Source organism: Miniopterus natalensis, chromosome 1, assembly GCF_054644295.1.
Source record: "Miniopterus natalensis isolate mMinNat1 chromosome 1, mMinNat1.hap1, whole genome shotgun sequence".
Classification (NCBI taxonomy): domain Eukaryota; kingdom Metazoa; phylum Chordata; class Mammalia; order Chiroptera; family Miniopteridae; genus Miniopterus; species Miniopterus natalensis.
The window spans coordinates 27,920,347-28,497,062 of NC_142081.1; the positions used below are offsets into that span (position 1 = coordinate 27,920,347).

At 41.2% G+C, this 576,716-nt stretch overlaps 9 protein-coding genes, 1 long non-coding RNA gene, 2 other non-coding genes and 1 pseudogene across 24 annotated transcripts in view; 6 read left to right on the forward strand and 7 right to left on the reverse strand.

Annotated features, from left to right (window-relative positions):
- Positions 1–13,007, reverse strand: part of PPP1R36 (protein phosphatase 1 regulatory subunit 36) — a 21,885-nt gene extending 8,878 nt beyond the window's left edge. The window contains exons 1-6 of the mRNA XM_087819874.1: positions 12,939–13,007; positions 12,157–12,221; positions 4,987–5,067; positions 4,385–4,482; positions 4,221–4,287; positions 1,723–1,821 (exon numbers count right to left, since the gene is read on the reverse strand). Coding sequence (XP_087676000.1) covers positions 1,723–1,821; positions 4,221–4,287; positions 4,385–4,482; positions 4,987–5,067; positions 12,157–12,221; positions 12,939–13,007 — 479 coding nt within the window. The remainder of the gene's footprint in view (positions 1–1,722; positions 1,822–4,220; positions 4,288–4,384; positions 4,483–4,986; positions 5,068–12,156; positions 12,222–12,938) is intronic.
- Positions 13,008–18,334: 5,327 nt separating this feature from the next.
- On the reverse strand, positions 18,335–20,823 carry HSPA2 (heat shock protein family A (Hsp70) member 2). The gene has a single exon (XM_016223781.2). It carries the CDS (start codon positions 20,708–20,710, stop codon positions 18,803–18,805), a length of 1,908 nt encoding a protein of 635 aa, XP_016079267.1. The 5' UTR covers positions 20,711–20,823; the 3' UTR covers positions 18,335–18,802.
- A 531-nt stretch (positions 20,824–21,354) lies between these two features.
- LOC107545660 (uncharacterized) lies at positions 21,355–23,585 on the forward strand. Its single transcript, XR_001604052.2, has 3 exons — positions 21,355–21,573; positions 21,863–22,061; positions 22,948–23,585. It is a non-coding gene; the product is annotated as an uncharacterized LOC107545660 (long non-coding RNA).
- Positions 23,586–25,557: 1,972 nt separating this feature from the next.
- Positions 25,558–25,626, forward strand: LOC148094064 (small nucleolar RNA SNORD2). Its single transcript, XR_015713664.1, has one exon. It is a non-coding gene; the product is annotated as a small nucleolar RNA SNORD2 (small nucleolar RNA).
- Positions 25,627–25,999: 373 nt separating this feature from the next.
- On the reverse strand, positions 26,000–50,539 carry ZBTB1 (zinc finger and BTB domain containing 1). Of its 5 annotated transcripts, XM_016223841.2 has the most exons (4): positions 50,351–50,539; positions 39,025–39,092; positions 37,897–37,967; positions 33,433–36,939 (listed from the first exon to the last, which is right to left on the reverse strand). In XM_016223841.2, exon 4 carries the CDS (start codon positions 36,919–36,921, stop codon positions 34,780–34,782), a length of 2,142 nt encoding a protein of 713 aa, XP_016079327.1. In that variant the 5' UTR covers positions 36,922–36,939; positions 37,897–37,967; positions 39,025–39,092; positions 50,351–50,539; the 3' UTR covers positions 33,433–34,779. The 5 variants fall into 5 exon arrangements, with proteins under 5 accessions (XP_016079329.1, XP_016079327.1, XP_016079328.1 ...); XM_016223842.2 differs by lacking the exon at positions 39,025–39,092; XM_016223840.2 differs by lacking the exon at positions 50,351–50,539 and having other exon boundaries at positions 39,025–40,508.
- Positions 50,540–51,567: 1,028 nt separating this feature from the next.
- Positions 51,568–74,109, forward strand: ZBTB25 (zinc finger and BTB domain containing 25). 7 transcript variants are annotated; one of them, XM_087819937.1, is made up of 4 exons: positions 51,740–51,802; positions 59,476–59,534; positions 65,389–65,568; positions 68,502–72,508. In XM_087819937.1, exons 3-4 carry the CDS (start codon positions 65,396–65,398, stop codon positions 69,628–69,630), a joined length of 1,302 nt encoding a protein of 433 aa, XP_087676063.1. In that variant the 5' UTR covers positions 51,740–51,802; positions 59,476–59,534; positions 65,389–65,395; the 3' UTR covers positions 69,631–72,508. The 7 variants fall into 7 exon arrangements, with proteins under 7 accessions (XP_087676066.1, XP_087676077.1, XP_087676071.1 ...); XM_087819927.1 differs by lacking the exon at positions 51,740–51,802 and adding an exon at positions 52,046–52,634; XM_087819940.1 differs by lacking the exons at positions 51,740–51,802; positions 59,476–59,534 and adding an exon at positions 51,568–51,623.
- Positions 74,110–81,043: 6,934 nt separating this feature from the next.
- Positions 81,044–90,179, reverse strand: AKAP5 (A-kinase anchoring protein 5). 3 transcript variants are annotated; one of them, XM_087819954.1, is made up of 3 exons: positions 90,105–90,179; positions 89,192–89,370; positions 81,044–86,967 (listed from the first exon to the last, which is right to left on the reverse strand). In XM_087819954.1, exon 3 carries the CDS (start codon positions 86,703–86,705, stop codon positions 85,422–85,424), a length of 1,284 nt encoding a protein of 427 aa, XP_087676080.1. In that variant the 5' UTR covers positions 86,706–86,967; positions 89,192–89,370; positions 90,105–90,179; the 3' UTR covers positions 81,044–85,421. The 3 variants fall into 3 exon arrangements, with proteins under 3 accessions (XP_087676080.1, XP_016079302.2, XP_016079301.2); XM_016223816.2 differs by lacking the exon at positions 90,105–90,179 and having other exon boundaries at positions 89,233–89,556; XM_016223815.2 differs by lacking the exon at positions 90,105–90,179 and having other exon boundaries at positions 89,192–89,556.
- Positions 90,180–94,544: 4,365 nt separating this feature from the next.
- Positions 94,545–145,313, reverse strand: MTHFD1 (methylenetetrahydrofolate dehydrogenase, cyclohydrolase and formyltetrahydrofolate synthetase 1). Its single transcript, XM_087819964.1, has 28 exons — positions 145,209–145,313; positions 136,619–136,703; positions 129,988–130,047; positions 129,520–129,573; positions 127,364–127,500; positions 127,142–127,242; positions 124,952–125,088; positions 123,970–124,081; positions 119,148–119,275; positions 118,588–118,685; positions 118,242–118,415; positions 117,471–117,607; positions 115,891–115,937; positions 115,159–115,266; positions 114,948–115,022; positions 112,863–112,965; positions 110,805–110,881; positions 110,057–110,197; positions 108,491–108,559; positions 108,116–108,227; positions 107,868–108,007; positions 105,544–105,585; positions 102,917–103,017; positions 101,922–102,099; positions 99,583–99,690; positions 98,852–99,004; positions 95,914–96,003; positions 94,545–94,621 (listed from the first exon to the last, which is right to left on the reverse strand). The coding sequence occupies exons 1-27, from the start codon at positions 145,247–145,249 to the stop codon at positions 95,914–95,916; spliced, it is 2,808 nt and encodes a 935-aa protein (XP_087676090.1). The 5' UTR covers positions 145,250–145,313; the 3' UTR covers positions 94,545–94,621.
- On the forward strand, positions 145,248–173,537 carry LOC107545655 (uncharacterized). The gene is given in 9 exon segments (XM_087813778.1): positions 145,248–145,295; positions 154,269–154,397; positions 158,501–158,757; positions 161,897–162,032; positions 163,692–163,729; positions 163,731–164,001; positions 164,865–165,053; positions 169,905–170,132; positions 173,307–173,537. Coding segments are annotated over 9 exon segments (1,458 nt in total). The 3' UTR covers positions 173,469–173,537.
- A 21,146-nt stretch (positions 173,538–194,683) lies between these two features.
- ESR2 (estrogen receptor 2) lies at positions 194,684–254,444 on the forward strand. Its single transcript, XM_087819977.1, has 10 exons — positions 194,684–194,786; positions 203,971–204,424; positions 206,401–206,573; positions 214,194–214,310; positions 218,494–218,793; positions 221,555–221,693; positions 228,154–228,287; positions 238,528–238,708; positions 240,303–240,550; positions 251,791–254,444. Exons 2-9 carry the CDS (start codon positions 204,045–204,047, stop codon positions 240,484–240,486), a joined length of 1,608 nt encoding a protein of 535 aa, XP_087676103.1. The 5' UTR covers positions 194,684–194,786; positions 203,971–204,044; the 3' UTR covers positions 240,487–240,550; positions 251,791–254,444.
- On the reverse strand, positions 246,878–480,357 carry SYNE2 (spectrin repeat containing nuclear envelope protein 2). The gene is made up of 114 exons (XM_087819973.1): positions 480,209–480,357; positions 453,863–453,924; positions 452,574–452,669; positions 452,404–452,481; positions 452,222–452,314; positions 449,932–450,113; positions 448,661–448,857; positions 445,701–445,801; positions 443,138–443,239; positions 440,951–441,088; positions 435,528–435,692; positions 434,800–434,912; positions 433,815–433,977; positions 432,357–432,435; positions 431,684–431,871; positions 429,702–429,866; positions 428,682–428,831; positions 427,162–427,335; positions 424,664–424,822; positions 424,189–424,362; positions 421,751–421,885; positions 420,214–420,372; positions 417,652–417,863; positions 417,412–417,502; positions 416,523–416,638; positions 416,176–416,302; positions 414,000–414,157; positions 413,039–413,189; positions 411,785–412,389; positions 410,939–411,118; positions 408,914–409,064; positions 401,473–401,631; positions 400,554–400,715; positions 399,254–399,355; positions 398,095–398,295; positions 397,567–397,738; positions 396,897–397,009; positions 395,623–395,825; positions 395,160–395,279; positions 394,772–395,060; positions 393,022–393,173; positions 391,782–392,091; positions 389,843–390,007; positions 387,111–387,452; positions 376,441–376,596; positions 375,327–375,592; positions 372,388–374,488; positions 370,381–370,703; positions 367,895–368,039; positions 366,825–367,043; positions 363,024–363,280; positions 361,698–361,866; positions 358,614–358,769; positions 356,144–356,284; positions 354,276–354,458; positions 353,193–353,330; positions 348,364–348,549; positions 346,300–346,422; positions 344,705–344,887; positions 341,766–341,897; positions 337,661–337,864; positions 337,003–337,077; positions 335,446–335,556; positions 332,233–332,463; positions 328,231–328,413; positions 327,073–327,201; positions 326,212–326,333; positions 325,935–326,076; positions 323,730–323,861; positions 322,265–322,417; positions 321,933–322,142; positions 320,670–320,771; positions 319,673–319,792; positions 319,293–319,493; positions 317,596–317,769; positions 315,089–315,220; positions 311,565–311,761; positions 310,530–310,662; positions 309,352–309,534; positions 308,790–308,936; positions 306,460–306,636; positions 304,884–305,039; positions 303,503–303,655; positions 300,160–300,330; positions 299,557–299,687; positions 298,071–298,275; positions 296,774–296,953; positions 295,939–296,067; positions 294,545–294,699; positions 294,287–294,431; positions 293,270–293,364; positions 291,776–292,010; positions 289,617–289,811; positions 286,731–286,856; positions 281,583–281,738; positions 279,376–279,534; positions 278,521–278,687; positions 267,628–267,790; positions 263,208–263,395; positions 262,555–262,705; positions 261,572–261,754; positions 260,110–260,247; positions 259,080–259,274; positions 257,646–257,928; positions 257,056–257,124; positions 256,028–256,167; positions 253,820–253,934; positions 252,902–253,104; positions 251,751–251,951; positions 250,745–250,873; positions 249,475–249,666; positions 248,662–248,748; positions 248,197–248,246; positions 246,878–247,944 (listed from the first exon to the last, which is right to left on the reverse strand). Exons 1-114 carry the CDS (start codon positions 480,285–480,287, stop codon positions 247,722–247,724), a joined length of 20,637 nt encoding a protein of 6,878 aa, XP_087676099.1. The 5' UTR covers positions 480,288–480,357; the 3' UTR covers positions 246,878–247,721.
- Positions 378,126–378,208, reverse strand: LOC148094065 (small nucleolar RNA U3; annotated as a pseudogene).
- A 55,287-nt stretch (positions 480,358–535,644) lies between the features above and the next one.
- LOC148094066 (U1 spliceosomal RNA) lies at positions 535,645–535,800 on the forward strand. Its single transcript, XR_015713671.1, has one exon. It is a non-coding gene; the product is annotated as a U1 spliceosomal RNA (small nuclear RNA).
- The last annotated feature ends 40,916 nt before the right edge of the window (positions 535,801–576,716 follow it).

Sequence of the window (576,716 nt, forward strand, 5' to 3'; positions counted from 1 at the left end):
CCTTGGAGCTTAGGAGAAGGAAAGCAAAATACATGCCTGAGGAAAGAAAGTGGGGGGAAGGTGCTGGCATGCTCAAGAGAGAATGCACTTGTTTTTTTCTTTATCATTCTGTACCTGATTCCTTCTAAGAAAGTCTGCCAGGCGGGGCGGGGCTCAGCAGTTGAGGGTCAACCTAGGATCCAGGCGATCGGGGTTCGATTCCCGGTCAGGGCACATGCCCAGGTTGTGGGCTCGATCAATGACTCTCTCATCATTGATGTTTCTATCTCTCTCCCTCCCTCTCCTTTCCTCTCTGAAATCAATAAAATATACTTAAAAAAAAAAAGCCTACCTTATACCACTGTGTTCTAATAAGTTTTAGTGAATTTTAAAAATAACTAAGAAACCTTTCTTCTGTTATCTATTCCTAGAAATTAAGAAATGAAGCAAATCTTTCTGCTAGATTAACAATAATCCTTAGAATTAGGAGAGAAAACACCTCACAACATATAAGCGAACATCCACCACGGTCTAGTGAGTTTCTTTCTGGGAAAAGTAAGACTCCTCAAACCTTCTGAGCCCCCAGTTGGCTCGAGCCCTTTTCCTCGCTCCCACAGGAGCACTTTATGATCTCTGGATGCTCTTCTGTGAAATGCAGCCCTGCGATAACACGATGTTGCATATTGTGATGGCCCAGCTGCAGTAGCAGTGTTTGAATTTATTTGGTGCTTTACAAAACTGCTACCCAGATACATTTATCTATCCATAAAATCAAACTGCTTGGTTGTATACAAGGATTTTGCATTTTGAAAACATCCTGCAGCAACTGATTAATGATTCTACCAGCATTCCTAACAGCTAAATCATTGGGTTGTTCCACATGTATTGGAAGAGGCAGGCTGGGCACTTGGAAAGTTCCATGGCCTTTGAAAAGGTCACTAAGCCTGAGAGGCATTGTTCTGCTCTGGACTCTTGAGTTCCAGAGTTGCAGAGTTCCAGATTCTTGCCCTGGGTGTATAGCTCTGAGTCACCTTTGTCTAAAGCAGATAAATTCTTCATATGTAGCCTAAGAAATTTTGTGGGAGTATTCCTGTGATATGGAATATTATTTTGGTTAAATCTGTTAATTTTTTTAATTCTTAGTTTTTTAATTAGACACTTACAAACCCTTTAGCAAGAACTTTGTAAACATAAAAACCACACAAATAACATCTATATCTGCACTGTCCAATATGGTAGCCATGAGCTACATGTGGCTATTGAACACTTACTTTGGCTAGTCCAAATTGAGATATGTTGTAAGTATAAAATAGACACCAAATTTCAAAGACTTACTACAAAAAAACAGTAAATTATTTCATCAATAACTACCTAATGTTGGCTGCATATTGTAATGATGTTTTTAGGTCACTGGGTTAAATAAAATATATTAAAATTAATTTTACTTGTATTTTTTTACATTTTAAAAATGTGGCTACTAGAAACTTTTAAATTACATACGTAGCTCTAAATATATTTCTGTTGGGCAGTGCTGTCCATATTATTTGGAATATGTTGTTACCAGAATACCCATCCGAATTACTCATTGAGCTTTAAAAACTGGTGAACTCCTCCCATGTAAACTGTTTTAGTTTACTACAAAGATTTAAATTTTTCCATCACCTCTTCACTCACCCTAGACAAAAGTTAGTTTTCATACTGGTAGTGATAAAACTCTAAAGCACATTACAAAATCCTACTTACACCATATAGCTTTTGGGCTTCTTTTCCAGTGAGTTTTTTTCCAAATAATGAGATATATAGTATAATAACGCCATGAGGAAATTGTCAAGATTCTTATTCCTATGGGGAGATGAAAAAAGATATTAATACTAACATGTTTCTCATAAAAAATATATGAACACACAGCATAAGTAGAAATACATGTTATCATGCCTATCATACAACTAATTTCCATTTAAAATTCTATTACTATACTGTTGAAGATGTAAGAAACCTGACTTTTGTAAATAAAACTTTTGGAAAGTCAAACATTAAATTATCATTTTGAAAACTGATAAGTTGGTAAGTTTTGCTTATCAATTAGTTTTAAATTTTAAAAAGTTTTTTATTATACAAGTGATATTTTTCCATTGTTTAAAAAATGTACACAAATGTAGCAAGTAAAAAGTTCTCTTCTCTCACCCCCGTCACCATCCTATTCCCTGGTGGTAACCACTGTTAGGAGTTTGCTATGAGTCCTTCCTAAACTTTCCGAAGCATAGACAATCACATATAAGGTACCCTCCCCAACAATCACACACCAACACACATACATATGCATGAGTATGCCTTCATTTTTTTGTAACAGGCTAATGCTGTATACACAAATCTTTACAAATTGTTTTTGTCACTCATATCTTTGTAGCAAGGACCTCTTTCCATAATACTATATACTCTTTTAAACAGCTGAGTATTCTATATCTCATAATTTATATAACTAGCTCTCTACTGATGGATATTTAGGTCTTTTAAAAATATTATAGACATGCCCTGGCTGGGTAGCTTAGTCAGTTAGAGTGTCATCCTATACACCAAAAGGTTGTGGGTTCCATTCTCAGCCAGGGCACATATCTAGGTTATGGGTTCGATCCCCAGTCAAGGTACGTATGGGAGGCAACTGATTCTCTCACACTGATGTCCCCCCTTCCTCCCCCCATTCCTCCCTCCCTCTTTCTAGAATCATTGAAAAAGAAGCGTATCCTCGGATGAGGATTAAAAATATATATATTATAGCCCGGCCAGTGTGCCTCAGTGGTTGAGCATCGACCAATGAATCAAGAGGTCATGAGTTTGATTCCCAGTCAGGGCACATGCCCAGGTTGCAGGCTCCATCCCCAGGAGGCAGCCAATTGATGCTTCTCTCTCATCAATGTTTCTCTCTCTCTCTCCTTCTCCCTTCCTCTCTCTCTCTAAAATCAATAAAAACATACATATATGTGTGTGTGTGTGTGTGTATATGTATATATATATTAGAAATTACTGCAGTGCTTATCCTTATAACCATATCTCTGGGTAACTTCCTAAGTGAAATTGCTAGGACACGGTATATATTATATACATAGTAAAGTTTCATAAATCTTGCTCTCCTAAAAGATCGCACTGATTTACAATCCCTTCTCATTCGTTTTTATACTAGAAGTCACTGTTTTCTTTCTAAATATTCTTACAAGACTTTTGCTGCTTCCTTTCCAACCCCAGATGGAAATTCTTGCTCCAGTATGCTTTCCTTAACTGTACCTTGAGAGCAGGATGAAGGTTAGCACTGCAGATTTTTTTTTCAGGATATTAATAACTACCTGTCTTAGGTTGGGTTCTCCCAGAAATTGACCCTGAGACAAAGATTTGAGAGTAAGTAGTTTACTTGGGAAGAGATCTCAAGAAACATCAGTAGGAAAGTGAGGAAGTGAAATAGGAGAGAAGGAAGCCAACAAAGGGGTTAACAAGTTCATTACCACTGTGGACAAATGAAGTCCAGTCCTGTAGGGGACTATGGGAGACAGTGCAGAAAAACCTCTCAAAGTTATCCTGACAGACGGAAGCTGGGATATTCAACTACCAAGTCTCCTGGCACATCCCAGACTCAAGGCTGCTGTGAGGCACTGACTCTCTTGAGGTCCTTGCTTGCCTTGTAGTCAGGCTGAGTGTGCTCCTCATGGAATAAAACTTCAGATAGAGAATCTTAGGTGTTTGCCAAAGCAGCCTTCACTGAATGCTGAGGGAATCTACGAAGGCTGCCAATAGCGCTGGGGACCCACCTCTCACTGAGCACTCACTAGTGCAGGCGCCATGTGAAGCACCTTCCAGTAATAGCCATGAGACACCGTCTGAGGAATCTGAGGCTTAGAACGGCCAAGAAGCTCACCCAGAGCCACACACCTAGGACTTGCTGGGGCTGCCAAACACAACTAATGGAGAAAACTGATCTTCAGTAAATGAGTACACCCTTTAACTCTTATACAAATATAGTGCAGTCTTTTCAGAACTCTGACAATATGCTCTCTACTTTCCTTGCCCTGGGACTTACTGTGGGCTCCTGTGACTTCTGGTGTCCTTTCTCTGGCCTGGTTCCTGAAAGGATGGCTTGCATAGAGCCAGCCCCACGGCCTTTCTCCAAAAATCAGATTTGTCATCATTTATCAGATAGAATTCCTTCAAAATAAAGGATAAAAGATCTAAAACGTTTCACAAGCATTACATACCTCATAAATGTTGTAAAAGAACAGATCCGCTGCATCTCAGTCTCTTGTAGCAAAAGCAAAGCAACAACTAGGGGGGAAAAGAAGATGGACATGAAAGAGGAACAAAGAGCTGCCTTAGAGGTTCACACCAGACAAGACATAAGGATGAGTGAACAGTTACTCACATTTAGCGTCATTCAGTGTAACGTTGCCCTGCTGACCTCGTTTCTCTAAGGCTTGAGATGACTTAGCATCTCTTGAAGCAAATCTTTTATCTGTCAACCTGTTTTAGAATATAACAGTTTCTAGTAGTGCTTTGATAGGTTTTAGTTGTATTTAATCTATCCTGAGGTGCATGAGACTTTTATTGTAAATTAACAAGTGCCTAAGTCTCATGCTTGGGTTTTGTTTAAGGTAGGATCATTTTGGAATATGTTTTATTTGGAATATGCATTATATGTACTATATGGGTAGGAGGAATGTACACTGCCTGGCATAAAGTGTAAAGAACAAGTCCATCCAAAATAGATCATTTAAATCATCTATTTATGGTGCAGATACCATTTTCATATTTTAAAAAAGCTAAAAATGTTCTAATAGGAAAATTATCACACAGATACATTTATAGGGACTATTGTACCTCCTACCATAATTATGAAACAGTGCATTTTTTAACTTGATGGGTATTTGCATTTCAGCCTAGGGGAATGGGAATATTTTCTTCGAGTTTGCAAAGGCTTAACCCATTCTGCTGAGAGGTGCTATCATGGCTGAGAAGTTAGGATACCTGTCTGAAGCATCAATTTCAGCAAAGTGAACTGCTTTGCCTTTCCTTCCTTTTTCCTTGGGTTCTACTGCAGGTGTAAAACTGTAATAGAAGTGAGAAAATTAGTAACTTAACCTTTTCCCAGGGGAAAACTAATCATATCATGACCGTAGCTTATGTAACCTTAGGACTAGGATATATTACGAGTGGAGCCTAAAGGGAATTTGAGGCACAGCAGTACTCAATGTATGCATTTACATATGGAACAATCATTGAGAAAAACATTAAAATTGTGGGCTTTATATTCAGCCTCTACATATCAGCAGCTTCCAGAATACCATCATACACAAAACACTTCCATCTGAAAATGTAGTAACTTCACAAGAAACAAAGCTCATGATAAGTTTGGAAGAATTTTTTGATTTATTGAGTAACCTTTTCTCAGTCCCATCCCTATAATTCAAAGTTTCTTGCCTTATTAGTTTGCCTAGATAATTTGAGGCTAGAGAGCCCTAAAATAAGAAATTTGAAAGAATACATTTGGGACTATCATGTAGATCAAGTCTATGAGCTAAGTCAAATAAGCTTAGAATTATAAAATCAAAATCTGGAGGTTAGAGGACATCTAAAAGATCATCTAGTACATGGCTGTCACTTTATTGATGGAGAGAACAAAGGTGCAAAGAAGCTGACCCAAGTCTCATGGTCTGAAATTTGTGCCAGGAAGTGCCTGCCCTTAGCCAATAGTCTGGCATTTACTGTGAAACCTCTATTCTCTGACCTCTGGACATGCCTTCCCTACTTCACACTTGTCCGAGTCGCTTTTCACTTGACCAAAGTCACTCCCTGCTCCCTGGTCAAGCAGATTTCTTTATGAGTGGAGTGCCTTAGCTCTAAAGGCAGCGTAAGGCAGGCCTATCCTCTCAGTGCAGTTGGAATCACTAAAAAGGTTACTAGAAATCACTGAAAAATGTCTTTTGAATTACACATCTGATTGGCTCCCAAACCACAGTCTGAGCTAGTTCTGTAGTGTACTATAGCCTTCACAGCCTCCTCCTCAATCTGACAACCCATTTAGAATCTGGTCATTTCACAGACTGCATTTTATTCATGAGTTTTCCTAATATTACAACATAACCATGTTGTTTCCCTTTGCCCTGAAATAAATGAGAAAAAAAAACATATTTTCCCTGTAGAACCCATCACTAAAACACAGAGGGCTGGACCACTCTTGGCCTCCACAAACTTAGAGCTCATCAGTGGTGAGTTAGTAGTGTTCCCTCAGGTCATAAAGAAAAACAAGAGAAGTTCAGGGTTGCTGGAGGTGTAGTTTCCTCTGCTGTATGTCATCAGGGGAGTCAATGACCTTGGCAAAGACTCATATAGGCTGCTGGTTCTCTTCCAGCTGGGAGTAGAGGCACTGGAGACAAGAAAGGATAGGACTGCTCACACTGTCAGAGAGACGCAATGCCTCATGGGCCAACCTAGATGTGACTTGTGAATAAAGGTATTCCTCTTTAACAAATAAGAAATGGGTATGCATGCTGATGAATTATGCAACACCATCATTTATTGCTCACGAGGCATTATATCATTTTATAGGTGAGAGAACTGATATTGGCAGGACTAAGTAACTTGACAAATGATATCCACCTAGTAAGCAGGAAAACTAGGATCGGAACCCAGGTCTCCCTGCAAACCAAACCACTCTTTACTGTTTCTTCCTTAACTGCCTATTGAGAAATAAAGACCACCCTTTCCCTGTCCGTTACTGTATGTCCATTTCTTGCATGGATGTTATGGATATCCAGTTGTATCCTGATAGTTATCTCCCTCAGGTATAATCCGAAAAGGCAAGGCAAGATCTGCCTGTGAAGAGGGTGCTAGGTCTTCTCAGAAGGGTAAGATTTCCAGTGTCATTTATCCAGGAAAATGCCAGGAAATGCAAGGTGGGAGAGAGGAAAAGGATCGTCTTCTCCTGATTTGAACTTGAGAATACCTAGAAGTCTGCAAACTCTTGTTGGCTAGTAGGTGTAAAAGGTGACCTACCTCATGTGGAAGGAGACCAGAACAAGGAAGAGATTTCCAGATAGAATGTGAATGCCCTGAGAGCAGGCTGTTACTTTGCAAAGCACATTATCTTGGATTCATGACACTCCAAAATTTCCTCCCCTTTTCTGGTGCTCTTTCTTAGTCTCCTAAAGTCCCCTTTCCCAATTATGTTCCCTAAATGAGGGCCTATCGCAGGGTTCCATCTGGTTACTCTGTTCAGTTCCTCTGAGTAATTTCATCTACTCAACTAACACCAATAACTCACAAATTTATATTTAAGGTTCAGATGTTTCTGCAGACATATAAACTGGTACATCTGCCTACTGGACACCTTCAGTAGGGCATCCATCCTACAGATACCTCAAACTCAGTATGTCCAAAACTGAACTCATTCCCCTTTAACGTGTATTCACTATTCCTACTGCTCCCATCTCAGCAAAGAAGTGCCACCACCCATCCAGGTGTCCAAGCCAGAAAATGTGTCATCCTTGATTTCTCTATCGTTCCTAAGCCCTTATAGTCCACTAACTGTAATCATTGGAGAATCATTTAATTCTCCAATATCTTTTCAATTTCTCTACTTCCCTCTCTTCCCTCTGACACCATCCTAATTTTAGCCACCATCATCTATCAACTAAATTTCTGCAACTGCTTCTTTTTAAAATCTATGTTTTTATTGATTTTAGAGAGAGATGAAGGAAGGAATGAAGGGAGGGAGGAAGAGAAACATCAATGTGAGAAACATTGATCGGTTGCCTCCTGTAGCACCCCAACTGGGGACTGAACCCACAACCTGGGCATGTGCCCTGACCAGGAATGGAACTGGCAACCTTTTGGTTTATGAAATGATGCTCAACCAACTGAGCCGCATTGGCCAGGGCTGCAATTGCTTCTTCTTTTGTTAATCCTCACCAGAGGATATTTTTTCCATTGATTTTTTACAGAGGGTGGAAGGGAGTAGGAGAGAGAGACACACACACACACACACATTGATTGGTTGCCTCCCGCATGCCCTGATGGGGGCGAGCCTGCAACTGAGGTACATGCCCTTGGCTACAATTGAACCCGGGACCTTTCAATCCATGGGCGACACTCTAATCACTGAGACAAACTGGCCAGGGCTGCAATTGCTTTTTTTAAAAAATATGTCTTTATTGATTTCAGAGAGAGGAAGGGAGAGGGAGAGAGAAACACCAATGATGAGAGTCATTGATTGGCTGCCTCCTGCATGCCCCCTGCTGGGGATCGAGCCTGCAACCCGAGCAGGTGCCCTGACTGGGAAGTGAACTTTGATCTCCTGGATCAGAGGTCAGTGCTTAACTGCTGAGCCACATTGGCCAGGCTGCAATTGCTTCTTAATCGACCTCCCTGCCTCCAGTCTTGTCTCCCTCCAAACTATTTCCCATGCTGCAGGCAGTCATTTTCCTAAGATGTGGTTCTAATCACAGGTTGCTTCCCTGCTTAAAATCCTTTGATGGTTCCCCTGAACCCTCTGAATAAACTTCAACTTCTTCAGCACGGGATGCAAGACCTTTCACAATCTTGCCCTGGTCTACTTTATCTCTTAACACTTGGAACTCTATACCCAGCCTGCTGAACTATCTGCAGTCCCAAATATGTCCCATGCCCTCTCAAGAATGGGCTTTTGCAAGTGTTCCTTCTGCCTAGAATGTACTCTTCTCCTCCCCAACCGCATCTCTCTTTGCCTTATCAACTCCTCCTCCTCAGGTCTTGGCTTGGCTATCACTTCCCTCGGGAAGCCTTCCCTGTTTTCTGGGCTATGGAAATGGTCCCATATGGGTACTGGGTCAGGGTACTTGGGTAAATGTGGTTTTCCTCTGCCCTAGCCAGCCCACTGTGGCAGTGGTAGCAGATACTGGTGAATGAGCCCCAAGGGGAGCAGCAACCTCAGGGGAAGAGTTAGGGTCAGCAGCAATGCTAACAGAAGATTCTCCTTCCAAGAGTTGCCCAGAAGGGTCTGGTTTATTTTCAGGGAGGAGAGCAGCATAGATACCCCTCCCTGCACTTTCGAATTCCCATGCTTCATGCTTTCCTGTCTGTATTACCTCCTTCCCACCACACTCTGTGGAAAAACGGCTTCTCTTTCCCAAGCTAACCTGTGATCTTGATCCTGCTCCTACCTTCCTTCTTTTCTCCTACATCTTTTCTTTCTCCCAAAATAAATGAATACTTTTCCTACCTTTAATACAAAACTAACAAAAATCCCCTTCACTTAGTACTGCATGCTCTAAAGGTTATCACCTCTTTCTTTCCTTTTTCATTGGTAAACCTACTGATAAGAGTGCTCTGTTTTTGCTAGTTTCTCATCTTTACTTCAGATTCTTTCCTCCTTTAATTTCTTTCCTGACCTAATTTCCACCCTCCCGCTCCCCTGGAACTGTTGCTCACGTAAGTCCCTAGCAATTCCTAACTTGTTAAATCCAAAGAAAGGCCTCTTTTTAGTATTTGCCCCACCCTGAGCTCTCCTTAAGCATCTAACATTGCTGATCACTCTCTACTCCAATCCCTCTTAGAAAATCTTATTTTGCCTTTAAAGGCCTGTGTGTCTCAGGGTTCTTCCTCTGACTCTTCTAATCATTTTCTTTAGAAGGAGTCTTTGACTCTCCATTCTCCTGCAAGTCATCTCCCCCTTGGTTTGCTGCATAACTGTCTTCTCTCCCTAGTTCTAATCTCACCCCTCCATGCTACCAAGGGAGAGGGCTTCCTAGAGCATAGATGCAGTGTCATCATGTATGCTCAGTAAAGGCTTGTGGAGCAATACCAAACAGAACTAGGTCTGAGAGCAGTGACCAAACTGGCCTTCTGCCTCTGCAGCGCCCATCCGTACCACTGTCCCCTCTCAACCTCCTCTGCCTCTGCCATGTCTCATCACCATACATTGGGGTGACCTACTCTGCAGCACTGTCTCTGAAAAAAAAAGAGCATGTTCCAGCTCATGTATCCTGTCTTCAAGCCTACATTTCAATTTGTGATGGGATATGCTTAGACTTTGGAAGAGAATCAGTACCTGTATTTCCATCAAATGCAAACACTAACTCTGACCTAAAACACACAAAGTTCTGCTTTTCTCTTCCTTAGTGTTGTCCCTAGCAGCTGGGCTCCCAGGGTAATCCTGATACTGAGGTTTGCCACACTGAGTTGCTTTAACACAAAGCATTCCCCACCACAAAAGAGTTGCCCCCTCATCTATTCTTCATGGCATTCCTTTCCCCATCTCTCCTAACGGCCACCAATTTGTATATTCCAGAGAGTCTGGAGTTTGGGTTTGTTTTAACTTTTTAAATTGAAGTATAACTCACATGTAGTAAAGTATATAACTCTTAAGTGGACAGCTTGGTGACTTTTTTACTATGTATATCCATGTAACCACCATGCAGATCACTATATAGTCCATTTCCAGCACCTCAGAAGTTTCTCTTCTACTTGCCAGTTGATAATTCCCCAAAGGTGACCATTATTCTGACCTCTATCATCACAGTTGTTTTTTGTCTGCTATTTTAAACTCATATATAAACAAAATCATACAGTATTTACATTTTTCTTGTCTGGTCTTTTTTGTTCAACATTGTGCCATATAATCCATCTTTTAAATCAACCATCCATGTATATTCTCCAAAATTAGTGGAAATCAATCAAGCCAGTTTCAAAGAATAACTTGATAATAAACCAAAAGGAACTTTAGTTTATGAACATGAATATTTTATTAATAAGAAAGTTGGTGTAAAATTGGTATCTGTGAGTTTATTATTAGTAAGCTTATATAGGAAATAGTGCCACTTAGGGAGGGCTATTATTAGATTAGCACTGAAAATTAGTTTGAAAAATACTATAGCCCAGCCGGGCATGGCTCAGCGGTTGAGCGTAGACCTAGGATCTAGGCAACTGGGGTTTGATTCACCATCAGGGCACATGCCCAGGTTGTGGGCTCGATCCCCAGTCAGGGGCGTGCAAGAGGGGCGTGGTGAGACTCTCTCACCATTGATGTTTCTATCTCTCTCTCCCCCTCTCCTTTCCTCTCTCTGAAATCAATAAAGATATATTTTTTTAAAAAGAAAAAAAGAAAAGAAAAATACTACAAATTAAGTTTATTTACAAAGACAGTAAGTAAAAAAGTATGGCCCAGTTTTCATGACAGAAAAGGGGATTGAGATGGCCTTTAAATATATATGAAATTTGAAAAAAAAAGTTGGCACTTAAAAATGTATATCCACATGTTCTTGTGCTTTAAAATGTATTTTGTCTGTCTAATCCCAAAGCTATCTTGCTGTCTTTCTTACTGTTTATCTCACACTCACTGAGGGGGATGTTTCTACTCAACAGAATTTTCCGTGACATATCTGAGAACAAAAACTGAAATCACTGCCTTGGAAATGACAGATTACTCAAATACTGAAATAAACACTCTATGAAACATAAACTTTTGACTACGATTATAATGTACTGTTTAGTCTTTAAGTTATTTATGTTTTATTAACATAAATATGATGTAACTTTATACATCTCCTTTCCTGGCCTCCAGCTTCATCTGTCCAACAGTCTAAATGACATATCCACGTGACCATGTCATAGCATCCTCAAACACATCACCAATTTTGCCTCTTTCAATCTGTATATGGGTGAAGGGCAATCCCAGCCACCCAACAACCTAAAGCAGATATGTGGGTGTCAACCTAAACATCTAATTCTCCCTTCACACCCAGGCACCACATTCTATCAATTTTACCCAAACTTCCTGTCAGTTCAACCTTTTAAATATTTCTAAGTCCTGCAGCCTTTTCTCTATTGCTACCAACATGGAATTAGTCCTGTTTCTTACCTGTATAACTATTTGTAATCCTCCTACAACTAACCTAATTGGTCCCCTGCCTCTAGTTTTCCTGTGCTTGAATATAGCTGACTTATTGAAAAATAAACATTTGGTGAATGTCTACTTTGTGAAGTTCTGTAGATGGCTCCGGGTCAGGAAGAAGAGTGAGACAGCTCCTGCCATTGACCGGTGAGATGCCAGCGTATATTTATTTTATTTTCTATACCCTTTTTGTATTGCTTGAATTTTCTTTTTACCCCAAGCACATGTAATTTTTCCAAAAGCTATAATAAAGTTTTATAAAAATTTACCTTTTGAATTCAAGAGTTTTGGTTTCATCTCTCCAGTACCACACGCCTAATCGTAGTCCCAACTGCCGTAAAATGAAAGGATTGCAGCAAAAATAATTAAAAGTTCGATTTACAACCCACAGGCCACAACAAACATTTAACAGTAATTCCTGTTAGTTGTTCTTTATTCCATAGAGATGTAGAAAGTTAAAGTGTTGTGTGTGTGTTTACTCGAAGCCAGGCTTTTCTCCTTTCTGTTTTTAGGTGTGGTTTCCATAGAAAGGAAGGAAAGGAAGAAGGGAGAAGGGAAGGAAGGGCGGAAGGCAAGTGGCAAAACCCAGGCTGCGCCACGGATCTCAAGGCCACGCCAGCGGCCGGCCGATCGCCTGGGACGCCGACGCCGTGAACCCGCCCGGGGCGGCCGCCGCCCGGAGCAGCTGGGCCTCGGGGGAGGCGGCGGCTCCGGCTCCGGCCCCGCCCGCCCGCCCCGCCGGGAGCCCGCCCGGAGCCCGCCCGGGACCAGGGCCCCCCGCCCTGCGAGCCGCCGCCCCGCGGGCCGGGCCCTCCGCGCGAGCAGGCCGCTGCCCCCAAAAGGGCTGGGTACCTGGGAGGAGGTGAGGTGGGCGGGACTCTCGTGAACGCCCAAACGCCCGCGCAGGGGCCAGAACCCACCCAGGCCGTTTGCCGAACACACTTCCCCCTTGTTTCCGGGGGCGCTGGGCCCGTGAGTCCCGGGGCGCGCTCGGCCGGGGGCTGGGCGGCCTCCCCCCGCCCCGGGCGGCGCGACCCCCGGCTACACCTACGTCTGGCCGGGAAACGGCCGGCGGGTCCAGACGCTTCCTCCTCTGGAAATCCTCCCGCAGCTGATACATGGCCTCGCTCCCCGCCTCAGGGCGTCGCCGAGGCAACCGGCCGCGGGCGCGGCGAAACCGCGGCCCGAAGGCGAGCGCGCGGGCGCGGGCGCGGGGCCCTCCCTGCCCCCCTCGCGGGCGGGGGCACCGCGCGGTCCGGCCGCCTCACGCCGCTGTCGCCCGGGCGGCTTTAGAGGCGCGTCCGTAGCAAAGCTGCCGGGGCTGGGGCGGGGCGCGTCCCGGGAAGCACTGACTGCCTCGCTGGCTGCTTTGGGTTCAGCTGGAACGCCTCGCTTCACCTCCACAGGGGGGTTCTCTTCGTCCCCAACTTTAAGTTCAAATCCGGGCGGGACGGGGTTGATTTGGGGCGGGGTGGGGGCGGCTTGGAAACAAGGTTTTCAAAACTTGGTTCTGCTGCATAACTAGATGTGAAACCTAGGGCAAGACAACTGATTGCACTTCTGAAGATCCCCAAAAGGGGTTACGAGGGTGTTTAAGGAGTCATGTGTGTAAAGCACCACCATTTAATAATACTCAAAATCAGTGCTGCTCAAAGCAAAGAAACTTGCTTTGTGTCAATGGGTATTTACTTGATATGTTTACATTTACACTTTTCCCTTTTCAAATTATGTTGTAATTTCTTCTTGCAACTGCGCTGAAGTGCAGCTTATGGTTCTTTCCTTCCCACACTGCTGCAAGCAGTGCTGAATGACCAAGACTGGGAAACCTCGCATGGTCTTGTTTATCACCACAGCTTGCTTAGCTTGAGATGCTCAGTAAATAGTTGGTGATTGTATACTCCCATAAACTTTAAAAATAGGGCAATGGACCGTCCCACTACCTCCACCCTCTCAGTCTCACTTGGTAAGACAATCCCTGGTGACAGTAATATAAAATTGTAATCACTTAGGTTTATGTCCCATTCACTTGAGTCCATTGCTGATAGCTGTTCGGGTTGGCTCAAGATGCATGAAAACCCACCTACCTATACGCTGGCAGTGCTGCTTCCAGGCTGTGGCCTCAAGGCTGGCTTACTACAAGATGACGCATTTGAAAAGGAGTAAGACTATCCCAGTCACCAAGAGTTTCTCACCCAGCAGTTTATGACTTGGGGTGGGGAGGACAGGGAGAAATAATAAGCTGAAGCTCCGGAAAAGCCTGAGAAATAATAAGCTGAAGCTCCAGAAAAACCTGGAATCTATTCACGTTACAACCATTATCAGGAAGACAGGCCACACTTCAGTCAACCTCCAGTTTATCCCAATGAGTAAAGAAAAACAAAGATCTTTTACACCTCACCACAGTTTAACTTCATGCTGTCTAATGTACAAAACTAAGGTAAAAATAAGAGTTGAGAACCTAAACACAATCACCTACATAAAAGTTACAAGTTATTTCACATGTGTTAGAAGGACATAGTATTTAAAGAAAACCTACAACTCTGAATGACCATCTTATTCTGCATTACCAAACCCTAACAAAAGAGGGAAGAAAGATTATTTTTATTATTCTAAATCTTTATTCAAAAAGTGACCCACTCATTTTTCAGGTTGGATTTTTCACCAAATAGGTTTTTTTTAAAAAATGACATTAGAAATTTACAACCTAAAATAGAAATATAATTTTCCCTTTAGAAAAAAAATTCATGATATTATAAAGTAAAGATAAAAGGTACTAAGTATTTAATAATTCCAAGTGTCCTGTGAGGGAAAGGTTTTGTTGTATGTGGGTGTGTTTTTTCCTGATTAAAAGAAACTTCTCAAGTTCATACAACTAAGAGAACATAGAACTAAGTTGCTGGTCTCAAATTTTAGGCACAAGACATTAACTCAATGATAATGCATGCTTATACTATGAAAAAGTCATAATGGGCAGGTTTTCATAGTGTTATAACTCGACCTTTGAAAAAGTAACATGTAAGGACATAGCAATGACAGTATTTGGACTAGCAACTCCATTTTTGGTTATTTCCCCAATCTTGAATTCACAAACAACCTAATTTATTTTAAAAGTGGTGGAGGAAAGAGTCTATGGCTTCTTGATTTGTTCTAAAAGACATTTCTACATTAACTATCACCCTATTAAATTTCAGAAGTGCATATACCCATTCTAAGAGCCATATCAAAAATAAAAACTGGGCTCTTTTCCCAAAGACCCATGCTTTTTCTTCAAGGAATGAAATTCTGTATCTAATTTTAATGCTTAAGGATAGCCCTTCGAAAACAGTTTTCTCATACCTACTTATAAATTAAATCCATACAGAAGCAAATGAATGATCCTGTTGTTCCTTAACCTAAATATATTCCTTTAGCAATTGTCTAATATATGGATTTGAGATTCTATAAAACTTCAATTTAATTGCCGTGTTCAAGCAAGAGGAAAATGCCTCACAACACAACTTTCGTAAACTACATTCAATTTAAAATAGGTGAAGGCTTTATCATGGGCCTTGTATTTGAGCTTCATTGACAGAAATCTTTTGATTGTATCTAGATAGCCAGGTTGTATTCCCATTTAAGATTATATATAGCATAGCCCTGGTTGGTTGGAGTGTTGTCCCATGCACCGGAGGTCTTGGGTTTGATTCCCAGCCAGGGCACATGCCTAGGTTTCGGGTTAGATTCGGGTTCAATCCCATACAACAGACAACCGATCGATGTTTCTCTCTCTCCCTTCCTCCCTCTCTAAAAAGAAAAAAAAGAAAAAAAGATTATATATAGGATAAATTCTCATTAAGTCCCCTTGACATACAGATTAGACGATTCGTCAAATATCCTATTACGTGTGTTAAGTTTAAATATGTAGCATTAATATCTCCTAATGAATAAATTTTAATGAACTTCCATTATGTATATCAAATTAACACTATAAAAAACTTCGAGTGAGCTCGTTTTGAAATTTCACACATCTCAAATACTGTAAATAACCCATTATGTCTTATTTCAACAGGTGTCTAGTTTTATTGCCTCAAAACAGGGACAACTATGTTAATTAGACATTCAAATAAGAATTTAAGTGCCTATTCTGAGAAATGTATTTTTTAATCCCTTAGTATTCTATATGTGTTGCATTTGCTTTAGTCATGACCACTAGTCTCTAACATAACTCACTACTTTAAAGTTCAAGTGATGCTTAATTAATTCTTAAACTGTAATTTAGCCTTGTCCTAACATCAAGTACTTTTTCCATTGTCATTTGACTATGGCTGATCTAAGATTTGCTAAAGAGTTCCCAGGAGTTATTGGGTTACTAGTTTCAACTGACTCCTGGAAACAATGAATGGCTGCTTTGGAGGCCTTTATCTTAATAATACTCAGATCTAAATAAATTTGAGAAGACAGAACTAAATAAAAAACACTCAAGAAGGCTAGGAGTTTTACAAATTATCTTTCAAAATAATAGATAATGAAGCATCTACATAGATTGAAGTTAGCATTATAGCCAGTTACCTGAGGCCAGACCACAGGATCAGAGACCACCACTAATCATTCTTCTGGCACTTTAGGAACTAATGTCTTCTAAAGCAAGGTCTAAAATGAGTTATACTAATAGCAAACTGCACTTACAGAAAGACTCCATTATCTTTTGAAGTTAGAGCAAGGGATAAACACTTTCAACAAAGCACTAATAAAAGTTTTATAGCATGGATATTATCTTCGTAAAAATTAATGCTAAGCCCAGCCAGCCTGGCTCAGTGGTTGAACATGGACCTAGGATCCAGGAGATGGAGGTTTGATTCCCGGTCAGGGCACATGGGGGGGGGGGGGCGGGGGTTTAGGGCTGAATCCCCAGCAGGGGGCATGCAGAAGGCAGCTGATCAATGACTCACTCTCGCCATTGATGTTTCCATTTCTCTCTCCCTCTCTTCTTTCCTCTCTCTGAAATCAATAAAGACATATTTAAAAAAATGCTAAAAGTCACTCTAAGGCTATTAATGACCTATTCTGTTAGTAACAAGTTAGTTTGTCAAATATTCATGTGATTTTATCTCTAGTCAAGGAAACACTCTTGTTGCCTCCTTGCTGAAAACTTTCCACCAGCTTGGCACTCGCACTGAAAAACCTGTTATCTCCAGCTTTTCAGTGTAATTTTAAAAACTTTATTTTAAAGCAATTTCACAATTGCTTTTTTATCTTCATTCCCCCACCCAAATGAGACTTGCTTTTAAAAAAACAAATCAAGAAGAAGAAACATATATGTAATATGAGTCAGCTCTTGTGTGAGAGTCATTACCAAAGCCCAATATTTTTAGGCTAATTTGTTCCCTAGTTTTTATATTATTTCAAAAATTAATCTCTGCATAACAAAGGGTCCACTACTAAATTAAAAATATAGCTTCTATATTTCACTGTTATCTTATGAACAACATGAAGCAAACCTGCGTCACTTGGAAAGAGATAACAAAATGTCTGTGTGTGGTGAAAGCGTTAGGTTAGCTATGCATTTTCCAGTCAGCTTTACAGAATTTCTCCTAAGTTTGCCTTAAAGAGAATAAATCAGAACAAAGCAGAAGTGTAATTCCACTAAAAAATAAACATGAACCCCCTTCTCCCAAGGATGTGGATTTTAAAGCCCAGGATAGTGGGTTCCAAAGAGTTGCAATATTCCTGTCTGTAACGATCTCAAATCAGACATACAGGAAAAGGGACAAGTTGTATATTAACAAAATACAGGATTATCTTGCAGTTTGCCTTTAAAAAATATATATTCTAATGACTTAAGGCAGGTATTGAGAAAGCATGATTCTTACATTTAAAAAAACACAACTACATTATCTCCTCCTATCCCCCTAGAAATTATACCTGCTGGAAACATATCCTTATGGAATTTGCCTTAAACTCAGAGGTTGAGCTCTTTTACTAGAAAATTAAATCAAGTTTGAGTAAATTTGGACTCTTAATATTAAGTAGCTTTAAAGTTTGCCTATTGGCTCTAGTTTCAGGCACTTGCATGTCACAGAAAGCAACTTGTTTCATACTACTTTGGGCTATTATAAGAAGACAATTCCTGCCCCAGCTTTTTTTAGTTTAAAGAATCATTTTACACTTAACCCCAGAATATAGCTTGTATTTTAGTGGAATATTCAGGTGGATTTTCACTTGAACACTTAAGTCAAGCCTTAGGAGTTTGGACATAGTGGAAGACCCCAGTCTGGTTTCTGTATTAAAAGGGGGTGTGTGTGGGGTGACCCAAATCTTCTCCCCTTACGTTGTTGGTAATTCAAAGCAGGAACCTCATCTGAGAATTAGACAAGATTGAGTTAGATAAGTTTCACCTCATATTAATATCTTAAAGACCAACATGGGTAAAACAGTACCAAGGGAAAATTGAAAACTCCAAGACAGTAATTTTCAGATCAATTTCAGCTTTACTTTAAATTTGTATTTATGCAATTGTGTGCAAAAAGAATGCCTTTTCTTGACTTCACTGCAATGTTGACTTTCCTCTTGAAGTAGTACATAAAAATAAACAATTCAAGCCTCTATGTATTTTATTGTTACCAAGCTTACATAGAACATGTGTGCAAACTTCAGGTTTCCCATCTCAAACTAAGCTAACCAAAAATGCTGATCAGCAAACTCGCAAAATGCATTAAAGAGAAACCTCAAATAATGTTTTTAAAAATCAAACTTTAGAACTAACCTTTTATAATTAAACTAAGCTGTTGCTCCTTTCCTTTCATATGCATACACTGGGCTAAAGACTTCCAAAAATAGATCTTGTAGTTGGCACCAGGACATTTCAAAGAAGAAACAAAAACAAAAGGAAACAAAATAGAGAAAGGAAAAGAGATTTACGTTGACTGAAGTGCAAGCTTAGTCCACTTCCTCGATGGTGGGTCCCCCGGAGGCTCCAGACCCGCCGCCGCCAGGGCCGCCTTGGTAAAGTTTGCTGATGATGGGGTTGCACACTCTCTCCAGCTCTTTCTGCTTGTGTTCATACTCATCTTTCTCGGCCATCTGGTTTCGGTCGAGCCAGTTGATCACCTCCTGACACTTGTCGAGGATCTTGTTTTTGTCCTGCTCGCTAATCTTGCCCCTCAGTTTCTCGTCTTCCACTGTCTGCTTGATGTTGTAGGCGTAGGACTCCACCGCGTTTTTGGCGGCGACGCGGTCGCGATTGGCTTCATCTTCGGACTTGTATCGCTCCGCCTCCTGCACCATCCGGTCAATGTCGTCCTTGCTCAGACGACCCTTGTCGTTGGTGATGGTGATTTTGTTTTCTTTACCCGTGCTCTTGTCGGCGGCGGTGACATTGAGGATGCCGTTGGCGTCGATGTCGAAGGTAACCTCGATCTGGGGGACCCCGCGGGGCGCCGGGGGAATCCCGGTTAGGTCGAACTTGCCCAGCAGGTTATTGTCCTTGGTCATGGCCCGTTCGCCCTCGTACACCTGCACCAGCACGCTGCTCTGGTTGTCTGAGTAGGTGGTGAAGGTCTGCGTCTGCTTGGTGGGGATCGTGGTGTTCCTCTTGATGAGCGGGGTCATGACGCCGCCGGCCGTCTCGATGCCCAGCGACAACGGGGTCACGTCGAGTAGCAGCAGGTCCTGCACGTTCTCTGACTTGTCTCCGATGAGGATGGCCGCCTGCACCGCGGCTCCGTAGGCCACCGCCTCGTCGGGGTTGATGCTTTTGTTCAGCTCTTTGCCGTTGAAGAAATCCTGCAGCAGCTTCTGGATCTTGGGGATGCGGGTGGAGCCGCCAACCAGCACGATCTCCTGGATCTGGCCCTTGTCCAGCTTGGCGTCGCGCAGCGCCTTCTCCACGGGCTCCAGGGTCCCGCGGAAGAGGTCGGCGTTCAGCTCCTCGAAGCGGGCGCGGGTGATGGACGTGTAGAAGTCCACACCCTCGTAGAGAGAGTCGATCTCGATGCTGGCCTGCGTGGACGAGCTCAGGGTGCGCTTGGCGCGCTCGCAGGCGGTGCGAAGCCGCCGCACCGCGCGCTTGTTGGGCCCGATGTCCTTCTTGTGCTTGCGTTTGAACTCTTCCGCCAGGTGGCTCACCATCCGGTTGTCAAAGTCCTCACCGCCCAAGTGGGTGTCGCCGGCCGTGGACTTCACCTCGAAGATGCCGTCCTCGATGGTCAGGATGGACACGTCAAAGGTGCCGCCGCCCAGGTCAAAAATGAGCACGTTCTTCTCGCCGCCCGCGCAGCCCTTCTTGTCCAGGCCGTAGGCGATGGCTGCCGCCGTGGGCTCGTTGATGATGCGGAGCACGTTGAGGCCCGTGATGGTGCCCGCGTCCTTGGTGGCCTGGCGCTGCGAGTCGTTGAAATAGGCGGGGACGGTAATGACCGCGCTCTGCACCTTGCCTCCCAGGTAGGCTTCGGCGATCTCCTTCATCTTCGTGAGGACCATGGAGGAGATCTCCTCCGGGAAGAAGGTCTTGATCTCTCCCTTGTATTCCACCTGCACTTTGGGCTTCCCTCCCTCGCTCACCACCCGGAACGGCCAGTGTTTCATGTCCGACTGCACTGTGGCGTCCTCGAACTTACGTCCGATCAGCCTCTTGGCGTCGAAAATGGTGTTGGTGGGGTTCATGGCCACCTGGTTCTTGGCGGCGTCGCCAATGAGGCGCTCGGTGTCGGTGAAGGCCACGTAGCTGGGGGTGGTGCGGTTGCCCTGGTCGTTGGCGATGATCTCCACCTTGCCATGCTGGAAGACCCCCACGCACGAGTAGGTGGTGCCCAGGTCGATGCCGATAGCCGGGCCGCGGGCAGACATCCTGACTGAAAGATAGGCAGGCGACGTTAGGCGGGAACACGAGCGACAGAAAATCCGCGGAGCCCACTAACGGTCGCTTTGCACCTGACACCACGAATGCAACTAGTGCCTCCCGCTCCCCGCCGCTCGGCTCCCAGCTCTTATAGCCACCTCCCTGCCTCCCTGCCGCCTGTGGGAACAACCGGAGCCAATCCGCTCCCAGGACCGCCCGCCAAGGCTTGCCTTTGTCGGAGTGACCGGCCCGTGGCCCAACAGATTTCAAGTTGAGTGAGGGGCGGGACCCCGGCCGGCGCGAGGAGGCGAGGGGCGGCCGTTATGCAAATAAACCCCGCCCTCGCCTCCCAGCGGCCGGGGTCCGCGGCGCCTCGCGCGCCACCCGCGGCCGGGGGGCGTTAGGCTCGCACTCTCCGCCCCGCGCCCGCCCGGAGTGCGCGCTTCTTCTCGGTCTCTGCCTCCCCTAAGGCGGGATTCGTCTACGTCCTTTGGATTGGCAGGGCACACGGCCAATGGGCAGCGTGGGCTTGCAAGCAGGGTGGGGAAAGAAAGTCTGGGGCGGGGGAGGGGGGCGGAGGCGCGGAAAGGGGCGCGGGAGAGGGGAGTCGCCCAGGCTGTGGGTTTAGTTCCTAGGCTTCAGTGCAGTTCGCTGCCAAGTGTATCGGCTAACCTAGCACACGGGAGCCGGGCAATTCCTTATGTTGGTTGCACCGCGGCAATAGGGCCAGAACCTGCTTTTTTAACGTTGGCGTGGCCTCAGCGTGAAGGCGGCTCCCCCTAAGCCCGAGGCAAAAAGAAAATGACACTGAAGTTCCGGGATCGGATGTCGGCCTCCCAGAATTTTACTTTGCAAACTTCGCAGTGTCTCAGTAGGTGTCTGAGCTGGAGAGAAACGGTTTGGCGGGCGAGGACAGCAGGAGCCCCGGCGGGGGCCGGGGAGGAAGCCCGGGGAGGCCGACTGCGCCCCGCCGCGCCCCGCCGCGCCCCGCCCCGCGCGGGAGCCTGGGGATGGGAGGCGGGCGAGTGGCTGCAGCGCGTCCTCCCGGCGTTTAAACTTTCCCCACCTCGCTCTGCGTTCTTCTGCCGGCCCAGCCACTCTAAGCTTCCTGGTTTTGTCTCCCTGCCCTCCCCACTGCTTTCCTTGCTTTTGGTTTCCAGGGCTGAGTTATTCCTGGGAAAATCTGCACAGACCCCCCTCGAAGCACCGTGAACGAGCCCAGCCCACGCCCAGCGCGCTTCGCGGCCCCCGCGCGCGTCCTGCTCGCTTCCCGCCGTGTGTATTATGACTGAGCTCAGCCGAGTGAGATTTTCTGTAGCTATGCTCAAGTTACGTTAGAGGCATACACCCGCAGAGAAGGTAGGTGAAAAGGAGAGCAATTCACTTGACAAGAGAAATGTGAGAATAGGCTTGGAAAGTACTGTCTGGCACCGGGTGACGGGGTAGAAACAGACTCCTATAAATGGGCTCCTGAAGGTAAACAGTAACAAAATCGCTGGGCTCACACTTCACGTTATGGGGAAGCTGTAGGCATTCATTCAACAAGCTTTAACGGGCACCAACTATGTGAAAGTAAAAAGACAAATTCTCATTAGTCTTTATGATGCTGAGAATCTAATAAAGAGATAAATATAATTTGAGAGGAGTGCTATGGGAACGCAAAGAACGGGCACATCCAGACAGGGAAAAGTGTGATGATGAGGGCTTCCTGGAAGAGGTGACATGCCTGAGCCAGGCGCCGAAGTTTGCCAGCAAAGAGGGGAGGAAAGACATTCCTTGCATGGGTTGCAGTAGCTTGGGCTAAGAGGAGAGCACTGTGTCCTGGGCAACTACAGATTCTGCACAGATTAGTGTCACTGCAAGGGCAAAGATACAAGCAAGAAATAGTGTCTTCAGGTGGACAGGATCCATTTAAGAGCTTTCTGTGCCATGATTCCCCCCCCCCCCCACGTTATGGGAGGGGGCAACCATCCTTTGAAACAGAGTAGTAATGGATAGCCCATATCAAAGTTATGTGAGACAGTGCCAGAGCAAAGTTTTTGTCTGAGAAACACATAAGTAATCTGTGATCAAGAAGTAATGTTGCTAGAACCCTAAAAAGTCTATCAATGAACGTTTACCTTTCTTTTATCTAGTGTATATGTAATTTCCAATCTTTAAAAACACATTTCTTACTAATTTGTTAATCTCATTACTTAAATAGTACTGGTTTTAATCACAATTCCCATCTCCTTTTCCATGAAAGAAATTAAAAAATTTGAACTGGGAAACCTTTTAAAGAAAATATTAGGAAAACAAACATAAAACCAAAAGTTCTCTATTGAAGCTGCCTTAAATTGTGAGTACATATCTCTTGATTTTATTCTTGCAAATTGTTGTCTTTTTTGTAGTTATATTTAAAAAAGAGGAAATGAGAGGGATGAAGAGCAATACAAATTCTTTGTAGAACTGATAATACATGATTTAGAAACAGGGTCCCCGCTACAACTGAAAGCAGAAAGGACTGTAAGAAACACAAACTCTTAAGATCTCTTGTATTAAGAGAGCTCTCACATTTACCTCAAGCAAAGCAAGATTGCGAAAAGCAAACATGCCAGTTCTTATACACAGACACTAAAATTAGAACTTAAGAAGGGAGAGATTCTTGGTAACTATGTACTATTTCTATGTACAGTTATTACAAACAACTCTTGCAATCTAACTGCCACATTCATCTTTAGCACAGCTTTCTAAAACCACAGTAGCAATTCATCTGCATTTTCATTAGCTATGTATCTCTGGCTTTAGCTTTTCACCTAGTACATTGATGTTTCATACTTTATTTTATTTTTTAAATATATCTTTATTGATTTCAGAGAGAGGAAGGGAGAGGAGAGAGATTGAAACATCAGTGATGAGTGAGTCATTGATCGGCTGCCTCCTGCACATCCCCTACTGGGGGTCAAGCTCCAAACCTGGGCATGTGCCCTGACCAGGAATCAAACCTTGACCTCCTGGATCATAGGTCGACGCTCAACCGCTGAGCCACACCGGCTGGGCGATGTTTCATACTTTAGATGGCATTCTGAGCTTTTCCCAAAAAGACAAGAGTATTGGCATTTTGATATTATACAAAATAAACTTTTGCAGTCCTAGAACATCATCATATACTGAGCATACCTGGAATTTTTACATTGTTCCTTATCTGTATTGATTTTTTTTAAAATCTTGTTTCTTTTTGATGACTGTGGCTCAGAATTCATTAAAAATATAGCCTATCAGAATGATCAGATTAGCAAATTTATGATCAAGTAATATTCACAATGCCAGCAACAGTACCGCAAAACAGGTAAACTCTACTAGTGGGAATGTAAATCACTACAGTCTTTCTTGAGGGCAGTGTGACAATATATATATTTTTTTACCTTAAATGCGATCATACCCTTTATTTAGCATTACCTTGTGGGATTCATCCTAAGGAAATAATAGAACATTCAGGTAGCATTATTTGTGATAACAACATTAAAAAGGAAATGGCTTAAATATCTGACAATAAGAAAATGATTACATCAATTATGGTACATCCATATGAAGAATTATTATGTAACCATAAAAATTATTTCCAAGAATTTTAATGACACAGAAAAATGTCCTTGATATAAAGTGGAAAATAGGATACAAGACTTTTGTAACTTATTCCTTATGTATGTGAAAAATACATCAAAATTGGTTATCTCTAGATGTTAGGGTTATCAGTAATTTTTCTAAATAGCCTTATTATATTTTTACAATTCATTTTTAAAACTTGACTATTAACATTCACTTGAAACAAAGTTTGCTAATCCTACTTACACAGAAATTACTACTGATTTTCATCAAATGAAATCTGTTTGGCAGATTATAAATACTAGGGGTTTCAAAACATTTTTAAAATCCAAAGACTGAGGTTCCACAGAGTCTGGAAAACCCAAGAGCTTTAACGTATATCAAACCCTCTCTAATCCCCAACATCCAGAGGAGTACCTGGAACACAGCTGTGATTCACTTGCTCAGTGTTTATTAAAAGTGACCTAAGGCACATTATTTAACCAAAAAACTGAGTAACTATATTTTTTCGTTTACAAGACGAAGATTCTCTGCCTACCTCCTATATTTCTGTCCTAAAACTACAAATATTAAAAGCTGAAATAAATTCACATCTGAAAATACTTGTACTAGAGATACAAAGGTGACTAAGGTCTCAGACTCTGTGCATGAATAGGCCTGCCCTAAGGAGACTGACTGAGCAGGAATACATTTTCCTCAAATTACCAGGGAAAAAGAAATTTATGGATTTTTCTGGAACCCTCTCAGTCCCTACCCAGGTACAACCTTCATAAAGTTTGTGGATTGTTTTGAGGAGGTAATGTTGGCCTGAAGAGAAGGTGGAATAAGTAGCAGCCTATAATTTGAGGGCCTAAGAGCAAACTGGAAACTAGTTATTATATTTAAGACCTCTGTAAATACTGCCATTTTAGAATTCTTTGGAAGTATCCTGTCCCCAAATATGTATCCAGTCACCTGTCATATAGGAAAAATTTCAACATTTGCTTCTTTGAGTCTTGGAAAACTGTCTTTAAAAGTTACAATTGAGCTATAGATACACAGTAGCCTGGGGTAGGACACTACCATGCCTTGCAAGGAAGGCTGTCAAACCTGGAAGAGGCTTTTCTGGAAGGGAAGTAAATCTGTGACCACAGCAGACAAATTGTACCTTCTTGGGTTTTGTGAAGTGCTGACTTGGAGGACAGACTCTTGTGGAATGGTCTGAAATAATCTGAAAGAAGTCAGACTCAATATGCCATTATTGTTGACACTTACTAAATTAAAGGAAATTAACTGAAATTATGACAGTCATCTTTTGGAACGGATCTGAAATGAAGAGATTATTCATTGCCAATCACTTGAAACAAAATTAGTAAGCTCTTTAACTGAAAATAAACAAAATGAATTGTACTAGTTAGGAAATTATTTCTGTGAATAAACTATGTGTGTTATTCTGATAAATGAATTAACCAACCCTCTGAAAGGGCTAAATACTATGTCAGTGGATTCTTAGAAATAATTGTTTCTTTTTGTATTAGTAAGAAACCTAATTAATTTGTTGCTGTCTGTGTTTGCCATGAAATAGTACTTTTCCAGTCATTGTATATTAAAAGAAAACAGAATTTGGCAATAATAATTTTAGTTAATTCTCTTCATGTACTTCTGAAGCTTCTCAGGACCACCATAATTAGCTGTATCAGATACTTTATTTTGGTATTAGAGCATGGAAAGAATTTATAACTTTTCAGACAAATATATTTTTTAAAGAAGGTGAAAAGTACAGTACAAATAAAAGTAATATACAGACAGTTTAACTTCTGAACATAGAGGAGGAAATTTTATTAGTAAAAGCAGTGGATTAAAAATGTAACAAAGTTCTCTGTGTAACCCAATAAACTCCATTTTATACTAATATACAGAAAATAATCACATTATAGAATGCATTTATCACGTATTCATTATATTTGTATTTTAGTAGTCAAAGTTTAAGCCATATTTCTTTTGTGAATCTAATTCCACCAATGAAAAATTATTGAGTCTATACTATATTGATCTGGCACCTTTAATTATTGACAATATTTATCTTTTCCATTTCCTATTTGTTAGAAGTCTGTTATTCGATAGGCTTCCTCATGCTCCCAAGACATTAACTCTAGTTTTGTTTTTTCAGAAACTAACACTTTTCTAAACTTATTTGTTTTATCTGAAAATTTTAGTGGGGATTTCTCTTCTCCCTTCTCACCCCTGTACCTACTATCACACTGTAATTAACTTTCTCTGATTTTTGTTAATTATTAGAATGAATATTCAAGTTATCCTATTTTATAGCTAGAATTTAAATTACTTAACTTCTGCATATACTATCATGTTTACTCTAAGTTAGATCTCTTGTGCAACTCTTTATTAAAATATTAGAATAGGCATAAAAACATAATAAACATTTCTGAAAATATATGACTTCTTAATATTGCACAATAAAATAATAACAATAATAATTATGAATTGGGTACAGTTAACCAAAACTATAAGTATACTCACAATAAGGAAATAATATGGCTAGAAATGTGTGTATGAATATATATATATATGTAACAAAGTATTTGTAGTGAGGTTAAAATTTCACCAAACATTTCATTTCCCCATGAAAGGTCCTTAAAAATATGGTAACCATTGTTTTTATTCAATACTTAGTTGAATTTTATCTTGAAATTTGAAAACTGAGAAACATTAATACCGAGAAAAAATGTTTAACAGAAACTCATTATGTCCTATTAGGTTATATGGCTAAGTTGGAAAGAAAATAATGTATCTCAAGATACACTCTTTTTGGTTGTTTGTGATTTGTGAAAATCTACCACTATTGAAGAAATAATACCACTTCTGTTTTCTCTTTGAGTTAACAGACTTAAAAGGGAGCTTCATTGATATTAATATTAATAGTCAAGTTTGTAAGCTATACAGTAAAAAAGAAAGGCAAATGATTCATTACAGTGAATAATAACTAGATTATCTTTTCTTGTTAAAGTATTGATCTTGCTTTTTTCTCTGTACTCACATTTTTATTTATACTCTACATTTTTATGTATAGCTTTTTAAGTTGACTAAAAGCATTTCATAATATGTAAACTGATTCAGATTTTGTTTAGAATTATGTGTTTACAGTTATGTGATTATCTCTATTTATAATATATTACAGTAGCCTAGCAAGCCTTTTAGAAGGGACCTTGAAGATAATTAGCATATAAAGTTTCATTTTAGTGTAACTTTACCCACTGATGTCTTATGAATATTCTACTTTTCTTTAGCAGATTTTCCACAAATACTAGGAGAGTCACCATGATTCAATTTTGTCACAAGGTGATTTCAAAGTGATCTTTACTGAGTTTTCTTGAATGCTTGCAACTGGAACTTTTGGGGCTGATGAGGTTTGCCAGGAAGACAGAAAAGATGGTGTCACTTCAGATCTGATATTCCTGGGTCTGGACTTAAAGATTATCTGTTGAAGATTGATTCTTCCCCATGTCCTCTCCAAATTCAGATTTCACTTCTCCAGAGGTTTAGAAGGCCCTATTTCAACACTGCCACACAGAAAAAGACAAAACTCAAGAAAAATAATATTACAAGTTGACTGCTCTGCAAGATACATGTCTTAGGTCAGAATTTCATGGCTTTTGGCATCAGGCCAGCATACTATTAATAAAACAAAGAATAGAAACAAAAGCATTGTTGAATTTAATTTCTTCCGCAATGTAACTTATTATACCGTTCAAATATAAGGTGTTCTTATTACTCAAATAATTCTTCAACTAACGGGGCACTTTTTTTTCCTTGCATGATCTAAGCTAGAATGGGTAGGGCACATAAATATGTAACAGAAAAAAGGAGGTCAGCCAGGTAGATGAAAGTGAAATATCAAGTTAACATTCTCTTCTTCAAATACTATTGTTTACACTCTGCAAATAAAGTACACACACACACACACACACACACACACACACACACACACACGGAGTTTTCCTTCAAATTTCTAAATTCACAGCTCCCCTAACCTGCCCCAGCGATTCTGGGTAGAATTATATTTTTTGCAGCAACACTTTGCCTAATTTTAAAAAAAGAGATTGTTTCTTAAAATATTCCCCCCACATATCAGGAAACATATAAGCATTTGAAAGAAAAGATGACTTTCATAATCTGTATGCTTAGAATTATTTCTTTCATCTAAAAAGGAGCTCTCTTGGTTCTGATTGGTTTAAGCAATTGCATTACGTAGAATAAAAACATGCAGCTTTTTAAAGGTTAGCTGAGGGCTTCATAGTCTACCTAATTAACTCTGTTCCTTTCTCAAATAGGTAGGATAGAATTATAGAAATTTTCTCACATAAAATTAATATTCTTCACTCTGAAATGAAACCATGTCCTTTAATTTTTCTTTTTTGGTCATCATTTGATCCTAGCTTCCTGTGATTTATTATAATGGCAGTTAGTACATTGATACATTCAGTTTAGAGCCAAGCAGAGTTATAATCTTCACAGCCATCTTTTTCTGTCAGCAAATGAGTAAGATGAGAAATTATAATGGCTTCCTGCCCCCTAGTGACCTGTGGTGAATTTTGATCAAGGATGAACAATTGTCACTAATGAATCTCAATGAATCTCAATCTCCCTGAATAGAATAAGGGAACAAGTTAAAGAGGATTTAAATTTCTTAATGCTAAAGTCAAGTAAGCATGTGCATATAAATATGTAGGTGCTATTAAGTTGGGTTAAAATTAGCAAGAATTTACAAGCTATTGTCATTTATATTTACCAAACACATTCTAAATTCTTGCATTTTTGCCTCTTGCCAACATATAATTTCACAAGTAGCTAAATTTCATCTGATTTTAGTATGAGAACCTCCTATGTTACCAAGTAAATATGTCCTTGAGTTGTTAGGCCATGAAAAGGGGCCACCTAAATGATTATATTGACATTACCCATTCTTCTATTATAATTTACAAAATAAAATTTGGCAGATAGATCATTTTAGTAGTAGATTTGCATAAAGTTAAAATCAGATTCAGTTGGGAGGAAACTCACTTGAACCACTGAATAACTGTTTCATTTGTTTAAAGTTTGCTGCTAGATTAGGGTGGATATATAGCTGTTGTTTCCTGAAATTATCTTTCTTTTACTAGTAAGACTTTTTTAAGTTTACACTAGAAAGACTTAATTTAAAAAAATGTTTTTGTAAATTGAATTACAAATGGCTAGAAAAAACTTTTGTTTTTAGGCAAATTTTGATTGCTCTATAAACTTTATTATTTTAAAAATATTTTTATTGGTTTTTAAAGAGGGAGAAACATCGATGTGACAGCTCGACATTGATCAGCTGCCTCCTGCACGCCCTCTACTGGGGATCGAGCCCACAACCCGGGCATGTGCCCTGACAAGGAATTGTACTGGCAACCTAACTGATGCCCAACTGAGCCACACCAGCCAGGACATGCTCCATAAACTTTAATCAAACCAATCACAATATGGTAATTAGGGATTTTGTTTTGTTTTTTAGCCAAAGAAATGAAAAATTTATCCACAACTTCTGTTAAGGCAAAAAGAGGAAACTAGTTATTCTGGGGTCCTGATTTCTCTTAGGAATATTTTCAAATGATTTTATTTATCAGTCTCATAACCAGTAAAAGGAAATGAAGATTGATGGGAGAGATTAAAATATAAAGGTCAGGAGTATGGAAAAGGGAGGGCAAAAAGTTCACAAATGTAGAAATATGTAAGTTGAATTCAAAATAATTTTTAATTGAGCACCTACCATGGGCCCCTAAAATGGCTGACAATACCACTAAATGTTTTAAATTTAAATAAAGGAAAATGAAAACATAGCAGTATTTAGGCTTTATTTCCAAAACATCATTCTGAATGACCTATTCAAATAAAAAGTTTTGTTCTTGGCTGATATATTTTCACATTACTCAACATGTTCATTAGGTACCCACTATTACCAGCTACATTCTCAGGCATCGCAGGTGACAGGTGATGAACAAGGAGCACAGAGTCTTATAGGAGCTTCATTGCATGTGTTCCTAGGCTGAAAAAGCCCTTCTTTGTACTTCTTGGTAGGTGGAGTATATAGCTTGGTGGTGGTGAAATACAGGAATGTAGAAATCAGATAGGTCTAGGTTCAAATTCCAGCTCTAGTATCTAGTATTTAGTTTCTGTGTGGTCTCAGGAAAAAAATAGTCTCTCTGAACCTCAGTCCCCATCTGGAAAATTAGAATGATACTTACCTCATAAGGCTGTGAGGATTGATTAAAATTACACATGTAAAAGCATTCAGCAGAGTAGAAAGAGTGCTCTGAATGGATGCGAGGATTACTAGAGAGAGCCCTAGGATGGATGGATCATGGGTTTCCAAATCTGGCCTGTCCCTTCAATTTAACACCAAATATAACTACTTGCTTCAGTTCCCTGGCATGCATCCTGTCACTCCCAGTTTACTGCACCTCAGGTATTAAGGAGAAGGGAGACATTCCACAAGGATGTTCCCACAGAGCTTTCCAGTACCCTGGAATCCTAGTAATGCTAGGGTGCTTGCAGAGCAGTAGCATTTATCACTGAGAAGCATTTGTTACACAGGAGGTGGGGGTGGTGAGGAAAGATGAGGTACTGATCAAAGTAGATTAATGGCCAATTTTTTTTTTAACTCATTAAAAACCCATTTGAAATTAGGAAAAAAATACACCAAACTTCTTAATTCTCAACTATGTGTGCACATACACATTCAGGTTATTTTTCTTTTGATTGGTACTGATTTAGCTTTTAACAATAATGACAAGTTCTTGTTTAACCATTACACTAGTTGGGGGAGGATTTTCCAGAGATCTATTAATATGGAAGTTTCTAAAGTGATTTAGAGATACAAATATTGTTTTCACCAGGGAGAAAGTTGCCAACCACCACCACCCTCTTGCAACTTTTTTAGAATATAAAAGTTTGTATATTATCTCAAGTATTTAGGCATATCCTTGGCACATTCATAATAATTGTTTCATTAGGCATTCTATAGCTCTAATTGAATTATTTTAATCTATTCAAATAATTTTTTAAAGATTTTTTTATTGACTTTTAAGAGAGGAAGGGAGAGGAAGAGAAACAATGATGTGAGAGCAAAACACTGATCAGCTGCTTCCTGCACGCCCCCTACCAGGGAATGAGCCAGCAACCTTTTGGTGCACAGGATGACACCCAACCAACAGAGCCACATTGGCCAGGGCATAATCAAATTATTTTAACCTACCAAATTACTTCAATCTTTACTCATCTTACTTAGAAAATTTCAAATGTTTCTTTCTATTCAACTTTTCTTGTTCATATTTTTGTTCTTAACTACATTGCTTAGATATGATTTTTCAGGTCAGTCTATTATTTCTTTTAATTGGTGCTGAGTGCACTAGCAAACTCCTTAATTCTTTTATTTTTACAACTAGCCCCTGGAATTCTTCTAATTTTTGTCTATACTCAAACCTCACACATTCAACTACTTACGTGATAAGGCATTTCTCTGAATATATGAGAGATTAAGAGCCCTTGTCTACTATCACTTGGCTGTGCTTCATTAATCTCTGAGATTCTTAGTCCTGTATACTAAAGAATTATAAACATCTGAGTTGTACTGTAATTGATGGCAAGCTTTTTGGGCACCAACTCCATTTCTCCAGAATTTCTTGCTAGAGAAAAGTCCTTTTAAGCAAGACTGTGTTTATGAGACAGAAAGAGAAACAAGATTGCACATATCTCTATCCATATATTCCTTTTATTTTTAGATTTGGAGCCTGATCACTCAAATTATAAAGGCAGGAGGAGCATACAGCTTCCATAACCTTGATTCACTGTCTTCACAGCACTGGAGGACAAGAAGCAATGGTAAGCTACAGAATTGTAAATCCACCCCAGGAGAGGGGAAAAATGAGAGGAAACTGAGCTGGACAGAGTTGTTGGATATTTTTCATTCCTCCTAGTTTTAAAAGGCAAGTAGCCTTTAAATGAACTCTTTGCCTTAACAAGGAAAACTATACATTATATTTAAAGAAGCCTGTGCTCCCCTGTAGCTAGTTCTAGAACAAAAGGTTTGTGTCCTCTGTAACATGAGACTGGGAGAAAACAACATCGTTGAAGTGTGGCTTTGTGAAATTATAAACATCTCAGTCATGTAAAATTAGAGATTATGTTAAATGTTTATATACAAGGTGTTCCCCCAAAATGTATACACACTTTAACAGCTGATAGCTCAATTTTGAAAATGAAATGTATTTTCATAAACACTGCCTTTATAATTATTCAAAGTGTGTATATACATTTTTGGGGGGGCACCCTATATTTGCTTGTTAATTGTTGGCTATTAGTACATGTCAAAACACTAAGTTATCCCTTTTCCTAATGGAATAGACAACCCATTAAGAAATGGATTGGTACTAGTGGTAGTACTTAGAAAGAAAGAACCCTGTTCTTTAATGGTGGGAAAGCCATTGCAATAATTTTGATGAAGGTCACGTAAAACAGTGGTCCCAAAGAAAATTATGTTATTACATAGTTTAGAAATTTGGTTTGAGTTTATCTTATTTCTCTACACTATTCTCTGATTGTCTCTGGGTTTGTTACAGAACTTTATCAGGTTCCTATCAGCAATGTATATAGCATATCTCATTTTTAAGTTGCATTTTAGATTTAATTACAGTACTTGCTAAACTACTGTATCCAAGACTAAGATGAACCACTTTTCTACTATGTGGCTCTAAAAAAAAATCCTTGATTTATCATTTGTCTTTTTGTGTATTTTTCCCATCTCTACTTCCCATTAATATTGCATGGCTCCTGTACTATTCCTATTTTAACACATCAACGTCTCCCCAGAAACCTCTAAGCTCACACTGTGCTCTAATACTTCTGTCAACTAAATCTGTGCTAGTCAATAGATCTCTAAATTCTCTTGGCAACTTGTTCTTTTATGCAAGTTGTATACAAAAATATGACCTGCATATCTTAAAAATCTGATGTAAAAAAAGAGCAATGCTAGTCATAATCACAAAATTATACTTTTAAATATAAGAGTTATTTAAAATCCCTTTCATTATGAGAATGGTATTACAATGCAAATAATTCACATTAAAAGGCATTCTATTCAATAGTTGTGTTTATTGGCGGGTCAGTTAGCCAGTGTTTTAATTCACATGTAATTCATGTAGACCCTATGTCAGCAACAACTAACAGTAATACTACTTTAACTAAAAAATGATAAACTATTTCCATTCATATGCTCTGTGATTATTTTATAGTCCTCAAATTTTGTAGTCCTTTAAAGAAAAAAAAAAAATAAAGCATGGTGATAAAAGCAATTTGCCAAATCACATTTTCTCCAAGTCTTAAATAGTATAAAACACAAGACATTTTTTTTGCACATTCTACTTTTATAGAACAATCAGATTTGTAATTTATTTCTTTATTTTATTAGCTTTATCAATATACATGGCAGCTTTCTCAAATTAAGTTCCAAAAGTATGTAATTTTAAAGGTGAAAAATCATTTTCCTTTAGATGTCATATTCCTAGAGAACTATTAAAATCTATTTATATAAACAAAAATAATTGATAAACTAACACACTTTAGAAATCAGAATATTTTAAATTATTTTAAATGAATACAAGATATCTTTTTAATTAACTATCATAGTTAAATTTAATATCACAAAACAAAATGACTTGTCCCCATGAATTTCTCAAATGGGGTAAAGTCATTGGGTTTTACACTTAATATAAGTTTTAAATGTGATTATTAAATGATAATATTTTATCAATTATAGGAAAATAATCATTTATAGGAATTTCCTTAGGTCCATCAATTTTTTTAGGCCAAGTTTGAGCCCATGTCAACCTTCAAGGTTAGATTCAGTGCACCTAACCTGCCTAATGAGAATATGAATTTCATTGATAAGAAGGGGGAATAAACAGTGGCTAAATCACTGTCCAACTTACCAAAAAGGGAAAAAAAAAAAAAAGCTAACAGTGAATGGGATAACTTCAAATAACTAATTACTTTAAAAAAGCTTTTTAAATTTTAAACAGGAATGGCCAATGATGTTGGGTTTAAAATTTCACAGGATAACCTTAAAAAAAAAAAAAAAACACATAGAAATAGTGAAGTCATTACCTTATTGATAAAAAAACTAAAGTTTAATAGTCATTAAAGGGGTAACAACCACTTGTAGTCTACATTTAAAAGTAATTTTAATCATAGCTAAAACAAACTAAAAACAAAGAATTCTATTAAGAAAAAACAAAAATGATAAACATTTAATAACACCTAAAATGTAGATACTTAAGATCCTAAACAAAAATATTTAAGGTAAAAGGGCCTTGAAATTTTTTTCTAACAATTCAGCTTAGAAAATCAATTTCTAAATAGCTCATATCCTTTGCTTTGGTGTTTTGTCTGCTATCAACTAAACATTAGAATAGAAAATGACTTATGTTCTTTTCAAATGCTTGGCATTATAATGTGATCTCATATCTTTCCTCAAATTAAATTTTGCTCCACATATTCCACATGTATACAGATGAACATCCATGTGCTGTTCCAACTGTTCATTATTTGGGAATATCTGAAAGCAGACCTGGCATATAGTCTCACCAGCAGATAAATGAGAAATCATATGCCGCACATGGTCATGTTTTCTGAAGTTTCCTTGATCACAAATGGAACAGACATACCTGGCCATGCCTTTGTGCATATCATTGTGCAGTCGCAACTGACGTTCTCTTAAAAACTGCTTTCCACATGTCTGACACACAAACTGTTTTTCCTTCGTGTGAACAGTATAGTGTTCTCTTAGGTGACACCGCTGATAAAATCCTTTTCCACACAGATTACAAAAATGCTTTCGTCTGTGATCTCTTTCATTTTCTTCCATGATGGCACTCTTAAACATATCTTGGTCTAGGCAGCTAGACATATGTTCAACCACTAGATTTTCGGTTTCAAAACGCTGGCCACAATTAGGGCACCGAAAAGGACAGGCAGAATGTTTAAATAACTGCTTTTTTTGGATACTATTTATCTGGAAATGATTGTCCCTAAAATCATCCAACATTTCAACAAACATATCTCTTATTTCAGACTGCTCATCAGGATTCTCTTCCATGTCCATTTTCTCCTCAGTATTTCCTAACCCATTCATTGTCAGATCTTGGGGTTCTCCACATCTTTGAGCATGTTCCTGAAGCTGTCTACCCTTCACAAGTATTTGCCCACATTTACCACATGCACAGATATTTTCAATGTGTTTGGCTAAGTAATGAGATGACAGGTCCTCCTCAGTTATTGTGAGTCCGCAGAGCTCACAAGATGCATTTTCAGTATCCTCTTGTACTGGACTGCTATTGTTAGGGGGCCTCGTATTTTCTAAACCACCTCTCTCCTCAGCATTTATCGACATCCGAGGTTTTAGAGTTTTCCTACCACTTTTTTTAATACTGACATCTTCTTCAACATAGTATCTATAAAATGGTTCTTCAGGTTCATCTTCTAATTCATCGTTGTCAGTGGACTCATTACAATCTTTATCAGTAACTTTAATAATGTTAAAGTCTTTCAGTTCATCTGTAGGAATATCTTCTGGCTCCATCTTGATGATGATTCTTTTCCTCTCAGCAGCTCTGCTTTTTTCTTCACTAGCTAGTTCAGACTCCACCGTGCTATTCTTTCTGCTTCCAGTGGTTGAAGTCGAATCATCAGCAGCCTGGCTTGTGTCTCCTCTGTATTTGTCTGTCTGTGCAGAAAAGGTCTTAGAAGAATCCTTTTCACCAAATTCAGCTTTGATATTGCTGTCTTTTCCATCTCTAACATCTACTATTCTGTGATAGGATCTCGTGTTTTGGTATGAATGTCTGTTAGTACAGGTTAGCACATGCTCATCTAATAATTTTTCACAGCTAAAGCCAAATCCACAACTATCACAGGTAAAACTTCGTCCAAAGCGTCGTGACACACGTTCTTTTGGAGTAGATAATTTGGACACAGAACTTTTTTTACACACATCAAATAGTGGTTCAGGAAAATTACCTAATTGTAAAGACTCTTCATCAGGCTCTCTGGTATGTGGTGTATTTACTGTTGAACTTGGCTCTGCACACCACCTATTGGCTTCACTGCCATTTCTGGCCACAGTATCTTCATACATTCTTACCCCAAATATCATTTTGCTGTTCTGTTTGCTAGAAGCAGAAGATGAACATTTTGAACTAGAACAATCTGCATCCTGTATGTCTTCTAAGCAGTCGGGAACATTGTACAGCTGTAGGTAATTCATTGCCACTTTAAACTGCTCAAAACTGGAGGGAGCAGTCATAATTTTTCCTAAATACATAAATTGCAAAATGAGATCAAAACACTCAGCACTAATTTTCATGTTGCTGAGATTCAGTTGTGCAGTACTATGCTGATGGTTCATGAAAAACATTCTAAAATAGGAGCTACAAGCAGCTAGAACAGCTTTGTGTGCTTGAAAGTAAATGTCATCAATTGCAATACAACAGTCACAGAGAAAACCCCATTCCCTTTGGTTGTTTAGCTGCTGAAGGACGTAGCTGCTGTGGCTGGGCTTTGCCATCTTCTATTAATTAGAGACCTATGTAAAACAAAAATATTACAGTCAGACAAGATATCAGAAAAGCAACTGAACAAAAGAGTAATTCTGATCATGATTTGTGACTTGTGTAGTCGACTTTGCTATTACAGTCAAGGCTATGAATCAAGTCTTCCATTCTAATGTAGCAAAATTCAATAATATATACCTGAATTATATTTTAAATTTGAGGTGAAAATACCCCGCCATTTATTCAAGCTTCTCATTTTAAGAAATACAAGCAAAGTCAAGCAAAAATCATCATTTTGGTTTCATTACAACTCTACAAGGGAAAATGTATAATAAATTTGAAAGGAAAAAAGACACAAGTTTAAAAGTACTTAAAGGATATAAACAATGAAAGTAAATAAAATAGCAACTTAAATTAGTAACTAAATTGCAAAATATTAAAAACTTCTTAGATGATGGATATAAAGGAATTATTGCTCATTTTTTAATGTGATAAGAACATTTCAGTTATGTTTAAAAAAGTCCTTATCTATTAGATATGCATACTGATATATTTACGGGTGAAATTATACGCTTGAAAATAATATAGTTGGTTGGGTATGGGGCTATAGATGATATGAGATTGGTCATGTGTTGATAGCTACAGAAGCTGGGAGATAGGTATTATTCAATTTTTGTATTGAAAATTTCCTTAGAAAAATTCTATTTCAAAAAGCTTATTAAATTACATGGAAATGGCACCGAGCAAATAGGTTTGATCAGTGCTTTTTTCTTGATTACAGGAGAAGCAATAATTCTGTAGAGTCAGAATACCTATATTTTATTGCTTGACATGCACTTTAGGGTATAAACAGCAGTGGACCTATTTGGGAAGAGGTGTCTATCCATAGATTGTAAATTTTTCTTTGATTTAAAAAAAAAGTGTACAAAAGTAATGCATGCTCATTGCAAAAAAATTCAAACATAAAAGTATATAGAATAAAAACACACCTTAGATTGCATACCTCTTCCTAGAGGTAACCTCTCCAAACACTCTGGACTGTATATCTTCAGATCAGTTTCTATGGATACATACAGAATCAACAGATATTGAGTACCTACTATGTGCTAGGCACATAGTTTTGCTTTTGTTGCATATTTGTTTTTTAAACCTAAATGGGATCATACTACATTACTTTCTGCAACTAGTTTTTTTCACTTAGTAACATATGGTACACATTTTAAGTATTTTTAATGTAGGGAGCTGACTTTGATAAAAAAGGAGAGGAAAATATTAAAAGCACCGGAAGTCCTACCTATTATGTTACAAAGCTAAAATAAGATCCAATTTTAGCCTCAATTTTTAATCTGTATACATAAAATTTCAGAATCTGTTTTCTACTGAAAAAATAAGTTCCTACACAATTTGAACATAAAAACTTAACAAGCTGTTCAGAGAAATAAAATGTTCACTCTTCAAAGTCCGCAAATTCTTCAATCCTTGTAGTAGTAATTAAGACAGTATCTAAATTGACTTACTTCACTTGTTCTTTATCTGTTTGTCATAGATCACACATGGATAACATACTCCTTTCCTTTTGCCTACTGCCTAAAAACTCATCTAGCCTCCCTTTCCCTGCCTACGGAGAGAGTTGCACAGCTAGGGCTGCACAAGAAATAGTGCTGTTGACATGTACTGGGGAAATGAAGGTGGCTCGTAATGAGAACTACTGCCTTCTTGACACTGCAACCACTGTGCCTTTTCTATAAGGTAGTTCAAATATTTCAAGTAGGTACAATGTTTCAACCTTTTGTGATTCTGATATATGTGTCAAAACTGTGAAGAATCATGTTCACCATGTACCTAAGTTTAAAAAAAGCAATTAATGCACAAAGATTTTCATTAATGTGTTATTTATAATTTGAAAGGCTGGATAATAAGGGAATTGTTAGTAAACCAGGATAAATCCACACCCTACAATTCACTGTCATGAAGTCTTTAAAAACTGTACTTATGAATGAAAACTGTAGGAGAAAATGAGAAAAGTTTGACACCCCCGAGCCTATTTTATGTAGGATTCAGAGAGACCTTTAATAAATAATAAATCAAAGAGAAAGAGGCAGAGGGATAGATATTACCTCAATTTTTTTTTTCTTCTAGTGATAAGTTGTTTAAAATGAAACTCATTCGGGGGATAATGAATGCCCTGTGTGGAAGCAGAGACAAATGTTGTTGAGGACAGTATGGTACAGTGGAAAGAGTACAGGCATGGCTCAGACAGATCTGAGCTCCAGTCTAGAATTTGCTGCCTTAACTTGTTTATTCTCATTGACCCCAAGTTTCCTCAGTCTCAAAGTGGGGATAAATAATAATTCAAATAATGCATCAAACATGAGGATTCATAGAAGCAAAGTGTACAATGTACAGCGCTTGGCATGTAATAATTAATGGAAGTAACAGTGGCAGCTGTGTGGTTGTGATGCTTACGTAAGTATCAGGAGTTAAATTTGACTAGATAAGTTTAGTTTCCTTCCAAATAGGAGTCCAGCAGTATGAAAGGCAACAGTTAATCTGTAAAAATTTCCAGGTTTTAAATATCCTGTATTTGAAATAATGACATGAAGAGGTTAAAGGTTCCCAGGACCCTTCTAATTGAAATGAAAAGCAGTTTTATGGTAACCAAAATTAATGCAACTAGATAGAAGACCAAGATGACAGCACATCTGTAACTATAGTTGCAATCAATTAAATTAGTGAAAATGCATACATTCGGTGTTAACACAAACAAAACACTAAAACAAGTAAGAGCATCGATAGCACTTTAATGTATACTTATTAACTCAACAAATATTCACTGAATATTGTACTGAGAGTTGGTAATAGTACAGGTATTCTGTAATCTCAAGGATATAAGGTGCAGAAGAATTTTGACTTTTTCTAGGTTAGTGACTTCATTCAACATGTACTCAGTCAAGTATCTACTCTGTGAAAGGTACCATGCTGTGGAGGAGAACAAGGCTCTGGGTCAGACAGGCCTGGGTATGAATCCTACTGCCTTCTTGCCTCATGTCTCTCTATTTCAATCTTCCCCTCAGAGAGCTGGAAGCTGAGCAAGTACTGTGTCTAAAATTAACGCTAATACTACAGCTTTGAGGCTGACCTAAAATTGTAGTTTCATCGGTGTCATTATGCAAATGTCCAATTTCTGAGTAAAAACAATTTTAGGAAGACCGACTTAAGAGCAGTCATTAATACATTAGTACCAGCAACTGTGTTCTTGTTACATCTCATTCAGAAAAGCTTTAAGGAGGCTTAATAACATCAAAAGACAGGGGTGGGGGGCGGTGCCCAGGGTGAGGGATCTAAATACCTGTGAGACTTTTAGCTTATCTCAAGGATAATTTTTGCATTAAAATTTTTATATTCATTTACTTTTATTAATAAATTTCACTCAAATTCCAACAGAAGTTTGCTCTCTTTTCAAGTTTTTGGTATCTTTAATGCCACCAAAAAAACTTAGTGAACTTTGTTATATAGTAAAGCTTGTAAACAGTTTTAAATAAAAGAATTGCTATATTTCAGTTGTTCTTTTTTTAAAATTGATTTTAGAGACAGAGGAGGGGCGAGGGGGAGGAGGAGGAGAGGGGAGGGAGCGGGGAGGGGGAGGGGAGGAGGGAGGGGGGAAGGGAGGGAGAGGGAGAGAGAGAGATCGACTTGTTGTTCCACATATTTATGCATTTCTTGGTTGTTTCTTGAATGTGCCCTGACCTGAGATCAAACCCCTAACTTTGGCCTATCAGGACGATGCTCTAACCAACTGAGCTACCCAGCCAAGGCCAGTTGTTCTTGTTTTTATAACTGAAACTGGTGGTTGCTTTTGTTTGTGCTACTACTTGCATCACTGGTAGAACAAATTTATTACAGCTAGAAGCCAAGGGCTTGGGGCTGAGAGCAGAAACTTCAAATGAGATCTAAAGCCAAAGGGTTCGCCTTAGGCTAGCACATCCAGTGTGCATGCAGTTCTCTAGGAAGAATAAGAAGTTAGGTGCTATGAAAATTTTACACTGGATTTTTAGAAATTTAGTTTAAAAAAGTTTACCAGCTCATCTTAAATTAAAAAACGGCCACCAAGCACATTAAGCAATTTAGATATTCATAGACTTTTACAGCTTAGAGAGATCTAATCTAGTCCAAAATTCTTATTTCATAGAAGGGCAAGATCTATGGTTGTAAAATAATGTATTTAGGGTATAGTTAATTGGTAAGGTAGGTACTAGGATTCCTAACCACCCAGACGGGTACTAACAACTGTACAGTAGTTACTACATATTCCTTAGTACTATACAGTGTGCCCTGAATACAAGGACAGCGCATGAGTCCTTAACACAGGGCTTATAGGCCAGGTGCTCTTGCACCTGTGACTACCCATTTGAACTCTACCTGTAATATAATTTTACCCATATATTTGCATCTCGTCTTATCCAGTAGACGTGTTCCCTACATTATACTGTGTAAACTATTTCAGTACATTTCTCACTGACATAGTAAGGTTTCAGAAATACTTTTCCTTCATTGCTAAATCTCTTACATTGGAAAAAGCTTTGCTGGATGTTCTTTTGCCCTAGTCTTAGTCAAATGATAATTTAAGGGTCTATAAATAAGCATATAAAGTAGATGAAGAAGTAACTTAAAAGGAGTTCTGGAGTTGACCCTGTCAGTAAGGCAAATAATCACCCTCTAATTTGTGTCAGACTTGCATTACCAAGGAGGCCCGAGGACGATTTGCATAGCCTCAGTGAGTCTACAGCAGAGCCTCGATCAGCATGAGGTCTCTGGACTACTAACAATTATCGCTGGATCTCAAAGGACCTTTAAACATATATTCATTCCCTGGTACCTATTTCCATGTCTTATCTCACTGAACGTATGTACTTAATGAATACAAGGGCTTGAGAGCTACAGACGAGCTTTTTTTCTAATCCTCACTGAGGACATTTTTTCCACTGCTTTTCAGAGGCAGTGGATGGGAGAGAGAGACACATCCATGTGAGAGAGACACATCAATTGGTTGCCTCTCGCACACGCCCCAACCAGGGCTGGGGATCAAGCCTGGGACCCTTCAGTCTGCAGGCCAACACTCTAACCACTGAGCAAACCGGCTAGGTCCAGATAGCTTTTTAAGAAGCCTGAAATGAAAGGATTCTCTCATGTTTATAAATCAGAGTATCAGAACATATTGAACACCTACAATATTCCTAATACTGCCTAGAGTATTGAGGTAGAGAGTAAAGAAGGATGGTTTACGATAGAGCTAATTACATATAAGGGATTAAATTTTAAACCAAGAAACAACCCGAGAATAATTAAGTACTAAACTACACAGCAGCATAAACAAAAGCTTGGAAATGTAATGGGAGGGGAAAGCATAATTTGTTTTACTGGACTTACTATCAGTGGGTAAGGCTCTAGTCTAAGCAAATGTCTATGTGCATATCATACGTTTTACATACATGTATGTATGCATGTTAAGTATGTATATAATTTTATCATTTAATCCTAACAAACCCTACAAAGTAGGTAATGTTTTAAGAACCATTTTTTCAGATAAAACAGAGGCACACATTATATAACTTTCCTAACGCTACAGAGGACTTGGTGAGAATAGAACACAAGCAACAGGACTCTTCAGCCTGAGATCACGGCCTTAACAATTTTACCACCTATAAATATAAGGTCAGCCCTGGATAGTGTGGCTCACTTGGTTGAGAATTGTCCTGTGCACCAAAAGGTCACCAGTTCAATTCCCAATCAAGGCACATGCCCAGGTTGTGGGTTCTGTCCCCAGTTGAGGTGCATATAATAGGCAACTGATCAATCTCTCTCACACTGATGTTTCTCTCTCCCTTCCTCTCTCTCTAAAATCAATTAAAAATTTATTTTTTTTAAAAAAAGGTCACCTCAGCAAAATTATTTCATAGAATACCATTTTCCAGGATATATTGTCCAGTTTCTAAATTTAAACTTAATTAAAAATTTTAGGTTTTTGCCTGGCCAGCATGGCTCAGAGGTTGAGCACTGACCTATATGATCCAGGAGATCACAGTTTGAATCCTGGTGAGGGCACATGCCTGGGTTTCTGGCTCAGTCCCCAGTAGGGGGCGTGCAGGAGGCAGCCAATCAAAGACTCTCATCATTGATGTTTCTGTCTCTCTCTCTTTCCCTTTCCCTTCCTCTCTCTGAAGTCAATAAAGATATATATATATATTTTAAATGTTTAGGTTTTCCCTAGAAATTTCCAGGAAGAACCAGTTGTACAGGCTCCTAAAGATAAAAGGTTTCACCTCAAGGCACTGAAATGACAGACATGATCAAGTTTAGAAAATTTTACTCACTTTTTAGAGCAGGTATTCTGGCTGGTTATTAGACTGCACAATGGGTACATACTACAGGAAGTTCTGAAGTTATAACTGAGTTATGTTCTAAAACTTTATTTTTAAGCTAGTTATTTGGAACTTGACACTTATTTCCATAGAGACAATGCTATAAATGGTGGCTGAGTTCTATGCTTATACCCTAAAATCTTTTTTTTAATTTTTAATATGTTTTTATTTATTTATTTTTCCTTTTTCCTTTTTAAAAATATATTTTTATTGATTTCAGAGACAGGAAGGGAGTGGGATAGAAAGAAACATCAACGATGAGAGTCATTGACCAGCTTCCTCCTGCACCCCCCCACTGGGGATCAAACCCACAACCTGGGCATGTGCTCTGTCTGGGAACCAAACTGGGATCTCCTAGATCCTAGGTCAATGCTCAACTGCTGAGCCACGCCCAGCCAGGCTAATATGTTTTTATTGATTTGAGAGAGAGAGGAAGGGGGGAAAGGGGAGGGGGAGAAAGAGAGAAAAAGAAATATTGATTGGCTGCCTCCTGCATGCTCCCTACTGGGGATTGAGCCCAAAACCCGGGCACATGCCCTGACCAGTACGAACTGGCCACCAATGTTTAACTGAGCAACACCAGCCAGAGCTCACACAAAACCCTTTAAAACCCCTAACTGGTCAAAACAGTGCTGTCGTAACATTTATATCATTAGCACTAACAGAGCTGCTATACAGCAGGGCCTAACTGAACTCTCAAGGTCAGGAACGAGGCTTGATGGCCTCTGTGTTTGTTCCCCGTGCCTAGCACACTCTTCCCACATGGCTGGCATTTAATGCATGCTTGTTAAATGAAAGTATTAACTAAGAGCCCAGGAAGCAGACACCAATAGATTTGAATACCAGCTCTACCACTAAACATCTTTTCTAAGCCTACTTTTTCATCTATATAATATGGATAATCATACTCCTCAGAGGACTTGTATAAACTAGAGATGATGAAATTTTGTTGTCTTTTCAAAGTATAATACAATTTTTCTTAAATATTAATGTCATCATTGTAAACACAGTTCATAGAATTTTACGAAGAGATCAAAAGTTCAACCTGCTGCTCTATAGATGAGAAAACAAACTGAGGTCCTAAGAGGTTAAGTGGTATGTTCAAAGTTACATCTAGTTTTAGTGGTTGGCAGAATAGGACCTTGGTCTCCTTAATCCTGGTCTAGGGCTCTTCCTACTTTTCTAACTATAGCCTCAAGTATAGCACACTTGGCTTTCTCCCCTACATCAATTGTGTTTTACTGAAATAGAGAGCTATTCAAATTTCCCAAGGGTTGTTTGCACCTACAAAATGGCCTGAGACTGCTATGCTTTGGAGATTGTGGTTTGCTGGTCAGTGTTTCTATCTCCTTGTTTGTCAAGCCAACAGCTGTCACTTCTAAAAGGTGTGCTGAACTCTTGTTGCCCACCATTTCAATCTATTATGGGTTATAAAATTAAGACAAAAACTTGATGAAACTGAATCTATGTAAATTTCTGAGAGGACCTAGGGAAGTGCTCTATAAGTAAGATAAGGGTTTCATTCCTGTATTTTGTTTCAGCTATTTTCAGCTGCATTATGGATCTAGGAAATTAATTAATCCACACAGAAAGCAAAGGGAACATAATGGCTTCTGGAATATTCCTCTCCCTCAGGAGTGGAGGAGGAAAAGTATTTAATCTAAGTAGTCTCTCTATATTTTGATCAGTTCATTCCTAAAGAGGCAACATGACATCTTCTAACCACCAGAGGGCATTGTGTGAACAGTAAGCTTCTCAGCAAAAAGCAGCTTGACCAGAAAGTCCCTTTTTGCATGTGGCATTCATATTCTTAGAGTTCATTTTGTGGAACTTCTATTTCAAGTACTCACTCTGTAACTTTGTCTGAGACCCACATAAAAATGCTCCTCAACCTGTGTTCTCTATCTTAGCTGGCACCACCCTGCACTAATCACCCAAGCTACTTGGAAGTCACCTGGGAAGTCTCCTCTCTCATAATTATGTCTTGCCAATTTTTCTTACTAAATATTTCTCTAATCTGTCCCTCTATTCCATCATTACCTTCCCTGCACTCCAAAGGCCGCTATCATCACTCCAAGTTACTACAACAGGCTCCTTAACTAGCCCCTCACCCTCAGACGACTCATGAAGAAAATGAGACCATACTATTTTTCTGTTTAAACACCTCAATAGTTCCCTTCAAATATCCTCAGGCTAAAAGTACAAACTCCTTAACAAGGCATACACAGGCCCCCCATCTACCCATCAAGTCTTGTTTGGCTACTTCCTGCTTCAAACTTCATGTTCAAGCAGCATAAAACTGTTTGTCTCCCAGCACCCGCCATTTCTTTATTTTTTTACACCCATTTTTAGTCCTGCTGATTGGTTCTTCTGCTGAATCTCCCATATAGCATTTAATAATCAGTTTATCACCTCCTTCGGAAAGCCTCTTGTAACACCTCCTTCTCCCACTATTTTAGGTTTTGATATTAGTATGTATTATCTCCTCATTTTGCACTTATTACACTATACTTTAATCATCAGAGCAGCAACATAAAGTGGATGTTAAAGCACAGACTAACTAGACTGTTTGGGTTCAAATTCTGGCTCTGCCACCTGTTAGGTGTGACCCTGAGCAGGTTGTTTAACCAACTTGTGCCTCAGTTCTTGTTTGAGAATGGTAATGGTAATCCTTCCTAGAGTTTAGACTTATTATAAGGCAGTGTCTGTCACAGATTAAGTGCTAAAGAAGAATCAGCTACCAAAATTTTCTGTGTTGGTGTCCCCTGTGATTATGAGTACTTTGAAGGCAAGGACTTTGGGTTCTTCGTTTCTCTGCAACATAACATGAGTTCAGAAAGGGCTGTATGAATAACTGGTGAGGTAGCACTGACGATGGGAAAGCCTACCCTGTTTCTTTCTTTCAGCATATCCACACATATTTTTAAATTGTATTGTTTCCAGTCTAGCAGGTTTGGCTCAGTGGTTAGACCATCAGCCTGTGGACTGAAGGGACCCAGGTTCCATTCCGGCCAAGGGCACTTACCTCGGTTGCAGGCTCGATCCCTGGCCCCTGTCAGGGTTGGGGCGAGAGCCAGAGGCAACCCACCGATGTGTCCCTCTCACATCAACTTTCTCTCTCTCCCTTCTACTGTCTCTGAAAAGCAATGGAAAAAAATATCCTCTGGTGAGAATTAAAAAAAAAAAAAAAAGGGGGGGGTCAAATGTAGGTTTACAGTTGTGAGTTTGTGAAGCACAGTTTATTCTTATATTACTTATTATTGTATTATTTTTCCATACTAACAACTGTAAATACCTTTGCCCTACCTTTTTGCAGTGGCCAAAAACTTACAATTCCCCATGCATTATACAACTGATTCTCACAACCCCGAGGTAGACATTTTTATTAACCTCATTTTGTAAATAAGGAAACAGGTTCAGTGGTTATCAAATGCTCATATTATAATAAGATGCGACTCAAACTCTTTTTCGATTCAGAGCCCTAAGTTTCAGTTTTTATAAACCAGACAATACTCTGGCAATGACAATTAACTCAAGTGTCCCTTTGGAACCAACATTCTAAGCTTCCCAGAATCACCTCATTCTCATCCTGCCCCATATGGCAAGTAGAATGCCCTGCCCCTTCCCCACCTCCTGTTCCATCTGCTGACTCCCACTGCTCATCAGGGCAAGCCCTCCCCTAATACTAAAGATTTAAAGTGGGGATGGAGCTCTTCAGTTTTCTCAGACAACGGACAGAAAATCTGGTTGGTGATTTAATTCTTTAATTTTCCAATTTTGTTTTGATAATTGTTTTAAGCTCAAAGCAGAGTAGTGTAAAAAACAAGCATGTCCCCAACATCCTCAAATAACCAATGTTGTCATTTAACATGTAAGCACTATTTTGTTTTCAGAACATCAACTACATCACAGCTCATTCTTCTTAAATATACCAGGCTAAGTAAAAAATGATTCTGTACTTTCACTAAGATCTCTTGTAGTTACTACAAAAGCCACAATATAAATATAGTTAGAAATCTATCTTAAATATGTACCATCTCCTCCCATGCCACATCTAAAAACCAGTCATTAATTCCCTTCTTTCCTCTAATTTCCTTTCCTTGATGTTTGGCATGCTACCTCTGAATAGAGGACCCCTCATCCCACATCAGCATAGGATATCTCGGCAGTGGTCTTCATGGCAAATATAACCACTCCTTCCCAACTATTAATTATGAAATTCCCTACAATGTGATGGTTTTGTTTTGTTTTAGTAAGTTTGGCTTGTATAAATCAACCCATGAGCGGCTGGACATCAACATTAACATTAAAAAAGTGTGAGAACTAGCACTAGCCTACCAAGGTACAGTAAATGCTTCAGGAGGACAGACCTAAAATAGTAGCCCTGTTATATTTAAACTCTCATGTCTGTTACTTAAACACAGAATTTCAAATCAGTCCAACACAAAACATTTCCTTTTCCTCTACTTTGCCAATTCTCACCAACCTGAGTAATGAACAGAGAACTGAGCCCATGAATGATCTGACAGGCCATCCCTAGGCAGAGTGAGGCATATACAGCAGCATAGTTATGATCAAATCTTGCCTTCCCTCATTTTAAACAAGGAATTGACTATTAACATTGATTCTCTCTGGGGAGTGGGAGTCTGAATGACTTTCATTTTTATATTTTATGTACTTCAGCGTAGGTTGAATTTTCACAAAGAACATGGATTTTATAATAAAGTATTTCCATTCTGAGAAAAAAAGGGACATGAATCACTTTTAATTTGGTTCACATAAGAATATTAGAATATCGCTGGCCGGTGTGGCTCAGTTGGTTGGAGTGTCATCCTGTATACATTGAAAGGTCGTGGATTTGATCCCCAGTCAGGGCACATACCCAGGTTGTGGGTTCGATCCCAGTTGGGACACATTTGGGAGGCAACAGATTGATGTTTCTCTCTCTCTCCCCCTTCCTCTCTTTCTAAAAAATCAATAAAAGCAAGTCAAGTTAGGATTTAAAAAAAAAAAATTAGAATAACAAAGTAATTTCAATATTTCATGGTAAGAGATATTAGCACCAGAAGAAAATATCAGGAGAAACCATCCTTAAGAGACAGAAGTGACCTCTCAAGCAAATGTTTTTCAAATATACCTCAGTTCTGGGGGAAGACAACAGATTGTTGCTCAAAAATAAAAATCTATGGAACATTTTCTGCATTTTATCCCAAATGGTTTCCTCCTCCCCATTTGGGCCAGGTGGTTAATAGCAAAGGCTTAGCACTTTTCCTTGCTGGAGGAGAGGCATGAAAGCAGGTACTTCTTTTCTCCTGCACATTAGAATGGGAAATGGTGCTAAGTACAAAAATATAGTGTTAAAGCAAAATCAAAACACAAGGTCAAGAGCAAGTGGCTGAGACTGTGTTCATGCCCTGTTAAGGTCCTGGTTAAACATGGTTTCTCTTTTCTCTGACAATGATGCACTAGCCCCCACCCCAAATTAGGCCACTAGAGAGGAGTGGGAAGAATAAAAGGCTTCAGGAGAGACCACTCAACCTGAGCTATTCTATAAGATGAAAACTTGGTCATAATGGAAAAATCTGCTTTTAAAACGAACATATTATTTGAAGACTCTACTGCAGACTGTCTTTATTAATCTTTGGAAAAGCATTTCACTTCTATGCTTTAATTTTCCGTAAGATGATGAAGCCCCCCATCTAGCTCCCCAAGCCATTCAGTTATTGAGACTTTATCAGATATCCAGCAAGTGATTTAAAGGAAAGTTTTGAGATTCTGATGGCCATTCCTCAGTCAAGCTTCATCTTTTTGTATCCCAATTCTCCCTTTCATATCCATTTGCATTGACAAAGTTTCATAGAATCTAATTTCAAAGGAGAAGGCAGAGATTGCTTTGAAATTATCTTAAGAACTTCACCCTTCACCAAATCTGCTCCAGAATGGCTTGAACTTCAGCTCAAGAAACTGATTCTAAGTCTCCTCTAAAAGCCTGGGACCAGTCCTTGGGTTCGAGTGTCAAAGGGAAAATTGTTCCTGTAATAGTTTTCCTGCCAAGATACATACTGTATGGAAATACACTTAGGCCTGGGGAGAACCTGCGCGTACCCACCACACTGACTTAGGAATATTATTACACACATACCAATGTCCTACTGTCTCCAGAAAACATCAAGGACCTTCACCAACATCTCCCTGACGCTCCTAATCTGGAAAATGTCATGTCAGCCTTTGAGATCACATGTAGAAGCGTTGGTTAGTTAGAATGGGAGAGTGGGAGGGCGGCTGAGCTCAGATCCAAGCCTACATATTTTAGTGGTAACGACTCCCAATCCACATCCAACACATTTACCGAACGCTAACAGAACTTCTAGTAAGCGCCCACCACTGGAAGCGAAAGCACTTTTTCCCAGGAAAGAGAGGATCTTTTCCACTGAAAATTCCCAAACCCGAGACCTAACACTTTCTACTGAACAAAAAGCTTGTGTGCCGGCAAGAGGGGGGTGGGAAAGAGCGTGGCAAGAATTTGCACGGCTCTTACGCCTCCTCCCTCGGAGCGCGCCCAAGTCTGCGGCCTCGGCTCCGGGACACTTCCCCTCCCACCCGTCGAGGAGCCGCAGCTGTAAGTTGAGAGAAGCGGGCTCCGGGCACGTCAATCAACCGGGTCCTCCCGCCTTCCGTCTACACCTCCCTTCTCTTCCCTTCCCCCCCCCTCAAAAAAAATAAATAAAGACAGAGAAAGAAAGGGAAAAGAAGGTAACTGATGTGGGAACTAGTCTCCGCTGGGGCTTCTACTCCGACCCAAGGAGGCCGCACGTCCCGGACCCGCAGCGCCGGCGGACGGCGGGATCGAGCAGGCGGCCAGGCAGCCGCCCGTCGCCGGGTCCTCACAACGCGTCCGCCACGCTCAGGCTCCCCGCACGGGTCGGCGCCCGTCCGCCCTCGCACTTCGCCAGGCCCAGCGGCCCGCCGCTCTGAGGCGCGGGCCAAAGTTGCGCAAATAGTCCCATAACTGGCAAATACTCACCGGCCGCAGCGGGAACCGGGGTTGCGGAGATTTTAGAGAGTTTAAGGCAAATAAGCCACGCGAAAGGCGGGCGAGGCGAAGGGGCCGCGAGCTGCAGTGGCGGCGAAGCGCGGCGCTCGGGCTGGGCTGCGCGGCGAGGTTCTGGCTCTGCCAGGGACTGTGCTGCAACAAAGGACTTCCGCTGCCGCACAGCCGCGCCTGCCGCACCGCACTGAGCCGGCCCCGCTTACGCGGCGACTCCGGGTCTGCCCACCAGTTCGCTGCGGCGTCCGCCAGCCTTCCCCTCCCTCTCGCCCGCCCACCCACTCCGCCGCTGGCTGCTAGGGGCACCCGCGGTCGCCTGTTTGTTGCAACAAGTTTCTGCGTCGGGCTCTGAGGAGACTGGCGCAACCCGCACCGCGGGGGCCGGCGCGGCGGCGGCTTGACCACCCCTCTTGCCCCTCTCCCTAGGGTAGGCTGGTGACCTCCTCCCGTCTGCACAGCTGGATGGGGCTGGGCTCCACCCAACTCCCCAGGGGCTGGATGCTGCTTTCCCACTCCCTCAGATGTCAGACCCCTGCCCGGGAGGAGTCAGCCGCTGGGCCCTCCCTCGCGGTACTTCCCGGGCGTTCTGGGGGCGCCGGGACCCTAGCCCAGTCCCGGACGTGGCCAGCCCGTTCAGGGTCGCCCATTCCCCATGCTCCCCCAACCCTGCCTTCCAAGGGCCGGCGGCCTCTGGCTTTGAGTCACTTCCCCCGCCGTGCCCCACCTCGCCCAGCCCTCCTCCCCTCCCAGGCTCCCGCGGCTCAGCGTCCCTGGCCCCGCGCCCTCATCACTCTCCCTTTGGACACGCGGGCGCGTCTTTCCCCACCCCCACTGCCGAACTGACGGGGTGCCCATGATTTTGCACACCCTGGGGAAAGTCCCCCGGTCACGCGGTTGTGTGTGGGGAGCCTGTAACGCCCAGGCTCCTCGCCACGCTTCCGCCTACAGGCACCACTGGGGACTGTGGCAGAGGCGCCGAAGCGCGGGCCGACCCCCTCCTGGCCACTGGGGCGGGCGGGCGGGCGGGCGGGTTTTCACGTAAGCACGCACGCACACTACGGCCCCAGCGCCCCTAGTTCGCGGCTTCTGGGCGCACAGTCACGTGGGCCGATCGTGGGGCGGTCGGCGCGGGAAGCCGCGCGAGAACGGACCTCGGGGTGCGTGAGCCGGCGCCGCCGCGTGACGTTTGGGGCGCGGGAGCCGCCCCTCTCGCATGGAGGAGCGGGCTGGCCGCCGCGGCGGCGTCTGGGTAAGCGACGCGGCCCGGCCCCTGTGGGCTGCTCCAGGCTCAGTCCCTCCCGCCGCGAGCCGCCTGGGGCGGCGGCGGCCTGCAGCTGCGCCGGTGGCGGGACAGATGCAAGTAGCTGGGGAGAGGAGTGTTTTTGGTCCGTTTGACGTGTCAATCAGGGCAAGGAGGAAATAGCAACCGTGAGTGAGCGCTGGGCCGAGGAAGCCGGAGCCGCCCTCGCTGCCCGCGCAAGGCCGTTGTCGGGGCCTGACGCAGGCTAGGAGCGCGCGAGCACGCCTGCTGCAGGCTGGGCTGCGGCCCCGCGCCGGCGGCCCCGGCTGGCGGGCGGCGTTCTACCGGCGGCAGCGCCGACCCCTTTCGCCAGTGGGCGGGTTTCCAGGTGCAGCCTGCGAGAGGCCAGTGTCTTCCCTCTCCCCCACCCCCATTTGTGATTACTTTGTTTTCAGAGCAGGAAGTACCCCTCCCGTCCCATAATTCATTTCTTTTTTCAGATTATATTAATCTCATTCTAAACATACCCAGTTTTTCTTTTCAAAACTTGCCCCATCTATCACTTCCTTCCCGAGCTAGCACTCATTTGGAGAAAACAAGCTGTTGTCAAGCTGCTTAAGCAGCCCCTGGCACTGTATCTGGAACTTGACAGCAGCTAACAGGTTTCACAAATTAACGCCCGGCTCCCCCCCCCAAGGGATTAAATTTGGCATTCATTCTCTTGAGAATCAAGTCTTTTTGGTAAAGCTGTTCATTCTTACAGGGTTTTGTCAAGTGTGTAAAGTACACTTTGTAATCACAGATTTTAAAGCTGAAAGGGGCCTTATAGAAAATCCAGTGCATCCCTCTTATTTTACAGATGAGGACACCCAGCCTAAAGGGCAAGTGCTTAGCTTGAGTGAGGTCCTGCACCTCTTAAGTGGACTCAAAGGCCCCGGACACGTTGGTCGTTGCACTTTCTACCACACCAGGAGTGCAGTGCCAGTTTAATCCACTCACTGTAGAGACTATCTGTCAGAGGTGATTATACTTGGCTTGATCCAGAGTCTTGAGAAATCAGACTTGGCCAGTGTGTGATGTCTTTGGTATTTTGAGAAATGGGGTTAGCACTATTTCTAGGTGAAATAGAATGACTGTGATGTACTTAGAAGCTCAAAGCCCTCTCATTCCCCCGACCCCCAGTTCATCCCCGTTCTCTGTAAGAATAACCAGCATTTGCTGCATTGGTTGCTTCCTTAAGGTTAAGGCATCAAATTCCTCTTTAGTAATATGGATATGTTTTAATTAAAAGTAAACTGTTAATACATTATCAGACATCAGTTCTTCAATAAGGAATAAAACAATGATGGATGGGACATGGAATAGATTAGTACTGATGGCTGGGAGGTTACCAGGAAGCAGTGAAACATCACAGGAATGGTCAGCAGAAAAGCGAGGGGGGGGGGTTGCTCACAGGACTTGCTACACCTTTTTGCCCAGCCCTGGCCTGAATATCTTATTTGGAGGTAGTGGAGATGGGTTCTGCTCAGGTTTGGTGGTGGTTTATTAAGTAAGTACCTGCAGCGGCTAGCTGCTTTCATAGATGAATTTCTTATATTTACCAAAAGGAGGTAGTATTGTCTCCATATTGCAAACAAACGAAACAGGCTCAGAGAGATTTACTTGGCTTCAATAATGCAGCCATTTGCAGTAGAATTCAAGCCTAGATCACTTATCTCCCAAATCTAGTGTGTGCTATTTTGCACAGACTATATCTCACTACCCCTTCAAGCCAGGAAGGGGATGAGAGAAATGGCCTGTGGCTGATTTATTGGCGCCTGTGGTTGCCCAGAGAGGCTGAGCAGGACTTTCAGCTGCCCTCTGCGCCTTAGAAAGTGGAGCTGTGTGCTTCCACCCTATCTCCTGAGGGGAATATGAAGGAGCCAGGCTGTCTAGCTCTGAGGAGGAGGGGCCCAAGTGCCTTGGCCATAAACTATCCCGGTGAGGGCTGTGCTGGGAAGTGTTGCATAATGCCCTCCCCACCACTGAACCAACGTGATTTATTTACTGTGGTCTGTAGGTGCTGCTTGACCGTCTTGTTAAAGAAAAACTGGTCCATTTTAGTAATAACAAGGCCAGAAAAGAGTTGCAGGTTTTATATTACTTCAGAGTTGCTGGGGTTTGTGTTTTTTTTTTTTTTCTTGTCTTAAAAAAGCAGTGCAGGTGCTCTTATCTTGATAAATTATAAAGTACTTCTGCACCACTTCCTGTGTTCCCTTTCTGCTTATTTATTCCAAACTGCATGTGAACGTCAGTCTTTTGATTAAAGAATGCTAAGAAAAATGCCGCTTTATAGTTATGAGCACAGGCTATGGAGTGAGAACTAACTTTTGATCCTCACTTTGTACCGTTTGCTGGTTGTGTGTCCTAAGTCTAGGTTTTTCCTCATGTAAAATGGAAAGAAAAAGAAAACATATAGTCATGGTGAGGATTAAAAGAGATAATGTACGTAGAACACTTAATACAAGGCCTTGCACATAGTATTTACTCATTATAATAGTAACTATTGATAATAACTAGAACAGTATTAATCCCTGTAGGGCAGGAAAGATATTTCTACTTGAACTTGCCTAGGGAGAGTGGAGGAAGAGGAAATAAAGTGTTTGAAGCAAACATCAGTTTCAGGATTATTGATTGAGTTTATTAATAATTCTGCTTTCCCTTTGCTAGCAGGATTTTTTTTTTTTTAATCTTTAGAAAAAAAGTGTTTGTAGTGTTGTTAGTTATTTTTGGAATTTTTCTAATTTATTTCTTCCTTGGTTACAAATCAATATACAATGACGTTTTGTTCCTTTTGAAAAACTCTAGACACTTTAAGCAAAGGGTTTCATTAGCCCACGTTGATAACGTGTTTCTGGAGCATTCCATGGCAAAGGAAGTACTGGTTTACCTATACTCAGAAGTTATAATCATTCTTGTTTGTACTTTTCTAGATCTATACTAACACTGTTGTTTTCCAATGTTCTCCTGTCCTTTTAGTACCTTATTTTTCTTTCAGAAATGCAGTCTTTATTTTTTTTAGTGGACGAAAAAGAATATTTTCCTTTCCTTAACAGGATTCTGATTTTTTTTTTAAGGTCCCCTAGCACTTTGCACTGACTAGTGTTGTCATTTTTGTTTGCCTGGTGCTGTGGCTTTATCAGGTATCCCACATGTTGGTTAGATGGGGGTTAGAGATGCAGTATAGGCTGGCTGTGTCCACCAACAGGCAGGAGGCCCCAGACTAACGTTTCCCTGTTCCGTTAAAGGTTTCTAGAGCATAACTGCTCTTCCTGTATCTCTACCACGTCTGCTTCTTACCGTCTTCTGTAATATTCTCACTGATTTTTATAAGCAGGTGCCTAGAATTACTGCAGATCTTACCTCAAGCAGTATTCTCAGATTTGGAATTTCCACATCATTTTTACATATTGTGAAAATAGGTGTGATGGTGTATGAGAGTAAATATTAAATATATCTTTTTCCTAAATTTTTTTAGGAAGAAGTCTGAAATGATGTGTTCCTCCTCTGCCCCCAATGCCCATCCTACTAGTTTGGAAGCACTTTTGTTTCTTAACCTGACTTATTTTTTTGTTTAAAGTTACAATTAGAATTATAATTGTTGGGTTTTGTTCACTTATGTAATTGGTATAATTCCCACATTTTGAGCACATCTTGTGAAGTTGCTTCTTTTTCTCTAATTTTAGAGTTGAAGTATTTTCTAGAGTTTCTTTGTCCCCTGTTCTTCTAATGTAGTGGCTCTTAACTAAGGTATCTTACTAGAACCACCTGTGGAGCTTTTTAAATTTTTTTTTTTAAATCCTCACCTGAGGATATTTTTTCCATTGCTTTTCCAGAGAAAGTAGAAAGGAGAGAGAGAGAAACATCGATGTGAGAACCCGGCCGGTGTGGCTCAGCAGTTGAGCGTTGACCTGTGATCCAGGAAACCGAGGTTGGATTCCTGGTCAGGGCACATGCTGGGGTTTTGGGCTCGATCCCCAGTAGGGGGCTTGCAGGAGGCAGCCAATCAATGACTCTCATCATTGATGTTTATCTCTCCCCCCCCTCCCTTCCTCTCTCTGAAATCAATAAAGACATTTAAAAAAAAAAAGAAAGAAACTTCAATGTGAGAGAGACACATTGATTGGTTGCCTCCTGCCCCCCCCCACTAGGGATTGAAGCTGCAACCAACGCACATGCTCTTGGCCACAATCGAACCCAGAACCCTTCAGTTGGAGGGCTGACGCTCTAACCACTTAGCAAAACCAGCTAGGGCCCTATGGAGCCTTTTAAAGAAGGATCTGCCCGGCCGGGCATGGCTCAACCGTTATCAACCTAGGATCCAGGAGATTGGGGTTCGATTCCCAGTCAGGGCACATGCCTGAGTTGCAGGCTCGATCCCCAGTCGGAGGCTTGCAGAAGGCAGCTGATCAATGACTCTCTCATCATTGATGTTTCTATCTCTCTCCCTCTCCTTTCCTCTCTCTGAAATCAATAAAGATATATTTTAAAAAAAGATAAAGAAGGATCTGTGCTTCATCCCCAGCGATTGTGTTTGGGTTAGTTTGGAGTAGAACTCACTTTAGTGCAGCTCTACATGGAAAGTTTTATAATACAGTCAGCAGTAAGAGCTACTATTCCAGGATAAAGTCATTTCTGCACACATTCTTTCTCTAGGTTATACCTTCACAATCATGTGACAGTACCATTAAAAATCATTGTATAAAATCATTTATCATGTGGCAATTTGAATATCTGTTTTTACCTTTGTATTTATAGCCATGAGGATCTCAAAAAAGCTGTACTCATACCTCTGCCAACTTTCTTGTCTCCTTGTCTTAATAATTAATGATAAAGTCACAGTGGTAGGAACCACAGAGAAAATAGCTAAGACTATTTGTTTTCCACAGAAACAAATGTCTTACTTTTTTTTTTTTAAGATTCTTACAGCCTGAGAGAATGAAAAGCTGTATTCTAGGACATCATTCTGGCTACCATGGGTCTGAGAGTCCAGTCTAACTAATATAGTAAATTTTAAAAAAATAAGAATCAGAGATGTTGAATATCAAAGTAACTGTGAGTTAAACAAACATAGATACTTGTAAAAAGCTGTTCTGGTTTACTTAGTTTGAGCTAATCCCAGAGTTACTGCTATCTAGTAAGTAAAAAGTTTTTTGTAGTCTCGCTTAAATATCAGTGCTAACCCTATTGTAATATAAATACCACTTTGATAACAGATAAAGCATTTTAAGATGTAGTACTTACATTTTTGGCTCTAGTATTTGTAAGTATAATAAAATGATTAATTATTTTTCTGCAGCCTCTCTCACATCTTAAAACTTTTACCAAAATTTCTCAAATGTAACTTCTAAGATCTTTCTGTATGCATAAGAAACTGGCTGTTCCACATACTAGAGAAAATAAAATGGATGATCAAAGAAATGATGAGCAAAGGCTATATAAAAAGCCTAGCTAATAATTTGCAAAGTAGGTTGTATTAGAAAATGTTCTCTGTAACTTTGTGATGGATTGGCTTTATTGACCTGAGGTAAAATCTGGTTCTGTCGCCTTCAAACATCAAAGGTCTATTATTATGCAAACAAGTTTTAATGAACCTAGCTGTATATAAGTTGTGGGTTTTTTTGTTTTTTTTTTTAACAGATCTGAATTTATTTCATTTCATAAACTTGAAAAATTTATCCCTTTATTTCATTCAATATATTTGTAAAATCTGCCGTCAATATATGTGTCGAAAGTTCTTAAAGGGGATTTTGAAGAAAGGGCATTGAGTTAAAATCAGACTCGACGTACTACCAGCATCATTTAATAACTAGTTTTCTGACTTTGGTTACCTTTCCCGCCTTCTCTGAGCCTATGGTTCTTCAGCCATAAAATGGAATTAAGTTAGTACCTGCTTTGTTACAACATAGAATCAAAAAAATATAGTGTAAGGCAGATTTCTCAAAGTGTGGTCCTTGGAGGTTCCTGAAAGCCTTTCAGTGGGTCTGCAAGGATTTCGCTTTTGCAGGGCCAAATTCTTTTAATATATGTGAACCAAAACATGGCAACAGATTGAATGCAGAAGTATAGAAAAGAACCCAGCTGTGTTTTTAAAAGCCAGGTATTAAAGAGGATTGCAAAATGTAAAACAATGCCACCCTTCTCACTTTAAAAAAATACATATTTTTTAGAAAAGAAAATGTATTATATATGTATATATATAATTTATTGTTATTTTAGATAATTTTTTTTTAATTCTCACTTTTTATTTCTCATATGGTAACTGTTGATAAACATAACCCATATAAACAACAGCTCTTCCCAGTCCATAGTACTTTTCTTAAGAGTGTAAATGGATTTTGAGACCAGAACTTTTTAGAACTGCTGATAAAGGGTAATGGCTGAGTAGATCCTATTAAGTTTGAGATTTATAAAAGCTTATAGTTTTGCCCTAGCTGATTTTGCTCAGTGGTTAGAGCATCAGCCTGTGGGCTGAAAGGTCCCAGATTTGATTCCAGCCAAGAACATGTACCTCAGTTGCAGGCTCAGTCCCTAGCCCAGTTGGGGTGAATGTGTGAGGCAACCAATTGATGTGTCTCTCTCACATGGGGGTTTCTCGCTCTATTTCTCTCCCCGCCCCCTCCCTCCCCTTCCACTGTCTCTGAAAAGTAATGGAAAAACATCCTTGGGTGAGAATTAAATAAACAAACAAAAGCTTATAGTTTTATTGAGATAAAAACTATAAACTTGGAAAAAAAGTTTGAAAAACTACCAGATGTCATTAACGAGTGACAAAATGCCAGCAGAAACTGGAAGGAAGTCTATCCTTGGAAGAAGGGAGCAGCAGTGTATAAATTTCCATTTTTATGGCTTTTATCCTAAGAGAAGGCCCCAGTTGGTGACATGAGGGGATGGCTGAAACTGGGATAATAACCTGTAATCTTATTTGCTTGAACAAAAGAGGACAGAGTTAAGAGTAACCACACAGCTGGAAAGTAAGCAGGAAAACTCTAGAAAGGATGAGTGGAAGAGCTAAATACTACATATAAACTCAGCTCAAATCTCTTGCCAACCCTTAAACTTATATACGTGTTGAACACCCTTCAAATAGCACACCTAACTGAAAAATCTGAACCGTAAGGAGGCAGAACTTAGAGTTCAAGTGCAGCCTAGTTAATTGCAAAAACAAAACAAAAACATCAGTACTCCTAGGAAGAATATTACAGAATCTAAAGTCCTTTTTTTTTTAAGTTTATTGTTGAAAATATTACAAAAATCCCCTTTTTACCCCCATTGATCCTCACCACCCTGCATCCACCCCACCCCCAGGCCTTCCCCAGGCCAGTGTCTGTGTCCATGGGTTATGCTTATAAACATAGAAATGTTATTTGATTAATCTCTCCCCTCCAACCCCCCGCTCCCCACCTTCCCTGATAGTAATTGAAAGGTTAAGGTTGGTGGTGCGAGGGCAGGCTAAATAGCCATCTCAGACAGAATAAAGAAAAACAATTTATTTAAGGAAAGGGAATGGGAGATGGGGATAACTCAAGGGAAGGGCTACTCAGTACTGAGTCAAAAGGTATTGGGTCCATGGTGGCAGCAAAAATATACTTGGGATGGTGAAACAAGGAAGAGAACAGAAGAAGCAACAGGAGAGCCCAGGCTAGGACACTTTAGCTCCCTGAGGAGTCAGAGAGAGAAGGGGCCTTGGAGACAGATTCAAGGGGTAAGCCTGGGATGGGATGGAGGGAAGAAGGGGGGGAAGGAGATGGGGCTGGAGTGCTCCCCAGTGGGGAGTGCGCACTGGGTCTTTGTCCTGAGCGCATTTATCTCTTTCTTACAGGTGGAAATCTTAGGGGAGGTCTCAGGAGTGTCTCAATAGAATATTCATCAGCCTTCCAGGTGTGCTCTTTCAGGATCATGGTCTCCACTGATTGATTGGTGCCGGGGCAGGAGGTCATTAGTCAATATAGCTCGTCCTGAGGCAGCCAGGGTGTCACTTGTCTGGTTTTGCTGCTTTTCTGGACCTGAAGCTGAAATACAGCTGAGGCCTAGGTGTTTAAACGCATGACCAGCAATATGCTGGAGGAAGTCAGGGAACAAGGTTCTTGTTTTCCCAGTTTTGCCCCTTGCAGGTGGGCTTTCTGCCCTGGTGAGTCTCTGTATCTGGTTTCTGTACCTGGCCCATCTAACAGTAATCACAATGTCTAGGATATTATCCAAAATGACTACACATATAAGAAACAGGAAATTATCACCCTAGTTAATGGAGATTGACCCCAAGATGACCCAGAGGTTGGCAGAGGAGATCTAAAGCAGCTATCGTAACTAGGCTTATGGATGTAAAGCAGAATTAAGTGGTAATGTGTAAACATAGAAAATCTCAGCAGAGAAATAGAAACTAACAAAGAATAAGATGAAAAAATTTGACCAGAAAATATCTATCTGCAATAGAAAATTCACTGACTGCGTTTAATAGATTGGAAATGATGAAAATAGAAATTATTGGAAGCCGAAAGAAATAAGTATATGAAAGTTCCCTATAAACTTCAACGCTCTGTGTTAGCATCAGGGATTCTTGCTCTAAGTGAAGCCTAAACTCACCTCTTCCTTCTGCATATAGACTGACTTCTAATTTGTAAATCGGTGCCATCTAAAAGAATAGTTTTGAATTCTCCCGTGAACCATTTCCTCTTCACTGTCAGAAAAAGAAATACCTCTTTTCTCCATGGCTAACTTTTGTGCTTATACTTTTTTTTTTTTTTTTTTAATCTTTATGGATTTCAGAGAGAGGAAAGGAGAGGGAGAAAGAGAGATAGAAATATCAGTGATGAGAGAGTCATTGATCAGCTGCCTAGCCCGCAACCCGGGCATGTGCCCTAGACCGGGAACCTAACCCTGATCGCCTATATCCTAGGTCGATGCTCAACCGCTGAGCCACGCCCGGCTAGGCTGTGCTTATACTTTTGATTGCATTCCTTCTGGCTTCTAGAGGCTCCACCCCTCTTTAGCCTGAAACTTGTCTTCCATCTGCAGCATCCTCAATGTCTTATCTTATTTGTACCACCCCTTATGGCCACTACTTTTCAACATCACCTTGCACTCAGATATTTTGCTCTTGCCGTTTTCCCAAACTGTTTTCAGAGGTCACCAGAAACCTCTTGGTCACCACTTGGCTTGTTATAACAGGCTTCATTTCCATGTTACTCTGTAGCTACACTGCTACCTCTTCTTGCCAAGGTTATCACCTTTCCTTCACCTCCTTTATCCTCCCCCAGTGACAGTGTATTTTCTTGTTTCTCCTGTCTCCCTTATTGTGTCTTTTCTCTGTTGTTCAGGGATTTATTCTTGGCTTTTTTTCCTCTTATTTTACTCAATAGTCCCATTCACTCCTGGTGACTTCATCCTTGTCATTTCAGAGGACCTCTTCTCTCTCTCCAGCCCTGCCCTCTCTAGAGCACCAGACCAACATATTGTCTCTTCACTGATCACTAAGCATTTATACTCGGATGTCCTAAAGTGAACACCTTGAACTCACTGTGTCCAAAGTGAAACCTGTCTCATCAAGCCAGTTTCTATGCCTCTTCTGTGGCATTCTTAGACCCTGCCTTTATATCAACACCTAGCACATGGCAGTTACTCTGCAAATATGACCTGAAGGAGTAAACGAAGCCTCCCAGTTACCCACGCTGGAATTCTGAGACGCACCTTTGACTTGATCTTCTCTGTGGCTGACCACATCCAGTCTGCCAAGTCATGTCAGTTCTACGCCTGGTGTGTCTCGTATTCTTTCCTTCACTTGCACCATTACTTGGAAATTGCAGTAGGCTCCTTCCTGGTCTTTATTTCTCCATGCCTTTCCCTTGCTAATCTTTTTTTATGTATTTCTACTAGGCCTACCAGTCTTGACTCAGAAGCCTAATGGTGGTGATGACTTTTATTTATTGAACATTTACTATGGGAGCACTATTTCTAAGTGCTTATATGCATCATCTTAACAACTTGTAAGGTAGATACTGACTACACTGTTCTCCACTTCAGACGCCGCTGGAATACCTTTTAGTTTACATTCAGTACCCTCTGGGAGCTAGCTGACCCCATCTCTTGTTATTCACTTACTTTTGTGCCCTGACTGGGATCACTTACTTTTGTTTTTTCTGTGCCAAACTGAATTGTCCAGTTATCTATATGTTTATATCCCTCCCTGTAATTTTACTCATTCTGTTTTCTGCCTGCAATGCTATGTTCACCTTCTGCCTATTCATCTAAATCCAGCTCAAATGGCTTATTTTCCATTGGGTGACCTGTTATTTATCTCCCCTTCACATAACATCTTCTCTGAACTGCTCTATGGCGCTTGTTACTTCATGCCGTAATTACTATGTTTTATCTCCCCATTAGCCTGTAATCTTTTTCTTTCTTTTTTTTTTTTTTTTTTTGGTTAATCCTCACCCAAGGACATTTTTTCCATTGATTTTTAGAAAGAGTGAAAGGGAGGGGAAGAGACAGAAAGACAGAGAGAGAAACATCTATGTGAGAGACACATCCATTGGTTGCCTCCCACATGCACCCTGGTCAGGGCTAGGGATGGAGCCTGCAACCAAGGTACGTACCCTTGACTGGGAATCGAACCCAAGACCCTTCTATTTGAGGGCCGACACTCTAACCACTGAGCAAAACTGGCCAGGGCTTTTCTTTTTCTTTTTTTTTTTTTTTAAGTCTTCCTATAAATTGGTGGTGGTTTAGAATCAGAGAAATGTGGTCAATACAATAAATAGTGGCTTTTGGTTAAATGGCCTTTTGGAATAATACCCACAATTTGGATTTTGCTTATATTCTTAGAGATAGGCTCAAGTCTCTGTCGGTTTTATCATCTTGTTATTTCTTCACTGCTACTTAAAGGCTTTTAAAATGAGCATGTATAGGGTAAGAGGTTTTTTTAAATTTTTTTAATTGGGGGAGTAAAGGGAGAAACTTACGTTTGAATAAGAAGGATTTTTTAAAGTAATGTATGAGTGTAAATTAAGCAAGTTGTGGGATTCCTAAAGTACAGTATTTATGTAAAAATTTAAAACATGCAGAACAGTACCATACCTTTTTAAGGGATATATACATATGCTGTAATATTGTGACAATATAGGAGAGTCATAAACACCAAATTCATAATGGTGGTTACCTTTGGAGACAAGGTGGGAGGGCAGATAGAATGAAGGAGAAGATGCCAGGGGTTCTCTACCATGTTTATAATGTTTACTTTCTGTGCTTAGGGGTGGCAAGGTGGGTGTATGTTACATTGTTCCCTGTACTTATTTGTCTTTCGGAAATATAATTTTTAAAAAATGAGAGGAAGCCCTGGCCAGTGTGGCTCAATTGGTTGGAGCATCGTCCTGTACACTGAACGGTCCTGGTTTGATTCCCAGTCAGGGCACATACCCAGGTTGCAGGTTCAATCCCTAGTTAGGGTGCATGCAGGAGGCAACTAATGATCGATGTTTTTTTTCTCACATGGATGCTTCTCTCTCTCTCTTCCCCCTTTCTCTCTCTAAAAAATCAATTAAAAATAAATTTTAAAAATCATATCCTCAGATGAAGATTAAATTAAAAAAATAATAATAAATAATGAAGGCCTGGGGTGGGGTGGGGATTGGGTAGAGGGGGGCAAAAAGGGAGAAAATGAGAAACATCTGTAATGCTGTCAGCAATAAAATAAAATTTTAAAAAAGGGGAAAAGGAATACATGTAGGTATATATTTTTGATATAAAATTTCTATAAGAGGTGTTTAAATGGTACAGTTTCCCCGACCCTTAACTCCTTGCTCCCTAGTTTCTCTCCCAGGAGCGCAAACATTTTACTCCAGATATTCCTGAGGCTTCCTGGGGCACCTTGCTGTATAATCTGGCCTGTTCTCTTGGCTCCTCCAGTTTGTGTGTTATGTTCCCTGGGAGGTAGAGAGGGAGGACATTTGAGTCCTGGAATCCAGTGCCTGAGTTTGAGTCCCCTGCTCTGCCACTTACTGGCAGTGTGACCTTGGGTAAATTAACTCTATGCTGATTCAGTTTCTTCATATGTAAGATTCATTGAGTATTCCCTTTCTCATAGAGTTGTACTGAGAAAAATTGCCTGACACATAGCTATATAGTGTTAGCTATTTTTATTATGTTATCAATCACTCAACTGTCTGCTGCTCAAGCTACTGCCAATGTCCAGACAGCTAACTCCACACACTAATCACTGTCCTCCATATCCCTTGGACTCTATGGCTAGAAAGAAAACTTCATTCTCTTTTTAGGATCTTTTTTTTAGAGGAAGTTCTCCCAGCCCCCCAGTGATGCCCCTATACCACAGCTACCTTCTCCCTCAAGCAACAGGGTTCTCTGAACAGTTGGGATGGAGAAGGTGGTGAAGCACAGCCTCCCACCTCTCTGGAACCACAGCACTCCTGAATGTCCTGATACTCATAGTAGACTTCTGTGCCAGAATTCTTTTGCAGGTTCTTCCTCATGCATGATTTTTCCCCCCTGAGACCAGTGCACCCATCCTGCATTCTACTTCCTTCATGACTCTCCATACTTATATGTGTCTGAATCCAGTTAAATCAGGGTTTAGGTTCTCTCCCATGGGGCTCCCAAGCCCCATGTAAATCAGGGGATGTGGCTTGACATCTATTTTAAAGGCTCATGACCTTACTGTGACTGATATATTTCCCAAACATTGTATGGTAGTTAGGAGGCCAGTGTCCCCTAAGCACACAGAGGATTCCTAAGGAGCAGTGCCAACTCTAGCCCAGCCAGGACACACTTATGTTATTAACATTTATAGCTAACATTTGAATAGTGTTTCAATTAAAAGGTACTTTTCATATAATTTACCTCATTTAGCTCTGAGGCAAGGATCAATATCTCATTCTCATTTTTCCGGTGAGGAAAACCGAGGACTAAAAACATTGTGGTTGCATACATAAAAGAGGACAGGCCTTCCTTTTGCTCCTGTGTCACTCATACCAGGCTACCCTCTTACTAGATGAAAAAAAACCATAAATATTTATGGTTTTAGCATAGTTGATATGGATTGTCATATTAGAAGGATTTAATGTTAGCTAGATTTGGGGTGAAATCAATAGTGTAGAAGATTGTTGAGCACTCTGCTGCACAGCTGAAACTAATACAAAGTGTGTGTGTGTGTGTGTTTTAGAGAGGAAGGGAGGGAGAGAGAAACATGGATTTGTTCCATTTATTTATGCATTCATTGGTTGATTCTTGTATGTGCCCTGACTGGGGATCCAACCCCCAACCTTGGTGAATCGGGACAACACACTAACCAACTGAGCTACTCAGCCAGGGCAATACAAAATAATATGGAATGTAAAGTGTAATTGAAAATAAAATTTAAAAAAAAGAATATTGTTGCCCTGGCCGGGTGGCTCAGTTGGGTAGAACATCGTCCTGTATACCAAAATGTTGCCTGTTCGATTCCTGATCAGTGCACATACCTAGGTTGTGGTTTTGATCCTCGTCGGGGTTTGTATGGGAGGCAACTGATCGATGTTTCTCTCTCACATTGATGTTTCCCTCCCTCCCTCCCTCCCTCCCTCTCTAAAATCAATAAAAACATATCCTCGGTGAGGATTTAAAAAAGAAAATTGTTGAATAATTTCATTTAAATAAATTTAAGTGTCCTTGTTACTCTGTAGGCTTGTGTAAACTGTAGCCAATTTTTAAAAAAAACCCCACAAATTTATATTGTCATTTTTCTCAGAGCCACAATGGACACAGCCAGCCATAGCCTTGTCCTTCTGCAGCAGCTGAACATGCAACGAGAATTTGGTTTTCTGTGTGATTGCACAGTTGCTATTGGAGATGTTTACTTCAAAGCCCACAGAGCAGTACTTGCTGCTTTTTCTAACTATTTCAAGATGATATTTATTCACCAAACAAGGTAAGGATGTGCTTTTGTAAATCAGAAGAGCTTTAACATTGTGGTATATCTGTACCTTATTATAACATCATTTGGGCGATTCTTTGTCATGGGGTCACCATAAGAAAAAAATTTGTAATATATGTGGCTTTTTTACATATCAGTAATTGATTGCAGTGTGAAGGATCCATGGTGGAAGGTAAGAATAAAAACAATAATAGCTCAAATTTATTGAAGGCTTATTCCATACCCAAGCACTAAGTATTTACCCGATGTAAAAATCTGTTGTCCATACTATTTTAGAGAAAAGGAAGTCGAGACTCAGTTGTTACATAACTTGCCCATCCAGGGTTATAAATTAGACTCAGATGTAGATCTGTGCTCTTAAAGGTATGTGCTCTTAATCACTAAGTTGTTGATTTCTATTCTGTAACACTTTCATAGCAAGGTTTCAGTGTCAGAATTCCGCCCACTGTATATTCCATATTACAGTTCAAATAGTTTTTCAGAAAGCGTTTTTGAATTTAGGTATGCAGGGAGAGAGCTGGGAAGTGGTGTTCAGATTTTGAGCTCTTGGTGAAGAATAGCTTTACTCTGTCCTAGGCTGAAAGTGATAGAACAGTCTGTGTTTTTTTAAAGGACCTTACATGAAATACTTAGGATCCCAGCCTCCATCATACATTTTTAATTTTTTGAAACATCGATTAGTTGCCTCCCGTACCCTTCCTAACTGGGGATCGAACCTGCACCCTTTTGGTGTATGGGATGATGCTCCAACCAACTGAGCCATCTGGCCAGGGCTCAATTATATATTTCTTAAACTGTTCATTCAACTGTTGATTGAACACTTACATGTCAGGCACTGTACTAGACCCTAGTAACAGATAAAGTTATACTCCCTGCCCTCAAGAAATTTATAGTCTAATAGAGAAGCAATGCATGTAAAGAAGATAATTGCAGTGTAATTGATCTCTCTCTGTCTCAGTTTCCTTCTCTGTAAAACACTAGAATAGTTGATCCACCCATGGTATTGAGATGATTAAATGAGTTAATAATATTAAAGTGCTTAGAACAGGAGCTTTGCGCTGTTAGCTGCTGTTATTAGTAATAAATGTGATAAGTCTATAATAGAAATGTTGCACAAGGTAGAGTGGAGTGTCAGCAGCCCTATTTTGAGAAGGTTGGAACAGATTTTACAGAGGCCCTGGACCTTGAAGGATCAGGACTTGTTTTTCACATGTTGTAGAGGAATGCAAAAAAATTCACTGGTGGTAGAGAAAAACATGCATTAAAACATGCAGTTATGAACCAGGCTAGATCAGAATGATTGGAATGTATCGCACAAAGTGGAGAGGAAGTTAGAGTGAGGGACAGGTAATAGGTAGTAGCCTTTTCTGCCATGCCAAAGAATTTCTTCTCTGACCCGTGTTAATGTAGAAACTCTATTAGAAACACTACCTTCACATCAGTCTTGCCTGAAGAACTATGAGTTGGTTCAGCTCTCATGATACCTGTTGGGTACCAGGCACCTTGCTAAAGTAAATCCAGGAGATAGAAAGGTGGCAGCCTATGTCTTATCTGTTGAGCAACTGGAAATCCTCAGTTAACAGAGCTATGTGCTGATATAAAAAATGCCTGCCACAGACTGTGGAAGTGGGTGGGTCAGAGCTAAGAGTGAAGCCCAAGAGGGAATCCCAAGATACCAGGACTAAAGAAATGGATTGTCAGCATATTGACACCTAGTGCTTTCTGATCCAGTAACGCAAATTTCTGTAAGCCTATTGACTGATTCCATTGTTCTCTAACATCTAGCACTTCCCTCAGGTTGTCTTTATCCTAATTTTTCAAGGTGTTTTCTGATTTCTTGTTGCACAATTATTTCCGTCTATTATCTGAATTCTAGATTCATATGTTAAAAATGGGCTTGGGACTTATTTTAAAACTTTTCAAAGTTATCCCTGTATTCATTTGTGACTTAAAGAGTAGATATATTAATATAGTTTGGAAGACAAAATAAGGGTAGCATAATTTAAATTTTAATATTACCAATTTCAATGCACCCTTTTAAAATTTTTAAATATTTTTATTGTGATAAAATATATATAACATAAAATTTTTCATTTTAATCATTTTTAATTGTACAATTCAGTGGCATTAATTACATCACGATGTTGTCTACCATCACCACTATTTATTTCTAAAAATTTCCATCACCCCTGAAACTATATCTTTTAAGTAATAGATATATTACTGCTTACCACCACCACCACCACCACTCCTCCGACAAGCTCCTGGTAACCTCTAAACTACTTTCTGTCTGTATGAATTTGCCTATTCTAGATATTTCCTATCAGTGACATCATACAAAACTTTTCCTCTGGTATCTTGCTTATGGCATGTTTTTAGGGTTTATCCATGTTGTAGCATGTATCAGAACTTCATCTGTTTTATTACTGAATAATATTCCATTGTATGTATGTGCCACAGTGTGTTTATCCATTCATCTGTTGATGGACATTTGGGTGGTTTCTACCTTTTGGCTAATGTGAATAATGCTGTACTGAACATTGGTGTATGGGTATTTGAGTCCGTGTTTTTGGTTCTTTAGGTTATATATGCAATAGATTAAGTTCCTTAAGAGCAGGGTACCTGTTTTATTCATGATTTTTCTACTCCCTGGCAGCTAGTATCACTTAGGAGTCACAGCATAAATGTTGAACTAATGAGAATATCTGTCTTTTTCCTAACTTTAGGTAGTAGATTGGATACCTGAAGGTTGGTTGCTGGGCTGTAAAACTGGTATCCAATGAAAGTTTAAGCTATTGCTCCTGTGTTTTATCAAGGCAGATGGCTTAGTTTAGGAAAAAATTGCTTTAGCCTGAGACTATATACTGTTAACTAAAAGGCCAACTACGTTGTTTCATTTGTGTGGGTTTGTTTTTTGTTTTTAACAGTGAGTGCATAAAAATACAACCAACTGATATCCAACCTGACATATTCAGCTATTTGTTGCACATTATGTACACGGGGAAAGGGCCAAAACAGATTGTGGATCATAGTCGTTTGGAGGAAGGGATTCGATTTCTTCACGCTGACTACCTTTCTCACATTGCGACTGAAATGAATCAAGTGTTCTCACCAGAGACTGTGCAGTCCTCAAATTTGTATGGCATTCAGATCTCAACAACCCAGAAAACAGCTGTCAAACAAGGGCTGGAGGTCAAAGAAACTTCTTCCAATAACAATGGAAACAGAGCTGCTGTCCAGGGTGACCACCCCCAGTTGCAGCTTTCTCTTGCTATTGGGCTAGATGATGGCACTGCTGACCAACAGAGGGCCCATCCTGTCACCCAGGCCTTGGAGGAACACCAAAAGCCTCCAGTGTCCATCAAGCAGGAGAGATGTGACCCAGAATCTGTGATCTCCCAAAGCCACTCATCATCAGAGATGACAGGCCCCACTTTCACCGAAAGTAGTATCAAAATTCACTTGTGCCATTACTGTGGAGAACGTTTTGATTCCCGTGGTAACCTAAGACAACATCTTCATACCCATGTGTCTGGATCCCTTCCATTTGGTGTCCCTGCTTCCATCCTGGAAAGTAATGACCTCGGTGAAGTGCATCCACTTCACGAAAATAGTGAGGCTCTTGAATGCCGCAGGCTCAGCTCCTTCATTGTCAAGGAGAATGAGCAGCCGCCTGACCACTCAAACCGGGCTACCGCAGAGCCTTTGCAGATCAGTCAAGTGTCTTTGATCTCCAAAGACACAGAGCCAGTAGAGTTAAACTGTAATTTTTCTTTTTCAAGGAAAAGAAAAATCACCTGTACCATCTGTGGTCATAAATTTCTCCGAAAGAGCCAATTGCTGGAACACATGTATACACACAAAGGTAAATCTTACAGGTATAACCGATACCAAAGATTTGGTAATGCATTAGCCCAGAGGTTTCAGCCTTATTGTGACAACTGGTCTGATATCCCCCTGAAAAATTCCCGCTTGTCGCAAGAGCAGTTAGACTCATCTTGTGCCTTAGAGTCAGAGCTCCCACAAGAAAATGTGGACACTATCCTAGTTGAGTAGCAGTTTCTCCAGAATTTTTATGTCAGCTCTGACAAAATTCACATGCATTTTTTATTCATAAATTATTTTCCAAGTTCTATTGACTTTTTGTTTGTTAAAAATATTACAGATGACCCTTTTTCTCCCCAATGACCCATTCTACCCCATCCCATATTGACTTTTTTCTTTACCATTTATCCATAGTTTTAATGTTGTATATATTGTCTCCTTATTGTAATATATTAATTCATGGCTATTAAAATAACCTTCAGCTAGGGCTGTAAACTTTTTATAAATTCACAATTTAGAAATCAGAAATCAGTGTAGTAATATGGACGTTTAGATTAAATAAGTACTTACAGAATTTTAAGTTTTTCCAGGTTGTAGAATCAGTAAAATCAAATTAATATGAAGTAAATGAAATATTTTTTAAAGAATATTCTAGACTGGCACTTTTGGCTGTTTCACATGAATAAGCCCCTATGAGAATTATTTTAAAATATTTTCTGCCATATAGGAAATTAGTAGTTATTTTAATGCATAACTATGTTATAATGTATAAAAAAATTGTTTTAAGCACAGCTATACCAAATCATGAATAGTTTTAAAATTATGTTTTACTTACTAGCTCTGCAACATTTTACATGGCTTTTATTTACCCTTTAACATTGTGAGCGTACCTCATTTAAAAAAAAAATGCATTTTTATTGATTTCAGAGAGAGGGAGGGAGAGGGAGAGAGAAACATCAGTGATGAGCAAGTCATTGATCGGCTGCCTCCTGCACGCCCCCTACTGGGGATCAAGCCCACAACCCTGCATGTGCCCTGACCAGGAATCCAGCCACAGTCTCCTGGGTCCTAGGTTGATGCTCAACCCCTGAGCCATGTCGACTAGGCCATACCTCATTTTTAATAAAAATATGTCAATTAAAAAGAGAGTAAAGGAGAAGAGTCAGGCATAAAAAATCCTGAAGAGAATAACAGTAAGGTACATACACACAGATGAGCATACGAGACAGAGATTCAGATCCATCTGTATTAACTTACACCCTAATCTTTAATATTATCTTAAAGACCTTAAGAAAAAATTGAGATTTTTTTTCTATGACCAGAGGTTTCCATGAGTTTAAAAAGGAAAATGGTAAAATACATATTATCTTTATACCCTCAGTGTCAGAGGGTTTTCTAGACTGCCTGAATTAAAATTAATTTTCTAACAATTACTTGAAAAAATAGTTTTGCAGTGACAGTTTTCACTTTTTTCTGGTCCATAAAACTAGCAAAGTAGATAGAGTCAGTGTCCTAGAACTGTGTGTAAAATATGTGATAGATTTTTCTCCATGAATAAACTCTTAACTCACTTCTATAGTGATGTAACTTTAAAACCCCAGAAAAATTAAAATTGATGTACTAAATGATAGATTCTCCTGCTCTCTGTAGCTGGGAAATAGCTGATCAAACCTCATCACACAGGTTAGATCTAAATTGTACCTGAAATGTTTAAATATCTAATATTAGTCAAGAATAAATAAAAGAGAGAGGCTTCAAAACAGCCTCATCTTTTTTGTATGCTGTGCTGTTAAATACTAAGCCTTACAGAAATGTAAATAAATCTGGTAATCTTGGTTTGTGAGGCTTAGAATTTAACTGCATACAAAAACTCTCTAAGCTCCTTCGTGACCGCACACTCTGAGGACATTTCCTGACAACTTCAGAGCTCTTAGACAGCATCAGAGTTCAGTCAGCAGAGAGCTCAAAGAGTAATCCAGCTCATTCTAAGGGTGCAAAGGTTTTTTCTAGGTAAATTGAGGTTAGCTGAATTATGAAGTGTGGTAAGTTTTTGTTGAGGGTTAAACGAAGAAAACCATTGGGCATTGTTTAAAGCAGTCGAGTTTCTGCCTTTAGACAAGTGAGTAAGGCCTCCTGGGGTCAAGATTGATATATGCCGAGATCAAAATCTTAACTAGCTATGGATAGAGGATCAATTGTATTGGAAGTGGTTAAAATAAATATGTTGCTCTTTGGGGTCAGAACTTGATCTAATCTTAAACTTAAATCATTTAAGCAGTTACTCTAACTCCTCCTGCCTTCAAACATTTCATCTTATAGGATGAACACAAATATTAACATTGATTTTCATATCTTTTAGGCTATTCAGGGTATATTCCCTAGCCATCTTTAAGTAAAATTTTATTTTTCTCATTTTTATTGTTTCTCATAATTTTCTGACTTTTCTTTATTCTTTACTACTTATTCAGTCATTGGTCCTTGACAAAGAAGTTTGTATATAAAGGGCGTGATTAGGGGTGCATATGAGATGTGGTGTGGGCAGGGCAGCAGTTCAGGGCAGGGTCTGGGGAAATGGTAAGAGTTTGCTTGTGGCTGATTGGCCATGATAGACAACATTAACTTAAAGCAGAAGTATATTTACATTTGTTGAGTGTTGAGAAAATAGTGGTTAACTATATTTTTATTCTTATATAGTTGCTCTTAATATTAGGAATTCAAAGCAAGTGCTCTTTCCTTAGTTTTCATGATATTCTCTGTTTTAGGAAGTGGAAAAAATGTTAACTCCATTTTATAGAAAAAAATTCCCAAAGTTGGGTTCTGGAGAACCATTGAATAGTGGTGTGGGCACTGACCCATTTTGTTTTCATTTGTTCAACAGGCATATTTTTAAAATAATTGTTACGACTAACACTGTGCCCTGAGTGTATTTTTTTAAGATATGATTTCTCACTAAGAAAATCTCCTTCGTATAAAAAAGTTCTTCCAGCTAAACCCTTAATTTTGACTAATCATCTGCAAAATGGAGCTAATAATCTTAGCCATACAGAATGGTTTGCATAATTATTACCAAACTCTAAGAACTGGAAATGCTATATGCACCTTAGGCAAATACCAGACATTTTCCCTTTGGATTAACTTAAAATTTTTCCCTTCTTTCCAGATACTACACATAGCTATTTCCTGGAGAAAAACAGACTATTTCAGTATTTGTCCTTATTAGCATATTGTCAGAACTCAGTATCTGATAAGTGCAATTTGCCTTATAAGAAAACCAAAATTTCTTGATTTATATTGTATCTCTTGAGATTATTATTTCTTGCTCTAATTTTCTGATTTCCCATCTGTAAAGTAGATAAAAGCAATCTCTACCTCACAGGGGTGCTGTGAGGATTTGTATTAAAATTGTGTTAAGCTCTTAGTATTATTGATAAAAACCAATCATATAAAGAAAACTACGTGTTCTATAACTAAATCTGTTAACTTCAGTATTCCAACCCATACATTCTAGAACATCTTAGAAGCAGTCATATACAATTTAATACTCAATAATTAGTTGACAATATCCCTATTTTTATTTTTTTACAAATACTCTAGAAACAATATTGTTACCAGAATTCCTCTTCTACTATAGTGTAATTGTTAGTATTTTTCTTTAGACTTTACCAAGAAGGATATTAGTTCTTTTGCATTTTGGGGAATAAAGCCTTGCTAATTGCAGCTGTACTGAAAGTTCTTTCAAACCTATTGTTTTTACACCCAGGAAAAGGAAGAAGAAAATGGTGGAAATATTTTTATTTCTTTGATGTAACTCATCTAAAAACTAGATGGGGACAAGAAATGGAGTGGGGATATAACAATAATTCATTATGTTCTATTGAAATAGTATGGGAAAGGCTTCATTTAAAACTGAAGGAAATCATTGTAATCATGGAAAAAGAACCTGAAAATGTATAATTCCACTCATGCCTATTTGCACAGGCATATATATTCTTGATGTTGTAACGGAGATCATTGATAAGTATCAATTTTTTGTAGTAATTGAGGTAAGAGTATGCAACGTGGGAAGTTTTCATAATGTAACTTGTGACTTTGTATGTTTTAAACTCAATGTAGTTCTGTGGTATTTTATTAGAATTAAGTTTTAAATTCATAGAGTGAAATCTGTAAATGATTATTCTCTGCTGTACTTCTGTGTTTGTATGGTTGGACTTTTTGAAAACTGGTGAGATTACACAATCCCCAAACCTGATGTCTTAAATACAAGGAATCACACACTGTGATTGTTGTCTTCAAGACCTTGAAGAATCCACTGTGCTTCAGGATGTATCTGTGCACTTGATTACTTAGTAGATACTGCTCCAGTGCAGTTGACATTAACTGTCATCTACTCTTCTATTTTGTGCCAAATAAAGTTATTAAATTAGCTTAGATATCAGCTTAAAATACTTTAACAGAAACTTGGATTTCAAAAACTTGTACAAGTAAAAAGTCCCATGGAAGAAATCTTCAAATACAAGTAACACATAACAAAATGCAGGAGAAGGACATCAATAATACATTGTATGATTGAACTCTTCCACCTAATGTACTGTGATTTGCTTCAGAAACTTAGAAAGTTTTGTATGGAATGAAAACAGTGGATTTCATGTATTTTATCATGACAAATAAATTAATGTGACTCAATCATAAATATAATCTTTTTTTAGCTCAGCTTATAGAATGTGTTCTTCTTTTACAGTAGTGTCTTCCAAATGTCTTCTTAGTGTTGAGGTAAGTAGTCTCTGTGCCAGGAAAGATTTTGGATGTGTGATACAAAAATGTATCAGTGATGCCCAGACGGTGTGGCTCAGTGGTTGAGCGTCGGCCCATGAACCCAGAGGTCACCGATTTGATTCCGGGTCTGGGCACATGCCTAGGTTGCAGCCTCAGTCCCTGGTGGGAGTTGTGCAGGAGGCAGCCCAGCCAATCAATATTTCTATCCCTCTCCCTGTCTAAAAAAATCAATAAAAACATGTTTTTTTTAAAAATGTATCAATGAGCCCAGTTCTTATAAACCACAATCCAAGTACCAATCTCTGGAAAGAAAGGTAATATCTAAGCATTTCCCAGAAGTTTCTTGCTTTGCTTCTTTCTTCCCTATTTACTCCCTACTGTTTCTCCTCCAGTAACATAATCGACAACAGTGGTTCTCAGCCAGGATTCATTAGGTTCTTCAGAGAAACAGCCCAACAGGATGCAAGTGAGTGAATGTGTATGTGTGTGTATATCGCATGGTCCAGTCAAGTTGACACATATTGAGAAAGACTGATTTTACGGAATTGGCTCATCCAAACGTAGAGGCTAAGAAGTCCCGAGATCTACATTTGGCAAGCTGGAGACCCAGGAAAGCTGATGGTGCAGTTTCAGTGCAAAATTAGGCCCACAAAGGCAGGAAAAGACCAATGTCCCAGCTAAGAGTCTCAGGAGAAGATCCCCTTACTTCAGCAATTTTCAACCTTTTTCATTTTATGGCACACACAAACCAATTACTAAAATTATGCGTAACACCAAAAAATATACTTTTTGCTGATCTGACCAAAAAAAAGTATAATTTTTATTCATTCACACTAGATAGCTATTAAGTTAGCTGTTGTCTTTTTTTAAAAAATTATTGGCTTAGAAGGGAGAGAGAGAAACATGGCTTTATTGTTCCTATTATTTATGCTTTCATTTGTTACTTCTTGTATGTGCCCTGACCCAGGATCGAACCCGCAACCTTGACGTATCCAGATGACACTAACCAACTGAGCTACCAGGCCAGGGCAGCTGTTGTCATTTTTTATTTGACAATTTAAAGGAGAAGAGGTCAGTGCTCCTGACTAGTCAGGTATTGCATGTTTTAAAAATTCTTGCAGCACATTGGTTGAAAATCGCTGCCTTACTCTAAGAAGTGTCAGCCTTTTTATTCTGTTCAGGCCTTCAGCTTACTGGATTAGGGCCACTCACTTTAGAGAGGGCAGTCTGCTTTGTCCACTGATTCAAATGTTAATCTCATCCAAAAAAACGCCTTCCCAGGCAGCCAGGATACTGTTCCACCAACTATCTGGGCACCCTGTGGCCCAGTCATGTTGACATAATATTAACCATCACAAGGGTGGTCCCCCTCACCATGGGGCCATTTGGCAATGTGGAGACATTTTTGGTCGTCAGACTGGGTTGGGTGGCGGGAAGGTTGCTACTGGCATCTTGTGGGTAGAGGATCACTTTGCTGATAAACAGGATAGCCCCCCCACAACAAAGAATTGCCCAGCTCAAAATGTCAGTAATGCTGAGGTTGACTAAGCCTAATCCAAAACTTAATAAATTTTGTGGTGGTTGAGAAATTTTGGGATTTCTGTCTCAGTCATCTTTGAAGTTAATACTGTTCTTACAGAGTATGAGAGGTGTTAGTTCAGAATTCTATTTGTATTATCCTTTATCCCAGCCTTTAATAGATTTTTTTAAATGCAGTTGATTATTAAAAATCAGAGATGTATTAGGAAGCAAGGCAGTTTTAAATATATTCATGTAACGTTTGAATTAAACAGTTGTGTCTCTAACAAGGTCTCTGAAATTAAAATGTAATCGTAGGTTGTAATTTGTGTAAATTTTTAGTCTTACCAAAAGGTGGCACCAGTGTACCTTTTAAGAATCTATTTTAGCCCTGGCTGGTGTGGTTCAGTTGGCTGGGCATCGTCCCATGTACCACAAGGTTGCCAGTTCGGTCCCGTTCAGTTGGGAGTGCCAGGTTGCGGGCTGGATGCCCTCTCCCCTCTCTCCTCTCTCCTCTCCCCCTCCCACCCTCCTTCCCCCTCTCCCTCTCCCTCTCCCCCTCCCCTCTCCCCTCTCCCCCTCCCCTCTCCCTTCTCCCCTCTCCCCTCTCCCTCTCCCTTTCTCTCTAAAAATCAATTAAAAAAATATTTAAAAAAGGGAATATTTTACATTATACTCAAATTTAGCATCACTATTTAATCACTTTTTTAAATACTTAGCTACTCCTGGATCTTGCTTTACTTTGTAATGACTAATGAGGCTTTTCCTACAATTCTGTAATATATTAGGTGCTGCAATATCTTGACACCCCTCTTTGATCAAGGTCCAGAAGATAATTTAAAAATCACACATTGTGATGTTATATTGAGCATTTCTGAGGATTCTTATGAGCCTTTAACAGTAGGACCTTGGAATTTTAGTCTCAATCACATTGGCTTTTCTAGTCAGGCATCAAACTCAGTTTTTAGTGGTGTGCCTGATCGCGAGGAATTCAGGGACTTTTTTTTAATGGTACAGAAGGTTTTTTGTTTGTTTTTACACTTATCATGCCATGAATTCAGAGGGAATGGGTTCCCGCAGCTCAGGCTCCTTTCCATCGGTTCTCACAAAGTGTGCTTCCCTGGGTGGAGCAGGCTGGTGCTTCAGTTCAGCCCAGGTACCTTTCTCTTTGGCTTCCTTCTGATCATTTTCCTTCACACGTTTCAGGAAGCTATCTTGGCTCTTAGAGTGTTGAATACACTCAAAACATACATTAATTCCCTTGGCAAAATCTTGTCCTTGTTTACAATGCCCACCGCAGGCTGGGTGACATTGTAGACTCTTCCAGTTTTGCCATGGGAACATTTGTGGGCCATTCCTTTTTGAACAGTGCCCATGCCCTTGATGTCTACAATATCACCTTTCTTGCAGATTCTTCATGTATGTGGCCGGAGGAACAACTCCATGTTTTCTAAAAGGCCTAGAGAACATACAGCGGTGCCTTTCATTCCCTTTGTGTTAGTCATTTTGGTGAATTATTGAAAGGTAGTGGTTCCAGCCAAAAGGCTGCCTCTCAATTGTTTTTTCCCTCATAGCCACAGCCTGTGAGGTTGGCCTGTATATTATTTTCTGGATTTGACTGTCTTTTTCAACTATGGCTCAGTAACTGACTTTCCAAGCTGGTGTTTCTTATCGCTTCCCTTCCTTCCTACCAGTTCCACTCTCCCACGTAAGCCGAGGCAGGCGCTCTTCAATAGAGTTCTCTGGCCTTCAGCTCTCCTGCCTTCCAATTCCGAGTGAGTATACTGTCCTCTTCCCCCGCCCACATCATTTGTGCTTGTAATACTATTTTTAATATTATCCTAGGACTTTGTACCCAATCACCAAATGCTTTTTAAAATTTAGTTTACAGTTGATTAGGCAACTTGGAGAATGAACCCACTTCCTCTCAGATTTCTCTTCCAATGTTTATACAATGTTGAAACTTTTTTTTAATCAAAACAACTTGGTGATATTGTATCAAAGTAATGAAAATAAAGTATCTTCCATTAAGCTTTTAAAAAATGGTGTCCTCCCCCAGCGGCATGGCTCAGTGGTTGAGCATTGACCCATGGACCCTGAAGGTCATGGCTTTGATTCCTGGCCAGGGCACATGCCCGGGTTGCAGGCTCAATCTCCAGTAGGGGGCGTGCAGGAGGCAGCTGATTGATGATTCTCTCTCATTGATGTTTCTCTCTCTCCTCTCTGAAATCAATAAAAACATATATATATACATATTTTAATATATTTTTATTGATTTCAGAGAGAGGAAAGGAGAGGGAGAGAGAGAGACAGAAATATCAATGATGAGAGAGTCATTGATCGGCTGCAGCCCGCAACCCAGGCATGTGCCCCGACCGGGAATCGAACCCTGATTGCTTGGATCCCAGGTCAATGCTCAACTGCTGAGCCACGCCCGGCCAGGCAAAAACATATATTTTTTAAAAGGTGTCCTTTCATGTCAGAAATCTGAAGGAACAGCAGTGCTCTAGGAGGAGTCTCTGCACAACTGAACTGGTCCCTGCTCTCCTGGGACCTGGGGGAGAGGCTCATGCAGGAAGGAAGCCTGAGAAGGAGGCTCTCGCCAGCTGTAGTTGCCCCTTGTCTGGTCTGTGTTATTACTGAATTTCAGGAAAGTCCAGTTTAGATTTGTGTGGACCAGACAGGCCTTTGAGTAATGAGATCTTGTGAATTTAGCTCTGTCACATTTTTCTGTAGTGGAAGCAATATGGCACTTAGTCCAAACCATATGTAGGCAAGTATTAAAACTTTTGTTAACTGGCATTTTGTGGTAAGTGCCTTGTAGGGAGGAAATCTAAAGAACCCATGGCAGTTCTTCAGAAAATGGGCATAACCTGTGCAAAGGTAAGGGAAAGGTTTTAAAATGCAGACCAAAGACTCCAGTGGAGTGAGCTCAAAAGTCCTTTTACTGGACCAGTTCTCATTTCCCAACATTGTCCTTCCACATGTGCAAAGTCCAGTGCTATGAGCTCAGTGGTTCCTGTCCCCTTTTTATTACAATATTTTAAAATGTGGAAGGAAAGGCATATAAATGTAGGACTTCTTTTTTTATTTTAAACATCTGTTTCACTGTTAACACCAGTCTCTGCAGATCTCTCAAACTGATGGCTGTGTTCAGAGCACCACGTTATGGCCAAGCCCGTCATGTGCGAGAAACGCTAGGGGGCACCACTACCAAAGGAATGCTGCTCCCGGAGTTGGGCAGTGCAGCCCTTCCTTTCCTTATCCCGGTTTAAGTGCAGGACTTAAAAAGCCCTTACGTTGAATTTCTGCACCAAGGAGCAGTTTTCGCTGATGCATCCAGGAAATGATATTAAAATACACGGGTGTATAAAGAACAACGAAAAAAATTAATACTTCCTAGGTGACACAACTGTGTCAAAATTTAGAACTCTGCACTAAAAGGGGTGGATTTTATATGTATGTAAATTATATCTTAATGGGAAAAACAGTTAAGATCACCCAGGTAAATATGAAAAAGCCTTAGAGCTTAATGAACCATAATGATTATCATTCACTATTCAATCTTTCACAGGTCAGAGAAAGCACATTCACCAGGCAATCCATAAAACTAAAAATAATTCTAAGCAAATTCACTCTGAAATTAATAAAATTATTGATAAAGCTGTTCATGGTACATCTCAATAATAGATCAGGCAGTCAGGTTGACTTTTTTCACCTAAATTTAGTGACCAACTGCATGGCATTCTGTATGGCAGACCACAGCCTTGCACGCAGTACAGGACAGGCCTAACCACTCTGGTCAGGAGGGTGAAAATACTCTGGTTTGGGATGACCTGTGTAAAGAGAAGTGACAGTCTGAGTTTTTATGCTGCAAATAACTCTTCCGCATGAAACACCCTCACTGTAACTCGCACGGGCAGGTATTTGATTTGGGCATGCATGCCTGTAGCTGCATTTGTGTGACTAATTGATCACAGATGTGGTCCAGGGACCTACTTGTAGCTCTACTGACCAGACCTGTGATCTCAAGGTACCAATGACCTTGAGGGATTTGGGTAGGGATTTGGGATTTGGGAATAAAAGGTTTGAGTACAAGTGTACAAATGACTGCATCTGCTTTTGTGTCGCCCTGTGCCCCGCATCTCCTAGGCGGCCTGGGGTTTATGACGACAGGTTTAATTCCTGCTCCACAATTGCACTGTCATAAAGATCAAGATAAGACCGAAAGTCCTATTTGAGTCTGGCCACCAGTGAGTCGTGGGGAGTTGTGTCTTGTCTTGCAAATGTGCAGAAACTGCTGGACATCGATGCTTTGCTGTCATGATAGGTTGGAATTCACAGAGACAGTGCTCCGTGTGGGAGTTCTCCAGGCTTTGGGCCACTGCGCCCTCCTCCCCTCACCTAGGTTTTCCTTGTGCGTGGTGCCTGTGCCCAGCGTTGCTCAGGATTTTCTGTGGGTGTGGAGTGTGCTCATGTACAACCACACATAAAATCACTTTCCTAAGCTCTGGAACTTAACCCCTGGAGATCTCAAGCTTTCAGGAAGGGGGGGGGGGAGGAGATACCCACAAAGGGCCTGGGGACTCGACTTCAGCATTAAAGGTAGATCTAAGAAGAAAATTAGAATTGTCTGTGAGGACAAGTTTTGCAAAAGGTAGTGTATCTTTTGTATTAGAAAGATGTGATTTAATTAAAAATTCTACAAAATGTGAAATATTAAATAAATACCCTATGTACAGTGGTTGTACATTAATGAAACATTTTGCTTTGGAACAAGGTTTAGTTTTAGGACTTTTAAGACACTATCGATTTAAATTGGTCCAGAAATTGGAAAGTACACTATTTCATACAGTTATTATTATTGGGCTGTGCTTAAGGAAAAACAGGGCTGTCAACATGAGGGGAATAAAACCAGTGTCTTAAAAACTTTGGAAACAATCATCTTAACAGACACCATCTGAATAAGCATTTTCACATCAAGGTTGCTTAGTTATCTAGAAAACCATAAAGATTAATAATTCAGTTTAATGTAAAGTAGAAACAACAAGTAAAGCAAGAAATGATGAAAACAAGGGAGGTTCTGTCAAATTCATAGGAGGCATCAAAGTCAGAATTGCCCTTTACATGGAATCAGGCCAATAAATTGAATCCAAGGTCTAGGTTTGTTCCTCTTTGCCGGAGGTGGCCTTAGGCATGTCATTCATTGTGGACTCTGTCCCACACCGTCAGTAGAGCAGAACTTTTCTGCAGTGTTAACTCAGTAGTTTCGTCAGTGTGATCTTTACAGTTTTAGGAAATGAAAGTAATATACCACGTTTCTCTTTAAAATTTTGAATAAGGAAAATAAACATGAGCCGATAAAACATTTATTCTGTATTAATAGTCAGTACATGTATTAATTCAGGTCGAAGCCTTTTTTTCTTAGAGTATTATTACTTGAATATTCGCATCTGATCCACAGTAATATAGTACTAGTTTTAATAAGAAATACAAAATGGGACTTTGATAACAGCTCACTCACTTAACATTTTACAGACAAAGAACTACTATAAATATGTAACATTATGCAGGCATTTTTCTGCACCTGTTCACAAACCAGAATGAATATGCTACCTAACTATTTAGAAACTGAATGCTTTCCAGCTGCCCCTGTATTCAGGTGACCACCTCCCTCACCAGACAAAACTGTTTTTTCTTTATTGTCCCCCCCACGGCACTTGGGACGCTGTGCTCCTTGGCACTGCTCCCTTGGTTGAGCCCTTGGAGGGCAGGGAGCCTGTCCCCTTTATCAGACTGTTTGACATAGGTTATACCCAGTACATGTTGAATCAAACTGAATTTAATCAGGACATCTAAATTTTATGTCATTTCCTTCTGTTAATTTTTTATAACTAAATAAGGATTGTTACAAAAATTCTTTTCAAAAATGTACCATAAAATGTACTCTGTTGAAATTTTGAATTCTGTAAAATAAGAAACTTCATGTTACACAATAAAACATCATAGGAATTTGAATGTAAAGAATTCTAAACCTTAAATGATGGGCAGAAAAGTCAACCCCTGATGTATTAAGTGTCAGATGAAATTAGAAAGACTTTACACAGTTGAATAAGATTGACGTTAAAAGGATCTTTTCAAACAATGGGATTCTGAAGTTTAACAATTATTTTAAAAATTCCGCTGTTAATCCTGAAAAAAATATTTCTTAACTATAAAAAATAAGGCAACTTGAAGTTAGAAATTTATGAAGTTAACTCAGAATCGCATGCCCTGTTATGATCCATATCTTTAAACGCCTTTAGCAGGAAGACTATTCACACATAGTGGTGAAAAAACACAATCTCTCAGAAATAAAGCAGAGTTTCCAAGACTCCACTAAATAGTAGGCCAATTAAGATCATCACAGGCTTTGTGCTGTCAGATTACCTTGAAAGAAAGTCATGCAGACAGCTTTTCCGAAGAACTCCATCCGTGCCACCTGCTTATCAGTCTTTGAAGTGGAGGAGGTGGCAGGGAGCACAATTTCTGCTTGAAATTTCTTTTGTTTTCTGCTACATTTATCTAAATGTTATCATGGAACTATTTTTATATCCTGTGAAGTACTTTGGGAAAATGTTAAGTGAATAATGCTACATAGAAGAGAGGAGGCTTTTCATATTCTCTGGGTTGTAGAGCAAAGTGAATAATACTTGATTCTTAAAAGGGTGGGAGGGCTGGTGTGGCTCAGTGGTTGAACATCATGGTCCGATTCCCGGTCGGGGCACATGCCCGGGTTTCAGGCTCGACCCCCAGTAGGGGGCGTGCAGGAGGTAGCCGACCAATGACTCTCTCATCATTGATGTTTCTCTCTCTCCCCCTTCCTCTCTCTGAAATCAGTTTAAAAAAGGGGAGGGGGAAATAACATGCTAAAAAACTTAAGTGTCCAATAAACCAACCAGCCTACTAAACTTCTGAGCTCGAAGAGAAACCGTATCCCCACTAATTGATAAATGTTCACTAAAGGCAATATTTATACCACAGCAAATTTAAATGAAAATTCATGTGCGGTAATTAAATTGCCTTTTAAATGATCATTTTAATATTGTTAAAGGATTGTGAATTGAATAAGAATTTATTTATATTCATTTAATGTCTTACATATAAAATCAGATTGCTTAAAATACTGTTATAATAAAAAGTTTTAAGAGAGGTTTCTAAGTTATAATTATTTCTACAACAGCAAAATGATCTGGATGACCTTAGAATTCACTATAGTAGGACTTGGCCGTGTGGAAGATATAGTCAGATTGAAACCAATTTAATGACTGTGTTCCTTTCTCAAACTGGAATCCTACTTATTTAATTTACCAGATATTTTCAGTAGGGAAGATTGAGGAGAAACCACTTAAGAATGAATGCGAGTACACTCATCATAAAAACAATTCATTATAATACATTCTAATAAAAATACATTACAAAAACAACCCATTATAATACATTCTAATAAAAAACATGTATCAAACCAGAGGGGGATGTGTGGAAACACAGGACTAGATAAAATATTACTTTCTTAAAAAAGAAAATTCATTACACATATTTCCCTAGTATGTTTTTAAAATTCCCAAATACACCTAAACCTTTCAAAATATTTTCAATAACTGATAAGCGCTGTGCTTTTTGCTCACCTATGAGAGATTAAAAACTTGCAGTGCAAGTTATGTTGGCTCGAGCCATCCTTGCAGTAAATGAAGACAGGATTCCTCAAAACTCTGTAAAATGTACCAACTCTAATCAGGTCTAAATTGTTCACTTTTAAATATTTGATATTTTGCTGGTAGCTGTCCAAGTCCATTAGCACCACATATAGTGAATTAAAAAGAGTATTTTTAGGGAGTATGATTTGGCTGTCTTTTTTTTTTTTTAAATGTTTAAAAGTTGTACAAATAAAAGAAATTGGTGTATTGGGTCATGTGTTTTGAAAGATACACTTTTCATCTTGCTAAATTGAAGGATTTGGGTGGATCCCCCCATCCCAAGTTTATAAGCATGAAGGTAGGGAAATCTGAGGAATGCTTTTTCGATTCAGTAAAGAATCTTGCTAATAATATCCATTATTTAGTTCAGTTTCAAAGTCGGATTAGGTTCTTCTGCCAGAGGTCTCAATATGTACTTACAGAAAAAAAAAAAAGATTCTACTGGACAAATTAACACATACTTTCTATATGCAATCCATAAATACTTCATGAAGTCACCAGACCATTTAAAATCATCTAAAGGACATTCTTTTTTCTAGGAATGTACAAATCACACATACAACTCTAGTGCAAGCGCTTCATTACTTATCTACTTTCGAAGTAACACCGTCTCTCAGTGTAGACAGCGGGGGACTATTACAATACGAAGACTAACCTGTGAGGTGAGGAAATATATTATAGTATCACGGCCAGAAGAAAGGTGGAAATAGAATCACTTTTTCAAAAAGTATGGCAAATCATTGATGAAATCAATGACTTAAGTAACTGAGTAAAATGCAGATAAGCCCTTCTCATTGTTATAAGTTCATTTTTTTGGTAAGGGATTAGCTGTATTGAAAAAAAACAACAAACCCTGATGAAAAATTTAATTTTCAATGTCCATGTGAAATGTTTTTTTACGGGTGTCTCTGAACGCATGGGCACCATGAAAGAATACTGACATTTAAAATGTGCATTAGCAGTAACTTTTAACTTTCTATTCAACCTTGTACTTGGCTCATTCTTGGTCAAGGATGAATAATATTTTTTACTAAATTATTACGATTTCCTAGGACTTTTCCTGCCAGGCTGGCTTTGAATCCGCTCTCCCACTCTGAGGAGTATGGTCTCTGGAGAAGTACTCCTGCAACAGGAGTCCTTGTGCTCTGTGATGGCTTGTACTGGGGAAGTTTGCCTTCTCCTGGCTGGAAAATAATATTCCACTCTTTTTGCATTTGTTGTTGCTGTTGTTTTGTTTGTTTTTACCTTTTCATCAGATGATCCCATGCAGAAATGGATTTATACAAGTCTGTGTGGGGCAGAAGAAGGACGGAGAGGGAAAATGCACTCCCTGTCCCCACAGCTTTGCACTTGGTAATTATTTGCCTGTTTGAAGTAATCTGTGAATGGCTTTTGTAAGGGACTTGAGCAAGACTAGAAACCGCTCATGTTTAATTCAACTATGCATATTTTGCTGAAATTGGGAAAAAGCAATTTTTTTAAGATAAGACTACTGCTTAGGACTGTAACAACTATAACACATTCACCAAAAAAAGGCTCACCTTGGTCACCATTGTAAACAGCATAAATGTGCACTGTAACAAAAAGCTTTGAAAACTGAATGCAATGTTAACCTATACACAGAGTTGAACTATCAAGAGGAAACCAGGCTTTGCGACATCAGCAGACATGAAAGAGATGATGGCATATTGTAAGTGCTCAATAAATACATCTTCCTCCCCTCAGGCACCCCAATCTCCACAGGCCATTTTAGCAACTCCCTGTATGTCACTTTGCACTGTGATCTGTACCGACCTCCTCCATCCAGAAATGGCTGCATGTTACTGGTAGGCAGGGTTTCAGAAACTTAATTAATTCTTCAGCACTTCTGGGCTGTGAGTGTACATTTAAATTCCACACCTGAAAATCTCTTACTTGTTACTGAATAAGAAATGCCACAAATATGTAAAATAATTCATCGTTAAATTTTTTTCTTCCCATGATATGGAAATTGAGTCACTGTAGAAGATTGTTTATTTTATTGTCATCAGAGGCCATTTCATTAACCAGCTGTTCTATAGACAGCTGGATAGCATTCTTGACAAGAGAAGAGGCTGTTTGTATTAAGAGTGTTTCATATTGTTCTGAAGTTCTACCCTCAAAACCACACTCAGCAAAACCCCCGACTTCCTCATTTTCAACTGACATTAAGAATGGCTTAGGGACATTTTTAGATTTTGTAACGTCAAATTCACTAATTTCAGTGTCCGTAATAATAATAGCAATGGGTTCCATTCTTTTGTTTTCTTCTGGTTTGGGTTTCTCTGCACTGATTTTAATTTCTTTAAAATCTGATTCCTGGCTCAGGTCAGTATCTTTTGGCTTAATCTCTTCAGCTACAATCTCTACACTTTCCTGGTCTTTCGAATTTGGTCCACTTTCTGGGATGTCGTTTCTGGCTTCTTCCACAATTTGTTGATCCGCGGTTGCAGGTGAGGGGAGAGCCTCAGAAACCCCTGGTAGCTGGTGTTGTGTTTCTGAAGTTTCAAGTGGGCTTGTTTGCTGGGGTGGGACACTTTGTTCTTCCTCAACCGTTTCAATGTCTTTTTCAAGGATTAGAGTTCCTGTTTGAACAGCAGAATGCCCCATATCTAACCCAAGTTCTACTGAAATCACGTTCTCTCCAGGAGAAGTTCTGCTGTTGCTCACGTTTGGTTCACAGACCTCATCACCTTCTTCCTGTGAGACATCTCCACTTACATCCTGGGTCAGCTTGGCCTTTGCTGCCTGGTCATCGGATTGGGTTGGAGTTTTTGTATCCAACTTTTCAGCTTCTCCCTGAACTTTGATGCTGCAGTCTGTATCTTCTATAATTCTGGAATGATTGTGTCTTTTCTCCCCTTTCGAGAATTTTATGCAGGGAATTCTAAATCTGGATTTTGCCTTTTTCTTAGAAAGATCAGCATCCTCGGCATTGACTTCAGGTTGCACGTTAGCCTCAAAGGGCTTTTGCTGCTTTGAAGAATCTGGCTGTTTCCTGCGTGTTACAAGGCGTTTTATTGAGGCCCAGGCCCCCCCTGGGGGCTGCGGCTGATCAGAAGCTCCTGCTCCTGAAGGACACTTCCCGGCCACATCGACAGCTTCGGAGCCAGCCTTGGGCTTCGTGGCTTTGGCTGATTTCTTTCTTCTCTTGAAGCAAAGCATCGGTGCCTTCTCCTCCTGCCTCTCACCCTGAGGACTAACGGCTGATCTCTTCTCATCCTTGCTTTCTACTTGAATTTCAGAAACTGGGATCTCCATTTTTACATTACACTTTTTCTTTCTCTACAAAACTATATTCTCTCTTCCTCAGCAGCCGTTTATGACAAAAAGCTGGGCAAAAACATCATACTAGGGGAAATTTCTTCCAGATGTATTCACTCCTTTTGTCTTATTCCACATAGTTGATTGAGGTGGTTTCTCCAGTATGCAAATGCCTAGTTTCTCTATTACTTGCAATTTCTCTTTAATTTCTTCATGAAAGCCCTTTACTTGACAGACTTTGTTTTATTTAAACATCAACCTGATGAGAGAGGAGAGAGTGTTATTTTATTTCACCATCAGCCTGTTGTTTTCTATAGAGACAATTTCAGTTGAATGCATATGATTCCACTAGGCATGTTTCCCGTATTAATAACTTACTGAAAATGACTGGAGAATAAAAATTTGGGTTAGCCCTGGCTGGTTTTTCTCAGTGGTTAGAGCGTCGGCCCATGGACTGAAGGGTCCCGGGTTTGATTCTGGCCAAGGGGATGGACCTCAGTTGCAGGCTCGATCCCCAGCCCCAGGTTGGGGCACATGCGGGAGGCAACCCATCACTGTGTCTCTCTCACATCGACGTTTCTCTCACATGAGTCTCTCTCCCTCCCTCTCTCTCTCTCTTTCTCTGTCTCTTCCCTTCCACTCTCTCTGAAAAGCAATGGAAAAAATATCCTCAAGTAAGGATTAAAAGAAAACTTGGGGTCAACTTTTTAAAAAAATTGATTTGAGAGAGAGGAAGGGAGAGGGGGAGAGAGAGAAACATCAATGTGTGAGAGAAACATTAATAGGTTGCCCAGACTGGAGACTGAACCCACAGCTTGGTATATGCTGACTGGGAATTGAACCTGGGACCCTTTGGTGCACGGGACAGCACTCCAACCGACTGAGCCACACTGGCCACGGCTAGTTGGGCTGTCTTTATGACTTGTTTATGACTCTGAATTGCAAGTTAACAAAGAAACAAAGAAAGGTAGGGTGATCAGCAAGCTAGTGTAATTTTTACTACATGCAATAAAGGATTTTGAAGCTGCAAAGGATTTTAGAGATGATTTGAGATTAATCAAGCACCAGAATGGGCAGTTAGCCTGTTGAAAGCCATATAGTTAGGTAAGGTCACAGCCAGAGCTAGAACTAAAGACTCTGATTCTACAATGTTCTTTCCATTACACCTAAGGTTTCTCTATTCTAAACATGTAAGTTCCATCAAGGAGGCGCTACTTTCTATACATACGCTGGGGAAACTTAACATTACTGTCATTCTCCACTCTTAAATTCAGTTGTATAATGTTGACTTTTTCCCCCTAAGTATTTGCTGTTCAAACATTTTCCATAATGAGCACATAGTTGAAGGTCAGTAAGAGCAAATGATAGTAATAGCTGACATTTACTGAGCAACTTCTGTGTATATTAGGAAGTGCTCAGCACTTTTACATACATCTCTAATCCTCCCCACGTTACAAAGTGAGTAGGTGGTGGTATCGCCATCTACAGATGAAGAAACAGGCTCAGAGACGTTTAGCAACTTGCCTGAGATTACACAGCTGGTAGGTAACAGAGCTCAGATTCAACCCAAGATTGTTTCTGAAGCCCGTGCTCTGAAACTGGGCTTTAAGAATTTCATCAGAGCCCGGCCAGGTGTGGCTCAGTGGTTGAGCATCAACCTAGGATCCATGTGATCGGGGTTCGATTCCAGGTCAGGGCACATGCCTGGGTTGTGGGCTTGATCCCTAGTTGGGGGTGTGCAGGAGGCAGCCAATCAATGACTCTCTCATCATTGATGTTTCTATTTCTCTCTTCCTCTCTCCTCTCCTCTCTCTGAAATCAATAAAGATATATATATATTTTAAAAATATTCTTTTAAATAAAAAAAATTTCATCAGAAAAATGAACTGTGTAAAGATGCTAATCTGTACTAGATTTGCTAGTCAAAAATTTTAACAATGTTTAATGGTTATGTAACCATTATGTAGCCCATCAACTCATAACTGAATCAAGATTAGATTGAGTTTTTCCTATTTTAAAATTAAACTTTTGAAATTCCTTATATGTTATTTTGGTTCTAGAAAGCCAAGTATAAATGATAAGCTGTACAACTGGCAAACTGGTTAGTTATGTATAAATATAAAGGTATATTTAAAAATTTATCCACAGAATGTGGGACCAATGAACAGAGATGTGAGGTGATCATCTCACAAAATTCCTATGAATTTTAGCGGATGGATGTCCTAAAATAAGCAAAGGGACTCAGCCATTGGACTGTTTTTATGTAAATCCTTCGCTGTTGAAGGTTTATTTGGGTTCTGGATTCTACAAACCACATAGGGAACTGGAACTCTGAAAATGAGTTTATGATCTAAGTACCCCCTCAGGTTGAGTGTTACGTACTTCATGCCTCTGACAGAAAGACAGTTACCCTATCACAATAATGGAACTAAAATATGACCGTTTTCATAGAGTCCCTCCTCCTATAATGCTCCCGTAAGTACCAGAAGGGCAGCTGATTATAGCTTCCTTCAAGTCTTCTCACTTCTATGAGCTCGCAGCTCCTGAAAACTTCTGCTGATGAGAGGATGTACAACCGCCGGCGATGCCGAAACTAGGTCATGCGCAGGAATGTATCGTTTCAGACCAACAGGGACGGCTGCTGGGGAAGCTCACTCTCACGCTGCAGGGATAAAACAAATACGCAGCCGGGAACCTAACTGCAACGGGGAAAATGCAATCTGTAGACATGAAAACTTTGCAGAATGTTAGACTGCAAATGATTCGCTCTCAACCTGCAAGTGTAGTTTTATCGCCTCAAAAATCTTAAAGTCCCAGATGTCGTTTCCTGATAAAGCCCAAATCGGAAGCCACGGGAAACCCCCTTCCCCGTTCCCCTTGGGCAGAGGGCGCAGGGGGGCAGGCGCCGGGCGAGCGGCTCCCGCAGGCTCCCGCAGGCTCCCGCAGGCTCCCGCAGGCTCCCGCAGGCTCCCGCAGGCTCCCGCAGGCTCCCGCAGGCTCCCGCAGGCGGCCGACGAGCCGGGCGCAGAGCCGAGCGCGGGAGACGCGGGCGGGCGCGCGCGGGGCGCGCAGCGGAGCCCCGCTTCCAGCCGCCCGCACAGTTACGCGCCGGGGACGCGAGCCCCGTTTCCCTCAAACGCAGGGCAAAGGGACAGCCCACCGCAGCCCACCTTCCAGGACGGGCGGGAAGGCTCGGGGTGGGCAGAGCTCAGGAGGGTCGCGCCGGCTGCAGAGTCCCACGGACAAATGACCTTCCCGGCTCTGACACCGGCCATCTCCCGGGGGCGGGGGGCGCAGATTCCGGGGGTCCAGGGGCACCTCCCGCCCACTCCGCAGCGCAGGGTCAGCGGACCCGCACCCTCTTCTCCCGCAACCTCCTCGCCCTCCTTCACTTACCGATGGTGCCGGGGCGCCTGGCCGGGGTGGGGGTCCCTGCTGTCCAGTACCGGAGAGCGTCCGCCGGGCGGGGCCCCCAGGCCGCCGGGCAGCCGCGGTCGCACCCCGCGCGAGCAGCCAGCCCTCCGCGGAAGGACCGCAGCCCGCGGCGCCCCCTCCCCAGCGCGGGACTGACAGCCGGCGGCACCAATGCGCGCGAGGCGAGGGCGCGGGGCGGGGCGGGGCCGGCGGGGGCTGGGGGCTGGGGGCTGGGCGCGGGGCTCCGCGGGACCACGCCGGGGGGTCTGCCCCGCCGCTCCTGCCGGGGCGCGCACCCCGCCTCCTGACCGCACTCAGCGGAGGGCAGGGCGCCCCGGGGGAGCCGGCCGGTGCGGAGGGGACGCGGGCCGGGAGCCGCACATTTTCTGGCACGCGAACTAGGCAAAATCCGGTTTTAAATGATAGGCATTCCCGTTATAACCCCGGCACCGGGGATCCAGCAGGCAACCCCAGGCATGTGCTCTGACCAGGAATAGAACCGGCAACCCTTATGTGCAGGACACCCAACCAACTGAGCCACACTGGCCAGGGCTATTTTCTGAATCTTTAAACAATCTGCTAGCCATAGTGAAAAGCACCACAAGCATGTATTTGTACACATAGCACATTGCTTTCATTAATACCTATGAAAGGTGTTGCTGCGGGAGCTTAGGGCGACTTGCTTTGGGTTTAATATTACTTACAAGGGCATTCCTGGGAGTCCAGCTGAGGTCCTGAAGGATGCACAATTCCTGCCGCCGCCTCCGGTCCCTCCCAGGCACATCAGTCAAATGAAGAACCTGTAATGGTGGAGGAGGGAAGAACTGCTGAACAGCAGCTGTACTTCCCTCCTTCCTTCAATAGGATCATGGTCTTCAGGAGAGTAAATCTCAGTTATCCATTTTTGGATGTTTTTCCAGGGATATATTTTACTTTGGTAACATTCTATAGCTGTCACTGAGACTTATTAAGGAAAGAACTATTAGGACACAATAGCAAAGCTGAATCCTAGTTGTCAGGTCTTAAATTCACAGATAAAAGAGACAAGAACCATAAAACAAGAAAACCCAGAAGCATCTAGTTTAGTTGTAATTAAGAATTCAATTTCTGCCGGGCCCGGGCGTGGCTCAGCGGTTGAGCGCTGACCTAGGATCCAGGAGATCGCTGTTCAGTTCCCAGTCAGGGCACATGCCTGGGTTGCGGGCTCCATCCCTGGTGGGGGCGTGCAGGAGGCAGCCGATCAATGACTCTCTCATCACTGATATTTCTACCTCTCTCTCTCCCTCTCCCTTCGTCTCTCTGAAATCAATAAAGACATAAAAAATAATAATTCAGTATCTACTTGTTTGTTCAGCAAACACCAGTCTGTAAAAATGTCCTTTATATCCCCAGATGGGTTGCTAGCCCTGCTGATAGTTTTGAACTTTAAACAAGCCCAAAGAAATCCATACCACTCAACCAACTGAGAGGCTATTACCTACTGAGATCCAGGGTTTCTCAAATCTAGTACATCTGGGAGTTTGCAACAGTTTCAGGCAAAAATAAGATGAGCTTATTTAGTTGAAGACAGGGTAGCACAGCTGTCTTATTAGGAAATAGTTGAAAATGAAACAAGGGACAGGTTAAAACAATAAAGGCCATCTTAATGACGTGTCGGGCTTTTCCACTTGCTTTTCTTAAAAGTAAGAAAGACTAGTGACAGGGAACTAAGGGCTGGTTTCAAGTGAGAGGTTAACTGATTTTGTATTTGGAGGGCAGCTTTCTTTACGGTATATTACAAATAACTCATCCCCAACCTCTATATAACACACACACACTGATGGATATAGGATGATAAATAAAATACTGCATTGTGACTGTGGTTTTCCTTTACTATATGACAAGAACCCAATGCTGTATTTTAGTTTTAAAAACCGTATCCAGTATCTCATGCGTGAAAGAAATCTGTCATCCCTGAACTCACTTAAGTGACAGTTAGGAAGCTATTATCCTTATCATTCTCTGTTATTCTATTAGTAGCGTTTCATTATATAATGAGAAATGGGCTATAAATATCTCTCTCCAATCTGATGAGAAATTATCCTACCTACAGCTTATCTTGTTAACATCACCAGATACAGTAGGCCAATAAAATAGCTTACATATTTATCTGATCTCTACTGATCATACCATTTCTCCCATCCTGGTTCCTATCCACCCACAGCCTGGGCCTGAAGCTACCAAAAATGGTTCATAAGTCTTTGGTAACAATTCTTACATTTTAGAGATCTGGGAATAGGCCTCCACCCCTTCTTCTCTGGAACATATTAAATGAACCCATGGCTCCAGTGCTCCAGCGGTTGGATGTGTTCCTGGGCACAATTAGGGCTGCACCAGCCAACACAAACTCAACAGTAATTCTGCTGTAATCTGCTTCACTTGGCAGCACATAAATACCGTCTCTTTTGAATTAAGAGTATATACATCTTCAGTGCATCGCAACAGCCTCTGAGGTGCAGATCAGAGAGGCTGCAATCTGTTTGTCGGTGATATTATGAATAGGGGGAGGGAAGGCATTAGCAGCCCAGAGAAGGGTAGGAATGGCGACAGGGAGGCCAATGATCTGCAAAGACTCTCAGTCTCAAGGTAAAGGCACTGGCCCTTCTCTGGCAACACATACATATGTACCCCAAGCACTAATTCCCCTGTAGGTTTTGAATCCAGGTCTTCAATTAGCCAGCAGTTATCTTTTGTTCTTTATGCCTCCTCTTCATCACACCTCTTCGTTACCACAGATTAAATAATCAATTCCACAAAACTCATGCCATCAATAATTGCTTGGCAGCCTTAACTTCTTTATTTCTTCCCTCTCCTTCCACCTTTTACCATCCCTCCCTTCTGAAGGGATGTGAAATGGGCACAGCTTCACATCTATCACAAACGGGATGCCCATTTCTGTGCCACCTGGCAGGAAGAGCCCCCGAAAGGCAGAGTGATGGTAAAGAGCAGAGGCGTTGGAGTTACATGACCTTAACAAGTTCATCAGCAGCCAGCAGCAATGCAATTTCAAACTGCTGATGTAGTAAGATCTCTAAGATATATCACCAAGTGAAAAAAGCAACTGGTAACATTTGAATTTTTAGCGAAGGCATACTGTACTTCTACTTAGGAATTTCTTGCATTGGTGATGGTCCATTCACTCCAAGTGCAGCCTGGTAAAAACATTTGCATTATTTATTGTATTATAAATACAGGGCTTTGTTTATAGTCTTTGGCTTACAAACCTCCACCCCCACCATGTTTATTATTCCTATCAATATTAAGTGTTTAAACCCACGTGGCTTTTGGTGATACGAGGGAGCCTAAAACCTTTAAGATGACCTTTAAGTCACCATGTCTGACAATAGACTGCTTTCTTCCCTTGCTTACAAACTGCATTCCCAGCAAGTCCCATCCCAGATGAGGTTTTATAGGACGTTAAAGAAACCCTCAGAAACAGTGAACCCTGTGCAGAAAGGGCCTGAATGATGCTTTGGAACAGGAACTGACACCACCAAGTGTGTGCCATGTGCCAGGCAGTATACAACATATGGGGTCCCCAAAGTGCCACCGTTACTTATTTGGACTGTAAAACATTGTATTACAGCACTGATGTGAACCTAGGTATTAAAAATAATAAAACCAAGGACTCCAGGAAAAATACTGCTCTGCCAATGCCAGTGAAGATGCAACATCTTCTGGAAGGATCCAACGCAGGAAGACAAGGGGGGGAGGGGGAAGAAAGAGGGTGAGGAAGAAGAGATAGAAGATAAAAAATAAAAGGGAAAACATTTGAGCAAAAGAATCTTCTGTGGGGAGCAGTAGTGCCCGGGCACATGGTAAAATCTCCATAAGTATTTGCTGAACCAATCAATAGAGCAAAAAGGGCTAAGCTACAGTTAGAGCTGTACGACCAGACTTCTTGAGGACTCTATGAATAAATGGTGCTAAAGCTGAGAAAGAAATGGGAATGCCATGGACATTCAGGACAAAAACCTATACGGGCAGTATCTTCCCAGGGTTAAAAAGAGGAACATGGAAAGGTATATGATAGCACACCCTGCTTCTCCTGGTGTGTGTCCTCCCAGAAACGCGCATGCACACACCATTTCCCCCTTTACACAAAACGGCCATAAAGTACACATTGCAACTTGCTTCTTTAGCCCCAGGGTATGCCGGGCAAATGGGCTCACACAGGATGGCAGAGATATTGCAGCAGTCTGTTATTATATTAAAACACCGAGATAACAACATTATTTTATTCTGTGAAATTTCAGTAAATTGACATGTATATGATTTATGTTAATTTAGACATGATGATGGGAATTAAGACCAAAGAAAGGCTTCTGGGGAACTCCCACTATTTCCTGCAGATCCTCGGGCAGGGGCTGACTTCTCTCGACTTCCCCACACTCCTGACCGTAGGCCTGAACGCGCACTGGCCTAACTTTCAAAGTAGCTTCTTGAAGATGGACAATCTGGGAGGGAAAAGAAACAGGAATAAATGTTTTCTCTAGCTGCTGAAATGTTTCCTCTTCCCTTCCACACTACACCCCTGCCCTCTTGCATTGCGACGCTGCTAACATTTACATCGTTTCCCACAACTCTTCCAGGGCCGGTCCATAGACCTGAAAACAATGCATGGCTATGTAAACACTGTGCCAGACCAGACCAGGCATGAGCCAGGATGACTTTTCCATCGTCACACATGCCCTTAAGGAGCAGTGTTCCCCCAGCATCAAGCCAGCCTCTCTGTGAGCAGCCAGCCTTACAGCTGCTTCGATGATGACAGTTCTCTTCCACCCTGACCTTTACTTTCTTAATGTGAGAGCTTTTGTGTTGCATGACCCTTCGATACCCTCGCTTTTTCTAGTTCCTTCTAGTCTTTCGCAAGCCTCCCTCCTCTTGTTCCACATTGCACTTGTGACTCTAGGTCACTTGCAGTTGCCAGGACACCCCTTGATTACTGTCCAGATCCGGATTTGGTTTCCTGAGACCATGTCTCCTTCTTTCTTGGTTCAGTCCTCACTTTGCTGGAGTACATTGCTAAATCCCTTCCTAGGAAGAGATGTGGGGCAGGGAACCTGCATGTCTCTGAAAACACCGGGATAGATTTGGCAGGGGATAGGTACAGGTGGCAAGCGTTTCCCTGAGAACTTGGAGGGAATTCCTCCATTGTCTAAAAAGCCTCTTCCTGATAAGTCAGGTTGGTTCAGTCTAATTCTCGTTTTTTAAGAGGCAAGCCTTTCTCCGAAGAATGGTTTTTGGGATTTTCATCATTGATGGTTTTGAAATTTCAACTGGATGTGTCTGCTCCTTCATTGTGATGAGTACTTGGGGCCTTTCACTTAAGACCCAAGAACTTCTGCACTGGTTGTTTCCTTCTCTTTTCCACTTCCTAGGACATTTACTCAACTCTTACCTGCTAGCTGTCTATTCAGGGCATACAGACCTCAGCTGCTCCTGTGCCATCAACTTGGAACCCAGAGTCTCGTGGGTTCCAGCAGAGGAGGCCTAACTTCTGCCGCGGTCCCTTCTTAGTTCATGAGACGGCAGCTTTCTCCCTCACCGCCAACCTGTGACGGCCGTGTTCTTCCTCCAAAAATGTGTTGAAATATAAATACTTCGTTCACTGGTTACTGCCAACTCTCATTACTGCCCCCTCTCCCCTCAGTGATGTCTGAAAAGGCATCCCTTTAGGCGGAGTCCTATAATTCATAAATATGTCTCACAAAGAAAAAGGCAAAACTCTCACCAGAAACAACTTACCTGTTTAGAACAGCCCGTTCACCTGCTCGGTTTCAGGGTCCAAATCAATGTCATAGAAACAGGGCCGGGTAGGGAGTCCCGGCATTGTGCTCATCTAGGAGATGTGAAACAGCATTAAAAACAAACTCAGTGATCTTTTTTTCCATGTTTCCCTCAGATAGAAAGCCCACGGCACAAAGATAGAATATTATTTTATAGTTGCCAACAAAGCGGTACTCCTCTGGTTAACACATTAAAAATAAAGTCACTGCTCCTGTTAATACCTCAACGAGAAACCCTCGTATCGTTAAGCAAACCCGGTGCCAGGCCTCACTGTCACCTTCCATACTGACAGCGGGAACGAGCAGCAGCGGGCGCTGAGGAGGCTACGGAGTCGGTCACTCACCTCCGCAGCCCTCGCTTCAAAAGGCCAAAAGGAGCTACGGGCTTGTCCGCTTTTTACTTTGCTTTAATTAGTCTCGCATCGCTACCCACAATATTTTTGCTTCAGTGGCACATTATAAATTAGCATCCTTTAACTTGGGCCAAGACATTTTTCTACATAACATAGAAGGCTTTACAATCACCGTTCTCACTGGTCCAAACTGGCCTAAAACGGCCTGCAGTGCTACGGCTGCATCTGCATTGCTTCTTTTCTGAAGGCTTGGCTTTGACAAATATCCACTTCTCTGCAAATTCGTAAGGCTTATAAGTGAAAACTCGGTATATCTTATCCGTAACAATGTCTTATATAATGAATATACACAGGTTACAAATCAGAGCCAGACAGGAAAAAAGTTGAACTTCTAAGACTTAACTATAAAAGTGTCATAGAAAAGGATGAGTCACTTGTGACACGAAACATCTACACTTTATTTTTTAACATCTACACTTTAGAACACTTAATTCTGACCTGTGAGTGCCAATTAATATTCAGCAGAACATACTAAATGGATCTGATGCCGGTCTCTGTTCTCAAATTCTGTGAGGGATAAGCCACTGCTGGGTGTGGGGAGAGGAGAGGAAGGAAGGGATGGTCTGCAGACTGAGCAGAAAAGCCTGAGGATGACATTTTAAAGACACAGGACATGTGCCCATTGATGCAGACATAGATGAGCATGTTGGCGGAAGATGCTAAAGATGGTCCCCAAAACAGTGATTAAGATTCTCGGTATTTTAGCCCAGCCGGCGTGGCTCAGCGGTCGAGCATCGACGTAGGATCCAGGAGATTGCGATTAGATTCCCGGTCAGGGCACGTGCCCGGGTTGCGGGCTCGATCCCTGGTCAGGGGTGTGCAGGAGGCAACCGATCAATGACGACTCTCTCATCACTGATGTTTCTATCTCTCGTTCTCTCCCTCTCCCTTCTCTCTGAAATCAATAAAGATATATTTAAAAAAAAAAAAAAAAGATTCTCAGTATTTTTACTCTTATCCAAAGAGGATTTCCCTCCCAAGCATTGGTCATATTGATAATCAAGAAAAATTTTTAAATGAAAAGATTATGTGTACATACACATAGGAACTTAGACATGAAACTGAAAAGAAGCCACCACACCTTGAATTAAAACATAAAATACTCAAATTCTGAGTCCTGTAACAGGCTGCAATAGCAACTAGGAGGCATTAAGAATAGTGACCTTTAAGCCACTTAGGTTATGTGCAGAAATGTCTTGGTCCAAGGTGGCTTTTAATGCAAGTGTTTGTTCTAGATAACAGAGCCTTGAGCTGGGCAGAATGTGTTTCTCTCTGAACTACAGGCAAACTCACTGGCCTGACCACTTCCAGTGTTGCTTTCACGACTGGTCACCCCTCTGCATGCACACATCGCAAGTGACAATACAGACTGCAGCTACTGCTCGTTCATCTGGCAGCTGCTAACAATTTCTCCAGAAAGAACATGTTTCTGCAATATTCAAGGTGCTGGGTTAATGGTTTATCATTCCTATGAAAAGGGAATTTCTACAAACCCCAAGGACTGCTGCACATCATGACAAAGCCAAGCCTGAGGGAGCACTGGGTTGCAGGACCTTGTCTGACCCACACTGAGAGTAGAGAGGGAGGGGTCAGGTCTTTAATAATGAGCCCAAGGCCCAAATCAGGAGAGGCGAAAACAGGATTCAGCTTTAATGTTGTAGACTTTTGACTCCATAATGCCCCCTCCTAGCACCTTCTTACTGTTAAATAATATAGCTCCAAAAGGAGGTCTATTTTTTCTTTTGCACTGTGTCTGAAGTTAGTTAATGTTTTGATCCTGTGTGCAGTTAAGTACAGTCTGCAGATACAGGATCTAAGGGGGAAACCTGGGCACAGGATCTAAGGGGGAAACCTGGGCACAGGATCAGTGCTACCCCTGGGACAAAGTTCAGGCTGTGATTATTCCATAAGCACCCTCTACCTTCTATTAGCAATTTTCCTCCTTTACTCTGCATAAAATCCACAAGAGAAGAAGGCATTTGATAATTCATCTTGAAGTGTAAATAAGTAACCTCACCTTTCACATCTACAGGGTTCAGTCACATTTTAAGAGGGAAATTCTTTACTCACAAACTATGAACTGCCTGACTTTTGGGCACAAGCTCTAGGCCTGTCAAGACCCACGAGGTGCAGAGCCTCTGTCGCTGCCTCTCAGGGCTATAGGGAGCACCAGGTTAACCTGTAAAGGTGCCCACTGAATGTCAGGTGTGACTATATACAAGCTCTGTCACAGCCCATCGATTAGGCCCATCCTGGATTCAGTCAAGGTCACACTGTCACTGGGAAACAGAATTGTTATTCAGCACAAGCAGTCATGCGTCATCCTGGAACTGACGCCAAGATGGTCCACGGCAAGGGGATTAACCCTGGCAGGCCTGACTCCGACTTTCTCCTCAGCAGTGAACTCTGCTCGTCTGGCACCTGCTCGATGGCCTCACACTCAGTTTAGGACGAGAAGCTCGCCTCTCTGCCTGCAGCCCTCACTTACCGTTCCCACCAGGGGGTACAGAAAGCCAGCGCCGACGCTGGCGCGGATGTCACGAATGGGCAGGACGAAGCCGGTAGGCACGCCTTTTTGTTCTGGATTATGAGACAAGGACAGGTGTGTTTTGGCCATGCAGATGGGCAGGTTCCCAAAGCCCTGGGGAAAGAAGGGAACAGGAGCAGGACAGATGAAAAGCTGACACTGCAACAAAGAAATCTGGGCATTGCGACGGTGTGGATTCTTCAATTTATTGGAAACATCTAAACTCCCCTTCTATCCATCTCCACCTCACTGTCCTCTAGCTTAGTTATTACAGATTAAACAACAACAAAAGTAAAAAAAAAAAAAAAAGGGGGGGGGAATCTGTCTGGTGAGGGAGGTAAGTACTCACAATCATATTCCAAAAGTGAATATTTTATTTTTATCTATATAACCAATTAAAATATGATAGTTTGGAGCAGCCATGATGACACAACTCAAGGCCGGCTCTCAATCTTTTAGTAAGACATCCCACATTTCCTCATGGCTTTTCCACACACTTATATACTATCTGTGGTGATAAAGAGCTTGGGACTAGACCACCTAATCCAAACGCACTATTTCAGAGGAGAAAAGGCTGCTGCCCAGAGGAAGTAAAGCAGTGGGTGCCTGGCAGGGCTGGGAGAACACCGGGATTCTTGGCTGCAAGGCCTGCTTTATAAACAGCTGAAAGAACAAAACAACTGGACACCTACCTGCTTCGTGTAGACTTCTGCCTTGTGCTGAGCTTCAGGGAGCAATTCAATGTCATCTGCTCCATAGATCTTCTGAGCGATGATCCTGATTTTATCCTCAACTGGGAGCTGACAGACAGAAAGAGGAGAGACCATGACTGGGACACGGTCACTTTCCAGGTCAGAGTCCCCAAAAGGGCCAGAGATGTTTTTATACACATACACAGATATGCAAGTAGTTTGAGGTTTACTGGGTTAGAAACATTTTCTTTAAATACCAAGCCCCAGAGTTTATAAGTAGAAAATGTCCACAGAGGTAGTTACTGTGTGTGTGTGTGTGTATGTGTATTTAGGATCATCACAAAAAATACTGCTGACCACCCAAGAATAATTATTTCTTCATAAGTAAAAAGTAATGTCCTATGACTAGAGAGCAGTCTCCTGTCAAAGCAAACCTGGGATACTGTTTATAAGACAACCAATGTCCATCCACATAAATCCTGGTTTGTAAATGAGAGGCAGATGCCAGCCATAACATATTGATTGCCGGTTGCTCTTACTTAGAAATAGTTTTTTTTAAAGAGCAAACTGGTGACTTCTATGATGAACGTGCAGTGGGAATGGTGTGAAAGTCTATGCCCTCCTGACGCCTGCAGCAAACAGTGCAGCTGACGGAGGCCAGGGGTCTAACTAGGGAGGGCCTCGCCTGCAGGGCTTCCTTCAGGGGCCTGGCTTCTCGAGTGTTGCTGAGCCCAGGATTCACAGCAAACAGCATAGGGGAAAATGCCTAAAGGAAATGGGAAGGAAAGCTACTCACAGGTAACTTGGGTGAGCAAACTACTAAAATTAGGCAATATATCTGACTCTATACTTCTTAGCAACTAAGGCTAAGAGAATACATTGGGGAGTTTTATTTTTTGAAAGGAATTTATCTTATCTATAAAAAGAAAAATTCCCTTTTGAACTAAACAGTGATAATTTATGAAAGGGCTTTGCATAATATAGGAGTAAAGCAACTATTCAATTATGGCTTATAAAGATGCAACAGAGATTACTTTCATATGCATCTTATAATTGGGCTCTGTAAATGCCAAGGCATATTCAGAACTTCTGAAGTGAAAGCACTTTGCTGAGGGTGATTTAAGACCAACAGATACAGAATAAGACAAAAGGTGGCAGCCTCCTGTTTGCCAGAGCAAAGCTCCAAGTGGAAATGGGTTATAAGGTCCTCATTACCCCACTTCGTCCAGGTCTTCTGCTCACCTTCAAGGCCTGAGGTTGCTAACAGTAGGCACTGTGGAGGGGCCTAGACAGGGTGCCTATAAATGCCTTGCATCAGTGTGCAAATTTGTGTTATGGCATTTCCTAAAAAGACCGTTGGTTGAACAGATTTTCAAACCAGTCTGTAAAACTAAAGCTCCATAGGAAAAGTCCATGTCAACAGGGGGTGTTAATTAACTGTCAGTGTATTATATCTGCAAGGGGCAAAGAGAAACAAAAGAACGTTATAATTCAAGAATAATGAGGTTTCTTCCTTCTACCTTTTTATGGCTATTTTTGAAAATCTATGATTATCTTTTAAAAACCAAGCCGAGAACCCGCCTAGAGAATACAAGCAGAATTAGCTTCTACATCCATCCCAAGTTCCTAATGAAGTTCCCAGTTGTAGCCACACTGCTTAACGTCCAATCACATCCTGAAATACATAGACAGAAACGAAAACAAAATACAACCCTATAGTATAAACAATCTTTCTCTGAACTAATTTTATGCTTTATTGTATGTGGAATAAGCAGTGTTTCTGCTTGGGCCAGACATCATATAGTTTACTCAGTGATGGAAAAAGTGCTCAAGCCTGCTGGGTGTGTGGTTTGCACCTGAGGGCTTCTCTGAACTTGAGGCAGCCCTGCACCAGGAAGTGAGCTTTAGGAGCACACTACCTTCCCCTGTTACTGAGATGCCGGGGGAAAACTTATCTGAGCCTCCATGGAACCTCTTGCCAATTTGCCCTGATACGGTTGGTGCCTTGGGTTAAAGCTGTAGTGAATTACACTCTTGGTTCTCTTTGTGACCCTTTCTCCCGCCAGCAGAGGAACTGTGCTGTGAGCCCTTCCCAGAGTTAGGATGTGAGCCAACCTCCTGGGGTGTTCCTGCCTGGACCCCCTACTCTGTAAGAGGCAGCAACATGTGTTGGTAAGAAAACTGTCTGGAGTTGAGGGTCCAGGCTGTGGTCGTGTAACTCATCTACATGGGAATCAGACCCACAGGGTTGAAGCTGTTAAACATGGGCTCTAAACAGAGGTAGCCACAAAGAAACCTCATTGTGCTTTTTGGGTTTTTGCATAGAGCAAGTAACACACCGTGAGGTCATAGAGGAGACGGAAGCTGCTGGGTGCCTGAGCTGCTCTCTGGACGGCCTGAGCCAGGGCTATGGCGCCCTTGCCCCCTTCTGCCCAGTGAGTACATCTCACGGCATCGAAAGCCCCATGTTCTTTGGCGAGGCGGCTGATGAGGTCCAGCTCGGTCTCCGTATCTGTCCTGTAAAGGCAGCACTTCACGTTAAAGCACTGACAATGCCCAGGGAGGGCAGAATCCCTCGTTTTTGCCATTAAAACCCATGTGAATTACCTGCTGATAAATGGACACTAATTAAGTAACGTTGCCTGGGTTTGAATCTCAGCTCCACAATTTACTGGTGAGGTGACCAGTTACTTAAGCTTTACGTGCCTGGATTTCCACATGCGTAAAGGGGGAATAATCATAGCACTTATTTCATCTGGGATGTCATGAGACTTAGACGGTAAATACATGCAGAGTACTCAGACCATTCCAAGCACATCGCAGGAATCAACAAATACTCGCTTTTAAAAAATTTTGCTTCCCATTCTGCTGCAGTTAGGCCATTATAACAAGACCAAAACCAGCATTATACAATTTACACAACCCACACAAGTTCTTTTTGCAGGAACATTCCCAGCTCAATACGTTCGGCTCTTTGTCAAGACAACATCCACAGGCCCAGTGAAATAATGAAGCTCTGTAGGGCTATGACCTCCTATTGGCTCAAAAGACCAAAAAGAACATTTAACTTCAGGCCTATGTGTTACCAACTTTACCTGGTGGACAGGAAGGGGACCCACGGGAGCCAAATCTGACCTTGGACCCTCAGTGGGTGAGGTGACAAGTTCACTGTGGCGTGTGAGGTGCCTGTCAGAGCACAGGCTCCCTCAGTGGCCCCTGAAGAACAGGCTTAACAACCAATAGGAGTAACTGAATCAAAAGAAAGCTAAAAGCTCCAGGAGATGTTTTCTGACCATTTCCCTCAGTTCCCTGGACTCTGACACTTTGTACTTACTTGAATGCATTCACGGCCACCACCACTGGAACTCCAAACATTCTGGCATTTTCAATTTGTTTCTTCAAGTTACTGAAGCCTTTTTCAACCAGCTCTAGGTTCTGTAAAAAACAACAGTGAAAGTGGTGGTCCTTCTGTGAGGTCAGGGAGAGAACAGCTGGAAACAGTTCCAGGTTCTTCTTCTTTTTTTTAAGTATATCTTTAGTGATTTCAGAGAGAAGAAGGGAGAGGCAGAGAGAAACATCAATGATGAGAGAGTGATTGATCAACTGCCTCCAGCAGGCCCCTGACTGGGGATCGAGCCTGCAACCCAGGCTTGTGCCCTGACAGGGAATTGAACTGCGATCTCCTGTATCCTAGGTTGATGCTCAACCACGGAGCAGGTTCTTCTTAAAAGGGAACCTATCTTTTCACTGTCAGGACAAGCTGAGAGAGAGCAGATCAGCTGACGCTTCTCCCACCACAGTGAGTGTGCACTGTGGAGCCGATAACTGTGCCAGGCTTTACATGCATAACACTGGAGTGGAGCTGTGCTTGAGTCCCGACTGTCCTGAAAACAAGAGAGCTGGTTTATCTGCTGTCATCACTCCATAGCTTAATAGCATATTTGCTGTCTGAAGGGAATCGGATGCCCTTAAATAATTATATTTATAATCCCTGTGTTTCAAGATTTTATGTATTCATATGATATAATGGTACAAACTAACTCTACTCAGTATTGCACAGCCTCTTTCATCAGAAGACAGAGCCTAGGGCAGTGCCTGGCATTCATTATACAGCTGCTATAAGTACTGTCAGAAAACATGAAGTAATAAGTGATGCTGTCAAAGGTTTTAATGAACTCAACCATGAACCTTTAGTGGGGACAACAGAAAGCGAGGCGAATGTCATCTGTAAGAACCAAATAGCGTGTAACTTAAAGGAAAGAAATTAAGGAAACATATGTTTAAATATGTTTACTGCAGCCTTGAAAAACTGCAAATAACACAAACCTTCTTCCATAGGGGATTTATATACATAGTCAATAAATATGTATCAGGGAGATGTTATGAAAAATGAGATTATCTATATTACATGGAACCTTTAAAGATGTACTAAGTTGCAAAGCAATGGAGAATTTAATTACTTCCATTTTTGGACAAATATATAAATACATGTATATATTCTTGAAAGGTTTTTAAATGTTGAGAAATATGCAGCAAATTGTTAAGAAGACTCAAGTCATATATTATACTGTTTAATTTTTAAACAAATGGTGTGTTACTAACATAAGCTTAAAAATACATTAAATATTTTAAAAAGAAAAATATAACAGTTATACATAAAACTATATACACTGGATTATGAGCAAAACCTAGCAGTAATAGCTCTTGGCTTGTGTTTTCCATGGAAGAGCAGAAAAAAATAGGTAAATTAAAGGTAGAAAACATCTGAAATCCTTATAAACACAATTTATGCTTTTCCTTTAATAACTGAAAACCAAGATCAGGATTTAGTTGATATTCTAAAAAGCACTGCTAGTTCTTTACCTCTAGTCACATGAAAAGCAATTAATATGTAAGAGTGATTGAGAACAGTTTTAAATAAGTTGAATTTCTTAAATGAAGATACCAGCTGGGCCAGTTAGGGGCAGTCATTCTAATTAGACACAGGAAAGGCGGTGGGGTGGCAGCAGGGCCAGAACTGTGAATTCCCCTCCTACGCCTGAATCAGACAAATGACCATAAAAGGAAAGTCATAACTCAGGAGACAGGCAGACTCAAGGCACCGACAAGTCTTCTCTAGCTGCTTTTGAAATACTTCATTTGGAGTCTAAACAGTGACCCTGTATTGCTTGATAATTTAAGTTTCCAAAAAAAATTGAATTAGTGATAGCAGCTGACCTTACCGTCTCGTTCAAGGGCCTCTCTCATAACTACCCCAAACTGGCTCTAGAGATGTTTCTTTGATGGTAAATGATAGAAACATAAAAAGGTTCAAGCTCACAATTCTTTGAGCTCCTGCTTGATGCTATAAACCATATCAGCTTATGGAAACTTTGCCTAGAAAAATAACCAGGATGCTGACTGTATCTTGGCCCTTTAATTTGGATTTAAATCTGCAGAGGAAAAGACATTTCAAAAAAGGTCCGTGTATTTGCTTCTGATTTGAATGGCATTTGGGAATCAACCAGCCAATACAGAGAAGACAAGGAAATTTCCATTTGTCTAGAGCAGGGTTTCTCAACCTCAGCACGTCTAACATTTGGGGCCAAAATCATTCCTTGTAGTGGGAGTGTCCTGGGCACTGTAGGCTGTTTAACAGCAGCCCTGGCTTCTACCCACTGATTCCAGTAGCACTCCACACAAGTTATAACAATCAAATGTCCCCTGGGGGCAAAATCACTCCCAGTGGAGAAACCACTGCTGATCGAGGGCACTAGTTTTACTGGTATCCTATGTGGGGCAATCTTTATTTCACTCAATTCATTCTTCAGCACACCTCAGGCCTTTTAGCAGGGACAACCTGCTCCCAGGAACAAGCCTGGGTCAGAGTGATACCCCAACTTGTCTCCAACTGAGCCGGTTGAGATATGCTGATTCAGGGTGGAGCTTTCTAGTCAGGTAATTAGAAATGATTCAAGTTACCTCCTCTATGTAAGCCTTGGGAAGAGGCAGTCCAGCAGTGACCTGGAAGGAAAGGAAGCAAAGTCAGAGGCATTTTCTATTTACAATTAGATACCAGCTTAAAGTGGTATGTGCCATGTGTTAAAGGCCAGAAGCTGCACGCTTGGGGGATATATGGTAGGATAAGATTGTTTCCTGCCTTAAGGATTAAGGGCCTATGACCAATCCTACAGCACAGAACAAAAATGACTGCTTCGAGAAGAGTGGGGACCTTTGTGGCCTGAACAAAGGTGGTGAGGAAGGACGGGTCTGTGAAGACTGGGGGGAAGGGATGTGTTCTAGGCAGGGGCAATAACCTTTGAGTGATGCACCCAGCAGCAGGGTGGAAGTGAAGGTGAGCACAGGAAAAGGCAGCTGTAAGCCCTGCAAAGGCCACCTTGACACGTCTGCTGATGGAGTCTGTGACAAGCCCCTCGATGGGATCATGAGCTGGTCCGCAGGAGCAACACAAACAGGAGGGAAACAACACACAAGGGTTCTCTTCCTCTATCACGACGTAGTTAAAGGCCTCAGAATACTTAAGCAGTAAGTTCAGTTAGAGAAGTACCTGGTGGCCTGGCCCTTTTGCGGCCACAGGGATGAGCACGGGGGTGAAGGTGCTGATCCCGGGAATCCCACTGTGGGCAATGGACAGTGATTAAGGAGCCTTCAGTTAATCAGCTTGGTCCGTTCCCATTCCTCAGAGACTACGGTGCTCCAGCTCCAAAAGGGGCCATGGAGAGGTGGGGCCGGAAGCAGGGACCTGAGCCACCTTGCTCTGGGCCTTACATGTGGCTCCAGGAGGTAAAGTGAGCAGCCTGTCTGGCTCCTTGGTAGCGATGTGTGTGTAAGACCCTCCTCTCAGTTCTGCCCAGGTTAAGTGCTCAGCATTATTTTTTAAAGTATGAGGTCAGGAGAAAAGAAAGTACAAAGTTGTGAGAGTAAGGGGGTGCGAGAAAGTACAAAGTTGTGAGAGTAAGGGGGTGTTGGTTATCATTGGGAAGGAAAAGGGAGTCCTTCCTGCACTGCTAGCAGAAAGGGGTGTCCTGGGTTAGGAGTGCTTTTGGTCCCTTGGAGACAAGTGAGACTGGAGAGGTTGGGGTTGTGTTATGGCAGCGGTTCTCACGGTGAGGCCCGGGGACCTAAGCCTTTCATGGGGTCCACAAGGTCAAGACTATTTCCATAGTAATTTGAAGATATCATAACCCTTTTCATTCTTATTTTCTCACTGAGTATACAATGGAATTTTCCAAAAGTTATGTGACATGGGATATCGCAAAAGATCAAATGCAGAAGATGAGAATCCAGAGATCTTCAATTAAGGCAGATACCGAAGAGAACTGAAAAATGTACAATGCCTAAATTTTGTTTTGGAAAACATAGTAACTTTTCATTTAAAAAAATGTTATTTATGTTAATATGCAACTCAGTTTTAATTCCTAATATAATAAATATCAATAGGTATTACCCACCTAAATATAAGTTCTTTCAAGCCCTCAATAATTTTTAAGAGTATAAAGATTTTCTGAGACCAAAATGCTTGAGACCTGCTATATTGGTCACTACACTGAGACACTGACTTTGTTCTGTAGGTGAGTGAGGTCTTATTTCTCAAGTTATAGGGCAGGAGTTGAATACTTCTTCAATTTCTGAACATTAGCACCATGTCTTTACATGCAGGTGCTAAAGAAAGGTGTTAAAATAACAGGATAAAAAGTGAAATTTCTAACCAATAGGGATTCAGGAAAACACAAAGTTCAGGTTGGAGTTGAACATAACCAGTCCTAACCTCTGTTTCTATTACCCAGAGGCAGTCCCAAGCACCTCTACCCTCCCCTCTCCTCCCTCCCACGCCAGGGTGCTAGTGGTCCCGCCCAGCGCGCACCTCTCCAGAAGGGCTGACCTGTCTCAGCTAAATGGTTTGGTTGGCTGGCTGTCAGTGTCACTATTCAGAGGGAAAATGGGACTGAGAGTTTACAAGAACAATCTGAACATAAAGGAGTTTTTTGAGTGTTTAGCAGGCACATGTCCTTGGAGGCGTTTAGATATTATCAGATGTTTTCCTCGGAAAGGCTGGCCATGATGCCAATATCAGCCCTCTTAGAATGGCACTGCCTCTTAGGTGGTACTGCCTTCGAGTGATAAGGGGCTAGCACAAGAGCCGCCTGTGTATCTCTTGCTTCTGGCACCCTATCAGTCATGAGGATAAGAGCCGCTTAATGAAGGAACAGGCACAAGTCATGAAGCTTCCCTTTAGCCTTCAGAACATTCCTGACAATCAGGCTCTTCCTACTCTGGATCCTCACCGTGGGTCCGCCTCCGTGCATTTTAAGAGCCCTGACAGTGGCAACAAGCACCACCACATGAGGGCGGAGACCAGAATACCGGCATTTGATGTTAAAAAACTTTTCCATTCCGATGTCTGCTCCGAATCCTGCTTCAGTCACTGTAAGGAGAAAAGCAACTGTAAAAATGCTATCCCAATTGCCTTGATGTCAACCTCCCCACAACTACCCCCAAACCATCTATTCACTGTCTTCACAAAAATACTCACCTACAAATCCTTCGGGGCCAACGAGCTTGAGTGCAATCCGGTCTGCAATGATAGAAGAATTCCCGTGTGCGATGTTGGCAAACGGTCCAGCGTGAACAAACACTGGAGTGCCCTGTGGAAATCAAGACAGCATGAGCGAACCTGTCAATCCTGCTTCAAAATGGGATCACACAGTCAAGATGAACGTTAGTTGGAATCCAAAAGAAAAAGACATCCCAAAGGGCTAAACATGAAGCTGCCTCTTTTATGACAGTAATGTCCCAATTGCAACCATGAGAAAGATGGCAGAGATGGGCAGGTAGAAGAGGTCTTGGCTCAGCAAGACAAGTGAGAACACAGGAAACGGACTCAGAATGGAGGAACCACTCTGCTCACCTCTAGTGTCTGCATGAGGTTGGGCTTGATTGCATCCTTCATAAGCACAGCCAACGCACCACTCACCCCCTACAAAACAAAGGCATGAAGCATCGACTCCTACCAGCGAACAAACAACCCCTTAAAACCAAAATTCAACACTCTTGGGTCTTCCTTTTTTAAAAAGCCATCTTGGACGAATTATGGTCTACTTCTATCTGAACCAGGCCATTCATTTATTCTCATATTTATTTTTTTCTGGATACACTCCGAAGTTACCAGTTATTTTAAGCAGGGAGACAGCTAGAATAAAAATGACATTCACATGTGATTTTTGGAAAAAACGTGTAACTCTGGAAACAAGCATCTCAATCAAGCTCTGCTGTGATGGACGAGGGGAATCCATTTTAGACTAGTTCACAGCACGGAAATGCTAGTTCTTTGAGTATTGAATTATTTGTAACTTCGGTATCTGGGCAGAAATGGCCACAAACCAATTTCAATATGTATTTCCCAAAGCAGAAACGAACAATTTACCCAGGAATTCAATACCAACTCTTAAAATACCAGATCCCTCTTCTAAGCCCTCCAACCACAGCTGAACAAACTGGTAACAAAGTAAAATAAAACTATAGATCCCATTTATATTCAGTTTTAATGAGTTTCCAAGTTTCTGCTTTGGGTGTAGAAATTTAAAACAATTTCATTTCTTTACACATATTAACTGTGAACGGAAGCTATTAATGTTTTCCCCCCTTTCTGAAATCATCTGACATACTGCTTGCTCAATCACAGGCCAACCATTTTGGTATATGTCAATACAAACAGACCTTTAAAAAACTTATCTAGCCCTGGCCAGTGTGGCTCAGTTGGTTGGAGTGTAATCCCATGTACCAAAGGGTCGAGGGTTCGATTCCCGGTCAGGGCATATGCCTAGGTTGCAGGTTAGGTCCCCAGTTGGGGCATGTATGAGAGACAACCAATCGATGTTTCTTTCTCACATTAATGTCTCTCTTTCCCTTCCTCTCTCTAAAATCAATGAAAAAACAGCAATTAAAAAATTAACCTATAAGATCATCTCATTTCAAACCTCATATTATCATGTAGACAGTTGAGAAATAAACCTGAAGTAGAGAGCTAGCCTAGTAGGACATCAGATAACTGATTAATGAGTTATTCCCCATGTGGTTACCATGTGGATAAGGCTGAGGCCAATAAACCTCATGACAAGAGACCTCTGTGCAGGGGGGCCTGTCATGGGGAGAGGCTAGGGTGTGACTCCAAGCTCAGCTACGAAGGGCCTCATTTGGACTCTTGATGTCCTCTGCAAACTGAAGTCATGTATCCACTTTAGGGAATACTCACAGGTTGAAGATGTTGCTCACACCATCTGAAACCCTGGTTTATTATTGGAGCACACTACCTACTAATCACTATGAATTTTATAAATTTCGTAATTACCTTGTCAGCAACAAAATCATTAAATTTATTAGTTAATTGCAGCATAATTTCTGTTACTGGTAATTGCTGAGACCCTAGGACAATGGACACAGGTTGCATCTCAGGCCCGCACACTGGGGTACCCACCAGATCTTCAGTGCTGATGGGCTCCCCTTTCTTGCTGGACGCCACTACCATTTTGCTCAGTCTCTCTCTCATGTCTTCTAGGGAACTGGTGAGAGCCAGGACAGCCATGATTTCACTGGCCACAGAGATATCAAATTGGGCCTGTTGGAAGGAAAGAGACACGACAGGGAAAACTTCATTAAACCAGAGAATTGCACAAGTAATCCTTGTTTGCATCCACAGCTTAAACGAAAGCTTAAATGGATAGAATAACAGTAGTACACAAAGAACTTAATGAAAATAATTCTCCAACAGCAAAATTTTGTAATTAACTATTCCAAGACCTCGAGTGGTCAAATCTTTAAAATAAAGACTCTAGAAGGACCAACAATCCTGTGAAAGCAGCTTGCAATCATGTAGTTATGGTTTCCCTAACACGCAGCATGGGAGCTCTCATGCTGAAGAGACATACTGCAGGATTGCCACCAACAAGAAGCAATTTCAATCGATTTGTGTACATGGATATTCACTTGGGGCTCTCTGCCTCCAGGAAAAAATGCCGGGGAAAACGCGCAGGTGACACATGGGATTTACTGCAAAAGCTGTCAGGAGTGCTCAATCCCACACACCTACTCACTCCCGTTTTAAAAGGGAGAAGGCAGAACAACACCCGGCAGTGTCAGTCGGAGGGGCGCTGACGGAGGAGGGCAGAAGGAGCAAGGATCTGGTTCATCTGAGCTGATTCCCTTAGAAAGGAACAGACAGTTACCGTCCGGGTGTGACCTTTCTCCGTCGGAGCCTGTCCAATTGTGATCTTTCTCAGGAATCTATCATTGGTATCCAACACTGCAGTAGAAAGGGAAGACACAGAGTAATGTTAGTCAAAGGACCATAAAGTTAAAGGAACCAGCCAGGTCTTAGAGCAACAAGTCTAACGTAATGTCTGTCTATTAGTATTTGATTTCAAAACTGATGGCAAAGCTACAATATGGGTTCAAAGGAACTTTGTACAGTACTTATTTTTAAAGAAAGAAATGTGGACTGGCTTGGTTTTATTCTGTCTAGAGAATTCAAACAACTAGAAATCCGGGACCTATTTTAAAGCACATCTGATCCTACAGGTTTGTGTTGTTCTGCGGGATGACTCACTGACCTTACACCACCCTGAGAAACATTGTTCTGCGGGATGACTCACTGACCTTACACCACCCTGAGAAACATAAGAGCCATAAGCACAGTGCCAGGCAAATGCCTTTTGAAGCACGCTGGGTAACAGACCTGCTCTTTCCTTTAGCACACTGAGTTGAAATAACTTCCATTCATAGAAACTGATAGATGGCAGAATATTTATCTAACTGTATATCCTTGGAAAACATGGAAAAGATCAACCAGCTAACTAATCTTACTTCTACCTCCCAGGACTAATTACTGCTAACATTTTAGTGTATTTCCATTTTTGTTTTTTGTATGATGTGCCAAACAATAACAAAATACGAAACGGAAACTTGACTTGGGTGGTGAACTCACAATACAGTGTACAGATGATATGTTGTGGAACTGTGCACCTGAAGCCTGTATGATTTTGTTAACCAGTGTCACCACAAAAAATTCAATAAAAAGGAGGGAAAAAAAGAGAGAAAACAATACACTAATTACACTCTAAATGAGTCAAAGAGAAGGGGCATTTTTAGGGCACTTGATAACATGCCAAATTATTTTCCATAAAGACTAATAAACACATAAGGCAGTGTTTTGTGCAGTATTTCGAGGGAGACACACTTAAACACACACACAAAGGATATAATGTGTTGTTGAAGCCTGTCCGTATTTTTAAAAAAATATAGCGTCAAGTTCCTTGTACCTAATTTCTCTGTATAAAATAGTCAATAGGTATGATCCATTTTTCCCCCAGGGTCTGCTTTTGCTTTCTTAGAAAACACAGACATTAAAGCAAAGGAAAAGCAAATGAGATACTAGATTTTATAAGTGGGTCTTTAGCTAATTCCTCATAAAATATTATACCATCTGTTTAACACTGTTAAAGCAAAGAAAGAGAAACATCAGTAAGGTTTTATATGTTAAGAAAGTCATCTTAAAAATGCCATTAGCTAGCAACAGTTACTGAACTCATGAAAATCACAAATAGTCAATAAATTGGCTGTTAGTTGCATTCTGCATGACTGGATGAAAATTCCTTCTCAGCAGTGACACAGGGTAGATGGATGCACTACTAGTACAAAATAAAATTCTAGGCCGGGCTAGCTACATATAGAGAAAAGCAACACATGGCAGTGTAGCCAGGCAGCTCACTCACTAAACTGCCAAGTGTTTAAACCTTGAAGGTTACCTACTTTGTTATAAGGGAGTTTAATAAAACGAGGTAAAAATGAGTAGGCAAGCTAGAGAGCTACAAGAAAAATCAAGTCACTTATTCCAGACGAGAGTTCTGAGAATAAAGAGCAACATGATTCAGGAAGTGACTGAACAGAATTTCTCTACTTCATGACACAAAAACTTTTTGCATAAAATAAAACTAGCAAAACGTTACTTTTGGTTTATGCATGGACTTCTTTGAAACCACTCTCACTCCAATCATCACCAAACAGCCAGCCAGCAAATGTCCAACTAACCCAACAGAAGGAGGTTTGGGTATAGCTAATAAGGAGAGAGGATGATGGAGGTGGCCAGAAAAACAAGAAAGTCACCATCTTGGTTATGTCTTAACCATGAAAATACCAACACACAAGCTTCCAGACCTCACATTCTTACAGCTCTCACGGAGGCGTGGTGTGTGCAGTATAACCAAAGCAAATGGGGGGGGTAGTACCTCTTTGCCAAGTTATGGTTTCCGGATCAATATCCAATCTTGCAAATCTGTTTATCTCTTCATCTGTCAGTGTGGTGGGGTCAGTCTTTTCAATGCCTAGTCTCTGAAGAGGCAGTAAAATAAAAACATAAAATAAGACAGAACAAACAAAAGCATAATACATTAAAAAAATTTGTTTTGATTCTCTGTCTCTAGATAGGGTCCCCTCTAGGAAATAGAAACCATGTTAAATTCAGAAGAGAAAAAACTATGATCCCCTTTGCTAACCTTTGATTTCCTACTCACACGCGTATGAAGGCATTCTCAACATGTCTGTCCCTATAGCAGCACCACAGGCAGTGCCCGAAACCTAGCCCTCAATGGGCACAGTGACCAAGCGCTAGAACCAATTCGCCAAACCCAAGCAGAGTGAAAGAAAAAACAAGGTGCAAAGCCTTCTCAGGCAATTGAGAAGCCCAATTCACAGCAAACATTAGGAAGGGCAAAAATAAGCATAAATCAATAAAATTAAATATAAATCACTTGGGCACGCTTTTTATGTAGCACTATACTTCCACAGCCTTCTTACTCCTTCGGAAGGCACAAAAAGGGTTTGTCTTTTCCTCCTCACAGAACCTGGTGATTTTCTTTATTTACAACGTGTATGTGGGTCACATTTTGAAACGGAAAGTGCTTATGAAATGTATTCTCCTTTTCTTCTAACTCATGGTAGATCTGAGTGGGCTCTGGCAAGCCCTATTTCCATAGTTCTGTTCCTGTGCTATGAAGACGTTGTTTTAAAACTTCAAATATCGCCCAGCCAGCGTGGCTCAGCGGTTGAGCATCGACCTAGGATCCAGGAGATCGAGGTTCAATTCCCCGTCAGGGCACATGCCCGGTTGTGGGCTTGATCCCCAGTAGGGGGCGTGCAGGGGGCAACCGATCAATGACACTCTCATCATTGATGTTTTCATTTCTCCCTCTCCCTTCCACTCTCTGAAATCAATAAAGATATATTTTAAAAAATAAAATAAAAAATAAAACCTCAAATATGTTTTCAGAGCTGGAGCTCACTGGCTTGTCAAATGGCTCACAAGCCCAGTGTATGATGTTGTTTAAAGAAGTCACTAGGCTGGGAATCTGCTGTTGCCGACCCACTCCTGACTGAGCGCCTGGGAGACAGACTGCAGCAACACTGTGCGACAGAGGATGCCGGGACCCGGGAAACAGGAGGCCAAGGGTCTAAGTGCAAGCTGGTGCGGGGTACTGTGGCTTTAGACAAATCCTTTGATTTCAAGTCCTAGAGCTTCTTTTTTAAATTCTCACCTGAGGATATGTTTATTGATTCTGAGAGAGACAGTAAAGGAGGGAGGGAAGGAAAGAGAGAGAGAGAGAGGGGGAGAGAGAGAGAAACATCGATGTGAGAGAGTGAGTGAGAAATATAGACCAGTTGCCTCTTGTTCTCCCAATATAACTATGGTTGATAACACACACAAAGGAATGTAATAGTTCATTCCTTTTTATTATATAGATGTGCCAGTTGTTTATCCATTCATCCACTGAAGGACCTCTGGGTTGTTTCTCAATTTTGGAGATTGTTAAAAGAGCTGCTAAAAACATTCATGTTTTTGTATGAACACAAGTTTGCATTTCTCTTGGATAAATACCCAGGAGTGAAATTTCTGGCTATGTGGTTAGTACAGTGTATATTTAATGATTATATATTTTTTCTAGAAATTCAAGTTAAATATAGAAGTAACCATTCTTGCTTAAGTTCCCAGTGCTGGGAAGAGCAGAGATTCAAACTTCAGAAGCCACTTTGCTGCCATGCTGGCATCCTGACTCCTATCCATGCTACAAAGGAAGTGCCAGTCTTTGCAGCTGAGGGCAGCTTGTCAGTGCTTTATTTATTTCAGGATAACCAATTATAATTTAGAGATAAATGAGAAATAACCTCTACCATCAATCTTTGTTATGTAGATCATCACCTTAAGACTATGGTTATGGATATAACTTTATCCAAAACAGGCTACTCTAAGGAGATTCTTGCCTCTTATCAATTACTCAATTTCATACAACATAAAAAATGAAGAGGGAAAAGCTTACCTGTAACCTTCGGATTTGGATATCAGAGAACTTTCTCACTCCATTTACTGATGGTACCAAACGATTAAAAAGAGCCTGAAAGGAGGAAAAAGGCTTTGAAATGAAAGGAACCCCATTGCTTTGCTACCTGCATCATCAGCACCCAAGGGAACAACATTAATTCAGGTGCTTGAACACTTTCAAAAGTGCCCATGGGGCCTCAGCACCATACCTTGTCAGTCTGGGTCAGTTCATGGAACATCCGGGCATCAATGGCAGCAGCAACGAGGTTATTAGCTGCAGTGATGGCATGGATGTCACCAGTAAGGTGCAGATTAAACTACAAAAGAGCAGAAGCCACATCAGTCTTCTAACTTTCCAACATTCATTCTATTGCAACCAAATCAATCCCCATGTTAAAGCCAGTGGACAACTGCTGGCAGCACAGCTAGTGGACAAACACTTAATATGGGCAGATCTTGAAAACATAAATTACTGTCTTCAGAAGAAATTGTGGTTTTCCCTAAGTGACACGTCTAGTAACCCCAAACACCGTACCACCAGGATCAACAGCAACACTGGATTACTGAGCATACTCCCATGTCCTTTAAACAGTGAGCAAGGAGTACAATGGAGCAACCCAAATCTATGCCTATACACTGTTCCCATTTCTGCAGTGATTACTCTGAGTTTACTCCATGTTGGTTCTTCCCAATCTCATGCTTCATTTGCTCACTTGATTAAAATTATTAATCCCCTCTGAAAGCCAGACTTAGAAGTTCTTGTCATGTCAAAGAACTAAGCTGTCTCACAACTTTGCAAATTAAGTTGTTTTTCCCATAAGTGTCGCTTCTGCTGAGAAACAAGTCATTTGTCCACTAAGACCTCTACAATAAAGCTTAATTTCTGGAAGGAAAAACTATAATAAAGCGCCTGATTCCACCAAATCCCAGAAACACTTTACCTCTTCCATAGGAATGACCTGAGAGTAGCCACCACCTGCAGCACCACCTAGAGGACAGGCCAAGAGTGAGGCTCATGTTAATAAGCATGTTTCTTCACAAAGAAATCAAATTGATTTCTGTAACTGCTACGCATGTTATTTATTTACTTCCTACAACCCTTTGGACAGGTTTGATCAGTGTTTTTAATTTTTTCTACCAAGCTAAAACACTTGACCTTTTTTAATGCTGAATAGTCTCTCAATTGAAATCTGAGTCTAACTGACAAAACCATGAGCAGGTACATTACCTACGCATTATCTCTAGAAACAGGTTCCCCGTGATTCCTAACATCTGTTAAAAGAGACAGCCTACAGTTACATAAAGGCAAACCTGCTCAATTTTCCACTCTCATAAATGCTACTCTCATGTTTTAAAAAAGGGAATATTTAAAATACATACACCAAACACAAACACTGTAATTCTTCCTAAATAGGATACATAGTTAGAAAACAGATTAACTGCTAGAGTTTTGCTGGCATATTTGGACTATTAACCAAAGGCCGGTCAAAAAAATATCCAGGTTTCGAGATATGGATATTTTTTTGGTGAGGCAAAGATCGCGCAAAGAAAATGGGCCAATTTAGGATACGAGGAAAAGGAGAATATTAGGTTCAATAAGCAGAACAAGAAAAAAGGCTTGTTCTGACACTGCGAGGGAGTTAAGCTCAAAAGCAGAACTAAATCAGCACATTTATGAAATAGATCAAAACAACAGGCAGAAGGGCAACAGTGTGCCCTGAGTTAACATTTGTAGTAATCATTAGAATAAGCAGAATATGTGATACCCTACCACAAATGAGAAATGAGAAAGCTAACTCTAAGAACCTATTATAATTAATAAACCTATTATAATTAATAAAAATAAATTTAATTAAAACACGTCTGCAGTACTGCAGCTATCAAAAACTGAAGGTGAAGTGTGATGACTGATAGCATGTTTTTATGTAATCAGATGAAACACTGTGTTGATGGTATTGTTCTAGAGCTTGAAACAGAATGGGGGCCCGCTCTGGTACATAAGAATAGTGCCTTTGACCTAGCTGCCTCTGAAGTCCCAGTTGCTGCTATTGCAAAATGGAGATAACACTGTCTTATATTAGAAAAGAAAATAATATGCAAAAACTGCTTAGCACAAAACCTGGCATAAAGCACATACTCAACAAGGGTAGGCTTTTCTTATTCCCACAGGGGGAAACATCTGTAGGGTTCGTCTGTCTCTAGAAAGTCAGCATGGTGACTGGTAGCTATGATTACCTTTATTGTTACTGTGACAGATGACTATTAGTCATCTAAAAGTACCTCTGCCTACATACTACCCATCCAAGGAATCCCTGTGCATTGTCAAATCATGACAGTAGGAGCTGGGGTGATCCGATGAGAGCCTTCACCGAAAGCACCATGATGGGGGGGTGTGAGGAAGACATTCCTAGTGTCTAAATAAGCTGAACACCCCATAAGCATTCATGGGTCAAGGGGGCCAGGGAAGACTGAAGGACAGGCAGGTGTCCTCTGGCCACCCACAGCCGAGTCCAACCAATACCTTTTATTCCAAAGGTGGGGCCCTGAGAAGGCTGCCGCACGCAGGCAAAGACGTTCTGGTGGAGGTGGGCGCCAAGGGCTTGCACCAGCCCAATTGTGGTTGTGCTCTTCCCTTCTCCCAGGGGCGTTGGAGTTATTCTTCAAGATGAAAGCAAAAGAGGAAAATTACATTTAGGGGAATTAAATTGATGTGAATCATTAAGTCAGACCTAACAGATCCTAGAGAATGACTCTTAATCTGAATAATAAGAAAGATGAAAGGCCTGAAAAGGATCTTAGGAGTCTTAGTTGTAACTTTCCCCCAATTTTAGATTAAGAAACACTGCTGTGCTTTAGCTCTTCTCACTGTAAGGAAAAAATATACTTTATAGAAAAACACTGCTATGATTTCGATTTCTCAATCTAGTCTCAAAAACTAGCTTTTATATGTAACTCAGCCAAGCAATAAAAATGAACACTTAATAAAGCTAGTGAATTAACAAATTTGGGGTTAAGAAAAAGCAATTCCGCACGAGGGCCAGGTTTTAAGACCAGACTCTCCCACTTACTAGATGAGTAACCTGACAAGTTTCCTCATCTCCGAAGGTTATAATCTACTCTGACTTCACAGGTGGCTGTAAGCGTTCAATTAGATAAAAATACCTGTGAAAATGCTAAAAGCAAACAAAGTAAAGGAACCTCCGCACGTGCATGCTAAGTGCAAATGCAACCCCCGGTAATAATAATCGGGATTGATACTATGATTTGATTGGCAAACAAATAAAAGCCACACCCAGTCACCACCACGTAGTTTCCGTCGGGCTGCCACTTCAGGCGGTCCAGCACCGACAGCAGAACTTTGGCCTTGGTTTCACCATACAGTTCCACCTCTTCAGAGAACAGGCCAATTTCTCGAGCCAGGTTACAGATGGGCTTTGGCTTGCAGGATCGTGATACGTCAATGTCACTTAAAAGAGATATAGAAAAGGTGAATCCACCTTTATTCATGGAGTGAATTAATCCCATCCTAGTAAAGACCCACCCCAACCACCGATGGCGCTTTCGGAAGGGGTATACAGGTAGCCACAGCTACAAGCCGACAACCCACAAAGTTTAAGCTTGTGAAGTTTTATTTTTACCTTGGAACAGGTGTCTTGAGGTGAAGCTTGTTATACTCAATCTGCCACTTTCCTGGTTTAAATTTCTCCAGGAAACGCTTTGCACTCTCTACTGTGCTCTAAACAAAATGACATAAATGGAACTTACAGGGGTGATTATTTTAAACTCCACCTCAACTCTTAATCCCGGGTCACTCAAGTTCAATCACAAAATAAACAGCTTTATGGTCCACCTATTAACATGCTTCAATTCTGGGCTGCTTGTCTCTCCCCATATCAGCCGGTGTGGGTTAAAGAGGGCAAGCAAGCCAAAACATGCTTAGCAAAGTCAGGGTGTTTGCATTTCTCCTTTCCTGAAGTTATATTCCAAAGTAAATTCGAAGTGTGCCTCCCCTACTTTCCTCTACCAATATGACTGATTCTATTTCTCTGTTCTCCTATTCCCTTTTTTTCTTCAAAAGATTCATATCCCTACTTAGTTTCTGAGCGGGTTTTATGACATTTTTTCTTGGGGAGAAAAGCAATAACTTGAATTCTATCAGTTTCCTAGAACTATTACAGAAATCTTAATTCAAACGCACCTGCATTAGCATTGCCACTGTCATGGGCCCCACGCCACCAGGAACAGGAGTGATGAAGCCCGCTCTCTCTTTGGCCTCACCGTATGCCACATCGCCCACGACTTTTCTCCCACTAGGTTTAGTATCATCTGGTCATGGGGGGAAAACATCAAAGCAAAATCTCAGAATCAAAATCCTGGTGTTTATGTCTAAATTAAGTGATCAACTACGACCACCTGCTCCAAAACTAAATAAAGTTTAGGGTGCGTAGTTCCATCTAGCTCAAGTGCCTGCTTTACCTAAAAGCTATGGGATGACAGGTGTTTGCTATTTCCTAGGGAGAAACTTATTTTACCTGCAAAAATTCACAAGATGCTTAAGTGGTTTTTCAGAACCAGAAGAATCCTTTTGTAGTCTGTCAGGTGACAAATAAAATACCAACTATTTTTTACTCTTAAAGCCAACTATCCAATTTATAATGAGCTCCTTTTAAAATGTTAATTTGCCAAGGCCTACAAAGGAATTTTTTGGGTGCACAAAGCTCCAACTATGTCACAGCTGCCAGATACCGTTTCTACAGCAACTGTCAGCATTTCATAAGCTCCAAGCATGAGATGGAGGAACAATTTAACATCCAATTCCAAAGATGAGCAGCTACTTAAATGCATGCGAAAGGCAAAGAATATAATTACACTTCCCTTAAAAGGATACAAGAATAACTACAATTCTACCAGCAAAAAATAGCTATTCAAGGAACAAAGCCCAGTGATGCATCACTGCTCACTCACACAGAAAACATCTCCACTTGGCTTCGTGCACTCCAGGGAGGGGCTGGGGGTCAGGGCTGGACCCTGCAGCTCTAAAGCTTCCGAGGCAGGATCTGGTAGGATCGAGGCAGGATCTGGTAGGATCAAGGTAGGATCTGGCAGGATCGTAGCCACTTCACCACCTCTTTTTGATCAAATTCCCATAACAGAGGGAGGATGCTTCAGAGTACAGCAGGTCCTCAAATAATGTCATTTCATTTAACGTCATTTTGTTATAATGTAGATGAGAGAGAAAAAAATGATTCCTGGCTGGGTCCACTATCTGTGTGGAATCTGCACATTCTCCACATGTCTGCGTGGGTTTTCTCTGGTTTCCTCCCACATCCCAAAGATGTGCACATTCGGTGAACTGGCGTGTCTAACTGTCCCGGTCTGAGTGAGTGTGGGTGTGTGATGCGCCCTGTGATGGACGGGGTCCTGTCCAGGGCTGGTTCCCTCCTCGTGCCCTGAGCTGTAGGATTAGACTCCAGCCACTCATGACCCTGAACTGAAAGAAGCTGGTTGGAAAATAATGACCTTTCTTGTTTTTATTCATCTTTCTTAAATGTACGCAAAACCCACATTTATTTGATGTTTAATATTAGAAGTGTTTCAGTCTTTATTTAGAAGTTTGGTGATTTTTTTTTTTTTGTGAGCAGAAATATGCCATAGGAACCTAACTCTTGTATCAATTAGTCTATGGTAAAATTGGTTTCATTACACATTGTTTCACTTAAAAGCATAGTTTCTAAGAATTAATTGTGGGCTTACTGTACAGCCAAAAGGCCAGAATCAAGAGGCCTAGGCTGTTGGATCAGCTCATCCACTTACTGATTAGAAGTCCAAAGAGGCAAAGAAGGATAATACTACTTATTTCGCAAGCTCACTAAGAATCAAGTGAGAAAATGTGCATATTCTTGAAATTGAAAAAGCATTCTGCAAATATAAGAGTTTCTCTTCCCATCCTAGCTGCATAAGATATTTTCTATACGTACTATAAAGAGCTGATAAACAAAAACTCCTCAGACAGTTTTAGGTTTCTAGAAGATTATAAAGTAGCAGCTGGCAGAACATTTCCTCTCATTACCACTAACGTCTTTCAAAATGCCAAGGAAATACTGTTCAGGGTTTGCCCTTTGTACAGGTTTCAATAGTCTAACGCTGAAGTTAGCTTCAAATACCCCAGCACCTGGTCCTATTTATTAATGTTAGTCACTTTCTCCGTGGTTCTCAATACACAGGAGACATATCAATTTACTGCACAACCAAATGAGCTCAGTTTTGCTACTTAACCAAACACCATCAGGGTTGAGTGCCCTCTAATGTATGTACAGTATTTCGTGGAAAGTGTGATGTGGTCAGTGGAAAAAGTGACCACTTCTCAATCTAAGTAAGTGTATGGCTTTAGTAACTGACAAACATCTTGGTTAAATACCCTGGGCCGAGAACTTCTCTTACCTGGGGAATTATAGGTACAAAATTCAACCAAAGATCCAGCTGAGACTTGACACCTTGACATTTAATTTGGGGACCCCTAATAACAGAGTCCAGTACAGAAGCCACTACGCTGGGTGAGCTGAGACTGGATGGGGGTAGGGTGAGGAATCTGTTCCCTCTTTTTATAACTCCTCCTAATAAAACTAACGACTAATCTAGCCCTTCTCAAATTATCTTCAGTAAGCCAAGCAGGAAGAACACTTTGATGTGTTTCTCTGGCCAATTCTTTCTGCTCTGCAATTGAAACTTAAAAAATATTCCTGTTTTGGAGGAAAAACAAAAAAGTATGGACCTTAATTCATTCTTACTTGTCAAGTGACTTATAATGTTATCCCTGAGTAGACCATGCAAATGATTTAAATAATCAAAATATGAACCAAGAAGGGGCTCAGCTGTGCTTCCAAATGAAGAGAACAATCTTTAGGTTCTCTAGCCCACCCATGGGGCTAACCCAATCAGTGATTCTGCCCTCCTGGGGCAATAATAAAATCCAGCCTTACTGATATGTGTTCATCTATATGCCCAGGATCAGTAAAAACACAGCTGACCAGGAAGGAAGAGAGCGCATTGGTTTTGTTCACATTTTACCATCTACGTGAGGAATGAATGTGAACAGGACGGTAAGCTTCGTGTTTAAGTCGACATTTCAGACCTATCTGCACATTTCAGAACTATCTGCATGTTTCAGACCTACCTGAACGTTTCAGACCCATCTGCACGTTTCATATTTATCTGCAAGACTTGAGATCCCCACCCAAGTGTTTCTTCATCTCCCTAAAATCTAGGCCAAAAAAATGCCCAAAGCAGAAATATGATACAGAAGATGCAACGTTTTAAACAGAATGAGCTTGAATGTCATATCATAAGTGCTCAAAGAGAGGAGTTGTAGGTAAGCACTTTCTCTATCACCCATTAGATAATCACACTACAAGAAAATAAGTGCTCACTTATGAGCTACTGTCTTAAAAGCATGGTAGGGAGAGTGGGAGGCAGGTTAAAAACAGTGAAGGCTTGACAGTGACTAATATTCCTGGCAGCTTAGTGTCTATATTTCAAAGTTGAGATGGCAAGGAAGAAAAAAGATTATTCTTGCTGTAACTCCCTTCAACAAGTCAATAGATACCGAGTGCAAGCAGTTAGAAGGCGTAACGCTGGACATGGCACCGCAGAGACCACTGCCCTGAGAAGCTGACTGACTGACTAATGGAGGAGAGCACAGGGCACCAAGTACGAGACACATATGATAAAAGAAACACCAAGTTCTATGGGAAGGGAGGGAGGGAGGCAGAGGATTTTCAAGAGGGGAGATCAACCCTTGCAGGGGGAACTCAAACAAGGTTCAGAAGGAAGAAGGGGCATTTCAGACAGAGGAGGTGGGGAGGAAGTGGCTGGCAGTGAGGATCACGGCTGAGCTTATGCAGTTTTGTGTAGCCAAGGCCTGGGGTGCTGCTTGATGCAGAGAAACAGTCTCAATTAAAGCCTGTTCCTTCTTGAATATACGAGGAGGTATGTATACAAGTACACGCTGTATTGTCCTGTCAAATTTTATGTTTGAAAACTTCATGAAGAAAGAACAGCCTGGTCCACTAAAGATGCAGGCGTAGATGCTGCAAAGAACAAACAAGGCATGTGCCGGAGGGCGCGTGGTCCCTTTACAACAATTTAAGAGACATTCACGAAGAGCATGTGAGAAAAGAGGCTGTGGAGGTAGCTGAAGCTAGTACGGGGTTAAAGAGTCTGACAAGTAACATGGGAGGCAGCGGCCCACGGCCCATGTCAAGGTGAATGTGGCAAAGGCACACGGCTGGATCTGAGTGGGAGTCAGGCTGGGAAGAAACTCACAGCAGTCCATCCAGCTGAGAGGGTCCCACTCAATGGTGACACTGAGGACAGGAGAGAGGAAAAATCCTAATATTTAAAAATAAATCCAATCGAGGGAATAATTGGGAGGGAAACAAAAAAGGTTCCAGGCCTGTGGGAAGGAAGAATGGTGCTATCATAACTGAAAAGGGGAGTGAGGCGTGAATTAGGGGGGAGAATGCCATGTACAGCTGTGCGGATGGCCGTAAGCCTGGCTTTACCCTCTCTGCCTGGAAAAAGGGCAAACACCTTCTTCATAAAGCCCTCTAAAGGGTTCTTGGCAGAATGAGCCCCTCTACTGAAGTCTCGCAGCACTTTGCAAAGATGAAACTATAGTTTAAATCCATCCATCCTTTGTTAAAAGAAAGGGTAATCTGTACATAGTGAGACCTCCCTCTTGCCCCCTCTCCTGCTCTCTCTCCTGGACAAAGTCATCTTGGGAGCTGCACAGCTCAGAGGCTAAAACCACAGGTTCTGCCGTCAAGCTGACCTGCCTGCCAGTGGCAACTATGCCATCTATGAACGGCAAGCACCCCACGGGCAGGCCAATCACACTGAAGCTTAGCACTTCACGCCTGAAACAGGACAAGGGGTTCTCACTAAGGCTTCACCTGATGACCTAGACATCTCCCTCCACCCAGCCCTCCACCAGAACGACCTTCCTCCTCCACAACACTCACCGGGGACGTAATTGATCCCACAGTCGATGACTATCGCCCCAGGTTTGATCCACTCCCCTTTCACCATTTCAGGCTGACCAGTTGCAACCACCACGATGTCACCTTTATTTACCTAAGGAAAGAGGGTTCTGGCTTCAGAAATTAAACAGTGAAACATAAAATATCTAGAAGTGGAAAGGACATTCCTTTCATCACTATATGAAGTTTTCACTATCATTAGCTATTTTCTGCAGGCCGCTCACTGATGGTTCTTTATAATGCGATGCTCCATTTCTATACATACCGAAAAGCTCCACTTTCACAAGGTATTTTACCAAATGATGTCCCTGAATGACATGACACCCAGAGACTGCTCTCTCCCCTATGGCATGTGGGAACTACCACCTTCCGCAGAGCGTTGCTTGGGGACGATTACAAGAGAAGATGCTGGGCCTCTCTCCCGCTCCCTCTCCACATTTAAGAGACTGCACTGTCAACAGGGATGTGTCCATATGAGAATTCCTGGGCTCAGGACTCTAAGCAGGGGTCAAGAACAAGCTGCGGCAAATGTCACAGGACCTCTGTCCACATCTCCCTCTGGAGCACCTTATCTCTGTGGCCACTGCTGTCATCAATTTGGGATCTGGCTGCCAGGCGTCAATCCCAGTTCTTATTCTGCTAATCCCTACCTACTATATGAGGGACTGGTGAAGAAAGAATGTAATCAGAACAAAATCTGTGTAACCCTGGGCACGCAGATTTCACATGAACTTGTTTTTTCATCTTATAAAGTGAGACGAGAATCACAGAATTGTTATAGGGGTTCAGTAAGTTAATGAAGTAAAGTACATGGCAGTTTCTGGCACTTAAACATTAGTTATTCCCATTAAGTGAGAACACCCCACCACACATGTACACATGGATGCATACACACATGTGCGCGCGCGCGCACACACACACACACACACACACAGCATTGTGCACTCCACTCTGGACCCCCTACCTCCTTGTCTAGATTGGCAGTCTTGGAGTGGCAGGTGGTCACTGTGGCATGGTTCCACAGAAGCAAGTCATGCATGGGGGCACCGACAATTTTACTGCGCCCGACCACCACAGCATGCCTTCCGGCAATCTGCAACCCTGAAAGAAAAGTCAGCGTGCATCAAATAGGGGGGAGCTGCTCTCCTTCGCATGTCACCTAAGTGGGAAAATTCAGAACAAGTGCACAAAAACAGATTCTGAGCATCAAAAAAAAAAAAAAACTTCCTAAAGACACTCTTTTTTAGGAAATAATATTCTCAACTCTAGGGTTTTAGCTACAAATTGGTCCTTGTACATGTATCTTTCCTGTTGTGGGTTTTGTTTTTGTTTTTAAATATATCTTTATTGATTTCAGAGAGAGGAAGAGAAAGAGAGAGCGAAACATCAATGATGAAGGAGTCACTGATCGGCTGCCTCCTGCACGCCCCCGACTGGGGATCGAGCCCGCAACCCGGGCATGTGCCCTGACTGGGGATCAAACTGTGACCTCCTGGATCCTAGGTCGATGCTCAACCGCTGAGCCATGCCTAGCCCGGCTTGCTGCTGTGGGTTTCTGAGAGCAGCTTAAGCCAGGATACCTTCATCCAGTCACAGAAGAGTGGGAAGAAACCTACACTCAAAGAAAAAAAAAGAAAGCCTGACATATAGCTAATAAACAGCCATATGGGGAAGACATCAGATTAAACTCCACAGGAAAAACAGTGATGACAAATAGGGGGCACGTAATTCAGGGAGGGAAGTGAGGGGAACAGATTAATATTGGTGATTCTTCCCACCCTTGGTAAGCTTATTTATGCAGTCCCTCACCTAACTTTCTCTTTTGGCTTAGGGCTTGAACCATAGGGTTATTTGCTGGGAAGTGATAAAGGGGAATTTTAACTGTGGTACAAAGCTTTCTTTTTGCCTACTCAGCATCCATTCTTCTGGAACTCTACCAATGTCCTTTTCACAAGAGACATACTCTACTTAACAGAGATGGTTTGGGTGAGCACCCAATAGCAGACAAGTGACCATATTTCATCCCCTGGCCAATGAGATACAATCTCATGACTGTTAGGCACAAGGATGGAACAAGGCTGGAGCTGCTTGGAGCCACCAAGCAGAGTCTGAGAATGAGCTAGAAAAAAAAGCAGAAATAAAGTCCTGAAGACTCCGCCTGAGCCCCTCTACCTAGCCATGGTTGAAGTGGACTCCTGCTCAAGGCAGTTTGTGCTTAAATTGTGCTCCTTGCAAACCATTAATTTTATCCAAAAAAGGTAACCTTCTATATAATGCTAGCATCATAAATATCTAGAAGTAAAGCCCTCAAAGTCTGAAGTGTTTAAAAGGTACCTTACACTACATTTTAGGATTCAGCAAAGGACTTGAAGCTACGTTAGGGGAAACGGCAGCTTCACTATCAGAGAGAGAAGTGGGAAGCCTGCAGCTGCTGTGGCTTATGGGATTCGTTTTTATCAAGTTGCAACAAACTGCTAAATATGCTGTAGAATATAAATTTAGTTGGGGGACTGAACAGCAGTAGCTGTCCCAGGGCTTATAGCTTGACCTTTTCTCGCTAACCACAGAAAATTTTCTTTTACATTGGCCAGCATTTTCCACTTTAAACTTCTGATACGCTTCCTCTAAACAGGACACACTTCCTTGTGAAAAATAAGCTCTGCTGAAGTATTTGTGATGACATTAAAATACCAAGATGCTGACTAGGTTATGAAGTAATATAGCCAATTGTTAATAGATCATCTCCAGTCATCTGTCTAGTCCTAGAACTACTGCCCATTGGGGAGGCGGGGACTTTTCACTTTGTACCCTTACATACTATCTTAATTCTTACTACCATATAGGTTATTTTTTTTACACACACACAAAATTTTGCTTCGAACTCAAATAACTTTGAGTTTGAATCTTGGCTATGCAGCCTCTTGGACAAATTACTAAATCTTTCTGAACCCGTTTTCTCAGCTTTTGAACAATTAGGGTACCTACTTCATAGGCCTGTTGAGAAAATTGAGAATTTAGGTGAAGCCGCTAGCAGACATGTCCTGGGGCCAATCAAGTCCATTTATGTAGGGCCCACAACATACCTCCTCTGTCCCTCCACATGTCAAGACCAGGCTCTAAGATATGTTGCTTTGCTTTTGTTTTTTGTTTTTACCTGTCCCTTTGATGAGTTCCAAGCATCCTTTAGGTGTACAAGGGATGAAACAGTCATTTAGGTCACCTCTAGCAAGTTTTCCAGCACTGATGTTAGTCAATCTAAAACAGTGAACGCAACGAAAGGGGACATAAAGGTAAGTTTGGTGTTTTTACTCTTTAGAAGCAAATATATTACAGTTGGAATCATGCAACGTGATGTAGAAAGTCAAGCCACACTCACCCATCCACATCCTTTCCAGGGGCAATGGCATTGACCACTGCTTCAGTGTTAATGGGATTCTCTGAATCTAAAGGTAGCTGCACTATGAACCCATGTATAGTGAGGTCTTCGTTCAAAGTTGTAATGCACTTTAACACCTAAAAACAATACCACATACAATTTTTATGCTGCGTAGAAATCGAAGGGTGGAGAAACCCTTTCCAAGTGAAAAGAAAGGCTGTCCCATCTCCCAACAAGGGTTTAATTGCAGTCCTCTCAGAATGTCTCCCCCTCTTCCCTTGAATCCTGAGAGCAACTCTACTTTAACACAGAATGCAATCCTCAGGGCTCTGGTAAGAAATCCATCAAAGAACTAAGAACTTCAAAGTAATAACAGCGTTACCATGATCCAAATCAAGATTTCTGTAGTAACAGAAATGTTCCATAACTTATAACTTACAATACAATACTGGTTACTGAATACTTGAAATGTAGCTAGCACAACTGAGGAACTGAATTTTAAATTTTATTTCATTTTAATTAATGGCCACGTGGGCCTAATGGCTATCTTATTGGACATGCAGATGTGGAACATTTCCATGGCCTCAGAAAGCTCTTTTTCCCTCCTGCCCCTTCAGTTAACACCCTGACCTAAAGGCAACCACAGTTCAGACTTTAATCTGCCTGTTCTTTTTTTTTTTTTTATCCATCTGAGGATATTTTTTCCATTGCTTTTCAGAGACAGTGGAAGGAAGAGAGAGAGAAACATTGAGTGGTTGCCTCCCGCACAGGCCCCAACAGGGGCTGGGGATTGAGCCTGCAACCAAGATACATGCCCTTGGCCGGAATCAAAGCCGGGCCCTTCAGTCCGAGGGTCAATGCTCTAACCACTGAGCTAGACCAGCTAGGGCTATTTTGCCTGTTCTTGAGCATCATATAAATGGAATATACATTTGGTTTTTAAGATTCATTTAACTACAGGCCAAGGATCAGTTTTTAACAAACACTGCAGGTGATTCGGAAACAAATGACACTGCAGTCACACTCTGAGTGCCAAACATTCACACCCTGGAGCTATACCATTTACTCTGCAGGTATTTTCAAGGATTTTCTAGAGGCAAAGTCTGAAGAAAGAATTACCTGGAGGTCTTCTGTACACTGAATGTATCAATCCCTAAAGTTCTATTATTTCTATTCTTTCAATCCCTAAAGTTCCCTAAAGTTCTATATATATCAATCCCTATATATATATATATATATATATAAAATATATATATATATATATTTTAAATATATCTTCATTGATTTCAGAGAGGGGAAGGGAGAGGGAGAGATAGAAACATCAATGATGAGAGAGTCATTGATCGAGCCCACAACCTGGGCATGTGCCCTGACCGGGAATCGAACCCCCATCGCCTGGATCCCCCATCGCCTGGATCCTAGGTCGATGCTCAACCGCTGAGCCATGCCCGGCCGGGCTCAGACATTATATTTTAAAGTACCCAACACAATTCCCTACAGGTTCCTTAATGGTATATAATAATAATACATACAATACATATCATTTATCAATTCTTGTTCAAAACGCAAATATATTATTCAACTAATACTTTTTCATATACTTTGATTGAGAAAGCTGACTATATTTCTATTAAAAATTTACTTAACTATAATTTTCTATAATAAATATAAATTTTAAATCAGGTGAGAGAGTAAAGTCATTTTTTTTTTTTGGTTGCTAACTAAATTTAGTTAGCAATAGTGTGTATGCTAGTAGATAAAATAATGAATGTTTCATTCTAATACAATGTTAAAATTTTCAGCAGCTTTCAAATAGTACCAAATTTTGTCTTAAAGCCCAGATGTTTCTTAAGATTCTAGCCAATAAAATTTTATATATTATATATATATATAATTATATATTATATTATAATTATAATTATATTATATATTATATATATATATAAAATTTTATATATATATATAGGGATTGATATATATAGAACTTTAGGGAACTTTAGGGATTGAAAGAATAGAACTTTCAAAGTCTGAAGAAAGAATTACCTGGAGGTCTTCTGTACACTGAATGTATCAATCCCTAAAGTTCTATTAAACCAAAACCAGAGAGGAAAGAAAGCCTTCAGCTCCCTCTTCACACTCAGTTCCTAAAAGCTCACCTCAGATTCTGTGGCCGTTCTTGGTAACTTAATGTGAGTGGCTTTGATCCCAATCTGCAAAAATGAACATTTAAAATAGGTGTTTGGCAAGAGAACTGGAGACGAGCCCATTTAAACAGATACGACTAAAACAAACCATACTGTGTTAGTAATCATGTCATCCTATGTTCTGAAGAATTAGTTTCTCATTTTGACCACTTATCGTTTACTTGTTAACTGTCATCATTGCACTTAAGCAATTTCATGTCCACTATTCTTGCTCTTTGGGAAGTAGGCAGTTCATTGATTAGAAAACATTCAAGGGCAAACCAGAGGCTGCAGCTCTAAGTCACCCATTTCTGACTTGTAAAACAGGTAAAGTCTGCTGTGGGCGAGAAAAGTTTTTATGGGGAGGGGCACAAAGGGCAAGGCTAACAGGCAGGACCTGGGGTGACGTGGGGGCAACAACACTGCTGTTCTAGGCTTTACCTCTTCTGCAGCCTTCAGCTTCACATTTATATAAAGATTGGAGTCATCTCTGTTGCCAACCTAGAATAATAAATACACACAAATCAGATTAGGGAAAGGCATGGTATATAGAAAAGCTTCTAAAATTTTAGTTTTGATAAAAGGAACGTTTAATCACAAGACTTGTTGTAGAGAACTTTATTTATTTTTTAAGTATATCTTTATTGATTTCAGAGAGAGGAAAGGAGAGGTAGAGGTAGAGACATCAATGATGGGAGAGTCATTGATCAGCTAGCCTACAACCCGGGCATTTGCCCTGACCGGGAATACGAACCCTGATCGCCTGGATCCTAGGTCGATGCCCAACCGCTGAGCCACGCCCGGCCGGGCTGCAGAGAACTTTAACAGGAGTATAGGTGAACGTCAGAGCAGGATGAAGAGGCGAACACTAGTGGGATTAAGGGTCCCTCCCCAAACAAGGCCCACCTGATTCCACCGAAAAAGCCAAAAGAATAGATAAAGCAGGAGACGCCTGTATCTGCCTCGGAAATTAGGCAAAGGTGCTACAGGCCTGCCTGAAACATGTGGAATTTCTGCTCACCACTGAGTGGACATAGCAGATCAACAGGGCTGAGGGACTGCCCTCAGGCAAGAGAAACAACACAGCTGAGACAGGAACACCCAGAGGGCACGTTCTACTGCTCACCCACCCCCAGGAGCAGTGGAAAGCTCTCATGCCCACAGAAAAGAGAAACCAGCTAGGGTGGGCCTGCTCCTAGCTTACACAGAGCAGACAAATACGTGAGGAAAGGCCAGTCTACTGCCCACAAGACAAAAAGAAAACCAAGTCCATTGAACCACCATGCTACGTTTCATCATTTTCCTCCTATTTAATCATGAACATATTTGTAGGTTTCCACTGTAACCACTTATCTATAAAATTTTATTTTACAAATATTTTTCCAGGTTCCAGTGGTTGACACTCATCCCTTTCAAGGCTGAAACAGACCCTGAGGGTGATATGCTACAAATATGGCTTCTCCCAAAATTGCAGAGGGAAACGTGGCAGGTAGGTCCGTTAATATTGCCACCTGGCTCCTTTTAACAGGACAACTGCAAAGAAGCTGCCTCGGTAACAGGGTATTTCCAGTCCCTGTCATGTTGATGCTGGTACTGGAAGCGCTTGCCAGGCCCACAGACCATGGTCCTACTGTTAGCTTCAGTTGTCCTTTATACAGATCTGTTTTGCCAATGCTAATTTGAATTTCATCGCTTGAAAGATATGTCCATTGAGGAAAATCTGATTTTTTTAATGGCTTATTTGAACCTAAGTAGCTACCTGTGGGGGCTTCCTTACAATTTTAGTGCCTCTCATGTTTTTTCTTTGGCCATTTTCTATATGTTCGTTGCCCTTAGCATCCAACCTTCACTGATTCAGTTACCAGATTTAATGCACTCTGGGATTTTTAGGTCAAAGTAGGAAAGAAGACGGTCCTAATACAAGAGTATTGCTTTTTACATTTTCATTAATATTTATAGCTACAATTAGTTATTTAGACTTAACTCTGGGTTTAAATGGTTTTATCACTCACTGTCAGTCCTTTTAAAATTACAATTCCTCTCTTCTACACTTTGTTTTCATTCATCTCTCAGGTAGCTGACATGCAACTGTACGTCACTTTTCCAAGAAAGGTCTGTAAGCATTTTTCTGAGTCTCTGTGTATCTGAAAATATTCTTCTGCCATCTTTGCACCTGAAGGACCCACTTGGCTGGATTTAGAGCCACATTTTCCTTCAGAGAGGTAGTCATCGGCATCTAGTGTTACAGATGCTTGAAGTCTTTTGCTGCTATTGTTCCTTTATACTGTTTTCTGTCTGAATGTTTCAGGAAGAATTTTTCTAAAACTCCAAAGCCGCTGCCAGTATAAAAAGAAAGCTTAACAGAGTTGTGAGCATATGTGAAGGTTTCGTTGTAATCCTAACACAAAGGAACACACCTCATAGGAGCCAATTCCAGGACTCACTCTCGGGACATGCATTTTACAGGGGAAATGGCTACACAATCATTGCTAGACTCCATGCAAAAAGAATGTTTATGGAGAACAGTCGATTTGTGACTGACAGTCAGGCGGGGTGGGTGGAAGACTGGTTTCCCAGAACAAATCTTAAATCCATTACAGTTTATCAAGAAAATCACTTAAACATTTTATCAAAATGCTAATTTCTTTCCAGAAGGAGGTGAATTACGTCATTGAAAAAAGGTCCTTTCCCAGAACAAGTGAGGAACATTTTTTAACACCAAGAGTCTGCAAACTGTTTCTGTAAGGAGCCAGACGGTATACACTTAAGGCTTTTCAGGCCACGTAGCCTCACACATCTTGCTTCTTTTTCAACCCTTTACAATTTGGGTAGCATTTGGACATGGGCCACAGTTTACAGATCCCTGTTTTATAGCATGAAATAACTCGGGTATAAGTCTATTCATTAATTTTTCTTTCTGCTTCAAGAGCCTTTTGTATGTACAAAAGGCCAGTTGTGTTTATTAATTTTATTGTTTTGTCCGTGTCTTTTGTGAGGACTGAATGAGTTGCCATATGCAAAACACTTTGAATAGTTCCTGGTAGGAAGTAAGTGTTAGTTCTTATATGATTAATAATTAAAATATTTTATATGCTAAGGGGATGGAAATACAGCATCATTTATATTTCTTATAATGAAAAGTCAAGTCTTAAATATTCAGTTATTGGGAAAGCTTAACAGTTCATTGTGTTTTTTAAAAATTCCAACTTTTAGGTATATATACACCATCCAGATCATGAATAACCTTTACTACAATGCTAAGACATTAGGAAAGCAAAGAGGAAAAGCAAACGGTTTTTGGAGACAGACCTGGGTTCATATCCCAGACTCGGTCCCTTGCTGCCCTGGCCTTGGATAAGCTACCCCAGATCTCTGCGCATCAGTTACTGTGACCGTGAGGAGGCAGTTCCCAACCTGTTGGGCTACTATAGAAATTAGAACAACTAGACATATATACAAATCTTTGAACTATAGTAGACACTCTATGTAAGCAGGACTGTCATTCCTTCCGGAGGGATGGGTGTGGGTGAGGTTGGGTGGGTGGTGATCAGATTTGCATTTTGACAAGGGCGGGAAGGACTGACTGGAAACTTCTAGATCAGAAGCCTAAAAACCTGTAAGTGGCCCCAGGGGGTGGAACGGCACAAATCAAAAGGAGGGAGCAGATTCCAAGAGCTTAGGAGAGGCAGACTCAATAGCACCATAGTCCCTAAGGAATGTGGAGAGTGAGCGAGACCCTAGAGGTGATCTCAGGTTTCTGGTTGAGTGTGCAGGAAGATGGTGGTGCCGGGTCACCAGGGCAGAAAAAATGAGAGGTCCAAGGCAGCAGAGATGTGATTATGTGAAAATCAATAAACAAAAACCTCACTGAAAATGGAGTTGGGAGGCTGGAAGACAGAACTCTCAGGCATGTCACTCAAAGCACACTACTGACCCCAACAGGAAGAGAGGGACCTTGCGTCTCTCACAGACGGGATACGACTATCCTGTCTCAGCAGGAAAAAAGGTTCCTCCCCGCCCAGTAACAGCTCAGCCAAAGAAAAGTCGAGATACCCAGTTTCCTCCAATGGAGCTTCCCAAGTCCTCTCTCTGTTTCTCTGGACTTACACGTGGTTCACTATTAGGCTGCATGTCCTGAATTACAACTGTTTGTTGTCCCGGAATAAACCCATTTTGCTGTAGAAATATCTGGCTATTTGTTTAAGGTCAACAATTACAACATAGTATGTGTAAGCCTTGCGTCACGGGAAGATGTTGACTCTGGTGCTAAAGGGCAAGATTAAAATATTCTACCACTGTTTTATTGGCAAGGACACAGGAGACAAAGCTGTGGAAAACTGTTTACATAAACAAAAACACCTGCAATCAATAAGTTTAAAATACGAGTTTAGAAATCAATCTTTAAAACAGGGGGGAAAGCCCAATGTTGCTAAGGGAAGGTTTAAAGAAACAGATTTCTTGTCTATGACATTTACTCTTTCCACAGCAAACAAGTCACAAGCATGAGCCAAGAAACAACTGGTCCCCCACATGCACCAAGTGTACATCCACAACATATACCTTCAATTCTCAGTAATTTGCAAAGAAAAGGGAAAAACCCACCACAGGAGAGAATACGCTAGGCAGAATGACAGGCCTTCTGTGTTTTTCTCAGCTAAGGCCTCTTAAGACAATTAACAGAAATGGGGGTACACCTTTAAGTACTATTCACTCTGAAATTCTTGATCAACATAGGACAGAAACTTAGCAAGAGATTAAATGATGTGGAGACATCCGTAAGAGAGAAAAGTGAAGCGAGGAAGCAGGTATTTCCTTTTTATTTTTAATTTATATTTTTTAGAGAGAGAAGTAGGGCGGGAGGGAGGGGAGCGAGAGATATCGATCAATTTCTTGTTCCACTTATTGATGCATTCATTGGTTGATTCTTGTTTGACGGGGGATCGAACCCAGAACCTTGGCGTATCGGAACCACACTCTAACCAACTGAGCGACCTGGCCAGGGCCAGGGAGCAGGTATCTCTGAAGGGAATTTCAAATGAAAGCTACCAGTTTCCTGTCATCCAAATCAACCCTTCAAAACATTCTTTGTCGATCTGTCCACACAACAAATGTGTCTTGAATTCCTTGTACTTTATAGAAGGCCCCCTACTGGGTGAACCTGGAGCTCAGGGAAGAAAAGGCGACAGAGGCCCAAGTTAGGAGGAACTCTCCCACGGAGCTGTGAGACCGAGTGAGCTCCCTTAGGGAAAGAGTAACATAAAAAAGTTGTCGAGGGCTGCACCCCGAGGCCTTCGAATGTTTTAGGGGAGATGAGGGAGAAACAGGGAGACCCCTGCTCCTCAGAGAGCCGAGAAACAAGCAGAAAAGATGGCAGAAGGAAGGGAAATCCGTGATATTCCAAACACCCAGAGTCCAGAAAGAAGAGAGTCAGGGTGTATAAGTTCCTGGCCGATAGCTGATATTCGGGGCCAGATGAAATTGCCTTGGGCGGAGATTTTCCACCAGCGTGCCGCAAGAATTTAAAAACATGCACTACCTGACTATTTGGTCAGGGGCACTGACCTCTTTTCCCTTAGACTGTCAAATACAAAAATGACAACAGCCAACGGAACAATAGCCACCTGGTTGAATGAATCAAAATTATACCTTTTTTTTTTTTTTGGTCAGATTGCCATACACGCTCAATAAAAACAGATGCCAGTTTCACTTGGAAGTGCCCGGGTGCAGCAGTGAAAGCCATTCATGTTGGTAAACCTCAACCCTTCAGTACACATCTTTTTAACACTCTGTGTAAGGAATTGGGAAGCACTCATAAAGCACTTCTGTTGCTTACAAAAGTCCACTGGTTGTCACCAGGAAAAGCACTTGCGCTTTTTGCTCTGCAAGCTGCGCTAGCTGCGCTTTTAAATGGAACACCATCTTTACTTGACAGAACAACTGACAAACAATAGTATTCAGCTTTGAATATTTGGCAATATTTTCTCAACAGTGGACAAAGTTAGCCTGCTCCTTCAAGGAAAATAACTAACTGTATTTGTTGCCAATGATAAAATTTGAGTTTTCAAGCAAAAATCAGAATTTTTTATCCACTCCTGTAAGCCTGATAACTTTTCAATACTTACAGTCTTTTCTGATGAGCTCGTTGGTTATATTAATGATTATGATTTTTTATACCACGTAATGAAATGTGTTAACATTTGGAAGATCTGCAAAATTTGGTGAGCCATTATTTTCCAAATGAGGAATGAAGGACATAATAAAACCAAGCCTGGGTACATAGCCTTTCAAACTGCAACATAGATTTTGATGCAACAAAGTATGAAAGTTCAAAGATATAGTTTCAGATTCCACATTGCAACTAACCTTTAAAAACTTTACTTATGGAGTCGTGGCGTAGTATTAAAGAAAAATATTCACAATTATCTAGAAAGATTATTTTAAAAAGCCTTCCCTTTGACAATTATATGTCTTTATAAGGCCAGGTTTTCTTCATACATTTCAATCACACTAACATATAGCAAGAGATTCACACAGATGCAGATGGGAACCCAGCTGTCTTCCATTAGGCCAGGTAGTAAAGGGCTTTGCAAAAATGTAAAATAATGCTTCGCTTCTTACAAAATTTTGTTTTCTAAAAGTTATTTTCTCATTAAAATGTTACTTATGCTAACATATAATGATCTTACTATTGGCATTTTTACATGTATAAAAATTTTTAAGCTTCTTAGTTCTAATTTCTAATGTAGTAAATATTGATAGATAAATCCATATAAACAAAAGCTCATTAAGGTCTTAAATTTTTAAAAGCATAAAGGGATCCTAAGACCAAGTTTCAAGAGACACTGGACTAGGGGAAGAGTACCCACAGAGAATAGCAGAGGGCCAGGATACGCCAACATTTTAGAAGTTGAGCTGCAGAGAAACCTGCAGGGAGAAACTGCAAAGGTCTCAGGTGTCCCACAAGCCCAAGAAAATAAATAAAAAATGGGTAGAGACTGAAGTTCTGGTTGTCTTACGTGCTATTGAAAGACTGAGTAAGGAAGATATTAGTGGAAATGAACTATCATAATACCTGTAATATTGCCAGGCCTGGTGTGAAACCAGGTACTTGCTCCTTCATCTGAGTGACCTGGTTCTTCAGTTGCTCCCTTATTTGCCTAGAGAAAAAGGAAAGGTTGGAGTTGACACAGTGTTTCTAGCACAAAAAAATGATGCGGATTATCAGATGTATTCTCTTTTAAATTAAAAACACCTTCACTGAATGGTCACTATATGGTATAATATGTACTATGTACTGCCCTTCAATTTTCCAGGCTTCAAGTAGACATGGATCTTTTCTAACTCCTACTGGCTCTGACTGGGCCATGCAGCATGGGGACAGTCAGTTTAAAATATATCTGTTGATGGCATTCAAAATCATACAGTGAACAAATGAAAACTTGGCCATCGATTTTTCTTTGACTGGGACTTGACCCGAACAGAGGCCACAAAATTCTGCTTTTACACAAAAGAACAGGAAACAGTGGAGCTGCCAGGCTTTCCCCAGGCTGCCACTGAAACTCCCCAGCAAGTCCAGCCGTAGCTGCTTCCCGGGCATGACAATCAGATGTGGGACCAGGGCAGCTGCAGAAGGTCCCTCCCAGGCGCCAAGTTTCCAGGCTCCATTCTCTTTTCCCTCCGACCATTATATTAACGCAAAGCACTGGGCAAAGATTTCTACTGGTTCTCCTTAAACCTCCCCTGACCCAAACAAACCCCAAGGGGTAGGGGGGAACAAAACAAACCCCAATCATTCCTAGCACCATATAAGACAATGACAAGAAGTAACAGTGAAAACATGAATACATCTGAGGCTCTCAATAACCTTGTGAGGTGGGCAAGGGAAGAGAAACTTTCTTATTCTCTTTGCAGATGTAGACAGAGGCTCTAAGAAGTTATGCGGCTTTTCTAGGGCCAATTAGCAGAAACAATAGCACGTGGAAAGGTCCTGGGTGGGAAAATGAGGTCGAAGGGGAAGAGGCAGTAACCAGATCAGGGAGACTGTCTTCTATTCAGAATGTGATGAGAAGCCATTAGAAGGTTTTGAACAGGGCTGACATGATCAGACTTACATTTTTAAAGGATTGTTCTGGCTGCTGAAAAATTATTCTGCAGACTGTAGGGGAAAAGATGAGAATCAGGGACACCAGCAAGAAGTTATTGCAATTACAAAAATCCAGGCCTGGGATGGTAGTGGCTTGGATCATGGTATAAATGGTAGGCTGGCAAGAAGTGGTCGGATTCTACACATATTCACATGAAGCACAGAGACAATGCCAGAGCTACAGATGACTCTGAGGTTTGGGGGTTGTGAAATGGAGCTGGAGAGACTGACAACTACAAATATTTTAAGGCATGGAGCAGATTTCATACTGATACAGTGCGTTTATTTATCAAATCAGGATTCTAGAACAAGTGAGCATTTGAGACCTGAAGAAGGGAAAATTAAAAATAATACTGCCCGGCAGGGCGTGGCTCAGCAGTTGAGCATCGACCCAGGATCCAGGAGATTCCCGGTCAGTGCACCCGCCTGCGTTGCGGGCTCGATCCCCAGCCGGGGTCGTGCAGGAGGCAGCCGACCTATGACTCTCTCATTGTTGATGTTTCAACTCTCTCTCCCTCTCCCTTCCTCTCTCTGAAATCAATAAAGATATATTTAAAAATATTAACAATACTTATACCCAGCAGGTAGCAAGCTATGGGAACCCAGTCCTACAAGGTGGTATAGGCGGAAAATGTATCAGTGCCATAGGTTAAGAGCAAAGAACAAAATGTTCTGTATTTTCTATGCTATAATTTAAATAGATCTCAGTTTGCAATTTTTTTTCTAAAAGAAGATTATAGCTTCAGATCAGTTATACTGACTTCCTTAAACTTTTCCTAAGCAGGATTGTTTTTGAAGTTGTATTAGTAGGGATATCCTTCCAACTAGAAAGATTTATTTAAAAGTTAACATTTAGGCCTTGTTATGAGACATGACCGGAAGAGCAATAAGAGGAATTTTAAAATGCCCATAAAAATGCACAATCAGCAAGAACTAACTGGACAGCCCAAACCACAAAAACAACAAGTGGGAAGTTTTCAGCTCCGGTGCGAAAAGAAAAAAAAGTTGTGGACTGGGTCTCCATAAGTCCCTTAAACAATCTTCCCTGCCTTAATTTTCTGGGTAGGCCACTACCTGAAGAACCCTGAAATGAAAAGTGGAATAAAGAAAGCCAAGTGTAAGGTATGGCTGAAGTTAATAAACTATAAAAGAGGACTGTGGAGAGAAAAGTTAACACTCCCTCATCTGTCTTTATGTAGGGTCCCAGAGCTGTGATGAATTAAATGGTGGAAAGTGATTTAAATTTTTAAAAATACTTCTTTTTAAAAAATATATGTTTTTATTGATTTCAGAGAGAGGAAAGGAGAGGGATAGAGATAGAAACATCAATCGGTTGCCTCCTGCACACCCCCTACTGAGGATCGAGCCCAAAACCTGGGCATGTGCCCTGACTGGCAATCGAACTGTGACTTCCTGGTTCATAGGTAGATGCTCAACTACTGAGCCATGCCAGCCAGGTGAAAGTGCCTTAATTTTTTTAGCTTGTTACTTCCAGAAAGTTTAAATGCTATCATGGAAGAACTTCCTAACCATTGAAACCTAAATTAACAGAAACTTCCTTGAGTTGCAGATGCCTCCTATTTCTATCCAAGGCCCATGAGCTACACCATCTTGGTAAAGGTTCTGGGGGCAAAGTGAGGCAGAAATAGGCACCTGGAGAAACATCCCTGATCCCTGAATAGAACTACACATGCCAATAGAACTACACACCACCTTCCATCAACATTCTCTAAAATCTAAGAGAGGACAACATACCTCAGTCTTGATGTAGGAGAAATCAATACCAGAGTGTCAACGAATGCAGTAAGACAAAGTAGCAGTAAACCATTAACATTTCTCTGGTTATGACGAATAGATACTAGTAAAATAGCCACAGCCAATTAGGTATGAACAGATACTGATGCAGTTTTAATAAAGTTGCTACTGGCATCTAGTGGGTAGATGCCAGGGATGCAACTAGATATCCTACCATGCACAGGACCCCTGCCCTCCGCAACAAAGAATTATCCAGCCCAAATGTTAATATGCCCAAGTTTGCCCGGCGGGGCATGGCTCAGCGGTTGAGCATCGACCTAGGATCCAGGCGATTGGGGTTCGATTCCTGGTCAGGGCACATGCCCGGGTTGCGGGCAAGGCAGCCAATCAATGACTCTCTCATCATTGATGTTTCTATCTCTCTCCCCCCCCCACTCCTTTCCTTTCTCTGAAGTCAATAAAGATATGTTTAAAAAAAAATATATATGCCCAAGTTTGAGAAACCCTGCTATCGGCCAATAAAATGCAATTTGTGTGTGCGTGTGTGTGTGGGGGGGTTGTTCTCTTTTCTTTCTAAGGGGCAAAAATCAAAGTGGGAATAATTTATCTCCACCTGTCAATACGTGTTTGAGTCTGTCTGGACAAGAGTCCATTACCATCAGTTTTCTCCAAGTTAATGTTTCCCAAACACAGTTGTAAAACCTGGTATTCCAAGAAATACCTGTACTTCAAATTCCTACTTAGTAAAGTCATATTAAAAGACTATATCACCTTTCCGTTGAAACTAATTGTTTTCACTGATAGGTAATAGCAAGAGCTACACTGTATCAGTATACAGAATAATCAACTAATATCAGTACTTTCCTTTATTAAGTTTAAGAATAAAATCTATAAAATAATTTAATGCAAATATAGGGTGGGGCAAAAGTAGGTCTACAGTTGTCCATATGGAAGATAATACAATAATTAATAAATAATAATACAAGAATAAACTGTGCTCCATGTGCTCACAACTATAAGCCTACTATTGCTCCACCATGCATAAGTACCTCAAATATCTGAAAGTTTAATGTAAACTTATTTTATGGCCCAGTGAAAATTTATAATGCAAAATTCTTCCATCCAATTCTCAAGCTCTCAAAGACCTAAGAAGGGAAAGATATGTTGCCTGATATTTATGATATGAAAATAGATAAACTGTGTAAAAAAAAATTCTAATAAACCCTCTAATTTGCAGTGAGTATAAAGGTCATCATTAATCCTTACACATAATGATACAATAACTGCTTATTTTAAGTCTCTAGATCAGGGTTTGTCAGACTCAGCACTACTGACATTTGGGACAGACAATTCTTTGTTGAGGGGGTGTCCTGTGCACTGCAGGATGCTCAGCAGCATCCCCGGCTTCCACCTCAAAATGCCACTAGAGACACACACTTGTCTCCTCCAATTATCAGATTCAGGCTGTAACCCTGGAACTCCCCTTAAGAGAGAAAGGGGGGTTTTCCTCTCAAAGGGAGATGATTTGACAAGACGCAGATTTCCCACAGGGTAGAGCAGGCAGGGAAGGAGTCTGGAATGATGAACTTTGTCTAGTCTTAGCTACCAGGAAAGTATAAAGAGAGAATAGTAAAAGTACACAAAGGCTAGGGGAGGCCTTCTCAGAAGAATGCGAAGCATGGCAGTGAGAAGGCTGCTGTAAAGGAAAAAGATTAGTTCATGAAATTCCTTTTAGCAAAGTGGTTAAGTGCCCAATAAAGTGAAAAACGCCACGTACACGGAGAAAATCTTGGTTCTAGTTGAACCTGCCATTAACCAGCCTAGTAACCTACGGCTGAGTATCATCATGTTTCTTTTTTCTTTTTTTAAATGTATCTTTATTGACTTCAGAGAGAGGAAGGGAGAGGGAGAGAGACAGAAACATCAAATGATGAGAGTCATCACTGACTGGCTGCCTCCTGCAAGCCCCCAACTGGGGATCATCGAGCCCGCAACCCGGGCACGTGCCCTGACCGGGAATCCAACCGCTATCTCCAGGGTCCTAGGTGGATGCTCAACCACTGAGCCACACCCTGCCGGCCTCGTCATGTTTCTTGCCTCAACTATTTCCTTAGCTGCAGGATGGAATGTGTGGAGTAGACCAGAATTTGGAGAAATTTTGACTGTGGAACTTATGACCTGCCCTACCTTTCCTCCCTCCAAGGAAGAGATTTTACACCTCAAACACTACATCAGGGGAGAAACTGCCCAGGGCACTTGAAGGCTTGCAGATCTATCCCCAGAGACCTAACTATTGATGGCAACCAAGGAAACTGACCTGCAAACTTGGGAATGAGGGACCCTTTCCCCAGATTCCAGAATCTCTAACTGCAATGTAAGAAGTTTGCTTACCTCTCCTTGAGAATATCCTTGGCCTGGCAAAAGAGGAAAGGTGGGACACCCTGCCCAGAGACTCCACCTATAGCCCAACCTACTCAAGCCATAAGAACTACATTCCTGTTCAGGCTTCCCCAAGGGTCAGCTGCCTACTGTACCCCCAGCACAAGGAGCTGGGGACTGCACTACCCCATGAGCCAGGCAAGCTGCCCCTCCTTGCAGAGCTCCCCCTCTCTGAAGAATTGTGAACACTACCAGCTCCTAAAGTCAAACTCTCCATGGGAGTCTAGGTGCCAAAGTGTGGCAGTGTCTGACAGAGCCATTTTATAAGTACGTTAGAGAAAAATCTTCTGTAGGCACAAAAAGGCCTCTGTCTTAATGCTCCTCTATGAACTGTGTTAGCAGGAACTGATTGCTCAACGATGGGGCACTATTAAAAGGTTAGCTAAGTTAACTCTGAGCATGCTGGGGGAGAACCATCCAGTACCTGAAAGAGCCTTCTCCAAAAAATGCTTTCAATACCTATGGCCAAATCACTGCCGTCCTGTTCCTCAATGACAAGCACTGGACTTAGACGTAAGGCTTTACGCAAAGTGGTTCTCAACCTCCAAGGTGCATTAGAATCACAGGATGAGCTTTTAAAAGATTTTAAAAATACCGAGTCCAGGAGCTTATTGCTAGCAATTCCAATTAAATCAGTCTGGTGTGGGTACCAAGCACTGATACTCTTTTCAAAAGCTCCTTATGAGTGCAAGTTAGTAAAACTACATTGAAAAAGATTGGCAATTTCTACTAAAGCTGATCATACATGCCCTATTACTCCGCAATTCTACTCCTAGATGTGTAACCAACAGAAATGTGTATACGTTCCACCAAAAGACACGTAAAAAAAACACTCATAGCAGCACTATTCATAATCACCAAAAACTAGGAACCCAAATGTTCATGGGTAGGTAAACAGTGGCATATTCATATAGTAGGATACAATACAGAAAGTAAGTGGACTACAACTACGTGCAACATGGAATCATGTCAGAAAGATGATGTTGGAGAGAAGCCAGACACAGAAGACTTTATACTGCATGGTGCCATTTATATAAACTTCAAAGACAGGTGACACTAGATGTTAAAGTTAGAAGTCAGGATAGTGATTACTTTTGTGGGGGTGGTGACTGGGTGAGAGAGGGGTGCCAACATTATTTCTTTTCTGGGTGCTAGTTACTCAGGTAAATTCAGCTGTGAAAAATTCGCTGAGCTGTATACATATGATAGGTACACTTATTCATACTTAAATAGAAAGAATTAACAAAAAATAGCTCCCTAAGAGATTTTATGTGCAGCTAACATTGAGAGCCTCTGAAGTACATCTCAAGGTAGTTATCACTGTCTAAAAGGTAATGTATACACTAACTAGTTGCCCTTCAACAACACGAGGGTTTGGGGCAGTGCCCACCACACTATCAAAAATTAAAGTATAATTTTGACTCGACTCCCCCAAAACTTAACTACCATAGTCTCTCAGTGTCTGAGGGGAACTGGTTCTAGGACCCCTCCCTCCCCACCAGGCTTTCAAAATCCCAAGATGCTCATGTCCCTTACACGAAATGGCCTAGAACAATGCATAGTCTGCCCTCTGCACCTGCAGATTTCCAACTGCAGATCAAAAATACTGGCTTTCAATCTGTGGTTGGTTGAATCCCAAGATGTGAAACCCAGGGAATTTAGAGAGCTGACTGTATCTATCTTGAAAAAAATCTGAGCAGTTCAAACCCTTGTTGTTCAAGGGTCAATTGTAATTACTAATCACTAATACAGCTCATGTGTATCACACACTTATTATGTGCCAGGAACAATTCTAAATGCTCTTCAGTTAATTATTCATTTACTTCTCCAAACAACTCCATGGCCTAGATGTTATCTTTATTTTACATTTGAGGAAATTTGGGCACAAGGAGGTAAGCTAATTTGCCTAAAGCCATAAAACTAGGAAGTACTGAAAAAAAGGTTTATAGGTGTTTATGGATATAGACATAAACAAAATAATGCATGTATTTGCCCTTATGGAGCTTACAAACATACTCAACTTGCTCTCCACTCAATCAAAATATATCCAGTGAGCAACTATTCTCAGTAGTCTGCCAAGAAGCAAAACTAAATTATCTCTTCACAAATCAGTCTTTCTAAAAGGAAGCTTTCATCAAGAAAAAGCCACTGGTAAAGGGGGTAGGTTTGGATACAAATAAACAAAAAATGAAGGTCAAACAGAAACAATGCAATTCAACAAACTACATGTTGAAAAGCAATCGGATATAAGTACTGTGATTTCTAGCCTAAAAGCCTGGAGTTTCTCCTCATCAATGTGAAAGGCTCACCACAATCTAATTTACACTTCACTTTCTTTGTCCAGGAAACAATCATTTTGCACCAAGGTGGCTTTCACACCACCAACGACTCTATAATTCATTCAAAAATCTCTACTCACAAAATTAGGAGTTCAGAGGAGAGTTACTGTTTCCAACTACAGCAGTTACAAAGTAACTGGTGAGGTTCAAGGTCCTAAGAGCAACCTGAAGGAGTGTGTGCCAAAAGTAGGTTTACAGTTTTGAGTACAAGAAACAGTTTATTCTTGTATTGTTAATTAATTATTGTATTATTTTCCATACGAAGAACTGTAAACCTATTTTTGCCCCACCCTGTATATTCTTTCCTCTTCTGGTCTCATCTTTCCCCACTAGCCACCTCCTAGACACAAAGCAGAGGGGTATTACTTCCTGGGAGTCAGTCTGGCAATCCTATCCACTAGTTACGCATTCCTGTAGGGGTAAAAAAGGCAGAGGTCAAATGGAATACAGAATATTGTCAAGATTCAAGAGCCAAACTAGCATGTAACTCTAGGACGAGGACACGGAGATGTGCTGTTAGAGGAGCATTAAACTGAAGGGGAAACTGGGCCCCTTAGCAAATCACTCTGGTGTAGTGGGTAAAGGAGACCCGCTGTCACCTCCAAATTATAGGGGAAGGAGGCAAACTGGATTTCTGCGTCCTGACTGTGATGTTGCAGGCATCCCCAACTGCTCTCTCCTGGTAAAGTCAGCGGCCGCATTTTGGGGAGCAGTCAGGCCGGGTGAGAGGACTTGTCCCAGAAGCACCGTAGCCAGCGGGCACAGCCACCAGGCAGCCCACCAGCAAACGCAGATTGTGCCCGGAGCCCTTTTCCTCGGCTACAGATGGGAAGAGATCGGGGCACTGGCCTTCCTCCCCACCGGGTTGGTCCAATTCTGCGCTAGAGGTCTCCCTCCCGCAAAAAACTAGTCCATCGCTGACCTGCACACCTTGCTCAGAGCCCTTGCCTGCAGCCCAACGCTCCCTAACAACGACAGGTGCTTACGTGGAGACCACTTTCCCGTTCAAGATTTCCGCCGGTGCCATGACCTTTACTAGTCCGCCGCCCACGATGGATACCGCCAAAATCGAGGTTTGATTCCCTTCCCTACCGCGGACAGCCCAACCCACGAGGTTAGCGACCGCCCGGGGAGAGCTTGCTTCTGCGCCTGCGCCCCCTCCCTATTCCCCCCCCCCCGGACGTCGGAGCGCGTGCGCAGTCCTTAAGCCGGGAGGCGCGGAGAGCTAGGGGATCTGGAATGCGGCGGGAGATAAACTCGGCGATGACTGGAGGGAAGAAATGACCGGCGGGCGGAAGGAGTCGTTTCAGACGGCGCCTTCACGCGGAGCGGAAACCCGCGTAAGAGGGGGCGGGTCTCTACCCCAGCCTATCGGAGGCGGAGGCGGAGGGGCGGTCTCGCGGGAGGTCAGTTTCGCGGGCGCGGGAGCGGAACGGTCTCCCTGACCCTCCCGGACGCTAGGGGCGCGAGTCCCGCGGGGCGGAGCGCGGGGCTCCTCCGGGAGCTCTGGCCAGGCTCTGGCGCGCGGAGCTTGGGGCGGTGGTGTCGCCGGACCGCGCTGACGAACTGGTGTCCCCACCCCAAAGCTGAGCCGGAGGGGCTAGGCGGCGCCCGTGACTTTTAAGGTCTCATGTGACTGATCTCGGCCGGGGTTGAAGCCCAGCCCGCTGTCAGGCCGGCCGAGCGGGAGCGCCTGGGGGTCCCGTAACCCCGGGGGCGGCAGTGCGGGGGGGAGGGGCCGGCAGCCTTGCAGGACTGTTTTGTCAGGTCCCCGCGCAGCTCTGGGCTGGAGAAGCGACGGGGGTGAACCAGATGCCCAGTGACCCGCAGGGCGGACCCGGCCCACCGTAGGCGTCACTCCGGAGGACGCGGGAGCCTGGGGAGCAGGGCTGCAGGCCCCGGGCAGCCGGGCTGGTCGCGGGGACTTGCTCTGCTAGTGTCCCGAGTCCTATGAGTTAGGTCCCAGTCGTCCGATACAGTTCAGAGACAGATTGTTCAGCTCACTTAATTTTACCCCCAGTTTTTTTGAGGTGTTATGGACATGTATGTAGGTTTAAGGTGTACACCGTGATGATTTTAATACACGTATTTAGTACACCGCTCTTATCACAATTAGTTAACATTTCCATCCCCTTATATAATTATCTTTGTGTGTGTGTGTGTGTGTGTGTGTGTGTGTGTGTGTTGGTAATATTTAAAATTTACTCTCTTAACGTTCAGATTTATAATACACTATGGTTAATTATAGTCACTGGATATTAGATCCCCAGAATTTATTCATTTTATAGCAGCAAGCCTCTAGCCTTTGACTACCACCTCCCTGTTTCCCTACCACCCTTGCCCCTGGCAACCATTATTGTACTCTATGAGTTCAGCTTTTTTAGATAACCACATATAAGTAATATCTTACAGTATTTGTCTTTCTCCCACTTTAACACGAAGCCTTCAAGGCTTCAAGATTCATCCATGTCTTAAAAGGTAGGATTTCCTTTTTTAAAAATGGCTGAGTGATGTTCACACACTCACACACACGCACACACTTGCATTTTCTTTAGCCATTCATCCATTCGTTACTGGAGGGGACCTGGCCCAGAGCAGGTCTGCCTAGGGCCAGCCAGTAGTGTGTGGGACTTCATGTAGGAAAGATTTCACAGCATGAGTCCAGATGACTATGAGGGTACATTTATTAAAGCTGGGGACAGTGAAACAAGGAAGGACTTAGCATAGAAGAAACAACAGGAGAGCCTAGGCTGGGCTGCTTTAGCTCACTGGGAAGTCAGAGAAAATGGGCCCTTGAGGACAGGTTCAGGGGCTTAGCCCAGGTGTGAGCTGCCCATTGCTCCCCTGGTTGCAAGTCTCGTGGGGTCTCTTAGAGTGTAGGAGATGCACGCCTGTGGGGGAAGAAGGAAGGAACGGCACAGGCTGCTCCGCAGAGGGAGAGTGTGGACTGGGATGCTTTGTCTTTTATCTCTCTCTTGCAGGCAGGAACCTTAGGGGAGGTTTTGAGGGAGGGTTTCAGCAGAATATTCATCAGTTTTTCAGGGTCCTGGCCTCTACTGATTTGTCAGTGCCAGGGTAGGGGATCATCAGTCACTGCAACTGGTCCTGGCCTAACCCACCTGGTTTTGTTGCTTTTCTGCGCCTGGAGCTGAAATACAGCTGAGCCCTAGATGTCATCTCTAGGGAAGTTACCTTCTGTATCTGGCTGTAAATTGCTTGGCCAGTTTGTTCAGCTATTTGCCTCAGTTTTCCTGTTCCACTTATCCTGGCTTACTGGCCTGTCTCACATTGATGGGCACTTAGGTTGTTTCCATGTCTTGGCTATTATGAGTAATGCTGCAGTGAACATAGGGAAGTAGTTAATTCTTTGAGATAGTGAATTTGTTCAGGTCACTTTGGATTTGACCAAATATATGGATTGCTTTTTATTTATTTATTTTTAAATCCTCACCTGAGGATATGTTTTCACTGATTTATTTTTTTTTTAACTGATTTCAGAGAGAGAGATGGAGCAAGAGAGAGAAACATCAATCTGGCTGCCTCCTGCACGCCCCCTACTGGGGATTGAGCCCGAAACCCAGGTATGTGTCCTGACTGGAAATCGAACCATCGCCTGCTGGTTCATAGGTCCATGCTCAACCACTGAGCCTCGCTGGCCAGGCTGTTTTCACTGATTTTTAAAGAGAGAAGAAGAGAGAAAGGGAAACATAAATCAGTTGCCTCCCTCACGTGTCCTGACTGGGGATGGAACCCAAAACCTGGGTATGTGCCCTGACGAGGAATTGAACCCACAGCCTTTTGTTGCACAGGACAATACTACAAGCAGCTAAGCTACCTGACCAGGGCTCTGGGTCGATTTTATAAACCATTTCTTAGGGTGGACCATAATGGCAAAGCTCATCTATTGAACTTGTTTCTTTTTATAAATTCTTGGCTTTCGGGGGTAGGTGGCATTTGCCTTATTCCTAAATTCTGAGAATATTTTACAGTTGCCCCCTGTGTGGAATTAGAGACCCTTTTTTTGTTTTATAAACAGTTTTATTGAGGTATAATTTACATACTATAAAATTCACCCTCTTTAAGTGTGATTTTTAGTGTTTGTGCAACCATCACTGTAATAGAATTAAAGAATCTTTGGTGAATTTTTCTTTTAATTGCTTTTATTTGATCATTCTTAAAGTTTTTACAAGTACACGTAGAGGTACAACTTAACATATAATGTAATAATGAGAACATCCAAACAAATACCTTCACATATTGTTTTACCTGAACAAATGAAATTATGAAGAAAATTTAAGCAAATTTTCCTGGTAAATTGTAGGCAGTGACATTTTTGTGGCTTATAATACCAAAGAGACATTGACTACCTCAGCTGTCTTTTGCTGAGGGAGATGGCACAAATTCCACTTTACTGATGGAGAAATAGACTTTGAAGTATGACTTGCTAAAAGCTGCATTGCTGTGTCTGGGATAAGCCCAACCCTGGATGTTTCAACTCTAAATGTTATTGTCTTTGCCATCTCGACAGCGTGGTTTTAAACTATAATATTTTTTGTGTGACTTGTACAATTCACTCATTCATTGAATAAGTAGTTGTTAAGTAGCTGTTGGGCCAACAACAAAAGACACTGCTCTGGGTGATACTACAGTGAACCAACAAAATTCCTGCCCTCAGGTATTATTTTGGTGGGGAGAACAGTGATCAGTTAAATAAATATATACTCTAATTTTAGATATTGAGACATGCCACTTTTTAAAATCCTCACCTGAGGATATTTTTTCCATTGCTTTTCAAAGAGAGTGGGAGGAAGGGAGGGAGGGGGAAAAAGGGAAGAGAGGAGAGAAACATCGATATGAGGGAGACACATCAACTGGTTGCCTCATGCATGGGCCCCAGCTGGGGAAGGGAGTGAACCTGCGGCCCAGGTATGTGCCCTTGACTGGGAATTGAGCCCATGACCCTTCGGTGCTTGGGCCGATACACTCTAACCACTGAGCAACACTGTCCAGGGTGAGACATGCCATTTTTAAAAATAGATAGGCTAAGAGGACAGGGAATGGTGGTGGGTTAAGAAGTGCTCTTTTAGAAATGTGGTAAGAGAGGCTTCCTTCTCTGGGGAATCTGACTTGAGCAGAACCCTGAATGAAAAGATAGTTATGGTGTAAGAGAAACAGCAAGGATTTTGAGCAACTGGAAAGGTGGAGCTGCCATTACTGAATTGAAATAAAATAACACTGTGGAAGAAACAGGTTTTTAATTTCAATTCAGTTTTAAACGTTTCTAGGTTCTAGTCAAGGTGGTGGTATAGGCTTGGCACTAGTGGCAGCTGAACTTGGTTAGCAGCTTGGCCTCTCCTGGATACCTCCAAGCCCAGCACAAGTAGCATCCATCTGCAGATTGCTCTGTAGCTGGTGCCAGGTGGCTCTAGGCAGGGCACAGGCAATGGCTAACCTTACACCTCCCAGGAGGCCCCAGCCAGTACATTCGGTGTATAGCTGCAGACCACGCTGGGTTACTACCCTACCACCTCTGTGAGCTACACACTCAAGGGGCAGAATTGGCAGGCACCAAAGCCCCACTGAAGGAAGTCCTGCTCCATAGAGTTGGCCCCTACACAGCAGCTCCTCTTCCATAGTTGCAGGAGGGCCTTGCAGCTGATCAGTCTGGGGAATCAGTCCCTCCCCGTGATGTGCCAGCACCAATCAAGGCTCAACTATAACAGGACAGTGTACACAATCCACACAGGGGGTGTACCTAGAGCACCCAACTTGGGTGACTGGGGAGGCTGTGCCACTGGGCCCTAGAGGACACCTACTACACAAGGCTACTCTACCAATTCCAGGAGACACAGTGGCTCTACCTAATACATAGAAACAAACACAAAGAAGCAGCAAAAATGAGATAAAAAACACACCCCAAAACCAAACAGGTCCCAAATGTAATAAGAGAAATCTCCAGAAAAAGAATTGAATGAAATGGAGGCAAGCAAACTGCCATATACAGAGTTCAAAACAATGGTTGTAAGGATGCTCAAGAAACTTAGAACTTCAACAGCATAAAAAAGGACATGGAAACCATAAAAAAGAACCAATCAAAAATGAAGGATACACTAACTGAAATAAAGAATAAATTTCAGGGAATCATCAGTACAGTAGACAAGCAGAGAATCAAATCAGTGATTTGTAATATAAGAAAGCAGAAAACACCCAATTAGAACAGCAAAATGAAAAAAGAATCCAAAAATATGAGGATAGTGTAAGGAGCCTCTGGGACAACTTCAAGAATATCAACATTTGAATCATGGGGATGCCAGAAGGGGAAGAGAGAGATCAAGAAATTGAAATCCTATTTGAAAAAATAATGATAGCAAACTTTCCTAATCTGATGAAGGAAATAAACATACAAGTCCAGGAAGTACAGAAAGTCCCAAACAAGATGAACCCAAAGAGGTCCACACCAAGACACATCATAATTAAAATGCCAATGTTAAAGACAAAGAGAGAGCCTTAAAAGCAGCAAGAGAAAAGCAATTATCTACAAGTGAGCTCCCGTAAGACTGTCAGATGATTTCTCAACAGAAACTTTTCAAGCCAGAAGGGATTGTCATGAAATATTCAAAATAATGAGAAGGACCTATAACTAAGATTACCCAGCAAAGCTGTCATTTAGAATCAAAGGACAAACAAAGAGCTTCCTAGACAAAGTAAAGCTAAAGGAATTCAAAACCACCAAACCAGTAGTACAAGAAATGTTAAAGGGTCTTTTTTAAGACAAAGAAGGAAAAAAAATAAAAAATATGAATAATAAATGGCCATAAAAAAGAACACAATCTTGCCATTTGCTACAGCAGGGATGGACCTAAAGGGTAGTGAAATAAATCAGTCAGAGAAAGAGAAATACCATAGGATTTCACTTATATGTGGAATCTAAAGAACAGTATAATTAAAAAAACACAACAGAAACAGACTCAGAGATAATAGGAAACAGGCTGATGGTTGCCAGAGGGGGAGGTTGGGGGACTGGGTGAAAAAGGTGAAGGGATTGCCCTGGCCTCTGTGGCTCAGTTGGTTGAGCGTCATCCTGTGCATCAAAAGGTTGCTGGTTCAATTCCTGGTCAGGGCACATGCCCAGGTTGCAGGCTTGATCCCTGGTAGGGGGTGTGCAGGAGGCAGCCAATCGAAATCTCTCTTGCATTGATGTTTCTCTCTCTCTCCCTCTCTCTTCCTCTCTCTCTAAAATCAGTAAAAACTTTTTTTAAAAAAAGGTGAAGGGATCGAGAAATACAGATTGGTAGTTACAAAATAGTCATGGGGATGTGAAGTACAGCATAGGAAATATGGTAAATAATATTGTAATAACTATATATGGTGCCAGTTGGGTACTAGAAGCATTGGGGGAACACTTTGTAAGGTATGTGATTGACCACTGTGCCGTACACCTGAAACTAATACAAAATAATACTGGATGTAAACTATAATTAAATTTTTTTAATTAAAAAAAGTTTTTAGATGCCTCTTAAGCACCCAAATATCTAAGTGATATTCATAGAAATGAGAGATATTATGATGTTTAAATTCATGAGATGAGATGAGAAGGGAATGGGTGGAGGTAGAGAGGACAAGGGCTAATCTTTAGAACACTTCAGTGTTTAGAATTCAAGATGAGGAAAAACCAGGAGGGAAGGTTGCACACACCCAGCCTTAGAATGCAAGTGAAGAAAGTGTATCAGAAGAAAAGGGGTAATTAATTCTGTCAAATATATCGCAGATTGGTTAAATAAGATAAAGACTGATAATCGATCATTTCACAGAAAATAGAAAGATGCTTTTATTCAAATGCTCTTAATGGCCATTGCTTAAAAAAAATGTGTATCTTTTTTGCAGAAGCTCCATTTTTACAAGCTTTTTGAGGGTAATTTGATAATATCTATCAAAACCTTAAATTATAATTGACCTTATAATTTCTCTTCTAGGAATTTATCCTAGAGTGACATTTACACATATACACAAAGGTATGTGTATAAAAGTGTTCCTCACACATTGATTTCAATAGCAAAAAGCAAATCTCCATTAGAATGGATGCAGTTGTTAAAGGAACAATAGATATATACCTCTATAGATATACTGTAAGATAGCTTTCAAACATTGTTAAATGATAAAGGCAGGTTATCCAATAAAGTATGATTTAATTTATATTAATACATCCCAAAGTGGCCCTCTGATCACATTATCAAAAGTTGCCTCCTCCTTACTGTCACATTAGTCTATTTTATTCATAGCACTTACCACTATCTAAAATGATTTTATTTATGTACTTGTTTGCTGTTTTTTCTTTTTTCACCAGAATGTAAGCTATATAAGAAATAATCAAAGAACTTATATGCATAAATGCATAACCCATGGACCCAGACAATAATGCGGGGAAGGCCTGGGGGTGGGGCAGATGCAGAGTGGAAGGGGTTAATGGGGGGGGGGAAGAGGGACATCTGTAATAGTTTCAACAGTAAAGATAAATTTTAAAAAAAGAAATTTTCTATCTTATTTATACTTACATTCCTGCTGCTTGGGGATGTAATTTTAAAAAGCTAGTTTTAGAGGAAAAAAATATTTCTTATTTTCCTGGTTTGGTTAGTAACCATTACTTCCATTCCTATGAATGTCACTTAATTTCTCCTTTCCCCATTTGTATCATACGTAAGTGAAGATAATGGGACAGTCATGCTCAACCATAAAGTCACACAAGAATCACCTGTGTGGCTTTTAAAAAATAGGCCTAGGCTCCACTGTAGACCAATTAAGTTAGACTTTGGGACAGGGTCAGGGTCTCAGTATTTTTTTGGAGTTTTCTTTGAGATTCTGATGTACAGGCAAAGTTGACACCTCCTAGATTAGATGATATCTGAAGTATAATCCTAGTGATTCTGGTATCAAGAATACATAACAGGGATGTACTTTCTGTGGCATAAAAGTATTTCCCTGGAATAAGATATCAGCCTTTCAGACAAATCACCTTTGCTTTAGGAGTAGTAGATGGAATCATTTTTTTCCTCCTCTCAAAGTACTTTTCCCTCAATGAGGTGTAGGTGTCAGAACATAAAATTTGACCTCTTCCAAGAATTTCTCGAAAGAAAGACCCAAAATGTAAGTTTCACATTTGCCAGAATGTTTACTTTCAGTGGGACCACTTTCTGAAGAGTTCTTAAGTTCCCTAATGCTTGATGAGACCACTTTGTGCTTTCACTTCACTGATTAGGGAAATAAAGGCCCACAGGTTTACTGTACCCTTCAAGAGGCCTCTTCCCCCTTCCGTGGGCCTCTGTGATGCGTTCCCCTAGCAGCAGCTTCTTGGATGTGCCAACATTCTACTGGCAAATTGTGCAGGGAAGCCACTCGTATTGGACAATTCAGTTTTCTGGGAACTGACATTGGAGTTGGAATTTTCTCTAGTGCCTGATATGGTAAAAATTTATGGTTCCTACTTTCTACTATATGAAGCATAGCAGACTGTATCTCATTTGAAATATCGATAAATCTTATGAGTAAGAAATTGAATAGTCGTTTACAAACCTAAAATCATAGAATAATTATTTCATATTTCTTTCTTTCTTTTTTTTTTTTTTTTGCTTTAGTCTCCTTATATATTTTTAAATATTTTTATAAGGTTAGTTTGGGAGAACAGTACTATCACCTATATAAGTTAACTTTGTATTAAGAGTTTATTTTTTTCCTGTTGGTTCCTTTATTCAATCCGTAGTTTTTGCAGCTAGTATGGGATGATAGAAATACATCAGAAATATGTCCTGCTCTTATGTACTTTTAATGTAGTAGGAGAGATAAGGTTTTTACATAGTGAATGAAAATAAAAGTGTAGACTATGTTACTTACTGTTTTCCTGAGACCTATTGTGTTTGTTAGGGTAGCACCTTAAAATGAATGTTTTAAAGTTGTATTCTATTTAGAGCTACTTACTTGAGTTTGTGTAGACTAGAACATTTCGGGTTGATCTACGGAGTACATATTTAGATAATTTGCAATTTTCTTTGTAGGCTTGTTTTGATCCACCTCTTGAAGTGGTTTCCACCAGGAACCCGATCACGTACAATGAAAGGACAGCTGACCCAGACCATCCTGACCTTGCTGGTTTATTGGTGAAAAACAAGGATCTTTTAGCTGAGGTATATGGATTATCTAAAAATAAAACACTATGGGGAAATATATTCTCTGTAAAAGTAGGGGAAAAAACCATTCTGATAAAGGACGCAAAGTATTATCTCAATTCAGTTTTGCTCTTTTCTCAGTATTAAATTCTCTCATCACTGAGGAGCCTTAATTTAGACATTAATTTGTCTTTTGCCAGAGAAATCCTTTTGAAGGTGGTACATAATTAAGTGCTTTCAAGTTGACTGCCAAATGCTAGGATATTAGAACATTGCTTATGAACTGCCATGCTCAAAATTTATGTAATAATATTACATATATCATGCGTTTTTAATGGAAAGGATGAGTTCTCATTTTCAATATAGCACCAAATGGAAAATATCCACCAGTCTTACTAAATACTTGATGAAACATCTGAGTAACAGCAACAATTGAAAAAGATTCAATGACATGGAAGCATGGATCAGACTGACGAATAGCAGAGGGACAGAGGAGGGCGGGGGAGGGGAGGGGGAGAGATTAACCAAAAAATTTATACGCATATATGCACAACCCAATGGTGTGGAGAGGGACTGGAGAGGGGGGTGGGATGGGGTGGAATGGGTCATTGGGGAGAAAAAGGGACATTTGTAATAGTTTAAACAAAAATTAAAAAAAAAATTAAAAATTTAAAAAATTAATAAAAATAAAAGAAAACAGAAAAAAAGAAGAAAAAGAAACCACATTTGAAGGAAATACCTTGACTTTCATTCCCTGTGATGAGCTAGAGAGTGCTTTTAAACCAAATTATCAAAAAAGATCGCAGGTTTTTTTGTTTTTTGTTTTAAAAATGTCTTTATTGATTTCAGAGAGAAGAAGGGAGAAGGAGAGAGAGAGAAACATCAATGATGAGAGAGTCATTGATGGGCTGCCTCCTTCAGGATCCCTGAGATTGAGCCCAGAACCTGGGCACATGCTCTGACCGGAATCGAACAACGATCTCCTGGACCATAGGTTGATGCTCAACCACTGAGCCACACTGGCTGGGCAAGATCACAGTTTTTAAACCTTGTTTAAAGAAAATATGCAAGCTTTTTTTCAGAAATTTCAAAGTACTTTTTTAAAAAGCAATTCTCTACAAGTACATAAATCATTTGGTAACTATAAATATTTTAAATCTGTCAAAGCAGATATCTAAAAGGCTCTACAAAGTTCTCATTTTGATTTGTTTTTAGATACTATATATATCAAAAAGTAATTCAAAGCTCATGTTGGCATTTTCTGGATTTAATAAATATTTAGTGACAGTTATTGCATGGTTTCCCTGTGTTAAAGTTATTTAAAAAAACAAAAAAGGACTGATGACTTCAACAGAATACCTTCAGCATGAGTCATCTTTCTCTTTTATAATAACCTATTATTTAATCCCACAGGAGCACAATTGTCTTGATAAGGCAGTTTTTCTTCTCACTGGATGCATTTAAATTTTTTTGTTATAGTTAACTTTATTTCTTTGTGGGACATACAAAAATAATTATCATATGTTCCTGCCTAATAATGGAGAAACAGGTGCAAGAGAATTATGTATAAGAAAAGCCAGCTATAGAAGAGATAAATATTAAAGTATTCAGTTGGTGGGTGTGTTGTCTAGTTTAGGCAATATGATATTGAGCTAAAAATCTTGCATAGTGCTAGATGGGCTGCTGTAATAATAAATGAGTTAAACAACTTGTAAAAAAAATGTTACTGATAACATGTATAAAAAGGCCTAGTGTTGCCAGGGGAAAATGGGGAGTAATCACTAATGGGTAGAGAGTCTCTTTAGGGGATAATGGAAATGTTCTGGAATTAGGTGGTGGTGAGGGTTGCACAACCTGTGAATATACTAAAAACTACTGAGTTATATGCTTTAAAGTGTCAATTTTATGGTATGTAAATTATCTCAGTTTTTAAAAGTGAAAAATAAAACAGTTCAATATAGCTATACAACTCTATGAATATACTAAAAACCATGCAACTGTATAGTTTAAATGGGTGAATTTATGAATTATATCTCAATAAAGCTGTTGTTAAAGTGTTATATAAATAGAATCATATATGTAATCTTTTGGGATTGGCTTTTTCACTCAGCATAATTTCCTGGAGATTTATCCAAGTTGTTGGTGTATCAATAGTTTGGTCCTTCTTATTGCTGAGTCCATGGTATGTATGTACCATAGTTTGTTTAACCATTCACTTGTCAACAAATATCTGGGTTACTTCTAATTTTTTTCTATTACAGATAAAGAATCTATGGACTTTCATGTATAGGTTTTTGTGTGAACATAACTTTTAATTTCTCTGGAACAAATCCCTAAAAGTGCAATAGATGGGTCAGAAGGTAATTGCACATTTAGTTTTATAAGAAACTGCTGCAATATTTTTCTGAGTGGCTGGACCATTTTACATTCCTGCCAGATATGTATGAGTGATCCAGTTTCCCCTCATCCTTGCCAGCATTTGGTGGTGTCACTATTTTGTATTTAGATATTTCAATACATGTGTAGTGATATCTCATTATAGCTTTAATTTGCATATACTTAATGGCTGATGATGATGTATCTATTTTTATAGGCTTATTTGCCATCCATATATCCTTTCTGATAAAGTTTCTGTAAATCTTTTGTTCATTTTCTACTTGGATTGTTTTCTGAGAGTTTAGAATTCTTTATATACAAGTCCTTTGTTGACAATCTTTATCAAGAGGCTACATATCAATTTTGGGGAAGCATACATTTAGCTAAGTCTTAAACATATTTATGGTTCATATGTCCAAATCCAACCAAACTATTCAAAATTTGGGTTTCTTTGGCATAAAAAAATAATGCAGCAGTGTTTTTAAAATCTTAGATTTTTCAAATCACTGTCCATATGGAGGAAGTAAAAAGCAGAACTGGCAAAATGCTGTGGAAGACTAATTGACAGTTTGATCACGAGGAAAACTAAACTAGATCTAGAAATTAATATGGTGTGGGTGTGAGACTCATGCTGCCTTAGGTATTTTTCATAAAACATTGTCTTAACAATATCCTAACAACAGGATAACTAAAAATGAGACCTTAAAACATAGTTTTTATATCTTAGTACAGGGAAATGGGACCACTACATTGCACAGCTCATTATTTTTATAGTATCTTAGGTGAATAGTAACCACGACAGTACAGAGAACCCCTGACTAAACTAATTAAAATAATGAAGATAATGCTGAAGTATTTTAACGATTATTGTGATTATCAGAAGTTGGGATATATTTGATAGAATAGAGTTACAGCTCGACATCTGTTGAGATTGTCATGTAAAATGTTCTAAAAATACCTCAACTTTTTCATCAGTGAACTTTTTTCACTTATCAAATGGAAGAGCAGAGGTTTAAAAAATGCTACCCAAAGATAAAAACATCACTCACCTCACAGCAGCTGTGCCCCTGCCTCTTCAATCCTTTTGATCCTTTCCTTCCAATAGCAACCTTTGGTGGCTCTCTTGTTTTTTCCCCTCGCACAAACCATCACTCTTGCTTCTCTTCATAACTTTATGAGCTCTTCTTTTCTTTATTTGCATATATATATATTACATATATATAATATATATGTAATATATATATATATTATACACACACACACACACATATATACTCAATTTAAGCTTTGCTCTTTCTCCTGACTTTCCTCTACCTATTTCTCTGATCGGCACAAATAAGGCCAGAAACCAAGTGATATAAACATAGGTTGCTCTTTAGAAGAGAGTTCTGTGCATACATGCTCCTTTGCAACACATCATAAAACAAAGCATCTATGGCCTAAGCATTAAGTATTTCTTTTCTGGTATGAATTCTAAAATTTGTTATTGGTATAATTTACTCTTGTAACAAGATTTAAACAACTTTAGTGTTGATGAGAATAAAATCACTTATTCTACACCATATGTGTCAATTTGATGTAATTTTAAAAATGTATTTAACATTGGAATATACTGTTAGATTTGAAAGCTTTCATTTTATTGTATAATAATGTGTAACTTAAATACCCATAATGATTTAAAGTCATAAATTTTCTAAAACCAAAATTATAAATGATTTTAAGTAATACTTTCCCTTTCTCATTAGCTAAGAAATCTTCAAAACAAACTTTTCGTCAAAGAAACTTCATTGCAAGAGATGAAGAGTGAGCTAGAAAGTTACAAAGAAGATAACTCGAAACAGTCATTCCAGATAATCTCCCTGAAAAATGATATCAAGGACCTAGAGGATCTTATTGCTTGTCTAACCAGAATTAAATCTTTGAAAAGCATCAATATTCAGAGCCTTGACAGAGGCAACTGGGATCTAAATGAAAGAATCATAGAACTAGAAAACCGTCTAAGGTAGGGAATTATCTTCCCCCACCCATTACTTTGTTTTTAATCATTAGCAATGTCTGTAAGTCATTTAAAACATATTTTTAAAAACATAAAATAACCTATTTTTAAAAGTGTAATAACTATAAAGTAGAGGAACTTAAGAAGGCAATGATCAAATCTGCTTCATAATATAATATTAATCTTTCCAAACAAGTTTGCTGAGAAACAGCTCCTATGTTTAATATTAAAAATAAAACAATCTTCTCATTTAGAAAAATCAAGACATCATTTGAATTAATTAATTCACTTGTAAATTCTCCCTCTAATTTTACACTGGCTTATCTTTACTTAGAAACTGTAAATTCATGAGAAAAGAACAAGTTTTATTATAGTGTAAAAATCTTAAGAACAACAAGTTACAAATATCAATTTTTTTGTTTGTTTGTTAACCCTCACCTGAGGATATTTTTTCCATTAATTTTTAGAGAGAGTGGAAGGAAGGGAGGGAGGGAGGAGCACAGCGAGAGAGAGGGAAACATACATGTGAGAGAGACACATCGATTGGTTGCTTCCCACACACTCCCTGACCATTGTGGGGATCAACCTGCAACCCAGGTACGGCAGTGCCCTTGGCTGGGAACCAAACCCATGACCCTTTGGTGCTCATGGGCCCATGCTCTAACCACGGAGCAACACCAGTCAGGGCACATATATCAATTTTGTTTTGTTTTAAGACTTTTATAGTTTTACATCTTTTTTTCTTCTTCTTCTTCTTTTAATTATCTTTAATTTTGAAAATATTACAGATGTCCCATTTTTTCCTCATTAACCCCTCCCTCCACACCCACTCCCTACCCCAGGCTTTCACCACACTATTGTCTGTGTCCATGGGTTATGCATATATGCATATAAATTCTTTGGTTAATCTCTCCCCACCCACCTTCCTTCTGAGATTCATCTGTCTGTTCCATGCTTCTATGTCACTGAATCTATTGTCTTCATCAGTTTATAATGTTCTTTAGATTCCACATGTAAGTGAGATCATGTGATGTTTATCTTTCTGTGCCTGGCTTATTTTGCTTAGCATAATATTCTCCAGGTACTTTCATGCTGTCCAAAAGGGTACAAGATCCTTCTTCTTTACAGCTGCATAGTATACCGTGGTGTAAATGTCCCACAGCTTTTTTATCCACTCACCTACTGATGGGCACTTGGGCTGTTTCCAGATCTTAGCTATTGTAAACTGTGCTGTTATGAACACAGGGGTGCATATATTCTTTCTGATTGGTGTTTCTGGTTTCTTAGGATATATTCCTAGAAATGGGATCACTGGGGCAAAAAATTTTTAATTTTTTGAGAAAGCTCCATACTGTTTTCCATAGTGGTTGCACCAGTCTGCATTCCCACCAGCAGTGCACTAGGGCTCCGCTTTCTCCACACCCTCGCCAGCAGGTCTCATTTGTTGATTTGTTGATGGCAGCCATTCTGACAGGTGTGAGGTGATACCTCATTGTGGTTTTAATTTGCATCTCTCTGATGATTAGCGATGTTGGTCGTTTTCTCATGTGTCTCTTGTCCATCTCTATGTCCTCTTTGGAGAAGTGTCTATTCAGGTCCTTTGCCCATTTTTTAATTGGGTTGTTTGTCTTCCTCTTGTTGAGTTGTATGAGTTCTTTGTACACTTTGGAAATTAGCCCCTTACCAGATATATCCTTGGCAAATATGTTCTCCCGTACAATGGGGTTCTTTTGTATTTTGAGGAAGATTTCTTTGCTGTGCAGAAGCTGTTTAGTTTGATGTGGCCCCATTTGTTATTTTTTCCTTTGTTTCTCTTGCCCTAGAGATGTATCGGTGAAAATTCCAGGCCACATATATCAGTTTTTAAATAAAAATGTTTTCCTTTCCAAAATGTAAATGTCCAGTAATTAAAACACACACAATATTCCAGGTATAGAAACAGTAATTTACTTATGGAGGAGGTGCATTTTTATATATTTGGTGGTAAGGTTTTTGTTTCTCTTAAGTATAAAGCTCTTCAAACAAACCAGGTCATTTTTATTTAAAAGTTTACTCCTTTACCAGTTTCCTTATTTGAGTAGACAGTCTTCAGTTTCCATGGAATTTTGGATATAAGAACAGGCCACAGGAAAGGTCTGAAATATCTAAAAGTTATTTGGTTAGAGAAAAATGTTTTCTTGAAACTTGGAGGCTATCATTCCTCCTTGGTGCCTGTTGGGCGTCTCACCAAACTTCTTTGCTACAATCTTGAGAGTAAAGCACAGGATCTGGTCTCCTGGGAGCTATTGCTTCCCACTGGGCCACTGACAGCAGGGCATCCTTGCAGGATTTCTGTATGCAGTGCTGTTGATTGTCAGCACGATGGCCTCTGGCCTGAGCTGCTCCATCAGCCACTGCAGGGTATTATGTTAGCCTCAGAAGACGGAACATAGGTGCTGGGCTCCGAGGTCCGGGAATTTTCTAGTTTGTTTTCAAATGTTGTTTGCCATAAGCTTGCAAGTAGTATATGAAGTCCATATTCCTGATTGATCACAGACTTTATTTTTTATTTATTTATTATTTTAAATATATCTTTATTGATTTCAGAGGGAGGAAAGGAGAGGGAGGGAGGGAGAGAGAGAGAGAGAGAAACATCAGTGATGAGAGAGTCATTGATCGGCTGCCTCCTGCACACCCCCGACTGGGGATCGAGCCTGCAACCCAGGCATGTGCCCTCACTGGGAATCGAACCCTGATCACCTGGATCCTAGGTCAACACTCAACTGCTGAGCCATGTGTGCCCGCGTCACAGACTTTAAATATAGAAGAATTTCACATAAAACCTGACTCAAAATTATTATATTTTTAAAAGCATTTTTACTGAGATATTCACATACCATTGAAATTCACCCTTTTCAAGTGTACATTCAGTAATTTTCAGTCTATTCACAGGTTGTGCAACCATCACCCCCAGCGTAACTGCTACACGACTTAACACTGGATTGTATTTCTCTCCATTTCTCTGCCATTTCTAGTCTCTCCTTAGAAATAGTTACATTTTTACTTGATACACATATTTAATATATTTTAAATGGGGAATATTTATTTTCACTATTTTAATTGAAGTTTGAATATTGAGTTGGTTTCATGATATTGTTACCTACAGAGTACATCTGGTTGAAAGAGAGAAGGCAGAACAAAAAGCAGACCTTTTGGAGAAAAAGTTAGCAGGTGCTAATGGATTCACTCCTTATATGAATATGACAGGACAAGAAGACACCTTGGGTAGTTTTACGATAAAGGTGAGAATAAATTTTGATTGATTTTCGAAGAAACAGGATTTTTATTACTGTGTGTTGCTCTGGGAGAGAATGGGCAATGCCAAGTTGAATGCTTTGTTGGTCCCCTTCTCGTCGGGGATAGAAGGAAGCAGTGCAGCACGGCTGACTGCAAGCCCTTCTGAGGAAGGACAGAAAGTGCAAGGAGGATCTGAAGGTCTAGGGATTCGGGATTCGGAAGAAAAGGTTAGAGGGAGTAGAGCTGAGAGAGAGCTGGGAGAAAAAGTGATGGTTAGGGAGTAAAATATTGAAGTGCTAAATTTCTGGTGTGGGTTATTTCCTGCTGCTGACAAAATCTGGGTTTTTGGATCTGGGTGTAAGGGTTGAAGAGGGGTGTAGGTGAAAGTTGTTTAAACAGGGGCAAGGAATTTTAAAGCTAAGTTGGTTGGATTATCTACATTGAACATTGAAATCCGGAATTATGGCATGAGTTGGGTTTAGAAGGAAGAGATGAGCCTGGTCACTTATTAGATGACAACAGGATTAGTAAACGATGTGATAGAAGAATGTTGGAGGACAATGGGAGACAGACAATTATCAAAGAACTGGTGAAAATTTATTTTTAAATTCTTAGACCATAACAGTTTATTATATAATATGAATGTATAAAACAAGGCCCATCGGAATCCAATTAATGTGAGGGGTTCCACTGAAAAAAATTCAGAACTACTTTCAAAGTATTTAAAAGTAATTTTAATTTTTAATTGCCTCTCTCAAGTAATTCACAATTACTTGAAAAAAGTAACAATTTTCTTTTTTTCACTTCTCTCACTAATCTGCCACATCTCTGAAAACTCTCCCAAAACAGAGTCCATGCAGCTCTGACCTTTTTTCCACTGCTTTTTAATTTTGCCTCTTTTTTCTAGGCTTTTAATGAGGAAAATCAATCATTACTTCAACAATTCTAGCTCTCTTTCTATTTCCCAGTTTCACATGACAAAAAACCCAGAAACTGAACTTGTTTACTCAGCTCCCAGAGTTGAAGGTGGCAAGAAGGCTAGAACTTATGAAGGGAGACTCCCCCTGCAGGAGGTTGGTGGGAGGCCAGGGGGAGTATGGCATTATCTTCTCTTTTTTTCCTATTTACAGTGGAAGCAGGATGATTACAGGAGCACAGGGGAAAGATTGGGGATGTATGTGACTTCTTTCATTCATACCTTTACATGATCAAAGTTATTAAGTGATGTTCTATAACCATAATTAAGTTTTCATGAAGAATTTCATTTCCCTGCCAACTTTTCACTTGATAATTCTGGCTTGTATCAGTTATTTTATTAGGAAACTCAAAATGCTGATTTTAAAATTTCTACCTTTCCTTCTACATTTATTAGCTCAAATTCTCTGTAAAGAGTTTACCCTCATAAACTGGGGTCGCTTGGTTAGCTGCTTCTCTAAGTTCAATTTTCTATGTTCTCAAAACTTACCTTTGTTTTAATACCTCTTGATGTTCTAGTTTGCTCTTTGGAGTATGACCCTTGTCTCTCTTATGATTCTATAACTTATTTTTTTTTGAGGGCCTTTCTCCTGAAGTTTCATGACTAGGTTTATATTTCAAAAGAGGGGAATTAGGTACCTCCAGATTAAAGTACAAATGGGAAGTTTAACACGTGTTGGCATGTTTAGGATGAAGGTAAAGCTCTCCTGGCCAAAAACTCTGAGAGAGAATGTTTTTCACTCTGAAGGACCAAAACAGGGGCAGAAAATTTGGGATAAATATCAAGATTTGATCCATAAGGAAAAACAAAAATGTAAATTAGACAGACCTCCATATTCATTCGGCTGGGAAACTAAAACTGCACAATCCCACTATCAGAAACTCCTCGGTCAATTGGCTTCCCTTCTGAGCAGCAGTGTTGTCCCCATCCCAGCCCCGGAGGAAGCTGTGAAAGAGAGGATTCGGGAAATTGGTGCAAATGAGCCATCTTGGGAGTCTGTAAGTGTACTGATGGACAAGTTATTCTTTCAGAGTTGTTTCTTTTAAGATGTGGATTTTGGTATTAGCCAATTCAGTAAACTCTGTGGCTCTAAATGTTACTTTTGATTTTATTACTAGAGTAATAAGAGAGAAGAGTATGTCCATTATTACAGCAGAGGTAGTGTAGTGTGTTTGTTAAGAGCACTGAGCTCTGCCATTGCCATCATCCAGGTTTTGCCTCAGTTTCATTTCTAAAATTTGGCAGGAGTAGGGGAGTGAGGGGGATTTGGTGGTGGTGGAATAATTCCAATCTCAGGGTGGTTATAGGCTTACATGGGTTAATACGTGATAAATGCTTAGTACAATTAAGCTCAATGAATGCTAGCTTAAAAATAGTGGTATGGTGAACATAATGTTTCCATCATGAGCAAACAGGTCGGTCAGTGCAGTGTAATAAACTGTCAAATAAGTTATTTATCTGAATTCATTGGTCAAGATTGAACCAGCAGGTTTAAGTGAGATCTCCCTGTTGTGTTCAAATCACTTTAGAAACATTTCACGACTCTTTACCACTGCAATTCAAAGGCAGATGAGTATTGCTTAAATTCAATGTGTCAGTAAAATCTTCTACACAGTAGTCTGTTTATTGTAGAGTTCCAATTTTTTCACATCCTCTTCTCAAATTTATCACACAATTTATTACTCAGTACTAACTAAAATGTCTTATATTTCTATATCAAACCTTTCTATTTTTTTGAAACCAGCATCTATTTAGTAACTTAATGTTGCTACAAAATCAGTATAGTAGAACTTGCACAGTATTGAAATGAAATAGAAATCATGGACTATCAGGAAGTTATATCTATATTTTTTCTTTACAGAGAACCAAAGGCCCTCGGCAGGAAATTCAGATGCTCACTAAGCAACTGGAGCAGCTGCATCATCGCCATGAAGAATCAGCCCAAACTGAAGAGAAGTGTAGGGATCAAAATAAACCCTTGAAACATCTGGAGGGAAAAGTGGCTGTTAATGACTTTTTTCAAGGGAGATTAGGCTTGGGCAGGAATAAAGTAAGAATTACGTGAAGTATAAGGCATTTCTTTGACAGTGAAAATGATCATATTTTGTTATGTTATCTGATGTTTAAAGCTGTCACTACTACTTACACTTTTTTAATATTGGAAAAGGGAGAAACATTTGTTACAAAGCATTCAGATTTTTCAGAAAGCCTCTCCTCACTTCGTATCTTCCGTTTCTCATTTTACACATATTTGGTGTGTATTGTGAGAGCATTTTATTAATGTGTTTCTTAATGTACTTTAAAAAGAGGGTCAGAGGATGGGGGCTCAAAGGAATGGCTCTGAAGGTGGAAGTTCAGGCACCGTGTCAGCTAGATACGGTGCGTACTGGGAGGGGCCCTTGGTGATATTCCTCAGTGATTAATGTGTAGACCATTACCTTCTGCTTCTCTAAATCTGTAAGGAAAACTCAGTCCTAAAAGTGGGATGGACATAGGCAGGGTGCAGTATAATTTATTTTCAGGAGATTTTTATTCTATTTCACTACCTCTCCATAGAATTGCTTGTCGTACTCATGCCTATGTTATATTATTTCTATAATTGCTATGGCCCAAAGTGTAATCTCACTCACTCACTCACTCACCATTTACTCGTTTAGTCACTCTTTCCATTCATTCATCTAATACGTATTGAACACTCAGTTTAAAAAACTTCCAGCACTGAATGAAGTGTACCAACAATGTCCTCCATAGAGTCCAAAGATGAATCCATCTCCTACTGCTAGTTCCTTTCCCATCTCCTTCCCAAAGAAAATCAGTCTAATGTATTTAATGTGTATCTTTTTGTTTATGTATTTTCTTTTAAATGTGATTTTTGTGCATATATTTTAAATCTGTGTAAATGATATTGCATTTAAAATATCATTCTACTCAGCATTTCATATATTTAAATTAATTGGGGATAGCATTGATTAATAACATTATATAATTTTCTGGTATACAACATTGTAATTCAATATCTGTATACTGTAACTGTTCCATGTGTGCTTATAAAGAATGTGTTCTCTGTTTGTTGGATATAAGTTTCCATAGGTAGCTAATGATCAAGCATATTATTCATATGGCTTAGATTGTCAGTATCTCTGATTATTTTTGTTTCTTTGATTCTGGAAAAGATATGCTAATTCTCCCAGTACAATTTTTGATTCATCCATTTGTCCCTACAGTTCTGTCAGATTTTGCTTTATAGCCTATTGGATCATATGGTCTTATGATGAACTTTGCTGTCTTGTTCTTTTGAGCACTAGAAAACATTTTCTTTTTTTGTCCTTTATAAAATATTGCTTTAAATTCTCCATTTTCAGAAGTTATGGTTACTGATGCAATTTTCTTTTGGTTCATGCTTGCTTGAATGTGATATATCTTTTTATCTTTCTGTTTTTCTCTGTGGTAAAAGACAATATATGGTTGTATTGTTAAAAATACAATTGGAGGACATCCAGCCAATTGGGGAATTTAACACATTTACATTTATTGCAATTATTATTATATTAGGACATATTTTTGTTAACTTATTTAATAATTTCCATATATTTTATTCCCCTCCCCCCAGAGGGGCTCTATTTTCCAGGTTTCTTTTAGATAGATCAATTTTTTCCCCCCTGCTTGTTTTAAATTTATATATTCCACTTTTATTCTGATGCTGGTGTTATCTAATTACAAACAACACTCTTATTTACTTAATATTTACAAGAATGTCATGCCTGTTTAGTCTCTGACCTCAGTCCCCAATTATGTTATTTTCTAAATTCTTTTAAAAAATGTATGTTTTTATTGATTTTTAGAGAGAGGGAGATAAAAACATCAGTTGGCTGTCTCCTTCATGCCCCCCCACTGGGGATTGAGCCTGAAACCTGGGTAGTGCCCTGACCGGGAGGTGCATGAGTCGACACTCAACTGCTGAACCACACCAGCCAGGCTATTCTCTAAATTCTTAATTTCTGGGCTGTTGAATATACTTTTTCTGTTTTCTTTAATTTGGTCCTAATTATTTTTAGATAACCGCTAAACTTGAACAAGGTATTTATTTGATCACCTCAGTTGTATATCCCTTGAAGCAACATCCTTTCCTACAAGAGTTTTTAACAATTGGATCTGTCTGGCAAACTTACTGATACCACATGTGCCTCATAGCATTTTTATTATACCCTCATATTTTAATGACAGTTTGGCTGGACATAAACTTCTAAGTTCTTTCTTCATTAAATTCCTTAAAACTTCCTCCTTGCATCCCCCCTTACTGTTGAGATGTCTGATAGCAAAGTGAGTCCCATTCTTTTGTAGATGATTTACTCTTTCTCTCAGGAAGCTTTTAGAGTTCTCTCTTTTGCTTTGATGTTCTTAAATTTTGTTATAATATGCTTAGATGTATGGTTTTTCCTTCTCTCTCTTGTTTGGCACTTTATGAACTTTTTAATATAAGTCTTTCATCTGTCAATTTCATCACTTATTTCAACATTTTATCCCCTCCATTTATTTTCTTTTGATTTCATTTTTCACTCTTCTGTTTTATATACTCTCCTGCTGTGATTAGTATCTGAAGGTTGGATTCTAAGTCTATCCTTCATTTCTTTGTGTAATGATTAATTTTATGTGTTAACCTGGGTAGGCTTTGGTGCCCAGATGTTTGTTCAAAAAGCAGTCTAGATGTTGCGTTTTAGGTCTAACATTTAAATCAGAAGACTTTGAGTAAAGCAGGTAATCTCATATAATGTGGATGGGCTTCATCCAATCAGTTGAAGGCTTTAAGAGAAAAAGACTGGGACACCCTTAAGAAGAGAGATTCTACTTACAAACTGCCTTTGGATTTAAGCCACAAGGTCAACTCTTCCCTGGGTCTCCAGCCTGCTGGCCTGCCCTGCAGAATTTGGACTTGCCAGGTCTCACAATTGTGATTGGCCAAATCTCTGTCTCTCTCTGTCTCTCACATGTACACATATACACACACAGGCACCTGCACATGCACACCACCCTATTGGTACCGCCTCTCCAGAGAACCCTAATATACTTTGCTTAAAAAAATAGTTTATATATTTTTATCTTTTCCTGTTGCCTTCTATCAAAGTTTCTTAGCTTTATCCATCCTACTTAGCTCATCTGTGTTGTTCATTTAAACTATTATTTTTGTCATATCCAATATTTCTACTTGGTTGTCTTTATAATTTCTTAACCTGTTAATGTCATTCCTTATCTCCTGAGGAACTCCTTTAACTTTGAGTAAAATTAAGGTAATAATTTTTGCATTAAACTGAAAGTGATCAGGGAAAACATGGCCTTATCCTAAATTTCATTTAGTGGCAAATGAAGAATTAGTCCCACAGAATACATTTAACAGAGGACAAAAATTAAGTAGGTTAATGATTACACTGTATGAGTTGAACTATTCAATATAAATTTTATACTTGTCAAAGTGGCAACTTGTAAGTACTGTTTACATTTTACTCAGCTTTGTAATGATATAATTTTGGACAAATTAAAAATATATTTTTGATTCTCAATATTTAAAAATGCTTAAATGAGATTAAGATACTTATATTAATAATCTACTTTTTCAGATACCCATAATTTAAATACTTATAATTTTAGTCTGATCATTTTTGATAATTTGGTACATAAGCTCTTTCCCTTTAGAAGATCTTTATTTTATGTATTCCAACAGGATTTTATAATGAAGTCTTTCTTGTAAAATTTGTTCTTTGTTCTTTTGTAGATTTTCTGCTCACTATAAACAGCTTATTATACCATTTCTATTTGAAATACTTATTACTAATATAGATAAAAGTCTTTGATATGTTTATATTTTTATTAAATATCTACCACCTTATTGAATTCACTTATGTCAAATAGTTTTCTTTACTAGAGTTCTTATGTGTTCTGGACATGATTGTATATTATTATATTATTTTTTAGGAAATAAAGTATTTCTTTTAGATTCTCAACTTACTGTTCTGAGTTACAAAATATTCTTTTAGATTTTTATATTTTCAATATCTATGCATTCTGTATGTTTCTCCTTCCTAATATAGTGTGTTTTCAATTCCTTTCCTCTTTAACCAGGCTTGCTTGGGACACTTATTTTATCTTTCCAAAGAACCAGTCGTTCTTTTTTATATACATTTTACTAGTTTTTTATTTATATATAATGAAAATATATTATCTTTTAAAAATCCACATCCTTTCTTTTTCTATTTTTTTCTGGTAGTAATTTTATAAATTACAGAAGATTAGAAAGAATAAAATTAAAATCATCCAGAATTCTACCACTTTGAGATAACTAGTGTTAATACATAGGTATATTTCCTTCTGACTATTTTCCATGCATATTTTGACATAATTGAGATAGGCACAGTATATTTTTATCCTGCTTCTTTCATTTAACTATATCATTAGTATTTTAGCAGAAATTTTTGAAAACTTGATTTCTAGGAAATCTATAATCAATCGTATGTCACTTATTTAATTGTTCTTTTTGATGTTTGCATCAGTTTTTTTTTTTCATGTTGTGAATAATGTTGTAAATGATACCTTGGTGCATGAATTGTTATTTAAATATTGGGTTATTTCCTCATAATACATTCCTAGAAAAGTTGAGTTAATCTATGCTACCACCTGGTGTTAGTAAAATTGTCTGCTTAACTGTACCCTTGTTAGGATGGAGCCATCACTTTTATTGCCATATTTTACTTTCTGGATTATTTTAATTATGCATATTTATTGTGAAAAAATATTTTACTTATGTAAGTATTGTTAAGTCTGCAATTTATGAGTCTAGAGTAGATCTGGTATGCTAGTGTAAACCACCATAAAACAGAACTTTATTTCAATACTGTTGATTTCTTCAAAGGAAAACTCCAGGACTAAGAATTCCCAGATAGGCGAGAACAGCAAAATGTTTAAACAGCTAGAGAAAGACAACAAGCAACAAACATTATTGAATATTAAGCAGAATTTGCAGATTGCGACAACTCAAAGATTAGAGGAAGAAATTCAGCAACTTCAGAAACAGCTCAGCGACTTGAAATTGTCAAATAAAAATATGAAAACTCAACTGAAAAGAGTAAATGTCCTTAAAGTAAGTAAAGGCAGTGAGGCTTTCAAATATTTATTTAAGCTTTGGTTTGTTACTATTCTAGCTGCATGTTTCTCATTAAACTTAAAAATATTAACATTAAAATTACACACATACAAAAATATATATATTAAAGCATATATGATAATAAAATTTGATGCCTGCAAATCTACTACTAATCTTTAAGAAAACAAACTATTATCAATCCCGTGGAAGCCCCCAAGTATTCCTCTCCATACTCCTCAAAGGTAACTTCTAGATCCCTTGCTTTTTGTTTTACTCTTACTTTATTGGGGTAGTAGTTAAATGTTTTAGTCATTTTGGGGGCTCTTCTTTGGGCCTTCTCTATTTCAAGCTTCAGTTGTAGTATTTCTTTTTTTTTTCTTTTTCTTTTTAATATATCTTTATTGATTTCAGAGAGAGGAAGGGAGAGGGAGAGAGAGAGATAGAAACATCAATGAGAGAGAGTCGTCATCAATCCGCTGCCTCTCGCACGCCCCTGACCGGGGATGGAGCCCACAACCCGGGCGTGTGCCCTGACCGGGAACTGAACCTCGATCTCCTGGATCCTAGGTCGATGCTCAACTGCTGAGCCACGCCCGGCTGGGCCAGTTGTAGTATTTCAAATGTATACCTTTTATCTTAAACCACAGGTACACTAAATACTTATTGATCAACTTTTTTTATCAGCAATATTTCTTCACTGCAGAACCACTTATTTTCTCTGTTTCTGTATGTAATTAGCACAGGCTGTACTGTAAGACTTTTAAGGACATGGAACACTTGTTAAACCTCTTTAAACCTCCAAGTGCCTAGTTTATAAAAGTGTTCAGTGACTGTTGGTTATTGATGAGTACGGTGGTGGCGAAATGTCCTCTTCATTCATAGATTGTGGGATTTTCCTTCCTTTCCATGTATCTATTACCTCTTAAAAATAAAAAAAGAAGAAAGGATAGAAGCATGAATTATCATTCATCACGCCTGCCTGTTATTTAAAAAAAGAGATCTAATCGCAGTCATCTCCCTTTCCCTCAACCTTAACCTTATACCCTCACAGGACAAAACCATTAAGAAGTTCAGGCAATCTTTAATAAAAGTTGAAGCAATGAAAGGGAAGGCAGTTATGAAAACAGATAACTTGAAAACTACATTAGAGTTGGCCAAGGAAGAGGCAAGATGGGACAAAGACAAGGCCCATCAGATGTTAGATGCTGCCACTCCCGAGTTCTGCACGGCAGATACACTTGAAGAAGTATCAGGACCACCACAAGAGGTTTTTAAAAATATTATTATTCTCATTACTCTATTAAGATTCTTTAAATTGAAGTAATAACACCCACCTCAACTTAAACTCTATCTAACTTAGACAAAAGGGAATTTATTGGCTTATGGAATCAAAGGAAGTTAAACAACCAGAGCTCTTGGAGGGCAGAGATGCACCTGGACCCTAGGATGAGCACCTGGAAACTTATAAGCCTTTTTCACCATTTCTTCTTGGCATCTTTCTGTGTGTCAGCTTGTCTGTCTGACTGAAAACCACAGAGTTTTATAGTTAAGAGCTTTTGGGACAAGAGAGAGGGTCCCTAGAAAGAGTCTTTATAAGCCCAGCTTAGATCAAATGCTTATCCTTGGTGAATTCACACTGGCAAAGGATGGGATATATGATTATCTTATCTTAGGTTTTTGTACCCATCCTGTGACTAACCAAAGACAGGGGGAGCAGGGATGTGAAATAATGGAAGTTCAAGGGAAACCATGTGTTTGGGGTTGGGTCACTTTCTAGGACAAGAGGGTAGTGCTTCTAAACTTGCCTAGATTTTCACTATATTATAAAGCAGGTATTTTAAGAATTCTTAAAAGCCTGATAATTTTGGGCTGTTGTGGGATTATGTATGCCGTACATCCATATATTACTTTCTTAAGAAATATGTAACTTTAACCAATTCTCTTGAGAATCCTAAAAAAATCACATCATGAGACTATCATTTTCTTTTTCTCTTTTTTAGCTTCTGCATATTCACGTTCTTGATTTAAAAAAAAAATCTTTATTGATTTCAGAGAGAGGAAGGGAAAGGGAGAGAGAGATAGAAACATCAATGATGAGAGAGTCATTGATCGGCTGCCTCTTGCACGCCCCCTACTGGGGATCAAGTCTGCAACTCAGGCATGTGCCCTGACTGGGAATCAAACTGAGGTCTCCTGGATCAATGCTCAACAGCTGAGCCAGGCCCTGCCAGGCTCTTGATCGTTTTAATTCTTCTCAGTGTTCCTGATTATATTTTCAGTCAGATCTCTTCTCCTTCAGGCACTCTGTAGTTTACTCTTCATTTCTCAGAAGGTTTTGTCTGAGTTCCATCATCACATTTCCTTAACCATGAAGCATCTTAGCCATCTTTTTTTTGGTCCATTTCTATTCTGAAATACCACATTTAGAAAGGTGTTTTTCACCCCATGTCTGCAAATCATTGTCTAATTAATATTTAATTCATATCTGGTACCGTGTCAAACATGTTTCACCTGCTTGATGGCTGTTTGGGTGATCCTGCCTTTCTTCCAGGCCGATTTCTTTTCCTTCCCCACTTGTCAGTGTTCTGATCCACCAGGTTTCAGACTTGTTCTGCATAAATTTCCCCACTTATGCATCCTCCTGTTTCTGCAACACCAATGGAAACCAGCTGCATTCTCCAGCGTGGATACTGGAGCTGCCTTTGCTGGTTTATGATATTTCCCCACTTAATGCAAACTGAAGTCTGTGGTATTATCTAGTTATGCTTTATGCATGATTTATGGATGCTTTTATCTGCTTTCCTTGTTGATCACTATGGTTTTAGGAGGATGGGTGGAGAGAGATGTATTTAGGGGACTACTACTATTACCATATAGGAAATCGGAAGTTCAAAAAGAAATTACCTTCCAGATGAAAAATAAGCAGCAGTAAAACTAGATTTAGTCTATAAAAGTGAAAAAATAAGAAAAAAATCTTAAAAGAAAATTTAAAATAAAGACTACTTTTTATAAAGGGACTATTTTTCTAGCTTAAAAATATTTGAATATAGAATGTTATATTTCACAAAGAAATGTTTAATGAAACTAAATTTCTCATACCAGTTTCACTGTACACAATAAATAGGTGACCAAAACTAATGACGTCTTGATTTTTATGGTGGCTCTTTGCAGCGTGTCAGCTTTAGAGAAACTATAATGAAGATGTTGGGATTTAACATGAAAACAGCAGACAAGGAAATTATCACTCACCTAAGGCTTGTTATCCAAGCTTATGAAACATCTAACAAATCGAAGATTGCTTCTGATTGTGAGCCTGGACAGAATAATGCATAAAAAAAAAAGTTTCACCTTCTCATTGCTGCCAACAAGAACTCAGCAGATATGGACATTTCCTCCAGCATCTTGAATATAGCTACAAGATAAATAAAATGCTTTGGAAAATTTTTCTTGAATCTGTTCTCTCCTTTGATGTTTGGCATTCAACTTTTCTTTGTCATAATCATAAATGTGCTATATATTTACTTATGGTCTAATCTAGATGACTTGTACTATATAATATCCAATTATATTTATTATTAACTCTATTTTAAACAGGATATTAATCAGAACTTCTATTTAGTTGGAATATTTATATCTATAGTTAACAGCCTGTTTCTAGAATGAACAATTTATTAGGTATACCCACTTAGGAATCCAGGTAAAGTTGTATTCTATAACTTGAAACTATCTTATCTCTTTGATAACTGTGAAAATCAGCTATGAAATATTGAAGAGTAGGAAAGTCATCAAGAATTCTTATAAATGTGTAATAGGCTGTATTGTGTTTTATTTTCTTAGTATTTAATAGTGTCTGCTAGTGTTTGCCTAATAGTAGGCCAATTTCTAAGTTAATGGGCTACTTTTAAAATACTATAATTTCTAATTTATTTTATTTAAAATAGTTAACTGCTCTTCTTCCAAGGGAGTTTTAGATTTATCCAAGATGTCGTCTACAGGAATAGGTCAGAATCTGGACAGGCCTGTGAAGACTCAATGCCTGCTGTGGTCATTTAAAAGAATATCCTGTGGGCCTTAGTTTTAGGGGGAATCTTCAGGGTGGAAGAAGTCAGTTTACATTGGACTAGTAGCACTTTGGAAGAAAATTATCTTGAATACTCATTTAAGGAAAAAATGAAAATGACTCATTTTAAAATCGTCGTAGCCATGGTTCTCAAACTGAGTGCCAAGGTAGACTGGTGCACTACAGGGAACTCAGCATGCCATGGAGTATTTAAAATTTTAAAGGTAAACAGTGATACCTGATATTTGTCAGGAAAATACTCCAACTACTAGCTCCAAGTAGTTTATAGTTTCAACATTGTATTGCTCTTCATTCACTCTGATATATTTTGTGATGCAAACTGCCTGGGGCTTCTCAGGACTTGTAAGTTTGTCACCAGGTGGAGGCCCAGCTGTTGGTGGTATCACTACTACGGAATCCCAGGATTCGTGGCTGCAATGTAAGAAGCTCACTTACCCTTCAAGAACACCCTTGGACTAATATAAGAGGAGACGCTGCCGAGAGCCTCCACCTGTAGGCCAACCTGATTCCCCAAGGGCCAGCTGCCTGCTGCAGCCTCCGCACCAGGAGCTGCAAGGACTGCACCATCTCAGGGGCCAGCAGCTTCACCCTTTTTCCAGGGCTCCCCTTCTCTGAGGAGCTGCAGCACTACCAGCTCCTGGAAGCAGGCTCTCCAGGAAGGTCGGTACCAACGCGTGGCAGTTTCTGAAAGAGCCGTTTTATTAGCATCTTAAAAATATTCTGTAAGTAAAACGAGGCCTTAGTCTCAATGCTCCTTTATCAACTGTGTTAGAAGGAACTGATGGTTCCACCACAGGGCAGTATAAAACGTTAGCTGTTGACTGAGCAGAGAAGGGAGAGGGACCCTTCCAGTATCTGGAACAATCTACTAGAACTGCTGTCGGTCCTGTGGCCACACTGTTCTATGATGAGGATTGGATTTAGACTTAGATAAGCTGTTCTCAACCTTCAAGATGAGTCAGAATCACCTAATGAACTTAATTTTTTTTCCTGCACCTATCCAGAGATTATACTTCAGTTAGTGTACTATGAGGCTGAAGTATGGATATTTTTTCAAAGCTCCATACGTGTGTAAATTGATAAAATTACTTTGGAAAACGGTTGGGTACTGTAGTTTCCTGATCCTTCTGCAACAAAGTATCACAAACTTTGTTGCTGAAAAAAATATTCCTACACTTCTGGAGGTGTCCACTTCAGCAAGTGAGGAACCATTAGAGCACGACAAGTGCAGCTGCTTGCATGGAGACCTCCTTCCCGCGTCCCACTCCCGCTCTGGATTTCACAGACCAGCCAGCCGCCGGCGGGCACGGCTCCCGCCGCGGCCAGAGGCAGCCCCGCCCGCGGCGCGCGCTAAGGGCCGCTTGGGAGTCCGCGCTACTGCGCCTGCGCGCTCCTCACGTCGCTGCGTCGGCGCCGCCCCGCGCAGTAGTGGACAGGAGAGGCTCTGAACTGCGGGCGCTGCTGGGCGGCGTCGCTGGGCGGCGTCGCTGGGCGGCGTTGCTGGCGGAAGAGGGCGAAGATGACGCAGAGTGACTGGTCGGTGGTAACGATTGGCTGGTGGAAGTGGAGGGCGTCGCTTGGGGTCACGCCTTCGTGTGGGGCGGGGAAGCCGCTGAAGGGGAGCGGGCCTAGATTCCAGCCTATCCGGGGCGAAGCCCGAGAGGCGGTCTCCTTGGAAAACACTTAAAAAAAAATATATATATATATATATACATATATATCTTTATTGATTTCAGAGAGAGGAAGGGGAGAGGGAGAGAGACAGAAACATCAGTGAGAGTCCTTGATGGGCTGCCTCCTGCACGCCCCCCACTGGGCATCCAACCCCAACCCGGGCATGTGCCCTGACCGGGAATGGAACTGCGTCCCCTGGATCATAAACATAGGTGATGCTCAACCGCTGAGCCACGCCACCGGCGGAAACACTTTCTTGAAGGGCGGCGGTCTCCCAGCGCTGCGCGGGTGGCACGTCGCCGAGGGCCGAGGGCGCGGGGCTTCCTCAGGAGAGTGCGGGTCGCGCGCCCTTGCGGGACACCTCAGGCGGCGCCGGGCTTGTCCGCAGAAGTTAAGCCTGTGGAGTGGGGTCGGCTTCCGGCGCTCTCGACCACCGGCCAGTCAGACTGGCGGTGGTGCCCCCACCCCAATTCTAAGTCTGAGGGTCTGCGTGTTGCCGGTAACACTTAAAATCTCCTCAGGTGACTGACCCTCGGCCTCGGTTGAAGCCCAGCCCGCAGTTAGGCCCGGCGGGGCTGCAGCGCCTCAGTGACCGGGTAACCCGGGGACGGCAGCGCGGGGAGGCCCGGCAGCCTTGCAGGACTGTTTTGTCAGGTCCCCGCGCAGCTCTGGGCTGGAGAACCGACGGGGCCGAGGTAAACCAGATGCCCAGTGACCCGCAGGGCGGACCCGGCCCACCGTAGGCGTCACTCCGGAGGACGCGGGAGCCTGGGGAGCAGGGCTGCAGGCCCGGGCAGCCGGGCTGGTCGCGGGGACTTGCTCTGCAAGTGTCCTAGCGGATGAATTTGCTTTCTCGGTTGGAGAAACCTGACTGGTTTCTTACTGCGCTCAGAATACAAGCGGCCATCCCACTGTAGTTCTTAAAATATTCGGGATCATTTGAACTTGACCAAATATCTAAGTTTCTTTTATAAGCTTTCTTAGGGGGTCTGATAGCAGAGGTATCTATTGAACTTGATTCATTAACAGTACTGTTGAGACGTAATTTACATACCATAAAGTCACCTGCTTTAGATGTTCAATTCATGGCATTTAGCATATTTACAGGAATTGGAGAGTCTTTGGGGAAATCTTTTTCTAGTAATTGCCTTTACCATTCTCAAAGTGAACATTTTCAAGACATAACAACAAAAGCCTTTGAAAATGTCCATTCAAAATGTATACCCGAGATGGTGAAATTGAAAGAAGTGAAGAAGTGAAGAACCCTGGCCAGTGTGGCTGGGTTGGTTGGAGCTCCTCACGGGCACCGAAGGTCGTGGGCTCCATTCCCCCGCCGGGGCACATACCTAGGCTTCGGTTCGAGGCCGGTAGCGACACCTGCTGGAGGCAACCGATCCATGCGTCTCTATACATCGATGTTTCTCCAGCTCTCCCTCCCTTCCTCCTTCTCTTAAAAAAAAAAAAATTGAAGCAAATTTTCCTTAGAAGTTGCAGGCAGTGAAACTTGTGTCTTGTAATACCAAATAGTTATTGACCATTTCAGCTGTCTGGTTTGTTGAGGAATATGACATAAGCTTCCTTTTATAGATGAGGTAAATGACTTTGAAAGATACAATTACCTAAAGCTGCATAGCTGTGTCTGGTCTATGACCCAACCCTGGATGCTTTATCTCCAAATTTATTGCCTTAGCTACCTCAACAGCTTGGTCTTTTACTATAATACCTATGCATCACCTGTACAATTTATTTATTGAACTAGTAATTATTGGGTGGCCACTATGCCAACAACAACAACAAAACACTAGCCTCGATACTAGAGATACTGTAGTGAACCAGAAAAGTTCCAACATCTGATATTCTGGTGGGGAGACAATAAATAAATATATACTTTAGTTTTAGATATTGAGTAAGACATGCTGTTTTTTACAAAGGCAAAGTAACAGGATAGGAAATGGTGGTAGGAGGCAGGATATGACTTAAACATAAATATCTTAGAGGATGGTGGGGTGTGAGAGAAAAAGACAAGACTCTTCTGGGATTTACTTTGAATTTGGATCTTCTCTTGTACCCAATATGGTAAAAACTTGTGGATTTTACTTTCTTCTTGATAATTTTTATGAGCATGTAAAAATAGAAGTAGAAGTCACATACGAGCCTAAAATCATATTAGAATAATTGAGTTATACTACTGTTTTTTAAAAATTTTTACTTCAAGGTGCCAAATACATTTTTATAAAGTTTTTCTTGGAGAGGAGTAGTATCATTATCTATATAAATGATAAACTGATTGTAAAATTCATATGCAAGTGCAAAGGACTTAGAATAACCAAAACATCTTTGAAAAAGAGTAACAAAGTTGAAGGATTAACACTATCTGATTTCAATTTTTATTTAAAACTACAGTGATCAATGCAGTATGATATTGGCATAAAGGTAAATAATAAAAAGATCATTTGGAATGGAGTAGAAAGTTTAAGAGAGACCCACATATATACAGATATCTGTTTGTTTTTTAATAAGGATAGAGGGACAGTTTAGTGGAGAAAAAGATAGTCTTTTTGCTAAATGGTTCTGGAACAATTGGATACACATGCCAAAATAAGAGAGAGCAAGGGAGGGAGAGAGAAAGCACTTTGATTTATATCTTGTACCATATACAAAAATAAACTAAAAATGAATCTTAGACCTAAGTATAAGAACTAAAACTATAAAAATTCTAGAAGAAAATACAGGAGAAAAATCTTTGTGACCTTTGGTTAAAGACTTAGCTAACACCAAAAGCATGATCCATAAAAGAAAAACAATTGATAAATTGGACTTCATCAAATTATTATTATTTTTTAAAATATACCTTTATTGATTTCAGAGAGAGGAAAGGAGAGAGAGAGAGAGAGAGAGAGAGAAACATCAATGATGAGAGAGTCATTGATCAAGCCCGCAACCGGGCATGTGCCCTGACCGGGAATCGAACCCGGATCACGTGGATCCCAGGTCAATGCTCAACGGCTGAGCCACGCCCGGCCGGGTGGACTTCATCAAATTAAAAACATTTGCTCTTTGAAAGACAAGCCACAAAATGAGAGGAAATATTTGTACATCACATTTGATAAAGGGCTGGTATAAAAGAACTTATAAAGAACAAAAGATTTGATTGACATCTCACCAAAGAAGTTATACAAATGGCAAATAAGCACATGAAAAGATACTCAAGATCATTAATCATTAGGAAAATGCAAAGTAAAACCACAATGGGATACCAGTCGCACCTATTAGAATGGCTAAAATGAAAAAGAACACTAAGCATTGGCATGGATATAAAAGAATTGGAACTTTCATACACTGCTAGTGGAAAAATAAAAATGGTATATCCTCTTTGGAAAGTAGTATGGCATTATGGTCGCTATAAAAAAAACAAAACAGAAATAAGTGTTGGTGAGGATATGGAGCAATTGGAACCATTGTGTTCTGTTGGTGGGAATAAAACAACATGGAGGTTCCTCAAAAAGTTAAAAATAGAATTACCATATGACCCAGCAATTCTACCTCTGGATATATATACAAAAAGTGAGAGCAAAGTCTCAAAGAGATATTTGTACACCCATGTTTATAGCAGCATTATTCATAATAGCCAAAACATGGAAGCAACCCAAGTGTCTGTTGACATGAGTGGATAGGCAAAATGTGTCATGTACCTATAATGGGATATTATTCAGCTTTAAAAAGGAGGAGATTCTGATATATGCTACAACATGTATGGACATTGAGGACATTATGCCAAGTGAAATAAGCCAGTCACAAAAAGACAAATACCATATGATTCCACTTATATGAGATGCTTAAAGTAGTAAAAATCACAGATACATAAAGTACAATGGTGGTTGCCAAGAACTGGGAGGGTAATAAATAGGGAATTATTTTTTATTGGGTATAGAGTTTCCATTTACAAGATGAAGAGAGTTGTGGAGATTGATGGTGGTGAAGGTTATACACACTAAATGTATTTGATACCATTGAACTGTATACTTAAAAGTGGTTAAGATGGTAAATTTTGTGTGTATTTTACCATCATAAAAATAATGAAGTGAGGTCAGTGATATACCCCCATAGAGTTTAAAGATATATATGCTTTCTTATCCACCCTCCACCTCTGCTCTAAAATATGTGTATGGAAATGATGCACTGAATGGTTTGTCCATGCAAATAAAAACACCCTTTATTAAATTTTCTTAAGAATGTACAAAGTAACATATTATTACCACAAACCTTAAAGCTATGTTAAAGGATTTGATAAAACTATGTTGAAGGGTTTGAAGAAAACACTAATAATCTTCCTTAACTTTCTGCCTATTTTACCTCAGAAACCAGTGTTACAATCACTATGGTTATGGAAATATACAAGTGCATATATAAGGGTGGTGGTGTTTTGACAAAACTAAGCTAATTATTATAACACTCTGCAACTTTCTCTCCTTACTTTTTTAAAATATGTTTTTATTTATTTAATTTTTAGAGAGAGAGGAAGGGAGAGGGGGAGAGAGAAACATCAATGAGAGAGAAATGTCCATTGGCCGCCTCCTGCATGTCCTCTACTGGGGATTGAGCCTGAAACCCAAGGATGTGCCTTGACAGGGAATCAACCAACTGAGGCACACTGGCCAGGGCTCCTCTCCTTACTTAATAGTGCCTTATATCAAAAGATATAGCTATAACATCCCTTTAATAACTGCATACTATTCTATAGTATGTACATATTTTTATCTATTCAACTATTCTATTTTTAAAAATATATATATCTTTATTAATTTCAGAGAGAGGAAGGGATAGGGGGGAGAGAGAGAGAAACATTAATGATGAGAGTCATTGATTGGCAGCCTCCTGCAAGCCTCCTACTGAGGTTTGGGCTCAAAACCCGGGCATGTGCCCTGACTGGGAATTGAACCTTGATCTCCTGGATCATAGATTGATGCTCATCTGCTGAGCCACGCTGTTCGGGCAACCATTCTACTATTGATGTACAATTCTCTTTTTTTCCTGTTCACTACAAATAATGTAAAAATAAGTATGTTTCTACATATATTCTGCTACAGTGGTGCTTTCATTTTTAGAAGATTAAGTTCCAAAGGTTAGATGATAGCGTCATAGTGTATGAGTATTTAAAATTTTAATAACTACTGCCAGATAACTACTTTCAAAAAGCTAGAAGCCTTCACATCCTAGCCAGCACTGAATACTGTCATTCTTTTTTTGGTTTTTGTTAGTTGGATAAATAAGAATGGTACCTCACTGTTAGTTTATCTACATTTTTCTTGACTGCTAGTGAGGGTAAGCATCTTTTTATATACCTGTTAATCGCTTGGATTTCCTCTTCTACAGATTACCTAATAATTTCCCTCTCTGTGTTCACATAGCATTTTAGCAGTGTTGGCATAAACAATGGGTTGGCCTACACCTAGAATTGGCTTATGATTCACAGCACAGTTGTAAGATTTCTTGAGGTCTCCAATATTAATAATCATTGATGGTATCATTGTGCAATAGCCAGTAGAGAATGTAGAAATGAGGGAAAAAGTGTAGGCTCTTATAATGTAAAGCAAAATCATTCTACTACCTGGGAATCAAACAGGAGGTTTTGAAATGTCATGAGGCCCAAATATGAATTTAAGTTAGAGTTTTATAAAGTAATCTAAGTTTTCCTCTTAATGCATTTTAATATAATTTTATTTAGTATCCCTTAACACACTCTAACCCAATAGTGCTCCATAATTATTTTAAAATCAATCCCCAAGTCAGTATCATCTCTCTGTAATTTTAGTATTATTCAGTCTCCGGAGCACAACTGCAAGTTGAAATTATTTTAAATAACTATGAACAAAAACAGGCTTCATTTTGCAGGGAAGGGCATACTAGGTTATTGACAGAGAATGACCAGGAACATGGACGTAGGAGTAAGACAGATTGAATTGTTAAGTATTTTGAATGCACTGTAAATGAGATTTTGAAATCAATATGTCATTTTTGTTGCATCTAATATGGACTTTTAAGGATAGAGGCAAGATGGAAAGATATAATACTGCTTTGTTTAGCCCTGCTAAAGCAAATGGAAGTGTTGTATGTAAAAGTTCCCTGGAATCCCTTGAAAGGGGCAAACTGCAGTTTTATATAATTTTGTCTTTAGAACAGGGTGTTTATAATTGTGTATGAAGTAATTGTATATTTAATACTGTTGCAATACACATGATGTTAATTTTCATCTTTGAACATCATACTGTTTTTTATTGTTGTTGTTTTGGGGTTTCACTGGGTTTCCATAATAGCTATTGGCTGGATGCAGACTTACTGAGGCTACTTTATTATGCTGCATTCAAATTCGGGAATTCTAAGCAGCCCAGAATAAATCTCAAGAAATTGATATCCTAAGTGTAGCAGATACTTTTGGTTTCTTACCCAACATCCATTTACATTTTCTTTGCTGCTGGAATGCCATATTTGTTAGAGTTCCACCCTTTCTTTGTTGTGCTGTGCTCAGAGAGAGATAAATCCTGTACCATCTAGTTGAGGTCATCCTTTCCCTTAGATAGTGATGGTTTAGAGGTATGCGTGTGAACCAGTTTAGTCAAAGAGATATGAGAAATATGCCAGAGGAACTTCTAGGAAAGTTTTCTTTGCTCAAAATAAGATGCAGGGAGAAGATAATTCTCTTTTTTACTGAATATTGTGCTGAATGTGACTCTTGAACTGCTACAGCTGTCTAGAATCAAGGATGAGCTGACCTGAGGACGAAGTGGGTCACACCAGGATGGCAGAGCAGAAGATGGAAAGAACAGATTTGATGATGCTGAGCTTCTGAATTTGCAGTGAAATTTGGACCTGCCCTATACCCAGACTTGTTAAGTGAGATGTTACATTTCCCTCTGTTTAGGCATTTGAGTTATGATTCTCTATTACTTGCACTGAAAAGGTTCTGTTAAAATAATATACCACAGTGACCTTGGCTTATGTAACATCTTCTAATAAGATAACATACTCTTTTATGCAGCAATGGATATCAATTATGGGACTCTCTTTGTGTTCCTTAGGGAATCTAGAAATGCCATATAATTCCACATTCACACTATTGTGGTGATAGAAAGAAGAGTTTGGCAATAAAGCTACCATTTACTGAACACCTACTGAATGTCAAGCACTGTGCCAAATGCTTCAGGTATATTATCTCAGCTAATTCTCACAAAATGCTTAAGTATTACCCTCCCTCCCCCTTTGTTAATAATAAGACAGGTTTAAGGAGTTTAAACCGCTTGCCCAATGCAAAAAACTAGGAAGAGGTAGAAAAGGACTGAACAGAAATCTCTTTATAATTAAACTTGTGTTCCTAACTTGGCTAATTTCCTTTTTTAAAAAAATACGTTTTTATTGATTTCAGAGAAAGGAAGGGAGAGGGAGAGAGAGAGAAACATCAATGATGAGAGAGAATCATCAATCAGATGCCTCCTGCACGCCCCCTACTGGGGACCGAGCCCACAACCCGGGCATGTGCCCTGACTGGGAGTTGAATCATGACTGCCAGGTTCATGGATCAAGACTCAACCACTAAGCCACTCCAGCCGAGCTGATTTCCTTTTATTGAGCACGATGTAGTCCTTTCATTAAGAATAAATGGAGATAAAGTCAAAATTGGTTTATTGTTTTAGAAAATACCCAGGAGAAACAAGTCCATGACAAAGGACTATAGAAAGCAGGCACCTAAGAATGCTGTTGCTGTTGTTTCCAAATGATGTGTGATGGTGAGAAGGAGTGATGATTGTGATGGGAAAAGTTACATGGGGTGGTTGTTAAAGAGCCTGAGCTCTGATGCCTGGGTTGTGTCACCGAGTGCTTTTATAATGCATGGGCCATCAGGTTGGAGAATCAGGAGTACATGGAATCATGCTGTTGTTGCAGGTGAACTTTTTAAGGATAAAATGTGAGAGTTTGGCCTGGCCAGCGTGGCTCAGAGGTTGAGCATTGACCTGTGATCCTTGTGATCCAGGAGATCACAGTTTGATTCCCAGTTGGGGCATATGCCCAAGTTGCGGGCTCGACCCCCAGTCAGGGCATGCAGGAGGCAGCTGATCGATGACTCTCTCATCATTGATGTTTCTGTCTCTCTCTCCCCCTCCCTCTCTCTCTGAAATCAAAATATTTTTTTTAAAAAGTGAGAGTTTGGGGAGAATCATGTGGAGGACTACTAAATTGAGTTTCTCCTCAAGATAAAGCAAAGGTAGATACAGGTGGTGGGGTAAGGAAGAGGTGCATAATTTAACATAATATTCTGGATTTAGATGAAACTGAACCCATCACAGGCCTTATGGCAGCATATTTTTAGGTCCTAGGAGTGATCTAGCCAAGATTTTCATTCAGGATTCTTTCTAAGAGAGAAATAGACTTTCTCAGCCCATAAATTCCATGAAACTGATTAATTCTCTCTTCAGTGTCTTTCAGGGTGTCAATGTCAAGTACCTTAGTTCCATTCAAGTTTCTGTTCGAGGTTCTGAAACAAATATTGAACCATGATACACTGGAAATAGAAATAACATTTCTATAGAAATAACATTTCTTTTTTTTTCCATTGCTTTTTTAGAGAGAGAGTGGAAGGGGGAGAGAGAGAGGGAAGCATCGATGTGAGAGAGACACATTGATTGGTTCCCTCCCGCACGCACCCCAACGGGGACCAAGCCTGCAATCAAGGTATGTGTTCTTGGTCGGAGTCGAACCCGGGAACCTTCCGTCGGCGGGCCAATGCTCTAAACCCTGAGCCAAACTGGCCAGGGTGATACATGTTTCTTAATGTTGCCCATTTCTGTCATCTTTATCTCCACCAAATACAGTGGGAATGGAGGTAGGCTTGCAGATTCTAACAATAGTGTCAAAAGGCCAGAGGATCTGAAACAGATCAGGAAAGAGTTGAAAGTGAAGTAAACTGGTCAAGGAAAGAAGTGGACCACAGCCATTACTGTCTTTCCCAAGAAATCAGATATAGCTTGTTCCCAGAAGAAGGTTAAATTCTGCATTACTGTACATATCAACCTGCAAGGTTCTCAATGCTGGCGGATGCCCGAAGTTCCACCCTTAAAACTTGATCTTAAGATTTCAGCCCTTATCTCTCTTAGTGTGTTGGTACTTCCTGAGGCTAGATTTGATTTGGGGAAGGAAGCAGAGAAGAAAACCACAAAGTATAGGGAGCTGGAATAGAGAAGAGGAGAATTGGGAGGAGATTAGGGAAGATGATATGGAGATGAGGAGAGGTGGGAAGGAGATGAGGGGAGTGGGGATAGAGTTGGGAGAGGAAATAAAGTCCACCAGCCCTTTTTGCTATTTCAACTAAGGCTGATTGGAAGGAAGGGGAATATTTTAGGTTTTGGCAGCGAGAAGGAGCTAGGCTTTCTGTTGGGCAGCTTAGAGGGAACTCCATGTATGCCTATATGTGACAGCATTGGCTTCAGAATTAGACAGATGGGATCAAATCCATCTGACAGTTTTGAGCTATCTGACCTTGGGCAAATTGATTAACTTTCTTGAGTCCCAGTCTTCTCATCTGTAAACTTTAGCAGAATAAAAGGACCTATTTTATAGGATTATTGTGAGGACTAATGAGGTGTCATTAGCTAAGTCTTGGTAGTGAGCCTAGGACATTGTAAGTAAATTCCAATTATTGAATAATTTACTCTCCTTCCTAGACCACGAACAAGTTATCTATGAATAAAGGCTCTGTTAATCATCTTTAATTTAGACTCAACCACACCTAATCCTGTTCTTACCCTGAGGCATTCTTAGCAGGCAAATTACTGAAAAGGGCTCTGACTCTACCTTGCTCTAGTCTGGACCTCCTCAAATCCTCCTCCCACATTGTTGCCAGAATGATACTTTACTCTGAGTGAATCTACTTGTTACTCTCCTGCTAAAGTCTTTGAAAGGCTTGTTGCCTACAGAATTAAATGAAAACTCTTTAGGTTGGCATAGAAGGTCCTCCCTGACCTGGCTGTAATGACCTTTCCTGCTCCCATGCCCTTCCTCTGCCTTTTTGGGGTAGGAGCCTCTTCCTGGTGCTTGCCAGCCGCTAATACACTGTGCATAGTGCTATCCCAGCACTGATCACATTGCTTGGGTGTGCGAGTTTCCTCCTGAGTAATTGAATGCTGAACCTAGCTCATTCATTTCTGACTGATTAATTTTCAATGTTTGTTCATGTTTTTTATTAGGAAATATCTTCACAGTTAAAAATATATAAAAGAAATACAGTGAAAGCTCCCTCCTATCTCTATTTTCCAGATATTCTGTTCCCCTTCTAGGAGGGAACCAAGTAATGTTAATAGTTGTGTGTGTATCTTTCTGGAATTGGGGTGTGTGTGTGTGTGTGTGTGTATTCTTTCTTCCCCCTTTATAAACAAATGGCAGCATATTATTTGTAGCACTTTGTACTGTGGCTTTTCCCCCATAGTATATCTCGGCGGTCTTTCCATCTCCGTATAAAGCGAGTTTTCTCATTTATTTTTGCCATTGCATGGTGTTACTCATATCTTTATACCTTAACATCTGGCACATAATTAAGTAAATGATAAGTACTGAATGAGTGAAATATTAAATGAATGAAAATGAAAGCACACTTTTGTGCTGCTCTTGGAAATGAGCTCAGTAAGATACTACCTATTGTTTCAACATACGTTACACACATCACACATCATACAGAGAAGTTGTACACCGTCTTCCAATTTAACAACAGATGGAAATCTGATTTGTCTTGTTCTTTTTCATCCATTAGAGGGAGACATGAACCTGTTGTGTGGAGCCAACACTCAGATTCTCTAACTAGGAAATCTGAAATAACTCTATAGCAAGTGGTTCTTTATAGAATTTGAGCCCTTAATAACCTAGGACTGGAGGTTTCAGGGATGATGAAGTTAATTGCAGGGGAGAAAGTGCCTGGACTAGGAGTAAGGACGCAGATGAAGTTACTAACAGCAGGACAAATTACTTACCTTTGCTTCATGGCATGATAATAACCCAGCTCTTTAAAAAAAGTCCTGCTTTATATGCAGTGTTTATAGATTCCCTAGAAAAAAAGACAAAAGTGAGCCATGCACCAAAAACCAGAGAACAGTCAGGAAGTGTTTATGTCAATCTATGCCCTGTGTTGCTCTGAAGGAAAGAGACCTGAGCACCCCTGAGCTCCTCTCTGGCCAAGAGAAATCTGTAGTGTCACTACTCACTGTGACCCATTTAAAGCTGTGATTTGTAACTGAATTACAAATTCCTTGGATACTTAATAGGCTCTCCTGAGCCAGTGTGAGCAGGCTCCTGCACACTGCTGAGCTTTGTTGGGCCTTAGTTACCTTTCCTCTAAAATGGAATGATGGAATGATATAAATCACCCATTATGTAGATTCCATTATATAGTGGACACATAAGCACTTAGGACACTTTATTTATTTACTATTATTAGTTTTTAAAATCTTCACCCAAGGATAAGTTTTTGTTTTTTAATGATTTTTTTAAAAGAGAGAGAAACATCGATCAGTTGCCACCCCTATGCGCCCCGACCGAGGACCGAACTCACAACCCTGGTATATGCCTGACCAGGAATCAAACCTGCAACCTTTTGGTGTACAGGAAAACACTCTAACCAACTGAGCCACCTGGCCAGGGAAACACTTTGAACAATTTAAAGCAATGTTTCCCAGACTTCCCTGATCATAAAAGCACCCACTGTCATATGGAAAATGTATATTTTTAGGACCTGCCCCAGAGTTCTTGGCTCAGAGCCTGCTGGGGAGGAGGGGCCTTGGAATCTGTAGTTTAAACAGTGACCCAGGTGACTTTTATGACCCAGGAATGTGGAGAAACACTGCTCTAAATTAGTCTTAAAATTGGGCCATGTGCCAGTGGGTGGGTCTTTCTCTGACTCACTTCCCAGGTGGGCCTGCCTGAGGACATGTATATAGAGTTCTAGAATTAACTCCAGGCAGGGCATCTAATTTCCCTACTACCTCCTCCACCCTCAGAGGAAACCCCAAACATTTAAAATAGGAAACCTGCTCCTTGCCCTCTCCTAGGCCAAGTCCTCCCTACATCTGTGAAGACTTTTGTTCCAAGGACTTCTGGGTTGTTTTAAAGCTACCATTTATTGAGAATTTACCAGGTGTCAGGCATGTTACAACTCATCCTTTTCATTCTCACAATCATATAAATTAGATTTTTCTGTTCTTTCCATTCTATAGAGGAAAATCAAAGAGGCCAGGAAAGTGTTCAAGGGTGTACAGTTGGTGAGTAGTTGGGTTAAAAATCCAACCTGGGCCCCACTGACTCCAAGCCTGGGTTCCATTCTCCTGTGGGTGCTTCTGGCCTCCCTACACTGGTGCACTCCTGTTCTCTGTCCTATCCGTAGAAGTTCCGTGCCCTGAATGCAGCTTTCAGAGGCTGGAGTGGAAGCATGAGGGATTCCAAGGGAAGGATGCAAAGCTGACCTGGGCATCTGTAGAATTCAGAGGAGACCCCAGGGGACATCAGCACCGTCCTGTCTGAAATGCAGTCAGCTCAGGTAAGGAGCTCTGGGGGTTAATGTAAATCTTTAAGAAAACCCAAACAGATAGGCAAGCGATTTTTCTTCCTCTAAATGTCCACAAACCTCCCCATCTCCACCATTCATTTCCCACTTATCATTTGTAACAGGTATTGTGGATAATTTCTTTTTAAAATTTTTTATTCATTGATTTTGAGAGAGAGAAAGAGAGAGAGACCTTTGTTGTTCCACTTATTTAGGCATTCATTGGTTGCTTCTTGTATGTGCCCTGACAGGAGCTTGAACCTGCAACCTTTGTAGATCATTTCTTAGGCATATGTCTTCTTTCCTCAACTATAGTATAAAGCCTTAGTGAGATCAGCAGCTCAGAGACAATGGGCCTTCGGGTGAAACAGATCTGGCTTGAACCTTTTGCCACTTACTAGTTGTGTGTTGTTGGGCAAGTTAGTTATGAGAACATAAATAGTATCTACCTTGTGAGATTGTTTTGAGGATTAAATAAAGCTGTGCAGAGGAAGGATTTACAAGCAATTGCTGAATGAACGGTGGTCATCTCCTCCACCTAGTCATCATCTGAGAGCAAACACCTTCCTATTCTCTTGTCTCAGGTAGGGACTTAAAGCATTATTATTTTTCAGCCTTAAGGGGGCATTCTTACAAAGAGATAAATGCATGAGGGCAAGAAATGTTCCCAAAGAAGAGTGTTTTATGAAAGAACAAATGTAATGTCATGTGAGAATAATTTTAAGGTGAAAAAAACTAAAGAGTTGTCAATAATTCTCTCCCTTGAATGGTATTTTAGATCAAGATAGGGTGAGAAGGGCAGAGGGACGGATGGAGGTCAGGCTGACACAAACGTACAGATATTAGCAGTAACAATATGGCAGACTTTTAGAGACACCAGTGCTACCTAGGAACATGGGAAATGAATCTCTTTCAGGAGGCAGATGACCTGACCTGCATTCATATAAGTGTAAATCTGAAGAACTCACTTAAGTTTTCTTAATTGTAAAATGGGAATAAAATCATCACAGAGTTGATGTGGAAATGAATCATGATATGGCCATGTGACTGCTTTGTTAACTGTAAAAGCTAATGTCATCCTAGGGTGGCAATTCTCTTAATAAGGAACCATGGAGAGATTAGTGAGCAAAACTGCCTGGACAGATAGAGAAAAAAAAGTAGAGATGTAAAAAGAAGAGAAAAAAAGGGAGAATGCAAGGATCCTAGTACATTAGACAACATTGGCAATCCCTCAGAAGCTGTCTGAACTACTTGCAGTTCATTTTCTGACTGTAATTCTCAATAAAGGAGGGGATTGAATAATGGAGAATACCATTCCTTTCTCTGGTTAGCCCATTAGATCAACTAATAACATAAGTGAAAGTGCTTTCTCTCTGCACAGAAGATGGGGCCTGTATTTTTATAAGAACCATCAATGCAATGTGTGTTACTAGTGTGTTAGTTGATATGGGTCTAAAGAACAATATGAGACTTTCTAGTAACTTTTTATGATATGAAGGAAGAACCTGAAAATGTTAAATACATTTACAAGAAATAGAAAAAACTAGTCAATTTTTTTGAATTCTAAATCCTATGGAATCAGACAATATTAGAATCTGTGGCCTCTTAAGCCATGTCTTTCTATTTGCTATTTCCTTTTTTACCTCATTTCTGGGACTATTACACTGTCTGATCTGTTGTTAATATTATATTATTCTGTGCCAGAAGAGGTAAGGAAGTTACAGTTTCAGAATTGCATTTGAGTCATTTGTGAAATTGCATGTTACGATTTGCCACCATTTCTAACAGTTCTTTAACATTTTCTTTCTCAACTGAGTGTTCACATTTATGCCAATGACCTCTAGGAGCTAGTTTCTTTTCTAGCTTAAGAGAGAATTGCTTCAGTTAGAGTTGGGTAAAGCCAACTGAGGACAGGAACATATATTCTTCATGTTTGGTTTAAAATGGGTAGAAAATTAGAAACTCAAGGTGTGCAAGAGATTTTTGTGGAATTTCAGTACCATCAAGGAGCATTAGGCAGGACTAAATGTTTACCTGTATGTTTGCAAATGTCAAAGACCAAGGACTGAGACAAATGAGGGTGACTTATAAGGAGTTGGCTGCATATTCTGGCTGCCAGGTGGTTCATTTCAGCTGCAGGTCAGAGTAACCTTGTCTTGTGGTCTGGGCACCCAGGTATCAGGTTAGGTCTATCTTGTTGCTTATGCCCTCGGTCACCTTACTAAGGGCTCCTGTCAAACACATGTCAGTAAAGAATAAAGTTATGTAAATATGCACACAGGTTTTCATGGTTAGACAAGAATTTTGCAAACTTTCGTTCAGCAATATCTGGGCCCTTCAGGACAAACATGCTCAGTTTACACAACAAATAACAAAAGCATCACAGTGTAACAGTGGAGAAAGCAAGAACTGTCTTGGAACTTTCACTCTGCCACATGCACAAGGGTGGCCTTACAAAAGAAATGTCATCACTGTGAGCCTCAGTTTCCCCATCTATGAAGCAGGGACAGCTATATAGGGAAGTTATGAGGATTAAATGAAATAAAAGTGAACCAACCTGTGCAAGCCCCCCTACTGTGGTGCCTGGGCCGTAAAGATGCATAAATATCAGGTCCATTTTTTATTTCCACAAAACACACAATCCTAAAGAACTCTACCCAAATTCAACTTTCAAATATCAAATTCTATTTTATAAACCCTGATTTATGAGCAGCTGAGATAACTGACATATCACATTAGTAATTTCACCTTTCTCATTTATCGCCACCAAATAAAGGTGTTATTGCAGGTTCAACAAGTCTTTCCCTTTGCTTTTATTAATTTTATAAATTTAGGGTTTCATCTCTCAGATTTGCTTAAAACAGACCAGTTTATAGCCACATAATATGAAGACTGGGGCAGGTAAGAGCATTCCAGGACCTAGATCTTCTCAGTGGTCCTGAGGCTCAGAAGAGGGGGTGTCAGCCCAAAGCCATTCTACAGCACTACACCCTTCTAGCCATTTGTTGCACGGTGGTTGTTTTTAATCCTCACCCAAGAATATGTTTTTTTGATTTCTTTTTTCTTTTTTTTGAGAGAGAGAGAAACATCAACATCGATCTGTTGTCTCTTGTATGCGCTCTGACTGGGGATTGAACCTGAAACCTAGGTATGTGCCCCGACCAGAAATCGAACAGGCAACCTTCAATAGAGCCACCTGGCCAGGGCTCTGCAGGGTTTTGTTTTGCCTCTTGGTGTGTAGTTCCTTTGCTACAGGAAATCCCTCCCCTTTCCCTTTGATCTTTCTAAGGTCAAGCCTTTAGTAGGTATTTGTTGAATGCCTGGGTTGTACTAGGTGGGTGCTCTGAGCACTTTGTTGCCATGGAGGATGCTAGAGATACAAGATATGCACTATGCAATCACCGTGCAGGCAGTGCTCACAGGTAGGATGAGCACTGTGGTGCGGGCAGTGTGCACATTCCACTGGGCTACCACGATCTTTACTCAGGCTCTCAACTTCGGGATGGGTAAGACTTCACTAGAGACAGAAGGGTGAGATGAGATGATGAGGAAACTACATCCTGATGGAGAGAGGCTTTCCTTCCTCCTACAGCAAAACATACCTGTCTCACACCGAAGTCCTTTGCTTTCCCAGGTGACATTTAGCTCATCCTGCAGACTCTCATTAGTGTAATCATAAATGCTATAAATTAATATCCATCATATATAACATGATTGAATTTAACAATCCAATGATTTAACCCCAAAGGATGACTGAATGGTAAGGACTTCAGTCCTTGTCGTAGGGTACTTTGGAGAGAGGCAGGCCTTTTGATGTCATACCGTGTGGGTACTTCCTCAGGCAGGTCATGGGTGAGGTGGAAGTGAGATGAGGACCTTGCTGAGCAGAGACACATTCTCGACACTAGATTTCAGGGTACTTTTTGGTCTAGCCATTGGTATTGTCTCAAGAATTCCTTCTTAGTTTTGGTCGTGGCACATTCAGTCAATTATTCTATCCCTAAGGTACCCTTATTTTTCTCGATCCGAAGGGTGAGTCAGAAGGAAATGTGCTCACTCCCATTCATTCTTTTTGCTTAATGTTTCCTACAATGAGGTTTCCTTGTATAACAAACAACTTCTGTGGATGTTTAAGGGTCTTTAAAAGAAAATATGCTGTAGCCATGAGTGGAACACCTTCTGCAGTAAACATCACAGCAAACATGGAGCTTGAGCAGAAGCTTTTCTCACAGGTAGCAGGAGGCTTTGAGGCAGGGTTTGTCTGCAGGAAGTATAGTGTCCTGACATTCAAATCAACATTTCTAATTGATTGAAGTCATGGTATGGAAGAAAACAGAGTCTTGGGCTCTGGCTTGGTTTCAAATCCTTCTTGGCCACTGACTGGCCATTTTCTCAGCTGTAAAATGGGCATAGTTAATAATATATTAATTACACAATATATTTATACACAATAGGCTTGTGTATAAAGTGAGATATGTAGAAGGTGGAGCATGGCTAACTACCAATGAGGGGTAGTTGTCTACCAAAGCATTGTTGCTGCTGGGTTCCTTTCTTACTATGTGTGGCTGATATAAGCTCTGTGAGCCTCAGTTTCCTGATCTGAAAAGTGGGGTCACTATTACCTAGTTCACAGAGCTGGTATGAGGATTAAATGAGAAGATATGTAAGCACTTAGCACACTCTTTGGCATGATATAGATACTTGATAGATGTCAGTTTCCTTCACCCTCATGTCATCTTTGTCTGCTTGTTGGCTCATGACTGAAATTCATTCACACTAATTTCCATTCCAGGTGTATCTTACTAACAGATAAGTACTACCAAATGGAACTAATCTTTTACACAATTAAGATTTTTCTCCTTAATGTGGAAAGAAGGAAGGAGCATATGGGTACTGGGTGCCTGGAGACGCCCCCAGGAGCGGGAACGGGAAGCTGAGACTGTGAGGGCAAGTGTCTTGTCCTCTGCATTCGTCACAGGTGGCTCTGGTCAGCTTACACTCCTTCCCGTCCAAACTAACTTCTCTGCCTCAAGGGTCAGGAAACTGCCCGACAACTTGAGAGCGCTGGAGCCCAGGAGGCCTGGCTCTAATGAAAATCGCAGTGGGGTGGAGTAGAGATTTTTGACAGCCTTGTTTATAAAGTAGGTGGCTCCCCATGTTTGGGGCCTGTCCCCACCACCTGCGGACCTCACTCGGAGAAACCGAGAGCACACTAGAGACGGCGACAATCGGAAGCAGCGGATGTCTACAGGCCGTCAACGGCTGCCCTGAAGCCAGCTGCTTCTTAACAACTATAGAATAGTCCCAGTCTACTCGCTGAGGGCTACTGCCTAGTAGGTAGGCGAGTCTGGGAACCCCGCGGAGTGAGGGGAACTGGGGCCGCCACCAGAGGACGCTGGCCTGCGAAGTGAACTTGAAGGCGCCGGGAGCAGAGAGGCGCCGCCACGGAGCAGGCACAGATCTTCCCCGGGTGCTTCCTTACAGTAGGGGGCGAAGGGGTTCCTGGACTTCTCTCAGAGGTGAAAGGCTTCCCCGTCAGACCCTGAGAGCTGAGAACCCGCCCCCCGACCGTCGCCGTGCGGCTCTGCCTGTCCAGGGGCGCGGCTGCTCCTGGCGCTGGGCCTGGGCACCCCCCCAGGTCTAACCACTCGGTTCTTGGAGTCAGACTTCCGCACCCAGCCCCTCTCAGGCCACGGGGTCTGGGTCTAGATCCTCAAGGTGTGGTCCCCAGGCCAGTAGCCTCAGTTTCGGCGTCGCTGGACTGGTTAGAAATGCGCGCTCCCGGGCCCCGCCTCAGACCTGAATGCGAGCCGGGGCGAGGGGCGCTCCCGGGGCGTCGCTGCCCCGCGGGGGCTCTGAGGCGCTCGGACAGCCTCTTCCCTGGGGCTTCCCGCTTCGCCCAGGTGAGTGCATCGCGAGGTACGCAGTCCGGGTCCCCCGAGACCTGTGGGCCGCCCGCTCGGCGGTCACGTGGGCTCTTGGAGTCTCCCCTCCCTCCCCCCCCCCGCCCCCCAGCTCTCCCGGGTCTTTAAAAGGAGAAAGAGGCTCTTCGTTAAGTCATTTGTGATCTTTGCAGCAGTGTCTCCAGCTCCTGGACCTTTTGACACCCCCCCCCCCCAGGGCTCCTGCTGCGAGGACCGCCCATGGAAACTTGCTGGGCAGAGAGGAGGCGGCGGGAGAGCGGCCCCCGGGCTGTGACTGGCATCCCGAGTTGCGGGTAAGGGCGGGCGCTCTCCGCAGCCGGTGGCCAGGCCAGGTGCGGGGAATAGAGCTGCGGCCCGGAGGAGCACTTTTCCGCGTTTCAGAGACTGCTGGGCAGGTAAGGTAAGTGCCCCTTCGCTGAAGATGTGATTTAATTGTCTGATTTTCTGTTTGAAACCCTGCAGTGGGCAACCAGTGATACTGAGAATAAAAGACAGCCCCCTCCCCCAATCCAAATGTCTTGAAAACTGGAAACAGAAATTTCATGCTCTGACTAAATATTTTCACCCCAGACACCGGCAAGTTAACTTAATTGATTAGCTTGTGCCTGTAAGCTCCGGGTTGACTGTGCTAATAAATACGTCTTTTTTTTTTTTAAAAGAAAACACTCATTTAGATTTTCTGCATGGATTCCCGACAGTGGTGAAATACTGACGGTGGGAAAGTTGAGCAAGGCTCTTCAAGCTGGAGTTCCGTGGGCCTGGGAAGCTGTGCCTGTGTCAGGCAGGCGACCAGGGTTTTACAATGTATTAGCTGGCACTCCTTTTGTCTTATGGGACAGGTTGCCTTCTGGGCTGGCTGACTGAGATTAAGTTCTGGGCTGTTTTATTTGCTGAGGGGGATACCAACTGTTGTTTCTTAATCCTGTGCGTTACTATGTGTGCCTAATTCACACTGGAATTATAAAATTAAGTCAAGGGAATATTAACTTTGTGGAAAACAGAACTTTGGATTTGAGTGGGTTTCTACTTAGGAAAATAAGTTTGACTCAATTTTACCAACCTTTGGAACAAGGATTTTGTCTTATTTTGTTAGATTTCTGGTATTTACATGGGCATTCCATTAGGAATTTTCACTTTTGTTACAAGTTTCTGAACTCACTGGCTATTTTCCTTTGTGTGTGGGGAAGGATGGTGGTTGTTTAAAAAGTGAACATGTGAAAAGAAAGGTTTGTGCTGAGAGCATTGTATAGAAAGTAAGTGTACTGTGACTATGAAAAGAACATTACACACATTCTTTGACTCCTGGTTGTTTTTTTTTCCTCCCCCTGCAGAAAATCAGAATGTTTCTGCATACATTCTAAAAGAGGGAAAATGTAAGGATCTGTTCATCAATACGTGTGAAAGCATAGACCTTACGATTCCATTTTATGTTAAAGCATTTTTTCAGTTGAATTACTGAAAAGTCTTATTTTAAAAGCAGCCAGTTTTCCTGTAACACTTAAGATACATATAAGTCTCTGCAACCAATTAAAAACATTCAGGACACATTTCATAGTGGTTTTGAGGAACATCAGTGAATCTAATTACCTTTTACATTTCTCAAAATTTATTTACAATATGGAAAAGCTAAAATTTAGTAGTAAATTTAACCCGTAAAATATAATTAGCATTTAGTAGATACTGATATGTGTCCATTTTTAATAAGACTGCAATTTTCTATAAATGTGTATCCAACGGGTGATGATTCAGAATACATATTGTGATAATTTTAGTTCATGTTCTAAGTCATTTTATATGTCTATAAATATGTACTGAAATAATTATATAAAATACTGAAGGCTGAATCTGAATTATTTACTGGTAACTTTTTGATAATTACATCTAGAAGCCTTGAGGAACCTGTATGTACTTGAATGTTAGGCTTTGTAATTCAGTGCGTAGCACATTGTTTTAAGCATAATAGCATTTTTTAAAAGGCAGGCTTATTGCAATGTAATTTACATACAGTAAAATCTGGTCTCTTTAGCTATCCCATTCTATGAATTCCGACAGTTGCATGCAGTCATATAATCACATACATCATCAACACATAGAACAGTTCCATCACCCCACCCCCCAAAAGTCACCTTTGAGCCTTTGTAACCAACCCTCTCCACGGGCCCCCAACCCCTGGAACTCACTGATCTGTTTGCTGCTTTTATAGTTTTGCTCTTCAATATGTTTTCTCTTAGAAGTAACTGTCTTCCCTATTCTCATAAGAAAATCTCAGTTCCCCCATTTTTTTGGGGGTGGGGGTGAGTCAGTTTGTGGTATTTTGTTTTCATCCTGTGTAAGTTGAGGCAAAGACAAACCTATTTTGTAAAGGGGAAACTAGAGACTTGGACTAAGCATTAACTTCATATTAGGCTAATAGGCTGAATTCTTAGCAAGTTTGGATTCCATTTTGGTTAAAGTCTTTGGTTATGGTGTGTATCATTAGTTATCCCAAACTAAAATGCAAGGCCATTTAACATTTATTTGTTATTTATATAATATTAATAGAATGTATTGTTTGTTCCTTTATAATCTTGGCATCTAAGAAATACTTTTATTATATTTGAGATTAAGAAAGTTACCTGAAATTACATATTATCGAATAGTGAGGAGCAAAAGAGTGATTGAAAATTACAATTTGTAGACATTTAAAAAAAAAATAGAGTGATTGTGACTGCTTAAGTTAAAGTACTCTCCTTAATAGGAGCTAAGATCTGTGCCCAATTTATTTGTATATGTCAGGGTTTCTTTAATTTGTGTTCATGCTTTGAAATCTAGATTTTCCTGCAGGATATAGACGCAAAATCTTTTGCAGACTAATATTTTTTACTGTTTAATACGTTATTCAGTTCCGTAAACAGGAGCCTGTTATTGCTAGTCACTCCCAGTAAAGATTTGTCAGATGATGTCTTTTTCGTTTTTCCTTCATGCTATGAAAAACAAGAGCCTGTATGTTAAACATGCGACTTACCTTTGAGAGGACTACAGTGGCAGTAACGAGGATATGCAGGGAGGCAAGTGTATGAGGCACCCGCAGACTGGATAGTTGGCATTCCTAATTGGAACTGTTACAGCTCTTGATAATTAAGAGCCTTTAATAGGGAATCTGTGTGTGTGCATACTTGAGAATGGACAGGAGAGTGAGGGTCACCTGGAAAGACAGATTGCTGGACTTGTCTGTGTTTTCTGAAAGCAGGACTGCAATCTTTTTTGGTAAATGTTTTGTGTTCTGTCAAACTCAGGACTGGGAGGGGAGTTGAGTGTATTTAGTTTAACTTATGCGTTGGTTATGTCCTCCTGAATCTCTTCATCCACAGCTCTTTCCCATCCTGCTTCGAATGAATATTTCAGTATGGTTTAGTTTTCTAAGAGTGGCGCATTGTCTCTGACTCTGGGCATCAGGAAGACTTGCTGATGCCAGAAGACTGATGAGCTCTTTCTACTGCCTGAGTGTGTCATAACCCTGAGCCTGAGGATCTGCCCTCTTCCTCTATTCCAGCCCTCAAATTCCATTTCCCATGGGCTCACTCAGCTCCAGTGGGCTACTAGGGGAATTAGGTTTTTCTCATTTTGGAAGATACATGTTCTTAAGAATTGCATGCAAATCAGTTATTAACAATCAGTTCTATGGTGATTTTGGAGTGTTTTTCTTTCTTTTTTTAATCCTCACCTGAGGATATTTTTTCCATTGCTTTTCAGAGAGAGTGAAAAGGAGGGAGGGAGGGAGGGAGGGAGGGAGGGAGGGAGGGAGGGAGGGAGGGAGGGAGGGAGGGAGAGACAGACAGACACACACACGTGGATGTGAGAGAAACACATCTATTGGTTGCCTCTTGCATGCCCCCCACCTGAGCCTGCAACCGAGGTATGTGCCCTTGGCCAGAATCGAACCGGGACCCTTCAGTCCGAGGGCCGATGCTCTAACCACTGAGCAAAACTGGCTAGGGCTGTTCTTTCTTTTTTACTAATTAATATTAAATTGATTGAGAGCATTAATATTTTGCTTTGGAAAAGATACATTTAAGGCCAATGATTTGCAAACACACACATCAAGGTTGACACATATCAAGGATGCTTGACACTTAGGAAATATTTCGTATCTTTTTCATAAAACTCCTTCTAGTATCTGCTTTGTGAGTGTGAATTTATGACTTCTGTGAGGCACACAGACGTGGGGTGTTTGAACTGAATGTTTGGGCTGCTTCGATGGAGAGGCTTGAGAATACAGCATAAGGAGATCGTGGCATTTTGTGTTCCACACAGCACTGACAAGCTACCAACAGCCTAGTTTTTTGGACCGGTGATGATGGATTGTAAAGTAGAAGTTAAGAAAGAAAAATAAGAGGCAAAAATCTTTTTTTAAAAAAAAATATCTTTACTGATTTCAGAGAGAGAGGAAAGAAGAGGGAGAGAGATAGAAACATCAATGATGAGAGAGTCCTTGACTGAGCCCACAACTTGGGCATGTGCCCTGACCAGGAATTGAACCCCAATCGCCTGGATGCTAGGTCGTTCGATGCTCAGCCGCTGAGCCACACCTAGCTGGGCAGGAGGCAAAAATCTTCAGGGTGGCCATACAGGAGTTTAAATTTAAATTGTCTAGAAATTCTGCCCAACACTCAGGCCTATTCAGTGGCATGCCAATAGACTGACTTCATCCTCTTGGATAGGTAATAATACCTTACAGAATGCAATCACACATCATTTCATTTCCAAGCACTGTGAAAAGGTACAGCCCCTATTAGTCCCCATTTCTGCTGAAGAAGACATGGAAATGGAAGCTCAGGGAGTTTAAATGATTTGTCTAAGATCACCTGGCTTTCAGGCAGAGCTGGGCCTGGGACTCCATGTATTGCTCTGTCCACTGAGCCAGACTACATGTAAAAACAGGCGTGGTGGTGACTGCTTCTTTATTCTTTAACTAGATTTGATAGGTACTTTGATGAAATCAGTCTAGTCTTTCTGAAGTGTCTTTCTGCCATTTCTAAGTTCTGCCTTTTTCTTCTCCAAGGAATCACTGTCAGTATTTGGAATTTTTAAAAAAATTCACTTTAAAAGCTATAATGTATTTCCCAGCCAGTATGATAGAACACTATGTATAATCCCATGTGTACAAAAAGATATGACCTGAGAGGGCTCAACACAGGGGTGTGTGTGTAGAGGCAGTGGGAGAGAGAAGTCTGGACAGAAGACAGGGCTGTTCGTCACAAAGGATATGGGCCAACTATTTTTGGCTGTGATGACTAATTTAAGAAAATTGACATGCAAAGAAATGATTAATTCTTAGAATCAGGATGTTCGGGTACATGTTCCTTTGTTGCTCAGGTGAAATTCCATGCCCACCCGGCCCAACAATGAAACTGTTTAGAGACTATTTTTCCCTGTTGCACCGGATATTGTAGTCACTGAGGCAGTGCTTGGGTGTTCGAACAAGTGAGTGGGGAAAATCCTGTCCTATAATGTTGAAGAAATTTAATTTTTTGGAAATTCTGTTCTTCAGTTTATATCCGTTTTAGAGTAGGAGTACTCAAATGACCAGGCAGGCTTTTAAAAAATTCACTTTCACTTTTATAGACCTTCAGTGGAGAAGACTTCCCCTTTTCTACCTGTTCTCCTGTCTCCCAGGTCTACTACAGTGATTTAAGTGCAACACCCTTTGTTGAGTCTTTGCTTAAGAAGAAAAGCCTTTTTCATTGGCTACCAAGTTCCTAATTATCTAAGATTCCACTAATTAGTTGTCACGTGAATATGGATACATCTAAAAGATATCCAGCCAAAAAACAACATATTGTCTTTTAATCACTGTCCAGCAACCAGTTCTCTCACATTACTTACAATGGTACAGGGATGTGTAGAAATTCTAGAGAGGTTGATTGGAGTATATATGTGAAATCCAACTTTTCTAAGCAATGTCACCGTGGCACCTGATTGCTTGGATGAATCTAACCATTTGCCATTTGGTGGTGTGTGTCTGACAGGTCGTTTCAGCACTTCTGGGCTGAGAAGGAACATTTCACTTATAGGTGAAAATGAGTGACGAGATTGATTGTCTGCTTCTGAGAGAAATGTCATATTCATTTTAAATTGTATGATCACTTTCCAATTAGAAAATTGGAAGTGTTATTTCAAGTTTGTGAATTTCCATGCTACTATTTACCACTTTGTGTCGGTAGAAGCGTTATGTTTTTAAGAGGTCTAATGAAAAGACAGAAGTTGTTTTCTGACAGTTTAGTGTGTTGGTTTTGCTGAAATACTTATGCTAAGATGCTAATTACATTTCTTTTGGGCAATGTAAAGTTGAGACAACATGAAATTCAGTAATACCTTCATTGACCAAAATGTTCAGAGAATGTTTTTTTGTTTAATCTGTTTAATTGATTTTTTTCATTAATTGAGTATTAATTCTTTTTAATCCTCACCCAAGGATATGTTTTTGATTTTAGACAGAGAGAGAGAGAGAGACAGAGAGAGAGACAGAGAGACAGAGAGAGAGACAGAGAGAGAGACAGAGAGAGAGACAGAGAGAGAGACAGAGAGAGAGACAGAGAGAGAGACAGAGAGAGAGAACAGAGAGAGAGAGACAGAGAGAGACACAGAGAGAGAGAAACATTGATGTGAGAGAGAAAACTCGATCAGTTGCCTCCTTCCTATACACATCCCAATTAGGGATCGGACCAGCAACCTTTTGGTGTACAGGACGATGCTCCAATCACCTGAGCCACTGGCCATAGTTAATGGAGAATTAATTTGAAGTCTCTTGTTGAAATTGTTATTCTAAAATTCACTGCTTCATAACTTCCTGAATATAATTTAGTTTTCATCTGATGTTTGACAGTATTGAATTTATCCTTATATAAGTTTACCTTGAGTAGTACTCTGTATAAGGAAGTTAGTATACACAACACGGTGACCACACTAACTTTTGGATATACTTTTTATTTATTTAATTGGATATACCAGACTATTTTCTTACACTTTTTGAAAAGCTTAATTAAAAATTTAAGTATTACCTCCAGGTTACATTTTATTATGCAGAGATACAATTTGTTACATATGTTACCTTAAGTATTTTGTTTTCAGTTGATAATATATATGGTTTAAGTTGTGTTAATGTACTTTAAATGTCTTTTGATTAATATTTGGCTGCATAAGATATACTCAGATCACATAGCAAAAACAATGCACTAAAATGAAGTTTCTAAGGTACAATACTGAAAATGTAAGTACAGTGAGCAGGTGTATGTGTAGGAGGATTGAAATGAGAAGTTTTTGCAGGACAGATTGAGGAATAAATGCCTCCTAACAGAACTGTCAGTCCTGGATCTGCCATCTAAAAGGTTACCACTGGCCTAATTACCAACTCCTGTGGTCTCTCCTATGTCAACCATTTATTCTAACCTAGGTCATTTCCATGGATCTGTAAATGATTTCAAGCATCTCAGTTTAAAACCCTTCATTGATAAACAAAATGTAGTGCATAAATACAGTGGAATTCGGCCTTAAAAAGGAAGGAAACTCTGACACATGCAACAACATGGATGAACTTTGAGGACATTATGTTAAATGAAATAAGCCAGTCACAAAAAGACAAATACTGTATTATTCTGTTTATATAAGGAACCGAGTAGTCAAATCCAGAGAGACAGAAAGTAAAATGGTGGTTGCCAGGGGCCGGGGGAGGGAGGAACAGGGGAGCTGTTGTTTAAAAGGTGTAGAATTTTAATTTTACAAGATGAAAAGAGTTCTAGAGATTGGTTTCATAACAGTATGAATGTACTTAACACTACTGAATTGTACATTTAGAAATGGTTAAGATGGTAAATTTTATGTTATGTGTTGTTTTTTTTTATCACAATTTAAAAAAAAAATGGAAATGGCTAGTTTTGACAGTAGTTAGATTTATTCTGCATATTTTCTATTAGGAATCAGGGATTGGGAATCTAATTAATTGAAACATGAAATTATGTACTCATAATTAACAGTGCACCTAGATTTAAAAAAAAAACAAAAAACATCCTCCATCCTATATTCTCCAGCTACCATTCTCTTTCCTGTCCCTTGTAGTCAATTAATGTTGATTAGAAGTGCCAGTGCCTTTTGTATTAGTTCATTGTCATTTTACCTGGCCCATCCTGCCTCCTATACCTGGCAGAGTGGCTCCCTGAAGGCAGGGTGCATGTCTTGGGACTCCTTTAAATCCCCTGTGTCAGCACAGTACCAAGTCTGCTGAAAAATGCTCCTATCTTTGATTAATACCCTTGACTTGGTGAAATCTTATATTTTAAACACTTCTTCATTTTTTCCTTATAACAAATAATTATTGAGTTGTGGTGGAAGGTGAATAAAATACAGTGGATGCCTTCAAGGAGTTTAAAATCTAATTGTAACCCCACCCCACCTCTGCCAGTTTCCAAGAAGGATTGGATAGAGTTGTAATCTGATAAAAGGGTTAAATTTGTATGTTAGTAACTACAGAGGTGTTAAGGGTGAAAAAGCTGCTAAGGCATATGCAGTGCTCGCCACTTCACGAGGGACTCGCATGTTCCTTATAGACATAGCAGTTTTCCTGTAGGAAAGCAGCAGATTAGGGTGGAAAGATGGGATGAGACAACACAGGGAAAGGCTTTGAATGTTAGAAGGTCGTGATTTACTGCAGAGGCTGGTGGGAAGCAGGGGGCTGATCAGAGCTGGATTTGGAGAATGTTAATCTGGTTTCTCTGTGGAACTGGAGAAGGAGCTAGCTGAGGACAAGTAGTAAGGAGCCTATTGCAGATGCAGGGATAAGAAATGGGAGCTTGCTCAGATGGTGGCAAAGGGCAGCATGGGAAGAGGCACTGTGGGGAAAAATACCAATGTGCCTTGGTGGTTAAAAGTAATTGTAATGGGCTTTGTCATTAACACAAATAAGAAATAAGGAGTGGGCCAGAAATCACAGCATCCCCTTCCCCCTGCAGCGTCCCTGTGGCGCGCCCCACTGAGAAAGTTTAGCATCAGGTCATTTTAAATACTACGGGAACCTGATTGTTTATTATAGAGCATACATTGAAGGGTGCCTTAGAGGCTCAGTAAATTAATAACTGACACAGTTACATTGATCTGTAGATTCCTTGTTCTTTAATATTGGCTACTCATAATGTATTTGAATATCTGTTAACGCTGGCCCTGCTCATTGATCTGCTCTTTCAGGGTTTTCCTGGTTACTCTCAATTATTTTTCCATAACAACTTTCTCTAGTTTCAGGTTAAAAAGAAAACAGTCATTTTTAATATAAGCTTATATATTTTAATTTTAAAAAGCATTTTATAACAAATCTCATGGTAAAAATACTCTCGTGGTTAACAACAACGACAAAGGCAATAAAGAAGTGAGTGAAGTAGAAAATAAGAGTTTCATGCCTCACATTCCCATCCCTCTGAGGTTAATATTTTCATGTATGTATTTCTAAGCTCATACCAATGGATGTGTGTTTAATAAAAATGCTTAAACATTTTTAATAGTTATGCCTGTATCTCTAACTAACTTAGAAATGCCTTTTGTTACTCTTTACAGCCATTCTACTTGCCCATGAGACTGAGACCATTATAATTTCCCTTTGTGGCTCTTCTCAAAAGGAGTTTTCTCAGATGTTACCTATTCAAGATATGGATATCAAAAACTCACCATCTAGCCTTAACTCTCCTGCCTCCTACAACTGCAGTCAGTCCATCCTTCCGCTGGAGCACGGCACCATATATATACCTTCCTCCTATGTGGAGAACCGCCATGAATACTCAGCCATGACATTCTATAGCCCTGCTGTGATGAATTACAGTATTCCTAGCAGTGTCAATAACTCGGAAGGTGGACCTGGTCGACAGACCACAAGCCCAAACGTGTTATGGCCAACTCCTGGACACCTCTCTCCTTTAGCCATCCATTGCCAGTCTTCAGTTCTATATGCAGAACCTCAAAAGAGTCCTTGGTGTGAAGCAAGATCACTAGAACACACCTTACCTGTAAACAGGTAAATCTAGTCTTTATTGTAGTTCATGGGCATTATTCAGATCAGTCTATGATTTAGTGAGAAGAAAGATAAGCATTATACAAGGTTTTTATTACATTGATTACTTAGAGCACCTAAAACATGATATTTTAGAATATCTATTCTGATATTCGAGTTATTAAAAGGTGAGCTTGTAGATTTGCGTTGTGGGGAAAACTATCATGACTATTGTCTTTAGACGATAAGATTGAACGGAAATCACTTTTCTTTAGATGAAGTGATTTGGGTTTGAAAAAGAAATTTTTACTTTTTATTTGGATCCTTCTTATAAGTGAAATCACAATTTAGCGTTTATGACAAATTGTGTCCAGGATAAAAGTAACTGTTGGTAGAATTACAACTTAAATGAAATATTAGACATGTGAAGCTTGAAAAGACAGACAAAAATTGGTACAATTTTTTTTAACAATGAACTAAAATAATATTTTACAAAGATTGATGGGAAACTATTTAAAGGTAGACTTTAGTTGAAAATTCTAGAAGTTAAAAAGAATGTACTCTTTAAATGAAAGGTAATGGTAGTTATTTCCATTTAATTTGTAATATTTCTAATGATAACTATGGCTGTGGAGGGAATTGGGCGGTATAGGGAGAAGCATGAGGGAGAGAGAAACTTCTAAAACAATCAAAGTCTAAGTTATAGCAATATTGAAACTTGAAATGCATTCCCTTCAAATTCTGTTATAAAACTTTGAGAAAGTCATATCACACAGTGTTTTAATTTTTCTTTTTAAAAAACATTTCGCTTGTTGGCAAAGTAAAAGAATTTAAAAATTGTTGATAGCTGTTTAAAAGTAACACTTTCATTCATTCTTTAATGGAAGAAATGTTTTGTTTCTGAGCATGAGTTCTAATCAGAGGTCTGCTAATATTTGAGTAATTTAAACCATAGCATAATTACCTTCATTTAAAAATCAATCATACCTCTATTTCCCTTCCAAAAGAAACATACTCTAGCAAAATTAGGAACTAGCTAGGTGTGTTTTTGGTGCCTGCCAGCGCTCCTGTGGAGGACTTTCCCTTCCTTCACGAAAGTCCTTGCCCCGCCACCCAGCAATGAGTGCCTGCTTCCTTCAGAGCCTTCTCTAAGGATAGACGTGTGTTCACGCTCTCCCCTGCTTTTCTCTTTCCTTTTCTCTCTCCCCTTTTCCTCTCCCCTTCCCTTCCTCTCCCCTTTTCCTCTCCCCTCCCCCTCCCTTCCCCTTCCCCTTCCCCTCCCCCTCCCCCTCCCCTCCCCTCCCCTCCCCTCCCCTCCCCTCCCCTCCCCTCCCCTCCCCTCCCCTCCCCTCCCCTCCCCTCCCCTTTCCCCCTCTCTAAACCAGAGTATAGTATTCACCTTAATAATATAACTTAAAGTCCATTTGTTAGTCCTCTTAAAGCTATTTTTATTCTAGGCCGTTATCTTCAATTGCAGAATGAAAGATTGTTGTCCCCACATTTAAATGGGAACTCTGAAGGGCTATTTAGTGACACTGTTAGGAATGGCTGATACTTGAAAAAAGTTAGGTGAGTTTAGGACCCTCCATGGAGGGTTGGTGAACTCTAGTAACTATGGAAGGCCTCGGCACACCCTGCTTGTGCTTCAGAACTATGGGTTAGACTTAAATCCGGTCGCTTATCACACTTAGAGACGTGCATCCCAATGGCTACAACTGACCATCCATAGTTACGAGTGCTCATCAGCACTGCATGGATGGGCATAAATTGGCCTCACCACTTTCAAACATCAGTCATTTCCAGCAATGAGTATGACTCCTCATAGATCTGATACCAGTAACAAAGGTTTTGCTTGATCATATTTCCTGGAATATATTCATCATGAACCCTGGAGGGCAAAGAGATAAATGAGGCAGTGCTCATGCTGGTGTTTTTTTTTTCCTAGAAAGTCCCTCTTTTCCCTTGATGCTTTTTACAATGAATGTTTTCTTTGCCTCCAGAGAGACACTGAAAAGAAAGGTTAGTGGAAGCAGTTGTGCCAGCCCTGTTACTAGTCCAAGTTCAAAGAAGGATGCCCATGTCTGTGCTGTTTGCAGCGACTATGCGTCAGGATATCACTATGGAGTCTGGTCCTGTGAAGGATGTAAAGCCTTTTTTAAAAGAAGTATTCAAGGTATAAGAGTGTTGTTAGATATTTCTTTAGTTTTCCACTTTGCTTTCAAATAGTTTTGCAGATGACCTGGCAAAATTTCACCACTGGCTGCTTTGGTACACAAAGTACTTGATGAGTATTTGGGTGTATTTGGGGGTGGGGTGTATGGTGGGGTGGATTGTTTCAAGTGTATCTTTATAAGTTGTGGATCTCCACCCCAGAGCCCTAGAAGTAAAATGGGTCTTGCCCTACAATTACCCATCACCATCTTCTTGGGAGAAGATGTCTAGTTACAACCCTTGACAAGATAAAGCTTGGAAAAAATGTGCATTCATTAGGAATTGCAGATTGTTTCTTCCTTACGTTTTGACTTATGGGTTTTTTTTGTTTTTTGTTTGTTTGTTAATCTTCACCTGAGGATATTTTTTCCATTGCTTTTTCAGAGAGAGTGGAAGAGGGAGGAGGAGGGAGGGAAAGAGAGAGAGACAGACAGACAAACACCCATGTGAGAGTCACATCAACTGGTTGCCTCCTACACTCACCCCGACTGGGAGCTGGGAGCGAACCCGAAACCCAGGTACATGTCCTTGACTGGGGAATCGAACCCGTGACCCTTCAGTGCACAGGCCAACACTCTAACCACTGAACCACACCAGCCAGGGCTGCCTTATGTTTAATATCTGGCATGTGTAACAGTCATGATGGTGGGCTGGCTCCTGACCTTATGGAAATGATCAGAAATCAGGAATTCAACTCCAGTGGACTTTGAGAATTGATCTAGAGGCATGTCTTGCCCCAGACTAGTGGAGCCTCTGTTCACAATCCTCTTGTTTTCTGGTCTGGGTTTAGACTATTTCCTTACCCTTCTCCAAATTCCTGCTGGGCTGAGTTGTTGTTTTTTAATCAGTTTCAAATTGTGCACACCTGATTTCAAGGCCAATCAGTCCATTTCCTCCCTTGTCCTTGCCATGCCCAGATTTGGTGAAGCCACTTTCTTTTTTGTTGCTGTTGAATTAAATTTATTGGAGTGACATTGGTTAATGCATTGTATGTTTCAAGTGTACAGTTCTATGATAGATCATCTGTGTATTGTGTTGTGTGCTCATCACCCAAAGCCTAGTCTCCTTCCATCACCATGTATTCGGCCCCCTTTACCCCCTTGTCCTCCCACCACCCCTCTTCCCCTCTGGTAACCAGCATACTGTTGTCTGTGTTTATGAGTTTGTTTGTTTTTCACCTGTTGCTGTGGGAAAGAGCAAAGGAATGTTACATTCTGAATGTGCAAAAGAGTAAGAGTTAGTGCTCTTATAATTACTAAATGCCCAAATGATTCTTCATATTTTTGGCACTCTCTGGTATAAATGCATTGCAGTACCTGAAAGTGGCCACTCAGTTCTTTTGGGAGATAGAATGAAATAAAAATCAAACGTATTTATCTTAAATAGTCACATTTCTCCACATTGTTTTATTGAATAAATCTATTTTCATTGATTTAAAAAAATATATGGGAGTTTATTATTTTTGAATTAGAGATATAATTTACACACAATAAATTTCTGTACTTTAAATGAGTAGTTTTATGAATTTTGAAAATGCATGTGGTCAAGTAACCACAACCATAATTGATATATAAAACATTACCATCACTCCAAAAAGTTTCCTCATGCCCGTTGTAGCTAATTTCCACCCAGCCTCCCAGGTCTATAAAGCATGTAACCATCTATATATGGTTTCTTTTACTTAGGATGTTTTAAGATTTATCTGTGTTGTTGGATGTATCAGTAATTCATTCCTTTTGATTACTAATATTCCAACGTATGAACATTTGTGCATATCTCTCTGTGTAGACACGTTTTTGTTTCTCTTGAGTAAATGCTTAGGAGTAAAATTTCTGGTTGTCTGATAAGCATATGCTTAGCTTTATAAGAAACTAACAGATTGTTTTCCAGAATGGCTGAATCATTTTGTATTCTCAACAGCAGTGTATGAGAATTTCAGTCTTCTAAATATGGTCAGTCTTTTAAATTTTAGCCATTCTATTGGGAATGTAGTTGTGTCTCATTGTGGTTTTAGTTTGCATTTCCCTGATTACTGATGATTTTGATCATCTTTTCATGTGTTCATCGATATATACACTAGTGTTTTACTTTTATTTTGAGCACTTTTCATGCGTTGATTATTATATACACTAGTGTTTTACTATTTCTCCATTCTTGTATAAGTACATTATTTCAACTATTATAGTTTTATGATGACTTTTAATGCATGCCAGTATAAATACCTTCAACTTAAAAAATGCCCTGGCTAGTTTCTCTTATTTGTTTGTCTATAACAATATTAGAATAATTTTATTAAGAGGCTTCCCATCTTTAATGTTAAGAAAAGTAGAGATTTTGTTAAACCTAAGAATTATTTTGGGAGGACTCTTTGTAATTTGTCTCTGTTTATTTAGGTCTTTTATATCTCATAAGGTTCTGTTTTTAAAAATGTGTGTCTGGCATATTTCTCAATATTTCCATACATTTCATTATTTTAATTATTTATTTTATATCCATATGTAATTGTAATTATTACTGTTATATTCTACTATTCACTTTCATTTTGGTATTCATAACAACCTTTTATCATTGTTCTTTGAAAGTTAAAATTTATTTGACCACTGCTCATGAATCTTTAACTCAGTTTCTTAAGGCTTTAGAGGCTGAGCTTTCCATGGGAAGCTCTAACAGCCAATAGGATATATAAAAGATTTTTACTTGGGAGGCATATATTCCATTACTTGGAATTTCCTTGTCCTTGAACTCAGGAAGAATGTCCTGAGGGAACAAAACAGAAGGTTTGTTGCAGTATATGGGAGTGTGGGTAATAAAAATTGCTCTGTTTTTAAAATAAAACTAGCTTGGCTCAGCAGTTAGTGTTGGCCTGTAGACTGAAGGGTCCTGGGTTCGATTCCAGCCACAGGCATGTACCTTGGTTGTGGGCTTGATCCCTGGCCCCAGTTGGGGTGTGTGTGAGAGGCAACTAATCCAGGTGTCTCTCTCACATCCATGTTTCTCTCTCTCTCTCTCTTCTACTCTCTCTGAAAAGCAATGGAAAAAGTGTGCTTGGTGAGGATAAAAAATAAAAAAATTAAAAATAAAAAGAAAACTGGAAGGGTTAGCTGAGATTGAAATCAGAGCTTCTGAGTCCAAGTCTAGTGATGTCTCTTCCCCCCAGGCAGTTGATTATGAATGATAATAGGTATTCAGGCAGACTGAATTTTTCAGAGAGAATGAAGATAATCTTTTATATTATAAAAAGCACATTTTCCTATAAAGTTTTACATCTCAACTAAAAGAATTAGCTACATCTTTTGCTTTTAGTTTTGCTTTAAACTTTTCTCCGTTCTGTTGGTATGGAGTAGCATGCTTCTCAGATTGTTGCATGGGACAAGAAACCGTTTTAATACATGAGGGAGTCAGTGCGGTTTGAGGAGGACTTGTTTTCTTTTTCTTTTGCCAGAAGTGAAGTGAATTACCACGACCTTCTTGCCTGAGACATCTTCTAAGCTATTTATATTGAGTGTGTTCATATCATTGTGCTTCCTGATTATTTTTTTAAATGTAAAATTATGTTTAAAAATAAACTGAGGAAGAAAATAATGAAAGTGAATCTCTAGTTGTTCCTTAACTTCTTATTGTTATGAACCTCATTAAAAAACCAATAAGGATGACAGCATGTATTGTTCTTAGAATTTTTAGAAGATACTAAAGCTTTTTACTACAATGGAAAGTACTGTGGGATTACATTTTTCTTCTAATTATAAAGCATTATGTTCTAAAGTGTAATAGAAGATTTCTGATTATAATTATATTTTGGCTTTTAAAATACAATTCAGTTTTGAATACTGTAAGGAAGGATAAAAGCCATAACAAGATAATCTTGAGCATGTGTGGAACCTGTAAATATGATGACAGAGTTGCTCCCTTTGTTAGGTTACACTATACAGCAAATGTTGATGGGATAGTCTCTTGTGATTATGATATGATTATATTAGACTCCATCATAGCAGATAGGAGAGAGACAAAGTTAGCGAGATATTTTCCTCCTAGCTTGGAAAAGAGCAAACATCATGTCATGAACTGCCTCTAGGAGCTGAGAGCAGTGTCCCACCTGCAGGGGACTGATTCTGTCAACAACTTGAATGAGCTTGGAAGAGGACCTTTAGGTGAGACCACAGCCTGACTGACTCCTTGACTGCAGCCTTGTGAGACCCTGAGCAGAGCAACCAGCTAAACTGTTCCTGGACCCTGACCCTGAAAATTATGAGATAACAAATTTGTCTCATTAAGCTTATAAATGTATAGAAATTCATTATGCAACATAGAAAATTAAAACTAATAGCCTTAAGGAGATTACTGAACTAAGCTTAAGTGTTTTCATTTGTAAAATGGGGATTATAGCTCTTTATAGGGAAGTTATAGGATTAAATGAAATGTTGATGAAAAGAACCTAAAAATCAGTAGGTAGTCAGAAATGCTGGTGCATCAGGCTGGGCAGACATTGCTTCCTATACATGCCCAGTATGGAGGGTTGCTTGAGAAACTGGTTTTTGCATCTCTCAGGGAGATGTCTTACACTCTAGGACTGTCTAGACTGCACCTTTGCTGGCACCCTAGGCCAACTCAGGGCATGGTGGTAAAGCCACAAACAACTGAATTTCAATTTGTTTTGCCGAACAAATGTTACTGGATTCTACCTAAAGTAGGAAAAAATTATGAAATTTGATTGTGGTCCAAACATGGAACCCTGTCTTTTTGGAAATGTTCTTTAAAATCTGGTGAGTTGGAAAAAGGAAAGTTAATTTTAGGAGTTAAAACAGTAGCATTTGAAATATAGATAAATCTCAATTTATCTGTATTTAAGTATTTGTATATATCTGTATTTGTGTGAATTTGTATGAATTAGCAGCTATATTGTTTGAGAAGCCAATGGAAGCTTTTTTTAGTCTCAAACTTACAGAAATTGTGCATATACAATATAAAGAACCTTTTTTTCCTGGAATCATTTGACAATGAGTTGCCAACATTATGCCCCATCACTTGCAAATACTTTTAACATGTATTTCCTATAAAGCTACAACACAAGTCAAAATTGGGAAATTAGCTTTGATACATTACTATCATCTCAACAGTGCCCTCAACAGCAAAAGGAAGCAGTTCAGAACCACACTTTGTTTTTAGTTATGTCTTTAGCCTCCCTCTGTCCACAACAGTTCTTTAGTCTTGGTTTTCATGATCTTCACACTTTTGAACCTTATAGGCCAGTTATTTTGCAGCATGCCCCTGACTTTGAGTTTGCCTATGTTCCCTCATTAGTAGAATTAACTTACATATTATTGGCAGGAATATCACAGAAGTGATGCTATGTTTTTCTGACTGGCTCCTTTTATGTGGTGCCTGATTTCTGTATGTCCCATTACTAGTGATGTGCACTTTGTTTGGTTAGGGTGATGTCTGCCAGGCTTCTATACTGTGAGTTATTCTTTCCCCTTTGTAATTAATGAATATTTTTGTTGAGATCCTTTGAAAGAATGTAGATATTCCATTCTTTATTAAGCCTTTAATTAATTTATATCAGTATTACTTGTCATTTCCCATTTTCTACAATTGGTAATTATTTATTACTATCATTATTTATTTGGGTATCCAAATTATCCCAGATTTGGTCAATAAGATTCCTTTAAACTGGCTTCTTTGTGTGCGAGAGATGTACCCATACTTCCTGGGCACTTCCTTACTTCCCAGCACAAGCTGTTTCAGCTTCATCTTGTACTTTCTCTGCCCCAGCCCTGAAATCAGCAGTTTCTCCAAAAAGCCCTGTTTCTTCTTAAAGGAGAATGATGTTTACAAGCCAAGATCTGGGTGCTAGTTCAGCCATGGCTCTCAGATAGCCCTACTTTCCAGCTCTCTCGGAGGGTAGAGTTAAGGAATGTATTTGTTCCAGTATTTATTTACATCCAGTTTAAAGAGTACAAACTTCTGTGTAACTAGTGCTCAGGCCATAAAATAGGATATCTTTAGAGCCCCAGGATTACTCTGGGTGTAAGTCAGAGGAATCACAGCTCCTTTTAGTCCCTTTAGTTACAGCTCCTTCCCTTTCTACAGAGGTAAGACTATCCTAACTTCTGCCTTCCTTGCCATGGTTTTACCACCTAAGCATGCTTCCCTAAACAATATAGTTTAGTTTCCTCTATTTTTGAACTTTACATAATGGAATCTTCTTTTTTATTTATTTTTTATTTTATTTTATTTTATTTTATTTATTTATTTATTTATTTATTTATTTTTTTTAGTGTGTGTGAAATTTGTTTCTTTTATGACTTGCCTATTTATCATTCAGACTCATCCATTTCTCATGTTGAAATTCTGGCCCATTGTAGCTTTAATGTAAGAAGTTCAAGCCATATTGTTTATTAGAAAGACACAATTAAGAAATAAAGGTACCAAAATATCCTATGCACTTTTATTTTTCATCTATTTTATTATAATTCTGTTCTGTTCTATTCCCTAAATCTGTCAGATTCATATAGCTCTCTTCATCTTCCCTCTTACCAGTCCAGACAGCCTCATCTCTGGTTTGCACAGCTGTAGCAGGTTCTAACCTGGTCTCCTGGCCTCCATCAGTTTTGCTGCCTCCATTTATTCCTTCATGTATCATATGAAACAATTTCTGAAATGGAAATTTTCTTATCTCTTCCTTACTTAAAATAATTAAAAGTACCACCCTTGTCTTTAATCAGAGATTGCTATATGACTAGTATCTTACTACAATGAGCATTGTTTTTCTTAGTTGTAGGTCTGAGTTGGTTAGGCTGGCTCCATAAGAGTTGGCTCTAATTCTTGAGTTCACATCTGCTCCATATGTCTCCGTGTTCTTCTTGGTCCAGTGGCTACCTGAGGCATTTTCTTATGAGGACTCCAAGCCAAACGGTTGGAGTAGCACATCTACAAACATACCACTGGCTAAAGCAAGTCCCATGGCCAAGTCCATCATCAGTTGGTGGGGAAGTATATTCTGCCCACTCTAGTACCCTGCAAGGCCACAAGGCTGAGGGAGGGAGTAAAGAATTGAGAAGAATAATCTAATCTGCAACCATTATTAAGTAGCAGTTCTTTCTGTTCTTATTTAGTTTGCTAATTTCTTTATTCTCTTATTGACTAGTTTAGTTCTTTTGACTATGAATTCCCCCCAAAAATATGTTAAATCTCAAAGAGGAATATATATTAAAGAATATAAGCAGTTGAATTTGGTAACCCAATACTTGAGGAGCTCTGTGATTTGGAGCAAATCAATTCTAGGTGACTGTCTCACTTTCCATGTCCAAAGGAGAATATTTCTAAATAGATCACTTGAGAATTCTAAGAACTTGCAGAGAATAACCTCTTAGTCAAAAAGTAGGATATTAAAATATTCCTAGGTTTCCTTTACTGACAAGGCATGGATGAGGCCGAATTGTGGCCTTTGTACCTGTGCCTGTTGTCAAAAACACATCCTTCATCTCTCACCTGGGTAGAATAATCAGTGTTGTTGACCAGGAAGATATTTAACCAAAATATTGTAACAATAACCTTCCTTTTTTTTTTTTCTCCTCTGCTGTAGGACACAATGATTATATTTGTCCAGCTACAAATCAGTGTACAATAGATAAGAACCGGCGCAAAAGCTGCCAAGCCTGCCGCCTTCGGAAGTGCTATGAAGTCGGGATGGTGAAGTGCGGTGAGTGTTCACATCCCTTTTTATTGTATGTGGGACATGCTGAAAGCTATAGGGGCCTGTAGTCTGGATGAGAGGAGATTTAGGATTTTTTCATTATCTTCTAGTTTTCTTGTGCTGTCACACTGGGGGGGGGAGGGGGCATTGATTTATTCCCTGTACCTGCAGAGGACAGAGCTGGAGTGAGTGGGAGCAAGTTATAGGAAGCAGATTTTGGCTCAAAATAGGGAAGAGCTTTCTACAATTCAAGTGGTCTAACAACAGACTAGGCTGCCACATAAATTAGGGAACTCTAGTCACTGAAGTGTTCACACAGGGGCTGAATGACTATCTGCCTGAGACCTTGAAAAGTCTAAGGATGAAGGAGGTCTGGTTAATGTTCACAGTTAAAGCTGTGACAAGAAAAGAGCCTATCTTGTGAGTTACTTGGGTGGTGTAGGTAGACTCATGCCTATCCCTCCAATAACTTTCTAGAAGAGGCAAAAAATACATAGGAGTCAGAAATGTGGTAGGACTATGGAAAGTACACAGAGCATAGATTTTGTTCTACAACAGTATATACATGAGCATATATCTGTGTAAATAAATATATATATATATGCACTCATGCACACACACATGTATATATACACACATGAAAAACCAGGAAAATGAGCACATTAGTATAACAACTGACAATGATGCCTACACCCTGCTCTCTCCACCTGGCTAACTTTTGATTCACTTGTCTATACACACTTGCTTGTTTCTATACACTTGTACCAGCTCTGCCTGTACTTTTCTTACTCTTCTAATAGCCAAAATTTTGCCTGTGGTTAGTTATAATTTCTCTTTGTAACTATTTGAAAATTTTAAAACAAATTTTCTCTTTCCTCTCTGAAAATCTCTTAGTAACTCTGTCTCTTTAACATTCTCTGTGCTTCTCTTTTCTCCGTATGGACAGTAGACCAGACCCCTCATCTAGTTAGTCATGAATTACAGCAGAAACACCCTTAATTTGAGCACAGTTCTCTGGATTCCTAGAATCACTGATGTTTTTAGTTTCATCTGTAAAAGATCTTCTCAAAGCCCATGATCTCCTAGTGCGTATTGGTTACTCTCTAAAACACCCAAACATTTCTGCTCCTACCACTTCAGTTATATCCTTATCAGTAACCAGTGGGCTTCTTCCCAAACCTATTTCTACTTATCATAATTGTTAGATCATATATCTCATATGTTTGCATAAATTTTAATTAGATTATGAGTGGGAAAACACAATTGTTTTTGTGAAAGCTTTGAATAAAGCTATAAAGGACTAATAGTGATTGTATTAGGTAGGTATGTGTGAGATTGGGGGAGGGAGTTATAAACCTAGAAATATTCTGAATTCAGATTACTTTATGAGTGCCTAGGTTTTAAAGAAGCTGAAACTGAAAATTCAGTGACAGTGTATCATAGGTATGGATTATGCAGGAAAATAACTTGATTTAATTGGCAGAGGTGCTTAAAGAGAAAGCATTGCTCTATGACAAAAGATTGCCAATAAATGTTTCATGGTTTAAGTTAAACAATATTTTAAGGTGAGTGTATATTTTTTTAAAAAAATGATTTAAAATTTACTCTTAGATTAAAAATGCTTTTATTATACTAGGATCTGTTGGATGGTTGTAGCCTGGTGGTTGAGGACCAGGGCAGCAGCACATGTGCACTCTGCGTGTAGGGGGCAGTGTCTGTGGTGGGAGGACCAGGAGGACTGGATTGCCATAGTCTGAATCTCATTTTCTGTTTCATCACTTCACTAACTATGCTCAAATGACTTGACCTTGCTGGCCCTTAGTTTTCTAATCTCTGAAACAGAGATACGTGCTTCATTGAGTTTTGTGAGGAATGCGTATGAAAACATTGTCTGGCACTAAATTTTAGTGTTCCTTCCTTTCTCCCTCCCTCATTGAAATTCTCATATAGTTGTGAGTTTGAGTCAATACAGTCTCATGAGGCAGAGTATAGAGATGTATGTAATTAAAAACTTTCATGGAAAAGGGAATGAGAAAAAAAGATAATTAAATTTGGCCAAAAAGTCACTGGGCAGGACTAAGAAAAAATATTTTATTATCTTTGGAGATTATAGAAGAAATGAGATGGGTTAATGTGCAAACAGTTGGATATTTGGCCCTTCACTGACCCAGAGAAAAACAATAAGGAATGCATTTTCTGAACTATGCCTCTCTCCTTTTCCAGCACTTTTCTTGCCTATGCTCCCCTAAAACACTCCATCCACCTTCTTCCTTCTACCCAGTGTTAGAGGATTAGGGATCGTACCTGCATTCTGGATTCTCCCACACCATTCCACTTCCCTTTATATTTGGAAATCATGTATCTTCTGTTATCACCTTTTTTCTTCTGCATTTCCAATTCTTTCCTTTCTTTTGAGGTACTAATATGGTTGTTTAAATGAGTGATAAATCATCTCAATCTTTGTTTGACTGAAAATGTCTTTAACTTATCTTCACTCTTTAAAAAAAAATTTTTTTTTAAGTAAAATATATCTTTATTGATTTCAGAGAGAGGAAAGGAGAGGGGGAGGAGAGAGAGATAAATATCAACGATGAGAGAGTCATTGATTGAGCCCACAACCTGGGCTTGTGCCCTGACTGGGAATCGAACCCTGATTACCTGGATCCTAGGTTGACACTCAACCACTGAGCCATGCCTGGCCAGGCTATCCTCACTCTTAAGTAATGGTTCAGCTGGGAATATAAGTCTAAATTGAAGGGTTCTCTTCTCCCCCACCATCTTAAAGCTATTATCCCGTGGTGTTCCGATCCATAAACCTACAGTAACTGAAACATTTTGATACCAGCACAGGAATAGAAATAGATCTATAAAACAGAGTAGAGAATCCAGAAGAATACACTTTTATCCAGAAGAAGACATTTTAAAAAAATATGTGTTTTTATTGATTTTAGAGAGAGGAAGTGAGGGAGAGAGAAAGAAACATTGATGAGAAACATCAATTGGCTGCCTCCTGTAAGTCCCCCAACAGGGATCGAGCTCACAACCCGGGCATGTGCCCTGACCGGGAATTCAGCTGGTGACTTCTTGGTGCATGAGTCGACGCTCAACTGCTGAGCCACACTGGGCTACATTGGCCAGGCCAGAAGAAGACACTTTTAAATATGTTTTTAAAAAATTGATTTTAGTGAGAGGAAGAGAGAGGAATAGAGAGACAGAAACATTGATGAGAGAGAAACATGGATCGGCTGCCTCCTGCATGCTTTCTACTGGGGATCAAGCCCTCAACCCAGGCATGTGCTCTTATCAGGAGTCAAACTAGTAACTCCCTGGTTCATAGGTTGATGCTCAACCACTGAGCAACACTGGCCAGGCTGTATAGATGCATTTTTATTGTAATATTTATACTAACAAATTATAACCAACCTAGATTTCTGTCAGTTGGGGATACTAAATAAGTGATGCTATACTCATAAAACAGAATCCTATGTAGATTATTAAATTGTTGTAAAATGACACATTTTATAATAAAAAGTAGGTTATAAAATAGTATATACACTATGATGATCATTTTGTATATAAATATAGAAAAGTAAAACATTAAAAAACAAAGAATATGCCAAAATTTGTGCTCTTCTATATTTTCCAGGTTTTTTCAATTAATTTATTATTTGAAAAACACTTATTTGTGTATGTAAAAATAATATATGCACACACATATAGATACACAAACACATGCATGCAAACATTTTAAGAATGTGTTATAAAAGTGTATTATTTGATAACTGTTTGGAAATAACAGTCTTCATTTCCTAACTTTTCCCCATCTTCTGCCTGAAGAATATTCCTAATTTCATGGTTTGGAAGCAGGTATTTCATAACTCTTTAAAAGAGAAATGGATTTCATATCCATAGATGACTTTGAAATAGAGACCTTAAGATCATTTGGGCTATTGTCCCTAGAAAGTAATGCTACTTATTTTGCTAATACAGTCACAAATGTAATGATCTTTGGTACATGCCCTGCATTCTCCAGAAAAGAAGTCAGGCTTCTGTTCTAAGACACATTCTGAGAATAGACTCAGATCTTACAATGATGATGTTGCTTCATTTTTACCGTTGCTACTTGAGGAACTTGAATGCTGGGTTGGGAAAGGGATGGGAAAGCCCTGTTATCTGCTCTTCACTTTAGGCTCCCGGAGAGAAAGGTGTGGGTACCGCATAGTACGCAGGCAGAGAAATTCGGACGAGCAGCTGCACTTTTTGAACAAAGCAAGGAGAAATGGTGGACATGTGGGCCGAGTGAAGGAGCTTCTGTTGAGTGCCCTGAGCCCGGAACAACTGGTGCTCACACTCCTTGAGGCAGAGCCACCCAACGTGCTGGTGAGCCGCCCCAGCACACCTTTCACCGAAGCCTCCATGATGATGTCCCTGACCAAGCTGGCTGACAAGGAACTGGTGCACATGATTGGCTGGGCCAAGAAGATTCCAGGTAGGGAGTTCTGGGTCTTAGCTTTCCATATATTTGTAGGAAGGCTGCCCCTAACATTTATGGGGCAAGAGTATGAAATGGAGGTCCACAAAAGATGTCTCTGTATTTAACTGTTTGATGACTTGATTTACAACATTTAAATGAAATATGTTCTTTCATCCTCTCTCAACATATACACCTTCAACATGGCCTGGATAATCAGGTTCCAATTTAGAATTCTTGGGTTCCTCTGAGTTCTGTACCAGACATGGCAGTGCAGGAAGAATTGTATATGGCAGGACCCCTTCTATTCTCTCTTCTTTTCCCACCCCAGGTCCATCCCATATAGCCTTGTGCACATCCCATCCTGCATGTCCACCTGTCTTTTGGTCACCTCTCATGCCTGGTCTGGGAGGATGGACCAGGGAAGAGGCCCAGCCAGGCTCTGGAAATGGGCTTGGGCCATTTGGTCAGGAAATTCAAGGGCTCTGGGACTTGGAACATGGTCTAAAAGGAAGGGATCTGGGTTCCACATTGACCAGTCTCCTGGCTGTGGATTCCTCACCTTGAGAGGAGGGTATAGGCAGGTGAAGGTAGAGTGGGTACAGTATGTCCAGTATGAAAGTAAAGGTTTGTCAGATGCTAAGTAGGAATTTGTAAACTACTCTTCCAGTAGAGAAATAATTAGTAGTATGTACATGAATAAATGCATATGGACAAGGAGAGTAAATCCACAGATGAAATAACATTAATCATCAATAAACCTGAAATGCCATCAAGTTAAAAATGGCTTGATGAATCAGTAGTAGTCATTTGGAACCTGCATTTTCCACCCTGTAATGTGATCACTTCTCCGGGCCAGTTGGTAATACATACCTGCAGTACTGCATTGTACTAAAACTACCATCTAATTATTATTCAAATTGGTGTTTCTGTGAGAGTGAATCTAGGATTCTAACATAGACTGACAGTAACCTATCACCCTCCAAAAGGGCTTCTCCTTGCACATCTTTACAGTTGTCTAAAAAATGATGTCTTTGTCCAAGTTCTAAGCCACTAGGGACAATTCCCATGGCCTAGGGGGCAGCAACTGCATTGGGTGAACTGTAAAGATTGGGAGTGTTGAGAATCTGGGTGAAGAGCAGTTGGGGGTAAAGAGCTGTGGGACCCAGGCCTAGGGTAATAGTATCTCTTGGGATCATTTGTTGGCTTCTGAGGATTTTCTGGTTTCCAGGTCTGTTTTGATAGTCTAACATCTTCACCTTTGCCAGAATGATTTTATTTTCTCTGCTCTTTCTCATAGGAAACAATACTGACGTACTTTCCTCTAGCTTTTGCTGTATATGTATTCCAAACACTATTGTTCAGAACCCCACATGGAGAGTAGTGGTGAAATTAATTATTGCTGAGAACTGTGGAGCTTCTTTGTGCCATAACAAAACCGAACTCTAACACTGCATTAGGCCCTCTTCAAGCCTGGTATTTTAAAAAGTTTTCAGAAAACTTAGGCATAGTCTAGAGGTGTGCACCCTCCCCCCATCTCAGCTGATAAGGTCATTGTCCAAACCAAAAAATATATTAAAATATCACCTAGCCTTATTCTTGTTGAATAGCTACAAATATAAAAAGCTTGGTCTCCCTTGGTAGGCTTACCGTCTATAGCTGTGGGTGAGATTGGAAAGTGTACACGTGATAGGAACCTGAATTGAGCCTAGAATGTGGCTTTGGAAAGGATCTATCCATCTTTCCATTCATTACCCCATTAAATTCACCTGTGTGCAGATTTGCATTATAATTGTCGAAGATGTGAACTGCAGATGCTCTGTGCCATAGTTTCCTCGGTCTGTAAAGTGAGGATGAAGGAGATTCATCCTGTAGGAGATTCTCAGAGGCAGGCATTGTTACTCTTATTGTGCCTCTAAGAAAACAAAGATGTAAAAGGAGATTCATTAACTAGCTATGAAGAGGCTGAGCTGGGATTCTAACCGGAGGCCTGAAGTTTCACATCAAGGCCATAGTTTTGGTGACTGTATTTAAATTACACCACTTCCTCCTTTTTGTCATGGCTTGTGGAGGCAGGACCAGAGATCTCTGCTTTGCTTTTGAAGTGCTCACCTCCCTAGAGATTACCTGTTACTTTCCAGTCATTTGACCAATGTATGCTATTAGGCTATTAGGTTGTTGGGACCTGCTTCAGTTATGTTTGCTCTTCAGAATAGAATAGCCTGGAGTCAGCACTGCTGCACAGAGAAGAGTGATTCTAACTCTGGATGGGACATTTTAAGCAATCAGAAAAATTCTTTCAGTTGAAGCCTTGACTTTCTGCAGGGGCTGGCCCTGCTCTCTCTGCATGCCCGTCAGTCCTCCCAGCCACAATCATGGACTGGGCCAGATAGGCAGCCCCTCTGGCTGGCAGCCCAGCATTATCTTTCTCAGCAGTGCAGGACAATGGTTAGGATATAGCCAACAAAGACCGGTTCCACCTTTCTGTTCTTTACTAGCATCTGTCTGGGGAGGTGTATAAGACCAGGTAACAGTACTTTAGAAATTCTAAATGAAGTATATTTGTATCTAGAAGGGGCCCAGGACTGCAAATTGTGAGTTGCATGACTTAAGTTCAAAATTTTCTTTCTTAGGTCAACATTTGAACCACATCTTTAAAATATTGTTTCTTTATATTATTTGTGTTTTCAAAGCTTTTGAAAACCTGCTCTTCTGTTTCTAGAAAAATAGGGAGCCAAGGAAGAGGGCGATGTGTCTCACAGTGTCTTGCTTTCCCCAGGCTTTGTGGAGCTCAGCCTGTATGACCAAGTGCGGCTCTTGGAGAGCTGCTGGATGGAGGTGCTAATGGTGGGGCTGATGTGGCGCTCCATCGACCACCCTGGCAAGCTCATCTTCGCTCCAGACCTCGTTCTGGACAGGTGAGAAAAAATGCATTGTGTTTCTTCTCTGACTTGAGTAAGTGTTGAGTCCCGGGTGCTGCAATTAAAATCTCACACCTGAAAGGGCAATTATGAGGATTATAATGTCATGAGCCCCTTCACTGGGTCAAGAACCTGAAAAGGGGAGAATGGGTGCAGGGATTCAGTGTCTTGTGACTCATTCTTAGAGTGGCAGCCATAATAAGGGCCTATGTTCTGCAGGGTATGTAGCCACCAAGGTATATAAATCAACTTAGATTTTCCTGCATTAAGCATTCCATTTTCAGGTTATAACTTTAAGTTGTCCTGCTGTTCTTTCCACCTGTCAGTGCTAATTACATCGACAGCTGTCTGGATAGGTGATAAAATTCTTACAAATCTGCCAGGTTTATTTTAACATCCTTTAACTCATTCTGATTGCATTTTAGCAGTGGAAGGAATGGTCATTAAAACCAGATGAAAGCTAATGGAAATTGGGGAATGCCACATTTGGTTGCATTTAGTTTTCTTTTAAAGATGGCACAGAAAAGGAGCCACTTTTTTTTTTTTTTTTTAATATCCTCCCCCGAGGATATTTTTTCCATTGCTTTTCAGAGAGAGTGGAAGGGAGGGGAGAGAGAGAGATAGAAACATTGATGTGAGAGCGGCATAGATTGGTTGCCTCCTACTCTTGCGCCTACTTGGGCGTGCCTTAGTCAGAATCGAACTCAGGACCCTTCAGTTTGCGGGCTGACTGTCTAACCACTAAGCTAAACTCGCTAGGGCAAGGAGCCACTTTTTAATTAACTTAGGTGAAGTGTTCATGGAAGGAAGGCTGGAATAGACAGCACTCAAGCATTTTAGTAGGAAAAGTAGAATACTTCCTTGGTGTAAACTTGAGCAGTTTGAACATCTCCATGGAGCCTGATTTCCACATTCCTATTTTGAAAAGTTCTAGTGTCGAATGTTCAGTCACATTTGACTCTGTGCAGAGTGGAAGGCTACCTAGTGCTATCTATGAATGGAAAGTGTCTACCCCAACTCTTGGTATTACCGCTTTAGAGCATCAGAAGATCCCTCTGTACATTAGGCAGATGAAAAGTATCCCCAAGGTATTAGTGCCCATTTTACCTGTCATGGATGACAACATTGGTAAAGAGTGCTGTTCTAAGTAATGGAGGTGTTTTAGTGGAGAACAGAGGCTTTGGGAAGAGCTGGAATAGGGGACGTGGCTCAAGCAGGAGCAAGCTCAGATGGTAAACTGCAGAAGTAGGTTCTGAAAGCCTAGGACAGGTAGGACCCTCCAGTAACAGAAGGGGGTGGGGTGGGCGGGAAGAGATTAACCAAAGAACTTATATGCATATATGTATAACTCATGGACACAGACAGTAGTGCAGTGAAGGCCTGGGAAGGGGGCGGGAGCAGGGTGGAGGGAGTCAATGGGGGGAAAAATGGGGACATCTGTAATACTTTCAACATTAAAGATAAACTTAAAAAATAGCTAACTTATTGGCTTGTATGTGTCAGGTACCATCTTTAGCATTGTATGTTCACTCATTTCATCTTTACAGCAGCCCTTTTTGGGAAAGCCCCATTATTACCCCTATCCTTCAGATATGAGAGGAAGTTAGGTAATCTCCTGCAGTTAGAGAGTAGCAAGTGGTGGGGCTGGACTTCTGGCTGTGAAATCCATGCTCTTAACTACAACAGCATATGCCTCTCCGCAGGATAGAGAACTGGAAGGGGAAAGGGGAGGAGGCTAAATGCAAACTAACTTTCTACTTTATTCTTTTGTCTTAGAACAACTCTGTTCTGCTCTCTGCCCACCTTAGAAACCCATTCCTGCTGTCATCTCACAGTACCATGCTGTAAGGCAGGCTGCAAGGCTAAGCCGCCAATCAAGCCATCCCTCCTGTTTGTTTGTTCACTCATTCATTCACTCATTATGTTCCACGTGGTGTTTAAAACCACATTCATCACCCCCATCAATTCTCCTGGAAGTTAGTACTAGGAAGAAGTGCTGTCCCTTGGTGAACTAAAATTTGCAGAGCTTGGGATTAAGTTATTTTACTTTTTGTCTTGATTTCTAAATTGATACATTTAGTGTTTGTTTTCAGTGACTGTTTCATTCCTGGTTTTTAGTACGATTCGCTCTCATCTTTGTGTGGGTTCTTTAACTTCAGTAAGTATGTGTATAAGTTACTATAAACTGGCACAAATCCTAGATAAATTTTAGGTGTAGCTTTTGGTTAAGTAATAGAAAAATAAAATGTTATTTTTTTTTTACAAACTATTTTTAACAGACTCACATTAAAAAACATTTGGAAGCATTATGTTTACAGCATATAAATCCAGTTTATTTGATTGACTGAGAAGAGGAGTTCTTGGGAATTGTAAATGAAGACATTGAGCAGGCATTTATTTTGGAGTGCCTGTGGGTGGTTATTTTTGTTGCCATTCTTATTATTTTTAACGCATTAACTCTGGAAAGTGTAGAATTTCAAATCTATTTTGTTTTGTTTTTTTAAAAAATGTTTTTATTGATTTCAGAGAGAGCAAGGAAGAGGGGGAGAGAGAGAGAAACGTCAGTGATGAGAGTCATTGATCTGCCTCCTGCATGCCCCCTGCTGGGGATCAAGCCCGCAACCTGGGCATGTGCCCTCGTAGGGAATCGAACCTTGATCTCCTGGATCATAGGTTGATGCTCAACTGCTAAGCCACGCCAGCTGGGCTCAAATCTAAGATTTTTTAATGCATCTATTATATACAGATAAGTATGTTTTTATATAATGGGTATATTTTTGGAGGAGTTGCTTATTTAAAAATATTCAAAATGTAAAATCAGGGATCATACCCCATAAAGAAATTCTATTATGAATATTTTTTAACAGTGTGAATAAGCAGTTTTCACACTACTTAAAATAATTTTCTGTTGGTGGATTGTCCTATCAGAGTTCCTTCCAGTAGTGGTATGACCATAGAAGCAGTGAATACAACTGAATTAACCCATTTGTGGAGACTGAGAATATAATTTCTGCTTCCCTTTATTTTTGTTGAGTCTTTGGCAGCAAGAAAACTTGAACCTACTGAGGATGAGAGGAAAATCCTGTTGTCTCAGCTTATTTTTGGCATGGTAGTTCTTTTAGTAACCACTAGAATCACAAATTCAGATGAAGATCTGCCACAGAATGTGAGTTGCTATTTGCTCAAAAAATCATATATGCTGCCCGTGGTGTGGCTCAGTGGTTGAGTGTTGACCTAGGATCCAGGCGATTGGGGTTCCAATCCCGGTCAGTGCACATGCCTGGGTTGCGCGCTCGATCCCCAGTAGGGGGCGTGCAGGAGGGAGCCAATCAATGAGTCTCTCATCATTGATGTTTCTATCTCTCTCTCTCCCTCTCCTTTCCTCTCTCTGAAATCAATAAAGATATATTTTTTAAAAAATCATATATGCTAAGACACTTGGTGTCTTTAGTATCAACAGAAAACAGTCTAATGTTAAGTGTTATTAAAAAGTCAGGGGAGGTTTAGCTCTGGTCTTGGACCCCATTATGGGTGTTAATGGAGTCCTGTGGAATCATATGCATAATTGTGAGTGTTCTGAGTTTGCATCCATGTTAGTTATTTGTGTACTGAATTGTCTTCAAGATACCAACAGAATTTTCATTTCTAAATTTTCAGTTCCCTTTTGTACTCAGATAATTTTCACTTGAGTACAATATTTAAGTCCTTTCCATGTTCTCAGCCTTGAGCCCCCTTCTTCCCATTGCCACCCACACAGAGGTAAATCAAGGTCTGTAGCCACATGGGTGCTGCAGTGGGTATATTATAGGTACAATATAGTGTACCCCAAAGTGAGGCTTACTCATTCAACATTTTGTCCTTGGTATCAAACAGAATATTTTTCTTTTATAGAGGGGTGGTGATTATCAAATAGTAAGGTAGTCCACATGGAACTACTTTTTAGAAAAATGTTATTGAGTTTATCGGGGGTGACATTGGTTAATATGATTATATAGGTTCAGGTGTACAATTCTATAATACATTATCTGTATATTGTATTGTGTGTTCACCACCCAAAGTCAAGTCTCCTTCTGTGGAACTACTTTTTTATTTAGCACTAGTTTATGGGCAAATGGTGTGTAAAAGTAATTTTCCATGAGTAGATTGGTTTGGTTGATATATTGTTTCAACATTTTAACATTCAATTTATATACCCTCTGTCTTGAATTCAAATCTTTTAATCCTTTCCTAATTTCTTGGACGTAATTCACTGTCAATCATAGTTCCAAAATAAATGATATAAAGCTCATTAATTTGTTAAAGTCCTTTCTCACTCTGTTCTGTATAACTCATTTTCATGTAGAACTTTATTAGGGTGTCATTTATAAGGTATTGGACCTTATTGCCCCTATACCTTTTCATTTGTTTCCTAGAAATGTATTTGGTTTTATAGCCTGTGAAGTAAAATATTCTAACCCTGCCACCCCTTGAATGAAATGGTTGGCTGTCACACCTGCTAGAAAAAGCAACCAGACCTAGTTCTTTAGAGCTGGTTTAGAAGTTCACCTTTTCCATGAGGTACACATGCTCTGATTACTGTTCGTTACAATATTTATCAGGGCTTATGCCCTAAGGTGTAAATTCTCCCTCCATATGAATTTGCACTAAAAATAGCATGTATTTCAATGAGGAAATGGTATTAATTTCAATATTTATTTACAGTGTTCTTAGACACAGGTGGCAACTTCCACAATAGAGTTGATTTCAGATAAATACCCTTTCATACTACTTGGGGGGGGGGGGGGTGAGTGTGTGAGTGTGCACATGTGTGCCTGCATGTGCATAAGCTCACCTGTGACTGAGTCTCACAGAAGAGTAAAGAATCAACTATTATTAACCCATCAGTGCAGGAGTTGGTGGATTTTTTGTTTTGCCTCCAGAAATATTTTAAAACCAGCTTTGCCCAGTATAAGATGTCCTCAAGCCCAACAATTACAATTTCTAATATTACTTGTCCCCAGGCAGAATGTTTTGATAATGTGGCATGAGAGGTAATTGTGAACAAGTATTTCTTGTACCTCTGCTATGTGCAGGGCATGTGTTGTCCTTACTGGACGCTTGCAGCAGGCTGCCTGTGAAAGTGCAGAGCAGGGGAGGTAGGCTGGGGTGTAGGGAACACTGGTATTGTATTATTTAATGTGTGCGCTTTTAGAAAGCTGGTTGTAAAAGTTGCCGTGCTTGCTTGCTAAAGTGAGCAGTTTGCTTGCTTTGTAGCTTTGTGTAGGTGAGTCTGGGGCTGGAGGGTTTTGAAGGCTGTGGAATGCAGGATCCTGGTCAGCTGCTGTCCTAGCATAGCACTGAGTGGGGAGGGCTTCACCAAGTTTGGCAGTGCCCACTTGTGTCTGTTCATTTGAATTCTACAGAGGCCCTTCCCCAACCACCACCATCCCTGGAAATGTCCTGGCTTGGGGTTGGGAAAGGAAGAGGGAACAGCCAGTTCCTTGAATATCTCAGGTCCCCTCAGGGGCTGCTACAGAGACTGAAAATGAAACACACAGAAACTCATGGCTGCCCTTTACTGTGTACCACAGGTTTTAAGAAGCAAATGAAAGTTTTGTGGCACAATCATCTAGCTGCTTGTCAAGGACTTCTGATAACTAAGACGGATGATAATAGAAGATTTTGAGGAGCAGTGAGGCAGAATAATATGTGTCTGGCTAGAGTTAATTGAAGCTGGTATTTTCTAGATACAGTTAAAGTAATTTATTTCAAAAGTATACTTAAAAATTATATTTATAAGGAGTGCTCAAAAGAATTTTGATTATATGGTTCAAAATTTGTCTAAAACTTTTGCTTAAAAATAATCTTTGCAAGTCAAAAATTTCCATGTCTCCATTTCTGCCTTTCCCAATTCTAATCTACCTTCTCTAATTGTGATTTCTTTGTGTCATGTTAGCTTTTTTCCAAATTACATTTACACATCTCTTAGTTGCCCCTCTAGTTTCTAAATAACCACGAAGAAATGAGAGCCCCAGATATGAAGGATTATTTCTTCTTGGGATATTAGCTGTAATTGTCAATCTTCCTCATGGACACTTCAGAGTCTTCTAAGGAGAACATGGAATGTCTCACTTTAGTAATAGGTGTCATATCTCAGGCTGGCTGGCTGAAATGGTTTAGTTTACCAACAAAAGTATTATTCCTTTAAGATAACATTTATGAACAGGTAGAAGAAAAGTGTAGTTCCAATGCACTCTTTTGCCTAAATAGTATTTATTTAAATGTTTAGGGATTTATAGGAAATTTCCTGTCCTCTTATAAGGTAACTGGTAATTTCATATTGCTGAGTGTGGTTTCATCACCACTTTGTTAGAGTTAAAGCATGTACAAAATGAAATTTAATATTAAAAAGAAAATACTCCTCATTGCCTTTGATGGTTGCTCTAATTTTTTTAAATTTCCAAATGAACTTTTGTAGGGATGAAGGGAAATGTGTGGAAGGAATTCTGGAAATCTTTGACATGCTCCTGGCAACAACTTCAAGGTTTCGTGAGTTAAAACTCCAACACAAAGAGTATCTCTGTGTCAAGGCCATGATCCTCCTAAACTCTAGTGAGTAACTGCACAGCTGGGCCATGTTTTATTGGGAAGGGGAAAAGGGGGGTGGGGGAGGGGGAGGAATGCTATTTCTAGAAGAGATTTGAACTTATTTTATTTAAAAAGGGGAAAATGGCTTTCTTTCCGACTTCTGTTTTGTTTGATTAAGGATTTAAACTGTACTTGACTATAAATTGTTCATTGGATGAATTACTGCTAGTAATTTAAAAAGTGGCTTAAGTCACTTTGCCAGAAAAGAGAAAAATGAACTTTAAAATGTTTACCTTTCAGCCCTTTTCAGTGTTTATACAGACACTTTATGCATTTATATTTACTGTTTTGGGTTCTGCTTTTACAGATTCATTTGTTCATTCGTTGATTCATCCAGTTAAGGCATTAAAAATATAATCCTTCCTTCAACTACCTCCTAGTGGAGGAAGGGGGGGAGAGAAAAGAATGATTCCAGTACTATGATAAAGTGTGTACAGGAAAATGTAAGAGATGTTGGAGTGCTTGTAGAAGGGGATAACGTTTGATTGAGTCTTTCGGGATGGGCAGGTGGAAGAAGTAGGCATGAAGGAATGGAAAGGACATTGGTGAGCCAGGAGCTGCAAGTCATGCAGTGGCAGAGCAGAGGGAGGGGGACTGAGTTGTAAAATGCAATGCTGAAGATTCACTGCACACCTTGGTTTGGGAACTGCTGTCTGGGGCATTGAGCAGCCCTGGAAGAGGTTCTGATGGGAGTATCATGGACAGATAGGTGTTCCTGAAAGGTTACTCTGGCTTCCATGTGTAGGATGACTGAAGAGGGGAGAGACTGAGGCATGGTGGCCAGACAGTCATGAGGGACAATGTGAGAGCCTAAACTAATGTGGTGTGGAGGGGCCAGGAAGGAAGGGGCCTGACTTGAGGGAAATAAATGGGTTAGAGGTGGGAAATGAGGAAGGTGGTAACTAAGATATGTTTATGTTGTTGCTTTGCAGTTTTTTTCTTGTTATATAAATAATACCTGGTTATTGTAAACATTCTAACGGAAGAAAAACATATAAGAAAATAGGAATGCCCCCCACAGGATAGCTACCATAACTTTGGTGACTATTTTTTAATAGCTCCATTGATCAACTGACAGATATATATATAGAAATATATACATATAATATAGAGAAGTATACACATGCTTATATACCTAATTTTTCATAAACAGCATAACATCATATATAAAAAATTCTGGGTACTTTGAAAGAGGCTTGCTTTGATCATATCTTTTGCTTGACTTTTCCACCTCAATACCAAGTAGTTAATCTTAACCAGAGGGTGAACTTTGTACCTTCTCCTATCCTTTAATAATCATTTAAAATAATACTCTGCTTCTAAATATGCACAGATAGGCTTTTCATTTTTTTTAAAACTTGGGACACTATGTACAAATACTTCTCTGCATCTTGCTTTTTTACTTTTCAAAATGCTGTGAAATCCCTTCGGGTCCACTAGGAGAGAGCTAAATTAATCTTTCCAGTGAGGCCATTGTCTAAATTGTTCAATCACTTCTCTAGTGACAGGCCTTTACTTAATATATAGTTCCTTTTTTCCTCCCATTATAAATATTGCTGCAATAAACAGAGATGTGTTGCTTTGTACACATATCTAAGTTTGTTTATCATTTTCATACTGTTCAGTTTACTCTCCACCTGGTAGTTATTGTCCAGCTGCTATAGCAGGTATTGATTGCTTTGCTTAGCTATTTACTATTGCTTCGCCTTTTGTTATGGTTTCTTCTTTCTCAAATAATATGTATATCCAGGTGTTAATCCTCAACTAAGTACTTACAGATCCCTTCCTTTGGGCAACATATGGGGCTTTATTACCTAGATTTTATCCAATCTTAGAGCTTAATGTTTGAAACAACAGGAATCTGTGGGATCATATTATGCCACTTTCTCTTTTCTTTTTTCTTTTCTTTTTTCCCCCCTTAAAACAATTTTATTGATTGATTTGAGAGAGAAACATAAACTTGTTGTTCCACTTATTTATACATTTATTGGTTGCTTCTTATATGCACCCTGACCAGGGATTGAACCCACAACCTTGGTGTACTGGGACAATGCTCTAACCAACTGAGCTACCTAGCCAGGACTATGCTTCTTTATTTTAAATCAGCCAAAGCAGCAGTTCCTGAAGCCAAAACTGAATGCAGAACTTGTGGCCATATGGGTTCTAGGCTTCCCCCCTGATCTGGGGCTAGCTGACCTCTCTCTCAAGCCCACACTCATTTCCTCTCTAACACTCCCACATACTCCTGGACGTTGGTGCTGGTTTTGATGAAGGGACAAGGGAAACGTTACAGAGCAATGCTTCTCAGACTATCTGTGGGGAAGGGCCAGGTTTCATTTTCTTTTTAATTTCCAAATTATTATAGACAGTTACCTTTGTAAAATGAAATAAAAATAAATTACCAGAAAAGTGAAATGGAAGTATAAAATACAAGTCCTAGTTTTTTTTTTATTATTACATTCAACTGATTTAAAATTACTCTGTCAATTGCTATAAAAGTTTCCAAATGGTTACCCTCAATTTCTACTTATCTCTTTGTGGGCTGGTAACAGACCATACTTTGAGTAGACCTGGTATAGAGCATGAGGTGCTGTCTAGGAGATGGCTGGACAAGGGTGGGCGATGGGGTTAGGTCTTGAAGAAAAGAGTAGCGAGAATAGAGAAGGAATCTGCAGGTCATGTGAGGTTCAGAAACCCTGAAGACAACCATTGGATATTTTCTAGTTGGGTCAGTCTGGCCTTACCTGCCTGACAGGACATATTCCTTGAACCTAATACACTTGCTACCCAAGTCCTGCAAAGCAAGGAGTTTGTGAGTGGAAATGGTAAATTGTTGGACAAATGCAAATTGTAGAGAAAGTCAAGAAGACACCTAAATGCTTTGGGGCTTCTGGCACCTTCTTGACATTATTGTTGCCGTTCACCTTTTACAAAATAATACGCAGGCCCAGCTTACATCAGCAATTAAGTTGATGTGCATATAGAAATGTCCAGCTGGGATGTTTGGAATTGCTCATGGGAAAAAAATCAGCTTTTCCTGATCTTCTTTCAACCCACCTACAGACATCACCTGACTCGTGTGCTGCCATTTCTTTGTTAAAGGGAAGATTTACTTGAGAAGTATAGTCCCATGTTGGCATAGGAGAATCATCAAATGCCACATTATGGGGCTTCTCTTACTTTCAGAAATTATTTAGAACTCATTTCTGTGCAGCAAAATGCTCCTTAGAAAGCAGTTTGCTTGTTGTTTACAACACTTTGCAGTAGAAAGCCGTCTGTTTGGCAAGGCTCCTTACAGTCATTTCAGCCTGTGAGACATCAGATTGTGTTGTGAAAGCTAAAAGCATCATCTGTGGGAAAGACTAAGGCTATGGTGTTCCTGCGGCATCTGACAGAACTGTTGTATTTGAGAGAATTACAGAGGGTAAGGCAGGCATGTGATGTAATTACCACTCGAGGCAGTAAATGACTAGCATTTGTTTATGGTAAATCCAAGTTTAAGAAATCTTTCTTTAAGAAAGTTCCTTTCTTGCTTGGTAATAGTCATAACAGTTGTTAAAATGAATTTATTCTGTTCAGTGTCACTGTTAGAAAATGGGATTCTGTTTCTACTGGAAAGTTTCCACTGTTAGGAGAGGTGGGTCTTTTCTATGCTAGATTTTAGGCATTTGAAACTATAGGCCTTTTTCTTCTGGATTATTGGTAACATTAAATTAAAAGTAAAAACAAGGACAGAATACACTTTCCCACCTTAAATTTTAAAAGCTCTGACAATATATAAAACAGACATTGGACATTGGACAATAGGCCACAAGGTACTGGACACAAACAAGGTGATCCCTTTGATTGCCCAATTTATTACCTGGAGCCAGTTTCCAGGTTGCAACATAGGGAGAGGTAATTCAGGTAGACACCAGTGTCTTTCTGAACTGAGGAGATAAAGTTGTAAATTTGGAGAGGCCATGGCAGCTAGGATTTTCAGGGAAGTGTACTGGAGAGGAAACTTGGACACAGGCTTTTAAGATCTGCAGAGGGTCCCCTTCATCTTCAGCTGAGCATTCATCTACTCATGCTTATGAGGATACTAACCACAGATAGGGAAAGAACCACCAGAAGGAGCAGGCAGAACAACCCCTGGAGTTCACACAGGGCCAGGAATAGGTGATGTTCTCACCAGCAAGAGGGGAAGACCCTGTGACTATACTGAACACTGGGTGTAGTACTCAGAAAGGTATTGCCTCAGTAGCAGGTAAATTATCCCTAGAGGAAAGGCCACTCTGGTCCTACCAAACAAAACTGAAAAGCAAGCCTGAAAGATCAAACTGTTGCTAACTAACTCAGCTGCATCCTAGGAAGTGCTCAAGACTATTTAAAGAAATACAAAAATATCTAGCACCCAACCAGGTAAAATTCACCTTGTCTGCTAACCAACCAAAAGTTAGCAAGCATGCAGAGATGTGGAATATATGACCTATAATGAGGAGAAAAACCAATCAACCTGAAAAAAAACCCAAATGACACAGATGATAGAATTAGTAGACAGACAAGGACATTAAAACAGTTACTGTAACTCTGTTCCATGTGTCCGAGAGGTAGAGACAAGCACGAGCAGGTTAAGGAGAGACATAGAAAATATGACACACACACACAAATTGAACTTCTAAATGTGAAAACTACGTCTATGCAGAACTTACATCAACAAGGCACAACAGAAGAAAAGATTAGTGGGTGTGAAGTTGTAGCAAAGGAAACTACCAAAAAAGAATGAAGAAAGACAGTTTTAAAAAGTGAACAGAGCATTAGGAGACTATGGGACAACTATAGTTGTTAATGTGCATAATTTGGAATCCCTTGATGAATGCCAAGCACAAGAAACTAGAAGAAAACCACGCCAAGGCACATCATAATCAAGTTGCTTAAAACCGCTGATAAGGAGAAAAATCCTAAAAGCAGCCATAGAATAAAGATATTTCGGAGGAGGGACAAAGATAAGGGTAACAGCAAATTTCTATTTAGATGCAAGTCAAGGATGCAAAGGAACAGCATTTTTGAAGTACTTTAAGAAAAATTTATCAGTGAGGAATTCCTTACACAATGCAAGTGTCTTTCAAAAATGAAAGCAAACTAAAGATATTTTCAGACTTACAAAAACAAAGAATTCATCTCTAGCAGACCTACCCTATAAGAAATGTTCGAGGGAGTCTTTCAAGCAGGAGGGAAAGGATACCAGGTGGAAACATGGGTAACACAAAGGAATGAAGAGGACCTGCGGATGGTAACAATGTGGATAAATATAATAATTTTCTTCTTATTTAAAACTCTTTATCTTTAAAAGATAATCTAGTGTTTAAATCAGGGATGGGAACCTTTTTTCTGCCAGGGGCCATTTGGATATTTATAACGTCATTCGAGGGCCATACAAAATGGGTTGCCTTGACAGGGCCAGACCAAATGACTTTTTGGGCAGTATACGGCCCATGGGCAGGACGTTCCCACCCCTGGTTTAAACCAAAAATAATAGCAGTGTATTGTGGGTTTATGTAAAAGGAAAGTGTATAACAAGAGCACAAAGGCTGAGAGAACCCAAGTGAAAGTACACTGTTGTGTTTTTTTTAAATATATCTTTGTTGATTTCAGAGAGGCGGGGTGGGGTGGGGGAGTCATTGACCAGCTGCCTCCTGCACGCCTCCTGATGGGGATTGAGCCCACAACCTGGGCATGTGCCTTGACTGGGAATTGAACCATGATCTCCTGGATCATAGGTCGATGTTCAAACGCTGAGCTACGCCGGTTGGGCAGTACACTGTTTTTGGACATGAAGTGTATGATAGTATTACTTGATAGTAAACCGCAATAAGTTAAATATGTATATCAGAAACCCAAATGCATCCATTAAAATAACTCAGCAGAATTAGGACATATACCAATGAAGGAGATAAAATGGAATCATAAAAAATAATCCAAAACAAGGCAAAAAAAATTAAAAAAGGAAAAATATAAGTATAGATAGGGCAAATAGAAAAAAATTAACAAGATGGTAAATTTAAACAGAATCCCATCAAAAATCACATTAAAATTAAATATGCTAAACATCCCAATTAAAAGAAAAAGACTATCAGACTGATTAAACAATTAAGGTACAACTGTTTGCTGCCAACAAGAAAACCAATTAAATATAAAGACATAAAGAAGTTAATTATAAAAGGATGGGAGAAAATGTACCATGCTAAGATTAATCAAAAGAAAACTGAAGAGGCTATGTTGATACCAGAAAAAGTAAATTTTAGAGCAAAAATATTTTTGGGGATAATGATAAATGAATAAATTTGTCAAGAAACATAAAAATCCTAAATATTTATGCACCAAATAAAAGAACTTTAAAATATAAGAAGCAAAATCTGATGTAACTACAGAGGAAAATGGACAAATCCCTTGTTATAGCTGGAGATTGTAATACCCCTCTCAGTAACTGATAGAACAAGTAGATGGAAAATCAGTAAATACAGAGAAGACTTGAACTACACCATCAACCACCTTGATCTAATAGATGTTTATAGAACCCTTTGCCCGCAACAGCAGAAATACATCCTTTTCAAGTGTTCATCAAATATTTACCAGGCTATACCATATTTTGAACTATAAAAAAGTCCCGATGCATTGTAAAGGATTTAAGTCATACAAAGTAATTTTTTTGACACAGTGGAACTAAATTACAAACTAATAACAGAAAGATCTTGGAAAATTTCCAAACATTTGGAAACCAAATAACATATATCTAAACCCATGGGTCACAGAAAAATATCAAAAGTAAAATTAGGAAGTATTCTGAAATAAGTTAAAATGAAAGTTCAACATAGCTAAATATTTGGGTTGAAGCTAAAGCAATAGTTTGAGGGAAATTTATAGCCCTCAGGGCCTATATTAGAATAAAGGCAAAGTCTCAAATTAATGACTTCAGTTTCTAGCCTAAAGAAACTAGAAAAAGAAGAGCAAACCAAACCCTAAGTAAGCAGAAGAAAAGAAATAATAAAAATTAGAGTGGAAATAAATGGAACTGGAGGAAGGAAAACAAAGATGAAAATTAAGGAAACCAAAAACTGATTCTTTGAGATAAATAAAATTGATACGTCTCTAGCCAGACTGATAAAGGAAAGAAGACAAATTACCAATACAGTAGTAAGAGAGGTAGTGAGAGACATCAGCAGTGAAAGACATGACTATTCTGTAGATATTAAAAAGAATAATGAGGTAATAGTATGAACAACTTTATGCCAACACATTTGAATACTTAGATGAAATGGACAGATTCCTTGAAAGACACAAATTACTGAAGCTCAAACAAGAAGAAATTTTAAAATCCTGAATAGTCACATATCTGTTAAAGAAACTAATTTGTAGTTAAAAACCTTCCCGCGACCTTGCAAAGGTGGTTGAGCATCCACCTATAAATCAGGAGGTCATGGTTGGATTCCGGGTGGGGGCACATGCCCAGGTTGTGGGCTCAATCCCCAGTGAGGGGTGTGTAGGAGGCAGTAGATTGAGGACTCTCTCCCATCATTGATGTCTCTGTCTCTCTCTCCCTTCTCTCTAAAATCAATAAAAACACATTTAAAAAAACAAAAACCTTCTCACAAAGAAAACTCCATGCCCAGAGAGCTTTTCTGGGAGAATTCTATCAAACATTTAAGGAATAAATAATATCAAGTTTACAAACACTCTTGTAGAAATTGAGGAGCAGGGAATACTTTCCAACTCATTCTTTGAGACCAGTATTACTGTGATAGAAAACCAAGATGAAGATATTGGGAGAAAAGAAGACAACAGACCATTATCTTTCAAACACATAGATGCTAAGTATTTTAATAGAATTGTTGTATCTCGAAAATATTTTAGCAAATGGAATATTATTCAACCATAAAAGGAATGGATTCTATTGTATAGAATATACCACATTTTGTTTATCTATTCATCAGTTGGTATACATTTAAGTTTTTCCCATTTGTAGGCTATTATGAGCAATGTTGATATGAATATTTGTGTATAAGCTGAGAATTTTTTATATTTTCAATCTTTGACACTTTGGATTGAGCCATGTACAGGTACACAACTTTGGCTATTTTTAAAATCCAAAGACATAAGATTTCTTTATGGTGGTAGAAATCCATGGAGCACATGCCATGTAGCAGAACAGACTAAAGAGTAGTTAAAAGAAAGCACTTGTTAATGCACCTGGGGCCAATTTTAGGGAAAGAAAGCTTAAAACAATCTTCTCCATACTTTCATTTAATTAATAATTTTCTGTAGTATACTTAAAATATGCATTGACATGTATATTTATCACTTCAATTATGATGATGTGATTGGCTAAAAAATGTAAAAATTTGAACCTATAGGAATTCATTCTAATTCTTCCATTTATGGGTGTTTTCTTCACACTAGCCATTGCACTAGGTGATGGGGTTATAGCAAAAACAAAACAGACAGGGTCTGTGCCCTTGAAGTGCTTATGCCCAATTTCTTTGAGGGTGGGAGGGTGGCTGTGGGGCATGTGTGAAGACATCCAGCTTGCGGATCAGGGGAGGCTTCCAGAAGGAAGTTCAAGCAAGCTGGGATCTGAAGGAGGAATGGGTATAGATAGCAAGAGAAGGGAGAGAAGAGGAAGGAGGAGGAGGAGAGTTCCTAAGCAGGAAGTTCAGCATGTTCAATGCATCACCTGTTCAAGGAATTGAAATTAAGGTTCAAGGCGAGGTATGGTGGGAGCTGAGGATGAAAAGAGCAGGAAGAGCCCGGTACCCTTGATAGCTGTTCCAGGCAGACTGGACGCAACGCCAAGAGCTGGGAACTCATTAAGGAGAGCCACATGAGCAGATCTGCATTTTGGCTACTCAAAGGGGCATGTTGGGTTGAGGTTGGGTCATGTTTCCCCTGTAGTGGAAGGGCTAGTTATGACAGTGGGAGGTTTGAGCACATGGGGGGCTCAGAGTCACTGTGGAGAAGAAGGTGAGCAGGAGGGTGAGAGAAGCAGTTCCGGGCTGTTTAAAAGACAAATATTTTAAATCTACATCATCAGACATTATGGAGGGTTGTGTCCCAGGGATGTGGTGAAGCACAACGTTTGCATAATTGTGGTTCAGTGTGTCCTTGCCTTAATTTAACTCAGTTGCCTTAATTAAACTGAAAATGCCAATAAAGAACAAAAATTGCCAAAACAGATTTTGTGGACGATGGAGTGCCAGCCATCCTTCATTCTCATTACAGTCAAAAGTTGGCAGTTCCCCTGCTGGTTTCACATACGTATTTGCTCTTTAGTTCTAGTTTGAAATTGAAAACCTGGAAGAGAAGCTAGTTATTCTCCTGCTTCCAGAAATCAAGGAGTCAGGGGTTGAGGATATAGGGGTGGGGGAAGGAGATCTACCTGAGCTGTTACTTTGCAATCATTGGAAGGCCACAGTATCTCAGATCGTAGTGCCAGAAGGGAATTAAACACAGGGCAGGGCAGGATATAGGGGAAGCAACCTTTCTAGTGGTATGGTTGTGGAGACCTCAGGAAACCTGTGCCTGCAAGCCTTGCTCAGTGAGGAGCTGGGAAACTGGTCTGGGGTCAGAGAGCTGCAGACAGTGGACATAAAGTAGGTCTGACTCCAAACTGGTGGTCTTCCTGTCCCCAGCAAGGTGCCACCAGAGGTTGGATGCTGATGGCCTGACAGAGGTGGCAGCAGGCCCACTGTTACTGCAGATGGCACACACAAAGGGATGGGTGGTAGGAGCTGCATAGCAATGGTCATTAGTTTATTAAACTCCCCTTAATGAGGGGTCCCCTAAGGGCTAAGAGTAAACTTAATCTTACTTTCTGACCATCTTTATATGTGTATTTGTTCCTGCAAATGACATATACACCATATAATGGTTTGAGGCAACTAGATATATTTACAAGGCAAGGCCACAGTTCTGGGCCAAGTGGGCAGCTTAGTTTGCCCCAATTCAGCCAGGCTTACCCTTCCCATTCAGCCATGGGGCTGGTTCTTTGGACACCATGGGGAGGTACAGTCATGTTTTTAAGATTTCATCGTACATGCAGAGGTCAGAACCCATTTGATCAACTTGGCCTCCTTTCAGGAGAATGTCAGCATGCTTAACGCCTGAGCACACAACTTCTGTTTCCTTTTTGCAGAGGGATGAATCATGGCCTTTCTTCTTTGTCCAGGTATGTACCCTTTAGCTGCAGCAACTCAGGAGGCTGAGAGCAGCCGGAAGCTGACTCACTTACTGAACGCCGTGACCGATGCTCTGGTCTGGGTGATCGCCAAGAGCGGCATCCCCTCCCAGCAGCAGTCTGTCCGCCTGGCTAACCTCCTGATGCTCCTTTCTCATGTCAGACACGCCAGGTACAATCCCTGCGGGGGCACTTCACTGGGTACATGCGGGGGGCATGTTCAGAGGGTAAAAAACTGGGAAAAGTGTTTTCAAGTTTGAGATGGATTAGGTGGACTTGTTACCTTTAGAGGAAGATGAAGCCCTGAAAGGGAAGGGGGGTGGGGGTTCTTCATCAGTGCACACACCTGTAGCCAAAGGTCAGCACATAGTAGGCACTGGATGACTGTTGTGTGGCACCTTATAGGATCTTTATGATATCTTGTGGTGGCTCATCTAATTCTTAGATGTTGGGGATTTTAGCTTGTTTAAGGAGTTCTAAAAGGGGCAGGTCCTTCCCTAAAGGGAACCACCCCCCCTCCTTGCACTACCTAGGGCTGGAGCCCAGAGGTCATTTTCTTGAAGAGGTTAAACCCAGCTTTCCTAGATCAACTCTTGAGGTCGGTGACCTGAGGAAGTGCACAAAGCCTTCCCTAAAGCTCTTTCCTTACGATAGCACCAAGATATTGAGGACGAGTCCGAAGAGAACTGGTGAGTTGACAGTTCTTTGGAAGGCAGGGCCGGGGTAAATGGTGTGTGGTGCCTGATGGTGGCTTTGTGTCACCCAGGATGAGGGTAGCCTGCCCTGAACTGGAAGAGGGGAGATAAGGAGGAATGTCTAGGGGCAATGAAGAGGACAACATACCCCTCAAGAATTTTAACAAGGGTTAGGAAATGAAAATGATCTCTGCTTCTGTTTAATGATTATTTGGCACACAACCATTTGCAGAACAGTCTATTGTCATTCACAGTTTCTGTATTTGTGAATTTGCCTGCTTGCTAAACTTTATTTGTAACCCCCTAACTTGATTACTCATGGGGCTTTCATGGTCATTTGGGGACATTCACAGAGTGGCAAAAACATCTGAGTTGCCTGTGCTTACATCCCAGCTGAGGTCAAACTAGGTCACACTCTGCCATCTTGTTTCGTTCTTATACTGTAACAGGTGTCCCTTCTGCGGCCTGTTTAGTGCCGTGTGTTTGCATTTTTGTTTTTTGTTGGCGATTTCATTGCCCACAAATGGCCTCTACACACAGTGCTGAAGTGCCATATAGTATTCCTAAGGCAGGTAGGCTGTGATGTGCCCTACGGAGAAGTTCAAGCATGAGCCATGCGGCTATAGGCCATGAGTCTGTTAATGAATCAAGTATACATAGTAAGGTGTCTATAAGCAAAAACACAGATACAACAGGGTTATTAATGGGCTGATAAAAACGTGAGCAGAGGTTCTCAGCACCCTAACCCTGTATTTCCCTCAAGAGCAATGGTTCAGCATCTGCCAACTCAGTGTTTGCAGTGACTCTATAGAATGTAACTACTGTGAATGAGAATCGATTGCACTCTGTGCTAGGTGCAGCCAGGTCATTGCAGGTGGGTAATGGGACAGAGGTCACAGGACATGGTCCTTGCCCTTAAGTGTAGATTACTGAAGGAGCCAACTGAAAGAACCAGAGAACAAAGGGCTCGGGGAAGTGTGTGAGTGCATGGACTGTTTATGTTGGGGAAGATTTCAAAGTTCCTGTGGCTGTATCACAGGAAGGAATCTCGGTACCTTTTTGTCCCCATAGTAACAAGGGCATGGAACACCTGCTCAGCATGAAGTGCAAAAACGTGGTCCCAGTCTACGACCTGCTGCTGGAGATGCTGAACGCCCACACATTTCGTGGGTGCAAGTCCTTGGTCACAGAGTCTGAGTGTAGCCCAGCAGAGAAGAGTAAGAGCAAAGAGGGCACTCAGAACCCGTCTCAGTGATGACCAGCCCGGAGGTGAACAGGCTGCAGAGGCAGCGGCTGAAGCATGAACTCCAGTGCAAATCGTGAGCCCCATCGGGATGGGCGGCCTTCGTCTTTCTGTGTGGTCTCTCCTTAGTTATGGTGGGTTCAGTCTGTACCATCCTTTCCCGGCCTCCCTTTCCCAGGAGTCAGGTGAGAAGGCCAGTTTTCCTTGTTATTAGGGGGCGTGTTGGAATGCAGTTTTTCTTGCTGGTCCCTTTTACTTTCCATCTCTTTACCATCCCTTTGGAAAAAACATTTTAGAGGTTTTGGAATGAACGGTGGAAGTCTGATCTGGAAGAGTTGAGAGAACGTGGCACTTAAAGGAAGTGGACTAACCTTTATTGAGCAACCTAACCTGCCTTTTTGGATAGACCTTTGTAAGCTCTTTCTGGACCACTTGATTGTAGGGCTGAAAACCACGACGGCCATCAACGAATAGAGTTTCACATACCTGCCTCACAGGCTGGTGAGGACTGATGTCAGGGCGGTTGTTCTGTTGAAGGACAGAGGGGTTGTGACCTGGGGAGCCAGTGGTCAAGCTGGGACGTGAGCCATGTTCTTCCCCAGACCTTGCGGCCATCTCCATTCCCTTCTGATGTGCACTGAGAGCCTGCTAATTATTGGGGGGCGGTGTGTGTGTGTGTGTTTTTGTGTATGCTCACTCTCATGGAGAACTGTGGAGATTTAAATCTATCTGCCCCTGGAGTTGCTCTTCCTTAAAAACTCTCTTGTCCCAAGGGGCCCGGTTTGTGTGCTGGAGAAGGCTCTTGTGTTTGCAGGAATACGGTCCTATCCTGTGGGTATGGGTGACAGCCGCGTTTTCCTGGGCAGCCATAGCCGCCACATCAGGCACCCAGAAACAGGGCTGTGTGTGTGCAAGGCATACTGTTCCACGGAAGGATGAATTGCTAGTGTGTCAGGTTCAGGGTCAAACTGTGTCGATTTGATGAGCGCACCACTTGAACAAGACCTGGTTTGTGAACTTGACTTAAAAAAAAGAGAATATTTAGTAATTATTTATAACAAAAAGAATTTGTTTACACCCTAGGGCTCTTTTAAAATATTTTCTTATCAGAATATTTATATGGTGGACAGGGTGAAATAGAAACTTAGTAAAATATTAGTTCTTATTCCAAGTAGAACATAAATAGGACATGATGATAAAGCACCTCAAATTACAATTTTAACTTTTTAAAAATGGAAATTTTCGTAAATTTTCAGGAACATAGTGAATGTGTAAAATGAGTTACATCTATGTTTTGAAAGTGAGCAATTAATCATGTGCAATTTTTGTGGTTTTAAAAAAATTACCTTATGATATGAGATTAAACACATTTTCTTTTTGAAAATAGGTTTACTTTGGTTAGCACGTTCTGTATTTACTAAGTCATTAGGGTAATTCAGTGTTATAAAGGTTGGTTTCTGCTAGTGAGACAGACCTTGAATAAGTCTTAATTTTGATACTGGTGCCATTTTATTAAAAGTTGAGCAGAACTGTTTCAGAAACACTGGGCCATTTACCTAGAGAACACACCATTGTCTGTAGTCTGAGGTGGTCTGAAATTATTCTTAGTGACTCAATGTTACTGCTTTAGTGAGATTCAGTACAGAAAATAAGCTTGATTTTATAGGGACCAAGGAACCAGTGTTATCCAGGTCAATTTTCTTTCTTTCTGGGTAGTTCAGAATCCCCCATGACAAATACAGGGGGGAATGTGAGGCTGGAGTGGGAGGCAAAGGCAGCAGCCCTGAACAATTATTTACTGATATAGTTGTATTTATAAAAGAGAGACCAGGTTAAAAAAAACAAAAAACCAGAATGAGGTCCAAGCCATTGCCCCATTAGTATATAGTAAAGTTCTTTAGGTTGAATTTTGATGCCCAATGGAGACACCAGACTGGACTCAGGTGCTTATCCAGAGTTGTGGGTGCTCTTATGAAAACTCACTGGTGCCCACGGCTCATTGTTCAGCTATTCCTGCATGGCCCTCAGGCTGCTCCTCCCTGCATTTGGATTTAGCGCGCCAGGAGGCTGTAACATTTTGTCAGTTTCTTCTTGGCTCAGGACTCACTTGTGTGTGCTGAGAATACAGGTTAGTCTAACCTGAGGCCTCCTCGGTACGGTCTAGACTGGGTCTGGGCCAAGTAGGCTGTTGAGATAACATGGTCCATAGTTGAAAGGTATTCTTTGTTGTTTTGAATATTCAAGGGCCCTTTCCCCTTTCAGATGAAATGTTTTGAGTCTCTGTGCCCATCTGCTCCAAAAATGTCCTCTAAGACATTTATAAGAAGAAACCAGTGTGCAAGGTCAGGCTGCCATTTTTACATGTTTTGGGTAAACCCCTCAATGTCCATTTTAAAGATTTCATTTTAATAGCACTTTCTTTTAAATATCATCTTTTTGCAGGGTATCCATCCCCTCAAGTGGTCCATGGGCAACTTAAAATTCTCCCAAAGTTATGCAAGGATTTCAGTGTTTTCTGGTCCAGTTTTTAAAAGGAATTAACTAGGGGGAGTAGGATCTGACAACTATAGGCAGGAACTGAGTATTGAAAAACAAAAAACCCACCCAACTCCACTTTATGTGTGATTAGACAGAGATCTACAGCTTTGCTATAAACTCGTGGAAAGATTCCTGTCCTCTGTTTTGATACTTAAGTGATCATTTAATATGAGAAACTTCTTTTGTGGGAAATGAGTGAGATTTGGGCTTATTTCCAAACACTAGGGTCTAATATGGAGTCATGTAGACAAATTTCAATTAAATAATTACCATGGAATATTCTTAATACAGAGGACATTAGAATAGTGTTCACTCTGGTTCCTCGGAGAGAGCTGGCAGTTCCTACAGAGGACTCATGGGCACTCCCAGGGAGCTGCACAGGGAGTTTTCACATGTTCTAACCACACCTTCCTCTGTCTGGCCTGTCACATGCTCACTGTCCACCAGGACTCCCTACAAAGGAGTCAACCCTAAAATAATTTTGAAGAGATTTTCCCGAAACATTGAGGTGGGAACAGAAGATTATCAGTTGTCAGCCTAGTAACAGATCTGGAGGTTGATCGTATTAAAAACAAAACAGTGCAAAATCAAAAGCTCGGCAGTGAGATTGCCATTATTTGGGTTGTTTCACCTGCTAACTCAGCTAGAAGGGCAATTATTTTAAATTTCAGCAAAAAAGAATCAGTTTGCATTTCTTGGCAGAGCTACATTATATAGTCATAGACATAAGCCAAGTTGAAGCAATTCTAGAATTTTCCAGCATGTGACAATCAAGTTTGGTTGTACTTAAATTTGCTAAGGGACTTGCATATATTGGCACCTTTTCAGGGTGAACCTTCTGTTTCTAGGTCTGTTTTGAAACAAAACATTTTTATTAAGATTTGACACATTTCTTTAAGCCACTAAAAATCTTTAAAAACATAGTAAAAGGTTATGTGAAGGAAATGGTAAAAATACATTGTTTAGTACCTAAAAATAACATTTGAGGAACACTTACTATGTGCCAGACAGTTCTCATGCCTCATCCACCCCAGTTAATCCTCATAGCAATTACTGTTGTCCTCTTTTTCTGGCTGTGGAAACTAGAGAGTATAAGCAAACTGGCTCAAGATCACACAGGGAGTAAGTGTCAGAACTAAACATACACAGTCGAAGTTCCAGTGCTGAAAGTAACCATGCAGTTTAACTAGTTAAAAAGAAAACTAAAGAATATATTTAGACTGCAGAATCCATTTACCAAATGCAATCTGACAAGCATGGCTGCTCTGATTTAAGTGGGCCCACTAGTGGCACCCCCGGCCCCAATTTCTGGAACACTTTTGCAGACATAGAAGTTCAGTCCTATCTTTTATGCATGTGTAAATTAAAGCCCAGAGGGGTAAGCTGACCTGCTCAAGGTCAATAAAACTACACCTGACAGTTTAGACCAGAATTCAAGTCTTCTGTGTGCCAGGCTAGCACTGTTCCTGCTGCAGGACTTGCTTCTGTAAGAGTCTGCTGTTCAAGCTGAATTTCAGTGAGAAATGGAGAGATGGCTAAATTACAGTTGCCTTTAGATCCTACCGTCGTCTCAGCCTAGACGGGGTCTGCATGAACCTTTACAGAACAGCAGCCATGACAGGTGGACAAAAGGAAGATTAATTTTGTTATTCCAGTCTTCCCACCCGGGGCTCATCAGCTAGTAGCTAGTACTGCCATAACCTACTTCTATCTGTTACTGCTTCCCCCAGGTACAGTTCCTTGGAAGTTTACCCATGTAAAACACATCTTTTAGGCACTGATGCATCCCTGTGGAGTCTGGTTTCCTATAGTGTGAAATACATGCCATTTATTCTCTGTAGCTCTCAAAGTTGCTGGAATGTGTGCTCTAGTGGCAGCTCTACAGAAATGCATTCTTTGTGATTTGTGATCTTCTTATAACCCTTTCTGTTGCTTTGGAGTTGAGGATCCTATTAATTTGTGGGCCAGTCACTGGTGATGGTGGTTTATCTTTTATGGGAAGGGCAAGGGCAAGGGCTTGGGCTTGCCCATGCTGGCCCTGAACAGCTCCTGTTAACTGCACAACCTATGCTGCTGCATCTGTTCCTCTAAGTGCTCAACTCTCAGTCCTGTGTACCTCAGAGACTATCGGCTGGATGTCATTTTTTTCAGATGAATGCTTAGTATCATTAGCAGGCTTTTAAATTTGGGCCTTTTTACAACTGAATGTTTGCTGTTGCGTGAAAGAAGATTTTGAGGTCTGCTTTCCGTTCCTCCAGGTACCACTTTTTCTTTGCTGTGTCCCTTTACTGTTAATGGAACTGTTGCAGAAAGAAGTTTAATGTCACATAAGCTAAATAAAGTGTTTTTCATAATTTTGGTTTTAAAAATGTATTTGTTGGGAGTTGAGTGTAAGAATTTTCAGGGATTAAGCTAAGTAGTGTTGCCATTCTATTCTGAATTCTATTCTACTTTAGGTCTGCAGAGCCTTTTAAGAATTTAATAAAAACCACGGACGCTCTTCCTGGAAAAAGGTACATAAAACAAATGCTTGCATCCAATTTCAAGAGAGTTAAGAATCTCTGACTTATGCTGCTGAAGGCTTTTTAAACAGTGCCAATCCAATCTTTAGTCAGCTGATCTCACTGTGATTTAAGACAACAGGTGCTGTGTGCTCCAGTAAAATGCAGCCTACAAATATAAATATATAAATGGGTGGATTTTCTGTAATTATCTCACCTGAGTCCATTAGTATTAAACTCTGAGTCAGGGATGGGGAGGAAATCATTCATTGATACTGAGGTTATCTTAATGCCAAGAGTCATTTGAAAATTTCCCTTGAGGGAGGGAATATAAACCCTTAGGACAGTGTAAAGCAGATTCTGGTTAACAAGCCTTTGGACTACACTGAGTTTAGAATGTAGAGAGGCTTCTGGGGGCGGAGTGGGGGGGGGGGGGAGGGTTTGTCCTGAGAACTGGAATGCATAATTAGGCTTTAAAATGCAAACAGCACTTTCTTTCCAACTTTTACTTGCCAGAGTCCCTTGTAAGTGCAGAAAAGGACTCCACAGTGGTCACCTCCTTTGGTCTGGAAGGAAGAGGTAGAGCTCTGCCAAACTGGAGCAAACACCTTCTAACCAACTTAGTGGCTTAAATGAAAAGTTTGGGTAACATTTTCGCAAATTTTCCTCTGGGATTACTGTAATCCATGAAAAGGGGTGAATTATTTTAAAGAGTTAAAAGACTCTGAAGTTACATGGTAAAAAAGTAACGTTTCCTGATCTCTTCTAACAATTTGGTAAAGTGAAATGGATTCTCTTCAACTGGTCCCTTTCTGTAAAGCTGCTTGGTGACCTGCTGCGTCCTGGGGGTGTCTGATCCACAGAAGTTATGGCCTCACTCCTGAAAGTCTGAGTTTCCTGGAGGCTTGTGTTTGGAAGGAGAAAGAGGGGACTGAGATTGCTGTGGAGTCAGTGGTGCCTCCCAAGGTGCAGGTTAGGAGTGGTTAACAAGGAAATGGCTCAGAAACTTCTAATCACCCTCTTGGTTTAGGTGAGAGATAGACAGTATGCAAAGCAGGTGACTTTCCCTGTAATGTTTGCTTAACATTGTTATGTTAGTTCTCTCGGGTGAAATGATCCTTTCCCTTGTGACCACCCTCTACACCAGGCTGCCCTCACTGCCCTGGAGGGTCACAGTGGGTAACTGTCTTGTATAAAGGGGTAGGTTTCTAGATCTCATATTATTCTGTACAAAGTTAAGTAGAATGTAAAGCTCAGACCTAAAACCAATAAATCCCTCCAAATAGTTAATAATCTCCCAGAGAACAAAAATGATTTTTACATACTATTTAGCTGCTTTGTAATATAATCCAGCACAACAAAAGTATGGCTATTTTTTGTTTTAATGAGAAACATCTGAGTTGTACATATGACAAACAGCTTCAGGTATCTGTACCAACCCCCTTGTGGCCAAACAGTTACAACCTGAAGCAGCACTTTGAATGTGAAAAGTCTTATAAAATTAACTTACAAAAATGTCCCTATCAAGTATGTAGTTTGGCATTTACTGTACATTAGTCAAAAGCTCAAGCTAAAATCTGATTTTCTTAAAAAAATCAAAGTTTACATTCATACAGATTCAGCATTGTTAAAAAATATGCACAAATAACCACATCCATGCAATAGAATTTCTTTAAAATTTTAAAGCAATATAAAAGAGCAGACCTAAGTACTGAACAGAACATTTTGGTTTATAACCTGTAGCTCAAAATTGCTAGCTGATTGGGGTAAATTAATTCTAAACATTTAAAATATAATTGTTTCAATCAATCAGCCAAGGATGCATGTGGGTTTCTGAACCATTTCTAAGGTAGAATCTGCTGGCTTGTTTCTAGAATATATACTATGTGATGAACACTACTGTTCATTTCACCATATTAGCTACATTTTAATAATGTTTTACAAATAAATCAGAATTCACAAAGTGCTTGGCTTTTTAGGAAACTGCAGTTTTCTGAGATCCCAAAACCAGTCAACTAGCTTTGCCAAGCTGCCCAGGTTTCGTGCCTTGGGTCCCAAGAGAGACCTCTGGCCAGGCCCTGAGGGAGGTGTCTGCAGCAGATCCTTGGACCCTGCTACCCCTCAGTCACTCACAGGTCGGTCTGGGGCCAGGAGTCGGGCTCCCGAGTAAACAGGCTGGTGGGGTGGGCTGCTGGCAGGCTGAGCCCTCTATGTTGGGGGTGGCCCGTTGGTGTACCTCAGCATGGGGTAGAAGGACCTGGCGAAGTTGTTGGCCTGAGTGCAGCTGTAGTCCTCTTCTGAGGAGGGCAGCAGGCAGGCCAGGAGGAGCAGCAGCAGGAGGAGCAGCTGCAGGGGCAGCGCCGCCCTGATCACCCGGGAGAGGAAGGAGCGCTGCGGCCTTGAGCTGCCTGGGGCAGCAGGGCCAGGCACCCTGTCAACAGAGGAGGTTGAGAGTTCAGGAGGTTCCAGAGGCAAAACCCACTCATGTTACCTGACCCCTGCTTACGTAAGTAAGACACCCAGGACCTGAGATTAAAATGGTGCCAGGTTTAGAAGAGAAGCCTAGCGCTTTCCAGACTAAAGAAAACCGGGTTTTTACAAAGCACTTGATGGTGGCATTGGCAAGACTGGTGAGGTGAGGAGGTGGAACAGGAGTTCAGTGCTGTGACTGCAGGGCTCGTACCTGTTGTCTATCTTGTTCTTGCCTTTCGTAGTTCTCTCTGCTCCAGACTGCTGCATAAAAACAATCCAATTAGTGAGTTGAATATAGTTTAGTTCTGTCTATGATGAAACATCCTTCCTTAGGTAGGCTTCCTGACAAGTTTTTGAGATTGGAGTAATACATTTGGTATTAAACTCTGAGGTAAGAAAGAGTTGCATTTGTTGATCTGTTGTTAATGAAGATCGGGAAGCCTTTTCAATGCTAGAAGGGCTCCCGTCTTTCACAACCTGCTACAGTCCCAAAGAGAATCTTCTGAGTTAGGTCTTTACAAGTGTATTTGAGTAAGCCTTTCCCCACTGACTAGCAGATTGAAGCCATGCGTCGTATCATGAGTTATCTAGTGGGGCCTTGGAGTCTCCAGTTCCTGTCCTCTCAGTGACTCTGAAAACTAACCACTGCGGTTCTCACAGCAGGGAGGGCTCTCACCTTTGCCTGGGGAGCTGGCTCAAATGCTGCTGGAGGCCAGTCTCCAGCATCCACATCATCCAAGCTGGGCAGAGACGGGTCTGGGATCTGAAATCCATACCCCAAGAGTTCATTCAGTTCAGGGAAACAGAGCAAAAATGTGCTTCATGCAGATTCTTCATCGAGCCACCCTCCCCCAGCTCAGATCTTTCAGAAGAGGGGGGTCTTCTATTGCTTACTCCCCACTCTAACAGGGACATTTTCAGACCAAAGGGAATGTAAACAAGGCCAACCTCTTGCATTAAAAACCCACAGACACACTGGGGGAGACTGAGTTCAGCAGGAGCAAGAGGGACAGAAATAGTTGGCAATGAGCTCACGGGAATTGTTGATGGGATCAGGTGGCCAGTGAGACAATAGGAAATGTATTCTCTAGAATGGAGGGGGCATGGTTTGGTATTTATTTGTTCTGAGTTGCAACATAAAGAGCAGAAAGCAGACAAACAAGAGAAGGACCAGGACAGAGGAGAGGACTTGAAAACATGGCCACTCGAGTGTCTTTAACATGAAGGCAAGACAGAAATGACAGGAGTAGTAGTATGGCTGGGTTATTAAAAACAACTCTAACAAGAAGGTACTCTTGTTATATCCCTCTTACAAATGATAAAACAGCCCAAAGAGCTTTCGTAACTTTTTAAGGCCACAGCTAGGGAGAGTATCACTAGAGACGCCACTCCCATGGCACGTTTGTGGCCTCTCTCCCACAGCACCGCTGCAACACTGCCTTCCTGTTTGCATCTAATGTGACAACTTTAAAAGCCACAGGGGACTCACCTGGCTTCCCTGCAAGGACATTAAGTCGTGGGACACTTGCTCCAGTAACTGTGAGAGTTTCTTCTCGATGACGTGTACCTTCTCTTCTGCCTCAATGTAGTCTTCTCCATGCCCCTTAATAAGAAGGCTGTCTGAAATCTCTTGTAAGGAGTTTACTTGAGGCTGACGTTCTACTAGCTCCTTTTCCAGTTGCTAAGGACAGAAGAGAGTGAAACAGTTTGCTTGTGCGAAGGGGAGCTGGTGTGCAGGGTGAGGCTTTCTCATTCACCAGGGATGAACGATGGCTGGTGCTCATTCCAGAGCTGTCCGCTCCTCCCACCTGTGTCCACAAGCCCCGCATCCTTAGATAGCAACTGGTTACACCCTACCCCTACTTTATTCCTTCTCATTCTGGAGACGGCTGTGTTGCTGGAGGAGTCAGAGGAAAGCAGTGAGGGAACACAGGGCCCTTATCCACTAATGGCAGCAGGTCAAGGGAAAATCTAAAGTGGACTAATTGAGAAAAAGCAGCTTACGCATACTATTTAGAAATAGAGAGGGAGTCATCTTGCTTGCTGTCGAATGTGGTAGCCACTAGACAACATGTGGCTGTTTTAAGTTTACACTGATTAAAATGAAAAGTTCATATTCAGTCACAGCAGCTACATTTCAGGTGCTTGGCAGCTCTCATACCGGGCAGAGCACATACAAAACATTCTGTCGCCACAGGAAGTTTTATGGGACAGTGCTACCCTGGAGGGTGTGGCTTTACAAAGGTTTTAGCACAAAAATGTTTTTTAAACAACGACCAGTACTGTGATTAAATTTAAAATATTTAAAGTTAAACCACATATAGATATGTGGATAAAAATGTCAACTTGAGTAAAAGTGAAGTCTCATGTTAACTTGTGAGTGAAATAAGTATATGGAGACACAAGTGACCTCCAAGAAGTAAGACTTTTCTATAGTGGGTATAGAAAGCTCATACATGTGGACAATTGAGCGTCTTATTTCCCCCAAAATGAGCCATATTCACCAGGGAAAAAATACTTCAAATGGCCTTAAGTGTCTCAGGATATTGCTAAACACCACTGTCCCCAGTTCCTGAGTCTTGAAGACTTCCTGCTCTTGGCCATGCTCTTCCTCCCTGCAGCCCACCCTGCTTCACAACCACTAAGGGATGCTCAGTAGACACCCAGTGGCACTGCTGTTTCCAGAAGCACTAGGTGAGGCTACCTACATACTGACTCCTGACAGGCTAGGGTAGTGCAGACTCCTCTAGAAGACTTACCATGAGCTGTCCCCGACTCTCCAGGAGAGCCTGGGGGTCTGCCTTGGGGTCAGTGACATGAGCCTTCTGCCTCCGGCTCTCAGCGCTCGCCAACCACAGTAACAGATTTTGACTCAACTGGTGGAAGTCCTTAAAAAACAACGCACATCATAGCACTGACTTTTCGTAAACTACGAAGTAAGGTGTGCTGGCTGTTTCTAGCCCGTCGGAGCCATCTGCCCTTCTTATCCAGTGAATAAAAGGGCCCTGAAGGGAGGGGAAGGAGAGCACCTGGCACAGCCCCAGGAGGCCTGACAAATTTTGTCAAGTGAACAGTGCTGGGGCTTCAGAATGCCCCACCTGCCATGACAGAGGAAGACCACACAAATTACTTGACAAATGTGCTGGGTTCAGTGGCTAAAGGAGACAACCCAATAGAGACAGGCTGTGGCCTAAGGACAGGGCTGCATGTAGGCTTACAGGTGGCTCATGTTCCCTAAGATGGGGTAAGCGGTAACACGGGCTGAGCATTTACTACGTGTCAGGTGCTGGGCTAAGATTACAAAGCATGTAGTCCTAAAAAGACCCTGTGAGGAAGACACTAAAGTTTTCCCCATTTTTCAGATGAGAAAACTGAGGTCCAGAAGTTTCAATGATTTGCCCAAAGACCCACAGCTGCAGAGCAGGTTAAACTGCTCCTTGTTCCAGGGCCAGGTGTCTTAATTACCCTGCTATGCAGCCTTCCTGGCAAAAAGACAGAGATGGGGCAATGCTGGAGTGGCATTTCTGACCACTGGAATGCTTGCTGGAACCCTCACACTATGAGTGGGCCTGGGCAACAGAGCAGGAGATACAGGGCAAGCGTCAGGCCTCTCAGACAGCAGGTGGGCCTCTTTGGAAACAAATGGCAACGCACACGTTTCCTAACACAAGCCATATCTGGCTGCACCAAAACAGCCCAAGCGTGATACAAATACCCGCTCCTCCCACCCACGTGGGCCTTGGGCGCGGGCTGTGGGTGGCGTACCTGGCACTGCATGAGTGACTGCCGCAAGCCCTCTCTCCAGCTCTCCACCGCACCCTGCGCCGCGTCCCAGTGCAGCCTCAGCTGGCCGACTCTCTCATGGAGCTCTTTGGATTCACTGCTCCCGGTCTGCGGAAACTCCTTGCTGCTGACATTGACGGAGCCCACCAAAGCCTTGTAGGTGTCAAAGGCTTTTAATATCTCCTACAGCAGAAGAGAAGATTGGGTGAGGCACTCTGAAGACAGTGGTGTAGGGTTCATTTTGAACCTCTGTGGGAACAGGTTCTCCAAACACTTTTCCAAGCTGAGGCCACTGAAACAAGAGTGACCTCGTGACTGGCTGGGAAGCGTCAGGGGAGGGAGCTGCCTTACAAGGTCAGTGAACTTGGCTGCCGGGCTGAGCAGAGGCCTGTCTCCTGGCTGGCCAGCTTAACCGGAGGCCAACTCAACCGGACCCCGCCGAGCTGTGGTTGGCTTCATAACATTTCTGGACCAGATTAAAAGTCTTCCAGATAAAACACACTTACTTCGCCTGCATTTGCCTCTCAGTATGACAGAAGTGCTATTCCTTAGGATGAACGGTTACCCTGATATACTGATGCACAGGTAAAACAACAGTACAAATATGAAGGCTGCCTGCCCTGGGTCCTCTTAAGAGCACAGGCTCATGCTCAGGGCACCCCAAAGTGAAAGGCTCTAACTGCCCCTCCCTGGTCCCTGGCCAGGCATTCCAGTGGGGTGAAGGCTCACTGTGCGGGTGACAAATCCTAACCATGTAGTAGAGTCACCAGATCGGGCCACGGAATTCATCAGTAGCTGGTCCTCCACCCTCAATGCTGCACACCAGTCTGGACGGCACAGTCTAGACGGGTGTTTTTAAGCTGCCTCTCAGTGCCCACTGGCACCCCCATAAGAGCCTACAGGTGGCTCTGAAATCAGATCTTCCCAGCACTGGGCTGGGCTTTGGGACCATTTGTAGATGCTCTTCTGAATGAAAACAAAGACCTAAGTCTGTGTCCCTCCAGTTACAGAAGTGAAATGGAAGAGAGTGGTGGCCGAGACTACACAACATCGCAACCTGCCACCTACCCCACTAACAGACTCGGTCTGTCTGCTGAGCACTCTGCATTCCTCTGCCTTGCCCTCTGACTCACCTTCAGTCTCTTCACCCTGAGTTCCAGTCCCTGGACATCAGAGGGAGGCTCTGCCATCTTTAATGTTTCTAGCTCCGCTTCAGTGTCTTTCAGCCAGGTGGTGATGTCGCTGATATCAGAGTTCAGCTGCTGCAAGTCTTGTTTTATTCTGAGTTTCTTGTGAAGTTCTTGTGCTTGAGCCAGCTCCCACCCGTCAAAGGCACCTGGAATAAAAAGCAGCAATCATGCAGACAGACTTCTCCGCCTCCACCCAATCCAGGGTTAGGGTGATAAGACCTGTGAGGGGTGCTCTCTGCCAGAGGCTCAGCACTGGGGAGTCATCACTTTCCTGGTGTGGGTGGCAGGTTTCCCTCGCTCTGGGGTTCAAGGCCAGTACCACCACACTCCCACCGAGCTAGAGTGAGGCGCTAGCTGGGTAGGAGACCCAGCACGTGGCCAGCATGCATGCTGGTCCCAAGCTCAGCACTGCAATTCATGCTGCTGTTAGGGCACTTTCTCCTTTGGTCTGTGAATGATCAGGTCAGGGCTGTCAGCTTGACTTTAGACTGAGTTTTTTTATAATCATCGAATTGTTCTTGTGGGGAGACACCTGACACAACTCTTTGAAAATCATCTTCCTGTGCCTGATCTTCACGTACACGAAGTCACTGAATCATACACTTCATCACCTGAGGCCCATTTTGTCTACATCTAGAGAAGAGTTCTGAAGGTAAAGCGAGCAGCCCAAGAATGTGTTCATAAATACATAAATTCAGCTAATTCTGAAATAACCTGGCTGCTGCAGGGGAAGTGTAGCAGTTCTGCTGAATTCTATAGTTGGGCAATTGCTAATTAACATTTTGTCGAGCCGTGACTTAAATCCCTGACTAACCTCAATGTACACTCGAACCCTCCTCAGACTGCCTGCCTTGACTGTACCTGACTGCTGCCCGGGGAGGGACGCCGGCCCCTCGTCCTCCGGCTGCGGGCTGCCATTCAGGACGCTCGGGCCTTCTTTGCCACCATTGGTACCTGGAGACAACAGCAGCTTCACCTAGAACGAGCCAATTCTATGTTACCATCTATACATTTAAAAGGCTGAAGAGCATCTTGGTTCATGTTACCAGGTACGAGATGAGGACATGGAGCCCTTTCCTCCCAAGGGCAACCTGCTGGAAATATAAGAGCTTTCGTGTGTGGGCAGCACCGATGAGCAAGCAGCGCTGAGGGCGGAACTAAGCCTCAGCAGAGGCCCAGAGAGGGGATAAAAAGACCGGATTTCACTTGAGGCTTCCTAACACTCCCCGAAGGAACCACGCAGAAGAGTTAAAACAGTTGTTGAGCTTATCAGACAGTTGCTGTGTTAGCGCTTTTATATTTGTACAGTGTTTTTAAAACTTTGGTTATTCCTCTGAGCCACTCTGTAGAGCTGGTGGCATCACTGTCACCAGGAATCGGAACAATACAGAGGACAAACCTGCCTCCTAGGGCTGTTCGTTACCAAGTGTTTATCTTCCGCTGTTCTTCTGTCCTTCCCAAAAATAAATGTACCCTTTTTAGAAAAGCCATGATTTCTTTGGATTGTGTCCATATGGTCTCTTTGTGTAGAATGAAAATATAAAAAACCTTCAGATTTGTGGTGACGTGCCTGGTTTCAGACAGCAAAACAGCCGGCATATGAGGAACACAAGCATAGTCACTGGAACTGGGTGTAAAGCAAAGGCGAGATGCTGGGGTCTCTCTCCCTCAGACCATGAGGCCTTATTCTGCACAGAGGGACAGATTACAAATGACAACTGCTTGCTAAGCAAGAGTTTCTGAACTGGGCATGGACAGTCCATTATTAAATGACTCCGATCTGACCATGCGCAGTCAGGGATCTTCTCTAATTATCGAGCACTATTCACTGCTACACACAGAAGGCACTCTGAGGACTCATCCAGTGATGCTGACATTGCTTCTGGTTTTTCTAAGAGATAAGACTAAAAATGCACAAGACATTCCAATTTCAACTCATTGCTATTTCTCTGTACTGAGAACGCTCTGGGGCCAACATTAAATCCTAGGCTGGCTGCCCCCCAACAGCTGCGTAGCCAGAGGCGTGCCAAGGGCTCATGTTGCTGAGGGAAATTCAACTAAGGAGGAAGAGTCACTGTTAAAAATAACAACAGACCATATACAGAGTAGTAGTAGTAATAATGATGGCAGCCACTTCTGAGGCCTTCTTCAGAACTTCATACACACCAATCCTAACGACGACAATGTTGTAAGGTATGTTTATCCTCAGGTGAGGAAGGTCTCACAGAGGCAGACAAACTGCTTATGGATCCAGAGCAATTACTGACAGGGCTAGGAACCAAACCCACGTCTACCACAGCTCATGGTCAAATCATACGGGATAGGAAATCGTAATTTTTGAATAGGATGTGTGGTCAGAAGGTAAATATAACAAAGGTTCGGGAGCTCCAGTGTAGCTCAGGAAGCCCGCCCTTTGCTTCTCCATTATTTGCATGGAAGACTGACTCAAAGGTAATAATCAGTGTTGTATCACGTCCACACACGCAAGGATGGATTCTGGCCAGAAACATATTTTTAACTTGGGCCAGTTTTTCCAGGGTTCTAATGAAGTATGGACAGCTCGGCGGAGATGCTGCCAACGGGGGAAAACCAACTCAAAATGCGCCCGAGCAGTAAGCACGCACACTGTACACCAAGATCCCTGTCTTGAAAAATTCTATTTTACTCAATCACTTGGGTGAAATAAGTCCAGAGAAAGACAAGTACTGTATGATTTCACTTATATGTAGACTCTAATGGACAAAATTGACAAACACAATAGATATAGACTCATAGATAAAACAGACCGACAACTGTCGGGGGGCGGGTGGAGCTGGGTGAAAAAACAAAACAAAAGACCCCACCCTCATACACACAACAGTATGGTGAGCACCAAAGGGAAACGGGGGTGGGAGAGGTAGAAGAGTAAAGGGGATAAATGGTGATGAAAGGAGATTTGACTTGGGGTGGTAAACACACAATACAATATACAGATGATGTAGTAAAGGATTGTACACCTGAAACCAATATAATTTTATTAACCAGTGTCACCCAATAAATTTAATTTTAAAAAATTAAATGAAGACTTACATAGGCTGGTTTATAAGGGGTGCTGGAATCTGAAGGGATGGGCTGCACATTCCTATCACCTCCCATTTGTTTGTAGCGATGCTTGGGACAGGAAGGGCTGTCAGGAATGTGCCACGAGTGGCCCTCAGAAATGGATTTACCTGAAACAAAAAATAGCAAGTGACAGTCCATTCTCTTCAACCAATGGACTCATGTTTAGTTACACAAAAATGGTTATGGGTAACATGGCATCAGGTTACAGTGTAACATGAGTTCGGCAGCTTTCCTTGCAAAGCATGCACGTTTGCAAAATGTCAGTATGTCCCAGAAGGGAATGAAATGAGTCATGCAACTGAGCAACACTGGGCCTTCGCTAGATGGGTTCACCATGGAGCACAACGAACATGTGACTGGCTGCAGGATGAGTGGCATGTTGGAGCCGGGGTCTCTAGTGGTGGGGACAGTGGCAGCAAGCTGGGTCTGGGGGCCAAGAGGACTGCAGGCCTTTCAGGAGGGAGGGGAAGAGTAAACGTTAGGATGGACTTGGGAGCCAAAGGGCGGCTCGTGGCTGACCCCACGGCGGCAGAGGGGGGAGGCGGGGAAGAGAGATTAGAGCTGCAAGTCAAGGACAGGAAGGTTTCTTCTGTGACAAACGCAACAGTACCTCTACCCTCACCTACCCACTCACCCACCCTCTTCCCGGGAAACCACTGTAAGCAGGGAATAGTTCCAAACCAAGCCCCCCTGAGGAAAGCTTGGGCCCATGCCAAAGGACTCGAGTTAGACGGCGGGAAGATAAAACTTAAGGCGGCGGGGCGGAGGGCTCCCTTCTGCGCAGGCCGGGGGGGGAGGGGCGGAGGCGAGGCCGCCCTGGCCCGGCGGGGCCTCTGCGAGCGCAGGTGTGTGAGTGCGCGTGTGCATACACCATGCCACGAGGCCATGGTGTCACGGAAGGCAGAGGTCAGACACGACACGGGAGCGAGGCTTAGGATGCAGTGTGCGCCACGGGGTGCTGCCACGTTGAGACACATGCACGGGCAGGGGCCTACCAGAAGATGCTTTCAAAGTTTTTGTGGTCATTTTAAGATATGCCTCAGGATTTTCAGGGATTTCTACATCTGAAAAAGAATAATGTCATTTCCTCACTGCAGGAATGCCCCAGCATTTGGTTAAAACAGTAGAAACATTGTCAGCTGGAAGGAGAAAGGTAACTACCCTTTACCTGTTTTTATTAAAAAGCTTTAAAAAAAAAACAAACCAGAAGGATTTTTTCAGCCAACTCCCAACTGTCCAAAGCAGTGGCGGGGGAGGTGAAGTGCACAGAAAGAATGAAAACACTCCGTCTACGGATACTCTGGGAAACTTGACCGAAAAGCTCGCTGATGAGCCAGAGCGGAGCCACCAGCGAATAGCCTTTGTGGCCCAACGTGAATTTTCATCGTTTCCCTTTCGTCCCACCTGTAATAGGAGGGCGCCAACTCTCAGGTAAGTCAGGGTGGGCAGGACGGAACACGGGAAGCCACAGGAAGTCTGGGTCAGCCATAAGCTGGACTCGGATCGAGAGTTGGCCACGTTGCTAAGGTGCTCAGGACAGCCAAGTGGGTCAGTTTCAAGGGCTCCGGAACCCCAGGCCTGTTACCTGACAGCGCACTGTAGTATGGGCCCTCCTCGTCTTCCTCGTGAGAGGACGAGCCCCCCACGTCACCCGTGTGATCCCACTCCAGGGGGATGGAGTCCACGCTGACGGGGGTCTCGCAGCCAGACCGCTCGGGGCCCAGGGCCGGGGGCACCAGATGACACAGGGACTGAGGAGACGAGGGCTCCTCCATCTCTCTCCTTTTACGCCAGGAGTCAGTCTGGATCTCTCTGGGGTCTTCCATGTCCGGTTCATTCTCGGAGGCCTCCCTTTCATCTTCCAAGCCCTACAAAGGGAGTGTCCAGTTTTCAGAATTAGCCCAGTCACGGGCTGCTGTGGTTATGAGGGGCATTAGAAGCCTGCCCGCCAGCAGTTCCTGAGAGTGGCCACCAGCGTCCAGGGCCGGTTATTCCCATTTAGACTCTACATCCAGTGTGGGGCCTGGGATTTGTATTTTGCAAAACTCCATTTTATTTCCTGAGAAACATCTTAAATTTGATCATCTAAGTTACACAACTTTATCTAGAAAAGAAATGGAGGCCAACGTTCTTTTTTTGGGGGAGGCTACCGTTTCTTGATGGTTAATACAGGTTCCTCCAAGAATCAGAAAGTTAAAAATTTAAAAAAATTTAAGGCACTTCGTGTTCTGAGTAAGATTCACACGTTCAAGGACCACACGTGCCAGGTTCTTTCTTTTCATCCCTGGCTTATTGTTCAGGATACAGAATCTGGTTCCCTGTGTTATCATGACTCCAAGAAAAACAAACATAAATTGCTATCCTAAAAACAAGAGTAATGGAGGTTATTTTTGAGGCTCTGTGTGATGAAGAAATTAAGTTTGAAGTTGGGCAGTCAAAGACCCAAAAAAGAAAAGGCAGCCAGTTGTGCTGGTTGGTGGTCCTCATTAAAGCTGGGCACACAGAGGCAGACAACTCTGAAAATGGCCTAACTCCACCTGAATGTCCCCAAAGGCCCCTCTGCCAAGGGAAACATCACAGATGCTTTCAAAAGCTGGTGCTCTCAGCACTTCAGTGGTGAGAACGAAGCACCGGAAAGGCACAGATGTTAAGAGCTCCCAGGCACGGAGTTAGAGGAAAAGGCCAGTACACCCCCAAGTTAACACCGCAAGCAAAACCAGAACAGTTATAAAAATATCCTAGGGGTCCTGACACAGGCCAGAAGGAGCCTGCACTGTGGAGCATCTGGGGAAAGTGTAAAAGGGGCAGACTTTTCAGAAGTGCCATCCTTTCCATTGGGAAATGGGAGCTTCTAAGTAACGGTGGCTCTATATTAATAAGCGGAAATAAAATTTTACAACATAGCTTTTTTAAAAAAAATAAATCATAAAATAAATCATTATTAACCATCCCATGATAAGTCTGGACAAACACCAAGCCTGAGTGGCCCAGAAGCCCCCGCGGGGGGCGCCCCCCTTACCGGCGCGTGGGACGTCAGCCGCCGGTGGAACCGGGAGACCCTGCCGAAGACCTCCTGGCAGTAGCGGTGGAGTTCCTCCAGCTCGTCTTCGATCAGCACGGCGTCGAGGGGCTCACTCTTCTGAATCAGCTGCTCCCCGAAAACGATGAGCTGATCAATCTTGTTGGTATTTAACGTAATTTCCTGTTGGAAACCCTACGTAGAATACCAGAAAGGATTTCAAAGAAAGAAATTTCCCCGAGGACTCAGACGTCTGTTTCTTATAACAATGCCCAGAAAAAGCATCTAAATGTCATTACTGTTTTGTTCCTTCACCTAGTACTCTAGCTTCATCATTTTTAACAAGGTGACGAAGATTTAATAATTTAAAATGACTGTACGTATGTTTTCCTCCCCCTTCTGGGCACTGACTTTTCCAATGTAAATGATTCTCAAAGTCTGACGTGGCCGGCCAGGTACTGTTATTGGGTGTGAAGGAGAGAACTTGTCTTTTTGACACTTGGAGACAAAATTTCCCATAGTAAGTTACCAACGGGCATTTGCTTCTGTTGGCACAATAATGCTCATTATTGCCATTATATTGGGGCAGAAAATTTCCATTCTCAACTTCCTGTAAAATCTAGGGAGTGATGCAAGATTAAAGTGAACTATAGGTTAGTGGTAACAGTGGGAGGGAGGCGGTATCTGTTCTCGGCCCCACCCCCGATAGTTTCCCAGACACCGCACATGCCCCTCAGCCCTGAGTGCTGCAGAAACAGCATCTCATGACCTCTGTTTGGAACCTAAGGGTGTCCTCTCCTTGGGTGATTATAAATGACAAAGAGAGAAAAGGGCCTCGTTCCAGGTATCCCTTGGCTGCAGGGAACAGTATCCTTGCTCGTGATAAGCCGGCTGAGCACAGGTGGACACGGCCTGGCTGCTTTAACAGCTCTGGAATCTGCTCTGAGGGTGTCGGGTGAAATCTGTTCTTGGCCCGCGCTCCTCTGCGAAGGTGCATTCCTTTCAGAGGCGCCGAGGGAGAAAGCCTCACGTTCAGCTGGCGCATCTTGTCGTCGGCGTCGCTCTCGGAGAAGTGCTCCACGTTGGTCAGCTGCAGGTCCATCTCGGTCAGCCACACCAGGATGCTCTCCCTGGTGCCCTCGAACTCTTCCCTTTGGTTGGTGAAATGCTGCAGAAGGGGGAGAAGCCACATTGGTGTTGATGGCACGAAGGAGTTCAGGTCGACAGCAAGGCCACTTCTGGCTGAAGGGAGAGGGCGCCTGGAGCACTCAGACAGAAGCCTGTCTGCGGGTACCCCGGGGGCCCACAGGGCATTCAGGGGCCAGTGACACCAAACAAGCTCCCCAACATCTAAGTCTTGGCATCTTCCCCAGCAAGCAGGGGTACGGGAAACACAGGCTATGACCATTAAAGTCCTTTCAGCATTTAAAATCCTCTAATTCTCTAGTCTAGGTAGATTTTTCCTGTCCCCTAAGGAACCCCGTCAAAGTCCAAGCCTGGCACCGTGCCCGTTTTTGCCCAATAGCCATCTGTGGACGCTTTTGCTCATTAAAAGAAGAATTTAGTAGCTTTAAGATGGAAAATGACTGGCTCTCAGGGTTGAGCCGGGACCAGCCCCATATGCTGTCACTGATCTAATCCTGATGTTGCCTGAGAGGACCCCAATGAGGAGTCATCACCTCCTGTGAGGGTTCCTCTCGGGGTACCACGTCAGAGACGGGCGACAGACTCCCAAACAACTATGGCATTCAGCGCCAAGTGAGGGTTACACTGTCACAGTCAGTTCAGCAGGAGAGACCGTAACGCAAGGCGGTTATCTGAAAAGCTAGCCAGTGTCTTCCTGAGAGGGTTAAAAACCCCGAAGCCCAGATTTCCTTTCTTTAGAACGGTTTCAAGAGCGTTTTGCCCCGAGAACAGAAGGGACTGAAACGAATTCCTGCAGACACAGGTCCTGGCAGTTTACACCTGGATCCGAAGGGGGAGGGGGAGACAACACGTCTTCTGAATTATAGAAATCTCAGGTGAATGTTTACGTAAAAAACCAAACGCAACCTCACAGGATGGCCGGGGCGCTCTGAAATTCAGAGAATCGCTGTCCCCAACCTGCACAGACAGTGCAGAGGGGCTCTGTCCACGCCCCTATGCTGGGACACAGAGGCGGCAGGGGGCAGAGCGGGCCTCCTTCCAGGTCGGGGCCGAGCCCAGGGACGGCAGTGCCCGCCCCGCCCGCCTGCGAGCGAGCGTGCCACCTTCAGGGTCACACAGGCGAAGGGGTGTTTGTAACACAGGTCACACACACAAGCCCTGCCCAAGAAGCCCGTTCTCAGGCAAGAGGCCGCTTTAAAAAAACAAAACCTGGCAGCTTTGGGCTTGAACAAAAGGGAAGAACGTTAGACAGCGTGGGCCTCCCGTGAAATCCACCCGCCGCCCTGTGACAAGCCTGGCATCGCGCGTCCCTCCTCCCGAGATCCGCACAGCCGGGGCTGAGTTACTCTGAGTCTGCGCAGGATGGCCGCGACCCGCTTCTGGAGGCCGTCCCAGCGCTGGTTGCCCTCGTGCACCATCTGCTTCAGCCGGCTGGCCGTGTCGGTGCGGTTCTCCCGGGCCAGCCGCCGGTACTGCTTGTTGACCAGCTCCAGCTGCGTGAGCCGCTCGTGCACCTGCCGCTGAAAGGCCTGCGGCACACAGAGCAGCGTCCCTCAGGGCACCCCTCCCGGACCCCGAACGGCCGCCGCACGCGGCTGACCCCCAAACTAACACGGCAATGGGGGGCCCACTCCACCTGCTCCCGTGACACTAAAGGACAGGCCTTCAGCCCTGGCCGGTGGCTCAGTGGTTAGAGCGTCGCCCTGTAGACCAAAGGGTGGCAGGTTCAATTCCCAGTCAGGGGTGCACATCTCAGTCGCAGGCTCGATCCCAGCCTGGTGGGGGCACCTGCGGGAGGCAGCCAATCACAGGGTCTCTCTCACACTGATGTCTCTCTCTCACTGCCCCCCCCCACTCCCTCTAAAAGCAATGGAAAAATAGGATTAAAAGTAATAACAAGACTTCATGCTTACAGCATGTGGACGGCATAAGTCGGTAAAGACGCCTGGCTGGTGTGGCTCAGTGGCTGAGCATCGACCTAGGATCCAGGCAATCGGGGTTCGATTCCCGGTCAGGGTACATGCCCGGGTTGCGGGCTCGATCCCCAGTCGGGGGCATGCGGGAGGCAGCCGATCAATGACTCTCATCATTGATGTTTCTCTCTCTCTCCCCCTCTCACTTTCTCTCTCTGAAATCAATAAAGACATTTTAAATAAATAAATAAATATAAATGGGTAACGCCCTGCAGAGCTCTCTTAGCAGCTGAGGGGGGTTGCGGATGGGGCCCTGCGCAGCTGCGGGAGGCCACCCGGAGAGGAAGTCATTCCAGCTGCCCCCGAGCCTGCCGCAGGCCTGGTCACCAGGAGCACCGGCTGGAGAGGGTCTTTACCTCAAACCTCTTCAGCTCTTCTTTGGCAACTGTGTACAGCACCTCTGAGGAATTGGGGAAGGCTGCGGTCTTCTCGGCAGACTTGAGCCAGTCTTCAAAGCGGGAGTAATCATCTAAAAACTTCTGCCACAGGCGCCAGGTCTCCTCAATTCTGCCGGCAAGAAGGCAACTTAGTACAAGTTGTTATATCCATTTCACAGAGCTTTCGTAAGTTTTCTTTCTCTTGCCTGGTCCCATTACCTGCCCCTGCCCCCTCCCCCCACAAGCACTGGATCTTCTCAGGTAGAGAGACCCTACAACCCCCTCCAGGACATACCCAGGGACACTGCTTCTAGGTGAGGACACCTTCCTTCTAGGAGCACCAAGCTCCTCAGAGCTCCTGTTTCAGAAGCCAACCAACAAGACAGGGCTCCTCCCTGCCTCCTGCTGGGGACACAGCGCCAGCCACGGTTACACCCGAGGCACACGAAAGCTAGGGAAAGATGTTACCCCGATGATGTCTCCTGAACGCTTTCTTTAACAAGCACTGTTACACCCACTGAGCTTCTCTACCCACAGCCTTTGAGGGGAGTAGACGCTGGTATTCTCATTTAGGCCAGAGGCGCACTCTGGCTGACCACGCCCCAGACACTCAGGGGCAGCTTGGCGCTCACTTCATCCGCCGCTCCATGGACATGGCGCATATGTTCCTCCAGCGCCGGTCCAGGCTGCGGGTGGTCTGCTGGATGGAGTCACACTCGGTCTCGTTGGCACAGGCGTCCGAGTCGTGCAGCAGGACATCGCAGATGCTAAACACGGACTCCACCCCTGCACTGTGCTGCTCAATGTCTCGCTGCAGGTCCTACAGGGACAGTGGAGCAAGAAGCACCTTGAGATGGTGGTGGTGGTGGGAGGGTTGGCATCAAAGGGTCTCCACCCCTCCCTCCCCATCTCCCAGCCCAGGGGCGCAGTCCCGGGAGCATTTCCACCGTGGAAGCAGCAACAGACTGGGTCTCTCTCACCTCTGTACCACCTTGTGCTGTAGCCCCCGACAAAAAACCTAAGCACGGCAACAACTGGGATTGATCTGTTGATCTATGTGAAGGGTAAGGGAGCAGGGGACCCTCCCCTGAGAGGGTCGTGCGAAGACCAGCTTTACAATTAGGTTGACATGGGATTCTTGCTGGTTCAGAGTTGTCACGACTTTCCCGCCATTTACCCACATTGATAAAAATCTCCTTTAACTGGGTTGAAATAATAAATAAGGAATCCTGCCCTGGCTGGGTGGCTCAGTTGGTTGGAGCGTAGTCCTGTACACCAAAAGGTCGCGAGTTCAATTCCCGGGCAGGGCACATGCCCAAGTTTCAGGCTCAATCCCTGGTCAGGGTGCATGCGGGAGGCAATGGATTTATGTTTTTCTCTCACATCAATCTCTCTCTCTCTCTCCCCCCTTCCCTCCCTCTCTCTAAACATATCCTCAGATGAAGAATGAACAAACAAACAAATAAGGAATCCTAACACCAGTGCTAAATGAGTGATGCCGACAATAATCCTACCACCAGTACCCACTCAGGCGTGAGTCCCCACAGTAATTAGATTTAGAAAAGTGTTCCAATGTAATCCGAAGAACTGGACCTAAGAACAGCACAAAACAATGTGAAAGACTTTTGCCAGCAGCTCTGGAAACGGCTCCTGCTCGGTTTGTGTTTCTGCTGCTGAGCAGGTGACCCTGCAATGGAGCTGGGAAAGAGATGGGGGTTGGGGAGCAGAGAGAGGAGATTGGGGGAGGCATGAAACTAGAGCCAGGCAATGCAGCCGGGAAGAGTGAGTGCACAAAAGGAACTGGAACAACAAGATAAAGGGGGACAAAAAGGAAACCAGGCTGAGGTGCATAAAATCACAAGGGCGGGGCCCCGAGGTGGTTTCAGCCTGTCTCCCTGGGAGGAGCTGGGGTGGCGAGCCCACCAGGGTGGTCCTGGGCAATGGTTTGGGGGTGGGCATGAAGCTGAGCTGGCCCACTGGGGAGGAAGCTCTTGGTAATGACAGAATGGGGGGGGGGGGACAACAATTCCCCCGAAGCCACCACCTGGCAGCCTACAGGAATCAGGAAACCCAAGAAAACGGGAGTGAAGCTGAAGGCCCAATAAAAGTGGCTCTCGATGTAAAAGTGCCACAGAGGTCGCTCTTCCTTCACACCTGAAGACGACACATTCCACAGGAATAACCACCCAAGTCTCGCCACCTAAAGAGATTCTACCCAAAAGAGGAGAGACATGAAGGACTCTCCTAATGTCCGGCCCCTGCCACACTGGAGCCCCAAGGACGTCACAGTGAGAATCCAAGCATGTCACGTCTCTTCATCACTTTGGGGGGCTGGGGACTTTGCAGAAGGCACTATGTGGTGATCCCAAGTGTTAGGTTTTATTTCTAGAAGCAATCAAACAATTTATTACATTTAATTAGTGGTAGAAACACAGGTAAGGCCTTTTTAAAGTGGTCCCTACATAATTCATGTGTGTGACACATTTGTTTTTCGTGTTTTCGATGGAGCATTTAAGGCCTGGGCTTAGTACAATAAACACATGGTAACTTAGATGGAATATTCCCCCTCTTTCCCGAAGATGCCCATGCCCTTATCCTCAGAACCTGTGAATGTTAGTTTCCATGGCAACAGAGAATTAAAGTTGCTGTTCAACTGACCTTAACATAGGGGGATTATCCTAAATTATCTGGGTGGGCCCAACGTAACCCCAAGGGTCCTTAAAAGTGGAAAAGGGAGGTAGAGAGACGGAGAAGTGACTGTGGAAGAAAGGCACAGAGAGATACAATTTGCCGGCACTGAGGACAGAGGAAGGGGCCACGAGCCACGAAGTGCAGGAGAGCCCTGGAAGCTGCAAAGGGCAAGGACAGGGGCGCTTCCGCAGCCTCCAGAAAGGAGGCAGCCGTGCTGACACCTGACCTCAGCCCTGCATCAGATGTCTGACCTCCAGAACTATAGCAAAATACACTGGTGCTAAGATGCTAAATTTGTGATTTGTTTTATAGTAGCTACAGAAAACTAATAATATCTAACTTCTTTACAGTAACAGTAGTCCTGAACACCAGCTGCATTTTTCTGTTTTTGGTAACCAAAGAGTAAGAATTTCACATTGGTGATTCTGAAATCTAGAGACAGGGAACCTATAAGTCAACCAGGCGGAAGTCAGGCGCCCTTTCAGCAGAGGGACAAAGCAGGCCAGGAGAGCGGCAGCTGTGCCACGTTCTACGCTTTTGGGAATAAACTCCCCGCAATCCAATGATGTGCTGTCATACTTCGGATTCGTAAAACACTCACACACATCACGAGCCCCTGCCAGATCCATCCAGTCAGTTTTCGAGGACAGCAACGCTGCCAGCCTCTGTACCATTTACCTGAAAAAACTCACCACTCAGGGTAAATGGCTATTTGCAAGGCCCATGAGCAGACTGTTCAAGACATTCATCCTAGCGGGTCAAACTTGTAAATAAAACCGATAACATTTAGTAGCTGTGACCCTACTGAGAACGGCATGAAAATCTCGGCAACGTCCATTAACACAGTATCGACAGTCACTTCTCCACAAAGCAGAGACAGAACTGAGATGACCTCAATGAAAAAGACACACTTCAGTTTTTGAGGCTAAGTGGGAAAACCGGTATTTCTACGCTGTAGCCTTGCTCAATCACACTGATCTGAATATCAGAGAATATGCATCATTTGAACAGTAACTGTAACAGACTGAATAAAGAAAATCTAAGCCAAGAGTAGTATCAGATACTCAGTTCTACTTCACCATATGCACCGGTTACCATTAAAACCCTCTGGCCTTGAATCTGGTGAAAGATTCAGCCGCTACTCTGTCTCTAGGCAGCTGTGACATGTGGGTGAATCTCCCCCGTGTGCTGACTGAGGGCAGACACCACGGCTTCGGGGGTAACGTAAGGAAAACAGATACGAGTCTGAGAAGCTGATGACAGCCATACTGCTTACGTGGTCAAAACAGAACCTGCTCACAGGTCTCAGAAAACCAGAGGGGAAGGAAGGACAGCTACTGAAATAACAACATAAACAACGGTTTTACCAATAACGACAAGCTCAGGCGCAGCGATGAGAACGAGCGGGCAGGCGGGAGCCCTTGGAGGGCAGGGACGTGGATGTTAAGCCCGCGACCTCACAGGGCACCCGGGGGAGTGGGATGACCACCAGTAGGGCTCAGGGGTTTTCCACGGGAACTTCCAGAACTGGCTCCAAGGACACGTACTGATGACAGGAACGCGGCGAGTACTGCGGGGAGGCTCCCCGAGCTACTGGTCCAAGCAGGCTTCTTATTACACCTTACATGTTCTATTTATTTTTTAAAAACTCTATCAGCTCAGAGTATTAGCCCATGAAAACCCCCCTTGGTAAGAAAAAGTACTTTTCTCTCAATTCATTGCCTTCCAAAACTATACAGGCCTGGGCAAAAGTAGGCTTACAATTGTGATACAAATAAGTAATACGCTAATTAATAAATAAATAATAAAAGAATAAACTCTGTGTCTCTCATACAACTGGAGACCTACATTTGCCTACCCCTCTATTAACAAAACAATACAAAGATCAAAGATAAAAAAATACAAAACAGCCCGGCCAGGCGTGGCTCAGCGGTTGAGCGTCGACCTAGGATCCAGGCGATCGGGGTTCGATTCCCGGTCAGGGCACATGCCTGGGTTGCGGGCTCGATCAATGACTCTCTCATCATTGATGTTTCTATCTCTCTCTCCCTCTGCTTTCCTCTCTCTGAAATCAATAAATATATTTAAAAACAAAAACAAAAAACAAAATAAAAAAACCTATTTGCCACTAAAATGCAGGTCGGCATCTTAAAGATTATTCCAAGTATTTCACAAAGAGCAATGTGAATGGTGGTGGAGGGGTGGGCCCTTGAGAGGGACGCCTCACACGTCCAAGAACACGGACAGGCGATCGGCTTTGTCTGGCAAAACCAGTGTTATGACGTGAACACGCGGGCTCACAGCCAGAGGCAGGGCTGAGCCGGGCGGGGGCACCCCCCCCAGCGAGCCCCCCGCTCCCACCTGCTGCTCGGCCAGCCTCTTCTGGATCTCCTGGTCATCGCAGACGGCGTACACCACGGGCTTAGCCAGCTCGGACTCGATGCGCGCCAGCCAGGTGCGGAGGCTGCTCATGTTTTTGTCTAGCTGCTGAATAAAAGCAAACGTCTCCTTCAGCTTCTTCACCCTAAACATATTTGCAGGGACAAAAAAAGGGAGGGGGGGGACACACAAACATGCAACAGTTAGTTGTGAGAATGCTCCAATGAGGGCGTTGGAAGGGTAAAACCAACCTACGCTGGTTATTGATTTTACAGAGGAAACAACTCTCACCGGGTAGGAGTCTTCACAGAATGTGACACTTTACAGAGCTGCTGTTCCTGTTGACTTTCAAGTGGACTCAGAGTTAATTTTCCCAAGCAAATATGAAGTCCTACCGTTCCCAGAGTGGGACCCCTGGGCCCCAGTCCATCTTTCTCTCGAGATTAAATGGCCACACCTGACTTCTACCCGCTCGGTCTTGGGATCCCCGAGACTGCAGCAATCAGGGACCTTCCCTGTCAACGGAATATGTCACACGCCTGGTTCACTGGATGGTATTTGGCCCAAGATGCCTCCCAAGGGATTCCCCTCTTGAGTAAGCACAGAACACGTACCAAACCCCAGCATGTCTAGTCTGAGGGGTGAGGGTGCTGTACACATAGAACCAGCCCGTTATGGGGCAACTGTGTCAGCCACAAAGGGAGGGGGGTGGGCCAAGGACGATTTTCCAGCACAGTCCTAAACCCATCTCCCCCCCCAATACACCTGAGCGGCTCTGAACAAACATACGTGGCTCAGCGTATTTCTCAGTCTATTTGGTGAGCTCGCCATCAAGGGGAAATGACAGCTGCTGAGGGAAAACAGTCTTTACACAGATCCCGAGATAAAATGCTTCCATAAGCTGCTTTCATGAAAGTCCTAAAGTAGAGCACATGAGGGCTTTTTCTAGAGATCTGTAGGATTTTTAGTGAAGTCCAGAGACTTGAGGCTGCAATGGGAAGTTCCACTTCTCAATAATCAATACCGTTGTTTCGAGGTGCGGTCAGAGCCCCATCCCAGGGCACCAGGAACAGGAATCGGGGCACCGACCTCCCGCCACCATCATCTCTTCTCTGACCGCCTGTGAGCAGCTTCCCACCACTCTCCCTGTCTTTCTACCCACCTTCAGTCCTGTAGCTGAAGCACACATTTGAGAGGGCAAGTCTGATCCCTGCTCAGACCCTCTGCAGTCCTCACCCTACCCGGGCAAACTGGTGTAATCTCTCAAGTTTCTAGGTCCTCAAGTCATCAGTGGCCTCTCTGCTCCAACCCCACACTCTGCAAAGCGGCTCCTCCTCCCAGAGCTTCACCACCGCCCCGTTGGCATGCTCCCGAGCACCCCCCCCGCCCTGTGTCGTGCCAGCACCTTCCATGCACTGTGCACCAATCCCAGGCTGTGTGGGGTGTGCTCCCTCTGCATGCTCAGCGCCCCCCAAACGCCTGGTGGCGGGAGGTGTCAACAAACCTTTGTTGAGTGAATAAATGTGTATAAGACTCTCACCACAAACTGTTTAAGTAGACCACTGAGTCATGTGTATGTGTGTGTGCGCGTGTGTGTATGTTTTTATTTATTTATTGCACCCTACAATTGACCAACTCAACTGTGGGACTTCTTGCTCCAGTTCTCTTACCAGCTAGTTTTATGATTTAGGGGAAATCTTTTTACCTCAAGTCCCCTGCATCTCCACTGGCCTCTGAGGCCCCTCAAGCTTCAGGGAGGTGGTAACATCCAGGTGAAGTTAAGGCCAGGACTCTGGAGGTAACAGACACTGGTCTCTAAGTCCCATTGTGCCATAAATGAGCTGCACATCCCTGCAAGGCACCCAACTTTCCTGACTCCTGGTTTCCATGTTATCTGCAAAATCATCTACCTTGCAGGTTGCTGTGAGACAAACAAGAGGATGCACGTAAGCCTTTGGCACAGAGTTAGCACTCAGTAGAATACTAGCTCTTACTACTGCTAACTGGGATTACATGATGTTACGATGATGCCTCATTTATACAGCATTGGACCTCACAAAGTCCATGCATAAATATTTCATTCTCAATACTGCCATGAGGTAGGCAGGCTTAGCAGTAGGCTGTGGAGTCTGGTGGTAGAGCACAGACTATGGTCAGGGTCTGGATTTGAATCCTGACTCTGTTCAATCTCATCTGCAAAACAGTGTCAACAGGGGTCAGTGCCTTCCTTTACTAGGTGACTGAGAGGGTTGAATGAGATATAAACACATGAAAGGCATTTGGCACAATGCCTAACAGAGACAATTATGGTCAAAATGATTTTCAAGGGGATGTTTTCCAAACTACATTCTTACTGGAAACACAAGGCAGCCACAAGATGATTTATTAAAAAGGAAGTAACGGAATCCAGGGCCAGGCCTGGATGCACTTGTAACCTAGATCCCTCCTTTGTTCCTGTGGCTTTGTTCAGAGGTACACCCTCCTCACCCCAATGTCTTGTCACCCTGAGGGCCCAGGGGCCAGAAAGAACACTCCATACAATGCTGAGCAGCCAGGAATCCCAGGCTGCATGGGACAGGCGTCTTTCACAGTTTGCAAGGGGCGACCTTCTTAGAAGGCTCTGTCTGGAGGAGCAGCCCAGCCCTGAGAGCTTCCCCATAGGCAGAGAGAGCCCAGCAGCCTTTGCACAACTCTCCTGCCCACCTCCTCCCAGAACAGCAGCCCCACTGCTTCACCTGACCCTATTCCAGCCCAAAGATCCCAGCCTCTCATTCTAAAAAGGGCCAGAATGCAAGTTTTTACATGAAGGGAGCTAACAAGCAACAAAATAACTTGGGTGCAAAAAAACCAGAGATGCAGTGATTCTGAATCCTGTTAACCCCTGGGTGAGGTGTGCAGTGAGCAGTGGGGGGAATACGCAGAAGGTGGAGGAATTACTCGTGTGGCTTCCCCAGGACCCAGTACTCCAGGCCAGTGGAATCCTGAGGGCTAAAGACACACCACGGGGTGCGGGAATAAAACAGTAGACTTTCTATGATTATCCCATTCTTTTAAAATTTCTACACTGGGTATGCTTATAGATCACAAACCTTTTTTACTAAAATGGGACGTCTACAGAACATGCTGACATCTACTGGTGCCACGTCTGTTGTGCTTTATGCGCTAGCAACTCACTGAATCCTCACAGATGCTATGAGATCGGCACCATCAGTATCCCCATTTGACATGTGAAGCAACTGAGGCACCAAGGTGAAATAACTCGCCCCCGTGACATGGTCGTTAAGGGGCAGAGGCAGGATTCCAACCTGGGCAGTCCAGTCCGGAGCTGCTGTTTTTAAGCACTTTCCCTGTGGCGCCGCATATAAACCTGCATATGCTAATGTGCACATACTGGGGGTATGAGATGATTTTTGTTCCTGTCAGGGAACATGATCAGAAGTCTAGACTCATGGCTCCTGGATGAACTGGGGAAGGGGTGGGTTGGAGCCCATCCGCAGAGTGCTGAAGTTTGGGTACCCATGTTCGACTCTCCGTGGTTTCCTTTCAACAAACATTTAACCACTTGCTTTGTCTTGGGATTCCGTGCAGATCCCGAGGCTGCAAAGGTAACTGAAAATAGGTGTCTTCTTCCCAGAGCTCATGGTCTAATTTTGATCTAATGTAGACATCATAATACAATATAGGGGGTGCTCAACACATGAGTAAGTGATGTTCACTCCTACTTTCAAATTTGTCTTTTTCATAAACGAGGTGGCCCTATTATATGCTAAAGATCAGAGCACCTCTGAGCCATGTTGCCACAAAACAATCTGTGGCCACACTATGAGCCACACATGCCTGATCTTCAACCTCGGTTCCATTCTGGGCAAGTGAAGGACTCGACAGAGGAGCACACAAACCACACACATCCTTAGGACAAATTAAAGAGGAAGGGAAGGTGGGAGGGAAAGAAAAGAAGGTTGCCAAGAAGCTACAAAACATCCATCCGGTCAGGATTTAACATGTCTCTATGTCCACAAATAGGGTGATAGAAATAAATGTTGTTCCTGAGATAATATGTTACAACTTACTCTAGGAAGCGTCAGATGTACTACTGCATTTGTATCAGTCTATTCTGCACAGACACAGATCTAATTATCACCTTTCCCAGGTCAGGAAGTTCTGTCCTTTGCCACCCCAGGCAGCCGACCTCCACGTCAGGCCTCGTGAATATTGCTCTTAAAATGTTTAAATCTTGAGTTAATACTGAGCAACAAGGAAGCCCATTCAGAAAGCAGACTGTTGGCACAGGGAAGTGACCACAATACTGCATTACATCAACCACCAAGGCCATTTACGTCGCTCGCCACCTCTGCACCTGCCACATTCCACCCAGGTGCGCTAGGCTAACATTGCTCACACATATATTTCATCAAATCGCATTTCTCCAGAAAAAATAAGCATGGCTTCCTGAGCTGAATTCCAGTTCCAAGGATTGGGAAAAACAAAATGTTTAGGGGCAAAGGGGCAGTTTTTCACCTGTGTGGCCTATTGGAAGGCCCAAATAAAACATTTTTTATATGAAGACAAGCAAGATAAGAATTTCACCTGAGTAGCTACAAATGAGAAGTTCTTCTGCAGGGACAGAAAATAACCAAAGCGAACGAAGTTTTCCTTTTATCTTAACTAGCGATGGATCAGAATATAATACTTAAGAACCCTCCTCTCCCTCTAAAACAAAATCAAGCCAGGTTAGTATCAAGCCTGTCTTACACTGTGTGATGGAGACTTTAAATACCAAACGCACGTATATGGAATAATTTACATTTCAGTCCTATCCTCTTACATGCTACAGTTAAATTATAAGGCCCCATATCAGCATCAGTTAAAACAATTCCAATGCCACTGTGCACAGCTTCACTTAAAATATACAAGGAAATATACTTAAAATAACTCAGGAAAACTGAGATGGTTGAAGGATCTGAATTTGTCTTGAAACAAACAGATCCTCAGACCTGTGGGCAGCTGTCAGTTGCTTAAAACACTGTACAAATTCTGTACAACGGCATCTCTGTAAATGACTAAACATCTTTATAGTCACACAATCCACTGCTCCAGAATCCTGAAGCCCGGGTCTGGGGGCATGGCCATTACAACGCACTTGAGCTAATTGCCTCTTTGAAGCGTTTCTGTGGCCGGGAGACTTCCATTTTGCACACCGTGTAATCGCGTCTCTGCCCTGCTTGTCAGAGGCTGGCTGCAGCCACCACACGCATGCTGACACTGGGAAGGACCCATCCCCCGATGCCTGAGCGCACCACAGCCACCATCTCCTCCGTAATTTCTATTGTAACCAAAATGAGGCAGCGACAGAGCAAGACACACAGAGACAGCGGCCTCCCACCGGCCACAGGCAGAGCTGACGACTGAAATTGCACTTACTGTTGATGAGAAAAAAATCATTCCTGACGCTTAGCGAGGGCTCCGAGTTCCCGCTGCACCTCCACCTCCCAGGAACACGGCAGCCCCTCCCCCGGCCCGGCCCTCGGGCCTCTCCATTCACTGGTTCAGCATCTTCCACAGGCCGCCCTCCCCTTGCGGCCACAAAGCAATGCCCTTAGGAAAGGAAGAGACCTGCTTCTCTGCTAACTGCAATTTTTAATCTCAGTTTTCTCCCAATAAACTAATATCTCCAGCTCTCTCCACACACACACACACACACACACACACACACACACACACACACACACACACAGCCTTTGTTCTGATGCTGCAGGGTTGCAATGCTGGGGGAAGACAGTCACAGTGTTATCTTGGCTGTGGGTTATTTATGAAGTGCTATAAACAGAGAGAAGAAACATTTTAGACTGGGGCGTGGACAAGAGGATTTCTGTTCTCGTCAAATTAAATTTCTCTGTTTGGGGTTTAAAAGAAACAGTGAAATCCGAAGCCCCTGAGTCCAACAGGAATGCCTTCCTCCAGTCTCCCTAAAGAAGAACTTTCCCTGGGGGTGGGGAAGGGAATGCTTCTGCCCTGCTTTTTTCAGTCCTGGACATCCTGGCTCAGGAGGGGCAGAGTTCATTTAGGCCATTCCTCTGCTTTTTGCAGAAAAAAAGGATTTTGTGTAGCACAAATGGAGTTCAGGAGTTTGCAGAAGAAATTTTGCAATTTTCCTTGCTAGTTCCTCCTGGGGTTTACCATGATTGTATCTAAAAATTCCTCTACATCCCTAACTGTGGCTCTCTCCGTGACCTTGAGTGGCTCTGCTTACTGGAGCACCTGGGTTTGTGTCCAGCCTCTTCTAGGCTCAGTGCCAGCCTTATTTTGAGACTCAGCGATATCAATAATTTCTCCGTAAAGCCCAACATTTAGTAATTATTACATCCTAGACTGAGGAAACGAGGAGTGCAGACTTGGAAACGGATGAAGCATCTGACTAACATGTGGTCGTCCCTGGGACCTGCTAAATATGACCCTGCAAGGCTCAAGTACACTGGACCTGTCTGATGCTGGACAAGGCTACTGATTGTCCATCGACCCAGTCGATGGTGTCGGCTGCCGTCTCCCTGGGGAAGCTCCCCGCCCTGCAGGGAGGAATTTCTGCAGGGTCTGGGAGCAGCGGTGACCCGCTCCAGAGGTGGAATAATGGGGCTGATGGGAAGGAAAAAAGACAGGCAGGAGGCTGACCTCACATCTGGCTCTCCCAGTCCCCCTGGATCAGGCAACCTGCTAGGACCAGAGCCAGCCAAGTGTATGACTAGTGGCATTGTTCGGTCTTCCAAAATAACCTTGAGAAAATACAGATAAAGGGAGAGCAACAGAAATCTTTATCAGTTTAAAAGGCACACATCTCCCTGCCCATTTTGCAAGAAATGAAAAAACAATCTTAACACACAGTTGCCATGGGAATAACTGCTGAGTTTAAATGACAACATTTTAATTGATACTATTATAAAACAGGTGGGCTGTTCACGCTGGTAGGTCAAATGTGGAAATTATGCTTTGTTAGAAAGTTTTCTCACAGACTTGTTCCTTTTGATAGGAAGAGCTTCCTAGTCTAAACAGAAGGAGCCTTATGGTAGCATGTCTAAGTCCCTCCATCACAACATTGGCTTAAGGATGCCAAGTCTATTAATGACACTACCATCAAGGGAAATTAGGAAAAAGGTAACCACACTTATAACACTTTCTGCCCCATGTCCCTTTTCCCACAACGAACACCTAGGAAATTCAGATTTGCCAAAGAAAGTTATCATCATCAGTGATGCCAATGCCGACAGGTTACCAATTACACACTGGTGCTTTCTTGTCCAGGATCTTGTACATGGATTATGGACAAGGAAACTGAGGCCCAGAGGCCACACGACTTGTTTGCAGTAGGGGCAGGTCCAGGATTTCTGACTCGGTGCAGCACCCTGTCCCTTCCCCCGCAGATCGCTCTGTGCTCCCCAGACCAGCACCACTGGCAACACCTTGTTAGAAATGCACGTTCTCGGCTCCACCCTGGCCTACAGAATCAGGACCTCTGGGGTGGGGGTACAGCAACTCACGTTTTCAGAACCCCCCAGGGATGCTGATGCACGCTTAGGTTTGAGATCCACTGCTCTATGATAAATGGTAAATTCTACACTGAGTTCTCGGTTTTAGAAAAATTCTGATAAACTACCCTTAAAAGCCAAGGTCTCAAAGGAGCCAAGCGCTCCTTCAGTGCCAGGCGCAGTGGAAGGGGAGGCCCTGGCTCTACCTGCCCTGGGCAGCACTGACTGTGCCCTGCGCCAGTTAACACCGTCTCTGAGCGGCAATGTTCTCTCTGTAAAACGGAGGCACTGACCTTGCAGGGCCATTGCACGAATGAAATGAAATAATATATATATGTGAGGAGCCTGGCGCTTAAAATAAACAACACTGGTTTCTTCCCCCACTCACCCCATAATGGAGCCTACTACCTGGACCAGTCAGAGATGTAATGTGTGTTTAAGTAACCCTGTAATTCACCTCTATTACCCTGCCGAGAATGAACCTGAAACAACAGGTCTTTTCCCCTCAGTGAGTTAAACCAGATTTACTGAGGTCTTGGACTTCTGAATACCATTCGTAACTTTGAAATTAAAAGCTTGTAGTTAAAATCCTGCAGTCACGGGGCTGGGCACCAGTGTAGGGTCTCCCTTCAAACCCTACCATTTTAAATTAGCAACACTGTCCCCCCGCCACAGGAGTGAAGGGGCAGAGCACCGTGAGCGGGTGAGGAAGGCTGAACAGCGTCCCGAGTTCCCGGGCAGATGAGGCCACTGGGCACCCTGTAGGGCTGCAGGTTCCTGCTGGCATGTGCAAATCTAAATTCTGCAGCCCGGGCTCTCCAGAGGACGATGACATGATCGGTGTCAGAGATTAGACAAGGGGCTGTCTCCACAAGGCTGATTTAAGGGAGGGCCAAGCTTGCAGCCTCGATCCACAGTCACCTGAAGGGTAAACTCAACTAGACCTTCAGCCGCCTGTCTCAGCCCGGCCGTTGCTTTAGGGAAGGTAAGTCATTCCCCCCCAAGTTCCTCAGTTTTGAAGGGACCTGGTTCATTTCCATGTAACAAACTAGAAGGGTCTGGGGTAACAGGGAGGCAACACGGCTGCCCGAGGCGGAATCCTGGTTGCCTCACATACTGGTTGTAACTGTGGGCATGTTATTTGATTTTAGCGCAAGTTTCATCATCTGTAAAATGGGATAATGGTATCTACCTTTCAGAATTACAACGAAAACTAAGTGAAATCATACATAGAAAGCACACTGTTAAGAACATAGCTGGCAGTCAATATATTTGAGATTATTTCAACAACTTATTTTGCCAACTGCTCCTTCCAAAAAGACAACTGAAATTTCACCTGCTGTTTTTTTTCTCACCAAGGAACTGGCTGAAGAAAGGCAGCCAGAGAGGAGAGAGAAAAGCAATCAGTCTGTTAAACTCTGAAGTGACATAACCAAAGCATGAGGGATTAAGAACGGACTGTCACTCTGGTCTTCAGAAAGCATAGTCTGTGACCAGGTACAATGTCACCATACTCCCGAGTAGTGCCAGGTGCCCAAGGAAACTTAGGATATGAAGACGTCAACAAAGACATACTAGACACAGTTTACACAACAGAAATCACCCTATTCTCATGCAAGGAAATGTTCATTCGTTTCAACAAACATCTGAAACACTGTTCTAAGAGCTGGAAATGAGAGCGAAAGAGACTCATGGAGTAAAGACCTCTCTCACTGCTGGACGTCACTGAGGGAACCCTCTCCTACTCAACAAACATGCTCCTTAGCCTTAGTCTTCTTGGGAAAAATGATGATAACCACTTAATAAAGGCTGGCCCCCAGGCTGGCACAGGCACACGCCAATCGTTGTCCTCACAGTGTCTCTGACACGAACAGCGCCGTTAGGCACATTACACAGATTTGGAAACTGAGGCTTAGAAAGATGAACTCGCTACTCAAGTTTCCATGATGAATAAGAGATAAAGTCAGCACAGGCTCAAAACCTGTGCTCTTAATCCTTACTTGGGTTACTTACATAGATTTCCATTTCTTTCTTTCTTTTTTTTTTTTAAACTGGCAGTAGAGAGAAGCTGGATTCAGCCCAGCTTATGCGGTCAGCCAAGTCACCCTAATATCCATCTTCAGCTGCTCCCCCTCCCCCACTGCTAAAACTCCATAAATGACTCTGATCTTATTTAGGACACAAGCCCGAAGTTGAGATTTCAGGTCTTCTCAGACTTAGCCCAACCTACCTTTGTAGCTTCATCTCCCATGCCAACGACGCCTCTCGTCATTTCCTGAACGACATCCACACTGCTCTCCTGCACCTTTTGGCTCACAACACACATCTGTCTCTCTCTGCCATTAGTAACACTCAGGAACCCCAAGCCGTCGTTCGCGACCATCTGGGAACGCCGCTCTTCCGTGAGGCCCTTCCTAATCTCGCTCCCTCACAGGAAGATGAGATCGGAGCCCTCCAGCCACTCGGCTTTACAGCTGCCCAGATGTTGGCCTGCCCAGATGTTGGCTCCCACAATGTAACTGACTCACCTCACTTCCTGTCTAAGTCTCAGGGCACTCAGCCCGGTGCCTTTGCTGCAGGCTCACTCACGGTTTATAGTAAACAATGAGGTAAAGGAAATGCCAAATTATTAAGAGTATCTTATTTTCATCACACCTCAATACTTCAGTCACCGTACAGGTTCTCCTACATATTCCACATTATATATTTGGAACATAAAAGGCTGTGTTCGGAACATAAAAGACCGGCTCGGCCAGTGGCAACAAAGTTGCATTAGTGGGCCCAAAGCCGAGGGACTGTTTTTTTTTGTATGTCAGGTTGCAATTAAAAAACCCACAAAATAAAAACACTTTGGTTGGGGCCTGTCTTTGGAGACAGAATATGAAAACATTTCAAAGCTTTGAGTGGCTTTATCATCATCATTTTAGAGAAGATAAAATGATCAGTCTGGTTTCTGATAAGGTTGCTCTGGAGAACAGAGCTTTCATCTGTAGCCATGGCCATGCCTCCTAAATCCCCACCTCAGGACCAGATGCCCACTGGGCACTTGGCATGCTGGGCACTCACGAAGGACCTCCACACCTGGCATGTGCCAGGCCCCTGCGTGGGGGCCGCTGGGGGCCTCCAGACCAGCACCTAGAAATCAGGCCTGCACCCTGACCCATTTTCATTGGCCACCCACAAGCAGGAACCAGCATGATTTCATCTGGGGACATGAAAGTGCTAAAGTAGAGTTAAAATTTCTAAAAGAAACCTCCTCAAGGATCTCTTTGCAAATTAAGTTTCCAATTAAGTTTCTCGATCTGTGGAGTAACTGCTGTACCTAGAGAACAGGAATCATTTTGAGGCCATTTCTTACCTTGACCCAATGACATCGAAAAGATGCTGCCAGCGGTCGTTAATTTTGTTGAGCTTGTCATCGATCTCGGCCGCCCTTGCCTTGTTGCTGGCCTTGATCAACTGGTCACCCATCTGCTTTAACTGCAACTTGTTCTCACTGAACAAGTTTATTTCTTCCATGCAGTCCTGGCAGAGGCATCAAAACAAAGCTTCAATTACTGCCAAAAATTCACTTCTTTGCCAAGCAATAAACATAGTTGCCTCTTGAAAAGAATTTTTTTAATTAAAAAACTTCTTACACCTGTTGACCCAACTCTTTCGTGAGTAGCTGTCAAACGATGCCCACTCAGGACACGTGTAATATGTAAAGCAGTAGTTACTTGCTTAATTCTACAGCCCTGGTTTCCCCTTACAGTTTTCTCCTAATCTCCCCGACTTGGGAGTTGAGGACAACTGAGTATAACTAAATTAGCCTAAGATTAGTTAAGAGTTTTCCTGAGTGGCAAGAACCTTTCTACCTTTCTCTCTGGGCATTAGTAACCATTTCAAAATGATGAGCCCCATTCCTGTTGGCCTCTCCCCTTCAGCAAGGGGAGCTCTGTAACAATAACTAGAAAAGCTGTAACTCACTCGGGGTGGGGACAGATGCTTAAAGGAGACGCGGGCCCCATCTCTGGCCAGACTTCCAGAGAAAGCCCACTAGAATGGCCCCACACTGCCCATCTCTCCTCTGGGAAGGAAGGGAAAGAGGAAGATGGACCCGTCAAATCTCTAAAATGCACCTGGAACACCTGTAACACACCATTCTGAGCCTGGCAGAGAGGAGGGCAGAGAAGCCCGCAGGGGTAACTGCCTTCACCTGGCTGTTGCTTACCTTCTGCAACTTTTCAATCATTTCTTCGATACTAATATCTGCTGTCTGCAGAACTTTGTTTTCCATCTGCACCAGCCATGCACATAGCTCCTTATTTTTTTCATTGAACACAATCCATGAATTGAGTCTGTCTTCAATCTCCTGTTTGCGTATGGCCACCTGGAAACAAAAATGCATTTGGCAGCTGAGTACAGGCAGGAAGGAAAGTGTTTCCCTTCCCTCCCCCCATCAAAAGGACTATGAATTTCATTCATTTTTATCAGTAGCCCTATCGGCTTAAATTACTATGTTTTTGCCTCTTAAATTCCTAAGGTTTAACAACAGCATTTCCTTACTCCTTTGATAAACATCATGAAAAGCAACAAAATAAAGATTGTACCTGAATTGTAAATGACCAAAAGGGTTCAGTTTTATCCAATATTATCGGGTTATATTAAAAATTAGAAACAGAAATGGTTAGATGATACCTTAAGCATCACCTAAATTTCTTCCGTTCCTGTTCTTTCGATACACATTTGTCCAACGCTCGCTACATGCTAATTTATGATTTTAGTACCCAACTTCTTTCCCTTTTGAAAAATGACCAAGTCTTAATACCTACTTAAGGACAATGTCCTGCCTGTTTAATTAAAAACTATAATACAGATCCCATGATATATCTAACATTTGTAATTCAAATGGACCATAAAAATCAAAGTCATTTAAATATCTTAGCGTTGTATTTCAAAGCAAAAACAAAACAAAGTAAGATTAAAAATAACAATGCACATCACTCATTTAATTCACGTTCCCATAATGTGTTACTGCACTGGACAGAAACCATGGGAATGGGACCGAATACTGGTCTGCAGTAAGCAGGCTCACCCCAAAACACCCAGTGCTCTGTGCTGCACAGGCAACCCCTAAGCTAGTAGCAGCAAAGGGTCTTCCTCCCCCCAGGGTTCAAATGAATTACTTCAATAAATATAAATTTAAAAAATGAAATCAGCCTTTCTCAATGTAAAAAAAGTCTCCTCAGGTGTTAAAAATCTTTTTGGTAAAGTTTTAACACCCACTTTACAGATGGGGAAACTAAGGCTGAACTCCCAGAGATTTTCCTGCTATGTGCAAAAACACCTCTGCTCTTTTCAGACCGAAGCAAAAATGTCAGATGCTTGCATGTTCACCCAACCAAATGTGTTAGAAAAGGCCCAAAGAACTACGCCCCCAAGTTTTGTTTCTGTTCCTCAGGGCATCTATCTTAGCTTTAAAAAACAGGGCATTTTGCGGGCGTCCCTTTGCTAGGCTTCATAATGGTAACAATTAGGAACATCTGGACCCCAGTCTTTGCTGCTTAACTTTGACGGTACTTTTCACATTCTCTAAATATTTTCTTTAATATAAAATTTGAATGAAAATTGTAAAAGGACATTTAAAAGTAGGGTATATTGTGAATATTAAATACTATGATCAAGAAGGAAAAATGTTTTTACTTTACTAAAATGCTTTTTAAAAGTGTCTGAATTTCAACTCTTAAAAATACATCTCCTTGTAATTCACAAAAATAAGATTTGGGAGTTTATTTTTCTTAGAATTACACCCTCTTAAAACAAAGATCTGTTTGAACCCTTTAACTCCACCCTGATCCTGTCTGTCTGTCTGTCTCTCTCTCTCACACACACACACACAAAACACCCTAACCACAACCCCCCATTCCTGATCAGAAGTGAGCCACTGAGAGGCTGAGGGTAGCAGCAGATCATTTCCTCTAAAGTTTTAAAAACCAGCGACTTGACACAAACACCGGATTGCCTGCGAACGCAGAGCTCTCGGATGAAAGGCGCCCGGCGGTGAGGGCACTCAGTGCCCCTGGGCCCAGAAGAGATGCTGCACAGACTCAGCTCCAAGCGCCTTCCGAGTCCTGATTCCAACTCCCAGACTAGCGCCTGTCGTCTGCACAACACGCCCATCATAACCGCAGTCCTCCCACACTGAGCATGATTCTTTAAAAGGCTCCTTATAGATGTGCCAGGTCCCAGCACCGAGCGCTGGAGACACAAAGGGTCAGACCTGCTAACCCGCGGGCCGCCCGGTCAGGGAGCCCCAGCCGGCCTGCGGCTCTGAAGTGAAGGCCCCCCCCCCCCCCCCCCCCCCCCCCGCTTTGTCCTGCCTCCGGAGACGGTTCAATCAAGCCCAGGCCGGCGGAGCCCTGCCGTGAGCCCACTTACTCTCAGGCAGAGGTCCTCCCACTGCCGGCGCAAATGCGCGATTTGCTCGGCGAGAACCATCGCGTCCCCCGCCGGAGTGTGCTGGGCCAAGTCGGCTTTCATAGCCTGCAGCTCTTCCAAGTTCTGAATCCAGGTAGCCGAAGCCGTCTCCAGCTCCTGCATTCAAACACGGGACGAGGGGAGAGAAAAAGACACAAACTTTCAACTCCAGCTGCTGCAGTTTCCAAACGTGCAGGCGAATCCTCGGATGGGGCGCTGGGGGAGGGGCGGGGCGGGGCGGGGCGGGGAGCCCGGGGCGCTGTCGCCGGGCCGGGTCCCCGCCGCCGCTCCGCTCCCCGGAGGAAACTCTCCTGCCTCTGTTTTCATTTTCTCAGGTAGTTCGCTTTAAAGTCCTGTTGGTCTTTACCTTTACTTAGAGGAAAGCAAGTCACACACACACACACACTTTTAATTCTGAAACTATGTCACAGAAATGTAGAAGTGGGACTTCCCCTTCTTAAAAACACCTGAGAAACGCGCAGTTGCTACCGTGGCAATCACGGAACAGCAGCTCCTGTTCAAAGGGATTGATTCTGGTTAACTTTAGAAAGTTAAATATAATGGAAGAAAAAAATAAATTGTACCCTAAACATTGGCAGAGATTGGTTAGCAGAAAATTTCCTCTGGCCCTGGAGACATTAAAAAAAAAAAAAGATTATTTGTCAAATTTAAGCTTTTTGAATTCTAGGACTTAATCAAGAAAATTAGTTTCGTGGGTGGAGGCAGAGGAGGGGATGGGGGGATAAATGGTGATGGAAAAAAAAATTTTTTTTAAAAAGAAAAAAACACACCATGAAAATTACTTTCATAACAGGGGAGGTAAAAGGAAACAGCCAGAGCACTCAAGTCTTTTTTTTTTTTTTTTAATAGCATGGCCTCTTACTATTTAGGGAGCACTTCCAAATAACTGTAAGAGCTAGAGTACAATGAAAAGATCACTAGTTCCAGAGTCATTTTTATTGTGCTTACAACGCTTCAGACTTGGGCACATTTTAAGGGTCTCCATTCACACCTATCTATAGGAATCTGAAAGAAGCGACCATTAACATCAGAAATAGGGCCGAGTGTGGTAACAATAAAAATGTGTGAATTCTGATTTTCAGAGCTCTAAAAGCTACACTGGTATGACTTCACAACTTGCCGACAAGAATGTACACCTAATAAAAATGGTCTGGAGAATTCTTTTTAAAGGTTGTATGGAGACTGGGAAACATCTTTATAAAAAAATCATTATTTAAAATTTTTGTTATTTAGTTTGAGCCTCACGATTCTAGTAAAGTGGATGAGAGCAGACACGCAGCAGAACAGTTTTAATGAGCTCCATGATATAAAGGGGAACTCACAAGTGGCGGCAAGCCACCCCCTGACAGCTACAGGAAACCGAGGGCCACTGAGCAGCGTTTCTCTGCTGAGAGATGCAGGCTTAGGCGCCTGTACCGTAGGGAGGCACAGCCAAGTTTAAATCTGTTTGGTTTGGATACTTGGTTGGTTTCCTCCTACAACTGAAAGGATAATTAACAGGTATAAAACTTTTGGATATGGATATTTTATGATTCCTAACAAATACTGCCAAAATGTGTCCTCAAAGGAATGACTCCACATACTTTTTGGCGCCCAGTTTCATATACTTTTAGGGCAAGTTTAATATGTGTAAAAATTCCTAGTTATTGTTTAAGTTTGTATTTTTTTAATTGCTAGCCTGAAACGCTACCTACTCCTTCACCCTGATGCTTCCACAAATATATTTAGTTAAGTCCTACTGACACTTTCTGATCTCAGACACAAAGGTAATTCCTCAGAGAAGGCCTTTCTGAGTCACTGGACGAGGTGGGACCCCTGTTTATGCCAGCATGGTCCCTGGTCCTTTCCCTGTAACAATACCCATGCTCACAGTTATTCTCAGACATGTCTATGCATACGGTGGGGCTCTGGTTAGCATGCGTCTCTCCAGTCGTCTAGACGGTCAGCTCTGTACTGCCGGGGCCATGACAACCTTGCTCACAAATGCATCGCCCAGCACTTACCACAATGCCTGGTGTATAGGAAATCAATATGTGCGATGGAAAGGAACACAATTTGGCATTGTCTGAAGAGCTCTAAAATGTTTGTAAATATTAATTATAAAAAGCAAGGAATCATACAATATATAGAGGAAGATCTATTGTGGAAGTTTACTATGGTGGATGCTCAGTATTTGTATACATATTTCAAAAATCATGCTTCTTTCTTTAGATTAAAATACTCCAGATTTGCTATGAAAACTAACTGCAAAAGAGAACACAGCAGGTAAGTGTCTATTTAATGGAACCAGCTAAACTGTCTATATTACAAAAATACTTATAGAATTCAATTGTTCATATAATACACGACGTAAAACGAAGTTTTTTGGCTACATGAAGTAACGCATCGCACAGGCCTTGCTGGACTCTCTAACACAGCATGGCAGTATTAAAACCTCTGACTGTGGACGCAGCTCCCAGTGGACTGTCAAGGCTTACTTCTCTACACTGCCATTGGGTAAAAAAACCCCAAAACATGAATGAATGCATATGTGTGTAATATATATGCCTACCTTTGGAAGAACATATAAACAAACTGGTGACACTGATTGCTTCTGTGGAAAGAAACTGCTGGGAAAAAACTTTTCCATGTACAGTAGCCCCCACATACCACGGGGGATATGACCCGAGAACCCCAGGGGATGCCTGAAATGGCCGATGGTACCTAATCCAATATATACTGTTTTTTTCCTATAAATATATACCTATGATAAAGTTTAATTTATAAATTAGGCACAGTAAGAGATTAACAATAATAACTAAATAATAAAATAGAACAATTGAAATAATATACTGTAATAAAAGTTATGGGAATATGGTCTGGGCTTTCTTTCTCTTTCAAAATATCTGGAACTTTCCATTTAATGTTTTTGAACTGCAGTTGACTGTGGGTTCCTGAAACCATGGAAAACAAACTGTGGGTAAGGGGGTAGTACTGTGTACCTTTTGCACCTTCTGAATTTTGAACCGTGTGATATTACTTATTCAAAAATTACTTAAAAAAAAAACTGTCCCAAAGACTCAATTGCTTGACAAGTTTTATGAACACAGATGTCCACTATAGCACTTTTGATAATAGTGAAAAGCTAGTATATAAAATATATAAATTACACACACACACACACACAGAATTATTCCACACAGCAACTTGACTGTAATTGGAATATAATTTTTTCCGAGGAGGAGAGTACAGCTCAGACTGGTCATGGGGCTGGTGTATATCCCCCAAGTGATTCAGGATGACAAACACTGTCCTAGACAGGCCTCAGGTTACACAGGGCCTTTTGGAACATGGTCCTGGGTTGAATGAAATCCATGCTCTTGGCCTGTCTCCCTGATTCCCTCCACTGAGATAGAATGTGGAGGCTATGGAAGTTGAAAGATCCTACTGGAAACTGCAAAGTGTGATACTTGGGAAAATCATGTCTCCTTAAGAGTTTACAGTTTTTATTCTACACTGGTTTCTAGGCTTTGTGGAAGGACATTCTACGTATCAAATGCGAGAGTGACTCCACCACCTCTCATTTGTTACTGAAGTGTAGATCTAAACCTAAAGATGTTGAAATGATAAAAACTTTGAAAATTAGGGGTAAGTAAGGAACCTTCTTTAGACACCACCAGCAACTATTATACATCAGGTGATATAATGCATACAACACAGCGGTGAGAACGAGTGAGTTATAGGTTTCAACTCTGACGACTCAAAATCCTAATGAAGGGAAGAGGTTGTGCTGTATGTGTTACATAGTATGGTGCTGTTCATGTAAAGTTTAAAAACAAAAGTAATACTTCTATATTTCATTGAGAACTATGGACACATGGTAAAATGATAAAGAAGCACATAAAAATGATAAAAGAACAAATTCAGCGTTGTGGACACTTCTGCGGGGCGAGGAGGAAGCACTTTAGAAATCATACAGGGCATTAAAACTGTATTTCTAATGTTTTATTTTTTTAGCTAAATGATGGTTTCATGGCAGTTTGTCATATCATTTGTTAGGTTAAAAATATTTTGCATGTGCCCTGGCTGGTGTGGTTCAGTGGCTCGACCACTGGCCCAGGGACCAAAGGGTCTTGGGTTCGATTCTCGGTCAAGGGCATGTACCTCGGTTGCAGGTTCCGCTCCCGGCCCTGGTCAGAGCACGTGCAGGAGGCAACCAATCGATGTTTCTCCCCCCTCCTTCCCGCCCTTCCCCTCTCTAAAAAAATCAATGGAAAAAAATATCCTCAGACAGGAGGATTAACCAAAAAAAAAAAAATTGTTTTTGCATGTTAGGAATATTTACAATGAAGAATAACGATGCAGGGAGGAAGACACTGACTGCCAGCACAGCCTGACGTATGAGACTACTCATTTCTTCCTAATTTTTCACTATGATTGCTGAAATTACTGAAGGAAGAAAACAAACAAACAAAAAAAATAAAATACATTCCAATAGGCTACTGATGTCTTTTAAACATCAAACCTGCAAAGAGGGAAGAGACACAGGAAGTCCCTGGCCTGGGAATGTTAGCAATGCAAATTCTCATCCGTGAGTCTGTCCTGTCTGCAAAGGCCTGAACTATGTAGGAGTTTTTGCTGGTGTGATATTAATTAGGCAGAATACAGTGTGGAAGAGTTTATGAAAATGTAATTGAGCAAAAAACTCAACCTATTGGCTTTTAAAAAAACGAATTCTCTCTAGTCATACTTTACTCTTATTTCAAAGACAAGGCCATTTGATAAGGGAACAGCTTTCCATGTCATCTCAGGGGGCACATCTCCCATTACAGAGGAGACCCAGCTGGCAGGAGGAGAAATCCCTGAGATCCTAAGAAGTGAATTTCTGCAAAGGTCTCTCCTTTTCACACATGGACCTCAAAAAGCATGGATTCTAATTCCTTTAGAGACCAGGATGCTTTGCTAGATGAAAGACAGAGAAAATGTTTTCCGACTGAATGTGAAAACTTGGTTTCCACACAGAAACTGAAAGGTAAACACACACACACTTTGATCCCCAGAAAACAGCTCAGCTAAGCTGAGGGTGAGCACCACCTCAGCTTTCAATACCTTGATCAGCTCTTTCTCTCTCTGGAGGTCCTCGTGAGGTTCTGGAAGGGGATCTTTACTTTGCGCCTTTAAAACGTGCAGCCTGCTTTTCAGCTCTTTGATTTTCTTTTCACACTGGTCCCAGGTCTATTTGAAAACAGAGTTAAAATTGGTAAGTACTTTGCTATTTAAGAATGAATTATAAAGGAGACATCTGTAATACTTTCAACAATAAAGACACATTTTAAAAAAGAATGAATTATAGAAGCAGAATAACTCACTTAATCCACGCAATTGCTCTGCTAAATGTGTTTTTGTAAATCACACAGAAACCCAGTTCCTTTCTTGAACGAACCATGGTCTAGAAGAGCAGATGGGACACCAGTCTGGTTCGACACCTTTGCAGCTTTATGTGTGGCTCACTTCAACCACTGGGTTGGTTGACTTTTGCTTTGAAATACAGTTGACCCTTGAATGACTCGGGGTTGTGGTGGTGGTTAGGGGCTCCCATCCAGTGGAGTTGAAAATCCCCATGTGACTTTAGTTGACCCTCCGCATCCACAGATTCCCAACTCAGATCGTAAACAGATTTCAATCTGCAGTTGGCTGAATCCACAGATGCATAACCCAGGGACACGGAGGGCCTTCTATATTTACTGAAAAAAATGAGTGGACCTGCATAGTTCAAAACCCGTGGGATCCAAGGGTCAACTGTATTTCTTCCTCCCTCCCCCTAACCCTGATCTACATAATCTTATTTCTATTTTAATGTTGGAAAAGTTCACATTTAAAAGGCTGCTATAAGAATGAATCTTTAGCATTTACAGTCTTGGGCATGCGCTACAACAGCATCGTAAAACCCAAACACTCGACCACTTTCCTTGTCTTCTTTTCTAACGTCATCCCTCTGCACTCTCCCTTCCCCTTTCTAGAAACAGTTTGGCTTTGGCGACCCTTTCGCTATCAAGCCTCACTCGCTCTCCATCTCTCACCAGTGAGCAGACAGCCACCTTCCGCTAAAAGCACTTTACAATTTCTAAAGCATTTTCAGCTTCACTGTTTTATTGTAATTGCAATAACCTTAGGAGACAGGGCAAGTACTATATTATTATTATCAATTTAAAATGTGAAAACTGAGGCCCAGAGAAAACTGAGCGGCCAAGGATATGAGGTTAGAAGCAGCTTGGTCAGGTGACCTAAGGCTGCAGGTGCCCCACCCCCCAGGGCCATTTTTTCGCACCATCTGTTTTTCCTTTAACGTTACATTACTGAGCAAACAGTCGCCTGCATTTCCACGTTCAGGGTGTTTACAATTGATTCATTAGGGTCAATTTCTACTCCTGAGGTTACTAAAAGCAGACAAACATAAAATCAAATCCTATTTTAACCCTCAGTACAAATGCTGCCTAAACATACTTGGGTTGGCCCGATTCTATGGTGACACCTCATGTAAGGGGAGGCCACTAGTCCAGCAACATCAATTCTCTAGAACAAAACCAAGAAAGAAAAGAGAAAACTACGAGTCCTCACCCCCCCCCCAAACCGGTAGTGGCACCTCCCCTCGTGCTTTACAAACATGGCAGGTGCTCAACTAATGTTTGCTAACTAGTGAATTTTGCAGTTTGTATACCAGAGAAAATTCAGATACTTTGTTTACAAGAGAGATGCTCAGGCCCTAACTCGGGATATACTTAATCTCTCTCTCTCTCTCTTTTTTTTGATTTTTATATCTCTTTATTGATTTTAGAGAGAGGAAGGGAGAGAGGGGGAGAGAGAGAGAGAGAGAGAGAGAAACATCGATGATGAGAGAGTCATCACTGATTGGCTGCTTCCTGCACGCCCCCTGCTGGGGATCGAGCTCGAAACTTGGGCATGTACCCTGACCGGGAATCGAACCACCATCTCCTGGATCCTAGGTCTATGCTCAACCACTGAGCCACGCCAAGCTGGGCGGGACATACTTATTCTTTATGCAGAAAAACATCTCTGACAAGCTTGGTTATCTGGTCTACACACACACACGCACACGCACACGCACACGCACATGCAGTTTAGAGAGGAGAGTGGGCTATAAGGAGTAGGTATGCTCAGAGAAACAAAAAGTAAAAATAGATAGCTTCACATTAAATATATACAAAGGAAACCATAAAAACCACATAAGACCTCACAGAGCACAGTACTGTCGGGTCTGTGTTCGAAGCAGCTCAAGAGTCCTTGAGAAAACCTTGGTATTTTAGCATCACAAAAGAATGACTTTCCTAATAATGACTCAAAAGAGCCTTCCAGTTCTTAAAGATATAATCATAAATTAACTGTGAAATTCACTCATACACAAAATTGCATTTTCTGACGATAACAGAAAGATGAAGTATCACTGTCCTTACTTTCATATACTACACCCAAGGACAGACCACGTGTGGAACACTAACGTGGTGCACTGAACTTCCACTGAACATGGATACGTTTCCTGTTTTGCCCTGGCCGGGGGCTCAGCTGTTGGAGTGTTGTCGCGTCCACCAAAAGGTTGCCGGCTCCATCCTCGGTCGGGGCACATGAGAGGCAACAGATTGATGGTTCTCTCTCACAGCGATGATTCTCTCTCTTCCTCCCTCCCTCCTTCCCTCTCTAACATCAATAAAACGTATTTTTAAAAAAGTAAGTTCCCTGTTTCATAAAAGTAAATATAAATAGAACCTCAAGTATTTATATACTTAATATTGAGCTTTTTCAATGCTGTTATTATTATTATTCTACATTAAGTGGCATGATTCACGGAGTAGTAGGACTCAAGGTCCTCTGGAAAATTCACACTATCACCCCATAATCGTTCCCATTGTCATATAGCAAACGAACATTCCATGTGCTGCATTTGAGGATCATGAGTGGGAAAGGAAACGGTGAGTTTACCTCTACGACGCTCTGGAAGTGTTTAATCATCTCTCCCACTTGGAGCTTTGTGTCCTTCCAGCTGTCCTGAAGTCGGCCGATTCTCTTCTCAATAGACTCTTTACTTTCCAGGCCAGCTATGTTCAGTAACTTTTCCCCAGCTTCCAAGGTTAGCTCGTAGGTGGTTTGCCGTCTCTCAAAATGAGTTTCTTTATTCTAAAAAAAGAAAAAAAGGGACTTGCTTAAGCCATCTCAAACGTCACTGAACAAAAGACCTGTTCTTCCTCCAGTCTTCCCGACTCGGTCAGCAGCACCCTACTCACCACGGTGCTCACGCCAGGAACCGAGTCATCCTGATTCAGATTCTTACTTCTGTGCCACATCCACACCGTGAGCACGTCTTGCCAACACTACCCACACACATATCCTTTGTTTTCTTCACTGGGATCACCCTCGTCTTGTCCCCCATAACAACTCTCCGAGACTACCGAAACAGCCTAACTGGATGTGGCAGCCTATATTTTTTACAAAAAGGCCACAGCAATATTCCCCGCCCCACGTGCTCTTCCAGAACCGTGTCACTGGCCATCCAGTGGCGGTGCCTCCGTCCCCTCCTTTTGACCCTGCATGGGCACATGTAATGGCCTCGGCTAACAGAGATGGTGGGAGTGACACAGGTGGCTTCCAAGGCTGGGTCTGAAAGGCAGCAGAGCTTCTCCCCGGATTTCTCTCTCTTGCGACATGTGCCTTTGAAGCCATGAGCTGCCATGTAAGAAGCTTCCATGTGGAGGGACCACAGGAATGGTGCCCAAGAAGCCCCTGCGGTTCCAGTTGCTGGCTGGCTGACCTTCCCCGCTAGGTGCTAGTCACAGGAGCGGGTGGGCTTTCAGATGAGCCCAGCCCGCGCCGTGGTCTGGCTGAAACAGCCTGACACCCTAAGCCAGAGTCACCTGGCAGAGCCCTAACAACCCGCAGAACCGAGAGCGACAATCATCGGCGATGGCTGTTAGGCAGCAATAGACAGGAAATGTACGGGGCTCCTGCTTTTCCTTTGGCTCCTCCAGCACCCACCCTCCTCAGAGCAGCCAGAGGATCTTTAAAAAGTCCAAAGAGAATCACGCTGCCCCCTCGTCCAACAGAAACTCTCCAACGGTCTCCTATTACATGGGGGCTAACCCAGCCACCACCCCTTCCCCAAGAAATGCTCCTCCCCACGGGCTTCTCAAACTCGTTTCCTGTCACTGTGGCCCCACTCGCTGTGCTCCTGTCCTACTAGCCTTCTTTCTGTTCCTCGGTTTTGATAAGCTCGTTCCCATCGTGGGGAATTTGGGAAAGCCACTCCGTCTCCTGTCAGAAAGGCTCTTTCCCCAGACCTCTGTCTGGCTGGCTGCTTCTCACCACTCAGGCTCCAGTTTAAATGTCACATTCCCAGAGATCACCCCGTCTAAGGTAGCCCCACCCAGGCCCTCCATTACCGGCCCTGCTCTAATTCTGCACACAGATTCTGCCTTATTGCAATCTGCTATTTTCTTATTTATCAATTTGTCTGGCTAACCCGAGAGTGGGCGTCTTCTCTTTGTGGACACCGTGCCTCCAGCACTTAGAACAGTGAATGGCACGGAGCAGATCCTCAATATTTGATGACTGAACAATGAATGAGGAAAGCACAGGATTGCAGAAGGCTGGTGTTTGGTTTAGCTGCACCCCTGCAGGGTAGTTCTGTAGCTCAACGGAACATGCCCTGGGAATTGCCAATTAACTACCCTAGTCCTATGCTCATCAAGCAACTTTCTGATTGAAAACTTTGTTGCCTAAATGAATTTGCCTTTCAAAGCAAACAAGAGTTCCACGTAAACTACCCCACTGGTGGTCAACTTATACATTACTTCGTACCTTAAAAGCCCGGGTGGGTTGAGTCTGTCACCCCAAACTTCCCCCACTCGACCCACCCATCTCCACTCCAACCCGACTCCCCCAGCCCAAGGGAGCCTCACTCCTCATGGGTGGATGGGTAAGATTGGGTTTCTGGCCCCGCAGGGCAGGGACCCTAGCCCTGTGGTCTCCCATTGCAGAGAGCACACCTGAACCATGACATCACAGAAAACATAAAATCTGAAGTGAGTGAACGTCTCCCACACAGTGGCCACCCTGTGGTTCCCACACTGCTGTGCGCATGCTACCTTCAGCTTATGGATCAGACTCCTGGTTTCGCAGAGACTGTGGCAGTCCTGGCTCTTGAATGCAGACAGCAGGTGGCTGGTGTCAGTCAGGAAGCGGAGCAAGTCCTCCTGGGAGGTGCAGAAACACCGCCACTTCCTCACCAGCCCACCAACCGCTCTCCTCCTCTGCCGCACGCTCTGGGCAGCGCTCTGCCATCGGGCCTTCAGCTTCGTGAGCTTCGAAATAAATTCCGGTCTTGGGGGAAAACAGATGGTTAGAGCATCCGGACATGAACAGGTAGAAAAAATAACTATCACAGCATCATAGAAATTCAGCTTTACTATTGATATGGGCAATTTACATGAAAAACAAACTTCTTAAACTCTTAGCACCACTCAAATGTGATGGGGAACCTAGAGTTGGAACAGGGGGAGCATGTGGTTGGCAAAAAACTTTTAGCAGAAGATACTTGCACATGACCTGGGTACTTTGCCAGCATGCACCACAACCATTCTTTATACAAATGGGAGCTGTTTTAACTTTCATTATGCCAAACGCTGTATAGAAAACTACACACTGGATGGGAAAGAGATGAACAGGTGGGTACCTGGTAATGTCTGTTGCTTGAAGGTTATACTTTATATAATTTCAGCAATAAAGCATGCTTTCTGCAACTCCTCAATTAGGTGACACCTTTCACATGAAAGTGACACCTTTCACATGAAAAATAAGGCCTTCTATTTATTTGGGGAAAGTCATGCTTTGCTGTACTGATCAAACCAAAACTAGTTGATCATCCTGGAACTGGCCTGACTCTACTGCTTCAGAGCTAGGAAGACATGGGCTTTATATTTCTTAGTTATGCTGGATGATGCAGAGGTATATGGGGGGTGATGGGGAGGAAAACCATCCCTACCAGGACATTGGGAGAAGTATTCAACAGGCCAGGGCTCCTCTGGGCTCTGCCTGCCACGTGAACCTGTTGTGTTGCAGGTTCAGTTATTGTTACCAGGATGGACTAAGGGGCTCTTCTCAGCCTGACTGGCACTGCCCAGTGACCTCAACCCCATGTACACCACACAGGGAGAAGTAAGTCCCTTCTTTCAGAACTGTGACAGAGTTACTTGCTGGGAAGAGTAGCACTTCCAGAATTATTTTTTAAATAGCAAAACATCATGAGGCTGAAGGTAGAGAGGAAAACATTCTACAGAAGGATCCTTTGGGGTATAAATTTAGTTAACTGTACTTGGCGAGTGGGTCTGGTCTGCTAACCCCACTCACCTACTATAGGAGAGACTGCCCCCATGGTTTCTATGGCCACATAGCAAGACCTCATCCCAGTACTGTCAGAAGACTCACCCTATGGTGGTCCATCAACTGACATGGCCACAGGATCCTGACATGGTCAAGATTCACGTAGTGAAGGCCTGCTCCGACTGCATGACCCCCATCTCTCCCTCTCCCTCTCCCTCTCACACACACATACACACACACACATGCCCCAGAAACCTTACCTTTTCTCTATTTCTGTTGTGTCCAAGAGTTGTAAGGACTGGGTGACATAGCAATCAGCAATTGTCTGGTTTATAGAAACTTCAGCTTCTAACATCTGTATGTGAATTAAAATATAAAATATCAGATTGTAGAATTAATTTTATGAATCTGGCCCTTATATTTCCTATTAAAATCTAAGCTCCCAGAGGACATCTGAAAGTGATCAATTTTCAAATTATTGGAGTTTAACTGCAAAAGTGCTCAACTATCACATCAATAGCACCTATAAATATAATCTTAGAGGGGAAAAGATCCAACAATAACTGTGATTAAGGCCTGTTTATTGGACATTTGCTATTTGCTAGGCACCATGTAACACATGCACTGTCTCACTTATTCCTACCTAAGTACTATTATAATACCCATTTGAAGAGGAGGAAGCTAAGGTATAAGGAAATAAGGAAGTTCAGTAACGTATTCAAGGTCACTCAGCCTTTTGGCTGGAAGGATTTCCTTTTCACTGGATGATGTGACAATGCAGACTTAAATCAGTTACGTTAAAAAGATGTAGTGAACTAATCATGCCCACTTTAAAAGGCACGATCTGCCTATAACCACCAAGAGTATGTCTAAATAAACATGAATGCAAGTGTGGGGATGCTCCTCTGAGAAATTATTAACAATGCAATTATCATTCTGTTTTAGAGAATTATTCAGTAAAATGCAAAGATGAGTTAAGTGCTTTAACAAGCTCTTGGTAAAGTGGGGTAATGTTTGCATTCTGTGGAAGCAAAGTTGTGCTAGAAGATTCCACTTACTGCAGAAAATCTAGGAGTTCTGTCATTACTAAAACAGAGCAATGAGATGAAATGTTGAAAACTGTGAAATGTGTAAGAATTTTACACGTGATCACCTGACAACAGAATCTGCTTAGACATACACTGACAGGCACTCTCTGTATTTTTATTTAAATCTACCTTTCCCTGACTCCTGCCCTAGGGTGAGAGGTCCGAGGGTGGCAGAGAGCACAGGGGTACCTCATATGTCTTCTGCTGTTCCAGGAGAGCTGGAAGACCGTCAGCAATATCCTTCTTGAGCATCTCTTCTACCTTCTCCAAAAGTTGGACCCACTTTTCACAGCAGTGAAGAAATTTCTCATTCAATCGAATTCCCTGAAGCTCACTATAAAGATTTAAAAACAAATAAAACAGAGCCACGTAACAATGACCTTCCTGAGCTCAAGCTGTTCATTTTACCTGAACTGAAACAGAACAGGAGAGGTGGGCTGTTCTGACCTGCAGCGTTCCAGCGTTGTCGCTGTGGCCCGAATCCACTGCCGGTTCATATTCTGCAATGTCTTTACAGCCACGTCACTAAGTGGGAGTTTGAGGCTTACTTCATTCAGATGCTCAGCATCAGGAGAGTGGGCTGCCAGTGCCAGCACATGATTCTATTTAAAAGAAAAAAAAATCCCAGGTTTGTGGATAACAATGACTATATGATGAAAAGGTCACAGATCCTGTAGACCACCCTTATCTCAAAGATGAGGGAAAACTGGGGTCTCCCTGAGTAAGTGACCTGTCCCTAGTCAAATAGCTGGTTAGTGTTAGAACTGGACCTGAACTCAGGTCTCTTGATCCTGTGGCTTTTCTAGAATGACAAGCTACGCTCACAGCTAGAACCTAAACAGCCCAAGAAATAGAAAGTAACCTCAGATTTTGTCTTTGGGGAATATGAAAGTAAGCTTTTTTTTTTTTAAGGACTCATTAAGGACCTTCAAATCCCTTTTGGTCTGCCAACAACTTAACCTTCAGCAGATCATGCAGTTTACCTACAAACCAAATGAAAATGTAATCCTTAAAATAACCCTAGTAAAGCACGGTACTTAAACAGCTGTATTTTGGTAGAAGGTAAAATCATATAAGAATGCAAACTCATCAAAATGTTATTTTTACAATGATATTCCAGGGACAGCCTCTAGGTCGACAGTATGTTAAGCAAACATCCTTTACAACACCCACATTGTCACTACAAAACTCTGCTGTAATAGTCTAGGTCATCAGGGTCAGCAAGATTTTCCTGTAAACAGCTAGGTCATAAATATTTTACCCCTGTATGGGTCAAGTGATCTCTGTCAAACTATTCATCTCTGCCCTATAGCATGAAAATTTCACAGAACAACATATAAATGGGAGGGGATGAGCGTGTCCCATAGGTTCCTCACCCCTGATCTGGGTTATGAGGACTGGTACTTAGGGATATACAGGGCCCAGTGTTCTTTAACTCTCCCATTCATTTATGTTGACCATATTAAACTTACTAAGCTAATAAGTCAAAATAGATACAAATAATTTAATAGGGTATTTTACATCTGATCTTCGACTAACTAGAAAGATTTAATTAATCGCAACAGCCAATTCCTAGATTATTCTAGTTGACTGAAGCTAATTAGTAAAGACAGCAAAAGTTAAAAATCCACTAAAATTACCGTGGCATATTACTAAAATAGATTCCTATGTTGTCATACTTTTCTAGAGCTGAGGGAAAATAGGGCAAGAATGAATGACATATAAATTACTGTGTATAAGAGTTATGATACAAACAGATTTTATACTGTGACAGTAATTAGCTTATTTTTTTTATTCTATGGTGAGCTTAAACACTTAGAAATGATAAAAATTGACAATACCAGGAGCGAGTCAGGATTTTTTTCTTTTTCTTGTTGGTAGAGTTTATTCAAATTCTCTTCTTCATGCGTTATATGGCCTTTCAAAGATTCCAACTGGTCCCCAAAATCCTTAAACTGTGATAGAACAAACTAGAACGAGAGCAATTTTTATTAGAAACAATTTTCATGAGCAGACAGAACATAACTAAGCACAGCTCTCGGAGCTGATCAAGGCTCAGGTTGTTTTCAACCCCCAGCAGAGCATTACTGTCTTGAACACTTAGAATACTCCTGCTTTCCATTCTGTGCCTTTGGCAAAGCATTGAGCCTCCAGGGGTGAATGGCCCACCCGCTTGAGGGGGCCGTGCAGAGGAAGGTCGGGATGTACTCTGCTCCCTCAGACCTGCTACTTAAATACTTTCTCCCTGCTGCTATTGAGATGTGACACTGGAGTTCCATGGCCTCCCATGAGGCTTTTTGACAGTGCGTACACAAAAGGCTCTTCAAAACGTGAAAGCAGAATATAGCAAATGGCCTGTAACCCAATCACCCCACTTGGAGATCCAAATAACTGTTGAGATCTGAATAGGATATGAAATATATGACTTCTTAAACTAACATGTTCCATAAAGAAGAAATGGGTGCTTAAGATCTGCCCATTGCCCATGTGATGGAAAAATCACATGCTTGAAGAATCATGTCCAACGACAGATATCTTCAGGGGTAGCTCTGTTCTGCAGTTGCCCTAAGGAGCAGCCCACAAAGCATGGATGACTACTATGTCATAGGATATAAGGAATTGAGGGTAATGGGCAAATGTCCAATCCTACAACTTGAATGAAAAAATAAGATGAACCTCAAATTCATTTGCTTTCACAAGCAGCATCTTTTCCAAGTAGGAAGCCCTTTGGAGGGAGTGCAGTTGACCGGAGAGGAGCACATGGGTGTCCGACTCGGCGGGTTGTGGGAGTCGATCCAGGAGAGTGGCATTTTGGAGAAAGGCTTCCTTTGTCTTCTGCACCTCATGCTGCAGCTCCTAGAAAAGAAAAAGTGATCCCCAAACATCTCCTCTTCCTTCCACTACAAGAATCCCCACCCCTATGACTCCATCAACATCCAGGAGAATTTCTGCCCCGGAAATTGTGGGCATGGCTTTTTGTTATTGTTTATTTCTAAGGAGCTGAAAAGCTAAGCTTTTTTTACTTGGCGCGCATCACTGGCGCTGCTCTAAAATCTGCCAGTTCAGGGAGAAAACTGACCACTGACCAATAGAGTTGGGGCTTCAAGTTTTTAGAAACTGGAGATCACCTGGGTGAGTCCTGTGTTTTATAATCATCGAACACTTTAGGAATCTGCTTTAATGCCATTTAAGGATCCATGCAACCCTGTCCTCTGAGACTTTGTGACATAAATGGATTTACTTGCAGAGACTACAGAATCTCATTAACCAAGCAGATTTTAAGGCTGCTCTGGAAATACTGTGTGTGTGAATGTGTCGTTTGTTTTTCTTTTTTAAATAACAAATCAGGTAGAAGTAGATCAGAAATACAGATCACATTTGTTGGATTCCTGTCACTCTTATTAAACTGGTTAATACTTTTTGGTTTGCCCTATAGTATCAGAAGATATAAAAGGCAGCCAGTTTAAATGTTGAAAGTAGTTACTTTCTGGGCCTTCATCAACACAATAGGATAAAACCACAGAGGAAATTATGCAGCTCTTAAATATAGTCTAAATATCACTGTAACTACAGAAAAGCCCTATCAACATGGAGGCAAGTCCATAATTATCTTTTTTTGATGATTATTTCTAAAGCGAGAGATTCAATATCTATTATTCTTAATCACACTCAGTTGAGATACTTTTGCTTTTATTTGAGACTTTGCATGAGGCTTTTGCTTTAGAGATTTTTCCTGCTAGACTGAAAGAGGCGGCTTGGAACCAGATGGTGTCAAGTGCCCCTGACCCAGCTACCTGCTGCCTGGCCCTGGCCTCCGAGCCTCCACCTGGCCCTCCCAACCCCACACATCCCAGTCCTGCCCATGTCCTACACAGCCTGCTCATGCACCTGTCCTGACCCACTTCTCTGTCCTTGTGCTCTGTCCAGTCCCTGGGTTTTAGCCCTTGGTTTCCCCAATGGGCTTTGCACTCACCTTTATATCCTGCAGGGCTGGGTTCAGGACCTCTGCCAAGTTGTTTCCAGACATGTTGATGTTTGCAAGCTGGTGGTACTTTGCTTCCTGCTGTTCCAGCTTTGTTACGGCCTCAGTGTGAGCACTGGTGTAGGCCTTCCAGAGCTGTAGCAGACCCTGGGCCGTCTGCAACTGGTCTGCAATGTCCTGGTTTACCTGCGTCCACCTGTCAGGGCAACATGAACAGGTCCCTGATCCCATCCTTTCCCTTGCAGCAAAAGCTCAATGCACACACTTTACTGGTGAGTTAACAGCAGCTGGATTGTTGAGATAACAACTGTTAAATGCCTTTATATATTGATGGTGCAATTAGTAAAAAACAGAAGTCCAAATCCAAATATTTAACTGACTATAATTCTCAACAAAAATTACAAAATTTGTGACTGGCAAGAAATATCTATTGTAGTATGAATGTCTCTTAGGCAAATGTGGAGAAAGTACTGAACTATACGTACGCCTGATGAAACTTCTCCACATGGGAGGGGCTCCTACTTTATAGAGGGTGGGTCTTTAAATAGGCCTATTTAAACTGTGTTTATGACAAATTTATTCTCCAATTACAAAAGCCACACATCCCTAACATAAAGGAAATGGTTTTCATCCCATATGCAGATTGTTGCCTTTCTTTCCCATCACCACATCAGCTTTAGGTCAACTTTCATATCCCACTCAAAAAAACAAAAGCCTTGCAATGAACCAGGGCCACACTTCTTAAGGAGCTTTCTGCCACCTGCGCTTCATCAAAAATCCCTTCCCAGCCCTCGCCGGCATTCTCAGGGGTTAGAGCGTTGGCCGGCGCACCGGAGAGTCCTGGGTTCGATTCCCAGTCAGGGGCACATACCTGCGTTGCAGGTTCGATCCCCACCCCTGCTGGGGGGGAGGAAGCAGCCAAATGATGTCTCTCTCTCTCTCCCCCCCCACCTCTCTCTCTCCCCCCTTCCCTTCCACTCTCTCTAAAACAAACAAAAACAAAAAAAACAATGGAAATAATACCCTCATTCCTTGGGTGAGGATTGAAAATAATAAGTAAATAAATCCCTTCTGAGCGCACAAACCACTTCCCGGAAGGTGTCCTAAAGCCCCCTTTCTCCCACCTTATGATGCCTCCCGTGGAACAGAACGCCCCTCTGGCCAGCCCCAGTCTGATTCTGCCTGGGATTTTGGTGTCCCTGAGGATTACACTGGTCATTTAGCCTTCTACTCCGGGGCTGTAATTTCGGTATTTCTAGACTGACTGTACCAAACGCTTGAACAGAGCAGGTAACAGCCTTCACAACATCAAATCGGACATGAATTAGATCCTTGGAAACTGCAGAGGCCAGAACAGTATGAAACCAGTCATCTCGGGTGATTAAGAAGATTAGACTTTCCAAGGCCCAGGACACTTCATTTAGCACATGTAATTAAGATATCTATTATTCAAAGTGTACCTTAATGCAATAAGTACCTTGTGTGAGCATGCTGGCATTTCTCCTCGATTATTTCAGCAACTGAGGGGCAGTAACCTCTGAGTCTTCCAATAGCCTCCTGGAGCTTCTGCCACCTCCCTTCGCTGCTCTCCGCTTCGTCTTGAAGAGACTAAGAGAACAGAGCAGGAATTAATTTCAGAATGGCCTGGCTGATTTGGAAGGAGGCAGCAGCTTTTCAACACTTGCTGTGTATCACAACACAAACCTGGACGGGACTGCGATAAACGGTCAGAAATGTGAAGAGGAAAACAACTGAAAAGGCATTCATTTATTTGAGACAAAAACTTTTAAAAGTGTACTTAAAAGAAAAACCTGCCCAAACTCAAAACCTTTACGTTGTAAAGTGATACGAACATTAAAAACAAAGAAAAAAATCAATGTAAACTTTTACAAAGTCTCGCTCATTTGGCTCACGTGATTCATCTCAGAATTTCAAGCTATACTTTTGATGCTGGCATTTAAAATACTGTTTTGTGCTTCTCTCTGGAGAGCACCAACACAGCTGTGTCCGTGACTGTGCCAGCTTCCACTGGAGATTAGCTGCCAATCTGCCGTGCTGTGCCAAGATCTGGGTCATTTACCTGCAGGCTCTGCACCTGGCATCTCAGGGCCTCCAATGACAAAGCCGCAGGCTTGCTGTGTCCCACACAGTACTGGAGTCGAACTGTCATCATATTCATGTCGTCAAAGAGTTTATCATAAACCTTCCACTCCTGTAAGACGGACTGCATGCAGGTCTTGAGCTCACTGGCCTATACGAAAAGTAGAAGCATATTTAGAAATTCATTGAGAAGAGACCCTCTCATCATTATTTTTTCGAAGGACTCTATCTACCATTTAGGCATGTCGATCTGAAGGTCTTGGGGGAGCTTCAGTGATGAACTGGAGGTGGGAAGGGCAGATCAATGAACAAAAACTATCAGAGATGGCTAAGTTTTAGAACAGGTGAGTGGAAAAGGGCCCTGAGACCAGCAGGGTCAGCATGGGGAGAGTTCAGCAGGGAAAGAACACTGCATGAGGAATCAGGACGTGTGTGTGTACTGGCTTCCCCATGAAAAGCTGGTGTAATTTATGGGGCGCTTAGGGTAACCCCTTAGAATAGGATAGCTTCACAGAGAAGAAATGGCACATATGGTCCGAGGGAGATGATGAGAACGCCACTGAGCAAAACTCATTACATTAGAAATAAGGAACATTTTCAAAAATCTGAGGAGTGGAATCAGCCAGTAAGGCAGCATTCAGGGAGTGCTGCATGGGCATCACTACAAAGGCAGAAATAAGAGAGTGGCTATCATCATCCCCACTTTATAGACTCAAAAACGGAGGCTGAGAGAGGGTAAGTGCCTGCCCCAGGGCACTAGGACAGATAAGGGTGCTGCCAAGATCTTTATTCAGATGGAGAATGCAAAGCCCTTGCTCTTAAACACCAGGCTACATTGACTCTGGAGAGCTAATAGATGGATGATCTAGGTCTTGCGTCCTCTGCATTACTTAAAAATAACAGCTTTACTGAGCTATAATTCACACACCCACCTCCGTAATTAGTTCTAGAAGATTTTCATCACTCCCGGAAGAAACTCCAGGACCATTAGCAGTCACTCCTCATGCTTTCCCCCTGTACTCACCCCGATATTAATCTATTTGAGGAACTGCCAGACTGTTTTCCAGAGCAGATGCACAATTTTACATCCACCATCAGTGTCCAAGGGTTTCAATTTCTCCATGTCCTTGTTGACACCTGTTGTCATCTTGCTTTTTATTATAGCTATCCTGACAGGTACGGAGTGATATTTCATCGTGGTTTTTATCTGAATTTCAATGATATTCAGCACCTTTTCATGTGCTTATTGGCCATTTGTCTATCTTTAGAGAAACGTCTATTTATCATTTACTTTTTAAAATTTATTTGGTTATTTGTCCTTTTGAGTTGTAATAATTCCTTATATATTCTAGATACAAGTCTTTTATCATACATATTATTTGCAAATATTTTCTCGCATACTGTGGTTCATCATTTTACGTAAGAAAAAAATGTCTTTGTTTTCAGAGGAAGGGAGAGGGGGGGAGAGAGAGATAGAAACATCCATGATGAGAGAGTCATTGATCTGCTGCCTCCTGCAAGCCCCCTACTGGGGATCGAGCCAGCAACCCGGGCAAGTGCCCTGACTGGGAATCGAATCACAATCTCCTGGATCCTAGGTCGATGCTCACCCGTGAGCCTCTCATGACCGGGCTCTTTTTACACTTTTGATGGTGCCTTTTGAAACATAAGTTTAATTTTGAAGAGTCCAATGTATGTTTGTTTGTTTTTGGGGGGAGTTGCCTGCCCTTTTGACATCCTATCTAGAAAACCATTGCCTAATCCAAAGTCATGGAGATTTATACGCATGTTTTCTTCTAAGTTTTGTAGTTCAGTTCTTACATTTATATCTTTGATCCATTTTGAATTATTTTTTGTATATGGTGTGAATGTACAGATATAACTTCATTCTTTTATATGTAGATAGCCAGTTGTTCTAGCATCATTTTTTTTTTTTTTTAAATATATCTTTATTGATTTCAGAGAGAGGAAGAGAGAGGGAGAGAGAGATAGAAGCATCAATGATGAGAGACTCATTGATCGGCTGCAGCCCGCAACCCGGGCCTGTGCCCTGACCAGGAATCGAACCCTGATCACCTGGATCCTAGGTCAATGCTCAACCACTGAGCCACGCCCGGCTGGGCTCTAGCATCATTTTTTGAAAAGACTATTTCTCCCCAATAAAACTGTCTTGCGTCCTTGTCAAAAATCAAGTGACCATAAACATGAGGGTTTATTACTGGACTCTCAATTCTATTCCATTTACCTATATGTCTATCCTTATGCTAGTACTATGTGCATGTTTTTTACATGCATTATCTCATTTAATCTTTTTTTCCCCCTCTACATTTTTATATTATAATTTATTGTGTTACATCTGTTCAAGTGTTTCCTCCAGTAGCCTGTGAGCTCTTTAAGAGTAGAATCCATTTATTTTGTTTTTCTTTGGACCCTTGGCAGTGAGCCTTGTGCCTCACAGAAGACATGTTTAACAAATGACTCAGACATATGTTAAGCTCAACCCCTATTTTCCTGCCTGAGTTCTGGGAGAGGAATGAGACTGCGGGCCACCTATGGATTTCATTCATACAGGTTATTCCCAATTCCCTCTTGGGACAAGTGGTTAGACGTAGACTTTAGTAGATGACAAATAACCCACAATAAGGGCACTCTGGGAAACATGGACACACCTATAACTGGTCAGTATTTAAACTTTTCTCCAAATTTTTATGGGGAAACATCAAGATTGTGATGTCTGGAGATGCCTGTCCCTTGTCTTTGGTGCTCTCCTCTGGGAAGGGGTAAATGCAGACTCTGATGTGCCTCTCATAAAATGACCCGACACCCTCCACTACCCCCCTCTTCTTTCTCACCACATGCTCTGTTTCTACCCCCCTCTGCAGTTCTCCCTATGCTGACCATGCTTTTAGCTTAACAGAGGCTGCTCGAGACAGGATCAGTCTCTCCCCGAGGCATCTCCCTGGCTGTGGGGAATCTGAGCTGCTTCTTCATAGCTGCGTCTGTATATCTGGCCAGGAAACAATGCCAGATGCTCGGTTTGGTTTGGGGATGGAGACATTTTTGTCTGTGTGAGTACATTAGACACAACAAAGATAACCAAGTGGATTTCTAGACTGCCAATGACGTCGGGATGGGTGGCTTTGCCTTTAATTAGCCTGTGCAAAAAAACGGGGGGGGGGGGAGATTCAGAATGCTTTTCTCCGTTTCATTTTCTCAGCTAGTTTTCAGCTTTTGGTATGAAGCAAGTCTCCGTGATTAAACAAGAATAAGACAGGAGATGGATATGTGAAGAGAAATAGTGCACTTCAAATAAATTCCAGTACCTGGTTGATGACACTGCTCCTCTTTTGAAATAACTCATCAATTCTGGAAGCTGTATCTTCTAACAATGGCATTGTCCCACTCTCCGAAGTCAGGCAACTTTGTCTCAACTCATCCAGTGCTTTGGATTTAACTGCAAGTTGATTTTCTATATCCTAGAAGGCCAAAGAAAATAGTTTTCATATGTACAATATCACAAAACAATAAGGTATAAGAGACAGGAGTCTGTTCAAGTAAAAATAACATTAGAGTATATAATTAATAACATTACACCATAGACATTAATCATAACACTCTTAATCCAGTGTTTACAATTATTACAATATGAATTTTTACAATAACTTCAATTATCACAGGAGTCTAGAATTTAGAAGGGTCCACGTAATAAGTCCGTATCATCATGGTGCAGTAGAGAGTCCAGCAGACCCGGCCCCACCCATGTCTGCCCTGTACTGGCTGTGGGACCAGGCATTTCAGTCATCAGACCCCGAAGTCGGCATTTTCCCATCTGGAAAATAGTGATGATACCCCATGTTGTGCATAGCTGAGGAGTCAAGCGAAACTGGGGAGGCCTGTTGGGGGGTGGGGCAGCCCTGAGCTGCGGAATGAAGGCTTCCAGTCAGGAGGCATGTTGCATCTGAGGTGGATGCAAGAATTCGGAAGTGGAAGTGGTAGTGGGTAGTTAGAAACAGGATATGACCATCTGAAAAGCTCTCTTATAAGGGCGTCATGCTCGCGTATCACGTCCAGTATTCTAACCTTGACGCCCCTGCAGCAGGTGCAGACTCAGTGGGCCTGCGCCACCGGCAGCCACAGGGACGCTGAGTGTCTTCAGGGAGGGGCGCAGTCAGGACAGTGCGTAACGTGAGGAGGATTAATCTACATCCGGGTGAGGGCACCTCAAAGGCTACGTAACCTGGCAAATGACAACTACACGACCAACGTCCTCAAGCTCGAATGGAACTTAGAGGCTCCAAAGGACGAGCAGTCCTCTTAGAACAGCAGGTAAAAGAGCCACTTTCCTCTGAAGAAACAGGGTGAAATACTCAAAACAGATGAAACTTCAGAGCAATTTTTGTGAATATTTGGCACATTTTTAAAAAGACATAACAATTGGAAGCCATCACAATCAAAATACCCTGTGGACATTTTTTCCTCAGGAATGATATTCAAATCTCTTAAGAATAACACTAACTATGAAAATGCTTGGTTCTGTTTACCATTAAAAGAACCCCACCACGAATAATGACCTGTTTGACATAAAAAAGTAAGCGCATGGGGGTCTGGAGGAGACGGACGCCTGGAGCGAGCGCCAAGGCCGGCCTGCCCCGCGCCACAGCGCCCCGCACCGCACGGGGCCGCCCCGGGGCCGCGCCCGCTCACCTGACAATCCAGGAGCACCTTCTGCACCGAGACCACGCTTTCCGGTTTCCGCAAAGTTCTCAGTCTCTCCTCCTGCGCCTCCATCCAGTTGTCCAGAATCTGAATTTTGTTTTCGTTCTCAGTGATACTTTCCAAGAGTTGTTCTAAATGTTGTATCTATAAGTTATGAGGAAGACAACTTCTTATTTTAAACCATAGGCTTTAAAATGTAAATGTCATGATACGATGTTTTACATACGATATTTTATCTTCTGAGATTTTTAATATGTATAAGATTTCCCAATAACTTTTGGAATAAAAATTCATAAATCAGGAAACAGAATTAAAATCTCCTTTGGAAAAAAATTCTAACATTTGAAATGAAACCTAACCCGCTAAGAAAGCTGGCTGTTTTGGAGTTCCACAGTATCTGAACAAAATAAAATCATGTTGTTGACAGTATTATATATTATACTTATGTATACAATATTATATATTTACATATGCGTACACGTATACATCAAGTTTTGTATTCATTTTCTAATATTTTATAGGCATTTGCATGTCATGACATATACTTTTATTAACTTAAAAGGCTGCCCAATATTTCATCAAATGAACACAGTATAATTTGATTAATTATACCTCTGTAGTTGGAAAATTAAGGCATTCTACTTTCCCTAGTATAATAATTGTAAATTTAATACTTTGTGCGCATGTCTTTTCCTTTTTGAAGGATTATTTACTTAAGATAAACGGAAGAGGTGGACTGCTGGGTTAAGAGATAAGCTAGATAAGATGGTTATTACGGTTCTTGAAGTTTTCTGAATGCCTTCCAAAAGGGTATTTCAGCCATTATCTGAAAAGTACGAATATGACAGCTTTGGGCTTTGACCTTTATCTTATTAAATTTTTCTAATTTAGGAAGTGTGGAATGCTACATTAATGTTTATTTTAAATATCTGATATTTAAATAACTAAAGAGGAAAGATTTCCATGTTTATTTGCTGATTATAGTTTTTTCTTTTGTGAGTTGTCTGTTCTGGTTCTTTGTTCATTCACATACTTGAACCTTAATTGCATAAATCTATTTGTGTGCATTCTCTACACAAAACAGGAATCAACAGATTGTCCCTGTCAATTATACACAAAGATTAAATATTTTCCCAGGAATAAGTTCTCTTAATCTTTTCAGTCATGGAATAAAAATCTACCGAAAGGCCACATACATTTTTCCTTCCTTTTTATAATCTTTCCCAAGCTGAAATACTTTGCTGCTTTTGGACATCCACTTTCACAGAAAATGTCAAAATCTCTGACTAGTTAGTAGGCTCACATAATACTTCTCCTTAAATAAAATTTTTCTTCTTCATTTGCCTAACTCAATTTCCCACTAAGAAATCTCCAAAGAAACGTAAGAACTATATTCCTCCTCTCCTATGGAGAATGCTAGAACACAGGGTTATTAAGGGCCAACCGCTGAGACGATTAACAGAAGTCATTATAAATTAACTGTATGAATGTCTTTTACAATGTTTCAGACAGTGCTATTTTGCAAAGGCCAAATCCTGCATCAGAGTGAGACGCATGAGCACACCTTTCTGTTCAGTGCTCCGTGTACGTGGTGCCACTGGCGGTTCATCTCTCCCAGGTGCTCTGCAAACTCCGTTCTCTCGTAGCGCTTACTTTCCACATCACAGGTGCTCAACTGAAGTAATGACTGGTTAACAAAGTCGACTATCCATTGTTTATAGTCCATTTCCATTCTAAACTCCTAAAGCAGAATGAATGAGCAAAATTAAGTCATCGAAGCCTGAGATGAATTCAGTCAGATGAACTGGAGTTCCCCTCTGGCACACTCTAGGCGGCACCAAGCTCTCGGCCGTTAATCCAGCGGCACCTGTCAGGAGTCCTGGTTTACCTTCCCCACCCCGCCCTCTATCCCCCCCAGCAGTCTGCTTTGCTTGAAAGGAGAGTCTTTTTGGAAATTCACATTCCTGGGGATAGACTGACTCATCGCTTTCAAACAGATTAAAAAGTCATAGGCAGCACAGAGTATGGTGGCTACATCATCTAAACCAAAATCAGGACCCGGGGACTAATGAGGGTTCCTCTGGGAGGCCACCTGAGAGCTGCACTGGATTCAGCGCCACGCTGTGGGCACATGGACACGACAGGACGGCAAGTCTGGAGTTACGATTCCCGGACCACCCGGGACACCTTTAAGGAACGTCACCAGTTTGGGCAGCTTCTCATTTCTCTGGGGATGGGCTCGGCCACCCAGTTTGGATGACTTTAAGAGATATGGCAATCCTAAACCCACCCAGGGCCAACCACGTTTCTGTCAAGCATGAAACTTGTTGGGTTTATCCTGGCAAGTTGTAGCATGTACTTTGGAGACTTCCAAAGGGGGAAGCCAGGTGGTCCATGCTAGGTTACTAGAGTCTGCGAGGATATATACACGTGGACCCTCTAAAAATTCCACTACTCACTGAAGTCAGCGTGTGATAGGATATAAAAATAAAATCCTTGCTAAAATCATGCTTTGTGATTGAGCTATTCATCTTCTGCCTACCAGAGGCTCGATCTGCCAGCCTGTGAGGTCTTTGAAAGCAATGACTAGGGTCTTCATTCTGTGTTCCTAGAGGCGAACACAATGCCTGGTACACAATATATGTTTGTGTATGGCTTGTTCAATATTACTTAAATCTACTTGAAATAAAATATCACGCAGAAGGCCACGTTCACATCTATTTGTAGGATATCGACTATATCGACTTTTCCCTACATTGGTTTTCGTATGTCAACTTATTCTCTTATTCAAAGAACAATTTACTTAACACCTGGCTGCCAGGCATGGGGCCAGGGGTGTTATTTCAGGGAGGTGAAGGATAACTTCGGCTCTCAAAAAGCTAAGTCAAGGTGGGGAGACAGGCGACCCAACAAATCATCATCATATCATGTAGCAGGAACTACTGAGAGCACCACGGAGACATCTAAGCCCTGAAAGTAAACTAATCTGCCAGGAAGAGTCAGGGGTCGATTTCCAAGTGAGAAGATACTTGAGCTGCCTCTTGAAGGAAGACCAAGAGGGTTTCTCCAGGTAAATGCCGGGCGCTGGGATGCCTGGCAGAGGTGCAGCATGTACAGAAGCGTGAGGAGGGAGAGCACCAGGAGCAGTTGAGGAGCGCAAGGCACTGGTTCAGGCAGAGTGCAGGGTTTGTGTGGGGCAACGAGAAAACGAGGCTTGACAGGTGACGAGGGGCCAGAGCCTGTTAAAAGCTTGGACAGTGTCCTGTGGCGATGAGAGCTACCACAGGAATTTAAGCAGACTAGTAAAAGCAAGTGTAGCTCTTATGGCTGGGTAACTCGGTTGGTTAGAGCAGCGTCCCAATATGCCAAGGTTGCAGGTTCGATCCCCAGTCAGGGCACATACAGGAATCAAGCAATGAATGCGTAAATAAGTGGGACAACAAATCTATGTTTTCTCTCTCTCTCTCTAAAATTAACCAATAGTCCGGCCGGCATGGCTCAGTGAGATCGAGGTTCGATTCCTGGTCAGGGCACATGCCCGGGTTGCGGGCTCGATCCCCAGTTGGGGGCGTGCAGGAGGCAGCCGATCAATGACTCTCTCATCATTGATGTTTCTCTCTCTCTCCCTCCCTCTTCCTTCCTCTCTCTGAAATCAATAGACATGTTTTTAAAAAAAATGTTTAAAAAAATAATAAAATTAATCAATAAAAACAAAAAAATAAAAAAGGGCAAGAATACTAAGTTCTCTCTCGAGAATCATCCAGCACCCCATCCCCTACACCCAGAATTCATTTTTCTAATTTATAGCCAACGTGTGTCTGTTCAGTGTTTCCCCTCTGACTGTCTTGCCTTCTTATTTCATGAAAAGGCCTCTGGCTCTTCTTGTATAATTACCTTGTACTTCTGAAGCAGATTTTTAACTTGAGACGCAGAACTCGGTGAACGCGCGGAGTCTTCACCTGCAGTTTGATGTTCCACATTGTTCATCCAGCTAATCATCTCCGTGATTGCTTTATGAGAAGGCAATTTCTCCATCTGAAGCTGCAAGGACAAAATGATTTCCATTTAATTGCCTGCAGTTAACAAAACGAATCGGGGCATTGCTGAGGATGATACCTGGTTTGATAAAAGGTCTTGCTACGTAATTATGCAGGTTACTCACAAAAACAAACCCAGCATTCAAGCTTAGAATAAATGACCCCAAAACAATGACAATGACCTTCACATAAACTAACACAGTGGTGCAGATAAACTAGGAAATAATGTAATTAAGCCTGATTTCTCTCTCAACAAAGATGCCATTGGAGGAGAGTCCAGTAATTAAGACCTATATTCAGTGGTGCCAGAGAAAAATACGTAGTGTCAATGAAAATTATTGAATCAAAGGAACAATTTTAAAATAGTTGTGAGCTAACAAGTGAATGCTAATTTAAATGCCGGGTCTTTGAATACTTACCTGGTGAAGTTTTTCCTGAATATCTGGAAGCTGAGTTATGAGCACTGTCCATTTCTGTTCGAACTGCGCTAGAGCAGCTCTCACTGTGGCCGTATCGGCCCCTTTCAGGTGAAGGAGTTGGTTCCCAGTACTTAGCACTGCAGTTTTCAAGGAGGACTTTTCATCAACTTCCTTGGAGAACTCCTAAAGGGGACAGTATGTGTACATGCATGAGCACACACACGCGCACCTCACAAACACACTTTTCCCACTAGGGGTCAGACACTGTTCCAGCCATTACATATATGGAAGGGAACAAAAAAAGATGGAATTCCTGCCCCTTGAGTGGCTTCTAATCTAGTGGATTAATATTTTAAAAAATAGACAAATCATCATTTCGACTTTCAAAAAGAAAGTATGGGTCACAACACAAAGTTCATATGAAATGAATTAAATGCAACAAATTTTTAACTAATATATTTGAAATCTTTCCTGTGCACTTACAGGTTTTTAAAAATATATTTAAAAAATCTACATTTTAACACCAAAGTGAATAATCGTAGCTACAAAATAAGAAAAAGGAAAGAGAAAAGCCTAAAAGGTTTCAAAGTATAATTTATGTTGCAAATGTAATACTTTCCTTTAAGGAAAATCTCAACACAATAGAATAACAATTTTTAAAATTTATTGATTTTAGAGAGGGAGAAGAAAGGCGGCAGGAGGGAGAAAGGCTGACAGATTTATTGTTCCACTTACTGATGTATTCATTGGTTGCTTCTTGTACGTGCCCTGACCAGGGATGGAACCTGAAACCTTTGGTATATTGGGATGATGCCCTAACTAAGCCACCCAGCCAGGGCTAGAATAATAAGATTTTAGAAGAAATATCAGTTCTATATAATTTAAAACCATGTGTTTATTAACTTTAACACATAAGATTTAATAATCCTGTGAGGTTTTTGCGAAGGCAGGAGAGTCATTTTCTGCATTTGTAACACATGTCCTATGCCAGAGCAAGTTTTAAACTTATATTTTGTAGGGTCAATTAAAAATACACTTCATCATTCCTATGAATGCATATATAAATAGTATAAACAACTAGGTCTAAGTCTGGAGAATGCAGCTGCTCTAAGCCCAGGTCATTTCCCCCTATTTATTTCTGACCAATTATTATCTGAGCATATTCTATTACAACTTACAAAGAAACTCTCTATGTTGCTTCTGATTGTATCCAAGTCCTGAGACACATTAAGGGACTGTTCTTTCCAGTAGTTCAGAGTTTGCTGAGAAGATTCCAACCACTTGGTTAACTGGTCCGAATCTCTGTTATAACTAAAAAGAGCAAAGTGAGAGAAAGAAAATTAGAAACGTACTCTGTTGATGATGGATACCACCGGCGTCTTTCCTTTTTATTTTACTCTGTGTGTTCCTGTGTTCTTCAGCCCTATTATTCAGAAAATTATCCTGCACATAAGGAGTATATCCTGCTCTATCACAAACCCGATGCTCCTGGCATTTTTATGGCTCTTTCCATTATGAGTAATCAAGAAGAAAGAGGCATTTTTAAGGCCTAAAACATTATTTTTAAAATTTCTTATTACAGCTACACAAAAAGAGATTATTCTTATTCATCAAATGTCCTCTATAGATGTGTTTGCAGTAAAAATATAACCAGCATAAGTTATATAACAAACAGCCAAGTGCGGTTGGCTACATGCCAACGTATTTATCCAATGTGATGAAAATACCCAAGAAAAAGGTAACCTTTCAGTTTCTTCAGGTTAAGACAGCCCCTTAAAAGGCAGGGATGAGAGAGGTTTAAAAGTTCTATGGTCTCTGTTTTCTTCAAGGGGTTCGAGATCACATCAGCTTAGCAAAAAAAATACTGAACAATTCCAAAGACTTTTCCAAAATATCCTGTTAGCTAAAATTATTTGACTTCTTTTAAATTTTAAAACTTTTGGAAGAGGAAAGAGCAACATCATGGCATAAAGGTAACGTGTATAATTTTATAATTCCTAACTTCCACAGAACTGATTATATATCATCCTGAGCCTAGCAAGCCAGTATCAAGAGACCCTAGACCCCATGCAGCCCAGAAGAGGGACCCGACTGCCTGGGACTGTCGAAGAGAAACTGTACAGTGGGGACCACCCGTAAAAGCCGGTGGGCTGCAGAATCCCTGAGGTCTTTCTCCACAGCGCTGACGCGGATCAGTCTCTAAGAAAACGTACCTGAGCAGGTGCTTGAGAAGCGTTTGTAGTCTGTGTAGCTCATGGTCAATTTTTTTGTTCAGGGACAGCCACTGCTCTTCTAGTTTGGCAATCTGGTCCTCTAATTCGGGAGAGCTCACAGAGGCCACCAGCTGTTTGCCTTCATTCAGAGTCTGGTAAAGCCGGGCATGCTTCTTATCAATGTTTCTTTTTATTTGCTAATAAAAGTCAAGTCATAGAATGAATTATTTTGAAATGAAACCGACCAATCTACTTACAAATACTCCATAAAAGACCCTATAGTAGAAGTAGAGTCTCCTGAAGAAACAATACCACTTTCCTAACCCTCAAGACTCTTGTAGGCTGGCTGGACAAACAGGATTGTTGGTTTATTTATTTTTATTTTTTTATTTTGATTGAGTGATTGATTGATTTTAGAGAGAGAGGAAGGGGGGAGAGAGAAACATCAGTTTTGTTGTTCCACTTATCGATGAGTTCATTGGTTGTTTCTTGTATGTGCCCTGACCAGGGATTGAACCCATAACCTTGGGTATCAAGATGATGCTCTTAACCAACAGAACTACCTGGCCAGGGGGATTGATGGCTTATTAATCACTTTTCACAATGACAGTTTCCAACTAATGTATTTCTCTTTACGTTTGTTTTTGTTAATCCACACCTGAAGATATTTTTTCCATTGATTTTTTTTTTCTTCAGAAAGAGTGGAAGGGAGGGAGGGAGAGAGAGAAACATCAATTGGTTGCCTCCACCCTGACTGGGGCCAGGGGTCAAACCTGCAACCCAGGTACATGCCCTTGACAGGGAAGCAAACCTACGACCCTTCAGTCCACAAGCCAACACTCTAACCACTGTACCAAACTGGCCAGGGCCCGGCTAATGTATTTCTATCACACAGATTAAATCTATAGACTTCGACATGTGAACAGAAAACAGAAATTCACAGATCTATCTAAAAACAAAAAAGGTAGCAGTCTATGGGGCACACTCAGCTTGCAGACAGGTTTTGTGTGACCTGAAGATTATTTTGAAAATCAGGAAATATTACATAGAAATCAGGATTTCCTGTGGCTCTAGGCAAATGGAAGATCTAGCCCCCTGGGTCTGCATTCTCATGGGGCAAAGGTGGGCTGAAACTGAGCAGCAACGGCCTCCTATCGAGCAGCCTGCTCTACCCGGTTCCCCTCCACCCAGGCCCCACCTCCCTTTCGACTGCAGACAGTCAGAGGCCCTTCTTTCTGTCCCCCTGCCTGGCCCCTGTAGGCATTTTACATTGCGACCTAGATATGAAGGGGATCAATAAGAAAACATGTCTTTAGTATCCTTCAGACCCAGATAATAGGACAAAATTCATTTCCAATCTTCTGAATGTAAAGATTCAGCAGGGAGAAAGTAAGACGGTTTTAGGGGAACAAATTAAAGCAGACAACACATCATTAGTAAAACGTCATGGAAAGAAAAATAAAATTCTTCAAAGCTGCAAATACAATGACCCCCTGAAGAGAACTCTGTCTAAGGCAATTATCTTCCATGGTTGGGTTCAGCTAATGACACTTATCCGGACAGCTATTTACATTTAATCTTTAAAAATAAATTATGATCCAAATACAACGCTTGCCATTTTCCAATTAACTTAAGTCTTTTTAAAGCCAAAAATTCTACTTCCAAGGTCCTTCCCATCATTCCCATTTGTGACCCCTCTCTCCCACCCCAGCCTGTGGGGTCGAATAAAATATCCAACATTAATTTAAAAAAAAAAAAAAAAAAAGGTTCTAATTTTCTAAGCCTTCAGGATGAGACACTCCATCTTTAGAGCCACTCTGAGCAGCTTTAATTTCCCCATTTTATACATGGAGTCAGACTGCACCGGGCACTCGGCCCATGAGGCTCCGAGCCAGCATCTGAACACAGGTTTGTCTGGACTCAAGAGGCCACACAACTGACGCCTACATTCCACGTCCCACAGACATGCCCCGATGAAGATGCAAGCCTCTCCATGATGCACAAGACTGAGAGAGACCCTAAGAAGTCTATGACACAGGTGGGTTTACAAGATATCTGACTTCTTAGTCTGGTGAATTTATTTAAATGTCTTAGAACAATGATTTCATTTTTAATAGAATCACAGGTTACATTTGAAGGGATATAGTAACTTTTGGGGAAAGAAATAATCAAGCTTATATTAGTTTGGCTAACATTAACTGTTTCTTACTATAACGAGGCTTAAAATGCTATCTGTTCTCAACTGCCTTTTTTTTTTTTTTTTTATCTTCACTCAAGGATATTTTTTCCATTGATTTTTTTTTTTAGAGAGAGTGTAGACAAAGGGGGGGAGAGAGAAACATTGATGTGAGAGAGACACATCGATTGGTTGCCTCCTGCACGCGCCCTGACTGAAGCCTGCAACCGAGGTACGTGCCCTTGACCAGGAATCGAACCTGCGACCCTTCAGGTCTGCAGGCCGATGCTCTAACCACTGCTCACTGCAACTGGCCAGGGCTCAACTGCGTTCTTTTAGCTGCTCAGATGGTACTTTCAGTATCCCTAGGCTAACAAAGCATTCAAACATCAGCTTCCTGCCCCCAGAGGACTGAGATTTACCTTAGAGTCAGGCTCAATAAAATAAGATGGCAAGAGGTCAACTGTAGCTTTCTAATACTTAGAGAACATAACCACAATGAGCCAGCCTCTGGAAAGTATTGCCTATAGGAGCCTGAATGCTTGTGAGGAGTGGCAGGCCCCTGCCAAGTAGTCCACGCGTTCATTTTCCAGTCTATTTAGGCAACGAGCCTGCTTTTGAAGTTTAAAGTTGTTATTTGATAACTACCTCTAGCCACACAATTCAGATTCTCATTACTTATATTCTAAAGTTAAAACCTGAGAAGATTTTAAAACTCGTTTTCATCTTGGTCATGTTCTCAGTGCCACTCGAAGATCACTGTAAGGCTTTATCTTTTCTGTGGCACTGAAATCTGAGACAGAGACTTTAATAACAGTACTAAAAGTTACACAGGATAAACGTTTAAAGTTTGAAGTCTTTTTATGATGCTTGTGGCAGATAAGAGATTATTGTCTGGCTTATAGGCTATGTCCAATCAGAGCTTCGCTATAGTAATAAAATTATGTTTAGAGGCTCATGGTTTACAAAGTTCTTTCCATATGTTGGTTCATTTCCATAACCACTGACATCCACCTCTTTAGACAGGTAGAACCGGCATGATTACCTATATTATACAGATAAAGAAATGGAGGCTTAGAGTCAGGAAAAGTGACAAGAGTGAAAGTGAGAGCCAGGACTCCGACTGAGGTGAGGTCCTGGACCCCAAGCCAAAGATGTGGTTATGCTGAGGAGCTCACAGTCAAATCTACGGTTTCCCTGAATATGTTTTACAGTGATTTGTGTGAACTATTTTCATTTCAATTCAAATCATTCACCTTGAAAATCAAGCAATTTAGTAAACACACTCACACACACACAGAAAGTGCTATAGACCAGGCCTTTGAAAGCTTAAATGGAAGCAAAATACCTGGTAAAATGAAATCCTTTCCAATAATCTTTCCTCTGTCTCTTCCACCAAACTCACAGAGGGCAGTGTAGATACCAGGATTTCCAGGTCCTTCTCAAGAGATGCATAGTTTTCATCAAATTCTTCCCATTTCTAAAGAATCAAGAACATAAAACCAATAGGAGCCCTTTTAATTAATCCAAGACAGTGACAAAATCATAAAAATAAAATCATAAAAATAAAAATGAACTCTGAGACGTACACAAAATTAAAGCACAGGTTCTAGGGGTTTCTGAGGTAGATCGCCCACTCTAGTGAGAGCCAGTAACTAATGGAAATAAACAATCCCAGTGCCTTTGCAGAGGTCCTTCCTCACCCGAGAATATTTTTTCCATTACTTTTCAGAGAGAGTGGAAGGGAGAGAGAGAAAAAACATCGATGTGAGAGAGACACAGACTGGTTGCCTCCCATACGTGTCCGGACCGGGGATCGAGCCTGCAACCGGGGTTTGTGCCCTTGACCAAAATTGAACCGAGACCCTTCAGTCCACAGGTTGGCACTCTAACCACTGAGAAAACCAGCCAGGGCTGGAGGTTTTTAAAAATCCAGTTGGCATCATCGCTTTATATTTGACTCATCTAACAGAGTAGGGGCTGAAGTGATTACGTTACAGTGATATTCTCAGCAGACACCTCCGTGGAGGCTTTAGGGCCACAGGGGAGCCGCTCTCTCAGGTGCAGAGGCAAAGGGCCAACTTTTAAAGCTTCTCAACAGATGATCCTGTTAGGCTGTTTCCTCCCTCCCTGCCCCAATGCCCAGTCCACGGAGCACTGTCCTAATGTGGTGCTCAGAGCATAACTTCACTGCTTGAGGTGGTGGGTTTACACTTCATCAGGGGAGAAGTACCACCTTAGCCTGAATCTTGCCTTGTCCTGGCTGTTTCCACAGAAGCCCACTTCTGGGGTCTCTGCACATTACAGAGCCGACATATGGACACTAAATAGTATCTGTCGGAAAAATAACCACCTTGCTAATTCTCTTATCTATTGAAATAGTGGGTCACCTGGCTATTCGGGGCACTCGCTGGGATCATGAAGTCTTATTTTTGATACCATGAAATATTACTATAAATATCCATTTGACACACAAACTAGAAAATTCTAGTAGCACAAAATAACACCATATCGTATCACATTATATAGTTGAATATTTCCTTGCTTTTTGTTTATTTCCTTTAGGTGCTAACGTCTACTGCATTTAAAAAGTTACAGGGGGGGAATCTTAAAATTGAGAAACTGCTTTATGCAAGCTTAATTTTTTTCTTGGAATTGGGACGAGATTGTCATGAATCCACTTCAGCGGCAGAAAGAACATCTGATTCAGGAAGTACAGTTTCTGAACCAGTGAGTCCTTCATCCAAATGATCTCACTCAAGATCTCAATGTGCTTTCAGTTCTAATTGCACTACACAAACCTAGATGGTAGAAAGATGCTGTGCGGTGCCTAATGTACATATAAGAAACCTGGAGAGTATGATGCTAAGTGAGATAGGCCAGGTAGAGAAAGACAAACATCACATGATCTCACTTACAGGTGGAATCTAAGGAACAAAATAAACTGATAAACAAGATAGGACCACAGACATGGAAGCATGAAACAGACAGAGATCTCAAAGGGAGGGCGGGAAGAGATCAGCCAAAGAACTCATAGTATGTATGCACAGTCCATGGGCACAGACGACAGGTGGGAAGGCCTGGGGGGGGGGGGCAAAGGGGGAAAATGGGGGACATCTGTAATAGTCTCAACAATAAAATAAATTTAAAACCAAAAGGAGAGACCAGAGGGAGGAAACGAGATGGTGGGGTAGACAAAAGCAGTGCCCACCGCCTCCCACAACCACATCAAAATTACAACTAAAATACAGAACCACCATCACTCAGTAACCGCCTGAAATCTAGCAGAACAGAAGCCCTACAAGGAGAGAACTGAAGGAGCAAAGGGACCGACCTTCATTAATGATACTGAAGTCATTCCAGGAGTAACAGGGGAAAACAAAATGCGATTTGAAGAAGAGCTACAGTCTAAAGATGATAAAAAACCACCTGATAAGTGAATGATCCTGGAATGCATTACTGTTTTTGGACTCCAATCTAGAGCCAAGAAAAGGCAACATTTCTTTTACTGTTAGGAATAAAAGGGGGGGGGGGGGGGGGAGGAAGTTACCTTGCTTTGTTTGCTAGGAAGTGCATCAGCCAGATTATAATGTAATGCTCTTTTAAGTGATCTTATTTTACTTATTAAACCAAAACCTATCTGTGGTGTCACTTGAAAAAAATAAAACAAAAAGAAACCTCAGCTACTATTTCTTTCAGGGAGTAGCAGTGAGAACTAGAGGCAAGGTTCCACATTCCTCCTTGTGGTTCCCATTTAATTACTGCTTAATGACATCCAGATACTAGTTTTTGACACCTGGAGGGTGGTGGTTGACAACCTGGAATTTCCGGCTTCAGTTTATGTAACCCACATACCTGCAACAGACTCTGCAGCTTTATTCCACATTGGCATGACTTTTCTTCTAGTAATTTAACTTCTTTTACTTGTTCTGCCCAAGATGCCTCTTTCTTTTGCAATAAAGAAGGAAGCATTTTGATGGAGGATGTCTGGATTAACAGCATGTCAGCAACAAGCTTCTGGAAAAAAAGCTGTAAAATGGAGAAGGTTTAATATTTATTTCTGCAATGGGAAGTGTCAAAAACCAAGCTACTTTAAGTCTTTATCCTGTTACATTTGCTCTTTTAACCCCAAATCCCAGGACAGCCATGTGGCATCAAACACCTGACAAAACAAAATGAATATTGACTATGTATCCCTTAGTCTTTGAACATTAATGACATTTTAACAAATCTTAAAGAGAAATCATCCTAAGTAATATTTTCCACAAAACAGTCCACATTAAAGGGCAGCCATTATTAATTGGTTAATTTTTAAATAATACATATATGTCTTTATTGATTTCAGAGACAGGAAGGGAGAGGGGGAGAGAGAGAGAAACATCAATGATGAGAGTCATTGACCGGCTGCCTCCTGCACGGCCCCTGCTGGCGATCGAGCCCGTGACCGGGGCATGTGCCCTGATCCAGAATCGAACCTCAATCTCCTGGATCCTGGGTCAACGCCCAACCGCGGAGGCACGCCGGGCAATTAGTTAATTTCTATTTCCAGTGAGATCTTCCTAAATCAGTTATTCAGAATTAAGAAACTTTACAAAGAGGTAGATAATGATGTAGCTGATTAATTTCAAGCCAGTAAATTGGATGGATACACGTGTTAGCCCAAGGAGCCCACATAGTCTACAGCTGGGGCTCCTAAACTCTGACTCTTCATTTCTACTCAATAAAATAGCTAAGCAAAGGGAATTTGTTGACAGGAACTTTGGGGGTCCTGGTACGTAACAGCTCCCAGAATGGCACTTTAAGAGCCTTTACAGGGGAAGGCTTTCCTCCAGGTGGTCTGCCTCCATTTACATCAGCTGTCCCCTCTCCTTGCGGGAGGAGCCTTCGGGTCCCTTGTGAAGGACACATGGAGGGTTTACACAGCAGCTCACACAGGGCCCATCAACTGACATTGTTTTCTCTTCTTCCCCTCCATCCTTTACACATATTTACCTCAGAATTTCTTAGACTAAGGCCTACTTATCAAAGGCTTGACTTAAGCCTGTTGAAGGCAGGAAATGCCTTACATATTTATTATCAGCCCTTAAATCACTACGTCTTTTGTTGGTGATCATGAGATTTGTTTAATGAAATGAATGGAAAACTAAAGGGTTTACTGTAACATGACACTAGGTATACATTTATATATTTAAATGGTATTTCTTTTTATCTCAGATCTCAGGAAGCCTTTTCTAAACTTCTAAATTTCCCCTATTAAAAGCTCTCAAAGCACATATCCCAATTTTAATTTTAAATTTATCTGAATAACTCCGTGATAAATGTCTTCTCAATCAACTGAAAGCTCCACCAACGTAAGGAACTACATCTGCTTTTCATTCACCAGCATGTTCTTTGAGCTTACCTGGGCTCCTGATGCAGTTAGCATTCTGAAGGACGCTTGTTAAAAGAATGAATGAGTGATGCGTATTTCCCCAAGGGAGAAAGTGGACGCTCTCCGTTCACACTCAGAAAAACGCTGTCTATGAAAAGGTGCTCCGACCTGCGTGTCTCACCTTGTGATCCTGTATCTGAGCCTGTAAGGCGCCTTTACTTTTGGTTTGTTGTAAGTGGTCACGAGCAAGCTTCTCCTTCCCGATATTCACCAGTTCCTCCAAGCCTTGCAACAGCGCATCCTGCTGGCTCTCGGTGACGAAAGGGCTGCTGAGCTCCGAGTACCTGGCTCTCAGGATACCCCACATGCTGTCAAGTACATCCTGAAAAGAAAGAGCAGGCTGCCCAAACATTTTCATCCAGCCACGAAAATAATAAAATGAAAAACAAATCTAAACTCCCTTGGTGGGAGAAAAAAAAAAATCTTTAAATAATCATAATAAATAATCCTTATAAATAATCATAGTAATTCACTGCTTGAATGTTTTCTGCTCAGACACACCTCTAATTTGTACACCTCTTGGAGTTGAGCATAAGGTAAGTGAAGCCTCTCCCCTTCGGCTCTGAGTTTTGCTACTCGGCTCTCTGAGTTCTGCAGCTCTGCTGTATATGCATCTGCTTTCTAAAGAGACAATGCAAAAGTGGGAACATTTTAAATAAGTTAGAGAAGGGTACGTATTTATTAAAAAATTAAATTAAGGGAAAATGGAAATCCCACTTTCCCTCCCTCCCTTCCATCTCTCCCCAAAGTACCACAGCCGACAGTTTGTTCCTAGTGCCTTCTAACTGCATACTAGTAGCGGTACCAGTGCATGTCCTTAAACTCACTGAATTGCACACATTATTCTGTTCTGCAGTTTGCACAACTCACTTATTGGATCCTCAGCATGTCCTCAAATCAGTACAAACACGACTGGCTCCTTTTAAACAGACAACTGGCTGCACACTATGTTTGTTACAGTCTGCTCTTAATAGACTTGTGGGTTATTTAGAGATTTTAACTCAAGCAGTGCTGCCTGGTCCATCCTTGAATATTTACATACACATTTATCTTTATGCACTTATTTCCTTCAGATAAATGCATTCCAGCATCTAGAGCAGTGCCTGAACACAGCAGGTCCTCAATTAATACTTGCTCAATAAAGAGATGAAATGAAACCCCTCTGAATAGAAGAGCATTTATGCTGAAAATTTTGATACAGTCCAGCCAAAAGATCCTCGATCAGCACTTCTACGGAGAGGGTGAGGGTGGATTTCCCAACACTGCCCAAGCTTGAAATTTTGCCCAGGTGACAGGTAACGATGGCCTGTTGTTTTGATTTATACTTCATAAAGTACTACTTAAGCAATATTTCCAAAGGTCAACATAAATATTTTCATTTTTATTTATTTATGTTAGCCTCACCACTGATAACAAAGGGAAGGGGCTCAGAAGCACGGCTCAGACACAAGACTCTGGTCTGAGGTTAGGGCAGTCTGCACGACCTTGACTTGATTACCTGAAGCTGTTCATCAATACTCTGGCCACTAATTTCATTCAAAGACTGCTGTAAAGATGTCTTATTCTTAAGAAGTTGATCATATAATCGTTTTATTTCATTCTGTATAAAAAGATAAATGCAAGAACAGTGAGAATTTCATTTAGGCCTTCAATACCTTTTTTAAAAAAAATTTAGTGGTCCTTTAATTTTTGTGCTATCAGAAATTTCAAACATATACCAAAACAGAGAAATCCCTGCATTACCATGATCCAGCTTTAACAATGACTGACTTGCAGCTGGTCGTCTGTCCTCTGTATCTCCCTGGAGCTCTCTCAACTCTACAAAGCCTCCCTCCCCTCAGATTATTTTGAAGCAAATCCCAGATATCATAGTATTTCATCAGTATATGTGTCAGTACGTATCTCTAGAAGATAAAGATGCCTCCCTTTAAAAATATCTCAAATCAATAATAATTCTTTAGTATTATTAACAGTCCAGGCAGGATTCACATTTCTCTATTTGCCTATAATTTTTTGTTTTGTTTTTTTTAAATTGGGATCTAAATGAGGCCCAATAGGTTGCAATGGATTAACAGGTGTCCTAAATCTCCTATAATCGGCAGGCTTCCTACCCTTCTCTCTTTTCTGCTTCTTAGATTTTGTGAGAGTGGGGATATAATGGGACATTTATTTTGCTCAGCTTCCCACTGTCTGGATTTGGCTGACTGCACCCCCATATGCTGCTAACATATTCTTCCCTGGTGTCTATTTTACTTAAATTCTAGAGGCTTTATCAGGTTTGCTTTTACGGGCAAGACTCCTTCATAAGTGGTAGTGTTTTTCTTTTCTTTTTTCATTAGGCAATTTTAGTAGCTTCCTAACTAATCTACCTGCCTTAAGTCTCTCCTCCAGTCCACATTAGACAGCCATCAGATGAGTCTACCTGAAACATACACAAACTGTCATTTCTTTGCTCAAAAACTTTAATGGCTCCCTCTTACCGAGAAATCCTCCCACACGACACTCACTGAGTGGCTGAGTGCAACAAAGGAAAGAAACAGTGCTTCAGCTCAACATAAATCCATACCCGAGACTTTGGAAAGGCCTTGGCGTTCGAATGGACTCCAACCACGAGCAGAAGAACTAAAAGACCTTCACGGAAAGAAAGCCTCACCGCTTTCCTTAGCAATTCCTACTCACGAAGCCCACCAGGAACAGGAATTCCCGGGAATTCGGGGTCCGTGCTGCACCCTAACAGCAGGCGGAGCGCCCAGACGCGTACCTGGTAGCTGCGGTTGTAGTCGAGGCCAGCTTTCAGGGACTTGCTTCTGGACGCAGCGGCAGCCTGCGTGTGCTCCAGGTAAACTTGGAGGCTGCCAAAGCACTCAGGGAACAAGCTGGCGTTCCTGCCAGGCCGAGCCATGGCTTTCAAAAGATCACCCTTCTTGTCACTCATAGCTAAGTACAGTTTTTTCAGCTCGAGAGCCAGTACCTGCAAAGTGGAGAGGCAGGAAGACAGTGAATGAGCTCCGAGTGCCAAAGGCTTCAGCTCTGGTTTAAGTAGGGGGCTGACCGCGACAACGGGCAGCACGTGGGCCTGCTGAAGTCCCCTACCTCGTGGTACGCTTGCTGGGCGCCAACATCCTCTCTGCAGAGCCCAGGCGTCTGCAGCAGCTCCTCCACGCTGCCGAGGCACCGACTGAGGGTCAGAAATAGTTCAAATAACTGTTTATCCAAATATCTGTATGTTTCCTCTGTCATGTTTTCCTGAATCAAGGGGAGAAGAGAAAAATCATTAGGATTCCTTGCCTTCCTCTGCCTACATTTTCCCTGGTTTCCGTTACACCTTACGATTTGTTATACTTTTTTATAATTAGTCATTTCAAACACTTTGTGAACGACGTAGCAGAAGAAATAAATAAAATGAAGATGTTAAACTCTGAGAGAAACAAGTTTGAGAAACTCAGTGTTAGGTAGGGAGTTGACTGTTGGATGGAACTAAGAGGTAAGTAAGTCACAAGATGAAGGACTTGGTTAGTGGGGCCATCCAGGGGGGAGTGTGGCCCCAGAGAAATACTCCCCGACCTCCCCCTGCTCCTGCCTCCCACATTTTAATGGAGAAAGCAGGTCAAGGAAATCTAGTATGGCCTAGAGAAGGGAAAGGAGGCAAGAAAGTGGAAGGGGTTGATCAGAAAGAGGTATAATATCTTAAAGATAAGGGTGGTACAGCGATACTGTGTTGCACATTTGCAAGTTGCTAGAAGAGCAGGTCTTAAAAGGTCTCATCACAAGGAAAAAAATTTGTAACTACATTTGGTGACGGATGTGAATTAGACTTATTGTGGCCAGCATTTCGCAACATATACAAATATTGAATCATTATGTTGTACACCTGAAACTAATATAATGGATGTCAATTATATCTCAATTAAAAAAAGAGGGATGGGCTATGAAGCAGGGGAGAATTAGGAATGTCATTTATGGGCTGATTATAAGCATTAAGGCGACCCTTAGATGGAGAACTCCATGGGGGACCCCTAAGGTTGTCCAATTATGCCCTGGTAAGTTTAAGAGCCACAAGGTCTGCTTTAGCACAAGCTGTTGGAACCACCTCTTTTTCTTTGCCCATGATCACCTTGAATTTTTGACCAGTTACAAGTGATTTAGGAGCACGCTAAAGCTAGTAATCGCCCCAATTCCAGCTGTTTCCCACCACCTTCTCTGATGGAGACTTACAGTACCCAGCACACGTCCCAGCACTAAGCCTACTCAAGGCTGGAAACCTGACCGGCCCTCCTCCTCTAATCTCAGAGCACCACTGCAGAGAGTACTCATCAATCACCATCCTTGTTCCTGCTAATCCTGCGCTCAGGCTCAGAAGCCGTTGCCCTTGGTGCCCTAGGAAGCCACTGCTAAATTTATCAGAGTTGGCAGGAGAGATAAATTCTGTTTGCTGTTCTAAAACCCATTCCATTATGCGTTCTATTATTTGTCTGTAAAAAAACATGACCAATTTACAATATCACATCTCCCTTTTTTGTTACTGCCGTGGGGAAAGTATATAACATGCAGCTGCTACCTGTGTCTGAAGATTATTTGCCTCTTGACGCAAGTCTTCAAGTTGAGTAGTGTAAGTTTTCAGTTCTTCAGCAGTTGGGTATCTAAAGTTATACACACTCACACTGGGTAGAATGCTCATATCTGTGGCAACCTATTTTTAAAAGGGGAAACGCTGTTAGAGACCATCTGAGATCTTGCTGGTGTTAATGTAAAACAACAAAAATGCCTTAGCGTTATCATGCTATCTTCCAAATTATCTCCTTGGTTTATAAGAAAAAAGTAATTAAATTTTAAATATTTTGGACAGTTGGAAAAGTCATGACAGGCTTCACGTAGACACTTGAGGGTCCATTTAGACAGCAAAACAAAGGAACACAAACCATAATTTAAAAAACCGAGTAAAACCACTAATCCTTCAATTTAGTAGCAATGCTCTCCAGTTACCAGGCTAGCTGCTTCTCCTCCCGTTTACTGGTCAACTCCTGGTATATAGACAACTCTTAGAATAAAATACAGTCACCTCAGGGACAGATCTGATCTTGATTTTGTTACTGAAAGCTAAATAAGTATTGAAAATGAGCTGTGACTTCAGAAGGGAGGATGATTCAGAGTTAATGTCTTTCTGAAGTGGGAAAACTGACACAGAAAGAAACAGGGTGGGGTGGCAGATGCTTCTGCTTGGGGAAAGAGCCATCAGTGGCGTTCTGTTCTTGGAAAACAAACGATGTGCATGTTATGGTGTGTGTAACAGGAGAAAGCAAGACTAAAGCCCTACCCATGAGCTGGATTCAACTTTAACTGGTCTAATGAGGTTCTCTGCAGAATAGAACTGAAAAGGCCCCCCCAGACTGGGGAATTGGGAAATCACTGGTAACCTTTGCCTTGGGAGCTTGAGTGCAATGTTGAAGGCAGAAGCTTGGCTGCTGTGAGCAGCAGCGCTATCCTGCTCATGGGCTCCTCGTTTGGAGAGAAATCCAGCAGTAGTTGGCACAGGATGAGTAAAACTAGTAATGGCAATGAGGAGGGGTGCCAGTGGAAATGCCCACTGAGAGGTACCATTGGAACAGGGGCCAGCACACTGCAGATTCCAAAGAATCTTTTGATGGATGAATGACACTCACACAGCACTGTATCATTTTTTGAAGTGTTTTTTCTACATATATTATTTATTCCTTTTGTCAACATCAGAAACGCCCAAAACTGTAGACAATTTTTAGGAGGTTATTTGAGCCAAAGTGACAATTGTTGGGAAGCAAATCTCACTAGACTGAGAAAATGCTCCAGAGAATGGCAGTTTTACAGTTTATATTATACATGAGAATCAAAGGAGGAGACATAAGGAGAGTTATGTGAGATTCACTGGCAGTGGACTAGGGAGGCGGGAGAAAGCAAAGAGGGGAAAACTCTGAGGCTGGATAAAGAGTGAAACAGGGAGTCACCCACTCTTTTACACTGGTGGGTACAGGATCGTTAACAGTTAACATTTACAGCACAGAGAGGTGTTGGAGAACAAGGCAACAATGAGGGGCTCTGTGCTCCGGTGCTCTGGTGGGAGTTTGTGCCCCGAGGGGTCTGGAAAAGGAGATTACTCCGACATTCCAAAGGTATGTTATTTTAGATGCAAAAAGACAACAGGCAGGCTCAGCTAAGGTAAAGACTGACCTTTGGTCAAGGAAGCTTCAGGCCTAGGATGTGACCGCCCACCATGATCTGCTTTTAGTTAGAAATTTTTACCTGCAGACCATCTCATAATAGTAATTTTCAGTCTGAGTTTGTAGGACCCGCCACGTGGCCTCCCCTGAGCTTGTCAGGTTTAGTATGTGGCCCCTTTTTCACCCACACTTTATTCATTCAATATACAGTAACAGAGACTGTCTGATGTTCCAGGTGCTGTGCCGGGCACTCGAATATGAACCAGGCAGACGCGAGCTCTCTTCTCCTACCATCTAACCGGGACATGGACAATCAACAGGCGCACAGATAGTGAGAGCTACGAGCAGGGAAGCCCAGGGTGCTACAGAAGCACAAAGCGGGGGGCACTTAAGTAAGGCTGACTTCCAGGACGGTGAGAGGGAGTCAGCCAAGCGAAAAACACACTTGGCATCTTTGCTTTCTGAAAACAAATTGCTGCATAATGCAGAGCGTACCTGTGTATTTAATGAACGCTTGTTGGCCTTTCAAAGATAAACACGCTTATTTACCCCGTGTGCACAGACACACTGACCTGAGGCTCCACAAGCTGAGGGGGAGGCTGCCTTATTTTCGACGACAGCTCCTGATGTAAATACTGCCACTCATCCCCATTTCGGCCCTGGCCGGACAGGACTGAGTCTGGAGCACCATGTTCAGGGCCAGATGCCTCACCACTTTCAAGAAAAAAACAAAAGGTGCAAAGAGCAATCAACACACAAAAATTGTATCGCCTTCAATGTTTTGTAAGAAATACTCTTAATCCTCCCAACCATCAAACTATTGGATGTAGAACTCTAAAAACTGCCTACCTCACAGACGATTTCTGACTTGTGTCTTCATTGTGTTGGTAACACTCGGGCCACATTTTCTTAGCATTCAATTCTATGAATTTGATGAAATCTTTCTGTTCCATTGGTTTCAACTCCAGTATCTACCATTGAACAAGATTGAAACGGTCCAGTCAATCAAGGTTTTCAATTCTACCCAAGGGTTTCTTCTGTTGAGATCATCTGATTTTGAACTTCCTAAATTATTATTTACCATTTCTCTTTTTTTGCTTGTTTTCTCACTAACTTTTATTTCTCAAAAACCTACTTAAAATATTTCGCACAACCATGTATATAGCACACATGGAAAATCATCAGAAATACACTAACACATTCTGAAATAGGGAAAGAGGTATCGCCGTGACAGAGGTAAGTTCATCCTGAAGATTTACACTTAGTTTGATATAAGGTGCAAGTTAATAAAGTATCAAAGTTAGTGTTCCCAGCTGTGGCAGACGAAAGCAAAGCAGATGCCACAATAAATGCTCAAAACTCAGAGTTGTTGCCCCGGCCAGGTAGCTCACTTGCTTAGAGCGTTGTCTCGATGTGCCTAGATCGTGGGTTCAATCCCCAGTCAGGGCACATATAAGAAGCAACCAATGAACCTATAAATAAGTGGGACAACATATTGATGTTCCTCTCTCTCTTCCCCTCCCCCCCTCTAAAAATTAATCAATAAATTTTTTTTAACAGAACTCAGAGTTGTTACACACACAGGATCACCACACACCACACTTTCCACTCAGTCACACAGGAGAACACTCCAAGGGCAGTTCGGTATTTAGTTCAAGGGGAAACTCCATGTATTAATCTTATCCTACAACTGTTAGGGGCTCACATTACCTGTTGCTGCTGGAAATCCTTCTGTCTGCCGAACTGTGGCCTTTCCATGGTAACAGATTCAAACTCAGAAAGGTTATCTGGTTGGAGAACTTTCTGATGCTCAGAAGGTTTCTTTACAATGGTGGAATGCTGCAAAGGATTTTATGATGGTAGACTATTTATTTAAAAAGAGGGCACACTTTATTTCCATTCTAATAATGAGGCTACATAATGGAAACATTTTATATGAAGTAAATGACTGCATTTTGTTATTTACTATAATTATATACTATGATTCAATGTACTTATTTCAAAACAACTTCAAAACCCACTACATTTGATGAAGAGGTCATCTCATCATTGCCTCAATTTACTTCACCCAATCAATGACTAAAAGTCAAGATATTTATTTTCCCCCCTTAAGAACAAAATAAAATAAAATACAAATAAAAAAGAGAAAAGTATTATGCTTATAAATTAAAATTTCCCTTACATCTACAACATAAGTAGATTCTTTTAAAAAAGAAATATATTAGGATGAAAGGGGAACCACATGGCTTGTGTATCTGCAGCTAATCTCATTTCTGTGAATAAAAGTCCTCCAAGTAGAACAATCGCCTAAGTACAGATGCAAATCTTATATAGTAAGATCCTACTCATAAGATGTATATGTGCATTTATAAACACAGAACACTTTTAAGTCACAAGACACTTTAACTGTTACTATGATCAGAATATGTAAATATTTGTAAATGAATAATGAAAGTACCCTAGAAACAGGTTTTGTGTTTCTGATGTCAAATGTTAATCTTATCTATAAAGGCTTCTTTTTCCAGTCCATTGGAATCACAAAATTCCTTTAAAATGCATCCTTCTTTTATGAAGAAGGCTTATACCAGGCCTCACTGCTGGCAAGATCACCCCAATCAAACCCAGCCCAACCCAAACCAAACCAAACCAACGCCATCACCAATAACAACCTAGATAGGTAAACTGCACAGCAAAATGAAACCAATAACAAAAGGCAGTGCAACCGTCCCTTCCAGTTTGAAGAGGCACAGTTCTTTCCTAGCTAGTGTAATTCCTCTGTTGTTTCAGCATGTCCACCCAGAGTCCCTTCCTGCTGGGTCTACCGTAACCATATATCTGCAGGCAAGTCTATACATAGCCACATTTTACCTGGTCCTCATTGTATTTCTCCTGAAGCATCAGCTGGACTTTTTCCAAATTGCACTTCACAGTTTTTAGCTTTGAGGCAAGTGCTTCGGCCTCCTGTTGAGTGGCTCCACTGTCTCCCAAGCCCTGGTCTTTGCAGCTCTCTAACAGAGAGGCAACCTTGTGCTCAATCTCCGTGAGCATAGCCTAGGAAATAAAATCATTTAATTATACACAGTTTTGGTCTTGAACGAGTGTTATATCCCAATATAAGTTAGATTCCCTCTCTCTACCTAAATGTATATAAGAAGTCCCAGGCCCGGCCAGGCGTGGCTCAGAGGTTGAGCGTCGACCTAGGATCCTGGTGATCGGGGTTCGATTCCTGGTCAAGGCACATAACCCGGTTGCGGGCTAGGCAGCCTATCAATGACTCTCTCATCATTGATGTTTCTCTCTCTCCCCCTCTCCTTTCCTCTCTCTGAAATCAATAAAGATATATTAAAAAAAAAAAAAGAAGTCCCAGAAACACAGGTTGGAAGGGAACCTTGCGTGGGGCGGGGGGGGGGGGGGGGGCGGCGGCATTTGCACATAATTCCTGTGCTTTACTACTGGGGTGCAACCAGACCAACCCCAAATTGCAGCTGTCATTCTCTAAGATAAGTGATTCTACAATCACTTTAGAAAACACAGCTGAATGCATCCAGCACAGCATAGTGGTTAAGGACACAGACCCTGGAACTAGACCACCTGGGTTCAGATCCCAGCCCCGCCACAGGGCAGCAGGGTAAACTCGGGCCCCTTGCTTTGCATGTGTGCTTCCAGTCGTCTGTAAAATGGAAATAGTAACAGGCCCTGCCTCCTGGGGGCACTCTGACCAGTGAGAGTTAAATCCATGTACTTTGGCCAGTGCTTGATACATAGTCTGCATCGACTATTACTTTTTTCCACCCTCCTAACCTTTTTCTGTTGCAAGTGTTGAGTACTAATTTAAAAAAAAAAGAATTCCACAGAACTCTTTGAAAATTCTTTCCCTTGGTCTTTTTTTCTTTTCTTTCTCAAGCCAAATAAGCTTCCAAAATATCAGCAGAAGACCACAGAGCAAATAATTTGGAACCTAAAACACTAAGTCATCGATACAACTGGCCAACTTACACATGGGTCTAAAAATAGCTCATCAGGATGAGTAAGCCTCCCCGTAAGCCACCGTCATATTCCTCCTCAACAGAGCAAGTCTGCCCGGTCCCGGGGCTCAGCAGCCCAAACAGTCGTGCCAACCGGCTGGGCACACAGCGCGCAGGGACACGTGGCTCCCACCCCAGCGCTGTGAGCACCTGTGCTAAACACTCAGCACCCGGCCGAGAGCGAGGTCAGTTCTTTGAGAGAAACTTAAGGAAAAACTCTGGCCTTAAAACAAATTTTCAAACAGTATGCGTTCTAACGCCTCCATCCAAGCAAACTACTTGTATCCAGTACACACTCTTCTAGGCTTAAGTAATATGTACCCACAGATTTTAGAGTGGCTGCAAACAGACTCTGCTCCAGTTCCGCGCTCATTTTCTCCACTTAGTTACTCTATATACACTTCCTCGTGGATCCACACACACATGCTTCATGATTCCAATTTTAATAGTTACAGGTTGATATTCCATGGTTCACTTAACAACAGGAATACGGGTAAGCCTTTAAGCCATTTCCAGTTCTTCATTTTCATAATTAATACCACCATCAACATTTTTCTTTTTGGGGTTATTTTCAGAGGGTAAATATAAAGTAATGGTCAAAGAAGATGAACATTTTCTACGCTGACAGCTGACTTCCCCAAACACGGAACCATTAGACGAAACTATCAGACTTTAGCGGAGCTATTTCTCCAGAGTTTTCCAGGATGATATAATTTTTGCCAGTGAAATGGAGGAACAAGACAACAGCTGTTTAGAGTCACATGTTTTTAATAGTCAAGGCTGAACATTTCTTCTCAAATTCCCGACTATAATTTTTCTTGACTAATCTTTTTGCACCTGTCCTCTGGACATTTCCCCACTGAGAACTTGGCATTTTTACAGACCACTGAAAGGCTTTTTATGTTTCAATATTAAATTATATGTGCATGGTGTTACGTAAATAAGTCAAAGATGGACCTGCCCTGGCCAGTTTTGCTCAGTGGCTAGAGCGTCGACCCGTGGACTGAAGGGTCTGGGTTCGATTCTGGCCGAGGGCACGTGCCTCGGTTGCAGGCTCATTCCCGCATGCGGGAGGCAACCAATCGATGTGTCTCTCTCATATATTTGTTCCTCTCTCTCTTCCACTCCCTCTGAAAAGCAACAGAAAAAATATCCTTGGGCACGGATTAAAAAAAAAAAAAAAAAAAAAAAAAAGATGGTCTTTGTATGTTGGTCCCTCGGTTGTTTTAACTGCTCGCCGCAGGCCAGGACCATTAGTTCAAATCCCACTGGCGCCAAACTCAAAACCGGACCCCACATGGGCTAGCCATGGTTAAGACAAACTCAGGGGCTCCAGAAGCCCCCAGCCTCTGCTGCCCCTCAGAGCCCCGACATTACCTAGACACACCGGCTCCTCCGGATTCCTGGTCCACCCGGAGATCCCAGATCTCTTCCCCTTCCGGGTGCTGGCCCCACCCCATCCCATGCCTCCAAGGCCTCCTGCAGCGAGGACCTTCCCAGTCCACCAAGGTCCTGCCAAATAAAGCTCCTTGTGCGCTACCGCCACCTTGTGGTCGTGTCTTTCCTTGAGCAGGCCCCAAATCCTGGAACTCACAAGTGGTCCAAGCAGGGAACTGGGTGCTGATCAAGGAACTGGTACGGGGTCCGCCCAATCAGCAGGGCAACCAATTGGCAAACTGACCCTGGGGGGGCCTCGAGAGGCTGGTACTCTGCATCTGGAAAGCCACAGGTTCAGTTCGGCAGTGTTCTGGCCGCAGCACTGCCTTTCCAGACTCCCAAGCCTCACTGCTTCTCAGCTGCTGGCTAAGATCAAGTGCAGACTTCCCTACCTCATCGGCCGGGCCGGGCGGCTGTGGCAGTATTTGAGTGAAGCCACCCCTCAAGGCTGACTCTTAGGGTCAGAGGTGAGCCTGCCTGCCGCGGTCCCTCAGGAGGCAGGCGCTGGGTGTTGTAAGACTGTGGGCCTGAACGAAAACAGGAGCGGCGAGTCCAATTTGGACCTGGGGTGGGCTACCTGCCACCCCCTTCCAGGCTATGGTGGGAAAAGCTCCCTGTGACTGGGCCAGCGACACAGGCTACTCTTGAGAGGGTGTACTCATCCTTGGGGACCACTGGGGCAGACAAATGGGCCAATTAGGCAGAGACATGGGTCCAAGGCTGGTCTAAGCATGGTTGGGGGATGCGCCTCAGTCGCTGTGACACTCAGTTACACTGCTGTGAAACTGTCATTCTAGCCCCTCCCCGGAGGGTTACAGATATAAGGATTCCCCACCTTTAGGCTGAGCCTGTAAATGTTACTCCAAGTGACTAAAGGCCAGGAGGTTTACATTCCCGCCCCTCCCAAGGAGCAGCAGAAGCGGTCACGGTGAAATGGCAGCAAAGCTTTTAATGTTGTTTCTGCGGTCTTGCAATCAGGATACTCAAGTTTCATTTCTGATGAATAAAATTTCAAAAAACTTACTATTCTGAATAAAAAAACAGTCAGCATTTATTAAACCCTTGTTATACCTTTTATATAGCAGACACTGGCTTTTATACCTGATCTCATTTAATCCTGGCAAAGCCCTAAGAGATAACCTGCTGACGAAGACAACGAGGGGACGTTTACTTCCTCAAAAATGTGGGCTCTAGATTCTCAGCTCTCCTCCACTACGACTTCCTCCCCAAATACTCCGTTTACGTGAACCATTTCAAATAATTACCCTGAGAACAGAAAGTTGAGGTCAACATAAATGCAGTGGTCAGAGTAACAGAAAGAAACGCAGTGTTGCTTTAAGAGACACTGGCGAAGAGACTGGGTGACTGCTGAGGAGGCAGGCCCTGAACTCCGACCCATCAGCCTTACCTGGCACCCTACCAGCTCCTGTTCCACCACCTGCTGCATGTCTGCGTTTAACGTTTCCGGCTCAAATGCCACGTTGGCTTGGTGCAGCCACAGCTCCAGCTCGGCCACCTGGGTCTTGCAGGCATGGAGGACTTCAGCAGGCTCGGGGCTGGCTTTCTCCACCGTGGAATGAAAAGCTCCTTGCTTGACAGAAAAGCCCAGGTCTTCAGCCTCGATAGGAGGTGTGGCACCCTAAGATAAATCCACAGATAATCCAGTGAGAAGTCAGGAGTCCAAAGTTTTCAGATTTGGGCTTGCGAAGACGTGTGCACTTGTTCCATTTCCCCAGTTAAGAGAAAAAAGAATGACACACACAGACACACACACAGACACACACACACACACGGACAGAAGAAAGAAAAGAAAACTGCACCTCCACACTCATAGCAACAACCACGTGACCTGGCGCCCCAGGTCGCCAAGCAGCCGATCGGCAGGTACACAGGGACAGCGTTCCCCGGCACAGAGACGCAAACAGCCTCCCAGTGCGCTCGGCGTCGGGCCCCAGGAGACAGGTGAGTGTCGTGAGAGGGTGTGCGCGTGGGTGTGCGTGTCTGAAACACTTCAGCGAACCGGCCGGTGTTTACAGTTGCATGAAGTGATTGAGCAATGCTTACACTGCTGTGCGCTCTGTTCAAACAAGATCTGTACACACTGGCTGGGGAACAAGGAAACATACACACACTTTTAACATCTTCTCGGGGAGTCAGATTATAAAATATTTCAGTTTTTTTCCTCCCTAACATACAGGCCATTACTCATCTATACTTCTGTTAAACATAGCTTGAGTCTAGTAAGGAGCTTCAGTGAGGTAATCAGGAAACTTTTCTTCCACTTTTCAGAGAGAAGCCCTGAAACTGATTTCCACCATCTAGATACTCAAGTATTATTGAGTTTAGAGCCAGATGCTTATAGTACAGTATAAAAAGGTGCGATGTCGCCTTTTTGTACTGAAACAGTAAGGTTGCTTATTGATCCAGTAGAAAAATTTCTTCTAGGTAACAGATGAAATGTTCTAATAATTATATAATAGATATTTTCCATTTGGAGGCAAAAGATGATCTGATACAGAACTGTATTTGCTTCCTACATCGTTTTCCAGAATACTGAAAGATATCATTAATAACCCTTCTAGAAAAATTCCTTTAGGAATAAGGATTTGTGTTTTGCTCTACAAAATTACTGATCGATACATACCTTATTATGTGTATGAGCAAATACAATGTTTTCCATAGAAGACTTGGCTAACTACACGTTAGCATCTAATAAGGCACAGTTCTGGCCAAGAGTCAAACTTCTAATGGGATTTGCTAACAAACGTATGTCCTAAGTCAACTCAAATGCACATTTCCCAGTGTTTGAGGGATTTCATTTAAACACAGAACTTTCAGTACAGCGCAAGTAAAGAAAATTGGCAAGTGGTAACAAAAACGCACAGGGTTCGGCGCCACTGTTCATTCCCTACAACACGACAGCCATGAAAGCTGGTTGTGCCTCTGGGCTGCGCTTGTTCCCGTGACCATAAACGTCGTATGTTTGCTCTTTCTACCTACACGCTATTTCTCCCCAGCGCCCATCAACATTTTCTTCAAGAATCCCCTTCTTAGAGAAGTGTTCCCTTCTTTTCTCTGCAGTTCATACACAGTCAGCTCTATACATGGCTTGGCCTGTTTTAAATTTCTTTTTTAATCCTAATTTTTTAAAAAGTAACAGTTGTGTAATTTTACTGCAAGACACCAATTTGTAGTGGCAGGATTGTTTTCTAGAGTTCAGATATTACTTTTGTTTTAGTGGTAAAGATTTTGGGATCCTTTTTTTGTTACGTGAGGTAACAACCTGCAAATATTAATATATCTGTATGACAGATTTATCATCTACCTTTACTTATTTAAAAATAGTATTTGAGCACCCATCATATGCCACACACATTTTAAAAATGACAGTATTTAGTTTCTTTGCTTTCTCACTAATTCACTGAATTAATGAGGAAACAGGAAGCTTGAAAACAAGTCTGGGCTTTATTTGCTAGTTATTTAAGCCTGAAAAAAATACAAAGGTAAACGGAAGAGAAAAAGAATATGTGCAACCACAGAACTTCAATAGCTGAAGGTGCCCTGGGGAACCTGCCAGTAATCAGTTCATCGGCCTCTTTTCGTAGTGAAAGCAACCCAAGTGCATTTAACGTTTAGTCAGTTCACACACCTCCTATTTCACCATATTGCTTCTGAGGAGCTCAGGCCCAGGCATAAGGCACCTGCCCAAGGTCACACAGCTCTGTCACCTTCTAGTCTGAGTCCACAGTTTTTCCCCACAACAGCACCCCTGCTAACTGACAGCCCCAAATTCTAAAAGCAGAGATTATTTAAATGAATCTTACAATATCTTGGGGGGCTAAAAAGCATCATCACAAGTATTTCATGTGATAGAATTACATCATCTCTGTAGCGTAACTGTCAATTAATAAAACCTAATCCTTCACTGGATTATTATGAGCCGGGCGACTGTGCTCAGTGGGATGCACTGACCACCTCGGTATTGTACACAATCCTATTACTATTCCCAGTGTTCAGATAAGGAAACTGAGGGTTAGAGAGGTTATAGAAATTGCTTATGGTCACCCAACTGGTAAAAAGAACCAGGATTCAATTTCTGATTTCATTATGCCTTAGAGTCTACAAGTCCACATTCTTGGCATAATTTAGACTCCTCTCTGGTATCCCAGTTAGCCTCTCGGTGACGCCCATACTGCCTTATTTCTGCATCTACACATCACTAAGCTAAGTAACAGGATCCGGTTAAAATATAAACTCTCTTTCTGGCAATGCATACTTCATGCCTGAACACCAACCCTTTAACGTTACTACTTAATATTTTACAGTCAATTCTAAAAAAACATAGGCATGTCTCCCCCTTCCACACATACACTCTTTTTATAAAATGCAAAACTGCCCGGCTAAAGTGCAACACCTACCTGCACTTGCATAGACACTGGGCATGCTGTTGGGACAGGGTGACGGTGTTTTATTTTGTGGGGTAATGGTGAGAAGCTTTCAATTTCCAGTTCAAGAGGGGCCCTTCCCTAAGCATTCTTCAAACAAGAAATTCTTTTCCGTGTCTTACTAACCCTTATCACCCCTGTCCCCCTCCCCACAAAGGAGTGATGCCCAGAATTACCTGAATGATTGTTCCAGAGGACAGGGGTGCTGTATCTTCCTCCACATCCTTGTCATGCTTCCAGAGTAAAGACCAAGACCCAGCAGACGGCTTTGCTTTCTTATCTCCGTTCTAACACAATAATCCATTGATCAGCAGAGGGAAGTGATTTCCTGCCATCATAACCAGCCTCCTACCCATCCCTCTTATACAAAACACAGCTTACCAGGCAGCGTAATTGCAGCCCTTAATTCCACCTCTCTCCCTATTTTTCATCTCTTTCTTTGGCTAACTAAATCATATGTCTCCAAATGGGAATGCTCTTCCTGAAGCCCAAAAAATACTCTTAAAAACTGGGAGTCAGCCATGACCAGGTGGCTCAGTGGGTTGGGTGTCATCCTGTGAACCAAAAGGTTGCTGGTTCGATTCCCAGGCCGGGCACATGCCTGCGTTGCTGCTCAACCCCCAGTAGGGGGCGTGCAGGAGGCAGCCGATGGATGGTTCTCCCTCATGGATGTTTCTCTCTCTCTCTCCCTCCCTTCCTGCCCCCCTCTTTTCCCCTCTCTACAAATCAATACAAATATATATATTTTAAAGTTGGGAGTCAGCTCACATCACACAAAGAGGATCTTTAAAACTGCTTTAGGAATTTAATCCATTTTGGTAAATGTAACCTTTAATGTTAATTTTCACGTAACAGCCTAATGAACGTGTATTTTTGCAGTTGTTGTCAAACAAAAACAGTGAATGTTAGAAACATCAGCTCAAAGGGAAACAGATCTCAAATTAGAATCATATTGACGTGCATGCTTTCCTTGGCCCCTGGTACCCCCTCCATTCTCACAATTCTCTCTGCAGAGAAGGGGTATAATCAGATTATGGAGCTGTCGAATGGTCAGAGGATGGTGAGCCTGGACTCAGCCCACCGAGGGGTCCTAGTGATACACTATGGGACAACAGGTTGTTCTGTGTGACTACGGAGCTATTTAACGATCTATAAAGTGAGCAGGAAAAATGACTGGTGGTTGCATGTGAGACAAGGACTATTAAGTTGCTGTGATTTTCTTCCTTTTGGCACAACACCCATTATAACTTTAGTTTTTAAAGTGTGAAATGGAAATTGCTACCAGGAAAGACGACTGTCAACGTCTCATTCAACCAGCTCCAATGAAACAGTAAGTTGCTAACACCTCTCTTCGTGTCCTTGTCAATGCTGTTTTAGACTACAAAAGTGATTCAGATACGAAAAAATAAAGTTCTAAAAAGCACAGCAGGAGTACCAACCAAACAGCGTACTCTCAGGACTTGAGAGAAAGTACTCAGGACATGACAAGGAACTTCATCTTCTCCCTTCACGCCAACACGAGCGTCCGCATTACATTTCCCCCGCGCTGGCGGGGAGTAGGCTTTGCCGCACTTAGCAACGTGAATAACGTAAGAGAACTACTTCAGTCCCCCTTATACAATACAGGCAATCATTTAAAAAATCTTTACGTTCCCATTCATTCGAAGATCTTCCTACCGACCTTCTTGTAGATTTCGGTTCTAAGAGAATTTAACGGGAAATCAGCTCCTTACTTGGCTCTTCAGGGAGCTCTCTTCCGCCTCCTCCTTGACCGCGGGCAGGACGGACATGGAACCTCTTCTGTTCAGCTGGAAGGCAGGGCACAGAGACACTTGCCGCCAGGCTGCCATCAACCCCACGGGATCCCAAGCTGGCTGCATTTTTATGTAGCTCATTTCTTACCCATTTTATCCAAGACGCCCACCTACACAAGTAGCCCTCTGGGTCTGGCGACTCCAGCTCAACCCGCCCAACAGTCAAATCTTACGCCCTTTTCGTTGGCCTCGGCCTCTGTGGCTCTTTACCCAACAATTCAAAAATGTGCCTCCCCGATGGGGATTCAGAGTGGGCTCAGAGAGGTGCTGCACTCGTTTTGGAGACTGCGAGGGGCTGTTTAGTAAGATTTTCAAAGGGTGGCTCCCACCCACCAGCCCATGGACTTTCACAAGCAGCTCCTTAGGTGACTCGGGCAGAAGAATTCTGTGGAGTCCAGGACACACCCTGAGGATTTATATCCAGTAGTGAACAATCTCAGGTGCAGTAGTTCCGCTTTGAAAAATTCCTTTACTATCGGCCACAGACACAGACGCGGCAGGTTTTTCGGGTGAACACTGCTACCCATTTAAAGCTCTTATGGAGTGTGGGACCAGCATTAACGAAAACCGTACCCACCTTCCACTCAGAAACATCCCTCTCGGCCACGCCCTCCTCCTCCAATGCTGCCACCGCCTGCATTTCCTTTGCTTTTTCGGGTTCTTGCTGTTCTTGCTGTAAATGCCGGTGAAGGTTTAGTACAGCAGCCTTTAAGTCCACCAACAGGTTTTCTTTTTTCTGGTTCAGACTCATAATCTGCTTTTCAATACCTTCGGTTTCTCCCTGTGCGGAAAGAGCGATTGCATCGTTTTAGGGTGTCCGAGGCCTTGGCACGCCCGCAGGGGCCCGCTTCAGTGGGTACACGGGATGATCTGTCTGTGCTGCTGGTCTGTAGAGCCAGGAGCTAGTCTCTGGACCAGTACAGTTCTGCATGCTGGCCGCGTTTCCCAATGACCTGGGGAGGGCTTGCAAGCTCCCTTACAGTATGCCCCAGCTCCCCTCAGACCTTGTCAGTCAATCTCTGGGGAGTCAAGCTGAGGCTCAGAAATTTTAACAAGCTCCACGGGTGACTGCAATGTGCACCCATGGCTTTGTGGCCACAGGACTGACTGGCCAGAATCTACAGGGTCACTGCCAGGGAATCTGCACTTGAACAAGTGCCCAGGAGACCCATGAGCAGACTAACATTTGGGAACCACTGCGAGAAAACAAGGTTAGAAATCTCACACTTTTACTATTGCTTTTGAAGCTTTCTCTAGCACTACTCCAATCATTTACTGTTTCGCACGGCCAAAGCTTCCAGATAGGAGTAAGTGGGAATAAATGAGAAGGTGGGTATGATTTTCAGTATACCAATGAGGATAAATAAATGAAGGTACCGTGAAGTGTAACTTACTACGGGAATGACAGACAGATGATTCCAAGCTTCACAACAGTACTTTAAAACGTTGTAGGATGGCTGTATGGGGATAAAATTTCTTATACATGGTAGAAGTGCAGATGCCCACGGTCTTCTACGGGGATCACAGAATCAGATTTGGAAGAAATGGCAGGTGTCACCTAGCCTGACATTGCCTCTCTAGCAGCCCTGAAAGGCAGCACCACCTGCCTGAGCGCTGCAGTAAGTGCTGCACCAGAAGACTTTCTGCTCCTCAGCAAACCTTCACGCACTCAGATTTTGTTCCTATGTGTTTCCTTAAACCCCTGCTTCTTCCTTTATTCTTTCATTCCATCCACCCACCTTATAGATATTCACAGAACCATCACTTAGTTGATAGACACAGAAACTTAACATGTCTACACCTGTGAGAGTTCTGAGGTCCAGAGAAAGAAGGTGATTTTCCCGGAGCTGCCGCTGGTGACAGCCACGGACCCGGACTCCCCGACACCAGCCCCATGGCTCTTCAACCGCGGCACACATTTCAACACCAACACCCCAATTCTGCCTGAAGGCAAGCTCCTTGTGATCGCTGAGTGAAATGATAACTGAATTAAGTCTAAGTAAACACTAAACTTCACAGGAATAGTGCCTACCAGCGAGCACAGTACCACAGCCATCAGGGTGAGACACTCGGAGACACAGAGCACCTGCAGAGCCCCCACGATGGAGGCGCAGGAGGCTGGCCGAGCAGCCACCTCGGCGCGGCGTCCACAGACCCCGCGGCCGCCACTCCATGAGGTCAAGATCATTTTTATAATAAGACTAAAATGTTACTTGCCTTTTCTACCGTGTTGACAGTTTTCACTGTGTGATTTTCATTGCAAAAGCAATAGTGGGCAAAACGACTGGCATCTTCCACAAATCAGGCAGGAATGACAATTATTTTAGTAGTTGTTCAAGTCTTGCTGTCAATGTACTTAACTATATAAAAAAGCCAGTTTCGCTTAAGAATACCCTTGACAGCCCAGCCAGGGGTGGCTCAGTGGTTGAGCATCAACCTACGTATGATCCAGGAGATCGTGGTTCGATTCCCGGTCAGGGCACATGCCCGGGTTGAGGGCTCCATCCCCAGTAGGGGGCGTGCAGGAGGCAGCCGATCAATGACTCTCTCATCACTGACGTTTCTCTCTCTCTCTTCCTTCCTCTCTCTGAAATCAATAAAGATATATTAAAAAAAACAAAAAACCTTGATAAAGAATATGTGTTTTTAATATTCTGTGTGACAAAGTGGGGACCATGCTGAAAGCACTGCTGCCACATTCCAAAGTATACGGGCTGAGGAAAAGCACTTGTGTGACTATTTGAGTTTTGAGGGAACTGCTGATTTTTTTTTTTTTTTTAATAGAGCACTGTTTTTGGGGGGAAAAACCAGCTAGTCAATTATACTTACATATGTAAATACTAAGTTTTCTAAAGAGATAGACGTTAATAAATGTAAAAGTTTTAATATCAATTACTGAAATGTGTCAACATTTGGAGAGGCTGCATAACTGTGAAACAATATTGTTCAAAGGATCCAGCGTGATGTCATAGAGTCACGCAGGGTGAAAAGATCCATTCAAAGTACAGGGTGGGGCAAAGCTAGGTTGACACTTTTATATATGGAAAATAATACAATCATTAATATATAATAACACAAGAATAAACTGTGTTTTGTGTACTCATAACTGTAAACCTACTTTTGCTCCACCCTATATAAGACGGACTGTGTAAGATATGAAAAGTTCATGGACATGGTTTTAGTGTAGTTTCAAATATCATGGAGTTCAGTGTAGTTTCAAAGAATATCAACAATTATTCAGAAGGGTCATCAAAATATTCCCCTTTTCTATGTACATGTCTTGAGAGGTTGGATTGTTTTATATACTTGAAATAAAACCACATAGCTCAGCAGGTGGAATGCAGAAGCAGCTGAGAACCTGACAAGTCAGACATTAAAGAGATTTGCAAAACCATAAACAGCACCTCTCTTCTCACTATATTTTCTTTTTGGAAAACATAATTTCTTCCATAAAACTATGTTATTTCTATTAACATGGAATAGGTTTATTATTGTTATTTTTTTAAATTATCTTTATTGTTGAAAGTATTACAGATGTCTCCCTTTCTCCTCATTGACCCCCCACCCCACTCATGCCCTTATTATTGTTATTTTTAAATAAACTAAATAATATTTTTTACATTTTTGAGTTTTACTTTCTTTCTATATTGGTAGATGCAATTCATAAATTAAAGCTCTTTTGGGGGGGTCCTCAAATTTTTTAATGTAAAGAGAAATTTGACATTTTTACAATATTGAGTCTGCCTTATTGAGTCCATTACTTAACAGCTGTGTCACCTTGGATCCCTCTGTACTTCACCCTGAGATTAAGTCACTTGTCCCGGGCCTCACAGCTAGCAAGTGGTGTAACCTGGCTTTGAATATCACAGCAGTTGCCTGAACTTGGTAGCAGGAAAAAAGCAGCTCTACAATCCCTGCCATACAATCAGTTTTTTCTTTATAGCAGTTCTGATTCAAACAAAACACAGCAAAACAAAAAACCCCTAGCAGCCCTGGAAGGTGTGCTCAGTGGTTAGAGCACCAGCACGCGCACCAAAGGGCCGAGGGTTTGATTCCCGGTCAAGGGCAGGTACCTGGGTTGCAGGTTCAATCCCTCACCCTAGTAGGGGTGCGTGCGGGAAGCAACCAATTGATGTGTCTCTCTCACATCGATGTTTCTCTCTCTCTTTCTCCCCTTCCCTCCCTTTTTACTCAAAAAAATGAATGGAAAAAATATCCTAGTATAAGGATTAACAAAAACAAACAAACAAACACCCTAGCAGCAGAAGGTTTACATGCAAGCCACTGTAACTTGGTCTACCCGACACTGTGAAGTATGACATATGGAAATAGCGCATAGTATATGGAGCTCCTCATTACAGCAGCGTCCTGGGTCTTGACCTCTCAAGGCCAGCCCACACTGCATGACCCCTATCCCAGAAAGTCAGGTTGTCCAAATGTCCTGTTACATGAGCTTCTTCGGTACCTGAGCAAATTCAGACCAATTTGCACCAAGCTGAGGTGCAATTATTTCCACCTACTTTATAACATAGAAATGGAAAGTAAATACACTCGTAAAAGACCATCAATTGGAAAAGCAGGAAGCAGACTGTACCATCGCAAAGGCGTCTAGACACCACCAACGGCTTAGCAAGCGATCGCTGGAGGAACTGCTGGGTTGTAGAACGAATACAGAAACATACCTGCACTTGTGGCACACGGGTGGCTTGGTCTGGTGACACATCTTCAAGGGAGAGCTCAGCTGAATAATCATTTAAGATCTGTTTCAAACTTTCTATTTCCTCATCACATTCATTAATCTGTTTTATGACTATCTGTAAAATAAACGCAAAAAGAAGAATCTTTGTCATATCTAAGAAACAGAGATCCATGGGCTGCTTCCAATGTCTGGCCCCATCACAAGTTCCAATCAATTTCAGCAAATGTGCACCCACACAGAGCTCCACGGGCAGTGGTCGCCTAAACGCAGAGGACAGCATTGGCAAAGCTGGCACCTGACTCTCTTGCTCTCGTAGCTGCCCGGGCACCCTGTGCAGTGCTTGGAGGAGAGGTCTAAGCAGACACGCCTTTGCTCTTAAGTATTTCCAGTCTAGGGGGCTTATTCTGGGATGCATTTTATGGCAGGTTGATATGAAGTTGCTAAGTTTTATAAAATTATTGATAGTTACATATGCCATTTAAATACCTTTCCCATGTGGGGCTTTCCACACAGAAAGATGACATTACCGAATCAGAGTGAGAAGGGCATGTATTTTGAGACATGACAAATTTTCCCATTCCAGCCACAGTCTCACCTGGTATTCACTGGGATCAGCAATGTGCATTTTATAAGTAAAAGGTTGAGGGTTCGAGAGCAGTCTGAGTTGGCAGCATAAAGCAAAACTAACCAGAGCAATACCTGGAATGTAGTGTTAAGCGAGCAGTGGAGCTTGAAGCTATTTGGGGACTAAATGATATGATCAAAGCGTGATGAAATAAAGAAATGGGCTTCAAAAGCAAGGCTAGATATTTCCTTGGTACGCTTCACAATGAAGCAAAATGTCTTTTAAACTACAAGTGTCTGACCAACACAGAATTCTTCCTTGTATTTTCTTTAATATTTAACCGTACTTTTAGCTGCCGGTTGGAAATGAATAACTATGTTCACTGCACACACCTGTTCCCCAGCCCTCGATCCTGAGCAACGTCCCATTACTCCCCCAAAGTAACTTGTCTTATTTTCCACAGCAAGGGCACTTCCAATATCTAAAGTAGGAATTAAAATAAATGTACCGTATTCTAATGCTTTTCATCACCACTGGCTTACTTAGCTTTGAATTATGTGAGACGACATCTGATTCCCACCAACACAATAAGATGGAAAATTTTAGCAGCACAGCTTGATACCTAACTTGACACAAAATATAATTTTGTTCTCTATTTTCTCTTCTCTTTCATCTTGTGAGGAAGCCACTTTCGGGCAAAGTTAGGAATGTTATTTTCTTTTCCTGACCAGGAGACTAAGAAGCACACGCACACACAAATTACAGATAAAATTTTATATATCTGCTGACTGGGTGGCTCAGTCGGTTAGAGCGCCACCCCGAAACGCCAAGGCCGCAGGTCCCCAGGCAGGGCACATACAACACGCAACCAACAGACGCATAAATAAGTGGAACGACAAATGGACATTTCTCTCTCTCTCTCAAAATAAATAAAATAATTTGAAATATATATATACACACACACACATCTTTCTGTTATTTTTCTATTTATATTATTTAAAAATAGTACATTAAGCCCGGGCCAGGTGGCTCAGTTGGCTGAAGAATCGTCCCATACACCAAAAAGTTGTGGGTTCGATTCCCAGGCAGGGCTCATACCCAGGTTGCAGGTTCTATCCCCCCATTTGGGGGGTGTACAGGAGGCAATTGATTGATGTTTCTCTCTCACATCAATGTTTCTCTTTTTCTCTCTTTCCCTTCCTCTCTTTCTCAAATCAGTAAACATAACCTCAGGTCAGGATTTTAAAAAAAAAGTACACCAAGTGCCCAACCTTTTTTTTCCCTTTGGGTGTCAGGAAATCACGCCAGCAGATCAGTAGCCAGGCCAGAGAGACTGCATGAGTTAAGACTCAAACCAGAGATTACAGTGTCCTCAAAATCTTAAGAGAACAGAGAGTGGCCACCTAAATGTGAATGAAATTTAAGAGGGAGAAAGAAATAGCAATTTTCTTCCTACAAGCAGGTGTTAGTCCAGAAAAAGGGGAAATAAACCTATTCTCCAACCCTGGCCCATCTAATCAGGAAACACAAGCAGCAGGAACTCTACGGAGACGGCTGAAAAAAGTCTGTGGAATTTAAGGCTCTTTAGCAACTTTCTGCTCTTGTGAGAGCGGCAGCTGATCTAGGGTTACAAACCAAAGTGCAATGCGATTTCTATCCAGTGAGGATGCCTGACTTGAGGCCGAAAATCAAACAAAATGTAAGGGAGGAACAACTCTAGGGAGAGACCGAAAGAGGTCATCAGTTAGAAAGAAGGGACCGGAATCCAGAAACTCAAATTCTTGTCCTATTTTGTACACAAATGAATCTCAACACAAGTCGACTCGATGTTCTTTTAGCAGGTCATCTACCTTCTGACACTAGTCTCCTTATAGATAAAGAAGATGGCAAAGTGCCTACTTTCCCTGTATCAAACGTCTGAGAATAAAATGAGATGATTAATAGGCAAGCGGCTGAGATGCAAAAAAATATTATTACGGGGGTGACTACTGTATGAGTCTGTCGGCCTCATGGGATTTCAAGTGCTTGGCTCAAGTCTGAATCTCTTCCCCCGGCATTTTACCCACGCAGGTCTTCAATAACTGGAGAATGGAATTAAATAGACCATAACTATCCTTTAATGTCTTCAACCAGAACAAGGGCGAGAGCCGAGAAAATAACCTCAGCCCCACCTGAGCAAGACGACACACACTCTTACGTCAAATGGGTAATAGCCTGGGAGAGACAGAAAGAACCAACGCAGGCAGCATCTTGTCGTCATGGGAATTTGATCTGCCCAACCATTAAAGCTGAAACCACCATCAGGTTTTCCTGAATATTTTCATCCAGTAGGTTGGCTGTCCTCATAAACTACTCACCTTTAATAACTCATTTTGTTCCTGAGTCACATTTTCCAGCAGTTTAATATCTTGTAAAAGCTGATGTGTCCGCTGGAACACAGGCAGAGGTTTCATTCCCGTCTGCGGTAACCTCAGTTGCACTTGGTAAGACATTATTTCAGCAATGGTTTTCTTCATGGGATGTATATTTTCCAGTATGACCTTAATTGTATCAGATAAGCAGGGTTCATGAATGAAAACACGGCCACCGCTAAATCTAATTATTCAAAATTATAATAGTGTATAATTTAGTGTCTAATCTATAGTTCTGATTTTTAAAACATTTCCTCAGCTCAGCCCGGCCAGGCGTGGCTCAGCGGTTGAGCATCGACCTAGGATCCAGGCGATCGGGGTTCGATTCCCGGTCAGGGCACATGCCCAGTTGCGGGCTCAATCAATGACTCTCTCATCATTGATGTTTCTATCTCTCTCTCTCCCTCTCCTTTCCTCTCTTTGAAATCAATAAAGATATATTTAAAAAAATTTAAAAAAAGTAAAACATTTCCTCAGCTCAGATTGAAAAGGGTTATTTTATCGCTTGTGACCTGGGAAAGTTCTCAGGAAAGAATGCCTGGGGCAAGTGTAACCTCCCAGCACTAAACCATGCACTTGGGCAACCCTGTCCTGCCTTCTCTCCCTCCTCCTGTCCCCCCTGCAGAACTGTTGTTTTGCCCCGTGTATTGTCACCAGGCGGTGAGCTGTGTAAGAGCAGGTCCTGCACCTTACTCTCGCGGCAGCCGCACCTAGCGTGGGCCTCCCACACAGCAAGTTCTCAGACGATGCTTACTGAGTGAACGGGACTGTCCTGTCAAATGTTGTAGGTCCCAAAGGTATAATGACTTTGCTTTAATGACGCCTGATCCATAGAAACCTGCATTTACATAATCAATGAATGAGAAGAGATTATTCACTTTGCTAAGTACTTCATATGTACCCATTTCATTTAACCCTCACAACTACCCTGGGAGGTAGGTATCAGAACTTCCATTCTGCAGGTAAGGAAATGGGGCTCACGGAAGTTAGAAGACCCAGGTGAGGTGAGATGGTAAAAAGCAGGGCTGGGATGAGAAGCCAGGCCGCCGGCCCCAGAGCACAGGCATCCGGGCACTGTGCAGTGCCAGGGGCTCCACATACATGACGACTGCCCAGCATAATCACTGCAATGCCAGGTGCAGGTGTGAACGACAATCCAAGAAACGTTAACTAACAGCTCAGAGTCGCAGAGCCAGGAAGCAGCGTGGCTGGGGCTGGAACTCAGTTCTCCCGATGCGGAGCCTCAAGTTCTTGGGCTATTAACAACTAGATTTGACTTGAAGGCAAAACTTCCAAACTTTGAAGTTTTTGGAAGAAATGAACTGAAAAAAAATAAACCTATAGGAAAATCATCTTTATACAGATAGTACTATATGACTGAAAACATGGTGTTTATAGTCATTCATAATACCGCTTTCAACTTTATTGTTCTATTCCTCTAGAAAGACGGAATACTTTTTATTACATCATATTATCGCATATCTAAAAGTACACATACCCAGTAGTATGAGAAAATACTTTAAATAATGATCCATGCTTACCTCCCCATGCTTAAGATGTTCTTCAGGTGAAAAATCAAATATTTCTTTTGATAATAGGATAGCTTTGATTTTTGAAACTCTTTTCTCCATTGATTTTACTTCTGCTTCTATAGCAACCACATCCTAGTGTTTTGGAAACAAAAAACACTCATGCAGTATATGCTGTATGTTAATAATCTATAAGACACAATTTATTGCCATTCATTCTATTCTGATATTTAACCAAAATATGTTTGCCACTTATATACCTCTTAAAAACTAAACAAGTGCTACTCAGATAATGTTGATTGTTTTTAATTAAAAAAATGTTACTGTTACTAGTGTACCACACTCAAAGCATTGCTTACACATTGTTGAGTTAAAGATCCTCATAAAGCCAGTTTGCAATTATTAATATTGTGAGAGCAAAAGCACAGATGCTTCTTGACTTATGATGAGGGTAGGTCCTGATAAACCCATTGTAAACAGAAAATATCGTTAAGTCGAAAACGCATTTAATACACCTACTAAACATCATCGCTGAGCCTTAAACGTGCTCAGAACACCTACATCAGCCTACAACTGGACAAAGTCGTCTAACACAATGAATGCACTGTAGGGCAGCTAACTGGGAGGGGCGGTCCCTGCCACCGTCCGGCATCACCAGAGAGTATCTTGCTGAATATTGCCAGCCAGGAAAGATCAAAATGCAAAACCTGAAGTATGGTTTCTACTGAGTGCGCATCGCAAAATCAAAAAATCTTAAGTGAAACCATCACACACTGGGGACCGTCTATAGTATACATCTGAATTAATTTTTAAGTAAATTCTCAATGATCTACAATCTCTTTAGATTTATCTTTGGAATGTGTTTAAACACTTGAATAGAAGTGGGTCTAGCATTTAAAAAATTCCCACCACTTTAAGTAAAATGATAAAGTCACCTTGGAAAACGAACACACAATCCCCTACTGAGCCTGTTGCCATTCGAGGAGTCACGAAACTACTTTATAACTCACTCAGATTAATTTAAACAATAGATCGTTTGTCTAGTGCTTATTCTCTTATCAGTGTTAACCTCTAGAACCTGGCTAAGAACCTTACAGTGAAAACACTGCAATATGTGCCATAAAGAGTCCACTCACACTGGAAGAGGCCTTCAGACCTTTCCTTTAGATCTCAAGGCAAACACACTGTAGCACCAAAACCATACAGCTAATAATGAAGGGGACAGAAACAATTACATAGAAATAGGCTGAGGGTTTCAAGTTACAGCCGTTTGGAGCCATTCAACAGAGGACAAACACAACTACAAACAAGTAAAGAAAGTACAGTAACTTTATAGTGATATATCCAAATTATAAGGAAAAGTTAAATTATATTGAAATTATTTTCTGCACCTTTCACTGAAAAAGGCATATGAAAGTATACAGTGTGTTCTACGATAAGTTCCACCAAAAACTGTAGAAACATTTAAGAACTTTGGAATAAGCATCATTAACCATGAATATTTAACAATTATTATTCCCTGAAGCTACGTAAGTGTGGCGTAGGGAATGTAACTGAGAAACAAAAGGTAAAACCTGCACCTGCTTTTGCTATGGTACCCAATCCTTAAATAAATACCACACCTGTTTCACACTAAAGTAAATAAAATTATTTAAGAATCCAGTGGCTGGCATTACAGCAGCTCCTCAATAAATATTTGTTAGTGGTGAAGACCTGGGAGGTTATCTGTTTTAACTGCCTCTTTGCTAATCTGTGCTTTTAAATCAACACAGTATCTTCTCTCTGACAAAGAGAAAACACTGGGCTTACTTGATCAGGATTCGTCCCGTTAAACAGACCACTCCTGGACTGAGAACGGGAATATGAGTTTTTGTTGTAATTACACTATAGGCTGCAAAGTCAAGTAAAATATAATTCAAGAAATAAGAACATAAATGAAAAAAAAACACACCAAAAAAACAGTACCAGATCAAAGTGTGCTCCTATAACTGGTAGTTGATTAGTACTGTAACTCTAAGTTCCTAAATGAAATATAAATTAGAAATAAGAAATCACATCTTCATAGGGCCAACTTACATCGGCCATCCGCTGAATCTGTGGAAGGCTCTCCATGATGTTCTGTTGTAAGGCTGCTACCTGATGACTCAACTCTTGTGTGGACTGTGCTAAATCATCTGTTTCAAAAATTACCGACAAGTCTTCGAGATCCGTGAAAATTGAATGTAAAAGATTATGTTTCTGTTCTGAATCTTCCAAAGCCATCTACGTAAGGGGAAACAAGCAGGGAGGAAAGAAAAGAAACATTAAGATACCGAATGCTGATTAAAATTTCAATCAGAGAAATTTACATTTGTCTCAACACATCAAACTCCTGGTCATTTCCAGTTTCTTAATAAGACACTGAACACTGTTGGGGGCGGCAGTGGACGACTTCAGAGCGTCTACCGATTTGGGGGCTTGCAGCAGCCACTCTGTACCCCATGCCCTGCTCTTCCACCGTCATAAACAGGACCAGGAACCCCCGACCTGCAGCCCATCCCTCTGCAGTGCGGAGCTGGGGCCGAGAAAGCCAGTCAGGCTCTTTCCAACGGTGGGACTTGTAATTCTGGAAGGTGGGGTTGAGAGGAAGAGGTAATGGAGCAGGGATGAGAAATGAAGAGGCGTTCCTGTGGCCTGCCAGTCCGCCTGCCAGCGTCCTCCTGAGGCCTCGCCACACGTGCCACTGACTCCATTAGGCGTCCCTAGAGCGCGAGTCGACTCGAACACCTTGATACTAAGAGACCTTTATATGACGCCACCAAACAGAAGTGAAAAAACCCATTTTTAGAACTCCTTGGACATTCCTCCTTATAATTTCTTTCTTTTAATAACTGCGACGTCTTAACTTTCAAACTGAAGACTTCAAAATATCTCAGACACCTACTGGAAACGTTCAATCTGTTAATGCAGTCTTTGGGTAAGTCCATTAAAAATAACTGATATGAGAAAGAACATTTACTTACGCAACTAAAATTCTAGTCGTAAGCCTCCAAAATTAATCAGCTTACTCAGAATTTTATATTGGTATTATTCAAAATCCCAATATAAAATTGGTATTTTATACCTAGAAGGAGAAAATTTTAAAGAAAACAAACTGATGCTTTTTAGCCATGGCTGGTTGGGCTCAGTGGTTAGAGCGTCAGCCCACGGAACCAAGGGTCTCAGGTTCAATTCTAGGTCAAGGGCATGTATCTCAGTTGCAGGCTCAATCCCCGGCCCCAGTCAGGGTGAGTTCGAGAGGCAACCAACTGATGTGTCTCTCTCACATCAATGTTTCTCTCTCCTCTCTCTCTCCCTCCTCTCTCACCTCCACTCTCTCTAAAAAATTAATGGAAAAAATATCCTCCAGTGGGAATTAACAAAAACATACAAACAGAAAAAACCAAGGCTTTTTACCAATACTACTACTTACAATAGCATCAAAAAACATTAAATACTTAGAGATAAATTTAACAACTTATACACAAGACCTGTACAAAACACTGCTGAGAGAAATTTTAAAGAGATAAAATTAAATAAAAAGATATTTTATGTTACTGGATTAGAACTGACTGCGTTCTCACACGAGACCTTGAGCCAGAGCCACTCAGTGAAGCCATGCCTGGGTTCCCGACCCACGTCAGCTGTGAGGTGATAAATGCGTGTTGCTCTAAGCTGCTACCGTCTGGAGTAATGTGTTACACCACAGGTATAGAGTACACAGATCAAAACCTGAAGCAACCCCAATGCCCATTAACTGGTGAAGGGATAAAGACAGTGTATGCTTCCACCAATGGGATACTATTCAGCAGTGAAAAGAATAAACTAACTATAAACCTAGTAACCTAACGAATCTCAAAAGCATTATGCTAAGTGAAAGAAGCCAGGTACCAAAGACTACACACTATATGATTCCATTTATAGGATACTGTACAAAAGGCAAAACTGCCGTAATATAAAGCGATGAGTAAGTGGTTACGTAGGGCTGAAGACGGATGAAAGGGGGCCGGCTGCAAAGGAGCATGAGGAAACTCTCTGAGCTGATGGAAATGTTCTATATTGATGGTGGTGGTGGTTACACAACTGTATGCCTCTATCAAAACTCATCTAAAAAATTTCACCTAGCTTGAATTTAAAATAGGTGTATTTGCCCAGCTGGGTGTGGCTCAGTGGTTGAGCGTCAACCTATGAACAAGGAGGTCATGGTTCGATTCCCGGTCAGGGCACATGCCCGGGTTGCAGGCTCGATCCCCAGTCGGGGGCGTGCAGAAGGCAGCCGATCAATGACTGTCTCATCATTGATGTTTCTAGCTCTCTCTCCCAATCCCTTCCTCTCTCTGAAATCAATAAAAACATATAAAAAATTTTTAAAAATAAAACAAAATAGGTGTATTTTACTGTATGTAAATTATACCTCAACAAAGTGACTAAAAAAATAAGTTGTGCCCTGGCCAGTGTGCTAAGTGGTTAGAGCATCAGCCGGAGCACTGAAAGGGCTGCAGGACTGGTTCCTGGCCAAGGGCAGGCACCTGGGTTGCAGGTTCAATCCCAGGCCCCAGTTGGGGCACATGTGGGAGGCAACTGATAAGATGTGTCTCTCACATCAATGCCCCCCCCTTACATTCTCTCCAAAAATCAATGGAAAAAATATTCTAGGGTAAGGATTTAAAAAAAACGCACAAAGTTGTTTTCCTATTTTTACAATGAAATTTATGTTTCCATGATTCTTAATTACAATAGCAGTCTTTGGTTATAAACAGTATCTTTAGGTTATAAAAACCTATTTTAACAAATACAATCCAGGTAGAAGGTTATAGTACAGTTAAAACAGACTTTTTATTTATTATTATTTTTTAAAACATATCTTTATTGATTTCAGAGAGAGGAAAGGAGGGGGAGAGAGAGAAAGATAGAAACATCAATGATGAGGGAGTCATTGATCAGCTGCCTAGCCCGCAACCCGGGCATGTGCCCTGACCGGGAATCGAACCCCAATCTCCTGGATCCTAGGTCGATGCTCAACCTCTGAGCCATGTCCGGCCGGGCTAAAACAGACTTTTAAAGCTTAGTTGAGAGCTTTGATACTTTTAAGAGTTATTTTAAAAATCATTCCTGGCAATGCTAGAAAAAAATGCAAAAATGTATCCTAAAAGTAGGTCTATTTTTACATATGAGTAGTTATTTCAGACTTACTTCCCATTGGGGGATTTATTAGGGTACATTCCATGGTACATTCTGTGGGAAATCAGCCTGCATCTCCCTTGTCTCTACTTCTAGCTCATAAACTAGAGTTCTACTCAGCTGTAGCTCACCAAGGCCAGCAAGTGAGAGATACTTTCACACTTTTACACTTGTGTCAGTGGAAGAGAGCCAAGTCCAACTGCTTTTGCTTGAGTTCACTCTTGTACAGCATTTAAAAAAAATCTCATAAGCATGTAAGGAAAAAGGCATCATTTCTCTCTTATCTTTGCAAACTCCTTAAAATGGTGAAATACACAGGCAATTTAAAATAAAGGGGGGATGTGAAAAGTCAGCCCCAGAGGTGGGGGTAGGAATCATAGGCCAGGGGAAGAAAAGAAACAAATGGGTGAAAATGTAACATCTTTATAACCGTGATCATGGGGGTAAAATACGCCAAAGTATCTCAAACATCAGGGAAGCACTAAGTCAGCTGTTCACTTAGGAACACACTGTGCTATCCTGAAGATATAAGGAGCTGGATCAACTCTGACGTCTGGTTACTCTAAAAATTGTAATAGAATAAACCTTTTCCTAAGAAATTCTTACTCGTGGCTAAATAGTATGACAGAAGTGATATATGCCTTCATAATAAAACTTAAGCCAGTGCTTGGCACCTGGAAGATCGCACAGTCATGGCCCCGAGTAGGAAAATACTTTCATTTGTTTGTTTTTGGAAGCTAGCATGGAGACACAGGGCACCTGCGGAGTACCAGGAAGGACAGGAAATTTGGAATTACAGCATGCTAAAATTGGAAGGAACCATGGATTCGCCTTTTAATGCTGTGTTACTAATTACCAAAAATTTCACCGCTTAAAATGAAACAAATTTATTATCTCATAGGTTCCACGGCTCAAGAGTCCAGGAACTGATTAGGTGGGAATTCTGCTCAGGATGTTGCAAGGCTGCAATCGAGGGGCCATCTGGAGCACAGTTTCTCTTCCAAGTTCATTCAGGCTGTTGGTAGAACTCAGTAGTAGGAGTGAGATGCCAGTTTTCTTGCTGGCTGTTGACTGGGATCACCCTTAGCTTCTAGAGGCCACCCTGGGATCCTAGCCCCATGGCCCTCTCACCATATGGCAACTTACTCTTCAAGCCAGCAGGAGAATCCCTGTCTAGTCTGCTACACCAGGGAGTCATATAACCATGAACATGATTAATCATGTATTCACGGGCGTGAGTATCCCGTTACCGTGGCAATATGGTAATGTGACCTAGTCATGGGAGTGACCATCTCACCACATAATCACATTCCTGCCCACGCTCAGGGGAAGGGACTACACAGGTCCCGTACATCAGGGGACAAGAACATTGGGAGCCATCGCAGAATTCTGCCAACCCAAACCACCACAATTCAGAACAACATTCTTACTTCAGATAGGGAAACTGAGGCCCATAAAGGACAGAGTAAATTACCCAAAAAATCATATAGTAGTTATCAGGACAGAAAAAACAAGATCCTGGGCTCCAAAATCCCTGTCTAGAGCCTGCCCCTCTTTCAAACTTCCTTCTGCCATCTGGCGAGGTTGGAGATAAGGTGGGTTTTAAGGAAAAAAGGTGGAGGGTGGGGGGTGGGGCAGGAAGGTTAGCCAAGGCACTGATCACTACGGACGTCCTGTGACACCTAGGAAACACTGAAGGCACTCACCTGGAGGGCGCTCGCGTGGTGACTCAGAGTCTTTGAAGAGTCATAGTCAGCGGGGTTAGCCAGCAGACGACTGGTGCTTTCTATCCAAGCCTCAGTATTCCTCAAAACGTCATGATATTCCTCCATCTTAAAGGTGGCCTGTGAAAGAGAGGTGGTACCAAGCTCAGTCTGATTGACGTCTTCTACCGGAGTTGAATGGTTCTTGAACAAAGACTTCGTGGCTATTAGTCAGTGGTATGTCAGCCTTGCAGGCTCCACTCCCCATGGTGGGGCCGCTGGCCCACCCCCTCCAGTTCCCATCCTCCCAATTTTAAGACCTATCCTGACCAGAGCTGGAAGGCACTTGAGTTCTACCCCAAAGCTACGGCCTCAGCGAGGGTTCTGAGTTAGCCTTGCACCTTGTCTGGTTCCCACCGAATGCCTCATTCTGAAAACCGATTTGTATTTTGTCCGCCTGCACAGGGCCTTGACCTATAATATCCCAGTTCCTGAGACGAGGACCCTGCCTCATGCTTGTTAGGTCACATGTACCGGTCACCCAGCCACGACCCCGGCTTGGAGGGGAAAGAGAGGGGTGCTGTTCTGAATGACATTCCCTCTTGTTGCGGGCTCCCTCCCTGGACTCCTGGATTGCCTGCCTGAAATGCTGTGCTGGGATCTGGCTTCTGGACCCTCGCCTGTGCCTGCCCAATTAGACTTCCTGCCTGTGCCAGTCGAGAAATCTGTCCCCTCGGTGTCCACCTGAACCTGTCGTGTGGCTCTGAGGGAAACTGGATACCTCCGAGTACATATTTCTCTTTTGGTTTACATCCATCCCACCCAGCCGGCACGGCTCAGTGGTTGAGTGTCAATCTATGAATCAGAAGATCACGGTTTGATTCCCAATCAGGGCACATGCCTGGGTTTCGGGTTCCATCCCCAGTGGGGTGGGTGCAGGAGGCAGCCGATCAATGACTCTCTCTCTCATATCACTGATGTTTCTCTTTCTCTCTCCCTTCCTTTCTCTGAAATCAATAAAAACATATTAAAAAAATCCATCTTAACACCAACAGCATGTGCGGTTATCACGTGTTACGGTCGCACCTTATTTAACTGTGAGGTTCTAGACTCCGCTCTCTGTGACACTTGCTGATACTGCTGGAAAGGAACCATCAGGTTATCCATCCACTCTTGCGCCTGTCCTGGGTCCTGTTCCACGATGTCCTGGACTTCAGAATCCAGCTCATTGAGCTTGGAATGCCAGAGGTCCAGCTCATCCCACATTTTCTGGAGAAGGAAATCATAGGTTAATTTGAACGCAGGCGTCCTGGTTCACTGTGCTAATTCCTAGCGTTCACACGCTATTTGTACTTGTAAATGCTACCAAAGCAACACCACAGGCACAGGTAGTCATGTCTACCCGGCAGTCACTTGTGACCTAAACTGAGTAACACCTTTTTTGAGGTCTCTTAAGTCTAACAGTGTTCTTTTCAGCACAATGAGCTGTAAGGGAGCAGACAGACCTGGACATTCTCGGAAACAAATGGCATGAAACAAGGTCAACACAACCTTAATCTTTCAAGAGCAATGAGTTCACGTTATGTTTGAAAGGGCTTCAGTTAATATTTAAGCCTATTTAGATCAGTACATACATGTACTTTCTAGAAAACGATTTTTATTAAGTACAAAAAGAAAACTAACAAAAAGAGAGTCTCTGCTCCAGCTCAGGATTAACACAGTGGCCGGCAAATTCTGGCCACAGGTAACAGTAGCAACTGCTTTTGGCTCAAGAAACTGACAGGTTGAATTCAAACCTGGACTTGCTGGCCGGAGGATGTCTCCAGGGTAAAACAGTTAATTCTTACTTAACATTTGCTTAAGAACATAATTTCTAGAAATGGGAAAACCTTACTGCTTAAATTAGATTCCTCTATGTATTCAGAGTCCAAGATTTGGTTCAAGGGTGAGCCATATACTGACCTATTTTTAAAAGTCTCTATTCATGTTAGGAAATTTCCTTAAAATGTAGATTAGAATAAGAATGCTCTCGCCCAGCCGGGCGTGACTCAGCGATTGAGCATCGACCTAGGATCCAGGCGATCGGGGTTCAATTCCCGGTCAGGGCACATGCCTGGGTTGTGGGCTCAATCAATGACTCTCATCATTGATGTTTCTCTCTCTCTCTCCCTCTCCTTCCCTCTCTCTGAAATCAATAAAGATACATTAAAAAAAAAAGAAATATTTAAGAATGCTCTCTATATGTTGAGTTTGCTTGGGAGTTAAGAGGGGGAATATTATGTTTATGTACAGTTTTACCTAAGACCTTATTTCTTCAAACATTTTATAAGAGAAATAAAATTGGAATTTCTATTTTCCTGTTTCCCCTTGCAGTCCAAAGAAAAGCTGCTAATACTATTCAAACCCTATTGAAATACTTTTATTATTATTGTACTTTTATTTGCCTATCAGAGCATTTTTAAAATTTTTCAGTTACAGCTGACATCCTATTGAAATGCTTTTTAATCAAATAAGTTTCATAAATGTTCCATATTTTATTCCCCGATAATATTGCATTTTAGAAAACCAAAGACTCTAAGAAATGCTCTAACATAGAAACATGTTGGCCTTTGTTTTATATATTTATATTTACATATTTGTAAGATTTTTATATCAGTCTTACCAAAATAAGATCCTTACTCTCCTTTACTTGTGAAAAGGCCAGTCCACAATCATAGGCTCTCGGGGGGGTTGGGTATATTCCCACCATGAAAAAACTGAGAACAATTCTTAAATGTGACCTTCTCCACCACTTCTGCAGTGACACTCTCAGTAAGGAGGGGAGGGGGCTGCGGATCTGGGTTAGGGTCTCTGTAATTCAGGTTGATCCAGAGAGCACGCCCTGTGATGACCCTGTGATGACAGATGAAGGGGGGAAATACCAAATGCTGACGGAGGTTAACAGAGGATGTTACCTTTTGGATTTCTTGAGCTTTCTCGATACTTTTGCTTTTCTGCTGCAACATCTTTTCAACATTGTGAAGCCCATTGTTAATTTCATCTATTTTTCTACCCATTGCATATGATGGTGAACTTTTCAGGACTTCATTGCTAATCTGTTACAATGGGAGACAGACACATTTGGTTTAGTTAGAAAAGTTTTCTGCATTCTATTCACAGGTTCAAACGATAAAAGGGTTAGTCACACTGTTATGTGCTTTTAGTTATAAAAAAAATCTTTTAACAGTTCCGGGAAAAATCCCAAATCATACTGGCTAATGTGTTAATGAGAAGGTACATTATCAGACTCGGAGATGGCAGCTGACCCGATCTGTTAAATCCAACCTAAAGAAAGAGAAGAAACCAACAAACACAAGCCTGTTGACTGTAACCCACAGTATATACTTACAGATACGTGCTACGCTGGGCAAAATTACTGAGTGGGCTCTTTGAAACATACCCCAATGGGGCAAATGATATGAAAAAATTCCTGAGAGATAAATTATTTATTATGCAGTCTCTCCATTTTATGAGAAAATCCTCTGTACAGAACTGTTTTCAATAAAATCAAACTTATTCTCAAGCCAACTTAAAAAATGTAATTCCCGCCTTAATAGTCATGAGGATAAAATAACCCTGGGGATGCACAAAGCCTAGTTTTCTCTGTGTGAATGTTTTTAGTGTGTTTTCACAGCAATAAGAAACCTAGCTGCCCGACAGGGTAATTTTTTACCTGAACGATTTTCTTAAGAAAACTAGGAAAGATAATAATGAATGTTCACTATGTCATTTTTCAAATACCCAATTAATTTGTGTTCATGGGGTTTTTTAGCCTGTGTTGACAACGTTTCCTTCCAGCAGCTACTCAATAACTAAATAATACTTTATGCTTTTGTGTAATCCTTTACCTCTTTTAAAAACCACTGTATCTGTATAACCACTGAGACTAGAACATTCCAACAAAAACAGTACACAGATGCAGAAACTAAGCACAGGCTACATGACTTGCTTAAATTAAGGTCACATATCAAGGTAGTGTCTGAACTTGTCCCTGGAAGCCCTGAGTTGCCAGACTCCGGGGTCCGGGCTCTTTTCACAACATCAAGGTGTTGATACTTTTATAAAATGTTTTTATCTCACAGGCCATACCACAATCAAGATTTTTAGGGGGGGAAAAAAAAATTTAATCCTGTACTGGGTTTTTTTTATTGCCATATAACTTTTTATTGCTATGTAACGAATTACCAACAGGTGGAGTTTTCTGATATTCTGGGTAGTTATTCCCTGGGCAGTAATGTACACCACAGGAGCAGTGGGAGAGAGGCCGCGACTTAGGAAAAGGACCCTCTGTCTGAATTGTACAGAACGGCACCGTGTCTGTTGCCCGGATCCTTTAGACACACCACACAGTAAAAAACAGTTGCTGTTTGTTACAAATACATAAACTACAGTTGACATTTTCAACCTTTAATTCAAAAGGCAAATTTTGATTATTAATTCACTGTGTTAGGGACTTTCACATGAACTATGCACAAGAACAAATTGAGTTTTCTCTTAAAACATTTAGTAATTCTCTTAAAATAAAATCAGTACTACGTGATTTTTGGGAAAGTACCTGTAAAATCAACAAGATATAATTGCCTGTTAAATCAACAAGAATTCTTATAAATACACATTAGGAGTTACACGCTTTTTACATAGGTTAGATTTTCCTAAGAAATCTGCGTAGAAGTTAACTAAGTTTGGAATCTTATTTTTTGTGTGCACTTAGTGTCTATTTTATTTACTAAGTTAGAGGTATTCTAGGCTTTCAAAAGCAATACAAAACTTCTGTGGATGCTGCACAGAGCAGAATTTTGTTCTGCTGGATTCGGGCTGCCCTTTTCACAATTCAGTAACACTGCCTTGCGGAACTCCTATGTCTGGACTAGGAAACATTTCCCACTTGTTTTTCTAACCTGGACTTTCAGGTATCAAGATGTGCCCAGGTATGATTTATGAGAATTGTGTTACTGCCATCATTAGAAAGACACTGTGTGTGAAGGGCTATTCCTACTGACTTGTGAAATTTGTATTCTTACTGCCCTTGGTTGCTGTTTCAAAGTGCACACAGGAAATATGCCCCAAAACAAAGTATTATTCATGTCCATAATTTTAAAGTAATTGTCCATTAAAAAAAAGTCAAGTGAAAGATAACCCATATTTTTAAATGCAAGAGAAGAAAACCTAAGCATCTTGACAACTAAAAATAAACAGATCACCCTTGTTTTGAGCAATTTCATCTCAGAATTCAATACGCAAAATGATCATTTAACCAAACTCTATGAAAACAGAACAGTTATAGCTGAAAGCAAGGCAAATGGAAATATAATATCAAATGAGATTTTCTTCTTTATATTCATTCAACTCCATAAATAATAACACTAGTACAAACATTAGTATTACCTTCTCCTCTACGTCTGCCAGAGCTTTTCTGCATTCTTCCACCTGGGCTCCAATCTCTGCGGGAACTATGGTGTACATTTCAGAATACTTGATTCGGAGTTTTTCCATAATATTCTCAAAAGTTAGCTTCCCTTTCTTAAAAATGCTTTGAAGCTCCTAAAAACATCAAGAGAGTTTTTCAAAACTCATAGGATGGGGGAAGAATTTAACTGTAAAAATAAAAGCAGCTTTCCAGCTCGTCCTTATGATTTAAATGAGCACATTTTGCATGACAAAACCTCACTGTTGATACAAGCTGATTACGCCTGAGAGATACTCCTTTTGGTCAGATGATGCTTTCTAATTTGTAAGAATTAAACTTGATCTCTCTCCACAGTGTCAAACCATTGTCCCAAGAAGACATTACAACATCTCCTGCTTCTAAAGTACCTCTAGGATTTAACTGTATCTCAGTGGCAGCCTTGATCTAAAACTGCAAGTAGCAAAAAGTTTCAAAGAAGTTTTTTTTGTCTGTTATTAACTTGTTGCCATTTCTGCTTCTTCCTACATTATCATCACAATGACTCAAGGCCACTAAAAGCCCTTATGCTTGAAGCAGAAGTGTCTGCTTTCATGTAATTAGACAGCCCAGCAGAGCTCCACTTCTTTCAAAAAGGAGGGTTCCAGTTCCACGCAAAGAATGTGGGTTTCAGGAGATAAAGGAAACCTGGACAAACGGTCCATTGGTTGTGGCCTAGAAACAAAATCCGATCTTCGTCCTGCTGCCCTAATGATAAAGGAGAAGCTCATTTGTTTGGGAAAGTTTCCCAAAGACCAAGTGGAAAAATACTTTCTGACTTTGCCGTGGCCTTTTGGGGCTTGTTTTGTTTTCAGAGTAGCTGTTCGGCCGCATTATGTGTGTTAATGGGCTGAGTCACCGTAATGACCGATTTGGATGACTCCATGATGTGTCACTGTTTTCCTTTCCTCAATCCTCAACGGAGAACACATCTAGAGAGGGAAAGTTAAAGGAAGGACAGTGCCGGGCGGACAGGGGTGGGCCTGAGGTACGGGGCCGCCCTGCTTTATCCAGACCTAGGGCTAGTGCAGGTCTCCACTCAGAGCACACGCAGACGGCTCCCCGAGAAGACCGCGTCTGTGACGGAGAGGAAGCTTCCTTTTTCAACACATAACCCTGATTAACAGCAGTGTGCGACTTTTGAATGAATTTCCGAATGTCACTTTTGCCTGTTACCACCGGACCGGAATATGAGATCATCCTGAAACAATGAGTTCCCAAATGACACCGGGGCGTGTGCACAGCCCCCACGATACTGTGATATAATATATAAATATATACATTTGATCTTTCATCACTGGCTTCTGGCAAAGCTTCTAAAACTCTTGAAATTTCCTAAATGTGGTGAGAGGAGCATCTTTTGTTATTTATTTTTCAACCACAGCCTGAGTTTCTGCAATGGGATGGACTTTCGGGGTGCCCCTAGAGAGCTTCAGGATGGGGGCTGGTGGCCAGAGGAACCAGCCACTTGACCCGCACAGAACCTTCATTTCTTCAGTCTGACCGTTTCCCCTTCTCTCCTTTTGATTCAGAGCGGCCCTGTCCAGCCTAGGAGCACCCTGGCTCACCCACTTCCCTCTCCTTTGCATTCCTGTAATCGTTAAGCCTGCAGGGCACTGAGGTTCTGGTCGGTGGCATCAAATAATCTTAGGAACAAAGCCTCGGGTCTGTTGACCACAGAGACAGAGTTTCAGTCAAACTAAAAATGACATCTAGGCCTCAGTTGTGTTTCAGCTCCAGGTCCAGAAAAGCTGAACGCACACCCTTGCGAAACCAGACGAAGTGACAGATGCACAGATCAACTACCCCTACCCTAGTGCTGACCAATCAATAAGACTTGACCCTAAACAGGACTGTAACTCCCTTAATCACCATGACTAATGATTTCCCCCCTATAACCCACCCCCTGGAAGGCATCAGGGATCCAGGCTTTGAGCAATGCTCACCTGTGACTCCGGGTTTTGCATCATTTCCTTAACTAATTAACCTTTACTTTCTTTGTGGCAGACTCCTGTTTGTGTCTGTCTGGGCTTTGGTGCATGCAGGTGAATGAACCCCTTTACTTAGGTAACAGCTGGAATGAAATTTCTGCTCGACCTCCCATCCAATAGGAAGGCTGAGTTAATCACCAACAAACAACAATGTAACCAATCATGCCTACGAAATGCAACCTCCATAAAAACCCCTGGACTACAAGGCCCGGAGAGCTCTGGAGGTGAACATGCCCAGGTGCTGGGAGCGTGGCCCACCCAGCGGAGGCAGGGAGGTTCTGTACCCCTCCCCCAGTACCTTGCCCTGTGCATCTCTTCCCTTTGGCTGTTCCTGAGTTGAATCCTTTACAATAAGTTGGTAATAGTAAAGTGTTTCCCTGAGTTCTGTGAGCCACTCTAATAAATTACTGAACCTGGCGGGGGGGGATCACAGGTACCCCTGATGAATTCTGTTAGTCAGAAGTACCAGAGGCCTGGGACTCGCCATCTGAAGTGGGGGCAGCCTTGTGGGACTGAGCCCTTAACCTGTGGGGTCTGACACTTAGTGTCAGAATTGAATTGAATTATAGGGCACCCAGCTGGTGTACAGGAAGTTAGAGAATAGGTTGGGGTATGGGGTAGGGAGCAGGGAAACCCACACATTTGCTATCAGAAGTGTTGTAAGTAAAAACAGTTCCACCCCATCAGAGGTACGAGATTACATCCTACTAATGTGAGTTGTCTAACATGTTACTCAAGTGGTCTAAGGCCCTTGTTCACCAAACAAACTTAAAAGGTGGTCAGAAAAGGGCTGCTTGGTCCAGACTGGCCTACTTCCCAACCTGGTCTCAACCCTGCTCTCTGCTCTCCAACCACACTGATGTTCTTCCCTGGCTCTGCCCACACCATGCCGCAGGGCCTTTGCATGTGCTTTCCTCTCTCCTGGACTGTTCCCTCCACTCTAGTCCCTGAGTTACTAGGGACTGGTCCCAAGGACGCTGGATTCAAGACTGCAAACCTGTATCAGCCACAGTCACAAGTTCATTTCTGACTTACCTCAAACTGTTCTGCCTTTTCTGGGCAGTCTTGTGATTCCATATTTTGGAAAGAAGATGCGGTCTTCTGAAATAAATTCTTCAACGTAATTATTTCTTTTGTGAAAGAATGTCTCTCTTGGATTTCATTCTGCATCAATTCCTTATTTTTTTGAGCTTTCTGAAATAGCCTAAAATACAGCATGAAAATAAAATTGCTCCTGTCATGCTCATCTGTGAAATAGTTTTATTTCAACAATTAACAAGGTATCTCAATAGCTCACAAAGGATTTTTTTCCTGAGAAAAAAGTACCAGTCTCCATGATTTATATATTGCATATACAATCATGTATCAAACTCTATCACCCCATCAAAAAGCTCTTCAAAACTTTAATCCCCAAATAGCCTCTTTTCTCACTTTACATAACTCTTGCCACCCTTTCTCAGGTAATCCTTGCGTTCACCTGAACGTGACAGAGGTGAGACTGGAGACACGGGTAGGTTCTGGGGGACAGACAAGCCCATTATCCTTTTTACCTCCGCTGACCCCATTTGTTGTGAACGTAACCACCGCATCAGTAGAGGGGTTTAAGTGGGTAAAATCCTTCCTGAGCTATTTGGGAAGTATCTCTAGCTGTAAATTTACTGTATCCTTTGACTCAATGACTTCTTAGCATCTTTCTCAATGAATTCATTACAGATGCAGACCGAGATTGTGACATTAAAAAAATATTCACTGCAGTGTTTTTATAAAAGTAAAAGGAAACTACCTATCATTTAAAGGTTCTATATTAGGGGGCTTGATAAATAAATGACGGCATATCCACATGATGAAAACTGACACAGCTGTTTCGGAGCATTTATGGCATAGACCAATAAACATGATATGCTGACAAATGATTCAGCAGGATACAAACAGTGGAGTGCCATCTTTGCAATTTGTTTAAAAATATAGTCATAGTAAAAAAAAAAAAGAAAAAGGGTGAGAAGGAAGTGATTGGCAGCGGTTGTTGCCGAGCGGTAAGAGTAACGGTGGGTTTCATATTCATCTTTGTAACGTCCCACGCTCCCCAACTTCCTATCATAAATATGTACTAAGTTAGAAAAACAGCAAACAGGAAAACAAAGCGAAGTGCAATCGTCCTCAGTCATACCAAGACGAACAACCTGCGCGTCTTAATTCCCGTTATTCATCTTTTCTACCCCTTTCTGCACCTGTCTGTGTTGACTCCACTCAATTCGGTCGTATCGTTTGTCAGAATATTTTACATCCCTGAAATTCAGTATCTTCTAAGTCTCAGGCCCGAGCTGTCCGACACGCGCCCTCCCGGTTTTCCCCAAGCCTCACCTGTGGCATCGCTCCTGCATGGCTGTGATCTCCTGGAGGGCCGGCGCGGGGCCCGCGGCGCCCGGAGGCCCCTGGACGCCGCGCGCGCGCCGGAGGAGCAGGTCCAGCAGCAGCCGCTGTCTCCGCGCGTTCTCCTCGCAGTGGCCCAGGCCGTCCAGCAGCTCCGCCAGCTCGGCCGCGCTGGCCGCCTCCTGCGTTTTGGAAAGTTCGGGGAGTTCCTCTTGAAGATTGTCTAAAATGATCGCTTCTCGTTCAACCTAATTCAACAAACAGAGAGAGAACTAAAATCAGCGCAATACAGCCTTAGCACGTCAGGGCTGGAGACGGGCCTTGGCAACCGCACGCTAGTTTCCAAAGGGCTCCTGACGCCCGCGCCCACTGCCACGGCCCCTCTGTCTCTGCGGCTGGGATGTTACCCCTCCACTACCAGGAGGCCACGGTTCCTAGCTACCGATCACGCGGGTGTGACACTAAAACGAAGTGCTGCTGTCGTAGGAGGAAGGAAACGCTGTTGCGTATTTTCATAAATAATTTCTCCGTCAGATTTCAGTTGCATAAAGCGGTCGTTTCTCCCGAGGTGCCCACAAGGTAGGCAGAATGCGCCCCACCAAACTACACCCACTGAGTGTGAGGTTGGGCAACTAACTGCTGGATACTTTTTCTACGGTTCGCTTTTCTTTCACATCTGATCCCTCTATGCTCAAAAAGGTAAGTCCACTGTGTCCTCACTACCCTGACACCTCCACCAACAGGAAAGCAGCCCGGGTCACTGCACTAATCAAGTATTTTCTGACAGTGATATGCAGGGCCCAGAAGTGCATTACCTAATCCATCACATGCACGGAAACGAGTTCTCTCAGCTCAACTCAGAAGGAAGACCTAGATAATCAGATCCCGCGCCTGCATCTCCTCAAACCCTCTGGCTCTCGCCTCAGCTGCGCCACCCATTGATCGCGCCTGCCCCAGCGCTGCCGACCCTCCTCTGTGTTCCAGCTGAGTCAGGCATTTTGTGATCTTGACGTCACCGAGCACCACAGCGGTCAACTACGTTTATGATATCGCACTAACTCAAATGAACAAGGACCTGGGGGGTGCCAGGGGGTAGGAAGTAAACCCATGAAAATTTAGGAATTCCAGCATCAATTAAGTTCCCAGGGGCCCGATGGTCTGGAGCATGCTGGAACCTCCATGAGGTAAAGATCAAGTTGTCCAGAGGCACCACGCTGGGTGAGTCTGTGGTTTGGGAGGAAGTATACGCTACACTTGGAAATATTGCTCAGATGCATTCATCAGGACGCTGCCAATGCTGAGGGAGGGGGTGGGTCTGGAGGAAAAGAGGCACTGCACCGGGGTTGGGCTGAGGTAGAAGCAGCCCTGCCACTTGGGCCATACAATCCAGTTGAGTCCCAGTCGCTAGAATCCATGGCGCAGGTGTAGACTGGCTCCTCTCCCAGAGATCCAGTTACAGTACCTGTGCTTTCCAGCCCCTCAAGCCTAAATTCAGTTGTACCAGAAGTCCAGGCTCTCGCGCAGGCAGCTATATTTCCACCAGGAACAGAAATAAAGGTCCCACGGGGTCATTTTGCAGCCCCCTGCCAAAGAACCAGCATGCAAAGGAAGGAACTGCTCTACTGACAGAGGTAATTGTACATCTAGGGTTTCCAATATGCATCCGGGCTGAAAGAACTATGTCTATACACCGGGACTTAATGAAGCATCCACCTCGGTGCTTCTGTGCCTACTGATAACGGGCAACTGCAGCAACCAGGACCCAACAAGAGTAAAGAATCTGAGGCTCTGACCCTTCCTGTTTCAGTTCTCCTGGTCTCCCACTCCTGTTCCCTAGGATCACTCTCCTGCCTGCAAGCCCCTGTCTTAGGTCCTGCAGATTAATGGTTGCCCCGGGCTGGACGTGATTGAAGGAGGTGTCTACAAAGGGGCACAAAGGAACTTTCTGGAGTGATGAAGATACTCTAAATATTGACTTTGTAGGTGGTCATACAACTATGCACTCGTTGAAATTCAACAAACTTCACACCAAAAAGGGTGACTACAGACCAGATCAGGAAAATAGTTGCCACAAAGATTACGCATCTAATCTTCTACCTACAAGAGGCTCTGCAGCCCCTGGATGATTTTCCTTGGACACATAAACCTAACAAAATTGGTTATAAAACTTTTAGGTTCACAGTCAATTATAAAGTAGAGTCTAGAAAGGGAGAAGAAACCATAGTTGCACGGTAAGTAAGCACACTGAAGGAGACTAAACAGCCTGTTACCAGCAGAAATAGGAACTGATACAGAAAGGCCTTTTGGACATTTGGTACAAGGGGAGAAAGACAGCTTTATACCTCTCGTTATCTTTAAAGATTTATATGGCTTTATTCTAGCACATGATGATTACTGAGGCAAAAAATGATTCTTCTGAACAATCAGATGTTAGTAATTAAATCAAACAATTATCTTTCTATATCGATAGAGAGATAATGTAATAAAATAAAAAGAATGAAAGCTTAGGATTAGCCTTGGACCTGGGTTTGAATAAGAGCTGTCACTCAAGAAATATTTACTGCTTGGCCGGGCGTGGCTCAGTGGTTGAGCATTGACCTAGGATCCAGGTGATCGGGGTTCAATTCCTGGTCGGAGCACATGCCCGGGTTGTGGGCCCGATCAATGACTGATCATTGATGATTCTCTCTCTCTCTCTCCCTCTCCTTTCCTCTCTCTGAAATCAATAAAGATATATTTTTTAAAAAAAGAAAAGAAATATTTACTAAGCTCACGAAGCACAGCGCCCTGGTTGGATTCTAAAGTTACAGCCTGCAGGAGCTTATAGCTCAATCACTAGCTGGGAGGTCTTGTGCCAGCTTAAATTTCTCAGTGCCTCAGTTTCCCCATCAATAAGATAGGAATAATTCCTGAAGTCAATGCAAGGCTTCAGCGACATGAATAAGAAAGAAGAATTTTCATTTAATGTTCTGATTTGTACGTCATTTATACCTGGTCCTTTGGAAAGATTAAAGAGTACCCTATGATAATTTTATACTATTTTATTTATTTATTTATTTAAATATGTCTTTATTGATTTCAGAGAGAGGAAGAGGGAGAGAGAGTTGAAACATCAATGATAAGAGAGTCATTGATCAGCTGCCTCCTGCACACCCCCTGCTGGGGATCGAGCCTGAAACTTGGGCATGTGCCCTGACCAGGAATCGAACCACGATCTCCTGGACCACTAGGTTGATGCTCAACCGCTGAGCCACACCAGCCGGGCAATTTTATACTATTTTAAATTTTCTTTCTAGATATATGTGATATATAAGTCCTGAACCATAGTTAAACTGACGTGTGTGATTGATACATACTATAGAGGCTTCTTTGAGATGGTTTTCAGAAAGAACACCAGACATTTTTAGGCCCATACTTTACTACAGTTAATTTCCTTAGTTAACAATTATAATTAATTTCCAAAGTAGTTGATTATTATGAATACTACCTAATTCTAACCTTTAGCGCCAGGTTGAGACAGTTATGTTCAAGAGGGCTTAATCTGTCTGCACGATAAAGATTTTAAAGCTCGAATGAACAAGTCACTTATTTCTAAGACTTATCTGATACCAAAAAATATTCCATTATAAAAAATTTTAAATAATTTCTTAGAGATTATATCACATATGTGATGTAAACAAATGACAGAGGTTGAGGAACTATTGTACATTTAAAAAATGAAAGTAATAAAACAATTTAAAGACGCTTGTTAGGAAAACTGTACGGTTTGACTATTGGAAACGAAGCACTTACTCCTTCCCTGACAAATTTCCACTCCTGCTTCAGCTCGCCACACCATGACTCCCACTCTCTAGCGGCTTCCAGCAAGCTCAGCCATCTCTCCCACAGAGTCGACGCGGTTCTGAGCACACCTGTGTCACCCTTCTCTGCGAATGCGGGCCTCAGGTGTCTGAGGACCCGTCGAAGCTTCAGTAACTCTTCTTTGGTTGACAGGACATTTGACACCAACGCCTTAGGAAAGAAAAGGGACAGGAGGAACATAATGTCTATTAATTTTTCTGAAAGTTATGAACTTTTGAAAAGTCTTGAACAACAAATGATTTTACGTCATCCACAAGTATTTCATGACCTATTTTTTAGTCCTTTTGAATGCCATTTTGAGACAGATGAGAATTACCTATGCATTATTGTATTGCACGTGAGTTTGAAACTATGAGGACAAATAATGACCCATAAACCAATTTTTCCAAGGATGTGCTTTCAAAGGTAAAAATCATAGATACTCACTTTGTTATTATACTGTAAGTTTCACAGTTTACTAGGCAGTCAATTTGCACAGTCCTTACTCTATCAGCCACCAAGGCTTTAGTTCAGTTTTTTGTTTCTGTGTTTTGTTTTGGGGTGAGTGTTAAGCACAGATGATTCAGATTGTTCCCATCCAAATCCTAATAACATAATACCATAGAGTCCAACAGACGAAAATAAGCAAAAACTAGAATTGCTTAGGAATAGAGTTCAAGAAGTAACAAGAATTTAGCACTTATGATAGCTGCATTAAGTTCTATGTCATCGATCCAGCAAAGACCAACAAAATAATATAAAAGTTAAAGCTTTAGAAAGAGTGGTTAATAAGGACAGTACGTACGAGGGAGAGGACTGTCCTGTGAACCCAACTATTAACTAAGTCTCGGAACCACTGCTTCATTTTCCCCCTAGGCCTGTGGTTGGAAGAATTTTCTTGAGTGTACAAGTCAGGTTGAAGATTTCTGTGGGTCACAACAGAGCCATGTTCCCTGCTGCCTCCACCAGCATTCTGCCATTTTTTGTACCCAGTCTTACTGGAGATTTGCAAATACTATTACCTTGCTCTGTTCCAAGCGCTGTAAAGCTTCCTTGTAAGACACTGGCAGTGGGGACATGGACTGCCCAAGAGCTGTTTCCATTTGGCTGAGGTTAGTGCCAATTTTCTCTTTAAGATTTCCATAGCATTTGTAATTCTTGAGACACCTAGTGAGTTAGAAAAGAAAAAGTGATATTAAATTTTATTTAGTGCAATAAAGTCTGAACTTCCCAGGATAAATTTGAACACTTAATAAAAAAACAATGTAATTCTCTTTCTGTTATTCAATGGATTTCAACAAATTTTCATTAACTACCTTCTCATGGGGACCTACATAAGACTTTTAATGAAAATTTTAACAGGCAGGTAAGACTGTTCTCAAACACCTAAACTGAGAAACTGCATTCTTCAGCACTGCCAATGAGGTGTAAATTGGTACAGCTCTTGTAGAAAACACCATTTAGTCATTAAAATGTTCATATCTTTTGATTATTAATTTGACATTTGCAATTTATCTTAAGGAATTAATCCTAATACAGTATAAGGAATTAATCCTAAAACTGATAAAACCTTTTGCACAGTAAAATCTTTCTACTTATTAGACTATTAATTAAAATGGCAAAATTGAAACACATCCTATGTGTAACAAAAGATAGCTGAGTAAATTACAACAATCTATTTTATAAAATATTATATAGAAATTCTAATTACTTTTATGGAGCTTTTGTTACAGTAAGAAAAAGAGCTCATGTTATAAAGTAAAAGGCATATTTTTTAATACAGTGTAATGTTGTGAAATATTAAAAAACACTATGAATAAAACTATGTATACAAAATAGATACAGCCTAAACCTCCCACTGAAAACAATTAAAAATTCAGTATCAAGTATTTTTTTAATTCTCAAAACACAATAATAAACTGGCAAGGAATTAAGAAATATTTAGAGGCTCCAAACTAAGTAAAAGTAGAAATATACAGAAATAAGCTAAGCTCCAGGGCCGTTTTCACTTCGAGGGCACTTGCTGCAGTTCAGTTTTATTGACCTTCTCCTGGAATGCTGGGGACAGAAGATAAAGCCTGGCGCTCACACCAGGATGGGCAGTTAAGCGGAGACCCCTTCTGTAAAGACACTTGTCACATACATGACCACAAAGGACCAACCTCCAAAGTACAGTATAAATCCTTACAAGTCAACAAGAAAAAGATGGACAACCCAATAAAAATTGGAGAAAGACTCGACCAGATATTTCTCGGAAGAGGAAATATAAATAACCAACAAATATTTTTTAAAAAGAGGCTCAAATTCATTAGCAATAATAGAGATGTGAACTAAAACCACAATAAAAATATCACTTCTCACCCATCCGAGTGGCAAAAATTAAATCCCACAGCATCAAGTGTTGGCAAGAATATGGGACAACTGTAACACTAATGTGCTATTAGTCTGACTAAAAAAAAGAAAACGAATAAAATCATATGGAATTAAAAATTTAAGGTGTGCAACCTGCAACCACAATCCTAATTATATATTCAAGGGAAGTTACTGCATTTAAAATTTTCCCTGCCTGGCCAGGCATGGCTCAGTGGCTGAGCACTGACCTAGGATCCAGGAGATCGCGGTTGGATTCCCGGTTGGGGCACATGCCCGGGTTGCAGGCTCGATCCCCAGTTGGGGGAGTGCAGGAGGCATCCGATCAATGACAACTCTCCCATCATTGACATTTCCCCCTCTCTCTCTCCTCCTCTCCATTCCTCTCTAAAATCCATACAGATATATTTTTTAAAAATTTTTTTCCTGGTAGCCCTGGCCGGTATGGCTCAGTTGGTTAGACAATCTGCCTGTGCACCGAAAGGTCACAGGTTCGATTCCCAGTCAAGGGCGTATGTGGGAGTCAAGCAATCCGTGTTTCACTCTCACACCGATGCTTCTCTCTCTCTCTTTCTCCCTCTCCCTTCCTCTCTCTCTTGAGTCAATAAATGAAATATGTTTCTGGTAGAAATATGTGTGAATCCAAAAGCTAGAAACAACCCAAAGGTCTATCAATAGCTGTGTGACTGAATTTTACTACAGATAAGAACATGAATAAACTTCAGGATCATAATGATGAGTTTGAAGTCACAGAAGTCTATACGTACAGGAAAACGGAATGCAAACACATAGTAAAAATATTTTAAAGAGCAAGGAAATGATGAAATATTTAGGATAAAGATTATTTGTTACTTCTGAGAGGACAGGAAAGGAGCTCACAAAAGAATCCAAAAGTCACGGATACGAGGCTGTTAGTTTTATCACTATTCTATATACCATATGCAGACTTTTATAAACATTCTGTTGTATGTACTTGATATTAAATAAATAACATAAATACAATAAAATACTTGTTATGGTTTTATTTAGTGTTTAACATTTCCATATTTTCTAAGTTATTTCCAATGTTTTCAGATTAATTGTAAGGAAACCTATATTTTATGTTCTTAACACACTACCTTTAGAAAGAAGTACCTACCTTTCTATTTCAGCTTCCTTTACTTTGACTGCCTCTCTCAGGGCTGAGCTCTTAGAAACTAATTCCTGTAAAGCACGCTGAAGTTCTAGTTTGGCTTCAGGGCTGGATATGGTCCCCAATTTCTCAGTGAGGTCCCGGACGTCTGCTAGTGTGGATTCCAGCTCCTCTTGTTTCCAGCGAGGCATCTCCAGTGATTCTCCCGGATTATCCAGATCTACTCTATGGGATGTGACGATGGCTTCGAGGGCGGCGATGATCCCCACTGCCCTGGTGACAGCTTCATTGTAGCGTGTCATATTTTCATAAGCATCATTCAGGACATTCTGGTGAAAAGGAGATTAAATGCTGTGACAAAACTGTCAAAACTTCTGGGATTTTTGTCATTCTTGAATTTTTGTGGTGTATTCATGATATACCCCTGGGTCTTATAAGAGTGAGCATCTCATACTTTAATTTGACTAGTATTTTTAAATGTTTCCATAAAGAAAAATTGTTTCCAATAATCTAAATTCAAAAGTAAATCTCATGGATCATGTCTAATGATATATGTTCCTGCTCTAGAACTCTGATGTTAGACATGAATTAAACAACGGAATATACTTAATCAATGCTTGTGAAATAAAGATAAAAAGAAAATAAACAAAACACCCCAGGCCTCTTGTGGTTTTAAATTAATGGTTATGCCACTAACTTTAGTTCTGAGCACATCACTTAATGTCTTCTCACTGAAATGACAAAGAGCTGCAATAAATAACTTTAAAGGTCAACTTTCAGTCCCCTTCTAATCACACGATTTTTGGGATTTATGTACATTGTTTCTGGAAACGGTATTAAAATCAAGTAGTGACGGGTAGAGAGAACAGATTTACAGTTGTCGGCGGGGGGGCTGAAATGAACAAAGCAGGGGTCAAAAGCTACACACTTCCAGTTATGAAAGAAGTCAGTCTTGGGGATATAATGTATAGCAAGGCAACTACAGTTAATAATATTGTATTGCATATCTGAAGTTGCTAAGAGAGAAGATGCAAAAAATTCTCATCACAAGAAAAAAAATTTATAACTCAGTATGATGACAGACGTTAACTAGAATTACTGCGGTGATCATGTCACAATACGTACAAATACAGAATTAATATGTTGTAAACATGAAACTATTATATTATACATCAATTATACCTCAAAAAAATTAAGTAGAAAAGTACTCAATTTGCTCAGCATTTGTTAAGTACCAATTTAAAGGGCATATTAGGGCTTTTTTTACTTTTCCTATAAAGGGTTGGACTAAATATGTGAGGCTTTGCAGGCCATCTCGACCGTTACCATTCTCAGTCCTCTGGTTGTAGCATACAGGCAACCACAGACAACGCATAAAGGAACGGGGCAGGGCTGTGTGCAAATAATACTCGATTTACAAAACCAGGCGCCATGGGCAGATTTGGCCCCTGGGCCTTAATCTGATGACCTGTGCTCTGAAATCATCAGACCGATCTCAGTTTGAATCCTGGTTCTGTTACTGTTTCAAGGCCTTGAGAAAATTGATGTTTCTGAACTTCAATTTCCTGATTTTAAAATGGGGCTAATAATAGCACCCACTTCACTGAGCTGCTGTGATGATTAAAGGTAAAATGTTCAGTACATTGTAAGTTTTAAGTAAATGTTGTTATTATTTTGTGCTCTCTTCTCCACACCACATTTCTCCCACTATGCCCTATTAGTTCTAGAACACAAACAAAAAGACTTTGTTCTGAGCAACAGAGGTAATTAGGGATATAGAAATAAAGGTGTCAGAATCATCTTATCCAAATGATAAGGCACTGCATTTAGACGCAGAATGAGTTGGGATTATTAACTGGCTCTTATCAATTTGTTTAAATGGCTATTTTCCTGTGGGGGATTTTCCTGTAAAATCTGTAACTTCTAGAGAAGTGCAGATATTAACTAGAGCAAAACATAAAATCATGAAATAAAAATAGATGCATTAACCACCCGATTTTTAAAAAAACTTACTGCGCGCACATCAATGCTTGCATTAAGCTGAAGGTGAAGCTCTTCAATGCCACGTAATTTCGTCTCCACATCACTAGCTTCAGAAGAGGTCTCCTCTTTTTGCTTCTCAATAACAGTTACGGCTTTAATGCTGCCCATTTCTGCCTGAACTTGCTCTTGAAGAGCTTCGCAATTATCCATTTCTTTTTGAATATGTTCGATTTTCAAATTTATAAGTAAAGGCTGCTGTAACTTAGATTTTACCTGGTCCAAAACACGTAAAGAATTTTCTAGTTTGTCCTGAAAACTCTTTTTATCCATTTGTTTTGGTTGGGATTCCAGTACTATATTTTGGAGAACCTTATGTAACTTTTCATTTTCTTCTGCGTACAGCTTGATTTGCAGCATTTCTTTCTCTTTGAAGGCGTCATCAAAGGCCTCATTTTCATTTAAATTCTTTATTATCTCATGATATAGGCACATGGCTTTCTCAACTCTCTGAGTCAAAATTTGAGCGTTGAGCAGATGGCTTTCCGGTGAAGTACTGGGAGGTTTTAGTATTGCTTCGGCCCTTTTCTTAATCCGCAAGTCCATCGCCCTCAGTTTATTCAGCGATGCTTGGTATTTGCCATACTCTGCCATAAATGTGTCCAACTGCTTGATTTTTTCTTCAAGTTCTTTTTCTTTTTCAGACGCTTGGGACTGGAACACGTCAAGCTGGCAGCAATCCCAGCTGAGCCCCAGAGAGCCGAGCACCTCTCTGAGCGCCAGCGCCTGTCGGATGGCAGACTGCGCACCTCGGAGGCGCTGGCGAAGGCCGCGGGCCCCCTCCCGCCCGGCCTGGCTCGCGTCCTGCCTTCCCGGCGGCTCACCCTGCTGGATGCTGTCCAGCTCCTTCTGAAGCGCCGACGTTCGTTCGCGGACTTCTCCGGAAAGTTTTATCTTGCGATCCACTTCATCACATTTATTCTGGATGAGTCTCTGTGCTCTGTTGGCTCTAGTCTTCAGGTTTTGCAACTGGTCATCCAGAAACAACCTTTCGAACACACTCAGCTCCTTGCAGGCGTCCGGGAGCTCCCGGAGCCGCGCCGAGACCGCGCGCTCGACGCCCTGCAGGTCCTCCCGGGAAGCGGCCAGCGCCGCGCGCTGCTGCTCCAGCTCGGCCACAGTGGAGGTGGCTTCCACCCCGGGAGCTGTCCACGTCTCCTTTGCTTGGAGTGAGAGCTGGGCCTTCCCTATTTCTGCAACAAACTGGCTTCTTTCTTCCAGCTTCAGTTCTAACAGCTGCGACCTCTGAGTTGATTTTAAAACTAGCATTTGGCACTGATCTTGTAAGTCCTGCAGGAGGTCACGCAGTTCCTCGCGCTCGCGGGCGGGCAGGTCAGGAGCGTTCTCTCGGAGCTCCTCCACCAGGGACCCCAGCGCCCGCTGCCCATCCAGAATGCCATCGTGATCCGCTTGGCATTTTCTGATCTGTGCGAGGATGTCGTCTGGGAGAAGGCAAACGGTGGGCACAAGGTCCCCCAACAGATTCTTCACCCATAAGGTGGCCTCTTTCACCCTGCTGCTTATTTCACACTTCCCGAGCTCCTGTTCCACCTCTCTGCTCAGTGGCTCCGAGGCTTCCAGTTGCTCCTGCAAATTATTTAGTGCATCTTCCAGAATCTTCTTTTCTCTTTCTCCCCAAATCCTCTTCATCTGAAGTTCCGCTTGCCCCTTTACAACAGAAAACCTGTGCTTGACGGCCTGCAGCTCCGCGGCCAAGGCCACCAGGCTCTGGGTCCCGTCCTGTGCCTCCGGAGAGCCCAGCCTTAGCCGGAGACGCTGCTGCTGCTGCTGCAGAGAAAGGGCCAGGCCTTGGATCTGACTCATGAGAAAAGTAAACTCCTCGTGTTCCATCGCGTGCTGGGAATACTTCCTTCGAACCAGTTGTTCTACGTGTTCCCACCTCTGTTCAAGCTGCCTGACCTGGCTTTCCAACAGCTTCTTATCCATGTCAGTCAGATAGTTTGATAAATTTTCCCACTCGATTTTCATCTTGCTTAGAGAATCTTTCTCTTTTTCTATTGATGCCAGCAACTTCTGAATTTTGGCCACGTAGGTTGCACTGTCCAGTGGTCCCCTAAAATTAGAAGAAAAATGGAGCTTGTTAGTATTTATTATGTATCAACCCGAAGCTAGAGGTCATCAAAAGAAATTAATTGTTATGAATTCACAGAAGACAAGATTAGATTGTCAATAAGAGCACTCTGTCCTTAAAAATAAAATCAGAATCTTGTTTGCTATGGTTTTCAATTAGTTTGTGATCATGTTGAGGGCTCATTTATAAAATGAGTATCATAAATATTCAGAACCACAGGAAAAGAGAAAAGAGTGACTGGAACAATGCATATAAAGGTACTCTGTAACCTGTAAAGTACTCGCACAAAGTACTTTTTAATAATGAAAAATTGTTCACACATTATAACTATATCTAGAACCACTTACCATCCTTTTCAAAGCCAAAAGGAGTGCATCTATTTGAAAAGAAGCCAGTACAATGCATCTATATTAAGTATGTTCCAAACAATTTAAACCAATTATGCAGATACTAAACAGTTATATACATACATGTTTTCACCCCACCAGTTTAGAATAAATTCTTAACAAAAAGAATACTGAATAGCACAGACCTTTAACATATTTTGCAGGTATTTTACAGTGTGAATTAGATATTTAACAAATTAACTTGTAAAATTAACATAATTTAATTATAAAATTAATATAACTACTATAAATTTTTTTGGGTATAAAACCAACAGAGTTTTCTTCAATGGCTTTCATATGGAATTAATTTCCATTCTGTAGTATTAAAATCATAATCTCCTTCACAGTATAAACTCTTAAAACCCTGGGCCTATTCAAGGTGACAGAGCTGAGCTTGAATACAATGAATCCAAGTCCTAAATTCTTACACTTACACTTTTAGACTTTCCTTCTCTGTCAGCAAGGCTTTCAGCGAGGATTCGACTGCAGAGAGGTGCTCCTGAAAATCACTAAGGAGACCATAGTGGTGTTCCTTATCTTTCTTCAGAGTAGTAAGTGCCTGAAGCAGGCTGTCCAAGTGCTGCACTGAATTCCTTGGGCTGTGGGGAGGCAAGGCACTTGTTTCTGTTCTGTTGGGGTCTTCAGTTTGTTCCAGTGGTTCCATGGCTGCTTTTCTGGCTTCCAACTGGGTATGTAATTCCTAAAAACAAGTCAAGGAAATCAGTAAGCATACACTCACTCATTCGCTCATTCATTCATTTTCTTTCCCATACTCTTTCCCTCCAATAACGCACTCTATCCCAACAAGATGTTTTAAAGGTTTCATTTGCACACAGAGCAAATTAAGTTCTGACGTTTAACATATTTTTTTCACTTGAATTATGTTAAAATCTAGACTCAAACTCACCACTGGTCTAGCATTTAATAGCAATTAGATCACCTTATTGTGTTAAATGGTTCTGCAATGTAGAAAGGAAGATATATCTTATTTTTATTACTTACATACATTACCCCCTTCCCTGTCTTAGATGCACATTAACTATTATATAAGCTTAGTTAAAATGGTAGGGGTCGTTTTTAAAAACATGGCCATGTATTGTTCTATTATATTATTTTACATAGCTATTAGTACATAAATACATAAACACAGCTATGTAAACAGAGCTGTAAAAACAAAGAAACAGTACCCCATAATGTTGATAATTAGGAAAATAAAAGGATTTGTCAGAATCAGAAGAATACATATGACTAAGAAAAGAAATGATGACAAGTCAGAATCTCTAAATTTTGTTTCTGAGTAAGTTTTTAGGAACTTTATGAAAAACAGAAAGAACACTAATGTTCATTAAACTCTTCCACTTTTTAAATGGAAAGATTTATACAACTTACTGATTAGTACATAATTATATAGTTACCAGACTGATCATCAGGCAAAGGTTAAATAAGACTTTTCACTCTGTGCAAGCAAGTTTTTGGTAATTACAATATATTGTATTGCACTGGATAAATAATGCAATCATGTTCTCAGTGTTTTTCTTGTTTCCGTACCTCTATCTCTTTTAATTGTTCATTTCTTAACATAACATCTAATTCTAAAGGTTGATTTTGCAGCTCATTGACTCTCTGCTCATCTTCAGTGTTTTTCATGCTTTCTTGAACATCAAGAGAAAGTTGTTTTGACAAAAGCACTTCCACAGCTGAATTCTGAAAACATAAAAAGATTAATTGCTGAGTAGTCTACCTTCCAAATAAATAACTTTTATTTTTCTTGATGAAAGCACTGCAGTTTCTTCTGTTAACTCAAAGACTTTTTAAAAAAGTATATTTGAAAAATTATCCAAAGATAATTTTTCCATGCAATATTTAATGTCGATATTGATATTCCAAGAAAAATTAAACATTTTTGGCAAGATGGTAAAGGATCTAGCAATGCTCAATCACATATAGAGGTATAATCTATATAGTCACTGCTCAATTATAGAAGAGGTATAACCTGTACAGTCAAAGAAAGAAAACAGATATAGAAAAAGGAAAAGTTCCAAAGTTTATATGCAGTATTCAAAATGATACAGAGGGCAGGGCAAATAATAGGTATTCAATGTTACCTATTGGTAGTTTAATATAATAAATGGACAGCCCTGGCTGGTTTGGCTCAGTGGTTAGAGTGTCAGCCTGTGGACTGAAGGGTCCTGAGTTCGATTCCGGCCAAGGGCAGGTACCTTGGTTTCAGGCTCGATCCCCAGCCCTGGTAGGGGGACGTGCAGGAGGCAACCACTCAATGTGTCTCTCTCACATTGATGTTTCTCTCTCTCTCTCCCTCCCCCCCTTCCAGTCTCTCTGAAAACTAATAGAAAAAATATCCTCAGGTGAGGATTAAAAAAATAATAAAAGTAAAATAATAAGTAGATAAACAGAGGTAATACCAAGATTTCATGATATTAAGAATGAATTAATTAAGCCTTATATCAATTAATAGTAAGAATTTCAACCCGAGTAAGGCAGAACAGGTTATATATGGAATAATTTAATCTTTTCTGAAAGCTCTAAGAACTTGAGATTCTCAGTAGGATAGAGACAGCATCTGCATTCATTTATTCGTTCTTTCAACAAATATTTGTTGAGCACTTCCATGTACTAGATGCTATACGACAGTAATTTTAAAGATTTCTGTAACTTTGTTAAGGTATTAGTTTTTATTTTCAGGGTTACTTTATAAATGAAATATCATTTAATTCTGCTACATGCTTTCATGTCAGTAAAATCTTTGAGGCAGCAAGTCTATAAATAAAATGTGTCCATATCCCCAAACAAAGCTGAATTTCTTGTCTTAAAAATACTGCCTAGCCCGGCTGGGCGTGGCTCAGCGGTTGAGTGTCGACCTAGGATCCAGGCAATCGGGGTTCGATTCGTGGTCAGGGCACATGCCCGGGTTGCGGGCTCGATCAATGACTCTCTCATCAATGATGTTTCTCTCTCTCTCTCTCCCTCTCCTTTCCTCTCTCTGAAATCAATAAAGATATATTAAAAAAAAAAATACTGCCCAGATAGTAAAGATGTCAACAATAGGGGCTGGGGTAAGAGATACATGGGAACTTTCTGTACTGTCTTTGCAACTTTTCTGTCAATGTAAAACTATTCTAAAATGAAAAGTTTATTTAAATAAAACAGATACCTCCTGGAGCTTCACCAATACTAACTGGTAAAAAAAAAAAAAAAATTAGCTGACTAGTGTTACTTGTGTTAAAGTACTTAGTTGGCACTTAGCACAAGTCACTTCTTCACAAACTATAGAAATGATCCCTGAAAGTATAGTCGTCACAAGTCACCTCTTCAAAAAGGCGTCAAATGGCCAGGCCGGGTGTGGCTCAGCAGGTGAGCATCAACCTGGGATCCAGGAGATGGAGGTTCGATTCCTGGTCAGGGCACACGCCCGGGTTGTGGGCTCCATCCCCAGCAGGAGATGCTGGGGGCGTGCAGGAGGCCGCCGATCAGTGACTCTCTCTCATCACAGACATTTCTATCTCTCTCTCTCCCTCTCCCTTCATCTCTCTGAAATCAATAAAGACATATCGGGGTGGGGAGGCTTCAAATGACTGAGATGATTTTGGAAATTTCCTTCAGTTCAACAATCATTGTGGCCCGGCCGGGCGTGGCTCAGCGGTTGAGCGTCGACCTGGGATCCAGGAGATCGAGGTTCGATTCCCGGCCAGGGCACATGCCCGGGTTGCGGGCTTGATCCCCAATGACTCATCATTGGTGTTTCTATCTCTTTCCCTCTGCTGCCCTCTCTGAAATCAATAAAGATATATAAAAAAGCAACAACACAAAAAACCCCACAATCATTGTGGCTGAAACCTGTATGGAGGGGATCACCTCAGGCGGAAGGAGAGGTGCCGCACTACAGGCTTCACTGGCCGGGGGGTCTCTGCCACAGGCCCCAGTAGGCGAGGTGGACGCCTGCCTCTCCCCCCTGACGGGTCCTATCACTTGGAATCCCCCATGTGAGCAAGGGCTAAAGGTCCTGGCCCTCAGAAAACTTGGCTTAATACTAATTACCTACTAAGAATTCACAGCGCTTGGTCTCTCTTACCTGACGGACGAGTGATGAGTACTAGTAACATCTGAGCCACAGCATTTGTGATCTGACCTCAGTGGTTGGAGGGAGCATTCCGAGAAACCCAACATCACCCCCAAACACCAGTTGTTCACAAACCCCCACAGCCATGTTTCCACCTTGGCAGAAAACCCAACAGAATCCCTCAAACGACCATTTCAAATTTAAAAGGCAACATTCCTGTGCTCACGCCAGAGGGGTTGGAACACGGGGGCAGGAGCGTGATTGGCTCCTGGGAAGATTCTTTCACAACACTTACGCTTTGCTCATCGCCTGTGGCTGTATTTTATTTTGATTTTGCGGGCTTACTTAAAATACTTTATTTTAAATTATACGCTATTTCAAACATACTTAAAAGAATGAAATATAACTGATACTCATTACCCACAACACAAATATGTGATATAATTTTCCATATTAAAAATATAATTTAAAGCCCAATCCGCATCCCTTGTTATCTCTTCTCCACAGAACTAACCATTAAAGTCCACATAAACATGTTTTATACTTTCAATACATGTATTAGTATTTTTACGGTATTATTTTATGTATTTTAATTCTTATAAAATTGGAATCATGTATGTATCATTTCCCCACTCAGCAGTATGTTCTGAGGTTTATCTAAGTTGACATATACAAACCTAGTACAGTCATTTTGCTTTGTGGACTGTTCTGCTGTTTGCATGAACGTGACTTGTTTATTGGTCAGCCTACTGTGAACATTTTCCCAATATTTCCTATTATAGATACTGCTATAATAAACACTCTTGTGGAATTTTCTTGTACAAATGAGTTTTTTTAGGATATTTTCCTTGAACTAGTCACAGAATATGCCCTTTTGATTATCAATACATAGTTATTGGTTTTTCTCCAAACTGAACTACAGTTTTTATTCCCACACTAATTCTAAAAGAATTTGTATTATCCCCAATCCTCTCCAATATTTGGTGCTAATAGGCTTTAATTTCTGCCAATATAATGGATGTGAAATTGATATCATTATTGTTTTAAAGTTATTTCCCTGACTGCTAATAAGACTGAGCTATTCATCATAAAGTGTACACACTGATCCTCTGAACATAAATGGAATTTTCAAAGTTAATAATAAATGTAGAGTGGAAAATTACCATTTTATCAAAAGCCTGGCTGAGTTATACTGCCAACTATGTTTATTTTTTTTTTTTAATTTTTTTATCCAAGTATCTTTCCTTAGAGTGTGGCCTGTTTGAAAAAGAGCAGGAGGTGAGAGAAAGAATATCATCAACTCTCCTTATGGACAAGACCGTGACATTTTCATCTTTATGTCCATTAATTCACAAAGGAAACACCTTACTTTAACATTTAAAATACTGAGCTTTAAACAAGTGAACGCTGTCTCTGGCTTAGCAAATGTATCGGCATAGCTTCACCTACCCCTTTTCCCATTGGGTGCAATGGGCCCATGGCTATAATAAATCTGTGACAGTGATAAGCCCAAATCTATCACTTGTAACCTGCCAACCAACAGTGGGACAGTGTCGTACAAGCTCTACAAGATATATTTCTTTCTTCTCTAAAGCATTTCAATATGAAGTAGTGAAAATCAATCCTAAGATTACACATACATCATCACCATTAGAGATAAAACAGAAAGGCAGATCAACATAGTCTCAGAGGCTGCCTCTTTATCTTAGCGTAATGTCTAAAACATTAACGTGACCTGCAAGGCACTTGTGACTCAGCCAGCCTCGCCTACCTCCCAGGCCTCACGTAGCCCTCTACCCTCTACGCAGTGGCCGCCTTTCAGTTTCTGACCGCTCATGCTCTCTCCCGCTACAACAGCAAAGTCTACGTTTTCCGTCAAGAATGCCCCAACATCCAGCCCTGAGCTCGGTTAACTCCAATCTCAGTTCAAATGTTGCTTCCTTAGAGAAGTGCTCTCTGACTGGAGTTCAGGTCAGAGTCCTTTATTAGAGACAATCACAGAACTGTGCTCCTTCCTTTAGCTCCTATAGATAGTCTCTCATTAGTTAATTAACTGTATGTCTCCTCCTCTAAACTAGAAGTTCTATGAGAATAGAAATCATGTCTATTTTTGCTCACCACTGAAGTCTCACTGACTGTTCAATAAATTTTTACTTAATGGATGTATAGATGAACTCATATTAATGAAAAAATAAGAGGCCAGGCTGGTGTGGCTCAGTGGTTGAGCATCGACCCATGAACCAGGAGATCAAGGTTCAATTCCCAGTCAGGGCACATGCCTGGGTTGCAGGTTCAATCCTCAGTAGGGGGTGTGCAGGAGGCAGCTGATCAATTATTCTCTCTCATCATTGATATTTCTCTCTCTCCCTCTCCCTTCCTCTCTCTGAAATCAATAAAAATATATTTTAAAAAAGAGAGAATTTCATTTAGTCTTTGACTGTCAAGATTAACAGTCTGTGGGCTACAAAGAAGAGTGGAAAGAAATTGAGGATCTGTCAATCTATCTATTGTTGACCAGAATTCTGCTAGGAATGCTAAGAACAGGGTTTGGTTGGGTTTAATGAGAAAAGAAGAGTTTTCAAACACCCTCAAAAAATCAATAAAAAGTCCACTGAGGTCAGATGGCATATTAGCATATTAAACCACAATAAACAAGCCACATAACACAGTCAATACAATGGTGGGGTAAACCACCTTGCATCGGACTTGTAGAGGGCACCTGGGTCCTAGTTCTAGTTCTGCCACAATGAGAACTTGGTCCATTAACGTCTCTGACTCAGTTCTCTCACCTGAAACGCAAGGGTTAGGCTAGACATTTTCTACGGTGTCTCAGCCTGAGATTTCAGGACTTTGGAGAATGTTCACAAATGCACGCTGCTCGCAAACGTTACAATCACATGTCTTGTTCAAGAATAAATCTCAGATTGTGAAGAATACCTCAGGGTAAGAAGCAAGGTGAGCAGGCTGCCCAGAAGGAGCAAAGTAGGACATATGCTTCAAAGACAGAGTTGATGCACAGCCCAATTATGCGATCCATTACCAAAAAAAATTTTACTGTGTTACCAGGATAAACACCACCAGAAACAGACATCATTTACCCCAAGACTGAACACTCTTTCTCTAATACGGAGTCTTCCTTCTCATTCTGGTAGCAGCTCCACTGTCCCTGGCCGCTCGCCCACAGCTGGACGCCTTGCACATATGCCTGTATCTGTCATCATCTGCCTTCAGGGTTTCTCTCGGGGTGCCGTCTTAAACAATGAAATTCTAAATGCTCAGAAATGTGTGAACAGGACAAAAAAGGATTCAGACATACTAACAATTATACCTAATGACAAGGAAATTAAAGAAGTAATTATAGACGAAAGATGTTTTTAAGTGCAGTGAAGTCATGTAGGTTGACATTTGGGAAGGATGGGGCAAGAAAGAACATTCAATGCCTCTTAAGATTTAATGTTGCTTCATGCATTTTTAGAAAAATAATTAAGAATATATTGATTTCCCTGTTTTTCCTCTTTATCATTGTACTTAATGGACACCTAAAATCTTAAGAGATGAATAAGCCCTCACTTTTTATCATTTACTTTGTTATTTAACTTAACCTATACAAACTTTTTGAATAAAAATAATAATAATAAATGTTTAAATCATCTTAAGAAGTATCATAAATTATCAATAACTATACAGGAAGGAAGAGATGGAAGACAGTTCTGCCTTTCCATACTTAAGAAGTTTTATCCATTAACACCTATAAAAATATCCAGTATAATGTTGCCTCATAAGCACCCATAATGTTCAGACTACACTGTGTGCCTCAAAGTCTGCCTTTGCCTTTTTTTTTTTTTCAATCCTCATGGGAAGACATGTTCATTCATTTTAGAGAGAGGAAAGAGGAGAGAGAGAGAAACATCAACCGGTTGCCTCTCATACGTGCCCCAACTGGGGGCCAAACCTGCAACGCAGGTATGTGCCCAGACTGGAAATCGAACCTGCAACCCTTCAGTGTACTGGACGACATTCCAACCAACTAAGCTACATTGGGCAGGGCTGTCTTAATATTTTTATATTAAAGAAAAAGTCAGCTCGGCCGGGTGTAGCTCAGTAGTTGAGCGTTGGCCTAGGATCCAGGCAATCAGGGCTTGATTCCCGGTCAGGGCACATGCCCGGGTTGCAGGCTCAATCAATGACTCTCTCATCATTGATGTTTCTATCTCTCTCTCTCCCTCTCCTTTCCTCTCTCTGAAATCAATAAAAACATATTTTTAAAAAAATGATTTAAAAAAAGAAAAAGTCAGCCAAGGTCTTGATCTAATATATCCCCTACATTTCATTTAAAGTGAAATTCTTGGCAATGGATTCAAATATATACATGCTGTAATGGCAAGTTTTGAAAAGTGCAATCACTTTCAACAAAACTGTAAGATCAAATGAAATTTATTAAAGAAAATTAAAACTTCCTAAAACTCCTTCTTGAGATGATTTTAAATAATCTCATAAAAGCCCCTCTAGATTCCAAAAAAAGCATACGAAATAAACAATAATTAGATATTTATTTAATATTAGATTTTAAAATGTGACAACTGTATTCCCATATTCTAGCAGAATGATTAGCAAAAAGGTCTTAATAAATGTTTTTAAAGAATTAGGTGCTTATTTTCTCAGTCACAGTGTTTTTTTATTAGATTTATATTTCAGTTAATGTGCTTTATGTATTCATTACATAGAAATTCCTGTTTAAGTTGTCTTATATATGTCACATTATACTAGTATTACATTGTCCATGCATATTTTGATTCCTTTTACTAGTTGTGGTTCAATGTTAAAATTGCTTTTGATCTTACATAGTCTAATGTTATATAAAATTACATAAATACAGCCAGTACTTAGAGTAGACAAAATAAGCAGATATTCAGAAAAAAGATACATGATATAAAAGAGTACGAAAATAAAATGTTCCTAAAGAATTAAAACTACCTTCCTGTAATTCAGACCTGTGAAAATTATTTGAAGACTTTTCCAAAAATGTATATGGAACCACAAAAGACCCGGAATGGCCACAGCAATCTCAAGAAATAAGAACAAAGTTACAGGAATCATGCTACCTGATATCAAACTATACTACAAGGCCACAGTAATCAAAATAGCACATGGTACTGGCATAAAAACAGACACATAGATCAATGGAACAGAATGGAGAACCCAGCAATAAACCCACACCTTTATGATCAATTAATATTTGACAAAGGAGACAAATATACAATGGGGTAAATGTAGTCTATTCAATAAATGGTACTGGGAAAACTGGACAGATAGATGTAAAAAAATAAAACTACACCACCTTCTTACACTATACACAAGAACAAACTCAAAATGGATTAAAGACTTAACTGTTAGAGTCAAAACCATAAAAATCCTAGAAGAAAACATAGACACTAAAGTCTCAGACATTTCTCATCGCAATATTTTTTTCTAATATATGACTTTGGGCAAGGAAAACAAAAGAAAAAATAAACAAATGGGACTACATCAAACTAAAAAGTTTTTGCACAGCAAAGAAAACCATCAACAAAATGAAAAGACAACCCACTGAACAGGAAAACATATTCGCCAATGATACATCTGATAAGAGGCTAATATCCAAAATTTATAAAGAACTTATAGAACAAAACACCAAAAAACAATCCAATTTAAAAACTGGGCAAAGGACCTGAAGAAACACTTCTCCAAGGAGAACATACAGATGGCCAATAGACATATGAAAAGATGTTTGTCACTAATCGCCAGAAAGATGCACATTAAAACCACAATGAGGTATCACCTCACACCTGTCAAAATGGCTCCATCAACAAATCAACAAACAACAAACAACAAACAACAACGGTTGGCGAGGATGTGGAAGATAGAAACCCCTCGTGCACTGCTGGTGGGAATGCAGACTGGGGCAGCCAATGTGGAAAGCAGTATGGAGTTGCTTCAAAAAATTAAAAATGGAGCTGCCTTATGACCCAGTGATTCCACTTCTGGGAATGTATCCAAAGAAATCTGAAACAATAATTCGAAAGAATATCTGCACCCCTATGTTCATAGCAGCATTGCTTACAACAGCCAAGATCTGGAAGCAGCCCAAGTGCCCATCAGTGGATAATACAGCTGTGGTACATTTACACAATGGAATACTACTCGGCCGTAAAAAAAAAGAAAAAGGAAATCTTAGCCTTTGCAGCAGCATGGATGGACCAGGAGAGCATTACGCTAAGTGACATAAGCCAGTCAGAGAAAGACAAGTACCATATGTACTCACATGTGGAATCTAATGAACAAAATATGCTAACAAACAAAACAGAAACAGGCTCATAGATAGAGAACAGACAGACAGCTGGTCAGAGTGGAGGGGGGTTGCAGGGCTGGGTGAAAAAGATAAAGGGATTTAGCAAAACAAACAAACAAACAAAAAACTTAGTGGGGGGGGATTAATCAAAGAACTTACACACTTATGTGCATAACCCATGACACAGACATTGGTATGGGGAAGGCCTAGGGGTGGGGTGGATGGGGGGGGTGAAGGGGATCAATGCTGGGGGGGAGGGGATCTCTGTAATACTTTCAACAATAAAGATAAATTTTAAAAAAAACACAAAAAACTTAAGAGACACAGACGATAGTATGGTGACTGCCAGAGGGAAAGGGGGGTGGTGGAGAGAGAAGATGGTATGGGGGGATAAATGGTGATGAAAGGAGATTTCACTTGGGGTGGTGAACACACAGTGCAATATATAGATGATGTGTTGTGGAATTGTACACCTGAAACCTATATAATTTTATAAAACAATATCATCCAATAAATTCAATAAAAAAGGAAAAAAAAAGACTTAAGTCCCTCCATCTATCTCCTCTGAAAACAAATCATGCTAATGATGTATCATAAGTTACCAATAACTTGTCATTCAAGACTAAGTAAAAGCTTAATAAAATTTCTAAAAATCATTATTGGATTATGACCTTTATTTAGGTTTCAATATATTCTATTGAATTTTGGGGGTTCACAGCCAAAATGGGTCTAAGAAGTTAATTTTAAGGTTATTAAACAACTCCCTTTAGCAATGTCCTATATTCAGAGAGAAAGTCCTCAGGTATTTTTTCCTTTTTGACTTAACTACTGCTGTTTAAATTCTGTTAAGAGAGTTTCTTTTACAGATACAGCATCAAGAATCTCACATATTTCCTTAGCAATACCTCACACCAGGATTTCTGTCCTTTTTCGTGGCCAGAGAGACATTCTGTTGGCGTGTTACCTTGTTTTTACACACTTCTAGAAAAGCCTATCTGGTCCCTCCAACCCCCTGTGCATTTCTGTTCTAGGAAGACAGCAGAGGTGCGGGTTCTCTTCATTCCTGCGGGTGGGAATCACACCTGAATGTCTCACTTTTGCCATTGTCCCACTAGACCCTGATGTGAGATGCTGCCTAACAGGAGGCCCTTTCAAATACAGTTTCCTAGATGGCTCTTTGTGCCTTTTCCATTTTAATCTCTAACCGACGAGAAAGCACTTTAAGAGCCACAGGAAAATGTACCCATTTGGTTGTTTAGAATGAAAACAAAACAACATTCTTCTGTCTCCTCCCTGGGGAAAATTGGGAGCCTGAATGTTGCTATTCTCACACCAAATGATCTGACAACATTTAAAAATACATTTGCAGTATAGGGTTAACATAAGAAGAAAAAGAAAGGAATCCAGCCTTTCGAACAGTTTCTCATTTCATTACAAAATCAACCAAAAAAAAAAAAAAATAGGGCTCTTGGATTTTTTTCTAAGAAAATGGGTAAAGCACATTTTCTTTTCATTTGCCTTTTCTAATTTGCCTTTGTGCTCTTGACCCAAGAAACTATATCTGATTACATATCAGAGAGAATAATAAACCTAAATTGATGAATGACATTTGAACAGACTGAACAGTAATATTTCACCACTGAAATCTTGGACACTTTTCTAAGGGCTCTCATTACAAGTGGGCAACATAAATAGCCAGCACACAGGGTTTAATTATGAAATCAGAAGGCTTGATTCACGACCCTCTTTTCAAATCCCAGCACCTCTTCATTCTCAGACGCGATGCTTAGAGATGCAATCACGACCACTTACCTTGTTTATTTCCGAGCCTTCCTCCAACTTTCCCACCGCAGCCGAGTCCCGAGTGGCCTCCCGCGCGTCAGAAGCGACCTGCGCCTCTCCGCCTGGCAGAGGAAACTTCTCTCTCTTTGCCGAGGAGCGCTCTGCTTTGAGAACGCTGTTGAGATAACTTCCCATCTCCTGCTTAGCGGATTCAAGCCTGTTTTCCAAATCTCTGTGTTTACACTTAAGTGATTTTATGTCCTCTTTAATAATCTTCTGTCCCACTGAAGATGTATTTTGCTTGATGGATTTTGCTAAACCTGAAATCTTCTCTAACGTGCCATCTTGTAGACGGAGTCTGTTCTCCAGTTCCTGTGAGTGGGGAAAAGATTGTCACAAGAAGAATCGCTGTTTGATTGTCACAAGAGTTAACTGACTTTTGTCAATCACAGCATATTCTGCTTCACTAGTGGGAAGTATAAAAAATTTAACTTTTATCACAAAGAAGAAACTTTGGGTAAAATTTAAATCAAGGTAGCATCCCAGATGAAATTCTTAAATACATCTTATATGTAACTAAAATCTTCTAAGATGTAACAAATTTTCACAACACAGTTCCTGGAATATTGGGGGCAGTCAATACATATTTGTTGAGTATATATGGAGTTCAGGATACAGCCTTTTGACATAATCAAAACACTAAATAATAAGTGCCTATTATTTGCAAAACATTGGAAAAATAAAATCATTTAGTGTGCCCATGTGAATTTAGTGTTAATATTTAAAACTGAGAGTAAAGCTGAAATCCATCATTCTAGTACAGCATCTTAGATGTAGTGGGAGCTCAATCACCATTTCCTAGATGTATGCATGAACGAAAGGGCCTAACCTGAGAACTCTAGACTCAAAAGTAATTTGAGATCCTACAGCAGGTACTGATGTCACCGCTGAAATAGAATAAGCCTTCAACTTACCAGGGGAACGCTGGAGGACTTATTATCGTAATGGACCACACAAAAAACATGCATTCATTCAGCTAATAGCAAGTATTAGAGTAGGTTCTGAAATTATGGAGATGAGTAAAACCCAGTCCCTTCAAGTTCCTACAATCCAGTCAAAGAGACACAGAAGTAAACAGACAACTGTAAGTTACTGTGAAAAGATCTACGCTAACAAATGTGCACAGGTCATTGAAACATTTTAAACTGCAAGAAGGAGTTCCAGGTCTGCATTTTATACAGATACAGGAAGGTGCACTGGAGAGGGTGGATGCAGGCAGGGAGCCCAGCAGAAGTCTAATGCAGAGATCTGCGTGATGAGAGCCTGTTCCAAGGCATCAATAATGGGGGCAACAGGGGAGGGACAAATTGTAGAGATATTCCGGAGATGGAAGGGGCAACGTGATGTCTGACTAGCTGGGGAAGTCCAGGAAAGGATATCCAGGTTTCTGACCTGAAAGCCTCAGGAGATGGTGGAAATATTCATGGAGTCAAAGAATATAATAGATAAAGCAGCTTCATTGGAAGAGAGCCCCCCAGGGATGGAGAAAGGGAAGGAGATGAGTTAATTTTGGGGTGTGCTGAACTACAAATAATTGTGAGACAACAAGTAGAGATGTTTAGTGGAGAATTAGAAAAAGCAGTAACCAGAATAGGATCAGAAGTCTCGAGGTGTAGCCCCTACTCTGTCATTTAACCTGGGTGACCTTGTAAGTCCCTCACCTTGCTACAAGTCAGCGTATTATGTATAAATTGAGGGGTCTGAACTTGATGGCCTCTATGGTTCCTTCAGTGTATAGCAAAAATCTATATTTTAATTTTTCAACAGGAGCCTGAGCTGCTCAGGGTGAGGCTTATGTCTTACTTTTCTCAGTATTCATGGCACCCAAAAAGTGCCTTTGACATGATGAAGCCTCAACATTTTCAAATGATCACTGCTAAAAGGGGAGGCACTTGTCTTATGAATGGCAGACCATTCTGGAGCAGAAGTCTGGCTTGATTCCCAGGTCCCTAAAAGGAAGAGATGAGACATTCCCAAGCTCATGCCAGCAGTGCTGCCCTGAGACTCACCCCATGAAACTCCAGTCAAGGAATTATGAAAAGAGGAGCTGAGAAATGATTTGCTTCGTTTTCTTCTAGAAGACACCATTGGGCCTGTTTATGTTGGCTGTGCAAACAGCAAGAATCCAAGGAATGTGTTCTGAGAATGTGGGTAAAGGGCTGCCAGGCTAGATGTTGTTGGACTTAGCATGAGAATTTTGGAAGCCCTACATCTGGGAGAGAGCTCTAATGTAGTCCATGAGCCTAAAAATTAATAAAAATTACACAACTCCTATCTACCCATGATAAAGAACGCAAGATTGAAATATCCCCCCAGGTCTTGTACTAGATGCATCCTTGGACTAGCCAGTCCTGAAATCACTGTGTTGTCTCTGAGGCAAAGGTCTCCAGAAGCTACAGACTGGTCATGGATGGAATCATCCCCGAGGGGCCCTAGTGCAGGGTCCATTTATAATAGAAATTATAAACGGATTTGGTCACTAAAGAACATTCCTTTTGTTAAAATGACTGGTCAGAACTTTACCTAACAGTCATCTGAACAGCACTTGAATTTCAAACCAAATATATTGATTAGTAAAGTTTTAATTGAAAAGTATAAATAATTTAAATTTTAAATTATAATTAAAATTTTAAATTATAAGTAAAGTTATCATTAAAATTGAGTTTTTTAAATGTCTATTATGTCTAGACATTGTTTAATACCTGCAGTTCCTGCAGCTTTTCCTCAGCTCCTATTTGATCCACAGGCTTGTCAGAAAAACTAACAAATTCCTTGGAGATAGTGTCCAATTCGGTATTCAGGTCTGCAATGCAAACCTGGTAGGAGTGGTGTTCTTGAACATGATCTTCCAATTTTTGCACGGAATCCTAAAAATAAAAGCATTGACAATCTACGGATTATTTCTCTCTGAATTTTCTCACTCAGATAATTAAATTGTTCATAAATACTTGTTTTATGAGGTATCATCTTGAAACAGGAATATGGCCATAATCATCCAGAGTTCTTTTAGAGTTTAGTGTTTGAGATATTTCACTGTAAAACCCTCCTTCTCCCTGCTAAATGACCTTTATTGCAACCACTTTCCCCCATGCTTCTTTGCCTTCATTTTATTCCTGAGGAGGTTTACAAAATGAAATGCCTACAAATTACATCATCAAATCACAAACATCCATAATAAAGCAGCTCCCTTAATTATCCTTCTTACTAAAACCAAGTACCCACACTTGTAAATGAGACTATATGAGATCAACCTAACCCCCAATTCCTTTCATTAAATTCAAACTCCAAAACTGTGTTTTGGGAGAAAGCAATCCTAACTCAAGAGCAAAATCATCGTTAGGTTCTCTTTCTGGAATAAAAAAATAAGGTGACCACACCTAATCAGAAAAATAGCAACTATTAAACTAAACAACTTACAGCCAGGCGGGTATATCTTCACCCTTGGACAAGTCCTTCTATCTGTGTAAGCAGGATTTCTTACCCAGATAATTCCTACATTGAAGTTGGCTTTCAATGTGCAAAGAATTATAAACAACTGTCTTAAGAGAATACACTCCCTCATGACAAGTTGGCATCTCACCTCTTAGCTCTTTCAGTGCAGATCATTTAGAAAGACACAAGGGAGGGACACTGGTAAGAAGGTTTATACAGAATAAGGAATACAAGTTATTATGACAGATGATGGATGGATTGATGGAAAGATGGATGCATAGATGCATCAGTGGATAGGTGGATGATACACAAATAACTGTCGCAATCATGTTCACAGAGATGCCTAAAAAAACTTAACTCTTGCCTGGCCGGCAGTGGCTCAGCGCTTGAGCATCAACCTAGCATCCAGGAGGTCATGGTTCGATTCCCAGTCAGGGCATATGCCCGGGCTGCGGGCTCAATCCCCAGTAGGGGGCGTGCAGGAGGCAGCCAATCAATGGCTCTCTCATCAATGATATTTCTATCTCTCCCTCTCCGTTCCCCTCTCTGAAATCAAGAAAAATATATTTTAAAAAAACCAAACTTAACTCTTCCTATTCCTGACAAGGGAAACTTCAATAAGAGAAATAACATCATCAAATGACACATGAGGGACTCTTCTAGTAAAACTGACTGGTTTGATTCCTTCATCCTTGAGGAGTTAATATTTTTATCTAAAAGTGATAAATTAAATTTTAAAAGTCTTTGGAACCCTGGCCGGGTAGCTCAGTTGGTTAGAGCACCATCCTGATATGCCAAGATTGCGGGTTCCATCCCCAGGCAGGGCACATACAAGAAGCAACCAATGAATGCATAAATAAGTGGAACAACAAATCCATGTTCTCTCTCTCTCTTTTTAAAAAAATTTTTTTTATATGTTTTATTGATTTCACGGAGAGGAACAGAGAGGGAGAGATAGAAACCTCAATGATGTGAGTCACTGATTGGCTGACTCCTGCTCGCCCCCTACTGGGGATTGAGCTCAGGTGGGAATCAAACCTCGACCTCCTGGTTCATAGGTCAAGGCTCAACCACTGAGCCATGCCGGCTGGGCTCTCTCTCTTCCTTAAGAAAAGCTTTTGGTTTGCCAAAAGAACAACAAAAAAATAAGGTTTTGTATACAAACCTTATACAATTACGTCATTTAAATTTTTGTTTTGACCACTTTACCTGTAGTTGTTGAAGAAGACTTTCGTGTAGATGCTTTATTTCCAGCCAAGGCTCTTCACTGAAGTTGGGATTTTTAGTGCATTCTAAGAGGTAATTTCCTTGAGATTTTAGCTCCTTTAGCAAGGATGTCAAATCTTGTGCCTTCTGGAGGAATTTCTTATAAATTTTTAACTGAGCTTTCTTCTCCTGCAAACCAGGCTGCAGAGCAAAGCCCACTTCTTGTTTCTTTTTCAGTTCTGTGAGCATTACTCTCAGACCCTCCTTGCTTTGCAAATACTTCTCTCCTTCTAGTAGAAGCTTTTCTTGATGGCTACATTTTAAAAGATATTTTACAAAGGAAATGACAGTCAATGGAATGGCATTTTGCATATTGTAATGCAACATACATTATAGTAAGAAAGTATTAAAATAACCCTAATATACATTATTCCTACAGACATTTTTGGCATTATAGCATTGTAAACAGCACTAAGTTTAGCCCAGAAATTAAGACAAAAATGATTTGCAGTATTACTGAAAAATTACTGTTTTGTTGTTACATAATTTGACCTGAGGACAAATATTTAATAATTTAGATTTCAAACTATTAGTTTTTATTACCCTTAAATATAATTATATTATCCTATGTTTTTCTTTTTCATATAAGTAAAACAAATAAGCATTCAGTATATTGGCCAACTAACTAGTTTACTCTTTTTATATCTTGAATTTAGCTTTGATCTGACTGTCTATTGAAAAATATAAAATTCACATTTCCATCAAACATTATCATTTAAGATGTGATATGAATTAAAGAGTTTTCACCAGAATTATGTCCATTGATTGCAGACATTTATCAATGCTTGCACATGTAAGAATCTCTTAGAATACACATTAAAAAGCATTAATTATTCTACAGTAATACCATGCAGATACAGAAGTTTTCTAGGGGAAGGGAGTTTCCATGCAGAAGTGGAGTGTTAAAAGTGTAATGACAGATAATGTTCATTTGTTGCCAAGAACCTCATGGGTTGATGTAGCAGCCAAAGTAAACAGTGCCACAGAGCTATGACAGTGTGCTTTATATCTGAACCGGAGAAGGATTCCTCTTCGTTTCGGGCTCTGACATTTTGGGTGTCCCTGACCTACTGACTTTCTCTCCAATAAATACTATATCCGAATCCAGGAAGCAGACAAAACATACTTGTTATGGCTTCATTGTGCAATGACAAACCACGGAGGGTGCAGGCCTGCCCTTTACCTTAGATACGTGTTGGCTAAATGGAGTGTGCTGACCCACTGGTTCTCGATATCAGCAACGGTCTCTGAATCCAAGGGAGCCTTGCTGCTCGCAGCCTGACCCCTGAGCCTCTGTATTTTAGCATCCCCTTCAGGCTTTAGTAAAATGATTTCCTGAATTAAATAAAAAAGGTTTTAGAATCCCATTCATATTACTTAAGGATAGTACATATGATATCTTTTTATTTATAAAAATTATATTGAAATTCTAACTGCAAATTACATTTCAAAATTACCCTTTCATTTTTACATATGCCCCAAAGACAAGGAAATCTCCCTTCCCGTTAAACAGGACTGGTTCTCAATAAACATTTGTCAGGTTGATCTGACTGCATTCCTTATTTCCTACTTCCTATCTACTCCATTATTTATAGATGGAGAGCTTGGGTAACAACCTGAACAAGACATTTTTATACACCCAAGATGAGACTTACGGCTTCCACAGGAAATGCAGTGTCCCTCCTGTCAACTCCTGTCTCTCCACCTGGCATAATTAATTCCCATTCCCTCTACTTCTCTTTCACTCCTTTGCTTGGAACTATCAAATTCTTCCTTTCTCAAAACTACTCCAGACTCACATTCAATGGAAAACCTTTTGGATATAATCCCAAAAGATTCCGATTACTTAAGTCTCACCAACCCTTCTAGCTCACTATTTTTTTTAATTTTTTTAAAAAAATATATCTTTATTGATTTCAGAGAGAGGAAAGGAGAGGGAGAGAGAGAGATAGAAACGTCAATGATGAGAGAGCCATTGATCAGCTGCAGCCCGCAACCCGGGCATGTGCCCTGACCGGGAATCAAACCCCGATCGCCTGGATCCTAGGTCGATGCTCAACCGCTGAGCCACGCCCGGCCGGGCTCACTATTCTTAACCATTTCTTCCTCTACAACGCTTCAATTAGCATGATTTCAATTCTCCCAACTTTCTTTTAAGCACATGTGCTTCTGTCTCCTGCACTTCAAACTAGCAACATTTATTGAATCTCCCTTAGATAAAAAGTGAGCTGAAGGGAGATTGAGATTTCCTTGCTCTCCACAACCCACTCCGTATCTAATAATCTTTATGAGCCATAAGATCCAGTCAGAAGGAGCTCCTCTCCGGCCCTGCCCTGGACATTGCTGATGCCTCTGCTGTGTCTTTTTTTTTTAATTCTCACCAAAGGATATTTTTTCCATTGCTTTTCAGAGAGATTGGAAGGGGGAGAGAGAGAGAGAAACATCGATGTTAGAGAGACACATCGACTGACTGCCTCCCATATGAGCCCCGACCTGGGGCCAGGGATCGAGACTGCAACCCAGGTTACATGCCCTTGGCTGGAATCAAACCCAGAACCCTTTGGTCCGTGAGCCGATGCTCTAACCACTGAGTGAAACTGGCCAGGGCCCTGCTGTGTCTTTCTATACCCAGCAAACTCCCACCTGCGCAGCTCCAACTCACTGTCTCTATTTCAATTCCTCTGCACTAGGGCTGATGCACTGGGCACTGCCCTCACAAAAGAGAGGGTTTACTTTCTCTCTTCCCTCTGTATTAAAATAATTTCAGATCCATCACAGCCCTTCTCTTTTGTAAGGTCAATCATCTGACTATCTTTAAACATTCCCCAGTGATTCTATTTTCCATTGAGAAATAAGTCCTAGTCATTTTCCTCTAAATCTTTTCAAAATTAAAGTTCACTCTGCCCCTTGAAATTTAGTTTCCAGAGTTATACCTTTATTTTTTGGATTGTTTCCTCAAGTGGCATTTGGCCTTCAGACGAATTCAAAACCATAAGGGACTCTTTAATCTCTGTTATCCAGTGAATTACACCTTGTGCGAGATCATTAAAGCTCTGGTCCTCGGCAGGAGGTAACTTAGCCTCTTCTTCAGCTTCACGTATTTGTCTCAATAATGCCTGGTATCTATCAATCAAACGTGTCGAGTCCAGTGCTAATTCTTCTTCAGTGAGCCCGCATTCCTTCAAAGAGTTGTTCAGCTGGGCCACAGATTCAAATTGTTCTCTGTAAATTCAAAATATCAGGGGGAAGTTTATAGGAGCCACGACACCACGTAAGAAACCATATTCCCAGGAAATGTATTTTATACAAGATCAGTTATACCTCTTTCTAGCTAGAGCTTGGCAAAATGACTCTGTTTTCTCTCCTGATTCTTCCATTTCTTTCCATTTCTCTTCTTGATTAGTCAGCCACTTACTCAGGTTTCTGTGGTCATCCTGGAGTCTAAAAGAACATTACATATGTTAGAATATAAAATAAGCAACAGGTGTAATAGCCTGTATTTCAGGGGGATTCTATGAATCAGTGAGCCACAAAAATGTATCAGAAAGAACAGAAACAAACAGAAAACATTTTTGGACTCTCCCACAAACCTTTGCCATATTAAATAATTTGAAGAATTCTCTATAATTCTATCTTGGTAGAGCCAAACTTAGATGTGAAAGTATGGATTTTACTTGTAAAATGTGTGTGTATTATGTATTCCAATGCTAGCTGTACTCAGGCAGAGTACAGATAAAGACACCACCAGAAAACATGTTGTTGAGACGTCACCTTTATCCCCTACCTCAGAAGCTGCTGCAGGTAGTCCCCAAGCTCCTTCGCTCGCACCTGGCACGCGGACTCCATTTTTTCTAATTCAGCTTCTTGACTTAGAATCCAACTGCTAAGCTCCTTAACACACGCTTTGGGCAGATGCTTCTTCACATGGTTCAGTACAGTTCCCACCTGCTGTATTTGACTGCCTTTCCCTTCCAGAGTCAAGAAATCCTGGAAAGACACAGAAAGTCAATTATGTCCTACTGGCGAGTCCAAGTATGGTCTCTGCCATCCTCACGACACTTTCCAAGCCAGTAAGCAGACTGTACAAAAGAAGGCCTATGGGGATACGACTGACTTCAATGGACGTATACGTCTGACTTTCTGGAAATGGTGTCAGACAAAATGAGGAGATGCCACCATGAAGGTCAGTAGGAGTCAAGCCGCGAAAAGCCGCATTTTTCTTGCCTGGCTGTACTCAACTTCCCCTAAGTACTTGTTCCTTCCTGGTGATCAATACGTAAAACTAAACAGACCCCTCTATTTAGTTTTGTCCAAATGAGAATTTTATTTCAATGCTTATGTTAAAAAGTTTGAGGATCAATTACTGAGGCTCACGCAATGGGCAAAGTTAAAGGCAAAAAAGAAAAAGTCGTAACTTTAAAAAAGAAAAAATAAACAAAATAGAAGAAAGGCGGTTCTGTCCATGAAGAACGGTATCATCAAAGCGACTAATCTGAGGACATTCAATGCCATCAATGAGCTTGAGAGTACGGCTCAGTATCAAAACTAAAGCACTAGATAATCTGCCTGAAGTGATGACAAGTGAAGGGTGTGCTACACATTTTAAACACACAGGCACTTTGCATTTATTTCAGGCCACCCTCCACTACACTCTGACAGCAGTGTATTAAAGTTCAACTGCAATTTTTAAAAGAAAGATGCCTGGAAAGACTTAAAAAATCAAGAGATCGCTTTCAGGAAAGTAAAGTAATATCAAAGTCCAAGTTAGATAAATGTTTTACTTTTTGTCAAATATGACTTCAGCATAACTGAATTCACCGGCAAACAGATAAACAGCATCTTAGAATAGGTGTGAAAACAGAACTTGTTTCAATCACTTGCACCATGACTCAGTAAACACAGTTTCAAAATATTTGGGGAAAGTTAGGTTATTTGGAAATATCTTTATGTAGGCAAATGACTAAGTCAAAGCAATCATTATCCTATCTGCTTAAATACAGTTCTGTGCCTCTAGTATTTTAGTTTTGATGAATTTTGATAGAAATTTATATAACTTACAGAAAGTTTTTGTAGCCTTTGTTCCATACTCTTTTTTGTTTCTGATAACTCAAAGCACTCTTCAAGGTTTATTTTAATGTTGCTGAACCAGTCATTAAAGTTCTTGCACTGATCTGCGGCGGGGGGGTGGAAACGACAAAAAGCTGTGTTCACTCAAGGAAGACTTCATATATCTAGTTAAAGCGAGAGATTTTCAAACTTGCTTCCCATGCCATGGACACAATCATTGTGTAAAGTGATAGTAAGCTGAAACCCAATTCTGAGGGCTGACAGAGCCTAGAAAGTAATCGCCGTGTATTCTCTACGCCAAAACCCCCTTCCAAGCATACAGGACACCCAAAGACACCGGCAGGAGCAGCCTGCTCCCAGGCACATGCTCGGCTCACCACAGCGAGCGAGTGACACACACACAGCGATGATTTTTCTTTAGTGAAATAAACATTTGGCACTTGAAAGAAACAGATGTTATTAATGACATGCATAGATTCGTGAGTGCTTCCCCCCCAAAAAAAGATTTATCTGAATAAATCCTTAGTCAATCAGTCAATCCTTTTCTTTAAACATAATCTGCAACCACCTCTAAGTGAAGCGTAAATTAACCTATGTGTCCACAGTCCTTGTTCGTACTTCAAGACTCTCAGAAACACAGGAGGAGAAGCACTGCACTCACCATTCAGTAACTTAGAAAAGTGGTCCTGCAAAACACTTTTTTTGGTATTAAATAAATCACTGACACTTTCATATTGCTTTTTCAATTCAGAGAGTTCAGGAGTCAGACAGCCTATTTGATTCTCAAGTAATATCATACTGTGCTTTTGCTGTAGAATTTGCTGCTGTATCTCCTAAAAATATAAAAACAAACAAACCACCATTAAGTCTTAAAATGGGCTCAATTTACACAAGGCATATTAGAGCTCCATTGTTTTTGTAAAAATATAGATGATTTTCCATTGGGTGGATTTGCTTTCTCTTAGCCAGTAAACGTATAAATGCAATGCAATTTAACATCAAATAATTACTGTACACAGAGCAAGTTAAAGGTGAAACTGCTAAATACACACAAATTGTTTTTCTGAGATTTTCCTCCCCAGGCTTTCATTTTTTATTAACTATTTTTATTAACCTCGAGAGATCAAGACCATCAGAAATAAGCGTGAAAATAAACCTGAGCCACAGAAAAGCAGCAGCTGGGAAGTACCTCTAGTTTCGTAAAGATCTCCGAGCTGTCGGAAGGGCACAGGGCTTTTAAGAGGGACTCAGTCATCCCGATCTGGGTCTTGGCTTGGTCGAGGTCCTCCCTTAGCTCAGCCGTGTTTCCACTGAGTGCAGAGCAGTTGGATTCTCCTGTTAAAAGCATTTTTACATGTTCGATCTTGTTCAAAATAGAGGACTCCATGACCTGAAATCATGAAACACATGAAGTACGGTTACAGATTTTACTGAACTAGATTTTAAGACAAACCACGCTGCTAGAAAATGAGTTGAGACCGCTTCGTTTCAATGTGAAGTGAATTCCTCTCTATTTAAAATTCTTCATCGTTCTACATCACTGATGACAATTCGCAGGGTGCCTTTAGAGAAAAGACTAATATGAAAACTGGAACTGAACTTCTGACTTTTTATGAGAGACTAATTTGAACCCTGCCCCTAAAACCAGCCTTATCTGGCATACCAATTAAGGTATTATTTCTTAGCCCTCTTTCGAAAACATATAAAAACATATAGTAAAAATTATATAGGCAGCACTTGTCGAGTGTTTATTATGTACACAGCATCATGGTAAGCACTTAAGGTACAAAAATACAGGCTTAAGAAGTTTAAGTCGGTTGCCCACAGTCAGACAGCTAATAGGTGGCAGCACCAGGACCTCGCCCAGAAAGTCTGACTCACATTGAGCCCTATGAATATTCCCTTTCAGCCACTGAGCACTTTGATCTACGTAAAATTGTAACAAATCTCTCTGCACAACAGATTTCACAGTTGAGGCGATCTCCCTGCTTCTCCGCCTAGAAACCTAGAGTCGCTGGAGCAATATTGTCCTTCCCACGCCCGTGACAGCTCATGAGAAAACCCTTGGTCTGCACAGGGACGCACAGTGGCATCTCTCCCTGCACTCGAGAGGCCTGGGAAATAAGTGAAATAAGAATAAAAAAATGCAGAAAACGACAGCATTCATTCTAAAAGTGGACCAAAGAGAATAAACTACGCTATTAAAAATTTCGTTAGACTAATACAGGAATTGAACAAAGGTGAATTAAATAAGGACCCTAACTTTATTTTAGGTTTAAGATTCGCATTCTGGTTTATGAAGACTACTTCAGAGAACTCTCATGGCGACGTAAACAGAAATTCCTTACCTGCAATTCAAGAGGTATTTCACTGCTTTGAAGCAGGAACTGTATTTTAGCCACTCTTCTAGAAAATTCTGAAGGTTTTTGTTCATGGACTTGTAATTCTGCCTAAAACACATAATATTAATAATGAACATTTTTATTGTATACCTTATTTTCTGGTACCCATGATTGCTATTGTTAATACACCGAAAACAAGAGAGCCTTTGAATTGCCCCTAATCACTTGTTTTTTGACAGAGTCCCAGGAGTTACAGACCCAAGTGCCTTCACGGAGAAGGCAAACATAACAACTGAGTGAAGGATTCTAGGTGTAAGACCACAGAGAGGGACCAGGCTTGGGCCATTCCAGTATGCAGGGCCTACCTAAAGTCATTACATTTCATAGATCTGTACATATAAATGTCAACATGCACTTTATAAATAAAGTTTATTGGGACCCAGCTACTTGCAAGCGCTTATGTATTGTCGATGACTTACTGCTTTCCTGCTACAGCAGGGTTGGGCATTTGTAAGATTGATCAAATGATGTACAAGTCTAAAATAATTACTATTGGACCTTTAGAAAAAGTTTACCAAATCCAGAGGCCTACACTAACCACCTGGGAACAATTATGCATTTGGATGGGGCTTCTGCTAGGAGTTCTTAAGCTTTTATATACCATAAACCCCTCCGGCAGGTTAGAGAATCCCATGGATCCCTTGTATAATAATATTTTATAAATAAAACATAAAATAAATAATGTAGGACTATACAGGAAAAATTACACTGGGTTACAGTTATCAAAATATTAAAAATAACATGTTTATACTACCAAAATATATACATTTCTCTATTAATACCCTAAATAACATCTAGCAGTGGATCTACTAAATACCATATTTTCAAAGTACTGATCAGGGTTATAGTTGCAACAACCAGAAAATGATTTCAGAATATATGTGGTTTTGTTAATAACAATGTCACATGCAAGTTCATCCTACTATGTTTTTGACTATATTTATAACTGGAACAAATATTGCATTTTAGGTCAGACATTCACAAAAATAAAGATATAAGTTCTCCCATATAAGGTCATTTCCTCCATGAATCCCTTGGGTGTCTGTGAAGCCCGGATTAATAATATTTGCTAACATCTTCCCAGATATCATAAAGGAAACAACATAGTTCAGGTCCCACTCAAGGGATAATGAAAGAAATAAAAGATTTCATTGTGATTTTTCTACCCTGCATAAAAAATCAAACTCATTATTAAAATGTCTACTGTGTAAAAAAAAGAGCATATATTTTATATCTGTTTAATTACCTTCAGCATTTCTCTTTCCTCTTCAGTGAGTTGTTGTAATTCCATTTTTTGAAGGACCTTTTCAGTCCACTCATCAATTACATCTTTTAAGTTAAAAAGTTTCTCCCATAAAGCTAGAGCTCGACCAAGATTTTCATAGTAGTCTTCTGTCTTCTCATTTATCTACCATAATTAACACATACAAATAACACATTTTGTAGTAAAAAGTATGAAAACCACTGTTTCAAACACTATTTTTATTTATTTTATTTTTAAAATTTTTTTTGAAATTTCAAACACTACTTTTAAGTAAAATTTTAGTTTACCTTTACTGGCTATTGCGCTTTATTAACCAACAAAAGTTGGCTTTATCGTTTCATGTAGTTCTTTTTTTCTACAAAAAGAATCTTAGCTGATGTGCTGCCAGTAATATGCAATGAAAGCAATAGTCTCCCTAATTTCTAAGCCACAAAAAATAAAAGGTGCTTTTAAAAACCCAGATGAAGGCAGCTGACCAGTGATGTTTCTCTCATTGATGTTTCTTTCTCTCTCTTCATCCCTCTCCCTTCCTCTCTCTCTAGAAATCAATAAAAACATTTTTTTAAAAAGGTGAAAATATAACACAAATTCTTAATTTGTAATTCATAAAAAACATCATTAGTGCTCAAGTAAAAATGTATTAAATAAATATATAGTCGAATACCAATATCTTTCGTGGATGAGGAACATATTAACTAGTTTATTTGCTCTATATTTATATCTACAAAATTTTAGACCCATTTGTTAGTACCGCCTAAAACTCTGGGAGTGAAGGTAACTCCTAAGTTATAAATTTTATATCATTTGAACACTTTTAACATGAGCACTTTTGAATTTTGTAATTAGGTAAAAAAAAAAAAAAAAAAATACTAAAGATACAACAGAAAAGATTATCACTTACATCAAGCCATCTGTCCACAATAACATTAGCCTCTTTCTCAAAAGGAGGCTCTTCAAAGGTTCTCATTTTATTTAGATGAAATTGTAGATTTTTGCAGATCTGGTTAATCTTGTCTACAACTTCTGAATGTTCATTAAATTCTTCTTTGACAGTTTCAATCTGTAAAAAAGGTATAAAACATGTTTTGACCTGCTGACATAGACAAACTGGTAAGAAACATGATTCTATTATTGGCTTTTATGGTCCTACTTTCTCAATAAAAAGTGTTTATAATCCTAAGCATCTGGTTTAACAATAATTCTGCATGATAAAATATGGTCTAAAACCATTTTTTTGTCAGTGGGAAAAAATATTCTACCAAAAAAAGCACATCCATTCAATGGTATAAAAAATGGTGGTTCCCAGACTCCTTCAATAGGAATCATCTCTGTAATGTCGAAGAAAAAATGTTCTCATCTGAATAAAACACACGGATTCTAAACATCTTTAATATGACTTTCAGTTTAATCTTCCATGACTCTAACTCCAACATCATTTCTAATATGGAAGCTGAAACCCTATTTTATGAAAAGGCCAATGATCTTAGACTATGAAACGAAACCTGCATGTTGACTAATGCAATCTTACTGTTTCACTCGTTACTTATCTTACACAAACATTGTTAATGACTACATAAAACTGGAAAATAGATTTCCCACACACAAAAATCTAAAATTTATGTACCCTAGAGAACTTCCGTTTCTGGGAATATGGAGTAGACATACTTTTCCCTATTCTTCTAAGTACAATTAAAAACCCTGCACATCATATACAAAACTAATTTAAGAGGACACGAAAGTGGAGAGATTAAAAAGGAAGGACACCTGTGGGCATCAGTTCCTAAGGAACAACTGGTAGAGTGGCTCCCTACATTTCCTTTTTCCTCCAACATCCCAGACTGTGTGCTGAAGAAGCCAGCATCTGGTACTATAACAGACAAAAAAGTCCCAAGAAAGGTCTACTCTCTTCAGCCAAAGAACGGGACAACTGAGCAAGACAGAAAACTTTTAGAAAATAATTGCTCACTGAAGATAAATAATATAGAAAGAAAAGTGGCCAAATCCCCACCATTCAGCGAAGGTCAAGTGTACAGCCTAGACATCCATCATCATGGGCTGTAACAGAAGTCCCACCTTCACCCAACCAGGGTAATGTCAGAGAAGGCCAGAACTTTCATTCCTGCTAGCAGTTAACAAGGCACTTGCCCCTATGATATCATTTGAAACAACATAGGGAACTGGAAGAAAGAGCCAGGGGGAAATCTATCAGTGGAGGCCGAGTGGGGAGCCAGAACTTTCACCCACAATCAGCAACAACAAGGAGACCCATATCTCTGGTGTCAAGAAATTATCCTGTTTGCAGATGACATGATTATCTACATAGGAGATCCCGAGGAGTCTACAAAAATACTCTGAGAGCTGATAAGTGGGTTCAGGAAGGTTGCAGAACACAAGAGAAATATAAAAATCAACTGTACTTCTGCATACTAGCAATGAATACATGGACACTGAAATTTAAAATATAATACCATTTCCAATTACTCAAAAATTAAATACTTAGATGTAAATCTAACAAGACATGCATAGGACTTACATGTTAAAAACTATGAAATCAAAGAAGATCTAAATAAATGCAGAGAAATACCAAGTTCATGGAAACCTAGTAAAAGGAATACAGGCACTCTGCATTATTTCTTTTTCTTTCTTTTTTTTTTTAATATATCTTTATTGATTTCAGAGAGAGGAAGGGAGAGGGAGAGAGAGAGACAGAAACATCAATAATGAGAGTGTCACTGACTGCCTGCCTCTTGCACGCTCCCAACTGGGGATCGAGCCTGCAACCCAGAAATGTGCCCTGACCAGGAATCGAACCGCAATCTCCCGGATCCTAGGCCCACGCTCAACCACTGAGCCACGCTCAGCTGGGCTCTGCATTATTTCTTGTAATTGCACATGACTACAATGATCTCAAAATAAAAAGTTTAATTAAAAAATTAAACATTTTGGATGGAAAAAAATTACTGAGAGGTTTCTATCTCCTTACTTGACACTGACTAATACACTGGCAATGCTGAAATGCAAAACAGGTGCATAATAAATGTTTGTTCAATTAAATGAAAATATACATATATTTCAATTAAGTGGGGGAAAAAAAAATATATATATATATCCACTCTAAGTTTTATCACATTCAAAGAACTTTGCTGTTAAATTGACACAAGCAGGTGAAGAGAAAAGAAGTAGGAGAGGCTACTTTAGCACTGACAGGAACTGCAGGTTTTGTTCTATAATGAATGGAAGGGGGGAAATAAAGAAAACTGGGTCCCCTGTGCTATTTCCCAAACTTTAATAGTCCCCTGACAGTTTAGCCTTCTCATCTTACTTTTGCACTCTGTCTTTCATTAAAGAGAGTAGAAAGTTGGCACCATATCCTAGATAAACATCCAGGTTTCTAGGGTTTTGAAGGACAAAAGTTCTCAGTGGTATCATATTTCAGCCACTGGTGCAAAGCATCATGACAATACATGCCACAGAAATTGATTGTTTCCGAAGACAGTACCTAGGTCATCACAAAATTAACTGAAAGTTGTGTTAACAATCAGTAGCACTAAAATTTGCTTTTATCCAGTCAAAAAAGTGTCTGAGAAAAAAATTAACCAGTGTACTCTAACTTCTATATCTTCCCTATAAAATAATGTTATTTCAGCAAATATATAAAGTGCCCATATGCTAGACACCATACTAGATATAAGATTCTCAACATAATTTTTAGAAAGCCTGGACTTTTATATCTTTCCTAAAGGTAATTACAGTTACTTTATTAATTTTAAAAATACCTTTTGTGAGCTAACCATTATAGTTGAGGAAAGGGTACTGAAGCAAAGTTAACCAATTTTTACTTCCGCCATACACATACTTCAAATATGTTTTCAGGGAAGGCACTATTATGATGATGAAACATGACTTTGTGGTTAGATAGACCTGGGCTTAAATAATAATTCTACCATTAATTAATTAGCGATATAATCTTGGATAAGTTACATAACCTCTATCCCCACTCCCCTCTCCCTCTTTTTTACAGAGAAAGTTGCTAATATGACTGTCCAAATTTCAAGATACAAATTGTACATTTACTAGTGAGCTGAATTAACATGCATGAAAAGTCAACACATGGATATGGTTCTTTTTTCTGCTTCACGATGCTTCCATATTGGTGCTGGGTAAGAAGAATTACAGCTCCTTGAGGCCCACATTGTGCACCTCTCTTCGCAGGAGATGAAGAAGCCAAGTCATTGCATCAACATATGAGCTACCCTATGCAGCCAACCAAAGGGTGATAAGATTCCAAGTTCTGGATGGGGATCTGGCCAAGATAAAGGCCTTGTAGGCATTTAGGCTGGCCTGCATGCTTGAACCCATTTTTTACCAGAGCACTTGCTAGGGTATTGGACACTCATGTAGATAATAATAAAGTGGTACCATTTTGTCTCTCTCTCTCTCTCTTTTTTTTTGTTTTACTATGTCTCCCTGACAATCCCACAACAAATTATGAAAACTGGAGGGACAGGGTTGGGAATTCTTTGTTCTTTTCATGATAGCATCTTAGTAGCATTAAAACCCCTCCAATTACTTCTAAAGTTTTCTAAGCCTTGGTTTTCTATCAATATTACAGGGAAAATAATACTTAGCTTATAGGGTTATTGTGAGAATGAAATGATATAATAATATACAAAGTACTTGGCACACAATGACAAAGGCATTAACAGTAGGAGTTATTATCATCATCATTATCATTTTTACTATTACCAGTAGTAGTACAACTTAAAACTACATGATAATCTTATTTGTAGATAAAACAATTTTCCTGGTTTCAAGTTTTTTTCAGCTTCTGGGGCAAGTCATTTATTGGAGCAGAAGGGTGTGTGTGGTTTGGTCACTAAAAAAAGAAGGAAATTAGTAAATCTGTAGAGTGCTGCAATGACTATTTTTGACATTAATAATTTTACATATTTAAGATTTTATCCTTAAGATAGATTCCTAGAAGTGAAATATTTGGTCAAATGGTAGAAAGATTTTCAAGGTTCTTCAATAATACTGTCAAAGTGTTTTCCAAAAGGGAAGTATCAGTATACACTTTCATCAGCAATGTAGAGTGCTCATTGCATTGACTTTCAAAAGGCAAAAAAGTTATTATTTTTTTAAATAAAAAATTAAAACTATTATAATAATCATTTCCATCTATGAGGACATGTTTAAGTGAATGATATTAGTACTAAATATTATACATACATGAAATCATACTATATAGAGAAATAATTTAGTAAAAGCCCTCATTCTTTGATTTATCCAGGGTTAAAACTGCTGTTGAAACAAGAAACCACAAGTTTTTATGCTATTTAATAAGAGAGTCTAAGAGCTCTTATCCTAATCCCCAATATAATGGTATTAGGAGGTGAGGCCTTTAGGAATTAATTAGGTCATGAAGGTGGAGCCCTCATGAATAAAAGTAGTGCCCTTATAAGAAAGGCTCCAGAGAATTATGTTGACCTTTCCACCATGAGAGGACACTGGAAGAAGACAGACACAAGTGTGTGACCTCAGGCCAGGAGCACTGAGGGTGTAGGACCCCAGCCCAGGAGAGCTGCAGCGGCTCCTGTGGACAGCCACAGGCGGGGGAGGTCGTCCAGTCAAGCCATGGGGGTAACGTGGCCATCCCAGTGGGCCAGAGGCAGAGCATCAGGGAAAGGATTATTCTCAAGCCTGAAGGCTTAGTGTTTGCCTTGTTCGGTTTCGGACTTACTTGGGACCCACTACCTCGTTCTTCTTTCCTAATTTGTTTGGTTTCATGGGTTCACAGCTGGAGAGAACTTTCCCTCAGGATGAAATGTACCTTGAGTCTCATCCACATCTGAGTTACATGATATGCAGATGAGACTCTGGACTTAGATTTTAAAGTTGATGCTGGAGCAAGTTAAGACTTTTGGGGCTGATGGGATAGAATGAATATACTTCCCATGTAAGAAGAACACAGATTTTGGGGGGGGGGGGTCAATAGCAAAATGTTATAAACTGTGAGAACTGTCTCTATAACTGTGAAGTAAATTTCTGTTGTTTGTAAGTCACCTAGTCTATAGTATTTTTGTTTTAGCAGCCCAAACAGACCTAGACAACAGCCATAGAAGCACTAATGATGGCAGAGGGGTCAATAATTGGACTTAGATTTCCATTAGAGAGACTCACTCAGGAGAGGGGCCACCTGCCTGAAGGTGATGGAAGGAAGCTTACAGTTCCAGGGCTGGTTATACAGTTATGCGTGGTGGGAGTAGTGTTCAAGGAACTGAGAAGAGGGAGCGTTTAGAATGACAGATAGGCCATATGGGGGTTTAGAACAAGTTACCCCAAGATGTGCCTCAGTGGCCTGTGGATTGTTTTGAGCTAAAGTCAACTTTAGCAGCAGGACTTGGGAAAAACTTCTGCCCTCCCTTACCTACCTAGATGAACTTGAATTATGGGCCCTGCCCATAGGAAGAGATGATCAGAGATAACTTCTTTAGACCTATCTACAAGGCAGGGTAAACTTCTCTTTACTGAACATTTGCTCTCCTTATCATCCTGCAATAACCCTTTGAAGCCCCCAAAGCACCTCACCCCATCCCTAGCTCAGAATGTCCTATGTACCCATTTCCCTTTTTGTCTCTGAACCTCTAGTGCATGTGGGGTCACTGACTCTTTCATGTAGGTAGGATTCCCAAACAGATGTATTAAATTTATTTTCTCTTGCTAATCTGGCTCATGTCTGTTTATTAGACCAGCTGAAAAAACCTTAACGGGGGAAGAAAATTTTTTCCTCCCCCACAACCACACAAACAGTGGGCATCATGACTGACACTCATTAAGAGGTTAAGTCCCAGGCTCTCTGCTAGGCACTTTAGCTATGCTACCTCACCGAACAGGACAGAGAGCTTTTTGGTGATAATAGGATCCCACTTAACAGGACAAAGGTAGAACTCTAGGACTAAGGAGAATTTGCACAAACCAAGAATAGCTGCAAGCAAGAAGGGCAAGATATGTCTGGTCAATACGTAAGGCAGGGACTTAGGGTCTATGGTTAAGGCAGAGACCTTGATTCTGAAATAAGAGTATGAGGCGGGAACCTGGTGTCAGGGGCGCATAGAAGAGTAGCTATGTAATCTGGGACACGAAATTGAGGGGAATCTTGTACCACTGATCATGCTGGATTCTCTGAGGACGAAGGGAACCACAGGTCCTTAAATACACTGGAGTGAGGACAGGATCCTCCTAGACTCCGAGACCACCACACCCAGAAGCTGCTCTGCTGGATGGAACCAAACAGGTTACATCTGAGCAACTCCAGCTGTCTGTCTGCTCATGGTCTTGGAGGCCTCCCTCAAGAAGTCTCATAGGAAACCAGTTACACAGTCACATATTGTACAACTAGTATTAAACAGGCCTCTTTCTGACTGTCAGTTTCAAGAAACTGAGTCTGAGAAAATGGGTCCCTGACGGGCCATTTCTCACCTGTGGCACTGGCCATGTGTCTGCACCCTGAGTGTCGCTGCAGCTTCAGGGACAGGAGTTCTAGATAAAGAATACATGGTCTGTAAGAACCTGGTCTATGTAAGCTTCTACTGATGTTGCTCTCAGCATCTGGGAAGCTTAATAAAATTGCTCTCTAACAACCAGCTGAACCAAGCAGACTAAGCTTCACACGTGCTTTGGACACTTTGATAGCACTTTAGCATCATGCTAAACACAACACGAAAAGCTGAGTTCTGGGGAATGATAATACAGTGTATTCTTTTTTAACTAACTCACTTTCTGCCACACAAAATAATAGAAAATAATGACACCTAGTGTCCAAAAATGTTATTCTTCTTAGAAAACATTCTTCACAGAAAGCTGTGACTGGGGAGGCTATGAACACAGAACCACCTGGCAATCAGCTCACGCACCTTTGCAGAAAGCGAGTTAAAAAAGACACACGTAATTTTTCCTTTGTCCACTAACAACAGAGGGGATTTTCTCGTAGCCTTCAACCTCTCAAGACTGCAATGAAGTCTCAGGTTCCTTTAGGTAGGTCAGGGCACACACAGACTGTTACCACCTCACAGAGGGAGCAGCAGGGGGACCCCGACTCAAACAGAACCATAGCACCAGAATCAAACCCAAACAGAAGAGACCCGGCCTCAACTGGGCGGATGATTTTTTCTCTCTCAAGCTCTGCTGATATATTCAATAAATTCTTAGACATTTGGTAAAATAAGAGTCACCAGTAACTTCTTTTAAAACAACTTTTGAAAATGACTCCGTTTACAATATCCTCTTTACTGTGAGGCTTGTGAGCAAGGCCCCGCGCAGCCCCTTCTGGAGTTTGGACTCACCTCTGCCATTCTTTTCTTCAGGTTCTCCTTCCCCATGTACGAAGCCTGAAGGGAGATGACATTCTCCTCTTTTTGAATCAATGTTGTCAAGATGCTTTTAAAATTCTGGTATTGTTTTAGGAGCTCCAAAACTCTTTCACACTGGTCAAGGCTATCAAAAAGGAAAAATGTAAAACAGCTAAATGTCTGAAAATAACAACCATTCTTTCTCTTTTTAACTATCCTACAATAATGGCCAATAGATTATGGAAGGATTTTTGTTCTTGGTATGGTTTTATAATAGTTTTACCAATTTAACCTAAAAATGATGGCACATATATTTATCTGGCAAGTGGGTGGTAAAAATAACCACTGGACTAGTATCTTCACCTGATCAATATTAAAAAGTCACCAGATGTACACTCTAGAAAGAAATATATGATTCATAACCTTGAAGAATCAGCATCTCAACTTCACCCTTAATCAAAAATCGTCTTGGAAAACAGTGCCTCCCTAGAACGATTCTTGGAGATTATTTCAGTATTGATTCAACAAGTCACAAGTTGTTTATGTCTACTTAAGCCATTCTAGATTTAGCCCATTTAAAAAAAGTATAGCACAGATAATGTGGCAGTTAGGACGCCTGGTGTGTAGTTATGGCCAGGCACTGACAGTCACGTCACCCTAGATGAGTTACTTTAGGTCTCAGAACCTCAATTCCTTCCTCTGTGAAATCGAAGGGTAGGCTCGATCAAACACCACAGACAGGCTTTATCTTTACCATACACCCAGGTTCTGGAGGGAACGTGTACTCGGGGGGAGTCCTGTGGTGAAAGGACTGCTGACAGCAAAGTTAAGGGAAATCACCAGAGAGCTGGGGCACCCAGGGACTAACAACAGCAATAGTTTTCTACTGATCCGCCACCTGGCCTCACGGGGAAAGAGGGAAAGTGCCCTGGGTCTCAGAGGAAGGTGCCAACAGGAGTCTCCAAACCACAGTGAAAAGGGAGGGGGGGATGGTTAAGATCACCTTGACCTCTCTCTCCTCTTGTCTTCTAATCTACTAGTACCTCCCACTTCTTAGCCCAGCTGGACCCTTGGCCTGGGTGGTTCAGGGACAGGGATCGCTCCTCCCGACCACTCCCACCCCCAGACAGAGAGGCAGGGCTAGAAGGCATGGATGGAGAACGTTCAGCAGAATCACCGACGGGGACTGACAGGTAATGGCTGTCACACAGTTAAGCCCTGCCTTGGCTCTAGAGGAAAGAAGGCGGCAACTGACAGGCGACATCCCCCATTCAAGCAGGGTGGTGTGGTAGGATGATGCCACCAACCCCAAAGATGTCCGTGTCCGAATCCCTGGATCCTGCGGATCCTGCGAATGTGTTACCTGACATGGCAAAAGGGACTTTGCAGATGTGATTAAGGGTCCTAACATGGACGTTATCCTGAATTATACAAGTGGGCAAAACATAATCAAAAGGGTCCTTCCTGGAGGGAGACAGGAGGGTCAGAGTCAGAGAAGATGTGACAAGAGAAGCAGAGGTGAGCGAGGGAGAGAGGGAGGGAGAAAGAGACAGGCAGACAGACAGAGATTAGAAGATGCCAAGCTACTGGCTGTAAGGACGGAAGAGACACAAGCCAAGGACTGTAGGAGGCGGGCTCCAAAACACAAAAAAGGCAAAGCAAGGGACTCACTCCTGGGGTCTCCAGAAAGAAACCAAGCCTGACTTGGGGATCTCTGACCTCCAGACTGTAATATAAGTGTGTGATTTTTTTTAAGCCACTAAAATGCGTGGTAACTGGTCACACTAGCAATAGAAAACCAATGCGGGGGTGGAGGTGGAGGGGGGGATTAATATAGTGTGTTCACTGTCCCTCTAAACAGCCTCGTGAAGTCATTCAAGCCCCGCTCCGTGACTGCAGGTCCGCGCAGACGGGCTCAGCGAGGCTCGGGGCGAAGGCCCGCCCGCCCCCGTCAGAGCCGCGGCGCGGGTGAGCGGTGCTGGGGAGCACCCTGCGGAGTGGGGGGCGCCCCGTGCTCACCCCTCGGCGGCGGTGGCTCTCGCGCCCTCCCACAGGAGCGCCGTGTTCCCGCACTGCTGGTGCAGAGCCTTCTCTCTGCCGTCTTCGAACCGCGGAAGCGAGCTCGCCATTTCTAGCAAGTGTTTCTTCTCCTCTTCATAGTCATCGAGGTCCTTCGCCAGTCTGATTAATGACTGTTTCCTTAATTAGGAAAGAAAAAAGATTGATAGCCAGTCGTCAGACAGGTTTACTAAGGGGAGGGGAGCGCCACAGAAGGGACTCTTCCTAACACTGTCATTATCAGGACAGAGAGGCAGGCTCTACATGGCAGAATTAAAACACTGCTCATATTGAAGGCTGCCAACCTCGGTTTACCCCAATTCTGCTCAGATTCCAGAACCAACACTCTTAGCTCACCCCAATCCCATGCCCTCCCATCCAGTCCCCACGCTAATCCCGATGGAAGGGGGGATGAACCCACACAATGAAGGAAGAAGTTGGGACCAGGTGTGGCATGTGCATCTGCTACCACTTATTTTTTTTATTGTCAAACGTGTAGAGTTCCAGGCCTTCCCTCATCAAGAGAACACCACAGTCAATACACAGCAACTCATGTACTTTATCCACATCTTAGTTCACTACTCCTTTGTCCTTGAGAATGAAAACTTTAAAGAAAAAGAATTCTATAACATTTTGTAAAGACACAGTATGAACAAGAAGGAAGCTTGTCTGAAAAGAATCCTGAACACTGAATAGAGAGGGACGGAAGAGAGACAGAAAGACAAGGAGTATTGGCTTCATCTGACAGATACTTGAAAGTGAAGAAAAGTGTCACCTTGGATGGAAATCGACGGAGACAACCCTTACCGTTGTTTGACAGCTGGAACAGTGGGATCCTTGAGACCAACTTTACTGATCTGACCTTGCACATCTAGAATATTTTTCAGGAGTTCATTATTTTTGAAAGTACAAGTCTCTAGTAATTTTTCTTTCATGAGTTCCTCCTGTGCACCAGCGCCATGTGTCTCAAATAAGAGTTTGGACAGAGCATCGAGAAGTTTTTCACAGGACGTGTCTTTACCCTGTTTGGCATCTTTAAAGCTTATATCGAGCATCTTCAAACGTTTATCCAGATGTCTGGCCTTCTCTTTCATCAGATGAGTTCCTCCCTCTTTATTTTTTCCTTTCAAAGTATTTTCTGGCACCTGCGTATCTGAGGCAGAAGAGTCTGTCACAAGCTCAACAGGGAGTGCAGCTGTTCTCAGAGAAGTCAAAAACTCTTCCAGAGCCCTGATGGCATCTTTACTCCTCTGGATCCTGTGGTTTGTTTCCTCGAGTTGTGATCTGTGCTTCAGTATAATATTCTGTGTCGCATGTAGGTCAAGTGGGTGTAATTCCTTTAATGCAGAGTTATCCGGCTGCTCCAAATTGTTACATGTGTCTATCTGTTTTGCTATGGAATCTTGGATATCCTAAAATAAAGGTTACAAAAGCTGAAGGGACTGAGGTAGAAAAAAGAAAGATTGCACGGCAAATTATAGAACTCCATTTAATCTAGAAAACTGCTTTTCAGTTTAACCACGGCTGACAGTTTCAACATTTTAATTATAAGTGACCAGATGGCCCAGCAGCTTTATCATCTGATATCGTTCCTGATGTTTCAATCCCCCAAAGAAAACAGGTATATAAGTCTATTGCTTCAATGAAAATAATTAGAGATTTAACTGTTGAGACATCTGTTTATAATCTGAAAAATAAAACTTAAATATTTTTATTTATGATGGGATTTGGAATAAGTAAATTGTGGAATATGCCAATATAAGCATATGAGTCTAGCATGATATTTAAAATTTTGGTCATTGGAGAAGGCATTCATAAGGAACCTTTCATTTTAAATTCAAAGAAAATGCCTCATTATTTACTCCACAGTACCTACTTCCAAATTGGAAAGGAATTAAAAAGTTGATTAAATAAATAACAAGTCTAAAGTATTGAAGATTTTTCTGTCATGACTTATATTCTAAATACATACTATTGACGCAGAATTAAAACTGCAGAAGAATGTATAAATGTCTGAGAAACTGATTATTGTATGACTATACTATGAGAACGTATATTTACCCTCAGGCGTTGATAAATGCCATCAGCATCAGTGAGGTGAAATTCTTGAATGGCCACGTTATGCAGATGGAGCAGGTCTGAGCCACAGAGCAGGAGCGATTCCTTCTCCACAGGCAACACAATCTGCAGCGCGCTGTCCAGAGACTCCATTCTAGGTGTAAAATAAAGCAGATGTGAGGGGAAAACAGCAGAAAGATACCCTATAAAACACGTGAATGCCATTACTTAACCAAGAACCAAAAATAAATGTCCAATAAAAATATATACAATGATATGTACAGATCACCACATTATAACCCAAACCCAGCGATCCAAAATGCCAACGAACGAGTTGTTTCCTATAAAAGTATTCTTATTAGCTTAAGAGATACCATGCTGAACGGAAAATTGTAAAATACAAATTACTGAATGTATTTTAACACTGCCTTGATGACAAAGACCCCTCATTATGAATACTAATTATTGTATTAATGGAAATTATAATAGAGTTCCAAGAAGAGGCTCTACTACTAATAAACTGAAATGTGTGACCCTGGATAATTAACATATAGACTCTGAGCCTCAGTTTCCTCCAATGTAAAACAGGGATGTGTACTGGGATACACATCCTATGTATAGGGGTAATTACAGGACTCTCATTTTAGAAATAAGGAAATCAAGGCCCAGAGAAGTTATGCAACATGGCCAAATTCATGCCCAAGGGGAGAGAGTGGGAAGAGCATGGCCTCTGGAACTCAACAGACTTTAAATTCTACTTAAGTCTCCAGCCAGTGGTGTGGCTTGGTTAAGTTACCTAACCTCCCTATCAGTTTGCTCATCAGTAAAATGGTGATCACAATGGCAGCCTCACTTAGGGCTGTTGTGACATCTAAATAAAATAACATACTAGCACAGTACTAGCCTCCTTAAAATGGCATTTAACAATTTAATCAAGTCATTATTAACCGATAGCAGAATTTACCTGGTATTAAGAGTCATCTGAAACTCTCTTTCTTTTCCCTTTAATCTGTCTCTTGCTTTAATTATATTAGGCTTCTTTATGTCACTCTCCAGCTCTTCTAACTGCAACGAGGTGACTTCAAACGCTTTCCAGCGAGCATCGGTTTCATTTTTTAAGACCTAGATGAAACACATACATTTATTCATCAACTTATGAGTTAACAGGCACAATTATTCTGGTCTTACAAAATGAGACACCCACCAACCGTGGGCACAAAGTCTCACATAAAAATACATTAAAAGCCCTGGTCAGTTTGACTCGGTGGTTAGAGCGTCAGCCCGTCCACCAAAGGGTCTCAGGTTGGATTCCCGGTCAAGGGAACGTCCCTGTGTAGCTGGGTTACAGGTTCGATCCCGGGCATGTGCGGGAGGCAGCCAACCAATGTGTCCCTTTCACATCATTGTTTCTCTCTCTCTCTCTCTCTCTCCCTCCCTCCCTTCCACTCTCTCTAAAAATCAAAAGAACCCGGCCGGCGTGGCTCAGGGGTTGAGCATCGACCTATGATCCAGATCACAGTTGGATTCCCGGTCGGGGCCCATGCCCGGGTTGCGGGCTTGATCCCCAGTGTGGGGCATGCAGGGGGCAGCTGATCAATGACTCTCTCATCATTGATGTTTCTATCTCTCTCTCTCCCTCTCCCTTCCTCTCTCTGAAATCAATAAAGATATATTTTAAATAAATAAATATCAATGGAAAACATATCCTCAGGTGAGGATTAACAAAAAACCATATATATATATATATTTTTTTCCCCCCCCAACCATCTATAAGTAAAGAATCTGTCAGGGAACAATGATATTAACTGTGCTGTACGAGGACCTTTTAATGAAGTCAAGGAAGTTGACAATATGACTTTCATCCAAATCCAAACTCCCTTCCCCGAAATTAGGTGCACAGAATACAATTCAGAAAGACACATATAGTTTTAAGAACAGACATTCTTTTTCCTCTGGATCAAAAGTCTTTGTTTCTCCCTAAACTAAAAGAAATTGGAGTGAACCAAAACTATTTCTGACAAATGAGAAGTGAATAAAATTAATTTATGATTTATAATTAAATGTCTAAATATTCTATACCATTTCAGTGCCTTATATGGATTCTTAAAAAAAAAAAAAAAAAAAGGCACTACTCAGAATTTTCCTGCGTACTCACCAGTGTAATTTGTTCTTCACTTTCCCCAAGGGTTAGTATAGCTTTTCTAACGAACTCATTATTCAATCCCTGGAGTAAGGTCTCAAGACAGTTTCTTAATTGCGTTGAAAACATGCTAAATCCATCATTTGAACAACAGGGATTTTAACATATGAATTTTGCTTATTCAGATGGAAAATAGAGAGGAGCCAGTGGAGTGTTACTCAGGAACTGGCATCATAAAAGGAAGAGAGAAACTAGAAAATATGGGCAGGCGTTATAGGAACCACTCATGGTCCTTTCTCTACCTAAGGGGTTTTCTGTGAGGGTTCCCTCTAATGCACTTCCAAGCATACAAGTGCTGCGCTGCAATGCACAGATAATCTTCCAAATAAGGAAGATATTTATTTGTACAGATAACAATTGATGTGCCTACCACTAGCTAGACTGTTTTATCTGTAGCTCTTGAATAAACACAATACTTTCTCTGATGCTCTCCAGGAAGATCACCCGTTGCTTAGGGTGAAAACTCCCTCCACTGTCTGCCCCTTCCTTACTGTCCAGCATCACACAGACATGACCATTTGGCTAAGATGATAAACTGAAAAATATTTAGAGTCACTGGCTTTTCATGTATTGTTAATCTTAGAGCAACCCAGAGGCAAGCAGTGTTGGTTAAAATTGCCTTTGACCACACTGTCTTAACCAATTCATCTGAAGTCCTTCATTCCCATCCCAAGCACAATCCAAAATTTTTCAAGTCACAATATCTAGAGTATCAAATTAGAACATGAGCAATAAATTAGGTCCCTGAACCAAAGTCTTTCCTGGGTTTGATGCTTGGGTGCAAATCACTTTTTGGAATCGAGTGATATTAGACATGCAATCCAACAAAGTTCTTGGAAACATCTAGTATATGGGACCTCAACAAAATGGTGACATCTATACTCATGGTGGCATTATTTTCTAATAAAAGATAAACTCTAATAATATTTTCAATAATTACCTGTAGATCTTTCAGTTTATCCTGTAGACAAGCACTACTCCTTTTCCCATCACTAGAAAAATCAGAAGTAATTCTATGTTTGTTGTTTTGCAGGTGTTGCTCAAGAGTTTCTCTGTGTGTATCATACCTGGGGAACATGAAATGTGACATTACTTAATTTTAAAAATAAGACAAAAAAGTTTTTCAGTTACTATCAATTATGCATGAGGAAATCCCAGGGAATTTCCATTGAAGTTACTGGACAGCATGCAAAAATTATGACTAAAAGATAATAAGAACTTATTAAAGTATAACATGTTTGCCTGTAGGATTTTTGGCAGACTTTCCAGTTGCTGAAAAGAGTTTACCTCTCTAGTAAACTATCTGTAGATGTATTGTGATCCTTCCCATACTTCTCTATGTTTTCTTCCTGTTCAGGCTTCAATTCTGATTCCAGGCTCAAATTCTTAATCGACTCCACTGCCTAAACAAATATGTAGAATAGTAAACATAATATCTTCAATATACTTAATTGTCTAGAACAAATAAACACTTTTTGATACAAAGGCATATTATTGATTCTTCATATGCCATACCAGGAGCTAACACAATTTATTTGAGGTTTCTCAGCTCAGAGCAAGGCCTTCCCATGGCACAGAGACTTATTACACCGAGTCTCACCTTCTACTTGGTTTGTCAGCACAGTAAAGGAGTTCTCCCGACCCCTAAATGCTCTTGCTGACTGTGACCACATAGGGCTGGTCAACAATAGACAGAAGCCTAGCATGCAGAAGCAGACCCGTGAAGACAAATACACCTCATTCCTTTCCCACACCTTCTGACCAGCCATCTGGGCTGTGATGCACAGTACATGCCATTTACCTAGGATTCTAAATGGAAATTCAATGCCCAAGGAAAGTAAAAGACATTATAACAAGAAAAAGAAATTATAAATCAATTAGCCATCCTCAATAGTAACGTGCACAGTCAACATGTATTCACAATGGTTCAAAATGATCTCTTTTTTTAAAAAACAGTTTGTACCCTCAGAGGAAAATTAAGTTATCCTCTCTATAGCTTTGCTTCATTCTAATTCTTTAAAAAACAACCTTCCTTGCATGATCTGAGTGGGACTTCTCAGCTGATGAAAACTATCAGATAATTAAAACCATCACTTAATTAATGAGAAGTGGATTATTGTCCACTTGGCCTTTTTCATTGAGTTTGCTTGGAAAATACATTATCTGAGTGTAACACCTTTTCAGTTGATGGCTGATTATCTGAGTGTGCAGACGGCGCCTCACTGTGGGCATTCCTTCCTCCGTTCTCAGACGTGTTCACGGTCTCCCTAGGAAGGAATCAAAATTGTATATTGACACAGAGGGAGGAACATGAAGCCCGAAAGAGAATACATAATAATACTCAATGTTCTTTCATTTTGCAAAAGGCTTTCTCTCCCTTTTCCCTGGCACAGGGCCATTCTTATGAGGCACTGACTTGTTCTTCGACGGGCCCCCCACCGGGGGCTGCAGTGTCGTGTGGATCTCGGAGGCGGCCCTCCGAAGTCTTTCTATCTTCTGTTCGTAATCTCGGAGCAGCCTCCTCACTTCCTGCTGACTCCTTTGTGAAGTCAGCTCTTCGCACAGCTCCCGCAGGACATCCATGTGGTGATCAAGCTGGTACAGGCTGCCTTCCTCAGAGAAGCAGGCCTAATTGAGGAAATAAAGCAGGAAATGTGTTTCAAATGGGCTTACATAATTAGTCCATGAGGATTAGCCACTAACAGATGTGCGCGACTTCAACAGCACACGCTTCTGTAAGCCTGTCCACCACGTGCCTGGCGGATGGGCACGGAGGAGCAAAGAGGAGGCAGTCGGCCCTGAAGGGGCTTGCCGCAGTACAGCTGTGCGGAATCCAGAAAGTGTCACCAAAATACGCCTCTTTGACATGAACATTATTTTGAGTTGAAGGCAATTAAGAAGTATGGAGGGGGAGAGAGTAACCAAAGAACTTATGTGCATACATGCACAACCCAAGGACACGGACAATGGTGGGGAGAGGGGCTGAGGAGGGGGGTGGAACGGGATGGAATGCGTCATTGGGGAGAAAAAGGGACATCTGTAATATTTTGAACAAAAATTTAAAACATAAAAAGAAAAGCAAGTAAACAACCCTGGTTGGAGTGGCAAAGTTGGTTGGGCGTTGCCCCGTGCACCCGAAGGCTGCTGGTTCGATTCCTGCTCAGGGCACATGTCCAGGTTTCGGGCTCGATCCCCGTCGGGTTGCGTATGGGAGGCAACCGATGGATGTTTCTCTCGCTGATGTTTCTCTATCTCTATGTCTCTCAATCTCTCTCTCCTTCTTCCTTCCTTCCTCTCTCTCTCTCTGTTTTTAAAAACAATTTTTTTAAAAAAGCAGTAAACAGAAAGATTCCCATTTTCTGGCTAAAGATGGGAAATAAAGTCTCCTTTTACGGGAGATAAACCCTTCTCAGTCCCACTGCAGCCCCCGAGGAATGTGGGAGCAAACCTTGTTAAACTAACCTTTACCCTCCCAGTCACTTCCCCACCATTTGCCACCCAGCCCAAACCCTCTTGTCTTGTCAAGTCCGCACTAATGTACTGTTTCTCTGATAAAAGGTATCAAAGCTTCCTACTCTGCTCACTTCTTCGGGTCTTCAATCTCTTATGAAGGCCCCCACGTGCATGTAAAAATTCAATAAAATATGTATACTTTTCTCTTGTGGATCTTTGTCAGTTTAATTTTCAGACCCAGCAGGGACCCTAAGAGGGTCAAGTAAAATTGTTTCCTCTCCTGCAGTAGTCACACAAATAATGAGCATACAGTGTGACAAGTGATAGGACAGGGCCACTACCTGCCTTAAGGAGTCAGGGAAAGCCTAGTTCACACGCGGGAGCCGCCTGAGCTCCGTGAGGGAAGGACAAGGAGCCTGCAGGTCCAGGGGGAGCGAGGGCGCTCCTAACAGAAGGAGCAGCCGAGAGAGGAAAAGCTCCAGATGTTCTAGAAGGACAGTCTAGAGGGTGGAGGGCACGGAGCAGGAAAAGAGGCAGAGGCATGTCCTAAGGAGTTTGGAGATGTCCTGGGAGGAACGGTGAGCCAGTGACAACATCTGTGGTTCAAAGGGTCACTCTGGGGATGAGTTTGGAAGATGATGCAGCCTTCATCATGCTGAGAAAATCACCCAGGAAACAGCGATGGAAAGGATGGAAGCTTCTCTGAAGAGTAACAGAGGGGACCTGGCAACTGACTCCACTAAGGCCGCGTGGAAGGAAAGGGAGGAGATTCTGGGACAGAAGGCCTTTCGGAACCAGAATATATACGAGGAAGACACGTCTGAGGGGATATCACTGGTTCGTGTTGGACATGCTGATGAGAGGTCCCTGAAGACACTGGTGATGTCCCCTGGAGCTCAGGGGAAAGGACTCAGTGGCAGATAGAGATTCATGCGCCATCTCTGTCGAGGGGGCAGCTGAAACCCCCGAGGGCAAGAAACCACCTAGAGCAATCATGAAATTAGTCAAAAACAGAGACTCTCCAAGCTAAAACATTGAGATAACACAGTAAAAAAGAGAAATTTGTGACATACACTACAAAGAAGCCAGACCCCCGCCACCACCCAGAAAAAGAAAAAGCGAGAGAGACTGACATTAAGAGGGCCACAGCAGGAGAAAGTTTAAAAGAAATGAAAAGAGGGATCGGTACTGTCAAAAACACGGATGCAATCAAATAGTAAAGGGACCAAAAGGCAACTGTGGGTACTTCAGCAAGTTTGTAACCAGACGCTCAGGGTCAGGGGTCACTGAAAAGTATCCAGGGAAGTCATGGGCTATTAACTCAATGCTAAATTTTTCTCCCTTCTAAAATGCAAGAGTCACAGGCTCTGGTTAGAGCTTGAACTGCATAAGGGATAATCCCCAGGGAACGAGACGGCTGAAGTCATTTTCAGAGCAGATTTCATCCCAGGCCAAGGACATGCACAACCTTTTAAGAAAAACCTCAAGATGACGACAAAATGTAAATGGAAAACAGGTGGTTTACCTCATGTTCCTTGATGAGACCCTTGGTCCTTCCTCTGCGAATTAGTTTCTTTTCTTTACTTATTTGTTTTTCAAGTCTTGAAATACTGTCACTAATTTTTTCCTTTTCAATGTCTATTTTTAGTTGTTGAATATACAAAGACAGTTCATAACGAAGAGACTGCAAACGAAGCCACACATTAACCATGGGAACAAACTATATTGAAAAGGTTTTCATTAAAAACACAATAAAAATACTTGCTGTAACAGAACTTAAAAAATTCTTGTGTCGCTGTGGAGGATGTTTTAAAATATAACAGACCCATAAACATATTTTTTTCCCTTTCTAACAACTAAAAATGTGTTTGAGTTGGGAAAGACACTGTTAAGAGAACGAAAAAAATCAGCTGCAGACTGGAAGAAACTATAGGACATATTGGAGCCCATGCTGAAATAGCAAGATGTTATAATGCATATTTTGAATGGGATTCTGAACAGACTAAAAAGCACATTAGGGAAAAACTGTGGAAATATGAATAAAGTTGAACTTAGTTAATAAGGTATCCATATTAGTTCATTAATTGTGACAAAGGTACGATGTCAATGCAAGATGTGAATAATTGGGAAAACTGGGCATGGGGTATCCTGGAATTCTTTGTACTATCTTTGTAATAATTCTGTAAATATAAAATTGCTTTAAAATAAGGTTTATTTTAAAATGTGTTTTAAGAGAACCTTTAACAAAAGATATTCAATTATATTACTTTATTCTCTCCCTCTCTCCATATATTCATACATACATGCACATATACTGCTCCAAAAAAAAAACCATATCAATACTAAATACCACTTATTGAACACAATCTCTGTGGTAGCTACATAAATCCTAGCAACAATCATGCCAAATTGGTGGGTTATTCCCATTTTATCGGTGAAGGTCCTAGAAGTTAAGCAGCTTCCCCAGGGTCATAGCTGCTGGATCCAAGTCTGTCTGCCACCAAAGCCTACACCTATTTCACTGAAACTCTGGGTGTATGTGTCAATATGTTGTCTCAGTCAGGATCCAACCAGGAAACCAGAAAACACTAAATATTTAACTCAGAGGGAATTACATGCTGGGGATTGATTACACAAGACATGAAAGTCAAAGAGGGGATGGGAAGCAATCCAGAGATTAGCATCAGCAGAAAGCTCCTACCACCGCTGGGCTGGAAGCTTCAGTGGAGTCCAGGCAGGAGGGTCACCAACCAGAGGCTGGAGACATGGAACCTGCAGCCAGGGGGAGACTCAGCTGCCAGAGACAGTGGCCAAGAAAGAGGACAAGAAAGCCTTCGAACTCTCCTGTTTCCCCTCCTCCAACCTCCTTTCTAATCTCCAGTATTGTCACTGGCTGAACACAGAGAGGCCAGCTGCTACAGGGCCTGAGAACCGCAGCCTACAGGGATCAGCCCTCTGTGATTCAAAGTAAACAAGGGGATAACCAAGAATGACTCTGATGACAAACAAATCCATGGTCAGATGTATTCGTGTAAGTGCCGGATACACGTGCATGTTCTTACCTCCCACTTAGTGCAGACATCTCTGCTCTTTTCTTCCAAAGACAGCTTTACATCCTCAGATACATTATTTTTCAGTTCTTCAATGGCTTTCATATACTTGGCCAGACTTTTAGTATTAAAAATTAATAGTGCTTCCTATAAATTAAAAAAAGATGCAAACAAGAACATGAAAGTCTCTACTGCCAACTCCTCAAAGCTAATTTTGGTAGATGGTTCACAGGTAGAGCTAGGTAAAGGACTCTATGAAGACTATTTAAAGATTTAAGGGAGACTTTTCTTTGTAAATTGAGGTTGAGAGCCCATTTGCATCTTTTGAAAAAAATTGCAAAGTATTTCTTATTTAAATGTACCTACACATTTGAAACTCAGATAAAAACTTCATATCTATGATATTCAAAATAATTTGCATTACCCCTCTGATAAATAATGAGCCCCTGGCAAGGTTTCCTCGAAAGTTCCTTTAATTGTGGATCAGACAACCACACTTCGTAAGTGATATAATATGAAGAGAATACCAGCATATATTAGATATAATTTATAGTAGGGTTAGTATGGCAAATATTTAACATTGTACATAAGCATTTTATGCTGCAAGAAAGAAACATTACCTTACCATGGACTTCTAGTTTTGCCAGGGCTAACCACACTGGCAGTCCCATCCCAGGGAAGGACAGCAATAGCCAGGGAAGGGAAATACCTTGCCAGGAACGTGTCTGCTCCTTACCCCACACTTACCGGCTCTTATTGAGTAGTACCTGGCAATACCCTATAAGAGCAGAATCCTGGCTTAGGTAACAAGTGAATGACAGAAGGAACACTAGTCTGGGGTTTGTGAAAGGCAGAAAACTCTAAGGAGACAAGAAGATGAAAGTAATACTTAAGGAGAAAGCAATAAAACAGGGTGGGAATTCATCCTTACACTCATTACACATTTATTATGGGCCTCCTGCAGAAAAGGTACAATGCTGAGCCCCGGGGCGCTTCTCCAAGGCCTCTGTGAGGGCTGCTACATGAAGGACCCAGGGGCCCCAGGGCGCTTCTCCAAGGCCTCTGTGAGGGCTGCTACATGAAGGACCAAGGGCGATATTCGCACCATATGTGCTGATGGGAGGGTCCCACTACCCGAGTGCCTGGAGTCCCAGGGGTCTCAGGGAAGAACCTTGTGTTGTTTGTGAAAACAGATCCACTTCACTAAATGCCAGAGGAAAAAGGGAAAACCCATGGCCCCAGATTCCAAAAGAAAAGTGGGCAGGGAGAAAGAACATGGTGTGAGAACTGACACCCCTCTCTTCTCTCTGGAGAGAAGGGGCCCAGAGCACCCACTTTCCATCTTCCTTCTCTCTTTCCTGAGCCGACCATATCTGTCCTCCTGAAATCCAGCCTGGTGATTATTTAAAAGAACCAGTGACTCTTAAGGTCAGTTCAGCACTGTCAGCAACCTGGGAGTAAAGCAGGGGCAAAGGACAGGGAACTGGTCAGAGCTGGTGGCTGGCCAAGTGCAAACAGCGTAAGATGGCCGTGGGAAAGGAATGGTGAAAAGACTGCTAGGGTCCAGTATGGTGAGCAATCCAGAAAAACAAATAGAGTTGAGGCCTGGGAAAAAAGAGGGGCCACAGTGGGCAGAGGGTGGCTCCTATATCACTGAGTCTATGTAACAGGTCTTTTCCTAAAGCCTGGGAGCACTGGCACTGGGGGAAGTATCACTTGGCTTCATCTCTACCTCCCACAACATGCCTTGTTCATTTTAAATGTTCAAGAAGTGGGTGAAGTGTTGAATAAATGAATGAAGGGAAGAACATGTAATACTCTACCGCTCCAATGGTCCAAGTATAGAGACCCTGTTTCATTTCACTTCCCATGCCCACCCCCCAAGTGCCTCCTGCTGTGTTCATTAATAGTGAGTCTCATTTGGATATATCTTAACTCTATCAAACCATGAAAAGTCAACCTAAAATTGTCTCCAAACTGACCCAAAACATATTGGGTCTTTATCGATAAGAATATGTCCGTAAATAACTTGTATCATTTTAATTAAAATGTTATTTTACAGCTGAAGAATTTTAACTACTCATATGCCTTCATAAGCCTTATTTTCATTGAAAGCCTCGACAACAAATTCGGCAGCTAGATAGGGCTAGAATTATTGTGACCATTTTATTGATTAAAAAAGCCAGAAAAATTAAATTCTTGCTCAATGTCATAGAGTCAGCTGTGTTCTTTACACTATATCACTGAGTCTATTCGGCAGGTCTATAATAGTATATTGAATTTTTAAAATTCTTCATTTTAATGTTTATTTTGAAGAGTCTCTGGGAAACAATGTATAAAACTGGAAAAAATTTTAAAGGTACAATAACTTTGTGTATAATCACAGTGATAAAAATTAGGTAGTTGGCTAATAATAAATACCCTACATTTGATAGGTGAAAGGGTCCCACCTTATACTTTGAAATTAGTCCACTCCGGCTCTCTCTTTGGCCAAGTAACTGCTCAGCTCTTGTAATGTATGATTCAAGTTCCTTCAGTGATTCCTCCACCTTCATCCTGACATTCAGATCTGGTGAGACATCAGCTGAGTTCTTCAGCACTGCACCTAAATTTACCATGTTGATCTGTGAAGACAAAAAATTCTCAACTTAACACTTGGCCCAGCTTCTTAGAAAATTCATAAAAGTTAATAAATATTTTCTTTGTGTTGCCACTCCTATTTTCCCACTGGACATAGGAATATTTTATTTATTATATTGATATTTTCCAGTATGCTCTAAATATAAAAAAATAAAATATAATGCAAAAGTTGTATTCTACAAAACATTTCCAAACTATAGGGCAACCCCTCCAACTTCCCCATCCTCCCACTGACTACTTGGTTTTAAAGACTAATTCACTGAATAGAGAATATTAAAGAGAGACCTGGACTTTCTCTTTAGCTTCTTGAATCTTTGCCTGAAGCCCAGCTGTGAGAACATGTTCAAGGGACTCCTGGCTTGAAATGTTTTGTACATCCATTTGTAAAGTGTCTTCCATTCTAGATGTGAGCTCTTCATACATAGAGCCCTTGGCAATAAGATGCTATTAAAACAATTAAAATGAGATCACAATAAACATTCTGATTATATGTTAAACATTAACCTTAAATCTCATCAGAAGTCATAAAAGGTTAATTATTAATGCAAAATGAGGCAAATTTATATTCTAAAGAATGCTATTTAAAAATTTCATTTTGAAATTTTATATTTATACAGATTCTGGGCAACACAGTCTTTTATAGGTTAGTATTTATATATTAAACACTGTAATAAAATAAAGACTAGAAGTAATACAATGGAACAGAAAGAAAACAAGTTGAGAGAGTAGTAATAAAGCTTAATATTAAATTGTTCTAAGGCAAATCAGTTGCAAGGGCATATGATAAATGTTACTGGAGAAAATGACTATTGGAAAATAATCTTTTTAGAACCATGCTTTATATAACATGTCAAGAATAAATTTCAGGTATATCAGAAAGTTATATAAAATACAAAACTACAAAAAGAAGAAATTATCTATGAAAGTTCATCTGCTCTCTGTGTGTGTGGAGAGCCTTTGTATACATAAGAACAGGGATAAAAACGACTATATAAATGTAAAAATTTTCTATGTAAAATAAACAACTTAAAAGTCACCAACTTGGTAAAAATATTTGCTACACAAATGAAAATGGGTCATGATTCAAAGACCTTATAAGTTCAATAAGAAAAATAACTAAAATCCAAAAAAACTCAGAAAATACAAATCACAGGAAAAAAAGCTAATGAATATTTAATAGTCAAATCTTACATGTAACAAATACAGTAAATACAAATTAAAATAATGAGATATTGCTTTCCACTTATTAATTAGCAAAAAAAATTTTACTTACTACTCAAAGGTGACATTGGTATAATAAAACAGAAATTACACTTTGTGGTATCAACTATGTAAATGTTGATCTCATTTATCTTAGAGCAGCGGAATTATAGTGATTTTTATTTTCTTCTTTACACTTTAATGCAGTATTTTAATGTCTAAAATTAGTATATTGATTTATAATTTCAATTTTTCCCCTTTTTAATTATAAAGCTCAGGTAAAAAACTTGAACAAGAATAGAAAATACAGCATGTAAAGAAAAAGTTCCTCTTCTTCCCCATCGCTCCCTTAGTTGTCATTTAACCAAACATTCACACATTCATTTAAAAAATACTTTGTGTCTACTGTGTACCAGGAAATGTGCTAAGAGCTGGGCATCATGCGGGATCAAAACAGACAAAACTAGTTATTTGTATACACTTACGGATATTTTTCTATGGATATCAAAGCATAAAGTACTAAAAAGCAACTATTTTACAGAGCACTAAAAAGACGTCAACACCTATACTGTTCAGCAACCTGTATTTCTTACTTTACAATATATTTGATCCAATAAAGATCTACTTAATTCCTTCTTAACAGAAATATATTCTAGCATGTGTGTATGTTCCCTGTTATTTTTTTGAAATATTTTTTAAATATTGACTTTCTCATTTCTCACTCATTTCTTTTACTAAAGTAAATTCCAGATACAGCAAATGAATGAATGAATGAATGAATGAATGAATGAATGAATGAATGAATGAATGAATAAAATTAGAAAAGCACTGGCAGATAGCACAGGTAAGTTTATATAATATTTTCAAAGCAATAAAAAGTATCACTCTTATAAACAATGAAAACACAAAATGCTATATATACACCACTTCAGAAATGCAGATTTAAAAGAATTACATAAATGTTCCTTTATTCCAGGAACTTTCCATCTTGTTGCAATTTATGACATGCTCCATAGATTTTTATAGCTGAGCTTGGAACTCAGTAAAAACCACAATTGTAACTTCATTCCCAGGAGAACTGAGTGATATTAAAATGCAATCTTGCCTCATTGCTTTTCAATGAGTCGACTGCCTGAGAATGAAGACAGAACCGAGTTGTAACAACACCCGTCACCCTCCCCGGGTCAAGCAAAGAAGGGAAAGTGGCTTAATCAGTGAACGAGCCTTCAAAGCCGAGGCTGTATAATCCCCCATATTCACACTCGCTGAGCTATGTGAGGCCCCCTCACTTATCTCTTCATCGCCTCTCAGACAAGAAAATATTTAACCTCCGTTATGTAGCTGGGAAAATAATTCCAGAACTTAGACTCACATAAGGTACTATTAATGGTTTTCAAGTCTATCCTCTGTCCTCAAGCAAAATCACAGCAAATGATTTAGGAATGAGGATCCATGCTGTTTTAAAAAACCCCAACTAAGAAAATTCAAACAGCTGTCATATTATTCTTTACCCTGAAACTTTTATCTTAATACATCAGTCTACAGCCACGGAAGTTGTCCTTTTAAGACTTTTATGCTCATACCTGCAAAGATTCTTCCACTGAAGTATCTACATCATCTTGATGTCTCAGAACATCCAAAAGAGACTTGGTTTCTGTGTCCCAGGTTTCCACTTCTCCAATAAGCTTTTCAGTTTCTTCGGCCACTTTTAGTTGCCCTGGGAATTCTTCATTTTCTTTTTCATGTTCTTCCCCAGCCTACAACATTCAAAATTATCGCTAAGAAAATGACAATGTTTACATGATACAATAATTTTCCATTTTAAAAAGTGATCTTTTCCCCCCCCCCAAGAGTGATAAGTCAACATATTTTAATTACTTAAGAATTAGTTTTTGAAATGATAATAGCACTTTATGATAGTACATATCACTTTAAATGTTAACAGATTTATTCACATATATATTCTTTAAAATTTTTATTTCTTGATGAGAGAGAGGGAGAGAGAGAAACGTCAATTTGTTGTTCCACTTACTGATGCACTCATTGGTTGATTATTGTATGTGTCCTGACTAGGTGTTGAACCCGCAACCTTAGCATCTCAGGACAATGCTCTAACCAACTGAGCTACCTGGCCAGGACCACATATGTTTTCTTCATGATAATATCATGCCTACGAGCTAATTACTATTATCACCATTTTACACATAAGGAGATAAAATATTAGAAAATTAAGGTATTGTTTCTATAAACACATTTCAAAACCTCACATACAACTTACTTAACTACAGCTACTAGCAATAGTAGTTGCAAACATCCTCAAGAAGAGACAGAATCAAATTTCAGTGAAATTAAGCCTTTTCCCATGAATAATCTCTCAATATCCTATGGGGTAATATACTAAAGCTGTACATGATATATACATTCTTAGTTGTTTTTTACCAGATCATATTTTCAATGTATTAGAAGAATGTACTATTCTCTATTCTTTTATTCTAAAAGCATCTTGCACAAATTCAGATCTTTCAAGAGTCTGTCTGATTAGGTCTTAAACACAGCGAATCACGGCCACTGGCCAAAGCCAGTTAAACGTGACATTCTTACATAAAACCGTGCAAGTTATTATTCTGAAGAAGGCACATTTCCAAAACCACAGGTATGACACCTGCGTATGATTTTTATTGTTTTGGGTTCCTTTTCCATATTCTTATCCAAAATAAAAAATCATCCTCTAAATTATCCAACAAAACTACAAATAAAGTCTACATTTCCCCCCACTTTACAGAAAGGAAGCAAGACACAGGCCAGGGGCTAGCCTAAAGCTAGACAATGTCTGAGCACCAGTCAGAAGCAATGGGAGGAAAACAGCAGCTCCCTTTCCACACTGAGAAGTTGTGTCGGGGAAACTCCTCCTGAGTGACTTTAACCCTAAAGACTACCTCATGAAGGTAGTCTTTATGCATTTTACTGGAAAATGATTATACTTTAAATATTACCTAATAATCATATTTACCACTGTTTCAACAATATGGATTTTTTTTTTAAAGAAAAACAGCAAAGTTAAATTATTTCTATACACAAATGGAATAAAGTATGACTACTTTACCTTTACACTCTGGCTGGGATCTTCAGCACCTTCTAATAGCCTATCTGTTGAAGACTCAACAGCTGGTTTTTTCTCTTTAGATGGTGGAATATTTTTAGGATTGTCAAGAATGGACTGATCCTGCTTTTTTATAAGTGGCAGTTTCATGTCCTATAAAAAATTAATGTCATAAAACATAATGCTTATATTTTTATGCTAAGATATATTACCAACAATAAATGGACATAATATATTCAATATATTTTAAAATGAGCATTCCCCATAAAACACCTCAGTCTCGAATTGTTAATAAGAAAAAAATAATTTCATAATTTAAATTTTAACATTATGTAAGGTCTTCTTTTAGAAGCGTTATACCAAATATAAAGATAAATAAAGCTCAGTGTATGTTCTCAGGAGCCTGAAATCCAATAAGCAAAACACTTAACATTATTTTTTAGTGGTAAAAGAAATTCAGGTAGAAAGCTGTATGTTAAATGTCCACACAAAAACTTGTGCATGAACGTCCACAGCAACATTAGTCAGAATAGTCGAAAAGGTGGAAAGAAGCCAAATGTACATCAACTGATCAATGAATAAACAAAACGTGCTATAGCCATACAATCGGCTATTATTATTTGCCAATAAAGAGGAATGAAGAACTAATATATGCTACAATGTGGACAAACCTTGAAAACATTACACTAAGTGAAAAAAGCCAGAAACAAAAGACCACATACCATATAATCCCAATTACGTGAAATATCCAAAATAGGCCAACCTATAGAGACATTAAGTGGACTGGGTTGCCTAGGGCTGGGGAGGGTGGGAGAAAGTGGGCAGCGACTGCTAATGGGTACAGAGTTTCCTTAAGAGGTGATGAAAATGTTCTAGACTTGATCATGGTGGCGGCCGCACAGCTCTGGGGATACTAAAACCCATTGTTATACACTTTAAATGAACAAATTGTATGGTATGCGACTTTATAGCTCAACGAAGCTGTTACCAAAAAAAAAAAAACAAAAAACTGCACAAACTTACGAGCTGAGTTTTTGTAACAAACTTTCTCCATCTTTTATTCAGCCTTCTCAATTCTTTAGAAATAGATGCTCTAAATTCAGCATTGCTGACTTGAATTAAGAAATTTCCCACTTCATTTAACATAGTATGTTCAAGATTCCACTGGGATAGTGTCTCAGAGGGAACCTACATAACATATAAGCAACATGTTATTTTAATGACAAAATACTTGTCTTTCTATGATCGATAAACAGATCTTTACCAAGGTTGACTGTAAGCAAAAGTGAGGTTTTGCAGAGACTCTGATGGCCCTTTAGAGGATTCTCCCATCCCTACCGGTCCAGCCCTTCACCCCAGCACTAACTGGCGGGCAGCAGCTGTCTGTCGCGGCCTGGGCCTGGGCTGTTAGGAAGCATCTAACCGGCCACCCTTCTAAGTGCCTGCGGAGCTTAGAGCAGAGGTTCTCAAGCTTTTTCAGTTCACGGCACCTTTGACGTCTCGGTAATTTTTTTCATGAACTCTCCAGGTCAGAAAAATCATCTAAAAGCTCTCATTTTGAAGTAGTCAAGTCCAAAAAACTTAGTGCTAATTTGCATAGTGTCAACCGACAAGTCTTGTTGTATCTCCCTCAAAATTTAAATTCCCTTTACATTAAAAAAAATTTTTTTTTTAAAGAGTTCTCTCTGGCAGCTCAGAGCACCTTAGGACACAGTTTGGGAACTACAAGGCTTAAAGTGTTGTTGTTTTTTTTCCAGAGTTATGGGAATTTTAATGAAAGAACTTTAAAAACAGAAGAACTGCCCGGCTGGGCGTGGCTCAGCGGTTGAGCATTGACCTAGGATCCAGGCGATCGGGGTTCGATCCCAGTCAGGGCACATGCCCGGGTTGTGGGTTCGATCAATGACTCTCTCATCATTGATGTTTCTATCTCTCTCTCTCCCTCTCCTTTCCTCTCTCTGAAATCAATAAAGATTAAAATAAAATAATAAAATAAAATAAAATGAAAACAGAAGAACTGTTGAAAGCCAAAGATGTGCTTTTCTAATATCAACATAAGTGACAGGGAGAAGTAATGTCTCACTAGCCCCTCAAACACTCTTTTGTACTCACACACATATTTTACTTTCATATAAACAGTCTTCTTTTCTGTTGAGTAACTTTAGTTTCTACCTGAAAAATGTTTAGTCTGAGAGGCTATCTATATCCATTTGCAACAGAGAGAAACAAGTGAAAGAAAGAAAGAACTATTTCAGACCAATCATAAAACAGATGATGACATGAATAGCAAATGAAAACAACAGTGAATTACACTAAGATTTCTTCCACGCCTCTCCAGAGAAGTTGAAGGTATTTTGTTTGCCTCCTCTAGAAACTCAGAAAAGTTTTAGAGCTCAAAAGTACTAAATGGAAGGGGTAAAGGAATTAAGCAAAAAAAGAAAAAACTCATGGACACGAACTACAGTGTGGTGACTGAGGGGGGAGGAAATTGGGGGAGGTGGGGGCGGATAGAGAGGGGTCAGTGGTGATGGAAGGAGACTTGACTTGGGGTGGTGAACACACAACACAGTGTACAGATGATGTGCTGTAGGACTGTGCACCTGAAACCTGTATAGTTTTGTTAACCAGTGTCACCCAATAAATTCAATAGAAAGGAAAACAAAGTATTGAATTGAAAAATTAAGCTTTATAAAACATCAATCTATTTTAAATATGTCTATTTGCTATCCAGTACTCTAAGTCTTTTATTTTCTTTCAAAAAAATGTAGTACTATATCTTCCAAAAGGTATACTGTGTATGTAAGTTATACCTCAATAAAACTCTGTGTGTGTGTAAAACCTGTAACGCGGTGAAAATTTCCTTTGGCAGTTTTATTAGGAAGAAACTAAACTCCTTCCAAATCTTGGAGAATTTTCCAACAGTTGTGCTTACTCTTCCCTGAAAATGAGGGTCTCCAAACAAAACAAAAAGTGCAATTGAGCCGGTGCCACTAGGCTGCAAATACCTCTGTAATTTGTTCCTTCTTTGTCTCCTCGAAACACGCCTTGAGGAAGCGCAGCTTTTCCGTATACGCCGTCCAGCAGCCCAGAACCTTCTGCAGGGTGCACTGCACGTCGGCTATGCTTTCCCGACACACAGAAATGTTCCGTTCCATCGTCATATGCTGTTCACTAACATTCTGATACTGTCCACCTGTGATGTGAACAAAACAAGAAGGAATTTTAGAAAACAGGTTTTTATTAATAAAGTACTATTAAGGAAAATATTTGCACGTGAATAGTTGAAAAATAAATATATACTCTGACAATATTTAAACTAAATGCAAGCATTTTCCAAAGAAAATGCGCGTGTAAAACATTAAGGTAGCCTTGGCTGGGTGGCTCAGCTGGCTGGAGCGTCACCCCGTGCACCAAAAGGTTGCGGGTTCGATTCCCAGTCAGGGCACATACCTGGTTACAGGTTCCATCCCCAGTCATCGGGGATGTGTACAGGAGGCAACCGATCAATGTTTCTCTCTCACATTGATGTTTCTCTCTCGCTTTCTCCCCCCTTTCCTCTCTCTCTAAAAATCAATTAATAAAAAATTCAAATAAAACATTAAGGTATAAAGAAAGCGAAAGATATAAAATGCTATTTTTAAGTGACCATTCCATCAAAAAGTAACTGTATAGCTTTACCCAAATTCTTATAGATTTCTTCACATTTTTGAAAAGAAGTTTCAAGTTGAGCTAGGAAGTCTTTTTCTTCAATAAATTTCTGGAGGGAGGAAAGGAGAAAAAACATATTGACAGTTTATACTTTTTTAAATGTGCCAAGAAATCCAGATATAAACATATAAACACAGATGAAAAACTCAGGCACCAACATTTGTTTAAGGCTTTAAACTACATATTTGGGTAGGAAAAGAAGAGCAGTTCATGAAGAGAGTTAAGGTCTAGGAGACGTAACTATGAGTGAACATTATATAGGTATGAAACCTGAAAAGTGTATCTTAAAGTGGTAAGAAGGTTCCTAATGGTTTTCCTCTGGTGGGAAAAAGCATGTTAAACATTTATAGCAATTTCAAAAATCTTCCACCTGACATATTTACTAATATTGCATAATTTTTGTATCAGATTCTTTTATTTCATGTATTTTTATTAATAGTGAATAATTTTTATTAGAAATATTAGAATATGTTATAAATAGATAGTATCCATCTTGCAAAAACACTTGAGAAATTACAATTACCTGTAACTAAATGCTTACATGTCCTAACAAGCAAATTATGCTATGGAAAAATACAGAGTTAATTAACAACTGATATTTATTGTACCCTTATTATGTATTGACTGTATGATTACTTAAATGGAAAAATGAAAGATCAAAGAAAGAAAAGAAAGAAAAATATTCAAAGTCTAGTCTAATTTAGAATGATGCTTACTATTTGAGAATGTACAGTGTTTAAAGCATATCTGTAAATAAATCTCTCATGTTTTTCAGTTTTTGCAATTAAACTTACAATCTTAGATATTTCTTTTTGTCCCTCATTCCAAAAAGAAAGTACAATGACAAGGCCTAACTGTAGAAATGACATTCCTAGGATGCTTTAGTTTTAATTTACTAATGACCACACTTATATATAAATCATTTGCAACATTTTTGCCTATAAATTTCAAGAACTAGGCCCTCTCCCTAAAAAATGCTCAATGCAAAATGTACTGTTTTTCCCACCCTTAAAACTGAAAAGCTAAGGTTAAAATGTTCTAAGAAAAAATTTAAATTTTGGATAAAATCATTGATTTGGGTGGGGGAAAAATATTAAGTAAGATGTCCAGTAAGTAAAAATAGAAATTTTTAATGGAAATAACATTAAAACTTCCTCTATATTATGTTAATTGCCTGGTTAACTCAATCTCCCCTTTCTAGTAAATAACACTGTTTTTCTCTTACTCTTTCCTGATGTCTGTTATTTAACTCTCTGTAATTCTTTTCTCCAGGCAACATTTAAGCTAATGGAAGCTACCAAAAAATAAAAATTAAAAAATCCCATCTGAAAACCTGAAAAGGTAAAGGGAAATTGTGCCCAAGAAAAATGCAAACCCAGCACCCAGACATGGAGAATAGTTTTCTAAGACATGAAATAAAGAGCTTACATGCCAGTCTTCCAGCAGCAATTCCACAGATTCTTTGCTCCCATATTTGATGTTCCAAACCTTCAATTTTGATTTTGCTTCGTCTAGCAAACCAAGGACTGAGCACTTATAGTAATGAAACTCTAGAAGCGGAATGAATTTTTTCCCCGAAATAGTGTTGACTCTGGAAAATAGTGCAGGTTTTAGAATTTAACTTACTATTATGGGCCAAACGTGAGATATGTGGCATTTTAAAAAACATTGGGGCTCTAACTTTTTCTTTTAAACACACGGTGCTCAGATGTATCCTCAAATCTTCTTTAAACGAAGTAAAACAAACATTGTGGCTAGATATATAACAACTATTTCTAAAGTGAAACATCTAACAGAACATTTTCTTTAGAAATTATAACCCTCCTGAGAAATCCTATAATAAAACATTAATCTCCAAAATATTTTACTAAATTTGAAAACTTCTAGATAATCTAATGCAACTATAACTTCAACATTTACATACTAAAAACAGCTTTTATTATTAAGGCAAATACCTTATTATCATTCTAATAATTTGCTTATAAATAATGAGAAAAGAGAAGATCATGTGGACAACAATCTATTAAATAGTCTTTATATTTGTAGTGTCGGAGTTTATAAAGTGCCCTCATGGACCACCTCCCATGTCACCCAGTATCCTTGTGAGACTTGAACACGCTGATCATCACTATCCTACAAATAAGGAAACATGCTCGGAAGGACAGAGTAACTTGGCCCAAACCAAGATACTGAAAGTCCACAACTTGTTCTACCACCACATCCTACCATCCAATAAAAAGAGAAAGTGCGTTAGCGTGATCTTATGTTACTATTACATGAAACAGGAAGGTGCTGTTATCAAGATTTAAAGAATACTTGTGAGAAGTTATCTAAAAATCTTATTTTCTGGTCCCTATTACACCACTGAGTGCTCAAACATGGATGGTATCAGCAGCTGTGAAGTGTTACAAACCGTCTTTTCATTTCCTCCAATTTGTAAGCTGGTACCAATGGCGACTGTTTTTCATCTCTATTTTCAAATGTCAGGAGGGTGTTCGAGTGACAGTCACATTTATCCATCAGAGTCTGAAAAGAAATTTAGGCTGACATGAACCAGGTTTATTGCCAAGCACTGTAACTGAGGGTTTGTTCATCTTATTTGTTCTATGCATGCACTGCATCTTTTTTTAAAAAATCATAAAAGTGGTGGGGTTTTTTTTAACTAAGATTTTATGAATAAATATTTTCATCATAAATGTGTTACACTAGGTCAGTTTTACAGAGAGGCAGATTGTAGTTTCTTTGGCAAAACCAGTATTAAAATCTCATTTTCAGATGTTATTTTCCATTCCTTCGTGAGCTCCAGTGCTATAAATCTCATCCACCAAATTCTTCACGCCATCATAGTAAGCACCCCATCTCCCACATTTAAACCAGACTCCCCCCTCCTTTTTTGTCAGACTTTCTGTAGCTTTAGAACTCACTGACTACTCTCTATTGTTAATGTTTCCACGTTAAACTAGCACAATGTTCATGAAGAAAGTGAAGGGATCTTCCAGGTGCCACATCTCCCCAAGGGAATAATTCTAAACCATCCTCAAACACCCACTGCATTTCCTTCCCTTCTTGCCAGAACAAAGTCTCTCTCAAGAGTGGTCCTAACAAAGCATAGATTTGTCAATGCTCCTTTTCTTTTCCGACCTTGAATAAAGCCATTTTCTCTTCTATTAGCGCAATGGCTTCATAGTAATCCTGGGAGGCGGGCAAGTCGGCATCTGTAAGCCCCTCGGCCTCCTGGAGCCAAGCTTCGATTTGGTGGAGGGGAGAGGGCAGGTCATCGTTCAGCTTCGTTTTCCACACATTAATCTGAAAAAGAGGGAACGTGTTCTTCAGTAGTCATTCTCCTAGTTTATTTCTTCACACATGTTATGTTTAATTCTCTAAAGTTTCTCTAATCCATTAGAGAAAATCAAGGAAACCTTTATCAATAGATAAACTACTTAGCTCTAAAGATCATTTGGCTACCTACTGAGCGAGGAGACAATTTGTTTAAAAGCTGCAGGGGAAAAGAGGGCACAAGGATTAAAAACAAATGTTTTGATAAATCCATCATCAGTTATGAGGGGGAAACTAGAAATATTTAAAGCACGCCTCAAAGCATGGTAGACTACTGTCTTGAATGACCATGGATTCAAGCGCCGTATGCCCTGTGTTCTCTGACATTACAACTACACCTGGCAAACAGATTTATAGATTATTTTCCTTATGTGCCCTGATATCTCTACGTATCTGTCCTTCACTGAAACCCCCACAATGCAGGCAACCTTCTTCCTTGGCCTTCCCACCACTCCCTACACGAACACAAATCCCACAGATGCCAACTACAGAGTCCCCCAAACACTGACTGCCCAGGTCTCGCTCTTGCTGCGCCTTCTACCTGGATTTTTCCCCCCTACTAAGCACCATCAAACTCACTCCTGCACTCACACATTCACTCGTCCACTCATTCATTCATTTACCGAGCAGTTAGGAAAAATCTATTGTCGTAAGCATTGGGGATAAAGATACAGAAGGCCTCTAAGGTGGACAGGGGACGTGTGATGATCACACACCACAGAGTACTGCCAGCAACCAGACACAAATCAGATGTACACACAGGGCAACACTGGAGGCTCCTTAAATACATGTACTCAAAAATGAAAGTAAGAAACAGACTAACATATAACATCAATTTACACAACTTAAAAATACACGGACACATATATACACCATGTATTTTGCAGAAGCATAAAACAAAGAGATACACATTAAGCACATCGCAGTGGTGACCTAAGGAGAAAGGGGAATGAAAGCAGGGGATGGGTATAAAAGGAAATAAACACACAATGAAACAAGCGCATAAAAACAAGAGTTGGGCCTGGTCCAGACTCATGTGCCATGAAGGAAAGAGTAAATTTAATATAGTCCTCTACATCTGAGGGTCAATCAGATAAATAAAAGTTACAGCTCTTATCTGGACGACCTGGCAGGGAAAGCAGACAACTACACAGTTACATTAAAATATGGTCAGCAATACAGTAAAGCCAGGCAGGGGGGCCAGGGGAAAACCAGGGGAGAACACGAACTCCACACTGATGACCATTAAGAATGTGGATTTTTATCTGAACTCGCATGGCTCTTTTACGGTGTTTTTTGGTATTCTCATTTCAAAGACACCCCTATGAAGATCAAGCATAAATCAAAATTCATTTCACCCAAATGATTGCCTCTAATGAAAATCTGAGTTTTATTTCTGTCTTTTCTCTTTCCGTTATATTTCTACTAATGAAATGTCACTGTTCTTAGAATTAAGTTGTTTTTATATAGAGAAAATAGGCAAAGTTTGTATGTTATATGAGCTATTTGGTTAATCATTCCTTCCAAACATTTACTGGATATCCACTATATGCAAGGCAAATTGTTACAAAAAAACACATTTAATCAACTACCCAAGAATAAAGATGTTAAGTGAGGACAAAGCTAGGTTCCTTTAAGGCAATCAAATGGAATTATTCATAAAATAGAGGCATTAAATGTTATAGTTTTTGCATTTTGTACTGCATTTTGTTTTTTCCACTTTATTGAGGTATAATTGAGAAATAAAATTGTAAGATATTTAAAGTATACATCATGGTAATTTGATATATGTATACATTGGGGAAGGATTCCCAGCAACCAGGTAATTAACACATCCATCACTACACATATTTATCTAATCTTTTTTCTTGGAGAGATTACTTAAGTTCTGCTCTCTTGGCAAATTTCAATGATATCATACATGTTTTATATCAACTATAGTCACCGTGTTTTACATCAGACCCTCAGACCTTATATATCTTTTAGCTGAAAGTTTGTACCCTTTTACCAGCCTTTCCCTATTTCCCCACCTCCCAGTCCCTGGCAATCACTTTTCTACCCTATTTCTCAGTTTGACATTGTTTTTAGAGTCCACATAGAAGTAATACCATGCAGTATTTTGTTTTGCTTTAATTGTCTTGCAAGTTTTTTTCTCAAAAGGCATATGGCAAAAGAGAACTCCATAATCTTACATTATTAACGATATACCACTAAGCCTCCAATTAGAAAAACAATAAAAAAAAGTTTTCATTATTACAAGTTTTTATTTTTTATTTATTGATTTCAGAGAGAGGAAAGGAGAGGGAGAGAGAGAGAGAGACATCAATGATGAGAGAGTCATTGATCGGCTGCCTCCTGCATGCCCCCAACTGGGGATCGAGCCCGCAACCTGGGCATGTGCTGTGACCAGGAATCGAACTGGGAATCGATAGCCCGGATCCTAGGTCAACATTCAACCGCTGAGCCACGCCCGGCCAGACTATTACAAGTTTTTTATATAAACAGGTTACATGTGCTTTTATTATATCTGAATTATTTGTGCATTTGCCAAAAAATAAAAATAAACTAGAAAATTGATAAATGATTGAGTTAAGGAGAGGCTATACATAATACCTCTAATTCAATTGTTATTCTTTTCACAACTAAAAGAAAGCTGCACATTTTTGGAATGAAACCACATATATACTTTCTGACCCAGGGCTGTCTCCTATGGAGAAGTCAGAAGAGGAACGAGAAAAGGCGATGTTTACCTTTCAATCACTCCTTTCTCACTTAACACAGATAACATGGTCCCACCCTTTCTCACTGTTGGAAATTACTTTTGAATTTGGCTGAAAATTTCTATAAGATCTTGTCAGGTCAAAATAACATAATGTTGCCGTTCTTCATAGCAGGCTTAAAATGAAACCATTTACTAGGATGCTTTGAGATATCTGTGTTCTCAAACAACTGGACCAGAAACTACCTAGATGGTATTTTCTTTAATACATCTGATGACTTTAAAATTAATGTTTCATTTTCCCACACCAGGAAAATGAGCTGCATTCTACCTAAGGAATGGTTTTTCAACTTACTATCAATTTGCAGCACTTAATCTTGCAAAATAGTTCTTTTTATGGTTTTTCTCATTATTTTGGGTAATTTTTCCAAATCATATTCAGAAAATTAGGCCAGGTCTCTGTGGCCTGGGACAGTCTGAACTATACAGACAATATCTCTTTTTTGTCCAGGATTTGTAAGAGAGAGCTCTTGTCCTTTACAGGGGTCACTGTCAAAGCTGGGATCGGAACACGAGAATGCAATGAGCACGGCCACTGATGGGAAAGATTTCTGGAGCTGCACTATTTCTCCAAAATTAGGTGCTCTGACAAGGCAGCTTTTTTAAGCCAGTAAAACACTATTTAACACTTTTCATAATGGTGTGAAAAAATGTATTCTAAAACAGGCTGTTGCTGCTGATGGCCAAGAGACTTGAGCAGGGATTGGCAAACTTTTCCAGGGCCAAAGAACACTTTTGACTTGCAGATCATGCAATCTGTGTTACAACTCTGTAAATTCACTAAAGATCATTTAATTATCCATTTTAAATTAGTGAATTCATGGTGTATAAGCTATACCACAATAAATATGTTTAAAAAAAAAGAATGAACGCAAAAAAAGACATTTAGACATCAAGGAAAACTAAGTTTGTCACCCATAGACCTACATTACAAGTTAAAGGAGTTTTTCAGGCTGAAGAAACATAAGTTCAGATGGAAACTCAAATCTCTAGGAAGAAATGAAGAACACTAGAAATGGTAAATATCTAGATAAATATAAAAGGCTAATTTTTTCTCTTAATTTCTTTAATATATGCCTGTTTTGAGCAAAAATATATAGCATGGTCTCAGGGACTTTAAAACATATATTTGTGTCATATATATATTTATATACAAAACAACTATAGCATAAAAAGTGAGAGATAAATGAATCAATTTAATTGCAAATTTCTGTTTTAAAAATTACACAGTAACGAAGAAGTTGTATAACTCTGAGTAGACTGTAAAAATTTTAGAATGTATATTGTAATACCATTAAAAATGTGTAAAGATATAGAGCCAAAAAGCCAATAGAAAAATTAAAATAGAATTCTAAAAATATTAACATAATCTAAAATGAAGCAGGAAGAAAAAGAATAGCAATACAAAAACAGAGGGAATTAAAAAAAAGAGTAAAATGATAACCTAAATTGAACCATATCAGTAATTACATTAACTATTAGCTGACTAAACACTCCAATTAAAAAGCAGAGATTGTCAGAGTGAATAGAAAGCAAGATCCAACTATATGTTGCCCATAAGATATGCACTTTAAATATAAAGACTCAAAAAGGTTAAAAGTAAATGAAAACAGATGTGCCATACAATCAGCATAAGAAGACTGAAATGATTGTACTGATATTAAATTAAGCAGACATCAAGAAAAACGATATTGCCAGAGATAAAGAGGAATATCTCATAATGGTAAAAATATCAATTCATAAGGAAGCTATAACAATCATAAATGTATACACCTAATGACAAAATGTAAAATACATGAAGCAAAATTTAACAGAATTAAAGGAAGGATTCATCAGCAATTGACAGAACTGGACAAAATGTCAGTCAAGACATAGATAATCTAAACACCATCAACCACCTTAATTGATATTTATAGAACGCTATATCCAATAACCTACAAAATACATGCTCTTTTTTCAAGTGCAAATAATATATGCACCAATATACACCATGTCCTGGGCCATAACACAAGTCTCAATAAATTTTAAATGGTTCAAATCACACCGATATATTCAGACACACATACACACATTCCTCCTTACACATTCTCTCTGGGTTTGTCTTGACCCGCTTTGAGCATCTATTGGTAACATGACCTTGGTCTGTGGTAGAGAGGAGGCTGCAGATGAATCAGAATATGGATAATCTACTATGGCAAGCTAAGAACTGATGGCAAACGTAAGAACTCTGGATAAGCGTGCAATTTTTTCTAAGTAGAATTCTATAAATTCCTATTTAAATAACAACCACTACCCAAATGAGACCATAGAGAAAATATAAGAACACTCTCCCAACTTTCTGCTGAAGCATCTATTCTGTCTTTTACAGAATTCCTCATGGAAATCTAAAGTTCTCTTCCAACAAAGCTGCCCCATGAAAATGTTCTTCTAATCAACATAACACAGTAACCTGGTAGTTGAGGCCATCCCAGGCTTTTCTCAACTGTAACTGATCTTCATTCAGCCGATTCAGATTCTCTTTCATCGACAGGATGTCCAAAAAGGGTTTTTTTCCTTCATTGAATGACTCCAAAAAGGACAGCAGGCTCTACAATTAGAAGAATATTTTAAGCACTGAAATGTTTAAGTCAGTTTACAAAATGTAATCTGCAACTATAAGGTCCATAGCTATAGGAGGGTTATATTTAAATTTTTATTTAGATAAAGGTAAGATTCCCTAAATTCAGGATCCCCTCACTGATCCAGTTCCTTTCTTCAGTGCACCCTGGTAACTCAGGTGCTGTCATAGTAACATATGCCGTAGACTGGTCTCACATCAGTCCTGGTGGATTTCTACTGGAGTGGAAAGGCAAGGACACGCAGCTCAGGAGGACAAGTCAGAATGCCACATGGAAAATGTGAGTTTGCTTGTCCTTCCCAAATATGTGTTCACAACAAAATAACAATGAGAGAAAGTGAGAATTATATGACAGCAGTCATCATGTATAAATTGTTTTTGAGGCGTCTATGATTAACTAGGCTTGAGCCAATTCTTCTCAAGTAATTTTACATAGATTTTCAAAAATACTTTGTCTCTGCCCTCAACATTTTAATAAACTTTTCTTGGTTCATATTTGTGTGAAATACTGGTGTGTGAGAGTCATCAATTCCATAAAATTTAATTTAAAACATTATCCATCATTACTGGTAGCATTTTAAATTAAATTTTATGAGCACACTGAAGGCTAATTATTTTAAATTCTTTCTGATAATTATTAACTTCATAAAGCCTTTTAGTTAAGAAACCTGAATCGGTGGTATTTATGAAATCAAAGATATATGGGAGAGCAAGGCACTTCACTGGACGCCGAGCACCTTGTCAATGAAAAACGTAGCAGGCGAAGGGGAAAGAAGCACAGGAAGGCTATGCGGTTCAGATGGAAGGAAGGGGAGAATGTCTGATCCCTTCCTTCCCAGATGGCTCCAAACCAAAAAGGATGGTGTGTGGGCAAGTCACAGACTCCGCTGAATGTCTGTTGGGAAGGCTGGATTCATCCAACTTCCCCGCTTAGAGAGGGAAATGGAGGCCCAGGGGCTCAGTGCGTGCAGGGACCTGAGAGGAGCTCCACCCTGTTTGGGAGGGAGAACTGGGGAGCACAGGGCCCCACGGACAGCGGGTCCTCAGGCACAGGGCTGCAGAGCCTTCACTTTGGCTCCTCTTAGTAATTCTGGGATGGCCCCATTCCTGATTTCCTGATTTTTTTCTTCATTCAATATTCATTCTGAAAAGCACGTTCTGCTCTAGACCAGGAATTAGAAAACTTTCACTGTAGAGGCAAGATAGTCAATACCTTAGGCTCTGCAGGCTAATGGCCTCCGGTAGCAACTATTCTACGCTGGCGCTGTGGCGTGAAAGCAGCCAGACAGTCCTTTCATGGGCATGGCAATGTTTCAAGAACAGCGCATTTACAAAAACAGGTGGTGGGGCCCGCGGACCACAGTTTGCCAGTCTTCGCTCTAAAACCTTGCTACTCGAGGCACTCTTAGAACCAGCAGCATCCGCACCACCAGGGAGGTTACTGGAAATGCAGAGTCTCAGGCACTACCCCAGAACTACTGAACTAGAATCTCCATTTCAACAAGATCCCCCGGGTGATTCATATGCACATTAAAATTTGGAAGTCTTAGAATTCAGCCTTAAACCTTGTTAACTTAGTGCCCTAGCCTGTTTGACTCAATGGTTATAGAGTGTCAGCCCTCCAAGAGTCCCGGGTTTGATTCCGGGCGAGGGCACGTCCCTCAGTTGCAGGCTCATCCGCAGCCCTGGTCGAGGCATGTGTGGGAGGAAACCAATTGATGTGCTCTCACACATTGATGTTTCTCTCTCTCTCTCCCTCCCACTCTCTTTGAAAAGCAATAGAAAAAATATCCTCAAGTGAGGATTTAAAACAAAAAACAAAAACTTGTTAACTTAGTATTTAAATAATTACTCTCAAAAGCTTTTTCTAAAAACAGACTTAAAAACATCCAACTCTTCCCTAAGAGTAAAGAGCCAATAAATTGCTGTTTAAAGTCATACTTGGCATTAATAATAGTCCTACATGCTAAAGAGAATAAATGGAGTTAATATATTTTAAAAAACAGAAGTCATACTTACGTCATACTTTTTATAGTAGGTCTCATTTTCTGAGTCCTTTAGCATCTTCTGTAGTTTTTTCTCTTGTAGAGTTAACCAGACCATAGCATCTTTCATCTTCCCCTAAAATTCACACACACAAACGCATTTAAAACTCTGTTCTAAATAGACCTAGTGATTTCTTTTAAGGATAAAATTAACAACTTCAAATATCAGTGAAATAAAGTAATCATTACACACCAGTGACTCACTGTGCCAAAGAGGAATTTTGCTTGTTAACATAACACCTTATATTTTAAAATGGACTGAAACACTGGCATCTGAATATGCTAAAAAAGCAAGCCCCACCCCCCACCCCTTTTTTTTTTGGCTTATCCATTTCCTTTGTTCTTCAATTTTAGAGAACATTATTCTAAGTTACTTACTTATAATGGGCATTTCAGAATACTGCTTTCCAATTAAGGGGAACCAAAGTTTTGCCACTCCAAAATATGCCTTATGGCATACTGACTTTAAGCCGGTTATTAAGAAACAAGATTCAGAAAGAACCTTTGGCTCTCCCCCTCATCTGCCTAAAGGAATTCAGATAGAAAAATCTGCTTAAAGGAGGGAAGCATCACCTTAGCATCACAATACAAAGGAAATGTGGCAGACTGGGAAAAATCTAGCAAAGCCTGTTTGTTAGACTCCCCTCCGTATCCCATTGTTCCTGGGTGGCCCAGCAAGAATTTGTTTACCACGTTTGCTCTTTTACATCTACCCATAAATTGGCTGCCTTCCCTTTAAAATCCGACACCTGTGCCTCCCTCTCCTTTGTCCAGAGTGGCAAATAAACCTCAACTGTCCAATGTGGCTTTGGGTCTCCTATTCTTTTCTTTTTTTTAATAGAAAACTTTTTTTTAATATATCTTTATTGATTTTAAAGAGAGGAAGGGAGAGAAAGAGAGACAGAAACATCAATGATGAGTCATTGATCGGCTGCCTCCTGCACGCCCCCGACTAGGGATCGAGCCCACAACCTGGGCATGAGCCCTGATGGGGAATCGAACCTGGATCTCCTGGATCCGAGGTTGATGCTCAACCACTGAGCCACGCTGGCCAGGCTGGGTCTCATATTCTTATGGCACCCCCACATGCACCTCAGTATTATTTTTTGGACATTTTCTCCTGTTAATCTCTCTCTTTTTCTGTCTCCCTCCCTCCCTCCCGCTCCCTTCCTTCCACTCTCTAAAATCAATGGAAAAAATACCCTGGGTAAAGATTAACATAACAAAACAAAAAACCTTGAATATACTGAAGATCCTAAAAACACTATTAAAGATCTTGGTTACGCTATCAAATGGAAGTGAGGAACAATTATTTTTCCTTAGATTCTTGCTTAGGTAGTAAACTTGTCTACTTTGGAAGGGGATTATACTGTAAGAGAGATAAAGCAAAATAAGTTACATCTTATTTCCACTCTCCTTTAACCTTCATTTTGCTTTTGTTTTCTATTAAGAGTTTTTTCTATATATTTTTGCATCAGATTTCGTGGATGGTTGAATTTTTAATTTTACTTTTAATATGAAAATTAATTAGAAAAGGGTAGCTTCTCAGCAGGTCAGAAATAAGTGAACCGAATTGTAAGTCTGAGTCTCAGCTTGAGTCTCTCTCTTCCAGAGTCGGCAACAAGCTGACTTGGCGCCTCAACTTAGCAGTTGGGAAAACATAGTCCTAAATTTGCCAAATAAAATGCAATAATATGACTACTTGTAAACATGTCTGAGAAAGGAGTTTAGATAAATTATAAAATAATATTCAAAAACATTTTCTAAATTCACATCACTCATTTATCTTCACAGAAGCAGAATAAGTGTATATTTTCAGCTCAGTGATTTTTATGAAATTCCCACCCACAACATTTTGTGTAAAAAGTCAAAGAAAAAAAGTGAATAATCCAATGCCAGTCTGATGGTAATTCAAGGGTACCTCAACAAACAAGATTAAGAGAACACAATGCTTCCATTTTTCTGAACTACATAATTCCATTTATATGAAAATAATGAACAGGTAAAATAGAAATATGGTAAAATTAGATTGTGGTGATGGTTGCATGACTATGTAAATACACTAAAAATCACTGAATTGTAAATTTTCCTTGGTTTAATTTTATGGTATGTAAATTCTATCTCAATAAAGCTGTCAGAAATTACAATAGACAAAAACTTGATAGTGCTAGGATTTTTTTAAAAGCCTGCTAACTTAATTTGTATTATATAGTGCCTATCTAAAACTGTTTCAGGTAATTCAGTAAAGTTTAATAAATTACCACTTTTAACTCAAAACTAATCTACAGTGAAAGAAATTGGAATACTGGTTGCCTGGCGTGGGGCTACAGACAGGAAAGAGGCACAATGGAACATTCTGGGTAACAGAAATGTGTTACATCATGATTGGAGTGTGGTTTACATATGTATATACATTTGTCAAGACTCATAAAAATGTACATTTAAGTTCTGTATGCAAACTCCACCTCAATTTTAAAAATTAAAGGATTAGTAGGGTATGACAAAAATGAGCTTGATTTGTACTTATAAAGGCATACCTGAGCTTTATCTCCAGTCCCAGGCGCATCCTTTGAATACTGTAGAAACTGTGCCACGTAAGTCATGATTGACTTTTCATCAGGGCTGACAACATCCACATCTGCAAGACATGCCACACTGTCACTTAGCTATAGATGTGATTTACTGTAATTAACACTAAAGACAGCCTTAAAATGAACCAAAGTAGTCAACCAGCCATGCGATCTCTGGTCACTCGCCCTTGCTCCACGACAGCAGTGGCTAAGAACTTAGATCTAGAGCCAAACAGAGCTCAGCTGACTCTTGGCAGTTGTACATGCACAGCCTCAGTTACTACTACGCGTGTTACACGCATGACAGCGTAAGTAGTGAGGGAGGGTGGAAAGGAGAAAATAAAGCTCTCCTCTTTCCAGAGAGACAGGACAGAAACCCCGCCAGAAGTGCAGAAACATAAAGTAACTGGAATCCTTCCTGACACACTGGTCCCAGCATGTATTCAGTAAAGCTTTCCCGAAAGTACATAACGCATGAAAGACTTGTTCAAGACATCCACAACACTTTATTCATTCATTCATGGAACAAATATATTCACTGAAAGCCTTCTATGGGTCAAGTTTTGTGTTACACTAACAAGAGTCCACAGTGAAATAAATTTGGAAAATGGTGAATTAAACAAAGTTTATAAAAATGTTATAAATTCCGTAGGTGCAGAACTTCTCCAGACATATAATAAATTAGGTAGATCACAAATTCACAAGAAGGGATTGCAGTATGTCACAGACAAAATGAACACATAATTTTGGGAAGTCTCTTGGTATATTTCCAAAACAACCAATGGAGATTACTGAAAAGAAAATATCCTGTTTATTAATTCAGTTAAACTCAAGTCAACAAATATTTATAGAGAGCCAACAAATGCAAGTCACTAGGGGGGACTACTGGTCAGCTTAGTCCTTGCCCTGAGGGGCCTTATGTTTCATTCCTTTCATCATTGAACAAGCAGGTGCTAGACACCTGAATCGATGCTAGATGCCCTAAGACATCTTCCCCTCAAGGAGCTTCCGGTTAGGAGAAAAACAAACAACTACTACACACTATGCAAGGACCAATGAAGCTCTGAGTCAGCTAAAGGAGAAAGTAAATTTAATTTATATACAAGTAATAAAATTCAAGGCAAGAGCATATAACAGTATCAAAAAAGCTGGGAGTGGGGTTTCAGGAAAGGAAGGATCCTTAAGAGCTGAGTTATTCTATCTTTTAATGAAAAAAAAAAGTAAATATCAATAGATAAATAAAATCATGATACTGGCTTAATTAGATTTTTTTAAAAATCTCATTGTATATGAAGCTATGCATAATGATTAAATGTTTTAACAAAATTATGTCAAAAGATAATTCCCTTATTCAAATATGACTATGGTATTTTGTTTGTATAAATAATCCTGATGTATTTCACATATTTTATCTATTTGTAAGCTATTTAAAATGAATTATGGACAATCATTCACAGAGAGGAAATTTGCTTTTATTATGTTATCTCTTTCTTTAGCTGCCTAGTTATTTTTACATACCAAAACAAAGTATTTTATACTAATAATGAAGATTTGAAGAATCAAAATATGTGACTTTGGGTGGTCACATACAATATACAGATGGTGTATTATAGAATTTGTACGCTTGAAACCTATATAATTTTATTAACCAATGCCACTCCAATGACTTCAATAAAATTTTTTTTAAGTCTGCAAGAAGCATTAAGGAAACAGTAATAAGAAATGGGGAACAGAACAGAGCATGGGGGAAAATTAAGGGGGGAAAAAAGATAATAAAAAGCCAAAAAGGAAAGGGAAAAGATAAAGAAAGGGGGGGAAAGGAAGGTAGAAAAAGCAAAAACTGAAGCAAGAAGATGGGAGGAAAAGTTAACATAAGAAGAATTAATAACAAGCAACATGGGGCCAGACTAATGACAAATCTGATATAAAGAGAAATGGAATCATTGTGAACTTAGAAATATCACCGAATTCAACTCCTGAAAACAAATGTAGTTCAAAAGGGCTAAGTACCCATAGCAATGAGCACCCGTAGCACCCGGACCTTGGTTTCCAACACCATTCGCCCATAAAAGGAACCAGGGCTCGCTGGAGACATGGCTGACCCCAGGACCGGGGTAGAAAATACACAAGATAAGCCTGGAGAACCTCATAGTGCCAAAAAATGAGGGTGTGCCCCCGAACAAGCAAGCAAATGCCACATTGATGGAGATATTTCCAAAGAGTACAGGAGCCAACTGAAAGAGCCGAAAGTTTGAACTTCAAATTTTTTTAATTTGAGCAATAAAGTGGTATTAAATACAACCCAAAGTATAAACTATCTGTGAGTCTATACTGATATAAATGGTTGGGTAAACAAATAAATGGAGAATAGGCAAACCTCCTGTGCAGGAGAATTCCAAATAACTTAAGTAGATAAGCTGCCCTCAAGGAAGGTGAACATAACTGTCCTAAGTATGGGCTGTGCACAGAGACTTCCCAGTAAAGAGTACAGGGCGGAAAGAGAGGAAGCAAAGAGTAACTGAGGTTAGCCTATGGCAGAAATTAATTTCATGAAATTTAATAAAGAGTTTAAGTTAAACCCTCCAGGACTAAAGATAATGCTGTTTGCTTATATATGGATACTAGTATTTTCAAATCAACTTCACACCAGTCATTGTTCTAAAAATAAAGAAGCTTCACCCGGCCGGGCATGGCTCAGCAGTTGAGCACTGACCTAGAATCTAGAAGATCGGGGTTTGATTCCCCGGCAGGGCACATGCCCGGGTTGCGGGCTCGAGCCCCAGTGCGGGGCGTGCAGGAGGCAGCCAATCCATGATTCTCTCTCATCATTGATGTTTCTCTCTCTCTCTCTCTCTCCCACTTCCTCTCTCTGAAATCAATAGACATATTTAAAAAAAAGAAGAAGAAGAAGAAAGAAGCTTCTTTACCTTCTGGTTCCAGCAACTTGGGGATTTTTAATTCTCGCTCTGCAATTCTGAAGGCCTCTCTCAGATTGTCTTTGTTGGATCTATGCTTCACGCTCTTCATGTCAATTAGGTCTGGTCGCAAGGCATGAATGACAGCCAAAAAAGCCATCCCATTTCTCCAGCTTGACTTAAAATCTGTCACACTCACAGACTCATGCCTATCACAAAAGGACAAAAACATCATACATCCTATTGAGTACGTCAAAGCACCCCACTCTCTTCAACAGTAATTAAAACAAATTTAAGTGAATCAAATCAATCATAAATCATTCTGAGAAAATATTTTATTTTAATCTTGTGGTCAAGTTAAAGTAAAATGCCAAGTGTGATGAGGCTCAGAATACTACAGAAGAGTGGTTCTCAAAGTGTGGCCCCCAGACCAGCGGGAGCAGCATCGTGTAGGCTGCAGGTGCTAGAAATGCAAATTCTCAGGCCCCACTTCAGACCCACTGAATCAGCTCTGGAGGTGAGCCTGAAATCTGTCTTTCAAAGCCTCCAAGTGACAGTGATACCCACTCAAGTTTAATGCTCCTCACTCAACAATCTGTTGTAAAACCAAAAAAAAAATTATGAGCACTAACTTTCCTTCATCGTCCCCCCTTTTCAAAAACATACACTCTCTTATCTCTGTTTCCTGACTGAGCTCTGAGTTTCTAAACAATGGGGACTGTGGTCTTTTAATGTATCATATACAGTTCCAGGAGATAATTTTATAAATTGGCCACTTATTCACTTATTTGTTTCTTCATCTACTCGATGCACATTTATGGAGCACTTACCATGAATTCACATTATGCTAAGTTCTAAAGATACACAGTCAATTAAGACATAGCCTTGACTTTTAAAGAGCTCCTAGTGTGGTAAACTTTCTGAATCTAAGTCCACCCTCCAGATGCATAGGGGAATTATGCCTAAAAACAAGGATACTGAAAGACCACTTTATTTGCACAGTAAGAGGCCACCTACGCATGTGGATGGGACTGAGGTAAGTTACCCAGATGATACCATCTTCTGGTCTTCAAAACCAAGAGTGGCTGAGCTCACAGACTGCCACACTTGGAAGAAGCACTATGAGAGGAAGGGGGTAGTTAAGCATTTCCTTTTTATCAGAGGGAAGTGTTCAGGTGGTATTACACACAGTTGGCCTGAATTTCAGACCTAGAGGTCAGTAACGTTGTGTTGGTGGGTACAGCTGCCCTGTGTGTCTCCTCTGGTCATAGCAAACTACTTACGTGGCACACTGCTCCTGAGCCCACAAGAGAAGAGCCTTTTTCGCAGACATCTGCCACCTTTCTTGGGCTTGGGAGCATTTCTTAGTGGGAGGACTTGAGGTAGGAGATGACTCAACCACACTCACATCGTCCAGGGAAGGTTGATTGTAATTGCAAGAAAGAGTCTGGGCAAGTTCCTCAATCTAAGGAAGACATAATAATAGTTAACATGTACAGGATCATAAGTTAGCAGCCTTGAGGCAAAGCCTTCAGCCAAAACAAGACTAAGGAATATCATAAAACAATGACAGTTTACTGGTGAAATGAGAACTAGCCAAAGCCTTGAATAACAGCATCTGTCATCTCGGGCTACACTTTGATTTTCTTTCAGTGAAGCTGGGTCACTCTCTACCCTCAATCAGGCATGGTGTTCCACATCGAGGGCAGGCATCTATTCATGCCCCTAATGTGCTTACAGAGTGTTTTACTGGTGCTCAACATCTGTGAACCTACATTGCACAGAACTAAGCTGAGCTCCCAGAGTATCTTCAGAGATTGGGTCAATTAAAATGCATCTTTGATTATAAACCATTAAGAAAAAAATACACATAAAGGAAAAAAAAACAGTCCAAACAGATGGACAAGTAAGTCCCAGGAAAGAGAAAAAAATGTCATTATATATATGAAAATAACCTCATTAGTCATTTAAGAATCTAAATATATACAGCAAGAAAACAGTTTTTCACATATAACATGGGCAAAAATTTTTAAAGTTAACATTCAGTAATGGTGAGAGTATAAAAAACTAGATATTCATATATTGCTGGTAAACACAAAAATTGGTTCAGATTTTTTGGAGGGCAATATAATAATTACCCAAAATGTTAAATGATAAATTCATAAACACAGCAATATATTTCTCTCAATAACTGACAGATTCACCAGACAACCAATAATAATAATAGATGTGATCAACACAATTAACAAACTTGGTCTGATTGGCATACTCCATTGCACCTAAAATGGCAGAATCAACATTCTTTTCAAGTGCACATAAAACATTTACTAAAATTGGCCATGCTGAGCCATTAAGAAAGTTTCGACAATTTTGAAGGACTAGAAGAATTCAGATTATATTCTCTGACCACATTGGAATTAATCTAGAAATCAATAACAAAGATAGAACACACAAAAACCCAAATATTTGGAAATTAAGCAATAGATTGTTATAGAACCAATGGGTCAAATGAGAAATCATAATAAAAATTAGAAAATATTTTGAACAAAACAATAATGGAAATATTATATTCATGGATTAAAAGATGGAATAATTTAAAGATGTCAACTTTAATAATATAATAAATTATATGAATTATCAAATTTTAACATTTTTTATCACATTTCTTTTATTTATTTATTTTTAAATAAAACACAGATACAGTTCAAGCCTTCTGTCTTTCCTTCTCCAGTTCCATTTCCTTCCTTTCCGAGAGGAGGAAACCACAATCCTAAATTCACTTTCAATCATTCTCATGTGTATTATTCCACTATAACTACAAATGAAGGTATCCAGAAATGATAGTCTCATTTTACATGTTTTAAACTTTATATAAGTAAATTATGTTATTTTCTAAAATAAGCATTTGTTGCCCATGTAAATTTTTAAGTTATTTTTAAGGTATCTATGGAGATATAGAACATGGAACTTTCTAGATAACTGCAGAAAATCTGCACTAATTCGGAATCCCAGACCTGAAAGAAAAAGTGTCATAAAGCCAGTACTACGGCTGTCTTATTCACTGTTATTTTCTTGGTGTCTTAGCACAAAAACTAGCACATAGTTGGTGCTCAAAAATATTTGTAGAATGAAATAAATCTATGAGTTAGTCTTGGACCGAACTGGATATTGCAGGATTATTAGTCTGGGCAAAGGTCCTCAACAATAGAGAGATTTTACAAAATGTAGTGGGTTCGTTTTCAAGAGTTTACTCCAGGAGCTTTCTACTCTCTTCCACTGAAGTAAATAAATATAATAAGCAAAAATTTACCATGCTAGGTTCTATTCAGACTGGTGCTGATATCATTGATAATTCAGGATATCATGGTAATTCAGCTTTCAATTTTCAACTGAAAAATAACGTAAGTGGCAAAAGGGCTGCTACCTATTTTCCACCTGGCAAGATTTCCAGTGTCCTATATCTGGAGGAAGCCCAGGACTAAATCTGGCATCAAATCACACTTATTGCATTACACGTATTTCATAATGTGGTAATTAGAATAGAGATAATTTCCATATCATTGAACTACTTACGTGAAAGTGCAGTATAATTATCCAAATCAGGCCAAGAATAATGGATGGGTTTCCCTCTATAATGTCAGTAACATGAATATTTATTAGCTTGATCTAGAACAGAAAAAAATGCGGGTGAAAAGGAGAAACTATTTCACAGTATTAATCTCCCCAATGAATTTCCAAGTGAAATTCATACTCACCGATCGGCTTTTTAGGAATGTCAGGGCATGTTCTATATTGAGTCTACACTGGAATGTATTAGATCCTTTATCTCGAGGCTACAAAATTCAAGCAAAATATATTACTCAGAAACATAAATTTTATTTTAAAAGTCAGCAAAAAGTTTCTCAATATCATTTTAAGAGCTTACCAACTGTTGTCCTGAGAGCACTTCTAGCAGGTCCAGGAGGACGTGCCCCTTTTTAATGTCCGTGAATAGGTCTGATATCACTGAGGGAGGAGTGTGCTGCAAAAGGACACAAGAAAAATCATCTCAAACTTCAGTCCAAAAACACAGTACCTGTGAGACTCTAATAAATGTGCCTTGTACCTTTGCAAAAGCTAAGAATCAGCAGTGATTTTTTTTCTTAATCAACAGAATGACAGAGAACACACGAAGCTCCATATCAAAACATGGTAAGCAAAGTAGCAAACTTATCTCATGGCGAATTTCCAGTGACAAACAGTCTCAGCTTTCAGCGAGAGCTTAACACCTGTGCGTAGAGGTGGCATTCAAGACATTTAGAATCCACCAAGAGCGACCCATTTGGGAAGCAGATTACATTTCTGGAGTAACCTGCTTAGGAATTTACCCTTTTTAGAATGGCGAGCACTGTGCTGGGAAGGGAAGCCTGTGAGAAGAGGCCCATTCATTTTGTATCTAGGTTGTTCCCGGTACTTGGCATCACTGAGAGGCAGCACAGCACAGCGATTAAGATCAAGTCCTCTGGGTCCAGACTGCCTGGAATTTGTATCCCATCACTATCACTTACAAGCTGTGTGGCTTTAGTGCTCCGAACCTTCCTTTCCCTGTTCTGTAAACAGGAATCACACTCATGGGGATGCTGTGAAAGTCACTGAAATGTAATGAGTAGCTAGTACAGGCAGTCTCCAACTTAGGATGGTTCGAGTTCGAATTTTCAGCTCTATAGTGCCGCGAAAGTGATATGCACTCAGGAGAAACCATATGTGGAATTTAGAATTTTGCTCTTTCCCTGACTGGCCATATGTGGTACGTACTCTCATGATGCTGGACAGCGGCAAACAGATGTTTGGTAGGTATATTAAATGCATTTTTGACACAGTATTTTCAACTTACGATGGTTGGTTGGGACAGAACCCCCTAAGTCAAGGAGCACCTGTACATCTGAATAACTTAGGAACGTGTCTAATGCATAACACTCAATTTATATGAATCATAACTGTTGTCACTTCATTTGGTAACAGATTTGTGTTGCTTTAAATATTTTTATAAAACACTCCCATGCCCTTAACAAAAGTGGCCCCTTTTGCGTGTAAGGAAAGAGTAACAAACCCGTGAAAACAAGATCGTGGTGACATTCAGCACATTCTCTCAACCTTCGACATGTCACCAGTGCCAGGGAGCAGGAGAAGCAACTTACATAAATTCATAGCTGAATTTGCTCTTTTTCTCCTCACCTTTGCCAACTGTGTGTTTATCCAGCAGGTGAAGGTTCTCTTCTGGGTGTCTTCCTGCTCCGCTATTTGGAAAGGACAACAGCAGTCACAAAAAGAGAAGCCCAGAAACCACGGGAGCATATCAAAGCTCCAAAGGTCTGTCGCTCAGGGTATATGTATGTGTTTCACGATCTCACTGACCTCCTAGGACTTAGTCTCAATTTCAGATGTTCATCCCAGCTATTTTGGAAATAGCTTGTTGATGTGAGTTATTTTTTAAAGCCACAACTTAGCTGACAAGAGACCATGTTTTTAATACTTTTTACTGACCAAAGAATTAAGTCCCTACATGGCCTTGGCAGTGCTACACAAGGACCCGTGAGCAAAGAGAAGAGTTCGTAACCCAGGAGGACTTGCAGTCTAAGCCAACACCATGCAGTATTTAAAGAAAGACCCCAGAATGTCTGCAGACATTTTCAAAGGCTCCTAAAATCGTGGCAGTTTAGTCTTGACATTTACCATGAGTATTTATCATGGAGAATACACTGCCACCGAATTAACTGTAAATGACCTAACTGCAATTAGAGTTAGAGAGACCTGGGTTCAAATCCTGCCTGTTACTGAGTTGATATGTGACACTGAGCAGTGTCCTCATGGAATAAAGTTCAAATCACTGAGTTCGAGAGACTACTAATGATTCACTCAGAGTAAACAGACCCTGGCACATAGTGAACACATAAGCACTCGTTTTCACTCTTACTAACCAGGCGGGAGTCAAGGGAAATATCTGAACACTCAGAGTGAACCATCCCTCCCTCCCGAGGGCAGGAGTGGGCTCCACACCAACACCACGCTTCCCCACGCCTTCTACCCCCTCAGCTTTAGCTGGCATCTGCAACTCTGGGGCCTGCACACATGGACCAACTTTCCATTTCCATCTCCTTGTCCTGCTGGACTTGGGATAGGAGTAAGCCCAGGCTCCCACGTCTTGCTGTGCCTAACGTTCACAGCCTTGTCACCACCATCGAGTTCACCAAGTCTCATCGCATTTGCCTTTATCCCTGCTTAGGTATGTACACGCACACACAGCACACACATTGCACGCGCACGTAGGTACATACACACCCCAGGCTCTCGGGTCTCCCTCGGTTTTCTCTCTCTCTCACTTCCATGAAAGTCTCCACATCTCCCAATTTTTCTCATCTCCCACCCCTCCGTAACTCGTAAACGCCTTCCCCGTGCTGAAATTCACAGCACAGCCACAGGGCAATCCCCTGTGTGCCCACCACCCGCTCTGGGCCTTTCTGCTCTACCTGAACCCTGGCCTTCCTGAGAACTCTGCTCCCCCCGCAGCCTTCTCAAGTGGGGCGGTGCTTTCTCTTACAGACCTTGGGCCATGGGTTCCTTGCTCCTCGCTGCTACTTCCAGATCCTTTTCTAATCTTTTTGTCCCTGAAATGCTCCAGCTCCGACTCTCACGTCATCGGACTGTCCCCAGTGTTATAGTCATCTATTCTCCTCTGCCATTCCCCATCATTTCTCAAAGGCTTCAGTTCCTTCCCCACTGTCACTTTCTCCAATACAACTCTTGTCTAATTCTTGGCAATTTCAATATACTTACTGATGAACCTTCCAGCCTCCTGGGCTTTCCATTTCTTGAATTCCTCTTCTCCAATAAACGTGTCTTCTGCCCTGCCTCAATGATTCGCTGTCATTGTCACACCCAAGACCTCATCATTACTAATAACTACGGCTCCTCATAATCTCAATTTCACGTATCCCCACTTCTGAAAATCACCCAGTATCTTTTCAGTTCATTCCCTCTAGTGCTCCAACTCCAACAATCCTTGGAGTCCATCGGTAACTCCAACACGCTTAATACTGATTTAACCAGCTTTATACTGTCCCTCACCCCTTTAATATCCTTCCTCTCACCCTTACCCATTTTAAATGCCATGATCAATTATTACGAGCACTCCCTTGCACCTCTCACTCTGCTGAGTGCTCGGCACTCCTCACTACACTCTGCTCAGGCACACCTACTACACGGTGCTGCTGAATGTGGCTGGAAGAAAATCCGGAACTGCTTGGTCTCACCGTGACACCCAGGTGGGCCCTCAGTGCCGCGGGGCAGTCACACTCTATTGCCCTCTCTCACGCACCTAAAAATTCACTTTCTTCTCCTTTCTCAAACTTCTAACACCTGCCCTCCCATCAGACTCAGCTGAGGCCTTGCTTCTCAAGGGATCATCCACTCTCACCTAACGACCTGCCTCCGACCTGTTAGTGTGGATGAACTAGCCCTGCTCGGACCTAACGCCAACCCCTTCACTCACTCCTCAGCTCCCATCGCTCTGAAGCTGCTCAAGGACATTGTGCTCCTTTCTCCCCCGTATCCATCTCTTCCTTTCCTCTCCCTCCTGCACCATTCCCATCAGTACAGATCCATGCTATTCATTCACCCATCTAAAAGCCATACCAGAAACAAACCTCCTTGAGCCCCGCTCCCCATCAGTCACCGCTTCATTTGTCTGCTGCCCACAGTGGCAAAACTCCTCAAAGAGAGTGTTTATGGCCACTCTCTCTAGGTCCTCTCCTCTCTTAACAAAACCCATGCCGACCAGCACCTCACCCCTCCACTGAAACTATTCTGTCAGCAAGGTCACCATGAATCAAGGTCATCCATGACTAATCAAGGTCACCAAGGGTCGATTCTCAGCCTTCATCTTTCTGGAGCAATCAGCAGCATCTGATACAGACCATCACTCTCTTCTCCTGCTCCCAGGATCCTACACTCTGTTTTCCTGCGACATCTCAATCCGGCTTCTCTCCTTCTCTCATACTTCATATCCAATGCCTCAGGAAATCCTCTGGGGGTCCGCCTTCAAAATATATTCAGGATATGACCACCTCTTACCACTCTGGTCCAAGTCACCTCCACCTCCACCGGGATGACTACAATAGATTCTTAACAAGTCTCCCCGCTTCCAGCCTTGCCCTCTAAATACTATTCTCAAGTCACTAGCATGATGTTGCTAAACGTACATGCCTAACTCCCTCATTTCCTTCAAACCTTTTTTTTAAAATATATCTTTATTGATTTCAGAGAGAGGAAGGGGGAGAGAGAGAGAGAAGAAAAAAACATCAATAATGAGAGAGTCATCACTGATCGGCTGCCTCCTGCACGCGGGCATGTGCCCTGACCAGGAACCGAACCACGATCTCCTGGATCCTAGGCCAATGCTCAACCGCTGAGCCACGCCCGGCCGGGCTCCTTCACATCTTGACTCAGGTGGCACCTCATCCATAAGATCTGTCTTGACCGTCCTATTTTAAACTGTAATACCCACAGCTCCTGCTCCCCCTGTGCTCTCTACTTTTTCCTACAGCACTTACCACCTTTTAACAGTCTGTGTAAGTTATGCATGTAGTATCCTTACTATTTAATGCCTTGCTTGCCTCCCAGTAGAAAGTAAGCACCACATAAGCAAAGGCGTTTTGCCTCTGATATATTCCAGGTGCTTAGAAAAGCCTGGTTCAGAGTAGGCGCTAAATAAACATTTACTGGAAGAAGAATAATCTCAGTCATTATTATTATTGTTACATTTTGTTTGCTACGCTGAGAAGGTCAAATCTACCTGTAAGTGTTTATACTTATTTAAAAGTTGTCTGTTCTACCTTCTAATCCCCTGTTTTCCTTTGACTCTTGCCAGTCTTCCTTACAAACCTCCACCTAACACAGCTGTCATAGACTGAAATAGCTGGTATGACACTAGTTTGACTTCTCAACATTTTTTGACTCATGCGGCTTCAGTTTGAGGGATAGAAGAGAATCTGAATAAATGGAATTTTAGGGTGCTTACAACTGTTTATAAGTATTGTGGCTGATTAGATATTAAAACTGTACTTCGCCTCAGTGGATCTTTATCTTTCTAAACTCATTTTATTTTTTCTGTGTTACCAATTTAAATTAGTTACAGCCCAGTGACTTATACATTGTAGGATGCTCAATAACTGTTAGCTGAAATGAATTCAATTCTGACAAGCCAACTGGATAGTTTAGGCTTTTCAGAGTTACTTCTGTTCTATATAAATTTCACGTAACAGAAGAATTACAAATATCGCAATTTTGTCCTATAATTCAAAATGTTACTAAGTCTTCTGGAATCTCTGAGATATGTTTTCATTCGCTTTTTCCTCTGGGATCAGTAGACAATAAGACAAACACTTTAAACACACACCAATGCTTACCAAAAAATGTATTGAGGGCTAACTTTGTTCCTCAATAGAAAAAAACTAGAGAATGAGTTTTTACGATCCCAGGATCAAGTCACATGCACATAATATACATTAATCAAGACCATGTATAGCCTGGCCGGGTGTGGCTCAGTGGCTGAGCATCGACTTAGGATCCAGGCGATCGGGGTTCGATTCCTGGTCAGGGCACATGCCCGGGTTGTGGGCTCGATCCCCAGTCGGGGGCATGCAGGAGGCGGCCGATCAATGACTCTCTTCTCCCTCTCCTTTCCTTTCTCTGAAATCAATAAAGATATATATTAAAAAAAAAAAAAGACCATGTATAAAAGCAGAGAAGGACCTACCCATTATTATAACAGAAATAAAGCAGAAATTCAAAACAAACTACAAAAAAAACAACAACAATGATTCTCTTCCTACCTTTAAAGAACCAAGAGAGACTTTTCTTCCCAGGAGACAGAATGTGAAAAACAACCTAATCAGGAACACTACCAGGTCCAGGAGATAGAATCTGCAGTGACTTTAGGGGAGTTACAGGTGGGGGATGGGGGTGGACGGGGGCACTTTTAAGTAACCATGGAGGGGTGAAATGATGGCACAAAACTGAATATAAAAAGAGCATTATGTGCTTAAGGAGTTTTAGTATTCCAGGTGCACCTGGAAACCAAACAACTTCCTAGTAAGATAAGGGATTATTTCGCTCCGATGCCATGCTAGACAGAAGGTATCTTGGTACTGAGCAAACTGAGGACTAGAGAGGAACTTTCCCAGGCTGAGAAAACGGGCGGCAAAAAAAACCACAAAAAACAGGGTTCTAACTGGGTTGTTCAAGTTGGAGGACCTAATCTAATATGAGGTTGGACTGAGGAACACTCCCTGGCAGGGACCTAACTTAAATTTAAAATAATAAAACATTTTCCAATGGAAAACTTAAGTTATCCCTGTCCTAATTTGATTAAAATCTAATAGAAAAGAGGGGAGGGAAAAACACCAAGAGGAGCAGTCGGATTGAATCCCCACCCAGTGCTCTCCGGGTAACAAAGGCACCAGTGCACAAATGAAACCTTCAGGAAAGGGCTTAGAAAGGAAACTACAGGGGCTTTTAACTAATTCATTGTCCAAACTTAACACCTAGTCATCCTGGAAATCAGAACCCTTCAAATTCAACAAGGGCCTTTGCTAATGGCAAACAAAGATGTCCCAGGTACAATTAAACACCTTTGGAGCAGCTCAATTAAATGATCTTGAATGTGCCATTTCATTTATCCCTTGACGCACTTCTCTAGCATTTTCATACGGCTTTATCCCTGAAAAGCAGTATTAATTCAACAGGGACCACAGCCAAGCAGCTCACCCTATGGCAGGGTAAGTAATCTTTTGTTTTTTTCAAAGTCTGATCCATTGGGGGGAAAAACAGTCGAGAGCCACATGCTTTAAAGCAACTTAATTTGAATGGGAGATTTTTTTTTAACTGTTGGATTTTATTTTTTAATTTCCAGGGTAACTTTCTAATAAAATAATAAAACTCTTCTCAAAATGGCATGTAGAGAATAGGACTTTTTAGTCAGCAGATGTTAGAGACAGAAAAAGGAAAAAAAGAATAAAATCTATTACAATGAGTTTCTTAAAATGCCAAGAAATAGGGAATGAGAAATCCTCTATCCTGATTTTTTAAGGCAAATAGAAAATACATATAATGTAGGAAAATATACTCAGTGAATTTTATTCGGGCCCATATAAGTATCCTTCGTAATCATTTTTAGAAAGTATCTGACCGGATTTCAGAAATGAGGCATGGAAGGAAAAGGTTTTCTCTACATGTCATTACCATAAAAATACATTTAATCCATGACTCTGTTCTTATTCTATCTGCCTTTCGTGAGCTGGCAACTCCTATTGTTAGCTGTAAGGGAGTTTAAATGAAAACACTGAGTTAAGTGCAATTAAAGAGTATGAATTGTAAGTTCATTATAAAGCTCATTATAAAACTACTATACTGCCCTGGCAGTGCTTGATACAGGGTAGAGTCTCAGAAACACATGTTGCCTGAATGAATCCATGACCTGTACTCATAAAAAACAAATTATACCATGAAGCTGTATGAGTTTACCTGTACATTAGAAATATTTTTTTGAAGATATCAGACCCCTTGGAAGTTCTGCTGAGAAAACATTCAGACCGAGGCAGACAGAGATACACAGCAGAACTGGTTCCCACTATTAATAATCCTACTCAGCCCTGGCCAGTTTGTTCAGTGGTTAGAGCGTCGGCCCGCGGACTGAAGGGTCTCAGGTTAGAGTCCGGCCAAGGGCATATAGCCAGTAGCAGGCTCGATCCCCGGCCCCGGTCAGGCCTTGTGCGGGAGGCAACCAATCGATGTGTCTTTCTCACATCAATATTTCTCTCTATCTCTCTTTCTCCCTTCCACTTTCTCTGAAAAGCAATGGAAAAAATATCCTCTAGTGAGGATTAAAAAATACTAATTACAAACAAACAAACAAACAAATAAATAAATAAAATAAAACTACCATAGCTACTGGGTCTCAGAAAGGTCCTGTTTCACAGAAGATCATCTAAAATGTTGACTTCGGTAGTCTTCCTTGGCAGTAAGAGTTCAGCAGGAGTTACTCAGACATGAGAATCACTAGTTCATGTTTTCACGTAAACACGGGGCAATGCATTATTAAGATGTGGCTTCCCCAAGAATGTTCTCTACTGCATAAGGTCCCTGAAGAAGCTTTACAACCTCCTTCTACCCAGGAATTTCTCTTCTTCCTTTTCTATTATTGGGTTATTGATAACAGCTTACTACACTCAGCCCCAGATTCATTACTTTGACTTTTCACTCTCATTAAAGTCTTTTGATCATTTCCTAATTCTTAATGAATAAATTATTACTTCTTAGCCTAACATTCTAGGTCATTCATAATTTGACTCCAATCTACTTTTTCCTGACTTATCTCCCAGGACTTCTCAACGCATATCCTTTATTGACTCATATCATATTTCTCTAGCCAAACTAGAACAGCTACTAAGACAGCAAAGGCACCTGGGCCCAGGGCCCCGAAGGCACCAAATGGCCATAGGAATGCTGGACTGCAAAAATGTCACCCCCCTCTGCTCCCTACACAAAAATGCAGAGGCAGGTGATTTTATCTCCATTCTAACTGCCTTCTTAAACTACTGACCCGCATTCACAGTTGATCAAGGTCTGACCCGCTCCAGGGTGGGAGTAATGAGCAGTTGCCATCTTGCCCCCACAGCCAGGCACAAACATAAGTTAGCAGGCCATGCAGCTAGGAAAGGAATGCCAGTGTAAGAAACGCTCAAGCCTATGGAGAACTTTTGTGAGTTTATTTGAGCTAAACTGCCAACAACTGCCAGGAAGCAAAATCTCAAAGAATTGCGATAATACTCCAAAGAAGAGCAGTTCTGCACCTTATTTCATACATTACAATCAAAAGAGGAGACGTAAGTGGATTATATGAAATCCACTGGAGACGGATTAGGGAGGAAGGAGAAAGTAAAGTGGGGAAACCTCTGGGACTGGATAAAAAGTAAAATGATAGACACGTACTCCTTTTAGATAGGTGGGTATAGGCCAGTTAACAGTCAACAATTAACTCACTAACAATGAGGGGATTTGCGGTCTCCACAGAGCACTGCCTGTGCTTTGAGGGGTCCGGAAAAAGGAAAATTACTTTGACATTCCAAAGATATGTTATCATCATAGATGCCAAAAGACAATAGACAGGCTCAGTTAGGGTAAAGATTGACCTCTGTCAAGGAAGATACCAGCCTAGGGCATGACTATCCACCATAAACTGCTTTTAGTTAAAAAGTTTTAATTTCAGACCATCTTTTGTGATTATTTTAGGTCTCTGAGTTTGTAAGGCTGCCACGCAGGCCTCCCCTGGGCTTGTCGGGTTTAGTATGTGGCCCCTTTTCGTCCACAGGAACTCACCCAGACCCTAAAATGAAAAATTCCTGCCTTTTTAAAAAACCCACTTTTTCACACAAGCCCGCTTTGTCCCCAGCTTATAAACGCAGCCAGGCAGAACCAGCCCCTGAGCCAGTCCAGAGGACCTTCCCTTCCTCTGCGCTGCCTCCCTTGTGCTTAAGCATAAGCTTAATAAAATCTGTCTGGAAATTTCTCTGGAGGTTCCTCAATTTCTATCTTGGGGAACCCAAGAACCGCAACATAAGTAACACTAAAATGCCCTGATTACGTTTCACTTTTTTCTGCATTGCCATGATAACTACCCTTTGGAATGGCCAATTCTCCTGCTTCCCTCTGCATTCACAGAAACCCCAGCATCCAGCACAATGTGCTTGGTAGGCATTCAATCAACATCTGTTAAAATAAGACATATTCTGTTCCAATGTCCCCTTTCCTAAAGTGAAGGAGACAAATCTCTTCTGACTCTGGCCTCCCACAATACTTTTCTGGATCTTTACCTATTATTATTACTATTAGAAAGTAATATATAATGCTCGTAAAACATTTTTTACACAGTAATAGACATTAAAAGTTAACCTTCACCTTCCCCAATATGCCTCCCTTTTTCCTTCCCCAGAGACAACATTAATTAACATCTTCCTGTGCATCCTTCTAGATTAAGCATGTTAAGAACAAAAATTCTAGCCAGTAAAAAGAACAAAGTAAATATATATGTGCTGATATGGATATAATAAGTGAAAAAGAACAAGTTGTAAAAATAGTCTGTTAATTGTGATTCTCAGCTATATGCATAACCCAACACTTAGTTTCTATCTTACGGTCATTACCACTTGCTGCTCGTGTGCTGTAGTCACGCACCTGCGTGTGGCTTCTCTCTTACTCCACGTATGAACCTTAACCATGTATGGTTCCCCTTAACGCAGTGCCAAGTAGGGAAGAGATACTCAATAAATAGTTGCTGATTCAAAGACTTAGTAAATATTAAAAGTGTGAAGGATCAAACTGACATGTTATTATATGGAAAGAGAGAATGTATTGAAAACTGTTACGTGGCCTACGTCTGACCCTAACCATTGTTTAAGTAACTCCTAGGCAATTTCTTTCTTCAACTAATAAAATGACGAACAAAAGAGTACAAACTAATGAGACCCCACTGCCATTCCCTAAAACAATACTGGCACCTCCCTGTTAGCTGGGACAGACGATGGTAAGAGTAACTGAATACAGCTACAATGCAACACATTTAGCCATGTGCTCCAACAGCCGTCCCCAAGAATCTTAAGAAAAGGAACTAAAAGTAATAAGGCTTCCCCTTCTACTATTTCTCATGGAGATGATAACAAACAAATAAATGGGGGGGAAAAACACCACAAAATTAGGGAACAAAACATGCAGGTGAGCACGCGCACACATACACACAAACACACACACACAAGCCTAAAATATTTGAAGAATAAACAGAAAAAGGCCCGTTACTTAACTACAAAAGGGAGACTTAACAGAGAAAGCAGGACAATTTACAACACATTTTTTTGCAACCAACCATAAGCAAACAAACAAGCAAGAAAGAAAAATACTGTAGTACCAAGACTGAGATCCTGTTTACTGAGCCAGGAAAGCGAGCTTAGAAGGTAAGTCCTAGCTAACATAAGTCCTAAGCACAGTACGCAATCTCAAAATTGTTTTATTTTTACGCCCGGCCGGCGTAGCTCAGTAGTTGAGCTTTGACCTATGATCCAGTAGATTGAGGTTCGATTCCCCATCAGGGCACATGCCCAGGTTGCGGGCTCAATCCCCAGCAGGGGGAGTGCAGGAGGCAGCCGATCAATGACTTTCATCATTGATGTTTCTCTCTCTCCTTCTCCCTTCCTCTCTCTAAAATCAATAAAGATATATTTGAAAAATAAAATTCTTTTATTTTACAAATTTGCCCTGGAGAATCCATATTGTCACCATATAAAAAACGGTACTTGCTGGTCAAACTCAGCATTCCAGGGCTAAAATCAAACTCTACTTCCCCATGACTCCCTAAACCTGTCCTCACTCATGGTTCCATCTCATGGACTTGACACCACCATCATGTATCATCGCCAAGTAGAGCCTAGCACCAAATCCTGCCAAATTTGCCTCCACACAGCGCTAGTATCCACTTCCTTCTCTACACCTCTCGGCTCCCCCAGCCCTCCTGCCCGATCCACCATCAGCCCTGTCCTGGACCACTTCCGTGGCCAACTAGGTCTACTGCACTCCCTTCAATCTGTTTTCTTCTTCGACTAATAAATCTGAACATATTACCCTTTCCACCCTTCTCTGCTTGGATCTCTCTGCTTTGGATCAAGAGCAAAATCCCTAACAACCTAGGAGGTCTTGTGTGATCTGAACCAGAGCATCTCACCAGCCTCAGCACACACCACTCTCCACCAAGTCCAGGACTCTGGTCACTCTGTCTTCTCCCAGAGCCTTTATAAGTTATGTTCCCTCTCCCACAGCCATTTATAGCACCCTGCCCACCCTCCCTTTACCTAGTTAACTTCTCCTTGTGCTTACGTCTCAGTTCATGTTGCATCCTGAAGGAAACCAAAGTCAATGTGTCTTCTGTTATTTCCTTTCACAGAATCATGGATTTCCATCCTGTATTTAGCATTTGCCTCAACTCATAATCATTGTCAAGGTTAAGAGCACTGGGTCTAGAGCCAGACTAGCTGGGTTTGATCCCGTATCAGCTACTTATTAGCTGTATGCGTCAGTCTTACCTGTAAAATGGGGATAACTTCACAGAGCTGTCAGGAGAATTAAGTACTTATACTGACATAAATCAGAGGTCAACAAACTAACCCAAAGGCTAAATCTGGTCTACTGTCTATTTTTGTAAATAAAGTTTTATTGGAACACTGATACATTTATTTGTCTATGTACTGTCTGTAGCTTCTTTCATGCTAAATTGGCAAAGTTGAATAGTTTTGACAGAAACCATGTGGACCTCAAAGACTAGAATATTCACTACCTGGCTCTTCACAGAAAAATTTTGCAATCCCAGGCATGGACTCAGATTAATCTACACAAACAAATATCAGCTACAAAGTGGGTGAACTTTGAAAACATTATGCTAGGTGAAAGAAGCCAGTCACAAAATACCACATAGTATATGATTCCATTTCCATAAAATGTCCGAAATAGGCAAATCTAGGGAGACAGAAAGCAGACCAGTGTTTGGCAAGTGCTGGGGGGGTGGGAGGTTTAAGAATTATAGCTAAAGTGTATGGGTTTTCTTTTGGGGGTGATAAAAATGTTCTAAAATTAAATGTGATGGTTGCACAAGTCTGTGAACATACTAAAAACTAATGAATTCTACACTTTAAATGGGTGAGTTGTATGGTTTGTGAATTACATCTCAAATTACATCTCAAAAAGCTGTTCCCAAAAAAATATTAGCTAATATTTTGTGAGATTATTAGATTAATCTGTTTCCTCATTAGCCAACAGGCTCCATGAGAGCAAGAGCCAAGTCTGATTTTGCTCCCCATACTGCCTACAGCACCTACCACGGTGCATTTCATGTTGCACAAATTCAGAAAATATTTGTTGAATGAATGGTTAAATGGCTGGGGAGGAAGGAGCAGAGCTTTGTTGCTATTTCCCTCTAATCAATGTAGAGATATGAGGGCTTAATTTGTTAGATAAATATAGGACATACAGCAAACGATTTCCTCTTTGGGCCTTAGCATGTGCATCCAGCAACTGCGTGTTGCCACATGCGTGAACCACGCCCTTGTGCAAACACCTGAGATTTTCACACACTGAGGCTTTTGTTTCCAACCTCACTGGCCAACATAGCTCCTGGCTCTCTGAGTAAGCAAACCTTGTATTTCTAGCACATGAAATGAGCTCACAATACAGATAAATGCCCAGGATCTAGGGTGCTATTTGTCTCTCCTCTTTCTCACCCTCTTCTGACTCATCGGAGTTGCTTGATAAATATCTGTGGAATGAATAAACTAAAGAACTAACTACATTTCTTTTGATACGTATTTCTTACCCCTTCCTACCTTTTATCTACCACATAGAACTGTGAGTGCTTGTCTTTTGAAAATCAAGACGTGTGAGCCTGAGCACCTTCCACTGGGGCAGCAGCCCAGGCACCTCCAACTCCTGAATGCAAAACTACCAGACGTAAAGAGATCTGTGCTGTGATTACAAATCCAGGATTCTTACAATCTGAATACGAGCAAATGGCTCAGGGGCATTAGTGCAGGGTTCTGGGTCCCTACTCCCAGAGATTCTAACTCGGGGATTTAAAGCTCACTTTGGGAAATACCTCTCTGAAGTTATTGGGCTGGTTTAGGTGTCTGATGTATTACTGAGACAACATAAGGGAACAGGGGGGGCCTAACAAAAATAGTAATGAAATAATGAAGTCAAATATTAATATAATGTAACTCAATATAAATCTATTACAACATGTGGATATCCTAAAACACACCTGGAGGGGCTCAGAAGACTTACTGAAATAAGCCAAGTCCAGGAATAAATGGGAACTCAAGGGTAAAAAATAATGAGTCAATTTCATTAAAGCCTTTCAATGAAGTGGTCAGGTGAGAGAGAGATAGAAGCATCAATGATGAGAGGAGTCATTGATCGGCTGCCTCCTGCACACCCCCTTCTGGGGATCCAGCCCACAACCCAGGCATGTGCCCTAAGCAGGAATCGAACTGCGATCTCCTGGATCCTAGGTGGACACTCAACTGCTAAGCCACAGCCAGCTGGGCAGTGAGCATTTTTAAAATGAGAAAGTTGTAGCTCCCAGAAGATGAAAGAGTTTTATTGACTCATTCAATGAACATTTATTGAAAGCCTACTATGTCCTGACCACTGTGCTCCAGATCTCACATCTGTCAGAGGAGAAATTCAAATCCAAATGTGCCTGATACCAAAATCCATGCTCTTTTTTTTTTAAAGACTTAAAATTATCACTTCTTTTTTTTTTTTAATATATTTTTTTTATTTCAGAGAGAAGAAGCGGGGGGGAGAGAGAGAGAGAGAGAAACATCAATGATAAGAGAGCATCACTGATGGACTGTCTCCTACAGGTCCCCTACTGGGGATCGAGCCCAAACTCTGGCATGTTCCCTGACCAGAACCATGACCTCCTGGTTCATAAGTCGAAGCTGAATCATTGAGCCACACTGGCCAGGCCATGTTCTTTTTATTTTAACTAAAAACTGTTAAAATGTCAGATCCATGGCCCCTCCAGCTGCCACCCTCTCTCTCTCCTCCCCTTCAAACCCAAATGTCTTGAAACAATTGTTTACACCGGCTGTCTTCACTTCCTTACCTACCCTTCACTTCTCAACCCACTAAAAGCTTAGCTTCTACTCCAACTCCTTCTCACCTAGGCCACCTCTAATATTCCCGCTGTAAACCCCATGGGCACTTCTCAGACTCGCTGGATATCTTGACACTTCTAATACTGCTCGCCGCCCTTCCTTCTTCGGATTCCATGACACCACTCACCCGGTCTCCCCATTCCTCTGCACACCCCTCCTCAGGCTCTGCTGAGGGCCCGTTTGGTTCTTCCTGCCTCTGTGATGTCCTGCCTCAGCCCTTCTCTTTTTGTAGATATTTTCATCTACTTCAAGGGAACAAACTACCATTTATATTTTAATGACTTCCAAATCTTTACCTTCAGCCCAGGCATCTGTTTTTCCTGGGCTTCATGTCCATATGTCCCATTATCTCCAGGGCATCTCCACTTGGTTATTGCATAGACACTTCAACCTCAACATTTCCAGAACTGAGTCATCGTCTCTAACCAACTCTTTCCCAGCCAAAGTTGTTTCCTTGCACTGTTCTCAGCAAATGGTTCTCTCATGCACGCATTTGCCCAAGAACAAACCTGAGTCATCCTTGAGGAAAGCTTCCCTCTCCCTCACTTTGCCAATCCCAGTCAACCAAAAGGCCCCGACAACTACACCTCAATAAAGCTGAAATTAAAGTAAAACAAACTTTTTTTAAAGTCCTGAACATTGTGCCTTTTTCATCTCTCTCAATACCCATTTCTCTCCGTCCCCCTGGCACCATTCCCTCTCAGATGCACCACTGTAACATACGAACCAGTCTTTCTGTCTTCACTCCCACTCCCATTAGACCACACCCCGCACAGCAGCGTGTGCAATTTCTAAAACCATTTCTAAGTATGTCTCTACTCAGAATCCTTCAATTGCTTCTCCTTGGCCTCAGGAAAAATTTCAAACCTCTATATACAGGTGTGGGCAAAAGTAGGTTGACAGTTGTCATACAAATAAATAATACAATAATTAAATAGTAATACAAAAATAAACTGTTTCCCGTACTCACCAATGGAAACTTACTTCTGCCTACCCCTGTATTTGCATGATCCTTTGTAGCCTCAGCTCTTAACATTCTCCTTCAAACTCTAATCCTGACCCTGGCTGGTGTGGCTCAGTGATTAGCACGTGGGCCTGAGCACTGGAGGGTCGTGGGTTTGATTCCCAGTCAAGGGGATTCCTGGTCAAGGGCACATACCTGGGTTGCAGATTCACTCCCCACCCCCTGGATGAGGCATGTGTGGGAGGCAACCAGTTGATGTGTCTCTCTCACGTCGATGTTTCTCTCTTCCTTACCCTCCCTCCCTTCCACTCTCTCTGAAAAGACATGGAAAAAATATCCTCAGGTGAGGATTAACCAAAAAACACACAAAAAACACCAACCCTCTAATCCTCAGTCTCACTGACCATCTATTTCCTTGGATGTGCCATGTGCAGCTTGTTCAGCTTCATCTGAACTGCACTGTTACCACTGCCTGGAACAGTTCCCATCTTCGCCCTGCTCATCTGCTAACATGCTTTAGGTCTAAGCTTAGAAATCACTTTCTCCACCCGGCCGGGCGTGGCTCAGCGGTTGAGCGTTGACCTAGGATCCAGGCGATCGGGGTTCGATTCCCGGTCAGGGCACATGCCCGGCTTGTGGGCTCCATCAATGGCTCTCTCATCATTGATATTTCTATCTCTCTCTCTCCCTCTCCTTTCCTCTCTCTGAAATCAATAAAGATATATTTAAAAAGAAAAAGAAAAGAGAAATCACTTCCTCTGGGAAGCCTTCCCTGACCCCCAAGTCTGGGTTAGGTACCCCTGCTCTGATCTCCTGTAGTACAATGTCTTCCCTCTCCTGAAGCACACATCGTATGATACTGGACAAGCTATGTACTTGTCTGTATCCCTGGCATGAGAGCATGCGTTTCAGGACAGCATGTGCCACGTGCCATCCCATATGCTCAGCACAGTGCCTTGTGCGCAACAGGTGTTCCAAAACACTTGAACAACGAAGGGACAGATAAACGAATGGGGTTCTAAGCATCAAGTAACCTACACTTAGAAAAGGCACAACAAGTAATGGAGTAGTATATCTTACCTTAAAAAATCCTACATTTCCCTTCAACAAGTGCCTGGTATCTGTTCCCCTTCATGACAAAATTTCTTAGAAAGCACTGACTGAGGCAGTGTCTCCACTTCCTCACCTCCCATTCTCTCCTCAACCCATCCAGTCAGGCCACCGTCTCTACCACCCGAGTCTGACTAATCTTATCATGGCCCCAACAAATTCTATGAGCCCAACCCAGTGGCTACGTCTCCCTACCACCACCATACCACCTTCCTCAAGCACTTTTTTATCAAGAGGTTTCCATGCCATCCACTCATCTGGTTCTCCTTCTTTGTCCCTGGCTAGTCCTCAGTGTCCTTTGCTTGCTCCCCATTTTATGCTTGACCTCTAAACACTGAAAGACCTCAAAAGTCTGCTCTAGCTACACACTCCATAGGTGATCTCATCTAGTCCATGGCTTTAAATGTAAATATACCAGCCATATGCTGATAGCTCCCCAATCTACACCTTTTCCTAGAACTCTGGATCATTACATCCAACTATATACTTGACACCTCCATTTGGATTATCAAATAAGCATCTCACATCAATCATGGCAAAATAAACTCCTGATTTTCCCCAAACTTATCTACCAGTCTTCTTCGCTCAACTACTCAGTTGCTCAGGGCAAAATTTAAAGTCATTTAGAAATGGTAAATAAAAAGATATGAACAAAAATTATTCTTGATTTGTGAACATCCCTAGTGTTCACGAATATCTTTTCCTTATGAAGCTTGCTGGAGTGTTAGACTCAGCATTCTCTTAAACCTAAAATAGTGCTTGATACAGGGTAGGGTCTCAGAAACACATGTTGCCTGAATAAATCCATGACCTGTACTCATAAAAACCAAATTATGTGATGAGGCAGTATGAGTTTACCCGTATGTTAGAAATATTTTGTTTTGAAGATATCAGACCTCTTGGAAGTTCTGCTGAAAAAACATTCAGACCGAGGCAGGCAGAGATACACAGCAGAACTGGTTCCCACTATAATAATTCTACTTAACCAAAGACAAATCAAACAATTCCAATGTTCTGGAAAGATCCTAAATGCTTCTTGTATTTGAGAAAGACTTTTTTGTTTTGTATTTGAGCCAGGTGCCCTTCCTCTTGTAACATTTTGCAGCTGACGTCATTGGTAGTCCCTCTGCAGTAAAGACTGAAAAGACTGAGATGTGACCAGTGAGTGCTGCTCCACCCTAGAGGTGGACAGTAAGCGTGTGCGGCTCCTCTTCTGCCATTTGCCTCCCATGCTCATTCAACATGCATCGCTGCGCAGACCATCAATGACCAGGAGAGATTAGTCACCCAGAATCTCAGGTCTCTCCTCCAGTGACAGACACATTTAGAACGTGGAACATTTCATTGCTCTGATAAATCATTCACCTCCTTTTATTTACCACTTCTAAATGACTCTAAAAACACCTGGTGGTAGTAAAGTTCAGTTCTCATATATATTAAGAACAATAAATACACTTATCTTTCACTAAAATTCCCCTGAATGTTTTAGAAAACCGAAGCCAGAGAAATGTTCACAAATTAATCTATTATAGTGACTCCTTATTTTCCCCTTTTAAAGGGAAATTATTTTGAGTTTTATTTTTCCTAATATACTACTTCGAGCTCTGAATAATTACACCTCCTCCCAACACACACGCATACACAAAAGCTCAGAAAAATCTCGTGTCTCCCAAGGGGCTAATTAAAAAGGATTCTGATTTCTATACGGAATGAATGAGATCTTTGTTAACCTACTTTAACAGGACTCTAAATGACCCTGGGTTTATCTTGCCCTAGTTTTCAAAATGTAACTGACCCAGAATAAAGTAAGCTTATCCCCAAACTCCTGGCAAAAACAGAAGCAAAATTCCCAGAAGCCAAAACTGTATGTACAACCTATGAAAAAAAAATTTCCCTGAAAAACATTATATGGTGCAAACACCACTGTTCAAAGAGCTCTTATTTTATTTTTTGTCTAACTGGAATTTTTTTAAGAGCTTACAGAGCTTTACGATATCAAGGCAAATAATCTTCCAAGAAAACACAGGAAAATACATTAATTGCTAGCATGATATCAGGAACTTTCTGGAAGCTTTTGTGTTGGGACAGTGCAGCATGGATAGCCAGTGAAGGACTATGACTTATTTCCTCTGGGTGTAATAATTACCTAATTAGCAAAAAAAAATGACCCTAGAGATGATTTGCTTTTATTCATAATAACTAAGCAGCCTAAATTGGTCAGGGAAGCCAAAACACTGCTTGCGAATACACTCTCCATTCATTTCGGTCAAAATCCCAAACTGGGGACTTGGCTGCAAAAGGGCAGAAACTGCCCCCAGAAGCCTTTTATTAATCCTGCTCCTCTTTCTCAGGCTTCACATGGTTTCATTCATTCACTGCTATAAGGCGAGCAGAATTTCCCTCGGAAACATGATACTAAAGCACTACTGAGCCCCCCAAACATCACATACATACCTCACCGCCTGTGGTGAAAGAAATCCATGTTTCCACTCTAACTGACTGATTTTCCTGAACAATGAACAGTTCTTTGAATTTGGGCACTTAATATATTTTTAACATTGGAAAGGCCACTAATTTATTCATTATACAGTTGTTTATTGAAAGCCCAACATACATCTGAAATTTCACTGGCAATAAAGATATAGGAGTTTCCATGCAGGGCGCCTCACACACATGTGGAGGAGCTCAGAAGGCCTATTAGAGCAGGTGAGGTTCAAACAAGAGCAGAAACTCAAAGTTGAAGAACAATTACAGGGGGTTCAACAAGAAGACAACAAACTCCAGAAAGTTCTTACCAAAATGTTCTGTTTTTTATGGTGAAAAGAATATAAAACTCACCTTGCAAACAACAGGTTATATAGAGTACATTTTTTTGTTGTGGTGGTTGTGGTTGTTGTTAATCCTCAAGAGAGGATATTTGCCCCATTGTTTTTAGAGAGAGTGGAAAAGAGTGAGGGAAGTGAGGGGGGTGGGCGAGAGAGAGAGAAAGAGAGGGAGAAACATCGCTGTGAGAGAGACACATCGAATGGTTGCCTTCCACACACACCCTGACCAGGGCCTGGGATCGAACCTGCAACCCAGGTATGTGCCCCTGACCAGGAATCAAACCCGCAACCCTTCGGTGCATGGGCCGATGCTCTAACCAGAGAGCCACACCAGTCAGGCCATTCTTTCTTTTTTTAATTTATCTTTATTGTTGAAAGTATGACAGATGTCCACAGAGTACATTCTTACCCTTCACCTCCCTGAAACTGAAACATGAAAAGATATTCCAGATAACATGTCAGTTACATTTTGAATTTGTACACTGGGTACCAAAATTAGAAATATGACCCTGAACAGTTTTTCAAAAAATCAACTTGTTCCATAAGAATGATTAGATTTGCATTCCAGGTTATTTTCTCACTTTCTCGTGACATCCAAAGTACAGCTGGACAACGTACTTCTTGCAGGTGCTTGATCTATGCATCTGGTGCGCTTACCACCCAGCCCACAGCACATGCTGAATAACTGAATAAAATTAAACATTACATCACATTATTATGCTTATACTCTAACCCACTGAACACAAAATAATTGCTAAATTCACTAAAAATAACATATAAATTGAAAGCCTCCCTTCAGATGGTCATAAATAATGAATAAATTTAAATAGAGTAATAACCTAACCACAGAGACTCACATTTCACTACTGAGCCCTACCAAGTAATGATATCCACCCAGAAGGCATAGAAGGGTTTTTTAATCTTTTAAAATATGTCATCTAGACGATAACGGCACTAAATAATACATATGAGCATTGTTTGAAATGACACAGTGACTGGGTTGAACATAGCTTTATGCAGGTTCATGAAGGCAGCTAACCATTCACCAGCATTTGGCAGGACTGCGTGAAAGTTAACTCCTCGTGCGGTGGCAGTGGTCACAGGATACACACTCCTTCCCAGTCTGTGTCTAATTAACGGTAACATTCAATACTTAGATGCTGTTTTTCTAAAGCATTGGCCTACCTCATTTTTTAAAACAAAATAACTTGCTTCTGTTATGTAAATTTATCGTGTCCTTTTATAGCCAAAAAATTATTATATTTGACTGTTCAAAAGAAATAACTTAAACCTGAAATATATAAAGTGTTCAAAAGAGTTCAAAGTTGCCATAGCTCTCATTAAAAATATCACAGGATGAGTCGACCAATCGGTGAGTATCACTTATTATGAATTTGACTTTCAAGTGGGTTCTCCACCTGTCTCATGCCTTTACTCTTTCCATGACCTGAGGTTCCCACAAGTTTCTCCGTAAATAGTATCTTTTATCTACAACAATTTAAGCACAGTGATATAAAGTAATAGTTAATGGCCTTATTATGTGATGCCATTAAGATGCTAAGTGAAAACACACTAAATAAAAAGACAGCTAATAACTTGGATATCGTATGTGCTACCACTATTACCCTAAGCAGCTCAGTTTCTAAACCTTGCAGCTGCTCTACTTTATTACCATATTCAATAGCTGCAAAGTCCTACTGAGTATCCCACTTTAATGGTTTTCTTATCTGTCCCATACTTTCATGCTCACTGTTATAACTCTAACCCAGGCAAATATTGCCCCAAATCCAGATATTTGCAAAGCTTTCATACTGGTTTCTCCAACTCCATTTTCTCACTCTTTTCAAGTATTCCTTTACCTCAAAAACGGATTAATCTCAAAATACAACTCTGACCTCTAATCATGTACCATACTCTCATCCTCAAAACCCAATAGCTACCTACTGCCTAAAAGCAAAGTCCCCAAACTTCATGAGTATGAATTCAATTCCCTTAAGGATCTTAATCTGAGAAATACTGCTGACGGGATTCCTCCTTTTGTCTCACATTAAAGTGAATGGCAAAAAAAGTCCCTTCCAACTTGAAAATTCTATGATACTTACCCACCTTGTCCCCTTACTATTTTCATAATCATATCAATACAATATTTCAAAGGCTTGTTCCCTGAACACAGCTGAAGAGCTTAGGAGAGATGTGATTTCAGACAAAATATGCATTTACTATTTTTCTTAGAATAAAAGAGAAGGAAGAACCTATTATTTTTGCCAGGTAAGAAATCCATGGAAAGGTATAAAGAAATTCTATAATAGACACCTTGGCAAAGCAAAGCACTTTTAAAGACAGCCATTTGTTTATCATTTTAATAGCCTGAACTTTCATATGTCAAATTCATTTAAAATAGGACTACCCATAATACAAAATGCACTAAATTCTATTTTTACATTAATCTGCTCAAATTCACAATGCCATTTCTTTTGTTTCCCAACACTCCAACCATTTCAAGGCTATTCTCCTCACTAGACTGAGAGAACACAAGTATCTTCCTCCAAAACGGGCCCTCAAAAATCCCTTCATGTCCTAGCCAGCTTGGCTCAGTGGTTAAAGCATCAGCCTGAGGACTGTCCCTCGGCTGCAGGCTCGATCCCCAGCCCAGGGGGGCACGTGCAGGAGGCAACCAATCAATGTATCTCTCTCACATTGGTGCCTCGATCTCTCTCTCTCTCTTCCACTCTCTCTGAAAAGCAATGGAAAAAGTATCCTCAGGTGAAGATTAAAAAAAAAAAATCCCTTCATAAAGACATTCTCTCAAGATCACACAAAAGAGGAGCAAAATGAAAGATGCAGTCACTTGTTTATTGCCCCACTCTATGAATTTCAGCAAAGCACTTCCTGATTCCTTAGGCCTGAATCCGTGTAGGCCCTGCACGCATGGGATATCTGTTTTCACAGCATATCAACAATGAATCACCACATTTCAATGCAGACATCTTAATCTTGTCTTGAGCATATTATTCTGAGTCAAGGTATGGCCGTAATTATCTCACCTTAGATAAGTTTTGGCTAAAATAAAGTAGGCATGATAAATTAAATAGGCCTCTATCTGCATCAAAAAAAAAATTCTAAAATGAGGGGGAAAAAGCTTTCTTATAAGCAGTGATCCTGAGCCTCTCATATTACCTAAAATCTCTTTTCTCATATTATTCCAAGGATCATTAAGCACATGTGAATTTTGTGAAATACAAGCCGCTTACATAGTGTACAAAGCCAAATGCTTTTTGTTTCTCCTTTTTTTAAATTGAATTTATTGGGGTGACATTGTTTAATAAAATTATATAGGTTTCAGGTGTACAATTTTACAACACATCTCTGTATATAGTATTGTGTGTTCACCACCTCAAGTCAAGTCTCCAAGTCTCCTTCCATCACCATTTGTCCCCCATTTACCCTCTTCTACCTCCCCCCCCACACACCTCGTTTTCCTCTGTTAATCACTATACAATTGTCTGTGTCTATGAGTTTGGAGTTTGGGGTTGTTGTGTTTTTTTGCTTGATCCCTTCACCTTTGTCACCCAGAACCCCAAACCCCCTCTCCTTAACAGCTGTCAGTCTGTCCTCTGTATCTATGAGTACGTTCCTATTTTGTTTGTTAGTATATTTTGTTCATTTGATTCCACACGAGTGAAACCATATGGTACTTGTCTTCCTCTGACTGGCTTATTTCACTCAGCGTAATGCTCTCCTGGTCCATCCATGCTGTCACAAAAGGTAAGATTTCCTTCTTTTTTATGGCTGAGTAGTATTTCATTATGTAAATAAGACTCCTGCCAATAGCAGTTCAGTAGTAGCTAATGTACATAATACTGTCTGTCAATTTTTGTCCAAATAGTTAACAATCCTGCCATGAAACCAAAGTTACCTTCAGAAATATATAAATACAAGTTCCTAAGTCCTTCCTTCCTTCCTTTTTTCCTCCCTCCCTCCCTCCCTCTCCTTTTCTTTTCTCTTTTTCCTCTCTCTCTCTCTCTTTCAACAACGAGGCTGAAAGAATCATTATAAATCCACAGGTAACAATATAGAACTTCAGGAAACCTATTCATTCTCAGTTAAGCCTTCATTCTATAGTCATGAGAATTTCTTGGTTGACATCCCAGAGGGTGCCTGGCTAGTGTGAGCAGTCCTTGCCCAGCATCAACTTCACACGACAGCATTAGCTTTCCACCTCTCCCCCACGGAGCAATGATCCTTGAAATACATCATGAAGGAAAATCCTTCACATTGGCAGTGAATGTACATCACATTTCCATTACAAACATCCCATCCTCAACTCCTATTGTAAAGCAAACTGTATAACTTTGTATAATTCAAAACACAGAATAAGAAACTGTTCATTTCTCAGTAATTTGCTAATTATCTTGAGCTACTTTGTGAACCTGACGTCATTAATGTTACTTGAAGATACCCATTTATACTCTGACTATGAAAGGTTGCTATGGATTAACTGGAATAAGGCTAAGATTTAAGTGGATTTTCTAGAGAAAGTTGTTAGGGAAATTCCCTCTTTCAAATTGTTCTCTGAAATGTGTCAGAAGGGGTGTGGTGTAGTGGGGGGGGGGGAAACAACAGCTCTGTTGCTCACTAGCTGTTATTCTGGGAAAGTAATTCCATCTTCCTGAGCAACGGCTTCTTTCTCTGTTCCTTGAAGATAAAAATATCCACCTCTTGCCCCGGCCAGTGTGATTCAGTTGGTTAGGTGTTGTCCTGTGCACCAGAAGGTTGCCAGTTCAATTCCTGGTCAGGGCACAGGCCCAGGTTGTGGGCTCGATCCCTGGAGGGGAGTGTGCAGGAGGCAGCCAATCAGTGTTTTGCTCTCTCATCGATGTTTCTCTCTCTCTCCCCCTCTCCCTTCCTCTCTCTCTAAAATCAATATGAATATTTTTTTTAAATATCCACCTCACAGTGTGATTGCAAGGACCAAATGAGATTCTGCATGTGAGTGCCAGATGACGCACATAAAAGTCTGGGAGTGCACTCTGCAATGGGGAAGAAACATTAAATACAATAACAATAACACTGTAAGTGCTACAATAGGACTATGTGAGAACAGAGGAGGCAATGCAACTCTCACTGAAGAGAGTAAGGCTCAGGAGGAGGCTGAGTCTGGCAGACTTTGAGAGGGACACAGGACAGAGGTGGAGAGATGAGCCGGACTTCTCCCAGGGGAAGAGCAGGCAGGGGAGCTGCAGGGGGCACAACCTGAACAAAAGCACACAGGCAGGGGGAGTCTGGCCCTCTAGGGAGGTGTGGGGCTGGAGCAGTGACTGTGGGGTGATCTGGGAGATGAGGGCAGAGAGAAAGGAAAGCACCAGAAGGAAGAGCCTGTGAGCCAACGAGAAAGTCTAGCCTTGACCCCACATGTGATGGGAAGCCACTGGATAGAAATGTCAAAACAAAAAAACAAAAACAGTAAAAACCACACTTCTGGTTTATAATTTTCTCCTCTCAACCCGGCAGTTTCTACTCTAAGCGTGTGCTCCTGGACAAGAAATCCTTGGAGACAAATATTTTGACTGTAAATATATATTTAAAAAATTACAATGCGTTTATTGAGCTCCTACTCTGTCAGGCACTGCCCTAAGGCCTTCGCATGCATTATTGTTCATCTTCAAAACACAGTTGCATTATCAACCATATTTCAAGTATGAGGAAACTGACATTCAAAACAGATAAAATCTCTTGTCCAAGTTCAAACAACTAGCAAGTGGCAGAGCCAGCATTAGAAATTAGATTTATCTGACTATTTGCTGATGCATTTTCTTCCTGAAATGTTTTTAGGTTCATGACTTACTACTCTCATGCCATTAAAACTTCAGAGAAAAACAAGAACATTGATTTTTTTTTTCCTGTTAAATGAAAATCTGATTCCAACTACTTACAAATATATGACATTATAAAAAATGTACTTACTGAGAATTTGAAAAATTCTTACCTGAAGTACCACCTCTCAACATATTATGTTTCACAGTCTATACAAATTACATAATTATTTTTTAAAGTCTGACACATATAGGTATAGTCTACTACAATAGCTATTGACCCCAAAGTCAAGAATCTAATCATTCAAACACATTTTTAGTTAAAAAGAAAATATCAGAAAGTCATTTTGAGATCTCACCATAAATGTCTCAAATAAATGTAGCCATGGCTGGTGTTGTTCAGTGGTTAGTGTCGGCCCATGTACCAAAGAGTTGAGGATTTGATTCCCGGTCACGGGCACATACCTGGGTTGCAGGGTCGATTCCACAGCCCCACTTGGGGCATGTGCGGGAGGCAATCAATCAATTTGTCTCTCTCATATCAATGTTTCTCTCCCTTCCCCCCCTTCCTCTCTCTAAAAATCAATAGAAAAAATATCCTCGGGGGAGGATTAACAACAAAAAAATGAAATGTAATGTACAACATGGTAACTATAGTTAACAATATTGTATTGCATATTTGAAAGTTAAGAGTAGATCTTAAAAGTTCTCGTCACAAGAAAAAAATTCTGTAAATATGTATGGTGAGGTATATTAACTAGACTTACTGTGGTGGTCATTTCACAACATATACAGATATCAAATCATTATGTTGTACACCTGGAACTAATACAATGTTTTATGTCCATTATACCTCAATTAAAAATTAATAAATAGCCCAGCCAGGCGGGCTCGATCCCCAGTTGGGGGTGTGCAGGAGGCAGTCGATCAATGACTCTCTCATCATTGATGTTTCTATCTCTCTCTCCTTCTCCTTTCCTCTCTCTGAAATCAATATATATATTTTTTAATTAATAAATAAAATTTAAAATAAAAATAAAAAATGACTCAAAATCTATGGCTTCTAAGTAACATTCCAAGGATGCTGCATAATATTGGACATAATCTTAAAATTACTTTAAAGTACATAGCTACATAAATATTTGCAAAAACTTGCCATAGCCTTATTTCTTCTACACTAGCTAACTACTCAGCTGCAAGGTTTGCTTTATCATCAAAGGTGGAAAGTCTAGTGGCTAATGAATTTTCAAAGTACAAAACAAATATTGCCAAACTCCACAAGAAGCACTTACGATTCACATGACTGAAACATCATCATTCACTGATATTACCACTATTCCTTTCTAATGGTGCAAAATAGAATGTACATTTAAAAGAGGCTATACGCACAGGGGAGGGGGGTTGGGGGATTGGGTGAAAAAGTGAAGGGACTGAGAGGTACAGATGGGTAGTTACAAAATAGTCATGGGGATATAAACTACAGCACAGGAAATATAGTCAACAATATTGTAATAACTATGTATGGTGCCAGGTGGGTACTAGAAATATCAGGGGGGAAGGCTTTGTAAAGTATATGGTTGGTTAACCACTATGCTATACACCTGAAAACTAATACAATAAAATGTAAACTGTAATTGAAAAAAAATTTTTGTAATAATAAATAATTTAAATAAGTAAATAAATAAAAGAGGTTATGTGCAAAGACACAAACCAGGTGTAAACAATGCCAAGCAAACTGTGGTAACTATTTAATTTTTACTGCAAAGAAAATGAAGGAAGAAAGGGGGGGAGGGAGAGAGGGAGGGAGGGAGGGAGGGAGGGAGGGAGGGAGGGAGGGAGGGAGGGAGGGAGGGAATTCATACACTCAGAGAGAGAAACTGAGATACCCAATTCCTTTCAGGTAATCCTTACTTTCTAGAGAACTGAGACAGCAATAAAACATTTAGGTAGCACCCTGAAAGGCTCCATAAGAGAGACAGAAAGTGATACGATATGCGAATAGGTGAGGACAAGGGCTTCACAGCTGACACAGGTGGGGACCGAGTCTGAATTACCTTGCAGTGAAATATGGAGATCATCGATGCCCAAGGAAACCGGTTCATCTTCGGTGGGAAGCCCAGGACCGGATGCCATCCTTCAGCTCAGTGAGGATTATATCATGTCCGTCTCAGTTAAAGAAGTGAACTAAAAGTAAAAGGGATAAGTGTTTATTAATAACTCTCAGTTCTGCATTTCCTGTAAACATGCAACACCAGAGAAGAGCAGAAACCAAAACTGCCCTCCGAAAGCAGCAGTCCTCTGGTGAGTGTTGCCTTCGCTCATGAGGAACAAAGTGCCTACGCCTTCTTTTTTGAATCATAATCAAGATTTTGCCCTGTGACCTATTCATGCTCACTGGAGCCGCTGGCCGAACTCCAGGGGAGGCAGCACTGTGGATTCTGAACTCGTGGTGGAAAGAAAAGCTACGCAGTTAGGCTCCACATACGGTCTAGAGGAAGTCAAGTTGACACAAACTATCTTAGGTGCTTTTGTGTATTTTATTGTCAACCTTCACGTGCGTGACTCTGCAAGGATTTTCTTTAAAACTTTTTATTTAATTCCTCATCTTCTCCATAAATGTTGCAATTTACTGGAAACAGTAAGAGCTGACTCTGCATAGCTTACAAAGTGAAACTAAAAAAACTATATCCAAAAGAATGTTTTCATGGGTTATCCATTAGGTTGAATTATTTTCCCACGTACTTGTCTTTCCACCTACACATTTCTCTCTTTACCCCCACTTTGACTCTTGAAGAATCCTTCCAATATGAGTGATTTTTACTCTGCAACTCCTTAACAGTATTGCTTCATGTATATGAGCCACTTATTAGTATCCTGGAGGCTAAGAATAAGACACTGACTTCTCCCATATGGATGATGACTTTCCCATCAAAATAAAACTAACCAAATATATAAAAATATAAACTGTATTAGAGAATAGAGGGATGGATAAATGTACAGATATGTGGTCAAGATTAACGGTAGAACCTATGTGTTGAGTATATGGGTGTTCACTGTAAAAAATGTTTACCCTGCTATATATTAGAAATTCTTCATAATAAAATGTTGGGGGGAACTAAAAAATATATAAACCTGAGAGCAACAGCTAGATACAATCATATTAAATACCCAATTGACCATTTAAAAAAATGCAAAGAATAGCCCGGCCAGGAGTGGCTCAGCAGTTGAGCATCCACCTAGGATCCAGGAGATCGAGGTTCGGTTCCCAGTCAGGGCACATGCCCGGGTTGAGGGCTCGATCCCCAGTCGGGGATGTGCAGGGGGCAGCCAATCAATGACGACTCTCTCATCACTGATGTTTCTATCTCTCCCTCTCCCTTCCTCTCTCTGAAATCAATAAAGATAAATTTTTTTTTTTAAATGCAAAGAATCATTAAACAGTTAATGCTACAGCCAGACTTAAAAAATCTTTCAGTCCTTTCTTCCCCCATTCTGTTTAGTATCCAAAACCCTTTTTTAAAAAAAAACACCAAAAAAATTATATATATATCTCTCTTTATTGATTTGGGAGAGAGGAAAGGAGAGGGAGAGAGAGAGAAAGTTGAAACATCAATGATGAGAGAATCATTGATCGGCTGCCTCCTGCACACCCCCAACAGGGGATCCAGCCCACAACCCTGGCATGTGACCTGACTGGGAATCAAACCGAGATCTCCTGGATCCTAAGTCGATGCTCAACTGCTGAGCCACACAAAACCCTTTTATTATCTTTCCCACAGATCACTGTTGTTAAAGATTTTACCTACCAAATAAACTGCTTATTAACTGATAATTGTTTTATCCCCTGAATTAAAATGAGTCAGAGCCTGCCTGAAGTAAGTGTTACTATACTGAGTTGATAGGATTCTATCCAAAATAAAAAGCCATTTGTTAGTTCGAGTGAGCCTGTGCAACCTGAAGACCGATAAAGGCACAAAGGTTGTCAGCTTTCAGTGTACCAAGGACCTCCACTCCCCCTTCCCACACCCAAGGGCTCCTGAAACCCACAGTGAAGACAAAGCACGTCTTCATCACGCCAGGAGGAAAACTCAATTCCACAGTGCATTTCCTATGGGCACCCTGTTTTCCATGTCAGGGCTATTTAAACAAACAAAGGATAGTCATAACAGTAGCAAATGCTTTTATGGCACTTACTATATCTAGGGTCTGTTCTAAGGACTTTGCATATATAACCTCATTTAATCTTTATAACAACTCTATGAGGTAAATACTGTAATTAGCCCCATATTTGAAAAGACAAAACTGAGATGCACAAATGTCACATACAATTGTCTAAGGACACACAGCTAATAAGAGCTGGAGCTAACATTTGAACCAGCTGGTTCTGGTTTCAGACTTCATGCTCTGCAGTCTGGACCAATACAAGCTGGTACCTCATAAAGCTAGCTACGACCTTACCAGGTTTCATGTGTTCCTTTTCCCTTCATTTACTCAACAAGCATTTACATGTGCTAGGCCCTGCTTTCAAGGAATTCAATCTTCTGTGAACGACAAATGAACAGAACATTTAGCGAAATCCTCTCAGAAATGTATGTAAAAGGTGCTACGAAAACAAAGAAGGGCCCATCACTTGAAGCTGGAAAAAGATGTGACTGTCAGGAGTGTACTTATTATAAAACAGCATTACACCCCACATAGTGGCAGTAGGCTGTTCAGATACCTTGAATTGAATAAGAATATCTCTAAAAGCCACTCATAGTACTCATCAAATACAAGGTATCAAATATATTTCTATTGAAAATAAAAACAGAACAATAGACAGTAAATTGATAACCAGAGAATCAAGAACTGTTCCTGTGCAAGAATGGTGTGGGATTCCTATACTGCACATTAAAGTTGTTGAAAAAAATTATATTACTAAAAAAAAAGTCTAGACCTTAAAAATAACTATTTGTCTGAGTTTTCTGTTTTTAACAATGAAAATTTATGAGCAAACAAGTCAACAAATATAATAATAATATCCTAGAGCTTCTAAGAATGTTCATCACAAGCAAAACCAAACTTTAAAGACAGAATCGACAACTGGAAGTGTTAGATTATTGATTCAAATACTGTCTTGGTACAATTATTTATCAAAACATGCTACAGAGGGCAATATATGACATCATTTCCAACACAACTGTTTTTGGTGAGTAATCTCTAGAAAGGAATTTACTTGCCAAATAGGGCCCATGAGAAACTGAAATAGAGTAGAGAAAAAAAGCTTTGAGACCTAGATTGAGAAGCTAGAAAGAGCTTCCATATGAAAACGGAAGACAGAAAGAGGAATGAGGGCCTGTCCAAAACCAAAAGGTCTATCAACCAACATCTCTGAGGGTCATCCTTCCTCTGTATTCTGAGCATAGGAGCTTCCTTCTCAGGTAGAATCACAGCAGAGAGCCCTTCCTCAGCTTTCCTTTTCCTTTTCAAATAAAAGTTACACAAAATGATGCAACAAATATCATTTATTTTAGAATAGAAAATGAGACTATCCTTAAAAGCGAATAATGGATCATCTGCAGGCACATAACCAAAGACTGGGTAAAGAATTAATACAGTGCCATTAAAGAGTCTACGATCAAGTGGAATTCATGTGGACTTGCATTTGAAAAATCCATGTAAACTAATATACACGTGTTTACAAATGGCGTAAGATACTTTGAAAGGACTACGCTATGCTTATGCAATACATCTTAACATGCCTCTGGTATCTCTAAAAACACTAGAGAACGTCCCCTTTTTAAAGAAATCTTGGCACTTACTTTAGATTATTATGATTAGAATTTTTTCAACTCAAATGAAATATGAATAGAGATTATTTCTAATGAATGGAATTATGGGTGGTTTTTATTTTCTTCATTTTGCTTATCTACATTTAAATTTTTTACATGAACATATATTTCTGCTACAATAAGAAAAAATGTTTTTGCTTTAATAAAATGACAACAAAATGGGGACTAAGGTATTACTTGGTTCAGGGGCAGTTCTCTAATCCATACGCTATGGAACCTGTATTATCTATATCTTCATCAAAAGAAAAATATAGCTCAGCTGACATGGCTCAGCAGTTGAGCATCGACCTAGGATCCAGAGGATAGAGGTTCAATTCCCGGTCAGGGCACAGGCCCGGGTTGCAGGCTTGATTCCCTGTGGGGGGCGTGCAGGGGGCAGCCGATCAATGATTCTCTCTCATCATTGATGTTTTTTTCTCTCTCTCTCCCTCTCCTTTCCTCTCTCTGAAATCAACAAAAAAACATATTTTTTAAAAAAAATTTTTAAGAAGAAAAATACTCTCTTACACAAATAAAATTAGAAAAATTCTGAGTTTGTCAAAAGTTTCTGACAAAGGCTCCTAAAAGTCTTCTGGTAGCTCATCAAGTCTTTTATCTTCTCATTATTAGGTAGTTTGCTAACAAGCCCTGCCAGTCAGTAGCACTGGAAACATCACTGTGGCCAACAGGGAGAAAGGGACATCCGCCTTATCTTCACAGGTTGACCAGGTGTAGCATAAGCCTAGCAGGATGCAGCAGGTACATTCAGGTTACTCTTTAACAGTGATTTAAACGGTCGCTTTTCCCCTGGGGTGCCTCCCTCGTTCTTTTTCTCTTCTATTGTCAGCTGCACCATGTTATTTACGGTCCACCGAGGAAATCTGAAGGCCCTCCCTTCTGCCCATTAAATCAGAGCTATTCCTAGCAACTGACAACTATTAACACTGATCCGCTTACAAGCTCACGAGAGAAAGTTGGTGTTGGTGCCACATTTACAATATGTTTCTTCATCTTTTTCCCATTAATGTTTCCTAACTCTGTTATTACTTATTTTTTCATCATCGTTTAATGAGAAGCAATTGGTACAAATTCCCAGGCCGGATGATGTTTAAAGTCTAGTCTGTTGTCTCCTTTCAGGCACTTTATTTTTCTAATGCCCATCACGAAATGCCAGGACAATCAATCCTATCTACTCACAGCACTTTTGGAAAACAAACATGTAGCAACTGTCTGATGATACCGCTGTGCTTGCTACCTCACAACGAAGCAGCGTCATTCGCCAGCCAACACCAACAGTGTTGCTAAACCCCTTTCAACCATGATAAAAGCACTGAGTGAATGTAGCCACTTCCCTGAAAGAGCCTTCTGTTGGCCTTGACCGAGTCCCATGTGTTCCGATCTGCAGTGTCCACTGCTATCGAATGGGAGTAATACTGATAAAGTGGCTGTTGAAATTCAACGGAAAAGCACGTGAAACTAAAAAAACGCAGTAACAACTAACATTTACTGAGAACTTACTCTGGGAGAGGTATCCCAGCATATAAACAGTATTTATTATAACCTATGGAAAAATTTATCAGGATTATCAACTATGTCTTAATCAGCAGTAAAAATGAAAGCCAAGCTAGCCACAATTCTAAAAGGAAGCGTGAAAATTCCTAAGGATGAAAGCTGCCAACGCTATGAACTCTGATGTGTTAAATCAGCACAGATCTAGAAAGCACACACTCAGGAAGGAATTCTTTTTAATTTCCATCAGCACGTTTTAACCTACAAATTCTGCCTTGCAGTCCACACTCAAATTGCCAACAGTTCATAATTCCCCCAGGAAAAGTCCCCTGCCTTTGTTACCACCATGTCTCCAGTCTCCTAAAAAGCCTGATAACATCTTTAAGTTGTAAGCACTGACAATGGTTTGGGGTCCCCCCTCCATATATATCTCTTCATTCCTTTTGTTACCACCTCCCCCCGGGTCTCCATTACTTTGTTCCTAAACTGCTACCAAAGATTCCAGTGTTTCCTACTAACTCCCGCTTCCCCGTCCCTATCTTTGAAGAAACCCTACAAGGTTTGGGACATGGAAGCAAGAGATAGTGCAGAAGCTGAGGATGAGGCCTGGGTCTGAAAATGAATGGAACAGAGTATGTTGAAGATCAGGGCTGATAGCAAGATTTTAGACAGGTCTAAAATCTAACAGTATAGTAGGACCCCCAGCCCTCGCCTATTCCAAGAGCACTGGCAAACAGACCTATTCCCCAGAACCCCAGCTCTGCCCACAGGTTGGATTTCAAAGGATCCTTTTCTGCAGAAAGCAAAGGACATCCTAGAAAAGACCTCCAGATACTAATATTTGGGGTTCCTCAAAAGGAAGGTGAGTTCCCTGCCAAATCACCCTACTGTGAAATTCCATTAACTGGCTTTTTCATTCCTCACTCTTAAACATGACTGGGCAGCCAAAGATGATGGGACATTTGTGGAGAGCCTCCAAAAATGAAAGGAATCAAAACAAACACAGAAGAGCCACCTGGAGGAACTGGCGAATGTAGGAAACAAAAGAAAAATTGATAACTATTTTTTTTTTTTAGAAATAACACCATAAGATGAACTTGATTTTAGAGTTAAAGGGCCTCACAGTATCAGTTACAAACAGAATCAACAGTTCCTCCACCTTACACCTTCACATGACAATGTATACTAGGAGATACATGTTCAAGTTTGATAAAGAGAGAAAGATTTTGTTCTCCATGCTGCTCACACACTTAACTAGCTTTTTCTTTACTCAATAGATTTTTAATAATATCAAAGCAAAAAGTCATATTCTACTGGACGGAATTTCAGAAAGCCCTTATGAAATCAGACTCAGTCTCGTTTATAAACATCCACGCCCACACACAAACTCAAATGGAGGGCAAAATGCAAGAAAAGTGCCTCGGCAGGAGCAAATGCTTAAAGATTTTAGCCACGGCCCCCCTGAGCAAGTGGTACCGTTTACTTCCTCCAAGACAAAAGTCAGTTTCCTCCTCAGCGATGCAAACGCTGTGACCCTGCACAGAAACGCGGCATGAGTTCACAGTTCCGCAGGGATCTGAAAGTTATCAAGGCAATTTTCCCCCTCAGGATCTAAAGACTACAGGCGTGGTAGAAGTGAATGGGTAGCCATGTCTGAGTTTTGAGCAGAGGGGAGATGTAATTTGACTTATGTTTCAAAATTATCACCCAGGTTGTTGTGTTGAGAACAGATGCACAAGGAATGAAGGGGGAGACTAACTAAAAGGTTATTATAGAATAATGGACAGAGGGCCGGAGAGTCAATGAATGAGAAAGCCAAGTATGGTAAAATGCTAAAGGCGGAATCTAGGTGCTGAGAACACGAGTATTTGTGTAAAAGTCTTTCAACTCTGTTGTGTATTAGAATTTTCATAATAAAATGCTGGGAGGAAAAAGTTCTCACAGTCATTCAGATGATGACGGCGGGGACCAGGGCTGCAGGGGCAGAAGCAGTGATCAGTGGTCAGGTCCTGAAAACATTCCGAAGACGGTGCCAACAGGGTTTCCTGACTGACTCGATGCAGCAAATGGTACACTTAAAAGCGGTTAAATTGGTAAATTTTTAAATTTGGTATATTTTACCACTGTTTTTTAAAATGAGATAGGAAATTATTTTCAACCTATAATCTATATCCAGCTAAAGTATTAACTAAGTTGTTAGGCACAGAAAAAAGTCATTTCCTTACACCACAAGGCTTCAAAAAAAGTTATGTCCTATGTACTCGCTCTTAGAAAGCTACTGGAAGAGTTACCCCAACAAAATAAGAAAGTAAAACACAAAAGAGGGAAGAAAGTATTCCAACAAAACAGGAAACTAAACTAAACATGAGAAACATAGAGACTGGATATTGAACCCAGGAGAAATAAAGAAAAGTTCCCAGGATAGCAGCCATGCAGCAGATCAGGGCAGGAAAAAATTAGGGTCTGGGAGAGATTGGGGGGGGGCTGGATGAAGCGGAAAGAAAGGATGCGAAAACAGAAAGGGGGGGAGAGGATGAGTGTGCACACAGACTGACGTCTCCATGAAGCTCAAAACCCATTCCAGTGGGATACCGTGAAGTAGGAATTAAGCTGGAAGAAGGGCATTTGAATGAGTGAGTTTGAATACGCTGTGGCTCCCAGTAAGACAAAGTTCCACTTTGGGGTCTGAGAAACTTTTTAAAAATGTATAGCTCCATTCATTCCATAAAGAATCTGTGGTCTGCAAATACACTGACTGTTCTGGGTGCACATGCTGAGAAGTTCGGGAGAGAGGACAGGGGGCTCTCATCAAGTGACCTCATTTTTCTCAGGAAAATAAGTGAGGTCATTTCTTGGGAGCAGGGGGAGCCAGGACACGGTAGGACCCTTAAGAAAGGAATGGTGCTTGGAACAGGCCAGAGTCAAGAACCTGAAGCAACCAGCTAGAGAGATAAACAGGGAGCTGGAGGGCAGTGAAAGCGCACCGAGGCCGGTCTACAAAGGAACCCAAAAGGTTTTCCCAGGAGGCCTGGGCATCTGACGGATGCTCAGGTAGGATCAGCAACCGTTGGTGAGTTAATGAATTTCTGCCAACTAAAAAATGCCCTAAAATTGCACATGGACAGAAGGAGATATGTTCACGTTCATGGTGGAACTGTTCGTAACAGAAAAAAGTGTAAATAACCAAATTCCATTGGTAGGAGAAAGAATAAAGAGCGGGTGGCTGATTCATACAAGAGAAGACTATTGCACAGCTAAAATGAACAAACCACCAGCATCGGCAAGGTTATGCATCAAAACTATAAAGTGGCGGCGTAGTGCAAAAGCACTGACATACTATGACATCATTTAGGTAAATTTTACCTAGAAACATACATACATATGTGGTAAAACAACAACAACAGAAGCGAGGTCAGAAATGAAACCCACCAAGTTCAGGGGGGATGGGACTTCAATTTATTATCTAAGTAGGGAGCACATTACGGATGTTTAAAACATTCACTTTTAACACATTAAAATGGTAACAGAATTCTACTTAAATTAAAGAGATGAAATGGCTGAAAGAGCCCCAGACTTAAGAGTCAGAAGAAAAGGGCTTGGTCCCAGCTCCGCCCCTGACAGAGCACATGGCCTTGGACAATCATTGGCTTCTCCAAGGTCCTAATTCCTCCTCTGTGAAAAGAGGGTGATGATTTTGTCTGAGGCAACTCACAGACTTTCAGGTTCCTGGCAAAGTATCTAACCCGAAGGTCTCTTCTGCCACATTTCAAAACACTGGATTACAAGAAACAATATTCATGGAGAAATGCCTGAAAGACTGAGCCCGCCCATTCCTGGGTGTTGTCTCTGGATCCTGTCCAGCCGCCAGGGAGCTGCACACCTGAACTGCACTGTCCCATCCCCTCAGAAAGCGGCTCTTACTCAGATGCACCCCCGTGTGATCCCGTAGGCCTCACGGAGCAGGTTAGTCCAGGTTATTCCACCGTGTTCTTCTTCCCCGGGAGTCCAGGGCGCAGCCCGCAGGCCGCACAGCGTCCTTCCAGGAGGACAGGCTGTGGGAATTCTCAGGGTCAGTACCAAGAGGAACTGTGATCCTAAGCATTTGTTCTTTTAATCTAATGACCATGTTATTTTTATAAACAAAGTTTCCTCTTTTTTTTTTTTTGGCTGGGGAGCCTAGCTCCAGCAACTACAAATGACTTTATGGAAAACAAGCTGCTTTCCTATTGGCTTTATTCATCTACCCTTATTTTTTTCTTTCTTTTTAAAAAAAAAAAAATATATATATATATATATATATGTTTTTTGTTTTTTTTTTTTTAGAGAAAAGAAGAGCGAGGGAGGGAGAGAGAGAAACATCGACAGGCTGCCTCCTGCACGCTCCCTCCTGGGGATCGGCCCCAAGTGCCCTGACGGGGAACAGAACTGGCGGCCTCTTGGTGCATGGGGTCGATGCGCAACCACTGAGCCACACTGGCCAAGCTGCTCTTATATTTTTTTCTCACTGCAATGTCCTCATCTAATTTTTTATTCTATTGAATTTTATGTTTCTCTGTAAACTACTTCAGACTTTCTCTGGAATAAGGAAGGGTGCAAATAAGTGAGTTAAATTACCTCATATTTTCTGTATGGATAAGGTAAGAGAGCATGTAGCACGCTGAAAATTACAAAATGAGCTACAAACGCAAATGCTCACTGGTGAGAATGAGAAATTTACATTGGAAAGTGAAAGTTGATGTACTTTCAGTAAGTGATATTTTTAAAATGTTTCTCAGGCTGAAGTCACCTGAAGACACCTAGATGCCAGTTCTAAGCTCGAGGGAGAGATCTACTTTGTAGACAACGTGGGGAGGCACCCCTAAAACATGGAGAATGACTTTGCAACCTACTCTATCGCTTTTGCCAGTTTCCGTTTGTCCCAGTCCCATCTTCTTGTGCTTGGTGCATGTCACCTGTAGCCTCATTCCCACAGAGACCCTGAATCCATGGAGTCCTGCCTAGAAGCAACGGCTTAGCAATGCCTCCGGCGGGGTGCAGAACAGTGAGAGGGAAAGCGAGCAGGTACTGAGGGGCATAATAAATTGCCTTATTATAATTCATGAGAAAAATATATTCCTAAGAACCCTTTGCCCTCAAGAATATAAATGTTTAACGATTGTGCAACTCGTGAATGCGTTCTGACTCTGCCTCTCCCTGATGTTCCCATCCCTGACCCTCGACCTCCTCTCTCCTGTAGATTCGCAGCCCAGGCTCTGCAGGGTGCTTTTCTCTCTCTGCCCCAGCCCCCTCCCATTACAGCAGGGCAAATACAAATGGAATATTCCATAAAATGCCAGCACACTACAACAAAAAGAAGCCACCTATCACATACACCTTCAAAAAGCTGTTAACATCCTTGTATCTTACACAAATTGCTTAAACTTTCCAAATAATGAACAGAAATAGCTAATTATGTGAGCTTGCCATTCAATAAGATGGCGTTAGGGGAATTGGCCTTCTTACCCAAAGAAGCAGCTGTGTAACTAACAGATCACTTATCTCTGATCCCCACTCCAGGAATAACCCCAGCCCGGCGCCCCAGCCAAGCCGGCTGGAGCCCTGACTCCCACCACCCAGGTCTTATTAGCTCCTTCCTGGCATTTCACACTGGAATATACTGAACACACCCTGGCATCAATTTAGAGGCTGTAGGTCCTGAATGCCACCTTATAATGCCAGCTAACGTAGAGAAACCCATTCCTTAGACGCTCCACCACTAAGCCCACCTGTCCCCTTGGAGCAGATCCCCTGGCCCTGGGTCTTCTTCGGATTCTAGACAGTGAGCTCTGACTGTGTCTTGTTCGCTGTTGTATCCTCAACATCTAGCAAAGTGTAAGTAAGTACATAATAAATGTTTGAGGAACGATTAAAGGAGTGAATAAATAAACGAAAAGACAAGCAATGTTGTTGAGGACACATTCTACAACTCTCAGCCCCACCCCCTCCCCGAAGACAGCTCCCTAAATGTTTTTATTTTTTTTAGAATTCAGTGCTAGAACATTCTTCATTTCCTTGCAGAAATCGTTGGGGTTTTTGTAAGTTGTTTTTGTTGTTGTTTTCCTTTCTGAAAATAAGAACCACATAATTAATTTTTGTTTTTCACTTTGGCTGTGCAGGAACGCAGAGCTAACTTTGAGTTCACATTGTAGCAATTACATAGGTCCTCGTTATGTTTGTTTTTCCCTGGCTTCTGTCTTGTTTTCTATTCTTACTTCTTACTGACACATCAGACCTGATCTTATACATTATTTGTCGTGGTCATATTAAATCTTTTGCGAATAAAGTAGAAAATGAGCCAATTTTAAAACCTAAATGAATAAATCAGCAAGCAAACCAAAATTCAGAAAGCATACAAGGCCTTCTTTATACACACACAAATAAAAACAAATTTTGAAATTCAGGACTTCTCAAGCAGGATTTTTTTTTTTTTAAGGACACAGTTTTGTCCTCAGATATCTCCACTTGGATTGTTCACTTTTCTTCCATTTTTGACGAGATTTTTGTCCTTTCCAATGGCCAGAATTCTTGGCTATGGGCAACCGAATTACCCTCAAATTGTCTTCCTATATGTGTATAAGGTAAAAATGCCTGTTTCTACTTGCCATGTTTTTGGGGTGGGGTTTCAAGGTTTCAGAGGAACTTTGGTCCCAAACTATTCTGGGGGCAAAAAAGGGGGAGCTGGTTGAGGGGATGAAGAAATTCTGTTAAATTTACAAAGCTGAACTTCTGGGCTGTGGTCAAAACATTTGCATGTACACGGGCAAAATTCTTAAAGCAGAAATGACTGAAATGTTTGTGAAATATTTGCAGAATCTCGCTGTGATTATAACGGTGTTTTTGTCAAATGTTTCAGGTTAACATAACTGGGCAAGCATTTCTACACACATTGCTGTTGGGTAGCATTTCCCAACTGATGAAGGATTTGTTAAAATTCCAAATACTAGTCTCTCTCCAAGATATTTAAAAGAAATATTTCTATATTTGAAATGTCTGCCAACAAATGCAACAGCCAAAAAAAAACTACATTGGCTGTTATGATGAGAAGTTTGTTTCTGAAATGTACTATTTCTTTGGAATAATATTTGCCAACTTCAGTGGCAGCTGCAGAAATGCTTTCACACTCAAATTTAATTTACTATTAAAAATGGGCGAAGGAGTGATTTGCTTTTTCTGTTTGGCCTGCACTCCTATAATAGACCCAAATTACACATGCCTTGATCAACAGATGCACCAGCTGCTGCTTGGCCAGGTACCCCTTCTTTCTCTTTAACTGTGTTCCTTTACGGAGGAATTTAGCAAAAGCAACCTTTTTCAGATAAGGGTATGTTTTGTCTCATAATGACATGTGCCACCACAGCCCTCAATCACATGTACATCACTTCTAAGTTTCTTGCTTAACTTAGAAGCTTTCTGGCCCAATTTTATTCTAATACTCTGTCTTAAGATAAATATAAAGACAGGAACCAAATTCAAGGACAGTTGAGAGTCCTAGATGAGACCATACTCATTTATTCACTTAACAAAGATGGGTTGAGTGCTTACTGCTTGCCAGGCAAATGTATCAGGCACTGGGGATACAATTATGCATAAATAGGAATGGTTTTCCAGAGAAAAAAAGCAAAGCTTGTCATAACAGGCATAAATGGGAAAGGAGCAATTTTTTACTTCCTACCCTCAAGGTTTTCGCGCAAAGGCAGGTAGAATCTAGCAAATGTAAACTGGTAAATGAGAAGGCTGCCCAGGACAAGAAGGGCTTGTCAGGTTATAAACCACAAATAAGTACAAAAATAACTTTGTTGCTCCAATCCACCACCACCACAGACTTCCACCGATAACAGATCTAGGTGTTTTCACAGGGTGATAAAAATCCTTTAAACCGAAATTACTCATCCAGTAATGATAAAAGGCAGAACTATACTTCAAATGTATTCTTTATAACATGGAATATACATTTTATTTACTTTCAAGAGGACTCTGTACTATAAAAGAATAATTATTAAATAACTTTTAATGTTACATAAAACTTAAAAAATAAATAAAAGCCACCCAAAGCCCCACCATCCAAATACCATCATTACTAATGTTATGGTGAATTTTTAGACTATTGCTTATCTGTAATATAGGTTTTTTATTTTGTTCGTACAGAGTTGTAATCACACCACAAATAATTTTTTATCCTGCTGAATATTAAGCATCAGCATCACCATGTAATTAGCCTCCATAAGCATTATGTTCTCTCCTAAAACTTGTCAAAAAAGAAAACAAAAACAGAAAGAAAAAAAAAGGTGCCCTGTTGTATTGCCTTCATTCATTCATCATTAGTCAGGAATTTACCCGAAGAATATTAACATACAGCTTGTCCGCAAGATCACAAATCCTCAGAATGGTTCCCAAAACAAGGAGGAGACATTCCCTCGCTTTATCGGACCCCTGGCTCTGTTACCACTGGGCTGCAGCTCTGTGCTGAGCAGATGAAATCAAGTAACGGAGTTATACCATCAGACTCATTTCCAGTAGGGCAGGAATGGTGAATGGACAGCATAAGAAGAACCCACACCCATTTCGGCTGGAACACAGCCGAACCTGCCCTGGAGATCCCCGCCCAAGGTGCGGGAAGCAAGGCCCGGCACACAGCAGCGCTTCCCAAGCAGGCCCGGGTTACCCAGCGGCGCTGAGCCCAGGCTGGGGAGCTGAACGGTCCTGTGAGGAGGCGATGCCCTGTCCCGGGTGACTCCTGGGCTAGTGGTTCAGTACACCTGAGTCTAGCGCTTGCTCCGGCCCAAGGGTAGAGAACGCGTTTCACATATCTGAACCCTAAGTTTTCTCATCCATAACATCAGGGTGGAGCTAGACATTCTCCAGAGCCCTGCTGGCTAAATAAATCTGTGATTCTGTGATGCTATCAAAAGCACAGCTCACAGTCCCCAAAAGTACCAAATCCAATCATCTTACCACTTTCTAAAGATTATTTCAAATGCCAGGATTGGAGAAAAAACAGTTCCGTGCTGCTCTAGAAGTTATATATCTTCCAGGTCAGTTACGGGGCTATTCTGGTTGTGATCAATCTCCAGTCTGGCTGGTGTTGCCAAGGAGGCCAGAGCGGGGGTCTGAGCCTCTGGATCTTCCTGAAAGACAATCAGCTGTCTTCTCTTCTACAACCACAAGTAACACCTTCCCCATGGCCCATGAAGGGTATCCGGCCAAATCTAATCTGCCTTCTAATGGGAAAGTTTAAAGTATCGCCTTAAATGGCCACAGGTCACACTCTCATCACACAATATTCTCTGACAATACTGAAAAATTATTTTCATTTTTCTCAAAATTATTATTTCCATGCTGTTAGGGTTTTCTTTATAAATTCTTTAATAGTGAGAGAATCGTTCATACCATTTAAAAAACACATTGATAAGACTCCCTCAGTAAGCACAAAATATTCTGTCAAACAATTCAGACCTACTGACAAAATATAAAATTGATATACATCCAGTAGGTAAATGCACTTTGCACTTAATAATTGACTTTGCATCTAATAATCATAGCGCATTATTTTTTAATATATTTTTTCGATTACAGTTTACATTAAATACTATTTTATATTAGTTTCAGGTGTACAGCATAGTGGTTAGACAATCACATACTTTACAAAATGTTCCCCCCAATATTCCCAGTGTCTACCTGGTCCCATATATCACAATGTATTCTTAAAATCACCTCTATTCTACCTACCTCTTGAAATCAAAATCTATGATTTTTTTTAATGAAAAAACAAATGAGTATTGCATTCCACCTCGCCTTATAGAATTACTCGTACAAAAAAATCCTTATCTGAAGATCATGATGCAAAAAAAAAAGTACCACCAGCTCTCAATTACCCAAGAGTACACATTCCTTCGGTGTGTTAGTCATAGCCCCTCCCTCAGCCAAGGGTATTAAACAGAGGTGATGAGTTCCTGTGTCCGCCTGCATACGTGCCTTGGTTGGTGGTGAGCCACCCAGCAGTGCATTTGGAATCTCATTTGAGATGGAGGCAGTGGACGTGTTAAGGCTACTTTCATCCTGTGAAATGTGTCTGTGCTTACATAACACAGGTAGTTGTAGGACTCAGTTACTTAACTACAAAGCAACAGGGTCTCATGTAGGTACAGGGGTAGGGGTGATCAGGTACGACTAAGAAAATCAGTATCCATTCAGCTTCTTATTCTGGAAACATCATCCCTCAGCTTCCATTGTGTTCAATAATTGTAAGCAGAGCATCTCGAACGAACATGTAGCTGACTGAATAATGAACAGCTCTACCCCAACAACCCCCTGCGAGACGGATTCAAGGTAGAAAGGTGACTTCACTTCCGGCCAAGAGGAGTTACTGAGTCTAGAATTAACCTTCTTCTAGAAAGTTCCAAAAAATAAAGGAAACAATTATTTTGAGACTGCCCAGGTAGGACAAGAGTGTCATCATTCTGAGAGGGTGAAACTAGCAAGGCAAGCCCTATGTTTGCCTAGCTTTCCACCTGGAGACAGTGTGCAGACCTTGGCACCTCAAGGGGAACCCCAAAGAGAGCCCAGCAACCTCACTGAGATGGGAATTCAAAAAAGCTGCGGCGGCCAGAGCCAAGAAGGAAGCAAGGTTGGATAGAGGAAGTCCAACAGCAAAGCAGGATCCCAAACAGCCTCTCTCAACCCCCCAGTGACCTGTGGAGGTTAAATGGCCCTTAGAGTTGTCCTAGGGTGGGCCAACATGGCCTGGCCCGTACACCCTCACCTCACCACCTCTGGACGTGGGACCCTCGATCCCCATTCCACCCCTGCAAAGAGGCATAACCCAGGTGAGGTGGTTCATTGACGCTAAGGCTCTCCAAGAGGCTGAAAACACTCCCAGAGTCTGGGCGACAAGCCCCTCATTAAAAGGAGACAGCACAACAGTGTCTACTACAGTGAGCTCTTAAAATCACTGCTCTAGTCATTTTACTTCCCAGTCTAAAATACTCAGAGGTTGCCATCAACTGCACAGCATTCAAGGCTCCTCCTACGTAATCCCTAATCTTTGGACTTTCTTCCCAGAGGCCCAAGGCTACAAACACAGCAAATGAATGGAAGCTCTCTTGCAGGTCCCAAGTGCTCACTCACTTTTCTGTCTTTGCACCTGCTGTTTCTCCTACTCGAGCCCAGACAGTGAGGTGATCTGCCTTTGTGCTCCCTATGTGCCCACACCCCAAACTCAGCAAATATCACAGCTGTCTGCTCAACATGTCTGAGACCCCGACTAGACAAGAGTACAATTTCTTCTTCGTAGCCACAGCACCAAACACCAAGTCTGATGCAAAGTAACTACTAAACAAATGTACAGGGAGTTAACAGAGGGAGGGAGAGATAAAATCATTGTCCCCCAGGTACCTCCTACCTAAAACTGTGCTGAGTCACTTCCCCCACCTCCCACAAGGCTTCTGTACCCTCTTGCTGTCAAATGCTATAAATTTTACTTTCACTGTGGTCTATGGAAGGGCCTGTTTTCTCCATTTAGTTTACCTTCAATATTACACCTTGTCTCACACGGTCCAGGAGTGGAGAGATGTTCAGGCTGCTCTCTGGCCCTGACATCCTGCTTGTGGCTCTTCTCTAAATTTTGACCTTTGTGCCTGTCTCTCATCTCAAGGGCCAGGATAATGGGATGGGACCCACCCCTCACCTCTCCACTGGGCCATCTACCACCACTCAATATCCCTTCACAAAATTCTCTTCCTGATGCCACGATATAATGTTTTCATTTCAAAATAACTCACTAGCTTCTATATTTTAAGCACAGAAACAGGGCTATATTTACATTTCATTACTAAAAACATCAGCTCTGGTCTAGACTTTGTTCCCAAATTCAAAATACCTCTGTAGGGAAGGAATATGTATCCTCTACTATAACTTTTTTTTTCTTTTCTCTTTTTTTGCATTTTCAGTCTTTATTATTAACTGACACTTCTTCACACCTAGAATACAATGAAGCTTGTACTTACAATAACATTTTTAAAAAAACTCTGAAGCTTTGCAATGCCCCAGAGATTATGAACCTCAAAGAAAACTTCAGCTGTGCTCAATATGTCTATAACAGTCATAGTCTAAGTACACTGGGTTGAGTTACTCTCCATTAAATACAATATGAAGCTTACAGGTCATTTTATTCCTGAATCATGGCAGAAAACAGCTACAAAAAGTTAAAGACACAGACCTGTATCCATGAAGGCCCACTTTAGACAAATTATATTAGTGAAAGTTTCAGCAATGTTGCTAAGTGCTATATATGTGTGCGTGTGTGTATACTAAAAGATTCCAACAGTGAAAATACGTCTTTCCCATCTCATCCCCCAGAAAGTACATGTAAAGAACAAAACAAAGGCAATCTAAAGCTGATTATAATCTCTCCTTTATCATACATGTTCAAATATATTTTGCCCTTCTCTTTATTAAAAATGAACTTGATTATACACAGATCTTTATTATAAAGTATAATAAAGTATCTACAAGAACCCTCATTCCAAATATCAAAGGCCAAAAACTGCTCACAAAGATTCATGAGCACATAGAACTCATGGCAGGCAGATAATTCCTGAGGCTCGGCTCATAAGACTAAACATGGTTGAAAGGACAAGATCACAATGTGTATCTACCCACTGTCAATAGAGAGCTTGCCTCGCCACAGCTACATTTACTCGCTGTATACAAGTCTATTAAAAAACAGAAGGTAGCCCGGCCAGGTATGGCTCATCGGTTAAGTGTTGACCTAGGATCCAGGAGATCCTGGTTCGAATCACAGTCAGGGCACATGCTCAGGTTGTGGGCTTGATCCCTGGTCGGGGGCGTGTAGGAGGCAGCCGATCAATGACTCTCATCATTGATGTTTCTCTCTCTCTCTCTCCCTCTCCTTTCCTCTCTCTGAAATTAATGAAGACATATATAGATTTTAAAATAGAAGGTACATAAAAGAGGTTATACTGAATGGGGAGTGTGTTTTTTAAAAAATTGTTTATTTCTAACCTTTATGCTGTAAAAAATAATTATAGTAAAGAAGCACATGCTTGACACTGAGTTTTAAAATATACAGGAATAAACGAAATAGTGAAGTATATTTACCAACAAATAAGACCTAACTCAGGATAAAACAGAGCGCTTACTATGCGCTAACCATTGTATATAACACACTAAGCACTTTACGTACATAAGCATTCACAGCTCATAAGACACCTCTGACCGGGTTCCTCCTGTCACCAGTTTACAGATGAAACCAAGGCTGGGGGGGGAGGCGGTGAAGCACCTTATATTAGTGGCTCAGCCAGTGAGCTGGGTCTCAGAGCTGTATCTGTCTCACTCCTGCACCCACAGTCTCAACCCCTATTTCGTATAATCCCAAAATAAGACAGTCGGGATAAGCAAACTTTTCAAGGAATTATATAACTTACTCTTTTAATAACATCAACATTGTTTTTAATCAGGAGTGACGGAAACTCCTTGACCCACTAAATACAATATCTGGACTATATGATTTGTTTTCTTTGGTGACTTAAAATCATCATCATTAATATTCATTACTGTACTCCTCTCTAATGAAAACCATGCCTGAGACTTCATCTGGCTCCCCACTCAGTTCTTCCTAAGGAGTACATCATTGTGGGTGACGCTTTTCAGGGCTGCTCCGGCCTTGGCTCTGCCGTGTGACCAGGAGCGGCCCTGACACTCCTGAGCTGCGCTTCCTCTGCTGTAACACTGGGGCCCGCAGCTCCGCCTGCTCACGGAGCTTGCTGAAGACTCAAATGAAATAATTGATACAAACATGATCAAGAAGCTATAAACCGCAACCGGACTGTAGGCTTTATTATTTGCCTTCAGTGAAGTGCTAAGGCTTGAACTTCTTCTTCTCAGATTTTATTTTCAAGGGGAATAAAATTCACATTGGGCTAACAGTCTCCACAACTCAGTAGTGATCTGCATGGCTGGCAGGTTAGAAGTATGCTACAGTTTCCAGGAATGAGCCTCAGCAATTGTGCCTTTTGCTCTGGTGGCCTCTTCAAGGCCACAGCACTAAGGCTGGGAGAAGTCTGTGTGAACACACAGTATCTTCACCACTGGACATGTGCACAAAATGCAGCAACGGGCTCCCTGGTGGGGCAGATTAAACTCACTGAGAGAGGAATTAACTCGGACTTTTCCATTTCTTTAGAGAAAGTACTGTGTTATATCTCTTACCCAAAGGATCAAATCCTTCTTCTACACTGCAGCGGTGGGAAACCTTTTTTCTGCCAAAGGCCATTTGGATATTTATAACATCATTTGCGGGCCACACAAAATTATCAACCTAAAAATTGCCTATGAAAAATGCTCCTAAATTTACTGAATTTCGAGTCGCACCTGCAGTTGCCTTGGCAGGGCCAGACCAAATGATTTCACGGGCCGCCTATGGCCCTTGGGTCAAACGTTCCCCACTCCTGTTCTCCAGCAACATCCCACAAAGCAACCGAAAACAAGAAGCAATCATGTGAACAGCTTCACAGGTAACTGAAAGATATAAAAAGTTTCCTCGAAAAAACAAACCAAGTTCTGACAAATATGAACAGCTAACTTATGTAAGCGGAAACATAAATGCTAAACAAACAGACGCAAAAATGTTCACCTTCCCAGTACGAAAAAGAAACTGATGTACCTCTACACTGTCCACACAATCACCATTTTGGAAATCAATATGCTGACATGTAACTTGTATCATAAAAAGGTACATACAATTTGACTCAGTAATCTCACTCCTGGGAATCTATCCTAAAAAGTAATTAGTTAGAAACTGATGACCATGATGGATGTGACATGTAAGGGTAGGGCTAGATGGTAAAATAAAAAAACAAATTTGCCCTGAGGCACTATCAAAACAGGATGCATGCCTGGCCGGTGTGCTCAGTGGTTAGAGCGACGGCCCTATAGACAGACAGAAAGATGAATCCTCAACACTGGAATGCTTTGCAAAATTTGGTACATCAGTGTAAAAAATGTTTTTAATCAAAACAAAGCTAATTATAAAGTCTACGAAAAATATTAAATAAGAAAATACTAAGATAAACAGGACACACACGTTTATGTTCCACAGGAATGCAATTCCATCAGTACGTATATATGTGAACAAAGACTAAAAGGTAAAGTGCAAAAATAAAACCTGTTGTGTTAAAGCAGCAGTTTTCAACCTTTTTCATCTCATGTACACATAAACTACTAAAAATCTGTGGCACACCAAAGAATATATTTTTTTGACAATCTGAAAGAAAAAAAAACAGGTATAATTTGGATTCACTCACACCGGATGGCTATTGTTGTTCTTGCTGTTATCGTTTTTTTATTTGACCATCTAAGGGCAAAGAGGTCAGTGCCCCTGACTAAAAAGTCAGGTGCTGCATGTTTTAAAGGTTCTTGCGGCACCCCGGTGGAAAATCGCTGTTAGAGTGATGTGACTTAAGGAATTTTCATTCAAAATCTTCAAGCATTATCGCTACCTCGTCTTCGAAATGAAACGGAACCCACACCGTTTTTTTAAAACCACTTAATGTCAACCTTTCCCACATCCCTTCCACCAACTGAAATAAAACACATAAAATTTAGAAGACTGTTACCTAGAAAATAATAACCGGAAAAGAAAATACTCCCTTAAGAATGTGATTTGTGATGAATAAAAATACTTATAATAAAGCTCAGTCTTTTCAGTGCCCCGGGGATTCCCATCCCTGGTTGGTACTACAAACCTAATAATTGTCACAATAATCTTTCTTAGTGTGTTGAATTCTCCTGCACTGCTCTATTCGCACTAACTTCACCTTGTGGTATTTGTAAAACACGCTATCTGTGGAGCACTAAAGGGAAAACACAGAAATACTTTGGCCTTCTGTTGCTCATGTATCTGAACACGTTTCACTTTCCCCCTTTGTCTGAGACCTTGGAAGGTGAACTTTGGATGCCCTCCTGGCTTAGTGGAGTTACGTATCATCTCTCTCCCTTTTCTCCAGCGCACAATTAACGGTCTATGTCAAATTGGCTTTTCCACCTTCCCAGCTTCCTTTCTAGGATACACTAGCTCCCTGGGCAGTCTTTCTTAGAAGAAAGGAAAGCCAACAGACTATGGTTAACTGTCAGAATTCGGGGGTGGAGTCCCTCTGTGGGCTCTGCCGGCTCCGCGCCCAGGTTTGGGGCCTGGGTTCTGGGGCTCTGACCATCTCCTTTCTCCACCCACAGGGCAGCATTCACTGGGGCAGTCTCTGGGGGCAGGTGACCTCTCAACTGCAGAAGTTCATTTTTAGAAGTGTTGGGCCTCCTTTCCCTGCCTGTTAGGGGAGACATGTTTGCAACAAGAAAAAAAAACTTTTACATTCATCTTCTGATAAAACTGGAATGAAGGGAGGCTTCTCCATGTCTTTTATTATTGAGACAAATTAACCCTAACTCAGTTTTTCCCATTACAGTCTTCTTGGCTCATGAGGCAACAGAACTCGAAACTCCTTAGCATCTTTCAGGTACAGAACAGACTTCTTGTACATACACTCCTTCCCTTGATGGAGGACAGGTCATTCTTTCTCCAATTTTATTACTTCTATATAAGCAAAAGACCCAAAGGTTCTGTCAGAAGGCTCCCAACCTCCCTGGTCTGAAGTCAAGGACTTCCATTACTCCTGATGTAACGGAATCCTCTGCGCCCTACAATCCTTAGCTAAAGACCAAAGGCCTTTTCCCCTTAGGTCTATTATCCCACAACACAAGGGTTCCATTATTACCTGCATATTACTATCCTCACATCCATCAATTCCTTCTGTCCCTAACGTAAAAGAAGATTCCTGTAGGATTTGGGGTCTTTTATATGTTAAAAGAACCAAATGAAGCAAACTGCATTATTGATGTGTCGGGTCAGCTACTTACGGGTTATGCCTAAATTTTCCAGATTGCTGCTTTAAAACGCATCTTCCAGAGCAGAAACTGAAAGGCTCGGAGTCCAGGGGGAATCCGTGTTGGTAAATCATTATCTTGATTCCAGTGTAGTCCCAAATATAAGAGATATTAACAGACCTGTCTAGACTACCAACCAATCCTCCTACCCCCTTACCTCCCATGCCCTCACCATACGGTTGTGAACTGCCCCCCACGGCAGAGTTGTTACTGGAGGTGCAGGCCCCAGCAGGTGGTTGTGGGCGTATCAGGTACAGACCTATGAGATCTAGACATGCCGGGCCCCAAAGGGTAGAGTCACATTCAAGTTCCTACATGTGCATTTCAGAGTCACCCACCCACTCACCTCCCAAAGAAGACCGTGTGTGCCAATTCAATGGCCCCGCCTGCAAATGCTGAAAGCCACACCTGGAGACAGCGGTAACGTGGCACGGTTGGGGAAACACAGGAAAAGAGGGAAACACAGAGAATAATCAGAGGAATACATACAAAGGAAAACCCAGGCACATTCATTATGAAACATAACATATGCCTCCCTGATCCCAAACATCATTGGTAAACATCAAACTCCAGACGCTGGCTTCTAACAGTACCATGAAGAGCCCAGAAAATCAGAGCTGGGACTTCACATCTGTAGATCTTCCGAACATTCTATAATGCTATTCCGATCACAACATTAAAATGCAGAGCTAGTTCTTCTTTCTACTTCCATGGTTTCCTTCGTCTCTATTAAGGTAAAGTATGAAGGAAGGTAACCAGACCCACCACCTCTCAGCGGGAAAAATGGAACTCTCAGAAACCTTGTTTGCAAAATCCCTCCCAAAAATGCTCCTGCCAAACTTCTGACCTACTGACTTACCAAATCTTGGCTGTGAGTGGTAATAAAAAGCAAAGTTTTGGTTATGAATCACAGTCTCTATTTTGATTCAAGTTACAGATCTTCTGCTTTTGTCTTCAAGTTTCACGGGGCCTGCTATTTTTATATATGAAAACAGCCACCATGCACCTTCTTCCCCTCCCTGAGGGCTTCCCATAATCTATTTATAGGACTGGAAGTTTTCCAAACCCAAACATAATTTACTGTGCTATTTTCGTGGCTGACAATTTTGGCTTTTGTTTTTCTCTGATCCTAAGGGAAAATCAATTGCCCAGCAAATTAATGTATCCCTCATCCTTAGAGACAAACGGTCAAATCTGATGTAGGTCTCAATTGGTCTGCTTCTGGCTCTGAGTGGATATTAATCCTCAATAACAGGTTTATTGGACTAAGTAACAGACTTGGCACCCAGGAATAGTGGTTCTGATCCCCTTTTCTTTTACTGGCTCACTGGGAGGCTTTAAACAAGTCACTCACTATGTTACCTAAATTTCTCTGACCATAAAAGATCATTATTACCAAAGCAGTCAAAGGAATAAATTTTGTTGGTTTGTTGTTTTTTAATTCAGAAATAATTAAAATATAATGGTACCCACTACTGCAATTATATAAGCTTTAAGCAACCAGCCCAATCTATAGCTACCCAATCTGTACCTGTAGCTTCATAAAGCACAGCCTAGCACACGCTGAGATTAGGAAACAAGAAAAGAGCATGCTGTAGTTGCACTTGCAATGTCGGGGGGTCAGGGTCTGCAGGGCTCTGTGAGGACTCTAGCGCATCAAGGCTGCTGGAAATTCCCCAGAGATTTGAATGAGATTAGTCCCTGGTCTGCTTCAAGTCCTTAGGGGCTCAGGGTCTACCCAGGAGGCATCCACGCTGGGAAAATTTGGAGACTCCAGGCCCCTAGGTGTGAGTCCCCTTATGAAATCCCATTGGAGAGAAGGAAGGGGGAACACTCAAAAACGGGACATTTTAGATTTCTAAGGTCAACCCAGAGCAAATTCTTGGGACTTGCCGGGGGGGGGGGGGGGCCCTCAGGTGCATCATAGTTTTTTGTTTATTTGTTTGGTTTTTATTGTTAATCCTCACTGGAGGATATTTTTTCCATTGATTTTTAGAGAGGAAGGGAAGGAGGGAGTGGGGGGGGGAGAGAGACAGAGACAGAGACAGAGACAGAGACAGAGACATTGATTGGTTGCCTCCCACATGTATCCCAACTGGGCCAGGGATCGAACCTGCAACCCAGTTACGTGCCCTTGATCAGAAATTGAGCCCAAGACCCTTTGGTGTGCAGGCCTACGCCCTAATCACTAAACCAGGCCAGGTCCACTGTAGTTTAAACCCGAATCACTGGGATCGTCCTGGTCCACAGACTCCCTAGAGCAGAGGAAAGTCACACGGAGGAGTCCTCTAAGATGCGCCTTTGCAACAGGCACTTGGCCAGAGCCTCCCCGGCCCTGAGGCTCTGGCATGGTCTGGGAGCTCTGGGACCCTGGAGAGGGCATCAACCGGCTCTTCCACCTCAGCAGCCAAGCATCACCTTGGTAACACACCGGTAGTCCCTCAGATACACCTGCTTAAAGACCCATGCCAAAGAGGAGAAAAAACAACTTACTGTAAATATTAACATTTTGAAAGTTTTGCTTGTTATTAAGATATGAGGGTTTTTCTCCCCGTGTTCTAGCTGCTATGTATTTAACTCACTTAATTTTCTTTTCTATTCTGTTCCTCTAAACCCGAGTACTCTCACTTCACCAATCTCATTGTGCAACGTCCCCTAAAGGCCTGGGATTCCACAAAAACAGGCGACAGCTTGAGTGCGCTGGTCCAGTGACACCACCGCACTCCCCCGGCCCCAGCTCAACTTCCCATTAGAAGAAGGAAGCGATGGGGCTGGAAGGGAGCCCTAGATTGTCATCATTGTTATTGTGAACCTTTAAATAGACTTCTGTATCTGTACAGGGTTCGGGGTTCTGCTCACAAAGATCCTGCGGGAAGGTCAGTGCTACTAGCCCTTCTTTGATATGTATCTACATGCTCTGCCACATTATTCCTAGAAACTGGTACTCATAAAGTGAAAACTACACCCCCAAAAATGAAATCAGGATTCTTTAAAAATCCGAAACTTGAAAGGATTATTCTCATTCATATGATTATGAAGGTCAAAATTAATTTGGATGAACCATCTCTGAGGACTGTCTGCTAGTGTGTTAATACCATGCCCTTTGCACTGACAAAATTTTTTTTTTAACATTTTTTTAAATCCTCACCAGAGGATATGTTTATTGATTTTTAGAGAGAGAGGGAGAGAGAGAGAAAGAAAGAGAAACACTGATGTGAGAGAGAAATATCAACCAGTTGCCTCCCGTATGCACCCCGACTGGGGATCGAACCTGCAGCCCGAGCATGTGTCCTGACCAGGAATGGAGCCCTCGACCCTTCAGTGCGCTGGGTGACGCTCCAACCGAGACACACTGGCCAGGGCCTAAGAAAATTTCTTTAAACACTTTTCCCCTTTGACATATTTTATCTTCTATGTCATGGAATCAATTTTATATGGCAAGACATGCAAGGAAAAGGAGTATTTCAGAACAACTGTGGTAATACTAATTTTGACTAAGCAAATACAGAAAGCGAAAAATAAAAACACAGCTTGTTTCCAAAATGTTTACATATTGCTAATTCTTCCAGGAAGATCATTTGTTTTCACTTTGGGATTAAAGTCCATAGTTTTTGTTTCTTAAAAAAGCAGTTATGGCAGACGGGCTCAAAATATTTTCTGCCTCTAAAAGTAAACATCTTTCTTTTGGACAACAATCTTAACTCTGAAGTTCTAATTATTCCCAAAACAGAAGAGACTAGGTAATCAGCAATTTGTAAAACAGGAGAGAGCTCAGGCAGGTTACAGAAATTCTGCCGGGAACTCCCAGGTCTGTCCTCCACCCGAAACACCCAGCAAATTACAGTACGTGGTGAGCTCCCCACAACAAAAGGGGCCTTGGGAGCAGGAGGCTGGGAGCGAGGGAGAGGCCGAGGGCGCGGTGCAGGGCGGCTACCTCCCCGGGCCCGGCGCACTAATGGGGGCAGGGGCGGGAGGCCACAAGCGAATCTCCAGGAAAAGGCCACCTCTAGTCCTAAAGCATTTGTTAAACACCTATGTCCTTTTATATAACAACAAAATAAAAAGGCTGAAAAAACTGAAATGAACAAAATGTTGGATGCTCTGAAGGATGGCTGTCTACATAGATGGAAGTGATTTGTAAGTGAAAACAAACAAGGAAGAGAGAGAAGGAAGCAAATTAGCCAGGAAAGCAGGACGATAGGAAGATTACGCTTTCCAAGCCCAGGAAAGATTAAACTGTCCTAATCCTGGTGCTTAAAGTCCTTGAAACAATAACCTGCCAGAAAGAGATACAAGTAGCCAACAAAAGAACAAACAGCCTAACATGTATCTCTGTCAAGTCCCTGTTCACTGGAGGAAAAGGGGGGAGAAAGCCAAAAGCATGCACAACCCAGATAGTTTAAATAAATAAAGTTCTGGAAAGGAACTTCCTGAGCAATGAATGGCCTGAGTCCTCGCACTCACGTTATAGTTTCTGTTACAATTCTGTTGCCCAACAACCACGGCTCACCGAGGAAGCAAGGGTGCCATCCATTATCCAGCTTTATCTAGTGACGGGGGGAAATGAGAATTTTATAATCTCCCATTCGGGCTGTCCCCTCCCACATTTTAGAGTACAATGAAGTCAACCCTTCAGCTGCATAACCATGTAAATATGGGGAAATTACATCAATCTTTACAATCAAGAATGTAAAGACTGTCGAATCCATTCCTATCTACAGTCACAGGCATGTTAACACTCAGGCAATTCCACTGGTGTACATCACATCAGTCTGACCAGAGGATACTGAAATTCCCTTTTCAAATGTGAACGGATGTATGTAGTTCCAATAACACTGGATAGGTTTTATGTGGCTTCTTAAACACAAATATTAATGAGTATTTGTTTATTTAACACCTTCCAAAAAAATACAGAAATGCTATACTTAAAAATCAGTAAAGAAAAGACAAATAACCTGAGGGGAAACTAAGCATAAGATATGAACAGGTGAGACTTAGAAGAGACCATAAAAAAACTAAACATCCAAAAATAAGTGAATGGAAAAACAAACCGTGGCACAGCCACACAATAGAAGCAATGAAAATGAATGACTCAGAGTTATCCTTATCAACGTGGATGCATCTTGCAAACATAAAGTTGAGAGGGGAAAAAGCAGCTTGCAGAAGAATGCACACAGAATGATGTGAATTATACACAATCTTAAAAATATTGCTTAGGGACCCAAGACGGGCCTGGTATTCGGCCAGGACACCCTGGCCGGGCTGGATCCATTGTTCATGGTCAGCATCCATTGCCTGTGGCAGTTCCCAGCACTACCAGTTGTTAAAGACGTTGACAGTCACCCTTAACACTCATACTCAACAAAACTGTAAAGAAATGCCTGAGAATGGCAAACACCGAATTCAAGATACCAGCTACCTCTGAGGAGGAAGAAAGGATCACACCATGGTAGAAATATTTTGTTTCCTAAGGAGGATGCCAAAGCATGTAAACACTTACTATAGGATGACATACTTTCCCACGGGTCTTAGATAATACTCAACAATTTAAATATTACACACACACAGCACCAAGAGCTCTGAGCCGGGAGCCTGGAGATTGCCGTTTTATTCCTGGTTCTGCCAGTGACCCGCGGGACCTCGCCAACCCTGAATCCTGCTTCCTCTTCTGTGAAATTCAGTCCTAAAACTCTGCACTGAATTCAGCACGATGGGCGTTGAACTCTGGACTCTAACAACCACCCATCGCTTCTGTGGCTGTACAAGGTATAAATCAGACAGGAGCCCAGGCTTGCTGTCTCACTATGGATAGCACGGGTAATTTATTTTAAAGTAATCCCACCACACTCTCCTTTGTTACCCTTTGTGGAGCGTGGGCTGGCTTAAGAGAGATCAATGGACATCAGTGAAAAGAGGGCAGATTAACTGATGTAAGACAAAACATACTTGTCTTTAGATGTGCTTCGAGGTTATTCTATGTAATCATGATGCTCCTGAGGTGGGGAAACTGAGACCATTAACATTAGTGATTTATTCAAGGGCATAAAACTGGGACAAATCCAGGATTAGAATTTATAACTGGTATCTTACAAATGATACTGTACTTACTCAATTTTTTATCTTTCCTATGAGTAACCATTTCTCACACCCTCAAGAACTCACCTTAAAAAGTCCTGTTCTATTCCCTACAATCCAACTTTATTTAATAACTATGCGCGGTGTCAGATGAGTACTAGATTTATGGTGATCACTTCATAAGATGTATGAATGTCTAGTCACTATGTTGTACACCTGAAACTAATATAATATTGTATGTCAACTGTAACTGAAAATTAAGTTTTAAAAAATTAAAAGCATTGCCCGGTCAGTGTGGCTCAGTAGTTAAGCATCAACCCATGAACCAAGAGGTCACCGAATTGATTCCCAGTCAGGGCACATGCCCAGGTTGCAGGCTCGATCCCCAGCAGGGGGAGTGAAGGAGACAGCCGATCAATGACTCTCATCGGTATTTCTATTTATCTACCCCTCTCCCTTCCTCTCTAAAGTCAATTCTAAAAACCATAAAAAAACTAAAAGCATAAATAAATAAAAATTTAAAATTAAATAAATGACATTCCTCTAACCACTTCAGATTATGGTTTTCATACTAGAACTTTAAGGAAACTGTTCTAAGGGAAGTTTTAAAAATTCAAATCTCCTCAAAATTAGAGTGCCTCATTGAGTTTGTGTTTCTCTTTAACTCTTTACTTCCAAAGAACCATTCATTACTGTGCAACTGTACTGATAAATGGGGAGTTCTAACTAAATACTTAACACCCAGTCTTACCTAACCACTAAATCGTAGCATGCTGCCCTGGCCAGTGTGGCTAAGTGGTTAGAGCATCAGCCCCCACACCGAAGGGTCTCGGGTTCGATTCCCAGTGGAGGGCACGTACCTGGCTTGCAGGTTTGATCCCCGGCCCAGGTCGGGGCTCATGAGGGAAGCAACCAATTGTTGTGTCTCTCTCACATCAATTTTTTTCTCTCTCTTTCTCTCTCCCCCACTTCCCTCCCTCCCACTCTCTCTAAAAATCAATGGAAAAAATATCCTCAGGTGAGGATTAACAAAATATAAAAATAAATAAATCTTAGCATGCTGACTGGTAAGTGTGAAAGGAGGTGAGAAGAAGGGAAAAAAAGATGAAAAATTAACTGTGATGGAATTTAGAAGCTGTTTTTTCTAGGGTGCCAGACAGCAGTGCAACTCTTTAACAGGTATTCAACTGTTTAAAAAAGTTGTTGAATCAAGCTATGGAAATTGCAGGTGTCTCTAAAAATCAGATTTGATTTCTGAAACAGCAGAACTTTGTGAAATCATCCCCTCCCCTAGGCTTCCCTTGTGACTTGCTAGAGAGCTTGCAAACTAGTTTCCATTTCATTTCTAAACATGGCATAAATTTCTCACCTGAAGAGGAACAACCAGGATTACTTGTTTCTGAGTTTTCCTTAAAGATACATATTTCCCATTTCTGTGAGCACAATTTTAAGATCTGACACGAGATCACATCAACTCAGGGAAAGAACAGAATGCACTTCTGGGGACACTAAATTATCTTTGTTGTTACAACATGTACAGTGACTCCATTCGAAATCTGGATTTAAAAAACTATTTGTCTACTTCTGCGATTACTTTTCCTTAATTATCTTCTAGTTCATTAAAAAAGTTAGAAATTATGTGCCTTCCTGTGAAGACGAACTTCCAAAAACATGAATAATCCTTCTGACCTCTTACCTCCACTAACTCTGATTACAAAATTCTTAAGTTTTCTTTTCATGGAATTTCAGACTATAGTTTTGAGATTTCTAAGAAATCTTTTTCCCTTCTCTCCAAGCCTTCCTCCTGGAAATATCTCTGACCTGTCCCTAATCCCCAAAACACATAACATAAAACCCTCAAAAAGAAACACCACCTAAGTTGATTTCTCCCCATCAGTGAACAACTGGAACACTCTCCTAAAAATGTCTTTTGCATAACACAATATTTTCCCGAGTAGAAGCAAAGCTAGAACCTCTGAAGGATCTCGAGAAGGAAGACCACTAAGACTAAACAAAATCTCTGCATAATCCTTTGGCTGAAGCTCCTCCAACTTATCTAGTTAAGAAGCTGACTGACTCCGTACAGTACTGAGATTTGTATCAGATTAAAGAGTGTTATCTCAATATTTGCACAGGCCTCACAATCCACAGTGCGATAAAAGCGGAGTGACGTCTCCTTTGTTAGCTTGAAAGTAGGAACAGATAAATTCTCCTCACATAGGGGACCAAATTTCTTGGTTCTCTGTTTGATAATAATAATAAAACAGTAACAAGGAGAGTTAATATTTATTTAGCACTTAATTTGTGCCAGACATTTTACATGTACCATCTCTTTAATCCTCACAAGTCCGTAAGGTAGATACTATCTACCTCATTTGGGAAACAGAGAAGTTAAGTAACTTCCCAAGACCAAATTGCAAGTGACTGGCAAGAACCGCATGAACAGAAGTATGCAGGCCCCACATTCCATGTCCTTAAAAGAAACTTCCTAACGGGCAAGATCGATCTAATCTACTCACACGCCCCAGGATTCTATAGAGAAATTTACCAGAACACATAGCATATGATCACTCAACATAGGAAGTAATTAACAGATTAATAGAGTGACCAAACTAAGATAGGCCTGTGTCAATTTAAATTCTCTGTCCTTTCTCCTCTGTAGAGAAATCGGATGAGACATGCTTTTTGCCTGCTGGTGCAGTAGCAGTTAATTGGCAAACTTGTGTAATAAATTAACTACCAGAACTGGTTTAGCAACACATGGGAAGCTCAGGTATCTAAATTCTAACCCTAGGTATGTCACTGATTTGAAAGGCGATCAAAAGCACTGAACTGAGGTTACATTTCATGTTCACGGGGCTTTCAGAACACAGTCTAAAGGAAGCACCCATATTTATGAATCCTCAATAATGGACCGCCGATACCGAATGTCTAAGGAAAAAGAAAAAAAGCACAAATTCTAACTACGGTGCACAATTACTACTCTGCCAAGGTTCCAAGTGTTTGTAAACATTCACATGGGATAAACATACAGCTGTCCATAATGGTTATCTCCAGGGACAGAGACTGCAGAAATGGAAAGTGAAAATAATACGAGGAAGGGCTTTCACTTTTTAAATATGTGTGTTGATGGATTTTTGTAATAATAACAATAAACTTTCAAGAAATGCCCAAAGTCTTGCCAGACTTAATTTTTATTGCATCCATGAGCTTGACCTCAGCTCCCATATTTTATCATCTAACGAAGGCAATAACATTAAGGAGAAAAGCTTCACTGACTCCGCCCCCTGGTCCTCTCCAATTCAACTAAAAGAAGGTTTATTTTGTAAAGTTTTTACCCACTCCTACCCAAACGTTTCCATTTCATCAAGCAGCTCTAAAAGGAAAGTAATGTTGGAACTTGAGACTCAAGACTGAGTAGGAAACTCGCTTCACATTCCTCAGGTAACACATTCAAACCACCCAGCTGGAGGGTGTCTCTCTCCTCGCGGTAAAGAAAATGCAATGGGAGCCTGAGTGTGGAAACTGATGGAAATGCCAGAGGGGAGCCTGCTGCCTTCAGTACTCAGACTCGCTATGTCGAGCCCTGGCTCTCCTCCTGCTCCAAAGAGCTTGAAGAGAAAGATACAAGTGAGAAGTGCTTTGAAATTAAGGTAGATGTTTAAATATCAGGCCCCTGCTGAGCCTGCTTCTCCATCAATAAAAATACTATTTGCTTCCGATGATGATTTGTGAAGACAGTCAGCATATGCCCTGAGCCATGGCAGGTGCACGATAAATGTTAGCGTCCCTCTTTCACAACTGAATTTCCAATTGCCGGCTACACGTCCACTAATCTTAGAGCTCAAAGAACCCGTGAGCCCCCCACTGCCAGACCATCGTTTTCTCCCCCGCCTTCTCCCTCTCTCCAATAATGGCACCATCTCCTTCCAGGGCCCTCTGGTTCTGTTCGTCGCTCCCCGGGATTTCTGAAAACACCCTTGTATTTGGACTCCCTGACTCTCCAATCCATCTCTCAGAACATTACCATGAAACAGAGCTCGCACCAAGCACCTGCCTTGGTTCCCTAGTGACAAGAAGGAAAGAGTCCAAACACTTGCGTGTGCAAGACTCCCCAAGATCGAACCACAAAGCACCACCGATCCAGAGCCCTCCCACCACATCCTGCCGCGAGCCCCACGCTTTCGTCGGTGCTGTTCTTCAGCCTGCAGCCTGCTCCTCCACCCGCCACCGTGAAGCCTGCTCCTCCTTCCAGATGCAGCTACACGCCCAGCTCAAACGTTGGCGTTCCACAAAACCAGCCCCAGGCTCCCCAAAGCCGCCGTCCACGACCACCGCTCTGCGCCCACCGCACTCCGCTCGCAGCTCCGTTGGCATGTCTTTCATTCTGTATCACCCGAGAGAGGGATGTTTACAAGGCGATCTGCCCCCGGGCCTGATTCACTTCTGATCCCCTCTAAGCCTGTCACTCAGCCCCCCGTTCCCCACGCCCCGGACTGAATGTAATAACTAGCACTCATTACCATGTGTTCCATCGTGTTCGACCGTAGCTACTATACTGTGACCTGCAGTGTCCCAGCAGCACGTGTAACCCTCCTGAACTCGGGCAGGGTATGTGGTTTGCCCAAGGGATACAGCGAGTACATGGAAGAGCCAGGATTTGAACCAAGCTCGGTCTGACTTCAGAAGCTATGTTGTTCATATTGCACTACACCTCAGATATTTCTGAATTCCACTCGTTCCTTTAATACTGACACTCATGGGAGTATTACTCACAATCAAGACCCCAGTAAATTATATTTATCCCGTCAGCATGTGGAAGCCATTGCGGTTCTGCTCCAGTCCAGGGGCATAAACAAGCAGGTCCACAGTCTCCCCGATTCACTTATGTTTCTCCTTTCTCACCCCCGCCCCCAACCCCCTGAAAAGGAGATCAGAAGAAAAATGATTTGCAATGAAATCTTTCCTTTTTGTGGCACACACAATATTAACCGTAAGTTTACAAGGTTTAACAGGCACACATAGCCTGAAAGAATATGTTGGATCATTTCAAAACCCACTCTCCCTGCTCCAACCTGAAATCAGCAGCAGTTGCTAAGAAAACACACAGCCAACTGCGAGACAACACCATGACTCAGAGGAGTTCACCTTCCAAGTCTCAGAAAGCATCACCATCAGAGTCTTGTAATCAAATCATCAACCATGGTAATAAGCATTTGGGAGTTTCCCTTTCATCAGGCTCAGAAGGGCACATAGTCAGTTCTGGACTAAACACTATTTATAAAATTAATTATTACCTAAGTGAGTTGCAGCTTGTTATAATGAAAAAAAGTACAAAGACTACAAAGGTAACAGACTTTCTTTTAAATGCTAGTCCATTAACAGAGAAAAAATTCTTGCTCAGTGTCATCAAATGAGTGACTACAAAGGCTATTCAACCCAGAGAATGCTACTAACCTTTTTCTGTTAACATACAAGTGCAATAATAAAACACACCTTTAACTCTTTTATAAACACAATTTATAATAGTTGTTCTTTCTTTTTTCCTGAATGACTAGCCAAAAATTTTGAACTAAAAGCTCTAGCATGGGCCCGGCCAGCATGGCTCAGGGGTTAAGCATAGACCTATGATCCAGGAGATCAAGGTTCGATTCCTGGTCAGGGCACATACCCGGGTGATCTCCAGAAGAGGTGAGCAGGAGGCAGCTGATCAATGACTCTCATCATTGATGTTTCTATCTATCTCTCTCCTTCTCTCTGAAATCAATAAACACATATTTTAAAGTAAGTAAAATAAAAAATAAAAGCTCTAGCGTGCATTATTCTATCACACAATCTCATCATACATTGGCTATAACCTATCATAGCACTAATAGCTTAGATGCATTTGAGTTGTGGGTGTTGTTTTTTTAACCTATTTCTTCTGGAGGCATAGGGAACAGTCTTGAACAGCTTTATTTATTTTAAATTTTCAATTACAGCTGACATTCAATATTATATTAGTTTCAAGTGTACAGCATACTGGTTAGACATTTATATAACTTTTGAAGTGATTTTTCCCTCCCCCATAAGTCTAGTACCCACCTGGCACCATACATAGTTATTACAATATTACTGACTATAGTCCCTATGCTGTATTTTATATCCCTGTGACTGTTTTAATAACTGCCAATTTGTACTTCTAAGCAATTAGCATTTTTTAAGTGAAAATTAGCTAATATCTATGGTATGACCCATTCATTTATGTATCAGATAGTCACAGCCAAAAATAAACATTTCAGTTGTAATACAATCGGCTTTTCCTCAGGATATCATAACTTGTACTCCAAAGCCAGAGTGGGAGAAAACAGGCAGTATGTCTGTGTAGATTAATTCTGCCTCCTTTCTCAAAACATGAGCTCTCTGACAGGCTGAGCGCTAACTGAATAGGTTATCTCTACCCTTAATGAAGAGTGTGTGCAGAACGTTGACTGAGTACATTTTTAAAAAAAGATCTATTGTTCCTAAATGTTGAATACCTTTTCTTTCCAAATGAGGCAACAAAACTGCTGAAAGGAGTAATGAGAATTTATAGTATGTTATTATAATGTAAATTTTTAATGTATTAAAATTTGCCTAGAAAACGGTAAAGACTTCTTATAACATCTCCCTTCCCAAAAACCTGTCTTTCAAATTTAAGTCTCTCCTTCCAGCACAATGTTTCCACTTTGGCAGTGTATGGGTGTATATTCTTTCTTGCTAGTCTAGAGTATTACCTATAAGTACAATGTATTTATTGCCATCATGATGATGGTACATAAAATGTTTTAATTTTTTTCACTGTTATAACCAGTATATTTATTTTTAATGAATTTCATGCTAATGAGAAGATATGTACACATGTCCATGTTACTGTTTTATTTTACTCATCTTTTGTGTAAATAAGCTCCAGATAAACTTTATAACTTATCATACAACCATAAAAAAACTATGTGATTCTGTTTCAAATTCATCTCGAGCATCTTGATAGCTCAAATAATTTAAAATCTAATTATTGATGAATGAAATGATACGATGTGTGGAATTTACTTCAAAATAATCCAGCATGCAGGGATAGATGAAGGTATAGATAAAACCAGATTAGCAGGATTTGATAATTATTAACACTGGATAATGTTTACACAGGAGTTCATTTCACTATTATTTCCGCTTTTGAATATATTTAAAATTTTTTCATAATAAAATTTTTCAAAATCTCTAATTTACTACTTCTCCAATGTCAGGCATAACTTTACCAATTTCTATTTTACCCACATAGCAATTAATGTTTACATGACACTTCATTAGTGCAACACTGCTCTGAAAGCACGGAGGAGTAAGCAGAGTCACTACAGTCAAGCTGCTAAATTATTACAATCAAGTAGGTTGAGGTATGAGGAAACAATTCTATTCCTGCATTAACTAGCCTGGAAACTTATTTTGAATGTGCCAGTCCTTCACCAATGCCGGGATATACATCAAACCTCCAGATAACCCGCTGAGTACCCCCTGAAAGACTGAGGAAAGAATGGTCATGCATCCACCATCCAGAGCAGCGATCATCTAGAAAGTTCCCATCTTGACCAATCCAGAGGCTAAGAATGCAGGACTGATTCTTTTCACAGATATACTTTTTACTAGAAGAACACTTAGCTTTTCTTTCTTCTTCAGAACACATCTGGGTTTTTGCCTAGTTGTGTTTCTGGTTTGAAAATGCTTAGACCCGTGAATAAATCTTTATCATTTATTTCTAGACAAAGCTTCCAGACTCTCTTTGAATTCATTCAACAGTGCAATGAGGGAATAGCATATTTTTTAAAAAAGATTTTTTACTGAGTTTTAGAGAGAGAGGAAGGGAGACGGAAAGAGAGAAACATCGGTATGAGAACAAGACATCGATCGGTTGCCTCCTGCACACCCCCTACCGGGAACTGACCAGGAATCAAACCGGTAACCTTTCAGTGCACAGGATGGCTCTAACCAACTGAGCCACAAAAGGGCAATAGCACATTTATTATCCATACTCATAGAATTTAGGAACTTGGAAAAAAATCTCAGAGATCATCTAATCCTCTGTGCTAGTGGTTTTACAGCCTTGAGTGTGCATCAGAATCACTTGGAAAGCTTGTTAAACACAGGTTGCTGGGCCCCACCCTCAAGGGTCAGATTGTGTAGGCTTGATGCTGCTGGCCCCTGGACCACACGTGGAGAACCACCACTCTAAGCTTACTCCCACTGCCCCATTCACGTCTCCATTGTAGTGATCACCAGTTACCACATTGGGGTGCATGTTCCTCTGCTTGTGGGCTTTCTCTTACTAGACAGTTGGCTTCTAAGAGCAGGGGACATAAATTTTCATCAGTGTGTCAGAGCCCAGATTCAGTAAATATTTACAAAATAAATTAACTTGTTGAATGAGTTGTGTTTTTCTACTCACTTACAGTTGAGTATTTGTCAATGTATTAACATTCCGAATAGAGGTTCATTTACACACCCAGATGAAGAGCAGCTACTCACTGATGACAAACAGCAAGGCCTGGTGGGACCTAAAAGTCAGCGGGAACCAGAGTAACAAGGAGAAGGCCAATTCTAGAGAACCAAGAGCTCTCAGGGTCTGGAGGATGTAAGCAGGGGCAGATGATTCCTTCGGCCAGCCCACCCCCCTCCTGAGGCGGCTCAGAGGAAAGACAGGAAGCCCAGCACACTCAGCAGTGCCTGTCTGAAGTTCCCCGAGGTGGGTGTTCTGAGTGCTGTCCTACCCCACAGGGTCCTGAAGTTGTCTTCCTATTACAGCAGGCACGGGGAACCTTTTTTCTGCCTAGGGCCACTTGGGTATTTATAACATCGGTCCCGAGCCATACAAAATTATCAACTTAAAAATTAGCTATGAGAAAAGCTCCTAGATTTATTGAATTTTGAGTCCCACCTGCCGTTGCCTTGGCAGGGCCAGACCAAATGATTTCTCGGGCCGTATCCGGCCCAGAGGCCAGACATTCCCCACCCTACAGCAATGATCTACTCAAATAAGCAGAAGAAAAAATAATAAGAATTGAGGTGAAAATCAATCAAATAGGAAACAGAAAAACAATAGAGAGAATCAATGAAACCAATAGCTAACTAGTTCATTAAGGTCAATAAAATTGATAAACCTCTAGCCTAGAATTTCTCCATCTTTGCACTACTGACATTTTTCTGACTGATTCTTCATTGAGAAGATCTCTCCTTTTCATTGTAGGATCTTCAGAAGAATCCCCAGCCTTGACCCACTAGACACCGACAGCAAACATCCCCCCTCAACACACACTCAGTACATGGTCTCCAGGCATTCTCGTCTCCAGAAATTGCCAAATGTTCCTGGTCACAGCAGAGTGAATTTCAACCCATACTTTGCTCCATAAACTCAAAGTAGAAGAACCTAAATGGAAAATGGAAAACTACTGAGTTTTATAACTCTTAGAAAAAAAGCCTTTGTGACCCTAAGTTAAGCAAAGATTTCTCTGGTACAACACCAAAAGTACAAACTGGACTTAATTAAAATTTAAAACTTCTGATCATCAAAGATACTGTTAAGAGAATGTACCCAGCTAGCATGGCTCACCAGTTGAGCATCGACCTATAATCCAGGAGACTGAGGTTTGATTCCGGGTCAGGGCACATACCCGGGTTTTGGGCTCAATCCCCAGCAGGGGGCGTGCAGGAGGCAGCCCATCAATGACTCTCATCACTGATGCTTCTCTCTCTCTCTCCCTCTCCTTTCCTGTCTCTGAAATCAATAAAAATATTTTTTTTTAAAAGAGAGAATTTCAAGATAAGCAATAGATTGAAAGTAAATATTTGCAAATCATGTATCTAATAAAGAACTTGTATCCAGAAAATATAAAGAAATCTCAAAACTCAAAGAAGAGAAAGCAACCAGCTCTATTTAAAAAAAAAAAAAAAGGGGGGGGGCCAAGACAAGTAAACAAAAACTTCAACAAAGAAGATATATGGATGGTAAATAAGCACTCATTACTCATCAGGAAAATGCAAATTAAAACCACAACGAGATACCACTGCGCATCTAGTAGAATGTTATAAAAAGCCTGACCATATCGAGTGCTGGCAAGGAAGCAGAGCAACTGGAACGCTCATACATTCACTACCCGGGGGGTAAAATGGTATACCCACTTTGCCACATGTACCTACCATATGACCCAGTCATCCCGCTCCTGGGCATTTATCCAGGGTAAATGAAAGCATACAAACAAAGACTATACATAATGTTCAACATTCACAGTAGCTTTATTTTTAATAACACAAAACTGAACAAAAAAAAACCCCAAATGTCAATCAATGGGTGAACAGATAAATGAACTGGGGTATATTCGTACAATGGAATGCCACTCAGCAACAAAGAGTGAACCACTGATACAACAGCATGGAAGAATCCCAAAATAATTATGCTAAGCGAAAGAAGCCAGACTAAAAGGGAATACACAGAATGAGTCCCTTTATAAAAAATTCTAAAAATGCAAACTAATCCACAGGGTCAGAAAGCTACACTGGTTATCTGGGGAAGGGGGGTAAAGAGTGGAGGGAGGGGGCCAGAGAGAGATGGTTTCACAGGTGTATATATATGTAAAAAAAAAAATTAATAATTTTATATTCTAAATACGTACAGATTACTGTATGTCAAGTATACTCAATGAAGCTGCTTTAAAAATTATCACACAAAACTGCAAAGTGTAGACAATTCAAGATAACAACCAAAAAGGAAGAACACTGTCTCTGCCATGTAAGGACAAATCGAGAAGGTGGCCGTCTGCAAGCCAAGAAGACAGGCTCCCGGAACCAAACCTGCCAGCATCTTGATCTTGGATTTCCCAGCCCCCAGAATTAACATTTACACTCAGGAAAAATCCTTGTGGAGAGGCCTCAAGATGTAAGAAACATAGATAGGTCCCTGAGTCACTGCCTGGAGCTGCCCAGGAGAGCACTCCTACCAGAAATATGAGTAATGGACTATTGGTGGGTGAAAAACACTCTTATATGACCAACTTCAGGGTTGTTCGTCAGAGAAGTTAGCCTACGCTGCCCAGTGCATGCAGATAGTTATCTGTCAAGGAATAGATGATCCTTCTCATCATGGGGGGGAAAGGGGAGAACATAACTTGAAATTTATGAAGAATTACAGGCTTTAAACATTTGTGGTTTTATGCCATCCCAGACACAATCCTTTATTCGGTAAAAGCAGGAAAGGGGGCACATGACCTAGGTCACTGCCAGGTATGAAATCAAGCAAGGGAAAAAACACAAAAAACATGAACACAGTGAAGCCCTGAAGAATGGGTATTTAATATTAACATTACTTCTTAATTAAAATGTAGCCAATCTGAGATATTTCAAAATAATAATAAAAAAGGAGCCCAGCAGGGTGTGGCTCAGCGGTTGAGTGTCGACCTAGGATCCAGGCAATTGGGGTTTGATTCCCGGTCAGGGCACATGCCCAGGTTGTGGGCTCGATCAATGACTGTCTCATCATTGATGTTTCTGTCTGTCTCTCTCTCTCCCTCTCCTTTCCTCTCTCTGAAATCAGTAAAGATATATTTAAATAATAATAATAATAAAGGAAAACTGATTTTGTTTTTTCCAAGTTGGCCTGTCCCACTCCCAGGCAGAATCAGGTGCTTCCCTCCTACTACAGGCCCCCCGGCCACGTCTTTTCTAGCATGCCACATGTATATTGCATGGCTTGTCTTCCCGCTAGATGAACAGCTCCATCAGAACAGGGACCACGTCTTCTGATGTTCGCACAGTGTGGTTAAATGCAAGTGCTCTGAAGTCTAAGAACCTGGCTCCCTACCCGAGGCTGTGCCATTCACCTACTATGTAACCTCAGAAAGCTAATCTCCTTGATGTCCAGTTTTGTAAACTACAACATAGAGCTAATGGGGATACATGTGGAGTCAACGTGAATTCATCCAAACCTTGGCCTACAAGGCCCTGCGTGATCTTCTTCCTTCATTGAGTTCTCTCCCTCCAGCTGTCAGTGCTCAGCCACAGAGAACTTGCCTCAGTTCTAATAAATCCACACACCAGAGCTCTTTCCTGACTCATGCTACCTCCTCTTAGAAGCCTTCCCACCACTAACATAGGAACCCCTGGTAACCCTGTCTCAGCATCCTTTTGCTCTCTTCTTTCCACCGAACAACATTCATTCAACAAATAGTTTTAAGGGCCTACTGTAGGCCAGGCACTGTCCCAGATTCTGAGGCTACAACAGTGAATGCAACAGCACTGATGGAGTACAATATAGTGGGGGAAGGCAGACCACAAACATAGGAGTAAAATATGGAGTACATTAGCAGGTGGTCATAAGTGCTGGGCAGGGGGGAGGCTGTGAAAGGGGGATTAGGAGTTGCAAATGGGTTTTTAATCTGGGGTTTAGTGAAGGCTCACTGAGAATAAAACTGAGTAAAGAAGTGAAGGGGGTCAGAGAGAACTATGCAGATATGGGGAATGGACAGGGGCATTCCAGGCAAAGGGAACAGCAAGGCCAAAGGTCCTCAAACAGCAAGGAAGCTAGTTTGGCTGTAGACCTGAGGAAGAAGAGCAGCAGATAAGATTAAAAAGGTGATGGGATGAGGGGACTGAGGAGGACCATATGGGGTAAACTCTGGGGGCCACTTTCACTCAGGAGGAGATGGGAAGCCATTGTGATCTGATTTACACTCTAAAACCTGCAATTAGCTTGGTAATGTTTTTTATGTTCTGCCTGGCTACCCACTAGATTAGCATAGGGAACCACAGCCCTCCCATGCATTGTAACTCCAGCACCTAGCACAGCACGTTGCGGGCACTCAATAAACATTTATTAGATGAATGTAAAGCATTTACTGGTACAAAACAAGCATTCCATAAATGGTATTATTTGGCACCCCAGAGTTCACCGCAGTGGCTGGCATACAATAAAAGCCTGTTTGAGTAAATGAACGAGTAATGTGAAATTATTGAAAATCTGTATTTAAAACACATGAGTAATGACAAATGAATCAATTGCTTTCACCTTTTCCCTTATTTATTAAGACTTGACTGATTCCACGTTTGAGCTTTACTTTAAACTTTCCCGCTATCCTACTGAAGGCACTACCTAGAATAACACCCTCGTGACTCAGTTCTCTAAACAGACTGCAATATCCTGCAAACACAGTTAGCACTAATGCACTGAAATGCCTGCAAAATGTTTAACTGGGTAAATTTATTCACGTGATTTTAAAAAAATAATAATCTTAATGTATAAGACCATGCTGAATCAAACTGGTTTGATTTTTATTTTTGTTGAGTCCCAATAAAGATCCTTAACTCAAACGTGCGGACAAAGAACTAAGAATTTCCACTTTTTACTTATTTTGACATATCCAGAGTGTTCGCCACGGAAAAACAAAACAAAAAAACAAAAAAACAACCATATGGATTAATTACACCTGCTCCTTTCTCCCTGGGGGTGGGGGGTGAGTGGAGTAAGGCCCTTGGGAGTCTCCGCAAACTTCTCCAGAAAGCAAGCTCAAGGCGCTACGGATTACAGGATAAAAACACACCGACGGTCCCATCTCATGGCACGCGAACACTCTCCCCCGATGTTGCCGCGTCTCAAAGGCCGCGACGCGAGAGGGGAAGAGCCGCAACCCGACCCCGAGCGCGGGAGCCCACCCTGGCCCCGCCACTTCGTATCTGCAAGGGGGCCTCGGAGCTAAGGCAGCTCAGCGACACTTCGGGAAGCTGCACGAAGCCACACCGACTTGAGAAGAGAACAGACGGTGCAGAAGTTCTGAGCGGCCAGAAAGGACCTGAGGGCTCGGCGCGGGCTGGCCGGCGCCGGGCACCATCGCGCCCGTCCGCGAGGGGAGGGGCCGACAACTTTCGGAAATAACAGGCGTCCACAAAGGCCAGTGTCACACCGGGCTCCTCAACCTCCATCAAGTACGCTGACGAGTGTTGTCTGGAGCAGCACCGATTCCCCACAAGGTCCCCACCTCCCGCGTTTTTTCTTTTTAAGAAAAGAAAAACAACCTAAGGAGGAGAAGGCTGCTACCGTGAGACCCTCAAGGCAATTTCAGACAACAAAGACCCCGAGCGCTCCACAGGGAAGGACCCCCGAGCCGGCCGGGCCCCGCGCCCCGGGCCCCCGCGCGCCCCAGCGCGCCCCGCCCCGCCCTCCGGAGCGCGGCCCCGCCGCCCCGGCCGCCCGACCGGGCAATCTCAGCGCCGCGGCGCTCGGACGGGCTCCGCGTTCAAAATCTTTCCCGCCCAGGCGTGACGCGCGGGCGAAAACAATCAGCGGACCCGAGCGCGGGGCCTGGGCCGGGGCGGGGCGGGGGCGACGCGAATCGGGGGCCAGCCCCCGGCGCAGCCCCCTCCGCAGCCCGCGGGCCGGCGGGCTGGGGCCCGGAGGTGACACAAAGAAGCCAGAGAGACAAACGCCACCCGCTGGCGCTCGCTCCAATCCCCGGGAGCCCCGCCCGCTGACAAGTTTGCGGCGCCCTCCACGCACCCCGCTCTCCCCACCCGGGCAAAGTTTCCCGTGGCCGGGCTCGGACCCCGGCACCGGGTCGGTGCCCGTCTCCCGCCGCCCCCGCCCCCGGCTCCGGGACCTCCCCTCCCTCGCCCCCGCCCTCCCGCGCCCCCCCCAGCCCGCTCACTCCGAGGCGCACCAGGGCGCAGGGGCCCCGCGGCCGCGCTCACCCGCAGCGGTCCCCGAGGGCGCGGCTGGGCCAGCCCGGGTGGGCGCCCCGCGAGCCTGGCTCCCCCGCGCGCCCCTCGGCTCGCTCTCCCGCTCGCTTTTTCGGTGCAGCCGCAGGCTCGGGGCTCGGCGGAGCGCGCGCCTCTCCTCCGCGCGGCTCCTCGGCGCTCGGGAAGCTGCAAACCACGCCCCGCGCCGCCCGCCCGCCCCGGCCGCCGAGTCCCGCGCTCGCCGCGCGGCCGCCAGTGTGGAGCCCGCGCGCGAGCCCGGGGGCGGGGCGGCCCGCCTCCCCCGCACGCCCCGCGGCCGCCGGGCCCGCAACTTTCCCTCGGGGCTTTGGGACCTCAGGGACGGCCCGAGGGAGAGGCTCACTCCGGGAGCAGGTTTACCACCCGGGAAGGGGCGGGGGCGTCCCACAAACTCGCGCAAATAAGCTTTTCTGGGTAACTTCAAGGAGGAACTTTCTAACATTCCCGGGCTTCTCTGGGCCAGGGGTGGGCGGGGGAAGAGCAGATCTTCGAATTAGCTACCAGACCTTAATCAAATCATGGTTACCTCTGTGGACCCTTTGTAAAATGAGGGGTTTGGGTTAGATGGTTTTAAGGATCTGGATCAGCGGTTCTGATAGCGTGGTCCAGGCTTCGGGGTCACCTGGAGGGAAGGGGAGGCGCTTGTTAACCAACGTAGATTACTGGGTCCCTGCCTCCCACTGGACGCTGGGGAGTGGGGAAGAGCCCCAATCTTAGGCCATGATATACAAATTCCAGGTCTGAAATTCAGTGGAAACTGAGTCCTTGGGAATACGGGCTGCAGGTACCGGTTTGATTTTCCAGCAAATCACTCTCTGCCTTTGGACTCGGGGAGGCATCACTTGACTCCCACGTACCTGTTGTGCTATCGCAGTGTTACTAAGGCACTCGAGGTCCTAAATGAAAGGTGTTGTGTCAACTCACTGTTATTACATAGAGAAGCAGTGACTTCAAAATATTTCTCACTTGAGTTTGTATCGCAATCAGGTTCTTAAACGTCCAGATTCATGTATGCTATATGGCCACAGAATCTTGCTTGAATGACTTAATGAAATTTGGTGCTTAGGACTCAAACTAAATCTTAAGGAGACCAGAGCTTTGATAATGAATTCAGTTAATATACACTAATAGAAAAAAGTACTTGTAAATTGTACCCACAATTTAGGACATTTATTTAAAAACTTGTACCCCTGTGAATACCAGGGTGACTCAGGTAAATGATTTTAAATGCACATTTCATTGATGATCAATGGCTCAATTCTTATCAAAACAGCACGCTACCAGTCTACCTGTCATTCTCTGTATTCCAAGATAATCACTCTGATAGTATCACTTATCTTCTTGATTTGTATTATTTGTTATTAATGGCCTGGGTCGCAGCAAAGATCTGTAAAGGAAGAAGATCCTTCTGGTCCTGGGATGTCTTCATAGAAAAGAAACACTTTGTCTGATATAATACATGCAAATCAAAGGGCCAGTTTCGAGGAGAAGTTGGGCGCCGAGGCTCGTGGAGCTGTCTACAAGCCTTGTCTGCTATTTTCCTTCTCTGTTCTCTTCATTCTGTTCATTTCCATTTTACATCGGTTGCTTCCTTTACCGTAAATACTGCAAAATCATCATGGCAACAGTCTCTGGAGAAAATGTTGATAATTTCTTAATTATTGTTCCCTTCTAGATATCTATGCTACAAGTCCTCAAAGTGAAAGGACTATTCCTTCATATTGTATCTAGTGCACTTAAGAGAATCCAGGATAAACTGTCTCAAAATGTTTTCAGGTGTCCCCAAGCCATGGGGTGTCTCCTAGCCATGCCAGTTTGGATATTAAATTAATACCTACTTTTAAATCAGCAAATTAGGCTAATTGCAGGAGTACTGAAACAGATCCTCCATACTTTGAAATGAAAAGAAAATGTAATGCTAAGCCAAACAAAGACACACCTGGTTCTTTTGAAACACAACACTGAGCATGTGAACGGATAGCTCATAGGCTTACACTTCTGATGGGCAGAGTAATGGTTGCCATGAACCCAGCCATGCCCACATTCTCCTAGGCACCAAAACACAGGCATAATACAATAGCATAGTATGATGTCATGCTCTACCTCTCAGCTATTTACATTAGGCCTCTGTATTTATACCAAAAGATCGACAGCCCACCTGAGAGACTTTGCCTGATCCAACTGCAGTCAATACAAGTTTTGCAAGCTGATAAAACTAAAAGCGCATCTGTGACTTGGTACACAAGCATGCTGTAGCATATGGTGACAACTACTGAAGCAGATACTCAATGCATATCGCCACATGGTAATGAGTAGGACAAAAAACGGTCTGAGGCATTCAAGCAAGTTGGACATCCTCATGCCATTAAAGGAACTAAATTCATGATTCTTTAAGTTAGGCAGCAACTCCTCAGTCACAGCACGATTTCTCTGAACTAGAGTTGTTCGTTACATTCCTGCATCCCTCATTCAGAGTGTGGGTTCCTTGTCTTTGTATCTAGAGTGCCTAAATAAGAGAGGCAACGGATTTTATCCAGGGAGCAAATTCTCTCTTGTACTTGGCTGCCATGTTGAGAAGGATTGTGGGGTTGCATCAAGGTTTGGCAAGAAAGAATACAAGGTGATTAATTATTGAGTCTCTGCCATGGACAGAGAAGAGGGAGTCTTAACACTAGTATTCTGTCCTTATCAACCCTGGTGGTAATAGGAGATAATAAATGATTGGCCAGATAAATAAATGAAGTTAAGAACAACACAGCCTGGCTGGCATGGCTCAGTGGTTGAGCATAGACCCAGGAACCAAGAGGTCACCGGTTCGGTTTGAGTCCCAGTCAGGGCATATGCCCGGGTTTTGGGCTCGATCCCCAGTGGGGGGTGTGCAAGAGACAGCTGATCAATGACTCTCTCATCATTGATGTTTCTATCTCTCTCTCCCTCTCCCTCCCTCTCTCTGAAATTAATAAAAACATATTCTCTTTTTAAAAAGAACAACACAAAGTATCTTTAGCCAAAGAAGCAGGTATTATATTAATTAATCTGAAGCAAGGAAAGACCATTTTACTATTTGCCTGTATTTAATTAACAATGTTACTACTAAAGACAAAAGGAGATTGGCTTAAAGCTAAACACTGCTTGTTAGGATGCTAACTCTGAGGACCTCAAGGAACAGACTTTTGCTACAATATTTTTTTACCACATTAGAAGCACTTGTATAAGCATGGGATGAAAATAGCTGGCCGGGAAAACAGCTCTGTTCCTTTGTCCAAGAGTCCAATCACACCCTGTAAAGGCCTGAGCTCCTTATCTCATTCTGGTCTTGTTTCCTGCCAAACCTGGAAACTAACACAAATAAATGGCTAATTGCTCCCTTGACCAATGTGATCTTTCTGACCATTGTCCTGATGCAAGTAGAAAGTTGTGTCCAAAAACATGCATGTGTGCACTGCCAACTTATGCAATAGATCCTCTCCTCAAATATTGAACCAATAGCACAAGTTTCTGCCAATTGAATCAGAGTCCCACATTCTAGAGTTTGAAGAAAAAGTTAAAACAAATGTCATGATTCAATGAAATCGTATATGTAAAGTGCTAAGTACTGGATTTTTAAAAATTCTATAACACTTCATTTTACAAAAGAGAAGATTGAGGCCTTAGGGTAAAATATATACCTAATGGCATAGAATTAGTGGTGGCAATCCCTGGATTAGAACCTAGAGAAGTTTTTAGCAAAAATAAATGTATTAGAGAGAGAGAAGCGGATGCTGAGGGGTTTTATCCCCTCTCTAAAGGCCAGCATCTTAGGGGAGGTTCCAGGGGAGGATCTCAATAGAATATTCATCAGCTTTTCCAGATGTGTCCTTTCAGGGTCAGGGTCTCCACTGATCAGTCAGCGCCAGAGTAGTGTGTCCTTAGTGGTGGTCCTGATGTCACCCTGCCCAGCCTTACTGCTTTTCTGGACCTGGAGCTGAAAGACAACTGAGGCATAGGTGTTATGTCTACTTTGATCAACTCTGTCTCTGTGGTCAATAGACCCGAGACTGCTTCCAGGATCATTTGATGTGGATCAGAACCTCACTGTCCTGAGGGCTTAGGGGAATAGCAGTGCTGGAACGATTTCTTCAAGAAGAAAGGCATGAAAAGCAATAACCATAAACGGGGGGGAAAAGCACTTTTTTAAAATTTTATTTATTTATTTTTAATTTTAAGATTTTTACTTCCATGTATAGTATAGGTTTAGGAGATTAAGCTAGTTTTACCAAGAAAATTGGAAAGCGATTTATTATTTTCTGTCTTCAAAAGACACATAGAGGATATTCTCATTCCTTGAAATTCTCGCTCATTGTTTGGATCAAGTGAGGAAACGTGCTTAAGAAGATTAAACAAACTTGGGTCCTACTCCAGCTCTTTCACAATAACTGAAATAAATAAGCTATATAACCCTGGGCAACTTACTTTACTTCTTTAAACCTAATTTCCTTCTCTTTAAAATGGTGTTAATAATAATAATACCTATCTCATGTTGTTGAGGATTTCAAAAGATAATTTATAAAGTGTTTAGCATGGCACTTAAATATAGCTAGGTGTTTAGCAAGGCCAATAAATACAGTTAATGTCATTAATAATTATTTTTTAACGTTTGTTCCAAATTCTTCTATTAGTTACTGACTTATTAATGTTTTCTGTTGCTTCTTTTTTTTTTTTTTAATTTATCTTTATTGTTGAAAGTATTACTGGTGTCCCATTTTCCCCCCCCAATTGACCTCCTCCACCTCATTGCCATCCCCTCCCTAGGCCTTCACCTGTTATTGACTGTGTCCATGGGTTATGCACATATGCATATAACTTCTTTGGTTAATCTCTCCCCACCCTCCACCCCTCTTCCCTCTTTCCTCTGAAATATGATCATCTGTTGCATGAGTCAGTGTCTCTGGATTTATTTAGTTCATCAGAGTCTTTTGTTCATTAGCTTCTTAAAGAAGACCCTTCAACTTTTCCTGTAGTGCTGGTCTGGTGGTGATGAACTCCTTTAGCTTTTTCTTACCTGTGAAGCTCTCTATCTGACCTTCAGTTCTAAATGATAGCTTTGCTGGGTAGAGCAATCTTGGTTGTAGTTCCATGTTTTTCATCACTTTGAATATTTCTTGCCACTCCCTTCTGGCCTGCAAGGTTTTTGTTGAGAAATCAGCTGACAGTCATATGAGTGCTCCGCTGTAGGTAACTAATTGCTTTTCTCTTGCTACTTTTAAGATTCTCTCTTGTCTTTAACTTTAGGCATTTTAATTATGATGTGTCTTGCTGTGGGCCTCTTTGGGTTCCTCTTGTTTGGGACCCTCTGTGCTTCCTGGACTTATAAGTCTATTTCTTTCCCCAGGTAGGGAAAATTTTCTGTAATTATTTTTTCAAATAGGTTTTCAATTTCTTGCTCTTTTTCTTTCCCTTCTGGCACCCCAATAATATGAATGTTGGGTCTCTTGAAGTTGTCCCAGAGGCTCCTTATACTATCTTCATATTTCTGGATCCTTTTTTTTTTCCTCTTCTGGTTGGGTGTTTTTGTTTCCTCACATTCCAAATTGCTGATTTGATTCTCAGCATCCTCTACTCTACTATTGATTCCCTGGAAATTATTCTTCATTTCAGTTTCTGTAGCCTTCATTTCAAATTGGTACTTTATTATGTCATTGATGATCCCAGTTGTTTTTGTAATACTCTTACTAATATGGTTGAGCATCCTTATAAATAAAATTCTGAACTCTATATCTATTAACTTGCTTGTATCTATTTCATTTAGTTCCTCTTCTAGAGATTTCTTCTGTTCTTTCCTTTGTGACATGTTTCTTTGCCTCCACATTTTGGCTGCTTCTAGGTATTTGTTTCTATGTATTAGGTAGAGGTGCTATGTCTCCTGGAATTGGTAGAGTGGCTTTGTGTAGTAGGTCTCCTACAGGGTCCAGTGGCTCAGCCTTCCCAGTCACCTGAGCTGGGCCTTCTAGGTGTGGGCTGTGTGCACTGTCCTGTTGTAGTTGAGCCTTGGTTGCTGTTGGCATCACTGGGAGGACTTGACCCCCAGGCCAATCCGCTGTGAGGACCAGCTGCAACTACAGCCAAAGAGCTGCTGTGCTGGAGACACCACTGTGGAGCAGGATTTACTTCAGTGGAGCTTTGGTGTTCACCAAGTGTTCCCTTTGAGTGTGTCACTCGTGGATGTGGTAGGGTTGTAATCCAGCGTGGTCGAGTCTGACCACCAGGTGCACTATCTCTGGGGCTCCTGGGAGGTGCAAAGTCAGCCTCTGCCAGTGCCTTGCCCAGGGCCACCTAGCATGAGCTACACAGCAAACCGTAGCTGGCTGCTACTTGTGCTGGGCTTGGAGGTGTCCAGGAGAGGCCAAGCTATGAGCCAATGCAGGCTGCCACTAGTGCCAGGCCTGGGCCACTTATCAAGTCGTATGGGGCCCACTGCTGCTTGTTTGAGAGATTTTAGGAAAGTCCTAAGCATGAGGCTCGAGAGGCCACTTGCACAGAAAAGCCACTGGAAATGGCCTGGATGAACTGCAGGTGGGGAGGGGTGGGGCCTCCGGGAATCACCAGGGCAGGGCCAAAGGTGTGAGTCAGGTGCTGGCCATTCAAATATGGCGCCTGCCTGCCGGCTGTGTGTGGGGAGGACTCGCCGAAGGAGCCATGGCCTCTGCCAGCACTTCTGCCTGGGAGGAAGCTGCCCCTCCAGCTCTGGCCCGGATTTCAGGCAGGTTAGTTCCTCCCCGAGTGTCCCAGGTCCTTTCAGGCTGCTGCCCGGCGCTGGGCTCAGAGGGAGCGTCCGAGTGAGTCCATGTGCGGGCCCTTTAAGAGGAGCTGCTGGGGCTCCCGCAGCCTCTGAGACCTTCAGCCACAGTCCCTGCTGGTTTCACAGCCCGGAGTTGTGGGGACATCTCTTCCCGGCCCTGGAGCCCTGGTGCTGGGACCCCTCACTCTTCTGGGAAACCTCCTCCACCAAGATGTCCCTCCCAGGTTTAAACTGCGGCACCGGGTGTGCCCGAGGCCGCGTCTCCAGGATTCAGCCCTGATCCGCCCTCGTCCCCGCCCCTCCTACGGTCTCGGTGCTGCTTCAGTTCCCTGGTTGTGGGGCTTCCGTGCAGCCAGATTTCAGGAGGCTGAGTGATGGTGGTTCTGTATTTTAATTGTAGTTTTGATGTGGTTGTGGGAGGCGGCGGGTGCAGCTGTTACCTACGCTGCCATCTTCCTCTCCAAAAAAACACATTTAAACTAAGAACTCCTGTTCATCAAAAGATAGCATTAGCCCTGGCCCATATGGCTCAGTTGGTTGGGTGTCATTCTATGCACCTGAAAGTTGCCAGTTCAATTCCCAGTCAGGGCACATGCCCAGGTTGCAGGCTCGATCCCCAGTAGGGGGCGTGCAGGAGGCTGCCGAATGATGTTTTGCTCTCACTTCGATGTCTCTCTCTCTCCCTCTCCTTTTCTTTCTCTCTAAAAATCAATTAAAAATTATTTTTTAAAAAGACGCCATTAAAGGAGTGAGTAGACTAGTCACAGAAAGAATATATTTTCCACACATGTAATGAATAAAGATCTAGAACCCAGAATATGTAGAACTTCTACAAAATCAGTGAGAAAAAAGAAGACTAATGAATAGAATAGTTGAACTGCAACTTTAGAGATCAGAAAATCCAAATTGTCAATAAGTGGGGGAAAGTGTTCCACCTTGTTATTAATCAGAAAAATTTAAATTAAGACCATGATGAGGTAACCTTTTTATTTAGTAAATTGGCAAAATCTAGAGATTGGAAAATACAAAGTGCTAATGAGGATGTGAATCAATAGGAACTCTTACACATTGCTAGTACAAGTGCAAGTTGATAAAACCATTTTGAAGATCAATCTCACATTTCTGGTAAAACTAAAAATTTGCAAATTCTAAGACAAAAGATTTCCACTTCTAGGTATACACCAGGTATTCCTTGAATATGTATAAAATGTACGTGTGTGTGACATGTACAAATATGTATATGTAGAAAAATAACTTCTATGTACATTTCTAGCATTGTTATTTTTAAAATAAACTTTATTGAGGAATACTTCACTTAAAAAAAAATGCACAGATTTTAAATGTACAGTTCAATGAGTTTTAATGAATGTATATATCTGAGCTACCTCTTCCACATTCAAAATATAGAACATTTACATACGCCCAGAAAATTTTCTCATACCCCTTTGTTTTCTACCAGCATAGGTTAGTTTTTTTCCGTTTGAGAATTCGTAAAAATGAAACCATACAGCGTGCATTCTTTTGTGTTGGCTCGTTCCCTCAATATAATGTTTTCGAGATTTGTTTTTTAATGTATCAGTTTATTTATTTATTTTTAATATATCTATTGATCTCAGAGAGGAAGGGAGAGGGAGAAATAGAAACATCAATGATGAGAGTCATTGATCGGCTGCCTCCTGCACACCCTCTACTGGGGATGGAGCCCGAAACCCAGGCATGTGCCCTGACTAGGAATCGAACTGTGATATCCTCATGGGTTCGATTCCTGGTCAAGGGCATGTACTTGGGTTGCAGGTTCCATCGCCAGCCCCAGTCAGGGCACATTCAGGAGGCAACCAATTGATGTATTTCTCTGACATGGATGTTTCTCTCTCCCCCCTCCCTTGCTCCCTTCTACTCTCTCTAAAAATTAATGGGAAAAAGTGTCCTCAGGTGAGGATTAACAAAAAAAAGGAAGGAAGGAAGGGAGGGAGGGAGGGAGGGAGGGAGGGAGGGAGGGAGGGAGGGAGGGAAGAAGGAAGGAAACCATTGCTTAACCTAAAGCCATGAAGATATGCTTCTAGGTTTTTGTCTATGAATTTTGCAGTCTTAGTACTTACATTTAGATCAGTTCTGAGTTAATCTTTGTATGTGGTGTGATGTAGGGGTCTAGCTTCATTGTTCTGCATGTAATATCCAATTGTCCCAAAACCATTCACTGAAAAAACTATTTCTCCATCAAATTTTCTTGGCGCCCATGTTGAAAATCAACTGGCCATAAATGTAAGAATTATTCCTTCCTTCCTGTGCTTCTGAATTTGCATTTTATATCATTTCCTCCATTCTTACAAATTTCCCGTAGCATTTCTTATTGTGGCAACGTTACGGTGTATTTTTAAAAGCAAAACAAATGAAAAGCCCCCCAAATATCCATAAATGAAGGAATGGATTAATAAAATGAGTTGTTTTCTTACAATAGAATATCATCTAACAATGAAAATGAATCTACCGTGACTGCGTACAAAAACACAGACAACTAGTAGAAACAGATTATTAAGAACCCTGGTTTTAATTCTGTGCACGATCATTCATTGTAGTGTTTTGAGCAGAGGAATTATATTATCTGACTTACATTTCAACCAGACTGTTCTGGGCGTCTGCTGCATTGGGGAGCCTGTGGGATGTGAGGGGCATGGGCAGAAGCTGGCACGCCCACCGTGAGGCTTTGCAGTAACTCAGGCCGTGGGTGACGGTGTACGGGACCAACGCGCCGGCAGTGGGACTGATGAGAAGTGTTAGAGCTCTCGGTGTATTTTGAAGGTCGAACTGACTAAATTTGAGGGGTGTCAGTGAAGGAGAGGAATCAAGTGTGTATCAGAATGTCAGGAAAAGGAGTCCACTTTAAAGTATATTTTAAAATAATAGCACAAACACATAGACACAGACAAACAGTGTGGTGCTAGCCAGAGGGAAGGGGGGCTGGGGGCTGGGTGGGGGGGGCAAAGGGGGAGAAGCGGGGACCGAAAAAGACTTTCCTTTGGGCAACGCACACAGTGCAGTGTGCACATGATGGTTTGTTGAGTTGTACACTTGAAACCTGTATGGTTTTGTTAACCAATGTCACCTGAATAAATTCCATAAATAAATAAATACATAAATAAATACATAAATTAATAAAATAGCACAGTTGACATGATGATATTGCAAAAATTGTGAAGCATGGAAAGTGAAAGGAGTCAGTGACCCCAGTGTTTTTAGAATAAAGCCATATTTTTGTCTGTACTCTTCTACATGTTTGAAATATTGTACACTACACAAATGCTGAGAATGAGTAACTTTTAAAAATAAGAATTAAAAATATGAATTAAACTATTAATGGAAATATTTGGAGAGTTTCAAAATGAGAATAATATGCAAGGAGTGAGATACCAAAGATGCTGGTGGGAGTATTTCAAGATAACAGTTAAGCTCGACAGGGCGTGGCTCAGCAGTTGAGTGTCAACCTAGGATTCAGGAGACCGGGGTTCGATTCCTGGTCAGGGCACATGCCCTGGTTTCGGGCTTGATCCCCAGTTGGGGGCGTGCAGGAGGCGGCTGATCAATGACTCTCTCATCACTGATGTTTCTATCTCTCTCTCCCTCTCCTTTCCTCTCTCTGAATTCAAGATATATATTTTAAAAAAAGATAACAGTTAAATGTACTTAAAAACTCTTTCTTAAAATTCTGTATTACAAAAATTATGTATGAATAATAGTGTTTTATCTGCCTTAAATAATTTTTTTATTGATGCATGTTCAGCACCTAGAAAAAGAGCAGGCACATAACAGGTACTCAGTAGATATTTGTCAAATAAATGAACAAAGAGAGCCTTATTTATTCTCCAGGTCCAATTCTTTCCTCTACTTATTATTTAAACTCCACAAATGCTGCGTTTGACACTGTTGTTCTGCATGATACAAATTGAGAGACAGCAATGCACTTGCATCATTATTATTAGAGTAAATTTTAGTTATTATTAAATCAATCTGAAGAACTTTCTGCTCGTGTCTAACAAACTTTAAACAAAGCAAACCCCAGAGATACATTTTCTAAAAGAGCTATTTTAATCTGAGATATGAGCAAGTTAAATTAAGAAATTCAGACTTCCTTAAATATTATTTGTTATAAGTATCTTGGAATGTGTCTACTTATAAGAGATTACAAAAAATAAGACTACCCTTGAGATAGAAGATAAAGCAGCTTACGTCCCGCAGGGTAGGACTCTATGTTGGTACATTTCTCACTCTTACGAGGTGATAGCAAAGCTAACTCTATCAACACAGCAGTTATTCAAGTGCAGTTATTCAAGTGCAGTTAGCATACCACTGGGCCTTCCCAGGGTTATTTTAGTTGATGACACACAGACACACCTTTTTAAAAAAACAGGCTTGCAATTCCATGAATATTAATGCCTAAGACTAGGTTAATTAGGTATTACCATAAAAAAGGATATGAGGCAACTTAAAATTATTTTTAAAACAATAGCCCAGTTGGTATGATGATGATATTGCAAAAGTTTAAACATACTAAGTGAAAGATTGAAGTTTCAGAAACATTGGCTAAAGGAGATGAAGAAAGGTACAAAATACACTGTATGCCATTAATAAGTTGTTAATTTGATGAGATTTGGAAAGGGAATTGTGCATCTGGACAGATAATACTTCTAAATAATCCATGAACCATGGTTCAAAGACAAAGGAAAAACAGATGATATAAGAAAAAGTTGCTAGAATGGGTTTTATCGTATACAAAGATAGGGAGCACTTGTGTTGACCGTGGTCAGCTCACCGAGTGTCTTCGTCTGTTACATGTCTGCCTTCACATACGTCAGCCATCTGAGAAGGAAAGTACAAGAGGACTGGGACTATGTCTGTGTATCCTACCTCCTTTAGTGTTTGGCAGAGCAGAGCATGTGGGTGGATATTTAATAAATATTTTAATATTAATAAAAGTGCAGTATATATGATTAATTTGGAAACAACTTTTTTTGAAGAATAATATGGGCACAGAAAAAATACATATCAAAACTACACAGTTCAGTGAATTTTCACAAATGGAACAAAACCATAAAACATCCTTTACCTTTAGTTTTTATTTATTTACTTATTTATTATCCTCACCTGAGGATATTTTTTTCCATTGCTTTTTCAGAGGGTGGAAGGGAGAGAAAAAGAGGGAGAGACACATCGATGTGAGAGAGACACATTGATTGGTTGCATCCCATTCAAGTGCTAGCTGGGACTGGGGACTGAGCCTGCAACTAAGGTACATGGCCTTGGCCACGTGTGCATTATTACTAACCAATAATATTTTTGGTATATTTTAATTAAGTTGCTAAGCTCTAACTTATTAATAATTCTGACTTTCTTCTGGCCATTTCTCTTCTATGACAATAGTTAAACACTGAGTCAAACCTGGAGGGCTATCTTTTGTTTTTAAATTATCTGCTTTGCCTGAACTTACTTGTTCACTTTCCCCTGAATGAAACAGAACACTTGCCTGCTCATCACTATTTCATGCCGTGTCATATCTGAGAACTTCATACTTCCCTGACGGGGGAGAAGCTGGGATCACAGAGGTGGTTTTCCCAGGGCGAGGCCTATCCATTGCACTCCAGATAGCTGACCCCTGCGATTTCCCCAAGTGGGGGAGACTCAACTGCATAATTTGTGGTAGTGGGGAACTGCATTTGCTATGAGAAAAAAGGAACTTCATAACTGTTGAGCTTTTAATTTAAAAAATCTACATGTGAAATACCTGAGCTTATTTCTTGTATTGTTATTTTCTTCTCCTTCAATGTGGGGAGGGGAGAGGAAATTACCATTACAGTATTGTCTCCGGAGTGCTATTTAGAATTGTATTTATCTTAAACACCTTGAACTCCAGCAGCAATGGGTTTTATTCCCTTTATTTTTCCTGAGCAACCCCCTCTCCTTTTGCTCAATTAGAAGTCTATGTGTGCATTATTACTAACAAATAATATTTTGAGTATATTTTAATTAAGTTGCTAAGCTCTAACTTATTAATAATTCTGACTTTCTTCTGGCCACTTCTCTTCTATGACAATAGTTAAACACTGTAAAACAGAGATGGTGAATTTATCAAACCTAACCTTCCTATGATACTTGTGTTCTGGACACCTTATTAATTTGAAAATCATAATTTGGTAGCTTTATTTTTTTAACCCTTTATGCTTATTTGGAACACTTATCCATAAATCTCTTTGTCATTGACAGGCTATTACAAATCAATATTTGTATTACAAGTTCATCCTTGAGGTACAAGAATAAACTAATGAAAAATATGAGCATGATTCCCATGAAAATTTGTTTTTTTAAATATTGAAGTTTTCCCCAAAAAATCTATTTTCTAGTTAATTTTAAAATAATGTACAGTATTTCAATGACTTCAATAGTCATTAAAATCCTTTTAAAAATAAGTATTATATTCTAACATTCTCTACTTCAGAAGTCAATGGGAAGTATGTGTTTGAAGAAAAAGTTAATGAAAATAGATGAATACATCAAGATATGCTAGAGGAAATCATAAAGGATATTGATTTGTATGGTTTTTTTCTTGCTTTATTGCACTGGCTAGAACTCCCAGTACAATGCTGAAAAAATTGGTGATAGTGGATATCCTTGCCTTGTTCCTGTGCTTAGGGAAAACATTCAATCAATCACTATTAAGTATATTAGCTGTGTATTGTATGTAGATGCTCTTTATCTGGTTAAGAAAGTTCTCTTTTGTTCCTAGTTTCTCAGAGTTCAGTTTTAATCTGAAATAGATGTTGGATTTTATTAAAAATTTTTTGCACATATTGAGAGATTATCACACAGGTTTTGTTTTTCAGTCTATTAACATGGTAAATTACACTGGTTTATTACATCGACTATAATTTAACGGATATCCCAATTTGTACTTCAGTTGTACTCAACTGTAGCTTCACTTTATGTGCTCAATATCCCCATGTGGATTGTGGCCACTGGATTGGGTGGTGCAGCTCTCCAGGTTCTTAGCTACCCTGCTATCCTACTTTTTACAACAATCACTCAAAAAGCACCTTCACCAGATTCCCTCCACTCAGAGAGTAGAAAACACAATTTAACATCTGTGTGCATTAGATTTTTTTCTCTCTAAGTGACTGATTATAAAACTGAGATCCAAAATGTTTCGTGTCATACACATGCCTGTGAAGAAAAAGAGAAAGACAACCCAGGGTACAAGTGCTCTTTTCATTACATAACCTGCTCTTCAAGAAGTTTAGGAGGGCCTGGCAAGGCGGGGCGAGGCGGTTGAGTGTCAACATAGGATCCAGGAGATCGAGGTTCGATTCCCAGTCAGGGAACATTCCTGGGTTGTGGGCTCACAGCAGATCAATGATGACTCTCTCATCATTGATGTTTCAACTCTCTCTCTCCCTCTCCCTTCCTCTCTCTAAAATCAATAAAGATATATTAAAAAAAGAAAAGAAATCTTTCTTTAAAAAAAAACAGTTTAGGAGGAAAACAAAAACAAAAAAAATAAGTTATTATAGACCAAAACATGAGAAGATAGTAAATAACCTAGCAAGATGCAGACTCCTTTTAAAAGGCAGAGTCAAGCAGAATTGAAATTCCCCAAATCCCTTCTTAGACAAAAATTGGACCTGAAGCTTTGGACTAGGTTAGGGTCTTGTGAGATGAGATTAGAAGTGGGGTTAGGTGTGATGACCTGTATCTTATGGGCATGAAAATCATCAGGAACCAAGGTCTTAGGTTCTGGCATAGGAAACCAAAGTAGGCTAGAACCGTCATATGCAGGGGCAGAAAGAAAGAATGGGTCTGAAATAAATGATTATCGAAAGTAGTTAGGCCACTTAAGCAAAATGGCTTATGATGTGGACACAAGATTGAAAGAGTACACGAAGGGTCAAATCCTTCCACAGGGATCCTGTCACCGTGATGGAGACGTGCGGGGGAACATCCACTGAGATGCTCAAAGCTCTGAGACTTCATTGCACGTCCGCTGAAATGATTAAAAAGGAAACAGAAAAAGGTGTTTGTAGAGGTGGAAGCTCCCTACACATCCCATAAAGGTAAGTGTGGGTTCTTCCCACTTGAATTTAACTTCCTCACGTGGCTAGAGCGGATTCACTCCCATCGGAAAACCTGGTCCCGCTCCAGGACCAGGGGCCAATCTGGTCCTTTGGTCGGAGGAATTGAAGGAACTCTGAGTCCGTAGCTCCAGGGGTACTTTAGCCACTAGCCTGGCTCTGCTCTGTTCTCCCAGGATTTGGGTTATCCTGCTGTATTCTTACTATTAAAGATAACCCCAAAGTTCCAAAGGCCTGAACCTCATGCGCTGTTATCAGGCCTGTCCTTTGCCTGCCTCTCCAAACAGCTGTCTCAGCAGCGCCTTCACTTAAGTTCTCGTCTTTGTTCACGATGGGAAGGAGTGTTAACATTTAAATTTTGGTTTTCCTTACATGTTGAAGACTGCGCATATTTTGAATTCTTCTTGTGTCAGTTTTAGTTTTTAACTTGTTATTTTGATCTAACATCACATTTTATGGACATGTAGCTACTCCTAACGGTTTACTGTCTTTTTAATGTCTGTAAAATGTGACGACGTGATTTATAGCAATGCCCACTTTTTGCTACTGATCATTTTTGCTTTTCTCATTTTGGTTCTTAGTCTTGCTAGGAATTCATCAATTTTATTCGTCTTTACACAGAACCAATGTTTGGTTTTGTTATGTTTTTTCAATTTGGGGTCCATTTTCCCAATGATTGATTTCTGCTCTTAACTTTTTTACTTTTACCTTCTTACGTTCAATTTGCTGTTTTCCAAATACAGTGGTACCTTAGTTTCCGAATGTGATCCGTTCTGGAAGACCGTTGGAGAAAACTGAGGGATCCACAGCCGCCAGCTGGGCCTCAGGATCTTGCCCTCAGCGGAAGCCGCGGGGCATGTTCAACTTCCGAGGCGGGTTCGAAAACCGAAGCATTTCCTTCTGGGTCTACGGCGATCCTAACCCTAAATGTTCGCCAACAGAGATGTTCCAGAACCGAGGTACCACTGTAGGTTATTGATATGGAGACTTAAATAATTGATTTTCAACCTTCTTTTAATATTGCACTGAAAGCTGTTTTCTCTCTAAGCACTGTTTTGCTGTAGCCCACAAATTTTGTTATAATTTTGTTATACTTTTTGTTATATTCCATTCACAATATTTTAAGATTTCCACTGTGCTTTATTCTTTCATCTGTGAATTTTTTAAAAGTACTTTGCTCAATTTCCAATAACTTGGGAATTTTAAAATCATCTTTCTATTATTGATTTTTAGTTTCATTTCATTTTAGTCAGAAGAATATTTTGGATTACAAAGTCAGTACTTTATAATTTGTGAAGACTTGCTTTATGGCCCTGCACATAGTCTATTGTGGTAAATGTTCTATGTGTACTTGAGGAGAATCTGTATCCTGCAGTGGTTGGGGGGTTGTACATGTTGACTAGATGAAGCTGATCAGTTATGTTGCACAAATCTTGTAGATGGTCATTTTTTGTCTTCTCGAGTTTTATTTGTTACTGAGAGATGTGGGTTGAAATCTCCAACTATCTTTCTAGATTCATCTGTATCTCTTTATAGTTCTTCTGTCAGTTTTTGCTTCATGTAGTTTTTGTTAAATAATGTGCCTCAGATAACACAGCTAGTAAATGATAAAGCTGAGAGTTAGCTCAGGTCTGACTGTAATGTATTTAAGTATAGTGCTTTATAGTACTCATCTAAGAATACTGACTTTGTTATATTATTTAATTAAAATGATGTAAAAATTTATAGAACTTTTATAAACAAAAACTGATTTCAAAAATGCTAACTTAAGTCATTAATCTGACTCACCCTTAGGGTAGGAGGAAATTGGCAAATGAAAGACCAGTTAAGGAGAGTCTCTCTAAACTTCTTCTATCTCCTCTGCCTTCTGCTGCTGGAAAGTAATGTTGATAGAAGTGCTGAAGTTGCTTCCCATTTCTCTTCATTTACACTGAAACCTCACATGGGAGGTGAAGGAGTCCTTAAACTAAAAGACTGTTCGAGTGACATATAAAGAGTGGCTTCTTGTCCAGGAGCTTGACCTTCTCCTCAGAACACTTTAATGAGCCACGTGGTGTCAGCACATATCAAGAGCTGTCACTATTTTTTCCTTTCTTCCGTCTCTTTCTTTCATTCGTTTTGGAAAGCATTAATAGCATTTAGACTCTGTTCTCTTTGTGTAGCATATGTGTCATATCCTACTGTGCTTCCATCTGCTCTATTTCAATACAACTTCAGGGGTAGGGAAACATTCAAGGGCTCAAAAGCAATATACTGGTGAGATTTTTGTTTCTATTTTGTTAATAAACACAACAAGGAAAGAGAAACAAAGAAAAATTATGACTTACCTTTGTAATTCCTTGAATAGAGAAATGTTTAGTGTTATCAATTATTTTTTTAATATCAGAGAGAGGAAAGGGGGAGAGAGAGAGAGAGAGAGAGAGAGAGAGAGAGAGAAACATCAATGATGAGAGAGTCATTGATCAGCTGCCTCCTGCATGCCCCCGACTGGAGATCGAGCCTGCAACAGGGGCATGTGCCCTGACTGGGAATCAAACTGCTATCTTCTGCGATCCTAGGTTGACGCTCAACCGCTGAGCCACGCCTGGCTGGGCTATCGTTTTTAAATTTAAATAATGATTATACTTTATGATTTAAGGACTTGGGTCACAAATGGGGTTGGAATGTGAAAAGGGGAGAGGATATTGGAGAGGTGTTCTGACTACCTTCCATTCTCAGAAAAAAATGTGGTTGTGGCCCGGCGGGCGTGGCTCAGTTGGCTGGGCATCGTCCCATCACCAGGAGGTTCCCGGTTCTATTCCTGGTCAGGGCACAAGCCCAGGTTGTGGGCTTGATCCCCAGTAGGGCGCATGCAGGGGGCAGCTAATTGATGTTTCTCACTCACTGATGTTTCTCTCTCTCCCTCTCTCCTCTCTGAAATCAATAAAAACATATTTAAGAAAAAGAAAAAAGCCAGTTCTGAGTAGGAAACAGGACACAGACCATGAAGAGTTAAAGAATTTGTCAAAAGAACCCAGTGCCCCCAAATGAAAAGGCCAACAGAAAATGAAAGTTTGCTGCTAGACTGGGCTTTAAATGATTTCATTCCTCAGCAGGCTTTGGATGCTTCCAGATTTTGTGGCCAAGTCCTAAATTCTGTACAACAGATTCCTTCCTGATTTCCCTTTGAAGGAAGTTATCTTGAGATGAGATTAGAGCGGGTCATCTGGTGATCTTCTGTTAGAGGAAAAGAAAGAAATTTGCCTCTTTTCCAAGACTAAAGAATTTAGCCTTCTTATAAAAGTGCAAGACCATGTTTCTTTTTCAAGTGCAACAGTGACATCCAGTGGATAAAATACTTCAGTAATTTACCAAACTGATGACCTAAACATTTTCTATTTGTCATTGACAAAAAATATGCTTTTAAAAATTTGTCCCTTAATAAATGTTTTGCCCCCTAAATAAAGGTCAGTGGCGTTTCCCACACTTACACTGAAAAGGCTCTCGGTGACTTGTGTGACCAAGGTCTTGGGTCCCACAGAGAGTTGTTCAGCAGGATATTAGTTAACACCCAGCGTCCACAGAACTGGTCTGGGCAAGGGAACAAGGCCTGTTCCTAGGTACCTTTCTTCCCCTAACTCGAACTCTAAGGAGGTGTTCTGGCACTAGCTACACTTTGGGGGAAGCTCTGGTCACATACCCCTTAAAGTTACTTGGAGGTAATAGTGAAATAATATCTCTTAGAGGCCAGGGTTGGAGTCTGGTTAGAGTCCAGAAGGAGAGAAGAGGCTTAGAGTAAGATATCTAGGTAAGATGTGTGCATGAGGAAGAGAAGTTTCTTAATTCTATATTTTAATATACTAACCTAGAGCAAATATAACTAAATAATCCCCCGTAAATTCCATATTGTTCGTTACTCTCTTTCAAGTTTAGCCTTGCTGAGAAGTCCGAGAGACTCACCCTGCCCTTCTCTAGAAAGCATGACTGGTTCCGATGCATAAAAGGGCACCTGGTCCTGAAGAGTAAAGAAAGCTCCCACTGCTCACTGTCCACCACGAGCCAGGCACTGTGCTAAGGTTTCCTGTCCATTAGCTCGTGCCACGTTTCATACTCACAGCCCTGATTTGTAGACATTGGGGAATCTATTTTCATAGGTAAGAAGCATGAGGCCCCAAACGCGTTACACAGCTTAAGTAGCAGAATCAGAGATCGAATCTCAGTTATTTCAATTTGAATGCCCATTATCTTTTTTATTTTTAATTTAATATATCTTTATTGATTTCAGAAAGAGGAAAGGAGAGGGAGAGAGAGAGACAGAAACATCAGTGATGAGAGAGTCATGGATCCGCTGCCTCCTGCATGCCCCCTGCTGGGGATCGAGCCCGCAACCCGGGCATGTGCCCTGACCAGGAATCGAACCCTGATCGCCTGGATCCTAGGTCGACGCTCAACCGCTGAGCCACGCCCGGACGGGCTCGACTGCCCATTATCTTTTCAGTACATATCTTGCCTCCTGCCGGTGTAAGTCAGTGTTCAACTCTTCACAGGTCATCCACTGAGTCTGCATATAATTACACCCATGGTAGCTCTGTCTCGTTCCTTCTTCCTGCCTTCACCTTATTTATTAGTTGATTAGCTCCTTCATACGACAGATGAAGAAAAGGGGAGAAAACTAGGGTGAGAATCCCTCCCCCCTCTTCACAGTTTGAGTCAATAACAGAGGAGTAAGAGCTTTAAACTAAGAGTTCCAAGGCAGCTTGTGGCTGTCCGCGCACTGTCACTGACCCTCACCCGCGCTTGTAGAGTAGATGATAAATGTCTCCTCTTCTCGATGTTCATTAACTTTCTTGTCACCAGAACAGTCACTCTCAAAAATTATGAATACTCTTTAATGAATAAGGTGCTTAGCTTTTTATTAATAAGGCACTTAATTTACTTTTCTTTTGTTTTAATAGGTTTTTTTCAGATGAGAATATTTGAGGTTCCTCAAAATCCCCTGTTGGAGGGGCAATTTTGAATAAAATTCATACAGGCCCGGAAATAGCAAATAATTGATAGTAACACTACCCAAAAGTGCCAGCTGAACCGGTGTATCTTGCAGGTAGATTACCGAGATATTCTCTCTTTGAATGATTTTGACAGCCTGTCATCAGAACAGAAAATGACACGAAGCTAGAAGGGATTATAATGTATGGATGGCAGTCCAGGAATCCAAACAGATTAAGAAGGCTAAAATAATGAGGCAAAATAAGAGAGCTAAAATTTTTATTTTTTAGAATTGATTTTGAGAGAGAAAGAGAGAGACTGAGAAACATCGGTTTCTTGCTCCACTTACTGATGTTTTCGTTAGTCGATTCTTGTCTGTGCCCTGACAGGATCCACCCTGCAACCTTGGCAGTGGGGTGGACACTCTAACCAACTGAGCTACTCGGCCAGGGCAAGAGAGCTAAAAGTTAGCCGATATGAAGATTATGCCAGTGAGGGATGAGTTTGGCTATATATAATAGAAGGCCTGACTGTATCATAGCTTGACCAAATATGCAGTATTCACAGGAAGGCAGTGTGACAGTGCTCCAAGCTCCCCGACAGTGCCGAGAGGGTGGCGTTCCCACCGCAGGAGTCACAAGCTGAGTCACGCTGCGAGAAGGCTGTCAGGACGCTGAGGGGACTCAAAGCCATGTCTATGAAAAATATTAGAAGAAACTGAGGTGATTATTCTGGAGGAAAAAATAAAAAAGGTATTTCAAGTACTATCTTGTGTACTTTCGTGTCCCGCTCCAAAGGACAACAGTAGGGACATTTGGTAGAGGCCACTCAAATTGAGATTATTATTTTTTAATTCAAGGAGATAACAAATTTTTAGTAATAATAAAAACAATGGCTGTGACTTACTGAGGATTTACAATGTATCAGGCGCTATTCTAAGTGCTTTACATGAATTAGCTCATTTTAACCTCAACTAGAATTTTAAACCCATGCCCTCATTTTACTATTATCCTCATTTCACAGGAAGAACTGAATATATCTGTCCAAGGCCAGACAGCTAGAAAGTGGCAGATTTGAACCCATGGGGTTCAGCTTTAAAGCCGGGGCTCTGCTCCATTCAAGCAGAGGCCTGTGGAGCAGTGGCAGGGTGGGGTGGGGTGGGGTGAAGACTGTCATAGGCGGATCAAAGCCTGGTGAGGAGGTGGGAACTCACATGAGACTCATAGCTACATTTATTGAACATTTGCCATGTGTCAGGCACTGGACTAAAAATTTCACATATATTAAAAGAGATAATCCAGTGAAGCTCATCAGAACATTGAGTGCATCGTAAACACTCAATTGCTATTAGCTATCATGATCACGTTTAATCTTCTCAGCAGCTGTATTAAATGAGAATTATTACATCCACTTTGCTAATGAAGACGCTGAAGGCTTGAGAGATGAGGCAAACTGCCCAAGGTCACTGCTGAAGTCAACTTGTGAACTCAGACCTGCCCGAAGCTACAGCCCTCTCCTTTCCACTCCGCGGTGTTTTCACGAGAGCATCCACCCTCCCAACCCGAAGCTTTGTGGTTGTGTGAAACCAGTAAGCAAATGGTTAAGTTTAACTTTACAACAAAGTCTATGCAAACTTAAATCAATCTTATAAATTAGTAGACCATTAGCTATTTGAAGTGAAATATTATAATAAGTACTATGTCAGAAATGTAATGAAATGAGATTGACTTCTTTTTGTTTTTTTAATATTCAAACCCACTTATTTACTAGCTTAAGATCATTTTCCTGGTTCATCTTTTTAAAAATTCCATCTGGAAATTCTCAGGAGCCAGTAAATGAAGAGAAACGCTAAGTCAGAGCACTAATCATAAGTTAAAGCCAAATGGCACTCAAGGATCAGAACTGAATATAAACCTAAGGGCTAGGGTCTCAAAGCCTCTGTGGAAATAGAACTTGGGACCACCACCACAGACACAGACTCCTGAACAAGGTGGAATTGTAATGAACCCTCTGCATAAAGCTGGCAGCCATAAAAAGCTGTCCGCCCATGCAACAGGGAAAAGAAAGACTCCCCCCACTGAACGGTGTAGAGACCTGCATGGAAACAGGCTAACCAAATGGGCCATGGAAGGAAAAGGAATCATCAAGAGAAATCTGAGCCCAAAGACTTTTCTGGGAGTAGCTGTGGATACAAATGTGTGCTGTCTTCAAGGTGACAAAATCCAAATGTCCCCACCAAAGACTCATATAGAACCAGTCTGACCTGTAGGGGCCTAGCAGAACCAAATGAGAAGCAACCCCATAAGGACATCTTCATAACCCAGAGCACATAGAATTCTCACAATAAATAACTCAGGATAAATTCACAGTCAAAAATTAGAAAGAAAACAGCCTCTATGAGAAAGAATCAGCAGATCCAACAATCAATAAATATAAAGAAAGGCCAGGCATTGAGGTAACCAAGCGATGTGAAAGTCTAGTGATAATCTTCAAAGAGGAAATAATCGAAACTCTAAATGGGGAAGAAAAACATTATAAAAAATAATAGAGAGGAAATGAGAGATATTTTTTTTAAATCATCCAGAAGATGGTGCAGAGAAATAAATACAGGATATATGAAAGAGAATTTAAGAAATATGAAAAACAGAATTGTGCCTAGTAAAAACTTTAGGAGGAAAGAGTAGAGAAGAACAGGAGAGAAGCAATATGCAAAAAGATGATGGTAGAGCATTTTCCTAGACATGAACCCTAAGATTGAAAAATTCCAGTGAATCTCAATCAGGATAAACAGAAACAAATCAACACTAAGACACACTGAAGTTAAACTGTAGACATCAAACATAATTTAAAAAAAAATCTTTAAAACTACTGAGGATGAGAAATGGGAGGGTAGGCCTGTGGGAACAGATTACTAAAAAAGTAATAATCAGACTGATACGAACTTCTCATCAGGAGGCTTTTTTTTTTAAGCAATTAGAGAACCCGGAAAGAAAAAAAGGAGTATTAAGGAAAACAGAGCTCAAAAAAGTTAGGTAAATGTGTTCTCAATAGCTACAACCCCCAGACATCAGAATGGGGGATTAAATGGCTCCTGCTCTGTATGTCTTTAGACAGGAGAGTGAGAAGTGGGCCTGTGAGAATGAAGTTTCTGTTAGGAGGAAAACAGGTGGCGAAATAAAGTTGTTATATCCTTGTGTTACACTTTGAAAAATTGTGGCAATTCTTTCCACACAGGTCCAGGACCTCGGCAGAGTCAAATCATGTTCAATAGTATGATCCCCTCACTGACTTTCCATTTATCAGACTCGCTCTCTCTCATCCCCATTGATTAGGAACTTTATTATGACCTGTGTTGGAGAAACTGTTCCACGATGTGACCACGGTCTGACCCAGAGCCGGCCCCGGGCCAGAATGAAGATGGCTTACTGCAAAACCTGCTTAGAGACGTCTAATTGTGATCGACGTTCATTCTGACACAAATCAGCACCCCTCCTTTGCCTTCCACTACCTGCTGGTTCCTGAAACAGGCCGTTGTCCTGGCCTGGTCAAGTGTGTGAAACAATTTTCCATACCTGGCGGCATTCACATGCTAGTACCCGTGACCATCCCCTTCTTCCCCTACACAATTCCTCGGGGCTTGTGAGGCCGCACGGGGTCCACTCCGTCTCGCTGCCCGAGGCACAGCTCCTGCTTGCATGTACGTTGCCCTTCATAAGCTCTGTAATCACCAGACTGGAGGTAGATTTCCAGAGTCAGGGCTTTCCCCTGGGTCTGCCTGGGGGACAATACCTTAGGAACTCTCCTCTCCACTATTTCCTTTGCTTTCTCCACAAAATTTTGCCATAAAATAGAAACACCAATATTGGTTTTTTTTTTCTGATTATAAAAGCAAAAGACACTGGTAGGTGAAAAAAAGTAAAAGAAGTCAGAAATGTACATGGAGGGGGCAACTTGAACTTATCACAAACTCAGATATATAAAAATACAGCATTCCTTATTTCCTGTGACTGACTTGAGCTTCCCCTTGAGTTTCTCATTCCACAGATGGACGGCGGGAGTGGAGCAGGAATGTACCCCCGTTAAGGTGTGTCCGTGTCTCCCTGTTCCAGCATCTCAGTGCGGCACATCTCAGCCCCGAACTCTCGGGCCTCCACTCGCCTACAAGTTTCTCACCTCTGCATTCACTTATTGTTACTTCCAATCTCACTGTCCTTGGTGAGGGTCCTATTCCTGACAAATCAAGTACCAGGAGGGAATAAAGATATTTTTGGAGATGCAAAGACTCAAAAAAACAACCAAAACAAAACTCCTTTTGCCTATTTCTTAGGACGTTACTGGAAAACGTGCTCTGCTAAAACCAAAGAATAATAAAAAATGAGAATGACTTACAGCAAAGAAACAGGAGGTCTAGGTAAGCAGAGGTGAAAGGACTCGCCAGGAGGACAGTGAAGGCAGAGTCCCGGATGACAGCTGTCCCCAGGCACAGGGACAAACCAGTTCAGACTGTAGACCTCAGGTACCAAGACAGCCTCTTCTGGAAGGTGAAAACAATAGAATATTTAATGCATCAGGACCCCCTGAAAGGAGATTGAGACTACTGTCGAAGAGTTTCGGGCTGAACTGGTGATAGGTAATAATAAACCAAACCAATTAAAAAACTTGAAAATCACGAACTCCAGGGAAATAAAGACATGTTCAGAATAAGGAATCATGGTATACTACTGGTCTCAGCTGTGACTAGTGTTTACATAGTCATAATCAGGTAAACCCTGAATATTGGCCTAACCAAAATTTTGATAGAACGATTTTTGGAGGATGGGGCACAGGGGAGGCTGGAAGGAAGGGCAGGGTGAATACCTGTGTGGTGGGCGAAGGAAGAACAAAGACAGTTCCCCATCTTCCATGTATGAAGCAGATAGTTTATAAAACAGAAAAAATCCAGAAATAACAATCATGTTGTTTAGAGACACGGCAGTAAACATCAAAATGATCAGCTGTAAGAAATGAGAGTGTTTGTCTCTGTGAGTAAGGGGGCCTGGAGTTTGCTGTTTTCCTTAACAAAACTTGTTGAATTTCTTGACTCTTTAGGCAAAGTGCACGTGTAATGTTGATAACGATAAAACCAAAAGCACATCGTTTTATTTAGTTTTAGAAAACATTTCCACCTATTGAATCGTGTAGATTTTTGTGGACAGATTTTTCATCCCAGACACACATTGCTCTTTGTTTTGGATTACGTTACTTCCTTAGTAGCAGGTCAACAGGGATAAAATTGCTTCATGAACAGTTAGAAGTTATGGCCAGGCAGTTAGTCCTGAATGGATGCTGGCCATGAGGCTTGCTAGTTTTAATTAAGGGTAGAAATAAAGTGGAGTATCTTTTCCCGTCTTCTCAGTATTTCCCAAACAAAACAACAACCAAGTCTGAGGAATAGAGAATGACAGGAATTATCAATACAGAGGGCTTGTCCTTAAGAACAAAGGCCATCGTTTCCAACTTAACACTAAGAGCTCATGTTTTTCCTATACTTACAAATGTGATGGCCAGCCATGGAATTTAGCAGATAGACACACATATGTGGGCACACTTATACATACATATGCTGGAAATGTAAATACTTTTAAAAACTATTTTGATATAATTAACACATTTACAAAAAAGTTGCAAGAATAGTAAAAGGAATTCCCATATATCCACCAGACTCACAAATTATTTATATTTTGTACCATTTGTTTTATCATTTTCTTTCTCTCTCACACCATATATATTTGTTTGAATATATGCATGCATGCATGTGTATGTATGTATATTCTATCAGAACCATTTAAAATTAAGTTGTTACCAGGTGTAGAGAGGGCAATTGTGCCCTTTACCCCTAAACTCTTCTGTGTGTGTTTCCTAAGAACAAGGACATTCTCTTACATAACCATTACAATGTCTAAATCAAAAAGTTTAACATTGATATTATACTATTATATAATCTGAAGTCCACATTCAAATTTCAATGGAACAAAGAATGTTCCTCATACCTATTTCTTTCTTCTTGTCTAGGGCCCATTCCAGGTTCCATGTTGTATTTAGTTGGATCAGTCATGGGTCTCTTGCGATCTGGAACAGTTCCTCAGCGTTGAGAGTACAGGCCAGATAGTTTGTAAATTGTTATTTGGTTTGAATTTGTCTGATGTTTTATCATGTTACATTCAGGTTACTCATTCTTGGCAAGAATAACACAGAAATTATGCCATATCCTTCTCAGAGGATCATATTGGGAGACACATGATGTCCAATTGTCCCAAAATTGCTAATGTTCGTTGACTTCAACCACTAGGTGAAGGTAGTGGACGCCAGATTTCCTCATTGTAAAGTTAATATTTTTCCCTATGCAAATATTAAGTAACTGGTGGGGAAGTACTTTGATACTATGTAAATATTCTGTTGGGCTGGGATCCCTCACCCACTGGTTTAACACCCACTACGCTGTCTAACTTGACCATTTCGTCTACATTTTTAGTCTTCTTTTGTAAACGTTCTCCCTTCTTTCTCATCCATGCATTCAACCAATCATTCATATCAGTACGGAATCTTATTTTACTCAATGAATTATACTCCATTTCTATCATTTATGTCGATGCTCAAATTGTCCTAAATTTAGCTAATGAGAGAACCTTCAAGTTAGACCCTTTGTATCTTCTGACACATTCTAATAATTCTTTGAGCACTTCTCTAATTTCTTGTCCTTTCCCTACTTCAGGAGGAAAATAAAGGAACCAAATCTGGGTGCAGGGTGTATGTACTGCTCTTAATGTCTCATTGTTTCTAGGCCCTCTCAGTGGACAAAGCTAGGCAAATATGTGTAAATATGCATTCATATACATAAATAAAATATATAGAAAACCATGTATCTGCATATCTTAAAAATGGTAATCACATTGATACCTCCAATCCCAAACTAGCACCTCTGGGGTTCACGCTATCCCCCCTCCCGTACCATATTTTTACTTCCTTCTGCAAGGGCGTGCAGGAGGCAGCCGATCAATGACTCCCTCATCATTGATGTTTCTATCTCTCTCTTTCCCTCTCCTTTCCTCTTTCTGAAATCAATAAAGATACATATTCTTTTAAAGATCAAAAAAGTTTGTAAATCCTAGTCTAGAAAATCTCTAACAGTTTCTAAAATTCAGCAACTTCATATATTTTACTTTGCTTGACTATCAAAGAGTAATAAATGTATATAATAATAACCTTTGGCAGAGAAATTCCTACTCCTAGGTGATCTCCTTCAAAGTGCTGCCTATAATTGATAACAGGTGAAATCCCTTATCAACAAAATACTCCTCTGATTTCTCTTTCTTTGTTTCTTTCCTATTTATTTATTTATTTATTAAATTTATCTTTATTGTTAGGTGAACGTGATAACCACTATACTACGGAAACAGCCCTAAATTTATCTTTATTGTTGAGAGTATTATGGGTATCCCATTTTTTCCCCCCCAGTTGACCCCTCCACTTCACTCCCACCCCCTCCCCAGGCCTTCACCCATTATTGACTGTGTCCATGGGTTATGCACATATGCATATAACTTCTTTGGTTAATCTCTCCCCACCCTCCACCCCTCTTCCCTCTTTTCTCTGAAATATGATCATCTGTTGCATGAGTCAGTGTCTCTGGATTTATTTGTTCATTGGCTTCTTCTTAAAGAAGACCCTTCAACATTTCCTGTAGTGCTGGTCTGGTGGTGATGAACTCCTTTAGCTTTTTCTTACCTGTGAAGCTCTCTATCTGACCTTCAGTTCTAAATGATAGCTTTGCTGGGTAGAGCAATCTTGGTTGTAGTTCTATGTTTTTCATCACTTTGAATATTTCTTGCCACCCCTTCTGGCCTGCAAGGTTTTTGTTGAGAAATCAGCTGACAGTCATATGGGTGTTCCCTTGTAGGTAACTAACTGCTTTTCTCTTGCTACTTTTAAGATTCTCTCTTGTCTTTAACTTTAGGCATTTTAATTATGATGTGTCTTGCTGTGGGCCTCTTTGGGTTCCTCTTGTTTGGGACCCTCTGTGCTTCCTGGACTTATAAGTCTATTTCTTTCCCTAGCTAGGGGACGTTTTCTGTAATTATTTTTTCAAATAGGTTTTCAATTTCTTGGTCTTCTTCTTCCCTTTCTGGCACCCCAATAATATGAATGTTGGGCCTCTTGAAGTTGTCCCAGAGGCTCCTTATACTATCTTCATATTTCTGGATTCTTTTTTCTTTTTGCTCTTTTGGTTGGGTATTTTCTGTTTCCTCATGTTCCAAATTGCTGATTTGATTCTCAGCATCCTCTACTCTACTATTGATTCCCTGGAAATTATTCTTTATTTCAGTTCATGTAACCTTCATTTCAAATTGGTACTTTATTATGTTATCGATTTTTTGAGTTATCTCCCTAATAGTATGCTTAAACATCCTTATAAACAAAATTCTGAACTCTGTATCTGTTAGCTTGCTTGGATCTATTTCACTTAGTTCCTCTTCTAGACATTTCTTCTGTTCTTTCCTTTGTGACATGTTTCTTTGACTCCACATTTTGTAGAGTGGCTTTGTGTAGCAGGTGTCCTGTAGGGTCCAGTGGCTCAGCCTCCCCAGTCACCTGAGCTGGGCCTTCTAGGTGCTCCCCTGTGTGGGCTGTGTGCTGTGTCCTGTTGTAGTTGAGCCTTGGTTGCTGTTGGCATCACTGGGAGGAATTGACCCCCAGGCCAATCGGCTGTGAGGACCAGCTGCAACTACAGCAAAGAGCTGCTGTGCTGGAGACACCGCTATGGAGCAGGATTTACTTTAGTGGAGCTTTGGTGTTCACCAAGTGCGTCCCTTGAGTGTGTCACTCGTGGATGTGGTAGGGTTGTAATCCAGTGTGGTTGAGTCTGACCACCAGGTGCACTGTCTCTGGGGCCTCCTGGGAGGTGCAAAGTCAGCCTGTGCCAGTGCCTTGCCCAAGGCCACCCAGCATGAGCTACACAGCAAACCGTAGTTGGCTGCTACTTGTGCTGGGCTTGGAGGTGTCCAGGAGAGGCCAAGCTATGAGCCAGTGCAGGCTGCCTCTAGTGCCAGGCCTGGGGCCACTTATCAAGCCCTATGGGGCACAAGGCCAGCTGCTGCTTGTTTGAGAGATTTTAGGAAAGTCCTAAGCATGAGACTCAAGAGGCCACTTGCACAGAAAAGCCCCTGGAAATGGCCTGGATGAGCTGCAGGTGGGGAGGGGCGGGGCCTCCGGGAATCACGGGGCGGGGCCAAAGGTGAGAGTCAGGTGCTGGCGATTCAAATATGGCGCCTGCCTGCCGGCACAGGAGCAATGGCCTCTGCCAGCCCTCTGCCTGAGAGAAAGCCGCCCCTCCACCTCTCGCCCCAACTTCAGGCAGGTTAGTTCCTCCCCGAGTGTCCCAGGTCGTTTCAGGCTGCTGCCCGGCGCTGGGCTCAGAGGGAGTGTCTGAGTGAGTCTGTGCCGGGCCCTTTAAGAGGAAAGCCTGGGGCTCCCGCAGCCTCCGCGACCCTCAGGGACAGTCCCCGCTGGTTTCATAGCCCGAAGTTGTGGGGACGTCTCTTCCCGGTCCTGGAGCCCTGGGCTTGGGGTCTGATGTTGGGCTGGGATCCCTCACTCCTCCAGGAAACCCCCGCCGCCGAGATTCCCTCCGGGGTTTAAACTGCGGCACCGGGTGTGGGCCCGCGGCCCCGTCTCCGGGATTCATCCCCAATCCGCCGGCGTCTCTGCCCCTCCTACTGGTCTCCATGCTCCATCAGTTCCCTCCTTGTAGGGCTTCTGTTCAGCCAGATTTCAGGAGGCCCTGAGTGATGGCTGTTCTGTATTTTAGTTGTGATTTTGATGTGGTTGCGGGAGGCGGCGGGTGCAGCGGTCACCTGCATCGCCATCTTGTTTCTCCTCTTTATTTTTGAACTTGTCCAAGGATCCATAATGCAAAACTCTTTATTACTATTTATGTTGCCATCAATATTAATAGTCTGTACTATTTGATATTTTCATAATAGTAAACTAAAAGACAAAGGAGACTTGTGTTGATAAATGTGTACTATTCACAGATAATGCTACTTAAGCTGAAAGGCAATGAACTAAGACCCTCATAACAGTTCAGAACTGTAACTGTGCTGGCCTTCTAGCGTCAGACACACTTACAAAAGATTGCCACTGCTAGGGGTTTATGCAGTCATTTCATGTCATCATTGTTATCATCTGCATATTCCTGCTTATCAGAAAGGTGGGATTTGGAATTCATTAATCATCTGTTACCACCAGGAATAAGTACTGTAATGAACATTCACTTAGAGCCTCCAGTGAACTAAGATGCTGTTTATGGAAAACAATACACTCACATAGGTCAGAATGTTCCCTCCTCCTTGGGTGTGCTTACTAATTTGCTGAGTGCTCTCCGAAGGCTTTTAATGGCAAAGGAAAAGTACTAGGTGCTTTTTTTTAGTGTGTTAAGTGAGAGCACAATGTCTAGTCTTTGGCCCACATGCAAAAGCTATTATAGTCCCTGATTTAAAAATACTGTAGATTCCCCTTCCTACCTAGGAAGCTTCTGGGAAGCACAGTATCATCACCCCATCATCATAGTATTAATCTTTGTCATTTTGTCAGTGCTGAACATGTTGCTTTGCATTTTGGCAGATGGTTAGCAAATGTTTGTTGAATAAATCCATCTTTACTTAGTAAATTTTTCCATAAGTAAAGTTCAGGCAACAGGAAAACCTCAGGGCCTGATAGTCTTCCATGTTCAGGATATTATTATTGTTGCCATTTTATTTCTATTACAGATGCAATAATTTAAACTCACCTACCAAATTATGCAATTTTATTGACTAAAACTTCTCGCTTGTCTTCAGTTTCCTAAACTGTAAACTGAGGGAGACATCTACTAATACTTGATAATCAACCGAATGGCTGTTATTCACAGCGTGTGATACAAATACAAAACATTAACAATTTTATTATAGTTGTAAGATCCCCACGAGTGGTCAGGATCTCTAAATTTATAATCATGTTGTAAAACAATATGTGCTCAGATCAAACAAAAGATTCTTCTGTCAGAAGTATAATCACAGATAATCACAGGCAAATGCGTTGGTGTCTGCACATTTCATTTAAAACTGAAGTCTGTTGCTTTAGACACAACCATCATGCTTTTTACTGCATATTAAAGATAGATAGCTTATTTGTAAAATGCAAAATAGCTATTGCTGATAGGTATCTTGATTGAAATAAAAAGAACAGTTTTTAGAATTAAAACTAACAAGTTTTAATGGCAGAAACAAAGACCAAGAAGTGAGAAAACTGCGTGTGTCGGTATTGGTGAGCTGATCAGTGTGGCTACAGCGGATGTGGAGGGTAGAAAACAATTCAAGAAAGGTGAGCTGGGGTCAGACTGGGAAGGACCTTGAGTCCTCTATTACCTGGAGCAGTTGCACTTCGTACCAAGGAGAACAGGAAGACTTGGTGCTGTGTGAGCAGGGATCTGGTGGTTACGTAAACCATGTTTGGAAGGCTCGCCTCATAATGATATAAAGCAGAGACCAAGAGCAAGGGGATAATCCCTGCTCTCACAGGGTATAGAACTTAGTGATTACTTTCTACTTAATTAATGTGAAATATATCATAAATGCAAGAGTAAAATACAGCCCAGCTGGGCGTGGCTCAGCAGTTGAGCATCGACCTAGGATCCGGGAGACTGAGGTTTGATTCCCAGTCAGGGCACATGCCTGGGTTGTGGGCTCGATCCCCGGTCGGGGGTGTGCAGGAGGCGGCAGATCAATGACGACTCTCTCATTATTGATGTTTCTATCTCACTCTCTCTCCCTCTCCCTGAAATCAGTAAAGATTATATGGGGTTTTTTTGTTTTTGTGTTTTTTTAAATATAGTTTTATTGATTTCAGAGAGAGGAAAGGAGAGGGAGAGAGAGAGATAGAAACATCAATGATGAGAGAGTCATTGATCGGCTGCAGCCCACAACCCGGGCATGTGCCCTGACCGGAAATCGAACCCTGATCACCTGGATCCTAGGTCGACACTTAACCACTGAGCCATGCCCGGCCGGGCAGTAAAGATATGTTTTTTAAAAAAAGAGTAAAATACAGTAAGTATATAAGATTTAAGGAATCATAAACATCAGCTTTTTAGCATTTTAAATATTTTTGCTATCTATGTATATATTTCTGTTATATTTCAGTTGCCTGTGCTTAACCTTTACATAATGGAACCATATTTTTCTGTGATAGCATTTTCCCCCACTCAGCACTTTTGAGAGTCTTATCCATTTCATGCCCAGTTCATAGTTTCCTTTTTTCACCACTTGTATCTATTGTTTGAAAATACCAGTTTTATCCTTTGATGATGTTTCCAGTTTTTGTGTTGTTTTTTTTCTTTTTTGTTAATCCTTACCTGAGGATATTTTTTAAATTGATTTTTTAGAGTGGAAGGGAGGTGTAGAGACAGAGACAGAGAGAGAGAAACATCGATGTGAGAGAGACACTCAATCGGTTGCCTCCTGCATGCCCCTAGACTGGGGCTGGGATTGAGCCTGCAACCGAGGTACATGCCCTTGACTGGGAATCGAACCTGAGACCCTCTAACCACTAAGCAACACCAGCTTGGGCTGCGTGTGTTTTTGTTTGTTTGTTTGCTATTATGAATAGTGCAGTGAAGAAACTCCTCTGTATACCTGCTGGTGTATGTACCTGTGTTTCTCTAGGGTAACTGCAATTTAGGAGTGGAGTTGCTAGATCATTAGAAATGGCATTTTCACCTTTTAAGGCAATACTAAACTGTTACCCAAAGTCATTATCAAATTTACAGTGCCATCAAGAGTGTATAAGAGTTTCCTACAAATTAAGTGGCTCCACTTTTTCACCAACATAAAAAATTGACCAATTTTTAAGTTTTTGCCAATGGGGTAGGTGTAAAATGGTAACTCACTGGTCTTAGTTTGTATTTCTCTGATCACTAATTAGGTTAAGAATATTTCCATATGTTTATGGGCCATACTGCTCCCCTTCGGTGAAATATCTAACCATGTCATTTGCCCACTTTCTGGTTGATTTGTACTTCTTTATTGTTTTGTTGTGGTGGTGGTCAATCTTTACCGAAGGATATTTTTCCATTGATTTTTAGAGAAACTGGAAGGGAGGGAGGAAGGGGGGGAGAAAGAGAGAGAGAGAAACATTGATATGAGAAAGACACAGTGATTGGTTACCTCCTGCACTTGCTGCAACAGGGGCTGAGGATCGAACCTGCAACCCAGTTACGTGTCCTTGACCAGGAATCAACCCAAGACGCTTCGGTGCTCGGGCCATCACCCTAACCACTGAGAACACCAGCCAGGGCTGTATTTCCTTATTGATTTGCCAGGCCTCCTCTGTCTTATATCAGGTTTCCTATTATCCATGGGTATGGTTTTGGATTAATTAATTTTGATTATTTAAGACATGTCAGTAAAAAATTATTTTCAATGAAAGCTTCAGTGAAGGAATTTGTGAGATTCTTGAAAAGACTCAGTAATCACTGAGGATTTGTGTGCCACCAGAGGGAGCCTGGAGGGGTGTGTGAATGTGGAGCACTGCTTTGAGGCATACAGAGGGTAGGGTAGTCTAGCTTCACTGAGCGCTTTATGAGCACTTTTAACTATAACTTACATCAAGATTTCGAAGTTTTAAAACACTTTTGCAGTATGTCTCCTTTCTCTCTAACATTTTACTATTTTTATTTCATTTTCCCATATCACTATGGCACAGTAAGACACACCATGAGATGAAATAACTATTGCCCACAGGATTTTTTTTTTTGGAAAAAAATCACTTTATTCTAATCGATTCACAAACAACAACATCACAAAAGCTGGCTTAAGGAGGCCATACAAACATTTGCCCAGCCTCAAACACAATATCATCTCAATGAACTTTATACGGTAAGAATACCCTCTTCCACTGCAATTCTGAGGCAAGGAAACTATTAATGATAGAGGAGAGGTTTAACTGCTAGTCTTATACTTTCGCTATCAATTATATTTTTATACTAAATTAACTTGGTCCTGAGAGATGATTTTCTTTTTCTTTTTTTAACATATCTTTTTTTATTCAAATACCATTCTGATCACTCATGGTACAAGAACATTCAAATAATAAACCAAAAAAACCCCCAAAAAACCCCAAACCCACCAGAGAGGTTAAAGATTGGTCTTCCCACATTATAGCCCATGATGCCACACTTGCCTATGATCTTCCAGCATAAAACCACATCCATACCTCAGTGGCCACCAAACCATGCAGCAGAGCTTCCTTAACTGGGAGCTGTTGGAAGATACCAGTTTGAGCGCTATTGGCATTTTTTGTTTGTTTGTTTGTTTATTTTTTCAAGCTCTGAATCGCTGTAGGGATCTCAATAGAGGTTAGAGGAATCAGCTCAACCTTGGCCTAGTGCCAAAATGTAGCCAGTCAAGGCCTTGAGTAAGTCATGGCAGTGTTCACCAGTGTGGGTGGTACCGGGGGCCTCCTCTGTGAGGTTACAGACAAACTGTAATAGTTCTAGGGTGGAAAGTCTGCGGTCTCAAACTGAGAGATGAGTTTTCCATGTCTTCAATTTGAACTTTTTTTTTTTCTAATCCTCACCCAAAGATATTTTTTCCATTGCTTTTCAGAGAGTAGAAGGGAGAGAGAGAGAAAAAAATATATCGATGTGAGAGAGACACATCAATTGGTTGCCTCCCGCATGCGCCCCAACCAGGACCGGGGACTGAGCCTGCAACGGAAGTACATGCCCTGGGCCAGAATCGAATCTGTGACCCTTCAGTCTGCAGGTCCAGGCTCTAACCACTGAGCAAAACAGGCTAGGGCTCAATTTGAACTTCTTGATCAGGCTAATCCATTTGCAAATCTGCACTGTTTCCACACCTTGCTGAAACCTTCACAAAGCTTAAGATCACCCTGGTTCTTGGCACACTCCAAAATTGTTTCATCTCATAGTTACCTGGGCCAAACTATTGCTGCTGCTGCTGGTAGGCTGGCTGGGTTCCTTGAGGCTCCTGGTAAGTGATGTCAGGCCTTGAGGGCTTGTCTTTACTTCTTCCACTGAAGTGTCAGTGTTGGCATGATCTAACCTGTGGCTGACAGCAGATCCCACAGCTACACCAGTTGCGGTGGTTGCTATCTAGACCATGAGACCTGGCTGCTGGGATGCAGCAGGTGAGCCAACATCAGATGGTGGAGCTGCTTCTGGCGGCTGAGCTGCTGGTGCTAGCCTGGGCGCAGCTCTCATCTGAGGTGTCTGGCTGGCCTGCTGGCCGGAGAGGCCATGCAGGAGGTGCAACTTCAGCTTCCATGAGTAGGGCAGTTCAGTATCTACAAGTGTGAAACTCAGAGAAGATCACCCATAGGATTTTTTTTGTTAATGTTTTAATTTATCTTTATTGTTGAAAGTATTACAGATGTCCTCCCCCCCCCCCCATTGATCCCATCCACCATGCACCCCTCAGGCCTTCACTACGCTATTGTCTGTGTCCATGTGCTATGCATATATGTATATAAATTCTTAGGTTAATCTCTCCCTATCTCTTCCCACTCCTGCCCTCCCTCTGAGATTCATGCATCTCTGTTCCATGCTTCCATGTCTCTGTGTCTATTTTGTTCATTAGATTCCACATATGAGTAAGATCATGTGATACTTGTCTTTCTCTGACTAGTTTATTTCGCTTAGCACAATACTCTCCAGGTCCCACCATGCTGTCTCAAAGGATAAGGGATCCTTTTTTACAGCTGCATAATACTCCATAGTGTAAGTATCCAAAAAGATGCTTGATATGATTTAATCTTCTTGAACTTGTAGAAACTTATTTTGTGTCCTAACATGTGGTCTATCTTTGAGAATGTCCCATGTGCACTTGAGAAGAATGTATACTCTGCAGCTTTGGGGTGAAATGTTCTGTAAATGTCAGTTAAATCCATCTAATCTAGTGTGTCATTTAGAGTCACTATTTCCTTGTTGATTTTTTTGTCTGGAAGAGCTATCCAGTAAAGTCAGTGGGGTGTTAAAGTCCCCTACTATGACCATATTGCTGTCAATCTCTCCTTTAAAGTCCTCCAGAAGGTTGTGTGTTTTTCTCCAGTCTGTGTGAGGCTTTTGTTCTGAGGTGGGTCCCTTATAGACAGCATATATTTGGGTCTTGTTTTCTTATCCATTCAGCCTTTGATTGGAACATTTAATCCATTTATATTTAAGGTTGTTTTGGGGGGTTTTAAAAATATATCTTTATTGATTTCAGAGAGAGGAAGGGAGAGAGAGAGAGAGAGATAGAAACATCCATGATGAGAGAGTCATTGATTTGCTGCCTCCTGTATGCCTCCCACTGGGGATCGAGCCCACAACCAGGGCATGTGCCCTGACTGGGAATCAAACCGCAATCTCCTGGATCCTAGGACGATGCTCAACTGCTGAGTCACCCCAGCCAGACTAAAGTTATTATTGATAGGTACTTATCTATTGCCATTTTATTTCTTTATACCTATGTTTCTCATTCTCTCTATTTCAACTTCTTATTACAGCAGTCCCTTAAACATTTTTTGCAATTCTGGTTTGGTGGTGATAAACTCCTTTAGCCTTTTTTTGTCTGGGAAGCTCTTTATTTCACCATCTGTTTTGAATGATAGCCTTGCTTGATAGAGTATTCTTGGTTTCAGGTCCTTGTTTTGCATTACCTTGAATACTTCATGCCATTTCCTTCTGGCCTGTAGAGTTTCTGATGAGAAGTCAGCTGACAGCCTTATGGGAGCTCCTTTGTAGGTAACAGATTGCTTTTTTCTTGTTGCCTTTAAGATTCCCTCTGACTTGAATTTGGGGCATTTTAATTATGATGTGTCTGGGTGTGGGCCTCTTTGGGTTCTTCTGGCTTGGGACTCTCTGTACCTCCTGAACTTGTATGACCTTTTCTTTGACCAGGGTAGGGAAGTTTTCTGCCATTATTTCCTCAAACAGTTCTCTGTCTCTTGGTCACTTTTTTCCCTTCTGGGACGCCTATGATGCGAATATTGTTACATTTCATATTGTCCCACAGCTCCCTTGAACTGTACTGTTTTTTAATTGTTCTTTTTGGTTCTCTATTAGGGTATGGGGAGAAACTATTAAATAAATGTCTCTTTATATTTTTATTTCATCCTTAAAAATGTCTGTGTACTGTATAATGTACCTTATATATTAGTATAGTAATGCACATATATAATGTAGAAATAAATAACTACTGTGCAAGAAAGTTTAGAGACCACTCTTTTAAAGTTCATACACTTTGATTTAGTACATTTTGTTCATATTCTGAAAGCTGTGGGATAAAATTTCATTTTCAAAACGTGTCAACTGAAGTGCACAGCTAAATATTAAATGTTAAATTATTATATTTGGACTGCAAACCTTTGCAATAGTCATTTCTTCTAATCTTTTTTATCTACTTTTTTACATAGATAAAATCATATGTATAGATAAATCTTCATTTTCCACTTGTAGAATACATTTATAAATAAAAATATTTGAATACATATGATCATAAATTCATAAATATTAACTTAAATGATTACATAACAGCCCATTTTTCACATATTTGCCCTCATAAACATTGAAATACAACTAATGTGCAGGAAGAATTGTAATGCTGATAATACATCTAGTAACCCCATCCCAGATGTTTTATTTTGTTTTTGTTTTATGAGACAAGCCTTTCTTTAACATGCTATTTAGGTAGAAATGATATTCTATAGTAAGCTGGCATTGATTAGATGTGTGTGCTTTTGTTGTGTGAAGATCTTATTTCACATCTATATTCCTGTTTCTATGATATATATACTTGTATACGATATATGTATGTGTAGAGACACACACATGGAGGCCAAAAAGAGTCCTTAGGGTCTATTAGACCAGAGGCTTTGTACCAAAGGAACCTCATTCCAGGAGGTCTGAAGGCACAATAAACGCAACTATATTTCTTTCACCAGTGTCCTCAAAACTAGTGGTTGAAATTTCTATTTAAAAAAAAAAAAAGTTAGCCTTCCTGTATGAACAACAGAAAGAGATTACATCAAAAGCCAGGTAGGGGTGCATAGTGAGGAAAGGCAGGTATTATAAAAGAAATTAAGTCTACAAAGTCAGTGAAAGAAAATAAAAGCAGAGAGCCAAAATAAAGAAGCACTATCAACAGCAGTCAGTGAAACAAACAAACAAACAAACAAAATGTCAAATAAAATAAGCAGCTTAAGTTATAAAGAATAAAAGAAATTGAAACCAACATTTGAAAGATGAAATATCTATTTCCACCACTCTAATGCTTTAAAGCTGTATATTCCTTTCTTTGGTCATTTGCCCTAAATTACTGAAAACAAATACTTAACAAGAGACAGCTGAATTGAATTAATCTTTTAACTTTTGGCTCAACTGAGATGAGGCCAACAAGTTTATCAGCATTTAATGGATACATTCTTGGATAGGTATGAGATTCAGTTAATACCTCAGCCCAATTATTTTTAATACACATGGTAACATAGTCTTACTCCAATAAACATTAGGTCCTTTGAACAAACATGACTTTTTAAAAGTATTTTCAATCCTCTAGTAGCAAAACTCATTGATCAGAAACATGACTAAAATTTTTATCCTTTACAATTTGTAATTGCCAACATTTTCAATGCTTGGATATTCCAATAATATCCAAAAATTTCCAATATATAGTGTTCAGAAAATGTGAAATACTAATAGAAAATCTTTAAAATTACAATTAACTCTCACTAGAATGTGAATGTATTTAACAAAAGGGATAAAAATAAAATGGAAGTCTTCACTTGCAGAAGTTCTTTTGTTAATGGCATCAGGAATGTTTTCTAAAACCATTGTATTAATAGACATAGGATGATGAGAATAATGTAGCAATACCTGACACCTTTAATTGCATATCTGTTTCAATTAACTGGCCAAAAAAAAAAGTATAATTGATGTACTATAGAGTTTTTCAAATTAAATGCACTTACAGTATCTAATCAATTCAATACAGAAAGTTTATCACACAGGTACTGCACCCTTGCACAACTCCAATTAAAAACATTATTAATTCTTGGCTGTGTTTTATTAGACTCTCTCTGTCCTTCATAGCAACCTGGAGAGAGGTTCTCCTGCCAGCTGTAAAAGTAGAGAGCTGCCATACTATTCGAGGGCAGGCAGCAAGAAAATGGAGGCCTCAATCCTATAATTGCAAGAACAGAATCCTGCCAACAACCAGTGAGCTTGGAGGCGTACCCAGCCTCAAATAAGACTACAGCCCTAGCCAGCACCTTGATTTTAGCCTGGGAAGACCCCAAGCAGAGACAAGCTCCCCTGTGCCAGACACTTGGCCCACAGACACTGTGAGATAGTAAACAGATGCTGTTTTAAGTCGTTACATTTCTGGTAATTTGTCATGCAGCATAGAAAACTAATACACAGGCCTTTGGGGGTGGGAAATCAGCTTTTAGGAATGACCTTAGTGCTTAAATTGGCTGCTAGGACTGAGAAGAAGAAGGTAGGAAACCAGAAGGACTGTGCACTGAACCTGCGCCCAGGAGTTCCCTGCAAGGTGGAGATTCTGCTCCCCATTCACAGATGGGGAAATGAGGCTCAGAAAGTCTGGGGCTTGCCCAAAGTTACACAAGCAGGAAGAGCAAGGCTGGGACCTGAAGCAGAGAAATCCCAACTGCCTATGGGTGTGTGCCTGTGTTGGGGGTGCATCTGCAGATAAAGTGTCCGTGGTGTGTGGGCAAGGTGATAGAACTGGCATGTAGGGACCGAGAGGGGCCCGCTGGGAATTGAGTAAAACAACCATTTCCAGACAAAACAAAAACAAACAAACAAACAATCCACACAAATACACATTATTAATTCTTTAGTGTGGCAATTAACTATTTCAAAATTTTATGTTTCCTTTATTTTCATAACATCACTTTCTTCACCTTTTTTCTTTCTGATAAAAATTTTATGAGACATACAGCAACCTATGGTTCCTCTGGGCTATAAGTTTCTAAAATTTCCCAGTTATGGGTTTTTTTTATGTATTTTATTGACAAGCTGTCTCTTTATGTATCATATACTTCATAACTGCCAATTTTAAATACCAAGTCTAAACAAAAGTGACTTCACACATTCACTTTATTCTCGAAACCAGTTTTTCTTCAAGTGAGATACTGAATTATTTTAGGGTCTTTCATTGTCTAAGTAAATTTTCTTTCAGTGAACAAAAGATAGGAAACTAGAATAAGGGATGTAAGGAAATAAAACTTAAAAGCTACAATAAATAATTCAAAGAAAAAAAGAAACGGAATTTTAGCATGTTGTAAAGAGAAGATCAACAATAATAGCTACAATGTATTACATGTTTCCTATATGCCAGGCATTGTGTTAAACTCTTTATGTAAATAACCTCATTTATTCTTCACAAAAATCCCTCCCAGGTAAGAAGCAGTATTACCTATTCCACGATCACACGGCCAACAAGTAACAGTGCTAGGAACTGAATCTACTTCTACTTGTTTCTAAAGCTTACCTCCTGACCGCCATACATACTGCCTTCAGTACAACATGTACAGGAGACCAAATTCTGTGAGCATAACATAACTGCTCAGAGTGACATGGAAGGTAGAGAGTAAGAGTTTACTATTTTACAAATCAAAATGGAAATGGGGAAGAAAATTGGGAAGGTAATGGACAAAACTGTCTCTAAATGAGTTCCCAAATCTAGTCAGAAATTCTTAGCGTTTGTCTGGCATCTTGGGCAACAATACCTGCTTTAGACATAGTAATTAGTCTGTGAGGAAGCAATAAAGCCATGAGAAAAACTATTGGTGTTGAAACTGTGCAGCCATTGATCAGGAAAATTTATGAACCATTTGCATAAGTCATAGAAGTCACATTATGTATTGCTGCAATACCTGACTTTCTTGATAAATTCTATTAATAGAGCTGATCTTTGAACTATAATATTGCTGAGTACGTCCTAGACCCATTTCTTAGAGATGATTCCAAAGTTTAAGAATTTGAAACATGATTGCATCTTGAGGATCTGAAATTATTTTTTGTGAGCAACAAATGTAACTTGCTGGACATGACAGGCCACTTTAGTATTGGTAGTGTATTGTCATAGTTACAATCTTTTTTCTACTTAGGAGACATTTCCTCCATGTTTTCTTGTGAGGATTCCATTTTTTGTGGCTCACATGGGGCTAACTCCATACTCCCTCTCCACCATACACTTCCACAGAGACCACCACCACCACCACCTTAGGAGCAAGCAGATGGTGCAGACCTAGCTAGATACTGCATACCTGTGGCAGCAGGGATTGGCCATGAGGAGGGACCGAGCAGGGGTATCACAGTCCTCTTTGGGACATTTGCCCACAATGTTGAATAGCCACTCTTATGTTGCTGGGGTCGCCAGCTTCGAGCTGCAGATGGCCATCTTTGCCACCAGTTGGAGAAAGTCTGTAAGAGAGCAAAGCTGACAATAGGGAGAAGAGAACGCTGAGAGGGCGTGTCACAGCATTCCAGTGACCATCTGGGACTGAATCTGGCTGTAGCTGAAGCTGCAACAATCTTGCATTTCCCGGTTACACAGCCAATAGAAGCCTTTTTGTGTTTAAACTAGTTTGAGCTGGGTTTCTCCCACTTGCAAAAAAAAAAAGAACCTTCACCATAAATACACTATCCACATATACTATAAATACAGCAATACTCAGATATTACTAAAATCTCAGGTGCTTGCAAATCAGGAGCCCGTAAGCTCTGGCAAATGTATCACAGCCTTTGCCTAGGCATAATGAAGCACAACCCCATCGCCATGACATCATTAAAAAATTTTGTTTTAATTTCTATTATTTTGAAATATATCATCCACACAAAAGGCTATGAAAGGCATACACACAATTTAGACAATACTAATAAAAGGAACATCCACATACCAACCCCCAGATTAGAAAAAGAAAATCACCGGTGCTTTAGAAGCCTACTTTGTGCCCTTTCCACATCACCTGAGAGGTAATCACTATATATTCTTTGGGTAATGGCTATATACAGGGTGGGGAAAAGTAGGTTTACAGTTGTATGTGAAAGAGTTTATTCTTGTATTATTATTAATTTTTTATTTAATTATTTTCCATAGAAACAACTGTAAACCTACTTTTGCTCCACCCTGTATATATATATATATATATGCTTTTCTTTGGTCTCTGTGTAAATGAAATCATACTGTTTTTCTTCTGTGACTTGAATTTTTCCTCTCCAGATTTTGTTTTGGAGAATCATCTATGTTGATATGTAGAATAAAAGTTAATTAACTTTCACTGCTATGTAGAGTACTCCATTGTGGGAAAATACAATTTATTTGTCTATTCTACTGTTGAAGGACATTGGGTTTTCCACCTTTTGCTATCACAAACAATGCTTCTATGAACATTCTTACATGTGCTCCTAGGGCGCACGTGCAAGAGATGTCTGAAGGTGTACCTAGGAGTGGAAATGGTGGGTTGTTGGGTATGTTTGTGTCCTTTTTACTAGGAAATGCCAAATTATTTTCCAAGTTGGTTTTACCAATTTAGACTCCTATCAGCAATGTGTCAAAGTTATGATTGCTCCACATGTCCTTGTCATTACGTGGTATTAACCAACTTTACATTTTTGCCACTCTGGTTGTAGTGAGTAGGTAGCTCTGGTTTTAATGTTCATTTCCTTCATCATTAAAGGGGCTGGGCATTTTTTTACATGGTTATGAGCCATTTGGTTTCTTCTTTGGTGAAATGTCTGTGTCTTGTATCTATTTTTTGTTCTTAAGTCTAGTGAATTAATCCATATATTCTTTTGTGGTTTGTGCTTTTTATGCTCAATTTAAGAAATCTAGCCGGGTAGCTCAGCTGGTTAGAGCGTCGTCCGAATACATCAAGGTTGCGGGTTCAGTCCCTGGTCAGGGCACATACAAGAATCAACCAATGAATGCATAAATAAGTGGAACAATAAATTGATGTTTCTCTCTCACTCTCTCCCTCAATCTCTCTAAAACCAATTAAAATAAAATCCTTCTCTACCCGTAGTATAATAAAGATAATTTCCTACGTATCATTTAAGAAGGGTGATCGTTTTTCCTTTCACATTTAGGTCTCAGTCTATCTAGAATCTTCTTTTGTGTGTAGTATGAGGTAGTGAACCAATGCTTTCCACAGAGATTCGCAATGGCCTCAGCTCTATTTATTGAATGCCCATTCTTTCGTCCATGATCTGCAATGGCCATTTTGCCTGGGGGTTGTTCTGTTTGCTCCACTGGTCTTTGTTTACAAGCACATTATACTTTGCCTTACTTAGTGTAGTTCTATAACTGGTGTGTCAAGTCTTCTCACCCTGTTTTTCTGTTTCAGGAGTGCCTGGGCTTTCCTGGGTCCTTTTACTTGCATGTATATTTTAAAATTAGCTATCAGGTTCCACTAAAAAAAAAAAAAAATCTGTCTAGTTTTAAAATTTAATTGAATGGAATCTGTAGATAAATTTAGGGAGAACTAAAACTGTAACTATGAGAGTATTATCTAATAACATTACACATTTATTTGTTTAGGACTTTAATGTCTTTTATAACATTGTATAATTTCCTTCATAAAGGGATTGTAAATATTTTATTAAATTTATTCCTAGGTACTTTGTTGTTGTTGTTGCCATTGAAAATAGCATCTTTTTAAAAATTACATCTTCTAACTGATATTTGCTGTTGAATTGCAATTGACTTTTGAATACTGATTTTTATACGGTCTCATCAATCTCTTTTATTAATTTCAATAATTTATTTCTAAATTTCTAAAAATGTACACAATTTTATCATCTATACGTAATGACAGTTTTGTTTCTTCCATCCCTATCTTTGTCTTACTGAAGCGACTAAAATTTTCAATACAATGTTGAAGACAAGTGATAATAACAGATGTCTTTTACTTGTTCCTGATCTTAAAGAAAATGTTTGATATTCTATTAAGTAAAATGATTGGTATAGGTTTTTGCAGATAACTTGCATCAAGTTAAGGAAGTCCCATTGTATTCTGAATTTTCAGTAAAAATGTTATTGTGACTAGATGCTGAATTTTATTGAATATTTATCCTTCATCTACTGAGATGGTCATATGTTTTTCTCCTTAGATCCATCAATGTGGTAAATTAATCAATTGTCCAATATTAAGTCAACCTTGTGTTCCTAGGATAGGATAAATCCAATGTGCTAGCATTTCTAATGCATCATTCTAATGTTTCATTTAGAATATCCACATCTCATTCATGAGTGTAAGTAGCCAGTAATTTCCCTTTCTTGTACTGTCCTTTTTTTTTTAAATATATCTTTATTGATTTCAGAGAGAGGAAAGGAGAGGGAGAGAGAGAGACAGAAACATCAATGATGAGAGAGTCATTGATCAAGCTCACAACCCAGGCATGTGCCCTGACTGGGAATCGAACCCTGATCGCCTGGATCCTAGGTCAACGCTCAACTGCTGAGCCACGCCTGGCCGGGCTGTACTGTCCTTTTCTGGTTTTGGTTCTCAAGGTCACGTTAGTCTCGCTAAATATTACTCTATGGAATGGTGCATCCTGGAACGATACCAGCTCTTGAGTCACCCAAATAATAGAATAGTAAATGAAGTTATAGTATATAGCCCCAAGTATTCATTCAATCAATTTCTATTAATATACTTAAAAACTGCAGGATGCCATTCATCGATAGAAGAGGAATATATAAATCTGTAGATACAAATATTATTCCTCTGTAAATTGAGATTCCTGAATTATGTCAAAGGTAAACCAGTTAAAGAGTACATGTAAGGCATATATATTCAAAGTAAATGCTTTCATGTACACTATCATTCTTTATATTTTAATCTTCTTGCACTCCTGCATATTTTTTGTGGCTATGTACTGAATAGAGCAGTGTAGTAAAAGGAAAACAGAAGACTAAAGATGGCAGTGGACTAAGTGGAAGCTACACTGATACTCTCCTGGGACCAAACTAGAATTACAACTAAAATATAGAAAACCCATCCTGAATAATCAACTGCAACTGAAGACAAGCTAGAGAGCACCCTCATAACCAAGGAGGAAAAGTGGAGACCACACAGAGACAGGTAGGAAGCACGGAGGCGAGAGGGCTGGCTGGGCTCCCACAGGCAGCAGCTAAAGGTCCCGGAGGGATATCTCAGCTGTGGGGGGTTCCCACTGAGGACTCTGGGGCCTAAACCCCAGGCTGGGCTTCCCAGCCAAGAGCACCAGAACTGAGAAAGGTGCCCACATAACATCTGGCTGTGAAAAGCAGCTGGCTTTCTGTCTACCAGGGAGAGACAGCTGGAAATGCAGGCACTCTCTTAAAAAGCTAACACACAGTTTCGTGTGCAGCCACTCACCTTGGGCTCCAGCAGAGGGAGGGCAGAGTGGACTGGAGCTGTATGAGGCGATCTGGGGTTGTGGGCTCTGGAGATGGAGATCAGAAGGCACCTATTTAGATTCCTGTGCTGAGTCATACCTCTGTACTGCAGAGGACATCTTTCTCAGGCAGACAATTTGCTGCTTTTACCAGGGTGGGGAAGCAATTGCCCTACCCTGCTGGAAAATCTCTCCACTACCCTGTGGAGTTTCTACAGCCTGAGGCTCATTAAGACAATCAGATTAATCAGCTTGCAGGCAGAGGCAGAATTCAGAGAGCTTTGAATCTTTGCCTGATCTGCTTCTGGACCTGGACCTTGGCAAAGCAGACTTTGGTGTGCATCTTGGTCCTGTCCTACTGCACGCAGCCCCAACAGAGGAGACCTCAAGCCTAGGGTTGTTCATAGCTCCAAACAGGGTACTCGGGGCCAGTCACAAACTGTGTCTGACATCAGCCTGCACCAGAGACACTCTAAAAAGACTGAGAGTCCTAGCAGTCCTATCTAATACATAGAAAAAAAAAAAAAAAAAAACAGGCTGCAAAAATGGGGAGACAAAAAAAAACAAGCCCCAAATGAAAGAACAAGAGAAGTCTCCAGAAAAAAAGCTAAATGAAATGGAGATAAGCAATCTATCAGATACAGAGTTCAGAATTCTGATTGTAAGGATGCTCAACAGCATGAAAAAAGATATGGAGCCCGGCCGGGCGTGGCTCAGTGGTTGAGTGTCTACCTGGGATCCAGGCGATCAGGGTTCGATTCCCGGACAGGGCACATGCCCGGGTTGCTGGCTCAATTAATGACTCTTTCATCATTGATGTTTCTACCTCTCTCTCTCCCTCTCCTTTCCTCTCTCTGAAACCAATAAAGATATATTTAATTTTAAAAAAAGATATGAAAAATATGAAGGAAATTAAAAATGACATAGAAATAAAGAATACATTGGAAGGAATAAACAGCAGATTAGAGGAAGCTGAGGATCGAATCAGTGAATTAAAAGACAGGATAGAAAAAAAATCACTCAGAGACCCAAAAAGAAAAAACAATTAAAAAACAGGAGGACAGTTTAAGGGAGCTGTGGGACAACATGAAATGTAACAATATTCGTATTATAAGAGTGCCAGAAGAGGTCGAAAGTAAGCAAGGATTAGAGAACCTGTTTGAAGAAATAATGGCAGAAAACTTCTCTAACCTGGTGAAGGAAAAAGTCACACAAGTTCAGGAGGCACAGAGAGTCCCAAGAAAGAAGAATCCAAAGAGGTCTATGCCCAGACACATCATAATTAAAATGCCAAAAATTCAAGACAGAATCTTTTTTTTTTTTTTTAATATATCTTTATTGATTTCAGAGAGAGGAAGAGAGAGGGAGAGAGATAGAAACATCAATGGTGAGAGAGTCATTGATTGGCTGCCTCCTGCACACCCCAGACTGGGTATCGAGCCCACAACCTAGGCATGTGCCCTGACCGGGAATCAAACCTTGATCTCCTGGATCCTAGGTCGATACTCAACGCTGAGCCATGCCCAGCCGGGCCAGAGAGAATCTAAAGGCAGCGAGAGGAAAGCAACCTGTTACCTACAGAGGAGCTCCCATAAGGTTGTCAGCTGACTTCTCATCAGAAACTCTACAGGCCAGAAGGGAATGGCATGAAGTATTCAAGGTAATGCAAAACAAGGATCTGAAACCAAGATGGCTCTATCCAGTGAGACTATCGTTCAAGATAGGTGGTGAAACAAAGAGCTTCCCAGACAAAAAAAAGGCTGAAGGAGTTTATTACCACCAAGCCAGCATTGCAGGAAATGTTAAAGGAACTGCTGTAATTAGAAGAAATAGAGACAAATATAGGCATAAAGAATTAAAATGGCAATAAATAAAGACCTATCAATAATAACCTTACGGACTTTAAGGGAGAGATCAACAGCAATACAGTCATAGTTGTGGACGCTAACACCCCACTGACTTCACTGGATAGATCTTCCAGACAAAAAGTCAACAAAGAATCAGTGACTAAATGGCACACTGGATCAGATGGCTTTAATTGATATTTACAGAACATTTCACCCCAAAGTTGCAGAATATACATTCCTCACAAGTGCACATGAGTCATTCTCAAAGATAGACCATATGTTTGGACACAAAACCAGTCTCTACAAGTTTAAGAAGACTGAAATCGTATCAAGCATCTCAGATCACAATGGCATGAAATTAGAAATCAACTACAGTAAAAACATTCAAAGACATTCAAACACATGGAGGCTAAATAGCATGTTATTAAACAATGAATGAGTTACCAATAAGATCAAGAAAGAAATCAAAAACTTCCTGGAAACAAATGAAAATGAACACACAACAACCCAAAATCTATGGGACACAGAAAAAGCAGTCCTGAGAGGGAAGTTCATAGCACTACAGGCCTATCTCAAAAAGCAAGAAAAATTTTTAGTAAACTATCTAACCCTACAACTTAAAGAATTAGAAAGCTCCCTTGTGAGGCTGTCCAAACCAGGGCTTTTGTTTACTGGGAGTTTTTTTTATTACTGCTTCAATTTCATCAGTTATTAGCCTATTCAGGTTTTCTGATTCTTCCTGATTCAGTTTTACATGATCTCACTCATATGTAGAATCTAATAAAATAGACTGAGGAACAAAATAGATCCAGAGACATAGAAGCATGGAACAGACTGATGAATCTCAGTGGGAAAGTAAGGATGGGAGATTGGGTGGGGAGAGATTAATCGAAGAACTTATAAGCCTATATGCATAACCCATGGACACAGACAATAGCGTGGTGAAGGCCTGGGGGGGAGGGCTAATGCAGGGTAGAGGGATCAATGGGGGGAAAAAGGAGGGATATCTGTAATACTTTCAACAATAAAGATAAATTTAAAAAAAAAGAAAAGGAAAACTACTTCACTAGTACCTAGCAGATTTCTCATTCCAGGTCTGCTACTTTCTAAGTTGCCTCAATAAGATGGTGATAATAATTCATTACAGTATTTTTATTAAGGATCAAGTGAAATAATGTATATGAAAATAAATTTATGAAAATGTACTACTTAAACTATGATGTATCATTCTTTCTATATTCTGGTGTTCTTGATAACTCAATATATAAGTATGTCATTTAGCTTCTTTTTCAATGAAATGTATATTAAAATGAAAATGCACCTACTTTTCAAAATCTAAAATGGCTAAAATTAGTTGTAGAGTTAATGTAAAGAGATAGAAAAATTGAAGTTTTGAAGCCAAAAGATCGTTCTGTTCTCAGACAGTAAGTGGAAATTGTATAGATTTATAGCACTCATAATTTATACATGAAACTAAATAATCTTATTTACCAAACAATATGAAAAACAAAGGAAAAAGAGCCATAGAGACCTGCTTTTGAAGTGCTATTCCACTTCTGATCTATACATGAACTTGTTTGTGGTGTAAAAATATTTTTCATGACACTTAAGATGGTAAGGAAGATTTTATTCAAAAGGGACTACTGTGATGGAGGTTTTGCAGTAGGGGAGAGAGAATGGACTCAACTCTGAATACAACAAGGATGAGTGACTTATAGCTAAGGAGGAGCTGAGGTCAGTGGATGGGAAAATTATTAAGAAATTCTTGCTATATTAACTCAACAGGCCAGGCATGGGTATGGGATTTATTTTGGTGATCACTTATTAAGTTATGTATTGTCTGGTCACTGGAGTGTACACCTGTAACTAATATAATGATGCATGTGAACTATAACTGAAAATAAAAAGTCATTTAAAAAAGATATCAAGGATGCAGGACGATGAATTTGATCTATGGAGGGTGGGTGATTTTCACTAAATTGTCTCAGCAGGATTCTAGATAAAACTGGACTAATCAGTAGAAGACAGATCCCAAACTAGGAACCTAGTTGAGAAGAGGGCTCAAGGAGCCCGACTCAGGCTTGATCAAGGAGAAAGTAAGTCTCTGTCTGAGGCTGTGATATCTGTTTCTTAACTTGGTGGTTTAAATATTGGCTTTTTCATATACTCTTTTTTTTTTTTAACTGGTTTGTATTTCTGCTCTTTGTAGAGTAAGCAGTAATAAAAACAAATACCAGTTAAAAAAGAAAAATAAATAAATATCAGCTTCTCCTGAAGATTTTTGAGTTTATTTGAGCCAAACTGCCAACAATAGCCAGGAAGCAAAATCTCAACAGATTAAGAAAATGCTCCAGAGAATGGCAGTATTGCAGTTTATTTTATACATTACAATCAAAGGAGGAGACTGTAAAGGGTGGGTTACGTAAAATTCATTGGTGGTAGATTGGGGAGGAGGGAGAAAGCAAAGGGAGGGGTATTTTAGAGACTTAATAAAGAGTAACACCTACTTCTTTTACATTGGTGGGTATAGGATAGTTAACAATTAACATTTTTGGAACAGAGATGGTATGCACCAAAATAACAATAAAGGGGTCAAGTGCTGGGTCTAGTGCTCTAGTAGGAGATTGTGCACTTGGAAGTGTCTGGAAAAGTTTACTCAGACATTCCAAAGGTATGTTATCTTAGATGCAAAAAAGACTATAGACAGGCTCAATTAAGGTAAAGATTAACCTTTGTCAAGGAAGACAGTGGCCTAGAATGTGACTACCCTCCAGGACTCGCTTTGAGTTAGGAAGTTTTAATTTCAGACCATATTATGCTGTTGCTTTAGGTGTCTGAGTTTGTAAGGCTGCCATGCAGGCCTCCCCTGAACTTGTCAGGCTTAGTACGTGGCCCCTTTTTTTTTGTTTACACTAGCCTTACATTGAGAAAAACTGAAGGTTGCTTCATGCCAATTTCCTTGTTGTCCTTTAAACATCAATTTTATCTTTAAACATCAGTTTTAGTATCTGGTAACTCCTATTTTTAGTGACTATCCCAGGGCATTAAGTAGTAATAAGAACAGTTCTGAAAACAATAAATGGCTATGCTCCAAATAAATTTTTAAATACTGGAGTCTCTGTCATGTATGCACTGGATGTGGATGTGTCAGGTAAATAATTATGTCTAGGTGTTGAAATGAAGCTCAGATAGATTTGGGCTAGACATTCAAAGAACACTAACCCTTTCACTCCTCAACAAGAACCTGGGTGTAAAGTAATGCTTCCTTATTTTACTTGACTTTGAACTTTACCTGAAGGTTAAGAAGTCCGCACACCCATTTGTGAAAATAGCTTACTGCAAGGAATCGCCTTCCCCATATGACTGGTAAGATTCTTGGCTTGTTTAACCTATGACAAAGCCAGACACAGACCCTCCAAATTCCCATTCTTTGTCTCATAAATGATGGGCTGATTAACAGGACCAAAATGATATTAATCAAAGTTTGGTTAAGCCTCCTTCCTTTCTTCTTGAATCTTTGGCCCACCCTGAACCTGAACCAGCAAAGCCACTCCTTTAGGGCAGTTCCCTGAAAAGAAGCTGGCCTCCCGGTAAAAAGTCTCTCATTTGCTGTTTTATCACACCACCCTTTCATCCCAAGGGCTTGACCTGGTTCCTTCTGGCCTTGTTCACTCCTCTCTATAGAAGAAATAGCCTTTTTGTCCAACTCTCGATGCTCATGGGTCTTATGGTCCCAGGTTCTCCCTATTGTAACAATTCCCCCCACACCTTCTCCTGGATAATCCTTTCAGATTTGTTTTTTATTTTACATAGTCTATCTTTGAATATGACATTTCTTAAACTGATTTCACATTATTTCACTCTAACTGAATATCTTATATCTGCCACCTTCTTCCCATTGTCACTGTTCTTGTTCAGGCCCTTTTAAAACTCATCCTTGCCCATCATTATTATTATCATTATTTTAATTTATCTTTATTGTTGAAAGTATTACAGATGTGTTCTCTTTTCCTCATTGACCCCCTCCACCCTGCACCCGTCCCCCCCCTTATTAACTGGCCTCCTCAGCCTCCAATTTTATTTAATTTTTCATGTTGCTAGCAAACGAATCTTCCTAAGGATTACTACTCCAATCTCAGCATTCTTTTGCACTCTTATTGCTCAGGGTTGTTTTTTTTTCCTCTCCTGAAGAGTAAAGTACAAATTCCCTAGCACAGCTTTTGCTTTTCCATTAAGGTATGACCTCATCTCTTCTTCCTCCCAGGAACCTTTCAGCTGTTTCTAGAAACCTGTCTTCCTTCTTCCCTTCTCATCATGTTGCCCATTTTCTTTCTTTGTGCCTCAAATGTTTTACTTCCAAAATTCCTTAATCTGAATTTCTATCCAACATAAATGTTATTTCTTCCCCATTTGGGAATTAATCTCTTCCATTAACATTCCTGGACACTGTACCTCCATTAAAGCATTTAACAAAGCTGTCTTTTTGTTGTTGTTAATCCTCAGCTGAGGATATTTTTTCCACCGACTTTTAGAGAGGATGGGAGGGAGGGAGGGGAAGATAGAGAGAGAGACACACATTGATTGGTTGCCTCCCCCACGTGCCCCAACTGGGATGGGGGATGGAACCTGCAACCCCGGCATGTGCCCTTGGTTGGGAATTGAACCCATGACCCTTCAGCACGCTGGCCGGCACTCTAACCACGGAGCACATCAGCCAGGGCAACACAGTTGTCTTTTATTACAGGACCTTGTGTACATTTTTTACCTTTCCTTGTCGATTATAAGCTTCTTGAGGGCAAGACAGTACCTTATTTCTCTGTGTATCTACTGTAGCCCTTAGCCTAATGCCTTGCATTTGGAAAGCTCTCAATATTTATTCTTTTAATTAAAATGAAAACTATTCTACTTTCTTTGTGGCTCCATGTAACATTTTGTGTAATGTATGTTTATTATATCTTAATGATCAACTTAATGTAAAGTGAGAGTTCAAGACTCAGAAGGCAACTGATTGTTGTTTACCATAAGGCAGAAGATGGAATTTCCTAAATAATGGTGATAATAAGAGAATAGCAAAGATTGAACCAGTGGTTTTAAGAGTTCTTAGGAGGCAATGAAGCATAATGTTTGAAGCATGGAGGCTCTGTTTTCAGATATCTGATGGCAGGCTCTGCTACTTACTAGCTCTGTGACCTTGAGCATATTCTTTAATGTTTCTGTGCCTCAATTTTTCATATGTAGAATGAAGATAGAAAGGACATATACTTTACAGGGTTGTGAAGATTAAGTTAGTTACTATCTGTAAAGCACATCAAGTAGTATTTGCTGCATAAGATCCAATTAATGTTATCTTTATTATCAAAATTGGCTATCCAAAAAGGAAAAGTTTCCCTTTCTTGTAGCCTCTAAGAGATCATTTAAGTCTAATAATTCCAAAGAATTTATTACCAAGTAGCTCCTGTTAATACTGGTTTGATTAGACACACTGATTTGATTAGAACCTGTGGCATTTCTAAGGATAATCAGGTCTCCTCAAAGACTTGCGTAAGAACTAGACAAGAGAATGGCCTCTTATAACCCACAGCAGTGTGGGGAATGAGCCAAAGCCAAATAATCAAGTTCATATGTTTTTTTTGTTTTTGCTCCAAATTTATTCTACTCTAATTTTTAAAACAATTGGATTCAATTATTTAAACACATAAAAAGCAAAAAGCATTCATTGTAATAATAAGATTCCACAATTTCTGAATTCTTATCGCAAACAAGACCAAGTAAGTCTATGTACTTATTTTACCATTCCCTGGCACTGTTTATGACTGCATGCCCATAAAGATAAAAACAATATTCTGTAAAATGCCTAGAGCAGCAGAAACTAACCAGAATACAGTGTCAAGGACATTCGGTTACTTCCCAGGGACCCACTGCTGAAAGTGAAAATGAAAGTTACTAAATTTTTTTCAGTCTCGTGCATGTCATATTTCAGTGTTTGATGGGTGATATCATAACCTTGAAAAATCCCTCAACTATAACAAATCTTTTTTTTTTTTTAAGAAACCTACTTTAATTCTAAAAGAGATTCCAGAAAGAACAGAATAATATTCTACTATTTCTACTTGCCCAGTAAAGCAAACAGTGAAACATCTTTCTATAATATGCAAGACAGACTTTTATGTTTCTTTTATAAATATCTAATGATTCCTTATTTCTACATATACTACATATAATACTACCT

What these genes read in the sequence shown, in the direction of transcription:
- MTHFD1 (XM_087819964.1), bottom strand. Translation starts at nt 145,249, where the DNA reads ATGGCACCGGCGGAAATCTTGAACGGGAAAGTGGTCTCCAC. An exon ending in CCTGGAAAGGATGTGGATGG is followed by an intron (nt 127,243 to 127,363) that starts GTGAGTGTGGCT and finishes TCACTGTTTTAG; the next exon opens with ATTGACTAACATCAGTGCTG. An exon ending in CCATCAGCACTGAAGATCTG is followed by an intron (nt 108,560 to 110,056) that starts GTGGGTACCCCA and finishes TTTGTTTTGTAG; the next exon opens with GGGGTGAGTGGTGCGTTGGC.
- ZBTB25 (XM_087819951.1), top strand. Translation starts at nt 51,588, where the DNA reads ATGGAGGAGCGGGCTGGCCGCCGCGGCGGCGTCTGGGTAAGCGACGCG. An exon ending in GCGCCGGTGGCGGGACAGAT is followed by an intron (nt 51,731 to 65,388) that starts GCAAGTAGCTGG and finishes CATTTTTCTCAG; the next exon opens with AGCCACAATGGACACAGCCA. An exon ending in ATATTTATTCACCAAACAAG is followed by an intron (nt 65,569 to 68,501) that starts GTAAGGATGTGC and finishes TGTTTTTAACAG; the next exon opens with TGAGTGCATAAAAATACAAC.
- ZBTB1 (XM_016223839.2), bottom strand. Translation starts at nt 36,921, where the DNA reads ATGGCAAAGCCCAGCCACAGCAGCTACGTCCTTCAGCAGCTAAACAAC.
- SYNE2 (XM_087819973.1), bottom strand. Translation starts at nt 480,287, where the DNA reads ATGGCATCCGGTCCTGGGCTTCCCACCGAAGATGAACCGGTTTCCTTG. An exon ending in AGAAATACAATGAGGACCAG is followed by an intron (nt 327,202 to 328,230) that starts GTAAAATGTGGC and finishes AATCCTTTGCAG; the next exon opens with CATTCCACCATTGTAAAGAA. An exon ending in AAAGGATTTCATTTTACCAG is followed by an intron (nt 311,762 to 315,088) that starts GTATTTTGCTTC and finishes GACTTTTATTAG; the next exon opens with CAAATAAAAAGAAACATTGA.
- HSPA2 (XM_016223781.2), bottom strand. Translation starts at nt 20,710, where the DNA reads ATGTCTGCCCGCGGCCCGGCTATCGGCATCGACCTGGGCACCACCTAC.
- ESR2 (XM_087819977.1), top strand. Translation starts at nt 204,045, where the DNA reads ATGTTACCTATTCAAGATATGGATATCAAAAACTCACCATCTAGCCTT. An exon ending in TTTTAAAAGAAGTATTCAAG is followed by an intron (nt 206,574 to 214,193) that starts GTATAAGAGTGT and finishes CCTCTGCTGTAG; the next exon opens with GACACAATGATTATATTTGT. An exon ending in CATGATCCTCCTAAACTCTA is followed by an intron (nt 228,288 to 238,527) that starts GTGAGTAACTGC and finishes TTCTTTGTCCAG; the next exon opens with GTATGTACCCTTTAGCTGCA.
- AKAP5 (XM_087819954.1), bottom strand. Translation starts at nt 86,705, where the DNA reads ATGGAGATCCCAGTTTCTGAAATTCAAGTAGAAAGCAAGGATGAGAAG.